Raw genomic sequence first — 515,997 nt, forward strand, 5'->3', positions numbered from 1 at the left:
TATAAGGGGTGTTGCAGTTGTGTGAGGCGGTCTGGTTGGTTTGGTGCTCTTTGCCTTTCCGTCATTGTTCATAGGTTTATATGTAACCTTTAGGGCTGCTGACCAAGGGCTTTGTCGGCCAGCATGGACACGATGGGCCGAATGGCCTCCTTCTGCGCCGTAATTTTCTATGTTTCTTTATGTGGAACCTGACGTCGTGCTTTCAGATGATGTTGCCGAGGGGCAGCATATGGATAAGAAATAGAAGACAGACAAGGATACATCCCTGGAACTCTGAAGGTAATGGTGCGTGAGAAGCCATTGCTGATGATTCTCTGGATATGACTGGATAGGTAAGAATGGAACCTGGCGAGTGATGTCCCACCCAGCTGTACAGTGGAGGAGAGGCGATGGAGGAGGATGGTATGGTCACCGTGTCAAAGGCTGCAGGCATGTCGAGAAGGATGAGGAGGGATAGTTTACATCGGTAACAGTCACATCGGATGTTGCTTGTGACTCATAACGGCTGTTTCAGTACTGCGGCAGGGCGCAAACCAAATTCGAGGGGCTTAAACATGGATTTGTGGGAAAGATGGGCATGAATTTGAGAGGCAACAACACTTTCAAGGACTTGAACGGAAAGGGAGGTTGGAGATGGGCCGGCGGTTTGCAAGGACACAGGGGTAATTGATGGGTATTTTGTAAAGCGGGGTGATGATGGCAGATTTGAAGGGGAGGGGGACAGTACCTAAGGAGAGGAACCGTTAATATATGTTAGGTTAGGTAGTTGAGAGATCAGCAGTTTGGTGGCAATAGGGGAGCAGAAGGTGGGCTCATGGACAAGATCAGGTCAGAGAGGGCATGAGAAGAGATAGGAGAGGGACCTCAGAAAGATGCGAGTTCAGGGCTAGGAAAGGGGGGGGTACCTTAGGGAAAGTTTGACTTGGTGGGCTAGGGAAAGGACAGAGGCAGCAGAACAGACGGTCTCTAGCTTAGTGACAAAGAAATCCATGAGTGTCTCGCACTTGTTATTGGTGGCGAGGGTGGAGGTGGCGGGGATTGGATTTTAATAAGATGCTTTGTGGAGAATAGAAGCCAGGGGTTATCTTTGCAGAGGAGAGCAGGACCCAATAATGCTTTATGTGGACCAGTCAGATCTGTCAATGAATTTCTGGATGACAGTTGTTCACCATAAGCGTTCAAGTTGGGTTCCTTGGACTTATGGGATCTGACATGAGGACCATACCAAGGGAATGACCAGGTTGAAAGAGATGAATGGTTTTAATGCAGATAAGGGCATCAAAGGTAGAGGTGAGGGTGTGTTTGAACAGATCGGTAGCTGCAGAATAGTCGTGGTGAATGGAGGGCCACAGGCTAGACAGTTGGGAATTTGAAAGTGCCATTGTAATGACTTGGGGGAAGTGTTTGTACCAGGTCGACACAGAAGGAATTGAGGTTAGGTGGGGGTGTGGGATGGGGATATGGGTGGAGAACAATACAAGGAAGTCATCAGAGGTGGCCTTATTTGTGATTGACACGATAGGAGTAGAGAGGCTACATGAGATAGCACTGTTGAGGGGAATTTATGTGGAGGCAGAGATTCAGGGAGGATAAGAGGGCAGTGAACTCAGATGAGGGAGGGCATCATGAGTTGAGATGGAGGTTGAAATCACTGAGGATGAGAAGTCGCACGGTGCAGAGGCTGAGGGAGGAAAGCAGTGAAGATTAGTCCCCAGCAGGTGCACTGGGTGGGAAGTTCAGCGAGACAGTAGGATGGGGCAGTTGGAGTTGCTGCTCATAATGAGGTAGCGATGAGTACCTCGATGGGCTCTTCAAAGAATGCCGAGAGGCACAGAGAAGATCTGTGGGCTTATCTAAGAGGGAGTCGAGCCTGAAACAGCAGCGGGAGAGTAGGAAGGTTGAGGAGTGCTGAAGAGTTGGGGTTAGGGGAGTGCAGAGTACCCGAGAGGGGAGAAATGAAAGAAGGCATGACAACAGGAGAGAGGGGCCTAGGAGGGGTAAAAAGAAAAGAAAAACAAAAGGCGGCGAAAGAAAAAGGGGAAATAGAAGCAATGGGCTTGGGTTCGGAGCGGCAACCAAAAGGTACAGGCGAATAGACACACAGATATGTTCACAATTCTCCTCTAGTTCACAACATGATGTTTTGAGTAAGCACGAGGTAGTATATGGAACAGACTTTATTGTAAACAGTACAGGTGCACAGAGAGACGCTTTTCGGTTCCAAGTTCTATCTTTCTAGCCCTCCAAAGAAATGCTGAAAATCATGCTTCTTTATACACCATATTTTGACTACAAAGGTACATGTCATAGCTAAGACCTCATGACATATCTAGTTCCAAATTCTTTGAAAACAGACTATTCATGTCACTAACATCTTTGAAGAATAGGCTTTATCAATGGTTATCTTTCCATACTATTGCTAATGGATTCCTCCTACCCACGTTTATTACCCTAGCCCCTACAGTTGCAGTTTAATCACTCGTGGGTGATATCATTTACACAAGCACTTTACATTTCAGAAAACAAGCTATGCATTCCCCTCACGACACTTCAAAGTCATCCTGTTTATATTGGAAAGCTTCTTGCTCCAACATACAAAGGTCAATTATTACCACCAAACAGGAGTAGTGAGGTTGGGGACAGCATCAAACAAGAAATTAGGGATGCGTGCAATAAAGGTACAGCAGTTATCATGGGTGACTTTAATCTACATATAGATTGGGCTAACCAAACTGGTAGCAATATGATGGAGGAGGTGGCCTGGAGTGTATTAGGGATGGTTTTCCAGATCAATTTGTCGAGGAACCAACGAGAGGGCTGGCTATCCTAGACTGGGTGATGTGTAATGAGAAAGGACTAATCTTGTGTGCGAGGCCCCTTGAGGAAGAGTGACCATAATATGGTAGAATTCTTTATTAAGATGGAGAGTGACACAGTTAATTCAGAGATTAGGGTCCTGAACTTAAGGAAAGGTAACTTCGATGGGATGAGATGTGAATTGGCTAGAATAGACTGGCGAATGATACTTAAAGGGTTGACAGTGGATAGGCAATGGCAAACATTTATAGATCACATGGATGAACTTCAACAATTGTACATCCCTGTCTGGAGTAAAAATAAAACGGGGAACGTGACTCAACCGTGGCTAACAAGGGAAATTATGGATAGTATTAAATCCAAGGAAGAAGCATATAAATTGGCCAGAAAAAGCAGCAAACCTGAGGACTGGGAGAAATTTTAGAATTTAGCAGAGGAGGACAAAGGGTTTAATTAGGAGGGGGAAAATAGAGTATGAGAGGAAGCTTGCTGGGAACATAAAAATTGACTGCAAAAGCTTCTATAGATATGTGAAGAGAAAAAGATTAGTGAAGACAAACGTAGGTCCCTTGCAGTCAGAATCAGGTGAATTTATAATGGGGAACAAAGAAATGGCAGACCAATTGAACAAATACTTTGGTTCAGTCTTTACGAAGGAAGACACAAATAACCTTCTGGAAATACTCGGGGACCGAGGGTCTAGCGAGAAGAAGGAACTGAAAGAAATCCTTATTAGTCACGAAATTGTGTTAGGGAAATTGATTGGATTGAAGGCCGATAAATCCCCAGGGCTTGATAGTGTGCATTCCAGAGTACTTAAGGAGGTGGCCCTAGAAATAGTGGATGCATTGGTGATTATTTTCCAACAGTCTATCAGCTCTGGATCAGTTCCTATGGACTGGGGGGTAGCTAATGTAACACCACTTTTTAAAAAAGGAGGGAGAGAGAAAATGGGGAATTGTAGACCAGTTAGCCTGACATCAGTAGTGGGGAAAATGTTGGAATCAATTATTAAAGATGAAATTGCAGCGCACTTGGAAAGCAGTGACAGGATCGGTCCAAGTCAGCATGGATTTATGAAAGGGAAATCATGCTTGACAAATCTAGCATTCTTTGAGGATGTAACTAGTAGCGTGGACAAGGGAGAACCAATGGATGTTGTGTATTTGGACTTTCAAAAGGCTTTTGACAAGGTCCCACACAAGAGATAGGTATGCAAAATTAAAGCACATGGTGTTGGGGGTAATGTATTGACGTGGATAGAGAACGGGTTGGCAGACAGGAAGCAGAGAGTCGGAATAAATGGGTCCTTTTCAGAATGGCAGGCAGTGACTAGTGGGGTGCCGCAGGGCTCAGTGCTGAGACCCCAGCTATTTACAACATACCTCAATGGTTTAGATGAAGGAATTGAATGTAATATCTCCAAGTCTGCAGATGACACTAAGCTGGGTGGCAATGTGAGCTGTGAGGAGGATGCTAAGAGGCTACAGGGTGACTTGGATAGTTTAGGTAAGTGGGCAAATTCATAGCAGATGCAGTATAATGTGGATAAATGTGAGGTTATCCACTTTGGTGGCAAAAACATGAAGGCAGAATGGCGGCAGACTAGGAAAAGGGGAGGTGTAACGAGACCTGGGTGTCATGGTACATCAGTCATTGAAAGTTGGCATGCAGGTACAGCAGGTGGTGAAGAAGGTAAATGGCATGTTGGCCTTCATAACTAGGGGATTTGAGTATGGGAGCAGGGAGGTCTTACTGCAGTTGTACAGGGCCTTGGTGAGGCCTCACCTGGAATATTGTGTTCAGTTTTGGTCTCCTAATCTGAGGAAGGACGTTCTTGCTATTGAGGGAGTGCAGCGAAGGTTCACCAGACTAATTCTCGGTATGGCTGGACTAACATATGAGAGAGACTGGATCGACTGGGCCTGTATTCAATTTAGAAGAATGAGAGGGGATCTCACAGAAACATAAAATTCTGATGGACTGGACAGGTCAGATGCAGGAAGAATGTTCCCGATGTTGGGGAAGTCCAAAACCAGGCTAAAGCTAAGGGGTAAGCCATTTAGGACCAAGATGAGGAGAAACGTCTTTACTCAGAGAGTTGTTAACCTGTGGAATTCTCAACCGCAGAGAGTTGTTGATGCCAGTGCGTTAGATATAATCAAGAGGGTGTTAGATATGGCCCTTAGGGCTAAAGGGATCAAGGAGTATGGAGATAAAGCAGAAAAGGGATACTGAGGTGAATGATCAGCCATGATGTTTTTGAATGATGGTGCAGGCTCGAAGGGCCGAATGGCCTACTCCTGCACCTATTTTCTATGTTTCTATCCGTAACTCCCCAAGATATCAAACATACATCTCGCCAAGATGTCCAACAGGATATTGCTGCCATTCAATAAGATCATGGCTGATCTGTATCTCAACTCCATTTACCTGACATCGGTCCATATCCCTGGATACCCTTACCCAACAAAAATGCATTTATCTCCCTAAATTCCCTCCTAAATGGCCTAGCTCTAATAGGAAGATTAACAAAACCCCAAATTCTGTTTTCTGATGAATGATAATGACAGTGTTCCTTTGCAAACATCACAAACACTGCTTGGAGACTTGCAACCAACACCGCCCCATTATTCTGACGAAACCTATTCAAAGTGAAACTGGATTGTATATATCCGCAAAGTTAAAAACAAAAAGTACCACATTGAGCTGCTGCGAAACACCACCCCCTTTGGCTATCAAGGTTCATAGTCCTTGCTGGCAGTCGGAGACTGAAACATGATTAAAAAGAATTTGAGCTAAGCTGGTGAAAAGGAAATCTAGCAAAAAGGTTCTTCACACAAAGGCTTGTAAACTGTGGAACACTCTCTCTCAGATGCCCACCTGACATCTATCACAGCACCTAAGGAAAGAATAAATAAAATTAGAGAATATTTTTTAAATGTTTAAATAACGTCAACAGTGTCCATTTGAAAGTAAACCTGTGGGATATTTTGTTAAAACATCCCACACAAATTGTAATTTGTGGTCGGACAGTTGGATCTTGCAGGCTAAATTCATATTTTCATTATAAATGTTACTCATTATTGATCAATCAGCAATAATGTCAGATCATAATTAAGTTATGCAGGTGTCCTAGATTATAGATGGCAAGATTGGCTGTGAACCTTTCTGACTGAAACTAATTTTCCTAAGCTGTGTGCCACACAGTGGGATAGTGATTGTTGCATTACCTGTGATTTTGTGTACGATAATGTCAAGGGACAGCAGTGAGCAGTGCACCTGCAATTCTCTGATAAGCCGCTCATTGCACAGAAGGCCCTGCCACTGGTGCAGGATGTGGGAAACTGAATTGGACCAAGAACTGAATGTTTACCACCATCAATGAAACAGTGTATCCTGACCTTCAGATGATGCTAGGGCGGCAAATGGCACATATTAACAGGGGTAGGCCATTTAGTCCCTCGAGCCTTTTCCATCACTCATTTAGATCATGGCTGATCTGAATCTTAACTCCTTCTACCCCCTTGGTTCCATAACTCTTAATACTCTTGCCTAACAAAAATCTACCAATCTCAGTTTTGACATTTTAGAAATACATTAAGAGGATAACTAAAGAAAGAGTAGGGCCTATTGGAGACCAAAGAAGCTTCATGGCCTCAGACCACTGGTCAAGATCAGCGAATGTATGTTCAAAATCTGTCTCCCAACAACTGAATTACTAGCCTCACACGACTACACCCACCCACCCACCCACCCCCCCCACTCCCCCACCCCCCCGCCCCCTCCAATCACTCACGTACCAACAATCTGTACCAATCACCATGCAGGCCAGTCTTGGAAGGGGCATGGATGAACCCTTGGCCAGAGGCGGGGCAGAAAGGATACAAGATGCTGGTATCCTTATTCGTTAGCCTCTTTCATCCACCTCTTGCTTTTCCGCCATCTTCTCACCACAACTCCACCTTTGTGCCTTCCTCATTTCACACACCCAAGAAAGGCCACCTACCCAGCCAGTCGTTGGCCAAGAAAAGGGAGAGGAGACTGAGGAAAAAGAAACACCGTCTCTCGATTTCACACTCCAAACCATCAGCCCCTCAAGGTCGACCAGCAAGGCCATTTGCAGTGTCCCCCACTAAAAGTCCGAAGCCTTCCACCAGCTCTGCTGCAGCCCTTGGGGTAGCACTGCGTGACCTCAGTAGGATAGGCAAAGGCACACATAAGACAGTCACTAAGAGAATGCATAAGGGTGAGGAGTTGATTTCCTGATGTCATATTGGATGGATAGATGTATAAAGTTGGATTGGAAAATTGTTTGTAGTGGCTTTTAGTTCAACATTGTGGCCAAGAGGATGCCATAATGGTCAGTAACAGGGGGAAGATAAAGTATGAGACTAATGTTGAAAGGGAAATTGGGGTTGTGGTCACTGGTACTGCAGGCGAATGATTCCGTCCTGGATATCCTGGCCTAATTTCATGAAATTAACACCTAAATCAAAAGAGCAAATAGAGCACTGTCATACCAGTAGGTTAAATGTCCGCCTGCTAAAATTGTCAACAGTAATTATAAGGTTAAAAGTATAAAATGTCACCATTGTTACCATGTGTATGAACATAGTGAGGTCTTTTTATACTCCAGAGACTGTATTTTCTTCAGAGCAGCAGAGTTATAGTGGGGCAGGACCAATGTTTCCTTTTCGCTGTGCTCCTGTACAGCTGGTTCACCAGCTTTTAAATAGGAATAACCAAGCATGCAAGGTATTTTGAATGGGCCGCGTACCTAAAGAAGATTAAAGTGAGCATTGGGCAGGACATCATCTGTCCCTCCAACGCTGCCACAACCCAATCCCATTTTCCTATGGCCGTGACTCCTGGCACTAAGTGGGAGGATGCTGGTGCTACAGATTAAATGGGGATGTCACTCCAGCACCACAAGAGGCAGCGAGGGAGCTTAAGGGGGTGGAAGAGCCACAAAGACAGCAGGAACTGCAGCCTTGTAGGCCTCAGCAGAGACCAAGGCTACACAGCTAACTCAGCAGGGGCCAAATTGGAGGGAGACGAGCCGTCCCTCGGCTTTCTCCCTTCATGGCTTAACTTGGAGGGTGTGACTGCAGCTACTGTGAGCTTACGGCCACCATCCATATGGCGGTTCCAGGGAATGGCAGTCACAGGGCAGGTGGGAAAGAAATGGATGGGGAACTGGTCTCCACTCTCCTGCTATCATTCACATGCTGTGGCTGGGGAAGATGTTGCCAGAGGCAGGGGGAAGAAAATGGAGCTCGGGGCAGGGAGATGGCGGCGAATCTCTGAGCCCTATTTTCCCAATATTTCCACTACTATCACATCTGATTTCGGGCAAGATAACAGAAGAAAATTCACCCCAAGTGCCAGCTGCGAGGTTAACTCTTAATGCCCTCTGAAGTGGCCTAGATGGCAGTCCACCACCATCTTCTCAGCAATTACAGAAGCTCGATAAATCATAGAACCATAGATTTTTAGTCACGGAGGAGGGTAGTTCTAGTGTTAAGTGCATGCCTCTTTACTTCTGCTAGAAACACATCAATGGATGAATTAGTAAACACAGGAGCCCTTCCTCAGGCTGACTCCCAAGATGCGCTTACCTCAATCATTGCTGCTCTTTTTAGCTGTTCCATGCACAAAATAAAATGTGGCACTTTAATAAGCCACAGTTTTAAAAGATGAAACAACTCAGTTTCCCTTCCTCCCAGTGATGGTAAGCTAATTCCTAATGTTTTACCGCTGCCATCCCGCCCCACATACCTAACAAGGCCTTTCTTAGAAAAACTTGAACGTTAGAGGCGGATTCATGTGGGCGAGTAGAAGTCCCACATCATAGCTAATCTGTCAACGGGAGCGAAATCCTGCCCAAGGGTAGAGACGGTAATACGGAAAAGAAATAGTACTGTTTCCTATTGAAGCTTTTTATTTGATGATCAGGTTTAGAATGTGTCTGCTCCTGAGAGGTGGTAAGATTGAGGTAGTTTCAATTGCTGCAAGCAGTGGGCAATTACAAGGTGTAGCCCAATTAATGATAAGAGGGAAATCAAGGCCACTGTCTCTGTTGAACCCTGCAGCACAAAATCATGAGCAGTAAGACTGTGATTTTGTTCCTTCTTTACAGCTGGGAGTCCTGATCTCACTCACATTTGGCAGGACAGCCAGTGGACATTTCTGTCACAGTGTGCTCTTGAAATTCCCACCCACACATTGCATTTTAGGGTAAATATCCAGTCAGCAGGAAATGAAAAACACCCTGGTGGCTGAAATTCAGCCTCCCAATAAGGCCTGTTATCGCTGGAAAGCGGCAGCCATGCGGCGGTGTCGAATGGCCGCCGATTTTTTGTTGAATGGCCGCCGCTCATGAAATTCTCCTCGTGGTTTTTCCGGCGGATCCCACTTCTGCCCTGCTGCTGCCGAATCCTCCTCAGTGCGTCATCAAAGCGTGCACCGCCGATCTCCACAAGCAAAATTCACCTAAAACAATCTTGCAGCCGCTGCGTGGTGTCCCAGACAGTTTTCTCTGTTGGTGCACTGTGTTTTCAGCGTGTGTAAAATGGCGATGCGGCCTCCATTAAAGGGGAGGACGCACTGCCACGGCCGCCATCTCATTTTTATTTGTCACCAGGTCCGCCCGACAATTATGCCTCCGGGTTCGGCCAGGCCACTAACAGGCAGCCTGGCATCCCCCTCTTGGGTGCCAGGCCGCTGGCCCAGCCAAAACCCTCCCTGGTGGCCCAGTGGACCCAACTTAAATAATCGCAGAGCTCGCAGTGGCTCTCCCCTTTAAGTGAAAGGGAGCGGTGTGGTGACACGCCAGCGTGATGATGTCATCAGCGCTACACTAATGACTGACAGCGACGGACACGCTGCCTGCCCCCACTTCCGCCCCTCTTATGACCGATCTTCTGCTCTCCGCCCCACTTCTGCCCTCATTATGACTGACTTCTGCACTGCTTGAAAAAAAAGACAGAGCTGAATTTTACGCAAGGGGCCATCACATCCACCGCAGTGGTGAAAACACAGGAAAAATGGTAGGTACGATCCGTTTCCAGCGATGTTGAATTTTGTCCCCCTACCTTTACATAACTGTCACGCTGAAGCAGAAGCTGTTTCTCATCTTTGTACTCATGCACTTTAACTCCCAGCATCTTCAATTCTTTTCCTATCTTGCAGGACAGTGCTTTTGGTGGATTAAATATGATAACATCAATTTCATCGAAGCCATCGGTTACAGTGATGCGAAGTGGAGATGTATCTTTTTTCTTGATTGGGGGTGAAAACTGTGATAAACAAAACACGCACAGATATAAACTATTCAAATGTATGATAGTTAGCGTATTGTGTATCTCCTATTTAAGAATCATCTTAACCTGACCTTGCCTTGTTCAGTAAACCTTAATGAACATTTACAATGCTGTATATTTATGCATTTATAAAATGTTAAGAAAGAAAAGAACTTGCGTTTATATTGTGCCTTTCGCATCCTCACGACTTCCCAAAGTGCTTCACAGCCAATGAATTGATTTTGAAGTGTAGGCACTGTTTTGTTAGCCGCTGCCCAAGGATGTAACTCCACCTCTCTGCTTTAACTCATCTTTTGTTTCTTTTCTTGCCCCATTATCACCTCCTTTTGCTTTGCACCATCATTTCTTGTTATTTAATAATTCCTACCTTCCACCCTATCACCGATCATCCTTTTTGTTCTTTTCCTGCCCACCCCGCCACCCATTTCCCTGGCTCTGCACTTGCTTAAAAATTGCTAAATGTCAATGTCAAAATAAAGGAGGCAGTAGCAGAGAAATTGGATAGGATAAAAATAGATAAAAGAGGTAATTAAAAGATTGGCAGCCTTCAAAGTAGAAATGTCACGCAGTTTGAATAGGATTCATCCTATGTTGCTGAGGACTGGAGGACTGCAAATGATATACTCCTGTACAAAAAAGGAGAGTGAGATAATACCGGCAATTGCAGGCCAGTCAGCCTAAAGTCAGTGGTGAGGAATTGTTTCGAGACATGAATCCAGGACAAAATTAATTGGTACTTGGAAAAATATGAAAGCTAGTACAGATTTGTTAAAGGCAAATGTGTTTGACTAACTTGATTGAGTTCTTTGATGAAATAATGGAGAGTTGATGATAGTGCAATTGTGTATATGGATATGTCAAAAGATGTTTGATAAAATACCACATAATAGACTTGTTAGTCAAGTTGAAGCCTATGGAATTAGAGGGGCAGTGGCTGCATGGATATGAAATTGGCTAAAGGACAGAAAGCAGAGAGTAGTGGTGAACACTTGTTTTTCAGACTGGAGGGAAGTGTGCAGTGGTGTCCTCGAGGGTCACTGCTCTTCTTGATATATATTAATGACCTGGACTTGGGTATACAAGACATAATTTCAAAGTTTGCATGACATGAAACTTGGAAATGTAGCAAACAGTGAGGAGGATAGTAACAGACTTCAGGAGGACATAGAGAGACTGGTGAAATGGCCAGACACATTTGGGGAGTGGGTGGGGAAGTGGAGCCGAGTCCATGATCAGATCAGCCATGATCTTATTGTATGGCGGAGCAGGCTCAAGGGGCCGTATGACATACTCCTGTTCCTATTTCTTATGTTCTTATGACTGTTGTAATGTAATGCAGAGAAGTGCGAAGTGATCCATTTTGGTATGAACAATCAGGAGAGGCAATGTAAACTTAATGGTACAATTTGAAAGGGTGCAGGAACAGAGACCTAGGGGTGTATGTACACATGTCTTTGCAGTTGGCAGGACAAGTTGGGAAGGCAGTTAAAAAGGCATACGGGGTCCTGGGCTTTACAAATAGAGGCATAGAGTACAAAAGCAAGAAAGTTATGCTAAATCCTTATAAAAGCAAAAGCTTCTATGTGAAGAGAAAAAGATTAGTGAAGACAAACATAGGTCCCTTGCAGTCAGAATCAGGTGAATTTATAATGGGGAACAAAGAAATGGCAGACCAATTGAACAAATACTTTGGTTCTGTCTTCACGAAGGAAGACACAAATAACCTTCCGGAAATACTAGGGGACTGAGGGTCTAGCGAGAAGGAGGAACGGAAGGAAATCCTTATTAGTCAAGAAATTGTGTTAGGGAAATTGATGAGATTGTAGGCCGATAAATCCCCAGGGCCTGATAGTCTGCATCCTAGAGTATTTAAGGAAGTGGCCCTAGAAATAGTGGATGCATTGGTGATCATTTTCCAACAGTCTATCGACTCTGGATCAGTTCCTATGGACTGGGGGGTAGCTAATGTAACACCACTTATTTTAAAAGTAGGGAGAGAGAAAACAGGGAATTATAGACTTATTAGCCTGACATCAGTAGTGGGGAAAATGTTGGAATCAATTATTAAAGATGAAATTGCAGCACATTTGGAAAGCAGTGACAGGATCGGTCCAAGTCAGCATGGATTTATGAAAGGGAAATCATGCTTGACAAATCTTCTAGAATTTTTTGAGGATGTAACTAGTAGAGTGGACAAGGGAGAACCAGTGGATGTGGTGTATTTGGACTTTCAAAAGGCTTTTGACAAGGTCCCACACAAGAGATTGGTGTCCAACATTGAAGCACATGGTATTGGGGGTAATGTATTCACATGGATGGAGAACTGGTTGGCAGACAGGAAGCAGAATGTCGGGAAAAACAGGTCCTTTTCAGAATGGCAGGCAGTGACTAATGGGGTGCCGCAGGGCTCAGTGCTGGGACCCCAGCTATTTACAATATACATCAATGATTTAGATAAAGGAATTGAGTGTAAAATCTCCAAGTTTGCAGATGACACTAAGCTGGGTGGCGGTGTGAGCTGTGAGGAGGAACTAAGAGGCTGCAGGGTGACATGGACAGGTGAGGTGAGTGGGTATGGGCAGATGAGTGAGCATGGCAGATGCAGTATAATGTGGATAAATGTGAGGTTATCCACTTTGGTGGCAAAAACATGAAGGCAGAATATTATCTGAATGGTGACAGATTAGGAAAAGAGGAGATGCAACGAGACCTGGGTGTCATGGTACATCAGCCATTGAAGGTTGGCATGCAGGTGCAGCAGGCGGTGAAGAAGGCAAATGGCATGTTGGCCTTCATAGCTAGGGAATTTGAGTATAGGAGCAGGGAGGTCTTACTGCAGATATACATGGCCTTGGTGAGGCCTCACCTGGAATATTGTGTTCAGTTTTGATCTCCTAATCTGAGGAAGGATGTTCTTGCTATTGAGGGAGTGCAGCGAAGGTTCACCAGACTGATTCCCGGGATGGCTGGACTGACATATGAGGAGAGACTGGATCGACTGGGCCTGTATTCACTGGAGTTTAGAAGAATGAGAGGGGATCTCACAGAAACATATAAAATTCTGATGGGACTGGACAGGTTAGATGCTGGAAGAATGTTCCCGATATTGGGGAAGTCCAGAACCAGGGGTCACAGTCTAAGGATAAGGGGTAAGCCATTTAGGACTGAGATGAGGAGAAACTTCTTCACTTAGAGAGTTGCTAACCTGTGGAATTCTCTACCGCAGAGAGTTGTTGATGCCAGTTCGTTAGATATATTCAAGAAGGAGTTAGATATGGCCCTTATGGCTAAAGGGATCAAAGGGTATGGAGAGAAAGCTGGAAAGGGGTACTGAGATGAATGATCAGCCATGATCTTATTGAATGATGGTGCAGGCTCAAAGGTTCGAATGGCCTACTCCTGCACCTATTTTCTATGTTTCTAAAACACTGGTTAGGCCCCAGCTGGAGTATTGTGGCAATACTGGGCATCACATTTTAGGAAGGATGTCAATGCCTTAGAGAAGGTGCAGAGATTTATTGAATGGTACCAGGGATGAAAGACTCCAGTTATGTAGAGAAACCAGAGAAAGTGGGGATGATCTCCTTGGGACATAGGAACAGGAGTAGGGCATTTAGCCCCTCAAGCCTGTTTCACCATTCAATGAGATCATTGCTGATATGCAACCGAACTCCATATATCCACCGTTGCCCCATATTGCTTAACACCTTTGGTTATAGGATCATATCCTTAGAGCAGAGAAGGTAAAGGGGAGATTTGATCGAGGTGTTCAAAATCATGAAGAGTTTTGATAAAGTGAATAAGGAGAAACTGGTTTCAGTGGCAGGGGGTGGGGGGTGTCAGTAACCAGAGGACACAGATTTAAGGTAATTGGCAAAAGAACCAGAGGCGACATGAGGAAAAAATAATTTATGTAGCCAATTGTTATGATTTGGAATGCACTGCCTGAAAGGATGGAGGAAGTCGGTTCAATAATAACTTGCAAAAACTGAATTGGATAAATATTTGAAGGGGAAAAATGTTCAGGGTTATGGGTAAAGAATGGGGGAGTGGGACTAATTGGATAGCTCTTTCAAAGAGCCGGCACAGGCATGAAGGACCTCCTTTTGTGTTGTATCATTCTATGTTAACTCTTTAACTTATTCCAGTTCTGAAGAAAAGTTATCGACCTGAAATACTAACTCTATTTCTCTCTCTGGAAATGTTGCCTGACCAGCTGAGTTTTTCCAGAAGTTATTGTTTTTATTTCAGATTTCCATCATCGTAGTACTTTTCTTTTGTTGCTTTCACAGTTGCCATTTCTCTTAGCTAAATGTTTTAATGTATATAACTGGCATGTATTAATCAAAAACAAAGTAAATTTATTGATTGTGTATGGCTCCTCCCCCCCACACCACACCCCCCCCCCCCCACTACCCACCCCCCCCAAACCACACCCCCACCCGATGTACAGAGACACTACCTGACATGGAGTATTCTTACCAACATGCGGCTCAATAACACACCAGGCAGTGAGCAATGCTCCTAAATTAAAGTCATCTTAACTTGAACAAGGACAGCCGACTGAAACGTACCTTTGTGATCTTGAACCATCCATTTACAAATGTTCCTTCAGGCTTCTACTTGGTTTCTCTCAGGCTGAGGACTGGTACCTCTGCTATTGCTTTGATCACATTGTTTGCTATCTTGTCAATTTGTGAGACTTTTGTAACATGTATCACCTCTTTTGAAAAATTAAAATTGGTGATCTGAATGGTGACACGTTTGCGAAATTCCTGCTGTTTTTTGTTGTACACTTTCACTTGAGCGGTGTCATTTTCGTCAGCTACTATTGCATGGAAAACCGTCAACTTTTCCGTTTTGGTTTTTGAAATTGTGGGCCAACTTCTCAATGATCTTGCCTCTGATGGTTAGATCCTTCCAATCTACATTTTCATGAACTGTCATTGCTTTTAATTCCCTCAAAGTTGTGATGACAGGTCCAGATGACTGTGAAGTACAATTCATTGACTGGTGAGTTTATAAACAGCTCCAGCACCCAGACTGGCCAGTATACAGATATATGTTGTCAGCCTGTGATATGACAGTCCTTTACCAACAGACTGAAAACTTGTCATCCTGTGTTCAACTCAGGGTGTCAAAGTTGCAAGGTTGGTTACTACTTTGGTCAGCTCTTATTTTACCATGCTATGTCAAGATTTATAACATACAGTAATGTGAAAATCAACACATCAGCTGAAATCAGGAACAATAAAATATTTAAATGCTGAGAAATTCACCTAGCCCCTGGAGAAAAATCGATTGAATAAAATGTCAAATTGTATGCTTGGTAGGTATTTTAATCAGTTGACAATAATTGCAGCACTTTAAGATAGACATTTGAACCATTGTCAGTCTTGAACCTTTAATACCTTTCATAGTTGCCAGCATATTACTATTCATGACTGAACTTATTGCTTGCAGTGAACCCATTTCATTGCAGATTCAGCATAGAAACATAGAAACATAGAAAATAGATGCAGGAGTAGGCCATTCGGCCCTTCGAGCCTGCACCGCCATTTAATGAGTTCATGGCTGAACATGCAACTTCAGTACCCCATTCATGCTTTCTCGCCATACCCCTTGATCCCCCTAGTGGTAAGGACTACATCTAACTCCTTTTTGAATATATTTAGTGAATTGACCTCAACAATTTTCTATAGTAGAGAATTCCACAGATTCACCACTCTCTGGGTGAAGAGGTTTCTCCTCATCTCGGTCCTAAATGGCTTACCCCTTATCCTTAGACTGTGGCCCCTGATTCTGGACTTCCCGAACATTGGCAACATTCTTCCTACATCTAACACACCAACAAGTTTAACACAAATGTAATGTTATTTAAATGAAGTTCTACTCACTGACGTTCTTCAACAAATCTTTAGAGGCAGATTTTGGATTGAATTCCCTGAGCAAGTTAAAAGGATTGCAACAGGGCCCACAATTGGCCAATATGGGTAAACATAACAAGCAATGAGATACTGAGCCATACAACCAGTAAGATTCCAGGTTGGACCACTGCTGCTCTCATCAGTACTTTGGTGGGAGCTACCTTTGATGGTAGTTTCCCAAGCCAGGGATCTGAATATAAACCTGTTATCCAACATCTCCCCCATCCCCTGCTGGAGCATCTCTGGTGCCATGTGGAGAGGTGTGATGGGTTGCAGTGGCGATGCTCCTCACAGTGGAATATCAGTGTGAAGGCTCCTACGTGAAAGATAGACATGCGGGCAAACTACCAGAGTGCTGCTGGCAATTAAAGAACTTTCAAAAGAAGACATCAGTGCCCTCAGTATATGTGGGGAGGAAACAGCAAAAAGAATATACTGCAAATAGAAACATAGAAGGTAGGTGCAGGATCAGGCCATTCGGCCCTTCGAGCCTGCACCGACATTCAATATGATCATGGTTGATCATGCAACGTCAGTACCTCACTCCCGCCTTCTCTCCATACTCCCTGATCCCCTTCGCCACATCTAACGCCCTCTTGAATATATCCAACGAACTGGACACAACATTCTGTGATAGAGAATTCCACAGGTTCACAACTCTCGGTCCTAAATGGCTTATCCCTTATCCTTAGACTGTGACTCCTGGTTCTGGTTTTCCCCAACATCGGGAACATTCTTCCTGCATCTAACCTGTCCAGTTCCGTCATAATTTTATATGTTTCGATGAGAACCCCTCTCATTCTTCTAAATTCCAGTGAGTATAAGCCTAGCCGATCCAGTCTTTCTTTATATGCCAGTTCTGCCATCCTGGGAATTAGTCTGGTGAACCTTCGCTGCACTCACTCAATAGCAAGCATGTCCTTCCTCAGATTAGGAGACCAAAACTGCACACAATACTCCAGGTGTGGTCTCACCAGGGCCCTGTACAACTGCAGTAAGACCTCTGTGCTCATATACTCAAATCCTCTCGCTATGAAGGGCAGCATGTCATTTGCTTTCTTTACTGCTTGCTGTACCTGCATGCATACCTTCAGTGACTGATGTACCATGACACCCAGGTCTCATTACACCTCCCCTTTTATTAATCTGTCACCATTCAGGTAATAATCTGCCTTCATGTTTTTGCCACCAAAGTGGATAACCTCACATTTATCCACATTATACTGCATTTGCCATGCATTTTCCCATTCACCTAACCTGTCCAAGTCACCCTGCGGCCTCTTAGCATCCTCCTCACAGCTCACACTGCCACCCAGCTTAGTGTCATCTGCAAACGTGGAGATATTACATTCAATTCCTTCGTCTAAATCATTGATGTACATTGTAAATAGCTGGGGTACCAGCACTGAACCTTGCCACATCCCATTAGTCACTGCCTGTCATTCTGAAAAGGACCCGTTTATTCCCACTCTTTGGGGTCAAGATTCGGGCCGCGTCTAGTGCGGTGCAGCCCTGCAAGCCACAGCTCATTTCTGCGCTCAAAACCGTGCCTAAAACTTACCTCGGTATTCGCTCCGCTGCTGGAATGTTCCAGGCCCTTGGCGCAGCGCAGTCCAAGGGGTCGGGGGCAAAGCCAGGTCCCAGCGCTGAAAACAGTGCCGGGACCTCTGCACATGCACGCTAGAGTGTGCGCGCATGTGCAGTAGCTTCAGGCCACCGAGGGCTGTGTGGAAGGGGCCCGAAGCACGCCGCCCCTAGCCTTGGCCGAATGGGCTCACTGGGGCAGCAAAGATAAGACTCGGGCGTCCCTCCTCTTCAGCCCCTGCTCTGGCTCCACTCCCCCCCTCCAGCTCCCAGTCCGGTCTGCTCCCAGCCTCCCGTTCAGCTCCTGGTCCGGTCGACTCCTGCCCGCCCCCCCCCACCCCGTTCAGCTCCCACTCCGCTTCGCTTCCCCTCCCTTCAGATCTGGTCCACCTGCCCCCTTCAGGTCCGGTCCACTCCCCACACCCACCTCTCGGCAGGGCCCACCCGCCTGGCATCTTGCTAGGGGGCGGGTCCCGCCCGAAGTCTTCGGCCCGGCTTCCTCTCATCGGCCGGGCCCATTCAGCTTCCACCCACCCCCTCCTCTCCTCCCCCCCCTCCCTCTTTCCCTCTCCCCCTTCTCCCCTCTCCCTTTCTCTCCTCTACCCCCTCCCTCCCTCTCCTCTCCCAGCTCCCTCCCTCCCTCTCCTCTCTCCCCCCACCCTCCCTGCTCGCCTTCCTGCTCTCCTCTCCCTCCCCGCCTCCCCCCAACACTCGATGTCAGAAACACAGAGAGACACTGACAGAGGCAGAGAGACACACTGACAGACAGAGAGAGAGAGTCACTGACAGACAAAGACAGAGAGAGAGAGAGAGAGAGACACTGGGGGAGCCCCATTCCAGCTCGCTGTTGGAGGGCTCCCGGTGCTGCAATCGGTGAGTAGAAACGTAATTTTTTATTTATTGATTTTTTAATTATTTTTTTTAGTTTTTATTTTGTAATTTTTTTTTGATTGATTTATTGGTTGATTTATTGATTTATCATTTATTATTGCTGATGGCTCTTTATTTGTAAAAGTGATGTGTTTCATGTTTGTAAACTTCCCTCCCCGCCCCCCGCCCCCCATCCCTCGTTCCTTATGCCTGATTTCTAAGTGTAGGCAAGGTTTTTCTGATCGTACAACAATCTACACTTACTCCATTCTAAGTTAGTTTGGAGTAAGTTTTCGTTGCCTAAACTTGTAAAACAGACGTAAGTGGCTGGACACGCCCACTTTTGGAATAAAAATCTGTTCTAAAATGAATCTGTTCCAACTCACTAGAACTGGAGCAAAATAAATGCCGAGAATTGCAATTTCTAAGATACTCCATTCTAAACTAGTTGCTCCAAAAAAATAGGAGCAAGTCAGGCCAAAACTTGACCCCTTTGCTTCCTGTCTGCCAACCAGTTCTCTATCCACTTCAATACATTACCCCCAATACCATGTGCCTTAATTTTGCACACTAATCTCTTGTGTGGGATCTTGTCAAAAGACTTTTGAAAGTCCAAATACACCACATCCACTGGTTCTCCCTTATCCACTCTACTAGTTACATCCTCAAAAAATTCTAGAAGATTTGTCAAGCATGATTTCCCTTTCATAAATCCATGCTGACTTGGACTGATCTTATCACTGCTTTCCAAATGTGTTGCTATTACATCTTTAATAATTGATTCCAGCATTTTCCCCACTACCGAAGTCAGACTAGCCAGTCTTTGAATCCCTGTTTTCTCTCTCGCTCCTTTTTTTAAAAGTGGGGTTACACTAGCTACCCTCCAATCCATAGATACTGATCCAGAGTCCATGGAATGTTGGAAAATGACCACCAATGCATCTACTATTTCTAGGATCACTTCCTTAAGTACTCTGGGATGCAGACTATCAGGCCCTGGGGATTTATCGGCCTTCAGTCCCATCAGTTTCCCTAACACCATTTCCTGACTAATAAGGATTTCCTTCATTTCCTCCTTCCCTCGGTCGCCACTATTTTTAGGAGGTTATTCGTGTCTTCCTTAGTGAAGGCAGAACCAAAGTATTTGTTCAATTTGGTCTGCCATTTCCTTGTTCCTCATTATGAATTCAACTGATTCTGACTGCAAGGCACCTACATTAGCCTTCACTAATCTTTTTCTCTTCACATATTTATAGAAGCTTTTGCAGTCAGTTTTTATGTTCCCGGCAAGCTTCTTCTCATACTCTATTTTCCCCCTCCTAATTAAACCCTTTGTCCTCCTCTGCTGAATTCTAAATTTCTCCCAGTCCTCATATTTGCTGCTTTTTCTGGCCAATTTATATGCCTCTTTCTTGGATTTAACACTATCCCTAATTTCCCTTGTTAGCCACGGTTGAGCCACCTTTCCTATTTTATTTTTACGCCAGACAGGGATGTACAATACTTGTAATTCATCCATGTGATCTTTAAATGTCTGCTATTGCCTATCTACCATCAACCCTTTAAGTATCATTCGCCAGTCTATCCTAGCCAAATCACATCTCATACCATCGACGTTTCCTTTCTTTAAGTTCAGGACCCTAGTCTCTGAATTAACTGTGTCACTCTCCATCTTAATGAAGAATTCTACCATGTTATGGTCACTCTTCCCCAAGGGACCACGCACGACCAGATTGCTAATTAATCCTCTCTTGTTACACAAGACCCAGTCTAGGATGGCCTGCTCTCTAGTTGGTTCCTCAACATATTGGTCGAGAAAACCATCCCTTATAGACTCCAGGAAATCCTCCTCCACAGTATTGCTACCAGTTTGGTTAGCCCAATCAATATGTAGGTTAAAGTTACCCATGATAACTGCTGTCCCCTTATTGCACGCGTCCCTAATTTCCTGTTGATGCCATCCCCAACCTCCCTACTACTGTTTAGTGGTCTGTACACAACTTCCATTTACGTTTCCTGCCCTTTGGTGTTTCGCAGCTCCACCCATATAGATTCCACATCATCCAAGCTACTGTCCTTCCTTACTATTGCGTTAACCTCCTCTTTAACCATTAACGCTACCCCACCTCCTTTTCCTTCCTGACTATCCTTTCTGAATATTGAATACCCCTGGATGTTGAGTTCCCAGCCTTGGTTACCCTGGAGCCATGTCTCCGTAATCCCAATTACATCATATCCCTTAACAACTATCTGCACAGTTAATTCGTCCACCTTTTTACGAATGCTCCTCGCATTGAGACTCAGAGCCTTCAGGCTTTTTTTTTTAACACTCTTTGTCCTTTTAGAATTATGTTGTAATGTGGACCTTTTTGATTTTTGCCCTTGATTTCTCTGCCCTCCACTCTTGCTTTCTCCTTCCTACCTTTTGCTTCTGCCCCCTTTTTACTTCCCTCTGTCTCCCTGCATAGGTTCCCATTTCCCTGCCATATTAGTTTAACCCCTCCCCAACAGCACTAGCAAACACTCCGCCTAGCGCCTAGGACATAGGTTCCGGCCCTGCTCAGGTGCAGACCGTCCGGTTTGTACTGTTCACACCTCCCCCTGAACCGGTTCCAATGCCCCAGGAATTTGAATCCCTCCTCCATGCACCATTCCTCAAGCCACGTATTCATCTGAACTATCCTGCAATTCCTACTCTCATTAGCACGTGGCACTGGTAGCAATCCTGAGATTACTACCTTTGAGATCCTACTTTTTAATTTAACTCCTAGCTCCCTAAATTCAGCTTGTAGGACCTCATCCCGTGTTTTAACCTATATTGTTGGTACCTATATGCACCACAGCTGGCTGATCCCCCTCCAGAATGCACTGCAGCTGCTCCAAGACATCCTTGATCCTTGCACCAGGGAAGCAACATACCATCCTGGAGTCTCGTTTGCGGCCGCAGAAACACCTATCTGTTCTCCTTACAATAGAATCCCCTATCACTATAGCTCTCCCACTCTTTTTCCTGTCCTCCTGTGCAGCAGAGCCACCCATGGTGCCATGAACTTGGTTGCTGCTGCCTTCCCCTGATGAGTCATCTCCCCCAACAGTACCCAAAACGGTGTATCTGTTTTGGAGGGAAATGACCACAGGGGACCCCTGCACTACCTTCCTTTCACTGCTCTGCCTGATGGTCACGCATTCCCTATCTGCCTGTGTAACCTTTACCTGCAGTGTAACCAACTCACTAAACATGCTATTCACTACATCCTCAGCATCACAGATGCTCCAGAGTGAGTCCATGTGCAGCCTCAGGGACACTGGGAGCGTCTCTGACTTCCCACATAGCACAGGAGTAGCATGACACAGGTCTGGGCTCTCCTGCTATGACTTAACCCTTAGATTAACTTAATTTGGCAACAAAGGTTTGCAACTGATAAGAAAAGAAAAAGATCAAATACTCACCAATCCACCAGCCAATCACTTACCCGCTTGGCTGTGATGTCACACTTCGATTTCTTTTTACTTCTTTGTTTACGTTCTGCCCCTGCCCCTGCACCAGCTGGCCTCCTCGAACTTCTGCTAGCTGCTCCTGTGGCCGCTCCCCAACGGTCGCGCCCTTTATTGGGTCGCTCGTCGAACTCTCGCCGGATGCTCCTGCAAATGTTTCATGTAAACTTCTGAAGCCTTTATTACATATTATTTGCAGCATGGAAACAGGCCATTCAGCCCAACAGATCTATACCGATGTTTATTCTCCACACGAGCCTCCCCTTAAATGCATCTTTGCTATTCGCCCCAACTATTCCATGTGGTACCGAGTTCCACATTCTAACCAATCTCGTGAAGAAGTTTCTCGTGAATTCCCTATTGGATTTATTAGTCACTATCTTATATTAATGGTCCCCCATTCCAGTGCCACTGCAAGTGGTCACATCTTCTCTACGTTTACACTATCAAACCCTTTTTAATCTTAAAGATTAAATAAGGTCACCTTTCGGTCTTTTTTCGAGAGAAGAGCCCCAACCTTTCCTAATAGGTAGAACCTCTCAGCTGTGGTATCATCCGAGTAAATCCTTTTTGCACCTTGGTTAGTTGGAGTGGTTCTAATGTGCAACTTGGTACTACAAGGTGTAGTTGTGGCAAATGGCAAAGATATATTTAAGGGGAAGCTATAGGAGAAAGGAATAGAAGAGTATGTTGATGTGGTTAGAAGAGAAGGGTGGGGAGGATGCTCATGTGGAGCATAAACATCAGCATAGACCTGTTGGGCCAAATGTCCTGTTTCCATGCTGTAAATAATATGTAATACATACTACTAATACTGATCATTTGAACATTAAAATTGTAATTAATGCGACCTTTGCTGTTGAGTCAATTTTTCGTTTCTTTGCGTCTTGACTTGGCAGTGATTTCGATTGTGATGCTTTGCGTTTTATTGGGCCTGTAATGCAACAGCTGTTATCACTATTGGAACATAGGAACAGGAGTAGGTCGTTTTGCAAAGCGTATTGGGACATCCATTTTGGTAATTATTTTTTAATCCCAATTGCCTTCTCCCACCACCCTTGTCCCTTAGTACACTAATTTATCAAACAAGACACTCCAAGACAGTTTGACAGGATCGCTCCACCGCTTGAGCCTCCTCAACACACCTAGTGGAGTCAGGGCCGAGTGCCACTTTTAGCATCTTGATGGCTGGCCGTGAGCTGGATATTGCCCCAGGATATACGCTGTGTCAGCTCCTCTGGCGACATCCAGCCCGCCCCTTCGCCATCCAGAAAATCCCTGACTCTGGCCACCTAGCCAGACAGAGTCCTCTCCGCCGTCATCCACATGAACCCGTGTTCGTGGATGTGCGGATTCCAGAGCAGCAGCTGCCAGAGGATAGCTGCCACTCCTGTTGTTTGAGAACTCCTGCTGGAGATGACTATGTTCCTGATTAATTCCTGGTAAAGACAGACAGCTTCTGCAATGAGACTCGGTTGCCCCCCAGGTTTAGAAACAGGTTTAAGGGCATGCAACTGGTTGAAGAAATACATTGTCAGTGCTCACCATCTAGGAGGATCTTTGATGTACAGGTATCTCTGCAAGGTCTGAAGGTGGAAAGTCTCAGCCTGGTTACGAACACACACCGGAAGAAGTCGACGAGCTTCCTCTATCTTGGTGACAAACCCAAGGGGAGGGATCAAAGTGACCAACCGGTTCCACAGCACAGGAGCCACCAGCTGATTTACGACCAGTGCTCGACCCCTATAGAACAGCTCTCAGAGCAGTCCTGCCCAGTGCCCTCGGCGAGTGGTAACTTTGGCCTCTAACTCTTGCAAGTTCGCCAGCCAAGCTTCCTTGGCAGGGTTAAGGTACAGCAGATGAGTGGTGCTCCAGGCAAAAGGCCTGAGCTCCTCCGGCAGGGAGTCCACCCGCCACTGACACACCAGGAGTCTGGAATATTTCTCTCAGATGATTGTCGCCGAGAACACAGCGAAGCAGACCTGCACCGCGTTACTCGTGCCTCCACCGCAGTCAATGGGATCCGTGACCATGAGGAGCACATTGCGGCAAAAGCCAAGAGGATGACCCGCAAGATGTGCAGGAAAGGCTCCATGCAGATGGCATATAACTAGCCAGACATGGGGCACTCCTGATGCACTCCTCTCCCAAACGAAGGGGCGCCATCAAAGACCCGTGTAATCAAACACTTCACGGCAGCATACAAAAGTCGGATCCGGGTGACTAAATGCATCCCGAACCTGAATGCCTGCAGAGTCCCGAATGAATATTCATGATCCACCCCGTCAATCGCCTCCTCCTGATCCAGGGAAAGGAAAGCGACTGCCAGACCAGTCCTCTGGGAACGGTGGACCAGGTCCCAGACCAGATGGATGTTGTCATGGATGATCTGGCCCGGGACCCTGTAAGACTGGTCGGGGTGGATCATGTAGCCAGCGCGGTGCCAAGGCCACCAGACATGGCCCTAGCAAAGATCTTGTAATCCATGCTGAGGATGGAGGTCGGACGCTGTTCTTAAGGAGACGGAGATCATCCTTCTTAGACAGCAAGACGCTGATTATCCTGTACGAAGAAAGGGACATCTCCCTGGTTGCCAGACTATCCCCAGGACCCATGCGTAGTTGCCCCCCAGGACGTCTCAGAATGCCCTTGGAATTCCAAGGTCAGCTATTCCAGCCCCAGCGACATGTCCCTCGAGAGTTGGCTGAGGGCACCCGTCAGCTCCGTCAAGCTTACCGGAGCATCGAAAAGCTCGGCACCCTCCCACAAAACTCGCCGAGCTTCCTTGCTGTATGGATCTGGAGAAAACAGAGCTCCTTAATAGACATGGGCCTCCAGATCCAAGACCAGGGTTCAGTCATCGGCCAGAAGCCCCAAGAGCTGGTTATGGACCCTCTGCCTTTTTTCCAGTGAGTTTACAAGGCGCAAACTCGTAGACTCCTCAAGAGCCAATGAATAGCAGTACTTACCAATCTTGACTGGAACAAGATCAGTACGAGGTACTTTCGACAAAGCTATTTCCAGAACCTTAATTGCCTGTTTGGAAGTGTAATGATTAGTTAATGTATCTACAAGTTCCACTGTTGATCTGTTTCTTAGCTTTCCTCTGGGAATTTTTATTTTCTTATACTTTTCTTCCAGATAAAATTGAAGTTTTTCATATTCCTCGCTTGTCAGAGCTTCGAGTGTGGCTAACAGTTTTGATCTAATTTTTGTCATTCTGAAACACAGAACACAGTACTTTCAGAACACAATATAAAACAAAGCGGACAATTTAACTTATTTTTACTTATATAATTTCAAATTATAAATGTATTATTTAAGAGGTTGCATTGCAATTTTTATGTCTATTTTCATAATCGTTTGTTTTAGCGCGCAAAAGGCATTTGCTATAATCGCCATTTTGATCCGGAGATCACTTTCAACATTAACCAATTGATCAGATTTCAACTAACATGGTACTCACTTGCAGCAAAGGGGAAAAGATCTTCAACTTCTTTATTTAACTAAATACAATCAAGTTTCACAAAGTTCTGCTCGTAGCATGCACCGTGCAGCTCTCTGATAAAGGATGAAGTCCACCTTGACGATCATATATGGTGTTTCTGTTGGCACAACTCCGTCAGTAAAGGTGAGGCGGAACATGATATCACTATATACAGCCTTACACCTACGCTCAATTTCAGATTAGTTAACGCTTTCAATGCCAAGTTCTGTCAGAAGATTATTTCTTCTAATAATTAGTTTCAACAATGCCTGTAATTTCCAGAAAAGTCCTTTTGCCCTTTTTTATACATATAGGACGAGAGATTTTTTTAAAATTTCAAAATATATACTTTATTCATATAAAAATTTGCACGATACATTGGAAGGCAGTTCAGTACATTTGGATGCGGTCAGCAATTCCATACAATACATTTGGATGCTGACGGCAGTTCCGTTCAATACATTTGCTTGCTTTACATTTCAGGGTACAATTCAGTACAATCTAGGATACATTGTAATACAGTCATCAAATTGCGTTACATGTGGCACTATACAGTACACAGAACGGGTGAGGGTACAGTTACATTTCTTTACAACATACATTACTAAACAGTTGCTGAACTTGCATTATACATGGCACTGCATAGGTGTTTTCAGATCATGTATACAAAGGTTTAAGGACAGCCCGAGGGGAGTTTTATACTAATTCTAGCCCCTGGGTTTACCGTGGCGGAAGGGCCTTAAACTGTGGCTCTTCCCCACCGTGCCTTTGCGGCGACTGCACCAATTTTTAGTGCGTCCCTCAGCACGTACTCCTGCATCTTGGATTGCACCAGTCTGCAACAAGCGGACGTGGATATCCCCTTGCTCTGGAAGACAGCAAATTTCGGCAAGACCAAAGTGCCTCTTTCACCGAGTTGATGGCCCTCCAGCAGCAGATGATGTCTGTCTCGGCATGTGTCCCTGGGAACAGTCCGTAGAGCACAGAGTCCTGTGTTACGGAGCTGCTTGGGATGAACCTCGACAACAACCACTGCATCTCCTTCCAGACCTGCCTTGTAAAGGGGCAATCCCAAAGGAGATGGATGACAGTCTCGTCCGCACCACAGCCAACTCGGGGGCAGAGTGCCGTGTCTCTGAAACCCCGGCTGTGCATGAAGGATAGCGAGGGGATTTGAGTACAGGGGCAGGGAGGTGTTGCTACAATTGTACAGGGCCTTGGTGAGGCCACACCTGGAGTATTGTGTACAGTTTTGGTCTCCTAACCTGAGGAAGGACATTCTTGCTATTGAGGGAGTGCAGCGAAGGTTCACCAGATTGATTCCCGGGATGGCGGGACTGACCTATCAAGAAAGACTGGATCTACTGGGCTTGTATTCACTGGAGTTCAGAAGAATGAGAGGGGACCTCATAGAAACGTTTAAAATTCTGACGGGGTTAGACAGGTTAGATGCAGGAAGAATGTTCCCAATGTTGGGGAAGTCCAGAACCAGGGGACACAGTCTAAGGATAAGGGGGAAGCCATTTAGGACTGAGATGAGGAGGAATTCTCTACCACAGAAAGTTGTTGAGGCCAATTCACTAAATATATTCAAAAAGGAGTTAGATGAAGTCCTTTCTACTAGGGGAATCAAGGGGTATGGTGAGAAAGCAGGAATGGGGTACTGAAGTTGCATGTTCAGCCATGAACTCATTGAATGGCGGTGCAGGCTAGAAGGGCCGAATGGCCTACTCCTGCACCTATTTTCTATGTTTCTAAGGATCTGACGGGTAGGGCCCTTCTCACCGCCAACCAGGCTACAGCGAAAGATTCAGCTGCGTAGTGCCAGTTTCGTTTTGTAATGAAAATGGCATCCACACCGCACATGCACACTTCTCGTGCATGCAGCGCTGTACTCTTGGTGAGGGTGCTAGGGAGGGCATAAGAAGCAGCGCAAGAAATATATAGAGCAACCAGATCGTAACATCAATCAGCGTTCAAGGCTGATTTGACACCAGCACTGCAATTTTCATCTTCAATGCTGGAGCTAAACCTCGCTTAACCTTGCACAGCTGAACATGTGTTCAGCAATGGCAAGGACCCCCCATCAGTGAGAGTTTCAAGGGTTCAGCAACCACTCTAAGGTTAGTTGCCTATTAATTTTTACTGGCTCTGCGTAAGTTGTGGAAGTGCTTGGAGCTTTCTAGAATTTTTTAAGTTGGTGAGGTGACAGGGAATGGTGCTGCAAGTGAAGAAGCCATTGGTTATGACTTCAAGGGTCTGGTCAGAATGGGCTTCCTCATGATGCAGGGCGCCATCGACTGTACGCAGGTAGCTTTGTGGGTGCTGCATCCAAATGCTGAGATGTACCGCAACCACAAAGGTTACCAGTCGCTGAATGTACAAATGGTGTGCGACCATGCTCACCATCACAAGGCATGGGCGGTGCCATATATGATGCGAGAGAAAGTGGAATTTGAGCTGGACAGGCTGCAGCGAGAAGGTATCATCGCGCCGGTGGAGTTTAAAGAGTGGGCCAGTGCAATTGTTCCGGTTCTCAAAGGCGACGGCATGGTCAGAATTTATGGGGACTATAAAGTAACGATTAACTGTTTTTTGCTACAAGACCAGTACATGCTACCCAAGGCAGATGACCTATTTGTGACCCTGCTGGAGGAAAGACGTTCACCAAGTTGGACCTGACCTCGGCCTACATGATGCAGGAGCTGGAGAAATCTTCGAAAGGCCTCACCTACATCAACATGCACAAAGGTCTGTTCAGCTACAACAGATGCGTGTTTGGGATTCGTTCGGCAATTTTCCAACGGAACATGGAGAGCCTGCTAAAGTCGGTTCCACGCACCGTGGTTTTCCAGGATGACATACTGGTCACAGGTCGGGACACCATCGAACACTTGAAGAATCTGGAAGAGGTTTTAAGTCAGCTAGATCGCGTGGGACTCAGGTTGAAATGCTCGAAGTGTGTTTTCCTGGCGCCAAAGGTCAAGTTCTTAGGAAAAAGAATCGCGGCAGACGGCATCAGACCCACCGACGCCAAGACGGAGACCATCAAGAAAGCGCCGAGACCACAGAACGTGACGGAGCTGCGGTCGTTCCTGGGACTCCTCAACTATTTTGGTAATTTCCTACCTGGGTTAAGCACCTTGCTAGAACCCTTACATGTGCTACTGCGCAAGGGAGACGACTGGGTATGGGGGAAATCACAAGAGGCTGCTTTTGAGAAAGCCAGAAATCTGTTACGTTCCAATAAACTGCTTGTTCTGTATAACCCATGTAAACGATTAATGCTAGCTTGCGATGCGTCGTCATATGGGGTCGGGTGTGTGTTACAACAGGCTAACGATTTGGGAACATTGCAACCGGTCGCCTATGCATCCAAGAGTTTGTCCAAGGCCGAAAGGGCTTACAGCATGATTGAAAAAGAAGCTCTGGCATGCTTTTACGAGGTGAAAAAAATGCACCAGTATCTGTTTGGTCTCAAGTTTGAGCTAGAAACTGACCATAAGCCACTCATATTGCTATTCTCAGAGAGCTAAGGGATTAACACCAATGCCTCTGCCCGCATCCAAAGATGGGCGCTCACGCTGTCAGGATACAACTATGTAATCCGCCACAGACCAGGCACAAAGATCTGCGCTGATACTCTCAGTCGACTACCGGGGTGGAAATGGCACAGCCTGCAGACTTGCGCTTGGTGATGGGTGCATTCAAAAACCAAAAGTCACCTGTTACGGCCCGCCAGATCAGGAACTGGACCAGCCAGGATCCTTTACTGTCCCTGGTAAAAAACCGTGTCCTCCATGGGAGCTGGTCCGGCGTCCCAGCAGAGATGCAGAAAGAGATCCAGCCGTTCCAGAGGCGCAAAGACGAAATGTCCATACAGGCGGACGGTCTTTTGTGGGGTAATCGCGTGGTTTTGCCTAAGAAAGGCAGGGAAACATTCATACGCGATCTATACAGTACCCACCCGGGCATAGTGATGATGAAAGCCATAGCCAGACCCCATGTGTGGCCCGGCATCGGCTCAGACTTAGAGTCATGTGTGTGCCAGTGCATCACTTGCTCTCAACTGAGCAATGCACCCAGAGAGGCACCGCTAAGTTTGTGGTCATGGCCCTCCAAATCATAGTCTAGTATCCACATTGACTTTGCGGGCCCATTCCTAGGCAAAATGTTCTTGGTTGTTGTGGATGCTTATTCAAAATGGATTGAATGTGCAATAATGTCTGTAAGCATGTCCACCGCCACCATTGAAAGCCTACGAGCCACGTTTGCCACACATGGCCTGCCGGATGTCCTTGTCAGCAACAATGGGCTGTGTTTCACCAATGCTGAATTCAAGTAATTCATGAACCGTAATGGGATCAAGCACGTCACATCTGCCCCGTTTAAGCCCGCATCCAACGGCCAGGCAGAACGGGCAGTCCAAACCATCAAGCAAAGCTTGAAACGTGTGTCGGAAGGTTCCCTGCAGACCCGCCTGTCCCGAGTCCTGCTCAGCTACCGCACCAGACCCCACTCGCTCACCGGGGCTCCCCTAGACGAGCTGTTCATGAAAAGAGCGCTCAAAACAAGGCTCTCTCTTGTCCACCCTAATCTCCATGATCATGTCAAGGGCAGGTGGCATCAACAAAGCATGCACCATGATCGCGCAAACTTGTCACGCGATATTGAAGTCAATGACCCTGTATTTGTACTCAACTATGGACATGATCCCAAATGGCTTGCTGGCACGGTCATAGCCAAAGAAGGGAGTAGGGTATTTCAGATTAAATTGGCCAATGGACTAACATGCAGAAAGCATTTGGACCAAACCAAATTGCGGTTCACAAACAGCCACGAGCAACCCGAAGAGGACACCACCAACCTCGACCCTCCAACACACACACACACACACACACAAGTGGCAACCGACATCATGGTTGACCACGAAGCTGAACTCACCATCCCCAGCAACCCGGCAAGGCCAACTTCCCAGCGAAGAAGCAACCAACTCACCCACATCTGCATTTGTACTGAGACAATCGACAAGGGAGCGAAAAGCCCCAGATCGTCTCACCCTGTAAATAAGCGTACTATTGATTTTGGGAGGGGTGATGTTATGCATGTAACCCTTGACAACCTGTATCACACCACCACCAGAGGGCCTACCTGTTGGAGTCACAAGGGATCCCAGCATCCCTTGGGAGCACTGTAGATAAGCAGGCCTCCCACGCTGTACAAACACTGGAGTTTAATTAAAGGAGTTAAGGTCACACTTACTCATTGCATACAGTACTCAGTTGTATCAATTTATTATGAGCATATGCCTGCTGTGCAGGTATGCATGGGTTCCTGAATGGGGATAACTCTTGAACTCTTGTTTCCCAGTAGCCAGCCTTTAACTTGCAGTGCTGGTTAGAATACAGGTGACACAGAGGACGCCGCAGAATGAAAATGGGGGCTTTGGTGAGACCGCATCTGGAATAACATAGGAACATAGAAATTTACAGAGCAGAAGGAGGCCATTTCGGCCCATCATGTGCGTGCTGGCCGACAAAGAGCCGCACTGCCCTTGCTCAGCAGCCCTAAAGGTTACATATAAACCTATGAACAATGACGAAAGACAAAGAGCAGTCAGCTCAACCAATCCGCCTCACGCAACTGCGACACCCCTTATACTGAAACATTCTACACTCCACGCCACCCGGAGCAAAGTGATCTCTTGGGAGAACCAGATAAAAACCCAGGCCAATTTAAGGAGAAAAAATCTGGGAAAATTCCTCTCCGACCCATCCTGGTGATCGAAAATAGTCCTGGAAATCTCACTGGCCGTATTCTATTCCCTGCAATATTACCATCATATCTGCACCGTCCAACAAAAGGTCAACCAGTCTAATCCCAATTACCAGCTCTAGGTCCGTAACCCTGCAGGTTACTTCACTTTAAGTGCTCATCCAATCATCTCTTAAAAGTGGTGAGGGTTTCTGCATCCACCACTCTTCCAGGCAGCGAGTTCCAGATCCCCACAACCCTCTGCGTAAAGAAACCTTTCCTCAAATGCCCTCTAAACTTTCCACCAACCACCTTAAAGCTATGCCCCCTCTTAATAGACCCTTACTATCCACTATATCCAGATCCCTCAATATTTTGTACACCTCAATGAGATCTCCTCTCACCCTCCTCTGTTCCAATGAGAACAAACCCAGCCTATCCAATCTGTCCTTATAACTAAGATTCTCCATTCCAGGCAGCATCCTAGTAAATCTCCTCTGCACCCTAGTGCAATCACATCCTTCCTATAATACGGCGACCAGAACTGCACGCAGTACTCCAGCTGTGGCCTAACCAAAGTATTATACAATTTAAGGATAACCTCCTTCCTCTTATATTCTATGCCTTGGCCAATAAAGGCAATCATTCCGTATGCCTTCTTAACAACCTTATCCACCTGGCCTGCTACTTTCAGGGATCTGTGGACAAGCACTCCAAGGTCTCTTTGTTCATCTACACTATTAAATGGCCTAAATGTGTATACCCTTTCCTTATTAGCCCTCCCAAAGTGCATCACCTCACACTTCTCTGAATTAAATTCCATTTGCTCTGCCCACCTGACCAGTAGATTGATATCCTCCTGTAGCCCATGACTTTCCTCCTCATTATCAATCACACAGCCAATTTTAGTGTTGTCTGCAAACTTCTTAATCATACTCCCTATATTCAAATCTAAATCATTGATATATACCAAAAAAAGCAAAGGACCCAGTACTGAGCCCTGCAGAACCCCACTGGAAACATCCTTCCAGTCACAAACACATCTATCAATCATTACCCTTTGCTTCCTACCCCCAAGCCAATTTTGGATTCACCGTGCCACTTTGTCCTGTATCCCATGGGCTTTAACCTTCATGACCAGTCTACCATGTGGGACCTTATCAAAAGCCTTGCTAATGTCCATATGTACTACATCGTACGCACTACCCTTATCGACCCTCTTGGTTACCTCCTCAAAAAATTCAATCAGGTTAGTCAAACACGATCTTCCCTTAACAAATCCATGCTGACTGTTCCTAATTAATCCTTGCCTTTCCAAATGCAGAGTTATCCTGTCTTTCAGGATTTTTTCCAATAATTTTCCCACCAGAGGTTAGGCTGACTGGCCTGTAACTACTCAGCAGATCCCTTTTTCCATTCATTAGCAGTCCTCCAATCCTCCGGCACCATGCCCAGATCCAGAGAGGACTGGAAAATGATGGTCAAGGCCTCTGCTTTTTCTTCTTTTACTTTGCTCAACAGCCTGGGATGCTCTTCATCCGGGCCTGGGGACTTATCTACTTTCAAAGCTGCTAAACCCCTTAATACTTCCTCTCTCACTATATTTATTTTATCCAGAATATCACACTCCTCCTCGATAGCAGTATCTGTATAACCCCTTTCTTTTGTGAAAATGAGAATGTGTAAAGAAGGGTTGCGAAGTTGGTAGATGAATAGAGAAGGTGGCAAAAGGATGGAGATAGGGAATCATGGGAAAATAGCTAAAGAAATGTCAAGATGCAGACAACTGCAGAATCAACAGAAAAAAAAGGGGTTACCAAGAGTTGAAGTTGAGGTTAGACACGGGTCATGAGAAAGCCGCAAGGCAGCACAAAGAAAGAAACCAATCCTAGATAGGAAGGGAAAAATAATAGCATCTACTGATAAGGAGGAAGGGAAACTAATTGGGTTCTTTACTGATAAGGGAAGACAGTGTAGCAAAGCTATAACTAACCTGACCTGACACCAGCCCTAATTGGGAGACTTTCATGCCTGCCATTGGACATACTCCGGGGGGAGGTAGAAAGGGATTGGATAAACCAAGTGCTAATCAAATGTGTTCTGTTTTGAAAATGTATATCTACTGTGCTTTTCGCGCTGAAAAGGGCTTGTCCAGGGGAAGGTAAACAGGCTCTGATTGAGAGTGTCCCTTTGTCTTGACAAGTCCCGGCCAGAGAATCTTCAATAAAGGTCTTTTACAGAAAAGGCAAAGAGGTGTTCGCGTGTCAGTGTATTCGCTGAAACAGATTGAGGGAAAAAGAATCCGGATTAACATTTGGTGTCAGAAGTGGGATCTCAACAGACGGCAGCTGAAAGCTTGCGAATTAAGAGCCAGACTAGCCTTGGACAAGAAGGGAGGAAAGTGGCCACTGGAGTGAGTACCCTTTAAAATACCACTTCAGTTTCCTTCAGTTCCAAAAGTCTGAGGAAAGTTTGGCCACTCACTGGTTCTCAGGTAGCGTCTGAACGAGATCCAGGTCAATCTGGCGAATACCTTTTAACTTAGGAAATAAGTGTCCAAGTCAGGTACGACGTCGACTTTGTATATCACTTAGTCCGTCTAGGCGCTGATTGGACTTAAATCGCGCGGCGATGCGAACCGCGCAGAGGGATAGGGAAATAGACAATCGCACGGTGACGCGAATAGGAGAACCGCGCGGCGACGCGGAGGGATAGGGAAATAGACAATCGCGCAGCGACGCAAATAGGAAACCGCGGGGCGACGCAGAAGAAAAGGGAAATTGTGTAGAACTAAATCGCTGGGCGACGCGATGAATTGTGTAGAACTAAATCGCGGGGCAACGCGAGGAATTGTGTAAGGATAAAAGGAATTGTGTAAGGATAAAATTGGGCAATCATGGATCCAAAAATAGAGCCGGCCAAAGAAAACATTTAATTAATAAGCTTTGTTGAATGAAGAGAGACTTTTGTGAATGTCTGTTGTTGAATGAGAGTACTTGTGTGATTTTTTGACTGCGGAATTAATTTTATGTTTTCATGTTTTTTTTAAAAAGCCTGTTTGGAGGAGTGGAGCAGCTGTTTGTTTATTTTAGCTCCACCCACTTCTCCAAACAGAGTGAAAGTTTTTTCAACCCTTTGTAGTGTTGTCCTGTATGTGGGAAGTTTTAAGACATTTTAAGTTAGAAACGCAGGTGTGGATTTATTCGGATGATAAGTTACGGAGCTAGGAAATGCACAAAGGATAGGTTTGTTGAGTAAAAGATAAAAAATACATGGTCCCGGTGGTTGAAAAAAAAAGAATTTATTTGACACGCTCACTTACTTGTCGAAAGAAAACATGCAATGATTGATTACATTGGGTTGAAAGACATAAATTTAGTCTTGGAATGAGATAAAGAATGCCTTTAAAAAAAAAGCTTCTAGCTCAAAAAAAAAGTTTTAAATAAAGATTGAAATTACAAAGTTTGAATTGGGATTTTGAGATATTAAGAGAAGTCACAACAAAATACTGAGGTGGATTCAAAAAAAAAATTATTAAATTAAATCTGATCTCTTAAAGAAAATAGGAAATATAAAACTAAAAGGTTTGGAAACAATCTAGAAATGCCTTCAGGGATCAGGTCAAACTCCTGGGCAAGTGGCGAGCTATCTGCGAAGGTGTCAAAGGGACTTTTGAAAAATGTTAAAAACAGCAAGCTTTAGCAGTTTAGAAGAGACATTTTAACGACTTTGAAACTGGAGCATTTTGAGATAACGAAAAGCAGCCCTCAAAGCCTAATTGCTGGACTCCATTCTAGTTATGGAGAAAAGAAAAAGATAAAGACGCCACTTTGAAAGTAAACAAATGATTTTAAATTAACAAATTTATGGAGTCACGAGCCCTCGGTGTAAAATACAAAACCTAATTTGAAGAAAGGAGATCTGAAAAAAAAGATGTAACGTAATAAATAAGTGCTGAAAAAAATGTGTTTGTGATGGAAAAAGACATAACTTACTAAATACTAGTTGATGTTTGCTGTGAAAAAGATATTGGTTTAATTAGGAAAAGGGAAAAAAAATTGGAAGAGGTAAAAGACACTCTACAGTGATAATGATTTTAAATTACGAGAAAATTTACACTGCAGTTTGAAAAGATTTCCAAAATGGACGTTGTTTATCAAGAAAAGTCCCAAACAGTCTAAACAAGCAGGAGGGTTTTGAAGATACGAGGAGAAAAGATCGAAGCTATGCGAACTCAGCACAGAAAAAAAAACTGGAATTAGAGAATCTTACTGAATTTAAAAATTCTTATAGAAAATGGAACTGACACGGATGTTTACATTTTGTGCCGAGAGAGAAATAAAACACAAGATTTGCCCAGTGAACGGGACCGTAAAATAAAATGAAATGTTAGAATGTACACAGCATGTGTGAAAATGGGATTTCAGTAAACAAAATAGCTATTAAAAATGTGTGGTCTCGTTTTAAATCAATCAAAAAAAAATCTTTGACAATTAGAAGTTAAGAAAACATTGGAGTTTACTCTAAAATGCCGTCTTCCCTGATGAGAAGACTTTTATTATGACGGCTTTACTAACGATTTCTGTTGTTTTAACGGTTTCCTAATTTCTAAGCAAGTTTTGAAGGCACAAAGACTTAAAAAAAAAGAATTTTTCAGATGATTACGTGAAGTCACGTAATGACATCAGGCTTTCTTACAAACCTGTAAAGGAGTTAACCCTTTCCATTGACAGCTGTTTTATACTGGACATTATTAATTTGGATTTCTTAATAGAATAAAAAAGACTCACTTAACAGAGGAAATGGTGCGATAGTCAGAATAAAAATAAAAACAGAACTAGCCTATGTAATAATACTCGCCTGATACAAATAAAAGAAAGATACTCAAACAAAACAAATTCAAGAGTTAAAAGCTAAGATAAATAAGTTGGAAGAGATTTTTTTTTAAACCGGGGCCAGACATAGCACCATCACCTATGGCAATAGAGCTAATGTACCCAACGGTGGGTAAGTGTAGTCTACAAACCCAACCTAACTTAACCTTCGATTTCACAGAGTGACCGCAACATGCATGGATAAAAGATGAGTAGACCAGAACCCAACACCTGATGACGACCAGGCTATCTGTTTAAAATTTGCAGATAAAACACTCACCGAGATGGGACCGCAGCGGCTACTTCGACTCTGGAGACTCAGGATACTGGGGACCTTGAGGCCCACGCAGGCACCGGATAATACAGATGGACGACGAGAGATATAGCACACGCAGGAAAGACACAACTACATGAACTAGCTTTGTTTAATTTGACTGCCGAAATATGCAACCCAGTAGCCAAGGACTGGAGCAAGGACAGAACTTATTTTAACGCATGGCTATGTATAGTGTATTAAGTAAGGTTGTAATGCAGCAGGCTGCCGATGCCATGGGCGCCAGTAGATTCCGAGGACAGGAGCAAGTTCATAGGACCAAAAGGGCGCAGAAATCCAACTGGATGGAATTTCAGTTCTAGAAGCTCATGCCTGGGCGGACGAAGCTGCAAACAAGCAGCCAAATCCACCCCGCAAGAACAGAAGGGTGGGAAGAGAACGGAGCAAAGGGGGGGGCTAGTAATAAAAGAATCTAAAGAAAGGATATAATTTGGGGTGCGTCAGCGACTACTTATCCTAAACCTAATGGATATCATTTTTCCTATCTTCTGTGGGAATGAAACTATAAGTCTATACCAGAACCTGGCACAACGGATCCTCGAAGGCCCGGAACCCACTACCCTGAGATTTAATGTCAGAAATGGAACAGGGCAAGGTCGAAAAAAAAGGGGAATACTGGAAACACTAGGCACGGGTTATGCGGCAGGGGTTATGACGATGAATTCCATAGGCCTGTAGGCAATATACGACCGGGTTAACAACTTAATGGCGTAGTCTTGAGTGGTTTAGTGGGGAGGGACTTGGATAACCAAGCCCTACATACGCGGTGGGGAGATGGCGCGGAAGGGGAACTGTTACAAGTGGCCCATACATTACCGAAATGCCAAGACAATAAAATTGATCCACGCAATGGGGAAAGATATAAGTAAACGATTACAGGCTGAGATAGTTTGCTCCGGGTATGGGGCCTGGATATTAAGTGAGGTACAACATAATTTGGAGCAACTCCAGAATGGAGACATACCAGATTGGATTCCGAACAGCATACTTAACAATTGGACTCTAGATAAAAAAAATGAATAACGCACGGGTGCCGAAATTCAGATGTATTACTGGGCGGGTGAATATGATCGGATTTGTATTGTCCATACCACAGTATGATGTAACAAAGGGAGACCCCTTATATCAGATCGATAATATTGGTGAAGTGAGAAACCAAACTCGGTTACGTTACCATCAGCCTGCCAGAGGGGTGAGTAAAATTAACAATAGTACCAAAGGCATTGATATAACTGACTGCTATAAAATTAACCAAGTGGTTTTATGTCGAGGTATGCCACGAATGACGAATGATGATTGCAGATTCCACCAAACAAACGGATGCATGCTGAGTATCACTCCTCTCGAACACGATCTTGAGACCATCGTCGCCCCGCAAGGGAATGGAGAGTGATGCGCGAGCACGGGGGCAGCCAACTTAACCATTAAGACCAGGGGAGGAGTCACTCCCTGTGTCCTCATTACTCCTAACTTCTGCTTCAGACCCAAGGGAGAAATAGACACTGACGGATATCATATATATCCCGAGACAACGGAAATCATCGACAGAACAATCACGGATACCCTCCGAGAGGGGTACGAAGAAGCGGTATGGGAACCGCAAGGCAAACAGATACCGGAACTAAATGAGGAACAATTACGTTTGGTGCAAGGAATCCAGAATCAAAGACGACAGTATGTCCGGCTGATGGAAGAAATAGACAACTTACAGAGACACTAACGCAATGCTGGCTGATCAGCCCTGGTACTCAAAGCTGTGGGACATTGGACTTAATATTCAAATTCACCCATGGATAAGAATAATATCACATGTACTTGTAGTAATACAGGGTCTGGTTCTGATGGTCATGATGGGATTAACATGTGCACGAATTAAACAGGCCAAACGATAAGTCAGGGCACACACAATGATTAAGGCCATAAGGGATGAAAATTTAAGCAGTCCTACAGGAAGGACTTACCTTATATAACTCTGTGGGAAGGTTTCAGGAGGTCCCGAAGCTTGGGAGATGGCCACCCAGGTGAACGTACCTATCTGGAACTTGCCTACAGGGAGATAGTTATTGGGAAATATGGCCAGCTTGGCGTATAGCCAACGGCCAAAAGGGGGGAAATGTAAGAGAAAAATTTGGCATTAGGGGTACCAGTGGGACAAGGGTTAAAGTGCTGGTTCCTGCACTGACCCATAAGGAGTTAAAAGGCCTCTCTTCGGCCTTGTACCAAGGCTCCAGATGTGGATATCTGAACGGAATATATGGAATTAAGGACAGTAAAGTAAACGGGATATATGAAAATGTATAAGCCATGGAAGAATAGCTGGGAGAATGTCAGATTGCAAATAGTGCAACATCAGCATAGCTAACAGCCTTTCTCAAGGTTTCAAGTCACTAAATCCTGCCAATAACATCTAATTGTAACATGAAATAAATCTGCAGAATTGCAAGGTCTCAGCTAATAGTCACACCACTAGATTGAAACATTTAGAGGCAATGCTTGAGCTTTCAAGAAGAACATCTCATATAGATTGACTAATGAGTGGCTGAGTTAGAATGTCAATCTAATTGTATTTTGTTATCTGATTTCAAAACTGTATAACTGTTGACGCTTTACGATGTAACTTCATCTATCCGTAGGGAGTGTGTACGCTCTATCCAGAGAGTATATCTTCTGTCTGATAGGTCTTATTGGCCGGTAATAAAGATTGCTTTGTTCAAAGCACAAGAGGTATTCGACTCAGTAATTTTACTGAACCAGATTGAGGTAAAAGAATCCAGGAATTAACATTTGGTGTCAGAAGTGGGATCTCAACGGACGACTGTCGAAAACTTGCGAATTAAGAGCCAGACTAGCCTTGGACGAGACGAGGGGAAAGTGGCCACTGGAGTGAGTATGATTTCAATACTGCTCCAGTTTCCCCCGGTTTCAAAAGTCTGATGAAAGTTTAGCCCCTCGCTGGTTCTCAGGTAGTGTCTGAACGAGATCCAGGACAATCTGGTGAATACCTTTCAAACTTAGAATAGGGATAGAGATAGGGAAATTGCGCGATGACGCAAACCAAGCGGCAACTTGGAAAGATAGTTAGAGCTAGATAGGGATGGATGATCAATCATGGATCCAAAAATTAATAGGAAAGAAAAGAGACTCTTGTGAATGTCTGTTTAAATGAGAAATGCTTCTGTGATTTTTACTGTAAAAAAAAAGCCGGGGAGTTGTGGTTTGTTTTATCTCAAACAGAATGAAAGTTTGTTTTAACCCTTTGTAGTGTTGTCCTGTATGTGGGAAGTTTAAGAGTGTGAACCTTATTGAATTATGTATATTCGGATGATAAGTTACGGAGCCAGGAAATGCACAAAGGGTAGGTTTGTTGAAAAAAAAAGAAAAAAATTACATGGTCCCGGTGGTTAAAAAAAAATAAAAACTTGTTGAAAGAAAACATTCAGAGAAGGCACAGCAAAACAACTGAGATGGATTCAAAAGGATTTTTTTAAAAAAATTATATTAAATAACACGACCTTGAGGCTGGAACAATTGAGATAAACGAAAAGCAGTCCACAGCCTACGTGCCAGACTTCTCTCTAGTTATACAAAAAAAAGTAACGTACTAAATAGGTGCTAAAAAAAATGTTCTGACATTTTAAATTATGAAAAAATTCGACTGCAGTAAAAAAAAAAAAATCACTCCTGTCCAGTTGGCAGAAAAACTCCATTAAATTAGGGCTTTCATTGACTGATTGAATTTAAACTGCGCAGTAACGCGAAAGGATAGGGAAATTTGGAAACTGAAAGAAATTAATTGAGGCTCATAAGAGATCAAAATTAGAAAATTAGGCTCACAGGGAATAAAATGGGGATTTAAATAGAGGATAGGTGTTCAACTCAGGTACGACGTCGACCTTGTATATCACTTGGCCCGTCTCGGCTCTGATTGAATTTTTTTTTAAAAACCCCCGCAGCAACTCGGAAGGTAGGGCCGACGCGAACGCGCAGCGGCGCAGACGCACAAACAACGCGAGACGCGCAGCGGCGCGAGCATGCGGCCGAGAGGAGAAGGGCCGAAGCGAACGCGCAGGGAAGCGAACGCGCAGTGACGTGAATGCGCAGTGACGTAGACGCGCAGTGACGTAAACGCGTAGTGACGCAGAGGCGCAGCAACGCGAATCGCAACAGTCAGTGCTAATGTCAGTAAGTCTTTGTAAGTCTTAAGTGTTTAGAGTTTTAAGTATTGAAATCGCGCGGCGACGCGGGTAAGTGTTAGAAGTCTTTGTCTATCTTGTATTGAAATCGCGCGGTGACGCGAACCGCGCGGCGACGCGGGTAAGTGTTAGAAGTCCTTGTTTATCTTTTAAAAAGTTTTAAGTATCTTAACTTGCGCGGCGACGCGAGCCACGGGTCGACGCGGATTGCGTGGCGACGTGAACTGCGAGGCAACGCGGATTGCGTGGCGACGTGAATTGCGGGGCGACGTGGGAGTTTTAAGTATCGCGCGGCGATGCAAACCGCGCGGCGACGCGGGTAAGTGTTAGCATTAGTAAAGTTTGTTTATTTGGAGTTAGTTAAAGTCAGTGTTAGTTTCTGTAAAGTCTGTGTCTATTTTTAAGTTTGTTTAAATTGCACGACAACACGAACGCGTAACGACACGGTAATACGAGGGGCAGTGTGAAAATGGGTAATCAGTTGGATAAAACAACGGATGCGGATAGTCCGCTACAAAAGTTATGTGAGGAATTCCCTGAAAGAGCTGAAGACTTTAGAAAATTATCAGGAGCCCTGAACAAATTATTGGGAGATGATCAATGGCCTCTAGGTGGCACTGGAAGCGTAGAGGTAGTAAAAAAAAAAGCACAGGGATTGTTAAAAAAAAATTAATTAAAAGATGCATCACTTCTGTCAAGTTGGCAAACAAATGCTATTAAATTAGGACTTGCATTGACAGAGGGAACACATGTTAAAACTGTAGACGTCTTAAAGAAAGAATGTGCGCACGAGAAACTTGCTAAGAGATCCTCTGGGACCTCTGAGAAAGGTATTGATCAACTACGAGTTAAAATGGCTGGCATTGTGTTAACTGAGGCTGATGATGAAATTGATGAGCAGTCACTGACTCAGCGCCCAACGGCGCCTCCCGCACCCCCTGGCCCCTTGCTCCAGTCCTCTTCCCAACACCCTCCACCTAACACTCCGGTAAAAAGAGGAGTTAAAAATAACCCCATATCACCAAAGCAACAAACCCGAACTGACTCCTCATCCTCTGATAGCGATTCGGATCCCCAGTTCACAGGCAATATAGCCGAACGGACCAGATCTCACACTCGAAAGGACAGAACTATATCTCAACATCACAAACAGTCCCGTAAATCTTCTAGTCAACCTACCAGTCCAAGTTGTGAAAGACATAGCAAACACCCCCGCCGATCGAGACACAGAACTGTCAAGCAGTCAGACAGCTCTGAAACATCCTCCGGCCTAGAAATGATTTCCAAGATCCCAAAGTCCCGACACCAATTCCCTGTCAGACCAATGCCAAACCCTGATGCCCAACAAGCTGCAGACCACCTCTCTATAGATGTCTCTGATCTTCAAACAACTATTTGATTGCTCACGCTATCCGGACAGATGGAGAGGACAGTTAGATATTATTGGCAGGAAAAGAAAGGGGAGGGGGGAGGTGCACCCCCAACCCGGGTCAAGACTGAATACGTGACTAGAAAGGAAGAGCCATCTCGGGAGGAAGGATCAATAGAACCGTAGTGTTGCATACAGGATTGGATGGATAAGCAAGGATACGGTTATACTAAACAACCAAATGGCCCGAGCCCTGCTAATAAACCTCCCTATTGTCCCCGGCTTGGTATGGGAAGAGGCCGGGACTGGGTAAGAGGAATTGACTGTTTTAATTGTGGGCAGGAAGGACATTGGAATAAAAATTGCCCCTACCGTCAGCATGGAAAAGGAAGAGGAGGAAGAGGAGTGGGGGGCAAGAGGGGAGAGGAGGATTTTACACTAACTTCTCCCAGAACAACCCCTTTGGTCACTTGTCCCCCAATTGACTACACAGCTTGATTGTGCAGAGATCCTTCCCGGACGACGAACCCATTCTGAATGAGTGGCAACCCTTTTTGATAGATACGGGAGCCTTCGTGTCTTCTGTACAATCAAAGCTTAAACTCCCTGCCTCTACTGAAACACAGGAACTTTCAGGATTCCTGGGACAAATCTCGACATTCCTAGTGTCAGAACCGGTTAAAATGGGTTACCAGGAAGAATCGGTGGAACATCGAGTTGTTATCACAACCAATCTGGACTGTAACTTGATGGCTAGAGACCTCCTTTGCAAATTCCAGTTGCATTTGGAGTGTGGAGATGATGGGATTATTGTAAAACAGGAAACCCTTAAGCGGCAGTATTATACCACTAGAACCCCTCAGTGGTGGTCTCTGGACCTGCCGCAGGCACCCTATCACGTGACCCTAGCATACGATCCCAGTGGAAAGAATCAGGACCTGCAGAACTTTTATCAGGATCACGAAGGGGAAGTGAAGGGAATTCTATTAAGGGCTAGAGTGACTGGACTGGAAAGAGAGGCAGATTTTGTGGAAGTGGATAAGAATCTGTGGAAACAGCCCCTAACAATGGCACCGCATATTGCTCATGAAGTATTAGCCCCTCACCATGCTAAAGATTTGGGAGTTATGGTACGCAAGGCCATAGATGAGGCTGACCCTACCAGCCGGGATGTGGAAATTATAAAACATGGCCGAACAGTCCAATTTCATGGGGACCCCGAGAAGGTCTTAACGACTCTACAGCATCATACTGGCTCGGACATACCTGACTATGTGGATCCTCATGTGTGGGCAGAGGACCCCTCCCAAGTGGGTTATACTCCCATTGATCCGATTGAGATCCCAGTGCAGGGCAATGTGGACTGGCCCTCTATCCGACAGAACCCACTGAAATCACAGGCAATCCTAAACTGACCTTTCGGCACTGTACTGCAATTAATCCGGCCTGTTTTCTTACTGAGCCACCCCAAGATGAGGAAGAACCCAGTCATGATTGCTTATCTTTAATTTAAGAGGGCATATCAGTCAGGGAAGATTTTGTTGATGTACCAATGGAAGATCCAGACTGTATTCTTACTGAGCCAACCCAAGATGAGGAAGAACCCAGTCATGATTGTTTATGTATGTTGACGGAAGTACTTCTATTAATCCAGAAGATACACGAATCTCAGGATACGCCATAGTAAACCAGGAGAATCAGGTCTTGGAATCTGCCGCTTTGAAACCGCCAATTCTGCTCAACAACCTGAACTATTCGACCTCACCCGAGCCTGGATCTTGGCCAAAGATCTCAAAGTCAATATCTATACCGACTCTAGGTATGCCTTTGGGGTGGCCCATGATTTCGGACAATTATGGAAAAATAGGGGATTCTTAACCTCACAGGGGAATGAGATATCTCATAAACAGCTAGTATCTGATTTGTTGCAAGCCCTCATGTTCCCCAAACGCATTGCCATTGTCAAATGTACTGCCCATACTACCGGAAATTCTCTGGTTGATATAGGGAATCGTTGTCCTGACCAAGAGGCCAAACAGGCCTCTCGTGACCAACAGATGGTAGTGCCCAAAATTATGAGTCAGACTAAAAATCCTGCGAAGGATAAGTTAGCCTCGGAAAAACCAATGCCAACCATCCAAGATGTTATAAAAGCACAGGAGGACGTTCCTGAAAAAGATAAACTGTTGTGGAAATATTATGCATGTACTTATGACAATGTTTCTAAACTCTGGACCACTCCCGCGGAACAGACTTGCATGTCTGACAAGTTGGCTCTATGAGTTATTGAATGTATGCATTTTGCTACTCATTGTGGAGCAAGGACCACGAGTGACACACTTTTGGCTACTTGGGGGCACCCTAGACTCCAGGCGCTCACCCAGAACATTAGTAGTCGTTGCCTGGTTGGCCAGCAACATAATCCAGGGAAGGGAGTCCCCTGTGATTGGGGTAAAACGCCCCTACCCGAAGGTCCCTTTGAAACAGTTCAGTTGGACTACATTGAGTTGCAAAAAGTTCAGTGTTACAAATATGTGTTAGTAATAGTAGATGTGTTTACCAGATGGATTGAAGCCTACCCTACCCTGGACAATAAGGCTCAAACTGTTGTTAAGGTGTTAATGAGGGAAAATGTTCGTAGATATGAGATCTCAGCTCGACTGATGACCACCTATGTTCTTTCTCTGACTCAGGCTCTGCGACTAGTTCACAACCAGGTTCAAGATGCTCACCTCGACCTTACAGTTTTACCCGAATTGTCCCTCGTGGCACCAGGGAAGTATGGATTCGGAAGGGATTAGAGCCACAATGGGAGGGGCCTTTTTAGGTGTTACTCACTACCCCCACTGCAGCCAAGCTTGAGGGGAAAAGTGCCTGGGTTCACCTGCACCACTGCAAGCTCATCACCATTTAAACAAATTTTGCTGGTTAGTCTAATTCCTGTTTCTGTTCCAGATCTCCTCTTTCCCATAGCTGAACAAGGCAGTTGAAGGAGGATCAGTTTGAACTTTTACCCGTAAGACAGCCAAATACACTGACGGAGACCTGAAGAAGGGAAACGGGAAAACAGAACTCTTTTTATCAGCTAAATAATTGGACTATTTATAAGATGAGACTGTGTCTGTATGCCACTGTCTGCATAATAGTGTTGATATGACAGTTTTGGCGCACGGGAAGGAAGACAAAGGCGAGAGCTCCATGTAAACACCTTTTTGTATATGTCTTACGTTTATGCGGAAAAAGGGCACTTCTCTCGATGCTGGGTGTGTTCACATATCCCTATACATTCCAAAGGGGGAATTCCTTTGTGCACCGTTCCACTGACCCTAACTGAGACTGTTAGATGGATTCAAAGAAACGATATTGGAACAGGTAGCTAACCGCACTGCTGAGGCTCTGGAGGGCATGAAATGGTAGCGATAAGGACCGTAGCATTACAAAACCGAATGGCCCTCGATTACCTGTTAGCTGAGAAAGGGGGAATGTGTGCCCTGATAGGATCTGAATGTTGCACTTACATTCCTGATAGTTCAGAAAACATAACCCACCTTGCCGATCACATAAGGAGGGAGGTGAAGAAGTTATCCACACCAGCAAAAGAACTTAGCAGGTTTGATACTCCTAGAATGATCCTAAATGTTATCATAGAATGATAAAAGGAGGGATGTGGATATCTGAACGGAATATATGGAATTAAGGACAGTAAAGTAAACGGGATATATGAAAATGTATAAGCCATGGAAGAATAGCTGGGAGAATGTCAGATTGCAAATAGTGCAACATCAGCATAGCTAACAGTCTTTCTCAAGGTTTCAAGTCACTAAATCCTGCCAATAACATCTAATTGTAACATGAAATAAATCTGCAGAATTGCAAGGTCTCAGCTAATAGTCACACCACTAGATTGAAACATTTAGAGGCAATGCTTGAGCTTTCAAGAAGAACATCTCATATAGATTGACTAATGAGTGGCTGAGTTAGAATGTCAATCTAATTGTATTTTGTTATCTGATTTCAAAACTGTATAACTGTTGACGCTTTATGATGTAACTTCACCTATCCGTAGGGAGTGTGTACGCTCTATCCAGAGAGTATATCTTCTGTCTGATAGGTCTTATTGGCCGGTAATAAAGATTGCTTTGTTCAAAGCACAAGAGGTATTCGACTCAGTAATTTACTGAACCAGATTGAGGTAAAAGAATCCAGGAATTAACAGGACAAGGGTTAAAGTGCTGGTTCCTGCACTGGTCCATAAGGAGTTAAAAGGCCTCTCTTCGGCCTTGTACCAAGGCTCCAGAAGTTATCAATTCAATAATATTCCGACAGGATACGATGTGAGAACCGAAACAGACATTGATAAGACCTTGCGAAGAGGCTCGAGGCGGACTCACAGACAACAAGGAGGATCAGGAAAGAGAATGCGCACGGCTAAACGCGTTACTCCTGGAATAAGCACCGGGGTTATCATGGAATGATAAAAGGGGGGAATGAGAATGTGTAAAGAAGTGTTGCGAAGGTGGTAGATGAATAGAGAAGGTGGCAAAAGGATGGAGATAGGGAATCATGGGAAAATAGCTAAAGAAATGTCAAGATGCAGACAACTGCAGAATCAACAGAAAAAAAAGGGGTTATCAAGAGTTGAAGTTGAGGTTAGACACGGGTCATGAGAAAGCCGCAAGGCAGCACAAAGAAAGAAAGCAATCCTAGATAGGAAGGGAAAAGTAATAGCTTCTACTGATAAGGAGGAAGGGAAACTAATTGGGTTCTTTACTGATAAGGGAAGACAGTATAGCAAAGCTAGAACTAACCTGATACCAGCCCTAATTGGGAGACTTTCTTGCCTGCCATTGGACATGCTCAGGGGGGAGGCAGAAAGGGATTGGACAGACCAAGTGCTAATCAAATGTGTTCTGTTTTGAAAATGTATATCTACTGTGCTTTTCGCGCTGAAAAGGGCTTGTCCAGGGGAAGGTAAACAGGCTCTGATTGAGAGTGTCCCTTTGTCTTGACAAGTCCCGGCCGGAGAATCTTCAATAAAGGTCTTTTACAGAAAAGGCAAAGAGGTGTTCGCGTGTCAGTGTATTCGCTGAAACAGATTGAGGGAAAAAGAATCCGGATTAACAAAAACAGATGCAAAGTATTCGTTAGAACCCTACCAACATCTTCCGCCTCCACACAAAGATTACCTCATGGTGTCTAATGGGCCCTACCCTTTCGTTAGTTACCCTCTTACTCTTAATATATTTAAAGAACATCTTAATTTTACTGGCCAAGAATTTCTCGTGTTCTCTCTTAGCATTCCTGATATCGTTTTTAATTTTGCCTCTTAACTTCCGATATTCCTCTAAAGATTCTAAAGTATTTAGCCGTTGGTATATGACATAAGCGTCCCTTTTTTTCTATAAGATTCTCCATTCCAGGCAGCATCCTAGTAAATCTCTTCTTCACCCTCTCGAGTGCAATCATGTCCTTCCTGTAAGTCCCTAGACATCCAGGGGGCTCTAGAATTATTTTTCCCAGCCTTTTTAAAGCACATGTTTGGCCTGAGACTTCCGGATCTCCTCCTTAAATGCCTCCCACTGTTCCGACACTGATTTACCCATAAGTAGCTGTTTCCAGTCCACTATGGTCAAATCACTCCTTAACTTAGCAAAATTAGCTTTTTCCCAATTTTGGAACTTTTATTCCAGGCCTATTCTTGTCCTTATTCATAACCAACTTGAATCTGACTGAATTATGGTTACTGGCACTCAACTGCTCTACCACTATACCTCTTCAACCTGTCCAGCTTCATTCTCCAAAACTAAATCCAAGACTGCCCCCTCTCATGTTGGGCTTGCTACATACTGACTAAAAAAGTTCTCTTAAATGCATTTCAAGAATTCCACACCCTCTGTACCCTTCACACTAAATTTGTCCCAATCAATATTTGGATAGTTAAAATCCCCTTCTATTACTACCCTATGATTTTTGGACTTCACAACAATTTGCCTATATATTTGCCTCTATCTCCCTCCCACTGTTTGGGGGGCTATAATACACGCCCAGCAGTGTGATCGCCCCTTTTTTATTTTTCAATTCGATCCATATGGCCTCATTTGATGATCCGTCGAACATATCATCCTTCCTCACCGCTGTAATGGTTTCTTTAATCAGTACCACAACCCCCCCACCCTTTTTACCCCCCCCATCTCTATCGTGTCTAAAAATCCTGTAGCCTGGAATATTGATCTGTGTACAATTTTGGTCTCCTTACCAAAGGAAGGATATACTTGCCTTAGAGGCGATGCAAAAAAGTTCACTAGATAGATCCCTGTTCACCGATCATCCCTGTGTTCACGGACCTCTGGGGAGAGATTGAGTAGAATGGGCCTGTATTCTCTCGAGTTTAGAAGAATGAGAGGTTGTCATGTATCTTACATTATTATATATAACTGTATCCTAACATGCTATATATGACTGTAATAAGATATGACCTGTAACCATCAGCATGTCTTACTACCAGGGTGCACTTGCAAGAGACAGGTATATAAGGACAGGTCTCAGGCAAGTGCAGCATTTCAGAGCTGTGAAATAAAGGTGCAGGTCCAGAGTGACCTTGACTTCACTACATGCCTCGTGTGAATCTGTACTGAGGGGACAGGACTTTACAGTGGCGATGGGTTACGAGATTACAGAATCCACAGAATGGCGAACAACGGATCAGATGAAAAGTACAATGTGGGAGACAATTGGGAGGACTTTATAGAAAGGCTCCAGCAAAGCTTTGTAACCAAAGACTGGTTAGGCGACAATAAGGCAGACAAGAGAAGAGCCCATCTCTTGACCAGCTGTGGCTCGAAAACATACGCTTTCATGAAAGATCTGTTGGCACCCGAGAAACCAGCAAGCAAGTCGTTTGAAGAATTGAGCACACTGGTAAGAGACCACCTGAAGCCAGTGAGCAGCCTACACATGGCCAGACACAGGTTCTACAACTACAGAGGCTGTGTGGGCCAGAGCATACCCGACTTTGTGGCGGAACTTCGGAGGTTGGCTAGTTTATGTGAGTTCTCCGATGAACTGAGGAGAGAAATGCTGACAGACTTTTTCATTGAAGGAATAGGCCACGCAGGCATATTCCGAAAGTTCATAGAGACCAAGAACCTGACCTTAGAGGCAGCAGCACTTGTTGCACAGACATTCTTGGTAGAGGAATAAGAAACGAGGTTAATTTACAATGCAGGTACAACAACTAATGAAATATTGGAACAAGAAGTTCACAGCACTAAACAAGCTGCTACCCCCACACACAGACAAAACCGGGAGAACAGGTTCTCGACAGCAGGCAGAAGCCATCAAGGGCCACAGGAACGGTCGTTCACACCTCATCAACCCACAATGCGAGCAATCAACTACAAACTCAGAGAAGCTCAAGAGAGATCAGCCAGACACAGCTCATTCTTTGGGAACTCTTTGAACAATGGAACAGGTCTGTGCTGGAGGTGTGGGGGTGGGCACTCGTCAAGGGGATGTCGATTTCAGCAGGCTGTTTGCAGAAATTGTGAATATACAGGGCATTTGGCCCGCATGTGCAAAAAAACGGCAGCTCGGCTGCTATACGAATTGGATGGGTCGGAAAGCGGACCAGAAGATGGTGGGGACAGTACCCGAGACACCGGTATACAGCGGGTCAACGCGATCAATAGCCGCTGCTCCTACAACAGGACGCCTCATATAATGATGAGGGTCCGACTCAACGGGATATCTGTCAACATGGAGCTGGATACAGGAGCGAGTCAATCTCTCATGGGCGCTCAACAATTTGAACAACTGTGGCCACATAAAAGAGACAGACCAAAACTCACAAGGGTCGACACCAAACTAAGGACCAACACCAAAGAAATCGTACCAGTCCTCAGCAGCGCCATGCTCTCTGTCACACACAAAGGAACAGTGAACTTCCCCTGTGGATTGTCCCGGAGAGCCCCCAGCACTGCTGGGGAGAAGCTGGCTGGCAAAACTAAATTGGAAATGGGATGATGTCCATGCCATGTCATCAGAGGAACGGACCTCCTGCTCAACAGTTATAAAGCGATTTGAACATCTCTTTCAGCCAGGTGTGGGCACTTTCAAAGGGGCCAAAGTCAAAATCTACATCACACAGGATGCTAGACCGGTCCATCACAAGGCCAGAGCTGTACCCTATGTGATGAGGGAGAAGATTGAACACGAACTAGACAGGCTTCTGCGGGAAGGCATTATATCACCTGTGGAATTTAGCGACTGGGCAAGTCCCATCATCCCAGTCATGAAGCCTGATGGATCCGTACGAATCTGTGGGGACTACAAATCTACCATAAACAGAGTCTCCCTACAGGACCAGTACCCGCTGCCCAGAGTGGAGGACATATTTGCCACATTGGCTGGAAGTAAACTTTTCTCAAAATTAGACCTCACATCTGCGTATATGACGTAAGAATTGACCGAGGAATCCAAGCTACTCACCACCATCAACACACATCGAGGCCTTTTCATGTACAATCGATGCCCATTCGGCATCAGGTCGGCAGCTGCCATATTCCAGCGCAACATGGAGAGTCTGCTCAAGTCCATCCCGGGGATGGTTGTATTTCAAGACGACATACTTATCACGGGCAGGGACACCGACTCCCATCTCCGTAATTTGGAGAAAGTACTAAAGAAGTTGGATCGGGTAGGCCTGCGAGTCAAGAAATCCAAGTGCCTGTTTCTCGCACCCGAGGTTGAATTTTTGGGCAGAAGGATTGCCGCTGATGGAATCCGCCCAAAAGAGTCCAAAACAGAAGCAATTCGCCTGGCACCCAGGCCCCGGAATGTCTCAGAACTGCGTGCCTTTCTCGGGCTACTCAATTACTTTGGGAACTTTATGCAGAACTTAAGCACGCTGCTGGAGCCTCTACACGTGCTACTCAGGAAGGGGTGCGATTGGTTTTGGGGGGACGCCCAGGAACGTGCCTTCAATAAGGCACGCAACCTTCTGTGTTCCAACAGTGTTTTGACTTTCTTTGACCCAGGTAAAAAGCTAGTTCTCACATGCGATGCGTTAGCGTATGAGGTCGGGTGCGTCTTGCAACATGTCAATAGTGCGGGCAAATTACAACCCATAGCTTATGCCTCCAGGTTACTTTCGCAGTCGGTGCGCGGGTACGGAATGGTAGAGAAGGAGGCGCTTGCGTGCGTGTACGGTGTCAAAAAGATGCACCAATACCTTTTCAGGGCCAAGTTTGCGTTAGAAACCGACCACAAGCCCCTCACGTCCCTCCTATCCGAGAGCAAGGCAAAAAACGCCAACGCCTCGGCGCGATTTCAATGGTGGGCACTCATGCTGGCATCCTACGACTATACCATAAGGTACAGACCAGGCACAGACAACTGTGCCGATGCGCTCAGCAGGCTACCCCTAGCGACCACGGAAGGGTCTGACGGACAGGACTGTGAGATAGTCATGGCAATCAATGCCTTTGAGTCCATAGGTTCGCCCATGACGGCTCGCCAAATCAGAGCCTGGATGGCCAGCGACCCCACGTTATCTTTAGTAAAAAGATGTGTCCTAACCGGTGACTGGGCAGAGGCTCACGATGCCTGCCCCGAGGAATTAAAACCCTTTCACAGGCGCATGCATGAGCTATCACTACAAGCAGACTGCCTGATGTGGGGCAACCGAGTAGTCATGCCTCTGCGAGGCAGAGAGGCATTTGTCCGGGAGCTCCACCGCAAGCACCCGGGGATCGTTCTCATGAAGGCCATAGCCAGATCCCACGTCTGGTGGCCTGGTATTGATGCGGACTTGGAGCTCTGCACCGAAGGTGCACCATTTGTGCCCAACTCAGCAATGCCCCCAGGGAGGCTCCACTGAGCCCCTGGCCTACCAAACCGTGGTCGCGGGTGCACGTAGACTATGCGGGCCCATTCATGGGCAAAATGTTCCTCGTAGTTGTAGATGCATTTTCAAAGTGGATCAAATGCACCATTTTAAACTCGAGCACAACCTCCACCACTGTGGAGCCTCGCAACCATGTTTGCAACGCACGGACTCCCTGACATATTTGTCAGTGACAATGGTCCATGCTTCACCAGCGCAGAATTCCAAGACTTTATAATTGACCACGGCATAAAGCACGTCAAGACGGCACCGTTCAAGCCGGCCTCCAACGGCCAGGCGGAGAGAGCAGTGCAAATCATTAAACAAGGCATGCTTAAAATCCAAGGTCCCACGCTGCAGGGTCGCCTGTTGCAACTGCTGCTGGCATACAGATCTCGTCCGCACTCACTGACTGGGATCCCCCCCGCGCAACTGTTGATGAAAAGGACTTTAAAAACAAGGCTCTCATTAATCCTCCCAGACATGCACGAAATTGTTGAGGCAAATCGCCGTAAGCTGACTGAGTACCATGACAGAAATTCGAGGGGGAGATGGAATGAGATAGGGGACAAAGTGTTTGTACTAAACTACGACAGGGGTCCCAAATGGCTTGCAGGGACAGTAACGGGCAAGGAAGGAAACAGGCTACTGGTAGTACAAATGGACAATGGCAAAACCTGCCGGAGGCATGTAGACCAAGTCAAAAGCAGATTTACCAACAACACTGCGGAACCAGAGGCAGACTACAATGTGGAACTCGCACCACACCTGGTGGACAGACAGAGGGAACAACCTGAGGAAAGGGCAATCCCAACAGACAGCCCAGGCGAGTCAACAACAATCACACCAATCGAAACAGACAGCCCAGGCGAGATACCAGCAACCACACCCAAAGAAAAACAGACACCAAGGCAAACAACTGAACCACAACTCAGACGCTCCACGCGAGAGCGTAGACCACCTGAGAGACTGAACCTATAAAGACAATAAGACCTTGGGGGAGGGTGATGTCATGTATCTTACATTATTATATATAACTGTATCCTAACATGCTATACATGACTGTAATAAGATATGACCTGTAACCACCAGCATACCTTACCACCAGGGATGCACTTGCAAGAGACAGGTATATAAGGACAGGTCTCAGGCAAGTGCAGCATTCCAGAGCTGTGAAATAAAGGTGCAGGTCCAGAGTGACCTTGACTTCACTACATGCCTCGTGTGAATCTGTACTGAGGGGACAGGACTTTACAGAGGTGATCTCGTTGAAATGAATAAAATTCATGGAGGACTTGACAGGGTAGACGTTGAGAGATTGTTTCCCTTGGCTGTAGAGTCTAGAACTAGGGGGCATAGTCTCAGGTTAAGGATTTAGGATTGAGATGATGAGAAATTTCTTCACTCAGAGGGTTGGAAATTTTTGGAATTCTATACCCAGAGGGCTGTGGATGCTCAGTTGTTGAGTATATTCAAGGTTGAGCTTGATAGGTTCTTGGGTATTAAGGGATATGGGGATAGGACGGGAAAGTGGATTTGATGTAGAAGTTCAGCCATGATCTTATTGCATAGCATGGTAGGCTCAAGGGCTGTAAGGCCTACTCCTGCTCCTATTTCTTATCTTCTTGTGTCTTAATGAATGAATCGTGACTGGTGTCAGAATGGCGAGTATTTTCCTGCATGATGTGCTTCCTGTGGTCGCAAACGAGCTGCACATTAACGGAGTGGAATCCCTTTCTGTTGATGAAGATTGCAGAGTTGACATGAGGAACATGCAAGGCAATGTGCATGCAGTCAATGGCACTCTGCACCATGGGGAAGCGTACAATGCATACAAAACTATGTGCTCTCTCTTCCTGAGAATGAGATACAAATGTTTGTAATAGCTCTGAGAGCCTTGGTGACCATTCTGCCTCTCGCCCCACCCCTTATACAGCAGTGCACTGCAAACTGTGCGATGTTACTTAAATTTCTAGGTGCAGCCTGAAATAAGTCAGTGGCATAAATAAATTAGAGCAACAGTGACCTTGGCAGCCACAGGTAATGCTGTCCTTGCCCTGCTTTGAGGCTGCAGCTGCAGCAGCTGACAGATTTCAATGACAACCTCCTTGTGAAGTGAAGGCACCTCATACAATGCTCCTCACTGAAGCTGAGGGAAGAGAATTACTCCCTGAAGGCCCTCTGTGTGTATGGTCTCCTACTGAGTGTCCTACTCCTGCTCCTCTAGCAGCTTGGCCTGCTCTGTGTGGTCTCCCTTCATGACCCCAGTCATTTTCTATGCCTTGAGGAAGCCCTACCAGGCCACCCATATGTGGATGCAACTTCTTTGTGCAGGATATTCCACGAGGCATGAAGGTGACTGCAAGAGCAGCCAGACCACTCCCTCTAGATTACAGAAAGTTGAACAACTCTAGATTATAGAAAGTTGAACAACTCCTCCAAAAGTGCCTACAAGTCGACCAACAGCAAGAAGAAATAATTGAGGAACTAATCTGTAAGTACTGCATGATCCCTTTAAATAGTGCTGGCGGTGTATTCTTCATGTCATTTAACGTCATGCGCTGCTGAGCGAGGCATGGGCGTTGGTTTAACTGTTGTGTTCCAAGTGGCAGTGGGAGCTTCAAATCAGCGTTGCACATTGATCAATGTCATGATCTGCCTGCTTTGCATGCTGCCGGTGTTGGTAGGCGGCATGCAAAGCTCTCTAACTAGATGATGCACTGCAAATTTCACGCAGATTTTGGACCCCATTTTCAAACCTTAGGTGACCACATATAGCCTAAAACAAGGGCGCTATCTGTAATGTGTGCCCCTGTGAGTTTGCTCACAGGTTTGTAGAGCTGTTGATAGGGGATTCCTGTATGGGCTGCTCTTGCATATTCTCCACGTTGCCAGCCTTGTCTGCCGTCCGGACGCACCATGGCACACCGTCCGGAGGAGGCGGGGGCCCCGAATGGAGTGCTCTCTACGCAGGAGTCCTCCCTCTATTTATTGAGAACTTGGCCTGGAGGGTGTTGCATGGAGCAGTCCCGTACAATAAGTTTTTAAGTCAGTTCACGGACTGTCAGGCCGCCTGCAATTTCTGCGATCTGGAGGAGTCTGTGTTACATGTGTGTATTGAATGTGTGAGGTTGCAGCCCCTACAACATTATTTGAAGGGTTGCTCCTCAAATTCTGGTTGCACTTCAGTCCCACACTCCTGATCTTTGGGCACCCTGTGCAGAGGGGAGCAGGCAGGTCAGAAGGTCTCCTCGTAGGACTGCTCCTGAGCATGGCCAAGGTGGCCATCAACCGGTCCAGGCTGCGGGCGGTCGAGGGGGTCGTTCAGCCCGACTACCTGCCTCTCTTCTGTGGTTACATCTGAGCCAGGGTGTCCCTAGAGATGGAGCACACGAGAGGTGGCCGCCGGAGGGACTGGAGTGCATCAACACCCCTGGAAATCAAATATTAATTTGATTTAAGTTTACCATCCAAAGTTCAATTTGTTTAAGTCTGTCGGTTTTATTGCCCCCCTTTAATCAATTTGCAACAAAATAGTTGTAGAGCTGTTGAGTTGGGAGTGGCTTAGCCAGTCACATGATGTTCACAAGACTCAATAAAACCCCAGCCAGTTGGGCTCGGGGGGTCCAGGTGGTTGTGAGCCTGGTGGATGAACTGGTAATGCGTAGTGTGATTGTTAAACCTTTGTTAATAAACCAACTAGTTCTTAATAGAAATATGTTGCTATGAATTCTTAAGCAAAGAACCTATGAAGCTAATACATTACACTACCCAGCCCAATTTAACCCTCCATAGAAATAAAAAATCAAAGGAACAACAGGATGCTGTCCCTTTAAATGGTACTAAGAAAGCCATCAACAACTGATGCAGAACAGCATTCATTCAATAATGAGAAAATTGTATAATTTTGTAAAGCATTTGATGCATTTCCCTAGCAACCATTAAGCCTAGTTTTTAGTTACTATATATGAAACATAATCTGCATTGATTAAAATGTTTGAATCTGTCAGTGAACATATTTCCTTTCATTCACTTAAATTTGCCTTTGTTTCACCAATTACTTTCTGGCATCGATCACCTACTACAGCTGATATTCAACCAGTGTTTAGCCCTTTTGTCTGTAGATGGAGCTATTGCTAGTGGTCTGGTATTTTTCAAGAGGATTGTCATAAAGGAGGTTTATGCGGATATCCATAAAGGTATATATTTGTTTGTGGTTGTGTGTATATAATTGTTAAAAAAATAAACATATGATACATTATATCAAAGTGAGATGCATATCAAAGTAATTACAAATCCACTAAAAGAGCACACAAACAGGTGTGGTACACTTTAAGTTGGTTTTGATACTGGTAGATATCAGGCAATCGGCTGATGTATTGATTAACAATTCATCAAATTACACGGATCTTTATACCATAAGTAAAATCTGTAAAACTTCAGAAATTTGACAAAATTCAAACAGAACAAATTAGTAAGACTCATAAGCACAAATAGGCCTTGGATTCTAAGTCAAATTGCCAACGCTGGGGGACACCACTGCTTGGATGCGCCTGTATTAGGATCAATGGTAATCCTCCCACTGATACAACAGCCAAGTTTATTGACCTCACTTCAGCCTGGCACTACCAGGATCACAATGTTGGAATCTGATCTCCATGTAGCTCGGCTATCCTAGCAGGTATATAATTTAGCACCACAGTAACCGATATTTTTATTAAAATATCATGAGACTTGAACTCATTATTCTTAAGTATGCAAATGCACTACAGATCAGAGCAGTTCAAATAAGCAGCCTGTCCTAACTGGGATACCAAAATTGAGTCGATTTGCAGGAGTGAATCAGGCAGTTTTCCGATAATCTGGCACAAAGCTGAGGCACTCAATCCTATTTGGATTGCTTACTTACTATTTGAATTTTGTGTGCTTGGAAACTTAGCAAGAGTTATTTATAGTGCTGTTGCCTTATTGATGGAAAAATGTTCAATCAGAACACCAAAATCCATTTGTATCCCAAACTTGAAGTATATGCAAATTAACAGGAATGGCGATTTAAATGGCCTCCAAGGCACATGGGTACATATCAATGCAGTGCTTGGAGACAAAAGCTTGGGCTAGGGAAGGAAAATCAACCATCATTTCCAATTGTGAATGCTATCCAGAGATTCTGCTGCAAAGTGCATGTGTATGTGGATAGCAAATGGGAAACAAGATCAGGTTTAGCTGTGAAGCTCCACTTTCTGTTATACCCAGAGTGTGGCAAGCAGCACTTATTACCTATGTTTATACTAGCATTTAGGCTAAATACCATATGACTGCTAGCACTGGATCTGATCTGATTTCCCGCATGAATGGAAATAATTGTGTGATGACGAAAAGAAAATCATGATTTGTAAAATTGTTGAGAAAAATTACCCATGTTGCTGCAAAATGCCTTGGATTAATATTTCATCAATACCTTGTGTTAAAAAAGCTTTAGTTGAGCGAAATTTATAGTATACAATTATTTTGAAGCAATATTTAGGGGCCATTTTCCTTTGGGACTTGGGCCTGAGCAACAGTCAGGTGATCTGAACCCAAAATGCGCTGCACTTGACCCAATCTGAACCCATCTGGATCTGTGGCAATGGCTGCCGTGGTCAGGCCTTCTGGCTACTGATGGCCATATGGTTCCTATCTGCCCTTCTCTGGTCATCCAATTGGAGACGACAGATGGGGCTTTACTTTAACATCTCATCCAAACGAAATGCATCTCCGACAGTGCAGCACTACCTCAGTACTGCACTGGAATGTCAGCCTGGATTTTTTGCTCATGTCTCTAGAGTGGGGCTTGAATTCATGATCTTCTGACTCAAAGGAAAGGGTGCCACCCACGGAATCAATTTGCGGTGCAGAGGCAAACCATGCCAAAAATCCCTCCTATTTATGAGTCACGCTTGATCATACCCTGTTGTATCGACTGCATCTCCAGAACCTTGGGAAGAAACTAAAGAGTAGGATCAACCTAATCCAGAAACACACTGGATCCACATGGGGAGCAGATTCTCAACCCCTCCGTACGGCAGCACTCACCCTGGTGTACTCTACAGCAGAGTACTGCTCTCCGGCATGGCTATCAAGTCCACATGTCAAATCCGTTGATGGCCAGCTGAATTCTACTATGAGAATTATCACCGGTGCGCTTTTATCAACACCAACACTATGGCTGCCCGTGCTTGCAAACATACGCCGCGAATATGCAGTCTCCAGAGAATACAACCATTACACCAGCAAAGACATGCCGATCTAGGCCAACTTGAACAAATGACCACCAACCTGTCTCAAATTTAGAAGGCCATTTTGGACTGTCGACGAAACCCTTCAACTATCTCTCCTCAGGCTTGATGATCAATGGCAAAGTGCTTGAAAGAACTGTGACATACAAATGGATTCCTTATAGAGGACCCCACAGTACAACCTGAAGGATCAAACCTTCCTCACAAACAGTGGACAACCATCAGCCACCTCAGAACTGGTCATGGTTGATGCTACCACCTTTTCCATAAATGGAAGACTAAAACATCCCCATCATGCGACTGTGGAGCTCCTAATCAGACCCTGGAGCAGCCTACAAGATATACACACTGTTACACCGGAAGCTTTGGCCTGTATATCTGACTTCGATAGTGACGTTTGATTTGCTTTGCTACTACCATACGAAAGAAGAAGACTGAGTCAATTATCCAGATGAGTATTATCAAGGTGTGACAAAATTGTGAAACAGGACATGTGATAACAGAAAGAGCAAGCAGTTGAAGAATTTTTGTGCCATTATGTAGCAGGGAGTGAGGGAGTACTGAGGGAGTGCTGCACTGTCAGAGAAATTGTCCACCTGTTCAAGTAAATGAAGAAGTGCAGAGGAGTTCTCCTTGGGAGACAGAGAGTAGGGCTAAAGGCTATGTACTCTGATTGACAGAATGTGACTCCTTTCTCCACAGCTAACAACCATATCTTAAACACCCTGAAAGACAGAATCTGCACTGCACCCTTTCCAAGGTCAATATATCCTTCCTGAGGTGCAGTGACCAGAACTGAACAGAGTACTCCAGATGCAGTCTAACTAGAGCTTTATATAACTGTTGAGATAAAGGCAAACATTCCATTACCTATTAAAATATTTTTTGTACCTGTCCACTAATTTTAATGATTTCTGTACGTGGACCCCTAAATCTCTCTGCTCATCCACAGTTCCCACCTTCTCACCATTTAGAAAATACTATGGCTTGGAAATTTCTCTCGGGTGGTGACACAAAACGGTTGGGATCCGATCGGCCATCCGTTAAACGCAGCGTCTGATATTTAGTTCTATTGGCTGATCCGATACTGTCCATTTTGCGCCACCGCCCAAGACAAATTTCTCGGCCTCTGATTTTTCTTTCTTAGGTCCAAATTGGATGACATTATACATCCATTGAACTCCATCTGCCACAGTTTTGCCCACTTACTTAATCTATCAATGTCCCTTTTGAACTTTCTGCTTCCATCTGCATTACTTACTGTGCCGCCTAACTTAGGACTCTCTATTCCTTTAGTTAAGTCATTGATAAATATAGTGAAAAGCTGAGGTACCACTACAAAGCCCTAGAAGACACCACTAGTCACAGCCAATCAGAGTACATATCCTTTATCCCTACTCTCTGTCTCCTACCTCCCAACTAATTCCCTACCCATGTGAAAAGGTTGCCTCCAATTACATGCGCTTTCATTTTTGTTAAGTCTCTTGTGTAAATTGGCTGCTGTGTTTCCCTGCATTACAACAGCAACTGTACTTCAAATAGTAATTCAATGGCTGTGATCCTCGGAGTATGAAGGGTGCTATATAAATCCAAATCCTGAGATGAAGAAAGGTTGAGCAGGTTGGGCCTATACTCCTTGGAGTTTAGAAGAATGAGATGTGATCTTATTGAAACGTATAAGATTCTGAGGGGGCTTGACAGGGTAGATGCAGATAGGATGTTTCCCCTCGTGGGGAATCTAGAACTAGGGGTTGCCCATTTAAAACGGAAATGAGGAGGAATTTCTTCTCTCAGAGGGTCGTGAATCTTCGGAATTCTCTACCCCAGAGAGCTGAGGAGACTGGTTCATTGAATATATTTAAGGTGGAATTAGACATATTTTTGAACAATAGGGTAGTCAAGGGTTTTGGGGAGCGGGCAGGGAAGTGGTGTTGAGGCCAAGATCTGATCAGCCATGATCTTATTAAATGGTGGAGCAGGCTTGAGGGGCCAAATGGTCTACTCCTGCTCTATATTATTAAGAGATTAGTATTGCTCTGGTTTAAAAACTAAAGCAAAAACACAAAGCAAGATATTAAACAGACAATACTTATATACATCTCTTCACAACTAATACAGGAAGCCATTTCTTACCGTTTCAAAGAGGTCCTGGACAACATTCCTCCCTTAGCCAACAGCACCAAACAGCTTTGGGGATGTGAAAGGTGCTATATAATTTTTTTTAACTCAATTCTCAAGACGTGGGCATGTCGGCATTTATTGCCCATCCCTAATTGTCCCTGAGAAAGTGGTGGTGAGCCCCCTTCTTGAACCGCTGCAGTCCGTGGGGTGACGATGCTCCTACAGTGCTGTCAGGGAGTTCCAGGGTTTTGACCCAGTGACAATGAAGGAACTGTGATATATTTCCGAGCCGAGATGGTGTGTAACTTGGAGGGGAATGTGGAGGTGGTGGTGTTCCCATGCACCTGCTGCCCCTGTCCTTCTTGATGATGGAAGATCTCTAAATGCAGGTTCTTCCTTTTCTATATCAAAAATAAAATTCCAATGCCACCTTCTTAAAGGATGCCAGCTCCTTCTAACTAGGAAAAAAGGATATAGTCTTATCATGAAAAAAATATTAAAGGAACTGAGTTTCCTTTCATGATGGCACTTTATGTAAATCTCACAGATTGAAATTAAGCTGATTATTCTTGCATATATTCCCTGCTACGATCTGGACAGGGCTTAGAACCTGCGCCCTTTTTAAGTCCAACTTTGGCACCGCCTCCTTTTGGATTATGTTGATGGATGGAGCACGACTGAGCACTGAGGTGTCCAGTCACCTTTACCCAGACTGTGTCAGTCTCTCCGGCTGCTGTCACTTACAGTGACCCAGCCTGGACTGGGGGAAGAGTTGCCCTTGTTCACTGTCTGCCCTGGGACACTTTGGGATATTATCTCCTGTCATTGCTGAGTTCACCAGCTATCTTGATTCCCACCACCCCCGGGGGCCCTTCAATGGAGATTGTGATCGAGATATTTGTGTCAAGCATTAGATCCTAAACACGATCTTTGTTATAACCATGCGAAGGAGCGGCGAGAGATTACAGTGCGATGTGATCGGGGCCCAGGAGAGGCGTGAGTTCAGGGCCTAGAAGATGCGTGGGCCCAGGGGCAGCACAGGCCAGCCCATACTGCAATATGTGTGCGCACTAGGTCCATGCAGCAGAGCTAGTCTCCAGTCGACTTGGTTAATCCTTGCCACTGGACCAAGACCTAGCTCTATCAAGCTCACGTAGTGGCTGGTGTGCAACGACCACCACACGTTAAAAAAAATCCACGCATCTTCCACCCTTCAATATGCAGTTCAGGACCTGGAATATTAGGTCCTTCATTGAAACACCTGCAAACTCATTGAATTCATCCCTTTTTGGCATGGAAGCAAGTCATCCTCGACTCAAGGAACCACCTAAGGACACTTTGTTCTAGTTGCTCCTATTTTAATGGATGATGGCAAAGCTCATGGTGCCCAAGGGCACTAAGTCTGTGGGCAGGCACATATATCTACGGTCCAGAGTCATCGATTCCAACATTTAAAAAAATAAATGATTAAAAACATTATAATTTATCCCCTCAGGCCAACTGCGCTTCTAGGCTGGATGAGCAGAAATGTTCTCCAATTGAATATTGGGAAGACCAAAACCATTGTTCTCTGTCCCCGTCACAAACTCCGTTCCCTTGCCACTGACTCCATATTTCTCCCCAACTCCTGTCTGAGTCTGAACCAGATTGTTTGCAACCTTGGTGTCATATTTGACCCTGAAATGAGCTTTCAGCCACATAGCCGCAGCATAACTAAGATCGCCTATTTCCATCTCCGTAACATTGGTTGTCTCCGCTGCTGCCTTAGCTCATCCGTCGCTGAAGTCTTCATCCATGCCTTTGTTACCTCTAGACTTGACTATTCCAACACACTGCTGACTGGCTTCCGACATTGTACCCTACGTAAACTAGAGGTGATCCAAAACTTGGTTGCCCATGTCTTAACTCGCACCAAGTCCCGCTCACCCATCACCCCTGTGCTTGCTGACCTACATTGGCTTCTGGTTAAGCAACGCCTTGATTTCAAAATTCTCATCCTTGTTTTCAGTTCCCTCCATGGTCTTGCCCCTCCCTATCTCTGTAACCTCCTCCAGCCCCTCAACCCTCCGAGATGTCTGTGTCCCTCTAATTCTGTCCTCTTGAGCATCCCTGATTGTAATCAGTCAACCATTGGTGGGTGTGCCTTCTGTTGCCAAGATCCCAAGCTCTGGAACTCCCTCCCTAAACCTCTCCGCCTCTCTACCTTCAAGAAGCTCCTTAAAACCTACCACTTTTGGTCACCTGCGCCAATTTCGCGGGGCTTGGTGTCAATTTTTTTAAATCTCATAACACTCCTGTGAAGCACCTTGGAAAGGTTTCACTATATTAACGGCGCTATATAAAGACAAGTTGTGGTTCTTGTTGTTAACGGCTGGCGGTTCCACAGCGCGAGATCCAACCCTGGACGGGAAAACAGGCACCCGAACCGCTGCGACTGAAAATTCAAACGCACGCAGCTCGAGAGGGGAGGAGTAATGTGGGCGGGGCGAAGCGCGGTGGCAGGTGTGATGCGCCGCCACCCCCCACACGCTGCGGCGTGGCGTGATCCGACTCTCTCTCTCGCTCGCCGCGAGCGGTGACGCACTGCGACGCACGGGCTCTGCGGCGGCTGGGGGGCGTGTGCGTGCGCTCGCTGGCTGCCTCTCGCGCTGTGTGTGTCGCCCACGCGCGCGCGCTCCCGCTCTACCGGGCCGCGCGCGGTGCTGTGTGTATTGTCAGTAAGATGGCGGATCATTGGCAGTGAGTGACAGTCCAGCGTCCGTGTCTGTGTGAGGGGACTCGACAGCGGTAGCACGCAGAGCAAACCCCGAGTGCGGAGTCTGGCTCAGTAATGGTGGTTAGTTAGCGGATGCCCCCGAACTCACTACTTGGGATTTTTTGATAATTTTTTTAAAAAAAAAGAGCGAACCATCTTTTAGAAAACCAACCAATCATGAAATTCGCCGAACATTTATCAGCTCACATCACGCCGGAATGGCGCAAGCAGTACATCCAGTATGAGGTGAGCACCGGTCCGGGAGGCGGATGGGTTCATGGCACAATGGACAGCTCGCGTCCCAGAGGATGGAGATAGAGGGAGAGGGAGGAATGGAGGGAGGGAGAGGAATGGAGGGAGGGCGAAAGGAAAGGTGGGAGTGGGTATATCAGGGAGAAATACAGGGGATGTGGATGAGGGTAATGGATATTGAGGATGGGGAGAGGGGATGAAGACGAGAGGGGATGAAGACAATGGGGGCTGTTGTGGGGAGGGAGAGGAAGGGTGAGGCGAGATGGGGTGGGGGCAGAGAGGGAGAGGCACGAGATGGGGAGGGGGCAGAGAGGGAGAGAGAGGCGTGAGATGGGGAGGGGGCAGAGCGAGAGAGGTGCGAGATGGGGAGGGGGCAGAGAGAGAGAGGCGCGAGATGGGGAGGGGAAAGGCAAGATGGGGAGGGGGCAGAAAGGGGTGATGGGGAGGGGGCGGAGAGAGAAAGAGAGGTGTGATGGGGAGGGGGCAGAGAGAGAAAGAGAGGGGTGATGGGGAGGGGGCAGAGAGAGAAAGAGAGGGGGGAGGGGGCAGAGAGAGAAAGAGAGGGGGGAAGGGGCAGAGAGAGAAAGAGAGGGGGGAGGGGGCAGAGAGAGAAAGAGAGGGGGGAAGGGGCAGAGAGAGAAAGAGAGGGGGGAGGGGGCAGAAAGAAAAAGAGAGGGGGCATGAGAGGGGGCAGAGAGAGGGGTAGGGGCGATGGGGAGGGGGTGGAGAGAGGGGGAGGGGCGATGGGGAGGGGGCGGGGAGGGGGCGGAGAGAGGGGGAGGGGCGATGGGGAGGGGGCGGAGAGAGGGGGACGGGCGATGGGGAGGGGGCGGAGAGAGGGGGAGTGGGGAGGGGGCGGAGAGAGGGGGAGTGGGGAGAGGGCGGAGAGAGGGGGAGTGGGGAGGGGGCGGAGAGAGGGGGAGTGGGGAGGGGGCGGAGAGAGGGGGAGTGGGGAGGGGGCGGAGAGAGGGGGAGTGGGGAGGGGGCGGAGAGAGGGGGAGTGGGGAGGGGGCGGAGAGAGGGGGAGGGGCGATGGGGAGGGGGCGGAGAGAGGGGGAGGGGCGATGGGGAGGGGGCGGAGAGAGGGGGAGGGGCGATGGGGAGGGGGAGGGGCGATGGGGAGGGGGCGGAGAGAGGGGGAGGGGCGAGGGGGAGGGGCGATGGGGAGGGGGCGGAGAGAGGGGGAGGGGCGATGGGGAGGGGGCGGAGAGAGGGGGAGGGGCGATGGGGAGGGGGCGGAGAGAGGGGGAGGGGCGATGGGGAGGGGGCGGAGAGAGGGGGAGGGGCGATGGGCAGGGGGCGGAGAGAGGGGGCGGAGAGAGGGGGAGGGGCGATGGGGAGGGGGCGGAGAGAGGGGGAGGGGCGATGGGGAGGGGGCGGAGAGAGGGGGAGGGGCGATGGGGAGGGGGCGGGGGGAGGGGGCGGAGAGAGGGGGAGGGGCGATGGGGAGGGGGCGGAGAGAGGGGGGGGCGATGGGGAGGGGGCGGAGAGAGGGGGAGGGGCGATGGGGAGGGGGCGGAGAGAGGGGGGAGGGGCGATGGGGAGGGGGCGGAGAGAGGGGGATGGGGAGGGGGCGGAGAGAGGGGGAGGGGTGATGGGGAGGGGTGATGGAGAGGGGGAGGGGTGATGGGGAGGGGGCGGAGAGAGGGGGAGGGGTGATGGGGAGGGGGCGGAGAGAGGGGGAGGGGTGATGGGGAGGGGGCGGAGAGGGCAGGGGGAGGGGGCAGAGAGAGGATGGAGAGGGCGATGGGTAGGGAGGGGATGGGGCGGAGAGGGAGGGGGAGTGGGTGGAGAGGAGGGAATGGGGCGGAGGGGGAGTGGGTAGGGAGGGGCGATGGGGAGGAGGGGATGGGGCGGTGAGGGGTGATGGGGAGGGGGCGGAGAGAGGGGAGGAGGGGCGATGGGGAGAGGGGTGATGGGGAGGGGGCGGAGAGAGATGGGGAGGGGGCAGAGGGGGGGGTGGAGAGAGGGAGGGAGGCGTGCGATGGGGAGGGGGCAGAGAGTGGGTGAGGATGACTGGAGGATGGTTGTTGGTCTGAGGAGGGGAGAGAGTGAAGTGTTGGATGGGAAGAGTCCAATCGTAGTAGTAATAACAGGGCTTCTGTTTTGGGAATATATTAATAACTGCATGTAACGCAATATCCAATTCTTACGTTTTGGGTGTGGGAGGGGATTTTTTGTAATTTTGAGGTAAGGCTGTAATACAATAAATTGTTCTCGGAGGAATGAAAGAGGGTGCAGGCAGTGTTGATGTGAAAAATAAACACAATTAGCAGTACATTCCAAGGCATCAAGAGTTTCCAGATATAAAAACTGCTTGAATGGATTATTTAGCCTTTTGATGTGTGGCTGCCTTAGGTTCTGCACCAGAATAGATTATTCAGTGTAAAACATTAGTGGATTATTTTGCATCTTTGTGGTATTGCTGGGGAATGGGTTGTATTGTCAGGCAGAGATGCGAAGCAAGCTTCTGTGATTGAACATCATTATTTGGACAGTATATCCTGTGATGTTGCGATGTATTTTATTGATTGATAGATGGGGATATCATAGCTTTTATATAGATTGTAAATCAAAATAACTACATTACACAGAATAGTGTGTGTCTGTAAAGGTTAGAGAGAGAGTTAATATTGAATGTAAAATGTTTTTCACATTGTAAATGCTGGGATAGAAGCACAGTGCAGCAGCATCAGTGTTGTGTATCTAGAAATTTCAGTATTTTGCATGTGAATTTCTTGAAGGATCTGTAGGAAAGTGAGAGACTTGACAATCTCCAAAGAAATGAGCGAGAAAGGGAAAACTATTTTGATCTATGGTTTGTGGTATTAATCGATGTCGGATGGAGTGCTAATTGCGTTGCTATTGTCTTGGCATCCCTAGCTAGGGCTAATCAGTATGGTCCTACTTCTGATAGCTGACCGCTGCCTGGAAGTGTGCATTTACCCCAACCGTTGAATAGAATAATAGAATCAAACAGCAAAGAACAAAGCCATTTGGGCCATCGTGCCTGTGCCAGCTCCTTGAAAGAGCTATCCAATTAGTCCCACTCACCTGCTCTTTTCCCATAGCCCTGAAAATAATTTCCTTTTCAAGTATATATCCAATTCCCATTTGAAAGTTATTGAATCTGCTTCCACCAACCTTTCAGATAGTGCATTCCAGATCATCATAACTCACTGTGTTTAAAAAAAAATGATTGCCAATAATTACTGCCTTAGCTCAAACGGTGTTGCTAATGCCCATGGAACTATATAACCCTGTGAGACAGTGTTTTTTGGGGGGCTGGGTAGGAGGGTGAGGGGGGAAAACAGATTGTCATGATTTTAAAAACTAGGACAGGATATGCACATCATTCTTGGGCATGTAATCAAACACCACCACCCCAACAATTGTCAGTGCAATGGACTTAATTACCGAACTAGCACTTATGAGTTAATTAGGTATGCCAGTCTCAACCATGTCATTATTTATAATTCAGCAAAGTATCAGCATCATTATTCTAATGCTTGGCACCTTTTAGCTTTTGTCAACATACATGGATTCTACCTCACCTGCAAAATCAATTCTGTAAAAATGAATATCAGAGTACATAATATGAAATAAAAACTAGCAGTGCAATACAGCAAACAGTGAACAATCGCGTTGATATGAAGCAGGCGGCATACTTGTAGTTCTGCACTACATATTTGAGAATATGAGTAATGAATGCTGAATTCTCATGGTGTTCCCTGCAGCAGGATTTCCTGATTGCGGGCAAAGAAGAGAACCAGCAGAGAAGTGCTTGAAACGTATGCATCCAGCTTGTGTTCTGTTACCATTGCAGTTCTCCTTTAATATTGTCATGATTTTTACAAACTATTGTTGCAGCTTTATATTGAGAGCTTTCTCTTGACTCCGTCCATTACAGCACAGCTGTGTAGGTGGTTGCAAAGTCCGGGCTGTGGGAGGATGCAGAGTCTAGGGAAACCATTCTCAGTATGGAGATGTATCCCTGTGCGCTCTCATATTATAACAAATATCAATCAGTGATAGAGAAAAGTCAATATGAAACAAAGACTGCATGTTGTTAAAAACAAAACCTGGGTGATGAAAAGATATAGTGTGTGCATCTCACCTGCCCCCCCCCCCCCCCACCACCCAAAATCATAGAATCATACAGCACAGAAGGAGGCCATTCAGCCCATCGTGCCTTTGTCAGCTTCTCCAACTCTTTCATCGCAGCCCTGCAAATTTTTCCTTTTCAATGTGTATCAAATTCCCTTTTGAAAGTTGCTATTAAATCTACTTCCATCGCCCTTTCTGGCAGTGCATTCCAGATCATTGCAACTCATTACATTTAAAAAAAAATCTCCTCATGTCTGCGCTGGTTCTTTTGCCAATTATCTGAAATCTGTGTCCTCTGGTTGCTGACCCTCCTGCCAGTGGAAACAATCTTTAATTGTTTTAGTATTGCCCCCTTCCCGAATTGTGCACAGTTCAAGAATGAGTGTACATAAGTGAGCCTACTGAGGGTTTTTCAACGCAATGACAGTGTTATTAATTTCACTATTTAATGTGAATTCACCTGCATATTACATTTTACAAAATAGAATCAATGAGAAATAGAGTGGCAACATGACACTGCTTGAATGCATCATAGACAGTGCAGCAAGTAACAATAACAGTGAATCGTTGATCCAAAAACACAGTGACAGTTTCCACATGTACCTTGATGGCACCCGGCTGTACCTCACTACCACCTCTTTCAACACCTCCAAAATATCTCAATTGTCAGACTACCTGTCCACATCCAGTACTGGATGAGCAGAAATTTCTTGTATTCGGTCCCCGCCACAAACTCCATTCCCTAGCCACTGACTCCCGCCACCCACTCCATCTTTTTCCCTGGCAACTGCCTGAAGCTGAACCAGACTGTTTGCAACCTCTGTGTCATATTTGACCCTGAGATGAGCTTCCAACCACAAATCCACCCCATCGCCTATTTCTACCTCTGTTTCAGCTCGTCTGCTGCTGAAACCCTCATCCATACATTTGTTACCTCTAGACTTGACTATTCTGTAAACTTGAGGTCATCCTAACTCGCACCTAATCCCGTTCACCTATCACCCTTGTTCTCGCTGATCTACATTGGTTCCCGGTTAAGAAACGCCGCGATTTTAAAATTCTCCTGCTTGTTTTCAAACCCCTCCATGAACTCGCCCCTCCCTATCTCTGAAATCTCCAGCCCTACAAACCTCAGATATCTGCACTCTTCCAATTCTGGTCTTTTGAGAATTCCTTATTTTAATCGCTCCACCATTGGCGGCCGTACCTTCAGCTGCCAAGGCCCTAAGCTCTGGAATTCTCTCCCTAAATCTTGACGCCTCTCTACCGCTCTTTCCTCCTTTTAAGACGCTTCTTAAAACCTACCTGTCATCTGCCCTAATATCTCCTGCTCGGTGTCGAATTTTGTTTGATAACGCTCCTGTGAAGCGCTTGGGAAGTTTTACTACGTTAAAGGTGCTATACTAATACAAGTTGTTGTAGGATAACTGAGATAGTAATGTGCCCTATAGTAAATAACAATGTTTCTCATAATTTGGCCTGGAGGGGGAGGTCAATGCCGCCGCCACCTCCCTCATTTGGGTCCTCAACTGCGTATCTATAGGCTGAAATTCATGGTCTGTCAGGTCTGGAATGTAACATGGCAGTATTTAAATAGTAAGCACATGTAGTTACTGTATAATAGATTTGTAAGAATGGTTCTCAGGAAAACCGTAACCATCGTCTTCAGTCACCACCACAAACTCGGCTCCCTTGCTGCTGTTTCTCCCCCACCCACCCCCCACCCCTCCTTGCCCACTGTATTGGGCTCAGCCAGATCATTTGCAACCTTGCCAGGTTCTGTTCAACTGAGTTTAGCATTAGACCCTCATATGCTCTCCACTATAAAGAAAGCTTACTTCCAACTCTGTAATGTCTGCCTCCACCCTGCGTCTTTGTTGCTGAAACATACATGCCTTCATCACTTTGAGGCTTGATTACTCCAAGATTCTCGTTGCTGGCTCAGTGGGTAGCACACTTGCCTGAGTCAGTAGGTTGTGGGTTCAAGTCTCACTCCAGGAACTGGAGCACATAAATCTAGGCTGACACTCCAGTGCAGTGCTGAGGAAGTGCTGGTGCTGTCAGAGGTGCTGTCTTTCGGATGAGATGTTAAACCGAGGTCCTGTCCGCCCTCTTAGGTGGATGTAAAAGATCCCATGGCACTATTTCGAAGAAGAGCAGGGGAGTTATCCCCGGTGTGCTGGCCAATATTTATCCCTCAATCAACACAACAAAAACAGATTATCTGGTCATTATCACATTGCTGTTTGTGGGAGCTTGCTGTGTGCAAGTTGGCTGCCACGTTTCCCACATTACAACAGTGACTACACTCCAAAAGTATTTAATTGACTGTAAAGTGTTTTGAGACGTCCGGTGGTCGTGAAAGGTGCTATATAAATGCAAATCTATCTTTCTTCCTTCAACTTGTGCAAAACTACTGCACGCTGCAGTCCTACGCTAAATTCTGTTCGGCCATCACTCTTGCTACATTTACTCGCATCTTCATTAATCAATCTCTCTGATCTCTCTGATCTCTTCCAGCTCCACATCCCCCAATGAACACTCTGTCCTCTGGCTTTTTGTGTATACCTTCCTTTCATCCCACCAATGGCAACAAAGCCATTAGCTATCCAGGTCCAAACTCTGGAATTCCCTCCCTAAACTCATCTACCTTACTCTACTTCGATTTAAAAAGATTTCAAATCCATCTCCTTGACCAAGCTTTTGGCCACCTCTGATAATCTCTCTCTTCCCAGCACCGTATCCAATTTTCTTACCTCTATCTGTTCATGCAAGTTGTTGCATTCTAGTATTCTGTATTCTGTACTATTCCGGTTATTTGGAAGTGCTTTAAATTTGATCTGGGACCTGAATATAAGAAAATACATATTTGAGTAACAGAGTAAGAAATAATGATGCAAGGTTTTGACTGCAGACAGTAGTGGCTTACACTAAAGGAAACCCTGTATCTGTTTAATTATAGAGCGGAAGATGCCGTAGTAATTCAGCAGGAACTTGGAAATGAGTGTTTAGGGATGCTATTATCACTGCTTATGTATTGCACAATCGAAGAGTACAGATGATGTCAGCAATTCTGTGAGTGTGGCTCTTGTGGGTTCTTTAGCTGAACTCTGAACTTAGATTACTGCCTGAAATAATCACACTGATGGCTAGTTTCTATTATTTATGTTATAGGGAGGTCAGTGAATTTTAGAAATAAAGAAAATCATTTTTTTCACTGCCATACCATCTTTGATTTCTTGGCGATGCCTGGGACATCAATTGTCGTACTTTGGGACATCAGTTGTTATACTTTATGACATAGGACCCTGGAGGACATCGGGATATTTTTTGATGATGACTTAAAGGATTATTCCCACTCTGTTCTGTTAATCCTGAGAATTAGTACCTTGGCAGAGATGGTGATCCTAGCTGGACAAGCAGCAGGATCTTTGCCCCGTGCTCGGTTGGTAAATTGCACAATTTAGCTGGTTAAACTCCAGCAGTACCACTGCGCACACTTGGGGATGCCTATGGCTTGGGTTGTTACCAATTGGCATCTCAGCTCTCTGTACTTGGACGAGCGAGGCACATTTCTAAGGCACAGTGCTTATACATCCTTATTGATCAAACAGAGCTCTACCAGTATGAATTTTCAATAACTTGGTTTAGAGACGCTTGAGTGTGGTGACTGTTTACTATGCTTTAGACACCTGGCTTATCAAAAAGATGTAAGAGATAGTAGTCAGCACATTCAGTAATTCGATAAAGGTATGTCGTGTGATAAGCATCCGTGTTATTGAATGAATTGTTTACATTCTCCTTTACTGGGATGTAGAGGTTCAATCTGGTAATGATAAAACTATATGTATGAGATAGAAAATTATGCCATCTTGGAGAAGGTTTATTTGCCATGCCCATGTTAATAGGCTACCATAAGTATATTTCAGTTACTTCACATACCCTTTCCTTCATTTGAGCATTGGTTTCTCCACCACCGTATTGCACCCACCGCCCCAAGCCTGTCCTCTGTCTCTTCATCTCCCTCAAGGTCTTAGAATTTCCCCTTTTATTTTTGCTCAATGGTTTAGACTATGGCTCAACTATGGTGCCCTCCATGGTTTAATAGCCCACAGTCATTCACTGTCTGGGCTTACACTTAAACAATGACTACTTAGCTGAAATTTTAAAGGATTTTGACAAGTGTAGAAATGAAACGCAACACCACATTTAACACAAGTCGCAGAAATTGAGATTGATAGCGTAGATGCTGAGAGGATGTTTCCCCTGGCCGGAGAGTCTAGATCTAGGGGGCATAGAATCGGGATAAGAAATCGCCCATTTAGGACTGAGATGAGGAGGAATTTCTTGACTCAGAGGATCGTGAATCTTTGGAATTCTGTACCCCAAAGAGCTGTGAACGCTGAGTCATTGAGTATATTCAAGGCTGAGATAGATAGATTTTTGGACTCTAGTGGAATCAAGGGATATGGGGATTGAGCAGGAAAATGGAGTTGAGGTTGGAGATTAGCCTTAATCTTATTGAATGGCGGAGCAGGCTCGAGGAGCCTACTCCTGCTCTAATTCTTTTGTTCTTGTGTTCTAAAATGACCAACTAAATATAGAACAGCAAAAACACGATCATCATTTATTTTGGATGGCCCCAAATAATGTCTTCCAGAAGCTATCATGAAAGGGAGTGTTAACAGTACCGATTGGAGATGCTCAGTGAAGCATTGTTGAGTTTTTGGATTCAGGTTCAAATGTTCAAGAGATTTAAGCTCTAACATATTGCATCCTGTGTATTGCTGTCCATTATAAGTGAGATGCTTTAAAACATGGTGAATGGGACAGATAGTAAGTGAGTCCGTAATGAAGCAGTACATTTATGATCTTGGTAGAATGCTACTTCGTGTGAGAGACTGCCTAACAATCAGTTTATTCAGTATGAAGTGAGGTGCTGGGTACAGTGTGACATTGTGTTATATATACAACAGAGAGTATCATTAGAATAGTGCCAGTGTCACTATGGAGAGAATATGGTATTGGCGTGTACATGGGTCACCAGCTCAGTACAGTGCAGGCAGTTTATTCAGTGCAATGAATGAATTAAGTTATTTTGCTGCCAACCAAGAAAGATGAACATCAAACAATCATTGCATACATTTTTAAAGTAAGTATGGCCTGATGGATAAACAGCACTGGATACTTTGAAGAAAATCAGATCTATCTAGAGTAATTGTGTAGGGTCCTCCAATGACCTAGTGAGTGAAGGCACTGTCCAGTGCAGCACTATACAGCCATACAGACAAGGTTTGAGTCCTGGAGAATGATGATTAAGCTGACGGTTGTAATCTGACAACTGACCTCTGAACCCCTGGGTTAAAGAGAGGAGAACTATCCCGCTTCTGATTTCTATCATGTTGGAAAGTACATGTGTGTGGATGTCGGGTGAGGGCAAGATCAGGCTCAACTATGGTGCCCTCCATGGTTTAATAGCCCACAGGCATTCACTGTCTGGGCTTACACTTAAACAATGACTACTTAGCTGAAATTTTAAAGGGTTTTGACAAGTGTAGAGGTGTATTTCAGTACAGTCCGTGCCTTCAGGAGAGCATGGAGGAAATTAAGGGTAGGGGAGAAGAGATAATTACAGAAGGTTATGAAGAGAGGCTAGAGTACATAATGGTGTGGTGTGTTGAAAAATCAGCATGTGTAGCTGAGGGATGGGTGGATGAATGTGGGTTTGATTTTCTATTCCCTCCTATCTCTCCAATGTTGTTCTGGTGCAGGAAATTGCTGAGTAGAGATCAGGTGCCTTCCTGTTGGGGAGAGAAATTGTGTGGGAAGTTTGCATCAAGCCATATGTCCCTCCTAGTAGCTGGCCATGATGGGGTTGCCGGCAGCTAGTGAGACAGCCATCTATCCTGATCAACAGAGGTTATGAGGGTTGGCAATTGAAAGATTACCACACCTCAAAAGTGCAATAAACCAGTGGTGGCCCGGCACACTGGTACTCCAGCATACTGTGCTACGGAGTGGTGGCAAGTGGGTTGTTTTCTTATGATTTTCCTTTACTATCCGTTTCCAATTGTAATGGGAAAGTGCGGAAGAAGGTGTTGGTAGAACCAGGTCAACTGGCCTCAGTGGAGTAATATTGCATGTTGTGAGAGAGATCCAAGAAGAAAGGGAGAAAATGGGTGAAGTTAAATACCTAAAACAAAAATGGAGTGAGGGCAATGTATGGAGTAAAAACCTGTTGAGGTGCTTAATTGTATGATGGAGTACATGCTCGTACCGAATGCTCTTACTGAACTGGAGTCAACCGTCATTAATGATCCCGTCGTAACTGCGTTTCTTAAAATTTGTACTGAAGTTACAATATCAGTAGATGTAAAATGCTTCAAATGGTTTTTTTTGTACTTGATTCATTTGAAATTGTGACTAGTTTGCAGAATCTTCCACACTCGGTTAAAAGAGCTGTTTGAGGTGATATTGTACAAGAATGAATACAAATAATCTTTTAAAAATATGTTAGCATTCTGTATCATCAAGTATTGCATCGCTGGTCCATGGTGCTTTGTAGCACAAATCATTGAATAATCAAGTTTTGTTTATGTAAACCTAGTTTTATGTGAACATAGCTGAAAGTCTGACCCAATCTGCCCTATAATTCCTAGTTTCTGTTGTGTACTTTTACCCATGCACACATGGAAATGGGGTTTTGCATGCCAAGTATCATAGAATGGCTACAGCATAGAAAGAGGTCATTCGGCCCATCGAACGCATGGCGGCTTTCTGTAAGAGCACTTCAGCTAGTCCCACTCCCCCGTCCTTACCTCGTAGCAATGCAATTTATTTTCCTTCGGGTACTTATCCAATTCCCTTTTGAAAGCCACTATTGAATCTGCCTCCACCACCCTTACAGGCAGTTTATTCCAGATCCTAACTACTTGCTGCGTAAAAAAAATTTCCACATGTCATCTTTGGTTCTTTTGCCAATCACCTTAAATCTGTGACCTCTGGTTCTTGACCCTTCCGCCAGTGGGAACCATTTCTCTCTACCTACTCTGTCTAGCCTCCTCATGATTTTGAACACCTCTATCAAATCTCCTCTCAACCTTTTCTGGTCGAAGGAGAACAACCCCAGCTTCTCCAGTCTATCCACGTAACTGAAGTCCCTCATTCTTGTAAATATTTTCTGCACTCTCTCTAAGGCCTTCAAATTCCTCCTAAAGTGTGGTGCAAGAATTGGACACAATACTTCAGTTGAGGCCAAACAAGTGTTTTATAAAGGTTCATCACAACTTCCTTGCTTTTGTATTCTATACCTCTATTTATGAAGTCCAGGATCCCATATGCTTTTTTTAACCGCTTTCTCAACCTGCCCTGCCACCTGATTTGCGCACCTGTACGCTCAGGACTCACCGGTCATTGCAACCGATGTCATTTGTAGGTCTCATGGTGCAACGGTAGTGTGTCTGACTCCAGATCAGAAGGTTGCGTGTTCAAATCACGTCGGGGTTACTGTTCTTTCGGATTTTGTTCTTCCAGAATTAATACCAAAAAGAGTTTCATGCACCCCCTTTAGGATTGTACCCTTTAGTTTATATGGCAACTCCTCGTTCTTCCTACCAAAATGTATCACTTTGCACTTTGCGGCATTAAATTTCATCTGCCACATGTCTGCCCATTCCACCAGCCGATCTGTCTTCTTGAAGTCTATCATTATCCTCACTGTTACTATACTTCCAAGTTTTGTGTCATCTGCAGATAATTGAAATTGTTCCCTGTACACCCAAGTCCAAGCCATTAAAGTAATGGCCAACAGGCTTCACTCCTTATTTCTGATTGGTCCCCTTGGAGGATGAGCCACACCCTGAAGTTTCACAGGAATGTGTCACTGGATCCACCCATCCCAAAGTCTCAGACTTTCCAATTTGTTACTCGATTCACCTTGACTTCCTTAAGTGACAGAGGACAGAGCTCCCCAGAAGATAGCAAATGCCAGCCAAAGTGCCTTACCCCAGTCCAAGTACATCCTCCTCCCCTGTCCCCCAACAATAGATGGGGCATTGTGTACGGATTGTAAACAGGTTTATTGGGTATGAAGTGAATATCCAGTGACTTCTGGATATCATTCACTCCAACGATGTCCCTTGTCGGGGGTTGGAAGAACGTGATCTGTCTTCCCTGAGTTCCCTATCTCCCCTCAGATCCCTCACCACCACCCGTGTCTCTCTCTGTCCTCCACCACCCACCATGCTCGCCCCCCCCTCTCTCGCCCCCCCCTCTCTCGCCCCCCCCTCTCTCGCCCCCCCCTCTCTCGCCCCCCCCTCTCTCGCCCCCCCCCTCTCTCGCCCCCCCCTCTCTCGCCCCCCCCTCTCTCGCCCCCCCCTCTCTCGCCCCCCCCTCTCTCGCCCCCCCCTCTCTCGCCCCCCCCTCTCTCGCCCCCCCCTCTCTCGCCCCCCCCTCTCTCGCCCCCCCCTCTCTCGCCCCCCCCTCTCTCGCCCCCCCCTCTCTCGCCCCCCCCTCTCTCGCCCCCCCCTCTCTCGCCCCCCCCTCTCTCGCCCCCCCCTCTCTCGCCCCCCCCTCTCTCGCCCCCCCCTCTCTCGCCCCCCCCTCTCTCGCCCCCCCCTCTCTCGCCCCCCCCTCTCTCGCCCCCCCCTCTCTCGCCCCCCCCTCTCTCGCCCCCCCCTCTCTCGCCCCCCCCTCTCTCGCCCCCCCCTCTCTCGCCCCCCCCTCTCTCGCCCCCCCCTCTCTCGCCCCCCCCTCTCTCGCCCCCCCCTCTCTCGCCCCCCCCTCTCTCGCCCCCCCCCTCTCTCGCCCCCCCCCTCTCTCGCCCCCCCCCTCTCTCGCCCCCCCCTCTCTCGCCCCCCCCTCTCTCGCCCCCCCCCTCTCTCGCCCCCCCCCTCTCTCGCCCCCCCCTCTCTCGCCCCCCCCTCTCTCGCCCCCCCCTCTCTCGCCCCCCCCTCTCTCGCCCCCCCCTCTCTCGCCCCCCCCTCTCTCGCCCCCCCTCTCTCGCCCCCCCCTCTCTCGCCCCCCCCTCTCTCGCCCCCCCCTCTCTCGCCCCCCCCTCTCTCGCCCCCCCCTCTCTCGCCCCCCCCTCTCTCGCCCCCCCCCCTCTCGCCCCCCCCTCTCTCGCCCCCCCCTCTCTCTCGCCGTTTAATGTAATGAAAATAACATTTATTTTTTTATTCAATGTAACCAATGACCCTGTCATTATAAACTTCCAGCAGCAGACATACTGTGAAGCTGTCTTAAATTATGACTTTTTAGGATTTGATCATACCACTGGCATAAAGCAGCCAGATGTGAACTAGTTCTAAATATTGACATGTTAGGTTTAGCATATATAACATAAACAGTGATCATGATGGTGTTTGAACTTGTCTGCTTCATGCAAACACAGCTTCTGTTTACATGATTTGTCAGCCTTTTATTTTCAACAATGACTGATTTTAAATTGCCTATTTAAACCAACTGCTAAAACTGTACTCTTGACTTTCCTGGGGAGCTATTTTTTAAAGGTTTTTTTGAAGTATTGATAACTTATTGCAATAATCAAGAGTCCGTAACAGTGATATTTTGTGTTCTGACGCTAAGAATGAAATCAGAGAAATATCTAAGACCATGAGCTTTTTAATGCACAGTATTTGAATAAAGCTAAGTGTTCTAATCTCAGCTTTAACTTTAGTGCAGGATGGCCACTGTTTTAGAAGCTTCTCAGTGGCCTCGTAGGTGAAGTGTACTAGATTTTCTCTGTGTACTAGCTGAAGCAGAATCATAAGTTTGTTTATAAAGAATGCATTTGAGAGTTGGTTACACCTAGCACACAGAGGAAACCTTCGCTGCTGGTGTGGTGCTGAGCCACTTAGAGCAGTGACTCACGGCTTTGAAAGCTGATTTATGGTGAAGTATCTGATCTCAGTTGGGACCTCTGTTAGGATTCTACAATTGGCTTCCCCAAGCTGGGGACAACTAAGATTTCTGCTCCTGATCCCTATCCAACAACCCACAAAGAATGGTCCATTGAGCGCTGTACTTGCGATTTGCATGACCCATGGCGAGTAGGAGACAAATGGTGAAAAAATCTTTCAGAAATGTAATTTCTAAAAATACATGCACAGTATTGTATACTTTTTAAAAACGGCATATATTTTCACAGTTATCTTTTGGTGCAGTGAATTGCTATATTTGATTGGACTCATGCCTGCTGCTATTTTGCACAAAGCAATATCCTGCTCTTGGGTAGGAGGAAGAGATGGAGGTGCTGAGTGTAGGCAACCCAGACCAGAGCGGAAACAATTGAGAATCTGTATAATTCTTGTGCATCTCCTAGTGGCTAGCTTGGGAGTGTCCTTGAGATGATCTCAATGTCACCTGTCTCTGTCCCAGTCTCGCTCCCACTTATTCTCCTATCCATGGCTTTGTTACATGCACAGTCAATCACTAGATTTCTTCCAGGTTTTGTGCTTGACACCGTAATACTGTGCGCACATCATCCAAAACTCCACTGCCTACATTCTATCCTGAAATAAGATCTGCTCCTCCATCACCCCTTCCAACCTTCATTGGCTCTTGGTCCCCACAGCACATTGATTTCAAGGTCCTTGTCTTCATCTACAAATCCCTCTGTAGCCTCATCCCTACGTCTGCAACCTATGTTCCTACAGGCATTCTACTCTTTCAACTCTGGCTTCCTTTGCATCACAAAGCCTTCAGCTATCTTATCACCACACTTTAAGATGCTCTTTCTACCACACATGCCTTGTCTTCCTCAAACACTACCTATTTAATTAAACTTTTGGTTTACCTCCCCCCCCCCCCCCCCCAATCCATCTTATCTCCACTATATAACCAGAAATATAACCCCCAAAAATAACCAGACAGTGCTAAATATTTTTGCCTCCGTGAAGCACTTATGGTCATTTTATTACATTTAAAGGCACTTTATAATTGAAAGTTGGAAAGGATTGTCCACTTGAATGGCGAGGAAAGTCTGAATAGAGAAAATTAATGCATGGGAGAAGAAAGAAATATAATTTTTGCGGGGAGTTTTTAAAATATGCTGCCAATATGCTCGCACAGCTGTTAAATGAGTAACACAGGACCACTTATATTTATGTACATTTGTCTATCTACAGTGTTTCACAATAACACTCCTGCCTATAAAAAGCATGAGTAATTGCTGAGTCAGGTTGTTTGGAAGATAGTTACGAGACGTTACATTAGCTGAGTTACGGTAATACCGTGCGCTTTGGAGCTTGATGTGCACAGAGTAAAATAGCTGTGAAGTAAAGATCATACCATAGATGCTTGCTGCTGTTTTATGACTTCAAAAGTTATTGTACCAATAGAATGGCTGGCAAAATATTTGTGGAAAATGCATTTCTCGTGTAATTAAGAAAAGTTAAGTTTTTCGTTTCTGCATTTAATTTTTTTCCGTTATGTGCCATTTCTGTTCAAGAAAGTTTGAATATGGGACCAAAGGCGGCCAAATCCCCTGGACCTAATGGCTTGCATCCTAAGGTACTAAAAGAAGTTGCTGCAGAGATAGTGGATGCATTGGTTGTAATCTACCAAAATTCCCTGGATTCTGGGGCGGTCCCAGCAGATTGGAAAACCGCAAATTTAACGCTCCTTTTTTTAAAAAGGAGGCAGACAGAAAGCAGGAAACAATGGGCCCAAGTTTCCACATGATTTACGCCTGATTTTTAGGAGCAACTGATGGAGAACGGACTATCTTAGAAATCGCAATTCTCCTCATTTTTTTTCCTGTAGTTCTAGTCAGGTAGAACAGTTCTACTTTGGAACAGAATTTTTTCTTCAAAAGGGGGCGTGTCTGGCCACTGACGCCTGATTTGAAAGTTTCCACAGTGAAAACGTACTCCAAACTAAAGTCGAATGGAGCAAGTAAAGATTTTTGTAGAACTGAAAAAACCTGTTCTACACATTAAAAAATCAGGCGCAGGTTACAAATTAGGCATCCAGAACGAGGTGGGGGGGAAGGGAACTCATTAAATTCTATAATAAATCCTTATTTATACTTATACCAATATTATACAAATAAATCCAACCTGAATAAACATTTATAAGCAAAGAAAAGATTAAATAAACCATCTTCCTACCTGTGTGAAAGTGCTTCAGGCAGGCCTTTTGGGACCGAAGGCTGAACGTGCCGGCCCGAGACTTCGGGCAGGGCTCATCCCCAACACCAGATTTACAGGTAGGTGGCGTTGGGTTGGGTCGGGTTCGGGGCGGGGGGGGAAAGAAGAAAGAGAGAGAGAAGGGGAGGGAGAGAGGGAGGGGGGGGGAGCGGAGGGAGGGAGAGAGAGGGGGGGGAGCGGAGGGAGGGAGGGAGAGAGAGAGAGAGAGAGAGAGAGGGAGGGAGGGAGCGGAGGGAGGGAGGAGAGGGAGGGAGGGAGGGAGGGAGCGGAGGGAGGGAGGGAGCGGAGAGAGAGAGAGAGAGAGAGAGAGGGGGGGGCGGCAGAGAGAGAGAGGGAGGGGGGCGGCAGAGAGAGAGAGAGAGGCGGAGGGAGGGGGGGGCGGCAGAGAGAGAGAGAGAGAGAGAGAGAGAGGAGCGAGAGAGAGAGGGAGAGATCAGGTCGTATCCAGTCCGGGAGCGGGGGTCGAGTCGGGGAGGTGGGAACGGGAACAGGAGCGCGGGCCGAGTCGGTGGGGGAGGGGGGGTCGCGGGTCTGGTCCGGAAGCGGGGGGGGGGAGGGAGCGGTTGTCGGGTCTGGTCCGGAGGCGGGGTGGGGAGCGAGTGTCTGGTCTGGTCGAGGGGGGGAGCAGGAGATGGCCGTGGGCGGAGCCTTATTCACGCAGCCCCAGTGAGGCCATTCAGCCAGGGCTAGGGGCTGCGTTCTTCGGGCCCCTCCCACACAGTTCGGCGCCTGGAGCTACTGCACTTGCGTGCCCACTGTAGCGCGCATGTGCAGAGGTCCCGGCACTGTTTTCAGCGCAGGGACCTGGCTCCGCCCCCCCCCACAGCTCGTGCTGGCTGCGCCGAGGGCCAGAGGACCTACAAGTAGGTGGAGAATACCGAGGATTTTTTTAGGCGCACTTTGTGGCGCGAAAAACTGGCGTCCAGGTCGGGACTGTGCCGTTCTAGGCGCGTGTGGAAACTTGGGCCCTATAGACCAGTTAGCCTAACATCTGTCGCTGGGAAAATGCTGGAGTCCATTAATAAGGAAGGGTAGCAGGACGTTTGGAAAAGCAAAATTCAATCAACTTTTATGAAAGGGAAATTGTGTTTGACAAATTTGCTGGAGTTCTTGAGGATGTAACGAGCAGGGTGGATATGGAGGAAACCAGTGGATGTGATGTATTTGGATTTCCAGAAAGCATTCGATAAAATGCCACATAAAAGGTTTCTGTGCAAGATAAAAGTTCACAGGGTTGGGGGTAATATATTAGCATGGATAGAGGATTGGCTAACTAACAGAAAATAAGAGATTCGGGACAAATGGGTCATTTTCCGGTTGGCAAACAGTGACTAGTGGGGTGCCGCAGGGATCAGTGCTCAACTATTTACAATCTATATTAATGACTTGGATGAAGGGATTGAGTGTAATGTAGCTAAGTTTGCTGATGATACAAAGATGGTTGGAAAGCAAATTGTGAGGACACAGAAAATCTGCAAAGGACATAGACATGCTAAGTGAGTGGGTAAAAATTTGGCAGATGGAGTACAAGTGGGAAATTGTGAGGTTATCCTCTTTGGCAGAAAAAATAGAAAAGTATATTAATTTAAATGGAGTAAAATTGCAAAGTGCTGCAGTACAGAGGGACCTGGGGGTCCTTGTGCATGAAACACAAAACGTTCGTATGCAGGTACAGCAAGTAATCAGGAAGGCAAATGGAAGGTTAGCCTTTATTGCAAGTGGGATGGAGTTTAAAAGCAGAGAAATCCTGCTACAGCTCCATAGGACATTGGTGAGACTACACCTAGAGTACTACGTACAGTTTTGGTCTCCGTATTAAGGAAGGATATACTTGAATTGGAGGCTGTTCAGCGAAGGTTCACTAGGTTGATTCCGGAGATGAGAGGGTTGACGTATGAAGGTAGTTGGGCCGATACACATTGGAGCTCAGAAGAATGAGAGGTGATCTTATCGAAACATATAAGATAATGAGGGGGCTCGATAAGGTGGACGCAGAGAGGATATTTCCATTCATAGGGAAAACTAAAACTAGGGGGCATCGTCTCAGAATAAGGGGCCACCCATTTAAAACTCAGTTAAGGATGAATTTCTTCTGAGAGTTGTAAATCTGTGGAATTCGCTGCCCCAGAGAGCTGTGGAGGCTGGGTCATTGAATATATTTAAGGCAGAGATAGACAGATTTTTAAGCGATTAAGGGAGTAAAGGGTTTTGGGGAGTAGGTCGGAAAATGGAGCTGAGTCCATGATCAGATCAGCCATGATCTTATTGAATGGCGGAGCAGGCTCGAGCGGTCAAATGCTGTACTCCTGCTCCTATTTCTTATGTTCTAATGAATATGAAATCAACCTCCATCAATTGTGCACTATCTGATACCCTCTTTATTGAACTGCTCCAAGAAACAAATTAGAACATGATTTTGTTTTTGGCGAGTAGTCGAGGGAGGTCCTGACGGATCAGCAGTTAGAAAATCACAACTGATGGACTGAGTTGCTTAGCCTGTTGTAGGCCATAAAGGTGGCGATCTCTACCTTCAGAGACGTCGGTGAAAGCCACCTTTTGGATAAGTCTCCATGCATCTGGAGGTAGAAGTGTCACAATATTTAAAAGAAAAAGCTTGCATTTATATAGTACCTTTCACAACCTAAGGACATCCCAAATCACTTTGCAGCCAATTAAGTACTCATGAAGTGTCGTCACTATTGTAGGAAACACGGCAGAATTCCCTTGCAATGTTTCCTGTAATTTTTTGGGGCCCTGCAGCCCCATTCAGAATTGCACGCATATGTGTTTTTTTCAGTTTAAAAGCTGGCTCACCGGCTGAGCTGAAGCCCTCGAGCAAATATTGCTCCCTTGCTGTTTTTCGAACCAGTGCCATGGGATCTTTTAAGTCCACCTGAGATGGCATGGTTTAACGTCTTATCCAAAAGACAGTACCTCCGACTGCACAGCGCACGCTCAGCACACTGCACTGAAATCACTGCCTGGATTTGTGTTTTTTACTTTAGGGTTGCTGTCAAGGTCAAGGCTGCTGTTAGTAGCAACGCTGTAAAGTCAAGACAGCATTTGAGTGACCGAGACTTTATCTCTCCTAATTTATTGCTCCTCAGTGAAGCAGCCCCTCATATCTGCTTGACAGTGTTGCCAAGTTGTAAATTTACTGTATGGAGAATTACACACATGAACCTGGGCATGGCCAATCTATGGTACATCAGATTGCATTGCCCAATGAATATTTTAATATTTAATACGTATCTTTTGCCCCACTCTCATGACTTAGTATAAATTATGCTTTAAAAGTGATTTGAGCTATTGTATTACCAGCAAATAAAAGAAGATAAACCTGCATAGCTGTGGGATTATTGTGATCATGCATAATTTGTCCTCACTAAGGGCTCAATTTTCCCCAGTCATTTGCGCCGTTTTTTCTGACATTTATTTTTTTCCAAGTTTCCCCCTGTGATCTGTGCCGGCGTAACTGACTTAGTTAAGATTTTTCTAGACCAGTTTTTCTTTACGTCATATGACGTTCCCTCATGCCTGTGCCGGTTTTTCAATTGTTCGCAGTTTGACCAACATTTTTTTCTCAAGTCGGCGTATCTGGCCACTCCCGAAAAACTTCTGGTGAGTTAAGAAAACCAGCGCACATTCACAAATCTGCACTGAAAGACGCCATTGTTTTTAAAGATTTTGGAGGGAGTCAAGAACACTGTCAATCAATAATAAAGTTCAACTTTCTTTTAACCTGTCAATGTAGAAGTGTAAATTTGTTGCATTTCAGAAGCTTTCAAATATTTTTACTCACTCTCACGCCACCAGCGACCGTCTTGAAGCAGGGCTGGAGGGTCATGGGTTTGGCTGGCAGAATCAGCCCCGCGCCCGGACACTGGCTCGAGTCCGGCTACAAAACAAGCCGTGGGGGCGGGGAGGAGGGAGACGAAAGACAGGTGCCGATTGGAAGGCTTGGAGTCCGAGGAAGGGGTGGGAGAGAGAGAAGTCACAAGATCTTTGTGTGTGGTCCATCCGTACAGACCTGGAGAGATACAACTGTGAACTTGTGCTGCCTGCTTTCCTGCCATTTTGAGCTTCTTTCAAAAGTTAAATTTAAGTATGGGGACAATACTGACACCTTGTGCGAGCCTTCTGCTTCGTGGTGCTACGTAGGGGACTATTGATTTGACTTCATCACATCAGAGCACGTAGGGCAGGAGGCCTTACCCACCTCGGGTATATCAAGACAGGCGTTCGTACCTCCAGCTAAGTGATGCAGACTGTGTCAAAAGGCTGCGTTTCTGCAAAGAAGTTGTAAGTGAAATCTGAGAGTTGGTCAAAGCAGACCTGAACCTAGAAGCATCTGGAGGACTGCTTTGTCAGTTGAAGTGAAGGTTACAGCTGCACATTCATTTTATGCCTCTGGATCGTTTCAAGCTACAACTGGGGATATATGCGCCATCTCTCACTATGCAACACATGTCTCCATTCGCCAGTTCACGGCTGCACTGTACGCGCGTAGGAATTACTTCATAAAGTTCGAAGCAATCCATGACAGGGCTGAGGGCTTCTCCAGGATTGCTGGCTTCCCAAAGGTACAGGGCTGCATTGATTGCACCCACGTTGACTTGCGAGCACCTTTGAAGGATTCCGAGATATACAGGAACAGAAAAGGTTTCCACTCCATTAATATGCGGCTCGTGTGTGATGACATGCATCATATCATATCAGTCGATGCAAGATACCCTGGCAGCACCCATGATGCATTCATCCTACGCAACAGCGTTATATCTGCCATGTTTCAGCAGCAGCCAGAAGGGCAGAGCTGGCTAGTGCGAGACAAAGTGTACGGCCTCGCCATCTGACGCATGACGCCCCTATGCGTAACCTGGACGGACGCTGACCAACAATACAACATGTCTCTCATTGCGACGCACAGCATCATTGAGAGGACCATTGGCATATTGAAACAGCGCTTCCAATGCTTGGTCCATTCCGGAGGCTACTTGCTGTAATCTCCTGAGATTGTCGGTCAGTTATCTGTTGTGTGCTGCATGCTGCATAACTTAGCCATCATTAGGCAGCAGCAACTGGTAGTGGAAGACCAACCTGCGGTGAGAGTGGTTGATAATGATGTGGAAGAGGAGGATGAGGAAGCCATGCAAGTACCTGAGGCCGGAGCACGATGATGGCGGAGGAGGGTGGGCCATCGTGCTCCTTTAACGATTGGTCGAGCCTTGCGCCAGCAGCTCATCCATAAAAGCTTTACTGATGCCCGAGGGCTCAGCGAGAACTATTCCACATGGACATGTTTTCTGTTTGGAGGTGTTCTGTTATGTTGTGTTAATGGAAAATGATTCAGTTTTAATGTAAAATATATTTTATTCAAAAGTTTTACAATATACTTAACTTAACTTTTAATAAAATTATTCTTGTATCAAACTTTACTTTACTTTAATATTTACTTTAAGTGTACTAAGCTTAAATAAAGGAGATTATGAAGGTATGAGGGAAGAGTTGGCTAAAGTGGACTGGGAAAATAGATTAAAGTTTAGGACAGTTGATGAACAGTGGTGTACATTTAAGGAGATATTTCACAACTCTCAAGAAAATATATTCCAGTGAGGAGGAAAGGGTGTAAGAGAAAAGATAGCCATCCGTGGATAACTAAAGAAATAAAGGACGGTATCCAATTTAAAAACAAGGGCATACAAAGTGGCCAAAACTAGTGGGAGGACAGAAGATTGCGAAGCTTTTAAAAGCCAGCAAATAATGACTTAAAAAAATGATTACGAAAGGGAAGATAGACTATAAAAATAAACTAGCACAAAATATAAAAACAGATAGCAAGAGTTTCTATAGCCACTCTTTTCCTTTTTATATACCTAAATGTTGGTCCCTTAGAGGACGAGACCAGGGAATTAGTAATGGGGAACATGGAGATGGCAGAAACTCTGAACAAATATTTTCTATCAGTCTTTACGGTAGAGGACACTAACAATATTCCAACAGTGGATAGTCAAGGGGCTATAGGGGGGGAGGAACTTAACACAATCACAATCACTAAAGAGGTGGTACTCAGTAAGATAATGAGACTAAAGGCAGATAAATCCCCTGAACCCAATGGCTTGCATCCTAAGGTCTTAAGAGAAGTAGCGGCAGGGATTGTGGATGCATTGGTTGTAATTTACTAAAATTCCCTGGATTCTGGGGAGGTCCCAGCAAATTGGAAAACTGAAAATGTAACGCCCCTATTTAAAAAAAGGAGGCAGACAAAAAGCAGGAAACTATAGACAAGTTAACTTAACATCTGTGGTTGGGAAAATGTTGGAGTCCATTATTAAAAAAGCAGTAGCAGGACATTTGGAAAAGCAAAATTCGGTCAGGCAGTCAGCATGGATTTATGAAGGGGAAGTCATGTTTGACAAATTTGCTGGAATTCTTTGAGGATGTAACAAACAGGGTGGAAAAAGGGGAACCAGTGGATGTGGTGTATTTGAATTTCCAGAAGGCATTTGACAAGGTGCCACATAAAAGGTTACGGCACAAGATAAAAGTTCACTGGGTTGGAGATAAAATAATAGCATGGATAGAGGATTGGCTAACTAACAGAAAATGGAGAGTCGGGATAAATGGTTCATTCTCTGGTTGGCAACCAGTAACTAGTGGGGTGCCGCAGGGATCACTGCTGGGATCCCAACTAGTTACACTCGATCCCTTCTTCCAAGTCGTTAATATAGATTGTAACGTAGCCAAGTTTGCTGACGATACAAAGATTGGAGAAAAAGCAATGTGTGAGGAGGACACAAAAAATCTGCAAGGACATAGGCTAAGTGAGTGGGCAAAAATTTGGCAGATGGAGTATAATGTTGGAAAGTGTGAGGTCATGCACTTTGGCAGAATAAAATCAAAGAGCAAGTTATTATTTAAATGCCGAAAGATTGCAAAGTGCTGCAGTACAGCGGGACCTGGGGGTACTTGTGCATAAAACACAAAAGGATAGAATGCAGGTACAGCAAGTGATCAGGAAAGCCAATGGAATCTTGGCCTTTATTGCAAAGAGGATGGAGTATAAAAGCAGGATATTGGTGAGGCCACACCTGGAATACTGCGTGCAGTTTTGGTTTCCATATTTATGAAAGGATATACTTGCTTTGGAGGCAGTTCAGAGAAGGTTCACGAGGTTGATTCCAGGGATGAAGGGGTTGACTTATAAGGAAAGGTTGAGTAGGTTGGGCCTCTACTCATTGAAATTCAGAAAAATGAGGTAATCTTATCGAAACTTATGAGATTATGAGGGGACTTGACAAGGTGGATGCAGAGCGGATGTTTCCACTGATAGGGAGACTAAAACTAGGGGGAATAGTCTTAGAATAAGGGGCTGCCCATTTAAAACTGAGATGAGGAATTTTTTTTCTCAGAGGGTTGTAAATTTGTGGAATTTGCTGCCTCAAGAGAGCTGTGGAAGCTGGGACATTGAATAAATTTAAGCCAGAAATAGACAGTTTCTTAAACAATAAGGGGTTATGGGGAGCGGGCAGGGAAGTGGAGCTGAGTCCATGATCAGATCAGCCATGATCTTATTGAATGGCGGAACAGGTTCGAGGAGTCGTATGGCCTACTCCTGTTCCTATTTGTTATGTTCTTATGTAATATCACTCTAAGATGATTTAAAAACTTTAAGATCATTTATAAACTTATAAATTTACATAACTTATAAAAAACTTTTAATTTGAGAACAGTTACAATAGTAACAATAATAACAACAGCGGCAAAGAAAGGCTGCACCCATCTCTCATCCCCCTTATTCGAAGACTGTCCGCTGCGCTTGGTCTTGGACACTCCACTACCCCTGATTGCAGGCGGTGGTGCAGTGTTTCTACGCTTAATACCAAGCTTATTCTTTCTAACATCTCGGGTACTGCGCACCTCTTGAGGGTGGGGGAGTCGGGTCAGCGTCAGGCGGCAAGTTGGAGAGCCCAGCTTTGGGCTCTTCAAAGACGTGGGGATTGGAGTGGGAGTGACAGTTGATTCTGTCAATGGACATGTGGTCTGGGCGTGTCCCCTTATTGCAACAGCTAACTCCAACATGCCGTCCCTCATGCACCCTGACAGTGTCTCAATAATCTGCAACATTCCCTCCCTCATGGTCAGTGACGTGGTTTGCACTACCTCTGACATTCCCTCCCTCATGGCCACTATTCCCTAACTGATGGTCAAGGATATCATTCCCATATCTAGTGTCAATGCTGTTACTTCTCCCGACAGTCCAGCTCCCTCATCACTCACCTCACTGATGGCATCTAGGAGTGATTGGGTAAGGTCAGTGCTCTCCGCACTCAATGTCATCATCTGAACCACATCTGTTACATCCTGCACCTCAGGAGAGCGCGGTCGAGCTCTCCTCTTCTTCCCCACGGGTGTGGCTTGCACCCTAACGCTGGGACCTGCAGCCTGGGACGGTGGGGCCCTGGGTGTGCCTCGCTGTACCACACCACTGGGACCCGCAACCTCGGAAGGTGTGAAACCATGGAATGTCCCATCAACACTCAAACCACTAATCACGGAAGGCGCTGTCACCTCCATGAGCGGCGCTTCCTCCAAAGTCAGTACAACAGTGGGAGCTTCATCCAGCTCCATCCCCTTCCCCCTCCCCCTCACCCCCATGTTCTTGGTCTGGAGGGTTAGATTGGAAAATGTTCACCTCTTCAGGCTCATCCTTGTCTGAATCATCTTCTGCATTGTCAGGGTTGGCCTCAACTTCTGTACAAGATAACAGAACAGTCAAATGGTTAGCAGCAGAGGGAGTAGGGTGGGTCGCATGAGTAGGCTCACACATCGCAGGCTAGACAGCAGGCTGATTTGAAAGGCCATGAAGAATTAGCAGGACTTGCCCTCTCCCTCGAGTGTGGGCCCAGTTTGTGCAGTACTGATTGCATTTTTCCAGGCAGGGCCCATGAAAGCAGCGGCCCTCTCTTCCAAGGGTGTCAATGGGTGCAGATTTGCCAGGCCTCCTCCTGTTCGAGTTCTTTCCCTTTTATTATGTGCCACCTCCCACTGCAAAGATGAAAGTGCAACTTTTTAGAGAGGGTGTCTTTATGCTGCGACATATATAGCTAGTCACATTTACAATTGCAATTCCATTGAATAAATAAAAATATTACTTACATTAACTACTTGACCAAGGTCCTGCCATTTCTTTTTACACTGGCCTCCACATCTCATGGTAGTCACCACTGCACAGTATTCTTTTGCAACTTGGTTCCAGCGTTTCTTCATTTCTTTGGGTGGAACTTTTATGTGACCTCTGGTGTCCAGCTCCTGCCATCTGTTCTCAATCACAGTAACTAGTGTCTCCACTTCTTCCTGTAGGAAATTCTTGGTCCTTGCACCGCATTGCATCTTGTGCTGCTGCAGCTGTGATTTTTCCAATGCTCTCACAGCACTTCTTCTCTCACACACACAACTGGCTCTTTAAAAGTGGCCGATTGCCAAATCCGAGCTGTACTGAGCATACGCGTCTATTGGAACGACATCAAAAACGTAACTTTTTTCCCACGCATGCGCAGAAGGTGCGGTTTCGTTTTTCGGCACTGACAGCAGGCTCCACCTCCCAAGGTGACTGGACATGCTGCGTAGCGCCAAATTCAAATTATATAGCGGGGAAACTTTGGCAAAATATTTCTGGCCTAGAAAAATGGGTGTAACTGTGGAAATATGCCAGAAAACGGGATTGGGGAAAATTGAGCCCTAATTGTTGAGCCAAAGCTAATTTCGCATCCAAAAACATACTGCAAAAAATGTGCAATTTGATGGTCTATTTTTATTCTGTAATATTTTTATGCTTTGTGACTGAATTCTTTAATTTTGAGAAACACACAAAACTCTGCATTAAATTTAAAAGGATGGTGAAATCCGATTCAGCTGCTCAGGGATGAATGCTATCAACTGTGACATGAATATTTGAGAGTTTTTGTTTGGTTACCTTTTGGGAGTTGGGGAGAAATTTCAAAGTTTTACCTTCTTGGAGATTTGAATTGTTTTAATGGAAGAGACTTTGCAAGTGGAAGATGTGCACTCCATACACTAGAGCTAAAGACTCCTGAAGACTTCCCCTGTTTTATGAATTTAATGGCCCTGATTTTACGGTCAGTAACGAATGAATGGTGCTAGCCATTCATTACACTTGCATTTGCCCACATACTTTCTGTGGCCTTTTGCACTGGAACTTGTGATGATTAGAAACTTGGGAAAATAAAATGGGCAATAATATTGACAAACAATAATGCAGAACGGTAATGGGAAACATTTAAAAAAAATGTTCAGCAGAGTGTAGGAAAAATATATTCCGCTAGGAAACAAGGAACAATCGAAGCACTAATGAGATGCCATGGATGAATAAAAACATGTGGGAAAAATTGAGGGCAAGAAAAGATGCATACACTAAGTATGATGAGCAGGGGAGAGCATGACGAGGGAGAATACAAAAAGATTTGGAGACAATTCAAAAAACAATTAGGAAGGCAAAGCAGATCTATGAAATTAAATGATCAAGGAACATAAAACAAAATAGTAAAATATTCCACAGGCACATAAATTTAAGAAAGGAAAGTTGGACTGGGAATATAGCCATTAAGGGACGTACAGAATAAAATCACAGGCAGTGATAGCAAAATGGCAGAAATTTTAAATAATTATTTTGCTTCAGTATTTACCAGAGACAAATCAGGTCGACATGACACCGGAAGATGAAATTAGAAATGATATAACCGCATTTAAAATAAAAAGAGGAGGAATATTCAATAAACTCATCAAACTCAAAAAAAATAAAACATCTGGTCCGGATGGATTGCATCTGCATATTTTAAAGTAATTTAGGGAGCAACAACTTGCATTTATATAGCACCTAATGTAGTAAAATGTCCCAAGGTGCTTCACGGGAGCGTTATCAAACAAAAGTTAACACCAAGTCACATGAGATATTGGGACATTTGGTCTTAAGGAGCATCTTAAAGGAGGAAAGAGAGGCGGAAAGGTTTAGGGAGGGAATTACAGAGCTTAGGGCCTAGGCACCTAGGGCACCAATTGTGGAGCGATTTAAAATTAGGGATACTCAAGAGGCTATAATTGGAGGGGTGGAGATATCTTGGAGGGCTGGAAGAAATTAGAAATAGGGAGGGATAAGGCCATGGAGGGATTTGAAAACCAGGATCAGAATTTTAAAATAGATATGTTGCTTAAATGTAGGCCAGCGAGCACAGGGGTGATGGGTGAACGGGACTTGGTGCGAGTTAGGACATGGGTAGCTGAGTTTTGGATGACAAGTTTAGAGTGAAGAATGTGAGATTCTGGATGGGAGCGCATTGGAATAGTCAAGTCTAGATAGCAGAGGCACTATTGCACACATTAAATAATTTGATAGGAAAAAGTGTAGTCCCAGAGAGTTGGTGGATAGCTAACGTTAAACCGTATTTAAGAAGGAAGATAGAACATGTCCAGGGAACTATAGACCAGTCAGATTAACATTGGTGGTAGAAAGATAATGGAATCCCTACTGAAGGAGAAAACAAGAACATCTTGAATAATGAGTAGTCAGCATGGATTTCACGAGGGAAAGTCTTGCTTGACCAACGTCATTGAATTCTTTGAAGGAACGCACATATATATATATTTAAAATAATACATTTTTAAAATTAAAATTCTTTATTATTTTAAATCTTCAACAATAATTAAAATCTGAAGGAATGAGACTCCACACTTATGAACGTTAAGGTCAGAGAGGTTGTTTGGCAGTAATTAAGATTTATCAAGTTGTTGCAACTTCACTTACACTTGAATGGATAAGCCCTAACTTTTTCTGGCATGTTTAGTGGGTATCTCTTAATTTCCCCCCACTTCTTGCCCTTCCATATATTTGAATGTCGAGCTTCTTGGCGAGTTACTGCGATAGCGAAGTTCCTGGAGAAGTCCAATTCCAGCAGCAATTTCCTGATTTCTGCGTTTAATTGCGCATATGTGGTTGTCAGAAGTTGCTGTCCAATTTACTATTTAATAACTGGGAACACTGATTGATAGCCTCACCATTATTTTGAGTGCAAAATCTGGCCAATATCTTTTCAATACAGCGTTGACAATTACTCATGATCAAAGGGGCAATACATGAGAATAATTGAATGGAATGCCACTGAGCCGTTAAACACACATTGTCTGGGTCTCAAGCACATACTTAGTTGATTTAGGTAGTCCAAAATTGCACCTAGTACAAAGGCTCATTATCTTAACTAATTTTCTGCTATACAATGTTGCTTGTTTATCGCAGATTTATTGTTTCCTGTGTTCCATTTTGAAATCTGATAAAGGAGCAGCCACTTAGCCACATTTTAAAAAGCGATAAAGACAAAACTGTGTTTTGACGCGACAAAAAGAATGTAAACTATATATGGCTTATTGGAAGGGGTTGCTTTGATAGGCTGAATAGCCTTTTCTCATTTCACAGTTTACGTTCTGGTGCCACGCACAGTTGTTTCATACTATTAAATAAAATGAATCGCGTCCCTAATTCAGCAAAAATGCAGCGCAAGTAGAGTGCAATTTACAACCTGCAGAATACCTCGTGCTTGGATTAAATTTATATACGAAAAAACAAACTTCAAATAATTAATTTTGCAGTTGACTTTTCTAACCAGAGACTTGGAGACTGTCTTGTTAACAAATTCTTCATCAGGGATCCATGGTTATAAATTGGTCAACAGCTTGGTATCCAGCTACCTTCAAGTACAGTTTAGCAATATTCTTCAGAGTGCAGTGAACTATAAACCACACTACACTAGGAAATTCTAATAGGCACTTAATTTTAAACAGGTCATTGAAAAAATCCTGTAGCCATAAAGCATTGCAACACCCAACAAAGCGTGGATCGAATATGCATCTAAAACTTTCAATTTAGAAAGAAGTGACGAATGAGGTGCTCTAATACAGGTGAAGGAGAAAGGAAGATTTCTGAATTTGTAGATGTTTATGGAAAAAGTGAAATTGATTTTGAAAGGCTTTTCAACAGCCTGATAAGATGAGTTGGTTTCTTTTGCAGATGGTGCATAATGTGGATGAATGCAAAGTTACGGCAAAGCCGATAAAATTCCTGGAACCACCTCCTGTTATGAAACTATCTCATGTATGTCATAGACTGGATTCACTAACAGGAGAGCACATAAAAATAAACCCATATGTATTAAAATGTGTATTCTGAAGCTTAATTTATTTGTAGGTAATGGATAAATTATTTACCATCTGCCTTGATTTTAGTGGGGCTGGGAACATATGCACACATCAAAATTTCGCTGTATGACTTTTTTCAAAATGTGTTAATTTTTTTAAAGCACACTCTGTATTGTAGTGCAAAACTACTAACACCAAGTGGTTTTCAACAGGCCCTTTCCTCAATTGGGTTCTAGTACCACTGTTATTTTCCTGATCTTTAAGAAAATAGTATTTAATTTTCATATTTGTAATATTGATGAGTACTGTGATGCTTGGGAGTATATTAGTTGTTCCTTGGAAACTGAAGTAACACAACTCCTCTTCATACCAGGAAATATTTTTCACTCCAGATTAGTTTTGATGTAATCCATCTTAAGTTGGCCTTGTACAACCTCATCCTCTCCCTCCCTCCTCCAAATGGGCGTGCTTCATTTTCAGAATGGTGGTATAAATGCAGCTGTTAGCTTGTTGCTTGGATATATATTTTTTTTGTTGAATTTTCGCCCCTGTAAATTCTGGAGGCAAAGTCTCTTGATGAATATGATTCCATGGGTGCTGGCAGCCTTTCAGCCCCTCACTTCACACGTAAGCTCAGGTGATGAGTGTCGGCAGGTATTTGACCATGCACACCACTTCTCTGCCCTCACCCGATGACCTATTTGCACTTTCCAGCAGGGGCCACAGCATACCAGTCTGGAGCAGTAACCCTGGTTAATTTTTGATCCACATTGACACCAATTGTAGCAGCGAGCTGCGATCAGCTAACTCAGCACAGACCAGCAGTTGAACCTGGGAACTTCTGATCTATGAGATGTAGTGATACCTGAGACCGTGCATAGTCTGTCGGTGGCTCAGTGATATCGGTCATGGGAGGAGGAGGTAGCTGAAACAAATAATTCATTATCAAAGAACTAGGGAAACCATCATAAGAAATGCTGTATATAGTCACTTATTTATTGAAATTGGGTTTTTAATAATTACTGTTTAGAATTACAGCAGGTGTTTAATTCTGAAATATTTTGTACTGCAGGCTTTCAAAGAGATGCTGTATGCAGCCCAAGACCAAGCACCATCTTTAGAAGGTAACGTGTTTTCATGTCACTCTACTGATGAGTAATTTAACATCTACATACCAGTCATTCTGATACCAGTGTCATAGCATCATAAAAATAAAACTGAAAATAAAATGGAGAGAAAACATTGCATTGGAAGGGGGAACCTGTAGGAGCTAAACTGAGTTTACCTTTAATAATTGGAAGTTATTTACTTTTCATGGAAAAATAATTCTGTTTGGTAATTCTGCATTGCTACCATGCTACACAAGCAATGAGTTCACATAGTAGGAAGGAACTGAATTGGAGGCAAATGTCTGAGGTGAATTAAAAGTTGGCTAAAGCAGCCAATGTAAATAAAAACAGAAAATGCAAGAGGTCAGGCAGCATTTGTGGAGAGAGAAACAGAGTTAATGTTTCAGGTCAATGACCTTCCGTCAGAACATTTACAGACAATGTAAATGTTAGTTGTGCATGAAGCTGTGGCATGCTGTCACTAGTGGGACACCTGAGGGATCAACAATAAGGCAATTGTATGTAAATGTTTTGGAGCTGGAGACGACCATTTAAAGTTTGCAAGTGACACCAAATTGTGTGTGGGGTGGGGTGGTGGGTGAAGGATTTCAAGCAAATGCAAAATGATTCGGAGAGTTTGGGAAGTGGCCGATCAGTTGACCAATGGCATTTGATGTGGACAAATGCAAAGTAATGGCACTACATTGGGACCAGCAGAAAAAATGCTGATTGAAAAATAAATAATTTTTTTTAGTGAGTGCTTGCACTGTAATTGTATAGCAATTTGTTCTCTGCTTTTTTTATACCCTACACATTCTGGCTGAGACAGGAAGAGAAGGTAAGGACAGAGGATGACTCTTTTAGGTGAATGGGAGTTGAGGGCCACATGTCTGTTTTTTTTTCTCGTGTCTTTGAGTTGGTTTGGGTCTGAGACCTGGATACAGTGGGATCGGGTCAATTTATAGTTTTGTTAATCCTGCAGGTAATTCTGCAGTATAGATGTCAAATGGTCCTCGTAAGTTAAACAAAATTGCACTCGCATCATTACTTGATGCTTTTAATTCAACATCTCACTGTTTCTACCAACAGTACTTAACAATATAATGTTCGCTCCAAATGGAAGTTATAGAAGGACACAATGCATTGCTGTGTTTTTCCACAGTTTAGGAGAGCATTAATGAAAATTTCCCACATCCAGCATTGTGCTTTCCTGAAATCCTAGCAACAACACTGAATTGTTTGGGGTCCATAAAATGTGAAATAATGTATGAAATGCACAATCACAGTTAACGAATGAAACAGTGCGCCATTCTGGAAGTGCATTTTGTGTTTTTTCAGTAATCATGCTTGCTTTTTGGCTGTCTTCCCACATGAAATAGTCCTCCAATTAGGCTAAGCAAGTTTTTGTAATTACTCGTGTGGCTGTCACTAATAATTAAACTTTGCAGACTTCTTTTATGTATAAAAAATGCATCCTTTGGCTGAGATCATGCAATGCAAAATGGCACACTTCACTTTGGCAGTAGTCAGCCGTTCCACTGAGTCTGCAGCTTAACTATTGAATGATTTAATGATTAACAACGGCAGTCTATGATTAAGGTCCATACTGCCCAACTCGCTGCTGAATCTCAACACTTGCTGCACACAAGATATTAACTGTTTTGCTTCAAAGTTAATGACAGTTTCACATTATTTCTATGCAGTGATGAGCATCAAAAGTGTAAAATAGTTACTATTGTCAATTGAGAAATACTAGTGTTTTCCATTATTATGGTGGAGTGCTGTCAACTAGTTATGGAATTCCAGCCTCAATTAAAACAGTCTGCTTGTAGCATGTCCAGCAAGTGTGGAATATCAGCAGTGCAGTTTCATACATCACTTCTGCCTGTGAAACTCATTCCAAAATGTAATTTGTGGCTCAGTTGGCATTACTCTCGCCTCTGAGGGTTTTGGGTTCAAGTCCTATTCCAGAGACTTGAGCACGTAATCCAGGCTGACCCTGCAGTACTGAGGAAGTGTTGCACTGTCTGAGGTGTCCTTTGGATGAGACGTTAAACCGAGGTCCCGTCTGCGCTCTCAGGTGGATGTAAAAAATCCCATGCACTATTTGAAGAGGAGCTGGGGTGTTCTCCCCAGTGTGCTGGCCAACATTTATCCTTTGGCCAACACCACTAAAACAGATTCTCAAATCTTTATTTCATTGCTGTTTGTTGGATCTTGCTGTGCACAAATTGGCTGTCACATTTCCTACCTTGCAGCAGCGACTACACTTCATTGGCTAATTGGCTGTAATGTGCTTTGGATTATCCTGAGGTCACGAACGGCGCTATATAAAATGCAAGCTCTTTTTTTTTCTTTCAGATAGTGCTGACACTTGGAACTCTATACCTATTATGCAGAAATTAAGATGCAGAGTTAACTGATGCTTGCTGAACCAAGATTGCTGGAACACGTGCTGGGTTATGGGAAATATTGTCTCGTAATAATCCAGTACATTTTCTCACAATGTTCCAGTTTTCTTAGCAACCAGGGTTAAATTCATGGAACAGCTGCCCTTGTTAGTTGTCTCCTAGTCTATATCTAGCTGTTTTGGAGATTCTGTTCAACCCCTCTTATGCAACCTTGAGCTGACTTTCTGATCAAGTCCTCTCCATCACAAAGACCTCATTAATATTGTCCAGCTCTGCCCTGTCTCATCCTATCTGCTGCTGAAACACTCATGCATGCTTTTGTTTCCTCCCGATTCAACTATTCCAATGCTCTCCTGGCCAGCCTTATCCTCTACCCTCCATAAACTCTGATACCTTCATCCTAACTCGCACCAAGTCCCGTTCACCCATCACCCTGTGCTCACTGACCGACATTGGCTCCCGGTCCGGCAAGGCCTCGATTTTAAAAATTCTCATCCTAGTGTTAAAATCTGTCCCATGTTCTCACCCCTCCCTATCTCTGTGAACCTCCTCCAGCCCCACAACCTTCCAAGAACTCTGCGTTACTCCAACTCTGGCCTCTTGTGCATCGCCCACTTCCTTTGTCCCGTGGCAACCGTGGCTTAAGCCGTCGAGGTCCCAAGCTCTTGAATTCCATCCTCAAACCTCTCCGCCTCCCCCACTTCTCTCTCTCCCATTTAAGATGCTGCTTAAAAGCTGCCTCTGTAACCAAGCTCCCTGTTTCCTCCTTTGGTTCAGTGTCAATTTATGTCTGATTACACATCTGCGAAGCGCATTGGGACGTTTTAGTACATTAAAGGCGCTATATAAATACAAGTTTATAATTAGGTCACTGGCTAATGGTGACTAAATCAATTTCTGTTTTAATTCATAGCCTTCTTGAAATGTTAGGATTTTTACCGTTTTTCTGAGGATTGACTTTCTCGGTTATGTTCATTTTTTCCATGAAAATCATAAATGGGTAGTGTCCACATTCGTGACCATAATGAAGATATCCCTTATTTGGACTGTCTCAGATGGGAGATCACAAGGAGATGAGGTTTCTTCTAGGAAATGAGCCATAAATCACACAAAATAAATGGGATATTGCAAGATAGGCTTACAAGCCTAAATTTCACAATTCTAGGAATGCGGGATCCTCAGGAAATTCAGATTTGAATGCTGCACTCAGAGAATGCTGGCAAAAAAAAATATTGTCATATAGCTTTTGGGATTGCATAAATGTGCGGGACCAGAGAATATTTGCGTCAATATTTGAAACACCATAAAACTGCCCCCACTGACTAGTAATTAACCAACTTAATATGGTAACACATTGTACTAGTAGGGGCCTAGAGCTCGTGAAACTCGCTGATGTGCATCCCTGGCTGTGACGTGTAGCAGTGGCTCACCTTGTACCGTATACCTGAATAGAACATCTTTTTTTGCCTAAAGTGATATTTCTTGTTACCATTATGGCTTAACATGTCTGAGATATGGAAAATATTCTTACTTTGTTTCTTCCTAGTCAATTGTAAGGTATCTTTTGTACTCCAGAGATGGGAATGTGGCTCTATATAGTTGTTTTCATGTAGCTGCTCTGCTGCAGTCCTTTGAGGTTATAGAGTGAGTTTAATTATTCCTTTCTGTTTTGTTCCTGTTGATCCTCTTTACCATAGCAATGTTGTTTGTGAGACAGGACGTGCTGGGCTCCGCCAAAGACTAGAAATTCCTTTCTGAAGGTTAATTAAACCTTCAAAGCTCAGGAATGAAGCAATTGTTTGATAGCAGAGCTTGAAACTGGAGGAAGATAAGAGGGACCGAGTGTTAAAAGCAACAGCTTCTATAAACCTTTCACGAGAGTTAAATTTATCTCTCTCTGCAGCTCTGCCTTAACAGTACTGTAATCCCATATTATTCCCTGTGCCAACAGAGGATGCAATCTCCTCCAGCTTTTAGGAAATTTTACAATTCAAATCATGGTCTTCTAAGTTAAATTTGAACAAAGTCGAAACCATTTTTTTTTACCCATAATAACTCTTAGCTAAGAAACTTTCACTTCCCTCTCTGAAAGCCAAATTACACTCGTGCTTTCAAAATAAAAGGAAGAAGCTGTAATGGAAATCTGAAATAAAAACAATATACTTGAAAAACATGGCAGGACCATCAGCATCTGTAAAGAGAAAGAAAGATTAACTTTCACAAGATAATAATGGATGAGTAATTGAACCCATCTGGGTTCATTCGCTCAGGAAAACTAATGTTTCTCCATTTTCTGAAATGATTCCGGGTTTCTGACCTCTGCTCGATCCGGGTGTTTATTCCATTCCGTGTATTGGTCGCTCTTTGTGTGAAGAAGAATTTCTTTATCCTACATTTGCCTTTTACTGGATTAACTGTTTGTCAGCCTTAGCTCAGTGAGTAGCACACTTGCATCTGAATCACAAGGTTGTGGACTCAAGTCCCACTCAAAAGACCTGAGCACAAAAATCTAGACTGACACTCCAGTGTAGTGCTGAGGGAGTGCCTTCTGGCGCTATTTGAAGAGCAGTGGAATATCTATCCTTCAACCCACATCTCAAAACAGATTATCTGGTCATTATCACATTGCTATTTGTGGAACGTTGCTGTGCGCAATTTGCTGCTGCGCTTCCTACAGTGCTACACTTCAAAAGTATTTAATTGGCTGTAAAAGTGTTTTGGGATGTCCTGATGTCATTGAAAGGCACAAGTTCTTCTTAACCCTGTGTCCTTTAATTCCATTCTCAACATTGTTACAAATTTTCCAGGTTTACTTTTTTCCCATATTGTCAGCAATCTCATTTACCTCGAAGCTCACCCTTCTGGTGCCTCCTTCCAAGGCTGAGAAGTCTGAGTTTCTTCAATCTCTCCCCAGAAGCATGTTTAAGTGGCTTGCAAAGCGATTCGTATTGTTTGTTTTAATGAACTTTCCTGTTAAGTTATTCCACAAGTCGATTACCTTTTTTGTAGCTCCTCCTGACGTCCCTTCTTATTTCCTAATGATCTAATTTTTAATTTGTGTGATATTTGAACCTTAGCTAATGGGTTAGCAGTTCTTACACACACGGCATGGTTAAGTTTCAGGTTAAGACCATCTGAAATGAAAACAGAATGTTGGAAATACAAAGCATGTCTGTAAAAAGCTAAGATGGGTTAATGTTTCATGTGTATCAGAATGGGAAACTGGAAGACAGGGAATCCTTAAATGGTTCTGAATGAAACGAGAAGAGGGGAGGTGAAGATCAACAAATAGGAAACATGAATCAGAACTGGTGACTCGTGTTGAGAGGAAATAATGAGTTGAATGCTGCCTTGCACATGTGCACGGTCAGTGGCACCGAATGAAACCCCATATCAAGGAGGGTTTTGGTGCCAAGTTAATTCTACATTGTTACCATCGCTTGCCATCAGAGGCAACAACTCAAGATAAATGGGATATCAATCTGGTCCTTTGAGACTGAACACTACAGTACTGGAACTCCTTATGTGCATTGGGGTGACATTACTTGAAATCTGCAGAGCCAAGTGTTTCTCCAAGGTTAGGAGGTCATTATAGGATTTTATAACTAGTAAGCATTACATTAACAGATAATTAAAATGATCTGTTTTAGATAATTTTATAAATTTTAATGCTATGAATTATGATTTCAGTGGGAGACCTACAATATACTGGAGAAAACCTAGGTATGGTAAAATAAGAGTGTTATCTTCAGCCTAAGCTCACAAAATGGGACAATAAAAAATTTAACTCTAAATAATAGCACACTCCTGTGAATCAGAATATCATGGGTTCAAGTGTTACTTCAGGACTTGAGCACATAGTTTAGGCTGAGAACTTCAGTGGAGTACTAAGGGAATATAGGCCCCAAGTTTCCACATGATTTGCTCCTGATTTTTAGGAGCAACTGGTGTAGAACGGAGTATCTTAGAAATCGGAATTCTCCACATTTAGTTTGCTCCAGTTCTAGTCAGGTTGAACAGTTTCAATTTGAAACAGAATTTTTATTTTCAAAAGGGGGCGTGTCCGGCCACTTACGCCTGATTTCAAAGTTTCGTGAGTGAAAACTTACTCCAAACTAACTTAGAATGGAGTAAATGAAGATTTTTGTACGCTCGAAAAAACCTTGTCTACACTTTAGAAAATCAGGCGTAGGTTACAAATTAGGCGTAGGGAACGAGGTGGGGGGGGGGAAGGGAAGTCATTAAATTCTACAATCAATCCTTAGTTATAATTATACAAATATTATACAAATAAATCCAACCTGAATAAAAATTTATAAGAAAAGATTAAATAAACCATGTTCCTACCTGTGTGAAAGTGCTTCAGGCAGGCCTTTCATGTTGGAGACAGGCAGCGGTGTGGCGTCAGTGTCTCGACGGCAGCGGCAGCAAGCTTCGAGCTGAGCTGCAGTGCTTGAGGCAGGCCTTCATTCTCTTCATGGCTGGCCGCGAAGAAGCAGCACCGGACGGACCCGAGGCCATTCGGCCATGAGATATCAGTGGCATCAGTGGCTGGCCGGCAGCCGAAGAATCAGCGGACCGATGTGAGGCCATTCGGCCATGAGATAGCAGCGGCGTCAGTGGCTGGCCGGCAGCCGAAGAATCAACGCAGGACACACGCAGCTCATTAAGGTTCTTGAGGCCATTCGTCCACGCTTTAGGGGCGGCGTCAGTGGCTAGCCGGCAACCAAAGATACAGCAGCAGCCTTCGAGCTGTGAGGGGGACTGAGGTCATTTGGACAGGGAGAGGCAGCCACATCGACAGTTTTATATTTAAATTTGCAGAATGGGTGCTGCATTGTCAACACCACGTATTATGCAATGGTTTGCCATCAATTCACTGCATAGGAGAGAATTGATTAGAGCTCACCGCACCAGGAACGTCGTAGCCCGTAGGTTGATGGGCAGGAGACCTTACCCACGTCGACAATATCGAACCAGGCGCTCGTACCTGGACATGAGCGAGGCTGATTGTGTGAAAAGGCTGCGTTTTCGCAGAGAAGTTGTCACTGAGATCTGTGATATGGTGAGAGCAGATTTGCAGCCCAGAAGCAGAAGGACAACTGCCTTGTCTGTTGAAGTGAAGGTAACGGCTGCACTTTCTTTCTATGCCTCGGGATCGTTTCAGGCTACAACTGGAGATGTGTGTGCCATCTCTCAACGTGCAATACATGCCTGCGTTTACCAGGTCACGGCTGCACTTTATGCGCGAAGGAATGACTTCATCAATTTCCCAATGACCGCACAAGCGATCCATGAGAGGGCTGTGGGCTTCTTCAGGATTGCCGGCTTCCCAAAGGCACAGGGCTGCATTGATTGTACCCACATAGCCTTGCGAGCACCCGTGGAGGAATCTGAGCAGTACCGAAATAGGAAAGGTTTCCACTCTATCAATGTGCAGCTCGTGTGTGACGACAAGCAGCGCATCATGTCAGTCGATGCGAGATACTCTGGCAACACCCACGATGCGTTCATCCTTCGCGACAGCGTTCTATCTGACATGTTTGAGCAGCAGCCAGAAGGGCAGAACTGGCTACTGGGAGGCAAAGGGTACGGCCTGACACGGACAGAAGCTGACCGTCAATACAACATGGCGCACATTGCGACGCGCAGCATCATTGAGAGGACCATTGGCATATTGAAACAGCGATTCCGATGCCTGGACCATTCCGGAGGACAGATTGTCGGTCACTTCACTGTTGTGTGCTGCATGCTTCATAACTTAGCCATCATGAGGCAGCAGGAGCTGGTAGTGGAACCCGAAGACCGACGTGAGGGTCCAGTGCATGATGATAGTATTACGGAAGACCAGGATGTGGATGATAATGACAATCAGGAAAGCATGCACGTGCCTGATGCCGGAGCACGAGGTCGGAGGAGGGCCGTCCATCATGCCCCTTTAACGATTGCTCGAGACTTGCGCCAGCAGCTCATCCGTGAACGCTTCAACTACTGATGCCTGAGGGCTCTGCGACCACTTTTGCATATGGACATGTTTATTCTTTGCAGTTGTTCCTACGTTGTGTTGTGTTAATGGAACATGAAACAGTTTTAATGAAAAAATATTTTATTGAAAAGTTAACGTCACTCTAATAAAATAATTGTTGTATCAAACTATACTTTTTAATATGACTCTTGAAGATCACTTAAAAACTTTAAGATCACTTATAAACTTGTAAAGTTACAAAAGTTACAAAACACTTTCTATGTGAAAGATTTTACACTCTAAGATCACTTACACTTCAAGATCACTTTTTACATGCAAAATTAAATAATTTACAGAATATGAGAGCATTTACACCATAAGATCACTTGGAAAACCCAGAGATCACTTATATGTTGTAAAGTTACAAAACTTACAAAACAGTTTCATTGTGAAAAATCTTACACTCTGAAGAACACTTAAACTTCAGGATCACTTTTTAGGTGCAAAATTAAATAAGATACAAAAAAATGTGAGAGCATTTACACTATAAGATCACTTAAAAACCATAAGATTCCTTATAAGTTGTAAAGTTACAAAACAATTTCAATTTGAAAAACGCTACTACAGCTACATCAAGAACAAGAACAAAAGCAAAGCAGCAAAGAAAGGCTGCAACCATGTCTCATCCATATCTCAGTGAATGTTCACTTCCTCATGGGGGTGTCATTTGATTGGCTGGGCTGTGTGCCCTTATTGCAGCAGCTACCTGTGCCTGTGCCGACACTTGCATGCCCTCCCTGATGGCCTGTGCCGTAATTTGCATGCCATCCCTGACGGCCTGTGCTGTCAATTGCATTCCCTCGGACATTCCCTCCCTAAGTTCCCATGTCATTACTGCTATTTCTCCCGTCAGGACCGTCAACTCTTCACCTGCATTGACGCCACCGATGAGTGATCGGGTAAGCTCATTGGTCTCCATACCCAATGCCACAACCTGAGTCGCATCTCAGGAGAGCGTGTCTCCAATCTCCTCCTCCTCTGCCTGGGTCTGCCTTGTGGCACCACTACACTGGGAGGCACGGGCACGGACGGTGGGATGCTCGGTGTTGCAAGCGGCACCACTACACAGGGAGGCGCAGGCTGGAACTGTGGGACGCTCTGTGTTCCAGACGGCTGAACTGGAGGGAGAGGCTCGGGCTGGAATGGTGGGATGCTCTATGTTGCAGACGGCAGAACTCGAGGGAGAGGCTCGGGCTGGAACGGTAGGACGCTCGGTGTTCCAGACGACAGCACTCGAGTGCGAGCCGTGGGCTGGGATGTTGGACGAATGGGTGTAAACTGCTCTATGATATCAGCAGCAACACTGGGACCCGAAGCGTCGGAATCAAAACCAGAGGTGGAACCAGAACCTATGCGAGAGGGCAGCGCAGGCTGGGACGGTAGTGCACTGACTGTAGAATGCTGCATTATACCAGCAGCACCACTGGAACCCGCAACATCGGAAGCGAAACCATGGAAGGTGGAACTAAGACCTATGCTAGGGGTTGAAACTCTGATGCCCCTTGATGGGGGCTCATAAACATTAAATTGGAAGCTCTCCCCTGCAGACATTTCAGTCATCGCTGCCATCATCCAGTCTGGATCGTCCACAGCTGGTTGTACTGGTTCTTGTTCTGTACCCTCAGGGTTGGCAGCAGCAGCGTCGTCGTCGTCGTCGTCGTCCATCATCATCATCATCATCATCATCATGTTCTGCAAAATACATCAGAACAGTCAAATGCTTAACATCAAGGGAGGGGGCCGGGTGGGTGGCATGAGTACTCTCTCACATAGCAGGCCAGGCAGCAGGTTGATTTAAAGGGCCATGATGCATTTTCAGGACTTGCCCTCTTCCTCCCGTGCGGGCCCAGCTTGTGCTGTACCGATTGCTTTTCTCCATGTACGACTCATCATAGCAGCTACCCTTTGTTCCAAGGGTGTCAGTGGATGCAGATTGGGCACGCCTCCTCCTCTCCGAGTTTCCTCCCTTTTGTTGTGGGCCAATTTCTTCTGCAAAGAGTAAAATATAACTTTTTACAGAGTGTGTCAGTCTGCAAGGTGGGACATTCAGATAGCCAGGTTACAATTACGATTAAATTAAAAATGGGAAATATTACTTACACTAACTACTTGACCAAGGTCGTGCCATTTCTTTTTACAATGACTTCCAGATCTCCTGGTATGCACTTGGTTCCAGCATTTCTTCATTTCTTTTGGTGGCACTTTTATGCGACCTCTGTTGCTGGTATCTCTGCCATCTCTCCTGCCATCTCTGCTCAATTACGTTGACTAATATCTCCACTTCCTCATGCAAGAAATTCTTTGTTCTTGGTGGACGTTGATCCATTGCAAAGTTGAATTGGCACTCTTATTTCTCCAAACACACAGTCCTTAATTTGCATGCACCAATGCAGCACCGGTTCTGCAAGTTTAGCAGTGAAAAGCTGAACTCTCTGATTTCAGCAGGTGATTTATTCAGCAGTGCTGCTAAAAGCACTCCCTCACACACAGAAATATCAAAAAAAATTTAATTACAAGCCTCTGCAGGGGTCCAAGAAACAAATGTTCACTTTTTCTGCAGTATTTTTAAAAATGGCCGAGTGCCAATGTTTGTGTGAGACTGCGCGCACGCTCCAACGCGCACGCGCAGGGTTGCCGGCACCACGAAGGCTAATTTAAATTGTACCCGCCCCCTGCTGCTTAGAAAATCGGCACGAGTGTTAGGCTCCGCCCCCTGCTGCGAAGAGCGCGCCGAGTCAGGCAGACATCGAGCTCCAAGGAGCTCGAGAATATCGGATTTTTTTTTAGGCGCAGTTTTCAGCGGGAAAAACAGGCGCCCAGCTTGGAGGTGCACCGTTTTCGCCGCGGCACGAAACTTGGGGCCATAGAGGGGGGATCCCCTCGTGCGAGCTGCTGTGATTAAAATGCAGAATTCTCAGACAGTAAACAAGGAAGTGAGTAAGCTATTAAAACTTTTAACTTTTAAAAAATGTTAGAGAGAGCAAAACAAAGATTGGTGCTCTTGCATGGTGAAACAGCAAAAATGAAAAACAAATTTCAATTTTGTGCAGTGTCAAATTTTTCTAAATTTCCAAACTTGTTTCTTCAAAATTTGGAAAAATTTCACACGGCACAAAACTGAAATTTGTTTTTAAGGCCCATAACCTTTGATTAGCAGTCACTATCCTATTAAAGCCCTACAAGGGGCAAAGTGTGTTTAAAAAGACAAGCCTGAAGGCTCTGTGCCTCAATGCGAGGAGTATTCGTAATAAGGTGGACGAATTAACTGCACAGGCAGCAATTAATGAATATGATATAATTGGCATCACGGAGACATGGCTTCAGGGTGACCAAGGCTGAGAACTCAACATCCAGGAGTATTCAACATTTAGGAAGGATAGACAGAAAGGAAAAGGGGGTGGGGTAGCGTGGCTGGTTAAAGAGGAAATTAACACAATAGTAAGGAAGGACATTAGCTTGGATGATGTGGAATATGTATGGGTGGAGCTGCGGAATACCAAAGGGCAGAAAACGCTTGTGGGAGTTGTGTACAGACCACCAGTAGTAGTGAGGTTGGGGACAGCATCAAACAAGAAATTAGGGATGCGTGCAATAAAGGTACAGCAGTTATCATGGGCGACTTTAATTTACATATTGATTGGGCTAACCAAACTGGTAGCAATACAGTGGAGGAGGATTTCCTGGAGTGTATTAGAGATGGTTTTCTAGACCAATATGTCGAGGAATCAACTAGAGGGCTGGCCATCCCAGACTGGGTGATGTGTAATGAGAAAGGACTAATTAGCAATCTTGTTGTGCGAGGCCCCTTGGGGAAGAGTGACCATAATATGGTAGAATTCTTTATTAAGCTGGAGAGTGACAGTTAATTCAGAGACTACGGTCCTGAACTTAAGGAAAGGTAACTTCGATGGTATGAGACGTGAATTGGCTAGAATAGACTGGCAAATGATACTCAAAGGGTTGGTGGATATGCAATGGCAAACATTCAAAACATAAAAGATCACATGGATGAACTTTAACAATTGTACATCCCTGTCTGGAGTAAAAATAAAACTGGGAAGGTGGCTCAACCGTGGATAACAAGGGAAATTAAGGATAGTGTTAAATCCAAGAAAGAGGCATATAAAATTGGCCAGAAAAAGCAGCAAACCTGAGGACTGGGAGAAATTTAGAATTCAGCAGAGGAGGACAAAGTGTTTAATTAGAAGGGGGAAAATAGAGTATGAGAGGAAGCTTGCCGGAAACATAAAAACTGACTGCAAAAGCTTCTATAGATATGTGAAGAGAAAAAGATTAGAGAAGACAAACGTAGGTCCCTTGCAGTCAGATTCAGGTGAATTTACAATGGGGAACAAAGAAATGGCAGACCAATTGAACAAATACTTTGGTTCTGTCTTCATGAAGGAAGACACACATAACCTTCCGGAAATACTAGGGCACCGAGGGTCTAGTGAGAAGGAGGAACTGAAGGAAATCCTTATTAGGCTGGAAATTGTGTTAGGAAAATTGATGGGTTTGAAGGCCGATAAATCCCCGGGGCCTGATTGTCTGCACCTCAGAGTACTTAAGGAAGTGGCCCTAGAAATAGTGGATGCATTGGTGATTTTCCAACAGTCTATCGACTCTGGATCAGTTCCTATGGACTGGAGGGTAGCTAATGTAACACCACTTTTTAAAAAAAAAAAGGAGGGACAGAGAAAACGTGTAATTATAGACTGGTTAGCCTGACATCAGTAGTGGGGAAAATGTTGGAATGAATTATTAAAGATGAAATAACAGCACATTTGGAAAGCAGTGACAGGATCGATCCAAGACAGCATGGATTTATGAAAGGGAAATAATGCTTGACAAATCTTTAGAATTTTTTGAGGATGTAACTGGTAGAGTGGACAAGGAAGAACCAGTGGATGTGGTGTATTTGGACTTTCAAAAGGCTTTTGACAAGGTCCCACACAAGAGATTGGTGTGCAAAATTAAAGCAGGTATTGGGGGTAATGTATTGATGTGGATAGAGAACTGGTTGGCAGACAGGAAGCAGAGAGTCAGGATAAACGGGTCCTTTTCAGAATGGCAGGCAGTGACTAGTGGGGTGCCGCAGGGCTCAGTGCTGGGACCCCAGCTATTTACAATATACATCAATGATTTAGACGAAGGAATTGAGTGTAATATCTCCAAGTTTGCAGATGACACTAAGCTGGATGGCGGTGTGAGCTGTGAGGAGGATGCTAACAGGCTGCAGGGTGACTTGGACAGGTTAAGTGAGTGGGCAAATGCATGGCAGATGCAGTATAATGTGGATAAATGCGAGGTTATCCACTTTGGTGGCAAAAACACGGAGGCAGAATATTATCAGAATGGCGGCAGATTCGGAAAAGGGGAGGTGCAACGAGACCTGGGTGTCATGGTACATCTGTCATTGAAAGTTGGCATGCAGATACAGCAGACGGTGAAGAAGGCAAATTGTATGTTGGCCTTCATAGCTAGGGGATTTGAATATAAGAGCAAGGAGGTCTTACTGCAGTTGTAAAGGGCATTGGTGAGGCCTCACCTGGAATATTGTGTTCAGTTTTGGTCTCTAATCTGAGGAAGGGCGTTCTTGCTATTGAGGGAGTGCAGCGAAGGTTCAACAGACTGATTCCTGGGATGGCAGGACTGACATATGAAGAGAGACTGGATCGACTGGGCCTGTATTGACTGGAGTTTCGAAGAATGAGAAGGGATCTCATAGAAACATATAAAATTCTCTGGGACTGGGCAGGTTGGATGCAGGAAGAATGTTCCCGGATGTTGGGGGAAATGCCAACAGGTGATATAGTCTAAGGACTGAGATGAGGAGAAACTTCTTCACTCAGAGAGTTGTTAACCTGTGGAATTCCCTACCGCAGAGAGTTGTTGATGCCAGTTCATTGGATATATTCAAGAGGGAGTTAGATATGGTCCTTACGGCTAAAGGGATCAAAGGGGATGGAGAGAAAGCAGGAAAGGGGTACTGAGGTGAATGATCAGCCATGATCTTATTGAATGGTGGTGCAGGCTCGACCACGAATTCTGGCCAACCGTGAGTAATGTACAGCCGGGTGTCATAGTTGTCAAGATCGTGACAAAGCATGAAATTCATTTGAACAAATAAGAACATAAGAAATACGAGCAGGAATAGGCCATTTGGTCCCTTAAGCCTGCTCCGCCATTCAATAAAGATCATGGCTGATCTTCTACCTCAACTCCACTATCCCTATAATATCCAAAATTCTATCGATCTGTTTTGAAATATACTCAGTGACTGACCCCTCTACAGCCCTCTGGGGTAGAGAATCCCAAAGATTCACCACGCTCTGAGTGAAAAAATGTCTCCTCATCTCCATCTTAAATGGCCGACCCCTTACTCTGACTCCCCAGCCAGGGGAAACATCCTTCCTGCATCTATCCTGTCAAGCCCTGTAAGAATTTTGTATGTTTCAATGAGAGCATCTCATCTAAACTCTACAGAAACCCAAAGGTCTTTGTGGGGAGCTGATTTCGGGGCCAGTGGCGAATGCTTTCGCTTCGTTGCTGACTGAAAATTCCGGGCTAATACCTTAGTCTTGATTGTGGAAGTGGTGATTTTGTAGCCTCAGATGTTTCCTTCTGCAGAACTTGTTATCAATGAATTAAATCACGGGAATGTCTTTTAATTAGGTTTATTGTCTAAACTGACCATTGCTTTAATTTTGGGGAGGATAGGGGAGGGCACCAGTAAATGGGGGGGATAGGGGAGGGCACCAGTAAATGGGGGGGATAGGGGAGGGCACCAGTAAATGGGGGGGATAGGGGAGGGCACCAGTAAATGGGGGGGATAGGGGAGGGCACCAGTAAATGGGGGGGGGAATAGGGGAGGGCACCAGTAAATGGGGGGGATAGGGGAGGGCACCAGTAAATGGGGGGGATAGGGGAGGACACCAGTAAATTGGGGGGGGGATAGGGGAGGGCACCAGTAAATTGGGGGGGGATAGGGGAGGGGCGCCAGTAAATGGGGGGGGGGATAAGGGAGGGTTCTGGTAAATGGTGCCAACTTGCAATAATGTTTGTGAGTGAAAGAAGGTCAGAATGTTTTTATGGGTTAAAAATAGAAATAAGGAGCTGAACCTGATGGTTAAGCTGGTCCACACAGACTAGAAAGGTCGGAGGTACTATACCTGGTCCATTTTGAGTTCGCTGATCGCGAGTCAAGATAGCAGTAATTGCACTAAGAGGCCAGCAGCGAGGTCGGGATATGAGGCCAGTAGCAAGTTTGGGACACAAGGCCAGAATACACATGGTAAGCATGACCGACCGGCTGGAGTGAGAGCTGAAAAAGTGCAGCAGAGCCTGCGCATGGAGAGCAGTGTGCTGGAGACGGGGCGGCTCGGGGTTCAGTGTCAGTATTCTGTGAACATATACTCAAGCTGAAAACTAGGGAGCGGGGTCCGGAGGGAGGGGGTCAGTGTTTGGTGTGCAACGGCCACCCCACGTTAAAATAATTCACGCACCGGCATCTTCCACCCTTTTATAATGAACTTTGGGACCTGGCCCGCATTGGTCTCATCAGTCACCTTACAACTCATTTTAGTGTGGAAGCAAGTCATCCTCCACTCCGGGGGACTGCCTAAGAAGAGAAGTACTAAGGGACTCGACACTGTACTGTCGGAGGTGCCATCTTTTCAATGAGGTGTGAAATTAAGCCTGTTCAGGTGAATGAAAAAGATCCCACGGCACTATTTGGAGAAAAAGTTGGCGTTCTCCAAGTCCTGACCAGCTTTCAGCCCTCAACCAAAACAAATCAACTGCTCAATTATCCATTTTGCTGTTTGAATCTCGCTGTGCTCAACGTAACAGTGACTACACTTCAAAATTAATCCATTGGCTTTGAAGTGCTTTGGGAAGTCCTGAGGATGTGAAAGGCATTATATAAATACAAGTTTTTATCTTTCTTTCTCAATGATCAGTGCTGCTGTTGGCTGTTTACTGTTATGTTGAAAACATGCCATTTCAAGGTCACTTACTTGTGTGCCAAAGCCACCATTAGGCATCCTGTTCTAAAGTGGTTAGAAATGTCAGTGTTAAAGCACTATAAATACCATCCCGTGCTGTCCTGTAATCCTTAGTTATTCCACTTTTGACATACTGATGACAGAATGACGACATACATTCTACTGCAACTTCATTCTTCTGGCCTGATGTAAATAATCTGTTTCACGTGACTAACAGCTTGTGCTAAATTGTCTTAATGAAATGTTTTACAAGTTTTCCCTTGGCTGTATAAATATGTGCGAATATGTTTTTGTAAAACTGATTATTGCTGTCACTAGATTTGTGCAGCACATTGATACCAATGTTCATTGGGAAAACCACACTTAACTCAATACTCTTAAATGTTAAGCCAGTATATGATTCTTGTGTGATGTATTTAATGCACTTCAAATTGGTTCCACCAGTGACAGGCTTGTAACTGCGAATACTTCACTCTGGTGTTATGTAGCTCTAAATGTTCCCCACACACATCACATATATAAGTACAAAATCTATAATAGTTCTGTGGACTGTTCCTCACACTTTGAGTAGACAAAGAATAAAAATTTTACTTACTTAGCATTATACTTTACTTAAATCCTCGTAACAGTAAGCTACAAGGCAGTAAAGATATAGAAAGTCCTGATGGGGCAAACAGCATTTAATATGTAGTGGACTATTAATTTATCAATCTTTGATCTATTACATAACTTGGTATATCAAAGTTTTAGTGTGCTTCCAGTCCCTAGAATCAAATTGCATTTAATTTTACATTGATACATCAAAAGTAATTTTGTGGCTTTACTCAGCTGCACTCACCTGCTCATGGTCCAATTCCACTCCATGGAGTTTCCAACAGAACACCAAATCTCTCGGGCTTTGACGTTCAACTTAACCTGACCCCACTCAACCGAGGTAATTGCTACGCTAGTTCCCCGTGTTACTGTCTAGTCCTGATCTGGCACACTCCCAATCTCCCGTCTCTGGCTCCCAATCAGCACAAGATCCATTGTCGGAACTGGCGGTGCTTTCCTATTTATGCCACTGATTCCACTAGGCCTACCTAATTCAAACAGACATGGATAAGAATAGTGCTAACTATTCCACATTATGGCCCCAAGTTTCGCCATGATTTGCTCCTGATTTTTAGGAGCAACTGGTGCAGAACGGAGTATCTTAGAAATCGGAATTCTCGCCATTTAGTTTGCTCCAGTTCTAGTCAGTTAGAACAGTTTCACTTTGGAACAGAATTTTTTTTTCAAAAGGGGGCGTGTCCGGCCACTTCCCCTGTTGATATGGATTATTTTTCCCTCAATCTGTTTCAGCGAATACACTGACACGCGAACACCTCTTGCCTTTTCTGTAAAAGACCTTTATTGAAGATTCTCCGGCCGGGACTTGTCAAGACAAAGGAACACTCTCAATCAGAGCCTGTTTACCTTCCCCTGGACAAGCCCCTTTTCAGCGCGAAAAGCACAGTAGATATACATTTTCAAAACAGAACACATTTGATTAGCACTTGGTCTATCCAATCCCTTTCTGCCTCCCCCCCCCGCCTCCCCCCGGAGTTCCTCACACGCACTTTCTAATGACCTGGTTACTAGAAGCAATCAGTAAAGGGAGCCCCCTTTTTTAGCCCAGGGCATACAAACATATGAAAATGTTGTACAGGATAAGACCAGCTGGTCCACCTGGCCTGCCCCATACAGTTATGCATCACCTCAAGAGTCTCCTTACTTCCCAGATGAAAAACCCAAATTTAAAAAAAAACAATTAGGAATAAAAGAATCTGGAAAATTCTTCTCTGATCCCTCCAGTTGATGGAAACTATACTAGGATGCCACATTCACCATTACTTACATTATTTGGTACCAGCCTCTTGTACGATAAAAGTACTGCCCTAGCCATGAACTGGTCCAGCTTTCTCGTGAAGGTATACAGTGAACCAGTACTCTCTGCATAAGCCAGCAACTTGTTCCATAGATCGTCTATTCATTGGGGACCACGAGTTGTTGCATTCCAAATGATGCCTTGGTGTGAGGTAAACAACCTCAGCACTGAATGAAAATCAAACCTTTTTGTGTCTCTTGTACTTTAAAAAAAACTTATTGGAATTAGTGACCTGATCCCTTTTCGTCCTGTGGGATTTTTTTCTGTTGATTCTGCAGTTGTCTGCATCTTGACCATTTCTTTAGCTATTTTCCCATGATTCCCTATCTCCATCCTTTTGCCACCTTCTCTAGCCATCTACCACTTTCGCAGCCCTTTTACACATTCTCATTCCCCCCTTTTATCATTCCATGTTAACCCTGGTGCTTATTCTAGGAGTATCGCGTTTAGCCGTACGCACTCTCTTTCCTGATCCTCCTTGTTGTCTGTGAGTCCACCTCGAGCCTCTTCGCAAGGTCTTATCAATGTCTGTTTAGGTTCTCTCATCGTATCCTGTCGGAATATTATTGAATTGATAACTTCTGGAGCCTTGGTACAAGGCCGAAGAGAGGCCTTTTACCTCCTTATGGGCCAGTGCAGGAACCAGCACTTTAACCCTTGTCCCACTGGTACCCCTAATGCCAAATTTTTCTCTTACATTTCTCCCCTTTTGGCCGTTGGCTATATGCCAAGCTGGCCATATTTCCCAATAACTATCTCCCTGTAGGCAAGTTCCAGATAGGTTCGTTCACCTGGGTGGCCATCTCCCAAGCTTCGGGACCTCCTGAAACCTTCCCACAGAGTGATATAAGGTAAGTCCTTCCTGTAGGACTGCTTAAATTTTCATCCCTTATGGCCTTAATCATAGTGCGTGCCCTGACTTATCGTTTGGCCTGTTTAATTCGTTCACATGTTAATCCCATCATGACCATCAGAACCAGACCCTGTATTACTACATGTGATATTATTCTTATCCATGGGTGAATTTGAATATTAAGTCCAATGTCCCACAGCTTTGAGTACCAGGGCTGATCAGCATTGCGTTAGTGTCTCTCTCTAAGTTGTCTATTTCTTCCATCAGCCGGACATACTGTCATCTTTGATTCTGGATTCCTTGCACCAAACGTAATTGTTCCTCATTTAGTTCCGGTATCTGATTGCCTTGCGGTTCCCATACCGCCTCTTCGTACCCTTCTCGGAGGGTTTCCGTGATTGTTCCGTCGATAATTTCCGTTGTCTCGGGATGTATATGATATCCGTCTACGTCTATTTCTCCCTTGGGTCTGAAGCAGAAGTTAGGAGTAATGAAGACACGGGGTGACTCCTCCCCTGGTCTTGATGGTTAAGTTGGCTGCCGCCGTGCTCACGCATCACTCTCTGTTCCCTTGCGGGGCAGCAATAGTCTCAAGATCGTGTTCGAGAGGAGTGATACTCAGCATGCATCCGTTTGTTTGGTGGAAACTGCAATCATCATTCGTCATTCGTGGCATACCTCGACATAAAACCACTTGGTTAATTTTATAGCAGTCAGTTATATCAATGCCTTTGGTACTATTGTTAATTTTAATCACCCGTCTGGCAGGCTGATGGTAACGTAACCGAGTTTGGTTTCTCACTTCAATATTATCGATCTGATATAAGGGGTCTCCCTTTGTTACATCATACTGTGGTATGGACAACATAAATCCGATCATATTCACCCGCCCAGTAATACATCTGAATTTCGGCACCCATGCGTGACTATTCCTTCGTACCTCGCATGTGTTATTCATTTTTTTATCGAGAGTCCAATTGTTAAGTATGCTGTTCGGAATCCAATCTGGTATGTCTCCATTCTGGAGTTGCTCCAAATTATGTTGTACCTCACTTAATATCCAGGCCCCATACCCGGAGCAAACTATCTCAGCCTGTAATCGTTTACTTATATCTTTCCCCATTGCGTGGATCAATTTTATTGTCTTGGCATTTCGGTAATGTATGGGCCACTTATAACAGTTCCCCTTCCGTGCAATCTCCCCACTGCGTATGTAGGGCTTGGTTATCCAAGTCCCTCCCCACTAAACCACTCAAGACTACGCCATTAAGTTGTTAACCCGGTCGTATATTGCCTACAGGCCTATGGAATTCATCGTCATAACCCCTGCCGCATAACCCGTGCCTAGTGTTTCCAGTATTCCCCTTTTTTTTCGACCTTGCCCTGTTCCATTTCTGACATTAAATCTCAGGGTAGTGGGTTCCGGGCCTTCGAGGATCCGTTATGCCAGGTTCTGGTATAGACTTATAGTTTCATTCCCACAGAAGATAGGAAAAATGATATCCATTAGGTTTAGGATAAGTAGTCGCTGACGCACCCCAAATTATATCCTTTCTTTAGATTCTTTTATTACTAGCCTCCCCCTTTGCTCCGTTCTCTTCCCACCCTTCTGTTTCTTGCGGGGTGGATTTGGCTGCTTGTTTGCAGCTTCATCCGCCCAGGCATGAGCTTCTAAAACTGAAATTCCATCCAGTTGGATTTCTGCGCCCTTTTGGTCCTATGAACTTGCTCCTGTCCTCGGAATCTACTGGCGCCCATGGCATCGGCAGCCTGCTGCATTACAACCTTACTTAATACACTATACATAGCCATGCGTTAAAATAAGTTCTGTCCTTGCTCCAGTCCTTGGCTGCTGGGTTGCATATTTCGGCAGTCAAATTAAACAAAGCTAGTTCATGTAGTTGTGTCTTTCCTGCGTGTGCTATATCTCTCGTCGTCCATCTGTATTATCCGGTGCCTGCGTGGGCCTCAAGGTCCTCAGTATCCTGAGTCTCCAGAGTCGAAGTAGCCGCTGCGGTCCCATCTCGGTGAGTGTTTTATCTGCAAATTTTAAACAGATAGCCTGGTCGTCATCAGGTGTTGGGTTCTGGTCTACTCATCTTTTATCCATGCATGTTGCGGTCACTCTGTGAAATCGAAGGTTAAGTTAGGTTGGGTTTGTAGACTACACTTACCCACCGTTGGGTACATTAGCTCTATTGCCATAGGTGATGGTGCTATGGCTGCGCACTGCACTATCTGTCTGGCCCCGGTTTAAAAAAAAAATCTCTTCCAACTTATTTATCTTAGCTTTTAACTCTTGAATTTGTTTTGTTTGAGTATCAGGCGAGTATTATTACATAGGCTAGTTCTGTTTTTATTTTTATTCTGACTATCGCACCATTTCCTCTGTTAGGTGAGTCTTTTTTTTTATTCTATTAAGAAATCCAAATTAATAATGTCCAGTATAAAACAGCTGTCAATGGAAAGGGTTAACTCCTTTACAGGTTTGTAAGAAAGCCTGATGTCATTACGTGACTTCACGTAATCATCCGAAAAATTCTTTTTTTTTAAGTCTTTGTGCCTTCAAAACTTGCTTAGAAATTAGGAATCCGTTAAAAAAGCAGAAATCATTAGTAAAGCCGTCATAATAAAAGTCTTCTCATCAGGGAAGACGGCAGTTTAGAGTAAACTCCAAGGTTTTCTTAACTTCTAATTGCCAAAGATTTTTTTTGATTGATTTAAAACGAGACCACACATTTTTAATAGCTATTTTGTTGACTGAAATCCAATTTTCACACACGCTGTGTACATTCTAATATTTCGTTTTATTTTACGGTCCCATTCACTGGGCAAATCTTGTGTTTTATTTCTCTCTCGGCACAGAATCTAAGCATCCGTGCCAGTTCCATTTTCTATAAGAATTTTAAAATTCAGTAAGATTCTTTAATTCCCAGTTTTTTTTTCTGTGCTGAGTTCACATAGCTTAGATCTTTTCTCCTCGTTATTTTCAAAACCCTCCTGCTTGTTTAGACTGTTCGGGACTTTTCTTGATAAACAACGTCCATTTTGGAAATCTTTTCAAACTGCAGTGAAATTTTCTCGTAATTTAAGATCATTATGTGTCTTTTACCTCTTCCAATTTTTTTTTCCCTTTTCCTAATTCAACCAATATCTTTTTCACAGCAAGCATCAACTAGTATTTAGTAAGTTATGTCTTTTTCCATCACAAACACATTTTTTTCAGCACTTATTTATTACGCTACATCTTTTTTTCAGATCTCCTTTCTTCAAATTAGGTTTTGTATTTTACACGGAGGGCTCGTGACTCCATAAATTTGTTAATTTAAAATCATTTGTTTACTTTCAAAGTGGCGTCTTTATCTTTTTCTTTTCTCCATAACTAGAATGGTGTCCAGCAATTAGGCTTTGAGGGCTGCTTTTCGTTATCTCAAAATGCTCCAGTTTCAAAGTCGTTAAAATGTCTCTTCTAAACTGCTAAAGCTTGCTGTTTTTAACATTTTTCAAAAGTCCCTTTGACACCTTCGCAGATAGCTCGCCACTCGCCCAGGAGTTTGACCTGATCCCTGAAGGCATTTCTAGATTGTTTCCAAACCTTTTAGTTTTATATCTCCTTTTTTCTTTGAGATCAGATTTAATTTAATTTAATTTTTTTTTTGAATCCACCTCAGTATTTTGCTGTGCCTTCTCTGAATATCTCAAAATCCCAATTCAAACTTTGTAATTTTAATCTTTATTTAAAACTTTTTTTTGAGCTAGAAGCTTTTTTTAAAAGGCATTCTTTATCTCATTCCGAGACTAAATTTATGTCTTTCAACCCAATGTAATCAATCATTGCATGTTTTCTTTCGACAAGTAAGTGAGCGTGTCAAATAAATTCTTTTTTTTTCAACCACCGGGACCATGTATTTTTTATCTTTTACTCAACAAACCTATCCTTTGTGCATTTCCTAGCTCCGTAACTTATCATCCGAATAAATCCACACCTGCGTTTCTAACTTAAAATGTCTTAAAACTTCCCACATACAGGACAACACTACAAAGGGTTGAAAAAGCTTTCACTCTGTTTGGAGAAGTGGGTGGAGCTAAAATAAGCAAACAGCTGCTCCACTCCTCCAAACAGGCTTTTTTAAAAACATGAAAATTCATTCCGCAGTCAAAAAATCACACAAGTACTCTCATTCAAAAACAGACATTCACAAAAGTCTCTCTTCATTCAACAAAGCTTATTAATTAAATTTTTTCTTTGGCCGGCTCTATTTTTGGATCCATGATTGCCCAATTTTATCCTTACACAATTCCTTGCGTCGCCCCGCGATTTAGTTCTACACAATTCCTCGCATCGCCCCGCGATTTAGTTCGACACAATTCCTCGCGTCGCCCCGCGATTTAGTTTTACACAATTTCCCTTTTCTTCCGCGTCGCCCCGCGGTTTTCATATTCACGTCGCCGCGTGATTGTCTATTTCCCTATCCCTCCGTGTCGTCGCGCGGTTCGCGTCACCGCACGATTGTCTATTTCCCTATCCCTCCACGTCGCCGCGCGGTTCACGTCGCTGCGCGATTTAAGTCCAATCAGCGCCTTGACGGACTAAGTGATATACAAAGTCGACGTCGTCACCTGACTTGGACACTTATTTCCTAAGTTAAAAGGTATTCGCCAGATTGACCTGGATCTCGTTCAGACGCTACCTGAGAACCAGCGAGTGGCCAAGCTTTCCTTAGACTTTTGGAACTGAAGGAAACCGAAGTGGTATTTTAAAGGGTACTCACTCCAGTGGCCACTTTCCTCCCTTCTCGTCCAAGGCTAGCCTGGCTCTTAATTCGGAAGCTTTCGGCAGCCGTCCGTTGAGATCCCACTTCTGACACCAAATGTTGATACGGATTCTTTTTCCCTCAATCTGTTTCAGCGAATACACTGACACGCGAACACCTCTTGCCTTTTCTGTAAAAGACCTTTATTGAAGATTCTCCGGCCGGGACTTGTCAAGACAAAGGAACACTCTCAATCAGAGCCTGTTTACCTTCCCCTGGACAAGCCCCTTTTCAGCGCGAAAAGCACAGTAGATATACATTTTCAAAACAGAACACATTTGATTAGCACTTGGTCTATCCAGTCCCTTTCTGCCTCCCTCTCCCCCCCCCCCCCCCGAGTTCGTCCAATGGCAGGCAAGAAAGTCTCCAATTAGGGCTGGTGTCAGGCAGGTTAGTTATAGCTTTGCTACACTGTCTTCCCTTATCAGTAAAGAACCCAATTAGTTTCTCTTCCTCCTTATCAGTAGAAGCTATTACTTTTCCCTTCCTATCTAGGATTGCTTTCTTTCTTTGTGCTGCCTTGGGCTTTCTCATGACCCGTGTCTAACCTCAACTTCAACTCTTGGTAACCCCTTTTTTTTCTGTTGATTCTGCAGTTGTCTGCATCTTGACCATTTCTTTAGCTATTTTCCCATGATTCCCTATCTCCATCCTTTTGCCACCTTCTCTAGCCATCTACCACTTTCGCAACCCTTTTACACATTCTCAACCCCTGTTTTCAAAGTTTCGTCAGTGAAAACTTACTCCAAACTAACTTAGAATGGAGTAAGTGAAGATTTTTGTACGCTCGAAAAACCCTTGTCTACACTTTAGAAAATCAGGCGTAGGTTACAAATTAGGCATAGGGAACGAGGTGAGGGGGGGGGGGAAGGGAAGTCATTAAATTCTACAATCAATCCTTAGTTAGACTTTTACAAATATTATACAAATAAATCCAACCTGAATAAAAATTTATAAGCAAAGAAAAGATTAAATAAACCACGTTCCTACCTGTGTGAAATAGCAGCAGCCTTCGAGCTGCTGTGCTTCAGGCAGACCTTTCATGTTGGAGACAGGCAGGGGTGTGGCGTCAGTGTGTCGACGGCAGCGGGAGCAAGCTTCGAGCTGAGCTGCGGTGCTTGAGACAGGCCTTCATTCTCTTCGTGGCTGGCCGCGAAGAAGCAGCACCGGACGGACTTGAGGCCATTCGGCCATGGGATAGCAGCGGTGTCAGTGGCTGGCCGGCAGCCAGCCGAAGAATCCGCAGCGGACCGACGTGAGGTCATTCGGCCATGAGATAGCAGCGGCATCAATGGCTGGCCGGCGGCCAAAGAACCAGCAGCAGACGGACGTGAGGCCATTCGGCCATAGGATATCAGTGGCTGGCCGGCAGCCGAAGAATCAACACCTGACACACGCAGCTCTTTATGGTGCTTGAGGCCATTCGGCCACGCTTTATGGGCAGCATCAGTGGCTCGACGGCAGCCGAAGTTACGGCAGCAGCCTTCGAGCTGTGAGGGGGACTGAGGCCATTTGGACAGGGAGAGGCAGCCACATCGACAGTTTTATATTTAAATTTGCAGAATGGGTGCTGCATTGTCAACACCACGTATTATGCAATGGTGGACGTTGATCCATTGCAAAGTTGAATTGGCACTCATTTCTCCAAACACACAATCCTTAATTTGCATGCACCAATGCAGCACCGGTTCTGCAAGTTTAGCAGTGAAAAGCTGAACTCATTGATTTCAGCAGGTGATTTATTCAGCAGTGCTGCTAAAAGCACTCCCTCACACACAGAAATATCAAAAAAATTAAATTACAAGCCTTTGCAGGGGTCCAAGAAACAAATCTTCACTTTTTCTGCAGTCCTTTTAAAAATGGCCAAGTGCAGGGTTGCCGGCACCACGAAGGCTAATTTAAATTGTACCCGCCCCCTGCTACTTAGAAAATCGGCGCGAGTGTTAGGCTCCGCCCCCTGCTGCGAAGAGAGCGCCACGCCAAGCAGACATCGAGCTCCAAGGAGCTCGAGAATATCGGAGTTTTTTTTAAGCGCAGTTTTCGGCGCGAAAAACAGGCGCCCAGCTCGGAGGTGCGCCGTTTTCGCCGCGGGACGAAACTTGGGGCCTATGCATGTTGACTAGGAGCCAAGGAGAGAAGGAAAGCAGTAGATTGATGCTGGAGAGTGATGTGGAGGGCTAGTAAGGTTTTGATATCAGATGATTTGGGCCAGGCTTATACTGGGTGAGTCAGGGTTGGTGCAAGCACATGTAGCAGCCTGAACGAGTCGGAGAGCGGAATAGGCCAGGTGCAGAAATTTTGATGCATCGAAGTCGCGATATAGCAACGTTTTTCATAGGTCTCCTTGGACTTTGATTTAGCAAGATTCTTCTGTATGTTAGTTGTGCAAAATATTAATAGGGATTATTTTACAGAGCAATAATTCCATCTTGGGATTCAGTGACCCTCATAAAAGCTTTCAGGTTTTAATTTTTTAGTATGTAATAATGGCTGAACCTTTAATGGCATTGCTGGTCTTTAACTGTCAACAAGCATTGTATATGTAATGCCTTGAACTAAGATCAAAAAGAATGTAGAAAAAGACAAAGTGTGAATCGTAAGTTTTACTGAAACCCGCTGCAGATTATGCGTATTCTTTCTGTGTTCTATTTTAGTGACGCTAAATACTGGTGTAGCAGAGTACACGTTTCAGTGTCTACATAGAGGTAATGTCCAGTAGTCTTGATGGGGATGGTAGTCTTGATTGCAATTGTCACTGTTTTCAACAAAATTCAGTGTACTCTGTCTCCCAAACAAAATACATATTGTTTTTTTGCTAAAGAAGAGTTGACCCACAAATGCATGTGTGTGTGTATGTGAAACTGCTGTCTTCGCAGAGCACTTTGTAATTTGTGGAAATTATTTATGGCCCCTGAAGAGGTTGCTAGATTGTGTGTTCAAAAGAAACCCTGCTGACTGGCATTTAATTGGCAAATGTGCAGGCATTTCCCCAGACTCCTTTCGCCTTCAATTAGATGCTGGGTTGGTGCAGATGAAAGCACGCATATAAATTATTCATTGGCGTTATCTGTTTGAATGGCTGATAGGGGCTGGTATTTTCAGAAGTGCTGTTCCCTTCATAAAAACTGTGCATATCTCACTTATTGTGTTTTTGCTCCCAATAAAATTCCTAGTCATGTTCTGGATTACTCAGTGAGGTGCAAGGTCTCATTTGCACTTTGGTCCTGGGAGCAAATATTACAGCAGGGAAATAAGACAAAGCAAGATAATATGCTGACAAAAGCACTGAAATGTATTAAACAAATAAAGCAATACAGATTGGCCAGTGAAAAACAAAACACGAATAAAGGGACAAAATAGATGTACCTGTAATTACTGGTATAATAAGATAACAACTATTTGACCATTTGCCAGTAAAGTATTGCTAAACACTCAGCACCGAGACATTCTGTGAAAGTAGATGCAGGTAGATTTAAGTCAAATTCAGATAAATTGCTGGCAAAAATTCAATTTGTAATGGGCTATCATAATATACAGAGCTACTACACTAAGTAAATACACTGATCGTTAAAACAGTTTATCTGGTCACTATCACATTGCTATTTGTGGGAGCTTGCTGTGCGCAACTTGGCTGCCATGTTTCCTACCTTACAACAGTGACTACACTTCAAAAAAAAGTACTTCATTGGGTGTAAAGCTCATTGGGTCCAGTGGTCGTGAAAGGCATTTTATAAATGCAAATCTTTTCTCTTTTTGATATTGGTTTAGGTTGACAATCGATGATCTGCCATTGTGTGACTTCTCGTAAATTGTGTGCAGTGTTGTCTTCCCTTTACTTTCCATCTTGTGCAGAGCATTCTCTGACTAAAGAGTTTGCCAGGTTGCACTGAGGCCTCTGCCAATGGCATTGTCCACCTAGTTACTATGTTTGGCACATGAGTAGGGAGATTGCCAGATTACTGTTTTATAATGGAACCTCTTAACATGTAACTGTGATTATAGAGCTCCAAGAGTGTAATTCACAAATTAAAGCTACCTTTTGTATTTGTCTTCCTGATTCTGGGAGCCCAGCATCTGAGAGCTGGCTCTCATTGTTGATGTTGTTAAATCTAGTTTCTGTAAACTGGAAGCACACGTGTAGACCCAGGTAGAGCTCGGCATTTTCCCAATGTTTTTAAGAACACTAGCTCCTGTATCATGGGTCTCCCGCAAGTGACAACCTCATCAAGATAGCCTGCTGGAATCTTTTAGACCAGCAGCAGGGAAGACTGGTTTTCATGGGATTTCATGGTGGCGGCAGTATGATTCTGCAGTAATGTGAAACGTCATCATCTACAAATATCAACCAAAAGTATCTCATTCCCCATCATTGATGTCCCTCAACTGATGACCACTAAAATTCACCAAAATATATCAAACAAGCTGATAGCTCTGGTAGTATAGCATACTGGTGACAGTAACAGAGGCCTACATTCTGTACCTAAACATAGTTCAGATTTAAAAAAACAAGCACAGATACCAAGGTGTGTCATAATAAAACTTATGGTACACAAATTGGACCGGCGAAATCCAAGGCTGATCACAGTTTTGTTTCAACTTGAACATGTCCTAGTAGAAATTTTTCATTAATTTGCTTCAAATTTTCATCTCTCCTTTGTATGGCCTATCTCTGACTTTTACCTATCCATCTTTAGTTCTGGGGATGATCTTCCTGCTAGCATCTATTACAAGCCCACCAACTCCCACAACTACCTAAATTGTACTACAGATACTTCCTTGCTTCCTGTAAGGACTCTATTTCCTTCTCCCAGTCTCCATCCCACCTGTTCCGATGATATTTTCCTCACTAGAGCATCCAAAATGCCCTTTTCCTCAGCTGCGGCTTCCCTTCCATTGTGGCAGTCAGGACCCTTGACCAAGTCTAGTCCATTTCCTGTGCTTCTCTCTCCCAGACCCCCCAGAATAATTATGGGGCCCCTCTTGCCTCACCTTCCACCCCACCAACATCCCCATTCGAACGATCATCTCGCGCCATTCTCACCATCTGCAACACAATCCCACCACCAAACATATCTTCCCCATCTCTCTCCACTTTCCAAGGGGAACATTCCCTCTATGACACTCTGGTTCACTCTTCCACCACGACTCCACCTGCTTTTCTTCCCTTGGCACCTCCGCATGCAGACACAGAAGATGCAATACTTGTCTGTTCATCTCCTAAATCTCCCTATCCCACTCTCAAACTGATGTTTGGCCTTTCACACTGTTCCAATGAAGCTCAACAGCTCGAGGCGCAGCACTTCATCTTTCTACCAGGCACTTTGCAGCCCTCTGACATTAATCGTGACTTTGCCAAATTTTTTGTGTTATAAATACTCCTGTGAAGCGCTTTGGAATGTTTTTCTACGTTAAATTCGAGTTGTTCTTAATAACTTCAGACCTTAACTATAGCTCCTACTTTTTTTTTTGGCAGGGAGTGCTGGCAATGTAAGAGGGGTGTGCCATTTCCAGGATGGAGGGGCAGGAGTGGGTTGGTATTAGTGGTGTATCGAAACACAGTGCTGATGAAATTGTTTTTATTCTTGGTTTTACTCGAGCAGTTTTTATTGTCTTAGCGGGTTTCATGGGCAGCTGGAACCTGTTTTGCCAGATTTTCATGCTTCTGTTTCTACCTGGTGCTTTGAGCTATTCATACGATCTGTCACTTTTAGTAAAAGTCTTTTATTTCTTTGATTTCTCTCCTGCTTCCTGTTTCATGGTAATCTCTCACGTTTTCCAGTTAAGCACTTTGCAGGTTGTTCCATTTGTTTTTACGCGCATGTGTTTTGTTTTCCCTTCCCTTGCTCTGTTCCTTTTTAAATGTTGTTCATCAGTGATATTTACCAGTTTTAACAAGGAGACTGAACCCAAAACGTTAACTTGTCTGCTCTCTCCACAGACACTGCCTGATCTGAGTGTTCCTTGCATTCTCTGTGTTTTAGAAAGATGGGGTGTCATCAGCACTTGTGTAATAACTGCAAGAGATGCAGAAATGAGCAGATATATACGATCCAGGTTTTTCAACCGTTAATAGTTGGTCGCTTCAGAGAGTGAAATTCCTATCTTCATTAATTTTGATGAGAAAGTTGGCATGGGACACAATTTAATACCGGCACTTCCTTTTTAGGTAAAATCAGGTAATGTTAGGAGTTTCATAGTACTGTGTTGAGTTGTAATATGCAGTGTTTGTTTGTCCAAATTAATTTTTCCCTTATTTTTTGAGTGCCTGTCATTTGTGAAGTCATCGATCACTTAATGTAATCTCCCTTGTATTTTTTTGCTGCTTTTCCCATTCCTGAAGATAGTGGCTTGTGACATAGTAGGGACATGTGGTGGGATCACTGGGAACTGATTAGGAAGGAGAACTCTAACTTTTCCTGTATTCCACGCTGTATTCCATCCCCTTCCAGGTGAGGAACGCTGAGGCCAATATACACCTAACTGAATAACTTGGGATCTTCATTCATTAAGCAGTGTATTTATCCTGTGCACCGTTGAGGACATCCCTCCCCCAAGAAAATGCTGAACAGTTCAGGACCTTCCATAGAACACACAATGCCAGCCCATTTAAAGTGGTGGAATTAGTGGTACCTGTACTTCAGTTCAGTGGGAGTAGGCCAAAAAGTTATAGTCTGCAAAACAAATGGCATTGATGGTAAGCTCCAGATTAATTAGATCCCAATTTTTGAGCACCCACCTAAATATTTATTCATAAAGGTTATTGGTACCAAGTTGTCAGCTTTGAAGGTCCCTACTTCAGAGAATGCTAAAATACTCTAAGCTTGAAATTCCTCTGTGCATTATTTTTACTGGTCAAGGTTTGTCTCAAATATCTGCGTTATTTTGAATGGTTTAGCATCATTGTAGCATGGATAGGAATTTGCTGGGTGTGCTAACAGTGCGCACGCACCGAATATTCAACCTCTGTGTACGTCACTGTTTGGTTTTTTATTTCTCTTCCATTCATCCTCACATCTCCCCTTTTCTGAAGGCATTGACTCCTTCGAGGTCTGCTTCCATGGCTGTCTGCCTTTCAACACTTTGGCCATTGCACATGTTTGAGCTTTAACGGTGTTAGGCTCTGCCTGATCCGGTCTTAGTCCATTGATTGTCTCTAGGAGCTGATACTATGGTTACCAGAAGTGGGAACCATGGCTGATTAACCCTTCTCTAACTCAGTGGCACTATAGCTAATTGTACCAGTTACTAAACTTAATATGGACCGTGGATTGAACCCAGGGTTTTCCTGGTCTGTATGGTTCAGAGATGGAGACTTTACCTCTCAGCCATTGGAGTGACTACTGTTGTGATTTTTAAATTAAACAATGTAAATTGCTGTCTGCCAAGGGATAATTAATTCTCTTTGAGCTGTTAACGATTGTAACAGGAATATATTAATTAAGCTAAACTTATTTTATTGATGAAATCCTATATTAAACTTCTGTATGCAGTTATCAAATAAAATTATAATCGAAGATCAATAAATATTAGTTGAATTTACATTTGGTGTAAAGTAATCAAAAATGCATGCCTATAGAATGAGAGAAAAACCATCCTAGAATTTTTTTTAACTCTCCAGAGTTCAGTATTTATTAACATCTCCAAATGTTTCCTTTTGCTGATGCCAAACCAAATGATTGTGTTTCTGGTAGTGAGGACTAGCAGAGTTATTATTGGAATAATATTCCACCTTCCTGATCTGAACAGACTGCGGTAGAATACACATTGCTTTGAAGCCAGGTTTATATCAGCAGAGCTAGTAGCGAGGGAGCATGGTGTGAAGATGACCAGATGAGCAGAGGGAAACGACAGGCTAATTTAGGCTTAATCTATGTGTGGATGGAAGTGTTGCCAAGGAGACCACTTGAGATCCACAGATATTGGAAATTGAAAGGTTTGGCATTTATACAAAGCAGCAGCAGATTCTGCTTCACACTAGAGCAGGGATTGTTGTGATATGGAACGGAAATGATTTAGTGGCGAAGGCTTCAGAAATATTTCTGCAAAATGTGAAGCAGAGATTTGTGTACTTAACAGATTGTACAAGGCTATACAGTAAAGATAAAAAGAAAATGTGAAATCAAAACAGAAATTACTGAAAATACAGCGGATGCATCCACAGCCGAATGGGAATGACATGCTTTGGATGTGAAACTACTTTAGTTTGACAAAGGGCCTTACTTAGAACTTTCGCCTGTTTTTTCTCTTTCAGTTTACAAGAGGCCTGCTGTGTATTTCCAGCATTTTCTATTCATTATATACTTTGTGTTTTGCTAATCCGTTGCAAAACAGCATGGTTCAAGTCACTATAATGATGCCTTGCGGAAATGTACGTGACAAAAATAGGGATTTTCTTGTCTTCAGATTAGTAGTTTTTAAATAGCTATGGTTAAAAATTCCGCCAGCTGTGGAGGGCAGCAGTCACGTGGGTCGGAAATCTGCGGACTGATACTGCAGAACAAAGGGAATTTCACAAAGATGTATCCCAGAGTCAACATGTTCAATGTGAACGTTTGACTAAAATGTATTCTTTCATATCTGTCTGGTTCATGAAAACACAGCTCATTGTTAGTTTCTATGAGATCCTCTGCAGGGCTAGTTTTTATGAATTCATCTTGCTAATAATCTAAAAATATAATTTCCAACTGTTGGATGTTGGAACCAGTGGAGCTGAAGTTTGAACGGTATAATAAACACGATTCTGAGTCCATCAGCTTGTCGGTGTGTTTGTTACAGTCTTCAAATAAACTGCAGCTACAAAAAACATTCCTCATTTTTTACGTATGTATTATAGGTGAGGTTGAATAGTTTTTCTTAAGTAGTGTTTACATATGTACCAGCAGAGACTGACCATTCCAGAGTTTTCCGAGAGATGGAATATAAATTGTTCAATGTACTGTGTATTATTTTTCCTTCTGTGCATCATTTATTTGTAAATAAATCAGAACTGCAGTTTAGCATGAATAAAACTTTTAAAGGTATGAAATTTCCCCTTGTCTGAATTGGCAGGGGATGTTGAGAGTCCACATTTTCTCCAGTGAGCAATTTTCCACAATCAGTTAATTAGAATGAGGCCATGCTCACTAGGCGTGACAGAGTGAAAGACGCCAGTTTCGGGTTGTAGGTATTTTTGTCATGAAACAGTGTTCAGATTTTTGTTAACTGATGGTATTAAAGGATATGGGGCAAAAATGGGTATATTGAGTTAAGTCACAGTTCAGCCATGATCTCATTGAATGGCAGAATAGGCGCAAGGGGCTAAATGGCCTTATCCTGTTCCTATGTTCCTAAGCATGTGGAAAGAGCTGCTGGACAAGCTTCAAAGGTACGAGAACGATTTGCGACATGAGATTTCAGGATTAGCATTCAGCATATATATGCTTCTCGCAGCATGATGGCTCTGTATAATTAGTTTTCTTTTCATTTTCCTTCCACCACCCCTGTCCCCTGCACCACCATCCATATTTTCCAACGTTCAATTGGACAAAGAATCTATTCCCAGGCCTTTGTCACTTCTGTGTTTGAACTAACTGCAAAGGAGCAGCCTTGGATGTGGTAGTTATTTTACTGTGAACATTAAGATGAATACAATGGTGCTACTTTTGTATGCTTTCAAAAATATGGCTCATGATTTTCATTTCATGAAAGGATTGTGTTAATGTCAATTCTGCAGTATTCTGTGTTGTTTAAGCTTTACCGTATACTTTGTGATTAAATGGTGGGATTCTGTTATCTAAGCTGTAAGTAGTACAGTGAATGCTATCAACTGCAAATGTGGAATAATTCCTTATCATGGATGGATCATGAGGAGGAGATTCTGAAAGGAAAGTAGGTGGTGGAATCACTCTTGTACATCATCCGATGAACTGGTTACAGAACGGAGTTTGAGACTGGGGAGCAACTCGCCTGTGCAGACAGTGGCATTTTGCATGGAGGGAGAAACCCGAAAAAGGGACAAATGTTTTAAAGCTTATTCATGGCATATTTATTTTAGGAGAATACTAGAGTACGGGCAATATATTACATACTGTATATATGTAATATAAGTAGTGTATATTTGTAATGTATGTACAATACATTGTGTAATTTTTATAACTATCCATCATTACAATTGGTGTGAGTCATAGGATGTCGTCTGGGTATCTGTTCATTTTAGTGAAGTAACAGAATGGAAATGGGGACCATTGTTTCTATCTTGCTCCCACAGGAATTCTCTTGCTTATGACTGTGACATTTGTCTCCGTACGGTCTTTATACTTGCTTTCTTGACAGCTCTGATTAAAATGCGCAACTACCATCTCAGTTGATGTTAATCGTGCTATTATTGGTGGCTTTGTGGTTAAAATTGAAATTGGAGTGATTCCACAGAGACCTAGGCTGATTCATTTGAAATTCATGAAATTGATTGGATGTTGTACAGTTTGATTTGAAGTTGAGGGAGTATTCCTGTTTATTTATCAATCCCAATGCATATTGCTTATGGACCATTATAAGCTTCACAGCAGTACAAAGAATTTTCTGAAGATATGATTAATGCTGCATTTATTTTTACATTTTAAAAATCTAATTTCCAGTTTGAATACACTATTTTATATGAATGTTTGGCTGCAAATGATGACAATTATTCAGTGAATTTGTAACTGACTAAACATTCCATGTTTTGCTTTACTTTGTGTTTGTTCAACTTGTTGGCACTTCCTTATAAGGCTGAAATTGGCATGCAATTGCATTTATTCCAGCTACCCTCCAGTATTTTGTCTTAGTGTGTTTTTTTTTTAAATTCGTAGCCAATCGTTCCAATTCTTTGTCAAATCACAAACGCCAGAGGTCACCTTGCACACGCCAAGGATCACTCTGCGCCAATGCTCTTAGCCAAAAGGCCTAGAGCCACTGCATCTTTCCTGGAAGTACTGCAATACCAGGTTCGTGCCATGGAGGTGGATGGGTCAGGTCCCCCACACACCTCCGTGGAGGTGGATGGGTCAAGCCACCCCACCCACCTCCTGTTTCCAAAAAAGCAAGCATATACCTTCCTGATCCAGGGAGAACCACCCGGAGGTCATGGTGGCTACTCCCCTGTCAGGTCAGTTACGCATGATCTTAGCCAAAAGGCCGAGAAGCGTCCTAGTGTGTTATTCTAGTTGGGGCTATTCAGCCACAGAGGACATCACCACCGACCTGGATTCTGCCCTCATCCTAAGGCTACTCACACGCACTTTCTAATGACCTGGTTACTAGAAGTAATCAGTAAAGGGAGCCCCCTTTTTTAGCCCAGGGCATACAAACATATGAAAATGTTGTACAGGATAAGACCAGCTGGTCCACCTGGCCTGCCCCATACAGTTATGCATCACCTCAAGAGTCTCCTTACCTCCCAGATGAAAAACCCAAATTAAAAAAAACCAATTAGGAATAAAAGAATCTGGAAAATTCTTCTCTGATCCCTCCAGGTGATGGAAACTATACTTGGATGCCACATTCACCATTACTTACATTATTTGGTACCAGCCTCTTGTACGATAAAAGTACTGCCCCAGCCATGAACTGGTCCAGCTTTCTCGTGAAGGTATACAGTGAACCAGCACTCTCTGCATAAGCCAGCAACTTGTTCCATAGATCGTCTATTCATTGGGGACCACGAGTTGTTGCATTCCAAATGATGCCTTGGTGTGAGGTAAACAACCTCAGCACTGAATGAAAATCAAACCTTTTTGTGTCTCTTGTACTTAAAAAAAAACTTATTGGAATTAGTGACCTGATCCCTTTTCGTCCTGTGGGATTTTTCAATTTGTAGATGGTTAGACTGAGAAATTTGGATTAGTCCTGGCTATTTCTGACACAGCTATGACAAAGTGGACTTTATTACGTATGAAACACAATGGATGTGAATATATTTTGCACTTAAAGTGGCTTATGTTTAAATTGATAATGGGAGAAAAACCTGCTGACGTTTTGTTTATGTTTTAATTTTGCTGAAGGGAAGGCTCCCGTAGATAAAGTTTTGAGCAAAATTCATAGTTTGGACAGACTGTACTTTTAATGTGGTTTAAGTCAGCATTAATTTGTGCAAATAAGATAAATTAATGAGATTTCTTTCAAAGAAGGCATTGTACAGTATTTCAGACCTTCAAAGTACAGCAAAATAATTCTGAATCTGCAGGGGAAATTCTGGGTTTTCATAATTTAAGGCTAAGATCAGCATTTAACTATAAAAATGATCTCACTCAGCATTGAGCAACTGTTGTTTTTCCTGAGGGCTTTGAAATAAATCTGGTTCCTCCAACGTTTGTGAATTTGTAATCTTTTCTGAAGTAACATTTGTTCCTTGGGATGTGTTTAGGCATGGTGTTGGAACATTTACTTATTTTCGCCTATCATATGTGACTAAGTGCCTATGTAACTTTCTGCATTCTTGTCAAAATTAAACTAGTCTGTGGAAGGAAGTGAAACACTTCTCACTGCAGATGTCCCATTTGGTTGCACTTTACTGTGACCATTTTATGTCTGAGGATGCCAGTGTGTTTTTCTCTCTTGGCTGATTGGTTCAGTTAATATTCACTCTACACAATTTCTAATGCTTGCTCTCCTAAACAAAGAACAGCTCTATGCACATGCGCAAGTGGTAGAGTTTTTTGGTGGCTTACTTAAAGTTTAATCTTTCCATTGTCCCCGGTTTTCTCCTTACTCCATAACAACAGCCTCTGAAATCTAAAAGCTATTCATTCTGTGGAGCACTTCGAGTTGTTTTGATGTGATAAAATGCAAGTATTAACAAAAAAAGCGTGAGGGTGTATATAACAGCGCTATCTTTGGAGGCAGTTCCATGATATATGAGAGGTCGCGCACATGCCTTCGGAAGCACAGGGCGCCAATGATGGAGTTTTATTCCCTGCTTCTGGGGGCAAAGTGTCATTGATGACGAATGTAAATGGCCATGGTGCTTGTCTGGACCATCCTTTTGTTTTGGCCATGTGGGTCCTGCATACAGGCACTATTGTGATTTTAACATTGCTAGCCTGTAACAGATCTTCCCCTGACAAAGGGGTTCAAGCTGTTCTGACGTTGGCATCACTTTCTGCATCCTATGGCCTCAAGTTTTGGCCTGAGTTGCTCCTATTTTTTTGGAGCAACTAGTTTAGAATGGAGCATTTTAGAAATTGCAATTCTCAGCATTTAGTTTGCTCCAGTTCTAGTGAGTTAGAATAATTTCATTTTAGAACAGATTTTTTTTTCCAAAAGAGGGCGTGTTTTGCAAGTTTAGGCAGCGAAAACTTACTCCAAACTAACTTAGAATGGAGGAAGTGTGGATTTTTGTACGCTCAGAAAAACCTTGCCTACACTTATAAATCAGGCTTAGGAAACAAGAGATAGGAGAGGGGAAGGTTAAACACTTCACTTTTACAAATAGAGCCATTAATAATAAATGATAAATCAATAAATCAACCAATAAATCAATTTAAAAAAAAAACATTTTTTCAATCAATAAAAAATTAAATTTCTACTCGCCTACTGCAGCACCAGGAGCCCTGCAACAGCGTGCTGGGATGGCCCCCGCGCCCCACCCCCATTGTCTCTCTCTGTCAGTGTCTCTGTGTTTCTGACAGCGAAGGGAGGGTGGGGAGGAGAAGGGGGGTGGGGAGAGGGGAGAGAGGCTGAACGGGCCGTCGCCGACACTTAGGGCGGGGCCCGCCCCCATCGAGGTGCCAGGCAGGCGGGCCCTGCCGACAACGGGGGGTGGGGGGGCGGAGGCTGAAAGGGAGGGGTGTGGAGGGAGCTGAATGGGAGGGAGGTCCGAGTCCTGATCTTCACCTGGGGAGTCCATTCGGCCAGGGTTAGGATCGGGCCCCTCCCACACAGCTTCGGGGGCCTGGACCTACTGCACATGCACGTACACGCTAGCGCGCATGTGCAGAAGTCCCGGCACTGCTTTTAGCGCCGGGACCTAGCTCCGCCCCCGACCCTTTGTGCTGCGCCACGCCGAGCACGAAGACGTCCTGAGGAGACCGGAAAATCACAAGGTAAGTTTTCGGCGCCCTTTTTATTCCAGAAAGTCAGCACATCTTATGGAGATGCGCCATTTTTCCAGAGGGCGGAAACTTGGGCCGTATAAGTAATATAAATGAGCTGTAAAGGACCCCAGAGTGTTGAGATTCAAAAGTTACTAGAACAAGAGAAAAGGGAAATGAGCTACTTTCATTCAAAAGCTATGTACCTATATTCTAATAAAAATGTAAATGACATTTTAATGCAGCAAAGCTTTCAATCACATTCAAAATGGAGAAATCCCTTCGTAAACCTATGGTACAGTATAAGCCATTTTGAAAAACCAAAGTTCATTGCCTGCTTCTGCTGATACGACGTGCCCTGCGAAATGATTTACATGATTATCCACGCTCATGTTGGAATAACGGTTTTAAACCTTGACCTTTACTGTTTGTGGTTCTTGGAATTAGTGATCTGATGCTTTTGCTGATGCTGCAGTTGGTTTGATAACCTTGCACGTGTTTGGAGCTGGGGTTTTGGAATGAGGAAGCAACTTATGGGAGTATTTGCACTGTCTTGTGTTTCAAGAAATAATTCTTAATGAATTGACATCTGTTCCATTATGGATAAAAGAGCAGTAAAGCTAATTATATATTGCACCAAGATCATCATCATAGGCAGTCCCTCGAAATCGAGGAAGACTTGCTTCCACTCAAAGTTAGTTCTCAGGTGACTGTACAGTTCAATACGCAATTTACAGTCTCTGTCACAGGTGGGACAGACAGTGGTTGAAGGGAAGGATGGGTGGGTAGTCTGGTTCTCTGCACGCTCCTTCCGCTGCCTGCGTTTGGTTTCTGCATGCTCTCGGCGACAAGACTCGAGGTGCTCAGCGCTCTCCCGGGTGTTCTTCCTCCACTTAGGACAGTCTTGGGCCAGGGATTCACAGGTGCCGGTGGGGATGTTGCACTTTATCAAGGAGGGTTTGAGGGTGTCCTTGAAATGTTTCCTCTGCCCACCTGGGGCTCACTTGTGTAAGAGTTCAGAGTAGAGCGCTTGCTGTCGGGCATGCGGGGAATGTGGCCCACCCAATGGAACTGGTCGAGTGTGGTCAGTGCTTCAATGTTGGGGATTTGGCCTGATTGAGAACACAGACGTTGGTGCATCTATCCTCCCAATGGATTTGCAGGATCTTGCAGATGCAGCGCTGGTGGTACTTCTCCAACGCTTTGAGTGTCTACTGTATATGGTCCATATCTCTGAGCCATATAGGAAGGTGGGTATCACTACTGCCCTGTAGACCATAAGCTTAGTGCCAGACTTGAGGCCCTGGTCTTCAAACAATATCTTCCTCAGGCGACTGAAGGCTGCGCTGGCACACCAGAGGAGGTGTTGGACCTCGTCATCGGTATCTGCCCTTGCTGATGTAGGCTCCCGAGGTATGGAAAATAGTCCACGTTGTCCAAGGCCGCCCCTTGTACATGGCCGCCTTTGACCTCACAAAGGCTTTTGACACTGTCAACTGTGAGGGACTATGGAGCGTTTCGACTGCCCCCAAATGTTTATCACCATCCTCCGCCTGCTCCACAACGACATGCAAGCCATGATCCTGACTAACTGATCCACCACCGACCCAATCCACGTCCGGACCAGGTCCAAGCAGGGCTGCATCATCGCAGCAACGCTCTTTTCAATCTTCCTCGCTGCAGTGCACCAAGATCCAAGTTAGTGGCACCAGCTAGCAGTGTGCAGGTGTCATGCAGTCAATTGCAGCCCAAAAGTAAACTTTCTGGGGCTCATTAAAGTTGGCAGCCAGGATTATCCATTCTACTGGGCTGAGCAAATCCTACCGAATCCACACCAAAGTTTCCCAATGTTCTTTTTTTTTCTCAGCCTTGGCTTCCCCTCCACTTTGATAAACAGGGCCCTTGACAGTGTCTGTCCTCGCCCCTTCTGCTCCCTCCCAGAACCATGATAGGATTCCCCATGTTCTTAACTTCCACTCCACCAGCCTCCGCATTAGATGGATCATCTGCCATTTCCAATGTTATCTCTGAGACACCCTGGTCCATTCTGCAATCGGCTCTAATGCCTGCTCTCCTTCCCCTTGCACCTTCCCATGCATCACAATGCCTGCCCTTCTCCCACCTTCCATATTATGTCCAGGGCCCCAAAGACTCCTTCTGGTTGAGAGATCGATTTACTTGTACTACTTCCATGTATACTGTATTTGCTGCTCATCAGGGAGACCAGACACAGGGTGGTGCTCACTTTGCTGAACACCTCCATTCCACATGTGACCCTGAGCTTCTGGTCACTTGCCACTTTAATTCCCTGTTTTACTGCCAGGCTGCCACTCTTGACTTTTCTGTCTTTAGCCTCATATGGTTCCAACGAATCTCAACACAAGTTTGAGGCACAGCCCCTCTTCTTTCTAGTAGGCACTTTACAGCCCTCTGACCTTAACGTTGACTTTAACATCAAACCGTTTTCTCTCGTAAAGCAGATGCTGGTAATGTAGGATGGGTGCGCCAGCTATTCTGGGAATGTGTGAGGTTGTGGGCTGGTGCTCGAGATGAGGACACCCTATTGGTACACGGCCACTGCAGCCTTCCTTGCTTTGGCAGATTTTCCATGCTTCCCTCCCTCTGCTATTCTTTTGTATTCATTCACGCATTCTCTAGGTCTCGGATACATCTTTCATTTCTATAATTTCTCTCATTATTGACTCCTTATATCACACCAGTTATCGCTTTTGTCATTTCATCATTTCACCAGCGAGAGGCCGTTCACCTGCTCTGAGTGTGGGAAGGGATTTACTCACTCTTCCAGCCTGCTGAGACACCAGCGAGTTCACAAGTGACTGCAGGGTTTGGATTCTGCTGTTGTTGCTCTGTTATTCACATTCTAATGAATTGTGTTCATTCTGTTAGTTGCCGTTTGATTCTGCTGATTAACGCCAGCCTAGTTGAAGGGTTATTCATATTTTGATATTTCAAATAACAGTGTCGATATTTGATGTTTCCAAGATAAGAGGAGACTAATTGATGTCCTGTTTCTGACTGCTCCATTTTTGACCGGAGGAGCAGTGAGAGATCGGAGGCCAGGAGAGGCGAGGGTTCGGGGCCCAGAAGAGGCGAGGGCCCAGTGGCAGCACGGGCCAGCCCACTCTGTGATCTATGGATAGTAGGAGCATGCATGCTCACTAGGTCCATGCAGCAGAGCTTGGCCTCCAGTTGACTTGGTTAACCCTTGCCACTGGATCAAGACCTAGCTCTGTCAAGCCCATGTAGTGGCTGGTGTGCAACGGCCACCCCACGTTAAAAGAATCCATGCACAGGCATCTTCCATCCTTTAGTATGTAGTTCGGGACCTAGATTGTCTGGTCCCTCATTGAAACACCTGTGAACTCATCACTTTTTGGTGTGGAAGCAAGTCATCCTCGATACGAGGGACTGCCTAATACTACTATACTAATACATTTCATCATCTCCAAATCACAGACCTTTTTTATTGTCTTCCCCACTTACTTTTCTCTGGCTCTGATCCTCTTTGTAAGCTTTTCATCTCAACACCTGCAGAACCAAAGGTCATCGTTCTGAAATGTTAACCCTACCTTGCTCTCTCCACAGTTGCTGCCTGACCTGTTTCCGACATCTGCAATATTTTGCTTTCTGTCTTATTTGCCAAATATCCCTTTGGGTTGCAGCCAATGCTTGAAAATCCACTAATAAATTCTAGTAATGAATTCAGGAGAAATGTCTTTACTCAGAGTAGCAAGAGTGTGGAACCGGCTACCACATGGAGTAGCTGAAAGGAATAGTATAGGGGTATTTAAGGAAAGCTAAACACATGAAGGCAAAAATCAAAGAAGGATATGTCAATAGGGTGAGGTGAAGTAAATAGAGTGGGAGAAGGCTCGTGTGAGCCGAATGCCCTATTTCTGTGCTGTAAATATTATGTAATTCTATTAAATCCACATGTCAAGAACAGGCTCCAATAATAAGGGTGCTGCACAATATAAAAGCAGCATTCTCAATCCAAATTGCATCAGTGTTTCTATAGTAAAATCAGATCTGGTAATGCTACAATTGTTATACGCTTTCCTAAAATATATCTTTCTCCTCCTCCTTAGGTTCCCTTGTGCCATGTGTCATTTCTCCAGCACTGATGGCAGATGTGTGAGCAGTTTCTCTGCAAATTCCCCATTTATGATGGCCCTAAGAGATGCCAGTTTTCACCCTCCCTCAGTTCCCTTCCCCATTTCTTTCCTTGTCCTCATAGATTCTTACTGGGGTACAGTGCTGACTGCCCTCGAGTAACTCGCCCAAATGTCCATTCTTCTTGAATGAGCTCCGATGGTGTGTGGTGGCAGGCTGTTCACTTATGGTGGGCCAATACAGCCAAGCTCAATTTGTGAACTCGCCCACTATATGTCTACATGCACATTATTGGGTAGTGATCAGGAGTGCTGGGAGATTTCCCACTGACAACATGCACTTCCTGTATGGGTTACTGAGCAGTGCTCGGGTGTGGAAAGCTGGACTGTCTTTCTTTTTTCCCCTAACTTTGCTTACCAGCCCAAGTATACATATTTGTCAAACATGATTTCCCTTTCCTAAAACCATGCTGACTCTGATTATGTTTTTCCAAATGTCCTACGACTGATTCCTTAATAATGGACTCTAGCATTTTCCCAATGACAAATGTTAGGCTAACTGATCTATAGTTTCCTGCTTTTTGTCTGCCTCCATTTTTAAATAGGGGCGTTACATTTGCGGTTTTCCAATCTGCTGGGACTGCCCCAGAATCCAGGGAATTTTGGTAGATTACAACCAATGCATCCACTATCCCTGCAGCCAGTTCTCTTAAGACCGGGTTGGTTGGTTGCTTGAATTGAAGATGTTAATAAAATAACACTGGCAGTATTGTTCAGGGTAGTGTATGTGGCTCGTTGTTAAATTTTGTTTAATAACGTTCCTGTGAAGCGCCTTGGAATATTTTACCATGTTAAAGATACGCTGTAAATGCAAGTTGTTGTTCAGACTCCCATGCAGTTTATTTAAAGATTGCCAAAGCGAACCTTTAGGGATGACCACAAAAATAACCAGTGTATCTATGGTAACACAAAGATTTTATGGTAAGGAACGTACAATGATAAGTAACCAGCTGATAATTTTAACAGCTAGAATTCTAATTAAGGCTTCTGTTTCCTGCGGGAGTCGCTGCCCTCATACGATTCAGAGCCAAGCCTATCTCTGGTTAATGTTTGTTTCTTTATTAATGATTATTAATTATTTCTGCCCATGTTTACTCCCATCAGCTGGCATCATAATTTTGAAAAGGCAATATAGAAAAGTATCTTCTAATAAAATTTTCAGTCAGAATGTACTTTGTGTTTTCCCAGTGTAGAAGAAAATCATACAGACCAGAAGATAGCGAGTTTGATTGCTGGTCTATGCTGAGATAGCTGATATCTGGGGAAGTGTTATGCTACCACTGTCCTCCATCAACATCACTAAAAGGCAAAGACTTGCATTTAAATAGTGCCTTTCACGACCACCAGACGTCTCAAAGTGCTTTTAAGCCAATGAAGTACTTTTGGAGTATAGTCACTGTTGTAATGCAGGAAACACGGCAGCCAATTTGCGCACAAGCAAGCTCCCACAATAGCAATGTGATAATGACTGGATAAATTGTTTTTGTTATGTTGATTGAGGGATAAATATTGCCAGGACACCGGGGATAACTCCCCTGCTCTTCTTCGAAATAGTACCATGAGATTCTTTTACGTCCACCTGAGAGAGTAGACGGGGTCTTGGTTTAACATCTCATCCGAAAGATGGTACTCCGACAGTGCAGCACTCCCTCGGCACTGCACTGGAATGTCAACCTGTGCTCAAGTTCCTGGAGTGGGACTTGGGACTCACACCCTTCTGACTGAGGCGAGTGTGCTACCCACTGAGCCACAGCTGATACTGTGGTCACTCCGCCCCACCCCTACTTCTGCCCCACCCACTTCCGCGCCTCCCCCCACTTCCGCCTCCCCCCCAACTTCCGCCCCCATGTGGCTCGTCACTCCCCTCGCCTCCCCGCTTGAAAAAAAATCCCCGAAGTGCTGAATTGCGACGGTTAGAATTGCGACAGTTAGGCCGCTCCATGCATTGGGGCGGCCAGAACACATTGAAAACAGTAGGTGCGCTTCGTTTCAGGCAGTGGGCAATTTTGGCCCCATATTGTTGGGTGTCTGGAAGAGACTTGGTATTTCATAAATTATTTGCACCTCTTTTCAGTTTTCTGTCTCCCGAATACCAAACTTTCTAGATTACAATTTCTGAAAACAGAAAATTCACTCACATATTTCACACACTGTTGTATTATAGCCTGGCTTGATGGTTCTGGAAAAACCACATGCATATGGAAATGTTACTGCACATGGTGGCCTGCCTACGCCTTTGTTGTAAAAGCTCCTGTGACCTGCTTCAGGCTCTTTGCTTGTCAGTACATTTTGGGGTACAAAATCTTCAGGTTAGCCAGACATGAGAGTATCAAATATTCTTGATTGTCCAGCTTTTTGACTTTCATATGCAGGTTTCTCAGGAGACTGAGTTATCAATCAGTCGGGACTGGCCTGAACCTTCAGAAAATAGGCAGCACGTTTCAGGACAAGCATGTAAAAGAAACTAAAGCTATGCTTTAGGTTGTACGATAACACCAGACCTCAAACTTTGATTCCTGAGGTTGCCATAGAGAGAGCAAATAATGCAGATAAAATCTGCCGAGACACAAATTGGGATTTGACATACACTGCCCAAGGTGGGCTGTGGTTGTACTTTTGGCACTGACCCATGTAATTAAAGCAATCAAGATATCTCCATAGTTTGATCAATGTATCTGCACCAGTATCAATAGTGGCTTACATTTATGGAGTACCTTTCGTGCAGTTAAATATCTCGACGCTATTATCAAACAAAAGTTGATACTGAGTCACAAGATATGAGGACAGAGGTAGATTTTAAGGAGGAGAGAGGCAAAGAGATTTAGGGAGGGAATTTCAGAGCTTGGGGTCTAGGCAGCTGAAGGCACAGCCGCCAGTGGTAGAGCAAAGAAAATGGGAGATAAGAAATAGCAACAGGAGTAGACCATACGGCCTCTCAAGCCTGCTCCACCATTCAATAAGTTCATGGCTGATCTGATCATGGACTCAGCTCCATTTACCTGTCCACTCCCCATAACCCCTTATCCCTTTATCATTTAAGAAACTGTCTATTTCTGTCTTAAATTTATTCAATATCCAAGCTTCCACAGCTCTCTGAGGCAGTGAATTCCACAGATTTACAACCCTCAGAAGAAATTTCTCCTCATCTCTGTTTTAAATGGGCGACCCCTTATTCTAAGATCATGCCCCCTAGTTCAAGTCTCCCCCATCAGTGGAAACACCCTCTCTGCATCCACCTTGTCAAGTCCCCTCATAATCTTAATATGTTTCGATAAGATCACCTCTCATTCTTCTGAATTCCAATGAGTAGAGGCCCAACCTACTCAACCTTTCCTCATGGGTCAACCCCCCTCATCCCTGGAATCAACCTAGTGAACCTTTTCAAAACTGCCTCCAAAGCAAATATATCCTTTCGTAAATATGGAAACAAAAACTGCACGCAATATTCCAGGTGTGCCCTCACCAATATCTTATATAGCTGTAGCAAGACTTCCCTGCTTTTATACTCCATCCCCTTTGAAATAAAGCCCAAGATTCCATTGGCTTTCCTGATCACTTGCTGTACCTGCATACTATCCTTTTGTGTTTCATGCACAAGTGCGCCCAGGTCCCGCTGTACTGTAGCACTTTGCGATCTTTCTCCATTTAAATAATAACTTGCTCTTTTGATTTTTTTTCTGCCAAAGTGCATGACCTCACACTTTCCAACATTATACTCCATCTGCCAAATTTTTGCCCACTCACTTAGCTTGTCTGTGTCCTTTTGCAGATTTTTTGTGTCCTCCTCAAACATTGTTTTTCCTCCCATCTTTGTATCGTCAGCAAACTTGGCAATGTTACACTCAGTCCCTTCTTCCAAGTCATTAATATAGATTTGTAAATAGTTGGGGTCCCAGCACTGATCCCTGCGGCACCCCACTAGTTACTGGTTGCCAACCAGAGAATGAATCATTTATTCTGAAGTGCAAGAGACCAGAATTGGAGGAGCGCAGAGATCTCGGAGGGTTGTAGGACTGTAGGAGGTCACAGAGATAGGCATCAATAAATACAGAAGTACAAAATATACAGTCATGATTGCTGATGCACACAACTGTTAGAGAAAATGCTTGTTGCCTAAACATGATGCTGACTTCCCCAATCAAGTTCATGAAATGCAGCGGTAAAGAATAGCTGAACTATTTCCCTGTTGATCAGAACAAGATAGATGAGCACAGTAAGCCTATAAAATCCATTGGTGCCCAGACTTTCCGATTTCAGACATTGGTGAGATGGTATTAGGCACCCTTTTTAATACTACTCTGCTGAGATCCCAGCACACTGGATAGACAAAGGAGTGCATAATGTTCTGTGCATTGGGGCTCATGTTTCTGCAAAATCAGATGGACCACATGAATATCCAGCCTTCAAGCTCCAAAAAGTTGGACGTCCTTGTCATATTGTGTCATTTTAAGGCATCACATCCTATAATTGTATGTTTAATTCGGTAAAGGAGTCACACCGTTGTTCTAGTCTCGCACCTTTTTAGAGAACACTGGTGGCAGAGAAACCTCTCAAACGGAAGGCACAAAATGGGTAATTGATTTACAGTCTAATGTGAATGTTTTTGAAAAGTGCTTTAACATTGCTTGTAAAATGTTATAGTGAAACAAGAGCAAAGCAACCAATTCTAACAATCAAACATTTGAGTCTTGTATTTCACCCGTTAAAGTGAGGGATGCTGTCCCTGTCTAGCTCATTTAGTGTTCTAACCACTCTAACATTGTCTGTTATGTGTCAAACTTTATGATCACTCCATTTGTAGAAGATGGGAAAGGGCAAAAACATCTCCAACACAATGGGCCCAAGTTTCCACACAATAAAAAACGGGCGCCCCTCCGAGCTGGGCGCCCGTTTTTCGCGCCTAAATTGGCGCTGGAAAAAAAACGCGCGATTCTGGAGCGCTTTGCAGCTCCTTGTCTGTTTGGCGTGGCGCCCAGGGGAGCGAAGCCTACCCTCGTGCCGATTTTGTAAGTGGGAGGGGGCGTGTACCATTTAAATTAGTTTTTTTCCTGCCGGAAACGCTGTGCGTGCGCGTTGGAGCGTTCGCGCACGCGCAGTGTGAAGGAAACATTGGTACTCGGCCATTTTTGTAGCTGTTTAATTTTTGAACATTTGTTAATAAAAGCACATTGCCATCAGCACTGAGGCTTCTTGCAGCCTTCTCACGGTCTCCTCCCCCCCCACCCCCCCACGGGAACGAACGGGCGCCTCCTCCCCACCCCCCCGCGGGAACGAACGGGCGCCTCCTCTTTTCCCCCCTCCCCCCTCCCGCGGGAACGAACCGGTGCCTCAACTTGTGAGGCTGACTGCAGCATTCTCCGTGGCTGAAGCACTTTCACACAGGTAGGAAGATGGTTTATTTAATCTTTTCTTTGCTTATAAATGTTTATTCAGGTTGGATTTATTTGTAGAAGGACCCATCCACCTCCATGGCACGAACCTGGTATTGCAGTACTTCCAGGAACGGTGCAGTGGCTCTAGGCCTTTTGGCTAAGAGCATTGGCGCAGAGTGATCCTTGGCGTGTGCAAGGTGACCTCTGGCGTTTGTGATTTGACAAAGAATTGGAACGATTGGCTACGAATTTAAAAAAAAATAAGGATTTATTGTAGAATTTAATGACTTCCCTTCCCCCCCCCCCCCCCACCTCGTTCTGGACTCCTAATTTGTAACCTGCGCCTGATTTTTTAATGTGTAGAACAGGTTTTTTCAGTTCTACAAAAATCTTCACTTGCTCCATTCTAAGTTAGTTTGGAGTACGTTTTCACTGTGGAAACTTTGAAATCAGGCGTCAGTGGCCGGACACACCCCTTTTGAGGAAAAAATTCTGTTCCAAAGTAGAACTGTTCTACCTGACTAGAACTGCAGAAAAAAAAATGTGGAGAATTGTGATTTCTAAGATAGTCCGTTCTCCACCAGTTGCTCCTAAAAATCAGGTGCAAATCATGTGGAAACTTGGGCCCATATGTTGAGCAATTTGAACCTGCAAAAGGGGGTAAGGGCACCTTTATAAAAAATCATAAAGATTACAAGCCTGGTCAGGTGGCAGGGATTAAGAATACATTGCTAGAATGTGATGATGCTGGTGTTGTGCCAAGTGGAAAAAGATGACTTGGAGGAAAGTGTTAAATGTATGATAAAGCAAGTGGGCAGATTGCCTGACAGCTTGGGACAACTGTAAATATCTGCAGGATATAATGGCTAAGCAGGAGGACGTTCCAGGCTTTTTGCACAGCTAAGGATTCAAATGCAATAAACTGAACATAATCAAAGCTAAATGTGTCCATGCAATTTATCCTCAATCTGCAATGGAATTGCTTCTGCCTATACCTCTCCGACCTGGCTGTTTTTTTAAATTAAAAACAAATTTAAAATCTGTACAAATTTTGGCTGCTGGAAGTTGTATATTGAGGATGATTTACCAGTATTGAAAGCTGCTTGTGTAGCAGATGTTGTGCTGATCATACGACCGGTTGGGTTTTACAATGTCAGCAGTGAGGGGCTGACGTTACTCACTTCCTTATATGTTGCTTTGTAATGGAACATCTTGCTGAAACGGGGTAAGAATGACCCAAATTGCCCTTTCTCTAGCCCAACCAGCTCATGTGTTCATAGTTCTGAAAAGAGTTCTGTTTGCTTTGTTTCTTGTCTTATTCGATTCCAAGTACAGTAGCATTAATGGGATATCCTTTTTTGTGGAAATTTGTGACTGGAGCTTTTGCCTTATTTTATTACTTTTGATACTCTGTCTTTTTACCAATATTGATGATTTTATTAAAGTATTATTCATAAGTGATGAAATAAGTAGTTTGTAATGTATCATAAATATAACATCTGACATTAAAAGTTTAAACCTTGTGGAGTCCCTAATATAGCTCCTTTCTGCAGTGCTTCTTTTAGTCTGGTCACAGAGATGGACACCAAGAGTTTGTAGTGTCATATGACCTGAGGTGTAACCATTGACAACTTTGAATGTGAGTAAGGGATGGATATGCACTGTCTTTGTGTATGGAGACCTCAAACTGTATGACAAAAGCTAGAGAGGCTTGCATGAAATAACAGAACTAATAATGAGCAGGCCAGGGCCATTACAGGGAGCAGCGTGCAGCGGCATGCCACTGCAGGAGGGCGATGGCTGCGAAGCCAGATCGCTGAATGCAGTGCGGACAGGCACAGCAGGAAGGGTGAAGGAGAGGCAAGAGTTTGTAGATGGAAGTGACCGGGGCCCAGGTGAGGCATGAGTTTGAGGCTCAGAAGAGGCGAGGGCCCAGGGGCAGTACGGGCCAGCCCACACTGCGATATGTGTGTGTGTACTAGGTCCATGCAGCAGAGCTGGTCTCCAGTCGTCTTTGGTAATCCTTGCACTGGACCAAGATCTAGCTCTGTCAAGCCCATATGGTGGCTGGTGTGCCACCACACATTAAAAAAATCCACGCACAGGCATCTTCCACCTTTCAATATGTAGTTTGGGATCTGGAATATTAGGTCCTTCATTGAAACACCTGTGAACTCATCCTTTTTTGGCATAGAAGCAAGTCATCCTTGCTTCAAGGGACTGCCTATGATGAATGGGTCTGAGCTGTGAAGGAGAAGAACAATTTGATCATTGAGGCTAGAATGGCATGCCTGTGTATGTGAAGCTCAAAATGAAAGATTGCCAACTAACAGATTGCTTCAAGAGCTGGCAGAAGGGAGTGAGATCTTGCGGTTAAGACAAGATACATTTTTATGTAATCCTGAATCCATTGTTGCCCTGTACAAATTGCACATTTTAAATCATCTTGAGACATGGTTCCAGGGTGTTCTTTAGGGTTTAAATTTCTTTGAGGCCAAATCCGGAAAGAGAGCAATGGTAGATATGTAACATAGGTAATTATTTACATAATTTGGGTAAACCAATTTCAGCAGTGCAGTGGCTCCAGTCCTGTCAAACTGTGGCAGGCACTTAGGATTAAATATGATGCACTCTAGTTTTGTGTCTGTCTCCTGCATGTAAGGAGATGAATCTCTAGCTGTGTTGCACAGTTTTAATACAGAAATTTGATATTGCCTGCAGTAAACTAGAATCATATCGACCGGGGACATTGCCTCTGGAATAAAAGAATGTTGTAATACAGAATATAGGAAATCACCTGGATATTTGCATATTAATTGTAACTCTGCCATTTCATGTCTTGTTGAGGTTCATCTATTCTGCTGTGCCTTGCCACATGATAACATCACAATGGGGAAAGGAAGACCAATGATATTTATTGACAAAAAATAACTGAGGTGAATACAAATGTATTGGCTGTATTACTACTCTGATGAAGATAAACAACTGCAGATATCAATTTTATCACTGCAGTGTATTGATGAATCGCAGCAAACGGTAGAATGCAGGCTCACTCCGCAGTCCTGCTTGGAGGAGATAAGAGTTCCAGAGATGTACAGAGAAGTGACTGTCTCAGGAGTAGTATTGGCTGGAGCAAAAAGATTGGTGCAGTGAGTTAGCCAATTGTGATTCCAGGCCACACTGATTTAATGCGTTTGCTAGCTGCAAAATGAGTGTAGACAATTGAATGGAAATCCACAGTAAAAGTTGCACCCTGACATGGAGAGGTTATAGAGATAGCTTGTGAGAAATGGAATACGCCTTACCAGTGCATTAATGAGTGGTCTTCTGAGATTGAGGTTATGATGCATTGTTGGGATAAAGTGGTAGTCCTTTACAGTGTAGCTAAGCGATACTTTCCTGCCCGAGAAGCCCTTGATGCTCACATTGTATGCTGAAAATGATCCATTGGTCAATTATATTTCTCATTATATTCGACCAAATAAAATTACTAAATAATATTAAAGGCATGAGGTGTCTTATCTGAAAGAAGGAGCATTGTTGTATGTATGCACAATAGTGAATTGATGATGTATTCCAAAAATGTATTACTGACCTTTAACTGCCAGCTGATTACTATGATTAAAAACAAGGTCCTCCACCAGCCTGTCCTCGCCGCACAGCACTGCCCACCAGTCATCAAGATCCACGGCACGGCCCTGGACAACGTGGACCATTTCCCATACTTCGGGAGCCTCTTATCAACAAGAGCAGACGTTGACGACGAGATTCAACACCACTTCCAGTGCGCCAGTGCAGCCTTCGGCCGCCTGAGGAAAAGAGTGTTTGAAGACCAGGCCCTCAAAACTGCCACCGAACTCATGGTCTACAGAGTTGTAGTAATACCCACCCTCCTGTATGGCTCAGAGACATGGACCATGTACAGTAGACACCTCAAGTCGCTGGAGAAATACCATCAACAATGCCTCCGCAAGATCCTACAATTCCTCTGGGAGGACAGACGCACCAACATTAGCGTCCTCGATCAGACCAACATCCCCAGCATCGAAGCACTGACCACACTTGATCAGCTCCGCTGGGCAGGCCACATCGTTCGCATGCCAGACACAAGACTCCCAAGGGCAAATGAGCCAAAGGTGGGCAGAGGAAACGTTATAGGGACACCCTCCAAGCCTCCCTGAAAAAGGGCAACATCCCCACTGATACCTGGGAGTTCCTGACCAAAGACTGCCCTAAGTGGAGGAAGTGCATCCGGGAGGGCACTGAGCACCTCGAGTCTCATCGCCGAGAGCATGCAGAAATCAAGTGCAGGCAGCGGAAAGAGCGTGTGATAAACCTGTCCCACCCACCCCTTCCCTCAACGACTATCTGTCCCACCTGTTACTGGGACTGTGGTTCTCGTATTGGACTGTTCAGCCACCTAAGGACTCATTTTAAGAGTGGAAGCAAGTCTTCCTCAATTCAGAGGGTCTGCCTATGATGATGATGATGATGATTACTATGATTTTTTTTTTCTCATTTAATATGTATTTATGCTTGGGGTCGGCAGACACCAGGGGCGCCACTGAGGTCATCGGGCTGTACGCACGTGTGCGCGGTCACTGGAATGTAAGCGTGGTACCATGTCACGTGCGAATAAAGTTGGATCAGGTTTACACCTGAGGCAGTTTACAGTAACAGGTTTTTTGAGTTATTATGTTCATTACAGATGTAATGATAGTCAGGAGTAGAGTGCGGTGTGCGAAGTAAGAGGACGAGAGAGAAGTCCTCGGTTGTATTCCATTCTCCTAAAAATCTACCAGCTGTTCACTATTTTGTGTTCTTTCATTTTGAAATGCAGGAATTGCTTGTCTCAAACATTGCATGGTCAATGGAGAGAAGCAGACCTTGCACAGTCCCAACAAAAAAAGATAAACTTAAATCTGATTTATTGAATCAAAGAAATTGCAGCACAGAAGGAGGAGGGCGTTCAGGCCATTTCATAATAAGAGCATAAAAATTTGGAGCAGGCATAGGCCGTACGGCCCCTGAAGCCTGTTCCACCATTCAATAAGACCATAGCTGATCTTTGACCTCAACTCCACTTTTCCACCAGATTGCCATATCACCTAATTTCCCGACAGTCCAAAATTCTGTCTTTCACATCCTTAAATATTCTTGCTCAGCATCCACAGCTCTTTTGTGCAGAGACTTCTAAAAATGCTGAACCTTCTAAGTAAAGAAATTCCTTCTAATCTCTGCCAACCTCTTATCCTGCAACTATGCCCCCTAGTTCTGGACTCACCAGCCAGGGGAAACAATGGCCCCAAGTTTCCACATGATTTGCTCCTGATTTTTAGGAGCAACTGGTGTAGAACGGAGTATCTTAGAAATCGGAATTCTCGTCATTTAGTTTGCTCCAGTTCTAGTCAGTTAGAACAGTTTCACTTTGGAACAGAATTTTTTTTTTCAAAAGGGGGCGTTTCCGGCCACTTACGCCTGTTTTCAAAGTTTCGGCAGTGAAAACTTACTCCAAACTAACTTAGAATGGAGTAAGTGAAGATTTTTGTACGCTCGAAAAAACCTTGTCTTCACTTTAGAAAATCAGGCGTAGGTTACAAATCAGGCGTAGGGAATGGTGGGGGTGGGGTTTAAAGGGAAGTTTACAAACATTAAACACTTCAGTTTTACAAATAAAGAGCTATCATCAATAATAAATGATAAATACATCAATAAATCAACCAATAAATCAATCAAAAAAAATTAATAAGAAATAATTTTTTTTTAAATCAATAAATAAAACATTTTCTACTTACCGACTGCAGCACTGGGAGCCCTCCAACAGCGTGCTGGGATCCCTTTCCCCCCCCCCCCCCCAAGGGTGTCTCTGTCAGTGTCTCTATCTCTCTGTCTGTCTGTGTGTGTCTCTCATTTTCTGTCTGTCAGTGTCTGTGTTTCTAAGAGAGTGGGTGGGGAGGGATCGGGGAGAAGGGGAGGGATGAGGGAGAAGGGGGAGAAAGGAGATGGGGGGTGGAGAAAGGAGATTGGGGGGGGGGGAAAGGAGAAGGGGGAGGGAGGCTGAACGGGCCGGGCCCGAGACTTCGGGCAGGGCCTGTCCCCAGCACCAGATTTACAGGTAGGTGGCGTCGGGTCGGGGGTTGGTGGGAGGGAGGTCGGTTCGGGTCGGGGGGAGGGAGGGAGCGGGAGGTCAGGTCGGATCCAGTCCGGGGGCGGGGGGTCCGGAGGCGGGGGGGGGGGGGGAGCGGGAGTCAGGTCGGTGTCGGGTCCGGTCCGGAGGCGGGGGTGGAGCGGGAGTCGGGTCGATGTTGGGTCCGGTCCGGGGGGGTGGGGGGGGGGCGGGGGGGGAAGCGGGAGTCGGGTCGGGTCCAGTCAGGCGGGGGGGGAGGGGGGAGCGGGAGTCAGGTCGGGTTCGGTCCGGGGGCTGGTGGGGGGGGGGAGCGGGTGTCGGGTCCGGTCCGGAAGCGGGAGTCGAGTCGGGTCGGGAGGAAGCAGGAGCTGGCCGTGGGAGGAGCCTTATTCACGCAGTCCCAGTGAGGCCATTCGGCCAGGGCTAGAGGCTGCGTGCTTCGGCCCCTCCCACACAGTTTTGGGCACCTGGAGCTACTGAACATGCGCGCCCACTGTAGTGTGCATGTGCAGAGGTCCCGGCACTGTTTTCAGTGTAGGGACCTGGCTCCGCCCCCTACAGCTCCTGCTGCGCTGCACCGAGGGCCAGAGGATCTGCAGGGCGGTGGAGAATCTGGAGGTTTTTTTTAGACTTACTTTATGGCGTGAAAAACTGGCGTCCAGGTTGGGACTGCGCGGCTCGAAACTTGTGCCCAATATCTCAGCATCTATCCTGTCAATGCCCCTCAGAAACATTGTATGTTTCAATGAGATCGCCTCTCATTCTAAACTCCAGAGAGTATAGGCTCAATCTCTCCTCATAGGGCAACCCTCTCATCCCAGGGATCAATCTAGTGATGGCTCTTCAACTGTAGTCCAGTTGTTCTGCCCTATTCCTCTTTCCCTCTATTTTATATTCTTCCTTTTCAAAAACATAGCTAATTGCCATTTAAATGATATAGCCTCTAAATCAGTAGCCCGATAGTCCCGAGTATAAAAAAAATTCGAACTTCTCTATTCAATCTTGTGATGATCATGAGTTTAGCATTTTTTTCAACCATTTATTAATCTTTCAGTAATAACCCTCTCAGAATCTTTCATAATCATAAAAGCCTCTTATCAGATTCCACCATAACCTTTTCTGTTCCCATTTAAAAAAAAAAAGGCCCAATGTTTTGAACCTTAATTTAGAACTATAACCTCTCATTCTCAGTATCATTCTAGTTAATCTTTTGCTGTACTGCTTCCATGGCCAGAACTTCATGGAGTGCTCCAATCGCCTAACCAGTGTGTTTTATAAATTTATCATCACTTCCTTTTATATTCCATGTCTTTAAGTTTAAAATTCAGAATCCTGTTTATTTTATTAGAATTAAAATTTAAATCACAAATAATACTCAGTTATTTTGCATTGTTTATTTTCTGTTCTAAGTTTTTATTAACTAATGCCTGCAAATACCAGTTGCCGGCAGTAACTTTAAATATTTTTCTAAAACAAAAAGTCTATATGAAAATGATGAATTGGTGTGTTTTTCATTTTTGAATAGGAACCATTTGTACAGCAACGATTTGCACACACCAGCTGAGCATTATAATAGGAACTGTGACATTGACAAGCATGCTAATACCTGCTTAGCGATAGGTGCAATGCATTGTCCCTCACACTTCAGTGGAAAGCAGTGACTCCAGTCAAAGTGTCTCATTTCCGCACAGTGAATTTCAAATGCCCACCTTTATATTATGGAACTGACTGACTGACTTCTATTGGCGCTGAATTCACTTCATGTATACTAGAAAGCAGATTTGACAACAGAACAACAATGTAGGTAAACTGCCTGGAGGCCATCCTAAAGTCTGTGGAAGTTCCATGGACACCAACATTGTGTATTGCTGAGCTACACAGATGGGCTGAACAAAACTGAACATAATTGATAACCATTCATCTTTACAGTCAGAAGCTTCCAGTGAGACAATCTCCTAACTGGATTTCAGCAAGGCAACTGCACAAGGAGGAGTTAAGCATCAGTTGCACTTTAGAAGTCAATGAGTTTGGCTGTAGGAATTTCTTTCAAGATCACAAGCCATCTGCGAAGTCTGCAGCTTCAGTTCAGATACAAACACTTAAGACCAGATATTTACAGGGAAGCAGGAAGGGTGTAGGAGAGGCTGAAAATGGCCGAAGAACTCGGTAAGGCCGCAGACACGGAGGTCCTGCTGAACTTAATGGCAGGACCTCCATATGATTTTCATGTTCCATTTCCTGCCCGACAGCCAGCCAACCGAAGGGAATGCTCCCTCCGCGATACCCTGGCCCACCCCTCAATCACCCGCGACACCCCCTCCCCTTCCCACAGCACCTTTCCATGCAAACGCAGGAGATGCAATACCTGCTCTTTTACCTCCTTCCTCATCACCTTCCAGGTGAAACCGCCATTTACTTTACTTCAATTTAGTATGCTGTATTTACTTCTCATGATGCGGTCTCCTCTACATGGTGAGACCAAATGCAGAATTGGGTGACCGCTTTGCGGATCACCTTCGTTTAGTCTATAGGTGTGACCCCGAGCTTCCGGTCGTCTGTCACTTTAATTCTACGTTCCACTCCCACTCTGATCTCTCCATCCTCGGCCCATGGGCGGGGTGCGGGGTGATTGACCATGCTGGCTTGAGGGTGGATCGGCCATCATGGCTTGAGGTGTGGAAGGGGAGATTGACCACGGCTTTGGGGAGGAGTCAGCCAACGTCGTTCGAGGGAGTGGGGGGAGATCCACCATCACTGCTTGGTGGGAGGGGGAGTTTGGCCATTACAGCTTGGGGCAGGGCGAAGGGAGATGGGCCAGTGTGGCTTGGGGGTCGTGTGGGGGCGGTGGTGGTGTGGGAGATCAACCATAGGAGCTTCAGGGAGGTTAAAGGAAGACAATGGTCACTGGGGCTGGAGGGTGAGAGGTCAACGATCGTGGGCGGTGGGTGTAGAGGGACTGTGATTGTGGGGTGGGGGGGAAAACCAAATGCTTCCTTGAGGGTCCTGGGGGAGTCCACATTCAAGATCACTATCCAGTCATTTTTGCTGGATGTGTACATGCAAAGAATGATTGTGATGTCCGCTCCTATCACACTCTGAATAGGCTACAACCCCAAGCACTCAGATACTGAATTTTCCCCCTTGTGTTTTCCATTGTAACCTGACTGGGACTCATTGTTAACCTTGCATGATCTGTAAATTTAGCAAGTGCAGTATATCTAATATGGGACAATACATTTCTTTTCAGTACCAACCATGATGGCTGACTAATGCAATAAGCTACTAATGAATGAAAAATAGGATACAAAAAGGCTATTGGGTTGTTTTTATTTGATATATTTGACATATTTTCTTCAAGCTCAAAGGAGACTCCCAGTTAGAATCCTTACCAACTGGAGACTTCACATCTCCCTTTTCTTTTTCTGCCCTTTTTCATTTCTACTAATGCCTGCTCTCATGTAACTGCTGCACATCTTGTGAATGCACAGCAACCTCTCCCTCTTCAATTTGCATAGTTCACTTTCAGGCAAATAAGGCCATTGATGGACTAGCTGGTGAAGGCAGTAGTATGTAGCTAAACTGTACAGACCTGAAAGTCCAACGAGTTCAATTTCTGGTCTCTGCTAGGTTAACTGATCTCATCCACGGTCGCAAGAAGCTACAGTTGGCCATTGTGTGCCTGGGCTAGGGTGGGGAATAATCAGCCAGGATTCCCACTCCTGATCATTGTCAAATAGTCTTGCAGGAGATTGCATGTGTTGATATCCGGTAAGGATTAGATCTGGCTCATCTGTGGTTGAATAGTTTGCAAATATCACTGTCTAGGTGTGTACATGAGTGGCCACTCAAGGTACTGGAGGAAATCTGGCCTCTATGGAGCCGTACACAGTATGGGCCCAAGTTTCCACACGACGGCGCCGAAAAAAAAACCTCGCGATTCTGGAGCGCCCTGCAGCTTCTTGTCAGTTTGGCGCGGAGCCTACACTCGAGCCGATTTTGTAAGTGGGAGGGGGCGGGTACCATTTAAATTAGTTTTTTTCCTGCTGGCAACGCTGCGCGTGCGCGTTGGAGCGTTCGCGCACGCGCAGTGTGAAGGAAACATTGGCACTCGGCCATTTTTGTAGTTCTTTGTAGCTGTTTAATTTTTGAACATTTTTTAATAAAAGCACATTGCCATCAGCACTGAGAAGGCTGCAGGAAGCCTCAAAGTTGAGGCAGCCGTTTCCCGACGACCTCCCCCTTTTGCCCTAGGGAAATGGCTCCTCAATTTCTGAGGCTTCCTGCAGCCTTCTGTCTCCTTCCCTCCCTCCCTCCCGCCGTCTGGAACGGCTTCCTCCCCCCTCCCCCCCCCGTTGCGTTCGGTCGGTCGGTTGGTTCCCTCTCGCTCGCTCGCTGTCTGGAACGGCTCAACCCCCCCTGCGTTCGGTCGCTCGCCCGCCGTCTGGAACGGCTTCCTTCCCCCCCACCCCCTGCGTTCGGTCGGTTGGGTCCCTCCCCGCCGTCTGGAACGGCTTCCCTGCGTTCGGTCGGTTCCCTCCCTCCCGCCCGCCGTCTGGAACGGCTTCCTCCCCCCCTCCACCCTGCGTTCGGTCAGTCGGTCGGTTCCCTCCCTCCCGCCCGCCCGCCTTCGGGAACGGCTGCCTCGTTTTGTGAGGCTTGCATGCAGCATTCTTCCTGGCTGAAGCACTTTCACACAGGTAGGAAGATGGTTAATTTAATCTTTTCTTTGTTTATAAATTTTTATTCAGGTTGGATTTATTTGTATAATATTTGTATAAGTATAAATAAGGATTTATTGTAGAATTTAATGACTTCCCTCCCCCCCCCCCCCCCCCCCCCACCTCGTTCTGGACGCCTAATTTGTAACCTGTGCCTGATTTTTTTTTAATGTGTAGAGCACGTTTTTTCAGTTCTACAAAAATCTTCACTTGCTCCATTCTAAGTTAGTTTGGAGTATGTTTTCACTGTGGAAACTTTCAAATCAGGCGTCAGTGGCCGGACACGCCCCCTTTTGAAGAAAAAATTCTGTTCCAAAGTAGAACTGTTCTACCTGACTAGAACTGCAGAAAAAAAAATGTGGAGAATTGCGATTTCTAAGATGGTCCGCTCTCCACCAGTTGCTCCTAAAAATCAGGTGCAAATCATGTGGAAACTTGGGCCCTATGTGTCTACCTTCATGGGGTGGATGGGGTATCTTAAACCTGAAACATTCTGGAGGGTTTTATTGTTAACAGGGGATTTTTATTTCCACAGAAAGTATGGTGTGTGGCAGGAACAGGCTGTAGGATTAACGTGCTGTGTTGTGCCACAATGTTATTTCCCTTTTTTTACAGATAGCTAATGGTGTTATAATGGGAGTCAGCATGGTTTGTAGCTCAAAGAGCAAGACAGCTCTGCAAGTGTGCTGATAATTGCCCAGTGGTATATGACTTTGATCTAGTATAGTGTGTTATTGTTCTGACACATCTGCTTGTCAGGAGAGAAAAGACTTTAAATATTTTTATTCTTTCTGTATCTTATCTTTCCACCCTGCTCTCCCCCCATCCCCCCCCCCCCCCCCCGATGAACGTCTGTACCTTTTGAGCTTTGAATGCAACCCTGTATTTGCTTGCTGCCAGTGATGCAAACAAATCTGAAATGTGATGAGTTTCATGAAATAGACACTTAACTGTTGCTTCTTCAGTTTTTTTCAGGCCACCAATACTGGTACTTTATTTCCATTTGGAGGTGGATATTTGCTAAGAATTTCCATTGCTGGAGGGGCAGAAGTGACCTTGAATGTAGTGCTGTAGGAATGATGCCATAGTCTATTGGCTACAGACAATATTGAGTTCAAATGATTAACAGCAAAGTTTATAAGATCTTGTTTCTCAGAGTCTGCCACACTGTAGGACTTGGCAGCGCAGTGTCATTGCAGATAGAGGATAAACACAATCACTTCAGGACATTTTGATGTTTGATATCCGAATACTGACCATTGTGACCTTTCCCAAATCCCCATGATATGAAGACTGTCCTCCAAACACAAGTTGGAACACATCCTGATCATTCTTCTGAAAAGGCTGCAGATCTTCCTGAGTATCAATGCATTTCCTAACTTCTAGTTGAATTTCCCTCTACCATACCAATGCAGTTCCATTTCCTAAGGCTGATAATCTCACCAAAGTGTGTAATCCCACCTAGTTGCGCACACTAGGCACTTTGGTTTGCTACTTGTAGCACTGTAAATTTGTAGGTATGCATGATTCAATGCACAACCTGTACATGCAGTGCTGTTCCAAATTGCTTCGTAATCAAAAAGCTAATTGTAGGTAATTAAAAGTAACCTGCCCAGAATTGAAACAAAGAAAAGAAAGACTTGCATTTATATAGCACCTTTTACGACCACCGGATTTCCCAAAGCGCTTTACAGCAAATGAAGTACTTTTTGAAGTGTAGCAGTCATTGTTGTAATGCAGGAAACGCGGCAGCCAATGTGTGCACAGGAAACACCCACAAACAGCAATGTGATGATAACCAGCTAATCTTTTTTTTTTAGTGATGTTGATTGAGGGATAAATATTGGCTGGGACACTGGGGAGAACTCTCCTGCTCTTCTAAATAGTGACATAGCACAACTTCCAGTAAAAGGTCTATCAACATTTTTCTCTTGCCCAGTCTATGTAACTATAACAGCATAACATGTGCCCATCTCTCTGAATTGGAAGTTCCACAAGCTCAATATTTGTATTCTCAGTACAGAATTTCCTTTCCAATTTTTCATGCTTGAATTCTACACCTGCAAGTGAAGGTGTATTGCACTTGTAATGCTGAGTGTCGTGGCGCAGTATTGTCAGATTATGTGCAATCAGTGGCTATTCAAATTACATAATTCTTAAAAAGTAAATCTATTTTTGTTTTATTCTGGGGTTGAAGAATTATGACACTTCAATGGAAAGGAAAGAAATAATCACATGAACCGTTCGTTAATTGTTCGAGCTGCTTAAAATTCACCAACATTCGTGCACCAATCTCACGACTATTAGACTATGCAATGGCCCCTTTGTGTTTCAGGTGTGAATAGTCAAGTTTAGTTTCATACTTGTGAAACAACAATTCTGGTGGTCCCATTTAATGGCAATCTTATTAGGCAGTTCCCTGGAGTCGAGGAAGGCTTGCTTTCACACTAAAATGAGTTCTAATGATTGATGAGATCAATGTGAGATCTACAGTCTCTGTTACAGGTGGAGCAGATGGTGGTTGGAGGGACGGGTGGGTGGGGTGCTTGATTTGTTGTCTGCTCCTTCCGCTGTTTGTACTTGGCATCCGCTTGCTCCTGTTGAAGAGACTCGAGGTGTTCGGCGCCTTCTCGGATACTTCTCCTCCACTTTGAGCGGTCTTGGGCCAGGGATTCCCAAGAGTCAGTGGGGATGTTACATTTTTTCAAGGAGGCTCTGAGGATGTCCTTGAAGTATTTTCTTTGCCCTTTTGGGACTCACCTGCCGTGACGTAGCTCAGAGCAGAGTGCTTGTTTTGGGAGTCTAGTAGCGTGCATGCGGACAATGTGGATTGACCATCAAAGCTGATCTCAAGTGTGGTCAATGCCTCGATGTTGGCCTGAGAGAGAATGCTGACGTTGGTGCACCTATCCTGCCAATGAATTTGCAGGATCTTGCGGAGGCAGCGTTGGTGGTACTTCACTGTGCTTTGAGGTGCCTGCTGAGACCATGTCTCTGAAGCATATAGGAGAGCGGGTATCATTTCAGCTCTAGACCATGAGCTTGGTGCCGGGTTTGAGATCCTGTTCTTCGAACACTCTCTTCCTCAGGCGACCGAAGGCTGCATTGGCACACTGAAGGGAGTGTTGGACTTCGTCATCGATGTCTGTCCTTGCTGATAGTAGACTCACAAGGTATGGGAAGTGGTCCACATTGTCCAAGGTCTCGTCATGGATCTTGATAATCGGGGAGCAGTACTGTGTGTACCGGGGATAAGTTGGTAGAAAATCTTTGTCTTATGGATGTTTAATGTAAGGCCCAGACTCTCGTATGCTTCAGTGAAGGTGTCAACGATGGTTTGGAGTTCGGACTCCCAGTGTGCATAAACGCAAGTGTCATCTGCATATTGTAATTCAATGACAGAAGTTGGAACAATCTTGGATCTGGACTGGAACCATTGGAGGTTGAACAATTTCCCGCTTGTCCTGTAGATTAAGTCCATTCCAGTGGGGAGCTTGTGAAGGGTGAGATGAAGCTTGCAGCGAGGAAGATTGAGAAGAGCTTTGGTGCGATGACCCAGCCTTGCTTGACCCCAGTCTACACTTGTATTAGGTCTGTGGTGGATCCGTTGGTAAGAATCATGGCTTACATGTTGTTGTGAAGCAGGCGAAGGATGGTGACAAATTTTTGAGGACAGCCGAATTTGAACAGGATACTTCATAATCCCTCACGGTTGAGAGTCGAAGGCCTTTGTGAGATCAATGAAAGTCATGTACAGAGGTTGATGCTGCTCCCTACATTTTGCTTGGATTTGTTGCATGGTGAAGATCATGTCCGTTCTTAGTGGGAAGAATCTGCATTGTGACTCTGGGAGGAACTCTTCAGCCATTGGGAAGAGACGATTGAGGAGGATTCTTGCAATGATTTTCCCTGCGGCAGACAGCAGGGAAACACTGCATTTCACAGTGGTAGGACACAGGTTTGTGATGCTGATTTCCTGCAAAGTGAGTATATTCGCTGTTGGTGGGAGGCACCATGTGGAGGTTGGTTGCTTCTCCACAGCGAGAGATCAATAATTGAAAGACAAGACATTCTGGGCCATTCTAATGTGCCACTTCAACAGCTTTGTTACAGTTTGCTATTGGCAGATCCAGCAGGCACTGACTTGGTTGAACCCTATCTTTTATTGCTGGGGAGTTACTTGGAAAGCAGCATGAATTATTAATTATTATTTCATACAGCACAAAGCTTTTTTGCTTTTTTCCCACTCCTTTCCCTCCTGAAACTATTGACTCTTGTGGAATCTTTCCATATCTCATCCAAGTCACCATTCTTTGTGTGAAGCAAGAGAATGAGTCTTGGCAGAATATTGAACTGTCTGGGTGGGAAGGGGGCAGGGAGGGAGATTGGATCACACCTGATCCTGTCATGACCCAACATATAATGATCAGGAGCTGGAATCCTGGTTAATTTCCCCAGGGGCACTGAGCATAAATTATCACTCCCACCAGTGCCTCGGCTCAGAGCAGCTAACTCAGCAGAGCCCAAGGGTCGAACCTGAAAATATGACTCGTTAACACTCTGCATTCATCTATTAAACCATCAGAAGAGCACTGCACAAAATAGCGGAGGGGAACCGGATGAGATTGTGAAGAACAAAGGAGACGGTGAAACTAAAAACAATTGAATGCATAGTCATCAATGCTGTATGCTGTCATTCTGTGCATTATACATCTGTTTAATATGCATCCCCCCATGTAGGGCTGCAAATTTTAGGGGAAAAAATTTATTTGAGGTCGTTATTAACTTTGTACAATGAATATCTTTTGGAATTTATTTGAGAAATATAGTGCGTACAATACTGGAAGATTTACGGTAGGTGCTGAAACATTGGCACACAGATGGTTTGTCCTTATGAATTAGTTTCACTCTTCCTAAGTGGATTGTGCACCTGGTGTATGTGTTAAAGCAGAATTAACACTGATTAAACCACGGTCATCTGTCGTGTGACTGACTCAACATGCCAATAGTTGGGTTCGTTAGGTCTCTGTGATGTGCCTGTATATGGATTTGTTTTAATTCATCAGTATTGAGAGATGGATGTTGGAAATAACAATGCTCTAGCTCGATACATGGTTCACTTCATCCAGTTGGTTGTGATGACTAACACACTGTCCAAGATAACCCTGTGGTGTAAATGAATTGGCAGAGTTGCCCAATCCCTTCTCGGGATGTAGTTTCACTGGGCAAGGGGCATTTGCCATGGGTCCATCTTTTTGATCTGCGCTCTCAGTCCACATGTTCATGTCAGCAGTGATTGTTTCATATTACTGATTTGTAAGGGGCTTCCCTTGACGTTAAAATAAAGATGTAATTGCAGCCATTGAGCAACTGCTGGTTTGCAGTTGTTCCATTGCTGCCAACAGTATCTTGAGTATAAATGGGGAAATTCATCACCAAAGGAACCAACACGCATACAACAGTTCTGCAGCATAATCTGGATATAAACAGAATTCCTTCATAGGCCTGAATTTATACTCGCTGGTGATTGAGGCTACCATTCTGTATAACGGGGCACCTGGAGTACAATTTCATCAATGTGTGATTCACTAGTGAGCTGTGTGCTCACTGACTTTACATTGTATCCAGTGCGGCTCACTGTGCAAGACCTATATTTCTTTATTCACTTTAAAATTCCTTACAACGACTTGAAACCCGCATAGTGGTTTTGTTGCCATGTATCTTCACATCTAATCATTTGTGTTGCCTGGGGTGTGGTATTTCATTGATGATAATGTGACAGTTTTAAACCATTTCTTTTGACTGATGGTCATCCAGCTCCAATTATCTCCAGATGGGCAGATTCTAGTGAAGGTCAGATTTAAGAGGACTTTCGTTCCACAAACAAAAGGCACTGATGCTCGTATCCTTGGACACAACATGAATAGCTTCAAATTGCATCTATCCTTTTGGTAGCCAATTATGCAGTGTTATTTTGTAGCTTTCAAAATAAATATCATCCAGGGCAGCTGGAAAAATCATTAACCCAGAGGTACTGGCAGGATTAGTCACCAGTATTTTGCAAATTTTCAGTTAAATAATAGCCCTTTTTAGCGATTGGCAAAGCAATCCAGTATCTTGAGATGTAAAAGTGGAATTAGAAAGCTGTAATCACATTTGTTGTTTAGCACTGCCACCAGTGCTAACAAAATCTGCCACCACTGCTAACAAAATCTGCAACAAGTTCACAATCAAAGTAAGGAGCCCTGGAGCTTGGTGGTGTCAAGCAAATGGCATGACCGTTGCCTTTAATGTAAACGCAAGTGGCACTGCCATGAGGCATAGCCAAGAAACAATTACTGATGTCACCAGTTTGAATAGCTGAAGGCTCTTGCTTCCCTCTCCACAGATCATGCAGTGGTTTCATTACTTCTCACCTGTACATATGGCTAATTGGTAATGCAGATTGCATTGTTTTTTAAAGTAATTCACAGTCCTTGGCCACATAATCTCAGTACTTGTATTTGTGAGGTGCATACATGTGTACTTTAACCTTTCGTGTGTTTATTCGTAAATTGGTAAGTTGAAAAGCAGAGTGTGTGTGACTTTTGATCGTAGTGCACTTTCCTGCCTTGGTTATTGGTTAGCTGGTAAAATGGTGTGTAACATGGGTGAAAATGCTGGATTTCAGCACCATGGAAATACAAGCATCATGGTATGGAGAGGGGAACTGCTATCATGGTCAGCTCGACCAATCACAATAATTGTTCCAAGCAAGCCCAATTAATAATGAACAGCTTCTACAGGGCAATGCGAAAGCAGCATTCAACTGGAGTGAAGGGGACAGGTCTGGATGGAGAGCAGGAGGAGGGGCGGGGAGCACGGGATGGGAGGGGGGTGTCAGTCTGGATGGAGAGCAGGGCTGAGGGAGCGTGGGGGGGGGGGGATCGGCCTGGATGGAGATGTTCCGGTATCAGAATGTTGAGGGCTGATATGTAAATCCAAGTTGTTGTGTATTTTTCTTTCCATTCCTGCCTACATTTACCAACCTATACTCGGCACCAATCCAATGCGTGGCTGGGATTGGGAATCCACTGTTTGTCACTGAAACTGGTGGAGGCCACAAAATCAAAATGGAAAGCTTCCCACTATTGTATGTAAACTTTGTGCACATGACACTTGGACTACAATGTGGGGAAGCATATTTAAAAGCTAGGCTTTCCCTCGTCCCAGTTTATGTAGAAGCCGTTAGGCTGGTTGCAAAAAGCTGGCGGTTTCCAAACTCTGCTGCCTGTTGAGTAAACTTTAATTCCCAAATTGGCTCTGATGTTAGGGGATCACCTTGTTGAGGTTGTCTAGGATTGTTGTGTGGACATGATTGGCTTTTTTTGCAGTGTTAGATTGTAATTAAGAATGACAGCTCTAAGCAGAATGATAAATATCATGTCATGTTCCTACACTGATCGTGGGTTAGCTGCAGATTAATAACAGAACATTTCCAGACTATTGGTTGTTGGCATTAGCCAGAGACAGAATTCAGACATTGTGTGAACTTGCCTCATCCTGGATAGTCAGCAGTTTTTAATCATGTTCTCAGTGTCATGACAAATAAATGGAAAATGCATATGCTTTGCGCATTGCAAGAAACTCTTCAGTGAGACATTAAGATGATTGATTCACTGATTCAGATAGATATTAAAGATCCCATAGCACTGCGTGAAGGAGAAGAGGAGGGAATTCTCCCAGGATCCTGGTCAGCATTCCTTAATTAACAACAACTTGCACTTATATAGAACCTTTAATGTAGAAAAACATCCCAAGGGTAAAATGATTGCTTAGCCTAGGGAGGGGATGGAATCAAAAATAGATTTACCTGTCATTTGTCTCATTGCTTTTTCTTCCTGTTCACCCTTCCATTGCTCTCTTTACAATATCCACTGGTATATATTTAATTTCTCAATCCTTAAGAATGGACAGTACTGTACAGTCCATTACAAGACATGGATACAGTAGACAACTGCTTGCAATGGACAAAAGCTCGGCTTCCAACTTGAAACAATAAGAGTTTCATAGTGAATCTGTTGTTTAGGATGGATGCTGATTCCATTTTAATTGGAGAATTAGCACCTGAATTAAGCAATTAATATGGTTTTTGGTTTGGGATTGGGGATCAGCTGCTATCTCTTTAGTACATCTAATGATTGTACCCGAGTGGGGGTGAGGTGCAGTATCCTGGGTCAGCTGAGTAGAAACTGCATTGGGAGTCCGATCAGCTGTAGAGCGTTAGGAGGATCTTGGTGTGCTGTTGTGATCCCGAATCCCAAAACCGCTCCTGATCAGTTGATGCAATACACTACTGCTCAGCCACAGTAATTAGAAGCATTAGAGGAGAGAGTTAGCATGGAAACTTCAAACTTGAGTACCTGGATGAGCTGGAGTAGTAACATGCACAATGGCTGATATTATGTGTAAAGAGAAAAATTGCAGAATCTTATAATGGACAGAACATCCATGTTAAAGCTAATTTATAAGCAGCTCACATTCGTTAAATAAACACACTGCTTTGCTTTAAATGGCAGCACAAGAAAAGGGTATATGTTTTTGTGTACTCGGTAAATATTAGGAAATAATCATCATAGGCGGCCCCTCGAAGCGAGGATGACTTGCTTCCACGGCAAAAAACGATGAGTTCACAGGTGTTTCAATGAAGGACCTAATATTCCAGGTCCTGAACTACATCCTGAAGGGTGGAAGATGCCAGTGCGTTGATTTTTTTTTAACGTGGGGTGGCCGTTGCACACCAGCCATCACACGGGCTTGTCAGAGCTAGGTCTTGGTGCAGTGGCAAGGGTTATCCAAGACGACTGGAGACCAGCTCTGCTGCACGGACCTAGTGCGCGCACATATTGCATTGTGGGCTGGCTCTGGGCCCTCGCCTCTTCTGGTCCCTGAACTCTCGCCTCTCCTGGGCCCCGATCACGTCGCTCTATAATCTCTCGCCGTTCCTTCGCCCCGATCTTGCCGCTCCTGCTGTATCTGCCCACGCTCCAATCGCCGACCTGGACCTTGATGACATCACTCTTCGCTGCCGTCTCCCTCCTGCACCAGCTCGCGCTGCTCCCTGAAGTAGTATGCCTCCAAGCTGCTCCTGAGGCCGCTCACTGCTCTTTTTATGGGCCCAACCTGCCACTGGTGTTCTCTCACAGGTCGGAGCCTCTACGCTGCTCCTTTTATGGCGCCGACCTGCTGCTGGTATTCTCGTGCATGTTGGGGCCATCTCTTGGTGTGTGTGTGTGTACTTCGCGCCCAGGAACAAATTTAAGAGCAGAGGCCTGGGAACCTGTCCCCGCTCCAGGGCCTGGCTTGTTGTTGAAGGTTGCCGCCACCGTGACTGTATGGTGACCAGAGGTAGTGTGTGAAGGAAATGTAAATCATTTTATAACGATTTGTGATTCCCTCTGAAGGTTGTGGGTTCAAGTCCCACTCCAGAGACTTGAGCACAAAAATCTAGGCCGACACTCCAGTGCAGTGGGTCTCTCTCGCTCTCTCAAGAGGCAAAAAAACAAGCCAATTGTGGTTTTATATTAATTTATTCCTTATTATCCTCCTCTCGAAGTCAGAGGACAGTGAAGTTGTAACTGTAGATTACTGCAATAAGAGCCACTTATGCACATATATTCGTGGCAGTGCTGCTATTTGCCAGGTTTCTTTCAATGCAACCATGACCTGACTGTTCACGGATATAACTTTAAAGATATAACTTGCAGTCACTGCAAAACTGCATGTGGCAAGGAGCTTCCCCATAAGTGTTGTTTCCTATGGCCAGATCTGACAGCAAGCATAAGTGGTGCACAATTAAGCATTTTCCATCAGACGCAGTCTGTTTTAGTGCCTCTAACAACAAGAGCATCTAAATCCTTTACATGATGGGTGCGTTTGCTGGCAGATGCAACTCTGTTGTATTGGCTGGTGAGCCTCTTTCCTTCCCCACTACTGCACCCCCCCCCCCAAAAAAAAATCCTGAAGCTCTTTTAGTAAAAGGCTGGTAAGCATCCTTTGGGAAAAATATAGATGTTAACTTGATTGACAGATGCTCTTTATTCCAGTGTGAATATTCAGGCCATGTCTACAATAAACCTGGCTGATATCAGTACGGCTGTGGGTTGTAAGCATTGATGTGAGCAGCTGATTTTTATTACAGGAATTCTGCCATTGTAAGCTGTGTGGAAGCTGCTGTTTTATATATTTCTGTGTTTAAGATCTTTTAAATTGGACTTACAAAAAAGTCGTGATTTAAGGGATCCCTATTATCAATGCATTTTGGCAGGGAATGTGATATATCATTGTACCAGATCTGAATTAATCCTCAGTAATGACAACAGTTTGTGTTTCCTTTTCTTGTTTTTCTAGTTTCCTCGGGTTTTTTCAATGCAGGCACTGACTGGCGTGACTCTGACCTTGTAGATTGATGCATACTTAACAACTTTCTCATCTGAAGAGAATTTCCATTTGGCAGATATTAAATATGCACTATTTACTTATCTGCTGTTAATTTGGATGGAAATGCCATCCTCAAAGAATGGCTTAGAATTCTCTTCACGTTTAATTTTTAAAAATCAGTCGGAAGAATAACTACTTAACAGCTTTGTTTACCGGTGATTTTTTTTCTTGAATGCTAAGCAGAAAACGTCTCCTTGGGGGGAACTGGCTTGGCGAAGTCACTGAGCTCGATGCTGATTTAACACAAGCAAAGATGCAACCATTAACCCATAATGTCAGCTTCAACCCGGCATATGCACATTTAGCTCAGACCCTCAGACACACTAACTCCTCTGCTGTCAATCACTTCCACACTGGCTGTTTACGTTCTTCAAAATAAAAAGATGTGCTTTTAAATGCTAGCTTGACTCGGGGGTAGCACTCTTGTCTATGATTCAGTTCGTTGTGGGTTTGCACCCATTCCAGGATTTAGGCACATAATTTAGCACAGTGCTGAGGGAGTGCTGCATTGTCAGATGTCATCTTTCAGATGAGACTTTAAATTGACTGCCTGTTCAGGTGGACATAAACGAAGAAGAGCATGAGAATTCTTGGGAGTCCTGGCTAATGTTTATCCCTCAACTAATACCAGAAAATACAGATTAACTTCTCATTGCTGTCTGTGGATCTTTTTATTTATTCGTTCATGGGATGTGGGTGTTGCTGTCAAGGCCAGCATTTAATGCCCATTTTAATTGCCCTTGAGAAGATGGTGGTGAGTCGCATTCTTGAACTGCTGCGGTCCGTGTGGTGAAGGTACTCCCCAAAGTGAGGTTAAGGGAGAGAGTTCCAGGATTTTGACACAGCGACAATGAAGGAACGGTGATGCTCTTCCAAGCCGATCGGCGGGGGTGGGGGGGGGGGCGGGGCGGGAGAAGAAGAGGGGGATGGTGGTGTGGCAGCTGCACTCATCCAGGCAAGTGGAGAGTATTCCATCACACTCCTGACTTGTGCTTTGTAGATGGTGGAAAGACTTTGGGGAGTCAGGAAGTGAGACCCAAGCTGGGCATCGGTGAGCAAGTTATTGGTGAGTAAGTGCCGCTTGATAGCACTGTCGATGACCCCTTCCATCACTTTGCTGACGATTGTGAGTAGATTGATAGGGTGTAATTGGCCGGATTGGATTTGTCCTGCTTTTTGAGGACAGGACATATCTGGGCAGTTTTTCACATTGTCGGATAGATACCAGTGTTGTAGCTGTATTGGAATAGCTTGGCTAGAAGCGTGGCTAGTTCTGGAGCAAAAGTCTTCAACACAGCAGCAGGGATGTTGTCGGGGACCATAGCTTTTGCTGTATCCAGTGTGCTCAGCCGTTGATCTCGCGTGAAGTGAATCGAATTGGCTGAAGACTGGCTTCTGTGATGGTGAGGGCCTCAGGAGGATGCCGATATGGATCATCCACTTGGCACTTCTGGCTGAAGTAAAGATGGTTGCAAATGCTTCAATCGTGTCTCTTGCACTCGTGTACTGGGCTCCATCATTGAGGATGGGGATGTTTATGCAGCCTCCTCCCCCTGTTAGTTGAATTGTCCACCACCATTCACGACTGGATATTGCAGGACGGCAGAGCTTTGATCTGATCCGTTGATTGTGGAATCACTGAGCTCTGTCTATAGCATGCTGCATCTGCTTTTTAGCATGCATGTAGTCATGTGTTGCAGCTTCCTCAGGTTGGCACCTCATTTTTAGGTACGCCTGGTGCTGCCCCTGGCATGCTCTTCTGCTTATTGGTCCCCTGGCTTGATGGTAATGGTAGAGTGAGGTTACAGATTGTGGTGGAATACAATTCTACTGCTGCTGATGGCCCACAGCGCCTCACGGATATCCAGTTTTGAGCCGCTAGATCTGTTCTGAAGCTATCCCATTTAGCACGGTGAAAGTGCCACACAACACGATGGAGTGTGAAGACGGGACTTCGTCTCCAGAATGACTGTGCGGTGGTCACTGCTATCACTGCTGTCATGGACAGATGCATCTACAACAGGTAAATTGGTGAGGACGAGGTCAAGTAGGTTTTTCCCTCGTGGTGGTTCTTTCACCACCTGCCGCAGACCCAATCTGGCAGCTATGTCCTTCAGACCTCGGTCAATTGTGGTGCTACCGAGCCATTCTTGGTGATGAACATTGAAGTTCCCCCACTCAGAGTATATTCTGTGCTCTTCTGTGCTTCTTCCAAGTGGTGTTCAACATGCTGAGTTCAAATTGGATGCTGCATAATATTAACTGCATTTCATAAAAGTAATTAATTGTCTGGGAAGTGTTTTGGATGTGAATATCTATTGTATGATATTTTATAGATTTCGGTTGTCACGCTTACTGCTGTGATGGTCCGGCAGGAGTTGGGGGATGTGTTAGTCTGGAAAGCTTTTCATCAATTGGGATTTTCAGAGCAGTCATTCTCCTAGATCAGAGCTGTCTGGAGTGGGATGATAGTGCTGTTGTAAATCGGGCCTGTATTACTGATATCCCCCTGGAGATTTAATTAAAGATCTGTTTACCAAGTAGCTTGGACTGTTTGGACAGATGAGATGAAAATCTTGGCGCAAAGTGGGACCTATTGGACGTCCTTTGCATTCTTTTAAATGTTTTCAAATATAAGCACATCAAACTTGTCGTCATTTCATGCTGTGTTTCCTCGGGCTTTTTGTTTCAACAGGATGTGTTTGTACTTGATAATTATCACTTCTGTTTGTTGATGCTGGTTTTTCTGCCTGGGGTGAAAATTTCCTTGCAGGTCCAAAACAGCTCATCCTTAATTTTGTTCCTACTTTTATAATTTAAAAAAGCATCTCTGGTATTGATTGTTTTGTAAAATGATCGGTAGTATTTTTTTATGAAGAGGCTATTTTTCCAGGTTTCATTTTCAATAGAATCAATTTTTTAAAATTAAATTCTCATCCTCGTGTTCAAATCCTTCCATGGCCTCGCCCTTCCTATCTCTGTAACCTCCTCCATCCCTACAACCCTCCTCCAACTCAGATTTGTTGCTTTTTCTAGCCAATTTATATACCTCTTCCTTGGTTTTAACACTATCTTTAATTTCCTTGGTTAGCCATGGTTGAGCCACCTTCCCCGTTTTATTTTTACTCCAGATAGGGATGTACAATTACTGAAGTTCATCCATGTGATCTTTAAATGTTTGCCATTGCTTATCCACCTTCAAACTTTTAAGTATCCTTTGCCAGTCTATTCTAGCCAATTCACGCCACATACCATCGAAGTTAGCTTTCCTTAAGTTCAGGACCCTAGTTTCCGAATTAACTGTGTCACTCTCCATCTTAATAAAGAATTCTACCATATTATGGTCACTCTTCCCCAAGGGGCCTTGCAAACAAGATTGCTAATTAGTCCCTTCTCATTACACATCACCCAGTCTAGGATGGTCAGCTCTCGAGTTGGTTCCTCGACATATTGGTCTAGAAAACCATCCCTAATACACTCCAGGAAATCCTCCTCCACCGCATTGCTACCAGTTTGGTTAGCCCAATCAATATGTAGATTAAAGTCGCCCATGATAACTGCTGTACCTTTATTGCACACATCCCTTATTTCTTGTTTGATGCTGTCCCCAACCTCACTACTACTGTTTGGTAGTCTGTACACAACTCCCACTAGCATTTTCTGCCCTTTGGTATTCTGCAGCTCCACCCATACTGATTCCACATTATCCAGGCTAATGCCCCTCCTTAATATTGCATTAATTTCCTCTTTAACCAGCCACGCCACCCCGCCTCCTTTTCCTCTCTGTCCTTCCTAAATGTTGAATACCCCTGGATGTTGAGTTCCCAGCCTTGGTCACCCTGGAGCCATGTCTCCGTGATGCCAATTACATCATATCCGTTAACTGCTATCTGCATAGTTAATTCGTCCACTTTATTCCGAATACTCCTCGCATTGAGGCATAGAGCCTTCAGGCTTGTCTTTTTAACACACTTTGCCCCTTTAGAATTTTGCTGTAATGTGGCCCTTTTTGTTTTTTGCCTTGGGTTTCTCTGCCCTCCACTTTTACTATTCTCCTTTCTATCTTTTGCTTCTGCCTCCATTTTATTTCTCTCTGTCTCCCTGCATAGGTTCCCATCCCCCTGCCATGTTAGTTTAACTCCTCCCCAACAGCACTAGCAAACACTCCCCCTAGGACATTGGTTCCGGTCCTGCCCAGATGCAGACCGTCCAGTTTGTACCGGTCCCACCTCCCCCAGAACCGGTTCCAATGTCCCAGGAATTTGAATCCCTCCCTCTTGCACCACTCCTCAAGCCACGTATTCATCTGAGCTATCCTGCGATTCCTTCTCTGACTAGCACGTGGCACTGGTAACAATCCTGAGATTACTACTTTTGAGGTCCTACTTTTTAATGTAGCTCCTAGCTCTCTAAATTCGTCTCGTAGGACCTCATCCTGTTTTTTTACCTATATCGTTGGTACCTATATGCACCACGACAACTGGCTGTTCACCCTCCCTTTTCAGAATGTCCTGCACCCGCTCCGAGACATCCTTGACCCTTGCACCAGGGAGGCAACATACCATCCTGGAGTCTCGGTTGCGGCCGCAGAAACGTCTATCTATTCCCCTTGCAATCGAATCCCCTATCACTATAGCTCTTTTTCCTGCCCTCCTGTGCATCAGAGCCATCCACGGTGCCATGAACTTGGCTGCTGTTGCCTTCCCCCGGTGAGTCATCCCCCTCAACAGTACCCAAAGAAGTCTATCTGTTTTGCAGGGGGATGACCGCAGGGGACCCTTGCACGACCTACCTTCCACTGCTCTTCCTGTTGGTCACCCATCCCCTATCTGGCTGTGTACCTTTAACTTGCGGTAAGACCAACTCACTAAAAGTGCTATTCACGTCATTCTTAGCATCGTGGATGCTCCAGAGTGAATGCACCTGCAGCTCCAGTGCCGCAATGCGGTCCGTCAGGAGCTGGAGATGGATACACTTTCCGCACACGTAGACGTCAGGGACACCGGAAGCGTCCCTGACTTTCCACATAGTACAGGAGGAGCATAACACATGTCCGAGCTCTCCTGCCATGTCTTAACCCTTAGATTAACTTAATTTGGCAACAACAATGCTAAAAGGTTACTTACTGATAAAGAAAAGAAAAAAGAAAAGCTACTTACTAATCACTTACCCCCTTGGCTGTGACGTCAACTTTCGATTTCTTTCTACTTTTTTGCCTCCCTGCTGCAGTTGCACCAGCTGGCCTCCAGACTCTGCTGCTCCGCCTCTCTGACGCCTCCTCGACCTCCCGCATAGAATAATAGAATGGTTAAAGGAGGAGGCCATTTGGCTTGTAGAGCCAGTGCTGCTCTCTTCACGAGCACTTCAGCTAGTCCCACGGCCCTGCCCTTTTCCTGCAGCCCTCCAGATTTTTTTTCCTTCAAGTACTTATCCAATTTCCTTTTGAAAGCCAGGATTGAGTCTGCCTCCACCACCCTTTCAGGCCGTGCATTCCAGATCCTAACCACTTTCTGCATAAAAAAAATTTATCCTCATGTCGTCGTTGGTTCTTCTGCCAATCTGTGTCCTCTGGTTCTCGACCCTTCACTGAATGGGAACCGTTTCTCTCTACCTACTCTGTCTGGGCCCTTCATGATTTTGAACACCTCTATCAAATCTCCTCTGAACCTTTTCTGGTCTAAGGAGAACAGCCCCAGCTTCTCCAGTCTATCCACGTAACTGAAGTCCCTCATCTGTGGAACCATTCTCGTAAATCCTCTCTAAGGCCTTCACATTCTTACTAAAGTGTGGTGCCCAGAATTGAACACAATACTCCAGTTGAGGCCGAACCAGTGTTTTATAAAGGCTCATCATAACTTCGTTGCTTTTGTACTATATGCCTCTATTTATGAAGTCCAGGATTCTGTCTGCTTGTTTAACCGCTTTCTCAACCAGCCCTGTCACCTTCAACGATTGGTGCACATAGACCCCAGGTCACTCTGTTCATGCACCCCCTTTAGGACTGTACCTGTTAGTTTATATTGCCTCGCCTCATTCCTCCTACCAAAATATATCACTTCGCACTTTTCTGCGTTAAATTTCATCTGCCATGTGTCCGTCCATTCCACCAGCCTGTCTGTCCTCTTGAAGTATATCACTATCCTCACTATTCACTATACTTCCATTTGTGGTGTCTGTAAATTTTGAAATTGTTTCCTGTACACCCAAGTCCAAGTCATCAATATATATCAAGAAAAGCAGCGGTCCTAGTACCGACCCCTGGGGAACACCACTGTATACCTTCCTCCAGTCCGAAAAATAACCGTTCACCACTGCTCTGTTTCCTGTCACTTAGCCAATTTCGTATCCATGCTGCCACTGTCTTTTTATTCCATGGGTTTCAATTTTGCTGCAAGCCTATTATATGACACTTTATCAAATGCCTTTTGGAAATCTATGTACATCACATCAACTGCATTGCCCTCATCAACTCTCTCTGTTACCTCATCAAAAAACGCAATCAAGTTAGTTAACCATGATATGCCTTTAACAAATCCGTGCTGGCTTTCCTTAAGTAATCCACACTTGTCCAAGTGACAGTTTTGCCTGGATTATTGTTTCTAAAAGCTTCCTCACTACCAAGATTAAACTGACTGGACTGTAGTTGCTGGGTTTATCCTTACACCCTTTTTTGAGCAAGGGTGTAACATTTGCAATTCTCCAGTCCTCTGGCACCACACCCATATCTGAGGATGATTGGAGGATTCTTGCCAGTACCTCTGCAATTTCCACTCTTACCTCCCTCAGCATCCTAGGATGCATCCCATCTGGTCCTGGTGATTTATCTACTTTAATTACAGCCAGCTTATCGAGTACAGGTTGAGCGTCCGAAATCCGGAAACCTCTGGATGGAGGCAGTTCCGGATTCTTGGGATTTGCAGATTTTGGAACGCTTTGCCTGGGCCGAGGTAAGGGGGGGGAGCCGGGGTGAAGTCGGACCAGGGCGAGGTGAGGCTGGGACCGGCGGGAGAAGTGGGGGAGCTTGGGTGAAGTCAGGCCTGGGCGTGGTCGGGGCAGGTGAGGTCTGGGCGGGTGAGGTCAGGCTGGGGCGAGGTCGGGCAGCTGAGGTGAGGGCGGGGGGGGAAGAGTCCGGATTTCTCAACATTTTCCGGTTTCCGGATGACCCCGCCACGGATCGGCCCGGATTCCGGAACGTTCCAAATTTTGGAACTCCGGATTTCTGACACTCAACCTGTACCACCACCGTATCAATTTTTATCCCATCTAGTATCTCAAATTACCTCCTCTTTCACTATGACTTTGGCAGCATCATCTTCATTTGTAAAGACAGATGCAAAGTACTTATTTAGTACCTCAATCATGCTCTCTGCCTCCATGAAGAGGTCTCCTTTTTGGTCCCTAATCAGCCCCACTCCTCCTCTTACTACCCGTTTATTATTTATATGCCTATAGAAGACTTTATGGATTGTCTTTTATGTTAGCTGCCAGTCTGATCTCATACTTTCTCTTTGCCCCTCTTATTTCCTTTTCACTTCCACTTTGAACTTTTTATATTCAGCCTGGGTCTCACTTGTATTCTCTTGCATATGTCGCAAGCCCCCTTTTTCTGCTTCATCTTACGTCATCTTCTCTTTTGTCATCCAGGGAGCTCTGGCTTTGGTTGCCCTACTTTTCTCTCTCGTGGGAATGTACTTCGACTGTACCCAAACCATTTCCTCTTTAAAGGTAGCGCATTGTTCTATTACAGGTTTGTCTGCCACTCTTTGATTCCAATTTACCCAAGCAGATTCTTTCTCAACCCACTGAAATTGGCCCTCCTCCAATTAAGTATTTTTACTCTGTTGTTTTCCATAGCTAATCTATACCTTATATTGCTATAATCACTGTTCCGTAAATGTTCCTCTCCTGGCACTTGCTCCACTTGATTCATCTCATTCCCCAGAACCAGATTCAGTAATGCCTCCTTCCTTGTTGGACCGGAAACCTGCTGATCAAAAAAGTTCTCCTGAACACACTTCAGAAATTCTTCCCCCTCTCTGCCCTTTGCACTATTGCTATCCCAGTCTATATTAGGATAATTGATGCACCTCTCTGTAATTTCCCTTCAAATTTGCTCCTAAATATCCTTCCCACTAGTTAGTGACCTATAGAATACATCCAGTAATGAAAATGACAACCTCTATTGTTTCTTAACTCCAACCAAATAGATTCTATCCCTGACCCCAAGACATCCTCACTCTCCAACATTGTAATAATCTCCTTAATCAATACTTAATCACCTATCTTTCCTGAACATCTTATATCCAGGAATATTTAGTACCCAACCCTGCCCTTTTTTGAGCTAGGTCTGTAATCGGCACAACATCATATATGGATATTTGCGCTTGCTTTTCATCAACCTTATTTACCATGCTTCGTGCGTTTACACACAGGCACTGTAAACCTATCTTAGACCTTCTTGTATTCTCTCTGTCTGACCCCACCTAGTACAGTACTATTTCTTATTATCTGTCTCTCCCAATCCATTGTGCACCTTGTTTCTCCTTTCTAAATGCTATCCCCCTGCCAAATTAGTTTAAACCCTTCTGAACAGCACCAGCAACCCCCCCCCCCCCCCACCCCCTATGATGGTATTGCTCCCAGCTCTGTTGAAGTGCAAACTGTCTGGCCTGTACAGTTCCCACCTCCCCCAGAACTGGTCCCAATGTCCCAGGAATCTAAAGCCCTCCCTCCTGCACCATTTCTCCAGCCATGCAATCATCTGTTCTATCCTGCTATTTCTATACTCACTAGCTCATGGCACCTGGAGTAATCCGGAGATTACTACCTTTGAGGTCTTACGTTTAATCTCTTTCCTAGCTCCCTAAAATCTGCCTGCAGGTCTGAAGCAGATATTTTGCATCTAGGACAGTGTGAATAAGGAGTGTTGCTCACTATTCACTGTGACATGAGGGGTAATTGTTTATGTTGCGAGATTATTCTAAAGCTTTAATCCATGCGTAATCAACTATGTGAGCAAAGCTGCTTCAGTGGCCTTTGCTAGGTTAATTGTGAGCAGTTCAGCTGCTCGGTACAGCAGAAGGAAACTCCTGGCTACCTCTGCTGCCAGAGATTTGTTGTTGTTAGCAGTGGCACTGCCATTTCAATGTTAATCTAATACAATCCACTCTTCGTACAGCCTGGTCTGCTTTAACGATTTGTTGACTGCCCCAAGACTGGCGACACCAGCAAAGTAAATGGGATGTTAAACTAATTTACCTCCCATTTGCCCCAACCATCCCCTTCCCTTCCCACAGCACCTTCCCATGCAAGAGCAGGAGCTGCAACACCTGCCCTTTTACCTCCTCCTTTCCCACCGTCCAGGAGAAACAGCGATTTACTTGTACTTTCAATTTAGTATACTGTATTTGCTGCTCACGATGCGGTCTCCTCTACAATGGAGAGACCAAACGCAGATTGGGTGACCGCTCCGCTCCATTCAGTCCACAAATTTGTACCGAGGCCTCCCAAGGTAAAGAGGAAGAGTCCTCCTCTAGCTCCTGCTGGTGCTTGCCATTTTAATTCTCCATCCCACTCCTACTCTGACCTCTTTATTCTCAGCCTCCTACACCGTTACAATGAAGCTCGAGGAACAGCACTTCATCTTTCGATTAGGCACTTTACAACCTTTCGGATCAACACTGAGTTCAACAATTTCAGATCATAATCCCTGATCCATTTTTTCAGACAGTGGTTGTTGATAATGATTCTAATATTCTCATTTATACCCCCTCTAGACCCATCTTTTGTTTCTTTACTTGCCCCATTACCATTCCTTTTTAGCCTTACACCATCATCTCTTTTGTCATTTAATCTCTCCTGCCTTACACTCTATCACAGACCTTCCCTTTTGTTCTTTCCTCCATCCCCACTTTCCCTGCCTCTGTATTTGCTTAAAACCTGTTACTTCTCTCAACTTTTTTCAGTCTGATTAAAGGTCATCGACCTGAAACGTTATTTCTGTTTCTCTCTCCACACTTGCTGCCTCTCCTGCTGAGTGTTTCCAGTATTTTCTGTTTTTATTTCAGATTTCCAGCATCTGCCGTATTTTGCTTTTGTGTTAATTTAATTGTTTGACACTATTAACTCTGCTGTCTGTACATTTCCCAATAGCTGGAAAAGGTCTGTATATTACAGCAGTACTTTGCTGCCTGTGTGGGTGTAGTTGGCAGCGCTGCAATTGTTCAGTCTGGTGGTATCAAGATTTTTTTTGCTCACCTCTGCCTCCAGAGGTAGTATTTACTTGCAAATTGAGGCAGTGTTGTGTTAGAGACTGAAAACTGGTTGCTGTGTTGGTGTGCTTTGCTTCTGACAGCTCAGCATCTTTGTTTACTCGGAGTTTGCTGCTGCCGTTAGCGGTATCACTGATGCCAAACCAACAATATAAATGGTACTTTAAATCTTGGAGAAGTGTAAGAAAGAATTGCCATTTGTAATGTGTGTAGTCTAAGCTGTCTTCTGTATTTATTATAAAGAAAGAAGTTGCATTCTAAGGAAAGAACTTGCACTTTATATTGTGGCTTTCACAACCTCATGTCGTCTCAAATCGCTTCACAGCTATTGACGTACTTTTTGCAGTGTAGTCACATTTGTAATGTAGGAAATGTGGCAGCCAATTTGCGCACAGCAAGGTCCCACAAACAGCAATGAACATAAATAGGAGTAGGTCATTTTGTCCCTCGAGTCTGCTCCGCCATTCAATAAGATCATGGCTGATCTGATCTTGGCCTCAACTCCACTTCCCTGCCCGCTCACCATAACCTTTGACTCGCTTATAGTTCAAAAATCTGTCTACCTCCACCTTAAATATATTCAATGACCCAGCCTCCACAGCTCTCTGAGATAGAGAATTCCAAAGGTTCACGACCCTCTGAGACAAGAAATGCCTTCTCATTTCCGTTTTAAATGGACGACTCCTTATTCTGGAACTATGCTCCCTAGTTCTAGATTCCCCACGAGAATAAACATCCTCTGCATCTATCCTGTCAAACTCCCTCAGAATCTTATACATTTCAATAAGATTACCTCTCATTCTTCTAAACTCCAATGCGTATAGGCCTAACCTGCTCAACCTTTCTTTATAAGACAACTCCTTCATCTCAGGAATCAACCTTGTGAATATTCTCTGAACTGCCTCCAATGCAAGTATATCCCTCCTTAAATAAGGAGACCAAAACTGTACTCAGTACTCCAGTTGTAACAAGACTTCCCTACTTTTATACTTCATCCCCCCCCTTGCAATAAAGGCCAATATTCCATTTGCCTTCCTAATTACTTGCTGTACCCGCATGCTAACCTTTTATGTTTTGTGTACAAGGATCCCCAAATCCCTCTGTACTGCAGCATTTTGTAATCTCTCCTCATTTAAATAATAATTTGCTTTTTTATTAGTTTTCCTACCAAAGTGGATAACCTCACATTTTCCCACATTATGCCAATTTTTTTGCCAATGAGATCATCTGTTTTAGTGACATTGGTTCAGAGATAAATATTCGCCAAGTCTGGGGAAAACTCCTCTGTTCTTAAAGTGCTGTGGGATCTTTGAAGTCCACCTTGGAAATCAGATGGGGCCTTGGTTTAACGTCTCATCTGAAAGTTGGCACCTTCGATAGTGTAGCACTCCCTCAGTACTGCACTGCACTGTTGGCCTAGATTTTGTGCTCCAGTCTGTGGAATAGGAACCTGAACCAATTTGTGATGTAACAAATTGAGACATGTCTTTTAATCTAATTATGTTTCCCAGCAATCACTTGAAATACAAGTGAATAATCTTTGCCAGTGCTGGGTTTAAAAAAAAAAGCTGATTTTTTTGGTAGTTGCTGTGTTGTGCTGTATGATGAGGATCATTTATTGTCAATACATCATGGCCAGTCCCTCGGAATCGAGGAAGACTTGCTTCCATTCCTAATGTGAGTTCTTTGGTGGCCGAACAGTCCAACACGAGAGCCACAGACTCTGTCACAGGTGGGACAGATATTCGTCGGGGGAAGGGTGGTGGTGTGGGACTGATTTGCCACACGCTCCTTCCGCTGCCTGCGCCAGACCTCTTCACACTGGCAGTGTTGAGATTCGAAGAGCTCAGCACCCTCCCAGATGCATTTTCTCCACCTAGGGCGGTCTTCGGCCAGAGTCTCCCAGGTGTCAGTGGTGATGTCGCACTTCACCAGGAAGGCTTTGAGGGTGTCCTTGTGACGTTTCCGCTGTCCACCTTTGGCTCGATTGCCATGAAGGAACTCCGCATAGAGCAATTGCTTTGGGAGTCTCGTGTCTGGCATGCGGACTAAGTGTCCTGCCCAGCGAAACTGATCGAGTGTGGTTAGAGCTTCAATGCTGGGGATGTTAGCCTGGGCGAGGACACAAATGTTGGTGCGTCAGTCCTCCCAGGGGATTTGCAGGATCTTGCGGAGACATCGTTGGTGATATATCTCCAGCAACTTGATGTGTCTTCTGTACATTGTCCATGCCTCTGATCCATACAGGTGGGCGGGTATTACTACAGCCCTGTAGACCATGAGCTTGGTGGTAGGTTTGAGGGCCTGGTCTTCGAACACACTTTTCCTCAGGCGGCCGAAGGCTGCACTGGCGCACTAGAGGCGATGTTGAATCTCCGCATCAATGTCTGCCTTTGTTGACAAGAGGCTCCCGAAGTATGGGAAGTAGTCCACGTTGTCGAGGGCCGCGCCGTGAATCTTGATGACTGGGGAGCAGTGCTGTGCGGCAAGGACAGGCTGGTGGAGGACCTTTGTCTGGTGGAGGATGTTAAGCGTAAGGTCCATGCTTTCATATGCCTCGGTGAATACATCGACTATATCCTGGAGTACAGCCTTGGAGTGTGCGTCAATACAGCAAATGCATGATAGCAATTGGACTATCATGGATGCAGAGTGGACACCAGGTACTTTCAGAGTGGGTGAAGGATTGGGTGAATTGCCTCGAGCTTATTTTCTGAACCTCTTAATCTACAGTTAGAATGGAACTGGTTCTCTGCCAATGCGGACATGAAATGTTAAATCCAATACCTTGCTTATACTGTTGACCTGACATTGCTGACCTGACCTTTCACAGAAGCAATAGCCACACCTCATTATATGTGTAACCCAGAAATTTGTGGTGGTGCATGGCCATTTTAAAGCATGTTCTTCAGTACTGAGTTGTCAGGTTAGTCACTTATAAATGGTCATTGTGAAATTGGAGGCTTTTCTGTGAATACTCACACAGAGACTATGGGGTCAAGTTTCGGCTGCCTGCTAGAACGGCGCACATTGGAGAGGCCCGCCTAATTTATAGAACAAAAATTGCGCTGAATACTTGCCTCGCGATTCTCCGATAGCTGAAGGCCCATTTCCACCTCGGCGCTGCGCAGCAGGAGCTGCTGGGAGCGGAGCTACAGCCCTGCGCCAAAAACAGTGCCAGCAGCTGCACGTGTGTGCAGTATCTCCCGCTGTCCTGTCTCCGGGGCGATGACCCTATCCCAGGCTGAAGGGACGTCGCCTCTATCCCTGGCCGTGTGGCCTGCGCATTTTACCTCAGCGGCGGGGTCCACCCGCCCGGCTTCTCACCGGGGACGGGCCCTGCCCGAAGAGTCGGCAGCAGCAGCCCGACATCGGCTGCGTGCGGGCCCTGCCCGTAGTCCTCGGCGGGGCGGGCCCCGCATCTCACTAAGGAGAGCCCCGCCCGAAGCGACGTCGGCAGCCCGGCATCGGCTGCGTGCGGGCCCCGCCCGAAGTCCTCGACACGGCTTCGGCGTCGTCTTTTCTTCCCCCCCCCCTCCCCACCCTATCATCATCATCATCTTCCCCCTCCGCCCCCCCATCTTCTCTTTTTTCCCCCCCCCACATCATCTTCTCTTCCATCCCACCCCCCCCCATCATCTTCTCTTCTCCCCTCCCCCCCTCCATCTTCTCTCCCCTGCCCCCCATCTTCTTCTCTCTTCCCCCCCCCCCCACACACCCCCCCCCCCCCTTCTCCCCGGTGCTGCAGTAGGTGAGTAGAAATAATTTTTTATTTATTGAGTGGTTTTTAATTTTAAAAATGTTTTAAAATTTATTTGGATTGATTTATTGGTTGATTTATTTATCATTTATTATTGATGATGGCTCTTTATTTGTAAAAGTGAAGTGTTTAATGTTTGTAAACCTCCCTCCGCCCACCCCCACCCTCCTTATCTTTCATTCCTTACGCCTGATTTCGAAGTGTCGGCAATGTTTTTCTGAGTGCACAAAAATCTACACTTACTCCATTCTAAGTTAGTTTGGAGTAGATTTTCACTACCTAAACTTGCAAAACAGGCATAAATGGCTGGACACACCCCCTTTTGGAAAAAATAAATCTGTTCTAAAATGAAACTGTTCTAACTCACTAGAACTGGAGCAAACTAAATGCTGAGAATTGCAATTTCTAAGATACTCTATTCTAAACTAGTTGCTCCAAAAAAAAGGAGCAACTCAGGCCGAAACTTGACCCCATAGTGCTGTTGGTTCGAGTATCTTAAACCTAAAATGGCTGATCTACAGAGAAGTCCACTAAGTATACTGCACTTTGGTGCTGAGACCATTTTGTTTTTCTACCTGTAGTGCAGCACAGTGCCCATGAATTTTTTTAAATTGTGATATCTTTATTAACATGGTTCAATCAGAAGCACAGATTTTTTTTTTTGGGGGGGGAAATTCATAGCCAATCGTTCCAATTCTTTGTCAAATCACAAACGCCAGAGGTCACCTTGGGCCCATTCAAGGATCACTCTGCGCCAATGCTCTTAGCCAAAAGGCCTAGAGCCACTGCACTGTTCCTGGAAGTACTGCAATACCAGGTTCGTGCCATGGAGGTGGATGGGTCAGGTCCCTGGGTCAAGCCACCCCACCCACCTCCTATTTCCAAAAAAGCAAGCATATACCTTCCTGATCCAGGGAGAACCACCTTGGGGTTATGGTGGTTACTCCCCTGTCAGGTCAGTTACCTATGATCTTAGCCAAAAGGCCGAGAAGCGAAGCACAGATGCATTGTCTGACCTTGTACGGGTGATTTAGATTAAAGGAGTGCCATTGACAAGAGGTGGGAAACTGTCCACTGTGTGGAACGCCCTTATTGTCATGGAATCTATGAGCTATCGTGGGTCCTCATTTTTACTGAGTGGCAGTGACGCAGAGGAACATAAACAGAGTAGAGCGGCAGGCAGAGGGCACAGGTCTGTTTGAGCACCGCTTTCCTCGTGCATATATTTAATTGTATTTGAGCCCACAGGGAAGGGATTCTTTCATTCTGTCCCCACAGTGATGTGAATGGTCAGGAATATATGCTCCTCACTCATTGCTACACAAATGGAGCAGTACTGTACAATTGGGATATTAAATATAGTGTTTGTATCTTGTCATTTTACACTCCTGCATTAGATTAATATTTTTAGGTGCAAGAACCTGGCAAGATATGTTTTTGCATTTGCAGTTTGCTTTTTTCCATTCTATGTGTCTTACATTCTGCTATCTCCGAATGTACGACTTTAAAATGGTGACTGAATTACATCTGACGGCCCTAGTCCATCCCTGCCTTCCAACTCCACTTCACCTGAAGACTACACTTGATCTTGACGTCCCATGTGCAATGTCAGAGGAGATTATCTTATATTTTGCATATATTGAAGGGTTAAAGGCATTGTGTTATCTGTAATTAAAAAAAACACAATCTAGCAATGTATCAGTCACTAAAATCCTGAAACCTGACTGTAATTGAAATTTTTGCTCTAATTCAAATCAGTTGAATGAGTGGCAGCAGGAACTCAGCCATGTCTGCTGTAGTTATTTAAAAACAAGAACAAAAAATGTTGGCAGTACGCAGCAGGAAGAGCTTTGTTAGGAGACCCGCTGTGTATTCCGAGCATCTAATACTTCAGATTTCCACCATTCACAGTTTTTCTTTGTATCTGTTGTTTTTGTAGGACAACAATTGCTTACATTGTTCAAATGCCTTTACACACATTAGATTTGAATTCAAGGATCGTGTCTGCTGCATAAGGGGTGTAGGCAGATTTGGGCAACGGCAGGATTTTTGTGTGATTATAAATTGGGTAAGAATTTCCCATTCCAAAATATTTAATGTACATTCACAAATTTCTTTAAAAAGTCTATTTACAAATGTTGCTTTATGTTGTGAAACAGAGTGTCTGCCATAAAGAAAATAGATCTTTGTTGTGTAAATGTCATAGTAAAATTTTGTTGGGTTTGTACATTGAATGAAATAATAGTAGCACATAGTCACATGCCTGTTAATTATCTGCTTTTGGGGTAGACTGGCTTCATCGGTTGCTGATAAAGGAACAATGCAAGTACCAAGTCAGTAATAGGGACAGCTCTCCAATGGCCCAGCAAGTTCTGCAATGCCTGACGTAGTACTAAGCCACATAGACTTGAAAGTCCCAGATTCAGTCTCTGGTCTGCACTGATTTGACTGAGGCAGTAATTGGGATGCCACAATTGGACCCTGTACCCCTGGGTGAGGAAAAAAAAAATCCAGGGGTTCCTGCTCCTTGCCACTATTCTGTGACTTGTGTGTGTCGGTGTCTGGTGAGCGTCACATCTCAGTTGGTCATGATGCCTTCCTGGCACAGGTAGAATCGGGTTCTGCTGAAAAGTTTTCCACATTCAAAATAGCCTTCCGACTGCCACTGCCTTCGCTGACATTGAAGAGAGGCCACTGTAAGGCACACAGTGCCCATGGAAGCAAACCCCAGCAAGAGTCAGTGTCAGGTGTTAGCTGTGGCCCAGTGGTAGCACTCTTATTTTTGAATCAGAAGGTTGTGGGTTCAAGTCTCGCACTACTAGCACATAATCCAGGCTGACACTTCAGCGCAGTGCTGAGAGAGTGCTGCACTGTCAGAGGGTTCTGTCTTTTGAATGAGATGTTAAACCGAGACCCCGTCTGCCCTCTCAGGTGAACATAAAAGATCCCATGGCACTTTTAGGAGAAGAGCAGGGGCGTTCTCCCCGGTGTCCTGGCCAATATTTACCCCTCAACCAACATCACTTAATCTGGTCATTATCACATTGCTGTTTGTGGGATCTTGCTGTGTGCAAATTGGGTACCATGTTTCCTACATTTCAAATGTACTTCACAGGATATCTCAAAGTGCTTTACAGCCAGAAGTCGTGTAAGGCGCTATATAAATGTAAGCCTGTTTTCTTTCTTCAGGAGTGGAAGGGCGAAATGACAATTAGTTGGGCCAAGTGTTTGCCCTGCACTGCTGCATGTTTGCCAGCAGGCCTGGACTTCCACTGTGCTGCTGTTGATTGACATACAATAACAGCATGATATGGTCTTTAAAGAAAACCAAACCCCTTATGAGTACAGAAGTGGGAGGGCTGGATATGTGTATTTTAATATAGCCTAGTCCTGATCATTCACAGTTGATCGTTGTGCTACAAAATTGAATATCCAATAATTTGAATTAAGCAGCATAAATAACACAGCAAAATGGATATTCAGTGCCTAAAAAAAATTGAATTATCAGATAAGTTTAAAAAGTGCATTTCATCTCCCTACACCTCTTCGCCTTTCTCCTCCTTTATGATGCTCCTTAAAACCAAGCTTTTGGTCACCTAGCCCAATATCGCCTTGCGTGGCTTGGTGCCAAATTCTGTTTGATAACGATCATGTGAAGCGCCTTGGGATGTCTTGCTACTTTAAAGGCGCTATATAAATGCAAGTTGTTGTCTTTTTTATTCTCTTTACTGTTGCCTAGTTAGTAATTACTTGAAGGGGCCCTGACATGCTTGCGGTATGACTCCAGAGACATTGGGAGCCCAACATTGACACACAGACATGTCTATCAGGAGCTGCATTGCCTCACCACAGAACCGCAATCAAAATTGAGACTTCCCGATCTTTATGGCCCAGTACCACATATAAACTATACTTGTATTTTAATTTGCATTCTGGGAGCCAGTTCTAGGTGAAATTGCTGTTAAAGCAGTTTCCCAAAACCTAGACAGGCTTCTGGAATCCAAAATAAAAGAACAATATGGAAGCAGCATTTATACCGAGTCATTGGAGAAAGGGAGAGTTTAAAAAAAAAATTGTACTGAATAATTTTATTATAAAAGTAATTTGCTGTTTAATTGAACTTAATTTTAATAAAAGTTCTGCTGAACCTTATTTGGGAGGGTGTGGTAGCCCAGCTTGTTTGCACCTCTGTATGACGACGGCTTGTGCTCCTGGCTGTGCCCATTTTGCAGGCTGACAGCTGTAAAAAAAAAATGCATCTTATAATTATGTAACTAAAAGGAATTTAACATGTTTTTCTCCTTCATGTTAGGATTGTTGTAGTAATTGCTATTTCAGTTAGACAATTTGTATAGACTGTAAAACCTTCTTTCAAACATGGTGATAAGCTAAATTGCAAGGTTTACCGTGATGAAAATGGGACCTATAAAACAGATGTTATGGTAATCTTCTGTCACCTTTCCCCACCTACCATGTGCTCCATCAACTCCATTCTCCCGAAGCAAGTGCTCTACGCGCAGCTCCTTCACGGCAAACGAGCCAAAGATGGGCAGTGGAAACGTTATAAGGACATTCTCAAAGCCTCCCTGATAAAGTGCAACATCCCCACTCGCATCTGGGAGTCCCTGGCCAAAGACTGTCCTAAGTGGAGAAAGTGCATCCGGGAGGGTGCTGAGCACCTTGCGTCTCAATGCCGAGAGCGTGCAGAAATCAAGCGCAAGCAGCGGAAAGAGCGTGCGGCAAACCAGTCCCACCCACCCCTTCCCTCAACGACTATCTGTCCCACCTGTGACAGAGTCTGTGGTTCTCGTATTGGACTGTTCAGCCACCAAATAACTCACCAAGAGTGGAAGCACGACTTCCTCGATTCCGAGGGACTGCCTATGATAATGATGATGATGATCTCACTAAACTCCTGATCGTCCAACCTCATCTTCATGCTAGCTGATAGATCCTCACAAACTGTTCCTCTCTTCCTGTTCCTCATTTTCAAATCCTTTCTGGCTACTATGTGGTACTGGAGGACATCTAACATGGTACCTTTGTTTAACAAGGGAGAAAGGGATAGACCAAGTAATTACAGGCCAGTCAGCCTAACCTCAGTGGTGGGAAAATTATTGGAAAAAATTCTGAGGTTCAGGATAAATCTTCATTTCGAAAGGCACGGATTAATCAAGGACAGTCAGCACGGATTTGTTAATGGAAGGTCATGTCTGACTAACTTGATTGAATTTTTTGAGGAGGTAACATCATTCCTCATAGGCGGTCCCTTGAAACGAGGATGACTTGCTTCCTCGCCAAAAAAAAGGATGAGTTCACAGGTGTTTTGAATGAAGAACCCTAACTACATCCTCAAGGGTTGTAGTTAGGGTGCGTGGATTTTTTTTAACGTGTGGTGGCCATTGCACACCAGCCATCACATAGGCTTGACAGAGCTAGGTCTTGGTCCAGTGGCAAGGATTAATCAAGACAACTGGAGACCTGCTCTGCTGCACGGATCCAGTACGCACACATATCTCAGCGTGGGCTGGCCAGTGCGGCCCCTGGCCCCGAACTCACGCCTCCCCTGGGCTCCGATCACATCCCTCCACAGTCTCTCACAGCTCCTTCGCCCAGAGTTTGCCGCTCCTGCTGCACCTGCCCACGCTCCAATCAAAGATCTGGACCTGGACAACAACAAAATAAAGTTCAGCATAATCCATTTCTCTTTTCTGTCCTTCCTTCCAAAAACTTTTGCTAGGTAACTGAATAAATTAGATGTGTTCTCATCCGCTGCAGCTCCCCAGCGATGTCATTCACCGCCTCGGGCTGGGCCGTCGCTGTAACCACTGGCCACGAGCTGCCCTGCCACTGCGCACACGCTCCTCGCGCCCACAGAGATAACATGGAGGGTCGGTGAAAGTAGTGCGTGTGATGTGTATATGAATTTTAGCGAAGCTTTTGATAAGGTCCCACATGGCAGATTGGTCACAAACTTAAAAGCCCGTGGGATCCAGGACAAAGTGGCAAGTTGGATCTAAAATTGGCTCAGAGGCAGGAAGCAAAGGGTAATGGTTGATGGATGTTTTTGTGACTGGAAGGGTGTTTCCAGTGTGGTTCCGCAGGGCTCAGTACTAGGCTCCTTGCTTTTTGTGGTATATAATCAATGATTTAGACTTGAATGTAAGGATCATGATTAAGAAGTTTGCAGATGATACTAAAATCGGCTGTATGGATGATAATGAAGAAAGCTGTAGACTGCAGGAAAATATCAATGGGCAGGTGGGCAGAACAGTGGTAAATGGAATTCAATCCAAGAAGTGTGAAGTACAGTAATGCATTTTGGGAGAGCTTACAAGGCAAGGGAATACACATTAAATGGTAGGCCACTGAGAAATGTAGAGGAACAAAGGGACCTTGGAGTGCATGTCTACAGATCCCTGAAGATAGCAGACCAAGTAGATAAGATGTTTACGAAGGCATACGGAATACTTGCCTTTATTAGCCAAGCCATCGAATACAAGAGCAGGAAAGTTATGCTTGAACTATATAAAACACTAGTTAGGTCACAGCTAGAGTTCTGGTCACCACATTACGGAAAGATGTAATTGCAGTAGAGAAGGGTACATCGGAGATTTACGAGGATGTTGCCTAGACTGGAGAAGATGAGGAAAGATTGGATAGGCTCTTTGGAACAGAGGAGGCTGAGGGGAGACCTTATTGAGATGTATGAAATTATGAGGGGCCTAGAGTGGATTGGGATGTACCTATTTCCCTTAGCAGAGGGGTCAACCAGGGGGCATAGATTTAAAGTAATAGGTAGGCGGGTTAGAAGGAATTTGAGGGGAAATTTCTTCACCCAGAGGGTGGTGGGGATCTGGAACTCAATGCCTGAAAGGGTGGTAGAGGCAGAAACCTTCATGTTTAAAAAGTATTTGGATGTGCACTTGAAGTGCCGTAACCTACAGGGCTACAGACAAAGAGCTGGAAAGTGGGATTAGGCTGGATAGCTCTTTGTTGGCCGGCGTGGACACGATGGGCCAAAATGGCCTCCTTCCGTGCTGTAATTTTCTATGATTATGTGATTCTTTCAGAACCACTGTCATCAACCCCCTTCTCAAAAAAAAAAAGCCCCACCGTCGGCCCAACTGACTTCACCTAACAACCACCCCATTTCAAACTTCCCTTTCCTCTCCGAGGTTCTTGAATGTGTTTTCACTTGCCAGATTTATGCCCACTTCTCCCTGCAACTCCTTGTTTGAATCTTTCCAATCAGGATTCTGACTGTCTCACAGCACCGAAACAGTCCTAACCAAAGTCACAAACAACATTCTGTCTGACTGTGATGCATTATCCCTTCTTGACCTTTGATAAAGTCAGTCACTTGTCACATAATTTTCTAACAAATCTCCTCTTGTCTAGCTCTGTAGGATTGCCCTTTCTTGGTTCCACTCTTGGCTCATAGCCATGGGCTCTCTAGCAATAGCTTCTCTTCCCACATCTCCCACTGTCAGCTACGTAAACACCCAATGATCCATACTTGGCCCCCTTTTGTTCCTGATCTACATGCTTCCCCCGCAACATCATCTGCAGATATAAGGTCAGCTCTCGCATGTATGCTAATGGCACCCTGTTCTATCTTTTCCACCTCTGTCAACCCCCGCCCTCCCCCACTGCCTCCATGCTGTCAGATTACTTGCCCAACATCTAGTTTTGGATGAGCTGTAGCTGTAATCCCTGCCGCACTGATGCTACTACATAAGAACATAAGAAATAGGTACAGGCCCCTCTCGCCTGCTCTGCCATTTAATAAGATCATGGCTGATCTGATTGGGCTCAGCTCCACTTCCCTGCCCGCTCCCCATAACCCTTACAACATTAAGAAGACCAAAGCCATAGTCTTTGGCCCTTGCCGCAATCTCCATACCAACTCTTATCAACAATTCCATTTCCTTCCCTTGCCCCTGTCTCGGGCTGAACAAGAACTAGACTCTTTGCAGGTTTAATGTCCTGTTTGATCCCAGACTGAGCTTCTGACTCCATATCCTCTATCAGAAAGACTGCCGACTTTCACCTCCGTGAAAGCACCTGCCTCAGTCCATCTACTGCTGAAACCTTCATTCACACTGTTGTTACCTACAAACTCAATTACTCCAATAGTCTTCTGGCCAGCATCCCATCCTTTACCTTCCATAAATCTCAATACTTTCAAAGCTCTGATGCCCATATTCTATCCCACATGAAATGCCTCACTACCCACTACACCCATTTTCTCCAACTTACATAGCATCTTGGTCCCGTTTAGCTCCATTATTCAACTGCCTAGGTTCCATTTTCTGCAATTCCTTCTCTGAACCTCTCTGCCTCTTCACCCTTCTCTCCACCTTCAAGACCCTTTCTTAAAAAAAAACACCTTTTGGACCAGGCTTTTGGTCAGATATACATCTCTCCTTTGGTGGAGTGTCTTTTTTCCTTACAACTCTGCAAAGCGCAGTGCAACATTTTTCTACTTTAAAGGTGTTCTATAAATAGAAATTGTTCTATGAAGTTAACTTTATACTCGTATTTTCCTGTAAATTCGTATTATCCATTACTTTCATTTTGCAGGTTTAAAAAAATGTTGAAAGCTGGTTAGAGGAACTTATTTTTAATTCCCGCTAATGATCCGACAGCAGAACAGTCATTTTCTGACTAGATAGTATGACAAGAAGCAGAAACCCTGGCTGATGATTTTTTCCCTCCGTTCCCTAATCCAGGGGCGATGAAGCAATTGTTCCAACTGAGATCAGCTAACTCAGCACAGACCATCCTGCTGATATCTTGTAAATCTAATGGGCAAAATGTATTTGAAATGCTTTTCATGATGAATTATTCCACAGTTCAGCTTTGATCAGAGTTGTGTATTCGAGACATATAATTGGTCTGGAATAAAAACAAACTAATTCAATTTTGGAACATGACAGAAGAGAGAATGGGAAATAATAAGCAGCTGCCACTGACAAATCAAATTGTTGCATCTGCAAACTTAATTTAATGTGATTTTATATCAGCTGTGTCAGGCTTCAGCCATTACAATTGCATTTAAATTTACAAACACTTGACTGCACTATATCCTGGAGTATTTTATGCAGTTCCTCTGTTACATCAAGCTGGCCACTAATCAGGAGAAAATTCATCTGACCGATAAGCTTTGTTACTAGAGGGTAGTGTACCCAGGGCTGGTTCACAGTACTGTATAAAGAACAATATCGTTTATTACATGTGAGCTATAAATCCCATTCTGAATATATTGCCACAGTATATGTTTTATTTACAATTTTCGCCTTTTCTCTCGTCTCCTGAAGATGCTAACTCATCTCGGGGCAGCCATCTGGTCTTTCGTCCAATTGAGAACGAGCATCTGCAGGCTATTTGACTGTTCAGAGTATATCATTTGAGTCCAATCAATTTTCACCCATCAAACACACAACACAGGAGTAATTGAATGGCGATGATTAGAGTAAAACCTAGCTGATTTCTCCTCCCCCCCCCATATAGTTCATTGAGGCCATTTGTTGAAGCCCAACTGCACAGACCAGGGATTGAATCCAAGTTTTCTGAGTTTTATATGGCTTAGTGTCACCTCACATTGCGTCTTTGCCTGCTGTACCATCAGTGGAGCTGTATTGGGAGTATTCATAAACCTATGAACTACGATGTATTTTTAGGGATTCTGCAGAACTGGGACAAAAAGGTTTGCATGCCTATTCATGTCAAACTCTTTTGACCATCACCCCTTTATTTTCCTTGTACATCACACTTCTTCCCTTCCCTCTTGAAGGATGTGGCGCCTTAAGAGATTTTGTTCCGTAGATACCAGGCAGTCTCCAGTATCTTGCCAACTGATCGTTGTCTGCATGTGATCCTTAACTAACACTTGATGGGCTGGGCTAGGCTATAGGGGGCCATCACACCTGAACCTAATCTGCCCTCATCCAGCATCCACTGGAAGCAGACTTCTAGCAAATGTCACTAAGCAGAAACCTTGGCTCCCACCATCCTCCTCAGTAACCCAAGGGCATTGGGGCCTCTACTATCCCAACCTAATTTTAAACTGAGCAGGGATCAAATATGGAACCTTCCTTGTTTGTATGAGTCGCTAAACCATGAGGGAGCTCTTTTTAAAAAAAAATCTTCAGAGATCATCACTGCATGCATGATGTAGTTTGCTGTTGTGACCAAAGAAGAAAATCCCACTGGCCATTAAACATCTGGTCATTAGACAGTCTTTGACATTTGTCCAAAGCTGGTGAATAATTGAGAAGTTTTAATGGCCAGAAAAGATTGATTTTGATGAACACCAAAGCAGTACGAGCCTGGTATTTTATGTGTGCATTACATACGCAACGTGGATTGAAGCTGCATGGTCTGTTCTGTGCAAGGTGTAATGCCAGTTGTACCACAAAGTTATATTTTTTAGGATTTCATCTATCAAATATTGTGCTCGATTAAATTTCCAATTATTATTGTTGTCGAGTTTTTCACTGGCAGTGTCATTTGGCAGAGCACTTATATATGTCTGACTTATCTTGTGTGACAGTAATATATATTAAACATGGTTGCTGCTCTCGACCTTTTTGCAATATTCACAAATTCTGCATTTCTTCTGCTAATGCTAGCAGCACTGACTGAAATCAATAAACTGAATGAAAACGGAAATTCCTGGGGGAATTATTCTCTTCCAATCATACATTTACTGTATTCTCTGTCTACTTTAGAGAAATGCCACATCACTTTCAGCTAGTGAGCATGAGCTGTGTGTGTCTGTATCTACATTCACATTTGTCTTCTCTTTTGTTTGCTTCACTGCAGTTGGGATTTTCTACAGCAGGTTTTGAGCTGTTGTATCTGCTTTGTCAGCTGTCCAGCTGAAATACTCCCTTAATCTTGGTGTTTTTTGAATTGTGGAATTGCTGTGAAGGTATCACAACCCCGAGCTAGTCCTACATTTATGTATAACGCACTTATTAGCTCTACCTCAGCCTGTCCGTTTTATGATCTCAAACGGCAATAAGTGTCCTATTGACAGGAGTTGCAGCGTGGACAATAAAGTCTGGGAAGAGAGAACCACATTTTCAAGACATTGGGTCATACTATCCTGATCATTGACTTTTATAGCCGTCTGAATATAGAGTCCATTAAGTAGGAAAGGGAAATAAAAAGCTCAGGAGTATCATCAGCCTGGCATTGAAGGAGAGTGGGTATACAGGGATGTAGGATCGGCTGGAAGTGGCACATCCTTGTGCAGATTTTACATAGAGCATTGTTAAGCTCTCTTGATATGGGAAACAGTGATCTATAATTCTGCTTTTATTTCATGATGTAAAGGCTGCAAGTTTCCTAGGTTTCTGCCCATTTCTAATTTCTCTCCCTCTTTTGCTTTTGCTGGGAGTGAAGATTCTTGCTGTGGTGTAGTGCCACAGGCATCAGCGTGCTTAAGGTACCACTCCCAAGTGACACCTTCTTTGTCTGTCAGCCCATTGAGTGTTATTCACAGCCAGGCTTGGTCCTGCGCTCACTCAACATTCAAAGACAATCGGATAGAAATTCCATTTTTGGTCATAGCAGTACTTTTTTCGCCAAAAATACCGCTGTGACTCCACTACCGCTACGAGGCCCAGCGGTAAAAATTGGCGTTGCACGAGGATTTGTGGTGCAAACCGCAAATTTTCTGCATCTTTTCTCCGAGGCCGATACCACTGCGAGTTGGGCCTAGGGAGTGGGGAAAACACCAAAATAAATTCCAAAAAATAAAATATCGTAAAACATTCAAGACACTTAACTATCGAATCGCTGTAAAAGAATTAAAAAAACAAAAACTTTAACGTGCCTGTTTTACAGGTCTTCATACCTACCGCTGTTCCAAGGGCTTGCAATGCAGATTTTTCCCGGGTGGATTTTTTCGCCCTATCTACAGGTGCGCTGTGAGTCTTGCACGCTGGCAGTCCTCTTCCTAGCATTACTTATAAACCGCCGGCGCAAGACTTCCCCGAATTTCCCGGTTTGCCATTTTTCCACCAAAAACGGCAAAATATCATTGAAAAACTGGGCACAGGGTTGGGGAATTTCCAGCCCATAAGGTTTTTACCAGCAGTCATTGCACAGCAAACAAGAGCAAGCAAGCTGGCTTTTTTTTTCCTGCCCCCCCCCCCCCCCCCAGCCCCAGCCCCAGCTACCATGTCCCTTGGCTACGGACCCTGAGGCCAATTGTACAACTTTCATTATGCCAGGCTCAATTCAAGTAGCTCATCATAAATGAGGATTTGAACCCGAGTCCTTTGAAATGTGTATGGGCTAGGTGTTCCGGACTCTGTACCACAACGCATTATGCATTTACCTGCCTAAGTTTATTAGTCTTGAGTGAAACCAATCATTATACAATCCAGTTGCTTGTATATATGCAATGTTTGTAAGCACTGTTCTTACTGGGTTACCTACAAAAATAATAGACTGGAGCTAAACATGTGTGATTTCCCCTTTCTCTGCTAACGTTGTACCTTTGTTTAAAAAAAGGAGAAAGGGATAGACCGAATAATTACAGGCCAGTCAGCCTAACCTCGGTGGTGGGAAAATTATTGGAAAAAATTCTGAGGGACAGGAAAAATCTTCATTTAGAAAGACACGGATTATTCAAGGACGGTCAGCATAGATTTGTTAAGGGAAGGTCGTGTCTGACTAACTTGATTGAATTTTTTGAGGAGGTAACAAGGCGGGTCGATGAAGGTAGTGCGTTTGATGATGTGCATATGGATCTTAGCAAGGCTTTTGATAAGGTCCCACATGGCAGACTGGTCACAAAAGTAAAAGCCCATGGGATCCAGGGCAAAGTAGCAAGTTGGATCCAAAATTGTCTCCGAGGCAGGAAGCAGAGAGTAATGGTTGATGGGTATTTTTGTGACTGGAAGGCTGTTTCCAGTGCGGTTCCGTAGGGCTCCGTACTAGGCCCCTTGCTTTTTATGGTATATATCAATGATTTAGACTTGAATGTAGGGAGTACGATTAAGAAATTTGTAGATGATACTAAAATCAGCTGAGTGGTTGATAACGAAGAAGAAAGCTGTAGACTGCAGGAAGATATCAATCAACTGGTCAGGTGGGCAGAACAGTGGCAAATGGAATTCAAAATGGAGAAGTGAGGTAATGCATTTGGAGAGGACTAACAAGGCAAGGGAATACACATCAAATGGTACGACACTGAGAAATGTAGAGGAACAAAGAGACCTTGGAGTGCATGTCCACAGATCCCTAAAGATAGCAGGCCAGGTAGATAAGGTGGTCAAGAAGACATATGGAATGCTGGCCTTTATTAGCCGAGGCATAGAATACAAGAGCAGGGTGGTTATGCTTGAACAGTATAAAACACTATATCGACCACAGCTAGAGTGCTGTATGCAGTTCTGGTCACCACATTACAGGAAAGATGTGATTGCGCTGGATAGGATACAGAGGAGATTTACGAGGATGTTGCCTGGACTAGAGACTATGTGGAAAGAGGCTGGGTTTATTTTCTTTGGAACTGAGGAGGCTGAGGGGAGATATTGAGGTGTTTAAAATTATGAGGGGTCTAGATAGAATGTAGGACGGACCGATTTCCCTTAGCAGAGGGGTCAACAACCAGGGGGCATAAATTTAAAGTAATTGGTAGGAGGCTTAGAGGAGATTTGAGGGAAAATTTCTTCTGGGGGTCTGGAACTCAATGCCTGAAAGGGATGGTAGAGGCAGAAACCCTCACCACATTTAAAACGTGCTTGAAGTGCCGTAACCTACAAGGCTACGGACCAAGAGCTAGAAAGTGGGATTAGGCTGGATAGCTCTTTGTCGGCTAGCGCGGACACGATGGGCCGAAATGGCCTCCTTCCGTGCTGTAAATTTCTATGATTCTCTTTATTACTTCGCACTACAATCCACAATTCTTATTAGATTGATAGCAGTTAATTACCAATGTACTACAAATGACATTAAATAATTTACTAACCCAGGTATTCCATTGGGACACTCACTAGTAACATAAAACACAATTTTAAAGATTAATTTTACATGACCTTGCCATCTGCTAGAGATGAACTAAAAGATTATCGGGAAAGGAGCAATCCAACCAACTGATACACAATGTACATTTCCTCTCTTGTTATGTTGTTGCGTGTGTCTTTGAGGCTCCCTTACAAAAAAAGCTTCTTTTATTGTACGACTCTGCAATAAATTGCTAGATTCTTAGGATAATTCGGTGTAGTTCTCGATGTCAGTGTTTGTTTAAAAATAAAATGTTGCAAGCACTGTACGATGCTTTCCTTTCCCTGCTTCTCAACTTCACTGTGGCGATACAGACTAAGCTGCCAGTTTACACATGCAGGTACTGACGTTAGCCCTAATATAGAGGAGGCATTGCCACTGGAGGAGTGGAGAGCTGCCTCAACGCCTGCTGCCGCCACAGCTATCCTCCAGCTTTTCTGGCTGTGGATGAACTGAGCATCCTACCTGACAGTGCATCGAAGATCTGCACTTTCAACATTGCTAGTTGACCTACTAGGAAGGCCAGTCACCAGAAGTGAAAGTAACCAGTTCATGACTTTTAAGCAAATGCATCTTCATGGCTCTGGATGTGCAGATCCCCTCTTTGCCTCTGGAATCTGTGTGTCAATGTTATTGGATAAATTCCATAGTCCTAATGCACAGTGGTGCGGTTCTGTAAATAAAAGCAGTATGAGTCATCGAGCGAGAATTTTAGTAGTTAACATCTTAGTGTTGACTGTCTCCTTTTAATGAAACCCCTCAAATCCCCAGGTTAAATCTATAGCAATAGCATTGTATTTTTAGACATCCTTGGTTGAATCGTATGGCAATTTACTCCTAAAGTCTCTTATCTTAAGCTTTCCATTTAACTTTGTTTCAGGCATAACCTGCACTAAATCCAAAGTGATGTTTTACTGTGTGTGTATTCTGAGTTTATTCATGAATTCAGTGAGTTTAGATAATAGAACTCGGAAAAATGCTTCTCATTTTGGTTCACTGAAAATGATATGTTATCACTAGTGCAGAAGGATCATCATTTGAGTTTTATATTTTGCATAATGGCTTTCGTTGCACTTCAGAATAAACGTGTTCATTATTAACAACTTTACTTGTCTAAGATTTTCACTTTCTTAAAACTAGGAAGCTGCTGTTTCTGGCACAAAACTCATTTGTTGAATTCTTCATGGAGAGAGTGGTGTTCGTGTATGAACCCCTTCAGTGCCAGTACTGTGTTCCAATTTCAATACAGGTGCACTTGCTGTCTTTCCTTTTCATATAGATGAGGTAATGTCACGACCAGTAAAATTGATTGGGAGCCAGGTTCTACATGAAAAATCCACTTGCTTGTATCAATGAGGATATAACATTGCTGACACTTTGTAATGTCCTGATTTGGTGATCTCATTTGTATAAAATAGTTGCCAATTATTTTGTTTGGACCACTGGAGAATAACATCTCTGCTGCACTGATGCTACTACATAAGAAATAGGAACAGGAGTAGGCCATTTGACCCCTCGAGCCTGCTCCGCAATTCAATAAGATCATGGCTGAACTGATCATGGACTCGGCTCCACTTCCCTGCCCGTTCCCCATAACCCTTTACTTCCTTATCGCTCAAAAATCTGTCTATCTCCGCCTTAAATATATTCAGTGACCCAGCCTCCACAGCTCTCTGGGGCAGAGAATTCCATAGATTTACAACGCTATGAGAAGAAATTTCTCCTCATCTCAGTTTTAAATGGGCGGCCCCTTTCTTAAGACTATGTCCCCTAGTTTTAGTTTCCCCGATGAGTGGAAATATCCTCTCTGCATCCACCTTGATGAGTTTTTATAAGTTTCAATAAGATCATCTCTCATTCTTCTGAACTCAAATGAGTATAGGCCCAATCTACTCAACCTATCCTCATAAGTCAACTCCTTCATCACCAGAATCAACCTAGTGAACCTTCTCTGAACAACCTCCAATGCAACTATATCCTTCCTTAAATATGGAGACCAAAACTGTACGCAGTAATCCAGGTGTGGCCTCACCAATAACCTGTACAGATGTAGCAGGACTTCTCTGCTTTTATACTCTAGCCCCCTGTACTGCAGCACTTTGCAATTTTTCTCCATTTAAATTATAATTTGCTTTTCTATTCTTTCTGCCAAACTGGATAACCTCACATTTTCCCACATTATACTCCACTGCCAAATTTTTTCCCACTCACTTAGCCTGTCTATATCCCTTTGCAGATTTTTTGTGTCCTCCTCACAATTTGCTTTCCTACCCATCTTTGTATCATCAGTAAACTTGGCTACATTGCACTCGATCCCTTCATCCAAGTCATTAATATAGATTGTAAATAGTTGAGGACCCAGCACCGATCCCTGTGGCACTCCACTAGTCACTGTTTGCCAACCGGAAAATGACCCATTTATCCCGAAACTCTCTTTTCTGTTACTCTTCCATGTTTCAAACTAAAACGGTGATACAAAAGCACCGAGGATTATTCTGTGATGCTACCCCAACACTTGAAATGCATGTACGTTGCTGGATTGCCACTGGTGGTAGCTGACAATATAAATGAGCACAGCAGATTAGCAAAGGAGATGATCTTCGGATCAGCTGGTGATAGCACCTGCTATGGTAGCAAAAAGCATGAAAGGCTTGGTGGAAGCAGCCATATTTTGGGGCCAGTATTCGGCTTAGCGGCCAAAGTGTTTTTGTATGTCTCGTATACTTTTACTTCAAACCTTTACATGGCCACGGATCCCATGTAAGTAGTTACCACGTGCAGTTTTAAGGTAGAATGTAATTGTGCCAATTCTGTAGCGGGAGGGGCAACCAATAATACTGGCCTCTTCAGGAAACTGTTCTGCAATATAAAGACAGCAGTGTTTGCCACGTACTATTACTCATTATCCTACAGTTTAAATATTACAAACAAACGAACAATGACGGACAGGAAAAGACTGTCTGGTCCATTCAGCCTGACCCACGCAACTGCAATCACTTGTATCACAATATTATGGGCCCAAGTTTCCACATGATTTGCAACTGATTTTTAGGAGCAACTGGTGGAGAACGGACTATCTTAGAAATCACAATTCTCCACATTTTTTTTCTGCGGTTCTAGTCAGGTAGAACAGTTCTACTTTGGAACAGAATTTTTTCTTCAAAAGGGGCGTGTCCGGCCACTGACGCCTGATTTCAAAGTTTCCACAGTGAAAACGTACTCCAAACTAACTTAGAATGGAGCAAGTGAAGATTTTTGTAGAACTGAAAAAACCTGTTCTACACATTAAAAAATCAGGCGCAGGTTACAAATTAGGCATCCAGAACGAGGTGGGGGGGGGGGGGGAAGCGAAGTCATTAAATTCTACAATAAATCCTTATTTATACTTCTACAAATATTATACAAATAAATCCAACCTGAATAAACATTTATAAGCAAAGAAAAGATTAAATAAACCATCTTCCTACCTGTGTGAAAGTGCTTCAGGCAGGCCTTTCGGGACCGAAGGCTGCCGGCCAGTCCCCCAGCACCAGATTTACAGGTAGGTGGCGTTGGGTCGGGTCGGTGGGGGGAGGGAGGGAGAGGGAGAGGGGGAGAGAGAGAGAGAGAGAGAGAGGCGGGGGGGAGGTCAGGTCGGATCCAGTCCGGGAGCGGGGGTCGGGTCCAGTGGGGGGGGGGGGGCGGGAGCGCGAGTCGGGGTGCGGGGGGGGGGGACGCGGGTGTCGGGTCTGGTCCGGAGGCGGGGAGCGGGTGTCTGGTCCGGAGGCGGGGAGCGGGTGTCGGGTCTGGTCCGGAGGCAGGGGAGGGGGGGGGAGCGGGTGTCGGTCTGGTCCGGAGGCAGGAGCAGGAGCTGGCTGTGGGAGGAGCCTTATTCACACAGCCCCAGTGAGGCCATTCAGCCAGGGCTAGGGGCTGTGTGCTTCGGCCCCCTCCCACACAGTTCGGCGCCTGGAGCTACTGCACTTGCGTGCCCACTGTAGTGCGCATGTGCAGAGGTCCCGGCACTGTTTTCGGCGCAGGGACCTGGCTCCGCCCCCCCCACAGCTCGTGCTGGCTGCGCCGAGGGCCAGAGGACCTGCAAGTAGGTGGAGAATACCGAGGATTTTTTTAGGCGCACTTTATGGCGCGAAAAACGGGCGTCCAGGTCGGGACTGCGCCGTTCTAGGCGCGTGTGGAAACTTGGGCCCATAGACTCCACACCCCACCCGAAACCATCTGATCTCCTGTGCATGATCCTTCAACGTTGTCCATGTTGACAGTGTGCAAGTATTAAAATGAGGCACATCAATACTAGGATGTCATTTTTGGCACTATCTTTCAGCATAGCACATTCCCAAGTGAGGTAGAGCCTAAGTTGGAGTGAAATTGCCTCAACAACATGCCTTAACCCCAACCTCAAAAGGCCTTTATTAAATTTGTTTTGCATTTTTGTAGCTTGTCTGAGTGCGAAATTGCTTGTTCGTGTGACCTGGTTACCATGTTGTGAATTTGTACTGATGTCTGAGGAATGTTTAAATAGAAAAAAAATAAACACAACTAAGTTCATTCTTGTTTAATCATTTTAGTTAACCTAAGTTTGGTTTATTGGCATACTTGTGTTTCTTTTAAGGGTGTCTTCCTGACTTCTGACCTAAGCAAATCTAGCAGTATTACTTTAAAGTTGCTACTATTGGCACGAGACCTCAAAGTTAGGAACCGGCAGACTGAGCCTCAGTAAACACACAGCTTTTAGAACTGTTGTTCATGCACAGTAGCTGCTGTCAGGGTTCCCGGAGTGTTGATGTCAGAGTTCCCACAATGTTAACAAAGCCAATTCAGAACAATTCGCTCCTCGTTGTTGTAGAAACTGGAAGCAGTTCTGCAGTGGACATAACATTAACAGAGCAATGCTGAATTAACTTCAACAGAGAAAGCCTTCAATGAACAATAGGTTGAGGGCTGCCTGACTTCATTTTATTGTCAGCAAAAGAGGGACACTTCCATCGGTCTAGGCTGGATTCAAACACTGCCCAATGGCATTTATAAATATATTAAAATCCAGGCTACTTAAAGTTTTACGTTCATCAAAATGCAATATTCATGTGTTACTGTCAATGAAGGGAAAGGCCAAAAGCTGACTGAGCGAGTTCGGTGAAACATAGATTGAATTGTCTGTTCACTGAATCTATTATCTATGCTAGACACGTGGCAACACAGAACTCCGTGAGCTCCATGATTGCCTATCCTCTCCCCCTCCCTCAAAGTTAAGTACTTGGTGTTCTTCTGGATAGCTTTGTTGTTTGCAAAGGGCTTTTGTTGGTATTTTAGCACAATGTTTGTGTGTAGCAAAGGTCAGATTTTCAATATTTACGTTCTTCGGTATGGGAAGCCGTGTGAATGATTACGGCATTCCGCAGTACAGGTATTAGGTTGGTGCTTGCAGTTGATGCAGTTCCTTGCAGACAGCTGAATAAATTTCATGCTCTATCTTTTTTGATGGTGCAGAAATCCGTAGGAATCCATCATCAAGAACAACAACATGCCTTTAAAATAGTCACATATCCTAAGGCGGTTCGCAGGAGCGTAATAATGAAATTTGACACCGAGCCAAAGAAAGTGACACGCTTGGTCAAAAAGGTAGCTTTTAACGAACTTCTTAAAGGGGAAAGAGACAGAGAGGTTTAGTGAGGGAATTCCAAAGCTTAGGGCCTAGGCAGCTGAATACATGGCACCAATGGTGGGGTAAAGGAAGTGGGTGATGTACAAGAGGCCAGAATTGGAAGTATGCAGTGTTCTCGGAGGGTTGTAGGGCTGGATAAGAATACATAGGGAGGTTGGAGGCCATGACGGGAATTGAACACACGGCTGAGAATTTTAAATCTGAGGTATTGGTGAATCGGGAGCCAATGTAGGTCAGCGAGCACAGGGATGATAGGTTCAAGTTCCAGAGCTGAATGTAGTGAATTGTACATCGGGTGTACCAAAATTTGAAAATTGCATTGTTTCAATTCCTGTAAAACAAAGTTTCTTTATAAAAAAAGTATAAAGAAAAGTGTACACTAATCCTGCTTATTAAAAAAACAAAATTATATTCAGCCATATAAATGAAAAAAGTTGTATACAATGTGTTCAATATTCAATAGTTGTATTCAAATGTATTCCACTTGGATATAGTGGAATTCATCTACTGTTAATTTTTTAATTTCCCATATAAAAATTACAGCCCAATTGCAACATTTCCATGAATACTTATTTGCAATTAGATTTTGTAAAGTGAAGCAAGTTTATAGCATCAGCATTCAGGCATGGTATTAGAACATCCCTTTCTAACTTCCCTCTTCAATCCAACCCCCGTCCTACGCAAAACATTATAATTAAACAAATACTTTGTCTTCACGGAAGATGATGCAAGAAACCTCCCGGAAATAGTGGTTAACCAAGAATTTAGCAAGAATGAGGAACTGAAAGAAATTAGTATTAGTTTAAAAATAGTACAGGGGCAATGCCCCAAATCCGGAACTCTGAAAACTGGACATTTTGCGCATAGTTGATGGAGTCGTCCGGAATCTGGAATTATTGTCCGAAAATCAGACATTTTTGAGGCGTCCAACAGTGGGGTGGTTCAGTTTAGTAGGAGGAATAAGGAGGCTACTTACCGGTAAAAAGCGGGGTTCTCGAGCGGCAGGAATTGGTGGGCGGTGAGGAGCGGAGTGAATCGACGAGCGGCGAGGTCCGAAATTCGGCAAAGCCCAAAATCCAGCATGGATTCATTCGAGGATTCTGGATTTTGGACAAGAAAATCAATATTCTGAAATCCGGAAACCTCGACCAAATCTCTGCCGAATTTCGGGTGTTGCCAGATTTCGGACCTCGCCGTTCAAAACCCGGCACAGATCGGTCGAGGATTCCGGATTTCAGATTACTGATTTCCTTGTCTGAAATCCGGAAAAATATTTTTTAAAAAAGGCCGGACTCGGTCCCAAGGATTCCTGATTTCGGATGTTGTACCTATACTGGAGAAATTAATGGGACTGAGCCGATAAATTCCCTGGACCTGATGGCCTACATCCTCGGGTTTTGAAAGAGGTGGCTGTAGAGATAGTGGATGCATTGGTTGTCATCTTCCAAATTTCCATAGATTCTAGAACAGTTCCCACAGATTGGAAAGTGGCTAATGTAACCCCGCTATTTAACAAAGGAGGGAGAGAGAAAATGGGGAACTACAGACCAGTTAGCCTGACATCAGTAGTAGGGAAAATGCTAAAATCTATTATTAAGGATATGGTAACAGGGCACTCAGAAAATAATAGGATTGGACAGAGTCAACACAGATTTATGAAATGGAAATCATGATCTGTTACGAGTTTTTTGAGGTTGTAACGAGCAGAATAGATACAGGGGAATCAATGGATGTGGTGTATTTGAATTTTCAGAAGGTATTCGATAAGGTGCCCCAAAAGAGGTTATTAAACAAAATTTAGTGTGCATGGGATTGGGGGTAATATACTAGCATTGACTGAGGATTGATTAACAGACAGGAAACAGAGTAGGATTAAATAAGTAATTTTCAGGAAGGCAAGCTGTAACTAGTGGGGTATGGCAAGGGCCCCAGTTATTCACAATCTATATCAATGACTTGGATGAAGAGACTTATCATTCGAAAATCTGTCTATCTCCACCTTAAATATATTCAATGACCCAGCCTCCACAGCTCTCTGGGATAGAGAATTCCAAACATTCACAACCCACTGAGAGCAGAAATTCCTCCTCATTTCCGTTTTAAATGGGCGACCCATTATTCTGAAACTATGCTCCCTAGTTCTAGATTCCCCCACGAGGGAAAGCATCCTCTCTGCATCTACCCTGTCAAGCCCCCTCAGAACCTTATGTTTCAATAAGATCAGCCTGCTCAACTTTTCTTCATAAGACAACCCCTTCATCTCAGGATTCAACCTCATGAACTTTCCCTGAACTGCCTCCAATGCAAGTATGTCCCCCCCCCTCAAATAAAGAAATCAAAACTGTACGCGGTAATCCAGGTATGGTCTCAGTAACGCTCTGTACAGTTGTAGCGGGACTTCCCTACTTTTATACTCTATCCTCCTTGCAATAAAAGCCAACATTCCATTTGCCTTCCTGATTACTTGCTGTACCTGCATACTAACTTTTTGTGTTTCATGTACAAGGACCCCCAGATCCCTCTGTACCTCAGCATTTTATAATTTTTCTCCATTTAAATAATTTGCTTTTTTATTTTTCCTACCAAAGTGGATAACTTCACATTTTCCCAGATTATATGCAAATTTTTTTCTCACTCACTTAGCCTGTCTATAATCCCTTTGTAGATTCTTTGCGTCCACCACACAACTTGCTTTCCCACCTATCTTTATATCAGCAAACTTGACGACATTACACTCTATCCCTTCATCCAAGTCATTAATATAGATTGTAAATAGTTGAGGCCCCAGCACTGATCTCTGTGGAACCCCAATAGTTACAGTTTGCCAACCTGAAAATGACCAATTTATCCCGACTCTCTGTTTTGTGTTAGTTAACCAAACCTCTATCCATGCTAATATATTACCCCCAACCCCGTGAACTTTTATCTTGTGCAGTAACCTTTTATGTGGCACCTTATCGAATGCTTTCTGGAAATCCAAACACACTACATCTACTGGTTCTCCTTATACACCCTACTCGTTATATCCTCAAAGAACTCCAGCAAATTTGTCAAACATGATTTCCCTTTCATAAAATCATGCCGAATCAGAGGGCAACTGGCACCTGTGAGCCTGTTAAATCAACATTAGTCTCTGCATTCACGAGAGGAGTGGGGGATTATACTAGAGGCTTAATTTCACACAAAAATATTGTCTGATTTTCCAAATAGCAGATTTGCAATTGTTCTGATTTACATATCCCTATAATAAAAGCCCTGTAATATTGCTGTGTTAACGCTGTATGTGAGAAATATAAGTGTGTGTTGAAATAGTTCTGTCTTCCAGTCAATGGGTTACTGAACTGGAGATTCAGTACCCTGTATTGGGTTTTGCACGGTGCTGGATGTTGAGTAAAAGGGATGGCTTCGATCATTGGATGGCATGCTGGGAAGGAGGGAGGGTTGTGGACATTGTAAATAGTTGGATGTGATTCAGAAAGGATTGCGAAAAATTTACCTACCTCCAATTAGTTTTTGAAGTTCCAGCTATTTTAACTCTTGACTGGTTCTCATGAATTTGATCAGTCCGCTGGCAGCATTTCTATTTGAGTGGGCTGTGTCAACTGTCAGGAACTTGCGTTCTGACTTTGATTTGTTAGCACCAATCCCTTGTTTGCAATTTAAAAAAAAAAAATCTGATTACAATAGAGGCTTAATTTAGCAAAAAAAAATCTGTGATTTTCCAAATAGCAAATCTGCTAATACAGACAACTCTCGATTATCCGGGTCTCTCGGGAATTGGGCTATGCCGGGTAAATGATTTCTCCGTTAGAGCGATTAACATTATAAAGTTAAAACCCGATGCCTTCCCGGGCCGAAAGGACTCTGAATGCATCGGCCCGATACCTTTCTGGGCCGAAAGGACTCCGACGCCAGCGGCCCGATGCCTTCCCGGGCCGAAACTTTAAATCCCATTTCAACGGTTTCCCGTTGGATCCGTGTGCGGATAATCATGAGTTGCCTGTAGTTCTGATTTACTTATTCCCCATAATAAACGCTTAATATATTGCAGTGTTGGTTCTGTACGTGAGAGCTATAAGTGTGTCGAACCTGCTCTTGCCTCCCAGTAAAATTACTTCATTTAGTTGGCAGACTCCCTTAGCTTTGACAAATTTCCCTGTTCGTTTTTCTCTCTTAACATGACTTTGAACAGCCAATTGCCTGCTTTTCACCCCCACCAAAAAAATTTACAGTAATATATAGCTATTAGTATTTCTGAAACACATGCATCCCTTTAATTGCACATTAGAAACCATCCGAGATATAGTGCAGAATGAGTGTTCTCAACCACATTCTCACCACCACCACCTTTGATGCCCTAGTCTCTCTTAAAACCATTATTTTCTCTCATCCTGACCGTTTCCCCCTGGTAGGAGCCCTCATCTTCGCTCCCTTAAGTCCAAGGGATGCAGACTTGAATGGATATGGCGGACAACTCGTTTAGCCATTGGTCCAAATCTGGCTGGACCACATAAAGCATTATCGGTTCCTACTCCTGTGTGTCAAAACTGCTCACTATTCCAGGATCATTCTGGAATGCAAAGATAACCCCTGGCTACTATTCTCTACTGCTAACCGTCTTCTTAAACCCCTCTTCCCGGTCTCCTCCACACTCGCCTCCAACAGCAAGTGCGAGGAGCTCATGGATTGCTTTGTCTCTAAGATTGAGACCATCCGATCAGTTGCCTCTGTCATTTCCCTTCCTTCCCCTCGCCCACTGGGCCAAACTTTATTTAAGGTTCCCCCCTGCCCTTTCCCTGAACTCACATCTTTCTCCAGCTTCTCTCCGATCTTCCCTCTTGATCTCTCCGAGCTCATCTTGTCCATGAGACCCAATTCCTGCTCCCTCGACTCTATTCCCACTAAACTGAGCAGCACCCAATTTCCTTCTCTGGTTCCAATGTTAGCTAAGATTGTTAACGGCTCTCTCTCCTCAGGTACTGTCCCCTCTCCTTCAAATCTGCCATCATCATCCCTCAAAAAAAATGCCCTTGACCCCACTGTTCTTGCAAACTACCACCCCATCTCCAACCTCCCTTTCCACTCCAATGTCCTTGAACGTGTTGCCTCCCAAATTCGTCCCATCTTTCCTGGAATTCCATGTTTGAATCCCTCCCATCCAGTTTTCGCCCCTGCCACAGTACCGAAACAGCTCTCATCAAAGTCACAAATTACATCCTTCTCGACCTGCCTGCAGCCTTTGACACAGTTGACCACTCCATCCTCCTCCAACACCTCTCCACCATAGTCCAGCTGAGTAGGATTGCACTCGCCTGGTTCAATTCTTGTCTATCTGATCATAGCCAGAAAATCACCTACAATGCTTCTCTTCCCACTCCGGCATCATTACCTCTGGGATCCCCCAAGGATCACCACCAGTTCTCTCGACCCCTCAGGGTTTCTAAATTGTCAGACTGCTTATCCAACATCCAGTATTGGATGAGCAGAAATTTTCTCCAATTAAATATCGAGAAAACCGAAGCCATTGTCTTTGGTCCCCACCACATACTCTGTTCCCTAACCATCGACTCTATCCCTCTCCCCAGCTTGTGTCTGAGGTTAAACCAAACTGTTGGCAACCTTGGTGTCATATTTGACCCTGAAATGAACTTCCGACCACATATCCATAGCATAACTAAGACCACCTATTTCCACCTCCGTAACATTGCCCGGCTCTGACCCTGCTTCAGCTTATCTGCTGCTGAAACCCTCATTCGTGCCTTTGTTACCTCTAAACTTGACTATTCCAACACGCTCCTGGCTGGCCTCTCATATTACATCCTACACAAACTTGAGGTCATCCAAAACTCAGCTACCTAACTCGTGCCCTAACTCACATTAAGTCCCGATCACCCATCACCCCTGTGCCCGCTGACCTATATTAGCTCCCGGTTAAGAAACGCCTCGATTTCAAAATTCTCATCCTTGTTTACAAATCCCTCTCTCCTCCCTCTCTCTGTAATCTCCTTCAGTCTCACAACCACCCCCCCCCCCCCCCACCGAGATATCTGCGCTCCTCAAATTCTGCCCTCTTGGGCAAGCCTGATTATAATTGCTCAACCATTGGTGCTCTGGAACTCCCTACCTAAACCTCTCTGCAACTCTACCTCTCTTTCCTCCTTTTAGATGTCTTTAAAACCTACCTCTTTGACCAAGCTTTTGATCATCTGCCCTATTTTCTTCCTATGTAGCTTGGTGTCAAATTTATTGCCTTATGACACTCCTGTGAAGCACCTTGGGACATTTTACTGCGTTATAGGCGCTATATAAATTCAATTTAGTTGTTGAGTGCCTTTACCGCAGGTCTGTTTTGGGACCAAGTCACCAGAGAGGGTGACTACACATGTTTCATTGTTCATCTTTCAGAAATTATGTTCTCTCCAGTTTAGTCCCTTCCAGTCCTGACTATTGCTCGATGTATGCCTCCACAAGTGCTGGACATCTTTCGATACATTACTCAAATGTCTGCCCTTTATTATGAAGAGTTAAGTAGAAATTATAACCGAGAAACAAGCCATTCAGTCCAACCAATCCAGGTTTGTCTTTATCCTCTACACAAGCAGTAGTCTTAATCCCATGTCCCTGCTCTGTTTCCATAATCCTTTATTCCCTTTTCTTTCAAGTATTTTATCCAACTTATTCTTAAATGTTAATACAATCTCTGCTTCGATCACTAACCCTAGTTGTGCATTCCACAGCCTCACAATCTTGTTTTAAAAAAAAGTATTCTGCTCTCTGTCCAAAAGCTCTTGCATTAACCTTATATCTATGGTACCTGAGATTGTCCGTTTCTATCTACTTCATCGCATTCCTTCATAAGTTCAAACACACTGTCATCTAACAAAAACAGCTCCAATTTGTAAAACCAGACAATAACTGTTGGCAGACTATTTTATTTAAAAAGGGGTAGTGTAATGGTTATGTTACTGGACTAATAATACAGGGGCCTGGACTAATAATCCAGAGAATATGAGTTCAAATCTCACCATGGCAATTTGAGAATATGAATTCTGTTTCAAAGGGCTCAATTTTCCCCAATTATATCTGCTAGGTTTTTTTGAGTAAATTACAAGTTTCCCCAAGGTTCCGTGCTGGCAGAATTCACTTGGGTAGGATTTTTTTAGGCTACGATTTTTTTTACTTCATTGAGGGCGTAACCTGCCACCCTTGCCAGAATGTGTTGTATATTTCACTTTCCAGCTTCAGCCCACAGTATGCCCCTCGTTACCCTAGTAACCCGATCTTTTTGGCCCAGATCTTGGGCTCCAGCCCCCAAAGCTAAAGGACAGGCTAGGCAGCGCCAAAATCAACAATTCAAACGGGGAAAGATGGATGTTTTTTTGGTGTAGTTGAGCCCCCAAAAAACAGGCGTAAGTCTTCAAATCTGCCAAAAAATGGTATTGTAGAAAATTGAGCCGAAAGATCTGGAAATGAAAAGCTGGTGTCAGTAAAAGTGACCATGAATCTGTCCGATTGTTGCAAATCCCAACCGGTTCACTAATCTACTGCTGTCCTTACACAGTATGGCCTATATGTGACTCCAGTCTCACGGCAACAAACTGCCGTCTGAAGTGGTCCAGCAAGCTGCTCAGTTGTCAGGACAACGAGGGATGGGGCCATAAATGCTGGCCTTGCCAGTGACGTCCACATCCTCAATGAATTAAAAATTCTGTCATGGGTTCTCACAGCGACTTTGAATCTTTCCTCAACTAATGTATTCCCGAAGCACGCTGTCCAGCGGAGGACCCCAAATAATCAAGAGCAGAAAATGTTTCTGATTCTGTCTGCCTAATCTCAGCTTGAGACTGTAAGAGTAAAGCCTGATACCTCCAAGTAACAAATGTTGCTTTTAGGCTGCTGTGAACCTATTTCAATATGTTGGAAAGTAGTGCAAATCTCGCCCCCTTCAGTCTTCAGGTTACAAACAGTTTTCTGATTTCCAGTCATTGGGATGGAAATTCTAAACCTGTTCCATTCTATCATGGACTTCCCTCCCACACCAGCTGTTGTTCCCCTATTTGGGAAGCAATAATTTCATTTTTTTTAATAACCTGATCAGGCTATCTGTGATGACCCCCACGTTCAAATAACCTGTTGAGATTCACTGCTCTCAAATATGAATAATGCGTGAGAACAACTAGACTGTCACTACCAGTGTAACTGCACTCTCACAAATCATAGGACCACCATAAGCCCCAACCTCATCGCCAAGTCACACCGCATCCTGACATGGACATGTAACATCGTTCTTCCATTGCTGCTAGGTCAAAATCCTGGTGTTTTCTATGTAACAACATCGTGGAAACACCATCGGCAGAGGAACTGCTACAGTTCAAGTCGGCTCACCACCACCACCTTCTGAGCACAGTTAGAGATAATTATAAATGTAACCTTGCAGTGTCAGCTGCCTCTCCTGAGCAAATAATAAAAGTTGGTACCTTCAAAAGATGAAATGTGAAAACTGTCCCCTCCTCCTCCCCCCCACCCCCCCCAAAAAAAACTTGATACCGGTTCAATATTGTTAGGTAGCCCACAGTGAAAACATCCATCTATCGGGCTCATTGTACTGCCTGCATGTGCTTGTATATAGTTGCCAGAATATATTGTAAACAAGTTTTAAAAAAAAAGATTTATTTCAATATAGTATTGCTATCCAGTATTGGCCTGCTGAAGTAAGTTTGCAGTAAACTGAGCAAATCAACTGACAAATCTTTTCTTTCCAACTAGATTCATTACAAATTTAACCTCTGGAAGACTGGAGTTTGAGTGCTTTGTTCTTGGGCATTTGATGATCACGATCTGTATGTTATTTGTAAATTATTTATGGTTTTCTAAAACTGAAATAGACAGCCTGAAGTATTATTGTGTTGACATAAGTGCAACAATAATCACTGCACAATGAATTCAGCAACATTGTCCTTTGTACCACAGTGCTCCTGTGATGTAAAATTCCTTATTTTTCCTTTTATTGATGCTTTCAGTTGGAACAGTAGAAGGCTGCATCAAATAGACATTCTGTTTTTTCTCATTTATTTATTCACATCATCTTTTAGTCATGGCAGATATTGTCTGTGTTCACCGATCTTATCAGCATTCTTGATGTAAAAGTTAATTGGGAGTGAGGTGATCTTTTATGGCAGTATGGTTTGTTCAGCACTTTAAGCCATTTTCTGGAAATTTCCTCAGGGAATGGCTTTAAACCTGACACTATCGCAATCATTTAGGGACCGCCTATGATGATTTCCTAGTAATTCAGTGGTAAGAACAAAGCATTGTCACCCTCCTGAAGAGATTAACTGCTTGTGGGGGTACAGTCCCATGGACATATCTCATACCTCACCCCAAGTCATCATTCTTCATGTGTGATTATTCTGAGGTGAGACTGATCTTGTTCCCACTGGATCTCCACAAAGTAACTTTCCAGTCGGGGTCACTGGATAATGAGGAACCTAGCTGATTTTTTTTCCCCTCTTCCGAACGAGGGGCAAAAACAAATTATTGTGTCCCCAGCTATCGCCTGGCTGAAATCAGCTAATTCAGCGCAGACTGGAGATGAAATGAGGACCATCTCTGTTCGTACTTCACCCACAAGCAGCATTGTGACAATGATGCCGATAATCTGTTATTGTTATGTTGATTGAGGAATAAATATTGACCTGGACACCGGGGATAACTCCCCTGCTCTTCTTCGAAATAGTGCCATGGGATCTTTTACATCCACCAGACGGGGCCTCGGTTTAATGTCTCATCCAAAAGACAGGACCTCCGACAATGCAGCACTCCCTCAGCACTGCAATTAGTGTCAGCCTAGATTTTGTGCTCCAATCCCTGGAGTGGGACTTGAACCCATAACCTTCTGACTCAGGCGAAAGTGCTATCCACTGAGCCATGGCTGACCACCAGAAACTGATTAGCAGGTCATTTACCTCATTGCTGCTTGTGAGAGCTTGCTGTGTGAAAACTGGCCTTCATAACAGCAGTGACTGCACTTCAGAAGTAATTCATTGGCTGTGAAGCTCTCTTTGGGATGTCCTAAAGATGTGAAAGACACTATAAATTCAAGTTCCTTCCTACTCCCTATATATAAATTACAATGCTATATAATCTAAATAACAAAGCTCGTGCAGTTTTTCTCATCTTCAAAAAATGATTGCTATCAGAACATTATTGTTTCAGTTCCTTGTATCTCACTGCCAGCCATTCATTAATGTACATTAAATAATGCCCACTGACTTGTCCTACAACCTATTGGATGGAAAGCAGTTGCACATTAGCCCATCACTTGCAGATTGTTCGGTGTATCGATCTTTGGGCTTTACACTTCCAGTTCGGAGTATCTTTTTCCCATTGTGACACATTGTCTATACCAATATGTAGCGATGCATTGTCTGTCGCGATACATTAGACCATTTGTACAGCACACATTAACCATGACACAATGTACGTAATAGGTCTTAGTACCTTGTAATATGGTGACACAATAGATGCAAAGCTGGCTGTTGCTAACACTAGATTGAATGATAAAATTCTTCATTTCAATAAGCACTTCCTGTTTCAAGTATCAAATATTCAACAGTTATCTTATTTTGAAATTTAGTCAAAAGTAGTCGATCCACCGTGTTGAGGTAACATTTCAGAGACCGGATCTCGTCCGGATGAAATGCGCCCGCGTTCTCAGTTGCTTTTCAATCGAGATCACCTCTAATTCTTCTAATAAGTGAGTCTAGACAGTGAAATGAAGAATTTGCATTTATATATCGCCTTTCATGACCTCAGGAATTAAGTACCTTTTGAAGGATCGTCACTGTTGTAGGAGAGGAGGAAACGCGGCAGCCCATTTGTTCACCGTAAATTCCCACAAACAGCAATGTGATAATGACCAGATAATCTGTTTTAGTGACATGAGTTGAGGGATAAATATTGGCCAGGACACCAGGGAGAACTCCCTGGCTCTGCTTTGAAATGGTGCCATGGATTCTTTTGCATCCACCTGAGAGGGCAGACTTGGCTTAATGTCTCATCCGAAAGATGGCACCTCTGGCAGTGCAGCACTCCCTTCAGTACTACACTGGAGTATCAGTCTAGATTTTATGCTAAAATCTCTGGAGTGGGACTTGAACCCATGACCATTAACTTTCTTTTTCCCCCTCCCTTCCCAGTCCAGGCTCACTGAGTCTAAATGTAGCGTACCAGCTACAAACTTAGCTGAGATCCGTTAACTCAGCACTGACTGGGGATCAGACCTGAGATCTTTTTGGTAGATTCATCACTTGTATGTTAAATGGTGCCCCCACCCCACCACCCCTCCAATCTTCTGTTTTATTGAAGTGGAATTATTTGCCAAACGGCTGTGAATTTTGTAACTTCCCAATTTTTAAGATCTACACAAGTAGAATTTTTGATCCAAGCAGAGACTGTCTTTCTCCCACCCTGGTTGACTGCATAAAATAGAACATCGGATTCCAGATTCACTGTCGGGCCACAGCAGGAGTTCTGTTTAGGTAGCTGAGAAGGCAGTCTAAGGCTCAGGTTGGAGAAATAGCATGATGTGAATTTATGTTTACTACTTGAAGATATTCTGTGATTCTAACTTACATGGTTCTCAAATATAATAGAATGTGAACCCATCCAAATAGAATTCAGCATTGTACATTAAATAGACTGGATGACATTTGATTGTGATATGTTTTTCAATGCAGCTGAACTGTTCAAATAAATAACTTTGTACAATGATGCCTGTAGGCTATTCCATCAGTCAGGTAACAATAAATCTGAACAGCTAGCTCGCTATGGCAGAGGCACATTGTTGCTAAAATGTCATATTTTAAATGACAGATACTGTGGTTTAAGCTTTCTTTTATTAAGTCAGTAAGAATTAAAGTGTACCATGAAAATCTTGGGATTCCCACCATGTACTTCAGTCCCTTGAGCAGGCAGAAAAACAACACACTAGACTGCTGCATGTAGCCAAAATAATTTTGTCAGAAGCAAAAAGACTTCGAAAGATGCTGATACAGTGCAATAATCAGCAGTATATAAATTAATTTGTCTAAAACAATAAAAGGGTAATGTCTGAATTCTTACAGTTCTTCAGTAAATTTTTGGTGTCTTGTTTTCCCGTCAATATAATTGCTCAATTAGTTTCTATTGTGCACTCCTTACACAAGAGGCTAGGCAGATAGAAGACTTTTGAATGACCTGTCAACACTGGCTCTCTGTGCTGACACCTAAATAATGGCCATTTGCTTGACGTGCTGGTGAATATATAGCACGCTTCGAACAACAGGCTGGCAAGAGAGGAAAGGGAGAAGAGTCATTAGCCCAAGAGGTTAACCTGTCCTGGCAAATATTTATCCCAAATTTAACCAACACCACCAAAACAGCTTATCTCTGTTATTTGTACGACTTTGCTTTATGTAAATAAGCTCCCACTTCAAAAGTAGTTCTTGGGTGTAGTGTGCTTTGGGATGTGCTGAGGTTATAAAGGTACTATATAAATACAAGACATTGCTTCCTTCCTTCCTTCCTCTTTAGTGTACATAACCTGAGCTACTGCAGTCTCTGCCGACTCCAGCGCAGTACTGAGAGTGTGCTGCACGATCGAAAGTGCTGTCTTCCGAAACTGATAAACCAAGGCCCATCTGCCCCCTCAGGTGGATGTAAAATATCCTATAGCAGTATTCAAAGAGCAAGGGGTACTCCCGGTGTCCTGGCCAATATTTATCCCTTGACTAACACCAGTAAAAAATAAATTAACTGCTTATTTATCTCATTGCTGTTTCTTCTATCTAGATAATCTGTTTTGTAATAATGTTCATTGAGGGATAAAAGTTGATCAGGACACTGGCGGGAACACCCTTGCTGCTCTTCGAATAGTGCCATGAGATCTTTTACATTCAACTGATACCACAGACTGGCCTTGGATTTACATCAGGGTTATGTGCTCCATCCCTATAGTGGGGCTTGAACTCATGTCCTGACTCAGACGAGAATTCTACACTGAGCCAAGGCTCATGGGAAAAAAATACTATACAAGCTCCAGTAACTGTAGACCTTCATATCTATACCATCACTAATCCTCTGAGGGAAATTCAATTTGTCCCAACTTAGCATGTGCAACACTAAAAAGATTGAGTAGTATTTTAAAAGTCGTAACATGATAAAATGTACCAACACAATATAAACATTTTGCACAACTCTGCAGCATACAAAGAGCTTAGTAGGACCTGTATAATATTCTGAATGTATCATGTTTAATCACTGGGAAAACAGCAATATTTCAAATACATATATTTCAAATACATTACTGTTTCTCAGAAGCTTCAGAACATTGGGAGGCACTTCCTTATCTGCTGATCTCGTCTTCAGTAGCTATTTTACATTTGGCAATAGTTTATTTTTTGCGTGAAACAGAAAATCTAAATCACTTTGTTACCGTGACCTACATGCGCAAATTGGCTGCCGCGTTTCCTACATTACAACAGTGACTGCGCTTTGGGAATGCTTCATTGGCTGTGAAGCACTTTGGGATGCTTTGATACTGTGAAAGGCACTATATAAATGCAAGACTTTTGTTCCTCCTTTCCTTCCTCCTTTCTTTGTATCAGCCTAGATTATGTGCTACAGTCTGTAGTGTGGGGCTTGAGCCCATGACCTCTTCACTCAGGCAGAAGTGCTACCACTGAGCCACGATTGACACAATCTAGTCCTTTATCTCGTTGCTGTTTGTGGAATCTTGCTCTGCACAAATTGGCTCCTCTGTTTCCTACATTGCAGTAGTGACTACATTTCAAAAATACTACATTGGCTGTAAAGTGCTTTGGCACGTCCTGAGGTCGTGAAAGAGAGTATGTAGATAAAATGCAAGTTAATTTTAACAAAGCAATACAAAGTTTATTTCTACTAGAGCTAGTGGAAGCAGTGTAAAGTATTCTAAATGTCTGAGTTTAGGGACTTGATTGGGGCCGTTTGTTCTTTGTTTGCCTTGTAACTGTTTTTCTACTGTTGCACACATTGGACTGTGGTGCGGGGCTTGAACCCATAACCTTCTCCCAATGGCATTGATCTTTTCATCTCGTATTTGCCATTGAACTAACTGACCTGGAGAAATGGATCTACTGATCCCAGTACTGTGGATCAATTTCCAATCTGAGGTATCATAAAACAATCACTCCTTTCCAGTCTCTAAGAATACTTTAGTTTATTTTGGAAGTACATGCTTGAAGAAAAAATTATTGCAGGGATATGGGCAAAGAGCAGGGGAACGGGATTAACTTGATTGCTCTTTGAAAGAGCTGGCGCAAACTCGATATGCCGAATGGCCACCTTCTGTGCTATACTATTCTGTGATTCTATGTTCTTAAAGCTTGTTTAGTTCCTAACCACTGCTAAACTGTTCAGGGCAGACTCTCCCCATGAGAGAGAGTTGTTGCTTGGCTGCTGTCACACGCTTCTTGGTGGCTGGCTGAAGAGAAGAATTAATGAAGACTCCGAGCAGGTCAGCTACAGGAAGCAGTAGACTGTCGAGAACTGTACAGAGCGAAAGGTGAAATCAAACCATTTCAGATCTTCAAAAAACCAACAACTTTTGTATGGCATACAATTTGTGATAGAGACATCTTTCTTTCATTTGATGACTGATTTTATGCAGAGATTTTTTTTTGATCAGTGATTGTGGAGATGAGAGTGGATCTGTGGATCTGTGGACATGTAGTACTAGTCATGAAGGGCAGATGACTTTGGTACATCTGTGCTTTTTTTTTAACATTGTGGTACAGGTTGGACCTCTCTGGTCTGGAAACATCCGTGGTTTAGCATTAGTTGGGCCTGAGGAGGAGGGTTTATTTTTTTTTTAAAAAAGGAGCGCCAAACCAGCGCGTTAATTAATAAATGTGGCTGGGAGATTTCTACATGGAGCGAGAGAGCGAGGCCTGAGTTTCGCAGCCTGAGAGTTTGAAATACAAACTCTGAGTTTTGCAGTCTGAAGTTATCTGTGCCATCTCCGTGAGTGTTGCAATGTGCAATCTGTGTGTAAGACGTTGGCCAGGGGCTGTGCCTTGGGTTTGTAACTTTAAACTGTGTTTCAGAAAGCGGGCTCAGTTGCTGCTGCGGTGTGCATATGGCGATTGGCTGGGAACGGTTGTCAGTCATTGAGTGTGCTGAGGGAACTTCCCACAGACCGACAGCACGCACACGCACATGCACACAAATGCCCGGGCGCGTTGGACAGGTACCGACCGGTAAGCCTAGGCTAGGCGTGACCTCCCATAGTTCGGAAAATTCTTTGTTTTGGCACCGGTCAGGTCCCGAGGGTGCCGGACTACAGGAGTACAACCTGTAGAAGAAAACTGGTGTGCAGTTTGGTATTAATGTGTTTTGGGACAGTTTTTTTTCCCCATTCTCTGCTTTCTTGAACACACTGCCTTGTGCTAGGGTACAGCTCTGGTACCTCACTTAAATGCCTTTCTTCACATCTGAACTTAGACATTGAATGTTGGAGAGACTATTCTTACAGGAACCGCATCCCAATCTTATCCTCATCCAACATCCATATATGCCCACTTTCTAGCAGTGGTCACCAGATAGCGAGCAGGAGCCTTGGTTGATTTTCCCCTTTTATAGCCCGGAAATCAATTGGAGTATCACAACTGCTATCCTAACTGAGACCTAACTAGATGCAGAGAGAGCTTCAAATCTAAGACCTTCAGCTCTATATAGCCCCGTATCGCATCATACAGTGCATTATCCGTTAGATCACGGGGAAAGCACTCCTTTCTTTGAATACAGAGAAAGGTTACCACTGTGACGGTATGAGTTATCAGCCCATTAAAGTATTAGGCTTTATTTTATAATACTTGCATTTAAATAGTGCATTATTTATCATATTGCAATTCCTCAATTAATTAGAATTGGACTGTTATGATTTAGAGTAAGGATTCTGTATCAGCAATATCCACAAACAGCAATCGGAGGAATTGACAGTCAGTATGTGTTTTGTTTAGTAATTTGTTGAGGCCAGAACTCTCCGCTCCTCTTTGAATAATGCTAAGGGACCTTAACATCTATCTAAACAAGCAGATAAGACCTCCGTTTAGTATTTCATCCAAAGAATTGCTAACATTTCAGTCTTCTGTTATTAAGCCACCAAGAAGGAAGGCTGTGTATATAACTGAGTCTGGATAAAAAATAAAACTCCAGGGTATTTCAATTGGAGGCAAAAGCTGAACATTTGCTTGGAAACCACCTCCCCCTCTTCACTGCACTGGCTCCAATTGTACCCATAAAATAGAAAAGAAAGACAGACTTGCATTTATATCACGACTTTCACAACCTCAAGATGTCCCAAAGCGCTTTATGGCCAATTAGGTACTTTTGAAGTATAGTTGATGTTGGAATGTAGGACGTATGGCGGCCAATTTGCACACAGCAAGGTCCAAAACAGCAATGTGATGATGACCAGATAATCTGTTTGTGATGTTGGTTGAAAGGGATAACTCCCCTGCTCTGCTTCAGAATAGTGCTATGGGATCTTTTACTTCGACCTGGGAGGGCAGACGTGTATGACATGCACAATACACATGTCAGCCTGTACACGTTGCTGCTATTGAGGAACTCTGAAACAGATCAGTATAGTTAATCAGAACTAAAGGTCATTGACCTGGCACGTTGGGCCCAAGTTTCCACATGATTCGCGCCTGATTTTTAGGAGCAACTGGTGGAGAACGGACTATTTTAGAAATCGCAATTCTCCACATTTTTTTTTCTGCAGTTCTAGTCAGGTAGAACAGTTCTAGTTTAGAACAGAATTTTTTCTTCAAAAGGGGGAGTGTCCGGCCACTGACGCCTGATTTGAAAGTTTCCACAGTGAAAATGTACTCCAAACTAAAGTAGAATGGAGCCGGTGAAGATTTTTGTAGAACTGAAAAAACCTGTTCTACACATTAAAAAATCAGGCGCAGGTTACAAATTAGGCGTCCAGAACGAGGTGGGGGGGGGGGGGGGGAGGAGAAGGGATCTCATTAAATTCGACAATAAATCCTTATTTATACTTCTACAAATATTATACAAGTAAATCCAACCTGAATAAACATTTATAAGCCAAGAAAAGGTTAAATAAACCATCTTCCTACCTGTGTGAAAGTGCTTCAGCCAGGGAGAATTCTGCAGCCGTTCGTGCCGCTGAGCGGGAGGGAGGGAGGGAGGGAGGGAGAGAGATCGGATCCAGTCCGGGAGTCGGGTCCAGTGGGGGGGGGGGGGGGGGCGGGCCGGGTCGGGGAACAGGAGCGCGGGTGTCGGAGGCGGGGAGCAGGAGCTGACCGTGGGAGGAGCCTTATTCACGCAGCCCCAGTGAGGCCATTCAGCCAGGGCTAGGGGCTGCGTGCTTCGGGCCCCTCCCACACAGTTCGGCGCCTGGAGCTACTGCACTTGCGTGCCGACTGTAGCGCGCATGTGCAGAGGTCCCGGCACTGTTTTCAGCGCCGGGACCTGGCTCTGCCCCCCCCACAGCTCGTGCTGGCGGCGCCGAGGGCCACAGGACCTGTAAGTAGGTGGAGAATACCGAGGATTTTTTTAGGCGCGAAAAACGGGCGCCCGTTTTTCTTCTTGGGCCCGTTAACCCTACTTTCCTCTCTCCACAGACCTGCTGAGTGTTTCCAGCGATTCTTGTTTTTATTTCTGACTTCCAGCATCTGCAGTATTTTGCTGCTGCTTCCAGTTTATTGTAAATTCGTTATTGTTGCTTGTCAGTTCAGTGTGCTCATATTTCATTTAAAGAAATGGAGCAACACACATGAAATGGTGTATGGCCCTGATTTGGTTGTTATTGATTGAAGCTCGATGTGTGATGATTGAGTAGTTCCAATGTGACCAGTATGCCTCGTCACAGAATGTCGAACAGCCAGGCTTATTTAAGATATAGGGCTAGAATTTCCATAAAATCCGACACCGCCAGATTGCCGCCCAAAAGATCACTAAGATTCTTAAATTAACGTTGGCACAAAATTGCACAAAAAAAGAAAAAAATACCGCCCGGCGAGAAAATGGATCGATCTTGCATGCAGATTCTCAGTGGTTAAACTCGATCCTGGGCAAATTGGGCGGTTCTTAATCAAAATGGGCGGTACCTACTCAAATTTAGACCGAGGCTGCGGTTGGGCCTAGAGAGGGGGGGGAGAAAACGCACGCTATTTTTTCCAAGGAACAAAAACATTCTCAAGACCCTTTTTAACTTAATTGCTGTAAACGAATTTTAAAAGAATTATAAAAAAACACTAACGTATCTTTCTTTGCAGGGCTACCTACCACCCAGCTCCGGCTGCTTTTCGTGGGCATTTTTTTTCAATCTTACCTACGGGTTACCGCTGGGCCCAAACTTAAGCGGTAGCGGTTTTACCGATGGTCTGCTCCGCAGCAATATTTTGAAACCGCTGGCGGAACTCTGTGAAATGGAGTAGAAATTTCCGTCGGGTGGTTTGCCGCCGAAAATGAGCGGAAATGGAAGGAAATTCTAGCCCATTGTAACTAATACTTAATACCAAAACACTTCTCAGTGTTATGCTGTGAACAAATATTGCAACATTTTTCTTTTCTTTACTCATTTCAGCTGAAAATACTTGCTGTGACATCTGACATGCAAGTCTCGCTTTTATGTATACTTTGATCAAGTATAGTCCATGACTTACTGGGTTAGAAAGCAAATTACTGCAGAATCTAAAACAAAAACAGAAACTGCTGGAAACACTCTGCAGGTCAGACAGCATCTGTGAAGAGAACAGAAGTCGACGTTTCAGATGTAGACCCATTCTCAGAACTGGCAGATAATTACAAACAAACAGCATTTAAAAAGTAACAAAACAAGTGAAAGGGGGAAAGAAAAAAAAACAACCAAGATAACAAGAGTGGCCAGTGGCCAGGAAGGCTGTTGGAAGAAAAGTGCAGGTGGATCCAAGGGTGCAGTGTTCCGACTGAGGTGGGGGTGGGCCAAGCACCTTCTCCACAAATGCTGCCACACCCATCCTACACTACCAGCCCCTCATGCCACAGTGAAAATGGGAGATATAAAGCAAGATCTGAGTTGTTAAAGCCAATATTAAGGCCATAGGGCTGCAAAGTGCCTAGTAGAAAGATGAACGTTGTTCCTCCAGCTTTTATATAGCTTCATTGGAACAGTGTAGATGGCCAAGTGAGCAGGGAAGTGAGACGGAGAAGTGACTGGGAGGTTGGGGGTCACACTTATGGACAGAGCAGAAGTGTTCAGTAAAGCAATTACCAAATCTGGTCTCCCTGATGCAGAGGAGAATACACTGTGAGCACCGAATACATACTCTGCACTACAATTTTTTCAAGATGTTGGGTTCGGGACATCAAGTGCCACCTCCTTGTATCTAATTTATATATAAATTAGATAGCAATGGTTGCAATAATCTGAATATGTCTACTAGATTTGCTTTGGAAGAATTCTGAAAACTTCAGTTTATGCAGCTTTTTTCTTTGTATTTGTTGTCTGGATGTAGTAAAGCTGCAGTTATTGCCTGTTCCTAGTTGTTTTGAGAAGGTGTGGTGGGCCAGTGCTTCCACAATAGTGTCAGTTTCAGAATTTCTGGATTTTGGCCCAGGGACAGTGGAAACATGGCAGTCGGGATGTTTCTTGGGGTGGAGCATAGAAGTGATGGCATTCCCATTGCTATTCTCGTCGTAGTGGTAGAGGTCACGAGGCTAGAAGGTGCTTTTGAAGCAAGCTTGACGAGTTGCTGCAGTGCATCGTGCAGAGAGTACACACTGCAGCTACTGTGCGCCAGTGGTGGCAGGAGTGGCTGTTGAGTCCAGTGGCAGTGGAGTTGGTCAGCAAACCTCCCTGTCCTGGATCATCAGCTTCTGGAGTGTTGCATCTGCACTCATCCAAGCAAATGGTAAAAGTGTTGTCATACTCCTAACTTGGAGCCTTGTAGATGGTGGAGAGGTTTTGAATTCAGATCAGGAGATGAACTATTCATTGTAGAGTACCCAGCCTCTGGTCTACTGTTGTAGGCATGCTTTGATATGCCTGACCCAGTCAGTGATGATCAATGTTCCCCATATTTTTTTTATGTGCGCATTCACAAGTTTGCGCATGCGCGAACTTCAACATAAGAAAAGCCAGTCCCAAGAAGATAGCTTATAGGGATCGTTGGTGATGATCCTCAAGATTTTGACGGTGGAGCTTTTTCTTGTTGGAACTGTTCATTGCCTGACATTTATGTGACACAAATGTTACCTGTCACTTGCTAGCACAAAGCTTGAAGTTGTGTGTGTGTGTGTATGAGGCTCGGCACCAAGTGGTGAAAACAAATAAAAAGTGTTGTTGTTTACTAAATGCAAGAAAGGTCAAAGATAAGAAAAATCCATTCAGTCCAGCAAAGCTGATAGCTGTACTCCCATTATAGCCTTTAAAACCTCTTCAATGATTTTGTCTGTGCCATATATCCCCATTTCTTGATTGCCCTTGGACCAAAATCCTGCATCAGAGTACAAAAAAAAGTATTTTTAATAATTCTTCTATTTTCACTTTTTACCAATTCAAATTTAGTTCCTCTGGTTCTACTTTTCTAACTTAATCTGAAGTAATAATTATAAGATTTCATATTGTAGATTCCTCAACAAGCTTCCCTCCTCCTCCCTAAACTGTAAAGCTTCAGCTTTGCTAATCTTTCCATGTAGCTCGTTTTACACTTAGGATCAGTCTTTTTGCTTTTCTTTGTTCTCTCCAATATTTGTGTTGTATAACCAGAATCAAACACAATTATACATTTATATTAGTTATGTTTCATTGATGTGTTTGTGCAAGGCAAAAAAAAGTACAAAAAGAACCTTTCATGTCCATATTCTTTGAGTTCAGACTGAATTTATTACAGCAACTCCTTTGTGCATTGTGGTTTAAATATGCTAACCATGAAGATTGTTTACTGAGTTTTTTTGCCACTGAGCTGCCATGCAATTGGGAAAATTGTGGACATGATAAATTGGCTGTTTCTAACTGTGAAGTTAATCATCTGTGTAATGAAACGGATTGCTCTGTTTTAATCAAAGACTTGAAGACCAACAATGTGGCGTGGTCAGCATATAATAAACAAACAAATGAGCACAGTGATTTTATAGGAACATAAGAAATATGAGCAGGAGTAGGTCACTTGGCCCCTCGAGCCTGCTCCGCCATTTAATACGATCATGGCTGATCATCTACCTCAACTCCACCTTCACGCACTATCCCCATATCCCTTAATTCCCTTCGCTCTCAAAAATTTATCGACCTCTGTCTTGAATATACTCAACTGATTATCCACAGCCCTCTGGGATATAAATTCCAAAGATTCACAATCCTTTGAGTGATGATATTTCTCCTCATCTCAGTCCTAAATGGCCTACCCCTTATTCTGTGACTGTGACCCCATGTTCTAGATTCCCCAGTCAGGGGAAACAATTTTTAACCTTGTCAAGCCCCTTAAGAATTTTATGTTTCAATTAGATCACCTCTCATTCTTATAAACTCTAAGGAATATAGGCCTAGTCAATATCTCCTCATAGGGAATACCCTCATCCCAGGAACCAGTCTAGTGAACCTTTGTTGCACTCCCTCGAGGGAAGTATGTTTTTCCTTGTGTAAGGCGACCAGAACTGTACACAGTACTCCAGGTGTGGCCTCACCAATGCCTTGTATAATTATAGTAAGACTTCTTTACTCATATACTCTAATCCCTTTGTAACAAAAGCTAACATACCATTTGCTTTCCTAATTGCTTGCTGTGCCTGCATGTTAACTTTCTGTGATTCATGTACAAGAACACCGAGGTCCCTCTGAATGCAAACATTTCCCAGTCTCTCACCATTCAAAATATATTCTGCTTTTTTGTTTTTCCTACCAAAGTGGATAACTTCACACTTCCCCACATTGTATTCCATTTGCCATGTTCTTGCCCATTCAGTCAACCTGTTTATATCTCTCTGCAGCTTCTTTGCGCCCTCCTCACAGCTTGCTTTTCCATCTAACTTTGTATCATCAGCAAACTTGGATATGTTACACTCAGTCCCTTCATCCAAGTCATTAATATAGATTGTAAATAGCTGAGGCCCAAGCACTGATCCATGCGGTACCCCATTAGTTACAGCCTGCCAACCCGAATAAGTCCTGTTTATTCCTACTCTTTGTTTTCTGCCCATGAACCAATCCTCAATCCATGCTAATATATTACACAAAATTAGGACTCATGGTATTGGGGGTAACGACCTCTTGTGCGGCACCTTATCGAATGCTTTTTGAAAATCCAAATACACTACATCCGTTGGTTCCCCCTTATCCATTCTACTAGTTCTTCAAAAACCTCTATCAGATTTGTCAAACATTATTTCCCTTTCATGTTGACTCTGTCTTTTCAAAGTGCCTTGTTACCATGTCCCTAATAATAGATTGTAACGATAGGTCCCCGGTTTTTCTCTTCCTCCTTTCTTAAATATGTTATGTTTGCTACTTTCCTTGGGGACTGTTCTAGAATCTAGGGAATTCCAGAAGATTAATACTAGTGCATCCTGAAGATAGGTTGAGCAGGTTGGGCCTATACTCATTGGAGTTCAGAAGAATGAGAGGTAATCTTATTGAAACATATAAGATAATGAGGGGTCTCGTCAAGGTGGATGCAGAGAGGATATTTCCACTCATTGGGGGAACTAAAACTAGGGGACATAGTTTTAAATGGGCGGTCCTTTATTCTAAGACTGAGTTGAGGAGGAATTTCTTCTCTAAGGGTTGTAAATCTGTAGAATTCTCTGCCTCAGAGAGCTGTGGAGGCTGGGTCATTGAATATATTTAAAGCGGAGATAGACAAATTTTTGAGCGATAAGGGAATAAAAGGTTATGGGGAGCAGGCAGGAAAGTGGAGCTGAGTACATGGTCAGATCAGCCATGATCTTATTGAATGGCGGAGCAGGCTCGAGGGGCCAAATGGCCTACTCCTGCTCCTATTTCTTATGTAGTAGCATCAGTGCTCTCTAGTGATCCAAACAAAATAATTGCCAACTACTTTATACAAGTGAGATCACCAAATCAAGACATTGCTCCTATTCTTATTTCTTGCTCCTATTTCTTATGTTCTTATCCACTATCTCTGCAACTACCTTTTTTAAAACCCGAGGATTCAGATAGTCAGGTCCAGGGGATTTGTTACCACTTAGTCCCATTTATTTCTCCAGTACTCTGTTTTTACTTATACTGATTTCTTTCAGTTCATCATTCACTCTAGACCCTTGGTTCCTCATTATTTCTGGAATGTTTTTTGTGTCTTCTATGGTAAAGATATATACAAAATATTTGTTTAATGTCTCTACCATTTCCTTATTGCCCATTATAACTTCACCTGTCTCTGCCTCTAATGGGCCCACATTTACTTTCACTAATCTCTTCCTATTTGCACACTTATAGAAATGTTTACAATCTGTTTTCATGTCTCTTGATAATTTACTCTCATTATTTATTCTCTTTCCTTATCAATTTCTTGGTCCTCCTTTGCTGAATTGTAAAATCATCCCAAACCTCAGGCTTACTATTCTTTTTGGCAACATTATAAGCCTCTTCCTTTGATCTAATACTATCTTTAACTTCTCTTGTTGGCCACGGTTGGACCACTTTTCCTGTGGGATTTTTGTGCCTCAGAGGAATATATATTTGTTGTAAATTATGTATTCATTCATTAAATGCTAGCCATTGCTTGTCTGCCATCATGCCTTTTAATGTAGTTTCCCAATCTACCTTAGCCAACTTGTCTATCATACCTATGTAGTTTGTTTTGTTCAGATTTAAAACCCTAGTTTTGGATTGAACTAAATCACTTTAACACTCAGTATAAAATTCTATCATATTATGGTCACTCTTCCCTAATAGAAATAATGGCGAGGCTATCATTGGTCAGCTTTATTAAGGAGAAAATTGGACATCAACTTCCAGCGACCGCACATGCGCAGTTAAACGCATAAATCAGGAAGTTGATGTCCGAGTTGCCCTGCGCCTCCAGAACCTTTACTTTAACAGTATCTCTGAGAGACTCGGCGTTGAAACACATGAAAGGGTGTGAAATTGAAGTACTTACCTAGTTTGGGCTTGTCCATTCAAGTGTTAAGTGAATTTTTTTAACGGCATGATGAGTCTTAATTACCAAAGCAACATCTCGCGAACTGAAAATGTACTTTTACAAATGTGGAGTCTCATTCCTTCAGATTTTAATTATATTAGGGATTTTTTGTGTCTTTTTTTAATCCCATATTTCTTTCACTCTTTATTTTGCTTTTTGTACATAATTTGGCATTGAATTAAATATTCTAACTGACACTTCCTGGTTCAGACACAGTCTCAGTAAGGATTCTTCAATCGGATTGGTTAATGAAAGACACAGTTGCCACACAGGTCCCAAATCTCCTGTAGAGGCTGCCATGCTGTTTTTGATTTCTAATTACCGCAAGTTTTAAGTGCAAAAGTCCATAGAAAGTCTGTGGTTAAGTTTAAGTGCAATCAATGGCTAGCGCTGTTAGTTCACCGGTGACCACAAAATCCAGGCCAATGTAAACCAGAAGTTTGAAGGGACATACAGGGAAGGATAAAGAAAGAAAGGGAGGCTTATGATAGATACCGAGGGCTCAATACTGCAGAAACTCTAGCGGAGTATAGAAAGTGCATGGGTGCACTTAAAAAGGACATTAGGAAAGCAAAGAGACAGCATGAAACAATGTTGGCAAGTAAAATCAAGGAAAACTCAAAGATGTTTTATAAATACATTAAGAGCAAGAGAATAACTAGAGAAAGCCTTTTAGAGACCACGAAGGTAATCTGTGTGTGGAGTTGTAAGACATGGGTATGGTTCCGAATGAATAATTTGCATCTGTTTTCACAAAAGAGAGGGGCATTGCAATCAGGGAGAAGGAGTGTGAAATATTTTAGATGAAATAAACATAATGAGAGAGTAAGTATTAAGGGGCTTCGCAGCTTTGAAAGTGGATAAATCCCCAGCTGTTAGGAGAAGCAGAAGAGGAAATAGCAGAGGCTATGACCATCATTTTCCAATCCTCTCTGGCTGCAGGTGTGGTCTCAGAGGATTGCTAATGTTGTTCCTTTGTTTAAAAAGGGAGAAAGGGCTAGATCGCGTAATTACAGGCTAGTCAGCCTAATCTCGGTGGTGGGAAAATGATTGGAAAAAATTCTGAGGGACAGGATAAATGTTCATTTAGAAAGACACGGATTAATCAAGAACAGTCAGCATGGATTTGTTAAGGGAAGGTCGTGTCTGACTAACGGAAGCCAACTGCTGGCCTGACAGATCAACTAATTCACCTGGGTCTCGGAATCAAACTCAGGACCTTCTGGTCTGTATGGTTTATTGAATATGTTTAGATTTTAAAAAAATCTGATGGCGCACAACCGAAGTTGAGTGAATCATAGGCGGAGAACCCAGTTACAGCGTAACCTATTTAAAGACTAAATTTTTTCAAGGATATAGAATGATCAATGGGCTAACAACAAAACGTGTATTTATATAGTGCCATTAACGTAGTTAAAAAGTCCCAAGGTGCTTCACAAGATTATTATAAGACAAAATATTTGACACCGAGCCATATAAGGAGATATTAGGGCAGTTGACCAAAAGCTTGGCCAAAGAGGTAGGTTTGAAGGAGCGCCTTAAAGGAGGAAAGAGAGGCGGAGAGGTTTAGGCAGGGAATTCCAGAGCTTAGGGCCGAGGCAACAGAAGGCACGGCCACCAATGGTTGAGCGATTACAATCAGGGAGGGCAGAATTAGAGGAGCGCAGATATTTCGGGGGCGGGGGGGTTGTGCAGCTGGAGGAGATTACAGAAATAGGGAGGGGCAAGGTTGGGTGGAGATGAGGGGAAAAAGTCGCTGGTGGGCGTAGTCTATAGGCTCCCTAACAGTAGCTACACTGTTGGATGGAGTATAAATCAAGAAATTAGACTTGTAAGAAAGGAACGGCAACAATCATGGGCGATTTTAACCTTCATATTGATTGGACAAAGCAAATTGGCCAGGATAGCCTTGAGGAAGAGTTCATAGAGTCTATCCTTGAACAGTACGTTGCGGGAGCAGGCTATCTTAGATCGAGTACTGTGTAATGTGACAGGATTAATAAATGATCTCGCAGTAAAGGATCCTCTATGAATGAGTGACCATAACATGGTTGAATATCAAATTCAGATGGAGGGTGAGAAAGTTGGTTCTCAAACCAGTGTCCTAAGCTTAAATAAAGCAGACTACAAAGATATGAGGGCAGAGTTGGCTAAAGTGGACTGGGAAAATAGATTAAAGTATGGGACGGTTGAGGAGCAGTGGCAGACATTTAAGGAGACATTTCATAACTTGCAACAAAAATATATCCCAATGAGACGGAAAGACTAAGAGAAGGGATGGTATCAAATTGAAAACAAGGGCATACAATATGGCCAAGACTAGTGGGAGGCCAGAGGATTGGGAAACTTTTAAAAGCCGGCAAAGAATGACTAAAAACAATGATAAAGAGAGGAAAGATAGATTATGAAAGTAAACTAGCACGAAATATAAAAATAGATTGTAAGAGTTTTTACAGGTACATAAAAAGGAAAAGAGTGGCTAAAGTAAATGTTGGTCCCCTAGAGGATGAGACTGAGGACTTAATAATGGAGAACAGAGAAATGGCAGAGACGTTGAACAAATATTTTGTGTCGGTCTTCATGGTAGAAGACACAAAAAACATCCCAACAGTGGATAATAAAGGGGCTATAGGGAGAGAGGAACTTAATACAATCACTGTCATTAATGAAGTAGTACTCTGTAAAGTAATAGAACTAAAGTCGGGCAAGTCCACTGGACCTGATGGCTTACATCCTAGGGTCTTAAAAGAAGTTGCTGCAGAGATAGAGGATGCATTGGTTGTAATCTACCAAAATTCCCTGGATTCTGGGGCAATCCTAGTGGATTGGAAAACCGCAAATGTAATGCACCTATTTTAAAAAAAAAACAAGGCATAAAAAGAAGGAAACTATAGACCAGTTAGCCTAACATCTGTCGTTGGGAAAATGCTGGAATCCATTATTAAGGAAGCAGCAGGACATTTGGAAAAGCATGATTCCATCAAGCAGAGTCAGCATGGTTTTATGAAAGGGAAATCGTGTTTGACAAATTTGCTAGAGTTCTTTGAAGATGTACCGAGCAGGGTGGATAATGTGGTGTATTTGGATTTCCAGAAGGCATTCGATAAGGTGCCCACATAACTGGTTACTGCACAAGATAAAAGTTCACGGGGTTGGCGGTAATATATTGGCATGGATAGAGGATTGGCTAACTAACAGAAAACCGAGTCGGGATAAAGGTTTCCGGTTGGCAAACAGTAACTAGTGGGGTGCCGCAGGTATTGGTGCTGGGTCCCCCCCCCCGTATTTAAGGAGGGATATACTTCATTGGAGGCTGATCAGAGAAGGTTCACTCGGCTGATTCCGGAGATGAGGGGGTTGACTTATGAAGATAGGTTGAGTAGGTTGGGCCTATACACATTGGAGTTCAGAGGAATGAGAGGTGATCTTATCGAAATATATAAGATAATGAGGGGGCTCAACAAGGTGGATGCAGAGAGGATATTTCTACATCGGTGAAACTAAAACTAGGGGGCATAGTCTCAGAATAAGGGGCTGCCCATTTACAACTGAGATGAGGAGGAATTTCTTCTCTGAGGGTTCTAAATCTATGGAATTCTCTGCCCCATAGAGCTGTGGAGGCTGGGTCGTTGAATATATTTAAGGCAGAGATAGATAGATTTTTGAGCGATAAGGGAATAAAGGGTTATGGGGAGCGGGCAGGGAAGTGGAGCTGAGTTCATGATTAGATCAGCCAAGGTCTTATTGAGTGTTGGAGCAGGCTCGAGGGGCCAAATGGCCTAGTCCTGCTCCTATTTCTTATGTTCTTATATTCTTATGTTCTTAAGGCCGTGGCGGCGTTTGAAAACAAGGATGAGAATTTTAAAATCGAGTCGTTGCTTAACCGAGAGCCAATGGTGATGGATGAACGGGACTTGGTGTGAGTTAGGACATGGGCAACCGAGTTTTAATCACCTCTAGTTTACGTAGGGTAGAATGTGGAATGCCAGCTGGGAGTGCGTTGGAATAGTCAAGTTTCGAGGTAGCAAAAGCATGGATGAGGATATCAGCAGCAGATAAGCTGAGGCAACAGCGGAGATGGGCAATGTTATGGAGGTGAAGAAAAGCGGTCTTAGTTATGCCACGGATGTGTAGTCGAAAGCTCATTTCAGGGTCAAATATGATACCAAGGTTGCTGTGGTTCAGCCTCAGACAAATGTTGGCTAGGGAGCAGAGTTTGCATCAGGTACCAAAAACAACGGCTTCAGTCTTCCCAATATTTAATTAGAGAAAATTTCTGCTCATCCAGAACTGGATGTCGGACAAGCGGTCTGACAATTTAGAGACCGTGGAGGGATGGTGGTGAAGTAGAGCTGGGTGTTATCAGCATACATGTGGAAACTAGTGCAGTGCCTTCGGATGATGTTGCCAAGGGACCGCATGTAGATGAGAAACAGGAGGGGTCAAGGATAGATTCTTGGGGGACATGAGATGACGATGCGCGAGTGGAAAGAGAAGCTGTTGCAGGTGATTCTCTGGCTCCGATTAGATAGGTAAGAATGGAACCAGGCGAGTGCAATCCCACCCAGCTGTATGGTAATGGAGAGGTGTTGGAGGAGGATGGAGTGGTCAATCATTTCGAAGGCTGTAGACAAGTCAAGAAGGATGAGGAGGGTTAGTTTACCTTTGTCACCGTCACAAGGCATGTAATTTGTGACTTTGAGAGGCACTCCGATACTGTGGCAGGCACGAAAACCACATTGGAGGCATTCAAACATGGAGATGTAGGAAAAGTGGGCGCGGATAATACACTCATTCCACATCATTCTGCAGAAGAACTGTAATATCTAGCTTGATTAATAGAACTTTCCATAGCAGCATAAGAACCAAATGTAGAAATGCTGGTTGAGGAGCAGGAAGTTAATCCCAGCCTCAAGATGCTGTATACGGTGTACCAGCTCTTTCATTCAAGTGATGAAATGGTGTGTGTAATGTCCAGGATAAGGTCGATTACAAATGGTTCATGAAAGGAGTGATCTTCATGGGCTTTTCTTTTTCTATATTTTCTTATATCCAGCAGTCCTTGACCTTTCTAAACATTTTGAGCTTGGAGTCTTCCCACTGGTTCAGTGTAGCTTCTGAAGCCAAGCTATTGTGAAATAGGGTGCCTGATTAACTGAATTCCTTCTACGTGATTTAACAGCTGCTGCTGCTTCTGTCATGAGTTTCAGTTCTTGAATTCTGATTGTAAACTTGGCTTAGTTGTGCAGGTTCCAAAGGCTGCTATTCAGAAGCAGTTTTGTTAAGGACTTACTGTTGAGAAGTATAGACCTGCCATTGAATAATCAATCCCAGTTCAATATACATCAACCTATTTATTTTTTTTATATATTTCTCTGTCACAATACAGGTGCAGCATCGGGAATCCGGAGTGTTCCGGAATCCTGACTCTGGACCTATCGGTGGCAGGGTCATCCGGAATCTGTAAAATGTTCTGGAATCTGGACCCGACAACCCTGCTGACCTCGGGGCCTCGCCCCGCTCACCTCGCCGCCGCTGCCCTTACCTAAGGGCCTCCTTGCTGGCCCACTCGATGACCTCCTTGGCGGGATCCGCCTGAACGCCTCCTCGGTGGGGCCGGCCTGTCTGAATGCTTCCTCAGCAGGGCCCACCCTCCCGACTACATTCTCGGCGGGGCCGGCCTGCCCAAATGCCTCTTCGGCGGAGCCCTCCTGACCTCAACCTTGGCGGGGCCCGCCTGGCTGACGACATCATCCTCGGTGGGACTGGACAGCCCGAACCTGGGCTCGGGTGTTTCTGGATTCGTGACATCAGAAAACAAATCGCAAAGCCCGGAATCTGGAACGGCCTCGGTCCCGAGGGTTCCAGATCTTAGGCATTTTATGGTGACAGTGGGATGCCTTGGAGAATGGTGCTCAGCAGAGATCTGCAGTCTGTTTTGCAGTGCACCATTAGTTTCTATAGGATCTACTGGAGAGCCAGTAGAATAGAGGGTCACATTTTGTGCTGTCCTCCTGGGTCATATATGCCATCGGAAGCCGTGTTCAGCTTATTTCTATTGCTGTGTGTTGTTGGCATTTGAAGTACGACACACACCGTCCTACGTTTTCAATGCCAAACTGCTTTAATATTCAGTACAAGTCAACTACCATAAACTTTAGATGTTTGGAAAACTTGAATTGCTTCACTTTTAAATCAACACATTGAGATTAAAAAAAAATACAGCTGACTTCAATTTCATGTTTTGAATTTGAAAGGAGCTTTTACTAACACATTACAATTCCTCAGTTTTCAGAGTGCCAGTGATTTCTTCTACTTCTAAATACGAGTAGTAGCAAGCCATGTCATCAACAGGAAGAATTGTGAGACAGCATTCAGTTAGCTTACGTGATCCTCTCTTCCTGTACCATATAAAGGGGGACTTTGTTCATTTCTCTGTTGCCTTCTTACTGTCTGATCCTCTCAATCCGTGTTGAACTGAATGTGCCCTTATGGTGTTTTTTCTTTCTTATTTATACAGCCATCAGAAAAATACATCTACTGAGGGGTTCAATAAGATTTGAAATACCACCAAGGCACTTGTTAGCTGGTCAGCTTCTGTTTAATATCTTCACCAGCTAATATCCTAGGACCCAAAATTGCCACTACTACAGATTTGTATCCATACACCAAAAAGGGTTCTTGGTTGTAGGTGGAAATGTTGGCCTTTGGAGTTCCAAATGTTCTCTGTTGTACACTGGAACCTCTTCCTATAAGAATGCTATTCATGACTTTCTCATCTGGCTCGAGATATTGGGAGAGGATCATGTCCTGTGTTGGTGTCTGTAGAGGCAAGTATCTGGATTCTTCTATGCTGCAGAGTAGCCTCTAACAATATGGCAAGTATAGATCTGCTAGACTGAGAATTGAGATCTGATGAGAGTCTTTGTTTAATCTGAACTGGAGAAATGTACAATACATATATTGAGTTGCTATATGCTAGTGTTATAATGAGGTGGTGCTGGGTATAAATCTGTTGGCATCATTTAATTTTCGGTGCTCTTTACCTAATCTTCGTGAACATTCAAATAAAGTTATTAATAACATAGAGTAATTGTGTGATCTACAAAGAATTTAAGAACATCACATAAGAAATAGGACAGGGGTAGGTCATTTGGCCCTTCGAGCTTGCACCGCCATTCAATACGATCATGGCTGATCAACCTCAACGACTAAACATCCATAACCCTCTGGGGTAGAGAATTCTAAAGAAATTTCTCCTCATCTCAGTCCTAAATGGCCAACTTCTTCTGAGACTGTGGCCCCTATTCCTCAGACAGGGGAAAAATCCTCCCAACATTTACCCTGTCAAGCCCCTTAAGAATTTTGTATATTTCAATGAGATCACTGCTAATTCTTCTAAACTCTAGAATATAGACCTAGTTTACTCAATCTGTCCTCAGAGGACAATACCCTCATCCCAGAAATCAGTCTGGTGAACCTTTGCACTCCCTCGATATCCTTCCTTAGGAGACCAGAATTCTACTCGGTATTCCAGGAGTGGTCTCACCAAGACCCGATATAATTGCAGTAAGACTTCTTTACTCCAATTCCTTTGTAATAAAGGCTGACATACCATTTCTTTTCCGAATTGCTTCCTCTACCTGCATGTTAATTTTCTGTGATTCGTGTACAAGGACACTGAATACCAACATTTCCTCGTCCTTCACCTTTTAAAACTTATTCTGGCTTTCTATTTTTCCTATCAAAGTGGATAACTTCACATTTCCCCACATTATATTCCATCTGCCATATTGCCCACTCACTTAACCTGTCAATCTCTTTGCAGCCTCTTTTCGTCCTCCTCACAGCTTACTTTCCCACTTAGCTTTGTATCGGCAGCAAACTTGGATACCTTACACCTGGTCCCCTATCGAAGACATTGATATAGATTGTAACTAGCTGAGGCCCAAGCACTGATCCTTGTGGTACCCCACTAGTTACAGCCTGCCAATCAAAAAATTACCCATTTGTTCCTACTGTTTTCTGTCCATTAACCAATCCTCAATCCATGCTAATATATTACCCCCAATCCCATGAGCTCTAATTTCTGAGCAATAATTTCTTGTGTGGCACCTTCTCGGAAGCTTTTTGAAAATCCAAATACATTACATTTATAGGTTCAAGTCCCACTCCAGAGACTGAGCATAAAGTTCTAGGCTGACCAGTGAAAATTATGTTGATTGAGGGACAAATATTGGCCAGGACACCGGAGATAACTCCCCTGCTCTTCTTCGAAATAGTGCCAAGTTATCTTTTACGTCCACCTGAGAGAGCAGACGGGGCCTCGGTTTAACATCTCATCCAAAAGACGGGACCTCCAACAGTGCAGCTCTGCCTCAGCTGAGAATGTCAGCCTAGATTTATGTGCTCAAGTCCCTGGAGTTCAGAAGCTGTCACAATCTGTCTTTATGTCTCTTGCTAGTTTGCTCTCATTTTATTTTCTCTCAATTTTTTGAACATCCTTTGCTGAATTCTAAAATCCTCCTATTCATCATAAGAACATAAGAAATAGAAGCAGGAGTAGGCCATCTGGCCCCTCGTGCCTGCTCCGCCAATTAATATCATGGCTGATCTGATCATGGACTCAGCTCCGCTTCCCTGTCCGCTCCCCATAACCCTTGACTCCCTTATCGCTCAAAAATCTATCTCCACCTTAAATATATTCAATGACCCAGCCTCCACAGCTCTCTGGACAGAGAATTCCATAGATTTACAACCCTCTGAGAGAAGAAATGCCTCCTCATCTCCGTTTTAAATGGAAGGCTCCTTATTCTGAGACTATGTCCCCTAGTTTTAGTTTCTCCTATGAGTGAAAATATCCTCTCTGCATCCACCTTGTCGAGCCCCCTCATTATCTTACATATTTCGATAAGATCACCTCTCATTCTTCTGAACTCCAATGTGTATAGGCCCAACCTACTCAGCCTATCTTCATAAGTCAATCCTCCCATCTCCGGAATCAACCTAGTGAACCTTCTCTGAACAGCCTCCAATGCAAGTATATCCTTTCTTAAATACGGAGACCAAAACTGTACGCAGTACTCTAGGTGTGGCTTAATCAATACTCTACAGTTGCAGCAGGACTTCTCTGCTTTTATACTCTATCCCCCTTGCAATAAAGGCCAACATTCCATTTGCCTTCCTGATTATTTGCTGTACCTGCATACGAACGTTTTTGTGTTTCATGCACAAGGACCCCCAGGTCCCTCTGTACTGCAGCACTTTGCAATTTTACTTCATTTAAATTATAATTTCCTTTTCTATTTTTTTCTGTCAAACTGGATAACCTCACATTTTCCCACATTAGACTCCATCTGCCAATTTTTTCCCCACTCACTTAGCCTGTCTATATCCCTTTGCAGATTTTTTGTGTCCTCCTCACAATTTGCTTTCCCACCCATCTTTATATCATCAGCAAACTTGGCTACATTGCGCTCGGTCCCTTCATCCAAGTCATTAATATGGATGGTAAATAGTTGAGGACCCAGCACTGATCCCTGCAGCACCCCGCCAGTCACTGTTTGCCAACCGGAAAATTACCCATTTATCCCGATTCTCTGTTTTCTGTTAGTTAGCCAATCTTCTACCCATGCTAATATATTACCCCCAACCCTATGAACTTTTATCTTGTGCAATAACCTTTTATGTTGCACCTTATTGAATGCCTTCTGGAAACCCAAATACACCACATCCACTGGTTCCACCTTTTCCACCCTGCTCATTATCTCCTCAAAGAACTCCAGCAAATTTGTCAAACATGATTTCCTTTTCATAAAACCATGCTGACTCTGCTTGATTGAATTATGCTTTTCCAAATGTCCTGCTACTGCTTCCTTAATAATGGACTCCAGCATTTACCTAACGACAGATGTTAGGCTAACTGGTCTATAGTTTCCTGCTTTTTGTCTGCCTCCTTTTTTAAATTTGCGTTTTTCCAATCTGCTGGGACCGCCCCAGAATCCAGGGAATTTTGGTAGATTACAACCCATGTATCCACTATCTCTGCAACCACTTCATTTAAGACCCTAGGATGTAAGCCATCAGGTCCAGGGGACTTGTCTGCTTTTAGCCCCATTATTTTACAGAGTTCATTCATTTTCATGGGCAGTCCCTCGGAATCGAGGAAGACTTGCTTTCACTCCCAAAGTGAGTTCTTTGATGGCTGAACAGTCCGATACGAGAGCCACAGACCCTGTTACAGTGGGACAGACGTTCGTCGAGGGAAGGGGTCGGTGGGGCTGATTTGCCGTGCGCTCCTTCCACTGCCTGTGCTTGGCCTCTTCATGCTCTTTGCGTTGAGACTCAAAGAGCTCAACGCCCTCCCGGATGCACTTTCTCCACCTCGGGCGATCTTCGGCCAGGGTCTCCCAGGTGTCCGTGGTGATGTCGCACTTTACCAGGGAGGCTTTGAGGGTGTCCTCCTTTGGCTCATTTACTACAAAGGAGCTCTGCATAAAGCATTTGCTTAGGGAGTCTCTTATCTGGCACGCGAACTATGTGGCCTGCCCAGCGAAGCTGATCGAATGTGGTCAGTGCTTCAATACTGGGGATGTTAGCCTGGTTGAGTACACTGATGTTAGTGCACCTGTCCTCCCAGGGGATTTGCAGGATCTTGCAGAGACATCATTGGTGATAAAGCTCCAGCGACTTGAGGTGCCTTCTATACGTCGTCCATGCCTCAGATCCATACAGGAGGGCGGGTATTACTACAACCCTGTAGACCATGAACTTGGTGGTAGATTTGAGGACCTGGTCTTCAAACATTCCTTTCCTCAAATGGCCGAAGGCTGCACTGGCACAGTGGAGCCGATGTTGAATCTCCGCATCAATGTCTGCCTTTGTTAATAAGAGGCTCCTGAGATATGGAAAATGGTCCACGTTATCGAGGGCCGCGCCGTAGCTCTTGATGATTGGAGGGCTGTGCTGTGCGGCAGTGACGGGCTTTGTCTTACAGATGTTAAGTGTAAGGCCCATGCTTTTATATGCCTCAGTGAATACATTGACTATATCCTAGAGTTCAGCCTCTGAATTTGCGCAGACGCAGAGGTTGGGGTGATCTTGGATCTGGCCTGGAGACGGCGTAAGTTAAACAGCTTCCCACTGGTTCTGTAGTTTAGTTCCACTCCAGCGGGGAACTTGTTGATTGTGAGGTGGAGCATGCGACGAGGAAAATTGAGAAGAGGGTTGGAGCGATGACGCCAGCCCTGTTTGACCCCGGTCCGGACATGAATTGGGTCTGTAATGGATCCGTTAGTAACAATCACGACCTGCATGTCATTGTGAAGCAGGCGAAGGATGTTGACAAACTTTTGGTGGCATCCGAAATGAAGGAGGACGCTCCATAGACCTTCATGGTTGACAGTGTCAAAGGCCTTTGTTTTTTCGAAAAAGGCCATTTATAAGAGCTGGCGCTGCTCCCTGCATTTTTCCTGCAGCTGTCGCGCTGCAAAGATCATATCTGTTGTGCCCTGTAGGGGACGAAATTTGCATTATGATTCCGGGAAGAACTCCTCGGCCACAGGGAGAAGTCGATTGACGACAACTCTAGCGACAACTTTCCCAGTGGCTGATAGCAGGGTGATTCCCCTGTAGTTGCCGCAGTCGAACTTGTCCTCTTTTTAAAAAATGGTCACAATCACTGCGTCTCTGAGATCTCCCGGCATGCTCGCCTCCCTCCAGATGAGAGAGATGAGGTCATGTATCCGCACCAACAGCGCCTCTCCGCCATACTTTAGTTCCTTAGCAGGGATTCCATCCGCACCGTAGCCTTGTTGTTCTTCAGCTGTTTTATGGCTTTGCGTACCTCGTGCAACGTTGGAGTTTCACTGAGTTGGTGGCGGGAGTACTACTTCATTAGTGACTGATTGTATGAAGTTCCTCCCTCCCTATAGCCCCTTGATTATCCACTATTGGGATGTTTTTAGTGTCTTCAACCTTGAAGACCGATACAAAATATGTGTTCAATGTCTCTGTCATTTCCTTGTTCTCCATTATTAATTCCCCAGTCTCATCCTCTAGGGGACCAACATTACTTTAGCCACTCTTTTCCTTTTTATGTACTTCTAGAAACTCTTGCTATCTGTTTTTATATTTTGTGCTAGTTTACTTTCATAATCTATCTTTCCTTTCTTTATCATTGTTTTTAGTTGTTCTTTGCTGGCTTTTAAAAGTTTCCCAATCCTCTGGCCTCCCACTAGTCTTGGCCACATTGTATGCCCTTGTTTTCAATTTGATACCATCCCTTATTTCCGTAGTTAGCCACGAATGGTTATTCCTTCTTAGTCTTAGTATTCTCATTGGGATATATTTTTGTTGCGAGTTATGAAATATCTCCTTAAATGTCTGCCACTGTTCATCAACCGTCCCATATTTTAATCTATTTTCCCAGTCCACTTTAGGGGCCCAAGTTTTGCAAGTTTAGGCAGCGAAAAGTTACTTCAAACTAACTTTGAATGGAGTAAGTGTCGATTTTTGTATGCTCAGAAAAACTTTGCCTACACTTTATAAATTAGGCGCAGGCAGTGAGAGATGGGGGTGGGGTGGGGGGCGGGGGAAGGGAAGTTACGGGATTTTGAAAAGCATTAACACTTCACTTTTAATCATAAAGATGCATCGAAACCATCATAATTTTTAAATAACAATAAATGAACATTAAATCAAGTAATAAAAATTAGAAGTCCTACCTTGCCGACCGGAGCACGCACCGGAATTGGCGTATTTTGTACCTAGACGCTTATTACTTTAGGTGTTTATTAATTTGGTGCTACCAGATTGCAAGATTCCACTTTTAAAATTCCAACCAGTCCGGAATAAAAGCAGGGCGTTTCTTCCCCAGTCTAGGCATACTCCCCGCAGATGCAGTCTTGAAGTGTCATCTTTCTTTGACAAAATCTGTGGTTGTCAGAGAATGTTCAAAGATGTGGATCCCGAGTCCAGCTCAAAGTTGTCAATATCGGGCAGGTCCCACATCTGAGCTTTTCAGTCACGAGTCCGTATCAGCCACTTACCTGGAGTGTTTTCTCACAGCCAGAACATAGTCTTGCTAAATGGAGCAAGCTGCGTCTGCCAACAGGAGTTTATTGCGAGTTTTCTGCCCTGTTACTGATCTTTGGTCACTGTTAAAGCATCCATGGCCGGAGCGCCCACCTTCTCAACGGAGCACATACTGACTCCGAACATGGGCTTCTGTAACTCCCGACCACAGCAAATGAGTGGGCTCTCCCTCCAACTTACTTCCCATTGGGTGATTTGTCAGTCGGTCCATGAAACCAGCGATTTCCCTCCCAGACATCTCGGACAGACGTTGCTTTCTGGGCTCTCAGTTAATTGGATCATCCCAGCGATAATCGGTGTGGGTGTTTCTAGGAAGCCCGAGTCCCAATAACTAAGCACATCTTCAATGCCCAGGGAACCCATTCTGCCAGGGCTAGGGGCGGCATGCTTCGGGCCAATCCCACGCAGCGTCGCAGAGATTCGGGCTGCGAGGAGCTACTGCACATGCGCACACTCTCTAGCGCGCATGTGCAGAGGTCCCGGCACTGTTCTCAACGCCGGGACCTGGCTCCACCCCCCCCCCCCCCCCCCACCCCTTGTGTTGCGCTATGCCGTGGCCGAAGATGTCCTGAGGAGCACGGAGAATTAGAAGGTAACTTTTCGGCACCCTTTTTATTCTAGAAAGTTGAGGTGCGTCGTTTTTATAGGGGGCGGAAACTTGGGCCCTAGCCAACTCTGCCTTTATTTAAGCTTAGGACACTGGTTTGAGATCCAACTTTCTCTCCCTCCAACTGAATTTGAAATTTAACCACCATGTTATGGTCACTCATTCCTAGAGGATCCTTTACTAGGAGATCATTTATTAATCTTGTCTCATTATACAGTATCAGATCTAAGATAGTCTGCTCCCTGATTGTTTCCACAACGTACTGTTCAAGGAAACTATCCCGGATAAACTCTATGAACTCTTCCTCGAGGCTACCCTGGCCAATTTGCTTTGTCCAATCAATATGAAGGTTAAAATCACCCATGATTATTGCTACTACTCTTTTTGGCAACATTATAAGCCCCTTCTTTTAATCTAATACTACATTTAACTTCTCTTGTTAGCCACGGCTAGACCATTTTTCCTGTGGAGTTTTTAATTCCTTAAGGGAATGTATATTTGCGAATTATGAATTATTTCTTTTAATGTTTGCCAATTTGGACCCAGGAGGTGACGAATGACCAGTTAGTAATTTTATCTGAGGAATATGTCATGTGGTTTTGTTTTAATATTTTATGTACATGCTATTTCTATATAATGAACTAAAAAGAACTCGTGATCAAGAATATGACTACAAATCTGTCTGTCAGTCTCGTTATGTGTCTATCCATCTATGACCATCATAACAGAAGCAGGACACTCAATAATCACGTGCCCAAACCATTTAACCTTGAAGATTGCAGTTACATTTCTACACAAAAGCAATAAATCTATTTCTGGTGCTGCAAATTAGATGTTTCTCATCTGTCAACATTGAGTGGTGGTGGACTATAGGGATGATAATTTTATTGCACAAAAACAACATTCTAATCCTCAGCATAAATATTCAACTGCATATAAAAATATACAAATACCAAACAATTGACCCTAAGAAATAAGGTCCGAGGATGGCACCGTTGCACAGAACCTGCATATGATGTACTGCACCACAACAGGATAGGCAGAAGTTTCACGCCCACAATAATCCATGTAAACTGGTTTAATGCTGCACTTTTTAGGAACTCAAATCATTGAGAAATAGCCTTGCAGAGGGGTTCTCTCATCTCAGGCCTTTGATATCCTGGTAGTCTTTTGAGAGACGAAAGTTCAGGGCCCAGGGGCAACACGGGTCAGTCCACACTGCGATATATGTGCGCACTAGGTCCGTGCAGCAGAACTGGTCTCCAGTCGTCTTTGGTAATCCTTGCCACTGAACCAAGACCTAGCTCTGAGAAGCCTGTGTGGTGGCTGAGGTGCAACGGCCACCACACGTTCAAGATTTAAAAAAAAAAAAAAATTCCCTCACAGGCGTCTTCCACCCTTCAGGATGTAGTTTGGGATCCGGAATATCATTGAAACACTTGTGAATTCATCCGTTCTCGGCGGGGAAGCAAGTCATCCTCGTTTCGAGGGACTGCCTATGATGAATCTTTTGTGATATAGTGCCACTTGTGTATTGATCTTGCCCAAAACTATGTGCATCGACAATGTAAATGGAGCCATACAGAGTTCTACTAAAATCTTATTGCAGTTAGGGCGAGGACAATTTGGCATTGCTGCTTTTGGGTTGTGGAGGGCAAAACTGAAGCTGCTCTCGTTCAGTGCCTCTTGCTGGAAAGTAGACAAGTTCGATCTTTGGGTGTAGATGGGATTGGGCTCAGCTGGCACGACTCGCAAAGTGGAACAGCCTGCCAGGATTTCACTGCCCAGATTTAAGGAAGACGAATGGGCACTTGAGTGAGATACTGGAGGCCTGACGCTGTCTGTGGAATTGTATGCCAACAAGAGTTAAAGGTGCTTGGGGAGGGAGGAAATAAAAATAAATCTGAAGAAATGTAAACTGAAAAATTCTGCTCAATCCAGTGTGATATTGTTAATTCAGTTGCTGATCCTTGATTTGATTTGGTATCAAAATTTAGTGACTGCACGTGTACCATTGCATGAGGTACATGCTAGCTGGTGAAGTGGAATCATAGAAATTACAGCACGGAAGGAAGCCATTTCGGCCCATCGTGTCCACTCCAGCCGGCAAAGGGCTATCCAGCCTAATCCCACTTTCCAGCTCTTGGTCCGTAGCCCTGTAGGTTACGGAACTTCAAGTGCACATCCAAGTACTTTTTAAATGCGGTTGGTGTTTCTGCCTCCACCAACCTTTCCGGCAGCGAGTTCCAGACCCCCACTGCCCTCTGGGTGAAAAAAATTCTCCTCAATGCCCCTCTATCAATTACTTGAAAACTATTCCCCCCTGGTTATTGACCCCTCTGCTAAGGGAAATAGGTCCTTCCTATCTACTCTATCTAGGCCCCTCATAATTTTATATACCTCAATCAGGTCTCCCCTCAGCCTTCTCTGCTCCAAAGAAAACAACCCCAGCCCATCTAATCTTTCCTCATAGTTAAAATGTTCCAGTCCTGGCGACATCCTCGTAAATCTCCTCTGTACCCTCTCTAGTGCAGTCACATCTTTCCTATAATGTGGTGACCAGAACTGTGTTGTACTCTAGCTGTGGCCTAACTAGTGTTTTATACAGTTCAAGCATAACCTCCCTGCTCTTATATGCCTCGGCTAATAAAGTAAAGTATTCCGTATGCCTTCTTAACCACATTATCGACCTGTCCAGCTAACTTCAAGAATCTGTGAACATGCACTCCAAGGTCCCTTTGTTCCTCTACACTTCTCTGTATCCTACCATTTATTGTGTATTTCCTCACCACATGCATTATCTCTCAGTTCTCTGGATTGAATTCCATTTGCCACTTTTCTTTCCACCTGACCAGTCCATTGATATCTTCCTGCAGACTACAGCTTTGTTCTTCACTATCAATCACACAGTCAATTTTTGTATCCTCTGCAAACTTCTTAATCATTGAAGTCTAAGTAATTGATATATACCACAAAAAGCAAGGGACTTAGTACTGAACCCTGTGAAACCACACGGGAAACAGCCTTCCAGTCAAAAAAGCACCCATTGACCATTACCCTTTCCTTCCTGACACTGAGCCAATTTTGGATCCAACTTGCTACGTTCCCTTTGATCTCATGGCCTTTTACTTTTCTGACCAATCTGCTGTGTGGGACCTTGTGAAAAGCCTTACTAAAATCCATGTACAGTACATCAAATGTGCTACCCTCATCAACCCTCCTTGTTACCTCCTCAAAAAATTCACTCAAGTTAGTCAGACACGACCTTCCCTTAAATGAATGCTGACTATCTTTGATTAATCCATGCCGTTCTATTTGACTATCACTACTGTCCCTCAGAATTTTTCCAATAATTTGCTCACCATTGAGGTTAGACTGACTGGCCTGTAGTTACTCAGTTTATCCCTTTTTCTCTTTTTAAACAAAGGTACAATGTTTGCAGTCCTCTGGCACCACACCTGCAACCAGAGAGGATTGGAAAATGATGGCCAGAGCCTCTGCTATTTCCTCCCTTGCTTCTCAGTATCCTGGGGTACATTTCATCCAAGCCTGGTGATTTATCTACTTTCAAAGATGCTGAACTGCTTAATATTTCCTCTCTCACTATGTTTATCTCGTCTAATATTTCACACTCCTCCTTAACTACAATGTTTGCATTGTCCCCCTTTGTGACAACAGACGCAAAGTATTCATTAAGAACCATACCCACATCTTCCACCTCAACACACACTCTAATAGGCCCTACACTTTCTTTAGTTTAATTAGTTGAGTAAGTTAGAATCAAATGAGATCAATGCTTTTAAACCCAATTAGTGCACTTACCGCATATTGATTTAGTAGCATTTTTAAATTTACGGAATAATGGCCCCAAGTTTCCACACGTGGCAAAGCAGGCGCCTTTCCAAGCTGGGCGCCCGTTTTTCGCGCCGAAAACAGCGCCTGAAAAAAAACGCGCTATTCTCCACCTCCCTACAGGTCCTCTGGCCCTCAGCGCAGCAGGAGCTGTAGGGGGCGGAGCCAGGTCCCTGCGCTGAAAACAGTGCCGGGACCTCTGCACATGCGCTACAGTGGGCACGTAAGTGCAGTAGCTCCAGGCGCCCAAAACTGTGTGGGAGGGGCCCGAAGCACGAAGCCCCTAGCCCTGGCCGAATGGCCTCACTGGGGCTGCGTGAATAAAGCTCCTCCCACGGCCAGCTCCTGCTTCCTCCCGACTCCCGCTCCCGCCCCCTGGACCCAACCCGACTGCCGCTCCCGCTCCCCCCCGACTGGACCCGACCCGACCTGACTGCCACTCCCGCTCCCCCCCGACTGGACCCGACACGACCGCCGCTCCCGTTCCCGCTCCCCCCCCCGACTGGACCCGACCCGACTGCCGCTCCCCCCACCGACTGAACCCGACCCGACTGCCGCTCCCGCTCGACCCGACTCCCGCCCCCGGACTGGATCCGACCTGACCTCTCCCTCCCTCCCTCCCTCCCTCCCTCCCTCCCCCCCCAGCCGCCGACCCGAACCGAACCTCCCTCCCCGACCCGACCCGACGCCACCTACCTGTAAATCTGGTGCTGGGGACGGGCCCTGCCCGAAGTCTCGGGCCCGGCCCGTTCAGCCTTCGGTCCCGACGGCAAACCGCTGCCTGAAAGGCCTGTCTGAAGCGCTTTCACACAGGTAGGAAGATGGTTTATTTAATCTTTTCTTTGCTTATAAATTTTTATTCAGGTTGGATTTATTTGTATAATATTTGTATAAGTATAACTGAGGATTTATTGTAGAATTTAATGACTTCCCTCCCCCCCCCTCCCCCCTCCCCCCCTGTTCTCGACGCCTAATTTGTAACCTGCGCCTGATTTTTTTTAATGCGTAGACAAGGTTTTTTCAAGCGTACAAAAATCTTCACTTACTCCATTCTAAGTTAGTTTGGAGTACGTTTTCACTGTGGAAACTTTGAAATCAGGCGTCAGTGGCTGGACACGCCCCCTTTTGAAAAAAAAATTCTGTTCCAAAGTGAAACTGTTCTACCTGACTAGAACTGCAGAAAACTAAATGTGGAGAATTCCGATTTCTAAGATACTCTGTTCTACACCACAGTTGCTCCTAAAAATCAGGAGCAAATCATGTGGAAACTTGGGGCCAATGAGTCTGTAATTCTGCCACCAGAGCTGGATTTAGTACCATAAATACAGGTAACTAACACATGCCAGTGTCCTGTGATCCAAACTCAATAAATGCCAGTGTAGTTTTTGTATGGAATGTATTTATATTATTATGATCACTGTGCATTGGCAAATACTCCACCAACTTTAATCACATTTGTTCCGTATTGGACACCATCCAAATTACATTATTCATTCAGCTTTACAAGACTCATTAAGCTTGTCTTGCTGATGTTTTTTTAATCCAAATTAGCTATTGATTAAAGTCCTTCCTGAATCAACAACCTTGTGTCCCTGTTACACTACAGAACTACAATGTATGAGATGTTGTGACTGTGCTGGTCCATTGTGCTGAATCTTTTCCGGTTGTGCTTCAAGGTGCATTGTGCGATAATAGAAGTACTTGTGCAATCGCAACTTAGCTTTTTTCACCCAGAGACTTGTGTCGAGTTGAAGGTTTTTATAGATCAGCAATAATAAAATTAGGTTGCTGCCTTGGAAGGGGAGAGTGGGAGCTCACTAGAATCGTGATTTAAAAAAAAAAGTTAAATTGCATGCATTTATATCACACTTAAGTCCAGTTAAAATGTGTGTGTTTCATGGTGTAAAATTACTTTTGGAATACTGACACAACCAATTAAGTTTATTTTGCTTAATTTGAGGCAACCAGGAAACTATCACCTGGGGTGGGTTATGGTGCCCCGAATGGCACTGGTCCTTTGTATTGCAGGATATCTCCTGGGGTGGATTATGGTGCCACGAATGGCATTGGTCCTTTGTATTGCAGGATATCTCCTGGGGTGGATTATGGTGCTCCGAATGGCACTGGTCCTTTGTATTGCAGGATATCTCCTGGGGTGGGTTATGGTGCCACGAATGGCATTGGTCCTTTGTATTGCAGGATATCTTCTGGGGTGGATTATGGTGCTCCGAATGGCACTGGTCCTTTGTATTGCAGGATATCTCCTGGGGTGGGTTATGGTGCCACGAATGGCATCGGTCCTTTGTGCTGCTGGGTACTTGCAATATGATCCTGGTATAAAATAGCATCAGTATTTTAGTTGTGTTGCTATCTTTCCTTGTATTTTTTTGGTGGGGCGGCGGGGAGAAGTGAGTGAGAAGCAGTTTAATTGCATAACTTTTATTACTCTGATGAAAGGATCTGGAAAAGTTTTGGGGGGAGAACCGTTGTTTCCCCAAATGATTTGATATTGCAATGAGCATACTCAGCTGCATTTACCACAGGAATGGTAGTATAGTGGTTATGTTACTGGGCTAGTAATCTGGACTAATGATCCAGAGACGTGAATTCAAATCCCACCATGGCAGCTGGGGAGTTTAAATTCAGTTAATTAAATAAATCTGGAATTTAAAAAAATGCTAGTATTAGTGACCATGAAACTAACGGATTGTCGGAAAAACTCATCTGGTTGTGTCCTTTAGGGGAGGAAATCTGCCGTCCTTACCCGGTCTGGCCTATATGTGACTCCAGACCCACAGCAATGTGGTTGACTCTTAACTACCCTCTGAATTCTACCAAACTGCTGCAAAGAAGTATCACCACATGGACTGTAGCAGTTCAAGAAGGTATCTCATCACCATCTTCTCGAAGGCAAGGAGGGATGGGCAATAAATGTTGGCCTTACCAGTGACGCCCACACCCCGTGAATGAATTAAAAGAAAATGTGGAGCAGTTTTAACTAGATAACTATGAGCACTGCAATCACATTTAAATTTCTTCTTTCAAGTGCTGCATTGTGTTCAGATGATATGGGTTTCAAAGAGCTTTCAAAGGATTGAAATCTTACTCGTTGCATATTAAACGATCGTCAGTCACATCCTCGCTGATAGTCGTTCACTAACATCAGAGTGAATCTGAAGTGAAGATTGTCGAGAAAATAAAATCTTATTAACCACAGGAGCTGCCTATTTCCCACTTCTCCAGCATGCTTATCATCTTTGACATGAGCCAGCTGGTTGTATGCATGCATTGTATGATAATGTTTTGGTGGTGGGGGGGTTGAGGAGCGTTAAGAGCAAAGGAGAATGAAGCTAATGTCTGACCTAGTTTAGTAAAGACTTCACTGAAATCTCACAATTTATTTATGAAATGGCAGCTTCCATCATGCAGTAGGAGGTTAAAACATTTCTGTATTTAACTCCCATTTTAATTTAAGGTGGCAAATGACAGTAAGATGCTTTTGGAACTTTATTTTTCCTCCTCTATTAAAAGCAAAAACGGGCTGCAGTTCCATGACCAGCAGCTGTCTTGTACCTTACCCCTTCCTGTGAAAATGCTTCTTGTACGAATCCAAAACATTGTGGGCTAGACTTTCCATTTCACATCGCCCATATATGGCCCATATATTGCCCAAAACGGACCTCTATCGCCCATTTTGAGCAAAAAATGGAAACTAGGCCAGAAAGATCGCCGGAAAAATAAGCCCCCAAGTTTTGGCTCACTTCGCCGAACTGATCACCCACATATAGCCGATTTAAAGTTCAGCACATTGCCATCACATGGCTGGGCTGATCGCTCGCCGAGAACATCGCTGGGTAATAGTTGCTTTTACTGGGCTTTACTGAAGGAAATGAGCACTGCGGATGCCATTTTAAAGATCGAAGGAAGGGTGGAGATAGCTTAAAAAATCGTGCTTGGATAGTTGAGAGTTATTTAAGGGTCCTGTATAGATAGATCTACTCAGATTATTACTTATATGTCATTTTACTAATAGTAGCCTCGTGGATTCGGCATTTTTTAGTGAAAAGTGCATTTATAGCAAGTGAAAATAATTATTGAAAGTGATGGGGCCTAGTGTTCGACTGGGGCTGGAATAGAGAGAGTATTATAGACAGAGATTGGTATACAGTGTTAGACTGAGGCTTGTATAGAGAGAGTAGTTTAATAGATTAGGCATTTTTTGGTGAAAAGTGCATTTATAGCAAGTGAAAACAATTATTGATAGTGATGGAGCCTATGCTTTCTGCGCCATTACTCGTAACTGCTAACAAGCTAGTTTATGAAAGGATCAATCAAAGAGGTGGCAGAGTAATGCAGAGACAGAGGAGATGAGCGTACAGCCAATGAAGGTACAAAGAAACACAATCTTACCTCAACTTGTCTGAAAACGCGTGTCTTAGGAGGCTGGGCTTCCTGAAGGAGGTCATCGATGAGATTTTCCAGCTCATCAAGGCGGATCTGCAGCCTTCTAGCACCATCAGCACTGCACTGTCCGTTGAGGTGAAGATTGCTGCAGCCCTAGCCTTCTACGCATCTGGATCCTTTCAGGATTCAACTGGCGACATCTGTCATATCTCTCAGCATGCCACACACTGCTGCATTTGGCAGGTGACTGAAGCCCTTTCCGCTCGCGGGATGGACTTTATAAGCTTCCCTATGACCAGGGTGGCACAGACCGGGAGGGCTTTGGGTTTCTCTAGAATTAGCAGACTTCCCAAGGTGCAGGGAGCAATAGACTGCACGCACATTGCCCTGAAAACCCCCTTAAAGAACGCAGAGGTGTTTCATAACAGAAAGGGATTCCACTCCCTGAATGTGCAACTTGTTGTCGACCAGAAGCAAATAATCATGACAGTAAACGCTACATTTCCTGGCAGCATAAATGATGCACACATCCTATGTGAGAGTGCTATCCCTGACCTGTTTGGCAATCAACCAGAAGGTCACGGTTGGATGCTGGGGGATAAGGGGTATGGCCTTGCCAGTTGGCTGATGACCTCACTGCGTAATCCTGTCACTGAAGCAGAGAAACGTTACAATGAAAGCCACATGGCGACAGGCAACATCGTCGAAAAGACAATTGGAGTCCTAAAGCAGCGCCTCAGATGCCTGGACCATTCTGGTAGCAGCCTACAGTACCACCCTGACCAGGTCGCTCAGTTTATTGTGGTGTGTTGCATGCTGCATAACCTTGCTATAAGGAGAGAACGAATGCCAGATGGGGCTGCAGGTCTACCTGGCATTAAGGAGGAGAGATGGAAGAGCCAGCCGGCGAGGCGGAAGAGGAGGCTGGTGAGGACCTAGGGGAGGCCAATCAGCCTGGCGATCAAGCCATGCCATCTCTTTCTCCCCCCCCCCCCCTCACCCTGAAGACCAGTACCCAGTGGCAGTTACATGGCTGCTAAGCTGTTGTGTCAGTAGCTCATTTATGACCGCTTTTCATTAACTTACATTGGGGATAGTCACATTTATAGTTGCAGTTAAATAAAAGTTGCATTTGCTTTGTTATGTTTTTGCACTGCCTGCATTTGCATTAATGCTTAACTTAAGTAAACTTTTGTTATAATAGAATACACAAAAAATGCAGAACAATTATTAAAATGCTATGCTTAACGTAACTAAGAGAATGCACAACAATTGTTAAACTCAATAAAAAATTTTTATTTAACACAACGAATTTTTTAAAGTATTTTATTAACACCCCCCCCCCTCCCCCCCCAGGCCCCAAATAACAATGAACGCACAAACTTAAAAAATTTAACATTTATATTGAAAAAACAAACCCCCTTCCTATGTGCGGCCACGTTTCCCTCCAGATCCTTTACCGCCTCGTGTTTTAACACCACCCGCCCATTTTGGTCCCCACAGACTGAGACGAAGCTGGCGTGCAGCAGGCAACGTCAAGACTTCCTGCCGTGGTGGAGATGTCAGAGTGGAAGACGAATCATGCTGTTCGTCTTCTGAATCAAGAGGAACTGTATCCTCCGTACTCGCTTGAGTGCTAGGGGTTGCACTTTGAACCAACACGACACCTTGGAGTGCAGCGCTGTGTCCAGCCAGCAACGCATGCCGAAGGGCATTGATTGCGGCCGTCTGTTCTCTGATCCCCTCCAAGGTCTGCAGTGCTAACTCCGTTTGCATGACAGACCAGTTGGAGAAGTTCGTAGAGAAGTGATGGAAACCCTGGATAAGCTCGCGACCTATTGCGATCGTCTCCCTGCACATGGAGATCAAGCACTCCGTCTGCGCTTCTGAGGTAGGCGATTGCTCACCTCACTGACCCGACCTCCGTGGGGTCGGCGGCGAGTGCAATATGGCGCGCCTTGGTGTCGCCGGCTGCACACTGCTTGGTCCCAGTGCCTCTTCCCCCTCAATGGAGATGACCGCAGGTTCACCCCCCACCCCCTGCCACCACATGGACGGCTCATGCAGGAACTCCAGCTCGTCGTTGTCATCCTCCTCCTCCTCCTCCTCCTCCTCCTCAAGGTGAGGAAAGTGCTCATGTTCCTCCTGTTCCTCTTCCTCCTCCGAGGGTGTCGGTGATACTGCTGGTGCCGGCTGGATATGTACCAGCGTATCAGGTTGACCTTAAAAACACGTATGATGACATTTGTACAGAGCTTATTAGAACATTACCAAGAGGCGTACATATCAATACTTTTCACTACCCCAGAAAGCTGTAGCGGCTGTATCCCCTGCTTCTTATGCACAAGGGCTGCCTGCATGCATGCATGACATGACATGACTTCATTAGTATATCATAAGTACATTACAAGTATATTGCATTATAATTACAGGACATTAGATCAGTTACTTATTTGAGTTTTTAATACTGTTTTTAATATTGTTTGACACATTACACATTACTCACGAGACGCATGGCAGGGTTCGGCCAGAGCACAGGTGGTAGCCGAACGGCTCACAGCCAACCAGCGTGGCCGCACGCTCCTCAATCACGGTTAGTGGCTGCAGCTGAGCAGAGCCGCCCCCCCGTCTGTCTTTGCTCGGCACGGTTGATAGATATCTTCTTCTGCAAACGAGAAAAGAGCATAGCACAGCATAAGCTAATTGACTAGGTAGTATCCTCAGGTCACAGCAGTTTAAAATGTTACATGCTGCTGGTTCAGAGCACTGTCCAGATCTTAACATGGTTTACATAATATATTTATGAATGACAAACTTAAATTCAATGCAGGAGATTAATTGTTCTCATAAAAATTTGCATGCATCAGTAAAATATTAAATATAAAATGCAACTTACTCTTGCTGCGGCAACCAAGCTATTCCATCATTTTCGGCACTGGTCTGCCCCCCTCGCCTCATCTGCAATCTCTAGCCATATTTTACGGTATACACGGGGTGGAGGTTTCCCATGCACACCCCGAGTCAAGTCAGCCCACCAAGAATGCACCTTATTAACAAGGTTCTCATTGGCTTCCTCACTGAAGGGCTTTGCCCTTTTACCTCCGATTCGCCTTCTAATGACATTTTTGCAATTGTTTGTAACTTAAGTATTCTCTCTGATCTCTGGCTTCCTCTTCTCTCTCTATCTCCTCTCTCTCTCTCTCTCTCTGCCCCTCCTGTGCCTTCTGCGCATGTGTGATGACCCCTGACCTCCCAAAATGTGGGGAAAGCCAGTTGGCCAGAAAAAGAAAATCCCACACATGCGCAGAAGCCCGTTGCTAGGGAAGCTTTTGCCTTCCACGTTCGGTGGGTGAATGTGACATCGCCGAACTTTAAGATCATCCATTCCACATCGCTGGCCTATGACAGAGTGGAAAATTACCAAAAGAAATTCGGCCATGTTCCAGCGATCACTAAAGCTGAGACGTCGTACATCGCTGGAACAAGGCCCACTTTTTTGGGCGATGGCCACCTAGTGGAAAGTCTTGCCCTGTGTGTTGTAGAGATTGTAACTGTACAGCTCAATATCAGATTTACTTTAACACAGCCTCCAACCGTAGCTCTATCCTGGGCAGCAATGCAGTGAAGTAAATGAGGTGACATTACTCCCACAAAGAGATTGAGGTTCACAGAGTTCACAGTGACAGGTGTCAATGAACAGAACATTTCCCGTGGAGCAGTGTCGACATTAAACTCTCGACCTCACCACAGTCTCTAAATTGTCTGACTGCTTGTCTCATATCCAGTTCTGGATGAACAGAAATTTGCTCCAAATGAATATTGGGAAGACTGAAGCCTTTGTCTGCGTTCCCTAACCACTGACTCCATCTCTCTTCCTGGCAACTGTCTTGAGGCTGAGCCAGACAGTTCGCAATCTTTGTCATATTCTGACCTCTTGCACTTCCCTGATTGTAATCGCTCCACCATCGGCGGCCGTACCTTCAACTGCTGAGACCCTCCCTAAATCCTTTCCACCTCTCTACCTTTCCTCCTTTAAGATGCTCTTTAAAACTCTACCTCTTTGACCAAGCTTATGGTCATCTGCCCTAATATCATCTTATGTGGCTCGGTGTCAAATTTTGTTTGTTAACGCTCCTGTGAAGCATCTTGGGTCGTTTTACTATGTTACAGACATGATATAAATACAATTTGTTGGAAGCAGCTATGCTTTCTGGCTACCAGTTGGCTCAATAAATCAGCCTATCATGCAGGTCAGTGAAGTGGTTTTGTTCTTGATTGCTGATTTGCATGTACCTTTCTCGTAGATTTGCCACCTTTTGTCCAGTTCAAAAGCAGGTGGGGTGTTATTACAAAAAGATGTATTCGGAAAACTGATATGCCTACACAGCAAGCCACATAAAGAAACACAAGTTGTGCCAACCGCTCTTGGTGACATCAAACTCTTTGACACTGATCAGTGTGCGATTAAATCCCCATGGCTCCTTGCGAGTACAATGCAAGCAGTGGTGATCCGCTGAGAACCTTTTTCTGGCTTCTCTTCCTGCCACCACCTCGTCACCTCTGGCGTCCGCCAAGGATCCTTCTTTGTCCTGGTCCGCTGCCTTATCAACATGCTGCCCTTTGGCGACAACTTCCAAAAACATGAAGTTAGCTTCCACATGTAGGCCGATGACATCCAGCTCTACCTGTTCTCCACCTTTCTCGTCCTCTCTACTGTCTGTGTTCTCGGACTGAGGTCCTGAATGAGGTGCAATTTCCTCCAGTTAACCATCGAGAAAGAAAGAAAGACTTCAGGACCTGATTCAGAGGCGAGTGTGCTACTCACTGAACTAAGGCTGACGAACAGTTAAATGTGACCCTGGACAGAGAGTGTTTATGGGCTATTGGGTCTTGGTGGGCATCAGAGCCAAAGGCTTTACCTCCAACCCCCCCATGCCTACACACACACTTTCCAGCAGGGACCACTGGACAACAGTCAGGGGTGAGAGCCATATGGTTTCCCTTCCGCCTAGTTTCAGGATATTAAGTGCAGCAGCAGTATGCCAACTGCTGCCCTGCTGAGATAAGCTAACTCGGCATAGACTGGGAAATGGACAACATTGTTAAAAGCATAAGTGAACTAATGACCTCTTACGGAAACTGCCTGGGGGAAGTTACAACCTAATGGCTTGAAAATTGCCTGTGTTAGCGAGTCAGTTGCCCATGTGTTTGGACGGTCATGATTTATTGTACTGTATGGCCCAGATTTTGCCGGAGTCTGGGCATCACGTGGAAGGCCCCGTGAGTTGAATGTCTTCCCTCGCCCTTCATATCAAAGTTTTCACCCTGCAATTTGTTGGAAGTGCGAGCTGACAACGGGGGCAGCAGGGTATCTGGAATCTCAGTGAACGAAGGGACCACCCGTCTGTCTCTTTAACCAAGGTGCGTTGAGAAAGAAACAGGAATGACAGAGAAGGAAATAGGGTGAATTTAAGAGGGAGAGAGAACAAAGAGAGAAAAAGAAAAAGTAAGAAAAAATTCAAAACTTTTAAAATGTTTTAATTCTCCAGCAATTTACTACCTGTAGGAATGTGGCTCCGCAGTTCCAGTTGTTCCCTTTCTGGGCTGGAAATATTGAGTGACATTGCAGGAACATAAATCTCGTCAATAAAAAAAAATACTTGCACTCTTAAATAATAGCCCTAACTTTCTGTGGCAATTTGCAACTCGCAGTGTATCTCTTCCTCGTCACAAGGTGCAGGACGATTTACACATTAATAACGACTTGCGCATTAAACTTGCTGTTGTTTTGGCTGGAGCTTGCAAATCTCTCTTCCCCTGTTAATCAATCAACATCCTGTTCAAATATACAAAAAGGTAAGACAAGTTTGTGTTAAGGGTTGTACTTGGTTTTAAAGTGTATGTATAAATGCTACAATCTCTGAATATTGAGAGGGTTAATCAATCTCTTCTAGAAGAGTGGCAAATGAATGCTGATTTTATATTCAGTCCTGTTCACTGTTCCTGTAGCTTGGTGGATGTTGTTGAAGTAGATGGGAATCCTATTCATTCTCTTGCTGAAAGGTTGGCCTTGTGCAATAATGCACTTGAATATTCTGAACTTCCATACGTGTATTCTGCTTTTATTTGAACAATGGGGTTAAGAACAGTGAGAGATTGTCTTTCATTTACTAGAATCACTTGAATTCAAGGATGCAGTAAAAAAAAGAGGCGACTGTTTGGCTAAGCAGCTTTTTGTAGTTATAGATTTGAGGGGAATATTTTTTCAGTTAGTACCCAGTTTTTTTCCAGTTAAGCACTTGAAGAAGCCCAGTTGTCTAAATGTATCCAGTGCAGAGTTATTCAATATATGATTGACAAGTTTGTTCAGAAACACTCTGCTGTACCACTGTGACAATGCCAAATTAGTGTTAGAGTGCAGTAGTGGATTTTGTTAAATTACTGATTTGGGTGCCTTGCTGAGGTGGTATTGGAGTATCTCATCCATGGCGATTAGGAAGACAGGCTATCGCAGTCATTAATGGTTTAATTTATAACATTTTAATTGAGTTCTGACCTAGAATGTAGAATCATTGTCTATATTTTAGATATTGGTGAATAATGTGTTGAGCGTCTTTTGGATATCCATTTGTCCAATAGGTGGTCAACACAAAGAAACCATTTCTGAAATTTGGGGAAACAAAATCCCCTTAAGGGATGGAAGAGCTCGCATCCTCACATTGGGTTGGCCTTATTGAGTAAATATTGTATCCAATGGACACTGGAGAATGTACAAAAAAGTTTTACAAGGATGGTAACCAGAACTGAGAGATTACATCTATCGGGAAAGATTGAACACATTGGGGCTTTTCTATTTTGAAAAGAGACTTGGAGGTGACCCGATAGAGGCCTTCAAAATGATGAATGGGTTCGACAGGGTAGATGTGAAGACAATGATTTCACTTGTGGGAGAACCTAAAACGAGGGACCATCAATACAAGATAATTACTAATGAGTCCAATAGGGGAATAAGGAGACATTTTTTTATTCACCGTCACCTTCTCAAGGGTTATTGGGGATAAGAACATAAGAATTAGGAGCAGGAGTAGGCCTTTCAGCCCCTCGAGCCTGCTCCGCCATTCAATGAGATCATGGCTGGTCTTCTACCTCAACTCCACTTTCCTGCACTATCCCCATATCCCTTGATTCCCTTAATATCCAAAAATGTATCAATCTCAGCCTTGGATGGGCAATAAATGCCGTTGCCAGCAACACCACATCCCATGAACAAATTTTTTAAAAACTGAGTGGTTAGAATGTTACCACAGGAAGTGGTTGAGCCAAATAGCATCGATGCTTTCAAAAGAAAACAAGACGAGTACACGAGAGAGAAAGGATTAGAAAGATAGGCTGAAAGTCTGAGATGAGGTAGATGGAATGGGATGAGATTCGCATGGAGTATAAACACCAGCACAGACCAGTTGGGCCGAATGATCTGTTTCTGTGCTGTACATTCTATGTCAGAGAGGAATCTAAAGCTGTCAACCCAAGTATTTTTGCACATCTTGTTACAGTTGGTTACAGGCTGACATCGGAAGAGACCAGAGATCAAATCGGCTGGGGGTGCATGAAATTTGGTCGGCTTGAAAAGCAAAGGGGACAAAATGCAAGACTAATCAGCTCACCCACACAGCAGGTCAAGCAGCATCTGTGGAGAGAGAAACCATTAATCATTTTATTAACTTGTCTTTGTAATTGATAAACCCCTGCCACCTAATGTGTTGGAAGAATTTTGATCTCTTCCTGATTGCAACCAGCCAGAAATAGCGAGAGATACCAACACTCAGAGAGTTTTGGAAATGGAATGCTGCACAGGCATTGAATGCAACAAAAGATTGCAAGAAATATGGGAGCTAGAGGAAGCAGTTTAGCAAATAATTTTCAGTCCTGCAAGACGACTCACTATTTTTATATTATTACGCAGAGGCAAGTTATATTGATAGAAATAAGTGAATCTGATCATAAATGTTGTTCTTGTTCACCTGATGGGAAATAAAGCAGTTTAATGATTTGTACTAGGTCTACTCTCTCCAAATCTTCACTCGGTTTGCCTTTGGACTGATTGAAGGAATACACAAGTGAGAGATACTGACTGATACTTGATTCAAGTCACAAGGGGTTATTATTATTACACCCCCAAGCCACATTATTGTACAAGTAGAAATAGGGCAGTGTGAGTCAAATCCCATAAAATAAGACAGTCCGTTTGCCTGCAGGTGCAACTGAACCCGAGGAGGTATCTACAGCAGGCCTGAATTTGAAATACGCGCAAATAAACTTTGAACATCAGTAACACTGTTCTTTTTACTTTCACAGTCACAGATGAAGATACTGTTAAACGATACTATGCCAAATTTGAAGAGAAGTTCTTCCAGTGTTGTGAAAAGGAACTTGCCAAAATCAACACATTCTATTCAGGTAACGGTTGATGGAGAAGGAAAGTCATGGTGGAATACTATCTGTTCATAGTTCTGTCCTATCTTTGTCACACAAATTTGGAACAAATAATACATATATTTCCTATAATAAAACACTGTTGATTTTGTTGTCTCATAAAAACATGCTATATTAGGCCTCCCTCTACATCTGCCCCGAAGATGTGTGTTACATGGAGGGGTCAGTGCTCCCTCTAAGCTGTGCACAGGCGCACATAAGGTTTCAAATACCGTGCAAGGTGCTCATAACCTTTCAAATACCGTGCGCGCGCGCGCAGAGAGGCTGCGCACAAGATTTAAAGGTACCACACACTGAAAAAACTGACCACGCATTTTTAAAGAGAACAGTGGGGAAGAGTTGTTGTGCATCTTGAATTACGAATATATGTACAATGACGGACAGGAAAAGACTCTCTGGTCCGTGAAGCCTGTCCACACAATTGTGGTACCCTTGTGTATCACAATGCACACACATACACTCCACCCTACCCCAACCGAAATCATGTGATCTCCTGGGAGAGGTGAAAAACCAGATAAAACCCACTCTCTGATCCCCTTAGGCAATCAAAACTAGTCCAGGAAATCACTCTGACCCTGATTTCTTTTGTAAAAGGTGATCTCCGCCCAAGCCAGAAACCGGTATCAGCTCCCGCTTGAAAGAATTTTGCACGAGCCGGCAGCCTGTTCTACAGGTCCACTGTCCTCTGGGAAAACATAAGAAATAGGAGCAGGAGTAGGCCATTTGTCCCCTCGAGCCTGCTCTGCCATTCAATAAGATCATGGCTGATCTGATCTTGACCTCAACCCCACTTCCCTGCCTGCTCCCCATAACGCTTGATTTTTATCGTTCAAAAATCTGTCTATCTCCACTTTAAATAGATTCAATGACCCAGCCTCCACAGCTCTCTAGGGTAGAGAATTCTAAAGATTTACGACCCTCTGAGAGAAGAAATTCCTCCTCATCTCCATTTTAAATGGGCAATCCCTTATTTTGAAACTATGCTCCCCTAGTTCTCGATTCGCCACGACGGAAAAGAGCCATCTAATAAAATTATGACCCTTGGTCCTCCCTAAGCAATTTAATTGGAACAAACTGTCTACTCAAACAAAATCTATTCCCTTCATCATCTTATAGATCTCAACCAAATTACCCCTCCATCTAGGCTTCTCTAAAGTGTAGAGTCCCAGCTCTTTTAGCCTATCTTGATAACTAAATGCTTCAAACTGGGAATGAATCTAAATACCCTCCTCTGCACCCTTTCCAAAACCTCTCTCGCCCACCATATGAGAAGACCAAAACTAGACACAGTATTCTAACTGAAGCCTGATGCTTTGTCCTATTGTCAGTTATTTTATAAATGCACTCAACACACTACTCGCTCTAGCTATCGCTTTACGGCATTGCACAGGAGCCTTCAGCGATCTGTGCACTAGAACGCGCAGATCTCTTTCCTTCTCCACCTCTTTAATCCTTTTCCCTGAAGGGTGTATGTATGTATGTTGAGCATTCATCTGCTCACTGCTCTTTTCCAAGTTAAACATCATTTGCCAGACGTGAGCCCATCTCCCAATGCATCTAGAGTCATCTGACGTAGGCGAGCACCTACAGTCCAGACTCTCGCACAAATCTTGGTATTATCTGCAAACTTGCAGATTGTGTCCCCAGCAGGAGAGCATTGATAAAAAAAGTAAAGAACAAAAGTCTTAGCACCGATCCCTGTGAGACAGCACTGTTGATGGATCCAAACAGATCCAAAATCTACCTATAACTACTTTCCACCGAGTTCTCAATTCAGCTCAATATATTGCCACTAATACTTGGATCTTGTGCATTACCGTCAAAAGCTTTATGGAAGTCTAAGTAGACAATGTCTATTGGGCTTGCATCATCCACAATCTTGGTGACTTCTTCAAAAATTACAATTACATTTGTAAGACATTACCTTTTTTTGAAGCTATGTTGGGTGGCCCTAATACGTCTCCCTCTATCCAAGTTATGAATTGAGCACAAAAATCTAGGCTGCCACTCCAGTATAGTACTGAGGGAGTGCTGCACAGTCTGCGCTGCCGTCTTTTGGATGAGATGTTAAACCAAGGCCACATCTGCCCTCAGGTGGACGTAATAGATCCCATGGCACTATTTCGAAGAAGAGCACGGGAGTTATCCCCGTTGTCCTGGCCAATATTTATCCCTCAATCAATATCACTAAAACAGATTACCTAGCCATTATCGCATTGCTGTTTGTGGGCGTTTTCTGGGCGCAAATTGGCTGTTGCGTTTTCCACATTACAACAGTGACTATACTTTAAAACTGCTTCATTAGCTGTAAAGTGCTTTGGGATGTCCGGTGGTCGAGAAAGGTGCTATATAAACGGAAATCTTTTTTTTTTGTATTACTGATGTCAAACTAATGGACTTATCATTACCCAGGTCCATCTTGTCTCCTTTTTTAAAGCTGGGAACTACATTAGCCTCATTTCTCTCCAAGGGAACTGTCAGAGTGCTGTGATCTATTAAAAATAGCAAGGGCAAGGGGCTCGCACAGCATTTGTCCCATCTCCCCATTGCAAGATTATCATGGATTAGTTGATTTATTAGATTACCTGTTTTAATATCTTATTATTAATATCTATCAGTAATGGATTTATAATCGATTATAACTAATGGATTTATTAAATGTAAACGTCTGTAATTATAAATTGTATGCAGTGGTAACCTGAATTATATATGACATGTAACCCTTTTGCTTATAATTGAAAATCTGAGAGTAAGCTGTAACCAGACAGCCTGTGATGAGAAAGAGAATTGCCATGGTTGAATGGGGACGCTGTGGTGAAAGCTGGATATTAGCCAACAGTAAGGATGAGAAAGAGTGTGCAGCTAGCCTGGGAAGCAAGGTCAGGTATAGCCTTGTTGGAATGTTATGATATCAGCAGTGAATTAAACACAGGCATTTTGCAGGTGCAGCAAGAACCCATATATCTACACTGAAGACACATTACACTGTGTTGCCATAACTACCCCAGCTATGAGTTTTGATGATCAAAAGCAAATGATGTAAGGATGTCATAGACTAGAACCTGCATAAGCCAAGGTGCTGCCAATGTGGCATCTTTATAATTGGATTTTACATAACATAAGAAATAGGAGCAGGAGTAGGTCATTTGGCCCCTCAAGCCTGCTCTGCCATTCAATGAGATCATGGCTGATCTGATCCTGGACTCAACTCCACTTCCCCGCCCACTCCCATAACCCTTATTGCTCAAATATTTGTCTATCTCCACCTTAAATATATGTAATGATCCAGCCTCCACAGCTCTCTGGGGCAGAGAATTCCAAAGATTCCACGGCCACCTGAGAAGAAATTCCTCCTCATTTCAGTTCTAAATGGGCAACCCCTTATTCTGAAACTATGCCCCCTAGTTCTAGATTTCCCCCATGAGGGGAAACATCCTCCCTGCATCTACCCTGTCAAGCCCCCTGACAATCCAGGGAATTTTGGTGCTCACCCAAGGGAATTTTGGGTGTAAGCCAGTGTTTGGTTCAGGAGGACACCATAGGTTTTGAATGAGAGTAAGGGTATAAGAAGGGAGTCTTAACAGCCACAAATTGTAGAAGATTTCAGAAGGAGTAGAAGATCTCCGGAAGAATCAAGGAGACATCCGGGTGACCAAGAGACACAGGGTGCAGCTTACTCACGGTTGCGGCTTCTACCCAGATTATAAGGGGTAATATAAGTCTCAAGTATACTCTGTAAACTGCTGCTCGAATACTGCAACGTATTAAGTTTTGCTTGTGCTGAATAAAGTTAAATCAGTGTCCCCAATATGGGTCAACCTCAAATCATTTGGAATGAGGCTCCCTCTGGGACTCTCGGGTGGATATCATTTGGCTCGGCTGCCCACTCTATTTTCAGTTCCTAATTCTATCTCAAACAATATGGTCATCAAGTTAATATTAACAGTTTTATTAACAGCATCATTAACTTTCAAACATCGTGTTCAAGACTGATGCAAAGTAGTCATTTAATATTTCCACAATACCCTGTGAGTCCGTCGTAGTTTGTCCTCAAGCATCCTTCAATGGCCCAATACACTCTGACAGTTCTCTGACTCTTCACATAACTGATAAAGCATTTCCCATTACTTCCACAATTATCTACGATCCTCTTTTCCATGATCCTTTTTGTTAATCTGATAGCGGTCTTCATTTTCTTTAGCTGTTCCTGGCACCTAACTTTGTTTAGTTGAATATTGGGTACCTTTGTTTGTAGAAACATTGTGGTCATGGTTCCATTGATCTGGTCATTTATGTAATTGCTGTTTGTGAGAGCTTGCTGTGTGCAAATTGACTGCCGCATTCCCTACATTAAAACAGTGACGTCCTGAGGTTGTAAAAGGCACTATATAAGTGCGAGTCTTCCTTTTCATTTCCCCATTCACTGCAATTGTTGTCAATTATTGCACTATGCCACTGCCCGGGCTAAGATCAGATAACTCAGCACAAACCGGGAATTGAATATAGCACCTTACCAGTCTGTTTGGTTCAGTCTTACACTGTGCAGAGGCTTTACTATATCATCTACTGGCCCCAATACCATAGATCATTTTTCATAAGAATTTTCTTAATCTTCTGTATAAAGATTGTGTGAGATTGAGCGTGGTATTGTGGAGACAAAGTCCTGTCTTCACACTGAGGACACCCTCCATCGTGTTGTGTGACACTATCACTGAGCTAAATGGGATAGATTCAGAACAAATCTAGCAGCTCAAAACTGGGCATCCATGAGGCATTGTCGGCCATCAGCAACAGCAGAATTGTACTCCACCACAATCTGTAACCTCATGGCCTGGCATATCCTTCACTCTACCATTACCACCAAGCCAGGAGACCAACCCTGGTTCAAGGAGGAGTGTAGAAGAGCATGCCAGGAGCAGCACCAGGCGTACCTAAAAATGAGGTGCTAACCTGGAGAAGCTGCAATACAGGACTATGTGCAAGCTAAACAGCAGCAGCAGCAGCATGTTATAGATAGGGCTAAGCAATCCCACAATTAACGGATCAGATCAAAGCACTGTAGTCGTGCTACATCCAGTTGTGAATGGTGGTGGACCCTTAAACAACTAACAGGAGAAGGAGGCTCTAGGAATATCCCATCCTCAATGATGGTGGAACCCAGTACAAAAGACAAGGCTGAAGCGTTTGCAACCATCTTCAGCCAGAAGTGCCTAGTGGACGATCCATATCGGCCTCCTCCTGAGGTCCCCACCATCACACAAGCCAGTCTTCAGCCAATTTGATTCACTCCACGTGATACTACAAAACGGCTGAGCACACTGGATACAGCAAAGGCTATAGTCCCTGACAACGTCCCGGCTGTTGTACTGAAGACTTGTGCTCCAGAACTAGCCACGCCTCTAGCCGAGCTGTTCCAGTACAGCTTCAACACTGGCATCTACCTGACAAGGCAGAAAACAGCCCAGGTATGTCCTGTCCTCAAAAGGCAGGACAAATACAATCTGGCATTACCATCGCTGAATCCCCCACTATCAACATCCTGGGAGTTACCATTGAACAGAAACTTAACTGGAACAGCCACATAAATACTGTGGCAACAAGAGCAGGTCAGAAGCTGGGTATTCTGCAGTGAGTGACTCCCCCACATTTTTTCCACCATCTACAAAGCACAAGTAAGGAGTGTGATGGAATCCAGGACAAAGCAGCCCTCTTGATTGGCACCCCATCCACCATCTTATACATTCACTCCCTCCATCACGGGCGTACCGTGGCTGCAGTGTGTACCATCTACAAGATGCACTGCAGCAACTTGCCCAGGCTTCTTCAGTAGCACCTACCAAACCCGCAACCTCTACCACCTAAAAGGACAAGGGCAGCAGGTGCATGGGAACACCACAACCACCACCTCCACATTGCCCTCTAAGTCACACACCATCCTGACTTGGAAATATATTGCCGTTCCTTCATCGTCGCTGGGTCAAAATCCTGGAATTCCCTCCCTAACAGCACTGTGGGAGTACTTTCACCACATGGACTGCAGCGGTTCAAGAAGGTGGCTCACCACCACCTTCTCGAGGACAATTAGGGATGGGCAATAAATGCTGGCCTTACCAGCAACGCCCACATCCCGGAACGAAAAAAGAAGCATTGCTTAAAAAAAAAACGTTGCAACGATTGTATGTATTTTAATATTTTTATATAAATACATTAAGCTGGCTCATGCTGTGTTAAGAGTCTGGAACAAGTTGATTTTCCGTTTCTTGGTAGGAAATGGATACAGTGCAAAGAAGCACTTTAAAGAGCAATGAGTAATAAGGAAAAATAGAAGAGTAGGACTCTCAGGGGGTGTACGGAATACAGACCAGAAGGTCTGAGGTTTGATTCCCAGCTTGTGTTGAATAAGCTGATCTCAGCTGGGGCAGCAATTGGGTGTCACAATCACCCTCAACATCCTTGGACTTGGGAGAGAAAAACTCAGCTGTGGTTCTCACTCCTGCTATCCATTTACGCATTTGGGCATCGGTTGAGGACAACTTCAGGCTCAAGAATGATACCTCTTGCAGGCAAAATAGCCTGCCAGCAGTCAATGTCTTAAGCTCACACACGAAGGAATGGCTACTTGGGCAAAGTTCCAGACAGGAGGCCACACTTGTGGAAATGTACCCCAAAAAGAAGCCAGTTCCTTCAGGAAAGGTGGTGAGAAAACTAACGAAAAAAGTCTGGGAGAAAAAAAAATCAAAAAAAAAAAATTGCTGGGAATGTTGTGCCAGAAAATCTGCAAAAACTATGTATAATCCAAAAGGTTTAAAGATTCAATTTGAAGAAATGTTTGTCTTCAGCATTCTGTTTTGAGGAATAAATGTCGAATGATCCCTTGGATCTCATTGCCTAGCTGGCAGCCAGAACAGGAATACACAATTGGATCTCGTCTCTCCAAAATAGTAACTCTACACCCTCCCTATTGCTGTGCATCATCTCGCTGTTTCTTAAATTAGTCCAGTGTCCTGGATTCAACATCATCCCTACAAGATCTCCAGAGAGTGTATTTCGCTTGTTTGGGAATCAAACCTGTGACTCTGGCATTATTAGTACCACGTGCAGGTCAGTTGCAGTACGAGTTCTGTCTAGCTTTATTGCTGGGCTCATTACAAAATAATTCAATTTTCACACACTTTTTTTTTCTTTTCTCTTGATCCATCACCACATGCCAAAAAAGCCAAGCAAGAAGTCAGCACTCTTCCTGCTGCAGGCACGGGTATGTCTCATCATCTCCCAAGTGGCTGATTTGGTGCTTTTAGAATCTGGCTCAATTGTCCACCTCAATTGCATTGTCAACATCAAAATCTTTGTAGATATCTGAATGTCTGATTTTAATTACCAGTAATAACGTTATAATTTTCAGTAGTAAATTAAAACAGCCATGAAATTAGCCATTAAAGGATGGAAAATAACTGCGTGTGACTGCTGGAAACCATCCACTGATGTGTGAGTGCTGCTGAGAGCAGTTTAAAACAGCAAACCACCTTAATAAAAAAAATATAATTAAACCTTACCAGAAACCAACCAGACAAGACTAATTCACTTGGAGTAATTTTCTATTCTGAAGATGGTGGATGAGAGGCCCAGTAGACATTGTCTATTTAGACTTCCAAAAAGTTTTTGCTAGGGTACCACACAAGATGCTTCTCTGCAAGATTAGAGCCTCTGGGCTTCGTGGTAATATATTGAGCTGGATTGAGAACTGGCTGGCAGGGCATAGGCAAAAAGTAGTTATAGATGGATTTGGATCTGTTTGGAGACGGGTCACCAGTGGTGTTCTGTTGGGATCGTTGCTCTTTACTATTTTTATTAATGATCTGGATGTACGTGTTGGGGGCACAATCTGCTAATTTCCAGATGATACGAAGATCTATGTGAGTATTAGGTCTGTAGATGATGCTCCTCTGCTTCAGGCAGATCTTAATGTGTTGGGAGATTTGGCTCATGACTGGCAAATGATGTTTAATTTGGATAAATGCAATGCTGTGCATGTGGGCAGGGTGAATGCTTATTCATACACCCTTCAGGGAAAAGTATTAAAGAAGGTGGAGAAAGAAAGAGATCTGGGTGTTCTAGTGCATAGATCTCTAAAGGTACGTGAGTAATGCTGTGGAGTGCTAGCTAGAGCATATAGTGTTGGGGTGCATTCATAGGACAATTGACTAAGATGAATTATACTATTTTGTCCTTGTACAAGACCTTGGTCAGACCTCACTTGGAATTTTGTGTTTAGTTTTGGCCTCACATGGTGGGTGATATTGAAGCTTTGGAAAGGGTGAAGAGGAGGGTCAGTAGACTAATTCCAAATATATAGCAACTTAGTTATCAAGATAGGCTAATAGAGTTGGGACTCTACACTTTAGAAAAGCGTAAACTTGGGAGTGCTCTGATTAAAGTTGAAAAGATGATGAAGGGAATAGATTATGTTCCAGTTGACAGTTTGTTCCAATTAAGTTGGATGGTGAGGACCAGTAATCACAATTCTAAGGGGTGTAAAGCCAGATCTAGGTTCGATGTCAGGTGGTGGTTCTTTTCCCAGAGAATAATAGACATCTGGAAGAGGCTGCCATCTCGGGCGGTGGATGACGATTTGCCGAATTCCTTCAAGCGAGAGCCGGACCTGTTTCTGATTGCAGCACATATCACCTCTTACAAAAGGTAGCTATTTAGGGAATTCATGAGCAGAGTGATGATCTGGACTAGTTTTGATCACCGAGATTGGTTGGAGAGGAATGTCCCAGATTGCTCTTCCCCACCACCTCTCCCCAAAGTAGCTTGTGTTTTCAGCTCGTTCATGAGATCACATGGTTTTAGGCAGGTTGGAGAGTGTTTAGATTGTGATACACAATTTATCACAATTGTGTGGGGCAGGCTGGATAGACCGGAGGGTCTTTACCTGTCTGTCATTGTTCATATTCACAAATTTACATTGGCTTCACAATGTCATCCTCATACATGTTTTTACAGCTGGTGGATAATTGAGCGGATTTACAGAGTGTACAAGGTTGTAAGAGCCAACTCTTCCCCCAGTTGAAAACTGCATTGGACAGGGAGTAGATAGGACAAATAGTTAAACAATGTTTTTGTATGATTACCCTGGCAACTTTGCATGGTCGTCTGTGAAATGTTTTATACTGATGCATGAAAATGTTGACTCTCAAATTCTGCCTAGTTAAGGGTTTCTGATGTAAACATTGGGAGCCGTCTCATAAATGCTGCTCTCCTGCAATCCGACCTACAGTATGCTAGTGTAAAACTGTCTTTCGAGGGAGTCGAAGTCAGGTGCTTGCCCACAGAAAGAGAATCTAGCTTCTCTTGCATACCTTCCCAAGCGGCACTCATAGGTGTATATATATATATATATACAGGTATATTATCTATTATATTATGGATGTCTGTTAAATCACCACCATGTTCAGACCAGGTAGTTCGGTTACATAAGTAATTTATGTAAATTAATGATACATCTTTAGAATTCTGTTTAACAGACTTTCTTCTCCAAGATCTGCGTGTGTACTGGTACCGTGGGCAACTAATGTTCAGCAGAGTGATGATGAGCATGTTTGAAAATGTCTAGTTTTCACTTATTTTAAATAAAAACAACCCAATGCAGCCAGACATCTCTAATTGTATGAGATTGCTAACCGCCGGGAGGGATAATGAAAAAAAAATGGCGCAGCTGTTTGTAGTAATCTCAGGAACGGTCACCAGTGTGCCGTAAGCAATAATTACACTTCTACTTCAGAGGGGCCTCTGGGACTGGTGATGCATCTGAACAAACATTACATCAATTATTTTCAACAGAGACAGGAGTTACTTTGATTATCATTCACTGGTAGCTATTGAGAGCAATGCAATAGATTTTTATGCCAAATCTTTAGAAGGTTGGGGTGGGTGGGGGGGGGGGGTGCAATTACATTAACATCTCAATAACCTGACAGCTACTCCTGATTTTGAGGTTTGCAAAATATGGCAAGTCCACTCTTTGCTAGATTCATAGGCACCTGCATTCATTTTTGTCAAGCTTGTGTTCAATCTGTCCCTGAGGTGTTACACTCAGTACTAGAAATGGACAGTGCAGTGTGCTTTCCAGTATTAACTGAGCATCAAGTTGGGAAACATCACTGAAATAGAGTATCATTGTGCTGTAGAATCACACAGCACAGAAGGAAACAGTTCAGCCCATCGTGCCTGTGCCAGCTTCCTATTTCCCAACTCTTCACCCATAAATAACAGGCCAATGCATAGAAGCTAAGACTATTCTGTCAGTTATTTACATATTAATTAATACAAAAAAACAGTAACGTATATAAAATTAATGGTATAGCACAATTTTAAAAAGTCAACAATGATTAACATCCACTTTTTAGAATGTGTTCAATAAAATTGAACTTCAAGAATCCATTTTATATGTGGATAACTCAAATTTCAATTCACCAAAGAATATGAGGATCTTTCGACTACAAAACAATCCCATTGTTCTTGTACCATTTAAAAGTCTCTAGATGCTGTCAATCACCCTGATCAAAGTCACAATACATTGTGATATTTTGATGAGCAAATTATCGCATGTTGTCTGAATTTCAAATACTTACTGAGGCCTGGCACTGTAGAATTCAAATATACCTTGATTTAGTTTCCAGCTCAAACAACCTTGTTTGGTTCTTGTAGAAGATCCATCTACCTTTCTCCATTTTGAAACTTAGTGAGAGAATTGAGTTTTTTCCACTGGATACTTGCAAGAGATTTGTCTATCCTGTCGGTAAAGTTACGGTGTACAGTCTGCAGAGCCTTTAGAAGAGATCACTTTTTGATAAACTGCATGGAGGAAATTATTGGGGTAAATGTAGCCATATTTACCATGCTGTTTGTTTGGAGGGGAAGATCAGTTTTATGCTAATAAAGGTGAGAGATGTTACTGTTTGTAAACCAGTGTCTACAGAGAAATCTCACATATAGCATAGCTAGGTTCAGGGTTAAGCTCCCTCTGCCCCAGCAGAGTGCCTCAACTGCAAGTTAAGAGGAGCATTCCATACATCATCAGCAAGTGGCTAAATAGAGATGTCCCAATGATCTCTAGAGTGAGAGACTCCATTTTGAGGCAGTTTTGTGCTTTGCATTTCCACTCACTAGGAACTGCCCAAACGCATCTTGAGTAAGACTTTCATCTATCAGTCTGGACTGGATTGAAACCCAATGAAAGGGTAATATACTAACACATTGCTCTGCCTATATTTTCTCTCTTAATAGAATCTTTTAAGTACTTAGGAAGTGTTAAGTGTGCATTCTAGTGCAGACTTGAGGAAAAATGGAGAAGGTTGTGTGGACACCACGTGACAACATGGAGTGACAGTTCTGTCTGTCTCACTATTATCTCAGTCAGATTAACAACCAGGAAAAACTAAACCTACTTTTATATTGGTTTAGTGCGGAGCTGGTACCACCAGCTCTCAACCAATGGATTGTACAGTCTGTGATAACACCAGAGTAACAGTGCCAGATTTATTAAGGCCATCAACTGGAAAAACAATATAAAATGTGGGTCTGCTTAATGAATCTGGCATCTTTACTGTGCGTTGAGTCTCAATTGGTGCTAACCTGTGCACTATCTAATGAAGGTATGTGGAGCACTATGATTAAGAGGACGTCATAAAGAATTACAATTCCACAGGCGCCTGTCTGCTGTAGGTAACAATTAAAAATGTACAGTTCCTCCCTAAGTGTTGAGAAACTATATAATTATAAAAACAGAAAATGCTGGAAATACTCAGCAGGTCAGGCAGTATCTGTGGAGAGAGAAAAACAGTTAACATTTCAGCTGCCCCTTGGCGATATCATCCGAAAACATGGAGTCAGTTTCCAAATGTATGCAGTCGACACCCAACTCTACTTCTCCATCACTCCTCGACCCCTCCGTGGTCTCTAAATTGTCAGACTGCTTGTCCAACATCCAGTCCTGGATGAGCAGAAATTTTCTTCAATTAAATATTGGGAAGATCAAAAGCTTATTGTCTTTGGCCCCTGCCACAAACTGCGTTCCCTACCCACTGACTCCATCCCTCTCCCTAGCATCTATCTGAGGCTAAACCAAACTGTTCGCAACCTCGGCATCATATTTGACCCTGAAATGAGTTTCCAGCCACATATCCGCGGCTTAACTAAAACTGTCTATTTCCACCTCTGTAATATTGCCCGCCTCTGCCCCTGCCTCGGCTCCTCTGCTGCTGAAAACCTCATCCATGACTTTGTTACCTCTAGACTTACTCCAACACACTCCTGGCTGACCGCACACATTCTACATTACGTAAACTTAAGGTCTTCCAAATCTCGTCTGCCCGTGTCCTAACTCTCACCAAGTCCCAATCACCCATCACCCCTGTGCTCGCTGACCTACACTGGCTCCCGGTTAAGCAACGCCTCAATTTCAAAATTCTCACCCTTGTTTACAAATCCCTCCATGACCTCGCCCCTCTCTATCTCTTTCAACCTCACATCGCCACAAGATGTCTGCACTTCTCAAATTCTGCCCTCTTGAGCATCCCTGATTATATCGCTCAACCATTGGTGGCCGTGCCTTCAGCTGCCTGGGCCCTAAGTTTTGGACTTCCCTCCCTAAACCTCTCTGCCTCTCTACACTTCTTTCCTCCTTTAAGACGCTCCTTAAAACCTACCTGTTTTCTGCCGTAATTTCTTCTTGTATGGCTCGGTGTCAAATTTATTTGTTTTGTCTTATAGCATTTCTGTGAAGCGCCTCGGGATGTTTTACAACGTTCAAGGCCCTTCAAAAATAAAAGTTGTCGTTGTTGGTTGATGACTCTTCATTAGCAACCTGAAACGTTAATTCTCTTTCTCTCTCCATAGATGCTGCCTGACCTGAGTATTTCCAGCATTTTCTGTTTTTATTTTAGATTCCAGCATCTGCAGTATTTTACTTTTGTAACTATATAATTATGTTCAGCATAGAGTTCAATCATGATGCGCTTTTCACCACTACACACAGTCTTGATGCCGCTTGTGGAAAAGGTTTACGATATTCTAATGAGCTGTGTTCCCTTTCGAGTGTTTTGCTGCGCTCCCTGTAAGTGAACCTCTCGTGCTCTGATTCAGAAGCTGCAGCCTCTCAGATTTCCATTCCTAGAAATCTGGTATGATTTTTGGTGGCCAGTGCCCTCTGCACATTTCACTCCAATTTTTTTCAGAAGACAGAAACATTGACCATCTTAGTTCATTTGAGACTCCAAATTGAGTTACTCTGTGATTATTTACAGTGATACTAACGAGGAGCAATACAGAACAGTGCCAATAGCTGTACCAAACCTTTTGATTGTACACTCTGTTCCTTCAGTAGTGAATGTAGAAAGTCTCTTTCTAACTCTAGGACAAACATTCGATAACATTTTTGGGAATGCTCAGTCTCTTATCCTCCACTCACTTAGTCCCATTGTCAGGATTTAAGTGTCGTATTTTGTCTTTGATTTGCCTGAAGTTCATAACATTCAATGTAGATAGAAAACGCATATTCTTCTTACATTATCTAGATTGCTTAACTGTTTATTTGCAATCTGTTCCAAATTGAATGATTCACAGAATGTTCACACATCCAACATGAGGCCTTCCTGTCTCAATTAGAATATCAAACTAATCTGAACATTAAAAACCAAGGACATCTCTGGTAGGTAGAACAAGTGGTGTTGATCAACCATCATAAGATTCACTCTGCTTTCGGTTTAAATTCATGCAATATGCATATGCTAGTCCTACATTATACTGTGACAAGACCGTGGAATCGGTCACACCCCTTGCCAAGACTGGAAGTTTTTTCTTATCAAATACCCAAATGGGAATTTTGAGAACAAAGCAATTTTTGAAGTGCAGTTACTGCTGGCAAGTGTTGCAGTCAATTTGAGCACACCAGGGTCCCATGAACAGCAGTGAGATGAATGACCAGTTAATCTGATTGTATGGTGGTGGTGGCTAAGGGATGAAAGTTGGCCAGAACACCAGAAGTAGTTCATGTGCATCTTTGTTACCTCTAGACTCAACTATTCCAATGCACTCCTGGCTGGTCTCCCACATTCTACCCACGTAAACTAGAGGTGATCCAAAACTCGGCTGCCCATGTCCTAACTCACACCAAGTCCCGCTCACCCATCACCCCTGTGCTTGCTGACCTACATTGGATTCCATTTAATCAATGCCTCTATTTCAAAATTCTCATCCTTGTTTTCCAATCCCTCCATGGCCTCGCCCCTCCCTATTTCTGTAATCTCCTCCAGCCCCACAACCCGAGATGTCTGCACTCCTCTAATTCTCCCCTCTTCAGCATCCCTCATTATAATCGCTCAACCATTGGTGACCGTGCCTTCTGTTGCCGAGGCCCCAAGCTCTGGAACTCTCTGCCTCTCTATCTCTCTTTCCTCCTTCAAGACGCTCCTTAAAACCTACCTCTTTGACCAAGCTTTTGGTCACTTGCGCTAATTTCTAATTGTGCAGCTTGGTGTCAATTTTTTAATCTCATAGTACTCCTGTGAAGCGCCTTGGGAATGTTTCACTACGTTAAAGGCACTATATAAATGCAAGTTGTTTTAAATCCACTTGGTTGGCAGGCCTTGTTTTAAAATGTCATCCAAAAGACAGCTTCTTTTAAACATTCATTTAATACTGCATTGATAGACAAGGTGACCAGTGTCGGAGAGTATTTCTTATGTCAAGACTCACTTCTAACAATGGGTCACTGGATGGATATCTTGAAAAATAAAGCTGGACAACTTTTGTGTCTCCCTCAGCAGCCAGGGAATGGAGACCAGTTGTGGCTTCTACTGTCATCTAGGTTAGGATTGGCTAACAGCAGATCAAAGACTGAACTTGAGACCGCCATTTCTCTGGCTCCGTTGTTTGGTCACAAATATTGACTGGGAGGGGCTGCTTTAAGTCATGTTCTCCATTTCCACTTCTGATCATCATAGAAATGTTCAGCTTGGAAGGAGGCTATTTTGGCCCATCGTGTCCACGCTGGCCGAACAAGAGCTATCCAACCTAATCCCACTTTCCAGCTCTTGGCCCATGCACATCCAAGTATTAAATGTAGGGAGGCTTTCTGCCTCTATCATCCTTTTAGGCAGTGAGTTGCAGACACCCACCACCCTCTGGGTGAAGACATTTCCCCTCATATCTCCTCTAAACCTCCTCCCAATTACTTTAAATCTATGGCCCCTGCTTGTTGGCTCCTCTGCCAAGGGAAACAGATCATTCCTATCCACTCTATCCAAGCCCCTCAATTTTATACACCTCAATCAGATCTCCCTTTGGCCTCCTCTGTTTCAAAGAAAACAGACCCAGCAACTCCAATCTTTGCTCATAGCCCAAATTCTCCAGTCCAAGCAACATTCTTGTAAATCTCTTCTGCACCCTTTCCAGTGTAATCACACACTTCCTATAATGTGGTGACCAGAACTGCACACAGTACTCCAGTTGCAGCCGAACCAGTGTTTTATACAGTTCAAGCACAACGTCCTTGCTCTTGTATTCCATGACTCGACTAATAAAGGCAAGTCTTCCACATGCCTTCTTAACCATCTTATCTACCTTGCCTGCTACCTTCAGGGATCTGTAGACTTGCACTCCAAGGTCCCTTTGTTCCTCGACACTTTTCAGTGTCGTACCATTTAATGTGTATTCCATTGCCTTGATAGACCTCCCCAAATGCATTACCTCACACTTACCCGATTGAATTCCATTTGCACTGTTTAGCCCACCTGACCAGTACATTGATATCTTCCTGCTGTCCACAGCTTTCTTCTTCTTTATCTACCACAGAGCCTATTTTCGTGTCATCTTCAAACTTCTCAATTATACACCCAATATTCAAGTCCAAGTCATTGATATACACCACAGAAAATAAGAGACCTAGCATTGAGCCCTGTGGAACCCCACTGGATACAGCCTTTCTAATAAACTGCATCAAAAAAACACCCATCAACCATTATCCTTTGCTTCCTGCCTCTGAGCCAATTTTGGATCCAACTTGCCACTTTGCCCTGGATCCCATGGGCTTTTACTTTCATGACCAGTGTGCCATGTGGCACCTTATAAAAAGCTTTGCTAAAATCCATATACACTGCATCATACGCACTGCCCTCATCGATCCTCCTGGTTACCTCCTCGAAAAATTCAATCAAGTTAGTCAGACACGACCTTCCCCTAACAAATCCATGTTGACTGTCCTTGATTAAGCCACGTGTTTCCAAATGAAGATTTATCCTGACTCTCAGGATTTTTTCCAATAATTTTCCCACCACTGAGGTTAGGCTGACTGATCTGTAATTACTCAGTCTATCCCTTTCTCCCTTTTTAAACAAAGGTACAACATTAGCAGTCCTCTGGCACCACACTTGATGGGTTTGGTTAAAAAGGGAGTATCGTTTGAATGGAACATGAAATGTTTGTGTGTTTTTTCCCAGTTGCTGCTGGTAGTACTGTTGGGGAAAACTGGCTCTGAGGAACTTTCAAGTCTGACTCTGAAAATGACACCAATAGTGATGGCCTGTAGCATTTCAGCTTTTACTGACCATATTTATTCATCTCCTTCATACTGCCAGCTTCCATATCTTCTCAAAGTTAGCTCCCTGATGTCGTCAGCACTCAATCTATGGACATATTTTCAATATAATGACCAGGCTGCAAAAAGTAGCTGAGTCATTTATCTACAGTAAAATATCTGTCCTGGTCGACTGACAATAGAAATTAAAAATGTTCCTTGTGCACACAGATGTGTGAAAGTGGTTTATGAAAGGCCTGCTCAAGAAGTTGCATGTATCTAAGAACCCAGTGTAGGGACAGTGAGTGTTTTCTGAATGCATTCACAGCTTCTTCAGACTATGTACAGTCTCGATGCTAATCCACTGGTTTTCGATCGATTGAACAAGTGATGATCTCAAGTCCTGCGGTAAGTCTTTGTAACTATTTGGAAACAAATATGTCAACTTTTCTCTCAACGTTTCTCTCTCCTTCTCACGGGGTACAGTTTTATGCCCCCGGCAGCTCGCTGGGCTCTCGTCCAATTAGCCGTTCTTCATGAGTGAGTCTAGACAGAGTGTTGAACTGTAAATCTTCAGAATTAGTCCTATGCTGGCATTTGGTAACATGCAGCCAGCCTGAGATTATGACTATCATATTTGACGAATGTATCATAGTGTTAACACCAGAAACCTTAGATGTTTAGACTGTAATTGCACATTTTCAGTTCTCTGTGCCAAGTGCATTCTCCTTGCCAATTTGCTTGTCATCAAATGCAACACATCCGTGAACTTTGGATAATGTAGTTAACAAATTGCCATAGTCAGTTTATTTTATCCCTTGTTGCCTCAGGGTTGGAATCAGTTCCCATGCAATGAACTCTTCCTTAACCATGTTTGGGAAAGGCATTGGGCAGTCTGTTTAGTTTCATGGTTTAAATTTTGAACCTATTCCTGCAACTAATGCAAAGTAGTTTTTGAGGGTTGAAAATGTTCTCACTTTTGAAATTTGTACTTTGTGTGGCAACTGCTCAGAAAATTGATGAAAACGATTGAGAAATTTAATTTTGAGATATGCAGAACTCTGACTGAATAAAAAAATAAATAAAAGTAACTCACTGCAGAGATGCACTTCATGAAAAGGTTTGGTCTGGGATTCTACTTCAAGCCTCCAAAGATTCATACTGTTTCACTGTAAATATTCTTTCGCCTGACAAGTATTTGGGAGATCATCAAAATGCAACATGGTTTATCTTTGTTGGGCTTGGGTAGTGTTAAGATTGCGTGTTTTCTGACAGGATTTCAGACTCGATCGGGCTGCTTTGTCAGATTCTCCACTTCTGATTGATTTAATCCCATTTTATTGATTAAGGGAACACTTTGGGGAAGGAGAGGTGACTGCTTTTCAGACAGCTGTGAACTACCTAGAGTTAAAAAGCACAGCCAAAACAGATTGCGTCAGGTCAGCTTGGCTCAACGATAGCACTTTCACCTCCCGAGTCAGCAGGATCTGGGTTCCAGCCCCACTGCAGGCCTTGAGAACATAGGGAGTGAATTTCCTGTGAGCTTCTCCCGCTCTGTCACTGGAAGTTCGGCAGAAACTCCATTTAAGCAGATAACCAGAGTTGCAGGGGCAGCTCTGAGGAAATCCCCACCCCCCCCCAACCCCAGTCATGTCGGCTGACACCTACTGAGGGAGCACTGCGCTGTAGAAGATGCCATCTTCCGGATTAGATGTTAAACCAAAGCCACATCCACCACGGCACTGTTCGAAGAAGTGCATGGGCATTCTCCCGTTGACCAGGCAAACATTTATCCCACAACCAACACCATCTCGTTGCAATTGTGGGACCTTGCCTGGTGCATTTACCTGTATAACAGTGACTACACTTCACAAGTAACTCATTGGCCGTGACGTGCATTGGGATGTCCTGAAATTATTAAAGGGGCTATATATAAATGCATCATCTTTCCTTGTTTCTTAAGGTAGTAGAAATCCTGGACATATTGACAATAAAGGTAACTGAATAAATATGAGAAGGTGCTGTATAAATTGAAGGGTGTTTTATTTCCATTTTCAAAAGAACATTCTGAAGCTCATCCCTACTGTAGAAAGTTATTTCTCTGGTACCCCTGTTGTCGTGGTGCATATAGGTACCAACGATATAGTTAAAAAACGGGATGAGGTCCTACAAAACGAATTTAGGAAGCTAGAAGCTAAATTAAAAGGTAGGACCTCAAAAGTAGTAATCTCAGGATTGCTACCAGTGCCATGTGCTAGTCAGAGAAGGAATCGCAGGATAGCTCAGATGAATATGTGGCTTCAGGAGTGGTGCAGAAGGGAGGGATTCAATTTCCTGGGACATTGGAACCGGTTCTGGGGGAGGTGGGACCAGTACAAACCGGACGGTCTGCACCTGGGCAGGACCGGAACCAATGTCCTAGGGGGAGTGTTTGCCAGTGCTGTTGGGGAGGAGTTAAACTAATATGGCGGGGATGGGAACCTATGCAGGGAGACAGAGGGAAGTAAAATGGAGGCAGAAGCAAAAGATAGAAAGAAGATAAGTAAAAGTGGAGGGCAGAGAAACCCAAGGCAAAAACAAAAAGGGCCACATTACAGCAAAATTCTAAAGGGGCAAAGGGTGTTAATAAGACAAGCCTGAAGGCTCTGTGCCTCAATGCGAGGAGTATTCGGAATAAGGTGGATGAATTAACTGCGCAGATAGCAATTAACGGATATGATGTAATTGCCATCACAGAGACATGGCTCCAGGGTGACCAAGGCTGGTAACTCAACATCCAGGGGTATTCAACATTTAGGAAGAAAGGAAAAGGAGGCGGGTTGGCATTGCTGGTTAAAGAGGAAATTAGTGCAATAGTAAGGAAGGACATTAGCTTGGATGATGTGGAATCGATATGGGTGGAGCTACGGAATACCGAAGGGCAGAAAACGCTAGTGGGAGTTGTGTACAGACCACCAAACAGTAATGATGAGGTTGGGGACAGCATCAAACAAGAAATTAGGGATGCATGCAATAAAAGTACAGCATTAATCATGGGCAACTTTAATCTGCATATTGATTGGGCTAACCAAACTGGTAGCAATGCGGTGGAGAAGGATTTCCTGGAGTGTATTAGGGGTGGTTTCCTAGACCAATATGACGAGGAACCAACTAGAGGGCTGGCCATCCTGGACTGGGTGATGTGTAATGAGAAAGGAATAATTAACAATCTTGTTGCGCGAGGCAACTTGAGGAAGAGTGACCATAATATGGTAGAATTCTTTATTAAAATGGAGAGTGACACAGTTAATTCAGAGACTAGGGTCCTGAACTTAAGGAAAGGTAACTTCGATGGTATGAGACCTGAATTGGCTAGAATAGACTGGCAAATTATACTTAAAGGGTTGGTGGTGGATAGGCAATGGCAAACATTCAAAACATAAAAGATCACATGGATGAACTTTAACAATTGTACATCCCTGTCTGGAGTAAAAATAAAACTGGGAAGGTGGCTCAACCCTCAACCGTGGCTAACAAGGGAAATTAAGGATAGTGTTAAATCTAAGAGGCATATAAATTGGCTAGAAAAAGCAACAAACCTGAGGACTGGGAGAATTTTGAAATACAGCAGAGGAGGACAAAGGGTTTAATTAGAAGGGGGAAAATAGAGTATGAGAGGAAGCTTGCTGGCAACATAAAAACTGACTGCAAAAGCTTCTATAGATATGTGAAGAGAAAAAGATTAGTGAAAACAAACATAGGTCCCTTGCAGTTCGATTCAGGTGAATTTATAATGGGGAACAAAGAAATGGCGGACCAGTTGAACAAATACTTTGGTTCTGTCTTCACGAAGGAAGACATGAATAAACGTCCGGAAATACTAGGGGACCGAGGGTCTAGTGGGAAGGAGGAATTGAAGGAAACTCTTATTGGGCGCGAAATTGTGTTAGGGAAATTGATGGGACTGAAGGCCGATAAATCTCCGGGGCCTGATTGTCTGCATCCCAGAGTACTTAAGGAAGTAGACCTAGAAATAGTGGATGCATTGGTGATCATTTTCCAACAGTCTATCGACTCTTGATCGGTTCCTATGGACTGGAGGGCAGCTAATGTACCACCACTTTTTAAGAATGGAGGGAGAGAGAAAACGGGTAATTATACTCCGGCTAGCCTGACATCAGTAGTGGGGAAAATGTTGGAATCAATTATTAAAATTGAAATTGCAGCACATTTGGAAAGCAGTGACGGGATCGGTCCAAGTCAGTATGGATTTATGTAAGGGAAATCCTGCTTGATAAATCTTCTGGGATTTTTTGAGGATGTAACTAGTAGAGTGGACAAAGGAGAACCAGTGGATGTGGTGTATTTGGACTTTCAAAAGGCTTTTGACAAGGTCCCACACAAGAGATTGGTGTGCAAAATTAAAGCACGTGTATTGGGGGTAATGTACTGATAGAGAACTGGTTGGCAGACAGGAAGCAGAGAGACTGGATAAACGGGTCCTTTTCAGAATGGCAGGCGGTGACTAGTGGGGTGCCACAAGGTTCAGTGCTGCGACCCCAGCTATTTACAATATATATTAATGATTTGGATGAAGGAATTGAGTGTAATATCTCCAAGTTTGCAGATGACACTAAGCTGGGTGGCGGTGTGAACTGTAAGGAGGACGCTAAAAGGCTGCAGGGTGACTTGGACAGGTTAGGTGAGTGGGCAGACGCGTGGCAGATGCAGTATAATGTGGATAAATGTGAGGTTATCCACTTTGGTGGCAAAAACACGAAGGCAGAATATTATCTGAATGGCGGCAGATTAGGAAAAGGGGAAGTGCAACAAGACCTGGGTGTCATGGTACATCAGTCATTGAAAATTGGCATGCAGGTACAGCAGGCGGTGAAGAAGGCAAATGGTATGTTGGCCTTCATAGCTAGGGGATTTGAGTAGGGAGGTCTTACTGCAGTTGTACAGGGCCTTAATGAGTACTCACCTCAGTTTTGGTCTCCTAATCTGGGGAAGGATGTTCTTGCTATTGAGGGAGTGCAGCGAAGGTTCACCAGACTGATTCCAGAGATGGCAGGACTGATATATGAGGAGAGACTGGATCGACTGGGCCTGTATTCACTGGAGTTTAGAAGAATGAGAGGGGATCTCATAGAAACATATAAAATTCTGACGGGACTGGACAGGTTAGATGCAGGAAAAATGTTCCCGATGTTGGGGAAGTACAGAACCAGAGAACATAATCTAAGAATAAGGGGTAAGCCATTTAGGACTGAGATGAGGAGAAACTTCTTCACTCAGAGTTGTTAACCTGTGGAATTCCCTACCGCAGAGAGTTGTTGATGCCAATTCATTGGATATTTTCGAGAGAGTTAGATATGGCTCTTACGGCTAAAGGGATCAAGGGGTATGGAGAGAAAGCAGGAAAGGGGTACTGAAGGAACCATCAGCCATGATCTTATTGAATGTTGGTGCAGGCTCGAAGGGCCGAATGGCCTACTCCTGCACCTATTTTCTATGTTTCTCTGTGAGATCACAGCAGTTTTGTGTACACCAAATGATCTGAGAGATAACTATAAATGGAGGGAAGTGCCGAGAACATAATAGATTTTCAGAAATCATTTAGAAAGTTGTTTTCAACAATAGGATGAGTGTCCCCGGGTTGTAAGGCTCCAAAGTGTATTTAATTTGATCTTTCTCAATCCAATTCCAGTTGCCACTGAAGCTGCAGTACAAAACCACCTCTAATTTGTCACTATATTGGGTGTTTCCCACACACGGGCCATAAGGGGACCATGACCTTATCCAATAGGTAAGAGGTACTTGCTGCCTGTATGGACGAGGAAAAAGACTGCAGGGAGGATGGGCAAACTGACCATGGCACCGTGGTACAGGAGGACATTCAAGTAGGGGTAGTAAAAACGAATATGGTAGGTGACAGAAGGGGATCGACAGGGTAGACGCTGCGAGGTTGTTTCCCCTGGCTGGAGTGTCTAGAGCTTAGGGGGCACAGCCTCAGGATAAGGGGTAGGTCATTTAAGACCAAGATGAGGAGGAATTTCTTCACTCAGGGTTGTGAATCTTTGGAAATCGCTGCTCCAGAGTGCTGTGGATGCTGAGTCTTTGAGCATATTCAATGGTGGGATAGATAGACTTTTGGAATCGGGGGATATGGAGATTGGGCGGGAAAGTGGAGTTGAGGGCGACGATCAGCCATGATCTTCTTGAATGGCAGAGCAACCTCGAGGGGTCGTATGGCCGCCTACTGCTCTGGCTCCTAATTCTTATGTACTTATGTGTGAGAAACAGATATCACACAGGTGCAGTAGGGTTTATTCTCTGGTTGGAACAGAGTGAAAGGTATTTTACCCCTGCATTTTTAGTGTGACCGTATGGCCTACTCCTCCCATTTCTTAAGTTCTTATGTACAATAATTTGACTTCCTGACTGAGTAGTTTGATGTGAAGTCTGAGTACAAAGATTTTTTTCTCTTTGTGGGTGGTGGGGAGGTTGGGAGAGGGGGTTCTACTCCACTGTACTATTGCACCTCTCCTTGATGAATGCACAAATTTTTCCCATGTTTGCTTTAAAAAATAACTGCGAAACTTGAGTTATTTTGGCACATAGAATAAAATTGATAATCCACTTTTGTACACATTATGCACCTAACTGATGCTAGTAATGTGACAACTCTCAAAATTAAATGTTACGGTGAGGTGGAGGAATGTTTGTTACAAGGTCATTTTGAAAGACCTGTTCAGGTGTCTGTATGGAATGGCAGAAACTTGTATTGCTTTGTGTGTTTGTGGGGGGTCTGCGGATTTTGAGGCAAGTGAATGGTCTCTATACCCAGTGTAGGCGCTTATATTATTAGCCTTCTAAACATTACCTCGTAAAGATTTAAGATCAACACCACATCAGCCATTGATCAATTTCTGGAAATGTTAAATTCTCAGCGATTAGATCTGCAACCAAGCACTGCCATACCTCATTGGATATCCTCACTACTTGAACATTTGGCTGCCTTTGCTTGAAAGGGAATCAGCAAGATGTATTCTTAGAAAGTCCCCCGGAGACGAAGGTGGCTTGCTTCCACACTAATGAGTTCTAAAGTGACTAATAAGTACAATGCGGGATCTACAAACTCGGTCATAGGTGGGGCAGGTGGTCGTTGAAGGGATGGGTGGGTGGGATGCTTGCTTTGTCTTCCACTCCTTCCGCTGTTTGTACTTGGCTTCCGCCTGCTCCCAACGGAGAAACTCAAAATGTTCGGCGCCGTCTCGAATGTTTCTCCTCCACTTTGAGCCAAGGTGGCATGCCATTTATGAATGCTCACATTTCACTCGTGTGCTTCAGGAGAGATTCGATAATGAACGTCTGCCGTGCAGATGGGAGATTAACTTTAATGTTAGGTGTGAGAAAAGGATTTGGGATTGACATACTTTCAAGGAGTAATTATTACAACTTAGTGGTGAGATATAATTGTAGTGAGATAGATGGGCATTGATGTTCCTCTTACACATTCTAACCATTTAAAGAATTCTAACACCATTTTGGCACTAATTCAAAAAGGAAATAAAAAGAACCATTATCTTTAAACTGCCGTGTCTACATTCTTGTAAAACCATGTTATTTTTACCCATTATTTAATTTGTAAGGATTTTAGAAAACAAACTCATTGAAATTTTACTGCTGATGTGTGCTCCATCAAAGTAGTGATTGTGAATGTCCTATCAATGTTTGTCACGCTTGAACGTTCTGTATGTGTTTTTGCATCTGTTCATATTATAGTGCTCTTTCAGATGTGAGACTGATCCAATGAATAGACCAGAACAATCAACTCCCAACATGTTTATGCTTTAATCCCTGTTGATTGTATTGTATTCTCTCCCAGTGAATTTATGGATAAAGCTGGTAACAGTGAGCTATACAGACCGCCGAGCTCCGAGGTCCATGTTCTAGTCTGGGTTGATAGAGCTGATCTTGGATTGAGCATTGGTAGTGATGCTGCAATTAGCCTCAGAGACCTGGACTAGAAACAGGGCAAAAATCAGCCAGGGTTCCTGCCCTTGTTTACTTAGTGACTTCAGCTGCAAAGCATGCATGCGTGAACCTTAGGTTTCGATGGCACTTAGTCAAAGAGCTTTCCGCCTACAGTCAAGAGCTTGCCAACAATCATTATTTAATCTTTTGACGTGAGGACTGGCTATTTCGATGAGATACCAGATACTGCGGATGTCTGAGGAGTCATACCACAATGTGACTCTGCCTCACAAGAGGGCACAGTTGGGGCAGATGAATGCGCATTCTTTTCCAAATAATATAATCTGGAATATACCCAGGTGGCTTAAGCAATAACTTAATTCAAGTCCTGGAGTTGTGGCCAGATGATGTCTGCAGGGAGTAGACAGGCCATCTGCCTACTGCCCAGTTGTGGCAATTTATTGGCCAAGGATTGGTGAGAGACATGTTGCATGACAACCGAGTGCAACTGTCTGTTGCAAATAGAAGTATTGGGAGAAAGTGTTCTGACTTGTGGGCAGTAGAGAATTTCAACAGCTCATTTCAAATACTTTTTCAATAACATAATTATGTGGTTTGATAATTGAGCACGCAAAAATGATGGCCAACACTTTTCCATTGGGTAATCAAACCCATTGATACCATGGTTTGGCTACTTTTGTTATTTGTTTACTGTGAGATATTGGTTGAAGCTGGCCAACATTGAGAGTCTGTGAAACAGGTTAAAATGTAACAATCCTGTTGGGATCAATAGCCTAATTGATGACAAGAACTTGCATATATATATTACGCCACTCAGCCAATAAAATACTTTTGATATTTATGCACAGCAAGATTCTACAAACAGTAATGAGATAAATGACCAATAAATCTATTTTATTGGTGTTGGTTGAGGGATATTCTTTTGCCAGGACACTGAACATCCCTATTATAATATATTTTACGTTCACCTGATAGGGCAAACCTTGGTTTAATGTCTCATCCGAAAACCAGTCCCTCTAACTATGCAGCACACCCTCGGGGAAAATGAAAGTCGGGGCTAGAATGTGTAGCCCCAACTTTGACCCACTCTGCCTGCCTCCCACTGGCATCGCAGGATTGCAGAATCAGTCCTTGTATCCACTGTACAGCAATAGATGCAAAAGAAATACCTTGGCTTATAAGAAACCAGTGCTCAGGGACCCAGCAATGAGGCAGTGCATACTGTTGCACTGTTGGGATCGATCTTAATGTGAATATCTGCCTGTTCAATTATTAATTTCCATAGCAGCATTAAGTTGCTTGTGGCTGGCTGTGATGAGTTTAAATCCATTTAAGTAATATTGACGCTGATTGAATATTTACGCTAATTAAAGAACAAGTTTTCTTTTACATCTAAATGTTCAAAGATGTAAATCCTTCAAAAGGTGTTGTCTGGTTCATCAGTCTAGCAAGCTAAATTGAGCATTTTCTACTTTTTGAGCACAGTGACCAATTTCTTTTAAGCAAGACTATATTGTTTGTTCTATTCTCATGAAGCTACTGGTAAAACGTCTGAAATCCGGCAACCTCAGAACCGAGACCGTGCTGGTTTTTGGATTTTGCCGGATTGCTGGTTTTTGGATTTTGCCAGATTGCAGACCTTGCTGTTGGCACTCCTCGCCGCCCGCGATCCCTGCCGATTATGGCCGCCCTCAGCTTTCTCTCCCCCCCCCCCCCCCCCCACGCTGTGATTTTTACCGGGTTCCTCGTCCCTTGCCGCCCGATGTTGCCATCTTGGCCATCTCAAAAAAAATTCCGGTTTTTGGTCAATTCCGGTTTTCGGACAGCTGGTTTCGAGGAATGCAGCTTTTAGAAAAAAATGATGCTAGCATGCCTCAAGCCCAATCTCTTTCAGGCGCCGCTCACAGTCAGTACAATACTTTTGAAATGTGAATACTGTCATAGGGAAATGCGACAGCCGATTTGTGCACAGCAAGGTTCCACAAACAGAAATGAGAAAAGTGACCAATTAAACTGTTTTATTGGTGTTACTTGAGGGATAAATTTTGGCCAGGACACTGAGAATTCCCCTGCTTTCTTTGAATGTTATCTTTTATGTTCACCTGATAAGGCAGACTGGACCTTGGTTTAATGTCTCATCTGAAAGCCGGCACCTCTAACTGTACAGCACTCCCTTGGAAAATAAAAGACCATGGAGTGAAAGTCGGGGCTAGAATATGTAGCTCCAGCTTTGACCCACTCTGCCTGCCTACCTCCCACTGGCATCGCAGGATTGCAGAATCAGTCCTTGTATCCACTGTACAGCAGCAGATGTAGAGGAAATACCTCGGCTTATAAGAAACCAGTGCTCCGGGACCTTGTAATGAAATGGTGCATAATGCTTCACTGTTGAAATCTTTCATAATGTGAATATCGGCCTGTTCAGTTATTCATTTCCACAGCAGAATTAAGTTACTTGTGGCTGGATGTGATAAGTTTAAATCCATTTAAATAATATTTACGTTGATTGAAGATTCTAATTAAAGAACAAGTTTTCTTTTACATCTATATTTTCAAACATGTAAATCCTTCAAAAGGTGTTGTCTGGTTCACCATCTACCCAGCTAAATTGAGCAATTGGTACTTTTTGAGCACAGCGACCAGTTTTTTCTTCAAGCAAGACTATATTGTTGGTTACATTCTCATGAAAGTTGTGGAATGCTGCTTTAAAGAAAAAATTATGTTAGCATGCCTCAGGCGCAATCTCCTTCAGAATGAGCTGAAATGAGATTCATAAAAGTGACAATCAACATCGTCGGGTTCACCATTGACCTGAAGCTTAACTGAACCAGCCACATAAATACTGTGGCTGCAAGAGCAGGTCAGAGACTGGGTATTCTGCGGCAAATGTCTCGCCTCCTGATTCCTCAAAGCCTTTCCACTATCTACAAGGCAGAAGTCTGGAGTGTGATGGAATACTCCACTTGCATAGATGATTGTAGCTCCAACAACACTCAAGACGCTCAACACTCAAGACGCCCACTTAATTGGCACACAAGCCAACACCTTAAACATTGACTCCCTCCACCACCATTATACCGTGGCTGCAGTATGTACGATCTACAAAATTCACTGCTTCAACTCGCCAAGGCTTCAGAGACAGCACCTCCCAAACCTGCAACCTCTACCACCTAGAAGAGCAAGAATAGCAAGCGTCTGTAAGTTCCCCGCCAAGTCATACACCATCCTGAATTGGAAATAGATCACTTATTCCATATCGCTGGGTCAAGATCCTGGAACTCCCTCCATTACAGCACTATAGGAGTACATATGGGATTGCAGCGGTTCAAGACAGTGGCTCACCATCCCCTTCTCAAGGGCAATTAGGATGGACAATAAGAACATTACATAAGAATTAGGAGCAGGAGTAGGCCACACTGCCCTTCGAGCTTGTTCTGCCATTCAATAAGATCATGGCTGATCGTCGACCTCAGCTCCATTTTCCTGCCGGATCCCCATATCCCTTGATTCTTCCAGAGTCCAAAAATCTTTCTATTTCACCCTTGAATATACTCAACAACTCGGCATCCACAGTCCTTTGCGGTGGAGAATTCCAAAGATTCACAACCCTCTGAGTGAAGAAATTCCTCCTCATCTCAGCCATTAATGGCCGACCACTTATCTGGAGACTGTGCCCCTCGCTCTAGACTCTCCAGCCAGGGTAAAAACCTTTCAGCATCTACCCTGTCAATCCCCCTCAGAATCCTATGTATTTCAATGAGATCACCCCGCATCCTTCTAAACTCTAGAGAGTATAGGCCAATTCTACGCAATCTCTCCTCATAAGGCAGCCCTCTCATTCCAGGGATCAATCTAGTGAATCTTCGTTGCACCGCCTCTGATGCATGTATGTACTTTCTCATGAGACCAAAACTGCACTGTACTGCAGATTTGGTCTCACCAATTGTAGTAAGACTTCCTTACTCTTCCTTACATTGGAATTCAGAAGAATGAGGGGTGATCTTATCGAAGCGTATAAGATTATGAGGGGGCTTGATGAGGTGGATGCAGAGAGGATGTTTACACTGATGGAGACTAGAACTAGAGGGCATGATCTTAGAATAAAGGACCGCCCATTTAAAACTGAGATGAGGAGAAATTTCTTCTGAGGGTTGTAAATCTGTGGAATTCGCTGCCTCAGAGAGCTGTGGAAGCTGAGACAATGAATAAATTTAAGACCGAATAGACAGCTTCTTAAACGATAAGGGGTTATGGGGAGCAGGCAGGGAAGTGGAGCTGAGTCCATGATCAGATCAGCCATGATCTTATTGAATGGCGGAGCAGGCTCGAGGGGCCATATGGCCTACTCCTGCTCCAATTTCTTATATTCTTATTAATCCCCTGGCAATAAAGGCTAACATGCCATTTGCCTTCCTAATTGCTTGCTGTACCTGCATGCTAACAATCTGTGTTTCCTGTACGAGGACACCTAAATCTCTAAGAAAACCAATAGTTTCGCACCATTTAAAATATATTCTGTTTTTGTATTCTTCCTACCAAAGTGAATAACTTCCTCACGCTATACTCCATTTGTCTTACTTCCCACTCATTTAACCAAATGCTGGCTTTGCCAATGACTCTCATCCCAGGAATGAATCCAAAAGCAAATGTGATTGTGAATGTCCTATCACAGTGGTTGTCACTTGAACATTCCGTATGTGTTTTTGCATCTGTTCATAGTACAGTGCTCTTTATACATCAAGAACACACTTTCAGATCCAATGAATAAACCAGAACAACCAACTATCAACATGTTTATGCTATAATCCCTGTTGACCTCCTTTTCTCTCCCAGTGGATTTATAGATAAAGATGGTAACTGAGCTATACAGACCGCCGAGCTCCGAGGTCCATGTCCTAGTCCGGGTTGATAGAGCTGATCTTGGATTGAGCAATGATGGTGATACTGCAATTAGCCTCAGAGACCTGGACTAGAAACAGGGCAAAATATCAGCCAGGGTTCCTGCCCTTGATCATATCTAGTGACTTCAGCTGGAAAGCATGCCTGCATGGATGCTGGGTTTCGACGGCGCCTACAGTCAAAGAACTTGCCAACAATCATTATTTAATGAAGAATTCTTTTGATGTGAAGGATGGCCATTTCAACGAGATACCAGATACTGTGGAGTCATGTTCCAAATAAAATAATCTGGAATTTACCCAGGTGGTTTAGTAATTGATGTCCTGGAGTTGTAATTGATGGCCAGATGATGTCTGGAGGAAGCAGACAGGATATTTGCCCAGTTGTGGCAATTTATTGACCAAGGATTGGTGAGAGACACATTGTATGACCACTGAGTGCAACTGTCTATTGCAAATAGAAGCATTGGGAGGAAGTGTTCTGATTGGTGGACGTAAAGAATTCCAAAAGCTCATTTCAAATAGCTTTTAAGTAACATAACTATGTGGTTTGATAAATGAGCATGCAAAAATGATGGCAAACAGCTTTTCCATTGGGTAATCAAACCCATTGATACCATGGTTTGGCTATTTGTGTTTGTTTACTGAGATATTGGTTGAAGCTGGCCGTAATTGAGAGTCTGTGAAACTGGCTAAAATTTTAACCATCATATTAGAATCAGTAGCCTAATTGATGATAAGAACTTGTGTGTGTGTGTATATATATATATATATACACATATAAGACAAAAGATGCAACACCTGACCTTTTACCTCCTCTCTTTCTGCTGTCCAGGGTCTCAAACACACCTTCCAGGTGAAACAGCAATTTACTTGTACTATTTGCAATTTAGTATACTATATTTGCTGCTCAAGACGTGGTGTCGTCTATATTGGGGAGACCAAACACAGGTTAGGTGACCGCTTTGTGGAACATCTCCGTTCAGTCCGTAAGAGTGACACCGAGCTTCCGGTTGCCTGTCACTTTAATTCCCCTCTTCACTCCCACTCTGATCTCACTGTCCTCTACCTCTTGCACTGTTCCAATGAAGCTTAAGAACAGCACCTTACCTTTCAATTAGGCACTTTACAGCGTTCTGGACTCAGCAGTGAGTTCAACAATTTCAGACTATAACCTCCAGCTGTAGCCCACTCTGCCTGCTTCCCACTGGAATTGCAGAATTGCAGAATCAGTCCTTGTATCCACTGTACAGCAGCAGATGCAGAGGAAATACCTTGGCTTATAAGAAACCAATACTCAGGGACCCAGCAATGAAGCAGTGCTTACTGTTGAATAGTTGGGATATTTCATAAATGTGAATATCTGCCTGTTCAGTTATTTTCCATAGCAGCATTAAGCTGCTTGTGGCTGGCTGTTAGGTTTAAATCCATTTAAGTAATATTTATGCTGACTGTAGATTCTAATCAAAGAACAAGTTTTCTTTTACATCTAAATTTTCAAAGATGTAAATCCTTCAAAAGGTGTTATCTGGTTCACCAGTCTCCCCAGCTAAATTGAGCATTTTGTACTTTTTGAGCACAGCGACCAATTATTTTTTCAGACAAGACTATATCGTTTGTTCTACTCTCATGAAAGTACTGAAAAGCAGCTTTTTGAAAAAAATGATGCTAGCGTGCCTCAGGCCCAATCTCCTTCGGAATTAGTTGAAATGAGATTCGTAACAGTGATCCTACTGCACCACATCACACCGCTCCCTGCCTAGAGGATGGGGTCAGCCACTAACTGAATGGCAACATCCAGCAGTTATCAGCCACACAGCTGCAAAATGTCAGCCATTGCGGGATAATGGATTGCCCCTTTGCTTGAACTTAAACTTTCACAACCGCCTTCATCCCACACCTGCTTAAAAAACCCACTCTTGACTTCTGTCCCTGTAAACTGCCACTCCATCTCTAATCTCCCTTTCCCCATCAAAATCCTTAATGTGTCGTCGCTTTCCAAATGTCTGCCCAACTTTCCCACAATTCCTTGTGTGAATCTCTCTGGTTTCCACCCTTGCTGCAGCAGTGAAACGGCCCGAATCAAAGTCATCAAAATGACATCCTCTGACTGTGACGGTGGTGCATTAATCCCTCATTGTCTTCTTTGCAGGCCCTTGAAAATTTAAGCTCAAGCAAGGAGCAATTCTGTTACATGCAAGCACTGGCACAGTGAACCATACCGCCAACCTCCTCTGTTGTCCAGCTCAGTGGGACAGCTCTGTCTATCCAGCCATAGACAGATCATCTCCAGAAATGGCTTCACTTCCCACCCTCACAATGTTACCTCTGGAGTCCCCAAGGCTCCCTCCTCTTCCCCATTTTATATGCTGCCCCTTGGTGACACATCAGAAGCTATGGGGTCAGCTGCCATATGTACATTAATGATATCCAGCTCTACCTCTTCACACCTCTCTCGACCCCTCCACTGCCTCTGCTCTCAGACGATTATCAGGTCTTGGATGAGCCCGAATATCCTCCAGCTAAACATGGATAAGACTGAAGGTGTTGTACTGCCACAAACTCTGAAGCCGTGACACCGATTCCATCCCCCTTCCCAGCCTGAACCAGACTGTTCGCAACCTCAGCATACCGAGTTAGATTGCAGGCCACTGAAATTTGAGCAAAAATGTCCAGAACTAAACATAAAATGCATAATTATTTTTATTTAAAGGAATTCCATAATTTTTTTATATTCAGATGGCATCATTAATTATGAGAGCAAAGCCTATGTGGTTTATAGACCTCATCTGAAGCCAGACAGTACATTTCCACCTTGTTCCCAACCACTTATTGGGCTCTATTTTCCTCTTTGCCGATTTTTGGCGCTCAGGAGGATGTACCGGCCGATTTTCTTTTGTGCCCGTTACACCGGGGCGGGGGGGGGGGGGAAATCGGGGCTTTCGCCAAATAATTATTTGGCGCAGCGCTCTCTGAAGTAGTCTGGGCGGGTTGCGGAGCTACAAGTCTGCACTAAAAACTCTGGGCATGCGCGAAAAGCTGAAGTTGTCAGGGCAACCAAAGATGCTAAAGCAACCTGAAGCCTGCTTCTGTCTTTGATTCATAATGGCATTCACACTGAGGGATTAGCAATTGTAAGCCAACTTTACCAAAATATAGACATCATTAGCAGTTGATCACTGCAGTATTCTGTACCCCAAAATGATAACCTGCTCATTTCTATACCATACAATCCAGATTTAAAAAGTGAAATCCACTGGGCCCACTACAATCCCGGGCCCCGAAGGACCCCCCCCCCCCCCCCACTTTCAGTTCCGGGCCTCCAAAGGACCGCCTCCTTCTTCTTCTCCCCACCTCCCACCCACCTTGCAATCCCGGGCCCCCGAAGGACACCCCCCCCTCCCACCTCGACCCGCTGCAGTCCCGGGTCCCCAAAGGACCGCCTCCTTCTTCTTCTCCCCACTCCCCACCCCCCACCCACCTTGCAGTCCCGGGCCCCCCAAAGAATCTCCTGCTTCTTTTCACCCCCCCACCCACCTTGCAATCCTGGGCCCCCGATGGACCTCTTCCCCCGCTGGACACAATGCAATCCCGGACCTCCGAAAGACCTCCATCCTCACTGGATGCCTTCCCGCTCCCGAACTTCAACTCGCAGCGGGAGTGGGACTGAGCGGGGAGCCATTTGGCCCGGGATGGCAGTGGGTCCAGCGGGGGAAGCTGTCCGTTTGGCCCAGGATTGCGGGAGGCGAGGGCATTCCTTTCAGCCCGGAAATCTTCTTCCCTTGCTCCAAAAAGAGTCCCCTGAGGGGGAAAAAAGGTATTTTATTGTGTATTCTTATTGCCTCGCTCCTGTCCTCTTGTGCGCCACGCTGATTCCTTAAGTTAACATACGTTTTTTTTCTTTGTGGGGCTTTTGGGCAGCGTGAGCTGCGCTGAAAAAAATCGTGGACGGCCAAAATCAATTAAGTCCACAAAAACAATGCCCGATTTCCATTTTGACTCATGTCTGCGCCAAAAATGTTTAAACTGACGCACATCATCGGCACTGGCATCCAAATGTTGGCGAAAATTGGAAAGTGAGTATTTCATGCCAAAAAATGTCTGGACGCCAAAAAATGCCACAATCGTAGCGAAAATAGAGCCCATTATCTTTTTTTCCCCCAATACAGACTGAGATGCCAAACTCTATACTGTACTGTCATGGCTCACCTCTTGAGTGCTTTCTTTTCATTCCCTCCCTCGCACCAGAACTCAGGAAACTCTCATCCGTTCTGGAGTATGGGAGAGGCAGAGGAAGTGGATCAGGCCATAGAATCATAGAAGTTTATGGCACAGATGGAGGCCATTCGGCCCATCGAGTCTGTGCCTCTGTGCCTCAACTTGCTGCCAATAATTTAACTTTTACTCTCTTCTCCTCCATCCCCTCCAAACAATTTTTACATATATAATCTGCAAGAGGTGCACTGCTAAAATTGAGCTCAATTAAATAGATCGTTAAAATCATGGCCTTGAATTTAAAGGAGCCACGAGTGCCTTGGTCCATCACATGACCAATGAGGAAATGCATTCTGGGACTAGGCAGCCATTTTGACTGACTCTTTTTGCAATAGCCAGATCTGGTTGGAAAAGAAACACTATAAACTCTTTCCCCCCCCTCACCCCCCCCTCCCCTTTAGAGAGGTACTTTAGCCTAGGGTTGGGGATGGAGTTTGCCTGACTCAGTTCCTGGATCACCCTTTTCCATAGACTCGACTGTTGAAGGGGCAGTTCATTCAGACAGTAATTTGCCTTTGCTGTTTGTTAGTTATGGCAGCTCTATTTCTTAAAAAATCAGTTCCCTGCTTTTTCTCCGTGTACCTTCAGATCCTTGTTTTCCAATTATCTGTCTCCCTTTTAAATGCCTCAAATTGATTTTGCATCTATGGTCTCCCTAGGGCATTCTGAGCAAAGAGATAACTCATAAAGTTATAATTGACACTATATATATATATATAAACACATAATAGATGGGTGGGAGTGAGTAATAACACTGCAATTTAACCTCTTGGTTCAAATGACGTCTAAATCATTCAGGTTTTCCTCTTGCGGCTTATGATATAATTGAATCCCTCACCAGCTTTATTACTCACACCTAACCATGTATAATTCTATACATAACTGAAGTGTCACTGCTCTGTTAAATTGCGGACTGAATTTTGAGCACTGAAATCTCGAGACCACAAGATAGATACAGCTGAGGGAATCCATTCTGCCTCTCTTAGTTCATATATTCAGAGTAAAAGACCGACATTCCCAATATAATGCCATCTACTGATTTCTTGAGTGAGTCTAAGGTTTTTACCAGCACTACTCTACCCAGAAGGCTATTCCAAGAGTTGATCACTCTTTGCATGAAGAAGTTCTTCCTGACATCTATCCTAAATTTTCATTTTACTTTGACATCTTGCTCTCGTGTCCTAGCATAGCAGGAAGTCGTGCTCTGAATTAACCGTATTTATATCACGAATATCTTGTATACTTCCATAAGATCCCCTCTTGGTCATCTGCTTTCATTTTTTTTCGATCCTTCCTCATAGATCAATCCTTTGACACGAGGGATCAGCCTTGTAGCTCTTCACTGCACCACTTGAATGTCTTCCTGTGACTAAAACTGAACCCGGAACTCAAATGTTTGACCAGGGCACTGTACAGTTTTAGCAGGTCATCTCCTGATTTGTACCCAACAGACGTAGCAAAATAATTAAACATTCTATTTGCTTTCTTTTGTACTGCCCGCACTGAATCGACCTGTTATGTGCCGTATCTACTATTGCACCAGATCCCTTTCTGCTCCACCTTTAACTACTGCAGTGCAGTTCTGAGGGACTGCTGTACTGTCTGAGGTGCCGTCTTTCGGGTGAAACATTAAATCAATACCCTGTCTGTCCCCTCAGCTGGGCGAAACAATTCCATTGTCCTAAATGAATAAGAGCAGGAGAATTCTCCCAGTGTCCTGGTCAAAATTTATCCCTCAGCCAACACCACCAAGTGATTATCTAGTCATTTATTTAATTACTGTTTCTGGGAGTAGACTGTGCATAAATTGGTTGCTATGTTTCCTTACATAAGTTACTACACTACAAAGGTACTTCATTGGCTGTGAAGTGGTTTGGCTGCCTGAGTTTGTGAAAGGGGCTATATAAATATAAGTTATTCTTTTTTATCAGCCGTGGCTCAGTGGGCAACACTCGGGCCTCTGAGTCAAAAGATCGTGGGTTCAAGCCCCACTCCAGAGACTCGAGCACACATTCCAGGCTGACCATTCAGTGCAGTGCTGAGGGAGTGGTGCATTGTCGGGAGGTGCGTCTTTCGGATCAGACATTAAACCGAGGCCCCGTCTGCCCCCTCAGATGGACGTAAAAGTTCCTGTTGCAAATTCAAAGAAGAACAGGAGATTTCTCCCCGGTGTCTTGGCAATATTTAACACTCAACTAGCATCACTAAAACAGATTATCTGGTCATCATCGCATTGCTGTTTGTGTGACCTTGCTGTGTGTAATTTGCTTGCCAAGTTTCCTATATTACAGCAGTGACTATGCTTCAAAAGTACTTCATTGGCTGTAAAGCGCTTTGTGACATTCTGATGTCGTGAAAGGCTCTATATAAATGCAAGTTCTTTCTACATCCCCTCTTTAGTACTGCCTGCCACTTCCCAGTTTGCATTACGTTATTCCATCTAAGTCATTCATGTAACTTGGGAACAGAAGGGGCCCCGATATTGAGCTGCGGCACTCTGTTTGATCCTTCCCTTCCAAAACAACCTGCCACCTCTCCCATAATAAATACCCTGTACAGTGTTTTTTTTTTCTTTTACACAATTCCGATATCAATTTTACCAAAGGCTTTTTGAAAATCTAAATATCCCACATCATCTCACTTCATTTTAGAAGACCCTACCTCAAGAGTCTCAGACATTCATCCAGCAGGATCTTTCCCTCCTAAAGTCGTGTTGGCATCTATGATTATTGTCATACAGGTAGTCCTCAAGTTTGCTCCTGATAATCAGTGCCATTATTTGTTCAGGCATCTTTATTAAACTGATGGGTTTGCAGTTGCCTGGATTAGATTTTCCCCCTTTCTTGAATATGGGTACAGTACTAGATTAGCTTGTTTTCAATCTGGTGGTACCTCCCCAACATTCACCGATAAATTGTAAAACACTTCAAACCGTGTTTCAATTTATCCGAGCTCCCATTGTATAAGCCATTCTCGTATGGTAAAGCAAGCAAAAATAACACAGCACTGTTGTCCTCCCGGGTGCTGCCTCTCGAATACAGCTCTTCAGGACACTAGCCACCCACGAGTACCGCACCCAAATTAGCTTTGTTGCGTAGGCAAACACGGCAGCCAATTTGCACACAGAGCAATTAAATGAATGATTACTTAATATGTTTTAGGCTGTGATGTATGCTCACAGGCTGGTAGAACTGTTGAATTGTGAGTGGCTTAGCCACAAGACTCAATAAAACCCCAGCCAGTTGGGTTCAAGATGTCCACGATGAGGCAGGTAGATGAACTGGTAATGTGTAGTGTGATTGTTAAACCGTTGCTAATAAACCAACTAGTCTTAATAACAATGTGTTGCTACGAATTCTTAAGCAAAGAACCCATGAAGTAAATACATTACAAAAGCGGTGTTGGTTGAAAGAGGAATGTTGACCAGAACACCAGGAGAACGCCTTCCAATAGTGCTTTGGGATCTTTTACCTCCATTTGAGCCAGCAGACAGGGTCTCGATTTAATGTGTCATCCGAAAGACTGCACTCCCTCAGTACTGCACTGGAGTGTCAGCCTAGATTATGTGTTCAAGTCCAAGATTGGGGTTTGAACCCACAACCTTCTGACCCAGGAGTGAATATGCTATTACTGAACCAAGCTAACACTAAACTGTAGGCTTATTAATTGCATCTCTACAGGAATCTATAGTTACCATCGAATGTAAAGCAGGTTTTAGTAATTTATTGTGCTTTTGTGTCAAGTCTTGCTGCATTAGATGTGAGTGAAAAGTTATTTTTTCTTGAGGGAACTTCAGTTGGAAAACTTCTGTCACATTCAATACTAGTTCATCCAACTGGACAATTAGCCTGAATAGTTAGTCTCTGCTAGCTTAAGTATTCCCACAAAAAGGCTCCAAATCTTCAAGATACTTGTAGATTGAATTCAAATATATACTGTAACCGTTACAAAATAGATTTGTAACGCTATTTGATAATCTCCAGCTGTATGCTCCAGTCAGCTGAGAATATTCCTCATTCTAGTACTAAAATAATTATCTTGCCTCTCTCAACTTCTTTGCTTTCAAAATCCAGTTAACCTGCAAACTGAATTGATTTGTCTTAAACAATTGAGCATCTGGAGAGAAATGTCAGATTGAGGGGCCATGGTACAGTACATTAATAACTGACTTTCAATAAGGAATATATATTGCAAGATATCTAATCTAATAGGTTAGAGTTGAAAACTGTAAGTTAATAATATGGGCCCCAAGTTTCCACACGTGGCAAAACAGGCGCCCCTCCGAGCTGGGCGCCCGTTTTTCGCGCCGAAAACGGCGCCTGAAAAAAAACACGGTATTCTCGAGCGCCTTGCAGCTCGATGTCTGCTTGGCGTGGCGCACAGGGGGCGGAGACTACCACTCGTGCCGATTTTGTAAGTAGGAGGGGGCGGGTACAATTTAAATGATTTTTTTTGGTGCCGGCAACCCTGCGCGTGCGCGTTGGAGCGTTCGCGCACGCGCAGTCTGAAGTAAACATTGGCACTCGGCCATTTTAAAAAGTGCTGCAGAAAAAGTGAAAATTTGTTTATTGAACCCTTGCAAAGGCTTGCATTTTAATTTTCTTGATATTTCTGTGTGTGAGGGAGTGCATTCTGTAATTAAAGATAGACTGTGATAAACGGAACACATGCACTTGTTTGAGACTATTCAAATTCTTTGTAGCTGTTCAATTTTTTACATTTTTTAATAAAACCACATTGCCCTTCCATGATCAGCACTGAGGCTTCTTGCAGCTTTCTCCCCCTGCCGTCGGTCGGTCCCGACGGCAAACCGCTGCCTGAAAGGCCTGCCTGAAGCACTTTCACACAGGTAGGAACATGGTTTATTTAATCTTTTCTTTGCTTATAAATTTTTATTCAGGTTGGATTTATTTGTATAATATTTGTATAAGTATAATTAAGGATTTATTGTAGAATTTAATGACTTCCCTCCCCCCCCCCCCCCCCCCCCACCTCGTTCCCGACGCCTAATTTGTAACCTGCGCCTGATTTTTTTAATGTGTAGACAAGGTTTTTTCAAGCCTACAAAAATCTTCACTTGCTCCATTCTAAGTTAGTTTGGAGTACGTTTTCACTGTGGAAACTTTCAAATCAGGCGTCAGTGGCCGGACACGCCCCCTTTTGAAAAAAAAATTCTGTTCAAAAGTGAAACTGTTCTACCTGACTAGAACTGCAGAAAACTTAAATGTAGAGAATTCCGGTTTCTAAGATACTCCATTCTCCACCAGTTGCTCCTAAAAATCAGGAGCAAATCATGTGGAAACTTGGGGCCATGGCGAGGGAATTAAACGACACTGTTTCCATTTCTGGTTCCAACGAGGGATGGCGAAGAGTTGGAATTAGATTTTTTTTTTTAAAAAGGGTTTGAAGAACAGAATCACGTGATCTGCTGTCTACTATCTCTGAGAAAATCATAGAAATTACAGTACAGGAGGAGGCCATTCAGACCATTGTGCTCAGTCTTCAACTGGAGCTATATACTCTTATCCCATTTCCCTGTCTCCTTTTATTTTCTTCCTTTTCAAATCCTTATCCAAATACTTTTTCAATTCCCACTTGTGGTAAAGCTTTCCATGTTGTAATAATCCTTTTGTGAGAAATGCTCCTGAAACTTCCTCGTCATTTAGTGATAATCCTGAGTCTATACATAACTAATCTCTTGTACATGTTTAGCATTGCTTCTTTATTTTTAATTCCTGAATAATAAGACAGTGTCAGCTATGGCTCAGTGGGTAGCACTCTCGCCTCTGAGTCAGAAGGTTGTGGGTTCAAGTCCCACTCCAGGGACTTGAGCACAAAAAAAAAAATCTAGGCTGACACTCCAGAGCAGTGCTGAGGGAGTGCTACACTGTCTGAGGTGCCGTCTTTCGGATGAGACGTTAAACCAAGGTCCCGTCCCTCAGGTGGATGTAAAAGATTCCATGGCACTATTTCAAAGAACAGCAGGGGAGTTATCCCCGATGTCCTGGCCAACATTTATCCCTCAATCAAGATAACAAAAAAACCACATTATCTGGTCATTATCACATTGCTGTGTGGGAACTTGCTGTGCACAAATTGGCTTTCGCGTTTCCCACATTACTGCAGTGACTACACTCCAAAAGTACTTCATTGGCTGTAAAGCGCTTTGAGATGTCCGGTGGTCGTGAAAGGCGCTATATAAATCCAAATCTTTCCTTCCTTCCTTTGCTTTCCTTTTTTTTCTTTCGCCGGGGCAAACCACTGCACATAAGGATAGTGGTGTGTCATGGAAGCTGACGGTGACAAAGATTTTGCCAGAATCATGAACCACTGGCCCAACATCTGGTGTAGCCTATGTGTGCTTCTAGGTATTAATCAGTGCAGTGAAGGGTTTAATTTATATTTACTGTAGAATACAAGATATTTCCTGTTCTAGTTAGCAAAAAGCAGTGTGCTGCTGCTGTGCTGTCTTGATAATACAGCAGAGATGTGCATTTTCTCCAAGAAAAGATCAGCAGTCTGACAGCTTTGGTTGCCATGTTGTATTTGAAACCATTACACTGGGCATTTTATGTTAAGTCTTTGTAGCTTCCCACTGGGGGGGTTTGTACAGGAAGATATTCCCTAGAGTTTAGAAGAATGAGAGATGATCTAATTGAAACATCAAATTCTTAAGGGGCTTGACAGAGTTAATGCTGAGAAATTGTTTCCCCTAACTGGGAAATCTAGAACCAGCGGTCACAGTCTCAGAATAAGGGTTAGGCTATTTAGGACCGAGATGAGGAAAACTTTCTTCACTCGAAAGGTTGTGAATGTTTGGAATTCTCCACTGTAGAGAGATGTGGATGCTCAGTCGTTGAGAATATTCAAGACAGAAGTGGATAAATCTTTGGGAATTAAGGGATATGGGGATAGTACGGGAAGGTGGAGTTGAGATAGAAGATCAGCTGTGATCTTGTTGAATGGAGGAGCAGGCTTGAAGGGCCAAATGGCCAACTCCAGGTCCTGCCTCATGTTCTTATAAGAACTTCAGATACTTCTATAAGATCCCAGGGTTTTTATTTTGTAACTATATTTTTGCCTTCTCTCTTATTTGAAGGCAATGACTATGGCGGTGACTTCAGCAGTGTATCAGTGGCTCTCTGTAGCCTCTCCCACATTGCCATTCTTCATGTATGCTCTTGCATGGTGAGCAGGTTGCTTGACCATTACATTGCAGCTAAACTATTTTGTTTCGTGTTTTCCCTCCTCATTTTCTCCCTTTCTCCTTGGCGATGATCACATTTACTTCGTCCAAGTCACCATTGCTCAAATAAAAACTCAACAATAAGTATTGGCAGACTGCCCCTGACTACAGAGAATGTCACAGATCCTGTCCTCAACCAACATTCTAGCATGTGCACTTCTCGCCAGCACTGCTGAATATGATTGGGGCGTGCACCCTGGCAGGTTTTTCCTTTGCTTAATCCACAGCCAAACTGGTTCCTGCCATCACCCATCTCCGTATTCAAATATTGGCCTCCGAAGCAAGAATAGCTGCTGTGTGGCTGAGTAAAGGATTATTGTTCACACAGAGCAATCACGGTAAAGGAGTAGCTCATGAACTGAGGTGTGGATAATTCTCGAGGAGAAAATGCAAGTTTTCAAAAGGTCATGTACTTATGAGATTGCTGTTTGTCTTACAGAAAAGCTTGCCGAGGCTCAGCGCAGGTTCGCTACACTTCAGAATGAGCTGCAGTCAACACTTGAAGTGCAGATGGACCGGAACACAGTTTCTAACTTGCGGCTGCGAAGGACCGTATTCCCTCTCTCCCATAAGGAACGTGTGCACCATAGGAACATTCGTGACCTGAAGTTAGCCTTCAGCGAGTTCTACCTCAGCTTGATCCTACTCCAGAACTACCAGGTAAGAGAGAACTGCCGATCTTGCAGGCAATAAAATGTCCTAGGGCTGTGAAAGAATCTGCCATCTGCCGTCTCAGCTGGGATTTTAAAAATACTGCATAAGCGATTACTTCTCGGCTGTGTAATTCTCCTGATAGTGAGCAGACGGGAAATGTATGATGGTACATTTTCGTAGATATGAGGTCAGCTTCTATCTGTATGCTGACAACACCCAGGCTGCTGTTTGGAGTAGCTTCTTTTATAGTCTGTGTCGTTGGCATTCGGATGCAAGTTCACCTCATGGCTATAAACATGTATTTTTGAAGCCATGAGGTACAGCAAGCAATTAAGAAAGCAAATAGTATGTTGATCTTTATTAAAATATGATTTGAGTATAAGCGTAAAGGCATCTTATTGCAATTATATAGGTGAGACCACACCTGGAGTATTGTGTACAGTTTTGGTCTCCTTGCCTAAGGAAGGATATGCTTGCCATAGAGAGAGTGCAACAAAGGTTCACCAGACTGATTCCTGGGATGGGGGATTGTCCTATGAGGAGAGATTGAGTAGACTCGGCCTATATTCTCTAGAGTTTAGAAGAATTAAACATACAAAATTCTTACAGGGCTTGACCAGTTAGATGCAGGGAGGATGTTTCCTCTGGCTGGAGAGTACCATTCTTAGTATCGTTGTCGTCTTTCGTATGGTAGTAGCAAATCAAACGTCAATATCCAAGTTGGATATCCAGGTCAAAGCTTCCGGCGTAACAGCGTGGATATCCTGTAGGCTGCCTGCAAATCATGCTACATAGTTAAAAGCCATGTTGGTTGGATATTATACTTAATTAATAAACAATTAAGTTTGCAGCTACATTTTAAAAAGTAATTTTCAAAGAGAATATTCCTTCCTGCTTTAAATGTGGGTTTTCCAATTGTCATGAGTGTTGACATCCAGCTGAGTGAACGCCATCTCAGCTGATAACGTGCCACTTGTCCGGAGTTTATAGCTACTGTCTTCTGCACAACAGACTCTGAGCAAACATATCTCGCATGTGCCCAAAAACATTGGCATGTTGATACTGGCTTGGTGATTAATTCGTTGTTTGATCTTCTGTACTAACTTGCTGACTGCACGGTAGCATTGTAATTTTCCTTTGTACGGCCTCACTCCATCCACACAGATGCTCCAATGCCATCTGCTATTTGCCCAGGTTTGAGACTGGAGAGCTGACATCAAATAGTGGTTTTGGTAGTGATTGAACATTTTTACATTTTGTGAGTGGCCCCATGAGCAGCTGAATTGTATCCATGGAATGATACACACTTAATGCAATGACATTCTGTGATGATGAGATGCTGTGGCACTGGCCAGCTGGTGTTGCACTTTAGCAGGGGCATGTATTGTGCCCTGTTGGTTATTATAATGTCCTCTCTTAGAAAAATTATTCCAAATGTTCAAAAACACCAGAAAACTTTCAGAATTTGACATGTAATCTCTATTTTGAGGGAATTAAGGAAATGTCTTTGTTCTCGTGTACGGAAGCTTTTTTTTTAAAAAAGGTGTTAACCTACACAGACCGCCAGTTCTTTGAGGTCGAGTAGCTTATGGAATGTTTCCAGCATCTCGGTGAGGTACATACAGCAATATCCATGGAATTCATTGATCAGTAGCTCTACTACAACAACAACTTGCATTTATATAGCGTCTTTAACGTAGTAAATATTCCAAGGCACTTCACAGGACTGTTACCAAACAAAATTTAGCACCGGGCCACATAAGATATTAGGGCAGGAAGCTTGGTCAAAGAAGTAGGTTTTAAGGAGTGTCTTGTGTTATACGGCTGTCTTGCTCTTTTCGCTTCGTTGCTTTTAACGTCGAATTACCCACACACACTCGGTTGTAGTAAAGGCCGGATCTTTATTTAGACATTCAGACATTCACAAACTCTTCCAGAAGTTACACACCTTTCGAGATTCCAATGTCTCTACAGTCCATAAGAGTCTCTACATGAATTAACTGCGCCGATAGCTGTTAACGGATATGATGTAATTGGGATTACGGAGACATGGCTCCAGAGTAATCAAGCCTAAGAACTCAACATCCAGGGGTATTCAATATTCAGGAAGGATAGACAGAAAGGAAAAGGAGGTGGGGTAGCGTTGCTGGTTAAAGAGGAGATTAATGCAATAGTAAGGAAGGACATTAGTTTGGATGATGTGGAATCTGTATGGGTGGAGCTGCGAAACACCAAAGGGTAGAAAACATTAGTGGGAGTTGTGTACAGACCACCAAACAGTAGTAGTGAGGTTTGGAATTGCATCAAACAGGAAAGTGGCATGCGTGTAATAAAGGTACATCAGTTATCATGGGTGACTTTAATCTACATATAGATTGGGCTAACCAAACTGGTAGCAATACTGTGGAGGAGGATTTCCTGGAGTGTATAAGGGATAGTTTTCAAGACCAATATGTTGAGGAACCAACTAGAGAACATGTCATCCTAGACTAGGTCTTGTTTAATGAGAGAGGATTAAATAGCAATCTTGTCATGTGAGGCTCCTTGAGGAAGAGTGACCATAATATGGTAGAATTCTTCATTAAGATGGCGAGTGACACAGCTGTGAGCACAGGGATGATGGCTGAACCGGACTTGGCGCCAGTTAGGATATAGGCAACAGAATTTTGGATCAGCTCAAATTTAAGGAGGAATGGAAGGCCGGCCAGGACAGCACTGGAATAGCCGAGTCTAGAGGTAACAAAGGATAACAGGTTACAAGAGGTAACCACAGATAGATGAGAGTTTCAGCAGCAAATGAGCTGAGGCAGGGACGGAAACGGGCGATGCTACGCAAGTGGAAGTAGGTGGTCTGGGTCATGGAGAGGATATGGGGTCGGAAGCTCTGCTCAGGGTCCAGTAGGGCGGCAAGGTTATAAACAGTTGTTTCAGGCTCAGACAGTTGCCAGAGAGAGGGATGGAGTCGTTGGCTTGGGAACTGAGTTTGTAGCGGGGAACGAAGACAATATTTAGTTGGAGGAAATTTCTGCTCATCCAGTACTGGATGTTGGACAAACAGCGTGAGGAATTGGAGGCAGTGGAGGGGTGAAGAGAGTTGATGGTGACTTAGAGCTGGGTGTCGTCAGCGTACATGTGGAACCTGACTGTGTTTTCGGATGCCGCCACCGAGGGGCAGTGCCTCGATAAGAAATAGAAGACGACCAAGAAAATCATTGGGCTGAGAAGTTTGTTTGTTTCTTGTTGCCCCAGTAAATTCCAGCCTTTTCTGAAGGGGTTGACTGCTTGCTGAGATTCAGGCCAACAGCATTCCGAATTGCCCATAGTAGGCCATATTTCTCACAAGTCTAGATAGTGTCGCTCGGCTGTATGTGCAGGACCTGCTAGCTGAGCTCCAAGCTGTTCTCACTTGATAACACATTAGCTAAGACTTCCAGGATAGTGATCAGGAATGAAAATCCTTGCTAATTTTTCTTTTTATAGAATCATGGAAATTTACAACACGGAATGAGGCCATTTCAGCCATCGTGTCCGCGCCGACTGACAAACAGCGACGCAGCCTAATCCCACTTTCCAGCTCTTAGCCTGTAGCCTTGTAGGTTACAGCATTTCAAGTGCACATCCAAGTATTTTTTAAATGTGGTGAGGGTTTCTGCCTCTACCACCCTTTCAGGCAGTGAGTTCCAGACCCCCACCACCCTCTGGGTGAAAAAATTTCCCCTCAAATCCTCTCTAAACTTTCCACCAATTACTTTAAATCTATGCCCCTCTGCAAAGGGGAAATAGGTCCATCCGATCCACTCTATCTAAGCCCCTCATAATTTTATACATCTCAATAAGGTCTCCCCTCAGCCTCCTCTGTTCCAAAGATCCCATGGGCTCCAGGGCAAAGTAAACTAACTGCTGTGTTCCACAAACTCAAAACAAAGCAGTGATCGAACATGTATGGCTTTATATTGTACAACATCTGGCCATGTCTTTACCCACCCAGCTGTTGGGAGAGCTGTTAGATGGTTTGTAAGAACCAGTAACCACAGGAAAGATGAAGCTTCATTCAAATCAAAATTTAATAAATGTCAGCTCCTTTTAGCAGTAAAATGGTTAGCTATATATAAAGCGTTTTTCAGCTTGTTACTCAGAATTACAATCTTGCTCGTGTGACTCGAAGCCCAATGCCTGGGCATTCCTCTTATCATTCTGATCTCAGGCTTGTTGCTGCTAATGGGTTGTGCCTGCAGAAATGAGCATTTGACAGTGACGGTTATATTGTAGTATTGAGCCAAGAAGTTGCTGCATGTGGAAAATGATCAGCTTGAACCCTACAGATCTATAGTCCGAATAAATTCCTGTCAATCGAAATGATTGGGAGGACGGGGGATTTATTCAGCGCTGTTTGTAAGCAATTCCAATAATGCCTAGATCTGTCACTCAATGCAAAGTGGAAGAGCAATTACAGAAAAAGTGATAAATTGCAAGAGAATACAGATCAATATTGAAGGCAGACCAGTACAAGTAATATTGAGGGAAAAGGGATAGATCTGATGTAAGATCACTGCTGCGTCAAACTCACACACACTTTCCCAATTACTTCCACAACAATCCCTTCTGCTGCAGATGCTTTGGTTGGGGAGGAGGGGGGAGAGGGGGAGAAACCTTGTACCAAAAGGCACAACTCCCTCTCCATTTTCATACAGCTTTAGGATTATAAGATTTTTGTTTTCTCCACTTGGGCACGGTGACAGAGCTGCAACTCCGTGCCCCCCGCACCCAAAGCCAGCGGCGAGAGGAGAGGAGAGATGGGGAGAAGATTCCCTTGAACACTTGTTCATTATGCACACTTGCTTTTGGGAGGGGAGCCGTACAGGACCAGGCAATAGAAATTGTTGCGGCTCTTCGGCTGACTGCAGATACTTTTGTGTATATTCAGTCGAATAAACTTATCTGATCAGACAGGAAATTATGCTAGGGCTTGATTAAGAACTGTGCTGAAGTTTTATGACTATATTCAAAGTTTCTATTTGTTTAAGTTTTATTGCTAGATTTAATCATCTTTTCAAAATTTAATTTGTGAAGTTTTTTTTAAACCATATCTGCTGTTTAGGTTTTCCCATGAGCTGCATTTGATTTATTCGATAGCTACAGCAGCTGTAAGCCAGGGTTAATAAAACATAGCATCTGAATAGAGTGGTTTTAACTGATACAGTAATATTTCTCTTCAGTCTTGTGGTAGCTCGGAGATGCCAAACTTAGAAGTTTAGCCACGCAACCTAACGTTTCCGATTCCCCCCACACCCCCCGAGATGTATCTCGGATTCACAGTGCAAGTTCTGTAATAGTCCAGTTTTAGGAAAGGCATCGTTTCAGAGCAATCTCCCTTCACCAGCCCCTAAGTTTAGTTCTCTGCTTTCTAACAGCTTTGTCAAGAGTCCTGACTGAAATGTCTAATTTCCTGTGGACACAAGGCCACGACACAGTTCCCAGGAGGATAGTGCTTGAAATGGCAGTGTTATACTTGGTGAGTAGGGATCTGTTAGTGATTGCAGCACCATGTTTTTAACCGCATCTCGCTATGCTATATGGTAACTAACCTGATGATCATCATTTCAGCACCAGAGAGATTTCAGACATCCTCTCAAAAAAGCAACTTCTTTGCAGTCGCCAATCTGATTGGAGACTTGGACCTAACTGTACAGCCCTATACCTGGGACACAGTTGCTGCCACCTTGTTAGCTGGATGAAGCCGTCCCCATTTCATGTGAATGTAACAGGGTGGACCTACAACTGACTTCAGTTCAAGCCTGATGCCTGGGGTCTGATGCTCCAGTGCAGTTTTGAGGGAGTGCTGCATTATTGAACCTGCTGCCCTTTAGATAAGATATTAAACTAAGGTCCTGTCTGCCTATTCAGGTGGATGTAAAATATTCTCCATGGGGCTAGTTTAAGAGCAGGGAGTCTCTAACTCCCTCAACCAACACCACCATACATCTCATTGCTGTTTGTGGGATATTGCTGTGCACAGAATGGCTGCCATATTTATTAAGTCACTGCCCTTCAGAGTAACACATTGTGCATGAAGCTTTTTGAGGTGTTTCCAAAAGACCTAATAAGACATTATATAAGTGTGCATCTTCTTCCACGGTACTGGCTGAAGTATGTGATTTTACCATTCTCCACTGGGTCAGTGAGCTATAGTCTCCTCATAGATTCTATGGCCAACTGTTAGAGGATGCAAAGTAGAATCATATTTGCTTGATGAGAGTGATTCGATAACTGAACAAGTGTGAATACATTAACTTAGGTGTTGCAGTAATCTCCAGGGTTGTGAGGAAAGCTGGCAAATTATGTTTGTAGCAGAAGATCAAAATTCTGTGCTAACCCTTTCCCTCGTTTTCTTTTTGTACGAAAACTGGGACTAAAGTTCGCAGTCTACTTCGTCATTTAGATGCTTGGGTTAACATTGTGGCCACCAATTGGGAACTGTTGAATTGATCGTGTTGAATGTTCCACATTCTCACCACTTGGAGTTTCTCCTGAATTGAATAAATTAGGTTTATTAGAATTATCTTATTTATGACCCCTAGTTTTGGACTCCGCCACAAGTGGAAACATTTTTTCTAAGTCAAAACTTTAAAACCCTTAGCACAGAATTTTGATCTTCTGCTACAAACATAATTTGCCAGCTTTCCTCACAACCCTTAAAGACCTCTAATCAGGTCACCTGTCAGTCTCTTTGCTGGAGAAACATGCCCCAGCCTGTCCAAACTTCGTGATAGGTATAACCATTCTGGACTGATCAGTGGCAGGGTCATCCGGAATCTGTAAAATGTTCCGGAATCCGGACCCAACGATGCTGCCGACCTCGGGTCTCGCCCCGCCGCCGCGCCCTTACCTCGAGGCCTCCTCGCCGGCCTGCCCGAACGCCACCTCGGCAGGGTCCGCCCGACCACCTCCTCGGCGGGCCCCAGATGGCCCGAACAGCTCCTCAGCAGGTACCCTCCCCCCTTCTGATGTTCCGAAATCCGGAAATACCCGAACCAGGGCTCAGGTGTTTCTAGATTCGTGACGTCAGAAAGACGTTCCAAAGTCCGGAAAAAGGCGGAATCCAGAAAGGCCTCGGTCCCGAGGGTTCCGGATTTGGGACGCTGCACCTGTATATCCTTTTCTTGCTATCATTCAGCAGCACAACTGTCCCCTTCAGTGCCAATGATTCCCTGTTTACTCCGTGTCACCCAGCGAAACTCTACCCCAAGCTCACTTGTCCCAGCACTGTATCTCACCCAGGGCCATGAATGTCCTGTTTTTTTTAAAAACTTGGCTAATGCTGCTTTCTGCTGTTGATTCAGTCTCCTTCATAATGTTGTAACTACCTCCCGGATTGTCCTGGATTAAAGATTAATCTTCTGCACACTGAACCGAGCAACACAGGAGAAAAATCAACTGGGTGTTCATAAAATAGATTTTTTTTCCATATTCCTTTATTATCATCATCATCATCATCATAGGCAGTCCCTCATATCGAGGATGACTTGCTTCCATGACAAAAATGGATGAGTTTGTAGGTGTTTCAATGAAGGACCTAATATTCCAGGTCCCGAATTACGTGTTGAAACGTGGAAGATGCCTATGCGTGGATTTTTTTAATGTGTGGTGGCCATTGCACACCAGCCACCACACGGGCTTGACAGAGCTAGGTCTCGTGCCAGTGGTGAGGATTAACCAAGATGACTGGAGACCAGCTCTGCTGCACGGACCTAGTGCACACACATATCGTAGTGTGGGCTGGCCCGTGCTGCCCCTGGGCCTTCGCCTCTTCTGGGCTCCATAATTCACACCTCTCCTGGGTCCCGACCTCGTCAATCTCTCGCCGCCCCGTCGCAACAATCAGCGACCAGGACCTTGGTGACGTCCAATCCAGTCGCCCTCTTCACAGCCGTCTCTCTCCTGAACCGGCTCGTGCTGCACCTTGGTGGTATGGTCCATGCTGCTCCTTTGAAGGCCCCGACCGGCTGATGGTCCTAGCAGGTCGGGGCTGCCACGCATGGTTCACACGATGATGTTGATTGTACCTCACCCATGCTGCTCTCTCTCCCCTGTTTATTGTATCTCACCCCGTGCTACTCTATTTGCTCTTTATTTATCCCATGTAAAAACTACACTAAGTCTATAAACGTTTAATGCACGGATAAGAAAAGCCCTTTTAATCCATCAGTTTGTACAGTGTTGCAGGATAATGACCTTTCCAACTAGATGTGATTCTCTCTCTGCGTAAGAACTTAACGCAGTTGTCTGAAGAATGTTAAAACATGAACTTATTGTTTACAGGTTTTGGCTGCCTCATTTTCTAACCATGTTGTGGTTCTTCGATGCTAAATTCAAGACAAAATGCCTCTCTGCATCCACCTTACCAAGTCTCTTAATTGTGTAAGAAGCATCCCCCCCTCCCCACTGCAATCTTTATTTTTCTTAAGAGCAATGGGCTCAATTTTACCCGGTCATTTGCGCCATTTTTTGGCATATTTATTTCCCCAAGTTTCCCCCTGTGATCTGCGCCGGTGTAACTGACTTAGTTACGATTTTTCTGGGCCAGTTTTTTCCCCTCATGTCTGCGTCGGCTTTAAAAAAATTTTCGCAGCTTGGCCAACATTTTTACCTCCTAGGTCGGCGTATCTGGCCACTCCTGAAAAATCTTTTGGGCACTTAAGAAAACCAGCACTCATTGACATAACTTCCAACATTTACCAGAGTACTCTGTATTCCTGTGGAAAAAAATAACATTGTGAAGGTCGAGACAACCTAACCATCTGCAGAGATCAGCGATTATATAATCATCGTTACAAGCTCACAAACCAGGGAGAGATTCCACAATCTAGGCTTGTATTCCCTGGAATTCAAAGGTTATGGGGTGATTTGATCAAAGTTTTCAAGGTATTAAGGGGAGCAGATAGGGTAGATCGAGAGAAACTATTTCTGCTAGTTGGTGAGTCTAGGACAAGGGACATAGCCTTAAAAATTAGAGTGAGACCTTTCAGGAGTGAAGTTAGGAAATACTTCTACACACAAAGGGCCCAAGTTTCCACAAGAAAAAAAACGGGCGCTCCTCCGAGCCCCCCCCCGCCCACCGAGACCTGACACCCGCTCCCCCACCCCCGCCCCGACCCGAGACCCGCTCCCCCCCCCCCGCCCCGAGACCCGCTCCCCCCCGCCCACCGAGACCCGACACCCGCTCCCCCCCCCCCCCCCCCCGACCCGACCCGACCCGACCCGACCCCCGCCCCGACCCGAGGCCCGCTCCCTGCACCGACCCGACACCTGCTCTTCTCCCCCCCCCCCGACCCGACACCCGCTCCCCCCTGACCCGACACCCGCTCCCCCCCCCCCGACCTGACACCCGCTCTTCCCCCCCCCCCCCCGACCTGACACCCGCTCCTGTCCTCTCTTTCCCTCCCCTCCTCTCTCTCCCTCCCCCTCCTCTCTCTCCCTCCCTCTCTCCCCGCTCTCCCTTCTTCTCTCCCCGCTCTCCCTCCCTCCCTCTCTCCCTGCCCTCCCTCTCTCGCTCAGCTGCACGAACGCTGCAGAATTCTCCCTGGCCACTTTCACACGGGTCGAAAGATGGTTTATTTAGTCTTGGCTTATAAATGTTTATTCAGGTTGGATTTATTTGTATAATATTTGTAGAAGTATAAATAAGGATTTATTGTCAAATTTAATGAGTTCCCTTCCCCCCCACCTCGTTCTGGGCGCCTAATTTGTAACCTGCGCCTGATTTTTTAATGTGTAGAACAGGTTTTTTCAGTTCTACAAAAATCTTCACTGGCGCCATTCTACTTTAGTTTGGAGTACATTTTCACTGTGGAAACTTTCAAATCAGGCGTCAGTGGCCGGACACACCCCCTTTTGAAGAAAAAATTCTGTTCTAAACTAGAACTGTTCTACCTGACTAGAACTGCAGAAAAAAAAATGTAGAGAATTGCGATTTCTAAAATAGTCCGTTCTCCACCAGTTGCTCCTAAAAATCAGGCGCGAATCATGTGGAAACTTGGGCCCAATGGGTGGTAAAAGTTTGGAACTCTCTTCCGCAGATGGCAATTGATGCGAGGTCAATTGTTAATGTTAAATCTGGTTGATAGCTTAAGGAGTTAGGTCGCAGATCAGCCATGATCTCATTGAATGGCAGAACAGGCTTGAGGGGCTAAATGACCACCTTCCTATTTTGCTATAAAACAGCAGTAATGCTAAACCCGGGAGCACTGGAAATCTGAAATATGTCGAAGTTACAACAGGGAAACAAGCCATTCGACCCATCCAGCCTGTGTTGGCACTTACCCTCCAAGTGAGCTAATAGTTTTAATTACATCTCCCCATTCCCATATCCCTTCAGTCCCTTTTCCTTCATTCACCTTTCCAATCTAATTTTGAATATTGACGTTGTTTCTGCCTCAATCACTAACCCTGGCAGTGAATTCCACAGCCTCACAGCTCTTTGCGTTATGACGTTACTCTTGCCCTCTGTTCTATATCTCTTGCATTTAATCCTGTATGTTTGGGCCCTCTTTCTTGAACCCTGGAACTACTGGAAACTGTCTGCTTCTAAGAACATAAGAAATAGGAACGGGAGTAGGTCATTTGGCCCCTCAAGCCTTCTCCGCCATTTAATAAGATCATGGCTGACCTGATCATGGACTCTGCTCCACTTCCCTGCCCGCTCCCCATAACCCTTTATTCCCTTATCGCTCAACAATCTGGCTATATTTATGGAGTTGAATTAACAGCCAAATCAATGAACAATTTTTTAAAAATGTATTCATTCACAGGATGTGTGAGTCGCTAGCAAGGCCAACATTTATTGCCCATCCCTACTAGGGATTGATATTCCTGACTCTCCAAAATCTTTCCACCACCTCCAAGGCACAAGTCAGGAGTGTGATGGAATACTCTCCACTTGCCTGGATGAGTGCAGTTCCAACAACACTCAAGAAGCTCGACACCATCCGCTTGATTGGCACCCCATTCACCACCTTAAACATTCACTCCCTCCACTACCGGCACACCGTGGCTGCAGTGTGTACCATCTACAAGATGCACTGCAGTAATTTGTCAAGGCTTCTTCGGCAGCACCTCCTAAACGCGCGACCTCTACTGCCTAGGACAAGGGCAGCGGGCGCCTGGGAACACCATCACCTGCAAATTCCCCTCCAAGTCACACACCACCTTAACTTGGAAGTATATCGCCATTCCTTCATCGTCGCTGGGTTAAAATCCTGGAACTCTTCTCCCAGCAGCACGGACTGCAGCGGTTCAAGAAGGTGCCTCACCACCACCTTCTCGAGAGCAATTAGGGATGGGCAATAAATGCTGGCCTTACCAGTGATGCCCACATCCCAAGAACAAAGTTTTTAAAATACTTTGGACTCCAGCAGCCCCTCAATCCCCTGCAGAGTATCTTATTAATATCTGTCACTGAAAAGTAATTACTGGGATAATAGGGAACTCAAAGGGGTGAAACTCTGTGGAGCAACAGCTGTGTGGAAATCTACAAATATAGTTGTTGTCTTGGAGGGAGGGGGGGGGCGTGAAGACTTGCTGCCAAATGGACAGCTGCCATTTTGGGATTTCTCCCAGAACCGCTCCAGTGATTTTACTGAAAGTGACCCCATTCATTGTATGCAGTCGTAGTAAGCCAGGACTGGGCCAGTCTGGGTTGGTTCCAAGGCCAGTGGAGAGTTCCAGCTCCATTTCAAATGAAAAGAGTCAGTCCACGTACAGGCAGCCCTTCCCTGTCAGTGGCATCTCCAGAACAACTTCACTGAGAAGCAAGTCTGATACCAAACTAGGAGGAGCAATGGAATTGGGCAAGGGCATTATGGGAACGAGGTTTCACGCTACCCGAGCACCTCGATGTTCTTTCTAAGCAGTCTGTGGGAGCAGCACACGATGAGTTAAAACAACTTTTTGCTGAGCGTGAGTTGTAAATTGTGTAAGGAAGTTTAAAGCAAATGCATCAGTGATCATTTATGTTTATGGGAATGGGCAGAGTGTAAGAGGGCATACATGTTACCTGTGTTTATGATATTAAAATAATTAGAAGAGCTAAGTCCTTGTTTGTTGGGTTTATGATTTGTACTATGTACTATGGTATGCATGGAATATAGTGATCAAAAGGACTGAATGGTACAAGATTGCGAGTGAGTCTCTGTCTCAACAGCCCATACTGGAATTGTGGAGAGTATGAGGTCTCAGCTTTCATACAGGTTTTGTGCAGCATGAATTTTCAATAAAGACTGATCCTGCATTGCTACAACTGAATGTGGTGTGTAATCCGGCATTTAAAGTAAAGAGACAACAACTTGTGTTTATATATAGCGCCTTTAATATAGTAAAACGTCCTAAGGCGCTTCACGGGATTGTTTTAAGACAAAACAAATACATTTGACACCTAGCCACATAAGAAGAAATTACGACAATGACCAAAAGCTTGGTAAAAGGGGTAGGTTTTAAGGAGCATCTTGAAGGAGGGAGAAAGGCAAAGAGACAGGGAGTTCCAGAGCCTGGCATTTAGGCAACAGAAGGCACGGCCACCAATGGTTGAGCGATTGGGGATGCTCGAGGACAGAGTTAGAGGAGCGCAGACAACTCGGGGGTGGGGGGGGGGGGGGGGCGGTTTGGGGCTGGAGGAGATTACAGAGATAGGGAGGGGTGAGGCCATGGAGGGATTTGAAAACAAGGATGAGAATTTTGAAATCGAGGTGTTGATTAACCGGAAGCCAATGTAGGTCAGCGAGCACTGGGGTGTTGGGTGAGTGGGACTTGGTGCGAGTTCGGACATGGGCTGACGAGTTTTGGATGACCTCTAGTTTACGTTGGGTAGAATGTGGGAACAAAAGGAACAAGAAACCGTCCAATAGGCAGCTCAAAAATGACATGGCATTGAACAAAATATGAGTGCGCAGAAAAATGGCAGATGAAATTTAATGCATGCATGTCTAAGGTACTGGCCACAAGAAGAAAAAAAAGGAGGCCTTGGAGTCTTGGTAGATTGGACCCTTGATGTCCAACCAATGCAAGTCATCAGTCAACAAAGCCAACAGAATGTTGAACAATATTTTTAAGGTGATTGATAAAAGAACCAGAGGTGACCTGAGGAAAACAGATTTTGCGCAACGAGTTGATGTGATCGGGAATGCCTGAAAAGGTGGTGAAAGCAGATTCAATAGTAACTTTCAAAAGGGAATTGAATAAATACTTGAAAGGAAAGAATTTACAGGGCTATGAGCAAAGAACAGGGGAGTGGAACTAATTGGTAGCTTTCAAAGAGCCGGCACGGGCTCAATGGGCCAAATGGCCTCCTTCTGTGCTGTATCACTCTATGATTCTATGAAATTGCCAAACAGTAGAGTAAAAGTCAAAGGAGGTTATAATCAAACAACACAGTGCTCTAGTCAGACTGCACCTTGAATACTGTGTCTAAACAAGGGAGACATTCAAACAGGCAGTGCAGAGAAGAATCACGAGGTTGATCCCGACGTCAGTGGTCTGAATTATGAAGAAAGATTGGAAAGAATTGGGCCTTTCAGCTTGGAAAGAAGATAACCAACAGGCCGTATTATTGAAACACAGAAACAGAGAAAATAGGTGCAGGAGTAGGCCATTCGGCCCTTCGAGCCTGCACCGCCATTCAATAAGATCATGGCTGATCATTCAGTACCTCTTTCCTGCTTTCTCTCCATACCCCTTGATCGCCTTAGCCGTAAGGGCCATATCTAACTTCCTCTTGAATATATCCAATGATCTGGCATCAACAACTCTCTGCGGCAGGGAATTCCACAGTTTAACAACTCTCTGAATGAAGAAGTTTCTCCTCATCTCAGTCCTAAATGGCCTACCCCTTCTCCTAAGACTATGTCCCCTGGTTCTGGATTTCCCCAACATCGGGAACATTCTTCCCGCATCTAATCTGTCCAGTCCCGTCAGAATCTTATACATTTCTATGAGATCCCCTCTCATCCTTCTAAACTCCAGTGAATAAAGGCCCAATTGATCCAGTCTGTCCTCATATGACAGTCCAGTCATCCCTGGAATCAGTCTGGTGAACCTTCGCTGCACTCCCTCAATAGCAAGAACGTCCTTCCTCAGATTAGGAGACCAAAACTGTACACAATATTCCAGGTGAGGCCTCACCAAGGCCCTGTACAACTGCAGTAAGGCCTCCCTGCTCCTATACTCAAATCCCCTAGCTATGAAGGCCAACATACCATTTGCCGCCTTCACCGCTTGCTGTATCTGCATGCCCACTTTCAGTGACTGATGAACCATGACACCTAGGTCTCGTTGCACCTCCCCTTTTCCTAATCTGCCATCGAGATAGTATTCTGCCTTCGTGTTTTTGCCCCCAAAATGGATAACCTCACATTTATGCACATTATACTGCATCTGCCATGCATTTGCCCACTCACCTAACCTGTCCGTCACCCTGCAGCCTCTTAGCATCCTCCTCACAGCTCACACCGCCACCCAGTTTAGTGTCATCTGCAAACTTGGAGACATTACACTTAATTCCTTCATCTAAATCGTTAATGTATATTGTAAAGAGCTGGGGTCCCAGCACTGAGACCTGCGGCAGTCCACTAGTCACTGCCTGCCAATCTGAAAAGGACCCGTTTATCCTGACTCTGCTTCCTGTCTGCCAACCAGTTCTCTATCCACGCCAGCACATTACTGCCAATACCATGTGCTTTGATTTTGCACACCAATCTCTTGTGCGGGACCTTGTCAAAAGCCTTTTGAAAGTCCACATGCACCACATTCACTGGTTCTTCCTTGTCCACTCTGCTAGTTACATCCTCAAAAAATCCCAGAAAATTCATCAAGCATGATTTCCCTTTCATAAATCTATGCTGACTTGGTCCGATCCTGTCACTGCTTTCCAAATGTGCTGCTATTTCATCCTTAATGATTGATTCCAACATTTTCCCCACTACTGATGTCAGACTAACTATAATTACCCGTTTTCTCTCCCTCCTTTTTTTAAAAGTGTTGTTACATTAGCTACCCTCCAGTCAATAGGGACTGATCCAGAGTCGATAGACTGTTAGAAAATGATCACCAATACATCCACTATTTCTAGGGCCACTTCCTTAAGTAATCTGGGTTGCAGACTATCAGGCCCCAGGGATTTATCGGCCTTCAATCCCATCAGTTTCCCTAACACAATTTCCTGCCAAAGAAGGATATCCTTCAGTTCCTCCTTCTCACTAGAACTACTGTCCCCTAGTACAATCGGAACGTTATTTGTGTCTTCCTTCATGAAGACAGGACCGAAGTATTTGTTCAATTGGTCTGCCATTTCTTTGTTCCCCATTGCAACTTTACCTGAATCCGACTGCAAGGGTCCTACGTTTGTCTTCACTAACCTTTTTCTCTTCACATATTTATAGAAGCTTTTGCAGTCAGTTTTTATGTTCCCTGTAAGCTTCCTCGCGTACTCTATTTTCCCCCTCTTAATTTAACCCTTAGTCTTCCTCTGTTGAATTCTAAATTTCACCCAGTCCTCAGGTTTGTTGCTTTTTCTAATTAAATTATATGCCTCTTGCTTGGCTTTAACACTATCCTTAATTTCCCTTGTTAGCCATGGTTGAACCACCTTCCCCGTTTTATTTTTACTCCAGACAGGGATGTACAATTGCTGAAGTTCATCCATGTGATCTTTAAATGTTTGTCATTGCTTATCCACCATCAACCCTTTAAGTATCCTTTGCCAGTCTATTCTAGCCAATTCACGCCTCATACCGTCGAAGATACCTTTCCTTAAGTTCAGGACCCTAGTTTCCGAATTAACTGTGTCACTCTCCATCTTAATAAAGAATTCTACCATATTATGGTCACTCTTCCCCAAGGGGCCTCGCACAACAAGATTGCCAATTAGTCCCTTCTCATTACACATCACCCAGCCTAGGATGGCCAGCTCTCTAGTTGGTTCCTCGACATATTGGTCTGGAAAACCATCCCTAATACACTCCCAGAAATCCTCCTCCACTGCATTGCTATCAGTTTGGTTAGCCCAATCAATATGAAGATTAAAGTCTCTCATGATAACTACTGTACCTTTATTGCACACATTCCTTATTTCTTGTTTGATGCTGTCCCCAACCTCACTACTACTGTTTGGTGGTCTGTACACAACTCCCACTAGCGTTTTCTGCCCTTTGGAATTCTGCAGTTCCACCCATACCAATTCCACATCATCCAGGCTTATGTCCCTCCTTACCATTGCATTAATTTCCTCTTTAACCAGCAGCGCCACCCCGCCTCCATTTCCTTTCTGTCTATCTTTCCTAAATGCTGAATGCCCTTGGATGTTGAGTTCCCAGCCTTGGTCACCCTGGAGCCATGTCTCCGTGATGCCAATTACATCATACCCGTTAACTGCTATCTGTGCAGTTAATTCGTTCACCTTATTCCGAATACGCCTCGCATGGAGGCACAGAGCCTTCAGGTTTGTCTTTTTAACACACTTTGCCCCTTTAGAATTTTGCTGTAATATGGCCCTTTTTGTCTTTTGTCTTGGGTTTCTCTGCCCTCCACTTTTACTATTCTCCTTCCTATCTTTTGCTTCTGACTCCATTTTATTTTCCTCTGTCTCCCTGCATAGGTTCCCATCCCCCTGCCATATTAATTTAACTCCTCCCCAACAGCACTAGCAAACACTCCCCCTAGGACATTGGTTCTGGTCCTGCCCAGGTGCAGACCGTCCGGTTTGTACTGGTCCCACCTTCCCCGGAATCGGTTCCAATGCCCCAGGAATTTGAATCCCTCCCTTCTGCACCACTGCTCAAGCTACATATTCATCTGAACTATCCTGCGATTCCTACTCTGACTAGCACGTGGCACTGGTACCAATCCTGAGATTACTACTTTTGAGGGGCTACTTTTTAATTTAACTCCTCGCTCCCTAAATTCATCTCGTAGGACCTCATCCCGTTTTTTCCCCATATCGTTGGTACCTATATGCACCACGACAAAGGTCTAAGATTGTTAATGATGTGCACAAGGTAAGTCTGAGCAATTACTTCAAAATACATTACAATTGTAGGACAAAGGGTCATCTATTAAACTAGCAAATTTAGGACTGAAATCAGGAAGTTGTTTTTCACACAATGTAACAACACATGAATGGACTCCTGGATAGATTAGCTTGGAGTTCGTTGAAACCCAATTAGATCCTGCAATGCGGAGACTTTACGATCTTTCTGGAGGGATGGATAAAGATTGTCAGCATAGATTGTCTCTTTAATTTCCATGCTATCTTACGAAGTTTTAATTTTAAAGATAACAAATATATTTGTGTGTATAAATGTTTCCGTACAGATTTCTGTGGAATATTTTGAACAGAAATGACTTCTCAAGATTTTTTCCAATGTTTTATATGCTACAGAAAGTATGGGCAAATAATGTTCCACAAATGACTGATGTTCCGCTGTAAGTATAGTTGTACTTTTTAAAGAATGAATGGGACACCCTTCCAGTTCATAGTATTCATAGTATTTACTTACACTCGCTACTGGATCAAGATACAGCTTCTTAGAGTGTTATCTGCATCAAAAGGTTTCAGGGTCTCGGTTCCAGTGTGTGTTTCTGCTGCATTTACACAATCAAGTTTAGGCTGTCTCCTGAAATGAAGTGCAGCTACTTTCAGCAGTCACTGTGTCCTTTCAAGTTCTGGACACATGATTTTTAAAAAATTAATTCATGGGATGTGGGCATCGCTGGCAAGGCCAACATTTATTGCCCAGCCCTAATTGCCCTTGAGAAGGTGGTGGTGAGCCGCCGCCTTGAGCCGCTGCAGTCCTTGTGGTGAAGGTACTCCCAGAGTAGGGAGGGAGTTCCAGAATTTTGACCCAGTAACGATAAAGGAATGCGATATATTTTCAAGTCAGGATGGTTTGTGACTTGGAGGGGAGCTTGGAGCTGATGGTGTTCCCATGTAAATGCTGCCCTTGTCCTTCTAGGTGGTATTGGGAGGTGCTGTCAAAGAAGCCTTGGCGAGTTGTGGCAGTGCATCTTGTAAATAGTACAGACTGCAGCCACACAGCACCGATGGAGGAGGGAGTGAATGTTTAAGGTGTTGGTTGGGTGCCAATCAAGCAGGCTGCTTTGTCCTGGATAATGTCGAGCTTCTTGAATGTTATTGGAGCTGTATCCAGGCAAGTGGAGAGTATTCCACCACACTCCTGACTTGTGCCTTGTAGATGGTGGAAAGGCTCTGGGGAGTCAGGAGGTGAGTCACTCGCCACAGACTACCCAGCCTCTGACCCACTCTTGTTGCTGCAATATTTATGTGGCTTGTGCAATTAAGTTTCTGATCAATTGTGACCCCCAGGATGTTGATGGTGGGGGATTCGACGATGGTAATTGATAAGCTCATAATAAAGGATGAAACTGAGTACTGTGTACAATGAGCAAGTGTGACCTGAGCTCTTTTACTGAGACTCCAGAGTGCAGGTACCTTGTGGGTGGCCTGCTTATATACCGTGCTCCCAAGGGATGCTGGGATCCTTTGGGACTCCAACAGGTAGGCCCTCTGGTAGTAGTGTAATACCTGAGGCCAACAGTACACTTATTTACAAGGTGAGACGATCTGGGGCTTTTCACTCCCTTGTCGATCATCTCTGTACAAATGCGGGTGTGGGTGAGTTGGTTAGTTCTTCACTGGGCTGCTGGGGATGGTGTGTTCGGCTTCGTGGTCAACCATGATGTCAGTTGCCACTTGTGTGTGTGTGTTGGAGGGTCAAAGTTGGTGGTCTCTTCTTTGGTTTGTTCGTAGCTGTTGGTGAACCACTATTTGATTTGATCCAAATGTTTTCTGTGCGATAGTCCGTTGGCCAATTTGACATGAAACACTCTATTCCCCTCTTTGGCTGTGACCGTGCCAGCGAGCCATTTGGGACTATTTCCATAATTAAGTACAAACACAGGATCATTGATCTCAATAGCGCGTGACAAATTTGCGTGGACATGGTACACACTTTGTTGATGCCGCCTGCCATCCATGTGATCATGGAGATCAGGGTGGACAAGAGAGCCTTGTTTTGAGCGTCCTTTTCATGAGCAGCTCGGCTGGGGGAACTCCGGTGAGTGAGTGGGGTCTGGTGTAGTAGCTGAGTAGCAGTCGGGACAGCCGGGTCAGCAGGGAGCCTTCCGACACTCGTTTCAAGCTTTGCTTGATGATCTGAACTGCCCGTTCTGCCTGGCCGTTGGATGTGGGTTTGAATGGGGCAGATGTGATGTGCTTGATCCCATTGCGGGTCATGAATTGCTTGAATTCAGCACTGGTGAAACATGGCTCATTGACGCTGACCAGGACATCAGGCAGGCCGTGCGTGACAAATATGGCTCATAGGCTTTCAATAATGGCCGTGGACGTGCTTACAGACAATATCACACATTCAATCCCTTTTGAGTAAGCATCCACGACAACCAAAAACATTTTGCCCAGAAACTGGCCCGCATAGTCCACGTGGATCCTCAACTGCGGTTTGGGGGGCCACAACCACAAACTTAGCGGTGCCTCTCTGGATGCATTGCTCAGTTGAGAGCAAGTGTTGCACTGGCGCACGCATGACTCTAAATCTGAGTCGATGCCGGCTCACCATACATGGGATCTGGCTATGGCTTTCATCATTACAATGCCTTGGTGGGTGCTGTGCAGTTCACCAATGAACGCATCTCTGCCTTTCTTGGGCAAGACCACGCGATTGCCCCACAACAGACAGTCGCCTGCAGGGACATTTCGTCTTTGTGCCTGTGGAACGGCTTAATCGCCTCCTGCATCTCCGCTGGGACGCTGGACCAGCTCCCATGGAGGACACAGTTTTTTTTTAACCAAGGACAGTAAAGGATCCTGGCTGGTCCTGATCTGGCGGGATGTGACGAGGACTTCTCATTTTCAAATGCATCCATTACCGTGAGCATGTTGGTAGCTGTGCCATTTCCACCCCGGTGATGGGCAATGGCAGCCGACAGAGCATCTGCGCAGCTCTCTATGCCTGGTCTGTGGCAGATTACATAGTTGTATGCCGACAGCATGAGCGCCCATCTTTGGATGCGGGCAGAGGCATTGGTGTTAAACCCTTTGCTCTCAGAGAACAGCAATATGAGCGGCTTGTGGTCAGTTTCAAGCTCAAACTTGAGGCCAAATAAGTATTGGTGCATTTTTTTTTAACCCCGTAAATGCATGCCAGATCTTTTTCTATCATGCTTGGCCTTTTGGCCTTGGACAAACTCCTAGATGCATAAGCGACCGGTTGCAAAATCCCCGATTCGTTAGCCTGTTGTAACACACACCTGACCCCGTATGACGACGCATCGCAAGCTAGCACTAATCGTTTACAAAGGTTATACAGTACAAGCAGTTTGTTTGAACACAACAGATTTCTGGCTTTCTTAAAGGCAGCCTCTTGTGAATTCCCCCATACCCAGTCGTCTCCCTTGTGTAGGGGTTCTAGCAGGGTGCTTAACCCAGGTAGGAAATTACTGAAATAGTTAAGGAGTCCCAGGAACAACTGCAGCTCTGTCTGTGCTGCCTTTCTGTGCTCTCGGCGCATTCTTGACGGCCTCCGTCTTGGCGTCGGTGGGTCTGATGCCATCTGCTATGATTCTTCTTCCCAAGAACTCGATATCCTGTGCCAGGAAAACACACTTTAAGCATTTTAGCCTGAGTCCCACGCGATCTAACCGACTAAGAACCTCTTCCAGGTTCTGCAAGTGTTCGATGGTGTCCCGACCTGTAAACAGTATGTCGTCCTGGAAAACCATGGTGCGAGGAACTGACTTTAGCAGGCTCTCCATGTTCCGTTGGAAGATTGCCGCGGCCTACCGAATCCCGAATGGGCATCTGTTATAGATGAACAGACTTTTGTGCGTGTTGATGCAGGTGAGGCCTTTCGAAGACTCCTCCAGCTCCTGCATCAGGTCCAGCTTGGTGAACGTCTTCCCTCCAGCCAGGGTCGCTAATAGGTTGTCTGCCTTGGGTAGCGGGTACTGGTCCTGTAGTGAAAAACGGTTAATTGTTACTTTATAGGCCCCACAAATTCTGACCGTGCCATCCTTTTTGGGCCAGTCCGATTGTCCCGGTACTTATTCGTTGAAATCCACCGACTCGATGATGCCTTCTCGCTGCAGCTTGCCCAGCTCAATTTCCACTTTCACACGCATCATATACGGTACCGCCCGTGCCTTGTGGTGGATGGGTCGCGTACAGGGACTCAAATGAATCTGCATTTTCGCCCCCAAGAAGCTTCCAATACCTGGCTCGAACAACGATGGAAACTTGCTCAGAACCTGGGCACGTGAGGCGTCATCGACGGACAAGAGCACTCGGATGTCGTCCCAGTTCCAGCGGATTTTTCCCAGCCAGCTTCTGCCAAACAATGTGAAGCCACCCCCTGGCACAATCCACAGCGGGAGTTTGTGTACTGCTCCATCATAGGAAACTTTGACTTTTGCACTGCAGATTACAGGGATTAGTTCCTTGATGTAATTTCTTAGTTTGGTGTGAATGGAGCTGAGCTTGGGCCTGTGTATCTTGTTGCACCACAGCTGTTGAAGGCCTTTTTACTCATTATGGACTGACTCACATCTGTATCCAGTTTCATCAATACTGGAATTCCATTCAATTCAACTTTCAACATTATTGGTGGACATTTCGTGGTGAATGTGTGTACCCCATACACTTCTGCCTCCTTGGTTCGAGTCTCCGATTCAGTCTGATCCACAGTGGATCGATCTTCCTCTGCAATGTGGTGGTTTGCGGGGTTTGTAGCTCGCCTGCACATTTGCTGGAGGTGTCCCATTGTTCTGCAACCGTTGCATGCATAGTGCTTGAAGCGGCATTGATGGGGCCGATGATCACCTCGACAGCGCCAACAAGGTGCTAACTGCCTCGCATTAACAATTGATGGCGGACTCTGGATCATCTGAGGTCGGGCAGCAGCACCAGGCGTGTACATTCTGCCATGTCTATTCCTGCTCAAAAACGACGTTACTTTGTTCACAGTACTGGCCGAAACTTCTTTGCTCTGCCAAATCTGTTTGGTGTTGTCGCTGGTGGACATAAATGCCTGGGCTATTGTTATGGCTTTACTTAGATTCATAGTTTCAACGGTTAACAGTTTGCGAAGGATTGCCTCATGGCCAATGCCCAGTACAAAAAGTCTCTAAGCATTTGTTCTAGGAATCCCTCAAATTCACAATGTCCTGCAAGGCGCCTTGGTTCGGCGACATAGCTCACCACTTCCTGGCCCTCCGACCGTTGACGCATGTAGGACTGTTGACGCATGTAGAACCGGTATCTTACCATCAAAACGTTTTCCTTAGGATTTAGGTGCTCCCGGACCAGTGTACACAATTCTTCATAGAACTTAGCTGTTGGTTTTGCCAGAGCTAGGAGATTCTTCATGAGGCCATAGGTTGTTACCCCACAGACAGTAAGGAGGATCGCCCTTCGTTTGGCAGCGTTCTCGTCCCCTTCCTGCTCGTTGGCCACAAAGTATTGGTTGAGTCTCTCCACGAAGGACTCCCAATCGTCCTCTTCTGAGAACTTCTGCAGGATGCCAACTGTTCTTTGCATTTTCGCGCAGTTGGGACTCCAACAGGTAGGCCCTCTGGTGGTAGTGTAATACAGGTTACAAGGGGTTAAATACATAACAGTAATCCCATTGAATATCATGGGAGGTGGTTAGACTATTGTTAGAGATGGTCTAATCTCAAATGCTTTTTGCCACTTATCAACCCAAGCCTGAACGCTGTCCAGGTCTTGCTGCCTGAACGCTGTCCAGGTCTTGCTGCCTGAACGCTGTCCAGGTCTTGCTGCCTGAACGCTGCCCAGGTCTTGCTGCCTGCGGCCACAGACTGCTTCATTATCTGAGGAATTGCAAATGGAACTGAACTCTCTGAAATCATCAGTGAACATCCCCATCTCTGACCTTATGATGGAGGGAAGGTCATTGATGAAACAGCTGAAGATGGTTGGGCCCAGGACACTGCCCTGTGGAACTCCTGCCTCAGGGACTGAGATGATTGGCATCCAACAACCACAAGCATCTTCCTTTGTGCTAGGTATGACTCCAGCCAGTGGTTAGTTTTACCCCTGATTCTCATTGACTTCACTTTTACCAGGGCCCATTAATGCCACACTCAGTCAAATGTTGCCTTTATGTCAAGGGCAGTCACTCCCACCTCACCTCTGGAATTCAACTCTTTTGTCCATGTTTGGACAAAGGTTGAGCAGGTTATTCGTGAGTAAGTGCTGCTCTACAGCACTGTCGACAACATCTCCCATCAATTTGCTGACGATTGAGAGTAGGCTGATTGGGTGGTAATTGACCAGATTAGATTTGTGGATTGGGCATACCTGGGCAGTTTTCCACAGTGTTTGGTAGATGCCAGTGTTGTATATCTATACTGGAACAGCTTTGCTAGAGGCATGACCTGTTCTGGAGCATTACACCGGAATGTTAATTAACTCCAAGCCTTTGCTGTATCCAGTGTATACGGCCATTTTGTAGGTAGAACTAAGAATGAGGTTCTGTTGAGGGAGATTGAGGAGCTAGGGTCTAAATTAGTAAGCTGAAGGGTAATAATCTGTGGAATACTACCTGAGCCACATGCAAATTGGCATAGGATCAAGTAAATCAGAGAGTTAAATGCGTGGCTCAAAGAGTGGTGTGAGAAGAAGGGGTTCCAACTCATGGGACACTGACACCAATACTGGGGAAAGGGGAGCTGTTCTGTCGGGACGGGCTCCACCTTAGCAGGGCTAGGACATGGGTGAATCGAATAAGTAGGGCTGCAGAATTTTAAAAATGGCAGGGCGGGGAGGTGTGGGGGGAAGGGGTCAGGTGAGGGGAAATTTAGAAAGTTAAAGAGAAAGGACAAGGCAATAGTGCAGGGTGGCGATATGGGTAATAACCAGAGTGAGTACAAACATAGTGCACCAGAAAATAGGGTCAGAGTCAGGAACAATGGTAAAAAGACCAAATTAAAGGCTCTTTATCTGAATGCAGGCAGCATTCGTAACAAGATAGATGAATTGATGGAACAAATAGAAATAAATGGGTATGGTATGAGAGCCATTACAGAGAAATGTTTGCAAGGTGACCAAGGCTGGTAACTGAATATTCAGGGGTACTTAACATTTCGGAAGGGTAGGCAGAATGGAAAAGGAGGTGGGGTTGCTCTGTTAATAAAGGATGAGATCAGTACAGTAGTAAGAAATGAACTCGGCTCTGAAGATCAAGATGGTTTGGGTGGAGATAAGAAATAGCAAGGGAACGAAGGCACTGGGGGCGTAGTCTATAGGTTCCGTACCAGTAGCTACACTGGAGGACAGAGTATAAATCAAGAAATAATGGAGGCTTGTAAGAGAGGTACTGCAATAATTGTGGATGACTTTAATCTTCATACAGTTTGGATAAATCAAATTGGCAAAGGTAGCCTTGAGGATGAGTTCATAGAATGTATTCGGGACAGTTTCTTAGAAGAATACATTGTGAACCAACCAGGGAACAAGCTATTTTAGATCTCATAGTAAAGGATCCTCCGAGGGAAGAGTGATCATAACTTGGGTATGAAACTAGTGTCTTAAATCTAAATAAAGGTAATTACAAAGATAAGAAGACAGAGTTGGCGAAAGTGGACTGGGAAAATAGATTAAAAGGTTAGATAGTAGATAAGCAGTGGCAGACATTTAAGGAGATATTTCATAATTCTCAATTAGGATGTATTCCATTGAGAAAGAAAGAGTATGAGAAGGATGGACCATCCGTGGTTAACCAAGGAAGTTAAGGATGGTATTAAATAGAGCTTCTACAGATATATAAAAAATGAAGAGAGTAGCTAAAGTAAACATTGCTCCCTTAGAGGATGAGGCTGGGGAATTAATAATGGGGAAAAGGGAAATGGCTGAGACCTTGAACAAATATTTTGTATCGGTCTTCATAATAGAAGAAACTATAAAAACATTCCAATAATAGATAATCAAGGGGCTATAGGGAGGGAGGAACTTAAAACAATCACTATCACTAAAGAAAAAGTACTTGGTAAAATAATGGGACTAAAGGTGGACAAGTCCCCTGGACCTGATGGCTCTGCATCCTAGGGTCTTCAAAAAAGTGGCTGCAGAGATAGTGGATTCCAAAATTGGAAGCATTGGTTCCAAAATTCCTTGGATTCTGGAGAGGTCCCAGCGGATTGGAAAACCACAAATGTAATGCCCCTATTTAAAAAAGGAGGGAGACAAAAAGCAGGAAATTATAAACCAATTAACCTAACATTTGTCATTTCGAAAATGCTTGAGTCCATTATTAAGGAAGCAGTAGCAGGACATTAGGAAAAGCATTATACAGTCAAGCAGAGTCAGCACGGTTTTATAAAAGGGAAATCATGTTTGACAAATTTGCTTGAATTCTTTGAGGATGTAACGAGCAGGGTGGATAAGGGGGAACCACTGGATGTGGTGTAGTTAGATTGCCAGAAGGCATTCGATTAGGTGCCACATAAAAGGTTACTGCATAAGATAAGAGCTCACAGGGTTGGGGGTAATATATTAACATGGATAGAGGATTGGCTAACAGAAAACAAGAGAGTTGGGATAAATGGGTCATTTTCTGATTGGCAAATGGTAACTAGTGGGATGTCACAGGGATCGGTGATGGGGCCTCAACTATTTACAATCTATATTAATGACTTGGATGAAGGGACCAAGTGTAATGTAGTCAAGTTTGCTGATGATACAAAGATGGGTGGCAAAGCAAGTTTTGAGGAGGACGCAGAGAATCTGCAAATGGATATAGACAGGCTAAGTGAGTGGGCAAAAATTTGGTAGTGGAGTGTAATGTGGGAAAGTGTGAGGTTATCCACTTTGGCAGGAAAAATAAAAAAACAAATAATATAAGTGGAGAGAGATTACAAAACGCTGCAGTACAGAGAGACCTGGTAGTCCTTGTGCATGAAACACAAAAAGTTAGTATGCAGGTACAGCAAGTAATCAGGAAGGCAAATGGAATGTTGGCCTTATTGCAAGTGGGATGGAGTATAAAAGAAGGGAAGTCCCGCTACAACTGTACAGGCTATTGGTACTCCACTTCACACCTGGAGCACTGTGTACAGTTTTGGTCTCCGTACTTAAGGAAGGATGCACTTGCATTGGAAGCAGTTCAGAGAAGGTTCACAAGGTTGATTCCTGAGATGAAGAGGTTGACTTACGAAGAAAGATTGCGCAGGTTGGGCCTATACATATTGGAGTTTAGAAGAATAAGAGGTGATCTTATTGAAATATATAAGGTAATGAGGGGGCTCGACAAGGTAGAGAGGATGTTTCCCTTCGCGGGGGAATCTAGAACTAGGGGGCATAGTTTCAGAATAAGGGGTCGCCCATTTAGAACTGAGATGAGGAAGAATTTCTTTTGGTTGTAAACCTGTGGAATTCTCTGCCTTAGAGAGCTGAGGAGGCTGGGTCATTTACTATATTTAAGGTGGAGATAGATAGATTTTTGAGCGATAAGGGAGTGAAGGGTTATGGGGTGCAGACAGGAAAGTGGAGTTGAGCCCAAGATCAGATCAGCCATGATCTTATTAAATGGCGGAGCAGGCTCGAGGGGCAAATGGCCTTTTCTTATATGTTTTTATGTTCTTATGAAAGAAAAAGCATACAATGTTGTGAAGATTAGTGGTAGGCTACAAGATTGGGAAAATTTTAGAAACCCACAAAGAATGACTACAAAACATAATAGAGGGAGAAAATAGTTTGAGTAAACTAGCAAGAAATATAAAAACAGACAGTATGAGCTTCTACAAGTATATAAAAGGGAGTAGCTAAAGTAAATGTTCGTCACTTAGAGGATAAGACTGGGCAATTAGTATTGGGAACCAAGGAAATGGCAGAGACTTGGAACAAATTATTTTGTATCTACCTTCACGGTAGAAGACACTAAAAGCATCCCAATAATAGTAGAAAATCAGGGGGCAAAAGGGAGGGAGGAAATTAAAATAATCACTATCACTAGAGAAAAAGTACTAGGAAAACTAATGGGACGAAGGGCTGACATGTCCCCTGGACCTGATGGCCTGCATCCTAGGGTCTTAAAAGAAGTGGCTGCAGAGATAGTGGATGCATTGATTGTAATCTTGCAAAATTCCCTTGATTCTGGAAAGGTCCCAGCAGATTGGAAAACCGCAAATGTAACACCCCTGTTCAAGAAAGGAGGGAGACAGAAAATAGGAAATTATAGGTCAGTTAGCCTAACTTCTGTCATTGGGAAAATGCTGGAATCTATTATTAAGGAAGTAGTAGCAGGACATTTTGAATATCATAATACAATCAAGCAGAGTCAACATGGTTTTGTGAAAGGGAAATAGTGTTTGACAAATTTATTCGAGTTCTTTGAGGATGTAACAAGCAGGGTGAATAATGGGGAACCAGTAGATGTAGTGTATTTGGATTTCCAAAAGACATTCGATAAGGCGCCACATAAAAAATCAGCCCGACAATGCCGACCACAGGTTCGCCTACAGGAAGACCTCCCTGGTGGCCCAGTGGGCGCCACTAAAGTAGCTTCAGAGCTCACAGCGGCTCTCCCCTTAACTGAAGGGGAGGGCAGTTGCTACGCGTCGGCGTGACACGTATCCACGTCGCACTGATGTGCTCAGCGCAGCGTTGACGACACCACCGCCTTCCGCCCCGTTCCCAAAGCACTTCCACCCCAAACACTGCCCGGACAAATTAAAAAAGTTTGAGGCCAATTTCCCTCCATTCTCTGCCCCACGGATTAGGGCGGAAAGTATTAATTTAATTCAAATTGTCCACCCCGTTTGGACGTACTGCAATTTCTTGCCGAAAGAGTCTGTAAAGGGGTATAGATAAGTTAAGTGATTTGGAAAAAAATTGGCTGATGGAGTAGAATGTAGGAAAATGTGAGTTTAACCACTTTTTTAGGAAGAATAGCAAAGCAAAATATTATTTAAATGGAGAGAGACTGCAGAATGCTGCAGAGGGATCTGGGTGTCCTTGTATATGAAACACAAAAAGTTAGCATGCAGTTTCAGCAAGTCATTAGGAAGGCATATGGAATGTTGGCCTTTATTGCAAGGGGGATGGAGTTTAAAAGTAGGAATGTCTTGCTACAACTATGAGACCACACCTAGAATATTACATATAGTTTTGGTCTCCTTATTTAAGGAGGGATATACTTCCACTGGAGGCAGTTCAGAGAAGGTTCACTCGATTGATTCCTGGGATGAAGGGGTTGTCTTATGAGGAAAGGTTGAACAGGTTAGGTCCATGCTCATTGGAGTATAGAAGTATTATGTTCCTAGCACAGAGGAGACTGCACACAGGAAGGTTAAAGTAACAGTGACCTCAGTCTTTATTAAGACACTCCAGAGTGAGGAACAGGCCTTAGGGGCCGGCTTATATACAGTGCTCCCAAGGGATGCTGGGATCCCTTAGGACTTCAGGGGATGCGTTCCCTGGTGGCAGAACATGGGAGTGCATGCTTTACAGATACACAACATCACTCGCCCCCCCCCCCCCCCCCCCCCCCCCAAAGTCAAAGAGAAAACTATTTACAAGGTGAGGCGGTCGGGAGCTTTCTTTCCCTGGTGGAATGCCTCAGTATAAATGTCTGTTCTGGTGTGTTGGCTGTGCCCTCGCTGGGCTGGCGTGTTGTTGGCCCTGCAGGGCTGCTGGGTGAGCCTGATGTGATGGGTTCAATTTCCTGGTCCGCAATGGTGTCTTTGGTCCTTTGGGTGTGTGTTGTGGGCTTGAAAAAGGTGGTGTCTGCTGTGGGTTGGTCAGGGCAGTCTGTGAACCGCAGCCTCGTTTGGTCCAGGTGCTTTCTGCAAGTTTGTCCATTGTCTAGTTTGACTACAAACACCCTACTCCCTTCTTTAGCTATCACCGTGCCCGCGATCCACTTGGGACCATGTCCATAGTTTAGCACATACACAGGGTCTTTCAGATCAATTTCCCATGACACAGTTTCGCGACCATCGTTTACATTTTGTTGCTGCCGCCTGCTCTCTACCTGATCATGCAGGTTGGGGTGAACCAGCGAGAGTCTGGTTTTAAGTGTCCTTTTCATGAGTAGCTCAGCCGGCGGCACCCCTGTGAGCGAGTGGGGTCTCGTGCAGTAGCTGAGCAGTACTCAGGACAGGCGTGTTTGGAGTGAGCCTTCTGTGACTCGTTTAAGGCTCTGTTTGATGGTTTGTACTGCCCGCTCTACCTGCCCATTGGAGGCTGGTTTAAATGGGGCCAAGGTGACATGTTTGATCCCATTGCGGGTCATAAATTCTTCAAATTCGGCACTGGTGAAACATGGCCCGTTGTCACTGACCAGTATGTCAGGCAGGCCGTGGGTGGCAAACATGGCCCTCAGGCTTTCAATGGTGGCGGTGGCGGTGCTTCCCGACATTATTTCACATTCAATCCATTTTGAAAAAGCATCCACCACCACCAGGAACATCTTACCAAGAAACGGGCCCGCATAGTCGACATGGTCTGGAGGGCCAGGACCACAAACTTAGTGGTGTCTCTCTGGGTGCGTTGCTCAACTGAGCGCACACACTGCATTGCCGTACACAGGACTCTAAGTCAGAGTCGCTACCGGGCCACCACACGTGGGATCTGGCTATCGCTTTCATTATTACTATACCCGGGTGTGTGTTGTGGAGATCCGAGATGAGCGTCTTCCTGCCCTTTTTGGGTAGCACTACGCAGTTTCCCCACAACAGGCAGTCTGCCTGAATGGACAGCTCGTCCTTTCGCTGCTGGAACGGCTTGATTAGCTCTTGCATTTCAACGGGGATGCTGGCCCAGCTCCCATGCAGTACACAGTTTTTTACTAGGGACAACAAAGGATCTTGGCTGGTCCAAGTCTTAATCTAGCGGGCCGTGACAGGTGATTTATCATTTTCAAATGTTTCCATGACCATCAACAAGTCTGCGGGCAGCGCCACCATCAACAAGTTTGCAGGCTGCGCCATTTCCACCCCCCATGGTGGGCAATGGTAGCCGACTGAGAGCATCTGCACAGTTCTCGGTGCCTGGCCTGTGGCGGATGGTATAGTTATACACTGATGGACCTTTGTATGCGGGCTGAGGCATTAGTATTTATCCCTTTGTTTTCAGCGAACAGGGAGATGAGGGTCTTGTGATCGGTTTCCATCTCAAATTTGAGGCCAAACAGGTACTGATGCATTTTCTTTACCCCGAACACACACACACTGTCTCTTTCTCAATCACGGCCTTAGACAAGTTCCTGGAAGCATAGGCGACAGGTTACCACTTCCCCGCAACGTTAGCTTGTTGTAATACACACCCAACTCCGTACGACGACACATCACATGTTAGCACAAGTCTTTTACATGGGTTATATAATACAAGCAGCTTGTTGGAGCATAAAATGTTTCTGGCTTTCTCAGAAGCAATTACTTGTTTTCTTTCCTCATACCCAGTTCTCACCTTTACGCAATAACACATGTAGGGGCTCTAAGAGGGTGCTTAACCCTGGTAGGAAGTTACCCAAATAGTTGGAGTCCCAGGAACGACCGCAGCTCCGTGACATTTTGTGGCCTGGGCGCGTTCCTGATAGCCTCTGTCTTGTCATATGTGGGTCGATTCTCCCCAAAATCTCCACTTCTGTTGCCATGAAGACGCATTTCAACCTCTTCAGCCGCAGCCCTACGCGATCCAGTTGCTGGAGGACCTCCTCCAGGTTTTGTAGGTACTCGACGGTGTCCCGACCCATGATCAATATGTCGTCCTGAAAAACCACCGTGCGTGGTACCGACTTGAGTAGGCGCTCCGTGTTTCTCTGGAAGATCGCTACAGCCAGCCAAATTCCAAACGGGCTTCTGTTGTAGATGATCATTTCCTTGTGCGTGTTGATGCAGGTGAAGCACTTCGAAGACTCCTCCAGCTCCTGTGTCATGTAGGCCGAAGTCAGGTCGAGCTTGGTAAACGTCTTGCCTCCTGTCAGCGTCGCAAATAGGTCATCTGCCTTAGGTAGCGGGTATTGGTCCTGTAGCGAGAAACGATTAATAGTTACTTTATAATCGCCGCAAATCCTGACCGTGCCATCAGTTTTGAGTACTGGAACAATCGGGCTGGCCCACTCACTGAATTGCACTGGGGAGATGATGCCCTCGCGTTGCAGCCTGTCCAGCTCGATTTCCACTCTCTCCCTCATCATGTGAGGTACCGCTTGCGCCTTGTGGTGAATGGGTCGTGCCTCTGGGACAAAGTGGATCCGCACCTTTGCCCCAGAAAAGTTTCCAATGCCTGGCTCAAAAAGGGAAAGAAATTTGTTAAGAACCTGGGTACATGGGGCCTCATCGACATAGAAACATAGAAACATAGAAACATAGAAAATAGGTGCAGGAGTAGGCCATTCGGCCCTTCTAGCCTGCACCGCCATTCAATGAGTTCATGGCTGAACATTCAACTTCAGTACCCCATTCCTGCTTTCTCGCCATACCCCTTGATCCCCCTAGCAGTAAGGACCTCATCTAACTCCTTTTTGAATATATTTAGTGAATTGGCCTCAACAACTTTCTGTGGTAGAGAATTCCACAGGTTCACCACTCTCTGGGTGAAGAAGTTCCTCCGCATCTCGGTCCTAAATGGCTTACCCCTTATCCTTAGACTGTGACCCCTGGTTCTGGACTTCCCCAACATTGGGAACATTCTTCCTGCATCTAACCTGTCTAACCCCGTCAAAATTTTATATGTTTCTATGAGGTCCCCTCTCATTCTTCTGAACTCCAGTGAATACAAGCCCAGTTGATCCAGTCTTTCTTGATAGGTCAGTCCCGCCATCCCGGGAATCAGTCTGGTGAACCTTCGCTGCACTCCCTCAATAGCAAGAATGTCCTTCCTCAGGTTAGGAGACCAAAACTGTACACAATACTCCAGGTGTGGCCTCACCAATGCCCTGTACAACTGTAGCAACACCTCCCTGCCCCTGTACTCAAATCCCCTTGCTATGAAGGCCAACATGCCATTTGCTTTCTTAACCGCCTGCTGCACCTGCATGCCAACCTTCAATGACTGATGTACCATGACACCCAGGTCTCTTTGCACCTCCCCTTTTCCTAATCTGTCACCATTCAGATAATAGTCTGTCTCTCTGTTTTTACCACCAAAGTGGATAACCTCACATTTATCCACATTATACTTCATCTGCCATGCATTTGCCCACTCACCTAACCTATCCAAGTCGCTCTGCAGCCTCACAGCATCCTCCTCGCAGCTCACACTGCCACCCAACTTAGTGTCATCCGCAAATTTGGAGATACTACATTTAATCCCCTCATCTAAATCATTAATGTACAGTGTAAACAGCTGGGGCCCCAGCACAGAACCTTGCGGTACCCCACTAGTCACTGCCTGCCATTCTGAAAAGTACCCATTTACTCCTACTCTTTGCTTCCTGTCTGACAACCAGTTCTCAATCCATGTCAGTACACTACCCCCAATCCCATGTGCTCTAACTTTGCACATCAATCTCTTGTGTGGGACCTTGTCGAACGCCTTCTGAAAGTCCAAATATACCACATCAACTGGTTCTCCCTTATCCACTCTACTGGAAACATCCTCAAAAAATTCCAGAAGATTTGTCAAGCATGATTTCCCTTTCACAAATCCATGCTGACTTGGACCTATCATGTCACCTCTTTCCAAGTGCACTGCTATGACATCCTTAATAATTGATTCCATGTGATAGCACTCAGATGTCATCTCAGTTCCAGCGGATTTTGCCCAGCCAGCTCCTTCCAAGCAGTGTGGGACCATCGCCCGGGCCAATCCAGAGTGGCAGTTCGTGCACCATGCCCTTGTAGGTGACCTTGACCATGGCGTTGCCCAGGACAGTGATGAGCTCGTCGGTGTACGTTCTCAGTTTCGTGTGAATGGGGCTCAGGGCTGGTCTTCGTGCCTTGTTGCACCACAGTCTCTCAAACATCTTTTTACTCATGATGGATTGGCTAGCGCCAGTGTCCACTTTCATGGCTACGGGTAAGCCATTCAATTTTACATTTCGCATTATAGGTGGACATTTCGTTGAAAATGTGTGTACTCCGTATACTTCAGCATCTGCCTCCTCTCTTTGAGGCTCGAAATTGCTTTGATCCGCCATGGACCGATCTTCCTCTGCCACGTGGTGGTTAGCAGGTTTTGCAGAGCTTGCAGCTCGTTGGAGGTGCCCCATTGTTCCACAGCTCTTGAAAACATACCCATTGAAGCGGCATGAAGAGGCTGAATGGAAGCCTCCAACGCCAACAAGGTGTGAATTGCCTTGCATTCATCCTTTGTTGTGGACTCTGAGTCATCTGGGTCACCTGAGGCCTGCTGGCAGTTGCAGACTCATGGTTTCTGCCCTGTACATTTCTGCTCGCAAACACAGTTCCAGTTAATTTATGAACATTGCTAGCACTTGTGTGCTGAGAGATTTGTTTGGTGTTATCACTGGTGAACATGAACGCCTGTGCTATTGCAATGGCCTTACTGAAGGTCGCTGTCTCTACAGTCAAAAGTTTTCGTAGAATGGTCTCGTGGCCAATGCCCAGTACAAAAAAGTCTCTGAGCATCTGCTCTAGGTAGCCATCGAACTCCCATTGTGCTGTAAGTCACCTTAGCTCAGCGACGTAGCTCGCCACTTCCTGACCTTCAGATCGCTGACACGTGTAGAACCGATACCTCGCCATCAGCACGCTCTCCCTCACGTTAAGATGCTCCCGAACCAGAGCACACAGCTCCTCATACGACTTATGTGGTTTCACCGGAGCCAGAAGATTCTTCATGAAGCTGTAGGTCGGTGCCCCGCAGACCATGAGGAGGACCGCTCTCCTTTTTGCAGCGCTTCCTTCTCCGTCCAGCTCATTGGCTACAAAGTACTGGTCTAGCCGTTCGACAAAGGCTTCCCAGTCATCACCCTCCAAGAACTTTTCCAGGATGCCCACAGTTTGCTGCCTCCTGCGTTGGATTCGTGTACACGTCGCCAGTTATTGTGTTCCTAGCACAGATGAGACTACACACAGGGAGGTTAAAGTAACAGTGACCTCAGTCTTTATTAAGACACTCCAGAGTGAGGAACAGGCCTTAGGGGCCAGCTTATATACAGTGCTCCCAAGGGATGCTGGGATCCGTTTGGACTTCAGGGGATGCGCTCCCTGGTGGTGGAACATGGAAGTGCATGCTTTACAGATACACAACAAGAAGAATGAGTGATCTTATTGAAACATATAAGATTCTGAAGGGGCTTGACAGGGTAGATGCTGAGAGGATGTTTCCCCTCATGGGGGCATCTAGAATTGGAGGGCATAGTTTCAGAATAAAGGGGCTGCCCATATAAATAATGTCTTCTCTGAGGGTCGGGAATCTTTGGAATTCTCTACCTCAGAGCTGTGGAAGCTGAGTCATTGAATATATTGAAGGCTGAGATAGACAGATTCTCGAACCGTAGGGGAGTCCAGGGTTATGGGGAACAGGTACTAAAGTGGAGTTGAGGCCAAGATCAGATCAGCCATTATCTTGTTGAATGGCGGAGCAGGCTTGAAGGACTGAATGACCTACTCCTGCTCCTATTTTTTATGATCTCATGTACATGATTTCACATGGAGTGAATTGAGCTAGCTGAAACATAGAAACATAGAAAATAGGTGCAGGAATAGGACATTCGGCCCTTCGAGCCTGCACCACCATTCAATATGATCATGGCTGATCATGCAACTTCAGTATCTCATTCCTGCTTTCTCTCCTAACCCTTGATCCCTTTAGCCATAAGGGCCACATCTAACTCCCTGTTGAATATATCTAACGAACTGGCCTCAACAGAATTGAAGAAGTTTCTCCCCATCTCCTAAATGGCTTACCCCTTATCCTTAGACTGTGATCCCTGGTTCTGGACTTCCCCAACATCGGGAACATTCTTCCTGCATCTAACCTGACCAATCCCGTCAGAATTTTATATTATTCTAAATTCCAGTGAATATAAGCCTAGTCGATCTAATCTTTCTTCATATGTCAGTTCTGCCATCCCGGGAATCAGTCTGGTGAACCTTCGCTGCACTCCCTCAATAGCAAGAATATCCTTCCTCAGATTAGGAGACCAAAACTGTACACAATACTCAAGGTGTGGCCTCACCCACGCCCTGTACAAATGCAGTAAGATCTCCCTGCTCCTATACTCAAATCCTCTAGCTATGAAGGCCAACATGCCATTTGCCGCCTTCACCACCTGCTGTACCTGCATGCCAACTTTCAATGACTGATGTACCATGACACCCAGGTCTCGTTGCACCTCCCCTTTTCCTAATCTGTCACCATTCAGATAATAATCTGCCTTCCTGTTTTTGCCACCAAAGTGGATAACCTCACATTTATCCACATTATACTGCATCTGCCATGCATTTTCCCATTCACCTAACCTGTCCAAGTCACCCTGCAGCCTCTTAGCATCCTCCTCACAGCTCACACTGCCACCCAGCTTAGTGTCATCTGCAAACTTGGGGATATTGCATTCAATTCCTTCATCTAAACATTAATGTATATTATAAATAGCTGGGGTCCCAGGACTGAACCTTACGGCACCCCACTAGTCACTGCCTGCCATCCTACTCTTTGCTTCCTGTCTGCCAACCATTCTCTATCCACATCAATACATTACCCCCAACCATGTGCTTGAATTTTGCACACTAATCTTTTGTGTGGGACCTTGTTGAAATCCTTTTGAAAGTCCAAATACACCATATCCACTGGTTCTCCCTTGTCCACTCTACTAGTTACATCCTCAAAAAATTTTAGAAGATTTGTCAAGCATGATTTCCCTTTCATAAATCCATGCTGACTTGGACCAATCCTGTCACTGCTTTCCAAATGCGCTGCTATTACATCTTTAATAATTGATTCCAACATTTTCCCCACTACCAATGTCAGGCTAACCAGTCTATAATTCCCTGTTTTCTCTCCTTCCTTTTTTAAAAAGTGGGGTTACATTAGCTATCCTCCAATCCATAGGAACTGATCCAGAGTCTATAGAATGTTGGAAAATGACCACCAATGCATCTACTATTTCTAGGGCCACTTCCTTAAGTACTCTGGGATGCAGACTATCAGGCCCGGGGGATTTATCAGCCTTCAATCCCATCAATTTACCTAACACAATTTTCTGACTAATAAGGATTTCCTTGAGTTCCTTCTTCTCACTAGACCTGAGGTCCCCTACTATTTCCGGAAGGTTCTTTGTGTCTTCCTTCGTGAAGACAGAACCAAAGTATTTGTTCAATTCGTCTGCCATTTCTTTGTTCTTCATTATAAGTTCACCTGATTCGGACTGCAAGGGACCTGTCTTCACTAATCATTTTCTCTTCACATACCTATAGAAGCTTTTGCAGTCAGTTTTTATGATCCCTGCAAGCTTACTCTCATACTCTCTTTTCCCCCTCTTAATTAAACCATTTGTGCCTCCTCTGCTGAATTCTAAATTTCTCCCAGTCCTCAGATTTGCTGCTTTTTCTGGCCAATTTATATGCCTGCCTCTTTGTTTTAACACTCCCTAATTTCCCTTGTTAGCCATGGTTGAGCCACCTTCCCTGTTTTATTTTTACGCTAGACAGGGATATACAATTGTTGAAGTTCATCCATGTGATCTTTAAATGTCTGCCATCTGGGTGGAGGGATCCTCAGGATGAGGCCGAAATGAGTCATCCCCTCGGCCCTTCTGGTTGAAAATGGCTGCAAATGCTGCAGTCATGACTTTTGCATTTGAATGCTGGGCTCCGTCATTGTTGAGAATGAGAATATTCATGGAGCTACCTCCTTCCGTTAGTTAATTGTCCTCCACCATTCACGACTGGATGTGGCAGGACTGCAGATCCATTGGTTGTGGGATCTCTTAACTCTGTCCACAGCATGTATTTCCGCTGTTTAGCATGCATGTAGTCCAATGTTATAGCTTCACCAGGTTGGCACCTCTCTTTCAGGTATGCTTGGTGCTGCTCCTGGCATGCTCTTCTGCACTTCTCATTGAACCAAGGTTGGTTGCCTGGCTTAATGGTAGAGTGAGGGATATGCTGGGCCATGAGGTTAGAGATTGTGGTGGAATACAGTTCCTGCTGCTGCTGATGGACTACAGCGCCACAGGGATGCCCAGATTTGAGCTGCTATAACTACTCTGAATCTATCCTATTTAGCACAGTGGTTCTTCCACACAACACGATGGAGGGTGTCCTCAGTGATAAGACGGGACTTCATCTCCACAAGGACTGCGGTAGTCACTGCCAGCAATACTGTCATGGCCAGATGTATCTGTGACAAGCATATGGCAGAGTGGAAGCATGGACTGCTTTTCAAGCTCTCTACCATTTTACCCTGCAGAAGAACAATCCATCTTCTCAACTCCATGCTTAGCAACCGACGCTTCTGTGTGTACTCTGGCACCCAGAAGAGCAGATATAGGACATTGAACAACGGCCTCCCTCAGGGTTCTATCCTGACACCCATATTATTCAACGTATACACCAGTGACCTGCCCGCAACAGAGTCCCGCAAGTTCGTGTATACTGATGACTGCCTTGGCCACGCGAAACATGAATGTGTCCATCACTGGGGAAACCCTGACTATTGATTTAAAAAGGATGGAGACCTACTTTTGCCACTGCCGATTTCGGCCACCTCAACACCCATCAAGCAAACTAGCTTTGAAAGTCTCTTTGCGGCACAAAGTTAAACCATGTCAAAAAAAACCCTCCTATTTAGATTCTCACTTGATCTTACCCTGTTATGTAGACAACATCACCAGAAAACTTGGGAAGAAACTAGAGTAAAGTCAACTTGATCCAGAAACTCACCAGATCCACATGGGGAGCAGGCGCTCAAACTGCTGTACTCTACAGCAGAGTACTGCTCTCCGGCATAGCTAGCAAGTCCACATGTCAAATCCATTGACGTCTAGCTGAATTCTACTATGAGAATTATCACTGGTACAATTTTATCAACACCAACACCGTGGCTGCCCGTGCTTGCAAACATCACACCACCACACCGACGCCACGAATATGCAGTCTCCAGAGAATAGAACCGCTATACCAGCAAAGACATGGCGATCCAGGCCGACTTGCACAACCTATCACCAACTCGTCTCAAATCTAGAAGGCCATTTTGGACTGCCGCGACCTTCAGCGATCTCCCCTCAGTCTAGATGGCCGATGACGAAATGCTTGGAAGAACTGTAACATACGAAATGGATTCCTTTTCAAGGACCCCCCGAAGCATCAAATGTTCCTCGCAAATGGTAGACAGCCATCAACCACCTCAGAACTGGCCATGGTACATGTTGCTACATAGATGGAAGATTAAAGCAACCCCGTCAGGCGACTGTGGAGAACATCATTGAACACTGCCCTCACAGGCAGCCTACAAGATATCCACACTGTTACACCAGAAGCTTTGACTCGGATATCTGACTTGGATATTGACATTTGATTTGCTTTGCTACTATACGAAAGAAGAATATCTGCGACAGGTAGATTGATGAGGTCAAGTAGGTTTTGTCCTCGTGTTGCTTCTCTCACCACCTGCTGCAGGCTCAGTCTGGCAGCTATGTTCTTCAGGTCAGTAGCTGTACCCATCGAGCCACTCTTGGTGATGGACATTGAAATCCCCCACCCAAAGTAACCTTGGTGCTTCTTCCAAGTGGTGTTGAAAATGGAGAGTACTGAATCATCAGCTGAGGGAGGGCGGTCGGTGGTAATCAGCAGGACGTTTCCTTGCCCATGTTTGACCTGATTCCATGAGACTTCATGGGGTTTGGAATCAATGTTGAGGACTCCCAGGGCCACACCACTGTGCTGACACCTCTGATGGGTGTGTGCTGCTGGCGGAACAGGACATATCCAGAGATGGTGATAAAGGAGTCTGGCATTATGACTAGTCTGTGGGACAGCTCTCCTAATTGTGGCACAAGTTCTTAGATGTTAGTGAGGAGGACTGGGCTGAGTGTGCCGTTGTCGTGTCTGAATCTGATACCTAAGTCAATGCCAACTGGTCTATCTGGCTTTATTCTTATAGTTTTTTTGTAGCGTTTGATGCAACTGAGTGGCTTGCTATGAGGACAGTTAAGAATCAACCACATTGCTGTGGTCTGGAGTCACATATATGCCAGACTGGGTAAGGACGTCAGGAACCCTTCCCTATAAGACACAAGTGAACTTGGGTTTTTATGATAATCCTCTAGCTTCATGATCACTAGCTTTTTATTCCAGATTTATTTAATTAACTGAATTCAAATTCACAAACTGCCATGGTGGGATTTTAAATCATGTCTCCAGATTATTAGTCCAGGCCTCTGGATTACTAGTACACCAACATAACCACTGTGAGTGCTTTAAACTCAAAAGCCCTTGGACATTCAACTGATCTTGTGCAGCAAACTCAGCTATGTGATATTTTCTTTACGACATCACAAACGCACACATACACAAGATGGCTCTACAGGAACTTGTCATGTGACCTTGTCACATGATCCTTTTATTGTACTTACATTAGCAGTTGCATTACCACAGCAGTCCACTAGGAGGAGCTCTATATTACAGGCTGCCCATGTCCTAACTAGCACCAAGTCCCGCTCACCCATCACCCCTGTGCTCGCTGACCTACATTGGCTTCCAGTTAAGCAACGCCTCAATTTCAAAATTCTCATCCTTATTTTCAAATCCCTCCATGGCCTCACCCTCCCTATCTCTGTAATCTCCTTCAGCCCCACAATGCCCGCCCCCCCGAGATGTCTGCGCTCCTCTACTTGTGCCCTCCTGAGCATCCCTGATTATAATCGCACAGTCATTGGTGGCCGTGCTTTCTGTTACCTCGGCCCCAAGCTCTGGAACTCCCTGCCTAAACCTCTCCGCCTCTCTACCTCTCTTTTCTCCTTCAAGACGCTCATTAAAATCTTCTCTTTGACCAAGCTTTTGGTCACTTGTGCTAATTTCTATTTATGTGGCTCGGTGTCAACATTTTTATCTCAATACTCCTGTGAAGTGCCTTGGGACATTTCACTGTTAAAGGCTCTATATAAATGCAAGTTGTTATTATATCAGTTTTGTATCATGGTGTGCAGTCTGACACACCAAAGCTGCTCAGCATATTTGAGGCAGTGAAGGGAGATATGAATGTTAGTGCAAGGTCTGAGACTCGAGGGAGAACTGTGTCTCTGCCGCAACCAACTCGAACTGTGACAGTAGATATTCAATTGATGATGCCACTGATCATGTAGAGGATCTGGAATATTAGGTCCTTCATTGAAACACCTGTGAACTCATCCCTTTTTGGCATGGAAGCAAGTCATCCTCGATATGAGGGACCTCCTATGATGATGAGAGCCATAGGAACAGAAGTAGGCCATTCAGCCCCTTGAGCCTGTTCCACCATTTGGTTAGACCATGGCTGATCAGTATCTCAACTCCATTAATTACCTTTGCTCCTTATTCCTTGATGCCATTTCCTAATAAAATCTATTGACCTCACTATCGAGTCCACGGCACTACCTTGGGCAAGTGCCTACAAAAAGGCTACACTTTGGGTACAGTGACGAGCATGGAGAGCAGAGTGGGTAGGGGGACAGCGTGAAACAGTTCCACAAAAGGAACCTTGCAATACTTTTCAGCAGAGGCCATTTTTGTCAGCAGGCTCTGTCGACTTGGTAGTGAAATGTGCAACAAATAAGCAGCGTGCCGATTCAGTCTGACCAATATAAATGACCTGCCGCTTTAATTTCTTTCAGAATCTGAACTTCACTGGTTTCCGAAAGATTCTGAAGAAGCACGATAAGATGCTGGAGACGAGCCGTGGCGCTGACTGGAGAGTGGCGCACGTGGAGGTGGCTCCCTTCTACACCTGCAAGAAAATCACCCAGCTCATCAGCGAAACCGAGGTAAGAGGCACAGTGTGTTCTACACCGTGAGATAAAACCCAGGTCCAGCAATCCTGCAAACACACAGCTCAGAGGTTGTGATGTTGATAATGCCGGCAACTCTTCTTTTTTTTTCTGGCGAATATATTTTTCTACCCTCCCAAATATCTCCTGAAGTCACTGACCCATTCTGGTGACCCTATTTTACAAGTGAGCCCGTACACGGAGTGTTCGCAGGCCGTGAGAGGGAGGAAGATCATCATAGGGAGTCACTGATAGCTATCAGCAGCGCAAACACTGGCTGAACTGATGATGCCTCCCGCCGCATCCCCCACCCCGCCACGATCACTGAACTCCAGCTTGCTAAATATAATATTCGTCAGTATTCTTAGAATCTTATAGCACAGAAGGAGGCCATTTGGCCCTTCGTGCCTGTGCTGGTTCTTTGAAGGAGCGATCCAATTAGTCCCACTTCCCTGCTTTTTCCCATCGCCCTGTAATTTTTTTCCCTTCAAGTATATATCCAATTCTCTTGAAAGTTATTATTGAATCTGCTTGCATCACCCTTTCAGGCAGTGCATTTCAGATCACAACAACTCGCTGCGTTTAAAAAAAAAGGTCTCCATCTCTGCTCTCTCGATCTGTATCCTCTGGTCTCAAACACCACTGGAAAAAGTTTCTCCTTATTTACTCGATCAAAACCATTCATAATTTTGACCACCTCTATTAGATCTCCCCTTAACCTTCTCTGCTCCAAGCAGAACAATCCCAGTATGACAGATAGTGAAACTGAATTTAATAAATCTATTAATTTGCAAGCTGCGGATTGTTGTAAAAATCTAACTGGTTTACTAATATCAGCTGAGGATAGGGCCAGCTCAGCTGTGATATCTCACACCCCCCCACTCCCTCCCACTGCCTTACACAGTTGAACAGCCCGCCAACACTCAGGGAATCTGCCAGGCCTACCCATGGCAACACCTGCCTCCTTTCCTCCTTCGTGTGGCCGACGCATAATGTCCTCTTCACGGCTTAGCAAGCCACTCAGTTGTAAAACAACTGCTATTGGCAACTATGGATGGGCAATAAATGCGGCCATCACAAAAAATAAATAATTTAAAAAAAAGTAATGTCTTCCGGGTAGGGAATGAGTAACTTCAGATATGGTGATTCAGAAGACCAATTATTTACAATTTACAATTTTTATTTGATGTGTCCTGGTGAGACTAGTTCTGACCTGTGTTTTTTTTCTTGGTAGACTCTCGTTACCACAGAATTAGAAGGAGGTGACAGGCAGAAAGCCATGAAGCGGTTACGAGTACCGCCCCTCGGAGCTGCTCAGGTTAGTCGTGGTTGAATTAAATTTCAAGTGAGGCAGCCTTTCATTTCTGTCTTTTTCTTCCTGGGAGAGGTGATACTTCGTGGTTTTGTTGATTGCTTCTCTGCTGCGATGCATATCTTGAACACTTGTTCTTCCAGTGAATTTGTTTAGGTGCTAAAGATGCATCAGCTTGGCCCAATGGCGGCACACTCACCTCTGAGTCAGAAAGTTGTGGGTTCAAGCCCCACTCCAGGACCTGTGCACACATTCCAGGCTGAGACTGCAATGCAGCACTGAGGGAGTGCAGCATTGTCAGAGGTGCCATCTCTCAGATGAGACATTAAACTGAGGCCTCGTCTGCCCTCTTGGGTGACATAAAAGATCCCATGCACTATTCAACAACAACAACAACTTGCATTTATATAGTGTCTTTAATGTAGTAAAACCTTACAAGGCACTTCATAGGAGCTTTGCCAGATAAAACTTGACTCCGAGGCGCGCACAGATATATTAGGACACGTGAGCAAAACTTTGCTCAGAGGTAGGTTTTAAGGAGCATCTTAAAGGAGGTAGCAAGGTGGAGAGGTTTAGGGAGGGAATTCCAAGGCTTAAAGCCTGGGCAGCTGAAGGCACGGTCACCAATGGTGAGGTGATGGAAATCTGGGCTGCACAATAGGCCAGACTTGGAGGAGCGCAGATATCTCCATGGTTTGTAGGGCTGGAGGAGGTTACAGATAGGGAGCAGCAGACCATGGTGGAATTTGAACACTAGGATGAGAGTTAAATTTGAGAAAATGCCGGACTGGGAGCCAATGTAGGTCGCCGCGCACAGGGGTGATGGGGAATCGGGACTTGATGCGAGTTAGAATACGGGCAACACAGTTATTGATGAGCTGAATTTTGTGGAGAAAAAGAGCAGACAAGTTCTCCTGGTGACATGGCCAACATTTACCCTTTAACTAACACCATAAAAATAGATTGACTGGTCATTTATCTCATTGCTGTTTGTGGAATGTGGGACTTTGCTGTGCGCGCATTCGTTGGTGTATTTCCTTACGTAACAATGGCTGCGCTTCCAAGGTTCTTTATTGGCTGTGATGTGCATTTGGCATGTCTTGATATGAAAGGTGCTATACAAATGCAATCTCTTTGTTTCATTTCTACTGCTCTAAATTGCTGCTCACGGTCTCTAAATGATCAGACTGCTTGTCCGACATCCAGTTCTGGATGAGCAGAAATCTTGTCCAATTGAATATTGGGAAGACCGCAGCCATTGTTTTCGGTCCCCGCCACAAACTCTGTTCCCTCGACACTGACTTCATCCTGCACCCCAACTCCTGTCTGAGCCTGAACCAGACTGTTGGTGTCATATTTGACCCTGAAATGAGCTTTTGACTACATATACGCAGCATAACTAAGACAGCCTATTTCGACCTCCTTAACATCTGCTGCTGAAGCCTTCATCTCCATGCCTTTGTTACCTCTAGACTTGATTATTCCAACGCACTCTTGGCTGGCCTCCCACATTCTACCCTACGTAAACTAGAGGTGATCCAAAACTCGGCTGCCCGTGTCCTAACTCGCACCAAATCCCGCTCACCCATTACTCCTGTGCTCGCTGACCTACATTGGCTTCCGGTTAAGCAACGCCTCAATTTCAAAATTCTCACCCTTATTTTCAAATCCCTCCATGACCTCGCCCCTTCCTATTTCTGTAACCTCCTCCTGCTCCACAAATGCCCCCTCCCCAAGATGTCTGCGCTCCTCCAGTTCTGCCCTCCTGAACATCCCTGATTATAATCGCTCAACCATTGGTGGCCGTGTCTTCTGTTACCTGGGCCCCAAGCTCTGGAACTCCCTGCCTAAACCTCTCCCACCTCTCTTTCCTCCTTCAAGACGCTCCTTAAAACCTACCTCTTTACCTGTGCTAATTTCTACTTATGTGGCTTGGTGTCGCATTTTTATAGCATAATACTCCTGTGAAGCACCTTGGGACGTTTCACTACGTTAAAGGCACTATATAAACACAAGTTGTTTTTGTTGCTGGTAAATGGCACACTTTCAATTTAAGGTGTGTAAGGTCACCATTGAGCACTCCCAGGTCAGGTATGGATGCAAAATAAAGCTCCCTCTACTTTGCTCCAACAATGTGCCTAAGCCACTCATCTGAAAAGTGCCACCGACTGCATCGGTGAGACGTTTTCCATTTCCCACACCAACCATGATCTGAATGAGATTAATTTGGGGCTATTTTGTGCTATGGGTCCGTGCCCATTTGGAACTGGTTTGCGACTGCCCAAACTCCATTCACATTGGACCCTTTAACTAGTAGACAGATTTGATTATCGTCCCATGGTGGTGAGCTAGACTCAGACCCGGGTCCAGGAAGCCAACGGCCAGGGTGTAACCCACTGAATGACCTAATTTTGTTCATCATCTGAGATTGAGCAGCATGGCATTTGTTCTAATTATTCGTAGTGGTGCCAGATTCAAACTCCTGTCAGGGTAAATCCAGCGCAGACTGGTGCTGTAACACCACAGTGGACCGATCCAACTGGAATCAGTCTCAAAAAGAAGAGTTGTGGGTAATCCAATTGCACAATCTCATGAAGATCGCTTCAGCATGTTAGTTGATCTGCACGGGTCCACAGCAGGGCTTGTGTGTGGGGGAAAACTGCATGGAGCGCCATAGGCTTCAGTAACATTTTTTTCAGGGTGGTGTTGGTACCTTTGAAAAGATCCTGTGAAGCGTCCCTCACCAGAATTCGCAGTTAAGCAATGCTGGATAACGCACCCGTAACACACTGACATGACCGGTTTCATTACCTGCAGAACAATGTTCCAAAGAATGGTGCTTGGTACATCACCATATGTGTCTCAAGAATGTCAAAATTATAGCACAGAAGGAAGCTAATTCATCTCTATGTCTATTGTAATTAAATAACTTGTATAAAATGTACAATCTCTTTTGTGTTTCCTGAAACTTAGCAGAAATCTGAGAGGAGTTCAGACATGTGAATTATTACTGTATAGGAATATCTGGAGTTTCATGGATTTAAGAAAAGTTCTGTTCGAGAATTGTTCTGAAGTGTTTTTGTTTCCCTTACCTTATATGTGCCTCATACTCTCTCTCTTTTTTACAGCCAGCCCCAGCGTGGACCATATTCAGGGTGGGAATGTACTTTGGAGTTTTTGTTGTACTGCTTGCTGCTCTCGTACTCGTAGGTAAATGTCAGGATCATGTATGCACTAGTTTTCTGCATTCAAGGGGAACTGGGTTTGTGTCTGTTTGACTTTTCTGACTGACTTTTCTGATCTGTTTGAAGTGAAGATGCCACATGCTGTTCCTCATATTGCACTGCCAGAAGGAGATCCACTTCCACAGTCAGCCTTGCCTCAAGAAATAACATGTTTGTGCTCACACTGAAATAGTCGATACCAAAAACCTTTCTCATTTGCTTTCCTCCTCCACCCAGTTTTCTCTTCTCATGAAGGTGTTGCCTCATTCTGAAGCACAATTCTACCGGCACTCGTCACCTTCTGGTATCTCAGCCAGTTATTCTTTATAAGTGAGCCTTGACACACGGAGTATTCAACCATGGGAAACATCACAGCCGGAACTCAACCCTGTCCTCGCTTGACATCCACGCTCACACATTTTCCAGCGGGGATCACTGTTTAGGAATCAGGACTGGGAACCCCTGTTAATTTATCCCCTTCATAGCTCAGCGGCACTGAGAACAATTGTAATGATAAGCTAAGATCAGCTAACTCAGCACATATTCGGAAGGAAACTTATGGTATGCACACCTCAGTGCTGCACACAGTGGACTCTACTCACTCCTCCATCGGGGGAGCTGCTTCTCTTTTTGTATATTTTGCAACATTTCTCCCCCCGCCCCCCCCCGCCTTCAAAATAATTCCCACAAAGTGTGAGCAGTAATAACATGGTACAGAAAAGGTAATGTACTTAAATCATGAGGGTTAAGCAGACTCCAGTGTGCTTGACTTCCCATCTGTTTTGTTCCATTTCAAGTCCCCAGTTCTGCTCATGTTGGAGTAGGGCAGTTGCTGCTTGTGATGCTTATGCATTTTCAGAGCATCAAAGAAAGTTCACCAAGAGGAACAATATTCACTCATTTTAAACTGAAGATCATTGCCGTGATCTTATTCACATTTACGTCACAGCCTTGCTTCCCCTGCAGGAATTGCTCGCTGCAAACGGGAACAAAGAGAGTAGATGGCAAATTGAGGAGGTGCAGCTTCTGCCTGTGCTGTCATTATATGAACCTTACCGCATAACCAGCAAGATTATGATGCCCAGGCTCCCATGCAGTGCAGTGAGTCAGTAGTATGTATCCTCTGTTTATATTGTGGCTTTTTTTTTATCTCCACCCTTCACAAAAGGGAGTTTTGTGGATCAAAAAACTAAACTGTGGTGTATGATTTTTATATCATGACCCCCACAGAGCAGAAGCAAGGTATAAATAACCATACTGAATCATAAAGACCAAAAGGTCCCAGGTTTAATGAGCTCATCTGTGCTGAATCTGCTGTTCCCAGCCCAGACAGCAGTTGCCGGGAGGGGGTAGAGACCCCATCAGTTGCCCTCTGGGGCTAGAGAGGGAAGAGTCAGCCAGGATTCCTATTTGTGATTGTCAACCTGTGAGCCCTGGCTGGGAAATGTGGTAATTGAGCGAGGACGGATCCATGGTGGTCGACTAGCCTGCCTAAACCTCACTGAGGTCGATTTTCACTGCCTTGCCCCAATATCTTTGTCTAATCTCAGTAATAAATTGCTACTAAGTCCTGTATCATTATAAAAGTTGGTTATTTATCCATTTGTACAGGGTTTTTGAATTACCCAGCAGAACACAACCACGGGAAATAAAATTGAAATTGCCTTTAAAATAAAAGAATGAGCATATGCTGTGGGACAGTGCTCATAGTGTATGGTGCTCCCAGCAAGCTGTACCATGAACTGTGGACTGTGTGCCACAGTGGGACACACTTGGTGAATGAAGAGTCTTGGCTGTGGTATTGAGGAGGCCGGGCACTTTCTGTACGAGAGGGAGGGAAGTCGCACTGTGCCACAGTCATGCTTGTTCTTGCAGTCAGTTACAGGGAGACATTGTTGGTGGGTGGGGCGAGTGGCTTGACCCATTTGTAAACAAGATTGTGGTGCATGAGATGAAGTAATTCAAATAGCGATACAAAAAGGAGAAAAACAAATGTTCTGACTTAGTTTGGGACTAATAACTGAAATGTGTAGCAGTGCTTTGGCAGCTACTCAAATGATTGAAACCACAGGTGCAATTTTCTGTGGAAGTGCCATGAGCTTTGTCTCTCACAGATGCAATGGTTTGCCTTTTTCTTGAAGGGAGGAGTTTGCTTCTCCTGGCATCATTCTGAATTTTAATGTAGACAGTGAGATCAAAAGATATTTCGAGATGAGGAAAATTGTTTGGCTCATTTTAATTCATCCATCCTGAAAAACCCTTCATTCGCCTCATCTAATAGTTTCTTAAAGGATTTCAGAGGTTTTACCTCCACCTGTCTGGAAGTCCATTCCAAGTGTTGGTCATTCTCTGTATCTTGAGTTATCTCCCGATATCAATCCTAAATTTATTTTTTACTAGTTTTACCTGTGTCCCCATGTCCAGTCGCACAGGTTAATTTTAAGTAATATTACAAATTTACCGTTCCCACACCATTTACTATTTTGTATACCTCTAAGATCATCTCTCGTTTCTGTTGAAAAAGCCAAAATCTCTTCAGTCTTTCTAGTGGGAGGCTGCTTCCTTTAGGCTGATGGTCAGCCCAGCATACTAAATGGTCAATTCTTTTCACTCTGCTGACAATTGAATTAAGTTGTATCCAGTAGGATATTGGACTTTTGTGCTGAGAGGAAGATTTAATCAAAATCTCTATTTGAGCTGGACCACTGCCAACTCTCAGCTGTTGTGATTCGTCCCAAAGCTTCAGTTGATTAATGCTAAGCAGGACACCTTGCTCTGTTGTAATATCAGGTATTCAAATCTTTTTTTATTCACCTGCCCAGGAGAAAGATGCAAGTAGAGACTCAGATAGTGGAACAGCATTCAAGTTTTGGACACATTTTTGGAGAACAAAGTGATTTTGAAGGGAAAATAGTGTTTTGCATAAAAGAGAAAACAAAGCTTCTTGGAGGCAGTTTGCACAATGCTTAGAATGTTGGAGTTCCATCTGAGATTAGAGCAAATAGTGAGGCCAGCGAGGTGGCAGTTAAGTTAGCTGGATTCTTCCCTCCCTATCTCTGTCTCCTCCAGCCCTGCAACCCTCCGAGATGTTTGCGCATCCCCGATTTTCAGCACTCCACCATTGCCGGCCCTAAGCCTTCAAATTCCCTCCCTAAACCTCTCCGCCTCTCCATCTCTTTCTCCTACTTTTAAGATGCTCCTTAAAAACCTAGTTCTTTGACCAAGTCTTTGATCAGCTGTCCTAATATCTCCTTATGTGGCTCGATGTCAAATTTTGACAGATAACGCTCCAGTTAAGTGCCTTGGGATTTTTTTTATTATGTTAAAGGTGCTATTTAAATTCATATTGTTGATAATTGATTTGCAAAAGATATAAAGTAACTGCCTTCAAAACATTAAAATGGTGTTCAGTGCCCAATTGAAGGGTATGAGATTTAGTGATTCAGCAGTTGCACTGAGAGGAATGCTGGTTCTGTGCACCGAGGTTGTGTAAGTTGAACTAGGTGAAGAAATTGGGCAGACTCGTCACCAAAACGATGACTGGGTAGGATGATGAAGGAGGTTATTGAGGTGGAGAAAGAACTGAACCTTAGAAAAAATGAATCAGAGGGTGAAGCATCAATGTCAGCGTTGGTAGAGAGTGGCATAACTAGATCACCATAAATGTGGCTTTGGTGAAACATCATACAGTGGTGACTTGTTTAGAGATTTATGGTGCCAGATCCCATCATATCAATCCAAGCAATTTTTAAAAGAGAAGGAACGGATTTGGGAGACTAAAGACATTGAACCAAGGCAGGTTTGGAGATGTACATCTTCAGGGCAGTTGAATAGTCAGACTGAAGGCTTATGGGCCAGTTTGGAAAAAGTCGTTCTTTGGGAGATTCTTCGCATACGTTGGAACACAAACACAGCCCTGTAAAGACAATGTAGGCCCTAATAAACCTAAACTGATACTTGTGCTCCACATGATATCAAGAAACGGCTAAGCGCACTGGATACATCAAAGGCTATGGGCTCCAACAACATCCTGGCTGCAGTGCTGAAGACTTGTGCTCTAGAACTACCTGCCCCTCTAGCCAAGCTATTCCAGTGCAGCTGCAACGCTGGCATCTACCCGACAAAGTGGAAGATTGCCAGGTATGGCCTGTCCACAAAAGGCAGGACAAATCCAATCCAGCCAATTACCGTCCCAACAGCCTACCCTCAATCTTCAGCAAAGTGTTGTCGACAGTGCTATCAGGCAGCACTTACTCACCAATAACCTGCTCACCAATGCCCAGTTTGGGTTCCGCAAGGACCACTTGGCTCCAGACCTCATTACAACCTTGATGCAAACATGGACAAAAGAGCTGCATTCCAGATGTGAAGTGAGAGTGACTGTTTTTAACATTTGATCGAGTGTGGCATCAAGGAGCCCTAATAAAATTGAAGTCAATGGGAATCCGAGGGGAAACTATCCACTGGCTGGAGTCATACCTAGCATTAAGGAAGATGGTTGTGGTCGTTAAAGGCCAATGATCTCAGGAGTTCCACAGCGCAATGTTCTAGGCCCAACCATCTTCAGCTGCTTCATCAATGGCCTTCCCTCCATTATAAGGTGATAAGTAGGGATGTTTGCTGATGATGCAGAGAGTTCAGTTCCATTCACAACTCCTCAGATAATGAAGCAGTCCGTGACTGCATGCAGCAAGACCTGGACAGCATTCCAGCCTCGGTTGATAAGTGGCAAGTAAGATTCACACCACACAAGTGCCAAGCAATGACAGTCTCCAACAAGCGAGTGTCCAACCACCTCCCCATGACATTCAATGGCATTACTATCACCGAATCCCCCACCATCAATATTTTGGGGGTCACTGTTGACCAGAAACTTAACTGGACCAACTTGACATCATCCAGGAAAAAGCAGCCTGCTTGATTGGTACCCCATCTGCTACCTTAAACGTTCACTTCCTTCACCACCGGCGCACTGTGACTGCAGTGTGTACCATCTACAAGATACACTGCAGCAACTCGCCAAGGCTTCTTTGACGGCACCTCCCAAACCCACAACCTCTATCATCTAGAAGGACAAGGGCAGCAAGCGCATGGGAACATCACCACCTCCAAGTTTCCCTCCAAGTCACATGCCATCCTGACTTTGAAATACATTGCTGTTCCTTCATTGTCGATGAGTCAAAGTCCTGAAGCTCCCTCCCTAACAGCACTGTGGGAGTTTCTTCACTATACAGACTGCAGCGGTTCAAAAAGGTGGCTCACTACCACCTTCTCAAGGGCAATTAAAGATGGGACAATAAATGCTGGCCTTGCCAGCAACAGCCACATCCCATGAATGAATAAAAAATACAACAAGGCACTGTGATGCATTTCTAATTCTATTGCACAGTTCACTACAACTGCCATTTCTGCCTTCTTTAAATAAGTTTTTCTCATGTCAACCATCTGTCCTTTCCAAGAGAGCTACCTGGCGAGTGAATAAAGCCCAATATTAACTGAGAAATGGGTCTGTTATTGGTTTGGTGCATCCTGTTTCTCTCTTTGTTCACCCCCTCCTTAACTGTATTGAGTCCTTCAAGAGACGAGGTATATGAAGGCTGGTGTAGCTCGTATAGTGAAAATTATACTGGAAAATAGTCTTTTTCACATTTCAAATTCATTTTATATGTTCTAATTCACTTAATGTATTTTAACTCAGCTGTCAAATAGCCAATGCTGACAGTGAAGAGATACATGTCAAATTGTCTCTTGTGGTTTAATGTGAAAAGGTTGGTATATATCAGCAGCTCTTTTCTTCTGCCTTAACAAGTATTTGCTCCATCTTGCAGCTAGATCAAAAGAGGGAAACATTTGGCCCTTGGTGCGTATTTACCGTGGTGGATTCCTTCTGATCGAGTTTCTCTTTCTGCTCGGCATCAACACATACGGCTGGCGGCAGGCTGGAGTGAACCATGTGCTAATCTTTGAACTCAACCCCAGGAGCAATCTGTCCCATCAGCATCTCTTTGAGGTTAGTCATTCCAGATATGATTAACAGGCCTGCGATGAGTATTATCTATTACAGTTGTGTTTTCTTACTCTCTTCATTCATAAAGTCCAGTTCCATTAGGAAACTAGGAACAAAAGTAGGCTAATTAGCCCCTCAAGCCTGTTCCGCCATTCATTGAGGCATGGCCGATCTGTGCCTAACTCCATATACCTGCCTTTCCCTTAATACTTTGGTTAATAAAAATTTTATCAATCTCTGATTTAAAATGAACAATTGACCAAGCATCAATTGCCATTTACAGAAGAAAGTTCCAAACTTCTACCACCCTTTGTGTGTAGAAGTATTTCCTAACTTCGCTCCTGAAAGGTCTGGCTCTAAGCTTTAGACTATGCTCCCTAGTCCTAGACTCCCCAATCAGCAGAAATAGTTTCTCTCTATCTACTCTTATCAGTTCCCCTGAATATCTTGAAAACGACAATCTAAGCACCCATTTAACTGTCAAAATTCCAGGGTATACAACCCTCATTTGTGTAATCTCTCCTCGTAATTTAACCCTTGGAGTCCAAGTATAATTCTGGTAAATATATGCTGCACTCCCTCTTTTTGATGGCGTGATGCCCAGAACTGCTCACATTGCACCAGGTGTGGACTTACTCCAGGTGTGGTCTAACTTGGGCTTTGTATAGCTGTAGCATAACTTATACCCCATTGTATTCTAGTCCTCTAAATTAAAGGCCAGCATTCCACAAACCTTTTTGATTATTTTCTGTACCTGTTCATGGCATTTTAATGTATTTGTACATGGACACCCAAGTCTCTTTGGACCACCACTATTTTTAACTATTCCCATTTAGAAAGCAGTCGTTCTATCCTTTTTATGCATGACCTCACATTTGCCTACATTGAAATTGATTTGCCACAGTTATACTCATTCGCTTAATCTATTAATATCTTTGTAATTTTATGGTTTCATCTAAAATGCTGCTTATCTTTGTGTCATCAACAAACTTGGATATGTGGCTTTCTATCCTATCATCTAAGTCACTAATAAATAGTGAATAGTTGAGGCCTCAACACAGATCCTTACAGGACACCAGTAGTCACTTCCTGCCAATTAAAGTACCTGCTCATTATCCCTACTCTCTGTCTCCTGCCGCTCAGCCAATTTCAACCAGGTCAATAATTTGCCTTCCAATTCCAAGAAATTCAATTCCACTGATGCCCAGCACGCCAAACTAACAATCGCGATGCTTACAGTAATCCCATTTCATAACTGCATGTTTGAGACTAATCTCACAGCTTTTTTTTGTATTAATTATAGCTTTTATTAGGCACATGGTTCAATTTTATCCCGTGGTAAAATGTTCCCTTAAATATGGGCCTTGACATTGAGAGTTTCTTTGTACCGCCTGTATTGATTATTTCATTTACATCCTGTGTCGTCCCATTCAGAAGGTTTTTCATGTTTTCTTGTGATCTTTTGGGCTCCTTCCGGGCTAGTTTCGAACATTGTAACTATTGCTTTCACAGATCACCAGTGATCACTTGGCCACCTCAAAAGGAGCAGCATTCAACAGCCCTGCTTGTAATAATGTCAAAGCTGACAAATAATGTCAAGGATTGCAGTTATCCAAGCTCCACATGGTCTTATCCTACTGCCAAGGAGGCATTCAACAGCTGCCTTTATTTGGAGTTTGGGCCCATGCCAAGGGGGTGGTGATCTTGCTTGGCTCCTTTATAGTCTTACAGTCCCACCAATGCCACCAAGGACCTATTCCCCAACTGGACATGGCTCCTTACTGAAAACAGGGATATATTCATTCCCATTTTACACTGAATCGCCCTCTTTCCCCAGCCATGTGAGCTCTCCTGCATGAATTCCCAGTGGCAGGTGCCCAGGGCTTCATTGTGCAGGGAAGGGACAGGCGTAATTGTTGATAGTTAGGGTTTTAATTCAATTAATTCTTTGATCTATGAGGATTTTGGTCCTCCTTCCCTTTTTTGGAGAGCCTGGCACCGTCAAACTGAAAGAACTTGCCCCAGAGATCATTCCTACTATTGAGGATGGCATGGAGATGAACAACTCAATGAGTGGGTACTTAGAACTGTGTTCCCTGCTGCCATCGCACAGTGTTACAATGCAGTGGAATTCCTAGTAGGTTGTGACCACTGAGGGTGTTAATGGTTCTTAGAAGAATGTTGAAGCACCAGATAATGAACAGGGCCAGAGCAGAATTAGATAACCCTGTGAAATCCCACTTTTGGGAGAGTTACATACCCTCTTGGTCTGAAAGTGCAGGTAACACAGGGGATAGAGAACTTGAGGAGGGAGAATAATCAACTATTATATCCCACACCTCCCATATCAAGAACCAATATTCTCCCTAAACATAATAGTTAGAAGGCACTTTGACGCTCAGGTTCCTGTAAGAAGAAGTGTATGATCAAAAAATTCAATGCATGCTGTTATTAAAAACATGGAACAACATAATCAAGGAAGCAGGATTCATTTGATAACTGACTTCCTCTTGTCAAATTGTGGATTCCTTTACAAAATGATCAACATATGAAAAGTCAGGCCCATCAGTGATTATCCAACCCATTATACAGTGGAACCTTGTGCACCAACTGCTAATAATGCAACACCTGGGAGAGGCAAAAACTAGAGGGGGAGAAAAATCCATATATTCACCTTTGCTCATCTAAATTTGAATCAGTGTCCCCTAGTCCTGGAACTTGTGTTCACATTGCACATTACATTATAAGTATCTTGATAAAGTCCCTGCTAAGGCTACTTTCTTTAATGAGGACGATCTAATCCTTTCCACACACAGCCCTGCTGACATCTATTCCATGTACACAATGGGATTATAGTGGATTAGATCACCATCATATTTCCAAGGACATAAGGGAGGGAAATCATCCTATTGGTGTATAAGTGTGGATATCTGTACAAAATAGATATATTTAAAAAAAAAATATATATATATATATATAAAATCATCTATCTTTTTACAGATTGCTGGCTTCCTCGGAGTCCTTTGGGGCTTGAGTCTGTTCATCAGTTTGTATGGGTCATTCAACTTATTTCCAATGCAAGTCAACCCTCTCATACTCTATGGGTTCATGTTCCTGTTTCTGATCAATCCCACAAAAACTTGCTACTACAAGTCTAGGTTCTGGCTCTTAAAGCTCCTGGTAAGTAAGGAGGGTTTTCCCCTCTAGAGTTATTCACACTTTTATCTTAATTAACATCTTTTTATAGTGGGAGTAAAGTACCGAATTATCTCTGCAGCTTGACCATTTTTACAAACTGAATAATCTATTTAAAACCACCAAGCTAATGTTGAACGTGGTAAAAGCAGAATTGTCCTTTGTCTTAAGCTAAACATGGTTTGTAAGTTCGTCGCTGTGAAAGAGATATTTAACAAAACATCGTGAGTAGGTTTATCAAATTTGCCAACAACTAATTTTCATCCGTTTTTGGTGATGGTTATACATTGTATCTTCTGTATTTAGTTGAGTGCTGATTTAAATGAGCCATGTTCACTTTCTGGAATTCCTAAATAGATGGATTTCTCTGAAAATGTTGTAAGAGCTTGTTCTTATTAAAAGCCATAGTTCTGTCCCATGCTGGATTGTTCAGTCAGAGAAACAAGAATGCATATTACTCTCCATGTTTGCGAAAGATACCTTTCCAATAAAAAAAGCTAGACTATAATGGACTGCAGCTTATAGTAGCAGTCGCTGCATGCTTTGCTTTACCTAGAGGTCAACTGTCAGAGTATCAGTAACAAAGCCCTTCCTAACAATGAACATAACAAAATGACGGGTAGGAAAAGATCAGCTGGTCCATCATTCCTGCCCTACACTCATGATGCCTGGAGCATCATGACTGGGCCCTTCCTACCACAAACCACCTACCCCCTCTCTTTCTCCCCCCCCCCCCCCTCTCCCCTCTCTCCTCTCCCCTCATGGGCATGTGATCTCCTGGGAGAGGGAAAAAACAGGCCCAATAAGGGAAGTTGTTCTTATTCATTCATTCTGGTACACCATAGTATTAACACAATGCTCATTTGTCTGAACCACGGCACAAAACTGCCCTTTATTTGGCATACTCGCAGACCGCAAGAAATAGAAGAATGTCACTCGGTACAGTGGAGGCTGTTTTCTGACATTGTGAGGCATGAGAAAGGGGGATTAACTCTGCATCTGTACCTGACCGGAGTGCTTGGTTGTGACACTTGACGGAAGATTTTCCACTCCCCAGAACTAATAACCCTCAGTTTGATTGGCGCAAAAATATTACAGGTAGGTTAGAGGGGCAGGGTGCATGCAGCAAGCTGGTAGCAGTCACCCAACTTGTCACTTGTGATTTCAGTACATGTATGTGCCAGCATATAGCGAGTGGAAGCTGCACAGTCCACTCGGAATAACTGCTACCAGACAAAAGGATGGGTTTCTTTATTCCAAAGGGACAAAGCTGGCAGTGTCTATGATCACAAATGAGAATTGGATCGGCCAGTTATTTTCGTGGGGAGGTGGGAACTTAATCAAATCAAGCATCTAATCTCACCATGACACTAATATAGCAAAACTAGTGATGGGCTGTTTTATGGGTCCCTCGCTAATAGACAATAACATCCCATTGTAAAACACCCTTTTGCTCAGCCTACTTTCTTTTGTGGCTCCCAAAGGTGCAGTTTCTACATTGTTCTCAATGTACTGATCATCAGCAGGATTCAAAGAGCAATGTTATTTCACTGCTTCGTTTTCCTCTTGTGCCCATCAGCTTTAGATTTGGGCAAGCAAATGCACTCAATTGAAAAGCTGATGAAGTCTGTACAACTACTAGATTTTTCACGGCAATCCAGGTTCTTGGGCACTTGGTGTTATGGCCCGAATTTGCGGTCCTGAGGAAGGCAAACTGGTAGCGTTCACTGTCATTTCGCCTTTGAAACTGACAACAATTTCAGGATATAGTGCATGCACATCCTAATGTGGAAATCTTGAAGCTGCGGTCTGTCATTCACTGCTCCTCCACAGGCTGTGCTGTCCACCCATCAACCCCTCTCCCCACCCCCCCCCCACCCCGAACACAGCTGACAATCAGTGAAATATCTGAAATCATTGAAACTGACGCAATCTTCGACCCTTCTGCGCTATTAAATTCCCCACTAAAAGTTAGACCCGTTTGGATTAGGTGTAACTGGGGTTGTAACAGCATTTTGACTGCTGAACAAAGGTTATGGCCCTGAAAAACTAATTTTAATTTTGTCGAGTGTCAGATTTGTCCATTTTAATAAAAATTTTTAACTTTAAGAAACTTAAGTTTTTTCATCTTTATTTCAGGTTTGCCCTTTTCCCATGTAAGATCCCTAATCTTTTGCTCTCTAACATTTTTTAAAAGTTAGAATTTTAAGAGCTCACTCACTTCCTTGTTCGCTGCTTCGACAGCTTGTTGCTGTCGCAGCAGCTCGCACTAGGGGATCCCCACTATACTCTGTTGATTTGAATTACACGCTGGAAAACCCGAACTTAGCAACTTCTCGCAAGATCTTTGCGCGAAGCTTACTTCGGGGCCAGCGGGAAATGCCTTTGTTTCGCTGTTCAGCGCAAATTCGGGTTTTATTGAGAAACCCAGTTGAAGGACCAAGTCCCAAAGCGCCAGTAGAAAGGGAATAGGCGGAAGTTAAAATAGATCAGAAATAGTGAGCAGGAGTTTACATTCTTTGTCAGTATTAACCAGCCAAGAACCCTCTACAATACGCTCAACAACAAGTGCAGGCGGATAATTGGATATATCAATTTGTTCCGAAGGTTGGGAAGTACTTGACAGTGCTCTAAACCTTGCGGAACAGAACCCAACCCAGACAAAGTATTGCTCTCTCTGGTATTTCTAACAGTGAGCACCAGTCTAATCGATGTCAACATAGTTGGAGGTGGGGTTTCCACCCCACCCCAAACACAACCACAACTCAGCTTACCAAATGGGTCAGATGTTGGAAATTGCCAGAAGTGGAGAAATTTGGAGCATTTGTGAAAGATTAGGCTTCTTTTAGATTAAAATGCAATGGAATTCCAGGGAACTTGCATTGTGTGAAAGAGTAACATCCATTAATTTGAAGATTTGAAAAACAGCCAGTGATCACTGCAAAAACTGTGCGGCACAAATACGAGATGTGCTTTGGATTAATGCTCTGGAAAATTGCAATGCTGCATTTATTTTTCTTTCCGCAATAATGGTCAGGTAGCTATCATGTGCTAGAAAGAAAGAAAGGTTTTTTATTTTTATCGTGCCTTTCACAACCACCGGATGTCCCAAAGCGCTTTACAGCCAATGAAGTACTTTTGAAGTGTGGTCACTGTTGTAATGTGGGAAACTCGGCAGCCCACTTGTGCACAGAAACAGCAGTGTGATAATGACCAGATAATCTGTTTTTGTTATGTTGATATAAGGAATAAATATTGGCCAGGACACCAGGGATAACTCAAAAGCAAAATACTGTGGTTGCTGGAAATCTGAAATAAAACAGGAAAGGAAAATGATTGCAAGGGACAATAAATTGTAACACCGAGTTGATTTTTAAAAACAAAAAATGGTTTGAGGTGAAATTGCCTGCCCTGATTACACAAGTTTATACTTTGGGGCCAGTATTACTATAATACAATTCAAATTAACTGGAGAGTAACTGCCTGGATATAAACTGCAGCTTCGCAAACACACTAGGTCCAGTAAGTGACCACCTTAATGGCACACACCCGGCCTTAGTACTGTGTGTTTTTTTTGGGTGGTGCTGTTATGTTTGACATGCATCAAAGGATGAGGCTGCGTTTATGCAGCCCTGTGGAAATCTTCAACATTATAAATGCAAAATTGCTCCATCAAGTGCATTTTTTGGATATAAAAAGGACTCTTTGCAATCATAATTTTTTGTTTAATTTTCTTAACTTATTAGAAATGTTTTAAATTTAATGGAGTTAGAATTGCCTGAGGTAATGTGCATTCAAAATTAATGCAGACCAAGGTCCTCCACATGGTATATTGCACCCTAAGGAAATAAGACAAGAGCTGTATTTGGAGCTTCAATATATGCTGGAGACATAAGACATTTTCTGACTGTGTGTTGAGCGGGAGTCAGTAGGGAATGAGATTGGTGCATGTTCCTGCCTGTAGCGTACTTCTCAGTATTGATTCCCCCACCCTCCACTCACATTCATATTTTCTCTCTACCTTCTTTCCTTCTTGTTCTCACTCTTTCCCTTCTTGCTCTCCTCTCTGATCATTTCTTTTTTTCTCTCTCTCATTCGCTCAACTTTCTCCGATCCAAATCGCTCTCCCAATCCTTTCTCTCTCTATCCTTATTTCCTTCAGTCCCCCACTCTCTTCCTCCTGCCCTGTTCCCCCTCCTGCCCTGTTTCCCCCCTTTATCCCTTCCTCCTGCCCTGTTCTCCCCCCCCCCCCTTATCCCTTCATCCTGCCCTGTTCCCCCCTTTATCCTTTCCTCCCTTTATCCTTTCCTCCTGCCCTGTTCCCCCTTTATCCCTTCCTCCTGCCCTGTTCCCCCCCTTATCCCTTCCTCCTGCCCTGTTCCCCCCCTTATCTCTTCCTCCTGCCCTGTTTCCCACCCACCCCCCCTTATCCCTTCCTCCTGCCCTGTTCCCCCCCCTTTATCCCTTCCTCCTGCCCTGTTCCCCCCCTTATCCCTTCCTCCTGCCCTGTTTCCCCCACCCCCCCTTATCCTGCCCTGTTTCCCACCCCCACCTTATCCCTTCCTCCTGCCCGTTTCCCACCCCCCCCTTATCCCTTCCTCCTGCCCTGTTCCCCGCCATTATCCCTTCCTCCTGCCCTGTTGCCCCCCATTGATCCCTTCCTCCTGCCCTGTTGCCCCCCATTGATCCCTTCCTCCTGCCCTGTTCCCCCCTTTATCCCTTCCTCCTGCCCTGTTCCCCCATTATCCCTTCCTCCGGCCCTGTTCCCCCCCATTATCCCTTCCTCCTGCCCTGTTCCCCCCCCATTATCTTTTCCTTCTGCCCTGTTCCTCTCTTTTCTGTCTCCACCTGCCGGTGTTCTCCCTATTTTCACCCTCCTGCCCTGTTCTCTTCTTTTCTTCTTCCCATCCTGTTCCTCTCTCCTTTTTTTAATTCATTTCTTGATCTTTGCGGACAATGGAGATTGTACCCAGTAAGCAACTATTCTTGGTCTGTATGAGACAATCTCATTACAGTGTGGAGCCCTGTAATCCCTTATCTGAGATTCATAATGTGAAATAGTAAGATGGAGACTGTAATTACTTTGCATAAGGTGTTTAGTAAAACGTTAACATTTTCAATATATAGTGTGTTAAATACTGTGTGTACAGAAGATTTTGCAAAGCAAATGAAATGTTGTGTGGTAATTTCACTGATGATGGCCTAGTACATAAATATATCACTTGGTGTAGTACTAAGCACTGCAGCCCTGAACGTACCAGGTTAGATATATTGATCTCGGCCAGGATAGCAGTTGGGTCCTACAACCGACATCAGTGCCCCTATACTCGGAAGAATCAGCCAGGATTCTCGCTTCAGGTTACTATCCAGTGACCTCTGCTGGAAAGTCTATGTATGTGGTTATTGAATGAGGACAGGATTAGGCTATGATGTTGTCAAGGCTCACGCACGAGAGTGATGCCACTGGTAGGAAGTACCTGTGTTGTTGACAATGGTCATCTGTCCCAATATCACACTAATCATGATTACACCAGTTCATTGTGTTGGTGTTTATCCTCCAAATGAGCAGGAGTCCTAATCCCATAAGAAAGAAAGACTTACATTTATATAGCGCCTTTCATGACCACTAGATGTCTCAAAGTGCTTTACAGCCAATGAAGTACTTTTGGAGTGTAGTCGCTGTAGTAATGCAGGAAAGTCAACAGCCATTTTGTGCACAAGCAAGCTCCCACAAACAGCAATGTGATAATGACCAGATAATCCATTTTTTTGTTAAGTTGATTGAGGGATAAATATTAGCCAAGGCACTGGGGATAACTTCCCTGCTCTTCTTCAAAATCGTGCCATGGGATCTTTTATGTCCACCTGAGAGGGCAGATGGGGCCTCGGTTTAACATCTCATCAGAAAGACGGCACCTCTGACAGTGTAGCACTCCCTCAGCACTGCACTGGAGTGTCAGCCTAGATTTATGTGCTCCAGTTCCTGGAGTGGGACTTGAACTCTCAACCTTCTGACTCCGAGGCAAGAGTGCGACCCACTGAGCCACCGCTGACAGTTGTCCATGTCCACTGTTCCCGTATCTCTCTATCTCCTTTCCTTCAACCTTCTATCTAACCTATTCTTAAATGTTGACATAGTCTCTGCTTCAATCACAAACTCTGGTCGTGAATTCCACAGCCTCACAACCCTCTTTTATAGTAAACAGTTTCTCTTGCTCTTTGTCCTAAACCTCTTGCCTTTAACTGTATAACTAATGGCCCATATTCTAGACCCCTCAACCACTGGAAACAGTCTGTTTCCGTCTATTGTGTCTCATCCCTTCATAATTTCACACACCTCTATGGAATCACCCCGCAACCTCCTTTGTTTTGCAAAAACAGCTTTAAATAGTTGCGTACTTTAAATCCTAGTTCTGGTTGAACATATTCCTGGAGGTCACTTCACATGACCACCCGTTTCCTACTGCCTTTGTCAAATAGCCTTCTCCCGCCCCCCCCCCAACCTTAATATTGTTATAACTAATAAACGAAAGGGTTCAAAGAAAATGAAAAACGCACAATTATTTTTTTGATGCCCTATGACTTTTCTCCCGGGTCTTTTTGCTTGCAGCCATGTCCAGGAGATGAATCTTTAATTCCTGGAGACTCGGGACAATCCGGGAAGGTTGGCGACCCCACCATTAACCATGACCTTAGTTCCAATAGGTTGGGCTGCAAGCCTGAGAAATTGCATTGCTCGTCCATTGTGGGATTATCCACTTTGATCAAGAACTGCAGGTGTCAATAATCCATAATACATTTACAGAAAATGGTTCTCGTAGATGCTGTGGTGAAAAGGGATATAAAAGGAATTGAGTACTTTTTGTAATTGGTTTTCTGAAAGGCCACTGTGGCAGCTGGCTGAGTGCAGAATTTCTAATCGAGTGTAATAATGCACATTTACAAACAATGGCCGATGATTGACAGGCCAGTAATTGCATGAATTGAATGCACTGTACCTTGCTAAAACAGCACAAATTCCACAAAAGCTGATGAGCATTTCTATGTGCTTCAGTAATGTATTTAGCCAGCGATGAATTACCACGGAGAGGAACAAACGTCTAAACAATTGAACTGTCCTTGTATGTTGAAGTAATGTTATTTTTCCACTGAAGCAGACAGTTGTTGAATAGCTGTCGTTTTCATTGTTTGTCTCTCTCCCAGTTTTTTGCCGTCTCCTCTGCTGAAGGTATTGACTCAACAATAACTTGTATTTATATAGCACCTTTAGCGTAATGAAATGTCCCAAGGCGCTTCATAGGAGATTACGCGATAAAAATTTGACACCGAGCCGCATAAGTTGAAATTAGCGCAGGTAACCAAAAGCTTTGTCTAAGAGGTATGTTTTAAAGGCCGTCTTGAAGGAGGATAGAGAGGCGGAGAGGTTTAGACAGGGAGTGCCAGAGCTTGGGGCATAGGCAACCGAAGGCATGGCCATCAATGGTTGAGCGATTATAATCAGGGATGCTCAGGAAGGCAGAATTAGAGGAGCGCAGACATCTCGGGTGGGTGCGGGGGGGATGGGGTGTGGCGGCAGGGGTAGATCAGCAAGCACAGGGGTGATGGGTGAGCGGGACTTGGTGCGGGTTAGGACATGTGCAGCAGAGTTTTGGATCATCTAGTTTACGTAAGGTAGAATGTGGAAGGCCAGCCAGGAGTGCGTTGGAATAGTCAAGACTAAAGGTTAATAAGGGCATAGATGAGGGTTTCAGCAGCAGATGAACTGAGGCAAGGGCGGAGACGGGCGATATTACAGAGGTGGAAATAGATGGTCTTAGTTACTCTGTGGATATGTGGTTGAAAGCACATTTCATGGTCAAATATGACACCAAGGGTGCGAACCATTGTTGGTTTACAGTTTCACCGTCTGCTATCTGGCCCTAGTGACCATCGTTCATGGGAGAACCTTAATATTGGGTCATAGCTGACCTCAATCCTCTCCTTACACAATGTGCACACACGCATAATGTCAGCAAGGGTGAGGAGACACTGGATAGTGATCAGGAGTGGGAACTGAGGCTAACACCCCCCCACCCCCACTCGTATCTCCCATCCACCATACCCTGGCCCAGAGCTATGGAAGCCACCTGAGCTCCGATAACACCGATCAAAGGCTGAAGCATGGATCCTTATTGTCTATATGGCCTAGTGATTCACTGGATAAACTCTGAGCCAGCAACAACTTGTATTTATATCACGCCTTTAACGGGGTAAAACGTCCCACAGCGTTTTACAGGAGTGTAATCTTTGACACCTCTGGGGAGCTCATGAGGTTTTGTTTTTGAAGGAACTCTTGTCCTGACATTTGGTGTAACAGTAAAGTAGTTGGCATCCACCATTCACGGTAATGCATTTGGATCTAATGAACAATTACAGCGTCCAAATAGATCCACCAGCTCACAGTCACCATTCTCAGTATTCAATTAAGACATTCCATTCTGAGCTCTGTAGATTAATTAAATATAGCAGCTAATCTATAGCATATATTGCTGAATCTCTTGCTGTGTTATCTGCTAATCCATTGTCACAAAATCCCGGTAACATTATATTGTATACATGAGCGGAAGGTATATGCTATTGTGTAATGTCTTGTAGTTTTAGCTCTCCTACCTCTGTGTTACTTTCAGGTGGAACCATACCCCAATAAATGAGTGCACGTCAGTGGAACAAGAGTGTGGGGGAGTGGGGGTGACAAAGCAAATATAGAATGGAAGGGCTTACTGTAACATTTTGAGAGATTAGGTAAGAGGCACTGTTAGAAGCATTGTAGTTGTAAAATACTTGCATGGTGGTATTCTTCAGAAAGTGTCAGTTCCTACCATCAACTCTATTAAACCACCCGTACACAGGGGCTATCTTCATGTTCTGTCAATGCTATACGTTACTTCGGATATATATGCCTGTACTTAATAAATCTATTTCAACAAATCGAGCCTCTGCAGCATCACGTGTCAGAGTGGCTCAGTGGTTGCACTCTCGCCTCTCAGACAGGAGGTTGTGGGTTCGAGTCCCACTCCAGAGGCTGGAGCATGTAATCTTGGCTGATACTCCAGTGCAGTACTGAAGGAGTACACTGTCTTTTGGATGAGATATCAAACCAAAGCCTCATCTGCCCTCACTAGTGGATGTAAAAGACCCCCATGGCACTATTTGATGAAGAGCAAGAGAGTTCTCCCTGGTGTCCTGGCCAATATTTATTCCTCAACCAATTGCAGAAAAAAGCAGTTTAATTGGTCATTTATCTCATAGCTGTTTGTGGGACTTTGCTGTGCACACATTTGCTGTTGTGTTTCCCTACATTACAACAGTGACTACACTGCAAAGGCATGTGTTGCCTGTGAAGCGCTTTGGAACAACCCAAAGAAAGGTGCTACATAAATTCAAGTTCTTTCTTCCTAGGTAGAATTATATATCATCGATCCCTTCCAGTGTAATAAATGAGCTGAGTTGTAAGGGTGTGTGTTGATGAAATATAAAGGATTCTTTACTCAACGATGCTGAGTTGGGGAATGAATCTATTCCATTTAAATCTTTATTGGAATAGGCAAAAGATCAGGAAGCGATCGTCCTGCTCTGTTAGCGATGTTTTTACCCTGCGCTCGCGAAGGAGTAGGATTTTCCCGCCTTTTATGCAAAGTCAGGATATCCTACCCTTTTTGTGACCTTTTACACTTGAAAGTGTCACATTTGGAGTGAGCCTGACATCACTGTAACTCATCACTATCTGGCTGCAGGACAGTGTCTATAGCACCAGAGGAAGGCTACCTCAAAATGGAAGGGATTTTCCCAACTGTTCCCTGAATTGAGAGGGCAATTCCCAAATGTGGAAGCAGAAATGTTGGGGATGTGAGCAGAAGTAGGCCAGAATGTCTGTATTAAACTTAATTGCCGAAGTGAATATACTTCAAACATGATTCATTGGCTGTGATGTGCTTTAGGACATTCTGCGGACTTTGATAGGTGCTCCATAACCATGGGTTATTTTAAAGAAACAAGCAATTCTTGTATTTAAATGAGATCTAACAGAGCTCTATAGGAAAGTCATAGACAAGCACAAATAATCTGAAGGAATAAATGGTAAACCCCATGAAAATTTAGAAATTCTTCCTTTAATCATTGCACCAGTTATGTGCAGCAGGTGGTTCAACAGAACCCGTATCTCCATTGGTTAGTAAGACTATATATGATTCATCAGAGCTCAGAGTCAAACCCGTGCCACAGATTCCGCCCCAGAGGGATATCCGGTCAGGGAAGTACAAAGTGATGCTTTCACTGGCGTGACATCATTTCATTTCTTAAAATAGTGTGTTTTTGTGTAAAATGTTAAGTTGTTTATTTTTAGAACTCTGAAACCTTCAGTTAAAATCATCTACTTAAATAGATTTTAGCTTTTTAACTGAGTCACAAACCACCTACAAAAATGAACATTTAAGAAGCAGTGCATTCTCCACCCCGCCAATAGCTCAGTGACCTCATCCACCGAGTTGCTGAGCCATGTAAACCAGAAAGGACCCAGCTTTGATCTGTGGTCTATGCTTAATTATGTGCTCTCAGCTAGGACTGTGCTAGAGGTTTTGCAATTTGGGAGGTGACCATTGGCCAGTTTCCCACTGCTGATATGCTTGAAAGTTGATGTAGAGGAGGACAGGATCATCCAGGGTTAATGGGCACTTGGACACAGTACGGTTAGTTAATGGGCATCTGTGCAACAGTACCCAGCGAGGAGTCAGTGCCTTCGGGAGGGAAAGGGCGGAAATTGTGTTTATTTTAATGAATGTCAACTTGCTCCTGGGACAATACAGCTCTTTAAATACAGACTCCCAGCCATAACACAGGGCAACTGCAGAATAAAGCATCCTTCACTTTTACCGATTAACCTCCCTCAACCTCTAGCCTCAGCATAGCATCTTCCTGCTATACCCTACATGGTGGCTGTTCCATTTCCCATACCAGTCATCCCTGTATGGGTGATAACAATATCAAGTAGGCAATGTGCCCAAAGCTGGGGCCAGCAGAGAGAGGAAACTTTCTGCTTGGAGTGGATTTGACCCCAGGCTCCGAGTCTGAAAGGTCACCCAATTCTCCCATGCAACATCAGTTTATATTCCATGGGTCAACTGAACCATTCCACCTGTGACTTGCTCAAGAGTGATATGGGGGAGGTTGCAATGTAAAATCCAGTTACACAGATTCACAAACCCTATTCATTGTATGTGAACTAAACTATGTGATCTGATTTAGAAAAGGAAAAGATGATGTATGCTTCTAACGCATCGAAAAGTGACTCCAATTGACCTTCAGTCATCTGAAACTTCTGTTGGTCACCAAAGTCCGGCAGTCCCCGATATTCCTGCCTTCTCTTGGGTGCCCAAATAATCTCTCTTCCCCAAACGCTCCCAGAATGGGATTTTCTTAATTTCAGAGAAAAGCATCTCACCTCTACTCCAAGAGCATTGTCACCTATTTAATTCCTTGTCTTTGCTGTGCTTTCTATCATTTGATTTTTTTTTTTGTTACTACACATAACAACATTACGTGATTACTCGACAATCACAGGATGTTTCCAGATTCAAATAGTGGCAGTATAGTGATCAAGGCAGTGCTATGTGAAAGGGTAGCATGTTGGGGAGGGCGGTAGGCTGTAAACTGTTGCTGATTGGTGTCTTTTTCTGTTGTCCCCATAGTTCAGAGTCTTCACAGCTCCATTCCACAAGGTAGAGTTTGCAGATTTTTGGTTGGCCGACCAGTTGAACAGCCTGGCCACCATACTGATGGACCTGGAGTACATGATCTGCTTTTATAGCTTTGAACTGAACTGGAGCGCAAATGAGGGACTACTCAATTCTCAAGGTAATCTATTGTGTTGAATAGCCACAGTGTGGGCTCCACATCGGTGCGGTTTCTGGCTCATATTATTTGCATCTAAGGCGAACACCAGCGCAAACGTACTGGTAGAAGCTGGCGGGCCATGGCTTGCAATCAGCTTCAGGACTTTCAACAAATAAATATGGGCTGGATTTTCAGCTTTTAGGATTTCGGGGCATTAATGACAGCGGGATGGTCCTGCTACCGCCTGGAAAAAGTTTGCACCTCAGTCGGCAAAATTGGGCAGCTGGTCCCTGAGTGTGGGGCGGAGTGCTAAGGCCAGCTGAGCAAGCGAAAATCCCAAGCCAGCCCGGGAGCGCTCTAAGAAAGGGGAGAGAAAAACCCACCAAAAACACTCCCAATACATAGCTCACACCACCACTACATAAATCTCAAAAAAAAGAAAAGAAAAAACAATCCCACTTACCTGAAGTGGACATTACATACCTCACTGCAGCCAGTATAGGTCGGACTGCCCATTTTCACGGGCGTTCTCATCAGGGCACACTGCGGCACGCTATGGGTCGGGCGGGAGTCAAAAATCGAGCCAGTGTCGCAACCAGGGGTGTTGCACACCGGCTCACCTCTTCCAGGCGGTAATGTTCTGCGCCCCACCGAAACCGGCCTCAAAAGCCACGGCAGGGCACTGGAAGCTGGCCGCCTGCCCGGAAGAGCTCATGGCCGCCCTACGGGGCAAAAACAGAGGCGGACAGCAGTGGAAAATCCAGCTCTTTATCTTTTGGAGGCACCTCGAACATCTTGGTAAGACCCCATCTGGAGAATGCCTTCAATTCTGGGCGCCGCACCTCATGAAGGATATATTGGGCTTGGAGGGGATACAGCGCAAATTAATCAGAATTATACCGGGGCTTAAAGGATTAAATTATGAGGACAAGTTGCATAACCGTGGTTTGTATCAGTTGAACCAATGGATGGATGTATTTGGACTTCCAGAAGGCATTTAACAAGGTACCACATAAAAGCTTACTGCACAAGATAAAAGTTCACGGGGTTGGGGGTAATATATTAGCATGGATAGAGGATTGGCTAACTAACAGAAAATGGAGAGTCGGGATAAATGGTTCATTCTCTGGTGGGCAATCAATAACCAGTGAGGTGCTGCAGGGATCAGTGCATTGTGCAATTATTTACAATCAATATTAACGACTTGGAAGAAGGGACACAACATAGCCAAATTTGCTTATGATACAAAGATGGGAGGAAAAGCAATGTGTGGAGGACACAAAACATCTGCAAAAGGACATAGACAGACTTAAGTGAGTGGGCAAAAATTTGGCAGATGGAGTATAATGTTGGAAAGTGTGGCAGAAAAAAATCAAAGAGCAAGTTATTATTTAAATGGAGAAAGATTGCAAAGTGCTGCAGTACAGTGGGACCTGGGGGTACTTGTGCATGAAACACAAAAGAATAGTATGGAGGTACAGCAGGTGATCAGGAAGGCCAATGCAATCCTGGCCTTTATTGCAAAGGAGATGGAGTATAAAAGCAGGGAAGTCTTGCTACAGCTATACAAGGTATTGATGAGGCCACACCTGGAATATTGCGTGCAGTTTTGGTTTCCATATTTACGAAAGGATATACTTACTTTGGAGGCAGTTCAGAGAAGGTTCACTAGGTTAATTCCGGAGATGAGGGGGTTGACTTATGAGGAAAAGTTGAGTAGGTTGGGCCTTTACTCATTGGAATTCAGAAGAATGAGAGGTGATCTTATCAAAACGAATAAGATTATGAGGGGGCTTGACAAGATGGATACAGAGAGGATGTTTCCACTGATGGGGGAGACTAGAACTAGATGGCATAATCTTAGAATAAGGGGCCGCCCATTTTAAACTGAGATGAGGAGAAATTTCTTCTCTGAGGGTTGTAAATCCGGAATTCGCTGCCTCAGAGCTTTGGAAGCTGGGACATTGAATAAATTTAAGTCGGAAATAGACAGTTTCTTAAACGATAAGGGAATAAGGGGTTATGGGGAGCGGGCAGGGAAGTGGACCTGAGTCCATGATCGGATCAGCCATGATCGTATTAAATGGCGGAGCAGGCTCGAAGGGCTGTGTGGCCTACTCCTGCTCCTATTTCTTATGTTCTTATGTATTCTCTGGAGTTTAAACATTTCAGGGATGATCTGATTGAGGTGTTTAAAATGATGAAAGGATTCAGTAGGGCAGATGCAGGAAACTCTTTCTTCTGGTGGGGAAATCCAGAATAAGGGACCATAATCTTAAAATTAGAGGTAGGCCATTCTGGTTTGAAATCAAGTAGCAGTTTTTTTTTACAGATAGGGTGGTAGAAATGTGGAATTTTCTCAAAGGTTGTGAATGCTTGGTCAATTTAAATTTTCAAGACTGAGAACGACAGATTTTTGTATCAAGGGGTATGGAGCAAAGACGGGTAAAATGGAATCGAAGTATTGATCAGCCATGATCTGATTGAATGGCGGAACAGGCTTGAGGAGCTGAATGGCCTCCTCCTCCTTCCCTTAATGGTTAAGGGTGCTATGTGATGTGGCTTTGAGCTACTAAAACCAGCAAAGTGCCAGGTTTGATTCCTGGTCTATACTGAGTTTGCTGATCTCAACTGCGATGGCATGAATAGAGTTGGGAAGCATCCAAGGTTCCCACAGTTGGTTAATAGCCAGAGGGCCCCTGCTTGAAAGTACACCATTTGTTGAGTGAGAATAAAAGTATGTTTGAATGTGATGCTGTGCACAGTTCAATAGTCTTTTTGGTACTCACGTGAAGCATGACTATTTGGTCGAGGTGCCAGATGGCTACAGATAGCCATACAACTATATCCCAGCACGATCAGCACTTTCAGGAGAGGAGGGGTGAACATCGGAGTGTTCGTTCTTTTTCCGAATTCTTTGAGGCTTTCGCTGAGCCCCTGCTTCAAAACACGTTGCAATCCTTCCGCTCTGTGCCTATTGAAACAATATGGAACTGGTAACTGTTGGGGGTGCTCACATATAGTGTGCCTCGGAGCTACAAGCATTTGCCTTCTGTAAGAAGCAGGCAATCCTTTGTGCTGGAAAAGGGATAATTCCATGAAGCTGAAGAGAAATGCAGCAGTAGCCGATTAATTGATCTTTGCAGTGCATTTAAAAAAAAATCTGAGCGAGCCCTTCCAATAATTCTATTACGATTTCCAATGAAAGGGTTTATGAATTGCAAGGGAAAATGTAAATTTAACTTAGTTCGACTTACACAAATATGTTTTGATATGTAAATGTCATCAATACACAGTTATTTCATGCTTAGTTTATTTTACTGTTGTTAAGCGTAATCTGTGCAGAATTGTGGGAGCCAAGGAAATTTACATAATTACATATGTGGTCAGATTGCAGCGTCCATCTAGAAGATCTTCAACTGTATTATGAGGAATGCTGGAAATTGATTTTGGATGTAAGCATTAGCTATCCTATTCTAGTTGCATTATCCACTTAAAATACGTGCTCTGTCCTCGCTATGATTTTATTTTTGTTGAGCTGTGGGTCTCAGGAAAGTGACCTACCCTCGCTGTGTTATGAATGTTTCGCTGGAGTCATCCTCCATGCTCTGGAACCAGAAACCCCTTGAATCTCTCATGCCTGAGCAAACCATGCCATTTTGAAGATTGCTGAACTCGCCAAGTATTAATGTTGTGACATCCATAAAATCACATGGAGAATAGCCACTTGGGCAAAGGTGCCAGAGGTCTGTGGGTGCCCATTGAACCATACCCCAAGCGTGACACAGCATTTTTGGGTGGTTATCGTGTTCTTTCCCTCTCGGTCTCACAGTTAGTGCTCTTATCATCCTCTTGTATCTTTGTTGGCTCATTTGTTGCTAACTCCTATTGTGGTTGAAGCCCTTTCTGGTGGGCACCAATCCTGACCCCTTTAAGCTTTAGTGACGCCGATTTTAGGAGTTACACAGAATCATTTCACAACAACATGATTAGACTATACTTGATAATCTGTTGATATGACTGTCAAGCAATGTTGGACAGACTGGGTGGTAACCATCTCCTTCAGCTGGATCAAGCAGCTGCTTATGACTGGAAGACTTCCATATTTGGTATGAGGAAACTATTATCAGGTTCTTCTTCGGTCAGGTTAGCTGTTCAGTTTCTGTAAGGTGTCCCCTGGCATTGAAGAACCAATTAAAGCCATTGTGCTTATCTCAAGTTCAAGCATTTATGTAGTTATAGCAACTCAGTGTTGAGATTGGTTGCTGCAGCAACAAAATGGTGAATTGTATGGTATGAGGGAGTTATCACTGCAGATTTTAAATGTCTTTGTTTAATCTGGCCACATTTTGGTGTTGTACTGTGACAGCCTGGTGAAAATATAAATTTGTAAACAGTCCTTTGACAGACTGAAGGGGATGGGCAGACGGATACAGGGTAGTGAGAGAGTGCAGAGACCTGATGCTTACATCGTCGCAATTACTGACTCAGTTTCCCTTCTTGTTCCAGGCGATCACGTGTGCCACAGCTACTCCTATGGAGTAAGAGCCATCATCCAGTGTCTGCCCGCGTGGGTGCGCTTCACCCAGTGCCTGCGCCGCTACCGAGACACCAAGCGGGCGTTCCCTCATCTGGTCAATGCCGGGAAGTATTCCACCACCTTCTTTGTGGTGACCTTTGCTGCTCTCTACAGTACACACAAAGGTAAGCTGCTGGGAAATAATTGCCCCCCCCCACCCCCGCAACCCCCACCCCATGCACTGATGAAGCCGTTTGTCACGGTTTGGAACCTGAACTAAAGGCAGTGCTTTGAGAGCGTGATTTAAAAGCATATGTGACAGTGAGTGGGTTTCAAAAAGTTTCAGAGGGAAAGGGTAATTGATTTGATTGTTTTTCCAGACATCGTCCTCTGTACAGTGTAATGTTAACAGACTCTCCATTTCTAATCTGCTGTTTCTCCCAGTTCCCTTAGCAACCTCCAGCTCTCGAATCCACTTTCAATGTGATAAAAAGCTTTTAGTTTAATGGCTGTAGGCAGATCTGATGTGTATAGTTTCCTTTCATGGCTTGTCCCCTGAGATCAGAATAAAGGGATTGTGTAAATGTATAATAAAACTCCATAATTCACTGGGCTAATAATTTACAAATATTGGAGCTGCAAAAACATTACAAGTCTGTATTTGTGTGCCATTTTTCAAATCATATTTCAGATTTGTGGTGAATCGCAAATCTTCATGCACTCTCCACCTCTGTGCTTATTTTCTGAATTCAAAAATGTTTGATTAAAAAATGGGAAAATGAATGTTTTAACTAGCAGGTCAGCTATTGTCTGGTTAGAGTAAAATTGTACCCTGGCAATGTGTTTCAGCCCCACACTCACAAGATTCCCACCCTGTTGTACCAGTGTGTCATTGTTCCATTTGCCACATTAGCCATCCTCTAGCCTGTGAATTAGTGCTGAAACAAGAAATAAAAACACATTTCTGCAAACACTCAGCAGGTCAGGCAGCATCTGTGGAGAGAGAAAATGTTTCAGGTCGTTGACCTTTCATCATAGATGGAAGAAGATATAAATTTAACAGTTTTCCCCCTGCTCTGTATTTGCTTATAAACTGTAAAATCTCTTAACTACTTCCAGTTCTGACGAAAGGTCATCGACTTGAAACGTTGACTCTGTTTCTCTCTCGGCAGATGCTGCCTGACCTGCTGAGTGTTTCCAGTATTTTTGTTTTTTATTTCAGATTTCTGCAGTATTTTGCTTTTCTTCTAGTGCTGAAACGAGGGCAGTTTTACACAGTGAGTCCAAACGAAACAGGAATAGAATTCAGACTTATTTCACGTAGGTAATTTAAATCCAACAGACAGAGGAGATGTTGAGTCCATCAAACTGGGCTGGTTTTGAAGTCGGATCCCTGAGGTGAAGAACTAGTGTCTAACCATTACACCACACAGTCCCGTGAATTTCCCTGGCATACAAAGCAAATTAAAACAGTCCACTGAAGAGCTGAAATATTTAGTGTAATGGTTATGTCTCCAAAGCTCAATTATTAGCTTTACTGAGGAGTGTGTATGTTAAGTGTTCATATAATATATATGTTTTAAATCTGATTTTGCTTTAAGTGCCATAATGGAATATATTAATCGTAATAGTGTATTAGATCACAATGTATACCTGTAACGACTTCCATTTAAATAGCACATTTAACATAATAAAACGTCCCAATCTGCTTCACAGGAGCGTTATCAGACAAAATTTGACACTGAGTCATATAAGGAGATATTAGGACAAATGACCAAAAGCTTGGTCAAAGAGGTTGGTTTTAAGGAGTGTCCTAAAGGAGAGGCGGAGAGGTTTAGGGAGGGAATTCCAAGGGTTAGGGCTTAGGCAGCTGAAGGCACGGCCACCACTGCTGAAAATTGGGGATGCGCAAGAGGTCAGAATTGGAGGAGCGCAGACATCTTGGAGGGTTGTCGGGCTTGAGGTTACAGAGATAGGGAGGGGTGAAGCCATGGAGGGATTTGAATGCAAGAATGAGAATTTTAAAATTGAGGTGTTGTCGGACCTAGAGAAGCGCCAACAGAGCATGCACATCTACCTGCAAAGAGAGAATCATGGGAGAAATACCTGGCAGCCCCACTGCTTCTTGGAGTCCTCATCAGGGATAAAAACTGAGCATAGCCCATCAATAAATACTGTACAGAGGGTTAACAAGGTGCGAAGAACTGCCTGAAGTCGCCAGCAAGCTTAATTGTCGCTTTTGTAATTGTAATTAGAACAGTGAATGCTTTACCAAAAGTTGCGATTGATGCAGAGACCATAGCAGCATTTAAAAGGGAATTGTCAAAAGATTTAAAGAATAGGCATAGGCACGATGGGCTGAATGGCCTCGTGTGCCATATTTCTAGATCCTATAAGTCAGTGGCTTCAAGAGGGGTGAAATTTAGAGGAGATCAAACAAAGCAAAATAGCAAACTCCTTTTGAGGCTGACCGCCGTGTGCTTTCTTTATCCCAGAATTGTTGCTCATGCGTTGTATCATTCTCATTTGTAGAAATCAAAATGCTGTCACTCAGTTAGTGTCCTCTATTAGCAGCAAACATGAACCCACACATGTAGTAAATGTAGCTGATGTCGTTTAATTGCCTCATTTAGTGTTGTTACAGTATGTTCAATTTGAAGAAGTACTTGTATTCATCTGCTCAGCACTGGAAGGATTCAGATAATTTTCTCAAGGTCTCGCTCTTTTCTGTGTCATGATTAGACAAGAGAATTTTCAACATTATTTTTGAGCTAATTTGGCAGCTGATTTCCATTTGCTTGTTCAGAGAGCCTCATAGTTTTGAGACGGTGGAGACATTAGATATAGAAACCCAAGCCCAGTGAGCTGATGGTTAACGTAACCATTGGTGGCTTTAAAACCCATAACACCAGGAACTGGGGGTGTAGTTTGTTGCAAATTATCCTTTTCAGCTCCGGGTTCAAATTGAGCTAAGACTAATGGGCATGGCCATTGTGACTGAACAAGACAAATTCCATTTTCATTACACAGGATTATGAGATGATTACCAGTGTTTTAAGGATTCTGTCCTAATTGTACTTTTACTAAAGGGTGAAAGACTCTCATCTGTTGGCTGTAACATTGCGTGAAATGACTTGGTACAGTTCCCACTGGGCATCTTCTGCAGCACAAAACTGTCTGTAATTCACCAGGACTATCAGTGGCCAGGTGGGTGGGTGGTGTAGGAAATAGAAAAAAATCACACTGGTGTACAAGGAGGCTAAGACATGTTGGCATAAAATAAAGTATGCTATGTTTGGCTTTGAGATCTGTGGCATGAGAGTGCTTGTTTCTGGCACTGGGTAGAAAAACTGTTTTATTCCTTGTACTGATGAGTACAACAACTTTTCAGTGCATCCATAAAGTAAGTGAAGGGACCATTGTTGCATCCAGTATTGATCTGGCATGCAGAGCCAACCAGATGGCACATGAGAAAAGGCCTACTGCATATATGGAATGGATTCCTGACATGTTTTGTGTCTGAATCATCGATAGGGATGGAAGGGAACAGAAATACTTGCAAGAAGACCAATTTCTGCAGTTGAAGGTTCTGTTGCAAACACGTTTTCAGTGTGGTTGTGCAGGAAGATTGGTTGAGGACACAGTCTGAGGAGGCAGCTGTTGAACTCATCCACTATCTGTGGAGTGAGGTGCTGCCCATACAGACCAGAAAGGTCCCAGGCTTAAAACACGGTCTGCGCTGAGGTAGCAGTCAGGGCAGCAAGTGGGGCTGCCACAGCTGACATTAGTGGCCCCGGGCTAGGGAGAGACAAAAATAGCCAAGGCTCCTACTCTACGTTGTCCTTGCTGGAAAGTGCATCTCAAGTGAAGGCAGGATTGATCTCAGTTGTGGTACGGCCCCAAACAGGAAGAATGCTACTTGGGTTATGTACTGAAGCGACGGATGCCGGTCCTCTGGAGCCATTCCCAACAATGATTCAATGAAAAATCATGTGACTGTTATGTCAGGAGTTGATAATGCAGCCCTTGATCTAAGCTATGTAGGATATGAGCAGTGTTATTGAGTTAATCATTTATTCTTGACTAATTATAGAATATGCATTTTTGATGATCTTAGTTCTGCTAACATTTTCATTTTTTGATTTTCTTTTATTGAGTGGTTCCAGACTAACATTCTGATTCCATGTGTCTGCTACTTCTTTATATATGAAGAAAATATTGTGCTGTAAAAAAACATTCTACAAAGACACAGTTGTCTAGAATGTCTATATATAGAAAGGAAGAAATATTGCATTTATATAGTGCCTTTCACAATTACCAGATGTCCCAAAGTGTTTTACAGCCAATTAAGTATCTTTTGAAGTGTAGTCACTGTTGTCATGTAGGAATATAATATAATACACAAAATTGTACTCATCTAAAACTCTGCTGCCTGTACCTTAACTTGCATCAAGTCTCTCGTTCACCCTGTGCTTGCTGACCTACACTGGCTCCTGGTCCGACAATGCCTCGATTTTAAAATCCTCATTTCTGTTTTCAAATCCCTCAGTCATTGCAGCATGCATGTGAGGAGTCTGAGAGAGGAGAGTGAGGATTCAGGAGACTGAGCAGTGAGAAGGAGGGCAAGAGAGAGAGAGAGACTGAGAGAGGGGGAGGGGAGTGGAAGACTGAGAGGGTGGACAGAGAGAGGGGGGAGGGAGGGGGGGGACAGAGAGAGGGGAGTGGGAGACTGAGGGGGTGGACTGGGAGTCTGAGGGGTGTGGGAAGGAGAGAGAACGCTGCCATCTACACAAGCCCCTAATGCCTTCAGCTGTCCCTGTTAGCAAGTCAGCTAATCTGATATAAAACAGTTCCTGGTCCGACACAGGAAAAACACTCGTTGCATCTGAGCAATCACTTGTGTGTGTGATTGTGGCAGCCTTCCTTGATAGCACTGTAGGGAGCTTAATGCACTCCTTACCAAACGACCTCATGCAACCTGAGCCTCAGCTACATCTGCCCTTATGCTGTTGCTTCTTCTTAAGCGGTCCCTCGAATCGAGGATGACCCCCGAACTCGCGCCTCTCCTGAGCCTCGATCACATCGCTCTGTAATCTCTCGCCGCTCCTTCACCCTGACCTGCCCATGCTCCAGTCGCCGGGGAGGTCTGTGGGGGTTATTAAGGGGTCTGTGGCCTTATGCAAGACAAAATAGATAACGTGGGAGTGCCTTCAGCTTTCAGTTAGCAATGACTCTGAAAAGATTAACAGGCTTTCTTCTGAAACACTCGGGAGTTCTTCCTGGCTCTAATTATACCCTGAAAAATCACTGCCACCAGCGGTATTAAGGGGAGAAGCGTGCTAGTAATATAAAGTGGAACGAAAGGCAGGCCAGCCCAGCAAGATACCCAACCCTCAAGAGCCTGCAGTAATAGCATCAGTGTTTATTATTCATACTATGTGAAGCTCTCCCTTTCCAGGAACCAGACACTGTTCATGAATTTGGAATCATGGCAATGGGGGAGGGGAGTGTCTTTCCTCCCACTCCTAGCCCTTTAAAGCTATTTTCCCCCCCTGACTTTGATTCCTAAATTATTCCTAAAATAAAGATACTTATTTTTGTTGTTGTCTGTTGGCTGCATTTTAAAACCACAATAAAGTGGGTGCAGTTGTCCTTTTACCATCCTCTGGCAATTTAACATTGTTTCGTGGAGATCCAGGCACTAAACTTCACAACTGTAACGGCAGCAGAGCTTAGGCTCTTTTCAGCAGTAGCATCCTTAAGCTGGTAACTGCTGCCTTTGTAACAGTGTCGATGGAGCACAGCAGTGGCAGAGCCTGCCAGCTTGCTTAATGCTCACTGTATTAAACCCTACTCAAGAATGAGAAAAGACCATTCGGCCATCGAATTTACCCTCCCCCACCTTGCCAGCCAACTTATGCGGAACTTTGTTTTTGCTGCAATTGGAGTAGTTTTTCTTTGTGCTAGATGTAGCAAAATTGTATGCCCTAGCTTGATAAACTTGGCAAAAGAGCCAGATGGAAGATGAAATTTATTTTCTAATGGAGCGTGTTATGATGATCTGGAATACACTGCTTGTCAGGGTGGTGGAATCAGAATCAGTCGTAACTTTCAATAGGAAATTGGATAAATACTTGAAAAGAAAAAATGTGCAGGGCGCTGGAGAAAGAGCAGGGGAGTGGGACTAATTGGACAGCTCTTTCAAAGAGCCGGCATGATGGGACGAATGGCCTCCTTCTGTGCTGTAAGATTCTATGATTAGTAAATGTATAATTTTGCTGCAGAAGCGTACGAAGTAAATCTCTCCTGCCCACCCATGTTAAAGCTGGTTTGAGTTGGGTGAACATTGTTGCAGAACCCCATATTCATGATTTTATTTCATTGATTCAGGTAATGCTGCACTGAATATTTCAAATTATTTTTAAGGTTTTCATAACACATCAAGTCGGTCGAGCCACTTGCTTGCACCATTCTGTATCCAATATATTGCTACTTTTTAAGCGAATGCTGCGCAAGCAGGTCTCAGCTGGGTCAGTATTTAGGGTTCTACAACCAGCCTCAGTGATTCTGGGCTAAGGAAGTAAAAATCAGCCAGGGTTCCTGCTCCTGCTTGCTATCCAGTAACTCCTGTTGGACAGGAACAGGCTCAACTGCAATGCCCACCATGGTCAAATAGCTTGCAATCTAATCTCGCGTAGAAAAAACGGCCACTTAGCGCAAGTAGTGGAGGACTACTGATGTCCTTTGAACTGTACACCAGCAACAACAGTGAGTTTAGCAGAGGAGGGAAGAGAATGGATTAAAAAAGGGAGAACCTCTGGCTATTTAAGATATTTTCTCCCCTGTTTCTTGGTCGCTTTGAACCATCTGCTGTTGACTTCCTCCCGAGCTTTGCTCAATGCTGCTCTGAAACCAGATCCCCAGGGAGTGTGTAACAGGAATTCATTCATCCCTCTGATTTTCCTTCACCCCCCCCCCCCCACCCCGCACCGTGTCTTGGTCTCTCTGATAGTTTGATGATGCACAGCATTACACATCGGTAATGCTGCGACGCAGTTCCTTTTAGGGGCCAGTATCTTTCTACTGATGGGGAGAAAATCAGGGAGGAGTGAGTGAGGAGGAAAGGAGAAAAGGATAGCATAAATTTTAATACTACCAAATCTCCTGATGGTAGGTCATGGGATGCACTGTTTTATAAGGAAAGGGGTATTAGGCCATTTAATGCACAATGCATTATGTTGTTGGCAAACCACAGCTGTGTGTAATTTGATGTTCCTTGTTTAGGCTAGGAATGGTGTAATTTCTGTGGATAGCTTCGATCAGTTATAGGTTGATTGGCTTTACAACAACAACTTATAGCATCTTTAACATTGTTAAACGTCCCAAGGCGCTTCCCAGGAGCATTATAAAACAAAATTTGGCACCGAGCCACATGAGATATTAGGGCAGAAACTTGGTCAAGGAGGTAAGTTTTAAGGAGCGTCTTAAAGGAGGAAATAGGTAGAGAGGTTTAGGGAGCGGATTTCAGAACTTGGGGCCTTGACAGCTGAAGGCACGCCCACCAATGGTAGAGCGATTAAAATCGGGGATGCTCAAGAGGCCAGAATTGGAGGAGCACAGATATCTGAGGGTTTTAACAGATCTTTAAGTCAATTCTAGGTCAGATTTTTTAAACATGTAACACAAATTTGAGTGTGTGACACTTGAAATTTGAATGCATGATGACACTGATGCATGCTAGGTAAACATTTTGATATATATATATATATATGTATGTATATATAATATTTATATATTTATAATATATTTCATATACATGGGTAGAGAGAGAGTTTATATAAAAGAAAAAGGTCAGAAACCTATTACAAACACTGGATATTCAGGATTATTTGTCTTTTGAATCCACCACTTAAGAACAAAGATGGATGTACAGTATTACACATGCTGCAGTACTTTCACCCTGTGACCTGCATCAATCAATGACTGATAAACGTAGCCCTCCCACACCTGGGTTATATTGCGCATACATAAACAGCTGCTTTAAAGCCTGCAGGCCTGCGGGTTCACAGGTCAGCCCATTACCCACACACTAACGCAGCACCATTGACCTTTCCAGCCTCCGCGACGATGGCAAAGAAGCATCAAATGCAGGGGAGATGATTTTCTAAAAAGAGAAGGCAAGAAAGTAAATTAAAATCAGTGGAGGAATCCAGGTTCCAAGTATAAGCTGTGTTTAGCCAGACAACTAATGGAATGCCACAGAGATGAACCACTTCACCAGAGACAGCACTGAAATTCCTTGTATCAGTCAGTTACAAGCAGAATTCTGCAGTGACTGGGTGGAAAATCCATTGTGAGTGAAATTACTTTGTGCAAAATCATTATTCTATGAATGTTTAAGCTAATTATATAGCTTGGAATATAATTAACAGCAGGAACATTGTGAAGAAGTCAACTGCAATTAATCACTAAACATCTATTCATGCAACCCATTCTCAAAATAATTTAAAAAGAAATTGCATAGAAATTACAACACACAGGTCGTTCAGCCCAACTTGTCAGCGTTCGTGTTCCTCCCTAGTATATCCTTATGTGGCTCGGTGTCAAATTTTGTTTTATAACACTCCTGTGAAGTGCCTTGGCACGTTTTACTACATTACAAGTGCTATATGAACACACGTTGTGTTTATCCTCCACATGAACAGTGGGCCAAATCCCATTTCCCTGAACTGTTCCCATATACCTCTATTCCCCTTTCCCTCAACTACTATTGGATGTTGGCAATGTCTCTGCTTCACTCACGAGCTTCAGTAGTACATTCCACAGCCTCATTGTATGCATGCTTTGGAGCTGTTCTGGGGTTCCGCAGAGGAGTGAGCAGCCAGAAGGGGATATTCCCCCGCCCCCAGCTCACTCTCTCTTTCCCCCCCCCCCCTCTCCACAGGCTCTCTCTCTTCCCCCCCTCCCCCTCGCCGGTCAAGCTCTCTCTCTTTCTCGCTCTTTCCGCCCCCTCCCCCCAGCTCTCTTTCTCTCTCTCTCGCTCTTTCCCCCTCCCTCCCCCCAGCTCTCTCTCTTTCTCTCTCTCTCTCTCCCTCCTCCACTCCCCAAGCTCTCTCTCTCTCTCTCTCTCTCTCTCTCTCTCTCTCCTCACCCCCCCCCCCACCCTGCTCTCTCTCTTCCCCCTCTTCCCCCCCCCCCCTCTCCACAGGCTCTCTCTCTTTCCCCCCCTCCCCCTCGCCGGTCAAGCTCTCTCTCTTTCTCGCTCTTTCCGCCCCCTCCCCCTCGCCGGTCAAGCTCTCTCTCTTTCTCGCTCTTTCCGCCCCCTCCCCCTCGCCGGTCAAGCTCTCTCTCTTTCTCGCTCTTTCCGCCCCCTCCCCTCAGCTCTCTTTCTCTCTCTCTCTCTCTCTCTCTCTCTCCCTCCTCCACTCCCCAGGCTCTCTCTCTCTTTCTCCTCACCCCCCCCCCCCCCCGGGGTTCAGGCCCCCGGCCCCAGTTTCGGGTGGGAGGCATCGGGGGCGGGGTCAAGAGGATGCTGGCGCAGAAGGGCAGTACAAATAGTCAGTTCCAATGTTTAAAATGGTTGATGGGGTTCCAATCAAATTTTTCTGCCACAACAACAACTTGTATTTATATAGCACCTTTAATGTAGTAAAAAAAAAAGTAAAAGTAGATGCAGTATAATCAGGATAAATGTGAGGTTATCCACTTTGGTGGCAAAAACAGGAAGGCAGATTATTATCTGAATGGTGACAGATTAGTAAAAGAGGAGGTGCAATGAGACCTGGGTGTCATGGCACATCAGTCATTGAAGGTAGGCATGCGGATACAGCAGGCAGTAAAGAAAGCAAATGACATACTGGCCATCATAGCGAGGGGATTTGAGTATAGGAGCAGGGAGGTCTTACTGCAGTTGTACAGGGCCCTGGTGAGACCACACCTTAAGTATTGTGTGCAGTTTTGGTCTCCTAATCTGAGGAAGGACATGCTTGATATTGAGGGAGTGCAACGAAGGTTCATCAGACTGATTCCCGCGATGACAGGACTGACATATGAGGAAAGACTGGATCGACTTGGCTTGTACTCACTGGAATTTAGAAGAATGAGAGGGGATCTCATAGAAACTTATAAAATTCTGACGGGACTGGACAGGTTAGATGCAGAAAGAATGTTCCCGATGTTGGGGAAGTACAGAATCAGGGGTCACAGTCTAAGGATAACGGGTAAGCCATATAGGACCAAGATGAGGTGAAACTTTTTCAGCCAGAGAGTTGTGAACCTGTGGAATTCTCTACCACAGAAAGTTGTTGAGTCCAGTTCGTTGGACATATTCAAAAGGGAGTTAGATGTGGCCCTTATGGCTAAAGGGATCAGGGGGTATGGAGAGAAGGCAGGGGTGGGGTACTGAGGTTGCATGATCAGCCATGATCATATTGAATGGTGGTGCAGGCTCGAAGGGCCGAATGGCCTACTCCTGCACCTATTTTCTATGTTTCTAAAACGTCCCAAGGTGCTTCACAGGAGTATTATAAGACAACAAATTTGATGCTGAGCCACATAAGGAAAAATTAGGGCAGGTGACCAAAAGTTTGGTCAAAGAGGTAGGTTTTAAGACGTGCCTTAAAGGAGGAAAGAGAGGTGAAGAGGTTTAGGCAGGGAATTCCAGAGCTAGGATACATGGCACAGCATGGTTGAGCGATTATAATCAGGAATGCTCAAGCGGACAGATTTTGAGGAGTGACGATATCTCGGGGTGTGGGGAGGGGATGTTATGAGGCTGGAGGCGATTACAGAGATAGGGAGGGGTGAGGCCATGGAGGGATTTGAAAACAAGGATGAGAATTTTGAAATGTAGGCGTTACTTAACTGGGAGCCAACGTAGGTCAGTGAGCACAGTGGTGATGGGTGAGCGGGACTTGGTGCGCATTAGGACATGGGCAGTTTTGGATAATCTCAAGTTTATGTAGGGTTGGATGTGGGAGGCCAGCCGGAGAGCATTGGAATAGTCAAGTCTAGAGGTAACAAAGGCGTGGATGAGCTGAGGCAAGTGCAGAGACAGGTGATGTTACAGAGGTGGAAATAGGCGATCTTAGTTATGCTGCGAATATGTGGTTGAAAACTCATTGCAGGGTCAAATATGACACCAAGGTTGTGAACAGTCTGGTTCAGCCTCAGACAGACAGACAGGAGAGTGATGGGGGTCATTGTCAGTCTTAACAATTTTGAGACCATGGATGGGTCGAGAGAAGTGTTGTCAGCATACATGTGGGAACTGATGCTGTGTTTTTGGATGATGTCGCCAAGGGGCAGCATGTAGATGATAAATAGGAGAGGACCAAGGGTACCAGAGGTAACGATGCGGGAGTGGGAAGAGAAGCCATTGCAGGTGATTTTCTGACTACGATTAGATAGATAAGAATGGAAACGGGCGAGTGCAGTCCCACCCAGCTGGACAATGGTTGGAGAAGGTTGGGGTGGTAAACCGTGTCAAAGGCTGCAGACAAGTCAAGAAGGATAAGGAGGGATAGTTTATCTTTGTCACAGTCACAAAGGATGACATTTGTGACTTTGACGAGAGCCTTTTCGGTACTGTGGCAGAGCTGGAAACCTGATTGGAGGGATTCAAACATGGAGCTGCAAGAAAAATGGGCACGAATTTGGGAAGTGACAACACGTTCAGTTACATTGGAGAGGAAAGGGAGGTTGGAGATGAGGCGGTAGTTTGCAAGGATGGAGGGGTTAAGGGTTGGTATTTTGAGGAGAGAAGTGGTGACTGCAGGTTTGAGGGAGAAGGGGACAGTACCTGAAGAGAGAGGACCGATAATAATGTCAGCTAACATAGGAGCCAAAAAAAGAAGTTGAGTAGTTAGCAGTTTGATGTGAATAGGGCCAAGGGAGCAGGAAGTTGGTCCCATGGACAAGATGAGCGTGGAGATCATGAAGGGAGATCGGAGAGAAACTAGAGAAAGATGGGAGTTCAGGGTAGGGCAGGGTGGAACCTTAGAGGAAGTTTGGCCCGGTTTCATTCACCTGTGTGAAAGCCCTGTTAAAATCAGCACGTTGTTTTCCTGGAGTAGTGCAGAAATAAAGTCCTTCACGGGGAGCAAACCCTGAATGGAGTTGCAGTGCTTCCCTCGATAGCTGTGATCTGTATCTCTATGTAATTCTCCTTGCATCCTTCTCCACTGAAGGTACTGGCTCCTGCACAGTGTAGTTTCACCAACACTGGTATTTCATCAAAATCTTTATGCAAGGCTAGGAAGTGAGCGTCGGCAAGCTACATCACCGATCATCTCAACCAAGCCCTCATCCAATGTCCACACAAAGCAATTTCTAGTGGGGGTTGCTGGATAGGAAAAGGAAACCTGGATCATTTTTTTTTTCTCCCCTAGCCAAGGAGAACTGAGGTAATAGCATGGTCTCACAGCCGACACACATTACAAGATAATTACAGACCAGAAAGGCCATTTGGCCCACCTTACTGCATCGAATCAGAAAGACCCTAATGTCTTTGTGTTGTAGCATCCAATAGTTTCTTACAAGACTCCAGGGCTCTCGTTCCCCCACTCTGTCCGGCAGACCTTTCCACTCCACAATCAGTCTTTGTGTAACAGAGAACTTTGCCAGCAGTTCTCGAGATACCTTTTACTAGTTTCAACCTGTAACACCTACCCTCCCCACCCCCCCCACCCCCCACTCTCAATTTAATTTAAAGATGCTGTCCTTTAAAAATCCCTCCTTTAAGACGCTCCTTAAAACCTACCTCTTTAACCAAGCTTTTGGTCATCTGCCTTAATTTTGTGGCTCGGTATCAAATTTATCTTGTTTTGTCTTGTAATACTACTGTGAACGTTACAACATTAAAATAAATAAGTTATTATTAATAGTCATTTTCTGCATTTACCGTATCCACACCTTTTGAAGATTACCCCCTCACACAGTTCTGTTAATTTAGCATATACACTGGGAATCAAATCTGGCACCTTTTACTCTATTGCCTTGCATCCTGTTTTTTAAAAAAACAATAAAATGAAATTCACCAGCTGAAAAGTCCCAGGTGACAGGAGACTGGGCTGTGTAAAATCAGCCCCGAGCAGCTCTTTCAGCACAAACAGGAAGGCCTCCTGTGTTAAACTCTGTTTGTAACCCAGAAAAATTGACAAATATCGAGAGAAGTGGATGTTTCTCTATGCTAGAGTCAGTTAGCCCTTGCACACTATTCTGTTTAAATGCCTGAAATAACTCATTGGCTATAACTCACTGAAATAAGGCACCAGCTAACAGACCGGAGTGCAGCTTACAGAGAGTTGTTTGTGCCTTGTTACATTGGTAAGTTATGAGCGTGCGTATGTATGGAACCTGCTGGTCTGCAAGATTTGAATCAGCTGTTGTACGTGTGGTCAATGCAAGAGGAGTCCTGAGGCTCTCATTGAGTTAGTGACCCTACAGCATGCGCCACACATCCATCTTGGTTTCCGACTTAGTATCTGTTATTTAACGAGGATGAATTGTGGACTGGTGACACATTTTGTGCAGTATTGAAGGGGCTGGAATTTATGCTCTACATCAGGGATATAGCATGCATGTTCATCTGTAATCACAGTCTCCGTGCTCTCACCACTCTGTCATGCTGTCACACTGTCACTGTAATAACAGAGTCAGCTTGCAGCCTGCCGCAAATATTTCTAGTCCAAACTATGCAATCCACTGCATCTCAATTGCACCCAGTCTGATGGTTGATGAGTATCCTCAGCTGTCAGTTGGATTCAGTTATTCTACTTTGATGACACACTGATGAGGAACTGCGCTGGATTCAATAGCTATAAACACCTTGGTACTAATAATCAGACACAATTTCTAACAAGGCAAGCAGCCCATATATCATGGTCAATCTTGATCATGACAGAAGCAGCAAAAACACTACAAGTTAGCTCCCCCCAGAGTTGCCTGCGTTAGTGACTTGGGCAGGTTTACATTTGGGTTAGCTGTCAGCACAAGATTAGCACTTCAGGAGGTGGTGATGCAACATATAAATGCCACCGACACCAACATAATGGCAGCTGCAGTGTTTGTGAGTCCCGCTGGGAAAAAGGAGCCAGATTTAGTCGTGTAAATGACAGGCTGCCTCACAATTCCAGAATCTAACCTCAAGTGACATTATAAAAAGTGAAGAACTAAAAAAACAGATGGAATGTGCTTAGACTCCAATAATGAGCAAAGAAACAGTGTACTTAAAAAAAAATAGAGGAAATACTCAACAGAGAGCTATGGAATACATAAGGGCAAATTGGCTCAATGATCTGTTTATCTCCATTAGCTCATGCTGTCAGAAAGGTGGGCATGAATATAAAGTGGGATATTTTATGTCCACCTGATTAGGGAGACAAGGCCTCCACTTAACTTCTTGTCTGAAAGACAACAGCTTCAGCTGTTGGGACACGCACTCAGTACTGCACTGAATTGTCAGCCAAGATTATGTGCTCAAGTCCTGCAGTGGGGCTTGAAGTTACAACCTTCTGATCCTAAAGCAAGAGTGATATTTCTTGACCTATTTTCTGTAGCAACTGAGTGTAGGGTCTCCTATTCTTAGCAGTTGACGAGACTCGAGTCCGGTGGTAGTATCCAGGCAAACTTTATTGGCTCAGTTACATCTTGCAGTTACTAAGAATAAAGCGCACTACCGCATGTTACAGCTTCAGTTATAGTCGTGAATGGGGGGGTGTCCCAAGGGTCTCTACACGGGCTACTCCCTGATTGGACCCCCTGCTGTTACTGGAGTCAGTTGTCGACTCCGGACTGGCGCTGGTTATGACCCAGCCGTCCATTTCAGATAGCAACCGCCTTGGTCATGATGTGATTACCACATCATGCCCCTTCCTATTATTCACTGTCTCGCGGCATGTTCCTGTTATCTGGTCGGGACAGCGCTTAACCCGGTGACTGTGGTTTGGCCCCAACCACGCTTTTCCATTGTTAGTGAGCACGTACACAGCATGCAACTACTCTATAATTATAAAAATTCGTTAATCAGTTAACCAATTAATCAGGTCCCAGTTAATCAGGTCCCACAATCCCCCCTTTGATTCCCTCTTTAGCCGGAATCATGATGTCCCGATTTTATATATATATATATATATATATATAATATATATATATATATTCTCCTCTTAAGGTGCAGAAGTGGGTGGCGAAAGCCCCCTCCCACATTCCTTATTCTGGGGTTAGTCGTTGTCATCATACGCATAGCCAAACATCTAATCAAAGCAAACAAACAGTATAATGCTACTATTACAGCAAATATAAATATAATTCCTTGTAACAGTGAGCTGCCCACGGAGCCTAGCCATCCTGTGGCCCAGCTCCACAGTGTGGTAGCTGGGGGTTGTTTCAGCTGTTCGATCTCCTTTTTGATGAGATCTGCTAGGTTGGTGATATCCTCGGAACTATCCGGGATATACGTGTAACACTCGGTGCCGATCAAGGCACATATCCCCTCCTTCTCCGCCAGAATAAAGTCTAAGGCCATTCGGTTTTGTAAGGCCACTGTGCGAATGGCCACCATTTCAGCGTTTATTTTAAGTAGGGCTCCCACGGTGTCATTAGCCACCTTTTCCAGAACGGATGCCATGTTAATGGACTCCCTTGCTAATTTACCAGTTCCATACCAAGGAACCAGAATGGTGAAGAACCTTTCAGTGTCCGTAATCGCCCGTTTACTCCTCCGTGGAGAAAACAACCCTGGAAGGGAAGTGGAGTGGCGAATGTAGGGTATCACATAACCCACATAACAAGATCCTGTGGCAGCCAGGAATAAGCCCTGTGGCCGCAAATAAAGTAGGCACCGTTGTATGGGGAATATCGACCACCTCCTATCACTACCCATCCTTGTGTAAATTTCTGGCCCAGGGTGGTCTTATTCACGAAGTGCAGGAAGCTCTGCATGCTTCCTTTCGTCATATTCACGTTTTGCCTACACGTAATATTCTCCATTTCCTGCTCTCCGGTTTGGTTTCTGATCAGACATACCGACCCTTGTGGCCTTCCTATCTCTGATATGTTAGTGAGGGCCAAGAACGGGGGCTTTAGGGTCTGGTTATACTTGGGCTGATACCACCCCAAAAAGGTGTTTAACATTCCGACTGCCATTCGGCCTTTGGTAATCCTATGTCTTCCTCCAGACTATTGGCCCTGTTCCCATTTGTACGGTTCTGGTTAAAAAACCACTCTGCCATCTCAGATTCATTGAGGGGGACCGGTCTCAAAGGAATTTCTCCCTTTTGAATGGATCGGTACCTGCGCACATACCCAACAACTGGAGATGTTGGCTTCCTTAGCATAGCTATATGCATATATGGACATAAGTATTTACATGTAGCTCCATGTTACACAGAGGTCGGGTCAACCCACGAATACAATCAGTCCAAACATTTTGTTGAGTTCAAAAGTTCAGTTCTTTTAATCTGTTTCTGATTCGGGTGCCCGTTTAATGTGCGAGGCGTGGATCCAAGCCTCCTTCCCTTGGATTTTAACCGCCGATTGGGTAGTCAGTAATTCTTTGTACGGTCCTTCCCACTTGGCTCCCAGCGGATCTTTGTGTATTTTCTTTACGCATACCCAAACTCCTGGGACGATATCATGTCCTCCCTCCGGGGGTTCACCCCAAGTCGCTTTTACCTGTTGGGAAGCAGAACTGATGGCATTTGTTAAATTCTGGCAATATTCCAACAATGTGTCACTCATCAGGTGACAGTCTGCTTTTCGCAGATCGATGGTCCCCGGGAGAGACATTGGTCTCCCGGTGATCACCTCAAAAGGGTTCGGTTTGGGGTGGCCCTGATGCTGCACAAGACCATTGGGAGTGCTTGAGGCCCCCTCTTTATGGTACTTGGCCAGTCGTTGTTTCAAAGTTCGATTCATACGCTCCACTTGGCCTGACGACTGTGGGTGATCAGGGCAATGTAGATTCCATGTGATGTTGAGCAATCTGCAGACCTCTCGGCACATGGCTCCAGTAAAATGGGTCCCCTGATCAGAATCAATACTTGCGGGAACTCCCCATCTAGGTATATAGTCTTTACACAGCACCTTAGCCGTGTGCGTGGCGGTGCTCCTTCGGGTGGGCACGGCTTCCACCCACCTAGAGAACCAATCCATAATCACTAAGACGTTCGTATACCCCTGACATGGGGGCAATGAGATGTAATCTACTTGTAAATCTCAGAAAGGACCTGCCGGAGGTCGGAGAAGGGGCGTTGTAGTGGAGGGCCCGGGGTTATTTTTCTGGCAAGTGACGCACCTGTCCACCGTGGCCTGAGTGTGTTTCCTCAAACCCTGGCCCCACCAGCTCTTCTGGTATCAAGCCGTCATTTGTTGGGGGGCTAAGTGCCCCCAGGAGTGTATTTGTTGGGCCAAAAAGGGCATTAGCGCTTGTGGTGCCACTGGTTTTCCTGTCTCAGGCTGCCTCCTCATTCCATCTGCCCATAGTTTTATCCCTTCACTTATCCATTCCCATTTTTCCATCCAGAGACATTCCTCCTGCATTTTTGCCAGGTCCTGTGTCAGTGTTCGGGTCCCCAGTTGACATACAAGGGTGCCCTTCTCTGGTTCCATTAAGGCGGCTTCCTTAGCTGCCTGGTCAGCTCGTGCTTTCCCTTTAGCCTCATCTGTATTCTTCTTCGTATGGGCCTTGCATTTCAGGATAGATACCTCCTGTGGCAGCAGTAATGCTTCAAGTAGGCCACGGACTTCCGCTCCGTTCCATATTGGGGTTCCTGCTGCAGTTAAGAATCCTCTCTTCCGCCATAACTGGCCGAAATCATTTGCCACCCCAAAAGCGTACCTGGAATCCGTGTATATGTTAGCTGTTTGTCCCTCGGCTACCCTGCAGGCTTCGGCCAGCGCTCTCAATTCGGCCTGCTGAACGGAGGCTCCGACGGGGAGCCCCTCCCACCCCCTTCCTTATTACCTCGCGTAGTGTCGTGACTGCCCAGCCCGCCTTCCGGATTCCATTCTCCACAGATGAGGACCCGTCCGTAAACAGGATCAAGTCAGGATTGGGTAACAGCTCTTCGGCTGCCGCAGTGGCTCCTTCTGCTTCTTCTAACATGCCCGCACAGTCGTGCTGGTCTTCATACCCTTCTTCAGGCAGGGGGAGCATGATGGCCAGACTAACCGGGCTAGCTCGTACAGTATGCAGGTTTGGAACTTCCAGGACTGTCGTCTATCTGGTCCATTGGGCTGAGGTCACCTGGGTGACCCGGTTCATGGATAGCACAGCATGTATGAGAGGGTTACCTTATGATAGATTGAGTAGACTGGGTCTTTACTCATTGGAGTTCAGAAGGATGAGGGGTGATCTTATAGAAATATTTAAAATAATGAAAGGGATCAACAAGATAGAGGCAGAGAGGTAGTTTCCACTGGTCGGGGAGACTAGAACTAGGGGGCACAGCCTCAAAATATGGGGGAGCCAATTTAAAACCGAGTTGAGAAGGAATTTATTCTCCCAGAGGGTTGTGAATCTGTGGAATTCTCTGCCCAAGGAAGTAGTTGAGGCTAGCTCATTGAATGTATTCAAATCACAGATATAGATTTTTAACCAATAATGGAATTAAGGGTTATGGGGAGCGGGCGGGTAAGTGGAGCTGAGTCCACGGCCAGATCAGCCATGATCTTGTTGAATGGCGGAGCAGGCTAGATGGCCTACTCCTGTTCCTAATTCTTATGTTCTTATGTATTGTATGGGGACACTTGATGATCAGTTTCTGGTCTAAGATTAATCCCGCTGTTACTGTTACTGCTCGGCATGTAACTTTCATGGCCCTCAGGCAACTTCCCCATCTGAGAGCCACTGTGTCCATTTTGGCCGAGTAGTATCCGATGGGCCTCTGTTGGTCCCCATGTTCTTGAGTCAGGATAGCAGTCATGTATCCTTTTTCATGCACGAATAGGGTGAAGGGCTTCCTGGTATCCGGGATCCCTAGGGCGGGTGCCGTGCACAGGGCCTGTTTCAGTTTTTCAAACTGCTCCTTTTGCTCCTCGGCCAGGGTGATAGCTTCTTTTGAGGTCCATTTTCCTTTTAGAAACATAGAAAATAGAAACATAGAAAATAGGTGCAGGAGTCGGCCATTTGGCCCTACGAGTCTGCACCGCCATTCAATGAGTTCATGATTGAAAATGCAACTTCAGTACCCCATTCCTGCTTTCTCGCCGTACCCCTTGATCCCCCTCGTAGTAAGGACTACATCTAACTCCTTTTTGAATATATTTAGTGAATTGGCCTCAACAACTTTCTGTGGTACAGAATTCCACAGGTTCACCACTCTCTGGGTGAAGAAGTTTCTCCTCATCTCGGTCCTAAATGGCTTACCCCTTATCCTTAGACTGTGACCCCTGGTTCTGGACTTCCCCAACATTAATAAGAACATAAGAACATAATAACAAGAATTAGGAACAGGAGTAGGCCATCTAGCCCCTCGAGCCTGCTCCGCCATTCAACAAGATCACGGCTGATCTGGCCGTGGGCTCAGCTCCACTTACCCGCCCGCTCCCCATAACCCTTAATTCCCTTATTGGTTAAAAATCTATCTGTCTGTGATTTGAATATATTCAATGATCTAGACACAACTGCTTCCTTGGGCAGAGAATTCCACAGATTCACAACCCTCTGAGGGGAGAAATTACTTCTCAACTCGGTTTTAAATTGGCTCCCCCGTTTTTTGAGGCTGTGCTCCCTAGTTCTAGTCTCCCCGACCAGTGGAAACAACCTCTCTACCTCTATCCTGTCTATCCCCTTCATTATTTTAAATGTTTCTATAAGATCACCCCTCATCCTTCTGAACTCCAACGAGTAAAGACCCAGTCTACTCAATCTATCATCATAAGGTAACCCCCTCATCTCTGGAATCAGCCTAGTGAATCGTCTCTGTACCCCTTCCAAAGCTAGTATATCCTTCCTTAAGTAAGGTGACCAAAACTGCACGCAGTACTCCAGGTGCGGCCTCACCAATACCCTGTACAGCAGGATCTTCCTGCTTTTGTACTCCATCCCTCTCGCAATGAAGGCCAACATTCCAGTCGCCTTCCTGATTACCTGCTGCACCTGCAAACTAACTTTTTCGGATTCATGCACAAGGACCCCCAGGTCCCTCTGCACTGCAGCATGTTATAATTTCTCCCCATTCAAATAATATTCCCTTTTACTGTTTTTTTTCCCCCAAGGTGGATGACCTCACACTTTCCGACATTGTATTCCATCTGCCAAACCTTAGCCCATTCGCTTAACCTATCTAAATCTCTTTGTAGCCTCTCTGTTCTCTACACAACCCGTTTTCCCACTAATCTTTGTGTCATCTGCAAATTTTGTTACACTACACTCTGTCCCCTCTTCCAAGTCATCTATGTATATTGTAAACAGTTGTGGTCCCAGCACCGATCCCTGTGGCACACCACCAACCACCGATTTCCAACCCGAAAAGGACCCATTTATCCCAACTCTCTGCTTTCTGTTCGCCAGCCAATTCTCGATCCATGCTAATACATTTCCTCTGACTCCGCGTACCTTTATCTTCTGCAGTAACCTTTTGTGTGGCACCTTATCGAATGCCTTTTGGAAATCTAAATACACCACATCCATCGGTACACCTCTATCCACCCTGCTCGTTATATCCTCAAAGAATTCCAGTAAATTAGTTACACATGATTTCCCCTTCATGAATCCATGTTGCGTCTGCTTGATTGCACTATTCCTATCTAGATGTCCCGCTATTTCTTCCTTAATGATAGTTTCAAGCATTTTCCCCACTACAGATGTTAAACTAACTGGCCTATAGTTACCTGCCTTTTGTCTGCCCCCTTTTTAAACAGAGGTGTTACATTAGCTGCTTTCCAATCCGATGGCACCTCCCCAGAGTCCAGAGAATTTTGGTAGATTATAACGAATGCATCTGCTATAACTTCCGCCATCTCTTTTAATACCCTGGGATGCATTTCATCAGGACCAGGGGACTTGTCTATCTTCAGTCCCATTAGCCTGTCCAGCACTACCCCGCCTAGTGATAGTGATTGTCTCAAGGTCCTCCCTTCCCACATTCCCGTGACCAGCAATTTTTGGCATGGTTTTTGTGTCTTCCACTGTGAAGACCGAAGTAAAATAATTGTTTAAGGTCTCAGCCATTTCCACATTTCCCATTATTAAATCCCCTTTCTCATCTTCTAAGGGACCAACATTTACTTTAGTCACTCTTTTCCATTTTATATATCGGTAAAAGCTTTTACTATCTGTTTTTATGTTTTGCGCAAGTTTCTTTCCTTTCTTTTTTGCTTTCTTGGTCATTCTTTGCTGTCGTTTAAAATTTTCCCAATCTTCTAGTTTCCCACTTACCTTAGCCACCTTATACGCATTGGTTTGTAATTTGATACTCTCCTTTATTTCCTTGGTTATCCACGGCTGGTTATCCCTTCTCTTACCGCCCTTCTTTTTCACTGGAATATATTTTTGTTGAGCACTATGAAAGAGCTCCTTAAAAGTCCTCCACTGTTCCTCACCCTCAATCTGTATTACAAATTCAACCATACTGTGATCACTCATTCCGAGAGGATCTTTTACTAGGAGATCGTTTATTATTCCTGTCTCATTACACAGGACCAGATCTAAGATAGCTTGCTCCCTTGTAGGTTCTGTGACATACTGTTCTAAGAAACAATCCCGTATGCATTCTATGAATTCATCCTCAAGGCTACCCCATGCGATTTGATTTGACTAATCAATATGTAGGTTAAAATCCCCCATGATTACTGCCGTTCCTTTTTCACATGCCTCCATTATTCCCTTGATTATTGACCGCCCCACCGTGAAGTTATTTTTTGGGGGCCTATAAACTACGCCCACCAGTGACTTTTTCCCCTTACTATCTCTAATCTCCACCCACAATGATTCAACATTTTGTTCATTAGAGCCAATATCGTCTCTCACAACTGCCCTGATATCATCCTTTATTAACAGAGCTACACCACCTCCTTTCCCTTCTTGTTTATCTTTCCGAATTGTCAGATACCCCTGTATGTTTAATTTCCAGTCTTGGCCACCCTGCAACCACGTTTCTGTAATGGCCACTAAATCATACCCATTTGTAATTTGTGCCATCAACTCATTTACTTTATTTCAAATGCTGCGTGCGTTTAGGTAGAGTGTTTTAATACTAGTTTTTAAACCATGATTTTTAGTTTTGACCCCTCCTGCAGCCCCTTTATATTCATACATATTGTCCTTTCCTATCACCTTGTGGTTTACACTTACCCCAATGCTACTCTGCTCTGTTGCCTCCTGCCTTTTGCATTCTTTCTTGGGGTTCTGTTCATCTGAGCTCTCACCCACTCTAGCAAGCTCAGAGCCCTCTCCTGGGTTCCCATCCCCTTGCCAAGCTCGTTTAAAGCCCTCTCAACCGTACTATCAAAACCACCCGCGAGAACATTGGTCACGTCTCTGTTGAGGTGTAACCTGTCCGACTTGTACAGGTCCCACCTTCCCCAGAAGCGGTCCCAATTGTTCAGCAAACTAAAGCCCTCCCTCCTATACCAACGGGAGAGTGGAGAGCACCAGTTCCAACTGTCGCAGGAGAGAGAGGTAATTTAGCGGGTCATTCAATGGTTGTGCCAATTGCGTGTAGGAGTCCACCCAGTTCCTATTAAAATTGCACAGACCCAAGAAGGATCGAAGTTCCTGGATCGTGGCGGGCTGTTTAGCCGCCCGAATTGCCTCGGTCCTATCCTGGGTCAGTCCCCGATTTCCCATTGAGATCTTTTGTCCTAGGTAAATTACTTCTTCCTGGGCTATATGGGCCTTGGCCTTGTATCCCTTTTCGACGAGATGGTCCAATAAGGTCAGCACGTCTTGTTCATGCTGTTCTTCCATGGTGGACGCCAGTGGGATATCATCGTCATATTGTAAGCCTGTAGATCCCATTGGGGGTAGCTCCCTTAAGTGACCCTGGAGAGCCATGTTGGGCTGTTGTGGAACTCTTGAGGTAGACGGGTCTAGGTGTATTGTTGTCCCTGGATGGTAAAGGCAAACCACGGCTGCACCTCCGGGGCCAACGGAATTTCCCAGAATCCGTTGGCCATATCAATAACGGAGAAGTACTTGTCCTCCAGCGTCAGAACCTGAAATATAGTGGAGGGGTCCGCTTCCAATGGGGCTTTTTGGTCAATGCACTGGTTGGCCTTCCGATAGTCCACCGTCATGCGCCAGGCGTCTTTACCCTTATGCACTGGCCACACGGGGCTGTTGGATAAGCTGTGGGCCTTAACTAGTACCCCTTGTTCTTCTAACTGCCGGATGATGGGTAATATTCCTTGGATTGATGTCGGGCTGATCGGGTACTGTTTGGTGCAAGGAGGTGGAGTCCCGGTGAAGGTAACCGGGTCCATTTTAAGCAAGCCACAGTCATGTTTGTCCTTGGCCCATATCGGGTGGTCCCTTCGTTCTTCCCTCTGCAGGGATTGGATCGATCATGTGACTTGGCCGTCCTCAAAGACCATGGAGGGGTCTATTTTCGTCAAGACGTCCATCCTGAGTAGGGGTTGACCCACCGGTCCCACCCAGACCGATGCGGTTACTTCATGTGGTCCCAGAACCAAACACATCGGCTGGGTTCGGTGGAGTATCAGCTTATGGCCTCCGACTCCATGTGCCGCATGGGTTGTCCCGTTGAGGGGGAATTTATAATTTTCGGGCACACAAGTCAATTCTGCCCGTGTCCAATAAACAATCAATCTCTTGGTCACCCACTTCCATACTGACATATAGGGCCCAAGTTTTCACACGCGCCTAGAACGGCGCAGTCCCGACCTGGACGCCCGTTTTTCGCGCCACAAAGTGCGCCTAAAAAAAATCCTCTGTATTCTCCACCTACCTGCAGGTCCTCTGGCCCTCAGCGCAGCCAGCACGAGCTGTGGGGGGGCAGAGCCAGGTCCCTGCGCTGAAAACAGTGCCGGGACCTCTGCACATGCGTGCTACAGTGGGCACGCAAGTGCAGTAGCTCCAGGCGCCCGAAGCACGCAGCCCCTAGTCCTGGCTGAATGGCCTCACTGGGGCTGCGTGAATAAGACTCCTCCCACGGCCAGCTGCTGCTCCCCCCCCCCCAATCAGACCCAACACCCGCCCCTGCCTCCGGACTGGACTCGACACCCGCTCTCTTCCCCGCCCCCCCCCCCCCCCCCCCCAACTGGACCCGACCCAACCCGCGCTCCTGCTCCCGCCCCCGACTCGACCCGACCCGACCCCCGCTTCTCCCCCCGCCCCCGGACTGGATCCGACCTGACCTCCCCCTCCCCGACCTGACCTCCCTCTTCCCCACCCCTCCCCCTCCTCTCTCTCCCCCTCTCTCCCCCTCCCTCTCTCTCCCCCTCCCTCTCTCTCCCCCTCCCTCTCTCTCCCCCTCCCTCTCTCTCCCCCTCCCTCTCTCTCCCCCTCCCTCTCTCTCCCCCTCCCTCTCACTCCCCCTCCCTCTCTCTCCCACTCCCTCTCTCTCCCTCTCTCTCCCCCTCCCTCTCTCTCTCTCTCTCTCTCTCCCTCTCTCCCTCCCTCTCTCTTCCCCCCCACCCTCTCCCTCCCCTCCCTCTCCCTCCCTCCCCCCGACCCCACCCGACCCGACCCAACGCCACCTACCTGTAAATCTGTTGCTGGGGCGGGCCCTGCCCGAAGTATCAGGCCGGCCCGTTCAGCCTTCGGTCCCGAAATGCCTGGCTGAAGCACTTACACACAGGTAGGAAGATGGTTTATTTAATCTTTTCTTTGCTTATAAATGTTTATTCAGGTTGGATTTATTTGTATAATATTTGTATGTATAAATAAGGATTTATTGTAGAATTTAATGACTTCCCTTAACCCCCCCCCCCCCCCCCCCACCTCGTTCTGGACGCCTAATTTGTAACATGCGCCTGATTTTTTAATGTGTAGAACAGGTTTTTTCAGTTCTACAAAAATCTTCATTTGCTCCATTCTAAGTTAGTTTGGAGTACGCTTTCACTGTGGAAACTTTGAAATCAGGCGTCAGTGGCCGGACACGCCCCCTTTTGAAGAAAAAATTCTGTTCCAAAGTGGAACTGTTCTACCTGACTAGAACTGCAGAAAAAAAAATGTGGAGAATTGCGATTTCTAAGATAGTCTGTTCTCCACCAGTTGCTCCTAAAAATCAGGCGCAAATCATGTGGAAACTTGGGCCCATAGTCCGTCCCTGCGCTGATGTATTAATGCTGACAGGGATCTTGCCGGGGAGGGGGTGGGCTCCACGAGTTTTTTTGCACACTCCAGCAACTGCAGCTGCTAATCGAAGGAAAGTTTTTTAAACCGCTCCATCACTGACTGCCCATCGGCCTGTTTCTGGCCCGTCCCTGAGCTTCCCTGGTTGTTCTGTTTCTTCGCTTGGCACGATCGGGCCCAATGTCCCTCTTTACCGCAATAGTGGCACTTTCCCGGCAGTCTTCTGGACGTCTGTCCCTCCCGGTCCTTTGGTTTCCATCCAGTCTGCATTACTCAGACCTTTGAAGTTAAATCCCGATCTAACTGGCTACACCGGTCTACCAACTGCGCGAAGGAGGTTCCCCGATCATCCCAATCTCCCAGGGTCGCCTTCACTAATTTAGATAGTTCTGGTTTCAACCCTACCATAAAGGTAGCCTTCAAGGGTCCGACTCTTTCGTCATCCATCTGCTCCGCATCTTGATGCAGACCTGAATGTTCCAGCCATGAATCGAGTATGAATCACTCCTCATACTCGAGTACCTTCTCTGTGCCTTTTTACTGGCACACTGCAATCTTACTCCAATCCGTCCTTGCCGGCCAGTACTTTCTTAACCACCCTTTCATTTCTCCCCAAGCTGCGTCAATCCCCTGTCCAGTGTCTCCAAGTGCCCCTTTTTTTCTGCCCTCTGGAGTTTACATGCCGATCGTCCCGGCACCATGACGGTCAGAATCTGGAATCCGTCCAAAGGATGGAGTGTGTAAATACTTCGCAGTCGATCTAATTGTTCCCAAGTTCTCGCCCCCCCTTTTTCGGGTGTTGGAGTTCTTTCGACCATTTATCTATTTTTTCGGGTTCCGCGGCTATGTGAACTATCATAAGCTCGTATTTTTGTTTATGCTTCTTAGTTCCGCCTTCCGTCTTGGTCGTCGTCTCTACTTTAACTCTCCTTGTTTTTAGTGGGGCTAATATAGGGCTGTAGAATCTATCGCTGCCGTCCGAGTCCTCGTCTGATGACGAGGAGCCAGAATCCGAATCCGACATCACTACTCCCGCTGTTGCCTTTCCAGCTGTCTGTGTTCTTTCCCTACTTGTGCCATACTTGGATAGATGACTTTGTACCCCATCTGGCCCCTGCATACTGGCTGCGACCGAATCTTTAATCTCACCCTTCAGTTTAATTATCTCTGTCCCTTTCTTCTCTATTTCTGAATTTTTCTTGGTCACTTGTTCCCCAAGTGCCTTGATTTGATCTTTAGCAGCTTTCAGATCCCGATCGAATTGGGACTGGGTCATGATTTCTTTTCTCTGTCGAACTTGGCTCATGACAGGCAGGGACCAGCAGGTCCTTTCTTTATCTTTCATGCGCATGGTTTTCCCCCATATCCTTTTAATATCGTATAGGGTCCACTGACCCTTAGAGGTTCCGTACTTTTGTTCAATTTCGGCACATGTCTTTCGTAAATCAAACCACTGTTTGATGTATTCCCTAAGTCTTTCTAACACTTCCTTGTCCGTGACCTCCAGTGGGGCCAGCCCTCCTTTTTTGGCCGTGGGACGGTTTTTGTTTCCGCCTTCAGCCATTGTGCCGATTTAGAACCCTTAGTTTCGATGGGTGCGAGACGTGGACCTTAAGTCCGGGACAGTACCTTATGTTCTGTCGAGTGAAGAGCTCTCTGTTACGGGGGTCTCGACCCTAATACTACCCACGACGGTTCTTTTAAAGATCGGTTGAATGACGCCTGCCGTGAAAGACTTCGGAGGAGGACTTTATTTAAGAGGTGTCCTTACCCTTGTGTCGACGTGGGTCCTAGGATCTCCCAGCGGCTGTCATTCAGCGATCCTGCCAACTACGCCAGAATGTAGGGTCTCTTATTCTTAGCAGTTGATGAGACTCGAGTCCGGTGGTAGTGTCCAGGCAAACTTTATTAGCTCAGTTACATCTTGCAGTTACTAAGAATAAAGCGCACTACCGCATGTTACAGCTTCAGTTATAGTCGTGAATGGGGCAGGGGGGGGGTCCCAAGGGTCTCTACACGGGCTATTCCCTGATTGGACCCCCTTGCTGTTGCTGGGGTCAGTTGTCGACTCTGGACTGGCTGCTGGTTATGACCCAGCCATCCATTTCAGATAGCAACCGCCTTGGTCATGATGTGATTACCACATCATGCCCCTTCTTCCTATTGTTCACTGTCTCGCATGTTCCTGTTATCTGGTCGGGACAGCACTTAACCCGGTGACTGTGCTTTGGCCCAACCTCGCTTTTCCATTGTTAGTGAGCACGTATACAGCATGCAACTACTCTATAATTATAAAAATTCGTTAATCAGTTAATCAGTTAACCAATTAATCAGGTCCCACACTGAGTAAAGGAACCGATTGGACTGGGCTGTGACGTTCTACCCTCTCCATCCTGACTTGCTGATTCTCACTATCCAAGCTCGGACTTGGAGTGGCCAGTAAGTTGGTGCACTGGGGATTCTAAAAACTATAATCCCCTAGTCTGCGGGGGTGGGGTAAGGAGTTAAAATTGGGGAAAGGTTCTTGTTCTGTCATTTGTTTGCCACAAAATTGTATGATTCAGAACTGAGCATTAAGCACTAATAAAGCTTTTCCCTTGTATTTTTCTTAATCTTTTTAACAACAATAACAACGACAACCTGTATTTATATAGCGCCTTTAACGTAGTGAAGCGACCCAAGATGCTTCACAGGAGTATTATGCGATAAAAATTTGACACTGAGCCACATAAGTAAATATTAACGCAGGTGACCAAAAGCTTGGTCAAAGAGGTATGCTTTCAGGAGCGTCTTGAAGGAGGATAGCGAGGCGGAGACGTTTAGGGAGGGAGTTCCAAAGTTTGGGACCCAGACAACAGAAGGCACGACCACCAGTCGTTGAGTGATTACAATCAGGGATGCTCAGAAGGGCAGAATTAGAGGAGAGCTTCCTCCGGGTGACTCATCCACATTCCCTATCCCTGTCGTGCATTTGGTGTACCAATACCCTGCACCTGATGACTCTGCACCTCCACGTTGGCTAACTTCTTGTTCTTACTCCGACTGGAATATTTCCTAAATTGCAAATAGTTAGATATTTTTAAATTGCCAAAGATTATAGTCATCGTTAACACCCATGTTTTATTCGTGGAAAGGATAATACATGAGAGAAAATAAGGAATTAAATTTGCACTTAGTGAGAAATCATTGAACGGTGTGGATGAACAAAGAAACCTAATTAGTGAAAATAGGAGTGCAGGTAGATGCACCCATCTAGGGGAATGTCATGACTTGCAGTCTATTTCAAACTGGTGGAACGCGGATCTATTGTCTCATCTCAAGTCCATTAGCTAAGATGAGCAGGGAGGTTAAGCAGTTCATCACCTTATTGTAGGGGTCCAACAAAAATTCGGGCCCAACAAAAATTCATGCCCATTGTAGTTAGGATGATTCTATTCACATGGGCACAGTGCAAGGTGTCTTTGGAGAATATACTCCTGGGAGAAGTGAGAGGTTGGTTTGGTTGACAGGTCGAATGGTGAATACTTGCATAGAAACATCGAAAATGAGTGCAGGAGTAGGCCATTCGGCCCTTCGAGCCTGCACCACCATTCAATATGATCATGGCTGATCATGCAACTTCATTACCCCATTCCTGCTTTCTCTCCATACCCCTTGATCCCTTTAACCGTAAGGGCCACATCTAACTTCCTTTTGAATATATCAAACGAACTGGCCTCAACAACTTTCTGTGGTAGAGAATTCCACAGGTTCACAATTCTCTTGAGTGAAGAAGTTTCTCCTCATCTCAGTCCTAAATGGCACAGGAAAACTTGGAGACAGAAAACATGCAAAAGACAATCTATCCAGTTCAGAATACAAGAGTCCTATTATTGCACCCTCTTTGTTATACTATCATATGGTTAGGTATTGCGGGCATACCTCTAAACATCACACTGTGAGTAAACCCTAAACTTGTAACATCCAGTTTATATAGCAGACGACTGTGAATGTACACTAAACCTGGTGAAATTCGATATCTAGGTAAAAGTGTCACTTATTTGGAGTGATGCAGTAGCTGCAGTTAGAAATTGGTGCTGATTTTCACTTTCAGGCAAGATTAGCTATTTTGAACTCTCTAAAGCACAATCAACGTGCAAAGGGTTAAAATAACTTTTAAATTTGCAGCAAGTAGAAACAGAAAATATTAGAAATACACAGCAGGCCAGTCAGCATCTGTGAAGAGAAAAGACGGATTATGATGTTTTGTGTCTGTGCTCATTGTACTCTGCAGAAGATAACATCATAATCCATCTTTTCATGTATGCTGAACAACCTGCTGTGCATTTCTGACATTTTCTGCTTTAATTTCAGATTTCCGATATTCTTTTCCATTAAACTTGCATGGTGGATATTTTTTTAGATTCGTTCCTGGGATGTGGACGTTGCTGGCTCGGCCAGCATTTATTGTCCATCCCTAATTGCCCTTGAGAAAATGGTGGTGAGCCGCCGCCTTGAACCGCTGCAGTCCGTGTGGTGAAGGTGCCTCCACAGTGCTGTTAGGGAGGAAGTTGCAGGATTTTGACCCAGTAACGATGAAGGAACGGCGATATATTTCCACTCAGGATGGTGTGTGACTTAGAGGGGAATGTGGAGCTGGTGGTTTTCCAATGTGCCTGCTACCCTTGTCCTTCTAGGTGGTAGAGGTCGCAGGTTTGGAAGGTGCTGTTAAAGAAGCCTTGGCAAGTTGCTGCAGTGCATCTTGTAGATGGTACACACTGCAGCCACGGTGCGCCGGTCGCTGGTGGAGGGAGTGAATGTTGAAGGTGGTAGATGGGGTGCCAATCAAGTAGGCTACTTTGTCCTGAATGGTGTCGAGCTTCTTAAGTGTTGTTGGAGCTGCCCTCATCCAGGCAAGTGGAGTGTATTCCATCACACTTCTGACTTGTGCTTTGTAGATGGTGGAAAGGCTTTGGGGAGTCAGGAGGTGAGACACTCGCCGTAGAATACCCAGCCTCTGACCTTCTCTTGTTTCCACAGTATTTATGTGGTTGGTCCAGTTAGGTTTCTGGTCAATGGTGACTCCCAAGATGTTGATGGTGGAGGATTCGGTGATTAGCCTTTGAATGTCAAGGGCCGGTAGTTAGACTCTCGCTTGTTGGAGATGGTCATTGCCTGACACTTTTGTGGCACGAATGTTACTTGCCACTTATCAGCCCAAGCCTGAATGTCTTGTCTTGCTGCATGCGGGCATGGACGGTTTCATTATCTGAGGAGTTGCGAATGGCACTGAACACTTGAAATCATAAGCGAACATCCCCACTTCTGACCTTATGATGGAGGGAAGGTCGTTGATGAAGCAACTGAAGATGGTTGGGCCTAGGATACTGCCCTGAGGAACTCCTGCAGCTATGTCCTGGGGCTGTGATGATTGAACTCCAACCACCACAACCATCTTCCTTTGTGCTAGGTATGACTCCAGCCAGTGGAGGTCCATTGACTTCAGTTTTACTTAGCCAATTTTAGTTAGCCAATTGACTGGTTATTTACCTCACTGTTGTTCAAGGGACATTATACAGTGTGTAAAATAGCTGCTAAATTCGCCTACTAACAAGTCACTACACTTGTACAAGTAGCATTTCCTAGATGTTTGCAAGATTCGATAAGGAACTACATAAGTATTAGTCTTTCTTTCTCTGCAATAATACACAAGTGTCTCCTGTCGCTAAGCATCTAGGAAAATTATTCTAGGTGAAATTCAAATGCTGAATATACCAAATCATCTCATTAGAACCTGTTTTAATCAAATAATTTAAATTAACGCAACTGATTTGAAGAAGACTAGACTGCCTGTGGGCACCTGCTCAATATAAAATAGAAATAAGCTGAGGAAACCTGTTTTTTTCCCCTCTTACCAAGTACTACAATTAACACTTGTGATTTTAGATGAAAAATGTCATTTAGATGCTTAAAAGAACACAATCACCGCTGGCGCACTGGAGTTGCTGATTTGATTGACAAGCGACGAAAATTATCACTCACACAGCCTGTGTAGCTGTGAAGTGCCCTGCAGTAGGGATGGAATGATTTTATGAGTTTTTGTGTAATAAATGGAAAGGCATGGCAGGGCAGAATACCAATGCTCTTGTTTTCTTCCAGATGCTGGCAGTGTGCAGGGGCACAAGGACAAGCCAGCAGTGATTGAGTTGTAATTGCATGCCCGCGGCGATAACAGATCATAAAACCTGCTCTGAATGATAACGAGATATAAAACGGAGGGTGGGAGGGAGGCTGGAAAGGACTAAATGAAAAAAGGAGCACCAAAAACTAGGCTCGTGGCTGAACGATCTTCCATGCCTTGTGTAAAATGTCTTGCTGCAGACAACGGCGAAAGAGACGGCACCTGGACCCACCCTGTCACTGAGATCAAGGCTGTGATCCATCTAACTGGGCAGGGAAGCTCGTAATGTAACCATAAGCTATTTGAATGGGCTGCTGTCTCCAAGAAAGTCTTGCGTTTATACTGGCCTCGGGATGTCCCAAAGTGCTTTACTGCCAATGAGATACTTCTGGCGTGTAGTCACTGTAGTAATGTAGGGAAACTTATCAGCTAATTTGCGCACAGCAAGCTTCAACAAACAGCAATGTGATAACCAGATAATATGTTTTTGATTGAGGAATAAATATAGGCCAGGACCAATGTTCCCGTCATTTTTTTTTTGGCCTTAAAGGAGCCGAGTGGGGCTTTCAAAATACTTCGCATGCGCAGTTTTCCTATTTAAAAGCCAGCTCACCGGCTGTGCGGGAGGTGCACAGCTCCTTCGTGCAGCTTAAAGGAAATGTTTGTCAGGAAATCGGGGAGAATTCCCTTGCTCTTCTTGGATATAATGCCACAGGATCTCTTACAGCCACCCGAGATAGCAGACGATGCCTCAGTTTAACGTTTCAGCTGAAAGACAGTGCAGCACTCAGCACCTTCAGAAGAGGACAGTGGGTCCCATGGAACTGTACCCCAGTAAGAGTCAGCACCTTCAGGAGAGGAGGGGAGTGGGGCCCATGGAACTGTACCCCAGTGAGAGTTAGCACCTTCAGGAGAGGGGGAGTGGGTCCCAGGGAACTGTACCCCAGTGAGAGTCAGCACCTTCAGGAGAGGAGGAGGGGGGCGGTGGGGGTTGGCCATGGAACTGTACCCCAGTGAGAGTCAGCACCTTCAGGGGAGGGGGAGTGGGACCCATGGATCTGTACCCCAGTGAGAGTCAGCACCTTCAGGAGAGGTGGTGGGGGTTGGGGCCCAGGGAACTGTACCCCAGTGAGAGTCAGCACCTTCAGGAGAGGGGGAGTGGGCCCCATGGATCTGTACCCCAGTGAGAGTCAGCACCTTCAGGTGAGGTGGGGGTTGGGGCCCAGGGAACTGTACCCCAATGAGAGTCAGCACCTTCAGGAGAGGAGGGGAGTACGGACCATAAAAATATTAGAAATAGGAGCAGGGGTAGGCCATTTGGCCCCTCGAGCTCACAAACTGTTTCTCTGACTAACTAGAAACGAGTTAGGCTACTGCAGCAAGCTCAGTAAGTGGGTAAGTCCGGCATGGCTGAGTTGGTAGCACTCTCGCCTCTGAGTCAGAGGGTTGTGGGTTCAAGTCCCACTCCAGAGACTTGAGCACAAAAATACTAGGCTGACACTCAAGTGTAGTGCTGAGGGACTGCTGCACTGTCGGAGGTGTCGTCTTTGGATGAGATGTTCAACCGAGGCACCGTCTGCTCTCTCAGGTGGATGTAAAAGATCCCATGGCACTATTTCGAAGAAGAGCAGGCGAGTTATCCCCGGTGTCCTGGTCAATATTTATCACTCAATCAATGTAACAAAAACATATTATCTGGCCATTATCACATTGCTGTTTGTGGGAGCTTGCTGTGTGCAAATTGGCTGCCGCGTTTCCTGCATTACAACAGTGACTACACTTCAAAAATACTTCCTGCGGTCATGAAAGGTGCTGTATAAATGCAAGTCTGTCTTTTTGGGAATCTCTTGTATATGATTGAAAATATACTCAACCAGGGACGCAACTATTTAGCCCGCAAATTACCATCCTTTACTTAGATCTAGATATACAAAGAGAGGACAAAGGGAAGAGTTTTGGTCTGGGCTCATGACTTGAGTCCTGTCATTTTATTTACTAATGTTGAAAAAAATCATCAATACCCTTGATAATGAATTCTCCCAGCAAGTGGAAAAAATGGGCATTTACTCTTTAAGTATATATATATATATACATATCCGAGTGTCTGATTTACATTTACAGAAATTTTTGGACAATCTACAGACAAGTGTCCAGAAAGCCAAGTTGCAAGAGTTAAAGTGAATCCGTGTGCTGTGCAAAACAAGAAGCAGACATGCGAGCTGAGGGGACCCCTGCAGAGCACTTCTGTCACCGGTTGCTCCTGCTGCTCTGCTCGCGTGGATTCCACACCCACTGGGTGCTGCTTCATTTCATTCATTTTTTTTTAAAAAGCACATTCTTATTTTAAAACAAACAGGAGTTTTTTTTTTAACGCATCAATTTGCCCACAATCCAATTTAGCAGACAGCATTTTGGTTTTATGTAATGAAGCGTATTTTCATTTGCCAGCTAATATAGGCAAATAAGTTAACATTCTCTCAGAGGGATAATAAGTTTAATGGGCTGGTTTATGAATTTCAGATCGGCTCAATACGTTTTCAAATTAACTAATTTTATAACTGCTGATATTAATCAAAATCCTGCTTTATCCCTGAATAAACGTGTTCCACAGTGCAATAGTTACAGTGTAAGAATAAATATATATACATATTATATATCTGAAAGTGTCTATGTGCTACCATTAAGCTGCCTCATGTCACTTTTTATATTGGGGGACAAAAGGGTGTGTTGGTCCTTTGGACCCCATAAGCTGCATCTGTACTGTTACTTTCAACAGTGTTAGTCCCACACAGCCAGCAGCAAAGGCTCCTTCCCAGGTTCGCAGCCAGGAAGCTTCTGTTTTTCTTCCAAAAGAATTGCAAAACAGAATTAGCTATTGATGTGCCTTGCTTTGATAGACAGATAAAATAGCCATTCTATCTGTATGGTATGGGATGAGGGGGAAGAATTGCCTGTGTATGAAGCTGCAATTACATTCATGAGCCATTGGTGCATCGTATTTTTGCCTATATAATTATTAACTGTGTTCTAAAAATAAATCCGTTTTGTGAAACACTTTGAGAATCTTGACAACGTGATGAGACCCAATTATAAATCTAAGTATTCCTTGCTCTCCGTTTGACTTCACGTCAATGTAAAAGAGGCAAACTCTTCGAGGATTGCAAGAGCTGATGTTAGAGGGAGTACCAAAATTCAAAGTCCAGTGGTGTGTGTGCTTCAAAACACCCTCCCAGCGATCTATTCTGTACAGAATATCAAATTTCATGAATCAGTGTTAAACATTCCCTTTCATATGATGTTCATTAATTGTGGGGAAGCAAAAGTATGAATGCTGAAAATAGAGAATTACATAGAATTTTACAGCACAGAAACAGGCCATTCAGCCCAACAGGTGTTTATGCTCCATATTAGCCTACCCCTCTTCATCTCACCCTATAACCATATTCTTCTATTCATTTCTCCCTCATGTACTTATCTAGCTTCTCCTCAAATGCATCTATGCTATTCACCTCAACCACTCCCTGTGCTACTGAGTTCCACATTCTCACCACTCTCTGAATTTAATAAAAGTTTCTCCTGAATTCCCTATTGGATTTATTAATGACGATCTTATTTTTATGGCCCCTAGTTTTGAACTCCCCGCAAGTGGAAACAACATCTAAGTCTACCCTATCAAATCACTTTCATAATTTTAAAGACCTCTATCAGGTCATCTCTCAGTCTTCTATTTTCTAGAGAAAACGGACCCAGCCTGTTCCATCTTTCCCTGATAGCAGAATTTAGAGGTTATAACCACCATTCTTGTAAATCTTTTTTGCACTTTTTCCAGTACTTCTATATCTTTTTTGTAATATGGAAACCAGAACTGTGAACAGTACTCAGGTTCTGTACAAGTTTAACATAATTTCTCTTCTTTTGAATTATTTTGCTCTGGAAATGAACCCCAGTGCATTGTTTGCACTTTCTTTTGGCTTTGTTAACCTGCGTTGTTACTGTAAATGATTTGTATAGTTACTGTAAATGATTTGTGTATCTGTACCCCTAGATCCCTTTGCTCCTCTACCCCATTTAGACTCCTATTTTCCCAAGAGTAGATGGCCTCCTTATTCCACCTGCCAAAATGTAACACCTCACATTTATCTAAATTGAAATTCATTTTCCATTTACACACCCTTCTGCAGATATGTTAATATTTTCTTGTATTTTGTTTCGCTCTTCCTCAGTATTAACTATACCCCCCAATTTGGTGACATCTGCAAATTTTGATGTATTTCTGATTTCAAGACCAAATAATTTATGTAAATGGCAAACAACAGTGGTCCCAGCATCAATCCCTGTGGAACGCCACTTCCTACTTTCATCAGTCTGAGTAACCACCTTTAATCCCGTACTCTCTCGCTTTCTGTTTGTAGCCAGCTAGCCATTTTGTTACTTATTCTGGCTCTATATGTTCTGACCATAGCCATGAGTCTACTTATTAAAGGCCTTTTGAAAGTTCATGTATATTACATCTCTTGCATTATCCGTGTCTACTCTTTCTGTTAACTTCAACGAATTCAGTAAGGTTACTCAAGCATGACATTCTCTCTTGAAATCCGTGCTGACAATTCTTTCTTATATTTAGTTGCTAGATCTTTTTTTATTAGGTCTTTGAGTAAAGATTCAAATATCTTTCCTTCCACCAACGTAAAACTGACTGGTCTATAGTTCCCTGATTTGTTATTACCTTTTTGAATATAGGAATCACATTAGCTGTCCACTTCTCCTCTGGCATCATTCCATTTTCTAATGAATTTTTATACATATGGTGCTTCTCCGTCCCACACCGCTCCTTCAGCCACGCATTCACGTTTTTGAACAAAAGCAGAATATTGCAGATGCTAGAAATCTGAAATAAAAACAGAAAATGCTGGAAATACTCAGCAGGTCAGACAGCATCTGTGGAGAGAGAAACAAAGTTAACGTTTCAGGTTGATGACCTTTCGTCATAACTGGAAGAAGTTAGAAATGTAATGGTTTAGAAATAAGTACAGAGCCTGGGAAAAAAGCAAGTGGGGTAAGGAAATAACAAAAGGTAAAGTCTGTGATAGAGTGGACGGGCAGGACTCATTAAATATCAGAAGGGATGATGGTGCAAGGCAAAAAAGTAACTCTTGGTTATTTTTCTCTCTCGGCCGTTTGAAGTTGATGCGCAGTAATGAGATTCCAAATATTTCATACCTACTGCTCTTATAAACAGCAAAGAGTAAACATGCAACGTCATCTGATTTAATTCTATCTTAACAAGCCCTTATTCTTGTATCTGTCCTGGTGAGTTGCAAACTATAAATAACTGAGTTAATCTGTTGGAAATGGCTTCTGGAAAATGAAAAAGAAAGCAGAGGTTCCAATGTGCTATTGCGTGACATGTCAGTTTGTTCCATTGTCTCGAAACGTGATGTACCACATTCCCCCAATGGGCCATGTATTCATGCCAATTGCTATTGATCTAATAAAATTTATTCAACTGGAACTGTTCATCCAAAGCAGTGTCAGTATGTCTTGGTGCAGGCACTGATCTGTCAACGTCCATTAGCATTTGTGGGACTTGCTGTTAAATAGATATTGTCGTGTCTGTCAGAATAGTACTTCAGATTTAAAATCGTAATGCTGACTGGGCATAAGATAACCATTAAATGGGCCCTCCATCGTTTTGCCTCCAGCAAGCTGAATTCTCCAGTAACAGATGGCAATAAAGGGCTGGATTCTGCTGGAAAAGTAAGTGTGTAAAAGGCGCATGTCGTTATCCATGCGCAAATCGGCCAGTAAATTCAGAGGATTAAGAGATGCGACATGAGTTGCAAATCTCCAGAATTTGCTGCTCGATTTTACACTGCTCTGCTTTTTGCCTCCCCGTTATTTTTAAGAACTTGCTGGATTTGCACATTAACTTCACATTTATCTCGCCGTAGAAAGTTAAATCCAGCAATAAAGTACCCTTTTAACACCGTGATAAAATTGTTAATGCAATGCAAATCAACCTCTCTGGCCCAGAAAGTGAACAATTTAAACCGTTCAATCAAATTCCTGCAGGTAGTAAATTGCCATTGGAGATTTTTAAAAATGTCCAATTTTAAATGTTTACATTATCTACTTTCTTTTCCTTTCCATCTCTCTCTTTCTCTAAATCCAGTATTTCTTTCCTTCTCTTTCTTTCTCTTTCTGTACCTTATTTGACTCTTGATTCACTTTCCTTCTCTGTTGCTCTTCTGTTTCTTTCTCAATCCTTAAATCTCATTGGTTAAGGAGATAGACTGTTGGTCCCATCATTCACTAAGGTTCCAGGTGCATTGTAAGCTTACACATCCAATAAGTTAAGGCGCAAACATTTGTTGAGCTGAAGGGTGCAGGAAAAAGTCTAACTAACAAGGTGGGTTACAGTTCTGCCACTGAGGGTGGGGGAAAGGATGCACAAGAGGCTAGAGTCAGAGGGCCAGATGACACAGGCTTGGACATTGCGCTGGAACAGATTGCAGAGGTATTGTGGAACCAGGGTTGCAGAGGTAAGATAACGTATTCACATTGAGTATGTCAGCCTGGTGGTTATGTTACTGAACTAGTAATCCTGGACTATAAATTCAGAGAACATGAGTTCAAATCTCATTGTGGCAATTTTTGAACAGTATAAAAAATATAATTTCAATGATGACTCTTAACTGCCCACTGAAGTGGCCTCGCAAGCCACTCAGTTGTATCAAACCTCATGCAGCGGTTCAAGAACAAGGCCCACCACTACCTTCTTGGAGCAATTAGGGATGGGCAATAAATGTCAGCCTGGCCAGCAACGCCCATATCCCAATAATGAATTAAAAAAGGTAGGGTTTGAAACCTAACTCAGGCTAACAATACAAGAACCGATGATAAAAGCAAGAGCTCATTACCATCACCAGGCATCTGCCTCAATGAGCATTTAGCACTTAAAGCTTTACTTATGCATATTCATTCATCCATGTAATCACTGCTTTAGGAAATGTCTTGTTTGGAGGAATAATATGTTAGTGTTTATATTAATTTAAAAGGGAAAAGAGACAAAATAAAAGGACATTATCAGTGTAAATGTTACTTCCGCTTGCATTAATTTGTTCTCCAGTTGACATACATGCTCCAAATTTAAATTCCTAGAAAGTCGGCCAAGAGCTGTTTTCAGTAAGTGGCCATTCACTCCAAAGCAGTTCTGTCTGACATTCGTTTTGGACCGTGGGGCTTGCAAGACTTAGCATAATAAAACAGGTTTTAACCTGTAAGATATATGTCTTTTCTCTACACTTTACAGAGTTCGGACTTGTGAGATAAAACAACACAGACATAGGATGTTTCTTTTCCCACACTTATCCAGGGGCTATCTTTACTTAGAACAATCAAAAGAAAATACAAGCAATAACTATAGCATCAAATGCACAATCATTTCTAATTATTAGCCCGCACCAACCTATCCCGTTAAATTACTTCTTAACAGTTAAAAATTGCCTATTGCCAAAGTGATTAAAAAAGCAAAGGCACTCACACGAGAGTTAACTCCAGCCGTGGTCAGCGATCGGAAATTAACCCCCTGACTCACTTCGACTGTAGTGTTGACCTCGTGCCTTTTGATACCTTTTTTTCTGGGATGTTTGTCCAAAATGTATGTAATTGTCTAAGTTTAAAACAAAGGAATATTCTTAAACAAATCCTTCCCATGAATAGGTCTTCTCATTTCTTATCAGCATAAGCTTTCTTCACAGTTCATAGACAATTTAAGAACGTCTCTTACTGCCTGTGAAAATGTCTCTTCGCAGCTGTGAGATTTCTCAAAAGTTCATGAGAAAGTCTTTTGAATTTGCAAAGCCTGTCGAGTCACTAAAAATTGGTCAAGCCAGGTTTAGCCATCTTTCAGCAGTTGTAAGCACAGTTATTCGCAGAAAATAAGACAAAAAATGCTGTAGTCTAAGAGGCTTGCTGGTCACTTGTAACCGTATTATAGGGTGTTTGTTTTTCACTCTACTCTGATTCTTAGACCTCGGAACTTATAGTGGGAAAGGACAACATGTGGCACAATATTTTAGGCTTAATGTCAGTTTTATTACGCAACAAAAACCGACTAAAACTACAGGACTAGACTGCTGAGAGAAATTTGACTAGACATACAATCACCAAAGATTCATGGTCCTTGATTCCGTAACCTGCTGTTTCTTCTTCCAGCTGTTCTCTGCAGCTTCTATTGCTTTTTTGCCGCTTTTTCTGTTGCCTGTCCTCCTTCTGCGTAACGTGCTTGTGTCTGTGTACGTATGTTTATATCCAGGTTTTAAATAAGTTTCCCACTCGATTATCGATGTGGTAATCTGTTTAACTGGTTGGTGATGAGTTTGAATGGCTACTAATTTGCACACAGAGTTGACAATGCAAAAGATAGTTCCTTATGCTGAATGCTGTTATCCAAAAATTTGCATTCATGGGGTTCCTTTGTTGTCCGGTCTTTTACAGACTCGATGGTCAATCAAGTTCAGAGCCTCGTGTAACAACTCCATTGTTGTTATGCATCAAGTCAGTTATATGTCCCTGAACACAGAATGTTCTTAATTGTCCAGCTTAATTCAAAAAGCTTGGATCAATCAATGTTTTAGTTCATGGTCTGCGTTTTTCTGAAGATTAGTAACCTTACAGTATCTTATTGCAAACATTGCTGCCACAGCAGTTGGGAACACTACAGTTGAACTCGTGGGCTGTGGGAGAGCGGGGAGTCAGACAGATAGATTTGGTTTTTTTTGAAAATTGCTTGGATGCATTCACAATAATAAGGGTAATGGTGGTTATCTAACAGATTATACCATCCATAGTCTGTGGTATCTTAATGACTATCAGGGTAAATTTCCCAATTGCACACTCCTGTGCAAAGACTCTTACAATTTTAAATGTATTATATTTTTCACATTACGGAGCAAAATCATGGGCTGCTTGATTTCTTGGCGTGCACTCCCAGCAGTTGAAGCTTCACACTGGGAGAGCGCAATTGGAAAACTTGCCCTCTATAGTTCCTAGACAGTTTGAGTGAAATTTACCCCAAAGGATCAGTAATAATACAATTATGTATCAACATTATAAAATGGGTTCTATTTATAACCCCCTCCTCTCACCTGTGGAACGTGAATTGTCTTCAACCCGTGAGTGACTGGGAAATCAAACTGGGACCCATTAATGTCCAGATGGAAGTTATATAATTTCAGTTAGCAATATCCCAACATTTAATGGGATGTCACAACTTTTTTCAATATTCCAAGTTATGTTCCCATTTATCACCACCATAGCTTGGATCATGTTCAACTCCTGCAATCTTAACCAGCTGTATCCCATCTATCCTGATTGAGTTGAGGGAGAAAATGAAAAAATCGTTTTTTTTTCATTCATTCCTGGGATGTGGGCATCACTGGCAAGGACAGCATTTATTGCCCATCCCTAATTGAGAAGGTGCTGGTAAGCCATCTTCTTGAACCGCTGCAGTCGTTGTGGCGAAAGTACTCCCACAATTTCTGTTAGGGAGGGAGTTCCAGGATTTCGGCCCAGCGACGATGAAGGAACGGTGATATATTTCCAAGTCAGGATGGTGTGTAACTTGGATGTGAACTTGCAGGTAATGGTGTTCGCATGCCCATGTCCTTTTAGGTGGTAGAGGTTGCAGGTTTGAGAGGTGCTGCCAAAGAAGTTGTGGTGAGTTGCTGCAGTGCATCTTGTAGATGGTACACACTGCAGCCACGATGCACCGGTGGTGGAAGGAGTGAATGTTTAAGGTGATGGATGGGGTGCCGATCAAGCAGGATGTTTTGTCCTGGATGGTGTCGAGCTTGTTGAGTTGTGTTGGAGCTCCACTCATCCAGGCAAGTGGAGAGTATTCCATCATACTTGTGCCTTGTAGATGGTGGAAAGGCTTTGGGGAGTCAGGAGGTGAGACACTCGCCGCAGAATACCCAGCCTTTGACCCGCTCTTGTTGCCACAGTATTTATGTGGCTGATCCAGTTAAGTTTCTGGTCAATGGTGACCCCCAGCATGTTAATGGTGGGGGATTCAGCGATGGTAATGCTGTCGAGGGGCAGTAGTTAGACTCTTGCTTGTTGGAGATAGTCATTGCCTGGCACTTGTGTGGCGCGAATGTTACTTGCCACTCATCAGCCCAAGCCTGAATGTCATCCAGGTCTTGCTGCATGCGGGCATGGACTGCTCCATTATCTGAGAAGTTGCGAATGGAACTGAGCACTGTGCAGTCATCAGCGAACATCCCCACTTCTGACCTTATGATGGAGGGAAGGTCATTGATGGAAGCAGCTGAAGATAGTTGGGTCTAGGACACTGCCCTGAGGAACTCCTGCAGTGATGTCCTGGGACTGACATGATTGACCTCCAACAAACACAACCATTTTCTTTTGTGCTAGGTATGATGCCAGCCAGTGGAGACATTTCTCCTGATTCCCATTACTAGGACTCCTTGATGCCACACTCGGTCAAATGCTGCCTTGATGTCAAGGGCAGTCACTCTCATCTCGACTCTGGAATTCAGCTCTTTTGTCTTTATAAAGACCAAGGCTGTAATGAGGTCTGGAGCTGAGTGGTTCTGGCGGAACCCAAACTGAGCATTGGTGCGTGGGTTATTGGTGAGTAAGTGCTGCTTTATTGGCAGATGGTTCTTTAATAAAGTTTGAGAGAAACACTCCGTGAAATCTGGTGTTCTAGCCACACTTTTATGCCTTCTCGAATTATAGAGGTAATTTATCCAGCCGCTGTTCTTCCAGGTCCTTAAGTGTCTAGTGGAAAGCTATTTGTGGACAGGTATCGTACACGTGGTTTTCTAACTTATAAAAATGTAATATTCTGACCTTGCACCTTGACTAGAAATAGATTATTGGGATTAATTTGAGAATTAGTATTACTAAGTGATACATTATTATTCTTTAATGTATTAGTATTTATTCTGATGAGAATTGTATCTGTGTAGGCATAGTGAGTTAGTTGACTCTTTCGGCATATCATCAGTGCTATGAATTGGTGCATTTATTCAACTCTCGGAAATATCTCAAAGCACTTCACATACAATGATAAAAAAAGCTAAATATTGCAATTGCTGGCAATCTGAAAAAATGGAAAATGCTAGAAATACTCAGCAGCTTCTGTGGAGAGAGAAACAGAGTTAAGTTTCAGGTTGATGACCATTTGTCAGAATCCTGTTCTGTAAATTTGGGGAGTAAAGCTGCCTCTTTTTCTACCTGAATGTCAGTGATTCATCACAGTGGCTTATTTTGTATTACTGTTTTCAAAATTTAGGTGTTGCTCTTACTCTTCAATTTATTAAAACACAATAGGCCCAATTTTCCACACGCGCCTAGAACGGCGCAGTCCCGACCTGGACGCCCGTTTTTCGCGCCACAAAGTGCGCCTAAAAAAATCCTCCGTATTCTCCACCTACCTGCAGGTCGTCTGGCCCTAGACGTAGCCAGCACGAGCTATAGGGGGGGCGGAGCCAGGTCCCTGCGCTGAAAACAGTGCCGGGACCTCTGCACATGCGCGCTACAATGGGCACGCAAGTGCAGTAGCTCCAGGCGCCCGAAGCACGCAGCCCCTAGCCCTGGCTCTCACTGGGGCTGCGTGAATAAGACTCCTCCCACGGCCAGCTCCTGCTTCCCCCCCCCCCCCCCCCGACCAGACCCGACACCCGCTCTCCCCCCCCCCCGCCCCAGCCTCCTGACCCGACCCCCACCCCCCCCCCCCCCCCCCCCGACTGGACCCGACCCGCGCTCCTGCTCCCGCTCCGCCCCCCCCCCCCCCCCCCCCCCGGACTGGACCCAACCCGACCTGCGCTCCTGCTCCCGCCCCCCTGACTGGACCTGACCCGACACGCGCTCCTGCTCCCGCTCCGCCCCCCCCCCCCCCCCCCGACTGGACCCGACCCGACCCGCGCTCCTGCTCCCGCTTTCCTCCCCCCCCCCCCCCCCGGACTGGATCCGACCTGACCTCCCCCTCCCCGCCCTGACCTCCCCCTCCCTCTCTCTCTCTCCCTCCCTCCCTCCCTCGCTCTCTCTCTCTCTCTCTCTCTCTCTCTCTCTCTCTCTCTCTCTCTCTCTCTCTCTCTCTCTCTCTCTCTCTCTCTCTCTCTCTCTCTCTCCCTCCCTCCCCCCGAACCGAACCTCCCCGACCCGACCCGACCCAACGCCACTTACCTGTAAATCTGGTGCTGGGGACGGGCCCTGCCCGAAGTCTCGGGCCGGCCCGTTCAGCCTTCAGTCCCGAAAGGCCTGCCTGAAGCACTTTCACACAGGTAGGAAGATGGTTTATTTAATCTTTTCTTTGCTTATAAATGTTTATTCAGGTTGGATTTATTTGTATCAGTATAAATAAGGATTTATTATAGAATTTATTGACTTACCTTCCCCCCCCCCCTCGTTCTGGACGCCTAATTTGTAACCTGCAGCTGATTTTTTAATGTGTAGAACAGGTTTTTTCAGTTCTACAAAAATCTTCACTTGCTCCATTCTAAGTTAGTTTGGAGTATGTTTTCACTGTGGAAACTTTGAAATCAGGTGTCAGTGGCTGGACACGCCCCCTTTTGAAGAAAAAATTCTGTTCCAAAGTGGAACTGTTCTACCTGACTAGAACTGCAGAAAAAAAAATGTGGAGAATTGCGATTTCTAAGATAGTCCGTTCTCCACCAGTTGCTCCTAAAAATCAGGCGCAAATCATGTGGAAACTTGGGCCCTTTATTTCTATTTGCTGTTAGTCTTGTTTTGGCAAGATGGATCCATCTTTCAAATACATATGTACATAGAAATACAAGTAAATGTGTTCATAACAGTCTTTGGCCGAAAACTTGCCTAAGGCTTCCCTCTGCTGGCTATTCTTGAGGTGTTTTCAAAAGGAGTTTCTTTCATTCTCAATGTGGATACACTGGCAAGGCTGGCATTTATTGCCCATCCCTAGTTGCCCTTAGTAGGTAGTGGACAGCCTTCTTGAACCACTGCATTTTTTCTTTGTGCCATTTGATTCAACTGGCTTTCCTGGAGCACTTCAGAGTCAACCATATTGATGTGGGACCAAAGTTACATATTATGAAAATAACGACTTAGATTTATATAGCTCCTTTCAAGACCACTGGACGTCCCAAAGAGGTTTACAGCCAATGAAGTACTATTTGAAGTGTTGTCACTGTTGTAATGTGGAAAACGCAGCATCCATTTTGCGCACAGCATGCTCCCAGAAACAGCAATGTGATAATGACCAGAAAATCTGTTTTTGTTAGTTGATTCAGGGATAAATATTGGCCGGGACACTGGGGAGAACTCCCCTGCTCCTCTTCGAAATAGTGCCATGGGATCTTTTACATCCACCTGAGAGAGCAGATGTTAAACTCTCAAACGAAAGACAGCGCCTCCAACAGTGCAGCACTCCCTCAGCTCTGCACTGGAGTGTCAGCCCAGATTTTTGTGCTCACGTCTCTGGTGTGGGACTTGAACGCACAACCTTCTGACTCTGAGACAACCAACTGAGCCACGGTTGGCACTCAGCTGACATATAGGCCTTAGGGTAAAATTCTGAAGGACATTCGTGAACCAGTGGGCAACAGAGAAACTGAGTTCAAATCTCTGTTTGAAAATTTGAATTCAATTTTTTTTTTTAAATCTGGAAATTAAAAAATGTTTAAGAACCCAACTGATTCACTAATGGTTGCTGGTTGCAGAAAGTCACTCAGTTAAGTCAAACGCTACAAAGAAAAAATGTAGCGGTTCAAGAAGGTGGCCCACCACCAGCTTCTCGGCAACTAGTGACGCCCACATTCCGAGAATATTTTTAAATGGGACGATTGTTGGTCAGGACTCCAGGATGGCTCCCCCTCGGAACAGTGCCCTTGGATCTCCTAACGTCCAGCTGAACCACGACAATACACAAGTGGGACCTTGTTTAATGGCTCATCCTCGGGCATCGCTTTTTGACAGTGTAACACCCCCTCAGTAGCGCAGTGCAATATCAGACTAGTTATTGAGCTCAAGCTCCAGGCACAGGCCTGAGCCCACATCTTTCTAACTCGAACAGCAGTGCTCCCAACTCAACCAAGCTGTTCTGTTCTTCGAGGGATAGAAAGGGTTAAAATCTCATGCAAGAAATAAAGTTTTCTGGAATTGCTACATAACTCTGTTCAGTCCTGCATATAATGCACAGTCATGTTATATTCTAACAAAAATGCCCTACAGTTCTGCTGGGGGGATGCATGGCTGAATGTGGCACAGGATATTGGTTTGGGCAATCCTTCATATAATTGCAAATATACAGCAGTTTGTTTCATAACACATGAACAGGGTAGGAATAATTACATAGAATTTATAGCACAGATACAGGCCATTCAGCCCAACTGATCAATGATGGTGTCTCTGCTCCACATGAGCCTCCTCCCACCCAAATTTATCTCGCCCTATATGCATATTCTTTGATTCCTTTTTCTCGTGTTTATCTAACGTCTCTTTAAATGCATCTATGCTATTCGCATCAACCAGCCCTTGTGGTAGCAGGTTCCGCATTCTAACCACTCTGAGTAAAGAAGTTTCTCCTGAATTCCTTATTGTCTTTATTAGTGACTATTTTATATTTATGACCCCTATTTTTGAGCTCCCCACAAGTGGAAATATATCTTTCCTACATCTACCTTAAAGGATAATGTATCCTAATGGAAGCAGTTTCCCTGAAAACACTCTCTCTCATTGTGTTGATTACATAAAAAAAGTTGCCATAGAAATAAATCCTATCTACCTCCATCAAAGAAGTTACTATTCTAGTTCCAGCACCTTGCCCAAATTGCTATTTTTCATCGGTGAGCCTGGACAGTGATGTTGGCTGGCTACAACTGTTGAGGGCAAGACAACTGAGCACAGTCCTGTCTTCAGCTGATTTCCACACAAGTGCGTTTACAGGCAGGAGTCCTGGTTATCTGCCGAGAGCGCGACCCCTTTGATTTCTTCGCCCTGGCCCTGACATGCTGAGGCCAATTGTATCATCCTAAGATCCTCTAACTCAGCAGAGACCGGGAATTGAAGCTTCTGGTATGCATGGCTGCTACAACAAGCATCAGCTCTGCACTGGGTATTCTCTCCAGTTCCGTGTCACCTGAAAATGGACATCACATCTCTTCCCATCAGGAGTTTGCCTTTATTGCCTAATTGCATGTACAATGACATGACCTGGGGGCTGTAACAAACCCTTTGTCGTGTGTACTGGACACTGTAATCTCACACACACACACACCCGCGTGCATTTCCGTCAACTTCCTAAAGGTAGACTGATGAACGCTCTGGTGAGATCAGACCAATTATAAATTGACAAACCGGTTTATTTTCAATATAATGTAAACAGTTTGCTGTTTACACTCCTCGTAACAAAAAAACAACAACGCACACTACACTGTCCAACATTCCATAGACTCTGGATCAATTCCTATGGAGTGGAGGGTAGCCAATGTAACCCCACTTTTTAAGAAAGGAGGGAGAGAGAAAACACGGAATTATAGACCGGTCATCCTGACATCGGTAGTGGGTAAAATGATGGAATCAATTATTAAAGATGTCATAGCAGCGCATTTGGAAAGAGGTGACATGATAGGTCCAAGTCAGCATGGATTTGTGAAAGGGAAATCATGCTTGACAAATCTTCTGGAATTTTTTGAAGATGTTTCCAGTAGAGTGGACAAGGGAGAACCAGTTGATGTGGTGTATTTGGAGTTTCAGAAGGCTTTCGATAAGGTCCCACACAAGAGATTAATGTGCAAAGTTAAAGCACATGGGATTGGGGGTAGTGTGCTGACATGGATTGAGAACTGGTTGTCAGACAGGACGCAAAGAGTAGGAGTAAATGGGTACTTTTCAGAATGGCAGGCAGTGACTAGTGGGGTACCGCAAGGTTCTGTGCTGGGGCCCTAGCCGTTTACATTGTACATTAATGATTTAGACGAGGGGATTAAATGTAGTATCTCCAAATTTGCGGATGACACTAAGTTGGGTGGCAGTGTGAGCTGCGAGGAGGATGCTATGAGGCTGCAGAGTGACTTGGATAGGTTAGGTGAGTGGGCAAATGCATGGCAGATGAAGTATAATGTGGATAAATGTGGCACTTTGGTGGTAAAAACAGAGAGACAGACTATTATCTGAATGGTGACAGATTAGGAAAAGGGGAGGTGCAACGAGACCTGGGTGTCATGGTACATCAGTCATTGAAGGTTGGCATGCAGGTACAGCAGGTGGTTAAGAAAGCAAATGGCATGTTGGCCTTCATAGCGAGGGGATTTGAGTACAGGGGCAGGGAGGTGTTACTACAGTTGTACAAAAAACATCTTTCCCAGGAAAGGGCCCGCAAAATCGATGTGGATCCTCGACCATGGTTTAGATGGCTACGACCAAAGACTCAGCTGAGATTCCGTTGGTACTTTACTTAACTGCATGCAAATATTGCACTGATGCACACATGATTCCAGATCAGAGTCAATTCCAGGTCACCATACATGAGCCCTAGCAATGGCTTTAGTTATGACAATACCAGGATGAGTGCTATGTAGGTCACGTACAAATTTTTCTCTACCTTTCTTAGGCATAACAACACGATTACCCCACAGTAAACAATCTGACTCTTTGCAACGGTTGTAAGGTTTGGTCTCATCACACATTTCCATGGATATTGCAGACCAATCACCACTGAGGACACAACGTTTCACAACCAATGAAATAGGTCATGGCTGGTCCAGATCCTAACTTGTTGAGCAGTGACAGGTGTTCCTTCACTCTCAAAAGCATCCATTACTAACACTAGATCTGTAGATTGAGACGTCTCCACCTCAGGTGTGGGCAATGGCAGATGACTCAGTGCTTCGGCACAATTCTCAGTGCCAGGTCTATGACGAATAACATAATCATAGGCAGACAATGTCAACGCCCACCTCTGGATACGGGACGATGCATTGGTATTAGTACCTTTGTTTTCCGAAAACAATGAAATGAGTAGCTTGTGATCCATTTCGAGTTCAAAACGAAGACCAAACAGGTACTTGATGCATCTTTTTGACCCCATATACACAGGCCAAAGCTTCTTTTTCGACCATACTGTAAGCTCTTTCCGCCTTTGACAAACTTCTCAAAGCATACGCAACAGGTTGTAGCTTACCTGACTCATTTGCTTGTTGGAGTACACAGCGAACTCCATGTGATGATGTATCACAGGCCAATACAAGACGCTTACACGGATCATAATGAACAAGCAACTTGTTTGAACAGAGCAGATTCTTAGCTTTCTCAAAGGCTCTATCTTAAGACACACCCCAGACTCAGTTGTCGCCTTTTCTGAGTAGCACGTGCAGTGGCTCTAACAAAGTGCTCAATCTGGGTAAGAAATTACCAAAGTAGTTGAGTAACCCAAGGAATGAACGCTGCTCCGTCACATTCTGAGGCCTGGGTGCGTTTTTAATGGCCTTGGTTTTCGAATCAGTCGGCCTGATGCCATCAGCAGCAATCTTCCTCCCCAGGAATTCAACTTCGGGTGCATTGAAGACACACTTCGAATGTTTCAGCCTGAGTCCCACTTTATCCAGATGATGTAGGACTTCTTCAAGATTGTTCAGATGTTCAGTAGTGTTGTGACCTGTGACCAGAATGTCATCTTGAAACACGAAAGTTCTAGGAACGGACTTCAGTAGACTCTCCATATTCCTCGGAAATAGGGCTGCTGCTGAACAAATTCCAAAATACCTGTTGTAGTCAAACAGTCCTTTATGGGTGTTGATGCAGGTGAGTTTTTCGAAGTGTCGACGAACTCCTGTGTCATATAGGCTGATGTCAGATCCAGTTTAGTGAACGACTTTCCACCAGCTAGCATGACGAATAGGTCATCAGGCTTCGGTAATGGGTACTGATCCTGTTTCAAAAATCGGTTAAACGTAACCTTGGAGTCTCCACAAATCCTAACAGTGTCATCACTCTTCAACACAGGAACAATGGGACTGGCCCACTCGTTAAACTGAACTGGTGATATGACCCCTTCACGTTGGAGTCTTGTCAAGCTCAATTTCAACCTTCTCCCTCATCATGTAAGGAACAGATTGAGCTTTATGATAGATAGGCTTTGCATCAAAATCCAGGTGAATCTCCAGTAAAATTGCCAATACCAGGTTCAAACAACGAAGGAAACTTCAACACTTGAGCACACGAAGTGTCATCCACCGATGACAACACTTTGATATCATTTCAATTCCACTTGATTTTCTTGAGCTAATTCCTGCCGAATAGCGTTGGACCATTACCTGGGACGATCCATAACAGTAGATCATGAACCAAACCATCATATGACACCTTGACTACTGCACTGCCAATCACCAGTATGAGTTCCTTAGTGTAAGTACGCAACTTGGCATTGACTGAATTCAGCTTAGGCTTCACAGCCTCAACGTCCAACAGCTTGTCGAATATCCTTTGGCTCATTATCAACTGACTCGCACCCGTGTTCAGCTCTATTGATATAGCCATGCCATTCGGCTTCACATTAAAGATTTTGGCTAGCTCTTCTCCAAGAACGAATACAGACCATACATGTTCCTAAACTTACACGGCTCAGCAAGACGTCGCAGGTCGGCATTGAATCCTGACACATCCTGGCCCTCAACATGAACATGCGTGCAGAAGCAGTAGCGTGAGATGATGATCCCCTTTTTTGGCTTAAGATGGTAACGCACCAAAGAACACAAATCCCCATATTATTTGTCCGTTGTGGATGTAAAGGCAAGAGAAGATTCTTCATGAGGCCATAAATTTTTGGACCACAAACGGTGAGCGTCTCCCTCCATTTTTGTTGGCCACAAAATACTGATCCAGTCAGTCAATAAAATCCGCCCAATCCTTGCCATCCGCGAATCTCTCCAGAATTTCACTAGTGTCCATTGTACATACGAAGGTTCTTAAATTACCTCGTCGCCAAATGTAATGAATGTAATGACTCAAAAGACTTGTTACTGTAAACTGTCTCGGGTGCAAACCTGATCCAAATTTATTCGCGCCCAAAGTAACCCGGGTGACATGGTACCCGCGCTTATATACCAGTGACCGCACATGCGCGCGTACAGCCCGATGACCTCCAACAGTGGTGCCCCCTGGTGTCTGGTGACCCCAAGCATAAATACATAACAAATACCACCCAGGATACACTTTTCAACTGACTAATCCACATCTCCAAACACCGACCGTAATGGATTCAGCCTCTATTGAGCTGAATTTAGCTTAATCAAAATAATATAAATTATCCAGGATTCCTCCTTGCATAAATATTAGTTGCCAGTGCAGGATACAATAACTTTGTTCTAAAATAGACTTGAAATTCTCTGTCTAATCTAATAGAAGTATTAAAAATTTCAAAGGGTTTGAGCAGATATATCGTAAAGAAAGACTTGCATTTATATAGCGCCTTTCATGATCACCGGACGTCTTAAAGCGCTTTACAGCCGATGAAGTACTTTTGGAATGTAGACACTGTTGTAATGTGGGCAACACGACAACCAATTTGTGCACAGCACACTCCCACAAACAGCAAATGTGATAATGACCAGAAAATCTGTTTTTGTTGTGCTGATGGAGGGATAAATATTGGCCAGGATACCAGGGATAAGAAAATAGCAAGTTTCGGCAGCTTTTTATTTTAGTAACCGGTAGGTGGAATTACGGAACAGATAAGCAGTGGGAGTGGAGGGATGGAAAGCCACGACAGGCTTTGAAAATCGGCGGGATGAATTCCTGTTAGAAAGGGAGCCACAGGATAATTAACTCCGGTAAGAAGCCGACGGGTTTGGAGTAAGTTGGATGTTGCAGTGTTCATGTGTTTCCCAGAACATTACTATGGAGCGATGTAAAAGATTGTCAAGTTGTCAGAAAAGTCAAAGCTGGATGTTCCAGAAAACATTTTCTGTTATGAAAAAAAATAACATTTGCTGCCTTTGGCAGTTACAGTTTCTCACAAACCTTGAACAAGAGGAGATACACAGCAGCAGTGGCTGGCAGCGGGCCTCAACAGGCCTCAACCTTTCCCTTGTACAAAAGGCAGTGCAGATGGCCAAATTTTCGTGGCTTGCAAGGATAATATTTCCATTGTGACATAAAAGCTACTCACTACAAAGCTGCATGTATCCCTTTATCCATCACTATCTCCGTGATGATTTCAAATAACATGCGCATTAAATAATGAGCTTCCAACATTTTCCGCTGTATTAATATGGCAATTTTTGCTGTAGTTAAACAGAGAAGTAAAGCTTCAACTTTCACAGTAGTGACACGGGTTGTTTGCAGTATTTTGTCCTCTCCAATTCTCCTTCCCTTGGCTCCTGCACCGGTGGGGTTTCCGTGGTGCCAGAACCCTCAGGTAACTCACCCAAGGTGCCATTATTTATACGAAATCCTAACCATTGAGTGTTGCTATCCATCTGTGAAACAGCCAAACCCAAAACCTGTTACCCCCAACATCCACACCTGCGTGCAGCAGGGTTCGCTGTGTGTTAATCACAAGCAGGAATCCCTGCAGCTCTTCCCTTCTCTTGCCTGACCCAGGGGCACAGGCCAATTTTAGTTCCCCCAACCTCTGACCAGGCGGAGATTTAATAACTCAGCACAAACCAAGAATCGAACCTGGGACCTTTGCAGTCTGTATGACTCCTACATGTAGATTTCATCACTGAGCAGTTGGGGGTGATGCAATATTCACAATGTGTCTTGTGTGAAGACCAACCTCATTCTACATTCATCTATTTTTTCTTTAAAAACCCTTTTTCTCTCTTCCTGCTTCCGAAGGCACTGGTTCTTGATGGAGAACACAGTTTCTTGGGTTTCACACATGCTTCAACACCTCAGCCGAGCAACCATTCTCACTGTTTGAGCCTATACACTGCATGTTGGTGAGCTGTTCAACTGCAGAGCCTGACCCTGTCCTCACCTGGCATTCACCTATCAACTTTCCAGTCGGTGATGGCCAGGAACTCCGAAATCCTGCCTGACACTTTCTTTTTTTCTCTTCCCTTCCTTAACCCGGTGGCACTGAGGTTAGTTGTGGCACCCTAACTGATGCCTTGGCTGAGATCAGGGCACAGATGCTGCACAAGCAGTTAGTTGGCTGCCCAATGAGATCGGTTGCAGTTAACTCCATCAGCCATGGCTCCGTGCATAGCTCTCTTGCCTGTGAATCAGAAGGTTGTAGGTTCACTTCCCACTACAGAGATGTGAGCTCAAAATCTAGGCTAACACTCCAGTGCAGTGCTGAGGGAATGCTACACTGTTAGAGGTGCCATCTTTTGGATGATCATTATCACATTGCCGTTTGTGGACCTTGCTGTGTGCATATTGGCTGCCGCGTTTCGCGCATTACAACAGTGACTTCAAAAGTACTTCATTGGCTGTAAAGCGTTTAGGATGTTCTGAGGTGGTGAAATGCACTTTATAAATGCAAGTCGTCTTTCTATCTTTCCTAAAACTAATTGAATTGGCTGGAATGAAGCACACTGGTTTTTGGGATTTCAGTACTGAAGTACAGTGTGTGCCAGCAATTCTCAGTCAATTGAGGTCGTATTGTACCATAAATCCATAATCTGTAAATAAATTGAGTTGAGCCACTTGTCTGAATTACTGAGTGAAGATGGTGTGGAGAGTTAAGATACAGATCAGCCATGATCTCATTGAATTCAAGGGACTAAATGGCCTACTCCGGGATTTCATCTAGCGCAGACCGATGGCATGCGCCATCTTATGGCTGCAAGAATCCTACGTAAAATATATTGGGCAATTCCCAGTTGATGTGGATTCACAGTACAATGCTGCCCTTAATGTGGTGAGATTTCCCCAAGATTGATGTGTCCCATGGTTCACGAGTGGAATGTTCTTCAGGCGGGTTGGGATTGAGGACCATTTTTAGATCAAGCTTTCCTGTTGCCTGTGTTAAATATGATTTTACGGCCAAATTTAACCTGAAGGGACTTGAATTTGGCGTGAAGCTAACTGTGTGAAGCAGCCATATTTTGCACTAAGTCAGCAATGCCACCTGCATCGAGATTCATCCACATAGGTGACGTAGCATTGATGTAGCAGTGTGTCAGCTCCACTTGTTAATCCTGGAGCTAACACTGTCCCCCAGAATTCAGTTCCCATTGAAACTGATCTGTATACACCCACCGGTGTGCTAAGTAAACTTGATGCATTTCCTGCCAGGTTTTACTTGCAGTACACACTGAGCGCTCGGTTTTCTCTGAAACGCGATGTGTCATTGGACGTGCACCAGTACAGACCTGCCGTGACATCTTCAAACATCTACCATGGCAGTCTGAGCTTTAGACACAAGTAGAGTGCACATGTGCTATAGTCACGTGTATGTGGAAGACTGTGAACTCCGTGTGAACCATGAGGGAAGGGATTTGTCGTGTGTGTGTGTATGAAAAGTCGAGATGCCTGCCTGTACAATGAACAAAGGGTGTGTCCCGTGTGCCCCACTGTGTCCAATGAGAAAAGCAAAGTGCCCCTAAAGTCCCGGTGGCAATCAGATTGCCTCCATGAGAAGGCCAGATCACCCACTATGCACAGCGAAGTTACCGCATTGCCCATTCATCCGATAAAGGCTGGCGAGCACCAATTGGATAGCAGTATTTGATGCCAACCAGATAAGTATAAAGGTATCAAACATTACTGTGCCTAATCTGGGAATGGTTGACATATACACAGGATGTCCAGTCCCTAGAAGTGACCACCCTTATCTTAAGAGAACAGAAATACAACAAAGCACGACTGCAGATTGTATTTTCTAAGACTCACATGAATTAAAGTGAAGGGTTGTCTCTGCTTACCCATGTGGCAGAAGGTGATGATGATGCTTGTGTTTGCCTTTCAGAACAAAAGCATGACGACGCAGTGGTGTTTTTGTACCTGTGGATCGCCTGCTTGTTGATCAGCTCCTGTTATACTCTCACCTGGGACCTGAAGATGGACTGGGGTCTCTTTGACAAAAATGCTGGAGAGAACACCTTCCTGCGTGAGGAGATTGTGTACCCTCAGAAAGTATGTGTTTGGGCAGTCCCGTGGGCACTGCCCGCTCTGATTACTGGGGTAGTAGATGTTTACGACAATGGAAACTGGGCCAACAATACTAAAGAACTGCTTGCTGCAAACTAATCTGTGCCTAGGGCTTCACAATAACAAAAAGGGCCACTGAATGTAAAGGGACTGCAGGAGGGGTCAAAACTAAAAATCATGGTTTAAAAACTAATATTAAAACACTCTACCTAAACGCACACAGCATTCGAAATAAAGTAAATGAGTTGACGGCACAAATCATTACAAATGGGTTTGATTTGGTGGCCATTACAGAAACGTGGTTGCAGGGTGGCCAAGACTGGGAATTAAACATACAGGGGTATCTGACGATTCGGAAAGATAGACAAGAAGGGAAAGGAGGTGGGGTAGCTCTGTTAATAAAGGATGATATCAGGGCAGTTGTGAGAGATGCTATTGGCTCTAATGAACAAAATGTTGAATCATTGTGGGTAGAGATTAGAGATAGTAAGGGGAAAAAGTCACTGGTGGGCATAGTTTATAAGCCCCCAAATAATAACTTCACGGTGGGGCGGGCAATAATCAAGGGAATAATGGAGGCATGTGAAAAAGGAACGGCAGTAATCGTGGGGGATTTTAACCTACATATCGATTGGTCAAATCAAATCGCACGGGGTAGCCTGGAGGAGGAATTCACAGAATGCATACGGGATTGTTTCTCAGAACAGTATGTTACAGAACCTACAAGGGAGCAAGCTATCTTAGATCTGGTCCGGTGCAATGAGACAGGAATAATAAACGATCTCCTAGTAAAAGATCCTCTTGGAATGAGTGATCACAGTATGGTTGAATTTGTAATACAGATTGAGGCTGAGGAAGTAGTGTCTCAAACGAGCATACTATGCTTAAACAAAGGGGACTACAGTGGGATGAGGGCAGAGTTGGCTAAAGTAGAGTTGGCTAAAGTAGACTGGAAACACAGACTAAACGGTGGCACAATTGAGGAACAGTGGAGGACTTTTAAGGAGCTCTTTCATACTGCTCAACAAAAATATATTCCAGTGAAAAAGGGCGGTAAGAGAAGGGATAACCAGCCGTGGATAACCAAGGAAATAAAGGAGAGTATCAAATTAAAAACCACTGCATATAAGGTGGCCAAGGTTAGTGGGAAAATAGAAGATTGGGAAAATTTTAAACGACAGCAAAGAATGACTAAGAAAGCAATAAAGAAAGGAAAGATAGATTACGAAGGTAAACTTGCGCAAAACATAAAAACGGATAGTAAAAGCTTTTACTGATATATAAAACGGAAAAGAGTGACTAAAGTAAATGTTGGTCCCTTAGAGGATGAGAAGGGGGATTTAATAATGGGAAATGTGGAAATGGCTGAGACCTTAAACAATTATTTTGCTTCGGTCTTCACAGTGGAAGACACAGAAACCATGCCAGAAATTGCTGGTCACAGGAATGTGGGAAGGGAGGACCTTGAGACAATCACTATCACTAGGGGGATAGTGCTGGACAGGCTAATGGGACTCAAGGTAGACAAGTCCCCTGGTCCTGATGAAATGCATCCCAGGGTATTAAAAGAGATGGCGGAAGTTATAGCAGATGCATTCGTTATAATCTACCAAAATTCTCTGGTCTCTGGAGAGGTACCAGCGGATTGGAAAGCAGCTAATGTAACGCCTCTGTTTAAAAAAAGGGGGCAGGCAAAAGGCAGGTAACTGTAGGCCGGTTAGTTTAACATCTGTAGTGGGGAAAATGCTTGAAACGATCATTAAGGAAGAAATAGCGGGACATCTAGATAGGAATAGTGCAATCAAGCAGACGCAGCATGGATTCATGTTTAACTAATTTACTGGAATTCTTTGAGGATATAACGAGCATGGTGGATAGAGGTGTACCAATGGATGTGGTGTATTTAGATTTTCAAAAGGTATTTGGATAAGGTGCCACACAAAAGGTTACTGCAGAAGATAAAGGTACGTGGAGTCAGTGGAAATGTATTAGCATGGATAGAGAATTGGCTGGCTAACAGAAAGCAGAGAGTCGGGATAAATGGGTCCTTTTCGGGTTGGAAATCGGTCGTTAGTGTGTGCCACAGGGATCGGTGCTGGGACCACAACTGTTTACAATATACATAGATGACTTGGAAGAGGGGACAGAGTGTAGTGTAACAAAATTTGCAGATGACACAAAGATTAGTGGGAAAGCGGGTTGTGTAGAGGACACAGAGAGGCTGCAAAGAGATTTTAGATAGGTTAAGCGAATGGGCTAAGGTTTGGCAGATGGAATACAATGTCGGAAAGTGTGAGATCATCCACCTTGGGGGGAAAAAAACAGTAAAAGGGAATATTATTTGAATGGGGAGAAATTACAACATGCTGCGGTGCAGAGGGACCTGGGGGTCCTTGTGCATGAATCCCAAAAGTTAGTTTGCAGGTGCAGCAGGTAATCAGGAAGGCGAATGGAATGTTGGCCTTCATTGCGAGAGGGATGGAGTACAAAAGCAAGGAGGTCCTTCTGCAACTGTATAGGGTATTGGTGAGGCCGCACCTGGAGTACTGCGTGCAGTTTTGGTCACCTTACTTAAGGAAGGATATACTAGCTTTGGAGGGGGTACAGAGACGATTCACTAGGCTGATTCCGGAGATGAGGGGGTTACCTTATGATGATAGATTGAGTAGACTGGGTCTTTACTCGTTGGAGTTCAGAAGGATGAGGGGTGATCTTATAGAAACATTTAAAATAATGAAAGGGATAGACAAGATAGAAGCAGAGAAGTTGTTTCCACTGGTCGGGGAGACTAGAACTAGGGGGCACAGCCTCAAAATACGGGGGAGCCAATTTAAAACCGAGTTGAGAAGGAATTTCTTCTCCCAGAAGGTTGTGAATCTGTGGAATTCTCTGCCCAAGGAAGCAGTTGAGGCTAGCTCATTGAATGTATTCAAGTCACAGATAGATAGATTTTTAACCAATAAGGGAATTAAGGGTTATGGGGAGCGGGCGGGTAAGTGGAGCTGAGTCCACGGCCAGATCAGCCATGATCTTGTTGAATGGCGGAGCAGACTCGAGGGGCTAGATGGCCGACTCCTGTTCCTAATTCTTATGTTCTTATGTAGCGCGATCTTAATTATTATGGATGGTTCTTGCTGGGAAGTGTGCCTGTGCACACAGGAGAGGACAGGCTTGTCTGTGAATCCCTCCATGGTGAAATAGCCTGCTGACGCTCTCTTTCCTTCCTGGTCTCATACCTGACGTGACGTAGCGAAAGGCTATCCTGTGGAACCGTACCTTGGCAAGAGTCAGGATCTTGAAGAAGGAGGAGAGAAAAGTGGAGAACAAATCAGCAGAACTCAAGGGCACTGTCTTCGGGCAAACATCGGGCACTTTTAAATTGAGAGTGACTTCCAACAGCAGGCGCATGCTTTTCCGTCCATCCCCTTTATTGTGCTCTTAATTTAAAGCTGGTGACTTTCAGAGTTCCCCCTTCCCCCGGCACACCTATAGTGTCAGGCACCCACATTCTGATGGTCCCCACGTGCTGTCATAGGTCCCCCATTTTAACGGTCAGCTTTCAATGAGGAATGGCAGCGACACCAACTCAAGTGGAAGAGAGTGGCTCACAGGGGTCACTGATCTCGGTTTGTGCACTGTGGTCTCTCAGACTACCATATGTGATGTAGAAGTGCCTTATAGCAGTGGTGTCCCACCTATAGCCCTGGCAGTCCTGCTCCTACTGGCTTGTCCTGGACCAGGATCTGTTAGTATCAGTAAGGTGAGATAATGACACACAAGGTACAGCACAGAAACAGGCCATTCATAAGAACATAAGAATTAGGAACAGGAGTAGGCCATCTAGCCCCTCGAGCCTGCTCCGCCATTCAATAAGATCATGGCTGATCTGGTCGTGGACTCAGCTCCACTTACCCGCCCACTCCCCGTAACCCTTAATTCCCTTATTGGTTAAAAATCTATCTATCTTTGACTTGAAAACATTCAATGAGCTAGCCTCAACTGCTTCCTTGGGCAGAGAATTCCACAGATTCACAACCCTCTAGGAGAAGAAATTCCTTCTCAACTCGGTTTTAAATTGGCTCCTCCGTATTTTGAGGCTGTGCTCCCTAGTTCTAGTCTCCCTTACCAGTGGAAACAACCTCTCTGCTTCTATCTTGTCTATCCCTTTCATGATTTTAAATGTTTCTGAACTCCAACGAGTAAAGACCCAGTCTACTCAATCTATCATCGTAAGGTAACCCCCTCATTTCTGGAATCAGCCTAGTGAATCATCTCTGCACCCCTTCCAAAACTAGTATATCCTTCCTTAAGTAAGGTGACCAAAACTGCACGCAGTATTCCAGGTGCGGCCTTACCAATACCTTTTCCAGTTGCAGCAAGACCTCCCTGCTTTTGTACTCCATCCCTCTCGCAATGAAGGCCAACATTCCATTCGCCTTCCTGATTACCTGCTGCACCTGCAAACTAACTTTTTGGGATTCATGCACAAGGATCCTAAAAGAGTTTCATGCACAAGGACCCCCAGGTCCCTCTGCACCACAGCATGTTGTAATTTCTCCCCATTCAAATAATATTCCCTTTTACTGTTTTTTTTCCCAAGGTGGATGACCTCACACTTTCCGACATTATATTCCATCTGCCAAACCTTAGCCCATTCACTTAACCTATCCAAATCTCCTTGCAGTCTCTCTCAGTCCTCTACACAACCCGCTTTCCCACTAATCTTAGTGTCATCTGCAAATTTTGTTGCACTACACTCTGTCCCCTCTTCTAGGTCATCTATGTATATTGTAAACAGTTGTGGTCCCAGCACTGATCCCTGTGGCACACCACTAACCACTGATTTCCAACCGGAAAAGGACCCATTTATCCCACTCTCTGCTTTCTGTTCGCCAGCCAATTCTCTATCCATGTTAATACATTTCCTCTGACTCCGCGTACCTTTATCTTCTGCAGTAACCTTTTGTGTGGCACCTTATCGAGTGCCTTTTGGAAATCTAAATACACCACATCCATCGGTACACTTCTATCCACCATGCTCGTTATATCCTGTATTCCAGTAAGTTAGTTAAACATGATTTCCCCTTCATGAATCCATGTTGCGTCTGCTTGATTGCACTATTCCTATCTAGATGTCCCGCTATTTCTTCCTTAATAGTTTCAAGCATTTTCCCCACGACAGATGTTAAACTAACCGGCCTATAGTTACCTGCCTTTTGCCTGCCCCCTTTTTTAAACAGAGGCATTTCATTAGCTGCTTTCCAATCCGCTGGTACCTCCCCAGAGTCCAGAGAATTTTGGTAGATTATAACGAATGCATCTGCTATAACTTCCGCCATCTCTTTTAATACCCTGGGATGCATTTCATCAGGACCAGGGGTCTTGTCTACCTTGAGCCCCATTAGCCTGTCCAGCACTACCCCCCTAGTGATAGTGATTGTCTCAAGGTCCTCCCTTCCCACATTCCTGTGGCCTGCAAATTCTGGCATGGTTTTTGTGTCTTCCACTGTGAAGACGGAAGCAAAAATAATTGTTTAAGGTCTCAGCCATTTCCACATTTCCCATTATTAAATCCCCCTTTTCATCTTCTAAGGGACCAACATTTATTTTAGTCACTCTTTTCCGTTTTATATATCTGTAAAAGCTTTTACTATCTGTTTTTATGTTTTGCGCAAGTTTACCTTCGTAATCTATCTTCCCTTTCTTTATTGCTTTTTTAGTCATTCTTTGCTGTTGCTTAAAATTTTCCCAATCCTCTAGTTTCCCACTAACCTTGGCCACCTTATATGCATTGGTCTTTGATTTGATACTTTCCTTTATTTCCTTGGTTATCCACGGCTGGTTATCCCTTCTCTTGCCGCCCTTCTTTTTCACTGGAATATATTTTTGTTGCGCACTATGAAAGAGCTCCTTAAAAGTCCTCCACTGTTCCTCAATTGTGCCACCGTTTAGTCCTTGTTTCCAGTCTACTTTAGCCAACCCTGCCCTCATCCCACTGTAGTCCCCTTTGTTTAAGCATAGTACGCTCATTTCTGACACAACTTCCTCATCCTCAATCTGTATTACAAATTCAACCATATTGTGATCACTCATTCCGAGAGGATCTTTTACTAGGAGATCGTTTATTTTTCCTGTCTCATTACACAGGACCAGATCTAAGATGGCTTGCTCCCTTGTAGGTTCTGTTACATACTGTTCTAAGAAACAATCCCGTATGCATTCTTTGAATTCCTCCTCCAGGCTACCCGTGCGATTTGATTTGACCAATCGATATGTAGGTTAAAATCCCCCATGACTACTGCCGTTCCTTTCTCACATGCCTCCATTATTCCCTTGATTATTGCCCGCCCCACCATGAAGTTATTATTTGGGGGCCTATAAACTACGCTGACCAGTGACTTTTTCCCCTTACTATCTCCCACAATGATTCAATATTTTGTTCATTAGAGCCAATATCATCCCTCACAACTGCCCTGATATCATCTTTTATTAACAGAGCTACCCCACCTCCTTTCCCTTCTTGCCTATCTTTCTGAATCGTCAGATACTCCTGTATGTTTAATTCCCAGTCTTGGCCACCCTGCAACCATGTTTCTGTAATGGCCACCAAATCATACCCATTTGTAATGATTTGTGCCGTCAATTCATTTACTTTATTTCGAATGCTGCGTGCATTTAGGTAGAGTGTTTTCATCCTAGTTAAGCTCAACAGGTCTGTGCCGGTGTTTATGCTCGACACGAGCCTCCTCCCACCGTAATTCATCTCGCCTGGTCAACACATCCTTCTATTCCTTTCTCCCTCATGTACTTATCTCGCTTCTCTTCGAATGCATCTGTGCTATTCATGTCAACCACTCCATGTGGTTGGGAATAGATAGGAGCACGGATTTAAACTATGTGTATGACCCTTCAGCCTCCTTAGTTCGCACTTATGATGTCTTTTAAGACAAGAAGCTGGGACACTCCTGCTTTATTAGAGCTATGATCTTGCAAAAATGAAAGACTTCCATCCCCAGGCTGCTGTTATTATCCCTAAGTTTGTCACCTACCAATAGAACAGGTTGTCATCTATTCCCTGGCAACCTTCCAGTGCACATCCCTGGAGCTTTTTCTTTCCCTTTGAAGACTATTGCTTGATGCATGTTTTGCACCTCTGTGACTGACGTGCTCCCACATCTGTACCAATGCACGCTCTCTGAAACTGCTCGTGAGGGTGGTCTATGGATGACTCTGCCCTTCACTTTTCCTTACCACCCTGTGGAGATTTACCTCTGCACAGTTGTTCTCCAACTGGGATTATTTTCCATTCGGCTATGACACAACACTTGAGGCACTATTATGTTGAACCTCCAGGTCTCCATAGATGCCTATAAACCAGCTGCATTAAGATCCTTCTATCTCCAATTCTGGCCTCGTGTGCATCCCTGATTATAATTGCTCCACCATTGACTGCCGTGCCTTCATCTGACTAGGCTCTAAGCTCTGTAAATCCCTCCCTAAACCTCTCTCTCCTCCTTAAAACCTACCTCCTTGTTCAAGTTTTTGGTCATCTGTCCTAATATTTCCAGATGTGGCTCTGTCAATTTTCTTTTGGAAACGTTTTACTATGTTAAAGGCACTATATAAATGCATCTCGTTGTTTTTATCTCCAGCCTGCCTCACACTTGAACCGGTAATGTTCATCCATTTGAAGAGCTCCATAGTACATGTACCACACAAAATCCAAGCTTGAATGGAGTTTCCTTAGTTAACTAATACTAGGGTCCTGGTTATAGTAATAGCCTTCATGACGTAGATTGAGAGTCAAGCTTGCTGCTCAAAGTCCTTCCAGGCAATATTGGAAATAGGGTTGTAATTATGATGTCGATCAAATTCTCAGTTACTGTTATTGTGTAATAAGTACAAGACCATGGAAAGTACTGTTGTTACAACCTGTCGTGCTGCTATAGGGTCTCTTGCACATCCCCCATTTCCTTTGTCCTACCATTGGCGGCCGTGTATTCAGCTGCCTAGGCCCTAAGCTCTGAAACACCCTGCCTAAACCTCTCCACCTCTACCTCTCTTTCCTCCTTCAAGACACGCCTTAAAACCTACCTTTTTGATCAAGCTTTTGGTCGTCTGCCCAAATTTCTGTCTTGTAATAATCCTGTGAAGAGCGCTTTGGGACATTTTACTAAGTCAAAGGAGCTATATAAATGCAAGTTGTTGTTGTCAAAGGCATTGTATAAATGCACGTTGTTGGTTATTTGAGGAACATTTTCAGAGGACTGGGATTAAGTCTCTGCTAATGGTCGACCCAAGTGCTTGGAAGAAAAGGGGGGGCAATTGGTGTATTCAAACTTTCAGTCTTGCTCTTGTATCCCATTATAGTCTTGAAGTATACTGAGGGATTGATTGCTTTTGTTCGCAGATCTATTACTACTGTGCCATAGTAGAGGATGTCATCTTGCGATTTGCTTGGACTGTGCAGATTTCCATCACCTCAATGAGCACCTTTGCTTCAGCAGGAGACATCATTTCCACAGTGCTTGCCCCACTAGAGGTCTTCCGGTAACGTCATTTAAAATCTCAATGTGATGAATAAATTGATTTGTAGTTCAGGGTGGGGGTTTTCAGGACAAATAGCAGTAACATTGACTGAATGGTGGAACAAGGTGATCACATGTTGGCCAAGGAAGGCTCCAGCTGATGGATATTTTGTGTGGCGTGTAAAGCCTTATAACTATTCCGGAATTTTGCTTCTGGGGCAGAGATTTCCAAAGCCCAAGAAGCCCACGAGATCCTGGAGTTGAATGTCAGAGATGAGGATGGAAGGAAGGAGGTTAGAAGAGCCAGATTATCGTTGAGAAGAGTTTGGGATTGTTCTTGTCCTACATTATGATCCTGGAGTAGTGGGAGTATTTGGCAGCACGGAGGGAGTAAGGATCCTGTTTGAGATGATCAGGCAGATGTGACAGACTCACCAAATGTGGCTGGGACTGGCCAGATGTGTTAACACGTGCTTGTTAATCTGTGACTGACAGACTTTAAATGAAGGTGGCTGTTGTACTGGGCTGCTTTGAGATGGAAAACCTTCCAGAATGTGGTCGCGACAAGAGCATTAAAAGCTCAGCAATGTCACCAATGGCGCAGAGTCATAGGCTAGAGAGTTGGGAATTACAGGGGAGTTGGGAGGAAAATTTTCCCAGAGCAGAAAGAGAGTGTGGACAGGCGGGATAATTTGTTCGGGAAAAAATACCGAGAGGGAGTGATACAAAATAGGGCCATCGGCGATGGAGATCTTCGATGTGGCCATGTGCGATACTGATATTGAGGGTGATGGCAGTGTGTGGGGGTTTGAAGTTTATGTAGAGAACAATATTGTGAGGAGGACAGAGAAACCAGAACAGGTGGAGCAGGATTGAGTTAAAGTGGTGTTCGAAGATCCCATGGAAGAGGAGTCGCTCGCTGCAAAGACTGAGGGAAAGGGAAGGGTGTTCAGTGAGGAAGGTGCTAGGGGTCTGCTAGAGATGGGAGGATAAACAGTGAAGAATGTGAGGAGAGGTGGCAGAGAATGAGATGTTCGAACATTGAGGAAGTATCCGAGTATTATGTGGGTAGGCACTAAGGTGAGAACTGGAGGTGAGTGCCGCACTACATTCCACAGCAGTTTAATTGTGGGACAAGGTATACATTGTAGCCAGGCACACAACCTCAGGATGGGAGAAGAGAGTGGCAATCAATGAGCCAGGTTTCAGTCAAACCCGCAATGTTCAGTTGGGGAATGCTACTTTAGCTTGTGATGGATTTGTCACGCTTTCTACATTGTATTTGTAATGGCACGTGTGGGAATTTATCTGATCAAAGCCTTGGGAATATGTGTGGAGATTGAAGGGGGCAAAAATACTGGAGGCACAGCTCTCCTCCAACTGTGTCACTTGTGCACACTGCATGGGGAAGGGGGGAGACTACTTTTATTTCCCAACGTGTTAGTAAAATACTTTTTAATGTAAAATGGTCAGCCAAGAACTCACCACTACCTACACTCGTGATTAGCAAAAATCGTTTGTGATTACACAACGAATAAACACTTCATGTTAAAAGGGGATCAATATCCATTAACAGTATTTCACAGGAGTACATTAAGTGTATGTACACTTAGGTTGGTAGAACATCCTTTTACGAGAGCAGCCAGTACGATGCTATCCTGTTGGTGACAGGTTGGCATACACTGCAAGCTGGAACATTTACCCTCTGTTGCGTTAGGACGCGGGGAGGGGGAGCTAAGGGACAGTTTTAACCATTTTAGTTCTTGCAGCTGGCACCTGCCTGCTCGTCAGACTGGGGATTTGGCAAAAAAGTAAGTCACTTCGAGGTGTCTTGCGTTTTGTGGTTGTCATCGCCACCCTCCTGCCCACTAATGTTGTTGTTGCCCCCACAGCCGGTTTGTGTGGAATTTCTTCCGTCTGGAGAATGAGCACCTGAACAACTGCGGTGAATTTCGTGCCGTGCGCGACATCTCGGTGGCGCCCCTCAATGCCGACGACCAGACCGTCCTGGAGCAAATGATGGACCTCGAGGATGGAGTGCGGAACCGCCAAAAGAACAGAGTGTGGAAGCGCACTTACAGCATCTCTCTGCGTAAATCACTGTACGTACTGGCGCCGAGGAACTCGCTCCCAGGCTGCCAAGCAGTCACAGCAGCGCGGGGGTGCTTAAGGGAAAGAAATAGTATTTTTATAGAACAAACTTCGATTTATAATAGCGCCTTTCACAACCTCAGGATGGGCTTTATAGACAATTATGTACTTCTTTTTGAAGTGGAGTCGCTGTTGTGATGTAGGAAACGCGGCAGCCAATTTGCCCACTGCAAGGTCCCACAAACAGCAACGAGATAATGAGCAGATAATCTGTTTTAGTGATGTTGAGGGATGAATATTGGCCAGGACACCGGAGAGTTCTAAAGCCCCACGGCTGACTTTCAGGCTTAATTCCCACTGCCCAAAAGGTATTGCCTCCCACTGTGGGTGCAGTGTCTCGCACGCTGTCGCCCTCTGGTACCCCTCCCACATGTAGCCTGCCTGCCTGCCAGATGGACTGCATCGTGGTAATAGAGCCTTCTTTAAGGTTCGGTTGTTTGTGGGGGGAGACAAGAAAGTAGCAATCAGCAAATATGGTGCATTATTGCAGGAAACTATCATTCCATCCCATTTGATGGGTCGGATCAGCATGATGATAGACCCTGGAAATTGGGTGCTCGACTTTTCTATAGCTCTCCTATCTAGCCCCCCCACTCCACAAATCACACATCCACAACGCCCTGGCCCGCATCTTCAACCACAGAAATCCCCCCACTCCTGTCAACTCTGCCCTTTCCAAGCCCTGCTGCTATCCAGGCTCCCAGTGAATGGACATCCCAAAGAGATTTGCAGCCAATGTGTACTTTTGAAACAGAATGTCTTAAATTTCTATTTCTCAAAGCAACTTACGTTGAGGGGAAAAAAGGTGGTCATTGGTCAAGCTCCTCCTTCTATTCGAAGCCCCTCACGGCCTCCCCCAGCCATTCGTGTGTACACTCCGACTCCAGGTTACTCCTTGTTCCCTGCTCCACCAATCGTTCTTGCTCTTCTGGTCACTGCATTGCTGTCTGCTGGAGCTCCTTGCTGAGGCCCCTCCACTTTGCCACCTCCTGAATGCTCCCTTCAAAACTCTTCTGCACCTGCACTCCCCTTCAATCTTCCTCCCTGCTCAATAACCACCTTTTTTCCCCACACCGTAAGTTGCTTTGAGAAATAGAAATTTAAGACATTGCGTTTCAAAAGTACACATTGGCTGCGAATCTCTTTGGGCCGTCCTGAGGATTGAAAGGCTCTATAGAAATGCAAGTTCTTTCTTTATCCTTTAGAGCCAGCCATTGGCTGCACTGAGGTGGCATACTGACACCATGTGGTGAGGATCTGCACCGCAGCAGCAGTCTCTCCTGCATAATCTTTGTGTCCAAAATTTGTGCAATGCATTCAAAGGTGCCATCATCGAACAGAAAGACTTATTCTGAAAAATTCCTTGAAGTTTTCTTCAATTTGTTGCTTTATAAAAGCAAAACTATTTTGGAATTTAACGATTGAAAGATTCATAATACATTAATAATACTTTAGTACTTTTCTTGAAAATGCAATTTCAAATACGAGATATAAAGATTTTAGTGGGTGCGTAGGGCTGGCAATAAGAGGTCTAAAATTGATCTCAGTCCTCCCAAATTAGTAAAGGAAAAATAGTCAGGGGCCGAAATTACTCCTTCGGCCACGGGTCGGGTTGGTAAGGACTCACCACTTGGTCAGTGCAGAGGAGCCGAGATTTTTAAAATTAAAATTGCCCTTGTGGATTTTCCCGGCAGAGTACATCTCCACTCCGCTCGTGTTGTCGCCCGCCGACGCCTTACCGACCAGCGGCGACCCCCCCCTTTCCGTCTCACGTGAGAAATTGCCCCACTCGGTGACCCCGACAGTTTTTCCTGTCGGGAACATTCTTGTGGCTGGGCGGCACATCTGCCCTTTAAGGGGAGGGTGCACTGCCGCGGCTGCCATTTTATTTTAATGGTCGGCCGACTGCCAGGTCGCCTCGACAATGGTGGCCACAGCCGAATCCCTCTCTGGTGGCTCAGTGTTTGCCACTAAAGTGGCTGCAGAGCTCGCAGCGACCCTCCCCTTTAGCTGAAGGGGAAGAACATTGTGACGCGTCAGCATGGCGCTGATGACTCAGACGACAGCCATTCCGGCCTGCCTGGACTTCTGCCCCGCTGATGACACCACTTCCGCCCCGCTCCAAAAAAAAAACAAAGACCTGAATTTCTCTGGGACATCCGCCCCCATTCCTTACAAATCGGTAGGTGCACCCTGTTTTGGGCGGAGGACAATTTTGGCCCCTCAGAGTTCCCACTGTTGATTGCTATCCAATGATTACTACTACAAAGTGTGGGGATGTGTAGACAGCAGGAGAGATCAAGATCGGTGATTCAATTGAGTCAAATATCCTGTTAACTTTTAAAGTCTGCCCTCTCTTCCCTGTGATGTGCACTGTTTCGTGTCAGGTGACCTGCTTCCAATAGGATTGCCACTTTGTGCTCACTTTGGGTGGGGTTACCCAGCAAGTAGCTGGCACCCTAAGCAGGCAAAGAGATGGAAATGAAAATGAAACGCAGTTTCTGGGACAAAAACCAGGTGCACAAGAGACTGTTTTGATTACTGATGTCTCTGTGAATGAGCGCAAGAACCCTTCAGGTACAGAAATGCTCCTGATCTAAACTGGCAGTAATATATATATCTCTGATCTTCCAGTGAGATTAAGGCTGAAGTAAGAACCTGAATCACCATTGGTCCACATGCAGTTTTAACATAGTGCTGGATGTATGTTTATGTCTCAACTTGGAAGAAGAAAGTTTCCCATTGCACCCAGCTCAAAGGACTTTCTAAACGGCAACTGTACAGGGTATTGGTGAGGCCGCATCTGGAGTACTGCATGCAGTTTTGGTCAACTTACTTAAGGAAGGATATACTAGCTTTGGAGGGAGTACAGAGACGATTCACTAGGCTGATTCCGGAGATGAGGGAGTTACCTTATGATGATAGATTGAGTAGACTGGGTCTTTACTCGTTGGAGTTCAGAAGGATGAGGGGTGATCTTATAGAAACATTTAAAATAATGAAAGGGATAGACAAGATAGAAGCAGAGAAGTTGTTTCCACTGGTCGGGGAGACTAGAACTAGGGGGCACAGCCTCAAAATACGGGGGAGCCAATTTAAAACCGAGTTGAGAAGGAATTTCTTCTCCCAGAGGGTTGTGAATCTGTGGAATTCTCTGCCCAAGGAAGCAGTTGAGGCTAGCTCATTGAATGTATTCAAATCACAGATAGATAGATTTTTAACCAATAAGGGAATTAAGGGTTATGGGGAGCGGGCGGGTAAGTGGAGCTGAGTCCACGGCCAGATCAGCCATGATCTTGTTGAATAGTGGAGCAGGCTCGAGGGGCTAGATGGCCTACTCCTGTTCCTAATTCTTATGTTCTTTTGTTCTTATGATCCAAAAACCAAAACATTCATTATTTGAGTCAGTCATTTTGCAACTTAAAACCATGTAAATAGTCTAAAATCTTCCTACTAGAATTATGGGCGAGGCTGTAATGCCTTGTATCCTGAAAAATCTACCATCAATACTGCTCACCTCATTAGGAACAGGAGTAGACCATTCAGCCCTGAAAGACCACAGAGCTATTACTGCCAGTTTAGATAAGGAGCATTTCTATACCTGAAGGTCCTTGCGCTCATTCACAGAGACAATTCCACCATTCAGTTGGATCATGGGGTGTCAAACTCTATTTACATGGTAGGCCTGATCTGATATCTTGGTACTTGGCATGGGTCACATTCAGAGAAAGTTATTTGGACACACCAGGGGTAGAAATTGGTATGCATTGCGCCCGTTTTTGGGTGTAAAATGGGTGCAATGTATGCACCCAATATGCGCCAACGGCATGGATGCCGCCTTATTGGTTCTCACTATATATAGGCGTACATGATGGCTGCTTGCAATCAGAGTTGGTTCATTTAAATATGGCCCTATGCCTATTTCAAGACCCTTCTGCAAAATGTGTGAAAAATAATGTGGAGCATGCATCATGCAAGCTCCGCCCAGTTTTTCCAGTTCTACAACGGCCTCAACAGAGGTCGCTGAATAAATGGAAGCGTAAGTTTTTTTGTTTTACTTGCCCTTGTGTGGAAGAGCAGGTGTGCTATTCCCACAGCACCATTGCTGGCCCATACACGGCCCTCCTCCATGTATTGGAGCTTGTGATGCTCCTGTAGCTTGGTGACAATCCTCGGTCTCCTGGTCTCCTTCCCCTTATTCCCTATTTACCCACCAGTGGAAACAATCTTTCACTGTTTACCCACAGTGAGATCCCCCCACCCCAAGTTTCACTCATCCTATCACTGGTTGGTTCTCTCCCTGCAGTGTAGTTTTCCTAGGCTGTTAGAAGCAGCGCCCAGGAGATTTGTGTCCCATTTCACAACACACGACAAGTATAGTACACCGCGGGCCGGATGAAACTATCGTGAGCCATATGTTTGACACTCCTGTGTGAGTGGTACTTGATAAAAATGCAACATCCCCACCAACACCTGGGAGTCCCTGGCCAAAGACCGCCCTAAGTGGAAGAAGTGCATCCGGGAGAGCGGTGAGCACCTCGAGTCTCATCGCCGAGAGCATGCAGAAACCAAGCGCAGGCAGCAGGAAGAGCGTGCGGCAAACTAGTCCCACCCACCCCTTCCCTCAGCAACTATCTGCCCCACCTGTGACAGGGACTGTGGTTCTCATATTGGGCTGTTCAGTCACCTAAGAACTAATTTTTAGAATGGAAGCAAGTCTTCCTCGATTCCGAGGGACTGCCAATGATGATGACTCCTGTGTTAGATCATGGCTGATCTGTACGTACTCCGTTTATCTGCCTTTGCTCCATAATCCCTTGATACCGTAACCGAAGAAAATTCTGTCAATCTCGGTCTTCAAAATTTTAATTGACCCCAAGCATTCACAACCTTTTTGGGGAAGGGTTCCAGATTTCCACTGTCCTCTGTGTGGAAAAAGTGCTTCCTGATTTCACTCCTGAATGGCCTGGCACTCATTTTAAGAATGTGCCCCCTTGTTCTGGACTCTCTCCACCAGAAGAAATAGATTCTCTGTATCTGCTCTGTTGAATCCTTTTAACATTTTAAACACCTCAATTAGATCTCCCCTCAACCTCTGAAACTCAGCCTCAAGAATGAGTATGAAATTAGCCTGCACCTTTCTGAAATCATGAGCAGTACCATGCATGTTATGAAAAATTAAAAAAAAAAAATTCTCCTATGATAAAAGGTTACTGCACAAGATAAGAGCTCATGGGGTTGGGGTTAATATATTAGCATGGATAGAGGATTGATTAATTAACAGAAAACAGAATTGGGATAAATGGGTCCTTTTCAGTTTGGCAAACTGTAACTAGTGGAGTGCCACAGGGATCGGTGCTGGGGCCTCAACTATTTACAATTAATATATTAATGACTTGGATGAAGGAATCAAGTAATGTAGCCAAATTTGCTGATGAGACAAAGATAGGTGGGAAAGCAAGTTGTGAGGAGGACACAAAGAATCTGCAAATGGATATAGACAGACTAAGTGAGTGGGTAAAAATTTGGAGTATAATGTGGGAAAATGTGAGGTTATCCGCTTCGGTAGGAAAAATAAAAAAGCTAATTATGATTTAAATGGAGAGAGACTACAAAATGCTGCGGTACAGAGGGATCTGGGGGTCCTTGTATATGAAATGCAAAAAGTTAACATGCACGTACAGCAAGTAATCAGGAATGCAAATGGAATGTTGGCCTTTATTGCAAGGGGGATAGAGTATAAAAGCAGAGAAGTCCTGCAACAACTGTACAGGGTATTGGTGAGACCACACCTAGTGTACTGCGTACAGTTTTGGTCTCCTTATTTAAGGAGGGATATACTTGTATTGGAGGCAGTTCAGAGAATGTCCACTAGGTTGATTCCTGAGATGAAGGGGTAATCTTATGAAGAAAGGTTGAGCAGGTTGGGCCTATACTCATTGAAGTTTAGAAGAATGAGAGGTGATCCTATTGAAACGTATAAGATTCTGAGGGGGCTTGACAGAGTAGATGCAGAGAGGATATTTCCCTTTGTGGGGGAATCTAAAACTAGGGAGCAAGTGGTCGCCCATTTAAGACGGAGATGAGAAGTAATTTTTTTCTTCTCAAGGTTGTAAATCTTTGCAATTCTCTGCCCCAGAGAGCTGTGGAGGCTGGGTCATTGAATATATTTAAGGTGGAGATAGACAGATTTTTGAACGATAAGGGAGTCAAGGGTTATGGGGAGCGGGCAGGGAAGTGGAGTTGAGGCCAAGATCAGATCAGCCATGATCTTATTGAATGGTGGAGCAGGCTCGAGAGGCCAAATGGCCTCCTCCTATTTTTGTTCTTATGACTTACAGTGTCACTATTTTCTTACTTCGCATAGCATACATATTGCTGCTCATCATTTCAGAAATGTGCATTAAAACCACCTGAGATATTTACATAGAATTTACAGAAACAGGCATTCGGCCCAACTGATCTATGCCGGCGTTTATGCTCCACTCAAGCCTCCTCCCACCCCTCTTCATCTAACCCTATCAGTATATGAATTTCACTATAATCTCACAAAGCACACGAGCATCTAAAGGGACAACCTGGCGGCCTCAACACAGCTATCATCAGAGACGCTGAATGAGGTCAGGTTCGGGTTCAGGCACCCATGGTTACATAGCCCCGTAGCTTCACAGATGAGGAAGGCTTCTGTTGGGGCAAGGGCCAAAAGGGCATCCAAGTTCAATAGAACTATGACAAGAGTTAAGTCAAGGGCATAAAAATTGCAAACAAAGCACAGAGGTTCATTTCTAGAGGAACAGAAACCAAAGGAGAGAAGTGATATTAAACTTGAATAGAACCTTGGTTAGACCACACCTGGAGTACTGTGAACAGATCTGTCTCTCTATTAGGCAAAAGGGATATACCTGTACAAGCACTGAAGATTTGCAAGGATGATACCAGAACTGAGATGATATAATCATCAGGAAAAACTGAACAGGCTGGGAGGTGACCTGATAAAAATGATGCAGGGGTTTGATAAGGTAGACGTAGCGATGATGTGAGGGAGTCCCAAACTATGGGTCATAAATATAAGACAGTCACTAATAAGTCCGATAGGGAATTCAGAAGAAAGTTCTTTACCCAGAGTGGTTAGAACATAAGAAATAGGAGCAGGAGTCGGCCATTTGGTCCCTCGAGCCTGCTGCGCCATTCAATAAGATCATGGCTGATCTGATCTTGGTCTCGCCTCCACTTCACTGCCCGCTCCCCATAACTCTTCACTCCCTTGACGTTCAAAAATCTGTCTATCTCCACCTTAAATATATTCAATGACCCAGCCTCCACAGCTCACCAGGGCAGAGAACTCCACAGATTTACGACCCTCAGAGAAGAAATTTCTGCTCATTTCCGTTAGAATGTGTCACTCGCTATCACATGGAATGGTTGAGAGGAATAGCATGAAAGACATTTAAGAGAAAGCTACAGAAGCATATGAGGGGAAGAAGGAATAGAAGGGATATGCTGGCAGGGGTGGGAGGATGCTTGTTTGGAGTATAAACGCTGGCCTACACCAGTTGGGCTGAATTGCCTGTGTGCGCTGTAAAATTTGATGTAATTCTATGCAAGAGGGCAGACACTTCAGGAGTGCAGGTTTGGGGGGGATAGGCAGGCGATTTGATTTGTGTTGTGAATTCTGCCTGTTGATTCTTATATTGACCTGTTTCTGACCCCCCAGAGTGAGGCCCCGTGACGCGACCGTGTTAATCGAAGACACAGACGATGAAGCGTACACATGAAAGTCAGCATCAAGCAGTCTCTGTCCTTCACACGTTCCAGTTCTACCAGGCACTGAACACAATCTGCTGCCGCGTGTGGCAGCAGACTTGATTCCATTTTTCTTCCTTTGTTGTAATATATTAATTTAAACCGATTCAAGAGCGTTGTAAAGAACAATTTTACAACCGACAGCAAAACATATCCACACGGATCAAATCAAACAGAACTGACTCTGAGCTGGAAAATACCAATTTTCTTTTTGTTTTGTCTGTATTTTATTTCTTCTCTCTCTCTCTCTCTCTCTCTCAGGCTCAGTATAGCTAGGGCTGGTTTAAGCTGGTTTAAACTGGTTTCTTCAAGTCTTTCTGACCAGCTCATGACCCTGGTTGCACTTGCAGGGAAAGTGCACTTAATTGTACTTCCTACGTGAAGTTATGGTGTTAAAAAAAAATTCATTTTGATATGCATTTGTTCTGTTGCGATCAGAAATGTTCATATTATTTATGAAAGAAACTTGTGTCCTGTATGTTAGTGTAATTGTGCGTTGAACATTATTTTTTTGTGTTTCGGCCAGTGGTCAGCCTTCCTGTTGCAAGGAAGCAAAGCATCTTTATTAAGAGCACTTCAAAACTTTCTAGGTGGCAGTTCTCACAGAGCTATCCAATGCAGAAGTCCTGCATCCAACACAGACCACCGGGATGCAATCCAACTGACACAGGATACCTATGACAGGCTGGGAAAAATAGCTTTACAGGTGCAACAAAACATATTGGAATTCTTTATAAATCATATCTAGAGCCAGTGACGATGTTATCCATCCTTTCAAAGTTTTCTATCAATGAAACTTTACTGTTTACGTATCCGTTTGAATTGAAATTTCATAGGAAGTTCAACATAAATAAATTTTAAAAAAAAAAACATTTTTGACCAAAGTTTGAATGTCAAATGATGGATTCCTTCATTACATCGATTGAATCCATCATCGAAGGGATTTTCATATTGCTTTTCAGTTCGTTGTGCCACTCCTGGAAGCTGCCACTGTCTCGCTACTTGCCCAGCCTGCCATAGCGGCTGGATTGTTGACTGGTGTGACGGAGGTCCCCCCCCCGGCCCGAGAGCGGTGCATTCAGTGAGCTGTCACTGCTATCTTTCCTAGAGCTGCTCTTCCTCTCCGTCCCCCCCGAAGATAGCACCGAGTTTCTCCAGTAACCTGGGCTCGTGGCAGTATGAGTGACACTTAGCCCCATGGGCGCATGTTTTAGTGGAGCCACCTTAAGGTTGGCCGAAGCCAAGATCAGTGGAGAGATTTCAGTGTGTGTTGTTTAAAGGGACAGACCTTCCTGTTACCTGTGCCAACAGTTGGCTGCATACTTCAAGGTTTAGCATTCGCTGATAATGTGTGTCACTGTGAAAGTTAGTAATGGTGAAGTCGGGGACTGCTCCATGGTCGCTCATGTCATTGTTCTGAATTCATTCCATCTATCTGATCTTAACAGGGGTTTCTGTTTTTTAATGTAGTTGATTTAGCTGGATTGGGACATTCAGAAAGTACCTTCTAATAATGACTCACTTCTGACATAGTCTTAAGTGGGCTCCATTGTAACAAAGATCTGATGATCCTAGGCGTACGCGAAGGAGATGAAGGTAAGAGTAGGGCTGGGCACGGACATCCGTCAAGTCTGGCTCTGTATCGGAGCACTCTATATGTTTCATGGCCGAGCCTGGTTGAACAGTGGTTTACAATTTGTTGTAGATGTCACATAGGGGTGTTGGGGGAAGCCTTCAGTGTAAAGGAGCTCTGGGTTTGGATGCAGGACTGACTTCCACAACAGAGTATAGCCTAGCACAACCACTTGGAGCTGGAATTGAAGCAAATGCGCGAGCATTGGATATGATCAAAGTTTTTGGTGAATGAATCATTCATAGCCAGAATAATGGCAAGAAAAAGACACTTTCCAAATCTCTCACTGGCACAAATTCACGATATTCACCCATATTTCGGTTTGCAACAGCAGCTGATTTTGTACAGAATTTCACATTCCTGTTGCCTTCTGTTAATAAAGTGTACGGAAAATGGATGCGATTCAGTCAAATTGTAAGACCTGCGAAGGAAGAGGGACACAAGATAGCTAGGCCTAATGTGAGCCTTTCAGTGAATGTGGTATCTCAGGCAACATGCTTTAGGCACTGTCACAGTACAAGTGTAGGTAGCCTCCATCGTCCCTTTTATATTATGGGACCGCTTTCAATGAAAACTCCTTCCATAATGGAGTTGGTTCTCATTATTGCTGAATATGACCCGTTCATATTGCGGGGGCACACTCGGCAACAAGGAGGCAGCTACGCAGGCAGAGTTAGTAGCTAGTCGCGTCGATGAATCCGGCCCCTCAATGTTGGGCAAAGCTTCGCATTGCTCAGCAACAGGGCAAGCGTGGACTGAGAGTTGTATGCGGCACAAGTTCCAATAAGTGCTGGGAGAGAGCCGAGATAAAAGGGGGATTACTCTGTTCCTTGAGTTCAGCCTCTGAGCTGAGAAAGCTAGTCAAGGAAATTATTAGATGTGCACTTGCATTGCTCGCAAGGCTGTGTTAGGCTACCATGCTGAGAAATGCACTGCACTGTCACCGACTCGAGTGGAGTTTGGATGAAGCCAGTTCAGAGTCAATGCAGTACCGAGTGCGCATTAATTGATCTTGTTTTCTTATTTGGATAGCAATTTGGGTTCGATCCAGTTTCATAGCCTAATTATGAATAAGGAAAAAGTCAAACTGAAATGTAAAAACCAAAAGAAAACACCAAGTCCCAGCCCAGATTGCCAAATATCTATCAGGGAGCAATTTTTAGATTTTTGTCTTTTGTGGTTTTTATCTGGTATATTTTCTAAATGGAATTGTGATGCAGAATGATTAGCTTACACTAAAAATGTTGAACATATATTGGTTATGTTTTATTCTGAATTGGGGCTAGAGTTTGATGATTTTCCTACAGCTCCATTCTATATGATATTCCCTTCCCCTCTTACTCCTCCTGCCCCAACCCCCACAAATAAAAGCCTTGCACTTTGCAAACTCACCAGCTGAAACACCTAGCCCTGTGAATAATGTACAGTGCTACAAGTGATGAGAAGGCAGCCCAAAGTGCTGTTTTACTGTTGGTTTTTGAGCAGGCACTCGAACATATGCTTCGTCCCTTTACCTCTTTATTAGTTCATCACAGAGGCGAGGTGGCCTTGGATTGAGGAGCGTGAGGCACTCCCATCACCTGCTCTGCACAACCACCCAAAACTCTAATCCACCATCTTGCTTGTAGGAGAAGGGCTGGGTTGTTGGAAGGTTTGAACAAGGAGACCAGGTATACGGCGAGTCCCTTTTGTACTTGGTGCATGAAGGCACAGGACCCTTTGAGGATGACAGGGTTTTATATAGTCGAAGTGGATGGTGCCACAGGGCTGCTTGAAACCGAGCCATTGCGTGCTCAAACCACTTCACTATCTTCTGCATAGAGAACTGAGGCAACCAATCAACCTCATTAAAACTTTTATCAATATGAGAAATCAAATCTGTGAGCATTGACTATTTCTGTCACTTGGACAGTGCAAATGGAGATAGTCCTCTGTAACCAGGGACTGTCCCATTCTAAAACACATCCCACTATAACCAGTGACTGCCCCATGCTAAAACACACCTCTCTATAACCAGTGACTGCCCCATTCTAAAACACAGCTTTTTGTGTTTGAGTCACTGGTGTTGCCTGTATTTATGGCGCTGTGTTCTGTTTCATAGCAATGAAGTGTGCCATTAGTAATGAATGGCTCCTTTACAAGCAGCTGACTAGTGATGGTTTTGAGAGCCTCTGTTCTTTGGTCAGAAGATTGCTGTTCTGAGTCCTGGGCTTGCCTGTCACCAACTATCATCTCACAGTCAATATACTATTCCTGACCAGTCGAGAGAGAGTGTGGTCACTGTCAATCAAGCACGCACTGGACTCGGCCACTTGCTGGGAAAGTCAACTCTAGGAAAGGGGGAAAATATGTGAAGGGTCAGTATGTTTATTTTGGAATGACTTAAAGATGTGAAATTACTTAGCGTTACTTGACTGTGTTGAACCCATACGTCCTTGATTCCCTACTAAAGCACAGAGGGAGGGAGTCTCCAGGCTGTAACATCAGCACTAGAAGGTAAGTCTCTCCAAATAATGATTTAAAGTTGTCTCTTAAATTCTATTCTTTTCTCCCTCTTTAGTTTGCCACCCATTGGTTTAAGCAATAGGGCAAGCTTAAGCCCAGACCTCGACCAGCGCTGGCATGTAACTGGTAACAAAGGGATGCCTGGTTTGACTCAGCCTCCGAGTGCCTGAGAGGTGTATCATCACCACTTATCACATTTCCCTGCGGAGGAGCAACTCTACTCCCCTCTTCCCCCAATCACCTGACAACACAACCAAAATCAGGAACTCACTGTGCCTAGAATTAGGGTGCAAACAGTGTGCTGTCAGGATGTAGTCTAACAGTGTTGGACTGTTACAGGAAACAAAATCGCTCATCCTCTGCTGGTGTTGGGGAGTTGCAGAGAAGCACAGGCATCAGCCACAAAGGTGACCGCAGTTATCATCATTCCACTCCTCCCCGCATAGTGGCAGATGACCTTGGGAAGATGGAGATTTAAGCCCAAAACCTTAAGGTTCATGCAATACAATGATGTAGTCTGCCCCATACTGACTTTAACGGGTGCTCTCTCTCTCTCATTGTTTTCAGTTGGCAAAGTGCCAACTTGTCTAATCACCTAACCCAAAAAGTAACTCCCTGAAAGAATAATTACTATTTTAGCTATTGTTTGCTGATGTGAAATAAATGAAAGTTATCATGTTGTTAAAGCATGAGCTGAGTTACAGATTTTGGGGTCCCTGGTGCATTCCCACACTCGATCCCAAAGATACACTTTTGTTCATCTCTTGCTGGACATCCACAATGAACATTTTCACTTTTTTGAGCTGCTACTGTTTGGTCCTCGAAGGGTTAAGTTGACCTGTATGGCACCGAGCCACGCAGAGCTGTGTGAGAGATCACGGTCTCTGGTGCAATCAGCCTGTCCTAATTCACCTACACAGTAATCTAATGCGTCCTCGACACCAGTTATGGGAGCCAGTTTGAAAACAAAGATGGCACAAAACTCAATCAGAGACCAAGCCTGTCTTTTACAGGTGCAGTCGTGCTGATCACTCAGAGTTGGTGATGCTCCGTTCCGTAATTCACTTGTCCGGTTCTTAGCACGTGCTGTTGGTCCAGACTTGATTTCAGAAAGCTCTGCCAAGAAAGCCCCTTCCCCAACTGCACCCCCTTCCCCATATACCTCATTCTTGGACTGAAAGGATGGGCCTAAGCCTTCAATCACTGGTGCCACTGAGCCAGCTTCTGGGAAGTGGGCGAGAGGAGCCTGGGGTGACTGACCAGCTGTCCTTCCCTGTGTCCCTCCAGAGAAGTGCCTGGGCTCAATACCACTTCCGCCAACCCGCACCTCCGTTTTTGGAATTAAGAGCAGGAACATGCATCTTGCTGATCTTCGCAAAGTAGGATCAGAATCTAACTGCTTTCTACAGGTGCTCCAGGCTGCTGCGTTATTGGGCTTTCTGTTTTTAGCTTTCAGGATGCTCACCGATTAGCCTCGGATAGCTGGGCCATTTATGTTGCATTAAATGTCTCAGGAGTTGATCCATTTATCAAAAACTGCAAAAACAAAGCGTGTTCTTAATGAAATACCAAGTCTTGTCTGTAAATATTCTTCCAATGCTCTTTGGCTATCGATAGTTGCCATCTTAATTGAAAAAAATAATTAAGCAGTGGGCAGCCATATGCATGGTGTGTTAGAGGAAGCATGATCTACCCTTTAATGCAGCTAGTGCTGTGTTTATCGGGAATTTGTATGAAAGCAACTTGGATAAGAATTCAGGGTCAGTTACGACAGGTGAGGTAAAGAGCACTGTCTGATCACGAAGTTGACGTGCAGACCTCTGCAGAATCAGTCAGAGCCAAGAACTCATCTGAGTGAAAGGAGGGACACCATCCCCATTTGAAGGCTATGTTGTGAAGCTGGCTCTGGTTCCTACAGTAGCCCTGGGTTTCATGCTGCTATATTGTACCGCACAGACAACTAAAGACTTGCACCTTGCAAAGAGCAGGGTCAGTGATTTTCCCAATAGTGTCCTTCGCCTCTGGTGATTTTGCTGCTCTCTCTACGAATGGTTGACGTGCTGGGGCAGTTATTGGGATGGCTGGCTTTTGCCTCTGTTCTTTGTTACCCATGCTCTAAACATTGCTTTCGCTTCACACCATGCAAATGTCCAAAAAAATAAATTCCAATTTTCTTGTGTCTGTCTCTGTTGAAGAAAGATTGTGGGATTTTGATTGTAGAGTTTGGATAATGTAAGGTTCTACTGTCGCTAGCACCAGTCACAGAGGACAGGGTGCGGTTCCGAGACTGCATCAATGTAGCAGTATCTCATAATTATTATTTTCCTCTTGAATCTGTTGCCTTTGTCTTTAAGGATTTCCTATCAGCCAAGGAGCCAAATACATCAAAGCTACACTGAGATGGGACAGCTGTAGCTTCCAGCAGCACTGTAACCTGAGGGGACACCTAGTGCCCCTGTGCTTTTTGTTTTTGTTCTCTCTAATTTATATTGGTTTAAAACGTAGTGTTTGAATCCTGGAGCGCAGGATATGAGCAGAAGAATGGAGAGCTGTGTAATCGGTTAATGCGGTGTCTGAGTAACATCTGGGCTCTAAATGTACAGCTACATGTCAATAACAGAAAGGTGGGCACATGGAGAAATAAGAGACAGTAGGAGCGGGACACCTCAGTTAGATTACTACCGAGCACAAGTCCTCAATGCCAACCTACCCAGTTGTATCTCACCTACACCTCACCGACAATGCTGACACCAATTTTAAAATTGGGGGTGGGTCTAGTTGTATCCCCTTGGGCTATAATATACAGCACCACAATATAAGGAAATTGTGAGGGAAATAGGCCACATTCCTGCAGTTGACATATATTTAAAATGGCTACTCCTCTCGCACTGACTCTCACTTCATCCTCTTTATATGCAGATGTAATTTTCCAAGGATGTCTGATTTCGGTCCCACTGTGTACACTGCATAAGTCCAACTTTTATGATCTCCTCTCTCGTTCTCCTCACCTGCCCCCTCCCATACAACGAAATCTATAGCCACCTTAGCGATTGCACTGCACACACACAAGTGCCCCGGTTTCGTACCCAGGTTAAAGCACAAGTCAATATTGGGAGATGGTTAAAACTTGCACTGTATAAACACATAGTTGGGAGTTGTACTTGCAGTTATCAGCTTGCTTGTGAAGCAGTCTCTAGTACAGACTCATTTCAAACTTTTTGCAGGGAGAATGTTCCTGCAGAGTGTTACCTTTGAGATGTAACGTGCATCCTAGATATGAACATCTCTACTTTTTAAATTTATTTTCTTTTGCTTATTTGTAATATTTTCTGTTAGGTTGCAAGATACACAACAAGATTTCTTGGTGCATTAGTCTGACACTGCTCAGGTTTAGTTCAGAAGCTGTGAAGAACAGGTTCCTTGCAGGAAAGTTCCTGCAGATCTAAATCATGCTAATAAGGGCTATAAGTGCTGAATTTGCATGGTGCCACTTCTGGACAGTACAGGTCAAAGGTCATTAAACCAAACCGTGCCGCCATCACACGGTTGATTTACATCGCACTCCTAGCTTTGGTGACTATTAATATCGATCAGTCATTGCATTTAAGGTACCCACATTTTAAAGTTGTTTTTTAACAAATTACTGTAGCCATGTTTCTACCTTCTAATGTGGCATCACACTGTCAGAGTCACAGTCTGAGCTGATTAATCCTTGTTCGGGATCAAAAAGAGTTGGACACAATACTTATGCTACTGTGCATCTGACATATTTGAGCTGTTTTTTTTAAATGGGGGGGGGGATCACATGACAAGTAAAAGTAGATGATTGAGCTTCAGTTAATAAAATGTCAGAAAAACTGATCAGTTAGAACATGGTGCCCTAATTAGCAAATTTTCACTAATTCAGGTTAGATGGTGATCTTTAAGGGGATTATTGCTATATTGATACACACAAGTTGATGGCGCAAATATTTATCACTGCTCAGTAGAATGAGTTCCTTTCCTACATTACAACAGGTGACTACACTTCAAAAGTACTTCATTGGCTGTAAACCACTTTGGGACATCCTGAAGGTGTGAAAGACGCCATATAAATGCAAGTCTTTCTTTCTTTACTACCTGTTGTGTTTTTTTTATTGAGTTTGAAGCAGGTCTGGGGCGCAGGTTAACTAATGGCCTCGGCTGACTCTGCTCATGTGCTCTTGTATCCCAATGTCTGATTTCCTCCCAGCTGCTGAAAGGCTGGTCACCCTGGTGATCACAATTAGTCACTAAAAACACCTGCTGCTCCGCCCATGTGCTAAAATAAACCCATCTTTGGAAAAACAACCCTTGCTATCCAGCTGCAGGTTTACTCGGGGAGAGTTGCCTGAATTTCTGTGTACATTTTACCAAAATGCATGGAACTCTTCTTAAATGGTAGGCCCTTTTCATGTAATAGCAAAGAGAGAACTCCCATTAGCAACAAATCTGTCCATTGTAGTGTATTTGCTTCATGGGTTCTTTGCTTAAGAATTCATAGCAACACATTGCTGTTAAGAACTAGTTGGTTTAGTAACAAAGGTTTAACAATACACATTACCAGTTCATCCACTAGGCTCACAACTGCACACCTCATTGTGGATGACCAAGACCCAACTGACTTGAGGTTTTATTGAGTCTTGTGAACATCACGTGATTGGCTAAGCCACTAGCAATGCAACAACTCTACAAACCTGAGTATACTCACAGTTGCATACATTACACCCACCACAACAGCTGCTGTCACACATCATGTTGAATAGTCACACTGCATGGGGGATTTTATTACTTCCTTCCCTTCCTGGACCTTCCAACAACCGCACTAATAATCTACTGAGATTAAGTGCCACTGCATGACAGTGATTATCTTGGCGGAGTGGAGAGGGGGCGTTGGAGCCGAGCATTAAAGGGGCACAACCCCTTTTCATTCAGATGCTCTGTTCATTAATCTCTAACTTTTCTAAAAAAAAATCAGTAACCCCATTTAATATCCATCGCTCTTCAAATACCGAGATGAAATTTTTTCAAATTTATATGGGTGTAGTAGTAGGTAGGATTATTAAATAGAGACACAAAAAACCAATAAAAATTTAGAGGACATCTCCCAGAGCAGGTTTATGGGTGCGGGGGGGGGGGGGGGGGAGTACATATTCATTCTATTAGTAATCTTTGTTATGTGATTTCAGATGTAGATCAGTTTGCTACTTTCTCTTTCAGCACACAGATACATGCACACACACAATTCAACAAATTTCAAAAGTAGCTCTTCGCTGTGGGTTGAAATAATAAGTATTTGCACTTAGCACTATCGCTCTTCCCCCCCCCCCCCCCCAAATGATCTTACCCAGGGTCTCCACATTCACAGTTAGCAGCTGCCGCAGAACAAAGTTCAGAGCCCAGATGATGAACAGATTCAAAAGAAAACCAATGCAGCAGTCCATTTTAGTGCTTAAAAAAAATCTATATATATACTTGTGTCCTTGGGTATTACATCCCATTATTGAAGGACACTATTCCATGTTTGACATGTACAGTAGCTTCCCCCCCCCCCCCCCCCCCCGCCAGCAGTACTGTTGATAGTATGATGCTTACGAGTCCTGTTGATTGAACAAAGTGAATATGGAATGTGATTAGTCCGATGTTGGTGCACTCTTTTCCTGCTCCCCTCACTATTGCTGACTAGTTGCTTGCGATTCCATAATGTAAAAGCAAAGCTTGCCATGCGGTCTTTGTAGTCTGTGGCGTGCCCTGTTGATGATGCACATTGTGATAATTGATGTCTGTGGAAGGTAGATGGTGAATAGATTTCTGTGGTTTAAGTGTTGATCTTGGAGAAGGATGCCGTTTCTCCACCTCCCTTTAATGGAATAGTTTGTAAAATGGTGATTGGTTTCTCTGCACTGTAATCTGATGGTATCTGGTGATCTCGAGTTGTATTTCTGTACACACTACGATCCTGTCACTGGTTTTATAAACCAATTTGTTTGACTACTTTTAATGGGGAACACTTGAAATGTACAACTCCTTTCTCTTTCTATTTACTTCTCCCTGCATTTTTTTGTGTAAATGTTATCTTGATGTGATTTAGATAAGTTACTATAAAATGTACATTTGCCTGGTTTTAAAAAGTACCTACCTTTGCTATTGCTTTGGTACTGATGTTCAGCCCCAGTTGTAGCTGATTCGTTAACATGTTAACACTTACAGTAAGTGAAGTGAACCCAGTAATGTCTCTTCCACCAGCTCCCCATCACTATCTCTCTGTTTCTGTATTGGCATTTCTTGAAAAGTTTTCTGGGCTGCAACGGCCAGTGGAAGCAAATCCAGGCAGGGTTACCTCTCCTCATTGCTGTCCAGCCACCACTTGCTGGAACATGGACATGTGTGAGGATTGGATATGGCTGGACTCTAGTGTCCTGCATTCACTGTCTCGGCTCACAGTGAGAACTGCAGCCCTAACTCTTACCTTAACTAAGATCAGCTAATGCAGCACAGCTAATGGAACCAAACACGGAGCCCCTCTGCTCTATATGCACCAGATAGTGACTTTACCACGAGCCCGTTGAAGGGAAGATGTGACACTTTGCAATAAAAGGAATACTAGATCTTTATGAAAATCCTAAAGTTCAGAGTACTGATAAACAACTCTAAAATTACATAGAATTTGCAGTACAGAAACAGGCATTCAGCCCAACTGGTCTATGCCGATGTTTATGCTCCAAACGAGCCTCCTCCCACCCCTCTTCATCTAACCATATCAGCACATCCTCTATTCTCTTTCATGTATTTACCTAGCTTCCCCTTTAAGGCACTTTACTTAAAATGTCAAGTGTTTAAAAAGTGAATTATATAATGACATTGTCACAAACCCAATCTTACCTCTGGAATGTATCTTGCTCACTTTTCCCAAAGGCTCCGTTGGTAAAAGCAGGTTGTAGCCGAGGCATTGGACAGAGTAGGGTTCCAGTTAAGTTCTTGGTCTGGGCTCAGTTATCCTGATCCAAGTAGGGCAGGCAGCAGGGAAACCACAATCGGCCTCAGTGCGCCTGCCTTAGCAAGAGGGGAAAAAATCAACCAAGGTTCCTGCTTCTGAATGCTGGCTATCCAGGGATTCCTATTGGAAGGTCCACGTGTGAGGATGGGTTCAGAAGCCTTTGTGGTCAAATGGCCTGCAGACACTCAGTCTCAACTCTCATGTCCAGTGGTCCCTTGGCCAAGGCAGCAGGGATAGCAGATACCCCTGGAACTGTACACCAGCAGCCAGTGCTTTCAGGATAGGTGTACTGGGCCCGGCCGAACTCTGCGCTAATCGGGTCCTCTCCAAACATAGGTCATTCTCCAAAGTCTTCATCCTGAAGCGAATCTTCGTCAAATTGTCAGTGTTTTTTTTACACAGTTATTAAATAAAAATATATTTTCAATTCCTTCAACCTTCAAGATTCAACAGCCAAGTTAGATCCAAAATGGCCCTTCTCTGCCTGGCTATCTTGGATTTGATGCAATAAAACCCATAAGGTTGATGTGGCAAATTTGACTAAACAAGTTTATTTGCCAACATTGCTAACCCATTAGCAGTGACCAAACAAAATTCTAAGAATTGCAGAACATTTACCCCGCTTGTATTTCTCGTGCCCTCCCTTCAGTTCCTGCTCCTTCCCCTGACTCAAACGGCGGGCAGCTCACCTGGTCTTAGGCGTGTACCACTTGTTCTCGGACCAGTGGTCAGTGCTTGAGGCTGCACGTACACCGTGACTACAGCATCGGGGTGCTGAAGTTGTAGCGTGCGGTCCAGAGTCCTGCTGGGCTGAAAGTCGCTGGAGGAGGGAGTCTCACTCTACAATCCAGGGTCCGATTGAGCTCGGCCTTGCACCGCAACTAGCGATGTAACATCGCCACTGCGCTTGGAGTACAAATGCAGCCTAAGCGTGACCATGGGATGACTTGGCCAGTGTAAAAGTGGTGAAACTTTTCCTCCGTCCCAACCTTTGACCCAGATCATTGACTGGTTTATTTGCCTAGCTTGGAGTTGTATATTGCATGTGTTCCCTTTGGAAGCTTTTCCCATTGTCACGAGTGCACCCTGCTTTTATCAGCTCGTTGCACTTTCTGTTGATCCGTTTGAAAAGATAAAGTTTTTTTGTTTTTGCCATTTTTTTTAATACAACCCACCAGAAAATCCACAAGGTCACAATTTAAAATAAACCTGTACTAGTGAAGGTATCTGTTTTACAGCTGTAATCAGTGTTTGTTTGTACAAAGTATCAATGACCAGAGATCAGTATTATCTCTAATGTACACAGATCGGTGTAAAGGCCAATTTGCTCCTGTTAGTTTTTAGCGGATATATATGTGGGCTTTCCAAACCTCTCCCACCTCTAGGAAATGAAGCCGTTTCTCTTTATCAAGTCGCCTATATTTTCTTGTGAAATATTTTAATCCTCTGTGTCTGTTATTAAAAGTCTGGAGTGATTGTGTGTGTTTTTATTTGTTAATAATCAGAGAGTTGATGTAAGATGTCAGGATGTGATGCTTTTGGCTTGTTTCATTTTTAATATCAAATATTGGAAAGTGCCATTCGCCTTCACCCTACTAATCAAGTCCCAAACCGGGGAGATGGTCAACATGTGAAGCAATGAATGTTCAATTCTTCAAAGTACAAGGGTTATAAATGTTCTCCAAGAACTAGGGATGATCATGATGAGTTTTATATATCACAACATTCTGACATTCCTATTACTGTTTCTGATGCTCGTTGTTTTAAATAAGATTTGTCCTTATGCCATCTGTATGTATTTATTTAGTTGCTCTTTAACTGGTTAATGTTACCCTAGGATGGCTGTGTCTCTGATCCCAATTTTCTCTCAGTCTCAGAGACGTGCTTGTGACAATGGGGGAAGGGTTTGGTTCTGATCTCGATGTTAACCCTTGTGAAATTTTATATTGTACCGTCTCTGCATCTTCTGCTGAACGGGATTTTTACTACCGCAGATTGTTATCCGTTAGTTCTGAAATAAAATTTTACTCCTGTATTCGGAATTGGGAGTAATTTGCCTGGTGACACAGCTGTCTTCGTCCGCTGGTTTTGCAACAGGATTAGGAGGTGGGCGCTGGAGGGACTGGAGTGCATCATCACCCCCACCAATCAAATTTTGATTTGATTTAATGTCCAAAATGTAATTTGTTTATTGTGTCGGTTTTAATGTCTGTCTCCCCCCCCCCCCCCTCCTCCCCTTTTACCCAGAGGGCACTTGTATAATTTGTGTAAAACAAGGGGGCACGTGTTTTAACGTTTCTGTTTTAGTGCCCCTTTAATCAGGGGGCATTTGAGTTAACGATTTATCTTTTAACAGATTACAACAAAATAGTTGCAAACAGGATTAGGGTTTGGGGTCAACCATTCACATTTTGATCTGCGTCACGTGTGTCGGATGCCTTGAATCTCGGAGCCCATAATCAAAACAAAAGCCCGTTAAAGAAATGCTAACCAGTATGAAATTTCTGTGACATTGAGCAGCCACTGTTTGCCCAGTGCAAAAATCCAACCCAGTAGTCGTGGTTGGAGTTACGGTTAGGGAACATTGCAGGTGGGGTCAGCAATTAAAAGTCAAAAGAGGTTAACATTACCTCGGAGTCGGAAAGGACAACAAAACCTTTATATGGCTGAATGAAACCAAGAGAAGAGAAGAGAGGACAGGAGACTGACATGGTCTCTACTATCATGGACATCCGCTCACTGGGGTTAATATGGCAGTTTGTGAAGCTGGAAAAAGGCAAAAAGACCCGATGATTTACTGTCACAAAAGCAAAATACTGCAGAAGCTGGAATTCTGAAATAAAAACAAAATGCTGGAAGTACTCAGCAGGTCAGGCAGCATCTGTGGAGGGAGAAAACGAGTTAACGTTTCAGGTCGATGGGCTTTCGTTAGAACTGGAGAAAGTTAGAGATGGAACAGGTTTTAAACAAGTACAAAGGCAGGGGGAGGGGAGGAAAGAACAAAAGGGAAGCTTTGATAGGGTGGAAGGCAGGGGAGATGCAATGACAAAAAGGGATGATGGTGCAGGGCAAAAGGAGATGTTAATGGGACAAGTAAAGAAACAAAAGATGGGTCGAGAGGAAGTGTAACTGGGAATATCCAAATCATAGGCGGTCCCTCTTATCGAGGATGACTTGCTTCCACGCCAAAAAGGGATTTCAATGTTCACAGGTGTTTCAATAAAGGACCTCATATTCCAGGTCCCGAACTACATGTTGCAGGGTGGAAGATGCCTGTGCATAGATTTCTTTTAACGTGTGGTGGCTGTTGCTCACCAGCCACCACACCGCTTGACAGAGCTAGATCTTGGTCCAGTGGCAACAATTAACCAAGACGACTGGAGACCAGCTCTGCTGCACGGACCTAGTGTGCACACACATCGCAGTGTGAGCTGGCCTGTGCTGCTCCTGGGCCCCGAACGCACACCTCTCTGGGCCCTGATCACGTCAGTTCATGATCTCTCGCCGCTCCTTCACCAAGAAGCAATTACAGAACAGCAAGCGACAGAATCACCAACAACAGCTGGTGACCAAAAAAATGCGGGCAGAAGTTATGATCTTAAATTGTTGTACTCGGTGTCGAGTCCGGAAAGTTGTAAAGTGCTTAATAGAAAGATGAGGTGCTGTTTCTCGAGCTCACGTTGAGCTTCATTGAATAGTGTCGGAGGCCAAGGTCAGAGTAGGAATGGGGCGGAGAATTAAAATGAAAGGCGACCGAAAGCTCGGGGGTCATGCTTGCGGACTGAATGGAGGTGTTGCACAAAGCGGTCATCCAATCTGTGTTTGATCTCCCTAATGTAGAGGAGACCACATTGTGAACAGTGAATACAGTATACTAAATTGAAAGTACAAGTAAATCACTGTTTCACCTGGAAGGAATGTTTGACGTTTGGACAGTGGGAAGGGAGGAGTAAAATGGCTGCGTCCTCCTGTGCTTGCACGGAAAGGTGCTGTGGGAAGGAGAGGGGTTATTAGAGGTAGTTGAGGTGTGGACCAGGGTTTTGCGGAGAAAATGGTCCCCTGAATGCTTGAAAGGGGAGCGGGCAGATGTGTTTGGTGGTGGGATCACGCCAGAAATGGCAGAGGATGATCCGTTAAATGTGGAGGCTGGTGGGATGGATGGTGAGGACAAGAGGAACCCTATCGTAGCTCTGGAAGAGAGGGGCAGGGGTGTGGGAAATAGTATGGACAAGGTCAAGAGCCCTGTCAACCACAGTAGAGGGAAATACTTGGTTGAGGAAAAAGGAAGACAGATAGGAAGGACTGGTATGGAAGGTGGCATTGTCAGAACAGATGCAATGGAGACAGAGAAACTGGGAGAGTGGAATAGAGTCCTTACAGGAAACGGAGTGGGAGGAAATGTAGTCAAGGTAGCTGTGGAAGCCAGTGGGCTTATAGTGGATACTGGTCAATAGCCTATCCCCGGAAATGGAGACAGAGAAGTCAAGGAAGGGAAGAGAAGATTCAGAGATGGAGTTTTGCATTAACATAAGAAATAGGAACAGGAGTAGGCCATACGGCCACTCGAGCCTGCTCCACCATTCAATAAGATCATGGCTGATCCGATCATGGGCTCAGCTCCACTTCCCTGCCCGCTCCCCATAACCCTTTATCCCCTTATTGTTTAAGAAACTGTCTATTTCTGTCTTAAATTTATTCAATGCCCCAGCTTCCACAGCTCTCTGAGGCTGCAAATTCCACAGATTTACAATTCTCGGAGAAGAAATTTCTCCATCTCAGTTTTAAATGGGCGGCCCCTTATTCTAAGATTATGTTCTCTGGTTCTAATCTCCCCCATCAGTGGAAACATCCTCTCTGCATCCACCTTGTCAAGCCCCTTCATAACCTTATACGTTTCGATAAGATCACCTCTCATTCTTCTGAATTCCAATGAGTAGAGGCCAACCTACTCAACCTTTCCTCATGGGTCAACCCCCTCATCCCCGGAATCAACCTAGTGAACCTTCTCTGAACTGCTTCCAAAGCAAGTATATCCTTTTGTAAGTATGGAAATCAAAACTGCACGCAGTATTCCAGGTGTGGCCTCACCAATACCCTGTATAACTGTAGCAAGACTTCCCTGCTTTTATACCCCATCCCCTTTGCAATAAAGGCCAAGATTCCATTGGCCTTCCTGATCACTTGCTGTACCTGCATACTAACCTTTTGTGTTTCATGCATAAGTACCCCCAGGTCCCGCTGCACTGCGGCACTTTGCAATCTTTCGCCATTTAAATAATAACTTGCTCTTTGATTTTTTTTTTCTCTGCCAAAGTGCATGACCTCGCACTTTCCAACATTATACTCCATCTGCTAAATTTTGGCCAACTCACTTAACCTGTCTATGTCCTTTTTCAGATTTTTTGTATCCTCACACATTGCTTTTCCTCCCATCTTTGTGTCGTCAGCAAACTTGGCTACATTACACTCAGTCCCTTCTTCCAAGTCATTAATATAGATTGTAAATATGTAGAAATGAGTATTTATTTGACATGCTCCCACAGCCAGATAGATGCCATTCTAATGGCATCGCTGAGTTCAAGTACAAGAAAGCCTGGGACAAGAAGGCTGTTCGACCCATCAAATCCACATGGACCACGTAAAATCTGCCCCCTCACAGCCGATTTTCCCCCATTTATTTAACCCTTTAGGGACACAAACGATTATTCAAGGGTCATTGCACTTCAAAGGCCACTAGTAATTTGGTTTGACTTGGTCCATGCAACCATGCCAATCTTTTTAAAATGTATTCGTTGCTGGGATGTGGGCATCGCTGGCAAGGCCAGCATTTATTGCCCATCCCTAATTACCCTTGAGAAGGTGGTAAGCTGCCGCCTTGAACCGCTGTAGTCCTTGTGGTGAAGGTGCTCTCACAGTATTTAGGGACGGCGTTCCAAGATTTTGACCCAGTGACAATGAAGGAACAGCGATACATTTCAAAGTCAGGATGGTGTGTAACTTTGAGGGGAATTTGCAGGTGATGGTGTTTCCATGCGCTTGCTTCCCTTGTCCTGCTAGATGTTAGAGGTCAGGGGTTTGGGAGGTGCTGCTGATGAAACCTTGGGGTGTTGCTGCAGTGCATCTTGTAGATGGTACACACTATAGCTGCTGTGCGCCGATGGTGCAGGGAGTGAATGTTTAAGGTGGTGGAAAGGGTGCCAATCAAGTGGGCTGCTTTGTCTTGGATGGTACCAAGTGTCTTGAGTGTTGGATCTGCACAAATCCAGGCAAGGGGAGAGTATTCCATGACACTCCTGACTTTTGCCTTGTAGATGGTGGAAAGGCTTTGGGGAGTCAGGAGGTGAGACACTCATCGCAGAATACCCAGCCTCTGACCTGCTCTTGTAGCCACTCTATGTGGCTTGTGCAGTTAAGTTTCTGGTCAATGGTGACCCCCCAGGATGTTGATGGTGGGGGATCCGGCAATGGTAATACCGTTGAATGGCAAGGCGTGATGGTTAGACTCTCACTTGTTGGAGATGGTCATTGCCTGGCATTTGTGTGGTATGAATGCTACTTGCCACTTATCAGCCCAATCCTGAAAACTGACCAAGTCTTGTTGCACTCGGGTATGGACTGCTTCATTATCTGAGGAATTGCGAATGGAACCGAACACTGCAGTCATCAGCGAACATCCTCACTTCTGACCTAATGATGGAGGGAAGGTCATTGGTGATCTCCTTACCGAATGTCCGTTCACTTTCGAACAAGGCCCTTGCCATCCATGAGCTTCTCGTGGATGATTGCATCAACATCATGGCCCTGACGGAAACTTGGCTGAGGGATGATGACACCTGACCTTTAAATGAAGCCTCCCCATCTGGCTATACCTTCCACCGCTTGCCCCACCCAGACCATCGTGATGGTGGTGTGGCTCTCGTCACCAAATCATACCTTGGTCTGTCTCGCTACTCCTCTGGCACTTTTCTCCTTTAAAGATCTCACATTATTCTACCCCTCTCACCTCTCGTTTAAAATTCTCGTTCTCTACCGCCCACCCAAGTATGATAAAAATGTTATCACGGATATATTCTCACTGCTTTCCTCCCTCAGCCTCTGCACCGAGTGACTTCTCATCCTCGGTGATTTCAACCTCCATCTCAGTTCACCATGCTCTCTTTCCTCTGAGTTCACTACCCTCCTATCCTCCCTTAATCTTTCCCTCCATGTGAATTCCTCAACCCATATTCATGGCCACCCCCTTGACCTTGCCATATCTCATGGCCTTGCTATCCCTACCATGTCAATTGCAAATGAGGCCATTTCTGACCATTTTCTTGTATCGCTCTCCACACACATCCCCCTTCCCCAATCCAACCTTACTTCCTTCTGCATCCGCCCCTGGAAAAAAACTCTCTCCAAACTCTCTTACAACTGCACTTATCGACTCCAAACTGTCCAGCCTTTGGCCCTCCATTCACCATGACATTTCTGCAGCCATCAATCTGCTCAACTAACCCTCACTACAACCTTTGATGCCCTAGACCCATTAAAACCATTACTTTCTCAGCCTGGCCCTTTCCCCTGGTACGGCCCTCATCTTCGCTCCCTCAAGTCCAAGGGGCGCAGACTTGAACGAATGTGGCAGACAACTGTTTTGCCATTCACTGCAAGATCTGGCTCGACCACATTATGCATTATTGGGCCCTACTCTTGTCTGCAAAAATTGCTCACTATTCCACAGATCATTCTGGAATGCAAAGATAACACCCGGCTACTATAAGATCATAAAAAATAGGAGCAGGAATAGGCCATATGGCCCCTCGAGCATGCTCTGCCATTGAATACGGTCATGGCTGATCCAACCATGGACTCGGGTCCACTTCCCTACCAGCTCCCCATAAACCCCGCATCCCTTTATCGATTAAGAAACTGTCTATTTCTCTCTCAAATTTATTCAATGACCCAGCTTCCACAACTCTCTGAGGCAGCGAAATCCACAGATTTACAACCCTCAAAGAAGAAATTCCCCCTCATCTCAGTTTTAAATGGGCAGCCCCTCATTCTAAGATTATGCTCCCTAGTTCTCGTCTGCCCTATCAGTGGAAACATCCACTCTGCATCCACCTTGTCAAGCCCCCTCATAATCTTATACGTTTCGATAAGATCACCTCTCATTGTTCTAAATTCCAATGACTAGAGGCCCAACCTACTTGACCTTTCCTCATAAGTCAACCCCCTCATCCCTGGAATCAACTTAGTGAACCTTCTCTGAATTCCCACCAAAGCAAGTATATCCTTACTTAAATATGGAAACTAAAACTGTACACAGTATTCCAGGTGTGGACTCACCAATACCCTGTATAACTGTAACATGACTTCCCTGCTGACATATTCCATCCCCTTTGCAATAAAGACCAAAATTCCATTGGTGTCTTCTTGATCACTTGCTGTACCTGCATACTAACCTTTTGTGTTTCATGCACCAGGACTCCAGGTCCTGCTGTACTGCAGCACTTTGCAATTTTTCTCCATTTAAATAATAACTTGCTCTTTGATTTTTGTTTCCTGCAACATTATACTCCATCTGCCAAATTTTTGCCCAAAGAGAGAGACATGTCTATGTCCTTTTGCAGGTTTTTTTGTGTCCTCCTCACACATTGCTTTTCCTCCCATCTTTGTATCATCAGCAAACCTGGCTACGTTACACTCAGTTCTTTCATCCAAGTCGTTAATATAGATTGAAAATAGTTGGTGTCCCAGCACTGATCCCTGCGGCACTCCACTAGTTACTGATTGCCAACCCAAGAATGAACCATTTATTCCGACTCTGTTTTCTGTTCGTTAGCCAATCCTCTATCCATGCTAATATATTACCCCAACCCCGTGAACTTTTATCTTGCACAGTAACCTTTTATGTGGCGCCTTGTCAAATGCCTTCTGGAAGTCCAAATACACCACATCCACTGGTTCCCCTTTATTCACCTTCATTACATCCTCAAAGAATTCCAGCAAATTTGTCAAACATGACTTCCCCTTCATAAATCCATGCTGACTCTGCCTGACTGAATTATGTTTTTCCAAATGTCCTGCTGCTGCTTCTTTAATAATGGACTCCAACATTTTCACAACCACAGATGTTAGGCTAACTGGTAAATAGTTTCCTGCTTTTTACCTGCCTCCTTTTTTAAATTGGGGCGTTACATTTGCAGTTTTCCAATCTGCTGGGATCTCCCCAGAACCCAGAGAATTTTGGTAAATTACAACCAATGCATCCACTATCCCTGCCACTACTTCTCTTAAGACCCTAGGATGAAAGCCATCAGGTCCAGGGGATTTATCTGCCTTTAGTGTATTATCTTACTGAGTACCACCTCCTTTGTGATTGTGTTAAGTTCCTCCCACCCCCTACCCCCTATAACCCCTTGACTATCCACTGTTGGGATATTTGTAGTGTCCTCTACCGTAAAGACTGATACAAAATATTTGTTCAGAGTTTCTGCCATCTCCATGTTCCCCATCATTAATTCCCCAATCTCGTCGTCTAAGGGACCAACATTTACTTTAGCCACTCTTTTCCTTTTTATATACCTGTAGAAACTCTTGCTATCTGTTTTTATATTTCATGCTAGTCTCAGTCTATCTTCCCTTTCTTAATCAGTTTCTACTGCTAACCGTCTTCTTAAACCCCTCTCCCCTGTTTCCATCACATTCATCTCCAACAAGTGTGAGGAACTCTATCTCAAAGATTGAAACCATCCAATCAGCTGCCTCTGCGAGTTCCCTGCTTTCCCAGGGTAATGCATCCTAGGGTATTAAAAGAGATGGCGGAAGTTATAGCAGATGCATTCGTTATAATGTACCAAAATTCTCTGGAATCTGGGGAGGTACCAGCGGATTGGAAAGCAGCTAATGTAACGCCTCTGTTTAAAAAAGGGGGCAGACAAAAGGCAGGTAACTATAGGCCGGTTAGTTTAACTTCTGTAGTGGGGAAAATGCTTGAAGCTATCATTAAGGAAGAAATAGCGGGACATCTCGATAGGAATAGTGCAATCAAGCAGACGCAACGTGGATTCATGAAAGGGAAATCATGTTTAACTAATTTACTGGAATTCTTTGAGGATATAACGAACATAGTGGATAGAGGTGTACCGATGGATGTGGTGTATTTAGATTTCCAAAAGGCATTCGATAAGGTGCCACACAAAAGGTTACTGCAGAAGATAAAGGTACGCGGAGTCAGAGGAAATGTATTGGCATGGATCGAGAATTGGCTGGCTAACAGAAAGCAGAGAGTCGGGATAAATAGGTTCTTTTCGGGTTGGAAATCGGTGGTTAGTGGTGTGCCACAGGGATCGGTGCTGGGACCACAACTGTTTACAATTTACAATGGAAGAGGGGGACAGAGTGTAGTGTAACAAAATTTGCAAATGACACAAAGATTAGTGGGAAAGCGAGTTGTGTAGAGAACACAGAAAGGCTGCAAAGAGATTTAGATAGGTTAAGCGAATGGGCTAAGGTTTGGCAGATGGAATACAATGTCGGAAAATGTGAGGTCATCCACCTTGGAAAAAAAAACAGTAAAAGGGAATATTATTTGGGGAGAAATTACAACATGCTGCGGTGCAGAGGGACCTGGGGGTCCTTGTGCATGAAACTCTTTTAGGATCCTTGTGCATGAAACTCTTTTGAGTTAACCTGCAAAACATAAAACATGTATCCGTGCCACCCGACCTGGATGACACACTCCTTGTGCATGAAACTCTTTTGAGTTTACCTGCGAAAACATAAAACATGTATCCGTGCCACCCGACCTGTTCCCAAAAAGTTAGTTTGCAGGTGCAGCAGGTAATCAGGAAGGCAAATGGAATGTTAGCCTTCATTGCGAGAGGGATGGAGTACAAAAGCAGAGAGGTCCTGCTGCAACTGTGCAGGGTATTGGTGAGGCCGGACCTGGAGTGCTGCGTGCAGTTTTGGTCACCTTACTTAAGGAAGGATATACTAGCTTTGGAGGGAGTACAGAGACGATTCACTAGGCTGATTCCGGAGATGAGGGGGTCACCTTATGATAGATTGAGTAGACTGGGTCTTTACTCGTTGAAGTTCAGAAGGGTGAGGGGTGATCTTATAGAAGCATTTAAAATAATGAAAGGGATAGACAAGATAGAGGCAGAGAGGTTGTTTCCACTGTTCGGGGAGACTAGAACTAGGGGGCACAGCCTCAAAATAGAGGGGAGCCAATTTAAAACCGAGTTGAGAAGGAATTTCTTCTCCCAGAGGGTTGTGAATCTGTGGAATTCTCTGCCCAAGGAAGCAGTTGAGGCTAGCTCATTGAATGTATTCAAATCACAGATAGATAGATTTTTAACCAATAAGGGAATTAAGGGTTATGGGGAGCGGGTGGGTAAGTGGAGCTGAGTCCACGACCAGATCAGCCATGATCTTGTTGAATGGCGGAGCAGGCTCGAGGGGCTAGATGGCCGACTCCTGTTCCTAATTCTTATGTTCTTATGTTCTAGCCCATCGGGCCAAATTTCCTCTGAGGCTGTTCCCTGCCCTAGTCCTAAACTCGCACCTTTCTCTAGTTTCTCTCTGGTCTCCCCTCTTGACCTCTCCATGCTCATCTTGTCATGAGTCCCACTTCCTGCTCCCTTGACCCTATTCCCACTAAACTGCTGATCACCCAACTTCTTTTTTTGGCTCCCATGTTAGCTGACATCGTTAACGGTTCTCTCTCCTTAGGTACTGTTCCTCTCTCCTTCAAATCTGCGGTCATCATTGGTTCCATTCTTATCTATCTAAGCGTAGCCAGAAAATCTCATGCAATGGCTTCTCTTCCCACTCCCGCATCATTACCTCTGGTGTTCCCCAAGGATCTATCCTTGGCCCCCTCGCATTTCTCATCTATATGCTACCCCTTGGCGATATCATCCGAAAACACGGATTCAATTTCCATACGTATGCTGACGACAACCAGCTCTACCTCTCCACAACTTCTCTCGACCCCTCCTCGGTCTCTAAATTGTCAGACTGCTTATCCGACATCCAGTACTGGATGAGCAGAAATGTTCTCCAATTAAATATTGGGAAGACCGAATCCATTGTCTTTGGTCCCCGCCACAAACTGCGTTCCCTAGCTACTGACTCCATCCCTCTCCCTAGCATCTGTCTGAGGCTAAACCAGACTATTCGCAACCTAGACTTCATAATTGACCCTGAAATGAGTTTCCAGCCACATCCGCGACATAACTAAAACTGCCTTTTTCCACCTCTGTAACATTGCCCGCCTCTGTCCCTGCCTCTTCTATTGCTGAAATCCTCATCCATGCCTTTGTTACCTCTAGACTTGACTATTCCAACACACTCCTGACTGGCCTCCCACATTCTACACTACGTAAACTAGAGGTGATCCTAAACTCGGCACCCCATGTCCGAACTCGCACCAAGTCCCGCTTACCCATCACCTTCATGCTCACTGACCTGCATTGGCTCCCCGTTAAGCAATGCCTTGATTTCAAAATTCTCATCCTTGTTTACAAATCATGGCCTCACCTCTCCCTATCTTTTTCAGCTCCCGAGATGTCTGCGCTCTTCAAATTCCACCCTCTTGAGCATCCCTGCTTATAATCGCTCAACCATCTGTGGCTGTGCCATCTGTTACCTGAGCCCCAAGCTCTGGAACTCCCTGCCTAAACCCCTCCGCTTCTCTACCTCTCTTTCCTCCTTCAAGATGCTCCTTGAAGCCTACCTCTTTAACCAAGCTTTTGGTCCCCTGCGCTAATTTCTACTTATGTGGCTCGGTGTCAAATTTGTCTGTTTTGTTTTATAACACTGCTGTGAAGTGCCTTGGGACATTTTACTATGTTAAAGGTGCTAGATAAATAAAAGTTATTGTTGATGAAGCAGCTGAAGATGGTTGGGCCTATGACACTGCCCTGAGGAACTCCTGCAATGATATCATGAGGCTGAGTGATTGTCTCCAATAACTACAGCCATCTTCCTTTGTGCTAGGTATGGCTCCAGCCAGTGGAGAGTTTCCCCCGATTCCCATTCACTTCAATTTTACTCGGGCTCTTTGATGCCACACTCGGTCAAATGCAGCCTTGATGTCAAGGGCAATCGCTCTCCCCTCACCTCTGGAATTCAGCTCTTTTGTCCATGTTTGAGGTCGAGCCGAGTGGTCCTAGCAGAACCCAAACTGAGCATCGGTGAGCAGGTTATTGGTAAGTGCTGCTTGATGGAACGTGTCATCGACAGTGCTATCATTTTGCTGATTGAGAGTAGACTGATGAAGCAGTAATTGGCAGGATTGGATTTGGCCTGCTTTTTGCAGACAGGACATACCTGGACAGTTTTCCACATTGTGTGGTAAATGCCAGTGTTGTAGCTGTACTAGAAGAGCTTGGCTAGAGGGACGGCTAGTTCTGGAGCACAAGTCTTCAGCATAACAGCTGGGATGTTGTGGGGGTCCATAGCCTTTGCTGTACCCGTTAAGCTGTTTCTTGAGATCACACGGAATTAATTAAATTGGCTGAAGACTGGTTTCTGTGATGGTGGGGACCTCAGGAAGAGGCCGATATGCATCATCCACTCGACATTTCTGGCTGAAGATTTTAACATTCCAGAATCTCTATTGGCTGAAAAAAATAGCCTTTAGAATTGGTTCACAGCCAATGAAACCACACAGGTCCTGTCCTCTTCTGATTGGTTCCTGAGGAAGACCTGTTCAGTGTACAAAGTGTCACACCATCATCTGTACAGGTGCCAACATGGGTGTTGCTGTGCCAAGTGTTGCTAACCCTTCAACATTGTCCTGGAGTCTTCAGGAATTAGAGATTCATCTCTTGGACACTGCTGTGGGAGAAAAATCATTGGGAAACGCATCCATTCGTTCTATAAATATTGGAGATGAGGGAAGTAAAGGATATTTGGTGGAGCAGTTGGAGGCAGGAACACGTGAAATCAGAGTTGGTAACCTTACCTGTGCCTGTTATAAGGCTACCATCACACCAAGGGGGGAAAATGTGGTCGCGCCTCTGTTGTAGCGTTAATCCAGGCGGAGCGGTACTTTTAGCACGTTGAAAAAGTTTGCGCCTCCCGCCCAGAAATTTGTCCGAATCGGTCGAAGAGCTGACAGGGGTGCTAAATCAGCCGTTGCACACTACAGCTGGGGGACGCTAACTAAAATGCCAGCGCTAAATTTAACCGAGTCATTGTGTATGCGCCGACCATCGATTCAGATCCAGGGAAAAGCCGAGTCTTAAAGGCACAGCATAGTCATGCACCCATTAAAGTTTTCAAAATCACTATTTCTCAAGCTGAACTCATACGTTGCACTGACTGTGACCTCCGAGGGAAGCGCTTCCTCATCTCTTTACGTAGCCACCAGTTAACAACTCTGCAAGCCTGCACCGACTGTTTTTCCAGACGTTGTTCTTGGTGGCTGCACCGAATTGTCCTACTGGGGTGCAAGCATGGGCGTGATGATCGGAGTGATTGTCAGCAGCCAGGCACTACTGGTTTGTGTCCCCGGTGAGCCTCTAATTCATTTTCGGTCGGGCGCTCAGCGCTGCGCTCCCGATTGGTGAGCTCCCATGCGCTCTCTGGCCGCTAACTGAGGCATTAGACAACCAAAATCCAGCCCCAAGAGTTTACTCCGCTTTTACCCTGCTCCAGTGTGGAGTTTGTTGTTCCTGGTGCTGTTCTCAGTTCTTGGACTGTACTACAAGGGAGAATTTCAAAGACAACTGGCCCAGCGACCCCTTTTGGGACATGCTTCAAATCAGGCTTCAAATCAAAGAAAACAGACAAGAAACAACAAACGGGTGGCTTGTCTTCGTCCTCCGACTCCTTAGCCAGTTTTGAAGGGGGAGTATGGCTTCCTCCACCACTGCGAGTGGTTTCAAACCGTTACAAAATAGCTTATTCTCAGCAATAGATTGGTGCATGGAGTGCATTCAATGTCTCGTCTCTGAATCACCGTACCAATAATTGCACTACAATTCTCTAATCGTACCTGTGAGCACAGAGCACTGCATCAAGCAGAACACACAAGGAAAATCATTCGGCCCATTATGCCAGTACTGGCTCATTGAAACCCAATCCCACTGCCCTGCTCTAGAATTAGAGAAGTTGGGCAGTCCGACCTATACTGGCTGCAGTGAGGTATGTAATGTCCACTTCAGGTAAGTGGGATTGTTTTTTCTTTTTTTGTGATTTATGAAGTGGGAGTGAGAGCTATGTATTGGGAGTGTTTTTGGTGGGTTTTTCTCTCCCCAGGCCTTTCTTAGAGCGCTCCCGGGCTGGCTCTTTAGCTCGGGATTTTCGCATGCTCAGCCGGCCTTAGCACTCCGCCCCACACTCAGGGCCCAGCTGCCCAATTTTGCCGACTGAGGTGCAAACTTTTTCCAGGCGGTAGCAGGACCATCCCGCTGTCATTAATGCCCCGAAATCCTAAAAGCTGAAAATCCAGCCATATTTATTTGTTGAAAGTCCTGAAGCTGATTGCAAGCCATGGCCCGCCAGCTTCTACCAGTACGTTTGCGCTGGTGTTCGCCTTAGATGCAAATAATATGAGCCAGAAACCGCACCGATGTGGAGCCCACACTGTGGCTATTCAACACAATAGATTACCTTGAGAATTGAGTAGTCCCTCATTTGCGCTCCAGTTCAGTTCAAAGCTATAAAAGCAGATCATGTACTCCAGGTCCATCAGTATGGTGGCCAGGCTGTTCAACTGGTCGGCCAGCCAAAAATCTGCAAACTCTACCTTGTGGAATGGAGCTGTGAAGACTCTGAACTATGGGGACAACAAAAATCTTTGGGTGGTTATGGTGTTCTTTCCCTTGGTCTCTCAGTTAGTGCTCTTATCATCCTCTTGTATCTTTGTTGGCTCATTTGTTGCTAGCTCCTATTGTGGCTGAAGCCCTTCCAGGTGGATACCAATCCTGACCCCCTTAAGCTTTAGTGACACCGATTTTAGGGAGTTACACAGAATCATTTCACAACAACATGATTAGACTATACTTAATAATCTGTTGATACGACTGTCAAGCAATGTTGGACAGACTGGGTGGTGACTGTCTCCTTCAGCTGGGATAAGCAGCTGCTTATGACTGGAAGACTTCCATACTTAGTATGAGGAAACTATTATCAGGTTCTTCTTCGGTCAGGTTAGCTGTTCAGTTTCTGTAAGGTGTCCCCTGGCATTGAAGAACCAATTAAAGCCATTGTGCTTATCTCAAGTTCAAGCATTTATGTAGTTATGGCAACTCAGTGTTGAGATTGGTTGCTGCAGCAACACAGTGGTGATCTGTATGGTAAGAGGGAGTTGTAAGAGGACCATAAAAAGGAGCATCGAGCGGTGGCCTGGAGTAGCGTGGCGGCCCCAACCTGCGAGAGACCATTAGCGGAAGGTTGGGTCCATAAAAGGAGCAGCGAGCAACAAATTGGAACAAATAATGGAAATGATTCAGTTATAATTTAAAATATATTTTATTCAAAAATTTAACAAACGTTTGTATTTAACTTAACATTAATAAGATACGAGACTCCCTAAGCAAATGCTTTATGCGGAGCTCCTTCATGGTAAACGAGCCAATGGTGGGCAGCGGAAGCGTTACAAGGACACTCTCAAAGCCTCCCTGGTAAAGTGTGACATCACCACTGACACCTGGGAGACTCTGGCCGAAGACTGCCCGAGGTGAAGAAAGTGCATCCGGGAGGGCGTTGAGTTCTTTCAGCCTCAACGCAAAGAGCAAACGTGAAGAGGTCAAGCACAGACAGCGGAAGGAGCGCATGGCAAACCAGCCCCACCGACCCCTTCTCTCGACAAATGTCTGTCCCACCTGTAACAGAGTCTGTGCCTCTCGTATTGGACTGTTTAGCCACCAGAGTACTCACTTTGGGAGTGGAAGCAAGTCTTCCTCGATTCCGAGGGACTACCTATGATGATGATGATGAATATTCTTGTATCAAACTTTAAAGTTTTCAATTAAGATCACTTACAAACTTTAACATCACTTAAAAAATTTTAAACTTGTAAATTTACATAACTTACAAAAAAAGTTTATTTTGAGAACAGTTACAACAGTAACTAATAACAACAACAGCAGCAAAGAAAGGCTGCACCCATCTCTCCTCCACCTTATTCTAAGACTGCCCGCTGCATTTGGTCTTGGTGACTCCACCCCTGCCCGCAGTCGGTGGCACAGTGTTTCTCGGGTTGGTAGCAAGCTTATTCTTTTGAACATGGGTAATATGCAATTCTTGATGGGGGTGGGGGGTCAGCTGGTGTGGGAGTGGCAGTTGATTCTGTCAATGGGCGTGGGTTCTGGATATGTTCCCTTATTGCAGCAGCTAACTCTGACGTTCCCTCCCTCATGTTCACTGATGGTCTCTCAATTACCTGCAACATTCCCTCCCTCATGTTCACTGACAGTGCATCAGCTACTTGCGATAGTCCCTCCCTCATGTGCACTGACATTGTATCCGTTGCCTGAGACATTCCCTCCCTCATGTTCCCGGTCATCTTTCCCATTTCTCGTGAGAGCGTTGTTACGTCTACCGACAGTCCCAATACCTCATCAATACTCTCCGCACTGATTGCCATCATCTGAACCACATCTGTTAGATCCTGCACCTCAGGAGAGCGCTGTCGAGCTCTCCTTCCCCTCCTCACCCTGGGTGTGGCTTGTTGCATCCCACTGGGACCCGCAGCCTCGGACGGTGGGGCCCTGGGTGTGCCTTGCTGGACCCCACTGGGACCCACGGCCTCGGACGGTGGGGCCCTGGGTGTGCCTCACTGCACCCCACTGGGACCCACGGCCTCGGACGGTGGGGCCCTGGGTGTGCCTCACTGCACCCCACTGGGACCCACGGCCTCGGACGGTGGGGCCCTGGGTGTGCCTCACTGCACCCCACTGGGACCCGCAGCCTCGGACGGTGGGGCCCTGGGTGTGCCTTGCTGGACCCCACTGGGACCCACGGCCTCGGACGGTGGGGCCCTGGGTGTGCCTCACTGCACCCCACTGGGACCCACGGCCTCGGACGGTGGGGCCCTGGGTGTGCCTCACTGCACCCCACTGGGACCCACGGCCTCGGACGGTGGGGCCCTGGGTGTGCCTCACTGCACCCCACTGGGACCCGCAGCCTCGGACGGTGGGGCCCTGGGTGTGCCTTGCTGGACCCCACTGGGACCCACGGCCTCGGACGGTGGGGCCCTGGGTGTGCCTCATTGCACCCCACTGGGACCCACGGCCTCGGACGGTGGGGCCCTGGGTGTGCCTCACTGCACCCCACTGGGACCCACGGCCTCGGACGGTGGGGCCCTGGGTGTGCCTCACTGCACCCCACTGGGACCCGCAGCCTCGGACGGTAGGGCCCTGGATGTGCCTTGCTGGACCCCACTGGAATCTCCAGCCTCGGACTGTGGGGAAACCATGGAATGTCCCAGCAACACTCGTGCCACTCACGGAAGGGGCTGGCACCTCAATGGGCAGCACCTGCACCTCCTATAAAGTGAGTATAACAGTGGGGGCTTCATCCATCACCTCCCCCTCACCCCCATGCTCTTGGTCTGGAAGGTGGGATTTGAAGGTGTTCTCCTCTTCAGGCTCATCCGCATCTGAATAATCTGCATCATCAGGGTTGGCCTCAAGTTCTGCAAAATATAACAGAACAGACAAATGGTTAGCAGCAGAGGAGGGAGCAGGGTAGCATGAGTAGGTGCACACAGTGCAGGCAGCAGGCTCATTTGAAGGACCACGATGAATGATAGTCAGCTATGCTTCGGTTGATGCAATGTGTTGAGACATCCCCATGAACCAAAGCATGGCTAGCCCATGTAGTACTTAACATTTAGTAAAGCCAGACTGTGGAATTTGTAGGACTTGCCCCCTCTCCCTTGAGTGTGGGCCCAGCTTGTGCAGTAGTGGTTGCTTTTCTCCAGGCAGGACCCACCAAAGTAGCGATCCCCTCTTCCAAGGTTGTCAGTGGGTGTAGATTTGCTGGGCTGCCTCCTGTTCGAGTTCTTTCCCTTTTGTTGTGTGTCACCTTCCTTTGTAAAGATGAAAACATAACTTTTTAGGGAGGGTGTCTTTCTGCTGGGTGGGACGTATACAGCTGGTCACATTTACAATTGCAATTCCATTGAATAAATGAAAATATTATTACACTAATGATTTGACCAAAGTCCTGCCACTTTTTGCACTGGCCTCCGTACCTCGGGGTGGTCACCATTGCACAGTAATCTTCTGCAAGTTGGTTGCAGCGTTTCTTCATTTCTTTTGGTGAAACTTTTATGTTGGTGTCCAGCTCGTGCCATCTGGCCTCAATCACAGTAACTAGTGCCTCCACTTTGTCCTGTAAATAATTCTTGGTCCTTGAGCTGCGTTGCATCTTGTATTGCTGCACCGATTTTTCCAATCAGAATTAAAGTTCTCTCCACAACTGGCTTTTTAAAAATGGCCGATGCAGACCGGGAGCTGTACTGGGTATGCGCGCCCATAGCAATCATGTCAAAGGGGGGGCATCGTTTTTTTGGCGCAGACATTAGGCTCCACCCCCTGAAGCTACAGAACAGGCTGCGTGGCGCCAATTTCAAACAAAAGAACGGGGAAACTTGGTACTTATTTTTGGAGTAGTTGGGGCCAAAAAAAACAAGCGTAATTCTGGCTATATGCCAAAAAACAGCATTGGGGAAAATTGAGCCCTATATTAGGATAGTTGAAGTCTCCCATGATCACTATTCTATTCATGCTTCTCTCTAATTTCTCTACAAATTTGCTCCATGTTTTTCCCGCTAGTTGGTGGCCTATAGAATACACCTAGTAGTGTAATGGCCCCTCTATTTCTTGACTCTAGCCATAGAGATTCTGTGCTTGATCCTTCCAGGACATCCTCTCTCTCTCTCTCTCTCTCTCCTGCACTGTAACATTCTCTTAACCAATACTGCCACACCACCTCCTATCTTTCGTGAACACCCTATATCCAGGAATATTTATACCCAACCCTGCCACTTTTTGAGCCAGACCTCTCTTATTTCCACAACATCATATTCCCATGTGGCTGTTTGCACCTGCAGGTCACCGACCTTGTTTATTATGCTTTGTGCATTCACATACACACACTGTAAACCTATCTTAGACCATCCTGTGTGCTCTCTTAGTCTGACCCCACCTAATACCTTACTATTTCTTGCTTTAATGATAGCCGTCTCTCCCAATCCTTTGTACCCTTTGTTTTTCCTTTCTAATGTTTCATCCTGATGCCTATCCCCCTGCCAACTTAGTTTAAACCCGCCCCAACAGCACTAGCAAACCCTCCCGCGAGGATATTGGTCCCGGCCCTGTTGAGGTGCAACCTGTCCGGCTTGTACAGGTCCCACCTCCCCCAGAACCAGCCCCAATGCCCCAGGAATCTGAAGCCCTCTCACCTGCACCATCTCTGCAGCCAAGCAATTCATCTCTTTCCTCACTCGTGTGTGGCACTGGGAGTAATCCAGAGATGACTACCTTTGAATTTCTGCTTTTTAATCTCTTTCCTAGCAAACAAAAATATACCTGTAGGACCTCATCCCTCTTTCTACTTATGTTGTTGGCACTGATATGGACCACGACCTCTGGCTGTTCACCCCCCCTCCCCCACTCCTCCCTCAGAATGTTCTGCAGCCGCTCAGTGACATCCTTAACCCTGGCACCAGGGAGGCAACATACCATCCTGGAGTCACGTCTGTGGCAGCAGAAATGCCTGTCTCCTTTAACCATCGAATCCCCTGCCACTATCACTTTCCCTATCTTCCTCCTCCCCAGCCCCTATGTAGCTGAGCCACCCATGGTACCATGGACTTGGCTCTGGCTGTACTCCCCAGAGGAACCATCGCCCTCACCAGTACTCAACAGCATACTGGTTGGAGAGTGAGAGACACTCGGGGGACTTCTGCACTATCTGCCTGGACCTCCTTCTGTCTGGCGGTCACCAATTCCCTCTCTGCCTGTGCACTCCTTGGCTGGGGAGTGACCACCTCCTGAAATGTGCTATCCATGTAGCTCTCATCAGAACATAAGAAATAGGAGCAGGTGTAGGCCACCTGGCCCTTCGAGCCTGCTCTGCCATTTAATAAGATTATGGCTGATCTGATCATGGACTCAGCTCCACTTCCCTGCCCGCTCCCCATAACCCTTTATTCACTTATCGCTCAGAAGTCTGCCTGTCTCTCCGCCTTAGATATATTCAATGACCCAGCCTCCACAGCTCGCTGGGGCAGAGAATTCCACAGATTTACAACCCTCTGAGAGAAGAAATTACTCCTCATCTCAGTTTTAAATCAACGGCCCCTTATTGAGAGACTATGTCCCTAGTTTTAGTTTCCCCTATGGGTGGAAATATCCTCTCTGCATCCACCTTGTCGAGCCCTCTCATTATCTTGTATGTTTTGATAACATCACCTCTCATTCTTCTGAACTTCAATATGTATAGGCCCAACCTACTCAACCTATCTTCATAAGTCAACTCCCTCATCTCCGGAATCAACCTAGTGAACCTTCTCTGAACAGTCTCCAATGCAAGTATATCCTTCCTTAAATACGGAGACCAAAACTGTACGCAGTACTCTAGGTGTGGCCTCACCAATACCCTGTACAGTTGAAGCAGGATTTCTCTGCTTTTTACTCTATCCCCCTTGCAATAAAGGCCAATATTTCATTTGCCTTCCTGATTACTTGCTGTACCTGCATACTAACTTTTTGTGTTTCATGCATAAGGACCTCCAGATCCCTCTGTACTGCAGCACTTTGTAATTTTTTATCATTTAAATTATAATTTGCTTCTCTATTTTTTCTGCCAAAGTGATAACCTCACATTTTCCCACATTATACTCCATCTGCCAAATTTTTGCCCACTCACTTAGCCTGTCTATATCCCTTTGCAGATTTTTTGTGTTCTTACAATTTGCTTTCCCATCCATCTTTGTATCATCAGCAAACTTGGTTACATTACACTCGATCCCTTCATCCAAATCATTAATACAGATTGTCAATAGTTGAGGACCCAGCACCGATCCCTTCGGCACCCCACTAGTCACTGATGGCCAACCGGAAAATGACCCATTTATCCCGACTCTCTTTTCTGTTCATTAGCCGACCCTCTGTCCATGCTAATATATTACCCCAAACCCCGTGAACTTTTATCTTGTGCAGTAACCTTTTATGTAGCACCTTATCAAATGCCTACTGGAAATCCAAATACACCACATCCACTGGTTCCCCCTTATCCACCCTGCTCTTTATATCCTTAAAGAACTCCAGCAAATTTGGCAAACATGATTTCCCTTTCATAAAACCGTGCTGACTCTGCTTGATTGAACTATGCTTTTCCAAATGTCCTGCTACTGCTTCCTTAATAATGGACTCCAGCATTTTCCCAACCACAGATGTTAGGCTAACTGCTCAATAGTTTCCTGCTTTTTGTCTGCCTCCTTTTTTAGCCTCACGGCTGCCCCGCAGTGACACCAGTTGCTGCTCAAGCTCCGAAACCTGGAGCTTGAGCTCCTCCAGCTGACATCATCTCCTGCACATGTAGTTGTCCAGGACACGGGAAGCGTCCTGGAGTTCCCACATGTCACAGGATGTGCATTCTGCCATGCCTTTCTTTATTCGACTATTAACTAAATTTACAGAAACTTAAGACTAAGATGTATCTAATTGAAGTTATTAATATAATATGGCATTTCAGTTATTAATTTATTATAGTATTCACAATTATTAATTTAACCTGGATTTAACAGTTACTAATTTAATATAGTGTTAACAGTTACCACTCAATTGTTGATGAAATGATTCCAGGGTTTTTGTTCTCACTCCTCTATCTGGGAGTCTATTCCAAGTGCCATTGTGTAAAGAAGTATTTACTAACAAGTCCTAAATTTAGTTTGTACCTGTGACCCCTTGTCCTACTCTCTCAATTTATTTGAAACAACAACAACTTGTATTTATATAGCGCCTTTAATGTAGTGAAACGCCCCAAATTGCTTCACAGGAATGTTATGCAATAAAAATTTGACACCGAACCGCATGAGTAGAAATTAGCGCAGGTGACCAAAAGTTTGGTCAAAGAGGTATGTTTTAAGGAGTGTCTTGAGGAGGGAAGAGAAGTAGAGAGGCGGAGAGGTTTAAGGAGGGAGTTCCAGTGCCTGCAGCCTCAACATCATAGGCAGACCCTCGGGGTCGAGGATGACTTGCTTCCACACGAAAAATGAGTACTTAGGTGACTGATGAATTCATTTTAAACAGCGGAAGATGTCTGTGCGTGAATTCTTTTAACGTGGGGTGACCGTTGCACCCCAGCCACCACACGGGCTTGACTGAGCAAGGCCTTGCTCCAGTGGCAAGGGGATCCAAGACGACTAGAGACCAGGCTCTGCCGCATGTGCCAATACATACACACAAACTCAAACATACTTCTACTGTCCTCTTTTCTTCCTCCTCCCCACAGGACCTCTCTCTACAGGAATTCATAGTATGCAATGTGAGCCTCACGACCTCACAGCCTCGCTATTGGGAATTTAAAGAGTACCTGGATGAGTACTTAAAGTACCGTAACCTACAGGGCTATGGACCTAGTGCTGGAAAGTGGGACTAGGCTGGGTAGCTCTTTTTCGACCGGCACAGACACAATGGGCTGAATGGTCTCCTTCTGTGTCGTAATTTTCTATGATTCTATGAAAGTTACAACTGTGGAGCAGGAGGAACTCTGAGGATATTTCACCTATATAAATGTGAGCTGTTACATTGGAAAACCATAGGAACAGGAAGGAAGCCCTCGAGCCTGTTCCACCACCCAATGAGATCATGGCTAATCTGTATCTCAACTCTCTTTAACTGCCTTAACTCAAAATTCCTTGATACCCTTACCCAACAAAATTTTATCAATCTCAGTCGAACATTTCAGTTGTCCCCCAGCATCCATGGTGTTTGGGTGGAAAATGTTCGACTACCCTAGGTAACAGAAGGCACGACCACCAATGGTTGAGTGATTATAATCAGGGATGCTCTGGAGAGCAGAATTAGAGGAGCACAGACATCTCAGGGGGAGGGGGAGGGGGGGGGGGTGTGGTGGTGATTTGTGGGGCTGGAGGAGATTACAGAGATAGGGAGGGGCGAGGCCATGGAGGGATTTGAAAATAAGGATGAGAATTTTGAAATCGAGACATTGCTTAACTGGAAGACAATGTAGATACCTCTAGTTTACGCAGGGTAGAATGTGGGAGGCCAGCCAGGAGTGCGCTAGAATAGTCAAGTCTAGAGGTAACAAAGGCATGGATGAGGATGAGCTGAGGCAGGAGCGGAGACAGGCGATGTTAGAGGTGGAAATAGGCGTCTCAGAAAGTAACATTCTGTACTTATATTTACCATTCTGTATATTAGAATGTGTGAGGTCATCCACTTTGGATCTAAGAAAGATAGAATACTTTCTAAATGGTGAGAAGTGGAACTGTGGATTGGCAGAGAGATTTAGGGGTCCAAGTACAGAAATCACTAAAATTAGTGGACAGGTCTAAAAAGTAATGGAAATGGCTAGTTGGCCTTTCTCTCCAGCAGGCTGGAATACAAAAGTGATGAAAGTTTGGCTACAGTTGTACAGAGCTCAGAGTTAGACCCCATTTAGAGCACTGTGTTCAATTCTGGGCCCCGCACCTCAGGAAGGATATATTGGCCTTAAGGGCGGGGGGGGGGGGGGTACAGCGCAGATTCAACAGAGTAATACCGGGGCTAAAAGGCTTAAATTATGAGGACAGATTGTATAGACTAGGTTTGTATTCCCCACCAAGCTCCACATTCAACGGATCATCCTCCGCCATTTCTGCCACCTCCAGCGTGATCCCACCACCAAATATACCATTCCCTCCCCTCCCCTTTCAGCAATCCGAAGGGGTCAGTCCCTCCATGAAATCCTGGTCCACTCCTCAGTCACCCCCAACCTCCCCTCCCCTCCCCTCCCCACCTTCCCATGCAAGTGCAGGAGATGCAACACCTGCCCTTTTACCTCCTCCCCTCCCACCGTCCAGGGCCCCAAACACTCCTTCCAGGTGAAACAGCAATTTACTTGTAATTCCTACAGTTTAGTACACTGTATTCGCTGCTCTACATTGGGGAACCTAAACGCAGATTGGGTGAGCGCTTTGCAGAACACCTCCATTCAGTCCGTAAGGCTGACCCCGAGCTTCCGGGCGCCTGTCACTTTAATTCTCCGCTCCACTCTCACTCTGACCTCTCTGTCCTCGGCCTCCGACACTGTTTCACCAAAGCTCAACCTAAGCTTAAGGAACTAATATGTCCTTACTATACAGTATGAATGCACGCGAGGCCCATACTTGAGAGAAGGTCTCTCTGTGATCAGTAACCTTTATTAGCCAGCACTGAAGTGATGAAGGTGGGTGGAGCTTCCCCTTTTATATCTGAAAGTCCAGGTTAGGAGTGTCTCCCACAGGTTCACCACCTAGTGGTCAGTGTTCTCACGGTGTACAACTTAGGTCAGTTTATACATGAGTTACAATGACAGTAGAATACATGACATCACCTCCCCCACAATGTCTTATTGGGATCACAGGTTAAGTCTCTCTGGTGGTTTACGCTCCCTTGTTGAGCGCCTTAGTTGGGGCTCCGGTTGTTGGACACTGGCCTGAGTCTGCTGTTTGCGGTGCCTCAGGCCTGTCCGGACTGTCCACAGTGACTGGGCTCTCCTCCACTTGGTTCCAGTGTTCGGTCACCTGTGGTGGAGTAAACTCTACGTCTTCTATGGGGTTGCTGAACCTCCTTTTTGTTTGATCCACGTGTTGCAGCAGATTTGTCCATTAGTAAGTTTAACTACCAGAATCCTATTCCTCTGTTTGGCAATCACAGTGCCTGCGAGCCATTTGGGCCCTGCAACGTAGTTGAGGACAAAGACAGGGTCATTGACATCAATGCATCGCACCCTCGCATTCCTGTCATGGTAGTCACATTGTGACCGGCGCCTGCTCTCAACAATTTCTTTCATGGTGGAGTGTATAAGGGATAACCGGGTTTTGAGTGTCCTTTTCATTAGCAGCTCTGCAGGTGGAACTCCTGTGAGCAAGTGTGGTCGGGATCTATTGGCCAACAGGAGGCATGATAAGCGGCTTCCTAGGGAACCCCCTTGGATTCTGAGCATCCCCTGTTTGATTATCTGCACGTTTGAGGCCGGCTTGAACGGTGCCGTTCTGACATGGTTGATACCATTTCCTGCCATGAAGTCCTGCAATTCAATGCTTGTAAAGCACGGGCCATTGTCGCTGACCACGACGTCCGGTAGACCATGGGCGGCGAACATTGCCCATAGACTTTCTACCGTGGCAGAGGATGTGCTTGAATTGAGAATGTCACACTCGATCCATTTGGAGTAGGCGTCTACTACAACCAAAAACATTTTTTCCCATGAAAGGACCTGCGTAGTCCACATGGGTGCGTGACCATGGCTTGGCAGGCCAGGACCAGGGGCTAAGGGGGGGCTGCGCTGGGCGCATTGCCCAGCTGGGCACACGTGTTGCACCTGCGAACACAAAGTTCCAGGTCTGCATCTATCCCTGGCCACCAAACGTGTGACCTGGCAATTGCCTTCATCATAATGCCCGGGTGCTCATTGTGGAGTTCTCTGATGAACACCTCTCTGCCCCTCTGGGGCATGACTACTCGGTTTCCCCACAGTAGGCAATCGGCCTGAATCGAGAGTTCATCCTTGCGCCTGTGAAATGGTTTAAATTCCTCAGGGCATACCCCATACGTGGCTGTCCAGTCCCCATTCAGGACACATTTCTTGACTAAAGACAGTAGCGGGTCTCTATTTGTCCAGACTTTGATCTGATGGGCTGTCACGGGCGAGCCTTCGCTTTCGAAAGCTTCAACAGCCATGACCATCTCAGCAGCATATTCGGTTGCCCCCTCAGTGGTGGCTAGTGAGTGCATCGGTGCAGGTGTCAGTGCCGAATAGTATCGTCAAAGGCGGCTAACGTGAGTGCCCATCTCTGTATGCGGGCCGCGCATTTGCATTTATGGCCTTGTTGTTGGCCAAAAGGGACGTTAGGGGTTTGTGATCTGTCTCCAACTCAAATTTCCTGCCAAACAGCTACTGGTGCATTTTTTTTTTACTGCATATACACACGCAAGCGCTTCCTTTTCTACCATCCCATAGCCCCTTTCTGCCTGGGACAGACTTCTGGAGGCATAAGCTACCAGCTGTAACTGACCTTGGCATTAACATGCTGCAACACACACCCGACCCCATAGGACGACGCATCGCACATTAAAACAAGTTTCTTACATGGGTCATATAGCGTTAACAGATTGTTGGAGCATAACAAATTGCGTGCTCTATCAAAAGCCCTTTCCTGGCTGTCCCCCCAGACCCATTTGCGACCTTTGCGTAGGAGCACGTGTAGCAGCTCTAGCAGCGTGCTCAATTTGGGAAGAAAGTTACTAAAATAGTTCAGGAGCCCCAGGAACGAACGCAGCTCCGTCGTGTTACGGGGTCTGGGTGCTCTCTGGATCGCTTCCGTTTTGGACGGAGTAGGTCTGATCCCGTCTGCTGCTACCCTCATCCCCAGGAATTCTACCTCTGGAGCTAGGAAGATGCACTTCGCCTTTTTCAGTCGCAGCCCTACCCGGTCCAGACTGCGTAGCACCTCCTCCAGATTGTGGAGGTGTTCTTCAGTATCGTAACCCGTGATAAGGATGTCGTCTTGGAAAACCACCGTCCTTGGAATCGACTTGAGGAGGCTTTCCATATTTCGTTGAAAGATCGCGGCGGCCGAGAAAATCCCGAACGGACATCTGTTGTACTCAAACAACCCCTTGTGTGTCGTGATGGTGGTCAGCTTCTTCGACTCACTCGCCAGCTCCTGGGTCATGTAAGCTGAGGTCAGGTCCAATTTTGAAAAAAGTTTGCTACTGGATAGTGTCGCAAAGAGGTCCACCGCTCTCGGTAGCGGGTACTGGTCTTGGAGTGACACCCGATTGAGGTGGCCTTGTAATCACCACATATCCTGACCGACCATCCGCCTTGAGCACCGGCACGATCGGGCTCGCCCAGTCACTGAATTCGACTGGTGAGATGATGCCTTCTCTCAGCAGGCGGTCCAATTCGCCTTCTATCTTTTCCCGCATCACGTATGGCACCACTCTGGACTTGTGGTGTACTGGCCTGGCGTCCGGGTTTATGTAAATCACTACCTTGGTCCCCATGAAAGTGCCAATTCCGGGTTGAAATAGTGAGTCAAATTTGTCCAGGACCTTTGAGCATGATATTCGCTCCATAGAAGAAATTGCATTGACATCGCCCCATTTCCAGTTCATGACAGCAAGCCAACTCCTCCCCAGCAGTGCGGGACCATCCCCTGGGACAATCCAGTGTGGCAACTTGTTCTCTGAATCTTTGTGGGTCACAACTACCGTGGCGCTGCCTAGCACCGGAATGATCTCCTTTGTATATGTCTGTAGCTGTGCGTCAATCGGCAATAATTTTGGCCCCCTGGCCTTGGACGCTCAAAACTTGTCGAACTGTTTGATACTCATCAGGGACTGGCTGACCCCCATGTCTGGCTCCATTGATACTGGGATGCCATTGAAGAGCACTTTCATCATCATCGGTGGTGTCCTGGTATATGAACTGTATATGTGCTCCACATGAACTCGCTGAACTTCAGCTTTCAGTGATTTCCCCCAGTATTCATTTGGCCTCGTAGGGCTTACATCGGACTCGTCCTCCTCATACATCAACCTGCCTGCAGGCTTCCTGCACATATGCCCCAAGTGACCGCTGACGTTGCAGTTTCTGCAGGTATATTGCTGATACCTGCAAGCTCTGGCTGGGTGTTTGCCTCCACACCTCCAACATGAGCCGTTGTTGGAAACAAAAGGTCCATTACCAGTCGATTGTCTCTGAAACTGTCCTTAAGCACACCATTAACAGGTGTTGATGGCCCCATTACTGGCTGCATTGTCCCTTGCGATGTCATGAATCGCCGTTCAGCTAGCCATTGTCTCTGTTGAATTCCCCCTTTGGGTTCGACTACATGCTGGGGCATGTCTGATTGCCCCTGTCTGCCTGGAGAACTGTGTGCCGCGTTAACAATGTTGCTGCATTAAAACCAAGATTTTTGTCAAACATCATTCTGGTCTCTTCCTCCCCTGAGATAAATGTCTGGGCCAAATAAAAGTCGCTGTTTCCAAGGTCAAGTCTTTGGTCTCAATCAGTTTCCTGAAAATCCCAGCATGCCCGATGCCCTCAATAAAAAAAAGTCTTGCAGCATCCCCGCTCTGCATGCCTCTGGGAACTTACATAGGCTCACCAGTTGCCGGAGGTCTGCCACGAAGTCTGGAACGCTTTGCCCTTCTCGCCGCCGGTGCGTGTAAAACCGGTGTCTCGTCATGCGCAGTCTGCTCGCCGGTTTAAAGTGTTCCCCGATCAACTTACCAAGCTCTTCAAAAGTCTTGTCCGCCGGCTTCTCTGGCACTAGAAGGTCCTTCATCAGGGAGTACGTCCTGGATCCATAAACCGTCAGGAGATGAGCCCTACGTTTGTCGGCCGAATCCTGTCCCAGCCATTCCTTCGTGACGAAACTTTGCTTTAGTCTCTCAATAAAATCGTCCCAATCATCACCAACACAGTACCTCTCGTCTGTGCTGCTAGTGGCCATGCTCGCGTGGTTTAAATCCTAGTTTCTCGTTGCCAATAATATGTCCTTACTATACAGTACAAATGCACACGAGGCCCATACTAGAGAAGGTCACTCTGTGACCAGTAACCTTTATTACCTAGCACTGAAGTGAAGGTGTTGGGTGGAGCTTCCCCTTTTATTCTTGAAAGTCCAGGTTAGGAGTGTCTCTCACAAGTTCACCACCTAGTGGTCAATGTTCTCACAGTGTACAACTTAGGTCAGTTTATACATGGGTTACAATGACAGTAGAATACATGACAGGAACAGCACCTCATCTTTCGTTGAGGCACTTTACAGCCTTCTGGACTCAATATCGAGTTCAATAATTTCAGACCATAACCTCTGCCCATATTGTTTCAGGTGGTAGCTGTTGATGATTCTGCCGTGCCCATTTGCAACAGTTAATCTCTCCTGCCTCCCACCCCTTCACAGACCCTCCCTTTTGTTCTTTCCCTGCCTCTGCACCTGCTTAAAACCTGTTACATCTCTGACTTTTCCAGTTCTGATGAAGGGTCTGAGACCTGAAACGTTAACTGTTTCTCTCCCCACGGACGCTGCTTGGCTTGCTGAGTGTATCCAGCTTGTTCTGTTTTTATTTTGGATTCCAGCATCCGCAGTATTTTGCTGTTGTATTGTATTCCTTCAAGGTGTGATCTAATTGTGGTATTTAAAATGATTAAAGGGTTTGATTGGGTAGATAAAGGGAAACTATTTCCTCTGGTGGGAGAGTCTGAAAGAAGGAGGCTTAACCTTAAAATTAGATCCAGACCGCGAAGGAGTGATGTCAGGGAGCACCAGTTCACACAAAGGGTGGTGAAATCTGGATGTCTGTCCCTAAAAGGCTGGTGTGGCTGCGGGTCAATTTAAAATGTCAAAACCAAGATTGCTAGATTTTTGTCAGGTAAGGGTTATGGAACCAAGGTGGGTAGATGGAGTTAAGATGCAAATCAACCGTGATCTAATAGAATAGCAGAACAGAGAGTAAATTTTGAAAGTGGCGTCCCAGTCGATGGAGTGAAGCCAAGTGACGTCATGGCGAGCATGGAGGGGGTGCTCTGAGGGGGGGGGGAAATCGGGTAAGTGAAAAGTAAATAAGTTGTTTGTTTTTAAACGTTAGCCTGAATTAAAATTAGGTATATTGCTGTCAAAGAACAAATAAATACAAAAGACTAGAGATGGCAGGGCAGGCTATGTGTCAGGACTGTAGTATATGGGAGTTAGTTTACAACGAGACTGTCCCCGATTCCCACATCTGCAGGAAATATCCGACTGAGTCATTGAGCCGGAGTGCCAGTTAGAGACACTCCAAAACCTAAGGGCGGGGGAGGAATTTCTGGATAGCCTTATCCAGGACACAGTCACACCCCAGAGGAAAGCACAGGTTCGGGAAGGGGAGGGTGTGACTGTCAGGGAGATGGGTAGTGGGGACATGGGAGAGGTTGAGAAAGAGGTCTCGCAGACACGGGCCCTGTCCAACAGGTGTGATGTACACACTACCTGTGGGGACAAGGAGAAAGACTGGGGGTGGGTGGGGGAGAGAGAGACAGCCACAATGCAGACCAAGATACTGTGGCTCAGAAGCAGTTGGGGGGTTGCGGGGGAAGAGCAGAACAGAACTGTCGTAATGATGGGGGATTGTATAATATGGGGGATAGATCGCGTCCTCTGTAGCCACAAACGAGTGTTGTGATGGGTGTGTTGCCTACCAGTGCCAGGGTAAGGGATACCTCTAGAGGGCTGGGAAGAAATTTGGCAAAGGGCGGCAGCGAGGGCGGGGGGGGGGAGGGGAAGCGGGGGAACTAGTTGTCGTGGTCCATGTTGGAACAAACAACATACGTAGGAACAGGGAGGAAGTCTTGCTGAGGGAGTATCAGGAGTTAGGGGCTAAATGAAAAAGCAAGACTGCAAGGGTAATAATCTCTGGATTATTGCCCGAGCCACATACAAATTAGCATAGAAACAGACAGATCAGAAGAGTTACTACGTGGCTAAAGGGCTGGAGTGGGAAAGAGGGTTTCCTATTCTTGGGACACTGGCACCAGTACTGGGACAGGAAGTTGTACCGATGGGGTGGCCTTCACTAGTGCCCGAGTGGAAAGGGTAAATAGGGAGGTGGCAAAGGCTTTAAACTAGTAAGATAGAGGAGCCGGAGGGATCTACAAGAAATGAAACGGGCCTAAATATCAATGAAACAGGAAAGGAGACATACTAAACGAACGGAGGACAAAAATGGCCAGGGAATAAATAGTTATAGAACAGGTAAAAAGATGGATATAAATAAACTGAGAGGACCTGCTATTAAAACTAAGCAATGCACACAGTCAGTGTCCATAATAAAATAGTGGAACTGGAGCCAATAATACATTGCAAGGAACCAGATACAGTAGGGATTGCTGAGACAGCACTACAGAAAAATCAGGACTGGGAATTAAACATTGCAGGGTATAACATGGTTGGAAAAGATAGAGGGGGAAAAGGGGGAGTTGGGGTAGCTGTACTTATTGAGGATAACATAATGGCACTGGGAAAAAGTGATGCAGCTATCACTAATTCAGAAATAGAAGCCATCACACCAATAGGGGTAGGCTACAGACCAGCCAATAGTGGAAGGTAGGTGGAGGAAGAAATATGCAAACAAATTAGGGAAATTAGTAAAAAAAACATAGAATAATAATCATGGGGTATTTCAACTACCCTAAAATTAATTGGCCAGAAAAGGCAGGTAAAGAAGATAAGGGAATGCAGTTAAATAATTACTTTGCTTCAGTATTTACCAGGGAGCCAGATCAGATGGACGTGACATCAGAAGATACGATTATATGTTATTATAGATGAAATGATATAACCGCATATAAAATAAAAACAGGAGCATTATTAAATAAACTAAACAAACTCAAAGAGGATAAAACCTCTGGTCTGAATGGATTACATCCTTGCATTTTAAAGAATCTGGGGAAGAGATAGCAGATTCACTACTACACATATTTAATAATTAGTTAGGAAAAGGTGTAGTGCCAGAGGACTGGCGGATAGCTAACGTAATGCCTATATTTAGAAAGGGAGATGAAACATGTCCAGGAAACTATAGACCATAGAATCATAGAGTAATAGAATGGTTACAGCACAGGAGGCTGCCAATTGGCCCATCAAGCTTGTGCCGGCTCTCTGAAGGATGTCATAGCAGTGCATTTGGAAAGAGGTGACATGATAGGTCCAAGTCAGCATGGATTTGTGAAAGGGAAATCATGCTTGACAAATCTTCTGGAATTTTTTGAGGATGTTTCCAGTAGAGTGGATAAGGGAGAACCAGTTGATGTGGTATATTTGGACTTTCAGAAGGCGTTCGACAAGGTCCCACACAAGAGATTGATGTGCAAAGTTAGAGCACATGGGATTGGGGGTAGTGTACTGACATGGATTGAGAACTGGTTGTCAGACAGGAAGCAAAGAGTAGGAGTAAATGGGTACTTTTCAGAATGGCAGGCAGTGACTAGTGGGGTACCGCAAGGTTCTGTGCTGGGGCCCCAGCTGTTTACACTGTACATTAATGATTTAGATGAGGGGATTAAATGTAGTATCTCCAAATTTGCGGATGACACTAAGTTGGGTGGCAGTGTGAGCTGCGAGGAGGATGCTGTGAGGCTGCAGAGCGACTTGGATAGGTTGGGTGAGTGGGAAAATGCATGGCAGATGAAGTATAATGTGGATAAATGTGAGGTTATCCACTTTGGTGGTAAAAACAGAGAGACAGACTATTATCTGAATGGTGACCGATTAGGAAAAGGGGAGGTGCAAAGAGACCTGGGTGTCATGGTACATCAGTCATTGAAGGTTGGCATGCAGGTGCAGCAGGCGGTTAAGAAAGCAAATGGCATGTTGGCCTTCATAGCAAGGGGATTTGAGTACAGGGGCAGGGAGGTGTTGCTACAGTTGTACAGGGCATTGGTGAGGCCACACCTGGAGTATTGTGTACAGTTTTGGTCTCCTAACCTGAGGAAGGACATTCTTGCTATTGAGGGAGTGCAGCGAAGGTTCACCAGACTGATTCCCGGGATGGCGGGACTGACCTATCAAGAAAGACTGGATCAACTGGGCTTGTATTCACTGGAGTTCAGAAGAATGAGAGGGGACCTCATAGAAACATATAAAATTCTGACGGGGTTAGACAGGTTAGATGCAGGAAGAATGTTCCCAATGTTGGGGAAGTCCAGAACCAGGGGTCACAGTCTAAGGATAAGGGGTAAGCCATTTAGGACCGAGATGCGGAGGAACTTCTTCACCCAGAGAGTGGTGAACCTGTGGAATTCTCTACCACAGAAAGTTGTTGAGGCCAATTCACTAAATATATTCAAAAAGGAGTTAGATGAGGTCCTTGCTGCTAGGGGGATCAAGGGGTATGGCGAGAAAGCAGGAATGGGGTACTGAAGTTGAATGTTCAGCCATGAACTCATTGAATGGCGGTGCAGGCTAGAAGGGCCGAATGGCCTACTCCTGCACCTATTTTCTATGTTTCTATGTTTCTATGAAAGAGCACTTCAGCCAGTCCCACTCCCCCGCCCTTTCCCCGTAGCCCTGCAAAAAAATTTTTCTCGGGTACTTATCCAATTCCCTTTTGAAAACCGTGATTGAATCTGCCTCCACTACCCTTTCAGGCAGAGCATTCCAGATCATAACCACTTGCTGCTGAATAAAGATTTTTCTCGTGTCGCCTTTGGTTCTTCTGCCAATCACCTTATATCTGGTTCTCGGCCCTTCTACCAATAGGAACCGTTTCTCTCTATTTACTCTGTCTTGGCCCCTCATGATTTTGAACACCTCAGGCAAAATCTCTTCTCAATCTTCTCTGCTCTAAGGAGAACAACCTCAGCTTTTCCAGTCTATACACGTAACTGAAGTCCCTCATGCTTGGAACCATTCTTGTAACCCTTTTCTGCCCCCTCTCTAAGGCCTTCACATCCTTCCGAGAATGCAGTGCCCAGAGTTGGACACATTACTCCAGTTGAGGCCGAACCAGTGTTTTATACAGGTTCATCATAATTTCCACGCTTTTGTACTCTATACCTCTATTCATGAAGCCCAGAATCCTGTAAGCTTAACCGCTTTCTCAATCTGCCCTGCCACCTTCAATCATTTGTGCATGATACCCCCAGGTCTCTCTGTTCATGCACCCCCTTTAGGATAGCACCATTTAATTTATATTTCCTCTACTCATTCTTTCTACCAAAATGTATGACTATTCTGCATTAAATTTCATCTGCAACATGTCTACCCATTCCACCAACCTGTCTACATCCTCTTTAAGTTTATCACTATACTTCTAAGTTTTGTGTCATCTGCAAATTTTGAAATTGTGCCCTGTACATCCACCTCTAAGTCATTAATATATATCAGTGGTCCTAGAACCGACCCCTGGGGAATACCACTGTATACCTTCCTCCAGTCCAAAAAACAACTGTGCTCTCTATTCCATGGGCTTCAACTTTACTGGCAAGCCTTATTATGTGGCACGTTATCAAATGCCTTTCAGAAGTCCATGTACACCATGTCAGCGACATTGCCCTCATCAACCCTCTCTGTTACCTCATCAAAAAACTCAATCAAGTTAGTTAAACGCGATCTTCCTTTAACAAATCCGTGCTGGCTTTCCTCAATTAATCCCTCTGCCTCCCTCCGTGCGTAGGTCTCCTTATTGGTCCCTAATCGGCCCCAGCCTTCCTCTTACTGCCCCGTTACTATTTATATGTCTATAGAAGACGTTTGGATTACCTTTTATGTTAGTTACCAATCTATTCTCATACTCTGACTTCCTTTTTCACTTCCCCTCTTGTATTCTCAACCCGACATCTGTCATACACCCTCTTTATCAGCTTCATTCTACTCTCTATCGCTTTCATCAACCAGGGAGCTCTGCCTTTGGTTGCCCTACTTTTCTCTCTCGTGGGAATGTAGCTCGACTGTACCCAAACCATCTCCTCTTGAAAGGTGATTACAGTTTTGCCTGCTGAACTTTGATTAAAATTTACCTGGGACAGATCTGGTCCCAACCCACTGAAATTGGCCCTCCTCCAATTCAGTATTTTTTACACTAGATTGCTCCCTGTCCTTTTCCATAGCTAATCTATATCTTATATTGCTATGATCACTGTTCCCGAAATGTTCCCCTACTGACACTTGCTCCACTTGACCCACCTCATTCCCTAGAACCAGATCCAGCAATGCCGCTTCCTTGTCGTCGGCCCGGAAACGTACTGATCAAGGAAGTTCTCCTGAGCACACTTCAGAAATTCTTCCCTCTCTGCCCTTTACACTATTACCATCCCAGTCTATATTAGGATAGTTGAAGTCCCCATTATCACTACTCTATAGTTCTTACACCTTTTTGTAATTTCCCTGCAAATTTTCTCCAAAATATCCTTCCCACAAGTTGGTGGCCTATCATCATCATAAGCGGTCCCTCGAAACGAGGATGACTTGCTTCCACGCCAAAAAGGGATGAGTTCACAAGTGTTTCAATGAAGGACCTAATATTCCAGGTCCTGAACTACATCCTGAAGGGTGGAAGATGCCTGTGCATGGATTTGTTTAACGTGTGGTGGTCGTTGCACACCAGCCACCACACCGGGTTGACAGAGCTAGGTCTTGGTCCAGTGGCAAGGGTTAACCAAGATGACTGGAGACCAGCTCTGCTGCATGGACCAAGTGCGCACATATATCACAGTGTGGGCTGGTCCATGCTGCCCCTGGGCCCTCGCCTCTTCTGGGCCCCAGACTCACGCCTCTCCTGGGCCCCAATCACGTCGCTCTACAAACTCTCGTCGCTCCTCTGCCTCGATCTCGCCACTCCTCCGCTCCAGCTGTGGCCTATACAATACACCTAGTAGTGTAATGGCACCTCTATTGTTTTTTTTTAAATTCTAACCAAATAAATTCTGTCCTTGACCTCTCCAGGAAATACTCTATCTTCAGCACTGTAACATTCTCCTTAGCCAATGCTGCCACACCACCTCCTATCTTTCATTCCCTATCTTTCCTGAATAGCTTATCCAGGAATATTTAGTACCCAACTGTAGGACAATGGTTCCGTCCTGGATTAATTTGTAGCGGGCAAAAATAATTAGTTAACACTACCAGCTACTTCTCAGAGTTTGATACTGGGAAATAATGACGAGACCACGTCATCTTTCTCTGACAAACTGCAGCCTGCCATCCCCTGTTGTTTGTGTGTTTTTATCCCTGCTTTTCCTCAGGTGTTGTTTCCATGGCTACCTGTCACTCATCGAGATCCTTCCTTTGATCCATCAATGATCTATCTATCTTTGTGAGCACAGATTTATCACTTCAGAAACTGGCCTATTGTCTATCCCCTACCCTGCCCCCCACCCCTCAGAGCCTGTTTTTTTTTCTCCTTGTCTTGATTGGAAGTTGGTCATAATCCCACCATTCTCACCCTATCTTGACTAATTGTTTTCTAACTCCTGGCATTACTATTTGAATTTGGCCCATTATTCCTTTGGTCTCTCTAATCTCTCCTGTCTTCCAACCTGTCACGGACCTTCCCTTTTGTTCTTTCTTCTCCCCCTTCCCCCCTTTCAGTGCTTGTTAAAAATCTGTTCTTTATGAACACTCTCCAGTTCTGATGAAGGGTCATTGACCTGAAACGTTAACTCTGCTTCCTCTCCACAGATGCTGCCTGACCCGCTGAGATTTCCAGCATTTTCTGTTTTTATTCCAGATTCCAGCATTCGCCTATCATGGACCTCTGTGTTCAAAGGTTTGGTCATTCTCAGTGTTTATATGTCCACAAAAGGTTTAGTATCATTTCCATTGTGTTTGGGTTTCTCTACAGATTAACATTATGGATTTTAAACTGGAGTTTCCAGGAATGATTACATCTTACAGGAAGTCAGTATTTACAGCTTTCTAATTTTAAGCATTTTATTTAGAATGTTTAAAAAGGTTAATCATAGAGTTTAGTTTCCTGGGCCTTACACTGGGTTTTCAAGCCCTACACAACCCTACTCTTTTTTGAGCCAGGTCTCCGTTATCACCAGTACATCATATATGGATATTTGCGCCTGCAGCTCACCAACTTTCTTTACCAGGCTTCATAGAAAATAGGTGCAGGAGTAGGCCATTCGGCCCTTCGAGCCTGCACCACCATTCAATATGATCATGGCCGATCATGCAACTTCAGTACCCCACTCCTGCTTTCTCTCCATATCCCTTGATCCCTTTAGCCGTAAGGGCCACATCTAACTCCCTTTTGAATATATCCAACGAACGGGACTCAACAACTTTCTGTGGTAGAGAATTCCACAGGTTCACAACTCTGAGTGAAGAAGTTTCTCCTCATCGCAGTCCTATATGGCTTACTCGTTATCCTTAGACTGTGACTCCTGGTTCTGGACTTCCCCAACATCGGGAACATTCTTCCTGCATCTAATCTGTCCAATCCCGTCAGAATTTTATATGTTTCTATGAGATCTAAATTCCAGTAAATATAAGCCTAGTCGATCCAGTCTTTCTTCATATGTCAGCCCTGCCATCCCAGGAATCAGTCTGGTGAACCTTCGCTGCACTCCCTCAACAGCAAGAATGTCCTTTCTCAGATTAGAGACCAAAACTGTACACAATACTCAAGGTGTGGTCTCACCAAGGCCCTGTACAACTGCAGTACGACCTCCCTGCTCCTATACTCAAATCCCTTCGCTATGAAGGCCAACATGCCATTTGCTTTCTTAACTGCCTGCTGCACCTGCATGCCTACCTTCAGTGACTGATGTACCATGACACCCAGGTCTCATTGCACCTCCCCTTTTCCTAATCTGTCACCATTCAGATAATATTCTGCCTTCCTGTTTTTGCCACCAAAGTGGATAATCATGCATTCACACAGATGCGCTGTAAACTTATTTTTGAAATTCTTGTGTTCTTTCTTAGTCTGACCCCACCTTATACTGTACTATTTCTTACTCTAGTGCTATCCATCTCTCTCAATCCTTTGTGCACCTTGTTTCTCCTTTCTAATGCTACATCCTGGTACCCAACCCCTGCCAAATAAGTTTAACTCTCCCCAACAGCACTAGCAAACCCCCCCACCCCGCCCCCCGCGAGGATATTGGTCCCGGCTCTGTTGAGGTGCAACCCGTCTGGCTTGTACAGGTCCCACCTCCCCCAGAAGCGGTCCCAATGTCCCAGGAATTGAAAAACCTCCCTCCCTCCTGCACCATCTCTCCAGCCATGCATTCATCTGCTCTGTCTTCCTATTTCTATACTTACGAGCTTGTGGCACTAGGAGTAATCTGCAGATTACTACTTTTGAATTCCTGCTTTTTAATCTCTTTCCTAGCCCCCTAAAATCTATCTGCAGGACCTCCTCCCTCTTTCTATGTTGTCGATACCGGCCTCTGACTGTTTACCTCTCAGAATGTTCTGTAGCTGCTCAGTGATATCCTTGACCCTGGCACCAGGGAGGCAACATACCATCCTAGAATCACGTCTGCGGCCGCAGAAACACCTGTCTGTTCCCCTAACTATTGCCTTCCCGATCTTCCTCCTCCCCCCCACCTGTGCAGCTGAGTCACCTGTGGTGCCATGGATTTGGCTATGGCTGCAATCCCCAGGGGAACCATCGCCCCCACCAGTTATCACTGGTTGGAGACTGAGATGCCTCAGGGGACTCCTGCACTACCTGCCTGGTCCTCCTCGTCTGTCTGGTGGTCACCCATTTCCTCTCTGCCTGCACACCCTTATGCTACGGGGTGACCACCTCCTTGAAACATGCTATCCACATAGCTCTCACCCTCACAAATGCACCTGGAGCTTGAGCTCCTCCAGCCGATGACGCTTCCTACACAAGTGGTTGTCCCGGACATGGGATGCATCCTGGAGTTCCCCCATGGCACAAGATGTTCATTCCACAGGAATAGATCTAATAGTTTATAAACTAACTTAGCAGAAATAAACTTAAGACTAAAAGTTGGGACTGCCTTTATCTCCAGCCGCTCCGATGCCGACTCCTTTCACGTCCGCCCTGTCCTCGGGTCCTGCTCTATTTGTTCTCGGCTGCCTTCTCCAATGCCGATTCCTTTCAGGTCCAGTCAGCTTATCATCAGTGGTACGAAGAATAATGGAATTCCTACTAAAGGAGAAAATACAGAAACATCTCGAAACCAAATATCTAATAATGAATAGTCAGCATGGATTTCAAAAGGGAAAGCATTGCTTGACCAAACTCATTGAATTCTTTGAAGAGGTAACAGAGAGAGTAGACAGGGTGATGTAGTAGATGTAATATATCTAGATTTACAAAAGGCCTTCGATAAGGTGCCACATAATAGAGTAATGATAAAGGTCAGAGCATGCAATGTGTCAGGGGACAAGAAGCAGAATAGATATCTAGCTACTTAGAGTGGCAGAAGGTGGAAAGTGGGGTCCCAGAAGGACCAGTGGTTATCAAATCACTGTTGTTCACAATTCATATTAACGACTTAGACTTCGGAATCAAAAACACAATTTCTAAATTTGCAGATGACCAAATTTGGGGGTGGGGGTGGGGGTATGGATAGTCACTTCTGAGGAAGACTAACAAATTACAAGAAAACATTAATAAAATTGCAGAATGGGCATATAATTGGCAAATGAAATTCAACATAGGTGAGTGTGAGGTATTACATTTTGGTAAGAAAAATAAGGAGGTTACATATTACTTGGACATTTGAGAATCTAGGTGGGATAGAGGAACAAAGGGACCTCTGAGTACAAATACAGAAAGCACTAATCATAGCATTACAGGTTAATAAGACCATAATAAAAGCAAACCAAGCACTGGTTTGTATAGGGACGGAATTAAAAGGTAGAATTGTTATGCTAAACCTGTATTGCCTTGGTTAGACCACATTTGAAATACTGTGTACAATTCTGGTTGCCTGATTATAAAAAGGATATAGAGGCACCGCAGACAGTGCAAAAAAGATTTACAAGGATGGTACCAGAAATGCAAGGTTATACCCATCAGGAAAGGATGATCAGGCTGGGTCTCTTTTCTCTTGAAATGAGAAGGCTGAGGGGTGACCTAATAGTGGTCTTTAAAATTATGAAAGGTTTTGATAGAGTAGATGCACAGAGAGTGTTTCCACTTGTTGGGAAGATCAGAACTAGAGGCCATCAATATAAGATAGTCAGCAAGAAATCCAATCGGGAATTCAGGAGAAAATTCTTTACCCAGCAAGTGGTGAGAATGTGGAACTCGCTACCACAGGGAGTGATTGAAGTGAATAGTATCGATGTATTTAAGGGGAGGCTAGACAGGGATATGAGGGAGAAGGGAATAGAGGGTTATGGTGATAGATTTAGATGAGGAGAGATGGGAGGAGGCTCGAGTGGAGCATAAATGTCAGCATGGACTGGTTGGGCCGAATGACCTGTTTCTGTACTGGTATATTCTATGTAATAGGCTCGGGGGCTGAATAGCCTACTCATGTTCCTATGTACTATATTATATCCCTCTATAAGATCACCTCTCCGACTTCCTCCTTTCTCGAATGAAAAGCCCAAGTCACTCCAGCCTTTCTTCATAATAGACCCTATGCCCAACTGGTCAATCCCGGTGTTTATCTCCACATGACCCTCCTCTCACCTTACTTCATCTCACTCTAGCAGCATAACCTTCTATTCCTTTCTCCCTCATGTATTTATCTAGCCTCCCCTTAAATACATCAATGCTGTTTGCCTCAACCACTCCCTGTGGTAGCGAGTTCCACATTCTCACCACTCGCTGGGTAAAGAAGTTTCTACTCAATTCCCAATTGGATTTGTCAGTTATCTTATATTTATGGCCCCTACTTCTTGACTCTTCTCTAAGTCTACCCTATCAAACCCCGTCATCATTTTAAAGACACCTATCAGGTCACCCCTCAGCCTTCTATTTTCTAGAGAAAAGAGTCCCAGCCTGTTCCGTCTGTCCTAATAGTTGTACCCTCTCAGTTCTGCTATCACTGGAGATCAACCTCATGACTCTTCTCTGCACTGACTCCAGCTTTTGAATGTCTCCGTTGTGCCTGGGTGACCAGAACTAGACACAGTACTCAAGGTGCGCTCTGCCCTGAGCACGGTGTAAGCTCCTCTGACTTGTATTCCCGGAGTTTTCACTATAACAATATGTGTAGGAGAGCTAACAATCTCCAATGTCTACAAACCACCACTTGTACAGTGGCCTGACCCACCGCTCCCTCCTAGTCAACATCCATCCATCTCGGAGACTTCAATAGCCACCACACAATGTGCGGCTATGCAGACGGCAACTATAATGGAGAAGCAATTATATAGTGGGCTTCACTAGAGAATAAATTCCTCCTTTTTGACACCAAAGATCGAGGTACATTCCATTGGTCAAGGTGGCGGAGAGAATATAACCTATACCTATGCTTCCTCTGTAAAGGAAAGGAAACCCCATCGTTGCCTGCAATCATTCTCGACAACTTCACCAACAGTCAACATAGGCCCTCAATCATCAACATTGGCATCGAAATTCCTGTCATTGCATCAACACCGGAACCACGATGGAACTTCAAACAAGCAGACTGGAAACCTTCCATCGGTCAATCGATACCAATATCAGGTGGATGCCACCAACCACCAATGCCTTCAACAGATTTATAGGAATGATTAAAGTTGCCGCAAAACGTAGCACATCTTGGGGGTTTAGAAAGACATATATTCCTTGTTGGACAGAAGAAAGTGAGACTCTCTACCAGGAATATTTGCTGAACAAGAACCCAGCCACAGCCACCGCAAAGCTGGAGTCCTTGAACTCAGCGAGATGTGATGGATGGAGGAGCCTTGCGGAGAAGACTAACTTCACTTACTCCAGCTGGAAAGCATGGACCCTGCTCCATCAACTTGGTGGGGCAATCCCTGCCTATACACAGAGCGGGCACCACTGCATCCCAATTGATACAAACATTAAAGGCTTCGATGGACAAAGAATTTTGACGCCAGATGAAGCGGCAGCTTTTGACAAACTTGATGGCGGCACCAAGATCGTCAATATGTCTGATCCATTCACCTTGGATGAACTAAACGCAGCCCTGTCAACAACCAAATCTGGTGTTTACCCTGAATTCTTAAAAGCACTGGGATCCAAAGCGAAGAGGTAGTTGACCTCCTTCTCTGAGGTACAGGCAACCGGTAAAATTCCACCTATTTGGAGGGAGACTAAAATAATTGCCCTCCTGAAGCAGAGGAAGCCTTCAGCTACCACTCAATCTCCTTACTTTGCACTCAAAGTGCTAGAGAGGCTACTACTCCACAGACTAGCCCCCATCATCGAGTCAACCATTCTTAAGGAGCAAGTGGGCTTCTGGAGCAGCTGTAACTGCTGCGATCAAGTGGTAGCTTTAACAACACACATCGAAGCAGGCTTCCAGTGCCAGCTCGAGACGGCCGAAGCACACGTGGATCTGTCAGCGGCGTATGATGCAGTGTGGAAACATGGACTGCTGTTCAAGCTCTGCGCTATTTTACCCTGCAGAAAAACGATCCATCTTCTCAACTCCATGCTTAGCAACCGACACGTCTGTGTGTACCCTGGCACCCAGAAGAGCAGATAGAGGATACTGAACAATGGCCTCCCACAGGATCCTGTCTTAGCAACACCAACACCTTGGCTGCCCATGCTTGCAAACATTGCACCACCACACCTACGGCGCGAACATACCGTCTCCAGAGAATACAACCACTACATCAGCAAAAACATGCAGATCAGCCATGCTCTTATTAAATGGCGGAGCAGGCTCGAGCGGCCAAATGGCCTACTCCTGCTCCTATTTCTTATGTTATTTCTTATGTTCTCATGACTTGAACAACCACCAACCCGTCTCAAATCTAGGTGGCCATTTTGGACCGTCACCAAAGCCCATCAGCAATCTTCCCTCAGCCTTGATGACCGATGGCGAAATGCTTGGAAGAACTGCGACATACGGAATGGATTCCTTACAGAGGACCCCACTGTACAATCTGAAGAATCAAACCTTCCTCGCAAACAGTGGACAACCATTAACCACCTCAGAACTGGTCACAGTCGATGCTGGCACCTTCTCCATAGGTGGAAGATTAAAGCATCCCCATCATGTGGCTGTGGAGCTCCTAATCAAACCCTGGAGCAAATCATTGAGCACTGCCCTCACAGGCAGCCTACAAGATATCCACGCTATTACACCAGAAGCTTTGACCTGGATATCTGACTTAGATATGACATTTGATTTGCTTTGCTATCATCAAAAATGTAGACTTGTATTCCACTGTTTTGGCTATTTAGTTCAGCATCCCATGGGTTGGATGTGTTTCGTGTCGTGTCTACCAAAACTCCTAGGTCTCTTTAGATTTCATCCTTAATATTTCAACAGCATTCAAGGAATACATGTCACCCATTTTTACTTCCTATGTGCAGACTTTGCACTTAAATTTTATCTGCCAGTGTTCTACCCACGTGCTCATTTTGTAATTTTTGATCTGCCTCCTCCAATTCCAATCACCTTCCTAATTCTCGTTTTCAGACAGACTCTTATCCAGTCCCAGGGTTTACCTGAATCCATACAGTTTGAGCTTACTTAACTAATAGCCTTTCATATGGAACTTTGTCAAAAGCCTTCTGGGAGTCGACATACACACCACTTCGTAGGGCTTCCTGCAATCCCCTTGAGCTATCACTTGCTCAAGTAGTCATTTTGTTCAGGCAGGACTGTCCATCCTAAATCTATGGTCACTGTTTACTACAACAACAACCTGTATTTATATAGCGCCTTTAACATAGTGAAACATTCCCAAGGTGCTTCACAGGAGTATTATGAGAGAAAAATTTGACACCGAGCCGCATAAGTAGAAATTAGCGCAGGTGATCAAAAGCTTGGTCAAAGAGATATGTTTTAAGGAGCGTCTTGAAGGAGGACAGAGAGGCAGAGAGGTTTAGGCAGAGAGTTCCAGAGCTTGGGGACCAGGCAACAGAAGGCACGGCCAACATCATAGTTGGGGATGCTCAAGGGGGCAGAATCAGAAGAGCGAAGACATCTCGGGGGGTGGGGGGGGTTGGGGCTGGAGGAGATTTCAGAGATAAGGAGGGGCGAGGCCATGGAGGGATTTGAAAATAAAGATGAGAATTTAGGTAATTATTGTACTGCTATCATATGCTCCTTATAATCAATTCCGTTATTTTACACGGAATGGGTCTGTAGTTGCCTGTGTCTCTTTCATCGCCCTTTTTGAATATGAGCATCAAATTAACTTGTTTACAATCTTCTGGCATCTCCCTAGTGTCTGTTGACTTCTTCATGATGATTGTCAATCCCTCACAAAGCTTGTCCCTCCTCTCTATCTCTCAACATGCTGAGATAAATACCATCTACCCCTGGGGAATTGTTTGCTTTGACTCCTTTTAGCCTGCCTAGAACTTGCAACTCATTTATATTGAAGTCATTATTTTTGCCTTGGCTTTCTCTGCTCGGGGGGATGTCTTCTCTTACGAATACTTGGAGAAAGCAATCATTAAGAATATTTACTATCTTGTAGTTATCCCCAGTTTCAATTCCTTTTGCGTCTTTTGTGGTTTTATCTCTTCTCTGACTACTTACTGTTGGAGTACGCACATAATTGTTGCTATTGTGTTGATCCCTCCGCTGCTGTGGATTTTATCCTGGTCTTTCTGAACACCCTTTTATTCATTGCAATGGATCCCTTCTCTTGAAGGATTTGTAGAGCTCATTTTTCCTCTTTATGTCACTTTTAATTTGTTAATCCATTTTCGATGAGCTTATGGATCAGTCAGTGTTATACCCTTAAAGGTGTTTCCACTAAAATATTGTCAAAAACCCTTCCCTAATCTATTTGCTTCCATTCCATGGAGTTTTGCCCTTTAAAAGTTATGTATTTGGCTCCTGATCTTGCGTGTATCTGAATCCCACATCATTCTGTGGTCACTGTGTTCCGAACTGCTGAGGCTTTCATCTCCTGGATCATACGAATACCAAGTCAAGGTGAGCACTGAGTCTCCTGACTGAGTCATGCATTCCTAGTTTACATTTGATTGATTTAAGTCTCCCACTAAAATGCTTTCTGTTCTCGTATTCTCTTCTTTTCTCTTTGTAGAACAACTTCTCTTCCCTTTCTGCTGACCTGGAGGTTTGTGACATACGCCTAGTGAAAGCTGTGGCTCAGTGGGTAGCCCACTCGCCTCTGAGTCAGAAGGTTGAGTTCAAGTCCCATTCTGCAGCTCTCCCCCTTCCCTGGGATCAATGCCATTTACCCCCCGGATATGCCATCTCCTATTCTACCCACTCTCTGTTCTAAACACCTTCTACCCTGACTGTGATATTCATTTACATCCTGTGGATTCAGCCATGTTTCTGATATTCCCACCACGTTGCAGTTCCCTACGGCCACAGCAGCCCCCAATTCCGACATCTTGGGGTGATTTTTTGCCAGCATTTCAGGTGCTAACAATCCACCTAGGTGGCCAAGGTGGGGACTTAAGTTGAAACGTCGGTCAAGTCTGTATTTGGCGCAAGACGCCATCTTAGTAAAGGAGTTGAAGCCATCGTTAGGAACAGCTGCCTGGAGGCTTGTTAAGGGGCTGATTGCAACTTAAGCTACCTGCCTGTGTTCATTAAAGAGGCTGCACGGCATTTTGTGGCTAATGCTTCAACTAACACACTCTCCTAACCAGGGGCGATCGGCTGTTTGGCAGTAAATATGGCGTTGATGTCGATTTAGAGTGCTACTTAAAGGGATACTCACTACTTAAAAGGATACTCACTACTTAAAGGGATACTCACCATTTCCTGGTCATTGCTGCTGGAGCTGTGAACAGCACCTCTGAAACAGCTGGAGACTTTCTGGGACACTTTGTCAAGACTTCACCAACACTCAAGGAACATTTATTCCGCAAATTCTCTGAGGACTTCACCTAGTAAGTGCTGTGCTACTCCACCTTATTGGGCACCTCATAGAGGCCACCATGATACCGGGTGTGCTTGGTCACCGGCATCTAGGGATCCCCCTTGGTCTGGATGAGGAATGGGAGGAATGATTGTTATGTATGTAAACATTACTAATGTATAAGACATGCCACTAGGGGGTGCACCTGTGGGAGACACAAGGGTCACCTGCACACCCTGGGCAAGCAGGTATAAAAGGAAGTCTACCATGCTGCCTCCTCACTCTGGAGTTACAGTAAAGAGACCAAGGTCACAACAGTTTGAGCTAAAGATATACATCGTGAAGTTATTCTAAATGTAATAATTGGCGATGAGTAAAAGATCACAAACTTTCAGGCAGTTATGGCTGCTATTGGTATTCTTGAGAGATTTGTTGAGGGTGATGATTGGGAAGCCTTCGTTGACCGTCTTGACCAGTACTTCGTAGCCAACAAGCTGGAAAAGGCAGAAACTGCGATCAAGCGCAGGTCACCGTTTGTGGGTGCACGGTATATGGCCTTATCATAAATCTGCTAACACCAACGAAAACAACGGACAAGACATATGAAGAGTTCTGCATGCTGGCCGAAGGAGAGCATCTTTATGGCCAGGTATTGCTTTTATATGCACCACCGCTCCGATGGCCAGGACATAGAAACACAGAAAATAGATGCAGGAGTAGGCCATTCGGCCCTTCGAGCCTGCACCGCCATTCAATAAGATCATGGCTGATCATTCACCTCAGTACCCCTTTCCTGCTTTCTCTCCATACCCCTTGATCCCTTTAGCCGTAAGGGCTATATCTAACTCCCTCTTGAATATATCTAATGAACTGGCATCTACAACTCTCTGCGGTAGGGAATTCCACAGGTTAACAACTCTCTGGATGAAGAAGTTTCTCCTCATCTTAGTCCTAAATGGCTTACCCCTTATCCTTAGACTGTGTCCCCTGGTTCTGGACTTCCCCAACATCGGGAACATTCTACCTGCATCTAACCTGTCCAGTCCCGTCAGAATTTGATATGTTTCTATGAGATTCCCTCTCATCCTTCTAAACTCCAGTGAATACAGGCCTAGTTGATCCAGTCTGTCCTCATATGTCAGTCCTGCCATCCTGGGAATCAGTCTGGTGAACCTTTGCTGCACTCCCTCAATAGCAAGAACATCCTTCCCCAGATTAGGAGACCAAAATTGAACACAATATTCCAGGTGAGGCCTCACCAAGGCCCTGTACAACTGCAGTAAGACCTCCCTGCTCCTATACTCAAATCCCCTAGCTATGAAGGCCAACATACCATTTGCCTTCTTCACCGCCTCCTGTACCTGCGTGCCAACTTTCAGTGACTGATGAACCATGACACCCAGGTCTCGTTGCACCTCCCCTTTTCCTAATCTGCCAACATTCAAATAATATTCTGCCTTCGTGTTTTTTTCCCCCAAAGTCGATAACCTTACATTTATCCACATTTTACTGCAACTGCCATGCATTTGCCCACTCACCTATCCTGTCCAAGTCACTCTGGAGCCTCTTAGCATCCTCCTCACAGCTCACACCGCCACCCAGTTTAGTGTGATCTCCAAACTTGGAGATATTACACTCAATTCCTTCATCTAAATTATTGATGTATATTGTAAATAGCTGGGTTCCCAGCACCGAGCCCTGCGGCACCCCACTAGTAACTGCCTGCCATTCTGAAAAGGACCCACTGATCCCGACTCTCTGCTTCCTGTCTGCCAACCAGTTCTCTATCCACATCAGTACATTACCCCCAATGCTATGTGCTTTAATGTTGGACACCAATCTCTGTGGGACCTTGTCAAAAGCCTTTTGAAAGTCCAAATACACCACATCCACTGGTTCTCCCTTGTCCACTCTACAAGTTATATCCTCAAAAAATTCTAGAAGATTTGTCAAGCATGATTTCCCTTTCATAAATCTATGCTGACTTGGACCAATCCTGTCACTGCTTTCAAAATGCGCTGTTATTTCATCTTTAATAATTGATTCCAACATTTTCCCCACTACTGATGTCAGGATAACCGGTCTATAATTACCCGTTTTCTTTCTTCCCCCCCCCCCTTTTTTTAAAAAGTGGTGTTACATTAGCTACCCTCCAGTCCATAGGAACAGATCCAGAGTCGATAGACTGTTGGAAAATGATCACCAATGCATCCACTATTTCTAGGGCCACTTCCTTAAGTACTCCGGGATGCAGACTATCAGGCCCCGGGGATTTATCGGCCTTCAATCCCATCAATTTCCCTAACATAATCTCCCGCTTTATAAGGATATCCTTCAGTTCCTCCTTCTCACTAGACCCCCGGTCCCCTAGAATTTCCGGAAGGTTATTTGTGTCTTCCTTCGTGAAGACAGAACCAAAGTATTTATTCAACTGGTCTGCCATTTCTTTATTCCCCATTATAAATTCATCTGAATCTGACTGCAAGGGACCGACATTTGTCTTCACTAATCTTTTTCTCTTCACATATCTATAGAAGCTTTTGCAGTCAGTTTTTATATTCCCAGCAAGCTTAATCTCATACTCTATTTTCCCCCTCCTAATTAAACACTTTGTCCTTCTCTGCTGAATTCTAAATTTCTCCCAGTCCTCGGGTTTGCTGCTTTTTCTGGCCAATTTATATGCCTCTTCCTTGGATTTAACACTATCCTTAATTTCCCTTGTCAGCCACAGTTGAACCACCTTCCCCATTTTATTTTTACTCCAGACAGGGATGTACAATTGTTGAAGTTCATCCATGTGATCTTTAAATGTTTGCCATTGCCTATCCACCGCCAACCCTTTAAGTATCATTCCGCAGTCTATTCTAGCCAATTCACATCTCATACCATCGAAGTTACCTTTCCTTAAGTTCAGGACCATAGTCTCTGAATTAACAATGTCACTCTCCATCTTACTAAAGAATTCTACCATATTAAGGGGCCTCGCACAACAATATTGCTAATTAGTCCTTTCTCGTTACACATCATCCAGTCTAGGATGGCCAGCCCTCTAGTTGGTTCCTCGACATATTGGTCTCGAAAGCCATCCCTAATACACTCCAGGAAATCCTCCTCCACCGTATTGCTACCAGTTTGGTAAGCCAAATCTATATGTAGATTAAAGTCACCCATGATAAGTGCTGTACCTTTATTGCACGCATCCCTAATTTCTTGTTTGATGCAGTCCCCAACCTCACTACTACTGTTTGGTGGTCTGTACACAACTCCCACTAGCATTTTCTACCCTTTGGTATTCTGCAGCTCCACCCATACAGATTCCACATCATCCAAGCTAATGTCCTTCCTTACTATTGCGTTAATTTCCTCTTTAACCAGCAACGCTACCTCACCTCCTTTTCCTTTCTGTCTATCCTTCCTGAATGCTGAATACCCCTGGATGTTGAGTTCCCAGCCTTAGTCACTGTGGAGCCATGTCTCCATGATGCCAATTATATCATATTCGTTAATTGCTGCCTGCACAGTTAATTTATCCACCTTATTACGAATACTCTACACATTGAGGCATAGAGCCTTCAGGCTTGTCTTGTTAACACACTTTGCCCCTTTAGAATTTTGCTGTAATGTGGCCCTTTTTGATTTTTGTCTTGGGTTTCTCTGCCCTCCAATTTTACGTTTCTTCTTTCTATCTTTTGTTTCTGTCCCCATTCTACTTCCCTCTGTCTCCCTGCATAGGTTCCCATCCCCCTGCCATATTAGTTTAACCCCTCCCCAACAGCATGAGCAAACACTCCCCCTAGGACATTGGTTCCGGTCCTGCCCTGGTGTCCGGTTTGTACTGATCCCACCTCCCCCAGAACTGGTTCCAATATTCCAGCAATTTAAATCCCTCCCTTCTACACCACTCCTCAAGCCATGTATTCATCTTAGCTATCCTGCAATTGCTACTCTGACTAGCACGTGGCACTGGTAGCAATCCTCAGATTACTTTGAGGTCCTACTTTTTAATTTAACTCCTAGCTTCCTAAATTCAGCTTATAGGACCTCATCCCGTTTTATACCTATATCGTTGGTACCTATATGTACCACGACAGCTGGCTGTTCACCCTCCCCCTCCAGAATGCCCTGTAGCCGCTCTGAGACATCCTTGCACTTGCACCAGGGAGGCAACATACCATCCTGGAGTCTCAATTGGGGCCTCAGAAACGTCTATCTATTCCCCTTACAATAGAAACCCCTACCTCTAAAGCTCTCCCACTCTTTTTCCTGCCCTCTTGTGCAGCAGAGCCACCAATGGTGCCATGAACTTGGCTGCTGCTACCCTCCCCTGATGAGTCATCCTCCCCAACAGTATCCAAAACGGTGTATCTGTTTTGGAGGGGGATGACCGCAGGGGACCCCTGCATTACCTTCCTTCCACTGTTCTTCCTGCTGGTCACCCATCCCCTGTGTAACCTTTACCTGCGGTATGACCAACTCACTAAACGTGCTATTCACGACATCCTCAGCATCATGGATGCTCCAGAGTGAATCCACCCGCAGCTCCAGTGCCGCAATGCTGTCTGTCAGGAGCTGCAGCTGGACACACTTCCCGCACATGTAGTTGTCAGAGATATTGGAAGCATCCCCGAGTTCCCACATAGCACAGGAGCATGACACGTGTCCGAGCTCTCCTGCCATGACTTAACCCCTAGATTAACTTAATTTGGCAACAACAATGATAAAGGTTACCTGCTGATAAAGGAAAAGAAAAAGAAAAACTACTCACCAATCACTTACCCCCTTGGTTGTGACGTCACCCTTCGATTTCTTTCTACTTCTTTTTTGCCTTCTCTCCCTGCTGCAGCTGCATCAGCTGGCCTCCCGACTCACCGTGTCATCTCCTCGATCTCCCGCTGGCGCCTCCCCGACTGTTACGTCTTTGAAAGGCCTCCTTCTCAGACACTGCTCCTCCTTCCTCGATCTCCCACTGGGGCCTCCCCGACTGCTGTGCCTTTTATAGGCCTCCTACTCTGATGCTGCTATTCCCTCCTCGACCTCCTGCTGACGTGGCGAGTTATGTCGCTGACCTAAGTCGCCTTGCGAGACTGTGTGCATTTGCTGGATTTTTGGGGGAAGTGTTGCGGGACATTTTTGTGCTTGGAATCGGCCACACGATCTTTCTTCGCAAACTACTGTCTGCCGAATCCCTCGATCTGAGCAAGGCCATCACGATAGCCCAGGCTTTTATGTCCACAAACGATAACACTAAACAGGTATCACTGCAGCATCGGAACTCACCGGCAAGTACTGTGCATAAAATAACGCCTTCAGCAGGCAGAACTGCACATGGCAGGGCCTACACACCCACAGAGGCCAGACCTAGGATGACTCCGAGTCCGCCATGGGGCGTGAATGCGAATCCATATCCATTAGCACAGTGTTGGCGCTGCGGGGGCAATCATTGAGCCCATCAATGTCGAGTCAAACACTACATGTGTGCAAGGGCTGTCGAACAATGGGGCACCTCCAGTGAATGTGCAGACGTATTGCGACTCACCACGTGGCAGAGTGACCGATCCGGCGCGGATCACGCTGAATGAGTAAGAGAGGCAACTCAACCCGAGGCTGAAGAGGAAGTGTATGGGGTACACACCTTCACCACCAAAAGCCCTCCGATAATGTTAAAAGTCAAATTAAATGGCATTCCAGTTTCCATGGAATTGGACACGGGAGCGAGTCAGTTAATTATGAGCCAGAAGGCTTTTGAGAAACTGTGGGGCAACAAGGCCAAAACTAAGTCCGATCCACACCAAGCTGCGCACTTGCACCAAAGAGCTCATACCAGTCATTGGCAGTGAGGCAGTGAAAATATCGTACGATGGAGCTGTGAATGATTTACCACTGTGGATTGTACCAGGCGATGGCCCAACGCTGTTCGGCTGAAGCTGGCTAGGAAAGATCTGATGGAACTGGGACAACATCAAAGCACTATCTTCGGAGGATGATGCCTCGTGCGTCCAAGTGCTAAACAAATTCCCGTCGTTATTCGAGCCAGGCATCGGCAACTTCACAGGCGCCAAAGTGCAGGCCTATCTAGTCCCTGATGCACGACCCATTCATCACAAGGCCCGAGCAGTTCCATACATGATGTGAGAGAAAGTCGAGATAGAGCTGGACAGAATTCAACGAGAGGGGATCATATCACCAGTCAAGTTCAACGAATGGGCCAGTCCAATTGTTCCGGTGTTGAAGAGCGATGGGACGGTCAGAATCTGCGGGGACTGTAAGGTAACGATCAACCGAGTCTCGTTACAGGACCAATACTCACTACCCAAAGCGGATGACCTGTTTGCAATGCTAGCAGGGGGGAAGTCGTTCACCAAGCTGGATCTAACCTCTGCTTAAATAGCACAGGAGCTGGCTGAATCTTTGAAAAAATTGACTTGCATCAACATGCACAGAGGACTGTTCATATACCACAGATGCCCCTCTGGGATTCGTTCGGTGGCGGCCATCTTTCAGAGGAACATGGAGAGTCTGCTGAAATCGGTTCCGTGCACCATGGTGTTCCAAGACAACATCTTGATCACTGGCTGCAACACCACCGAACACTTGCACAACCTGGAAGAGGTTCTCAAGCGACTGGACAGAGTGGGACTCAGGTTGAAACGCTCCGTGTGTTTTCCTGGTGCCAGAGGTCGAATTTCTGGGGAGAAAGATTGCTGTGGACGGCATCAGACCCACAGACTCTAAGATGGAGGCCATCAAGAATGCATCCAGACCACAGAGCTGCATTAGTTCCTGGGACTCAACTATTTTGGTAACTTTCTACTGGGGTTAAGCACATTGCCGGAACCATTGCATTTATTGCTATGCAAGGGTGACGACTGGATTTGGGGTAAAGCTCAAGAGACAGCCTTTAACAAGGCCAGAAACCTGCTATGTTCCAACAAGTTACTTGTATTGTATGACCCATGTAAACGTTTAGTACTAGCTTGTAATGCATCCTCTTATGGGGTCGGTTGTGTGTTACAGCAAGCCAATGGGTCAGGCAAACTACAACCGGTTGCATATGTGTCCAGAAACTTATCTAAGGCTGAAAGAGCCTACAGTATGGTTGAAAAAGAAGCATTAGCATGCGTATACGGGGTTAAGAAAATGCAGCTATACCGATTTGGACTCCGGTTCGAGCTCGAAACTGACCACAAGCCGCTCATTTCGTTGTTCTCAGAAAGCAAAGGTATTAACACCAACGCTTCGTTCCGCATCCAAAGATGGGCACTAAAGTTATCTGTATACAATTATGTAATCCACCACAGACCAGGCACGGAGAACTGTGCGGATGCCCTCAGTCGGCTACCATTGCCCACCACTGGGGTGGAAATGGCGCAACCCGCAGACTTGCTCCTTGTAATGGATGCTTTTGAGAGCAAGGGGTCACCCGTCACGGCTCGCCAGATCAGGACCTGGATTAGCCAGGACCCTAGTAAAAAGCTGTGTCCTCAATGGGAGCTGGTCTGCAGACCCAGGGGAAATGCAAGACGAAATTAAGCCGTTCCACCAATGCAAGGATGAAATGTTCATCCATTCGGACTGCCTCCCATGGGGGAATCATGTAATTTTGCCAAAAAAAGGCAGGGAAATGTTTATACGCGACCTTCACAGTACCCACCTAGGCATAGTCATGATGAAGGCTATCACCAGGTCGCACGTTTGGTGGCTCGGCATTGACCATGCCCGACAGTCCAATCAGACCAGCCACACTGCAGTGCAGCAATGATCCGACCGACTCACCCATGCCAGGACTTCAACTCAGGCGATCAACCCGGGAACATAGAGCCCCGGATTGCCTCAACTTGTAAATAACTTGTACATCAGACTTTTGGGGGGGGGGGGAGGCGAAGGGGAATAGTGTTATGTATGTAAACATTACCAATGTGTAAGACTTGCCACCAGGGGGAGAACCTGTGGGAGACCCAAGGGTCCCTGCACACCATGGGCAAGCAGGTATAAAAGGCAGTCTACCATACTGCCTCCTCAGTCTGAGTTACAATAAAGATCACAAGGTCACAACAGTTTGAGCTTAAGATATACAGTCTTGTGGAGTTATTCTAAATGTAACAATGATGAGTCCAGGCAGAGCAGCATCAGCTGCTGCAGGGGAGAGGGACAGGAGGGCGAGATGGGGTCTTTCTCCTGCTGCAGGTACAAGACATCTCTCCTCCTCTGGACCTCCCCCACCAGGACCTCCAGTGCCATATCCGAGAACCTGTACGGCCTTTCCCTTGCTCTGAGCCATCCTGCAACGTGCTGTTGTGTGCCAGCCAGCGAACTCCACACACCTTCAGTGGAAGTGGAATGGCAGGAGCTCGCATATACTGCTCAATGGAAAGTGCATCTAATCACCACTTGTGTGCTAAATGTGCAGGTTTCTGGTTTAGCACCTCCAGGCAAGCTCAAATTATGGTCATCAGCAATTAGCACCAAAATTGTGCACTAAATCCAAATGGGCATTCGTACACCATCCATTTTGCGCCTAATTTCACCCTTTGGCCAAAAATAACCCCCTTTATTCCTAATGCTTCTAGTGTTCATGTGTATCTACGTATAGATCTGTTAACGTATGAAATGCATCCCAGGGTATTAAAAGAGATGGCGGAAGTTATAGCAGATGCATTAGTTATAATCTACCAAAATTCTCTGGACTCTGGGGAAGTACTATCGGATTGGAAAGCAGCTAATGTAACGCCTCTGTTTTAAAAAAGGGGGCAGACAAAAGGCAGGTAACTATAGGCCGGTTAGTTTAACATCTGTAGTGGGGAAAATGCTTGAAGCTATCATTAAGGAAGAAATAGCGGGACATCTAGATAGGAATAGTGCAATCAAGCAGATGCAACATGGATTCATGAAGGGAAAATCATGTTTAACTAATTTACTGGAATTCTTTGAGGATATAACGAGCATGGTGGATAGAGGTGTACCGATGGATGTGGTGTAGTTGGATTTCCAAAAGGCATTCGATAAGGTGACACACAAAAGGTTACTGCAGAAGATAAAGGTACGCGGAGTCAGAGGAAATGTGTTAGCATGGATGGAGAATTGGCTAACTAACAAAAAGCAGAGAGTCGGGATAAATGGGTCCTTTTCAGGTTGGCAATCGGTGGTTAGTGGTGTGCCACAGGGATCAGTGCTGGGACCACAACTGTTACAATATACAATATACGTAGATGACCTGGAAGAGGGGACAGAGTGTAGTGTAACAAAATTTTCAGATGACACAAAGATTAGTGGGAAAGCAGGTTGTGTAGAGGACACAGAGAGGCTGCAAAGAGATTTAACTAGGTTAAGCGAATGGGCTAAGGTTTGGCAGATGGAATACAATGTCGGAAAATATGAGGTCATCCACCTTGGGAAAAAAAAACAGTAAAAGGATTATTTGAATGGGGAGAAATTACAACATGCTGCGGTGCAGAAATTACAACATGCTGGGGTCCTTGTGCATAAATCCCAAAAAGTTAGTTTGCAGGTGCAGCAGGTAATCAGGAAGGCGGATGGAATGTTGGCCTTCATTGCGAGAGGGATGGAGTACAAAAGCAGGGAGGTCCTGCTGAAACCGTACAGGGTATTGGTGAGGCCGCACCTGGGAGTACTGCATGCAGTTTTGGTCACCTTACTTAAGGAAGGATATACTAGCCTTGGAGGGGGACAGAGACGATTCACTAGGCTGATTCCGGAGATGAGGGGGTTATCTTATGATGATAGATTGAGTAGAATGGGTCTTTACTCGTTGGAGTTCAGAAGGATAAGGGGTGATCTTATAGAAACATTTAAAATAATGAAAGGGATAGACAAGATAGAGGCAGAGAGGTTGTTTCCACTGGTCGGGGAGACTAAAGCTAGGGGGCACAGCCTCAAAATACAGGGGAGCCAATTTAAAACCGAGTTGAGAAGGAATTTTTTCTCCCACAGGGTTGTGAACCTGTGGAATTCTCTGCCCAGGGAAGCAGTTGAGGCTAGCTCATTGAATGTATTCAAATCACAGATAGATAGATTTTTAACCAATAAGGGAATTAAGGGTCATGGGGAGTGGGTGGGTAAGTGGAGCTGAGTCGACGGCCAGATCAGCCATGATCTTGTTGAATGGCGGAGCAGACCCGAGGGGCTAGATGGCCTACTCCTGTTCCTAATTCTTATGTTCTTGTGTTCTAACCAAAGTCTGCCTGTTACTGGTTCATATGTCTCTCTCTAGGGACAGCCCCCACTGTTTTTATCGGTCGTGGTGGTGTTAGTGGTTTGCCCGCTATACGCGGTAGCTTGTATAGCCTGATGCCCGAGATTGTTGGAGGTGGTGGGAAAACAAGAAATCCTTACCATTCTTGGTGTGTCCGTGTGATTGCAGAGATAAAATTATCTGTCTACAGGAAGCCACACGGTAGGTAAACGGTAACAGCGCAGTGAGCATTCAATCATTTATTCGTCGGCAATATATTCTCTTATGCTTGCATTCAGTATATTCTGACGTGTCCAGATATGGATATGGTAGCATAAGTAGTTATGTTACTGGACTAGTAATCTAGTGGCCTGGACTAATCATCCAGAGAACATGTTAAAATCCCACTGCAGCAGTTTGAGAATTGGAATTCACTTTTAAACGATCTGGAAATATAAAGCTGAAATCAGTAAACGTGACCATGATGCTGTTGGCTTGTCATTAAAAAAAACTGGTTCCCTAATATCCTTTAGGGGAGAAAACCTACCATCCTTACCTGGTCTTGCTTACATAAGAATTAGAAGCAGGAGTAGGCCATTCGGCCCTTCGAGCCCGCTCCACCATTCAATGAGATCATGGCTGATCTTCTACCTCAACTCCACTTTCCTGCACTGTCCCCATATCCCTTGATTCCATTAGTGTCCAAAAATATTTCTATTTCAGTCTTAAATATTCTCAATGACTGAGCCTCCACCGCTCTCTGGGGTAGAGAATTTCCACAACCCCGAGTGAAGAAGTTTCTCCTCATCTCAGTCCTAAATGGCCGACCCCTTAACCTGGGACTATGAGATCTATTTCTCGACTCCTCAGCCAGGGGAAACAGCCACTCAGTATCTACCTTGTCAAGCCCTCAACGAATGTTATACATTTCAATGCAATCACTTCTCATTTTTCTAAACTCCAGAGAATATAGGCCCATTCTACTCAATCCCCCACGCCAGGAATCAATCTAACGAACCTTTGTGTCACCCTGTTATTCAACTGTATCTTTCCTTGAGTGGGAAGATCAAAACTGTACACTAAACTCCAGGTGAGGTCTCACCAGGGCTCTATATCATTTCAGTAAGACTTCCTCACCTTTGGGTCTGGTCTATATGTGACTCCAGTCCCACAACAACGTTGTTGACTCTTAACTCCCCTCTTGACGTGGCCTAGCAAGCCACTCGGAAACGGGGAATAAATGCCGCCCACATTCTGAGAATGAATTTAAAAAATAAACAAGTCTGTGAACTATATCTAGTTGAGACATGACAATCCAAACCCACAAAGCCCAGGCGCTCAGCCTTATTTTCCCCTGTAGGGAATGGTGACCAGAGTCAATTCAGCTCTCACCCAATGAACCTTTCTCCACTCGAATAAGTGGACAATGAGCAGGAATCCAGACTCATCATTTGTTCAGCCCAAACACAGGGCACTGAGGATAATTATAGACCCCGAGCTGGAATCCACAACAACATCTGGGATGCGGGGGGATGGGTAAGCAAAGCTGGGAACCTGGAATCCCCTCCCACACCAACGCCTAGGGCGACACCATTGAAAACCCAACCGCGTGTAGAAATGTGCAGCAAAAGCTGCAAATGTGAAGGACAATGCTAATGCAGGACTGCCCAGCTACATGTTATATTTATACATGTTATTTGTTTAAAGTGATACATACGACAAACACCAATGGGAGCACTGCGAGACACAGTATCACACAATTAGCGGGTCGTCTCATTGAAGACCAGGTCCCGTCCTTAAATGGGCTGGCGTCCCATTGTTTGTCAGTAAGGCCACTGGAAAGCAGTAGAAGATTCAAAGGGTCCATCAGAGCAGCTGTATAAAACACTGTAGCCATTTGCGATGCGAGTCTCACAGCCGACCCTTCAATCGTCAAAGGGAAAGTGAAGAGACTTCCAAATGCTCGAAGCCCAAAATTATCCATGTTCATCAGAAAGCAAGGTTCAAAATACACTTTACATTCCTAATTGCCAAAACACAAGTACATGTTCAATGCTGATTGCCCATCCATGTACAGAGAGCCAAAGCCATTCCAATTTGCGACAGACAGTTTCTTGCCCTAAGCCCAACATACGATCCATGTGCAACTCAGGTTTCAGAAGCATTTCAGACAGCAATGGGGGTGTGTTTCAGCATCCAGTGGTAGCTGCGATGTTAGTGAAGAACTGCCTGAAGTAGTGCAGCATTCCTGCCTTCAGTGCTCAATGCCAAGCAAACTCCAATCTTACATTCTTCCCACCTCTGCCTGTTCTACTCCTCCTGCAAACATTAGAGTTTTTAACCTGGAGTCACCATGGTGCCAGGCTGGGTTACAGATGCTTTGGAGCCAATATATTTAGTTGTTAGTATTTCAAGTCAGGGAGAAAGGGACAGGACCAGTCCCAAGAGCTTGGCCAATGATCGTCAGACTGGAGGGGTGGTGAGAAACTGGATCAGAATGGTTGCTTATTGAGAGGGAAGAACACCAAAATAAGTTCATCATTTTCTCCATTCCAGAAGCCATCACAAACCTATTAATTTTAAAGATAGACCGACTTGCATTTATATGGCGCCTTATCACATCTCTCAAACATCTCTAAAGTGCTTTACATACAATGAATTTCTTCACAGCGGTGACTGTCATTATGTAGGTGAAAATGGGAGCTGCTTTATGCAAGCAAGATCCCACAAATGGCCATGAGGTGAATGACCAGCCACCCTATTTATTTTGGTTGTGCTGATTGAGGGAGGAATGGCAGCCAGGACACAAAGTGAAATCCTGCTACTCTTCGAATGTTGCCATGGGACCTTTATCACCCACTTGAACAGGCAGGCAGGGCTTGTGTGTCGTGGTACATCCAGCAATGCAGTCTCCCTCAGTGCTGCACCTGCCTGTTCTGTTCTTTTGATTTCCAAGAGTCAGTGACACAGTTCCACTTTGCAGTTCCTAATTACCTGCCTGTCGCCATTGGCAGGGATGAGTGTTTGGTGCTTTGTCTGGTTAAATCTGCTCACTTGTCTGATGTGAACCAGTGAGGATATCATCATTCCACCTTTGCTTTCATCAACACAGGTTGGTTTGAAGCCGTGTGTCCAACACAACAGCAGCGGCCAAATGTTCAATAATCAACTGTGCTTCATCGAGGAGCCAAAGAGACTGGACCAAGCCGCCTATCACACGCTCAAACTCAGAGGAAGGAGAAAAATCAGTTAGTCTCATGGACTCAACAGTGTTAATGTATATTTCAGTCAGCAAAATGTGTGAGCTTCAGCTCCCCCGAGGGGCACTGTGCTGCGGCGTGTTTACTGAGGTAGCGCTACAGTGACTGAGGTGCCATCTTTCAGATAAGACATTAAACCGAAGCTCCATCTATCTGCCCTCTCAGGTGGATGTAAAAGATTCCACTACACTATTCGAAGAGGATCAGTGGAGTTCTCCCCGGTGTCCTGCCCAATATTTATCCCTCAAACTGATTCTCTGGTCATTATCACATTGCCGCTTGTGGGACCTTGCTGTGCGTAAATTGGGCTGACGTGTTTCCTAATTGCAACAATGATTACACTCCAAAAGTACTTGATTGACTGTAAAGCGCTTTGGGACTTCCTGAGGTCATGAAATATAAATGCAAGGCTTTCTTTTCTTTTATCTACATTCAGGGTAAGACCACCCCAAATGTACTTCATCCAAACCGGTTAAACCCCCCCCCCAGTGCACACTCTCACAGCTCTCACGCCAAGTCACCACTAACAACCTCCAAGTAAAGAGGCTGAGCACAAATCCCGCCACACGACTGACTTCCTACGTGTCCTTCTCGGGGAACGCCCCTCGGGCTCCATTAGTTTGGAGCCTCTACCATCCCATTCCCGGAGTCGTCCAGACCCTCCGGGAAACCCGTCTCGTATCTGTGGCCGGTGCTGCCGCTGCCTCTCATCCCGCCGGCCTCGTGCCTGGTGCCCGGCAGCTCCATCTCCTGGCTCCCGGACGCCCCGTCCGGCAAACCCCCGCCAGCCACGTCTGCGATCACCGAGCGGTAGCCGCCGCCGTCTCCCTCCGCGAGCATCAGCTTGAGCTTGGGGATCCAGTGCTTACGGACCACCCGACGGGCGTTGGTGCACATGTCTGCCGCGATGGCATTCATCTCGCTCTCCTTGAAGTTCGGAGCAAAGTTCTGACAGTAAACTGCAAGAGAGAAAGAAAGAGTTTGTATTTACACTGCACCTTTCATAACCTTAGGATGGCTCAAAGTGCTTTACAGCCAATGAAGTACTTTTGGAGTGCGGTCACTGTTGTGATGTAAGAAACGCGGCAGCCAATTTGAGCGCAGCAATCTTCCACAAACAGCCATGTGATAATGACCAGATAATCTGTTTTTAGTGATGTTGGTTGAAGGATAAATATTGTCCAGGACACAGGGGAGAACTCCCTTGCCTGTCAAAGAGTGCCATGGGATCTTTTACGTCCACCTGAGAGGGCAGATATGGCCGCGGTTTAACATCTCATCCAAAAGATGTCACCTCCGACATGCAGCGCTCCCTCAGCACAGATTATTCAACATTTGGCCGCTGCTGTTGTGTTGGACACAAGACTTCAAGATTTATGTGCTCAAGTCTCTGGAGTGGGATTTGAACCCACAACCTTCAGACTCAGAGGCAAGTGTGCTACCTACTGAGCCACAGCCACAGACAGGGAGACATTTAATAAAAGGACCAAGGACAAGCACTGAGCTGGGCCCAGAACCCAGCGAGTCCCAGTGAGGCCTATCCCCATCTCGCTCTGCCTGTAGACTCAGACAGTGCAGAAGGGGGCCGTTCAGCTCTTTGAAAAAGCTTTCCAATTAGTCCCTCTTCCCTGCTCTTTCCCCATAGCCCTGTAAATAAAATTTCCCGTTATAAGTATTTATCCAATTCCCAGGAGAATCTGCTTCCACTGCCCTTTCAGACACTGCATTCCAGATCATCGCTGCATAAAACAAATTCTCCTCACCTCCCCTCTGGTTTTTTTGCCAATGATATTAAATCTGTGTCCTCTGTTACTGACTCCCTATCTACTCTATTAAAATCCTTCATAATTATCGAACTAACAATTCCCCCATTAAGCATGAAACAGTCTCTTGGGCAACACTAAATTCTCAGCTCCCTACTTAATTCTATACCCGTCTGCCTCCACATTAACCTTCTCCACTCAAGAAAGGATCGTCTGAGTCACAGCTATGTCCCCTTGGCCTCGACTTCCCCCATCCACCTCTCTATCTACCCTATCAATTCTTTTCAAAATCAAAAAAACTTCAATCAAATCACCCCTTAGCCTTTGATATTCCAGGGAATACAAGCCCAGTTTCTGTAATCTCCTCCCATAATCTAATCCTTGGAATCCTGGTAATATTCTGGAGAATCCGTGCTGCACTACTTCCAAGGTTAATATTGAGTGTAATATCTCCAAGTTTGCAGATGACATTAAGCTGGGTGGCGGTGTGAGCTGTGAGGAGGATGCTAAGAAGCTGCAGGGTGACTTGGACAGGTCAAATGCATGGCAGATGCAGTATAATGTGGATAAATGTGAGGTTATCCACTTTGGTGGCAAAAATAAGGAGGCAAATTATCTGAATGATGACAGATTAATAAAAGGGGAGGTGCAACGAGACCTGGGTGTCATGGTACATCAGTCATTGAAAGTAGGCATGCAGGTACAGCAGGCAGTAAAGAAAGCAAATGGCATGTTGGCCTTCATAGCCAGAGAATTTGAGTATAGGAGCAGGAGGTCTTGCTGCAGTTGTAGAGGGACTTGGTGAGGCCACAACTTCAGTATTGTGTATAGTTTTGGTCTCCTAATCTGAGGAAGGACATGCTTGCTATTGAGGGAGTGCAGCGAAGGTTCACCACACTGATTCCTGGGATGGCAGGACTGACATATGAAGAAAGACTGGATCAACTAGGGTTATATTCACTGGAATTGAGATAACTGAAAGGGAATCTCATAGAAGCATATAAAATTCTGACGGGACTGGACAGATTAGATGCAGGAAGAATGTTCCCGATATTGGGGAAGTCCAGAACCAGGGGTCACGGTCTAAGGATAAGGGGTAAGCCATCTAGGATCAAGATGAGGAGAAACTTTTTCACTCAGAGAATTGTGAACCTATGGACTTCTCTACCACAGAAAGTTGTTGAGGCCAGTTCATTAGATATATTGAAAAGGGAGTTAGATGTGGCCCTTACGGTTAAAGTGGGGTACTGAAGTTGCATGATCAGCCATGATCATATTGAATGGTGGTGCAAACTCGAAGGGCCGAATAGCCTACTCCTGCACCTATTTCCTATATCCTTTCTAAGGTGCGGTGCTCAGAACTGTACACAGTACTCCAGATGTGGTCTAACCAGGGCTTTCTCTAGCTGAAGCAAAACTTCCTCCTCTTTATATTCTAACCATCTAATTATAAAGGCTAACATTGCATTATACTTTTGTATTATTTGTTGTACCTGACTACCACATTTTAGTGATCTGTGTATATGGATCCCTAAATCTCTTTGAACCTCCACTCTTCAACCTTTTTTGGTACAAAATAGATGACTTCACATTTAAAAAAAAATATTTGCACATGGGATGTTGGCATCGCTGGCAAGGCCGGCATTTATTGCCCATCCCCAATTGCCCTTAAGGTGGTGGTGAGCTGCCTTCTTGAACCGTTGCAGTCCGTGTGGTGAAGGTGCTCCCACAGTGCTGTCAGGGAGGGAGTTCTAGGATTTTGACCCAGCGACGATGAAGGAATGGCGATATATTTCCAAGTCAGGATGGTGTGTAACTTGGAGGGGAATGTGGAGTTGGTGATGCTCCCATGCGCCTGCTGCCCTTGTCCTTCTAGGTGGCAGAGGTCAAGGATTTTGGAGGTGCTGCCGAAGAAGTCTTGGTGAGTTGCTGCAGCGCATCTTGTAGATGGTACACACTGCAGACACGGTGCACCGGTGATGGAGGTTGTGAATGTTTAAGGTGGTGGATGGGGTGTCAAGCAAGCGGGCTGCTTTTTCATGGATGGTGTTGAGTTTCTTAAGTTGTGTTAGACTCATCCAGGCAAGTGGAGAGTATTCCATCACACTCCTGACTTGTGCCTTGTAGATGGTGGAAAGGCTTTGGGGAGTCAGGAGGTGAGACACTCACCACAGAATACCCAGCTCTGACCTGCTCTTGTTGGCACAGTATTTATGTGGCTGATCCAGTTAAGTTTCTGGTCAATGGTGACTTTCAGGATGTTGATGATGGGGGATTCGGCAATGGTAATGGCATTGAATGTCAATACCCTACTCTCTGTTTTTTACCGCATAATCAATCTCCTAACCAGGTCAATAATTTTCCTTCAATTCCATGATCTTTACTTTTTGCTAACAGTCTCTTATGTGGAACCTTATTGAATGCCTTCTGGAAGTCCAATTAAAGTGTTTAAGTTGATTAAAGGATTTGATAGGATAGAGAGGGACTATTTCCTGTGGTGGGAGAGTCGAGAACAAGGGGGCATAACCTTAAAATTAGAGCTAGGTCATTCAGAAGTGATGTCAGGAAGCACTTCTTCACATAAAGGGTAGTGAGAATCTGGAACTCTCTCCACAAAAAGCTGTTGAGGCTGGGGATCAATTGAAAACTTCAAAGCTGAGATGGATAGATTTTTGTTGGGTCAGGGTATTAAGGGTTAGGGAACCAAGGCACTCCCGTTCCCCCCCCGCCCCCACCCCTGGTGAGGTAGGAAGGTAGAGGACTGTGGGATTAGAACACTTACTGCCAGTCTGTCACCAATCCAGGTTTGAGATGCTGGTCAACGCCCAGAGTTGTTCGTCCCATTCTTGGCTCAAAAAATCCGGACCTCACCACACACTGAAACCATTTGCTAAACATCTCGACCTGGAGTTTCCGCTCGGTTGTGCTGTTTTTTTTCAATTCGTCCGAAACCAACGCAAATCAAGAAAGGAGGGAGACAGAAAGCAGGAAACTATAGGCCAAACATGTGTCATTGGGAAATTGCTGGAATCCATTACTAAGGGAATAGCAGGACATTTAGAAAATCATAATATAGTCAAGCAGAGCCAGCATGGTTTTATGAAAGGGAAATCATGTTTGACAAATTTGCTGGAATTCTTTGAGGATGTAACGAGCAGGGTGGAAAGGTGGAACCAGTAGATGTAGTGTATTTGGATTTCCAAAAGTCATTCGATAAGGTGCCGCATAAAAGGTTACTACACAAGATAAGAGCTCATGGTGTTGGGGGTAATATATTCGCATGGACAGAGGATTGGCTAACTAACAGAAAACAGTGAGTCGGGTTAAATGTATGATGTAGTATATATGGATTTTAGAAAAGCTTTTGATATGGTCCCACATGGCAGACTGGTTACGAAAATGAAAGCCCATGGGATCCAGGGCAAAGTTGCAAGTTGGATCCAAAATTGGCCCAACGGCAGGAAGCAAAAGGTAATGGTTCATGGGTGTTTTTGTGACTGGAAGGCTGTTTCCAGTGGGGTTCCGCAGGGCTCAGTGCTGGGTCCCTTGCTTTGTGTGGTACCTGTATATATCAACGATTTGGATTTGAATGTTGGGGATATGATAAGTTTGCAGATGATACAAAAATTGGCTGTGTGGTTGATAATGAAGAAGAAAGCTGTAGACTGCAGGAAGATATCAATGAAGTGGTCAGGTGGACAGAACAGTGGCAAATGGCATTCAATCTGAGAAGTGTGATGTAATGCATTTGGGGAGGTCTAACAAGGCAAGGGAATACATATTAAATGGTACGACACTGAAAAGTGTAGAGGAACAAACAGACCTTGGAGTGCAGGTCCACAGATCCCTGAGGTAGCAGGCCAGGTAGATAAGGTGGTTAAGGCAGCATATGGAACACTTGTCGAGGCATGGAATACAAAAGCAAGGACATTATGCTTGAAGTGTATAAAACACTGGTTAGGCTGCAGCTGGCATACTGTGTGCAGTTCTAGTCACATTACTGGAAAGGGTGCACAGGAGATTTACAAGAATGTTGCCTGGATTGGAGAATTTTGGCTACGAGGAAAGATTAGACATGCTGGGTCTGTTTTCTTTGGAACAGAGAAGGCTGAGGGAGGACCGGAGGGGACCGGATAGAGTGGATAGGAAGGACCTGTTTTCCTTGGCAAAGGGATCAACAACCAGGGGGCATAGATTTAAAGTAATTGGGGGAGATAAGAGTGGAAATTTCTTCACCCAGAGGGTGGTGGGGGTCTGGAACTCACTGCCTGAAAGGGTGATAGAGACAGAAACCCTCACCACATTTAAAAAGTACTTGGATGTGCACTTGAAGTGCTGTAACCTACAGGGCTACGGAACAAGAGCTGGAAAATGGGATTAGGCTGGATAGCTCTTGGTCGGCCGGCGCGGACACAATGGGCCGAATAGCCTCCTTTCATGCTGTAAATTTCTATGATTCTATGAAATGGGTCTTTTTCATGTTGGCAGATTGTAACTAGTGGAGTGCCACAGGGATTAGTGCTGGGGCCTCAACTACTGACAATCTATATTAATGATTGGATGAAGGGACCGAGTGTAATGTAGCCATGTTTGCTGACGATACAAAGATAGATGGGAAAGCAAGTTGTGAGGAGAACACAAAGATTCTGCGAAGGGATATAGACAGGCTAAATGTGGGCACAAATTTGGCAGATGGAGTATAATGTGGAAAATGTGAGGTTATCCACTTTGGTAGGAAGAATAGAAAAACAGATTATTATTTAAATGGAGAGAGATTATAGAATGCTGCAGTACAGAGAGATCTGGGGGTCCTCATACATGAAACACAAGAAGTTAGCATTCAGGTACAGCAAGTATTTAGGACGGTAAATGGAATGTTGGCCTTTATTGCAAGGAGGATGGAGTATAAAAGTAGGGAAGTCCTGCTGCAACTGTACAGGGTATTGGTGAGGCCGCACCTAGAGTACTGCGTGCAGTTTTGGTCTCCGTATTTAAGGAGGGATATACTTGCATTGAAGGAAGTTCAGAGAAGGTTCACTAGATTGATTCCTAAGATGAAGAGGTTGTCTTATGAAGAAAGATTGAGCAGGTTGGGCCGATACTCATTGGAGTTTAGAAGAATGAAAGGTGATCTTATTGAAACATAAAAGATTCTGAGGGGGCTTGACAAGGTGGATGCAGAGGGGATGTATCCGCTCGTGGGAGAATCTAGAACTAGGGGGCATAGTTTCAGAGGGCCCAAGTTTCGCCATCTGGTGAAAACGGCGCACCTCCGAGACTTACGTGACTTTCCTGGGCTCGAAGGTGCGCCGGAATATTCTGCAGCAATTCCCCGGTCCTCCTGGACCATGGCTTGGAGTGGCGTGGAGCAGCGTAGTCTCCCTGGGGAGGAGACTGCCTGCAGGGGGGCGGGGCTAGGGATCATGCCTTCTTCTCAGAGCTGGCAGCGTTGCGCAGGTGCGCTGGACGCTGGAGCATGCGCGCCTGCGCAATGGCTCAGGAGAGCATGGATACCGGGGGGGGGGGCGCGGAAGGGAGAGCGTGGCAACAGATGGAGGGGGGAGCATGGCAACAGGGATGGAGGCGGTAGCGTGGCAAGGGATGGAGGAGCGTGGGTTGGGGGGCACTCAATGATTGAAGGGCCGGAGAGAGCAGGGGTACCTCCTTCCAGCCGCTCCCCCACACCCCCCCCCCACGCTCCCACCCCCCCAAACACACACCAACCCACACACCCCCTCCCACCCCCCCCACACACACACACCCCTCCCACCCTCCCCCACACACACCCCTCCCACCCCCCCCACACACACACCCTCCCCCACACACACACCCTCCCACCCCCCCCACACACACACTCCCACCCCCCCCCACACACACACTCCCACCCCCCCCCCCCCCCCACACACACACCCTCCCACCCCCCCCCCCCACACACACACCCTCCCACCCCCCCCCCACACCACCCTCCCACCCCCCCCACACACACACTCCACCCCCCCCCCCACACACACACTCCCACCCCCCCCCCACACACACACACTCCCTCCCACCCCCCCCCA

At 44.7% G+C, this 515,997-nt stretch overlaps 2 protein-coding genes and 2 pseudogenes across 5 annotated transcripts in view; 1 reads left to right on the top strand and 3 right to left on the bottom strand.

Annotated features, from left to right (window-relative positions):
• The first annotated feature begins 63,039 nt into the window (after positions 1-63,039).
• On the top strand, positions 63,040-446,241 carry LOC139268770 (xenotropic and polytropic retrovirus receptor 1 homolog). Its single transcript, XM_070887449.1, has 15 exons — positions 63,040-63,309; positions 93,847-93,898; positions 251,058-251,159; positions 292,610-292,830; positions 333,645-333,794; positions 335,032-335,115; positions 338,238-338,319; positions 344,162-344,343; positions 347,341-347,520; positions 359,259-359,424; positions 363,913-364,107; positions 418,274-418,440; positions 426,866-427,005; positions 428,876-429,085; positions 436,849-446,241. The coding sequence occupies exons 1-15, from the start codon at positions 63,241-63,243 to the stop codon at positions 436,907-436,909; spliced, it is 2,061 nt and encodes a 686-aa protein (XP_070743550.1). The 5' UTR covers positions 63,040-63,240; the 3' UTR covers positions 436,910-446,241.
• Positions 128,826-129,064, bottom strand: LOC139270032 (U2 spliceosomal RNA; annotated as a pseudogene).
• On the bottom strand, positions 177,647-177,862 carry LOC139269963 (U2 spliceosomal RNA; annotated as a pseudogene).
• A 58,925-nt stretch (positions 446,242-505,166) lies between the features above and the next one.
• LOC139268771 (nucleus accumbens-associated protein 1-like) overlaps positions 505,167-515,997 on the bottom strand; it is a 59,301-nt gene continuing 48,470 nt past the window's right edge. For all 4 annotated transcript variants that reach the window (XM_070887451.1, XM_070887452.1, XM_070887453.1 and 1 more), the window contains one exon: positions 505,167-509,134. In XM_070887451.1, the coding sequence (XP_070743552.1) occupies positions 508,791-509,134 (344 nt within the window). In that variant the 3' untranslated portion in view covers positions 505,167-508,790. The remainder of the gene's footprint in view (positions 509,135-515,997) is intronic.

This window comes from Pristiophorus japonicus, chromosome 8 (assembly GCF_044704955.1).
Source record: "Pristiophorus japonicus isolate sPriJap1 chromosome 8, sPriJap1.hap1, whole genome shotgun sequence".
Taxonomy (NCBI): Eukaryota; Metazoa; Chordata; class Chondrichthyes; family Pristiophoridae; genus Pristiophorus; species Pristiophorus japonicus.

Coding starts and splice junctions, on each gene's coding strand:
- LOC139268770 (XM_070887449.1), top strand. CDS start 63,241: ATGAAATTCGCCGAACATTTATCAGCTCACATCACGCCGGAATGGCGC. Junction 292,831..333,644: donor TCCTACTCCAGAACTACCAG/GTAAGAGAGAAC, acceptor AATTTCTTTCAG/AATCTGAACTTCACTGGTTT. Junction 347,521..359,258: donor TCTGGCTCTTAAAGCTCCTG/GTAAGTAAGGAG, acceptor TTGTCCCCATAG/TTCAGAGTCTTCACAGCTCC.